The 576,716-nt window shown below is 37.4% G+C and overlaps 2 protein-coding genes across 2 annotated transcripts; one reads left to right on the forward strand and one right to left on the reverse strand.

Annotated features, from left to right (window-relative positions):
• The first annotated feature begins 104,186 nt into the window (after nt 1–104,186).
• On the forward strand, nt 104,187–456,877 carry KCNH5 (potassium voltage-gated channel subfamily H member 5). The gene is made up of 11 exons (XM_060098063.1): nt 104,187–104,259; nt 141,832–141,955; nt 152,846–152,952; nt 157,506–157,634; nt 175,217–175,332; nt 180,474–180,866; nt 202,036–202,462; nt 344,167–344,366; nt 379,443–379,695; nt 395,125–395,321; nt 455,930–456,877. The coding sequence occupies exons 1-11, from the start codon at nt 104,187–104,189 to the stop codon at nt 456,875–456,877; spliced, it is 2,967 nt and encodes a 988-aa protein (XP_059954046.1).
• On the reverse strand, nt 116,958–117,529 carry LOC132489114 (ferritin light chain-like). Its single transcript, XM_060098062.1, has one exon. The coding sequence runs from the start codon at nt 117,445–117,447 to the stop codon at nt 117,001–117,003; it is 447 nt and encodes a 148-aa protein (XP_059954045.1). The 5' UTR covers nt 117,448–117,529; the 3' UTR covers nt 116,958–117,000.
• Nucleotides 456,878–576,716: the final 119,839 nt, after the last annotated feature.

Consider the following 576,716-nt stretch of genomic DNA (forward strand, 5'->3'; position numbering starts at 1 on the left):
AGATTTTACAAGTAGTGATGCATGTGAGTATATACTAAAATTATTTTTACTTGTATGAGGAAATATGTTCATTTGATTATAGAAAAGTTTCCATTTTAGTATTTTTCTGAATGAAAACCAATATTTCAAATGAATAAAATATATTAAAAAGAAAAGAATCAATGTCCCAAGGCACATGAATGAATTAACATTGTCTTCACAAAGAGTTTATTTGGATGTGTAGTTTACTAAAGATATTACTGCAGAATATCAAGAATTATATGAGGTACTGGTGAAAGGGAAGAAGGCTTGTGCCTTTAATAAGTTCATGGTTTATGGAGAGATTAGCATGTGAAGCGATAATTACAATATATCTCAGGTTGATACACGTTATCATGAAAATCTGTGTAAAAGTGCTGTGGGTACTAATTAATTCTGACTGTAAATGGAGAATATTGTCAAAGGATGTGTTGAAGAATTGAGTGAATAGATGGTTTCACCTAAGCAGAAAATATAGAAGAAGGGAAGTTTGGGGGATGGAGAGTGAATGACTGGGTGAGTGGGGTGGGGGTGAGCAGAAGTTATTGAGTTTGGTTTGGACACGCTGAACCATGAACAGTTTAAGTAGGGGCTAGCACAGGAAAACAGATGGTTGCAATATTTTGTGAAAAGGGCTGTGATCAATAGCATGAGGTACCAAAGGAGGACAGAAGACAGGCACTGACTTTGACCAAGAGAGGAAGTCTAGAAGAGCTTCCTGAAGGAAGGAGCCTCTAAGCAGAGATTTAAGGAAAAAGCAAGAATTGTCTGGATAACATTGGTGGACCGGGGCTGTCATGTATGATTGTGTAGACACTGTAAAACTCCAGGGGATGGTGGTCACATAGACTCAGATGTGATTGGAGTTCTCCTGGAGTTCTTCAGTGCACAGCCTATACAACCATATATGCTGGACCTATATGGGAACTAGGTATTGTGGGTAGAAAGGAATGAAAGAGGGAGAAAGTTCCAGGCAGAGTAGGCCAGAAGAGAAGATAAGGGCTCTGAGGCAGGAGAAAGCATGACATGGTCAAGGAACCAGAAATGGATTTCAGTTTCTGTTGTGCAGTTCAAGAATGGGATAGGGATGTAGAGGAGAAATCGTTACTGACCCTTTCAAGTGGGTCCTAAGCAAGGATCCTCCTGCCAATAGAATGAGACCAAGTTCAGTAGATAAGCAAAGGAGAGCTTTAGTTTTTGATCAAAGAATGGAGAAACGTGAGCTCACGCTCTAGGGCACACACTCCCTGGCAGGCAGGCTGTAGGTGGGGCTGCCTTATAGGGGTCTTGTCGATGCGGAGGGGGTGGAGTTCTTGTAGGGCAGGCGCAGATGCGCTGTTCAGGATCCAGGTTGCAGTGCGGGCGCAGCGTCTCTCCACTCGGCCCACTACCATCTTGAATGGCCCTCCCAGCTGAGGTGTCGGTGCATATGTTTTACACCAGGAACTCTGGTCCGAAGGGCTAGGTGCCAGGCCTCTTCACGCAGGCTCTTATGAGCATGTGAAACTAGACAAGGCACCAAGGGAAAAAAATGGTTAGACTTTATTTTATTTCCCAGAGTCTATCTTTATTTCCTGGGAATTGTTAATGGGCTTTGTCAGTAACAAATCCCTCCTCTGCCTTTTGTCCTCCTAATTCTTGAGGGCACTGAGGGGCGCAGGTCTGTCTTCTGTAACTGCTTCCTGCTAAGTCTGGGCATCGTCATAACCCCTGGTGGAGGAGCAGAACTTCTCCCCAGCTGCCTTTAGATGTGTGTGATTTTCTCCTGGCCTTAGTCCAAACTGTTCTATCCTTGAGCGACCAGCATTTGTTAACCTTTTGGAGACAAAGGATACCAGACAATTTCAGGTGCTTGCCTCATATACTAGCAAGAGAATAATAGTCACATGTCAAATTTTTCCTAAAGACGAAGGCATCTAGATCTTTTGCCTGAAGACACAAGTGTGCCCTGCTGTCGAGGCTCACTGCCCTGGCCTGAGTATCCCTGGTCATACTTTTGTTGTTTTTCAGAAGAGAAGCTTCAGGTCAGACACTGGTTCACACCAGCAGTCGGGGGGTCCATTGCCCCAGGTTGTCTTTCTGGAGGCTGGGACTTGGGGTCCCCTCTTCACTCAAGTGTGATGTACCCCTGGAGTTACCCCTGCAACTTCAGGGCAGAATGGGTGGTTGGGATTACCAAGTGGGGTCCATTTGCTTAGGAGTGAGCTGATTTTGCCAGCTGCTGGTTTTCCAGGTTTTTAGGTTCACCCAGTCTCCTGGCCGGAACGGGTGCAGGGCCAGGTTGGTGGGTGCAGGCAGCACCTGGTTACCATATTCATGAGGGCTTTCGTGGTTGCTCCTATCTGGAGGGCATACTTGAGTTGTTCTATTTCAAGGGGGTTAAAGTGTCCCTTCTCTTGGGCTTGGGGAATGAGTCTACCATACATGAGTCAAATGCACTAAACTTATCCCTTGGGGCTAACTGCATGCAGAGCAGGACAATGGGAAGCAACTTAATCCAACTTTCTTGAGTCTCCTGACATTGCTTGGCTAAGGCCTGTTTCAAGGTCTGATTTGATCTCTCTACTTTCCCCCGATGACTGGGGGCCTCCAGGCTGAGTGCAAGGTCCGTTTTAGCCCAGGGCACTCATTATTCCCTTTTCACTAGAGACACAAATGCTGGACCATTACCACTTTGTAGGGATCCGGGGAGCCCCAAACTGGGGAGTATTTCCTTTTGTAATGCCTTAGCCACTTCAGCTGCCATTTCAGTTGTAGCAGGGAATGCTTCTATCCACTCAGAACATGTGTCTACCAGCACCGAGAGATAACTGAAGTTGCCCGTACTCTGGACATGTGAAATCAGTCTGCCAGTCTTCCCCGGGATATGTCCCTCTGGTCTGAATGGGCCTAATCTAGGGTCTCTGGGGGGGGGGGTCTGGTGCTGGGACTGTTCACTGTGCAGATGGCGCAGGTCTCAACTATCTGACTGATTATACTTTTCATGCCAGGAGTTACTATGACCTCAACTAACCGATTACATAGGTCTTCCCTTCTGCAGTGAGTTTCTTGATGAGCCTCCCTGATGGCTTGACAAGCTGCAGTTTGGGGAAAGAAGTATTGCCCATGTTCATTAACTAGCCACACATGGCCTCCTAGATCTCTGTGGAAGCCCCATTTTTGGGTTTTATCTAATTCTTCCTTGTGTGGATTGGGGAATAATTGGATGGATCTGGCCTTTGAGGTATGAGGGGGAGTGGCCAAGTTACTTTACTGGTTCTAGGGCCGTCCTTTTGGCAGTTGCATCCACCTTGTTTCCCTTTATTACCTCTGCACCCACCTTTTGGTGACTTCCCCAGTGAATCACTGCCACCTTTTCTGGAAGCTGTACTGCTTCTAAGAGCTTCAATATACTTAAGCCATGTTTCATTTGTTTATTCTCCACAGTAAGCATACCATACCTCTTTTCTTCCAAATGTGTTTGTTGGATGGCATATGCTTACTGGGAGTGTGTGTAAACATTTACCACCTTCCCTGTCCTGAGCATTAAGGCTCCTGTGAGGGCTACCAGCTTGGCCTTTTGAGCAGAAGTCCCTGGGGGTAGGCTTTTTATTTCTATGACTTGGGTCTATGAGGTTGAGACTCTTAGGACTGTGTATCCTTCCAGTCTTTTTCCCTCTCTGATAAAATCACGGCTGTTTGTGAACCATCCCTCTTTGGTGTTTGGGAGAAGTTCACTTTCCAGGTCAGGACGACTGGAATAAATCGTGTCTATGGTTTCTATACACTCACACACCAGGGTCACCATTTCTGTGGGTAGCAGGGTGGCAGGATTTAGTGTGTGACAGTTTTTTATGCTTGTCTAAAATCAGAGCCTGAACTTGAATCAACCTTTGGGGGATAGCCATTCTGTTCCCCTAGAAATTACTAAAGCCTAAACCATATAGTGACTGGCCGACCACACATTAACTTTTCAGCTTCCTTTAGGGTTGTAGTAGCTGCTACTTCCTGTGGGCAACGAGGCTATCCCTTAGTGGTTTGATCTAATTGTTTAGAGAAATAAGCAACCACCAGAGTAAGGGGTCCCAGTTTTTGAGCTAATACACCAGAGGTTATTCCCCTTCTCTCATGAATGTAAAAGTCAAAGGGTTTCGCAGAATCTGGGAGTGCCAGGGCAAGGGCCTGAAGTAATTGCTTTCTCAATTCTTGAGAGGCCCCTTCACATTCTGAATTCCAACCAAAAGGATCATCATCCTTTCCCTTCAGTTTTTCATATAGAGGCCTAGCTATTAGACTATAGTTAGGGATCAGATGCAGCAAAATCTGGCCATCCCCAGGAAACACCTAAGCTGTCTTCTAGTTTTAGGAGGGGTGAGGCTGCAAATGGCTTCTTTCCTTTACTGGGGTAGGTTTCTCTGACCTTCTGTGAGAAAGAAGCCTAAGTAGGTCACCCTAGTTTGTGATATTTGAGCCATTTTCTTGGACGTCTTATATCCTTTATCAGCTAAGAGGTTCAGAGTGGCTACAGTATTTTTGTCAGAGGGCTCCCTAGTAGGGCTGGTGATCAGAGTATCATCCACATACTGGAGGAGGGTTCTTTCCTCCAGATGTAGGTCTTTTAGGTCTTTAGCTAAAGTTTCCCCAAAGATGGTGGGGGAATTTTGAACCTTTTGGGCAGGACTTTGCAGCAGAATTGTTGTTTTTGTTGTGTGTTTGGGTCCTGCCACTCAGAAGCAAACATTTCTTGTGACTCTGGGGCTAATGGAATACAGAAGAAGGCATCTTTTAAATGCCTTAAATCTAATACAGAATACCAGGTCCTGGTGGTGGTACAGTGACCAGCAAGGTATAGGGATTAGGAACTACTGGATGTATATCCTCAGTGGCTTCATTGACTGCCCTGAGGTCCTGTACCATCCGGTATTCCCCATTGGATTTCTTTATGGGAAGAATGAGGGGTATCACAGGCTGATTGGCAAGGTCTAATAAGACTGTGGTCAGTTAGGCTCTGTGTAACAGGAGCAGTGCTCAGCAAGGTGTTCCAATGGAGAGGATACTGCTTTCTGTTGGGCCATGTATGTTGGGTTTTAGATGGACTATCAGGGAACTGGCTCCTACAGCTTGTCCTACCCATCCTTGGGCCCAGACCTTGGGATTCACTCCAGCAAGGTTGACTTGCTCTGTCTGCGGTCTGTCCTCAGTCATTAACATTATCGTCTTGTGCCCTTAGTCTGAGGGGACAGCAGTCTCCAGTTTGTCTCCCATCAGGTGGATAGTAGCCCCCAATTTATGTAAGATATCTCTTCCTATCAGGATATAGGGCATTTGGAAACATATAGGAAGGAATGGGTAAGCATGTGTTCATCCAATTTACATTCTAATGGCTCTATGCATGCCCGTTCTTGGGCCTTGCCTGATACCCCCATAATTTTACAACTCCTATGACTGAGTTTGCCTGATCTGGTGTTCAGAACCGAGTAAGTGACACTGATGTTGACTAAGAATTCAATAAGCTTTCCCCCTATGTCCAATGTCATTCAGGGCTCCTGAGGGTCAACTGGAGTGCCAGCTTAGGAGGCCCCGGGCCCATCATTCTTCATCTATTTGGACCATCTGCCTTTGAGGGTAGTTGCTGGGATCTGCCATTTCTGTCCCCTTTGGGAATGGTGAGGGCATTCCCTCTTCCAGCGTCCCTCTTGTTTACATATGGTACATTGATTGGGTCCTGGTTTCCTTGGCTTGCTATCCTTTGGTGGGGGCCAGGGCTCACTCAACAGAATTGAGAGTCTCTGTGGGCAGTTAGTCCAGATTCCCTGCACTGACCAGTTGACAGTGGAGGGCAACAGCCAGTAAGGTGGGTTTGCCTCTGGTCCTTTTTATCCTCTGACTTTTCCTCCTCTATGTCTCGGTTATTAAACACCTGGTAGCTAACCTCGACCAGGCAAGAGGTAGGGCTATCTGGTTCTATTTCTAGTTTCTGAAGTTTACACCTAATATTGGGGGCACTTTGGGAAACGAAATATGACCTCAGGATTGCATTCCCTTCCAATAACTCAGGGTCAGTGGTAGCACAGATTTGGAGGCAGTCCCTGAGGTGCTCTAGGAATGCTGAAGGCTTTCTGTTGATTCCTGATTGATTTCCTTTATGTTATTCCAATGGATAGATTTCTTTCCTGCTGCCTGGATTCCCTTTAGGATCATATTTTTATAATGGGTCAGCCTTTGTCTTCTACCCACTTTTCCATTGTCTTGGTGGGCCCAGTTGGGTTTGTTATCTGGGACCACTTGATTCCTTGGTCTGAAAATAGCATGACCTCCGTTGTTTCTGTTCTTTGTCTGCTTCCTCCAGGGCTTTTGAAAAGACTGTGGCTTTTTCTTCCCCTGTCAGGAGTACATTGAGGGGCCTCTGGGTGTCAGCCCAGGTGGGGTCATGGGTCTGAAAGATTCCCCTAATCAGATTCAGGAGCCCCTCTGGATTTTCCCTCAACCCCTTACTATGAGTTTTCTAGTTATATAGATCAGAAGTAGTAAATGGGGTGTGTACCTGGATAATCCTTCCTTCTCCATCAGGGACGTGTCTCAAAGGGAGTGCTTTTCCTGGTGGGATGTTGGACAATGGTTGATAATTAGTTCTGCTTTGTGTAGTTGCTGGACTGGGTTCTGGGAGTGGGGGCTGGTATTGAGGGGGCCTCTTGGGCCTATGGTCCAAATTGGGACATATGAAGGAACGGAGTAGGCAGGCAGGAAAGAGGGTTATGAGTGACTTTAGTGGAAGCAATGTTAGAAGAATGAAGGGGGTAGAGACTAGCACATCCTAGGTTGAAAAGTGAATGGGAACTAGACATAATGGAGAGAGCCAAGGTATATGTTGATCGAAGTGGAAAAGAGGTCGTTAACTAGAGAGGAAGAAGTTTAGTCAAGGGAGAAAAATATCAATCTGTCTGTCTATACATCTATCTATCTGTCTACCTAGTCTAGTCACCAAGGTGATATGGATCCACAGGCTCTGGATCAGCAGGTGGGTTACTTTTGATACCTGCTATATATTAGTTTCCAGAAGAATCAGAGTGCCATCTTCTGATGCATCAGACAGAAATGAGGAGTCCTGCTTTAACTGCTTTCAACCTGCCCACATAAAGCTGCCATGCTTGAGGGGGAGGGTAGTGCCTAGAAAGCTATGGGAAGCCCCAGAATTTGCTCAGAGAGTTATTCCTTCCTTTTATTACTGAAGATCCACCTCACTTCAGTTCCTGCCTTGGTTCCCTCTTCACTTGGTTCCACTTTCTCATTTTGCTCCATTCAGACAGTTTACTCTGGAAGCAACTTGGAAACTCTGTAGGATACACTATTTCTGTCTGTAGCCCCTTGGTACTACCTGCCTTGCAGAAGGTCCCCATGGTACTGCTGGTGATGTTCATGGCTCTTCTCACAAAGAAAGTGATGAGTCACTGAAGTCATTTCTAGGCATGGTTAGAGACTGATGAGAAAAACCCAGTGGGAGGGAGATGCTTTGTCTTCTTGATTATTGAATTCATTTCCAGGGCCTTCTCAAATCCTTATATTTTTCCTCTTACTTTAAAAAATTATATTGTTGACTCATATCAGTGGAAAAATAAAGCATACACAGAAAATTTATGCCTTTCCTCAAACTCTCTATTCAATCTGTCTTTCTCTCTCTCATTTATCTATCTTGTATAATGTTATTGAAAAATAGGAGCTTTTTTCCCCATAAGTAGTAGCTGATTTTTTATTCTTAGGAAAATGTTTTTTGTTCCACAAATTTTAACTGTTGATGACAGAAGAATAGAGATTTATAAAATTAGAGCCTGTGATTCTGTTAGTCTAGAAAGATCTGCGTTAAAGTTTTAAAAATTATCTCAGTAGTCTTTTACAGTGATGATCAAAAACAAAGAGGTTCCTATTGTGGCTATTAAAGTGTTCAATTATTAAGTATCAATATTAGATATTTGTAAAATGTGTCTTTGAAGAGGAATTAGCAAAACTCCCTGAAGTCAAGAGCTGTTTTTCTTCTCATCTATTTATTTATTCATTCTGTTTTGCACCATTCCCCCACCCACCCTCTATCCCCCCAAACCAAGGGCTTAGTATAAATGCTTGTATATATAGTGGTTCTCAATGAAAACTATTGTTGTTTCAGGTATTTGTTCTATTGATTTTCTGTTTTAACTCATTCATTTCTGCTTTCACCTTTGTTAATTCCTTCATACCACTTTCCTCTGGTTTATTTTCTTATTTACTTAAATTTTTTTGAGCTCCATGCTTTATTTATTTTCATGTTTTAATGATGTAAGTATTTTAAAGCTATGAATTTTCTACTGATCATTACTTTAGTTGTAGCCTATAGGTTCTGATATGTACTTTCTTCATTACTATTGTTCTCCAGAAATTCTATAATTTCTCTTTTCATTTCCCATTTGGCTTAAGAGATCAGGATTTTCTTTTTCTAGGTAGAAGAATCTTTATTTTCTGAATTTTTACTTAAATCCTACTTTTGTTTCATTATTATTAGTGAATATTTTCCATATTATTATTACTATTATTAATTTATTTTTTAAATTCCACTTCACTTTATTGTACTTTGCAGATATTATGTTTTTTTACAAAGAAAAGGTTTGTGGAAACCCAGTGTTTGGTGAGTCTTTCAGCGCCATTTTTCCAATAGCATTTTCTCAGGTCATGTCTCTGTGTCACTTTTTAATAATTCAATATTTCAAACCTTTTCATTATTATTATATTTGTTATGGTGATCTGTGATCAGTGATCTTTTTTTTTAAACATCTTTATTGGAGTATAATTGCTTTACAATGTTGTGTTAGTTTCCATTGTATAACAAAGTGAATCAGCTATATGTGTACATATATCCCCACATCCCCTCCCTCTTATGTCTCCCTCACTTGCTCCCTATCCCACCCCTCTAGGTGGTCTATATTATTTTAATCTTTGGAGACTTATTAATATTTTCCTTGTGGACCAATAAGTAATCAATTTTAAAGATAAGATGCATTTCTGTTTTAAAATATAAAATGAGGGGGGGCAGAGTCAAGATGGCATACTAGGAGGACGTGGAATTCACGTCTCCTTACAACTAGGGAACCTACCAGGTACTGTTGGGGGACCACAGATACCTAAGGGGATGGGAGGAACCCCCAGTGACCCGGTAGGACATGGGGCATGGGGGGAGTGAAGGGGGAGGAGAAATGGCGGCGCGACAGGACTAGTGCCCCTGAGGGGTGGCTGGGGGAGGGGAAGGGATCCCATACCTGAAGGGGGAGGTTGGGGGACCACTGGGAGGGCAGAGGATCAAAAAGGAGTATGGCTAGGTTTCCCCTGCCCACTTGGGTCCCCAGGAACCTGCTTAGATCCTGGGCCTGATTCTCTGCCCACCGAGGCCCCCTCCAGCCATGCGGGTCCTGATGGAGTGGGAGGGAGGGAAGGGGGAGCAAAAGTAAAGGCTGGACCTCCAGGACTGGCATCCCTGAGGGGTGGCTTGGGAAGGGGTGGAATTCCTACACCCAGCATGACCCACCCACATTTAGGGGTCCGACGGCGATGGGGTAGGCCCTGGGGGAGACAGTGGGGGAGGGCACAAAGGAACAGAAGGGAACGGGGCCAGCACTTTCCCTGTCCACTTAGGCACCAGGGAGCCTGTTGGGCTCCTGTGCCTAAACCTCTGCCCTCGGAGCCTCCCTCCTGCGGCGCAGAACCCAAGCCCTGTCCCTATACCCCTACCCAGGGCCCTGCTTCTACACTTGAAGACCCCCTCTGATACCCCTTCCAACACGCTGGGCCTAAATCCCACCCACACACCCTCACTCAGGGCCCTATTTCCAAACTCCGGAACTCCACATTCCAGATGCCCTCCTTTCGACGTGCTGCCTCTCCCCTTCTGTGCAGGTCCTAAGCAGAGGTGCCACCCTACACTTGAAAGTCACCCCGCCTAGGCCCCGCCCCCAGGGCCTTTTCCAGCTACGTGGGTCCTGAGCCTAGGACCCGTCTCACGCTCAAACATCACCCTCCCACCCGCCTAGGTCCTGCCCCACCCTAAAGTCCACCCTTGCCTAAGTTCCACCTCTGCCTAAACTCTGCCCCCATAGCCAAGGCTTTTTTTTTCTTTATCCCTCTTTTAGATTGGGGTTCTGTTTGACCTTGTTGATTCATTTTTGTTGATTCTTTTATATTTTTATTTTTCCTAAGAAATCTTTTATTTTTCTAATTTTATTTTATTCTTTATACTTTGTTATTGTTCTCTCCTTTTGGCTTGTTTCCCCCTACCCCCTTTTTTTTCTGTTGTGGTTTTATATTACCTTGTTGCAGTTGTTTCAATTATAGTTTTATTTTTCCTAATATATTTTTTATCTTTCTAATTTAATTTTGTTTTTTTATTCTTTGATATTGTACTGCTTCTTTCTTTCTTTCTTTCTTTTTCTTTTTCTTTTCTGTTTTTCTTTTTTACCCTGACATGAAAGTTGTGGGATCTTGGTTCCCAGGCAAGAGGTTGGGCCCGAGGTCCTGTGGTGGGAGTTCCAAGTACAAACCACTGGACTAACAGAGAACCTCAGACCCCAAGGAATATTAATTGGATTGAGGCCTCCTGGAGGTCCTCATCTCAGCACCAAAACCTGGCTCTATCCAACGGCCTGCAAACTTCAGTGCCGGATGTCTCAGACCAAACAACCAGTAAGACAGGAATAGAGCCCCACCCTTTAAAAAAAGAAAAAATAAAATGACAAAAAAAATGTTACAGACAAAGGAGCAAGGTGAAAACCTACAAGACCAAATAAATGAAGACAAAATAGGCAACCTACCTGAAAAAGAATTCAGAGTAATGATAGTAAAGATGATCCAAAATCTCAGAAACAGAATGGAGAAAATACAAGGAACACTAAACAATGATCTAGAAGAACTAAGCAGCAAACAAACAGTGATGAACAACACAATTACTGAAATTAAAAATACTCTAGAAGGAATCAATAGCAGAATAACTGAGGCAGAAGAATGGAAAAGTGAGCTGGAAGATAAAATGGTGGAAATAACTGTGAGGGAACAGAATAAAGAAAAAAGGATGAAAAGAATTGAGGACAGTCTCAGAGACCTCTGGGACAATATTAAATGCAAAAACATTCAAATTAGAGGGGCCCCAGAAGAAGAAGAGAAAAAGAAATGGTCTGAGAAGATATTTGAAGAGATTATAGTCGAAAATTTCTCTAACATGAGAAAGGAGCAAATGGTTAAGTCCAGGAAGCACAGACAGTACCATACAGGATAAACTCAAAGAGAAACATGCTGAGGCACATTAATCAAACTATCAAAAATTAAATACAAACAAAAAATATTAAAATCAGGGCTTCCCTGGTGGCGCAGTGGTTGAGAGTCTGCCTGCCAATGCAGGGGACACTGGTTTGTGCCCTGGTCCGGGAAGATCCCACATGCCGCGGAGTGGCTGGGCCCGTGAGCCATGGCCACTGAGCCTGCGCGTCTGGAGCCTGTGCTCTGCAACGGGCGAGGCCACAACAGTGAGAGGCCCGCGTACCACACACACACACACGCAAAAATCAGTCAGGGAAAAGCAACAAATAACATACAAGGGAATCCCCATAAGATTAAGAACTGATTTTTCAGCAGAAAACCTGCAAACTAGAAGGGAGTAGCAGGACATATTTAAAGTGATGAAAGGGAAAAACCTACAACCAAGATTACTCTACCCAGCAAGGATCTCATTCAGATTTGATGGAGAAATTAAAACCTTTACAGATAAGCAAAAGCTAAGAGAATTCGGCCCCACTGAACCAGCTTTACAACAAATGCTAAAGGAACTTCTCTAGGCAGGAAAGACAAGAGAAGGAGAAGACCTACAAAAACAAACAGAAGACAATTAAGAAAATGGTAATAGGAATATACATATTGATAATTACCTTAAATGTAAATGGATTAAGTGCTCTGACCAAAAGACATAGACTGGCTGAATGGATACAAAAACAAGACCCATACATATGTTGTCTACAAGAGACCCACTTCAGACCTAGGGACACATACAGACTGAAAGTGAGGGGATGGAAAAAGGTATTCCATGCAAATGGAAATCAAAAGAAACCTGGAGCAGCAATTCTCATATCAGGCAAAATAGACTTCAAAATAAAGACTATTACAAGATACAAAGAAGGACACTACATAATGATCAAGGGATCAATCCAAGAAGAAGATATAACAATAGTAAATATTTATGCACCCAACATAGGAGCACCTCAATACATAAGGTAAATGCTAATAGCCATAAAAGGGGAAATCAACAGTAACACAGTAATAGTAGGGGACGTTAACACCCCACTTTCACCAATGGACAGATCATCCAAAATGAAAATTAATAAGGAAACACAAGCTTTAAATGACACATTAAACAAGATGGACATAATTGATCTTTATAGGACATTCCATCCAAAACCAACAGAATACACTTTCTTCTCAAGTGCTCTTGGAACATTAGCATATCTTGCTAATTTGGGGTCACAAATCAAGCCTTGGTAAATTTAAGAAAATTGAAATTGTATCAAGTACCTTTTCTGACCACAACTCTATGAGACTAGATATCAATTACAGGAAAAAAAAACTGTAAAAAATACAAGCACATAGAGGCTAAACAATATGTTACTAAATAACCAAGAGATCACTAAAGAAATCAAAGAAGAAATCAAAAAATACTAGAAACAAATGACAATGAAAACACGATGACCTAAAACCTATGGGATGCAGGAAAGCAGTTCTAAGAGGGAAGTTTATTGCAACACAATCCTACCTCAAGAAACAAAAAACATCTCCAATAAACAACCTAACCTTACACCTAAAGCAATTAGAGAAAGAAGAACAAAAAACCCCCAGAGTTAGCAGAAGGAAATATATCATAAAGATCAGATCAGAAGTAAATGAAAAAGAAATGAAGGAAACAGTAGCAAAGATCAATAAAACTAAAAGCTGATTCTTTCAGAAGATAAACAAAATTGATAAACCATTAGCCACACTCACCAAGAAAACAACGGAGAAGACTCAAATCAATAGAATTAGAAATGAAAAAGGAGAAGTAACAACTGACACTGCAGAAATAAAAAGGAACATGAGAGAGTACTACAAGCAACTATACGCCAATAAAATGGACAACCTGGAAGAAATGGACACAGTCTTAGAAAAGCAGAACCTTCTGAGATTGAACCAGGAAGAAATAGAAAATATAAACAGACCAATCACAAGCACTGACATTGAGACTGTGATTAAAAATCTTCCAACAAACAAAAGCCCAGGACCAGATGGCTTCACAGGTGAATTCTATCAAACATTTAGAGAAGCGCTAACTCCTAACTTCCATTTATGATAAAAACCCTCCAGAAAGTAGGCATAGAGGGAACCTACCTCAACATAATAATGGCCACGTATGACAAACCCACAGCCAACATTGTTCTCAATGGTGAAAAACTGCAACCATTACCTCTAAGATCAGGAACAAGACAAGGTTGCCCACTCTCACCACTCTTATTCAACATAGTTTTGGAAGTTTTAGCCACAGCAATCAGAGAAGAAAAAGATATAAAAGGAATCCAAATTGGAAAAGAAGTAAAACTGTCACTGTTTGCCAATGACATGATACCATACATAGAAAATCCTAAAGATGATAACAGAAAACTCCTAGAGCTAATCAATGAATTTGGTAGAGTAGCAGAATACAAAATTAATGCACTGAAATCTTGCATTCCTATACACTAATGATGAAAAATCTGAAAGAGAAATTAAGGACACAGTCCCATTTACCATCACAACAAAAAGAATAATATACCTAGGAATAAACCTACCTAAGGAGACAAAAGACCTGTATGCAGAAAAGTGTAAGACACTGATGAAAAAAATTAAAGATGATACAAACAGATGGAGAGATATACCATGTACTTGAATTGGAAGAATCAACATTGTGAAAATGACTATACTACACAAAGCAATCTACAGATTCAGTGCAATCCCTATCAAACAACCACTGGCATTTTTCACAGAACTAGAACAAAAAATTGCACAATTTGTATGGAAACACAAAAGACCCCAAATAGCCAAAGCAATCTTGAGAAAGAAAAACAGAGCTGGAGGAATCAGGCTTCCAGACTTCAGACTATACTACAAGGTTATAGTAATCAATACAGTATGGTACTGGCACAAGAACAGAAATATAGGTCAATGGAACAGGATAGAAACCCCAGAGATAAACCTACGCACATATGGTCACCTTATTTTTGATAAAGGGGGCAAGAATATACAGTGGAGAAAAGATAGCCTCTTCAATAAGTGGTGCTGGAAAAACTAGCTAAATGTAAAAGAATGAAATTAGAACACTTCCTAACACCATACATAAAAATAAACTCAAATTGATTAAAGTCCTAAATGTAAGGCCAGACACTATAAAAGGTAGAACACTCTATGACATAAATCACAGCAAGATCCTTTTTGACCCACCTCCTAAAGAAATGGAAATAAAAACAAAAATAAACAAATGGGACCTAATGAAACTTAAAAGCTTTTGCACAGCAAAGGAAACCATAAACAAGATGAAAAGACAATCCTCAGAATGGGAGAAAATATTTGCAAGGAAATTGACAAGAATTAATCTCCAAAACATACAAGCAGCTCATGCAGCTCAATATCAAAAAAACAAACAACCCAATCCAAATATGGGCAGAAAATCTAAACAGACATTTCTCTATAGAAGATACACAGATTGCCAACAAACACATGAAAGAATGCTGAACATCACTAATCATTAGAGAAATACAAATCAAAACTACAATGAGGTGTCACCGCACACCGGTCAGAATGGCCATCATCAAAAAATCTACAAACAGTGAATGCTGGAGAGGGTGTGGAGAAAAGGGAACCTTGTTGCACTGTTGGTAGGAATGTAAATTGATACAGCCACTATGGAGAACAGTATGGAGGTTCTTTGAGAAACTAAAAATAGAACCACCATATGATCCAGCAATCCCAGTACTGGGCATATACCCTGATAAAACCATAATTCAAAAAGAGTCATGTGCCACAATGTTCATTGCAGCACTATCTACAACAGCCAGGACATGGAAGCAACCTTAGTGTCCATCAACAGATGAATGGTTAAAGAAGATGTGGCACATATATTACTTAGCCATAAAAAGAAATGAAATTGAGTTATTTGTCGTGAGGTGGATGGACTTAGAGTCTGTTGTACAGAGTGAGGTAAGTCAGAAAGAGAAAAAGAAATACTGTATGATAACACATATATATGGAATCTTAAACAATAAAAGGTTCTGATGAACCTAGGGGCAGGACAGGAATAAAGACACTGCTGTAAAGAATGGACTTGAGGACATGGGGAGGGGAAGGGTAAGCTGGGACAAAGTGGGAGAGTAACATTGATATATATACACTACCAAATGTTAAATAGATAGCTAGTGGGAAGCAGCTGCATAGCACAGGCAGACCAGCTCCGTGCTTTGTGACCACCTAGAGCGGTGGGATAAGGAGTGTGGAGGGTGTTGCAAGAGGGAGGGGATATGAGGGTATACATATGCTTATAGCTGATTCACTTTGTTATACAGCAGAAACTAACAGAACATTGTAAAGCAATTATACTCCAATAAAGGTGTTAAAAAATAAAAAAAATAAAGTATAGCAAAGAACCAAGGGAAAAAAATATAAAATGATATATATCAATCAGATCTATATTATAGATTATGTTGTGTCAGTATCTGTGTCCTAATTTTTGTTCAAATTGATCTTAGACAAAGAGAGGTAAGTTTAGGTCTCCTATTTTTAGTATTTCAATAGTTCCTACTGTAATTTCTGTTTTTAAAATATTTATTTATTTATTTGTTTGTTTGTTTGCACTGGGTCTTAGTTGTGGCAGGCAGGCTCCTTAGTTGTGGCTCGTGGGCTCCTTAGTTGTGACATGTGAACTCTCAGTTGTGAAATGCATGTGGGATCTAGTTCCCTGACCAGGGATTGAACCTGGGTCCCTTCATTGTGAGCATGGAGTCTTAACCACAGCGCCAGCAGGGAAATCTGTGTAATTTCTGTTTTATGAAAGTTGCTACTTGGATTTTTTTTGTGTTTAGACATTGAGGGAAAAAAACAAGCAGATATTAAGGAAAAAATAAAATCAGCCCCTGATAGCAGAGAATTGGTGCCTGGCCTGGCTCTTACAGGTAGGCCATGATATTCCACTGTTGAACTCGCACATCACAGAACACCAACATCAGACAAGGTCACAAGATAACGTGAGACAAAAAGACCACTCCATAATCATGTGTGAGCAAAGGTAAAATGAAGAGCACTGTGCAAGTCAGAAAAATGACCACACATCCCCCTCTCCCAGCTAACATGAGCGACTGCTCCTTCACTATATTAGTCAGGCTTCTCCAGAGAAACAATAGGATACATATGGACGTATAGAAAGAGATTTAGCATGAAGGGTTGGCTCACATGATTATGGAAGCTGAGAAGTCCCACAGTGAGCTGTTTGCAATTACCAATCACAACCTTAACCCTACAATGTTCTTTTTTTTTTTTTTTTCATTTTTTAATTTTTTTTATTTTACAAATTTAATCAGTTATACATATACATATGTTCCCATATCCCCTCCCTTTTGCGTCTCCCTCCCACCCTCCCTATCCCACCCCTCCAGGCGGTCACAAAGAACCGAGCTGATCTCCCTGTGCTATGCGGCTGCTTCCCACTAGCTATCTACCTTACGTTTGGTAGTGTATATATGTCCATGCCGCTCTTTCACTTTGTCACAGCTTACCCTTCACCCTCCCCATATCCTCAAGTCCATGCTCTAGTAGGTCTGTGTCTTTATTCCTGTCTTACCCCTATGTTCTTCATGACATTTTTTTCCTTAAATTCCATATATATGTGTCAGCATACAGTATTTGTCTTTCTCTTTCTGACTTACTTCACTCTGTATGACAGACTCTAGGTCCATCCACCTCATTACAAATAGCTCAATTTCATTTCTTTTTATGGCTGAGTAATATTCCATTGTATATATGTGCCACATCTTCTTTACCCATTCATCCGATGATGGACACTTAGGTTGTTTCCATCTCCGGGCTATTGTAAATAGGGCTGCTATGAACATTTTGGTACATGTCTCTCTTTTTTTTTTTTTTCTTTTTGCGGTATGCGGGCCTCTCACTGTTGTGGCCTCTCCCGTTGCGGAGCACAGGCTCCGGACGCGCAGGCCCAGCGGCCATGGCTCACGGGCCCAGCCGCTCCGCGGCATGTGGGATCCTCCCAGACCGGGGCACGAACCCGCATCCCCTGCATCGGCAGGCGGACTCTTAACCACTGCGCCACCAGGGAGGCCCCATGTCTCTTTTTGAATTATGGTTTTCTCAGGGTATATGCCCAGTAGTGGGATTGCTGGGTCATATGGTAGTTCTATTTGTAGTTTTTTAAGGAACCTCCATACCGTTCTCCATAGTGGCTGTACCAATTCACATTCCCACCAGCAGTGCAAGAGTGTTCCCTTTTTTCCACACCCTCTCCAGCATTTATTGTTTCTAAATTTTTTGATGATGGCCATTCTGACTGGTGTGAGATGATATCTCATTGTAGTTTTGATTTGCATTTCTCTAATGAGTAAAGATGTTGAGCATCCTTTCATGTGTTTGTTGGCAGTCTGTATATCTTCTGTGGAGAAATGTCTATTTAGGTCTTCTGCCCATTTTTGGATTGGGTTGTTTGTTTTTTTGCTATTGAGCTGCATGAGCTGCTTATAAATTTTGGAGATTAATCCTTTGTCAGTTGCTTCATTTGCAAATATTTTCTCCCATTTTGAGGGTTGTCTTTTGGTCTTGTTTATGGTTTCCTTTGCTGTGCAAAAGCTTTGAAGTTTCATTAGGTCCAATGTGTTTATTTTTGTCTTTATTTCCATTTCTCTAGGAGGTGGGTCAAAAAAGATCTTGCTGTGATTTATGTCATAGAGTGTTCTGCCTATGTTTTCCTCTAGGAGTTTGATAGTGTCTGGCCTTACATTTAGGTCTTTAATCCATTTTGAGCTTATTTTTGTGTATGGTGTTAGGGAGTGATCTAATCTCATACTTTTACATGTCCCTGTCCAGTTTTCCCAGCACCACTTATTGAAGAGACTGTCCTTTCTCCACTGTACATTCCTGCCTCCTTTATCAAAGATAAGGTGACCATATGTCCGTGGGTTTATCTCTGGGCTTTCTATCCTGTTCCATTGATCTATATTTCTGTTTTTGTGCCAGTACCATACTGTCTTGATTACTGTAGCTTTGTAGTATAGTCTGAAGTCAGGGAGCCTGATTCCTCCAGCTCCATTTTTCGTTCTCAAGATTGCTTTGGCTATTCGGGGTCTTTTGTGTTTCCATACAAATTGTGAAATTTTTTGTTCTAGTTCTGTGAAAAATGCCATTGGTTGTTTGATAGGGATTGCATTGAATCTGTAGATTGCTTTGGGTAGTAGAGTCATTTTCACAATGTTGATTCTTCCAATCCAAGAACATGGTACATCTCTCCATCTATTTGTATCATCTTTAATTTCTTTCATCAGTGTCTTATAATTTTCTGCATACAGGTCTTTTGTCTCCTTAGGTAGGTTTATTCCTAGATATTTTATTCTTTTTGTTGCAATGGTAAATGGGAGTGTTTCCTTGATTTCACTTTCAGATTTTTCATCATTAGTATATAGGAATGCCAGAGATTTCTGTGCATTAATTTTGTATCCTGCAACTTTACCAAATTCATTGATTAGCTCTAGTAGTTTTCTGGTAGCATCTTTAGGATTCTCTATGTATAGTATCATGTCATCTGCAAACAGTGACAGCTTTACTTCTTCTTTTCCTATTTGGATTCCTTTTATTTCCTTTTCTTCTCTGATTGCTGTGGCTAAAACTTCCAAAACTATGTTGAATAATAGTGGTGAGAGTGGGCAACCTTGTCTTGTTCCTGATCTTAGTGGAAATGGTTTCAGTTTTTCACCATTGAGGACGATGCTGGCTGTGGGTTTGTCATATATGGCCTTTATTATGTTGAGGAAAGTTCCCTCTATGCCTACTTTCTGCAGGGTTTTTATCATAAATGGGTGTTGAATTTTGTCAAAAGCTTTCTCTGCATCTATTGAGATGATCATATGGTTTTTCTCCTTCAGTTTGTTAATATGGTGTATCACATTGATTGATTTGCGTATATTGAAGAATCCTTGCATTCCTGGAATAAACCCCACTTGATCATATTGTATGATCCTTTTAATGTGCTGTTGGATTCTGTTTGCTAGTATTTTGTTGAGGATTTTTGCATCTATGTTCATCAGTGATATTGGCCTGTAGTTTTCTTTCTTTGTGACATCCTTGTCTGGTTTTGGTATCAAGGTGATGGTGGCCTCATAGAATGAGTTTGGGAGTTTTCCTCCCTCTGCTATATTTTGGAAGAGTTTCAGAAGGATAGGTGTTAGCTCTTCTCTAAATGCTTGATAGAATTCCCCTGTGAAGCCATCTGGTCCTGGGCTTTTGTTTGTTGGAAGATTTTTTATCACAGTTTCAATTTCAGTGCTTGTGATTGGTCTGTTCATATTTTCTATTTCTTCCTGATTCAGTCTTGGCAGGTTGTGCACTTCTAAGAATATGTCCATTTTTTCCAGGTTGTCCATTTTATTGGCATAGAGTTGCTTATAGTAATCTCTCATGATCTTTTGTATTTCTGCAGTGTCAGTTGTTACTTCTCCTTTTTCATTTCTAATTCTATTGATTTGAGTCTTCTACTTTTTTTTCTTGATGAGTCTGGCTAATGGTTTGTCAATTTTGTTTATCTTCTCAAAGAACCAGCTTTTAGTTTTATTGATCTTTGCTATCGTTTCCTTCATTTCTTTTTCATTTATTTCTGATCTGATTTTTATGATTTCTTTCCTTCTGCTAACTTTGGGATGTTTTTGTTCTTCTTTCTCTAATTGCTTTAGGTGCAAGGTTAGGTTGTTTATTCGAGATGTTTCCTGTTTCTTAAGGTGGGATTGTATTGCCATAAACTTCCCTCTTAGAACTGCTTTTGCTGCATCCCATAGGTTTTGGGTCGTCGTGTCTCCATTGTCAGTTGTTTCTAGGTATTTTTTAATTTCCACTTTGATTTCTTCAGTGATCACTTCGTTATTAAGTAGTGTATTGTTTAGCCTCCATGTGTTTGTATGTTTTACAGCTCTTTTCCTGTAATTGATATCTAGTCTCATAGCATTGTGGTCGGAAAAGATACTTGATACAATTTCAATTTTCTGAAATTTACCAAGGCTTGATTTGTGACCCAAGATATGATCTATCCTGGAGAATGTTCCATGAGCACTTGAGAAAAATGTGTATTCTGTTGTTTTTGGATGGAATGTCCTATAAATATCAATTAAGTCCATCTTCTTTAATGTATCATTTAAAGCTTGTGTTTCCTTATTTATTTTCATTTTGGATGACCTGTCCATTGGTGAAAGTGGGGTGTTGAAGTCCCCTACTATGATTGTGTTACTGTCGATTTCTCCTTTAATGGCTGTTAATATTTCCCTTATGTATTGGGGTGCTCCTATGTTTGGTGCATAAATATTTACAATTGTTGTATCTTCTTCTTGGATCAATCCCTTGATCATTATGTAGTGTCCTTCTTTGTCTCTTCTAGTAGTCGTTATTTTAAAGTCTATTTTGTCTGATATGAGAATTGCTACTCCAGCTTTCTTTTGGTTTCCATTTGCATGGAATATCTTTTTCCATCCCCTTACTTTCAGTCTGTATGTGTCTCTAGGTCTGAAGTGGGTCTCTTGTAGACAGCATATATATGGGTCTTGTTTTTGTATCCATTCAGCCAGTCTGTGTCTTTTGGTGGGAGCATTTAGTCCATTTACATTTAAGGTAATTATTGATATGTATGTTCCTATTCCCATTTTCTTAATTGTTTTGGGTTCGTTATTGTAGTTCTTTTCCTTCTGTTGTGTTTCTTGCCTAGAGAAGTTCCTTTAGCATTTGTTGTAAAGCTGGTTTGGTGGTGCTGAACTCTCTCAGCTTTTGCTTGTCTGTAAAGGTGTTAATTTCTCCATCAAATCTGAATGAGATCCTTGCTGGGTAGAGTAATCTTGGCTGTAGGTTTTTCTCCTTCATCACTTTAATTATGTCCTGCCACTCCCTTCTGGCTTGTAGAGTTTCTGCTGAGAGATCAGCTGTTATCCTGATGGGGATTCCCTTGTGTGTTATTTGTTGTTTTTGCCTTGCTGCTTTTAATATGATTTCTTTGTGTTTAATTTTTGACAGTTTGATTAATATGTGTCTTGGCGTATTTCTCCTTGGATTTATTCTGTATGGGACTCTCTGTGCCTCCTGGACTTGATTAACTATTTCCTTTCCCATGTTAGGGAAGTTTTCAACTATAATCTCTTCAAATATTTTCTCAGTCCCTTTCTTTTTCTCTTCTTCTTCTGGAACCCCTATAATTCGAATGTTGGTGCGTTTAATGTTGTCCCAGAGGTCTCTGAGACTGTCCTCTGTTCTTTTCATTCTTTTTTCTTTATTTTGCTCTGCAGCAGTTATTTCCACTATTTTATCTTCCACCTCACTTATCCGTTCTTCTGCCTCAGTTATTCTGCTATTGATCCCATCTAGAGTATTTTTTATTTCATTTATTGTGTTTTTAATCGATGCTTGATTCATCTTTAGTTCTTCTAGGTCCTTGTTAACTGTTTCTTGCATTTTGTCTATTCTATTTCCAAGATTTTGGATCATCTTTACCATCATTATTCTGAATTCTTTTTCAGGTAGACTACCTATTACCTCTTCATTTGTTAGGTCTGGTGGGCTTTTATCTTGCTCCTTCTCCTGCTGTGTGTTTTTCTGTCTTCTCATTTTGCTTATGTTACTGTGTTTGCAGTCTCCTTTTTGCAGGCTGCAGGTTCGTAGTTCCCGTTGTTTTTGGTGTCTGTCCCCAGTGGCTAAGGTTGGTTTAGTGGGTTGTGTAGGCTTCTTGGTGGAGGGGAGTACTGCCTGTGTTCTGGTGGATGAGGCTGGATCTTGTCTTTCTGGTGGGCAGGTCCACGTCTGGTGGTGTGTTTTGGGGTGTCTGCGGACTTTTTATGATTTTAGGCCACCTCTCTGCTAATGCGTGGCGTTGTGTTCCTGTCTTGCTAGTTGTTTGGCATAGGGTGTCCAGCACTGTAGCTTGCTGGTCGTTGAGTGAAGCTGGGTGCTGGTGTTGAGATGGAGATCTCTGGAAGATTTTCGCCGTTTGATATTATGTGGAGCTGGGAGGTCTCTTGTGGACCAGTGTCCTGAAGTTGGCTCTCCCACCTCAGAGGCACAGCACTGACTCCTGGCTCCTCAATTTGGGATGATGTGTTGTCTATTCATGTATTCCACAGATGCAGGGTACATCAAGTTGATTGTGGAGCTTTAATCCGCTGCTTCTGAGGCTGCTGGGAGAGGTTTCCCTTTCTCTTCTTTGTTCTCACAGCTCCTGGGTCTCAGCTTTGGATTTGGCCCCGCCTCTGCGTGTAGGTCGCCGGAGGGCGTCTGTTCTTCGCTCAGACAGGACAGGGTTAAAGGAGCAGCCTCTTCGGGGGCTCTGGCTCACTCAGGCCCGGCGGGAGGGAGGGGCACGGAGTGCGGGGCGAGTTTGCAGCGGCAGAGGTCGGCGTGACGTTGCACCAGCCCGAGGCGCGCCGTGCGTTCTCTCAGGGAAGCCGCCCCTGGATCCCGGGACCCTGACAGTGGCAGGCTGCACAGGCTCCCGGAAGGGCGGTGTGGACAGTGACCTGCGCTCGCACACAGGCTTCTTGGCGGCGGCAGCAGCAGCCCCAGCGTCCCACGCCCGTCTCTGGGCTCCGCGCTTTCAGCCGCGACTCGCGCCCGTCTCTGGAGCTCCTTTACGCGGCGCTCTTAATCCCCTCTCCTCGCGCACCAGGAAACCAAGAGGGAAGAAAAAGTCTCCTGCCTCTTCGGCAGCTCCAGAGTTTTCCCGGACTCCCTCCCGGCTAGCTGTGGCACATTAGCCCCCTTCAGGCTGAGTTCTCACCGCCAGCCCCAGTCCTCTCGCTGCGCTCTGACCGAAGCCCGAGCCTCAGCTCCAGCGCCACCCGCCCCGGCGGGGGAGCAGACAAGCCTCTCGGGCTGGTGAGTGCCGCTCGGCACCGCTCCTCTGTGCGGGAATCTCTCCGCTTTGCCCTACCCAGGTATGTGGGGAGTTTCTTGCCTTTTGGGAAGTCTGGGGTCTTCTGCCAGCATTCAGTAGGTGTTCTGTAGGAGTTGTTCCACGTGTAGCTGTATTTCTGGTGTATCTGTGGGGAGGAAGGTGATCTCCGTGTCTTACTCTTCCGCCATCTTACCCGGAAGTCTACTCTGTTCTTAATAAACATTATTATGATACCCAGTCATAGAATTAATCATTCCCACTTTCGGATACCACCTGATCCAGAGCTAAATCACATTTCCTTGAACCCTCCTCCCAATCACCTAACAGACCCAAATCTTTTAACAAGTCCTCCTTAGGTTACTGAGTCACCCCAAGTTTCCCCCTGAGCTGTGGTCTCCCTTCTTGCAGCAGTGTCAGTAAACCCAACTTGGTTGGTGAGCATAAAACATAACTGCAATGTCTTTATTGTGAACTGTGACCTTGAGCAATATAGTACCATTCTTTGTCTCTTTTGATGCTTTATCTGAATTCTACCTTGTATAATATTATAGTCACAACCTCTGCTTTTTTCTTTTTGTTTTTCCTTTATTTTATTTCTTGTGCTTAAAATTAGTTTTAGGCATGTCTTTTGTATAGAGTTCAGAGGTGGATTCTGTTTTGTGATCCTATCTGAAGATCTTTTCCTTTCAATAGATTACTTAAGCTTATGTACATGTATTGATAGAAAAATGTATATTTGGTCTTAGTTCTGTCATTTTTTGTTATGTTGTGACCAGAGACCCCCAGCAACCTAACTTTGTGTTTATCTTAGGAGCAATGGTTCAGGGTTTGCTAATTCAGTGTCTACAGTGACCTTATAGAACATAATTACCATGAACAATGAGAGTCATCTGTATTTGTCTGCAGACTTTATACTTTAGGAAGAGTTGAGCTGTGTAAAATCCTTGAGCTACATACATCTTCTTAGCATGAGTATCTTGTAGGTGCTGCTCTGCTGTCTTCTGTGGTCTTTATTGAATGTTGTTGTCAATAAATCTAATCAAGCTTGTTTTTTCTGCCCTATAAGTGACTTGTTCTTTTTACTGTTTACACAAAAGCTCCTTTTTTCTTATTTTAAAATTCAAATAATTTTCTAGAATATGCCTCAGTATTGACCATTCTGGGTCATCTTTCCCTGGTGCTCTGTGTGCCCTTTCTATATGTAAATTAAGCTCAGTCTGTTTTCCTTCCTCTCTACTCCCCACCTCTCCCCCTCCCTCCTTTCCTTTCTTTGTTTCATTTCAGGAAAGGTTTTTTCTGTTGTTTAAATAGTTTAAAATGTTTGTTCTGTTCCATCATTTTGGTTTTGTTTCTTCATTGACATCTATATCTATCTATATAATATATAGATCTATATAGATCTATCTATCTATAAATAATATTTTAGTCCTGACTTTTTTAATGTAGTCCTTTTTGCCTCTTTCTATTTTATTTTGCATTTTGTTCAATTTTCTTTTTCTATCCTCTGTATCCTTACTGTGCTTTTTATGGTATCTGCTCTTCCTTGTATTCCTTGTAGTTTAGTCTTCATTTCTGAAGTGACTTTGTCATTTTTTCTATTTCTTTTCTGAGTGCTGTCAGTTCCTCTTGCCTATCCTCCTGTTATTAACTGTCACTTCCTCTTGTCTGACATCTCTTCTCTGAGTTTTCGTATTTCTCCTTTATAGTTTCAGTTGCTGCATAAAGGTTTAAGATTCTCAGCTGGAATGTTAGGTTGCACTTTTTAACCTGTTTTGTATCAATATTTTCCTGGTGTTTTTACTGTCTCTAAGAAAGGTATCTTGCTCTTTTTCATCTTTTCATCAATGTATTTCCTTGTAGTATCTTTGTGTGAATATAGAGCATCTTTTTTGTTGTTACTCATATCTTAATGAGATAGATTTTTTGTGTGTGGTTAGCAGGAAGTTCCCTTGGAGGTATGAGGCCAGGGTAGATTTCTAGGCTTCACAGCTCTCAAGGGTGTCCTCTCCTGTTGCCCTAGCAAAAGACTTAACAGATGGCCTCTTGTGAAGTCCCATCTTTATTCATTTCACTCATCAGCCTTGGGCTCACCTAGACTGTTCAACAGGAGGTAGAGCCTTGCAGTCCAACTCACCCTTTTATAATTTTTGTATTTGCTGGTTCTTTCTGAGATCATTCTCCCTCAGGCCTCCTCTGCACATCTTTCCTTCCTTCTGGTTCTGCTCCATCTTTGGGCAGCAATTATTTGCAATTTGAAGTTTTCTGATTTTTGTTTTTCCTGGTTTCATTGAAAATACAACTGATAAGTTTATTTTTCATTTTCCTTGCTCTTCTTTGTGGTGAGAAAGTTTAGAACTAAGATGTTTCTGTGTTTCTACCAAAATCAGAACTCTTCTGGGTTGATGGTTCACCAGAGTCAGAATCAATATAATGTAGTGCTTGTTAGTCTTCAAGCTCATTTGGGCCCCAGCCTTGATTCCCCATTTCTCAGACCTGCAAGCTTATCCCCAAGCCACATTTGAGGTGATGGATAACAGTAATTTTGAAGAAAGATAGGGATAAAGACTCAGACTAAAGCAGATAATATTTTAAAATTAAAAATTTTTTTATTGAAGTATAGTTGATTTACAACATTGTGTTAGTTTTTGGTATACAGCAAAGTGATTCAGTTGTATATTTATATAATTATAATATAATTATATATATAATATATATGTTCTTTTTCATATTCTTTTCCATTATGGTTTATTACAGGATATTGAATATAGTTCCTTGTGCTATACAGTAGGACACTGTTATTGATTTGTTTTATATATAGTTGTTTCTATATGATAATCCCAAATTCTAATTTATCCCTCTCTCACCCCCTTTCCCCTTTGGTAACCATAAATTTGTTTTCTATTCTGTGAGTCTGTTTCTGTTTTGTAAATAAGTTCATTTGTGTCATATTTTAGACTCTAATTGTAAATGATATCATATGATATTTGTACTCTTTCTGACTTACTTCACTTAGTATGATAATCTCTAGGTCTTTCCATGTTGCTGCAAATGGCATTATTTCATTTTTTTAAATGGTTGAGTAGTATATCTATATATATATACTAAATCTTCTTTATCCAGTCATCTGTCATTGGACATTTAGGTTGCTTCCATGTCTTGACTATTATAAATAGTGCTGCTATGAACATTGGGGTGCATGTGTCTTTTTGAATTTGAATGTTCTCTAGATATATGCCCAGGAGTGGGATTGCTGGATCATACGGCAACTCTATTTTTTGTTTTTTAAGGAAACTCCATACTGTTTTCCATAGTGGCTGCACCAATTTACATTCCTACCAACAGTGTAGGAGAGTTCCCTTTTCTCTACACCCTCTCCAGCATTAAAAATTTTTTTTAAAATTTTATATTGGAACATAGTTGATTAACAATGTTGTTAGTTTCAGGTGTACAGTGAAGTGATTCGGTTATACATTTACATGTATCTTTTAGGTTATTTTTCCCATTTAGGTTATTACAGAATATTGAGCAGCATTCCCTGTGCTATACAGTAGGTCCTTGTTGGTTATCTATTTTGAATATAACAGAGTGTACATGTCAACCCCAAACTCTCAATCTATCCCTCTCCCCCACCCTTCCCCCATGGTAACCATAAGTTCATTCTCTAAGTCTCTGAGTCTGTTTCTGTTTTGTAAATAAGTTCATCTGTATCTTTTTGTTGTTGTTGTTTAGATTCTGTATATAAATGATATCATATGATATTTGTCTTTCTCTGTCTGACTTACTTCACTTAGTTTGATAATCTCTAGGTCCATCCATGTTGCTGCAAATGGCATTATTTCATTCTTTTTAACTGGCTGAGTAATATTCCATTGTATGTATGTACCACATCTTCTTTATCCATTCATCTGTTGTTGGACATTTAGGTTGCTTCTACATCTTGGCTGTTGTAAACAGTGCTGCAGTGAACAGTTGGGTACATGTATCCTTTCGAACCATGTTTTTCTCCAGATATATGCCTAGGAGTGGGCTTGCTCTCCAGCATTTATTATTTGCAGACTTTTATTGATGGTCATTTATGGACAGTGTGAGATGGTACCTCACTGTAGTTTTGATTTACATTTCTCTAATAATTAGCAATGTTGAGTATCTTTTCATGTGCCTGTTGGCTATCTGTATGTCTTCTTTGGAGAAATATCTATTTAGGTCTTCTTGGACTAAAACAGATAATTTTTGACTTATATTTGCATCTCTCTTCTTGGGTTCGTTATTGTAGGTCTTTTCCTTCTGTTGTGTTTCTTGCCTAGAGAAGTTCCTTTAGCATTTGTTGTAAAGCTGGTTTGGTGGTGCTGAACTCTCTCAGCTTTTGCTTGTCTGTAAACATTTTAATTTCTCCATCAAATCTGAATGAGATCCTTCCTGGGTAGAATAATCTTGGTTGCAGGTTTTTCTCCTTCATCACTTTAAGTATGTCCTGCCACTCCCTTCTGGCTTGTAGAGTTTCTGCTGAGAGATCAGCTGTTATCCTGATGGGGATTCCCTTGTGTGTTATTTGTTGTTTTTGCCTTGCTGCTTTTAATATGATTTCTTTGTGTTTAATTTTTGACAGTTTGATTAATATGTGTCTTGGCGTATTTCTCCTTGGATTTATTCTGTATGGGACTCTCTGTGCCTCCTGGACTTGATTAACTATTTCCTTTCCCATATTAGGGAAGTTTTCAACTATAATCTCTTCAAATATTTTCTCAGTCCCTTTCTTTTTCTCTTCTTCTTCTGGAACTCCTATAATTCGAATATTGGTGCGTTTAATGTTGTCCCAGAGGTCTCTGAGACTGTCCTCTGTTCTTTTCATTCTTTTTTCTTTATTTTGCTCTGCAGCAGTTATTTCCACTATTTTATCTTCCACCTCACTTATCCGTTCTTCTGCCTCAGTTATTCTGCTATTGATCCCATCTAGAGTATTTTTTATTTCATGTATTGTGTTTTTAATCGATGCTTGATTCATCTTTAGTTCTTCTAGGTCCTTGTTAACTGTTTCTTGCATTCATCTCTCTTCTTTTATGCTGAAAATATTTCCTGATGATATTTCTTATTTACTGTATTTAAAAAGTAATGGTGGCAACATTTCTACTAAAAAGAATACAGCTGAATACAGTTTGTGATTTCTTGACAGTTCCTTTCTTTTGTATATGTTCCCACAGGGAGATACACTCAAATATGTTTTAGAGTCACTTGAAATAGTTCTTCTGTATATATTCATACGATCAATTTGATATACTATAAGGTACATTTGTTTCAGTTATTTTTACAGAGCACTCTTTTTTTTATCTATTTTAAAAAATTATGTATGAGCATTTACATGGTTCTAAAATCAAAACAATAAAGTACATTCAAAGATACGCTTTCGGGCCTCCCTGGTGGCGCAGTGGTTGAGAGTCCGCCTGCCGATGCAGGGGACACGGGTTCGTGCCCCGATCCCGGAGGATCCCACATGCCGCGGAGCGGCTGGGCCCGCGAGCCATGGCCGCGGGGCCTGTGTGTCCGGAGCCTGTGCTCCGCAACGGGAGAGGCCACAGCAGTGAGAGGCCCGCGTACAGCAAAAAAAAAAAAAAAAAAAAAAAAAAAGATACGCTTTCATCCTTGTTGCCTGCACCCTATTCTCTTCCTCCCCTATATATAGCAGTTTATTCATTTTTGGTTTATTCATCAACTGTTACTTTTTCATAAATGCATATTGCTATCTCCCTGTCTCCATTCTTAGATAAAAAGTGTCATGTAATAAATATTGTTCTGAGTTTCAAGTTTTTACTCAACAGTATATCCTGGAGATCATATCATCACACAGTAGCAATATATAAAGTTCTCCTTCCTTCCTTCCCTCTCTCTCCTTCTCTTCCTTTCTCCCTCCCTCTACATTTTTCCTTTCTTCCTTACTTGTAAAAATGAGGTATAACAACATAAATACAGTAAAGTGCACAAATCCTAAGTGTTCATTTCATTGAATTTTTTCATATGTATGTGCCTGTGTAACTACTATCAGATCAAGATAAAGAAATTTATCACCACCCAAAAAGGCTCCCTTTTGTCTCTTCCCAGTCAGTATTCCAGAAATGAAATGATTATTTTGATGCCTGTTTTCATGGGATAGTTTTGCCTATTCTAGACATTCATATAAGTGGAATCACATGGATGTATAGTCTTTTACATGGATCACATGGATGTATAGTCTGGCTTCTGATATAATGTCTGTGAAATTTATCCATATTCTTGAGTATTTAGGAATTTGTTCTTTTCCAACACTGTGTAATATTCAGTTAAATGAATATACCACAATTTATTTATCCATTCCTCTGCTGATGGACATTTGGTTATTTCTAGTTTTAAAAAAAGTTTTTTAATTTAATTTAATTTATTTTTTTAGACAGCAGGTTCTTATTAGTCATCAATTTTATACACATCAGTGTATACATGTCAATCCCAACTGCCCAAGTTTATTTCTAGTTTTTGGAGAATATTTTATTTTCGTATACATATCCAATTGTTTAAATGACTATGTCTTCTCCACTGAATTCCCTTTGTCAAAAGTCTGTTGACTATGTCTGTGAGCCTATTTCTAGAACCTTTACTCTGCTTTGTTGGTCTGTATCTGTCCTTTCATTAGTACTTTACTGTCTTGGATACTACAGCTTCGTATTTTCTTGAAATCGGGTAACAGGAGTTCTCCAGCTTTGATATTCTTTAAAAGAATTGTTTCGACTGCTTTAGTTTCTTTGCCTTTGACATAAATGTTAGAAATAGCTTGTTGTTATCTACTAAAAATGCTAGGATTTTCACTGAGATTATGTGGAGTCTAAAGACCAATTTTGGGAAAATTCACAACAGTATTGAGTCTTCTGATCCATGAACAGTGTGTTTGTCTCCATTCATTTAGATGTTATTTATCCCAATTCTGATTTCTTTGATAAGTGTTGTATAATTTTCAATATAAAATACCTGCACATATTTTGTTAGATTTGTATCTGAGGTGCTATTATAAGTAGTGCTCTTTCTTTAATTCTAGTTTCTGATTGTTAATTGTGAGTATGTTCAAATACAATTGATTTTTGTATCTTGTGATTTTGCTAAACACACTTATTAGTTCTAGGGGCTTTTTTAATATTCAGTGGAATTTTCTAATAGATAATCATGTTGTCTGAGACTAGATGACAAACTCCATGGCTTTTATTTCTTTCTTGCCTTATCAAATTTGCTAGAAATTACCTCTTTTATGCTCAAACTCTTCATGTGTAAAGTTCAGGTGTTAGTCAATAACTTGAGGGGAATTTATATACAGCTCATGGGGCTTGCTTTCCTGAGGCTCCCTACCTTCTGTGATTTTAATTTTCAAGTTTTAGCTCCTTTGGCCACCTGAACTCCAAACTCTTTCTCCATAGCTCATTTAGACCACTGTATTTCTGCTAGGGGTCTATTCCTCTGTTTACAGGAAATGGGAAAGCAACCTCAGGGAAAGAGCCAGATGAATATGCTAAATCTCACCACCTGTTCCTTTCTTCCCGCATGTACCAAAGCTCCATTCCCTCCAATGCCTACAGTTATTTTAAAATATTGTAATTTTTCAGTGGAATGATTAGTTTGATACCGGCTATCCAATTATGGCTAACTTTTAAATGTACCTATTGGAAGCTTTTAAATGCACCTTTAAGTGAAAGAAACAAGAAAAATAAAAGAAGCTGATATCAAGGATTTGGTCGTACAAGTAATTTTTAGACTTTCCCTTTTCTATATGACTCAGGCTCATACATAAGTATTTAAAGGTGTTATGGAACACCAACCAGATTAAGGAGGAACTGCTTTGGGATTAATCACAGAAGATCTGCACATTGACATTGTTTGCTACCATTGTACAATGGTTAGAATTTCTAAAGTGGAATCCCAAAGTATGAATATGCACACATGATACTCCAAGAACCTTAGGTTTTTCTGGAATCTCTTGATAACACGAGTCCTTAATGTCACTACCCTTATCTTTACTCTTAGAGTCCAGTCTGGGTACTTTGAGTATCCCTACACTTTTCTTGCTCCAAGCAATGACTCAAGAAGTATTAATCAGAAAGATTCTACCAAAATGTTGCTGATTCCTATCTCCGTCTGAAATTTCTATTGCCCTTTTCAATTTTTATCTCCGAACTTGAGGCCATTTCTATTATGCCATAAAATGCTTCCATTTGTTACATCTTCCTTCTAAACAAGGTCTTCTGAGTATGTAGCTATACATATTTAATCCTTTCTGGTTTGTTTTACACCTTCCTTTCATAGACTCTTAGCATTTACATTCTCAATCTGATTTCAGATGCATTTATACCTTTCCTTACCAAAATACAGTGTTACCTCCCATACTCTGGACCCTATGTAGAGTGTACATTTTTTCAAGAAAAAGACTTTGTCATCTCTATATTTTGTGCCTACCTCAGATTGTAACAAAATCCTTTGGTTCACAGCTGTTCTGTAAATGTGCTTACCAGCTAAATTACAGCATCATATAACATTGCCTTTTAGTTGCTATTTGTATAGTTTTTCAAGGGTTTTTTTTCAGATGTTATTGGTTTCAACCTAAAATTAGCTCCTTCAGTAAACAATTTGAAGCACAAAAGCTGCTCCAAGACACCATAAATATTGTTGATATCAATTGCCTGTTTAGTGCTATAGGACAGATTTTATCAACATTTTTCCATAAACCTTAACTTCAGGGATTTATAATTGCAAAAGTGAAAAAGAATGTAAATTAAATTTCAGGAACTCATAATGCTAAGCTGTTTTGGAAATAGAGTTAGTTCCGCTGTATATGTGTTGTAATTTGTTGTAGAAGTATTGGACACTTGGGTCATGTGGTGTCATGTCTGAGGTGATGGTGGTGGTCATTCTGCCATGCACAGCAGCCCTCATTTGTGATCCATTAATCTTCTGCAGTTGGCCTTCTTGTGACCAGATTAATTGCAGTAGAAAAGTGTGGACATTTTATAATGAGGCTCAATTTATTCTGGAAATGAAGACCATAAATGAATGTTTTTCTTTTTGTATTTCCTGATAGGACTTCAAATTGAGAGACAAAAATAAATGTTCAGAATAGCTAGAAGTTGGTCCTAGAAATTGAAAATGATCATGAGTTCTTTGAATTACATTTCTGTTAACATGGTGGTCTATTCCTTATTCTCCCCACACTGAGCCTTCCTTTTTCTGTCAGATTAATGTTCCTTCCTTATTCACACAAAAGATTAAAGAGGACATATGAATATGAAACATATTCTTTTCATTAATCAAAGTTTTAATTAATTTTGATAGACATCAAAAGACATACATTTCTCTGTTAGAATTAGAATAATATAATACAACTAATATAAAGTGGGTAGCTTTATTTTAAACATGTAAAAGTATTTAATATATTTCTTTTTTTTTTTTTCCTGCGGTACGTGGGCCTCTCACTGTTGTGGCCTCTCCTGTTGCGGAACACAGGCTCTGGACGCGCAGGCTCAGCGGCCATAGCTCATGGGCCTAGCCGCTCTGTGGCATGTGAGATCTTCCTGGACCGAGGCACGAACCCGTGTCCCCTGCATTGGCAGGTGGACTCTCAACCACTGCGCCACCAGGGAAGCCCTAATATATTTCTTTATTCTCATTTTAGATGAGGAATTGTGTCATGGGTGATACTTTCCCAACAGGAATCACCCTGCTTTTTTTTTTTTCCTATAGCAGCCTAACCTTTCCTTCTCTTCGTGGGAATGACAAGGGTATTTGATTGGAAGCAGTAGCTCTGTAGAGGGGGAGAAACGGTATCCAGGTGAAGGAAAATGGAGCTAATTTATTGTGATAATACAGTTAGAATTGTAGTGCTGTAAAAGACATTAGAGATGATCTATTCATGATTCTTACAGATGATGAAAACTGATATTCAGAGTAGAAGTGGACTTGCATGAGATCACATCACCATTTGGATAAGCAGGAATATAGCCAGGAAGAATGCTCTTTACCACTCCATAATGGTCACAACCCACAGTCAGTACTCACACTACTCTTCAGTAGTCGGGAGCGCCCTCAACCCCACAGGGTATACAGCAAGGGTTCATGAGAGGAATTCCTGCTTAGGGAATTTCATGTCCCAGGGAAACTAGGGCATTCATGCTTCATTTTCAAAGATCTTTGTGACAAGGTACAGTAGGGTCAAATGAGCACCTATGAAGGAGCCTCATTCTCATGCAGGGTATCTGCCCGCTCCCCTCCAGCTACTTGTTCTCACACCTGGTGAGCCAGATCCCATCTGCTAAACCAGGAGCACAGCTCAGGTGAGATTTTCCCAGAGGGAGAGGTAGAGGTAAATGTTACACCAACTCTAACACTGTTGACTTTTCTGATTAGTGCCAGGTGGTTTTGGCATTGTAGATAAAGGCAAAGTGGTTAAATGTTGGAAAGTCTGGTATTTTAAAAATCTGAGAAAAATACAAAAATGATACCAAACCAAGCCAAAAATGATTGAAAAATACTTAAATAATGCCAGAGAAATTTTTTATTCCATCCTCCCTTCTTTGCTCCATGATACCCACTGGCATCAGATAAATGAGATTCCACCTCTTTTTCTATGGTTACACAAACAAAAAGAATTAGGATTTTATTTCATTTTTATAAAAATGAAGCTGTATTCTGCATACTTGATTTCTATCCCCAACAATCATTCTTGGATTGCATTCCATATCAGTGCCCAGCTACATAGTATTCCAAATTATGTATTATAACATCTCTGTGCTGAAGGATATATGTCACCTATGATTTTTTACTTAGAAGTAATACTGGAATGAATATCCTACACCTATCTATGTAATCATGTGTGAGCATTTCCTTTTGCTAAATCTATGGAGGTTGAATTTCTTGGTCAATGCATTTAGGCATTGAAAAATTTTCTAGATATAGACAATTCATCTTGAGGATTTGATATATAGGTGAAAACCAAGGAAAAGGGATAGATCTACATAAAAGTCCTAAATGTTCTCAGTACCAAAAATCTACAGGGATAAAGAAATTAAAATAATTGGCTTTTCTTACTCATTTTGGTATTCACTCAAAGTGGCTTTGAACCAGGGCTCCTCAAGATCATACTCAGACTTGATGATTTGCTAGAAGGACTTACAGGATTCAAAAAAGCTGTTATATTCACAGTTATAGTTTATTACAGTGAAAGGATACAGATTAAAATTAGCAAAGGTAAAAGGTGAATGGGTGATGTCCAGGGGAACCAGATGTAAGCTTACAGGTCTCTTCTCCCAGTGGAGTTACATGAACATGCTTGATTCTCCCAGCAATGATGTGTGACAACATGTACCAAGTGTTGCCAACAAGGGGAGCTTACCTGAGCCTTGGTATTCAGGGTTTGTAGCTTTAAAAGGTTTCAGGTTGGTCTTGTAAGCATGCAGCATCCACATGATTAACCTTAGCTACCCACTATTCAACCCCCCAGAGATCAACCTGGTAGAACATGGCCCAGGACCTCATGCATCCAAAAACAGGCATTCACCATGGGTTGCATTATTAACATAAATCATCTGGTCAAACTGATACAATCTGGCCCCAAAGCCTCAGGAATATAAAACCATTATCAAGCAGGACATTCCAAGGGCTCAGAAGTTGTCTCCTAGGAGTTGGCCAAGGGCCAGTTCTCTTGAGATCAGGCCTTTCTTTAGAATGTGCAGGGGTTTGAGCAACCAGGCCTGAGTTAACCCTTTTCTGTACAGGCTCCTTGAACTTTATTGGAGTGATTCTGTCATCATAGGTATAGATCTATTTGAAGAGAAGGAGATATTAGGGCTAACTGGAGGATGTTTGTTTATTTCTTTATTTTAGGACTGAGGAATTTCTACTTATAATGTGGAGCCATAATGCATGTGGTGGGGTCAGTGTCTGACCAGGGCTGACATAACTTGATTTGAATCCTAGTCTGAGCAAGTCCTGAATTTGAGTCTGTAGAGACTCATTTACTCCCATAAAGATCAGGGATTTGTACATGGGAGCAAAGCAAGACTTTTCAAGGATGGAAAGACAGTCGTGTGTTTGAAAGAAGATGTACTTTTGGGGTATTGGTCCTTGGTCTGGTAAGGAAGAAGTGACATTAACAAATGTTAAATATCCAACACCAATTAATATCTATTTAAAAAACACAAACATTTGCTGTATACTTACTGTATGCAGGTACCATGATATCCAGGTGGAGACAGGACCAACAATTTTTCAAGGTGATAGGTGTTAACATTATAAAACGTTGACAACCCAATCAGTGACCTGGCTCTAAAGAGAGTAAAATCCAGGACAAGAATACAATTTCTTGGTCATACTGAGATAGCAGGCAGAGAATTAAAAAATTGTAAATCCTACTCTTAAAGGGGAAAACAAGAATCTAGCCAGAGATGCTGGTCCAGAAATTAGGAACTTAGATAAGGAATAATAAGAAGAAAGGGTAAGGATTCAGTCACTGGGAGCCTGGGTCACAAGTCAGGAAATCAATTACTGATAAACTGAAGTTTTTTATTAGCATGGAACCAGAAGTATAGCTCAAAGCCAGACTCTTACATTCACTGCGTATTATCAAGATTGGGTTCAGAGCCTGAGAGGGACTCATTGGATCCATTTGTAGATTAGAGCTATTTGGGGACCAGGTGTGAAGGGCTTTATACCACTCTTGTGCCTGTGTATGGTAACTTTTGTTTTATTAAGAAGAAATGTGTTTTATTTATTAAGTGACAAAAAATTCAGTAGGAGATAGGAAAGTATAGATCCAGTTGACTTATGGGAAGAGGGGAGGTGGATGATATGAATTAAGGGGTGATAAGTCAAAAAACATGGAGGAAAGAGTTTCCTAAAGTGTGGTGATTTTAGGTAGCTTATTAAAGAGATATAAACTTCACTCACTGGACAGCAGGTGGTGCCAATTCTATTCTGGTCCATTCTCAGAAAGACTCATCCCTCCTGTTATGGGTTCAATTGTGTCTCTCCCCACGCTCCGAAAAATGAAAAAAGATATACTGGAATCCTAGTGTCACAGAATGTGAACTTTTTGGAAATACAGTCTTGAAAGAGGTAATCAAGTTAAAATGAGGTCATTTAGAGTGGGCCCTAATCCAATATGACTGGTATCCTTATAAAAAGGGGAAATTTGGACACAGAGACAGTAATGCACAGTAGGAAGATGATGTGAAAACACATGGGCAGAAGACAGCCATCTACAAGCCAAGGAGAGAAGCCTGTAACAGATCCTTCCCTCATGGTCCTCAGAAGGAACCAACCTTGCCGATGCCTTGATCTCAGATTTCTAGCTTCCACAACTGTGAGACAATACATTTCTGTTGTTTAAGCTACCCAGTCTGTGGTACTTCATTGCAGCAGCCATATCAAACTAGAGTACCTCCTATATCTGCCTCTTATGGCATTTCTCATCCTGTGCTCTAATTCCAAGGACATGGTCCTTTCTATCTTTGATCCTTATCTTATATTTTCATTTTTTAATAGATTTTTTTTGATGTGGACCATTTTTAAAGTCTTTATTGAATTTGTTACAATATTGCTTCTGTTTTATGTTTTGGTTTTATTGGCAGCGAGGCATGTGGGATCTTAGCTCCCCAACCAGGGATTGAACGTGCACCCCCTGCATTGGAAGGCGAAGTCTTAACCACTGGACCACCAGAGAAGTCCCTATATTTTCTTATCTATCAGTTCCCCTTAAAAAATATATTTGAGTAAACACAATAGGTCAATAAGATGTCATATTAAGTAAGTAATTGGATAGGTGGCAAGTAGAATATAGACTAGAGGGAAGTGGAGAAGGAAAATAAAGAATACAGTAAGTAGAACAAACACCCTTGTGAAAACACAGAACCATTCAAGGCTATTCAATTTCAACTAAGTTGCTGATTAGGATAATAAAAGGAAGGTCAGAGAGAACTAATTTTAAAATCTTTGTCCTGGGATAGTTTGTTCCTTCGCTGAATGAATAACTAAAACAATTCTCTAATATATTTACACTACATTACTGATAAATTTTGACATGTAGTGATTTTATTTTTGTTATTGTCAATCTGAAATTATATTTTGATCAATTTTTCTTTTTATTTGTAATAGTTTTTGCTTTACTTAGTTGATATAAAAATTTATGGTGGTTTGTTCCTTCTGTCAACGTAAATTTCTCTCTTTGCTACTTAAGTCTTTGTCTGTAGTTGGTATGTGTCCCTGGCTTACTTTTTTGTTCTTCACACTGGATAAATATATCTCCATCTTCTTGTTTTTGACCAAAGTGATCCCAATTCACTTCTTAAGTGTCTGGAAGGCGTTCATGTGGTGTGGCAACTGCCTGGTTGAGGTAGGATCTTATTGTATTTCCACTGCTTCTGATTCCATGAATCACGGTGGCACATGAAAAATCATAATCCCCAGCATCGACTTCATCCAGTGCTCTTCCATTCGCTTCCTTCCTCCAAGGTTCTACACCTAGGACTGTACCTCATGTTCCTTTCCGCCTTCCTAGTTAGTTGGTTCCTTGAAATTGCAGCCTCCTGGTGTGTGTAAAAACAGATGTTGTACTGTTTGAGCAATCTGGGGAGTGGTATTTCAGAATGAATTGCCATCACAGGAGAGGGACTTGCTCAGTTTTCCATTAGTGCAAACATGGAATTTCTAACCTGAGGGCAACAGTAAGTATAATAGGTATTGTTTTTGCCCTCTTTTATGCTTTCTCCCATCTTTTGGTATCAAATTCAATTTTTCTTTGAGAGAATACTCTTTCTCTCTTCCCCAGAGCTGATATGGGGTGGGAATAGGGAAGCAAGTGTTCCCCTAGAGCACATTTTCCCAAAGTGATGCTGTCTCAGATAATTAAATCCTTTCAGAAAGTGTGTAGCTTTGTGTGTCCTCACCCACCCTGCAGTTAGAGAGTGACAATAAGTGATGCGGTTCCACTCAGTCCCTGTGTTTTTAAAAGGTGTCCTTCTCTGCATCTAAGGAGGAGACAGGTGGCTCTGGCATGGCAAATCAGAGAGCGCTGCATATTTCCATAGCCACAGTGATTCATTCAAAGGTGGGGTGTGACCTGGGCAGAGCCAGTGAGACATAATTTTCCCAGGCTGAGAAAGAGATAGATGCTCTTTCTTTTTGCTTCTGAGCCCAGGAGAATATGATATTGGAGCTGGTAGGGCCACCACATGGAGCCTGAAATCCATTCAATTCAGCCTTTTTGAGAAAAGGCAGAGTCAAAACATGAAGAGGAGCTGAGTCTTATTAACTGCCTGAATTTTTATGCTAATCTGAGTTGAATTTCTGTCATTTGGAAACAAAGAAGCACTGGCTGATATAGTGGCAGAGGGATGGATTGTCTCTCTACTTTCTTTTTGGTCATCTTGTTACCTACGTTCTGGTAGCAAAGGATGACCCATAGGTCACCAATTATTTTTCATTCCTACTTTAATGGCCTCACAGTTAGTTGAAATTCCTTCCAAATTCTTAGGATACATTAACAGTCAGCCCTAGTTTTCTCTTTCTGGTCCTTGTACATGTCTAGTGGGGGAGGTTGAGTGAGAATTAATGAAGGGCTCTTTCAGATGCATTTTAAACTGGAATGGTGATGCTGATGACTGAGCTTTATCATGTTCTCATTTGACAATTTTTCCCAGTCCTCTCATGTTGATCCCTTATTAATTAGACTTTTTAAGTTTGGCTGCATGTAGCAGAAAAACCAAGTGAGAGTAGCTTAATCTAGTTATGTTTTCTGTTTTCCTTACATAAGGAAAAGTTGGAGGTAGGCAGGGTAGGGATGGCAGGGTGGTCTAGGTTGTCATCAGGGACCTGACTTCTATCTTCTGCCCAAATATCTCAAGCATGGTTCTCAGCCTTCGGGTCTCAGGGCCTTGATACAGAATTCCAGATGGAGAAGAAAAAGACTGAGGAACAAACACCATGTGCCAGCTGAGTGAATTGTTTAAGAAAGCCTTCTTGGGGCTTCCCTGGTGGCGCAGTGGTTGAAAGTCCGCCTGCCGATGCAGGGGACACGGGTTCGTGCCTCTGTCCGGGAAGATCCCACGTGCCGCGGAGCAGCTGGGCCCGTGAGCCATGGCCGCTGAGCGTGCGCATCCGGAGCCTGTGCTCCGCAATGGGAGAGGCCACAACAGTGAGAGGCCCGCATACTGCAAAAAAAAAAAAAAAAAAAGAAAGAAAAAAAGAAAGAAAGCCTTCTTGGAAGCCCAGCTGAGTGACTTCCACTTACTTCTCATTGGCTCAAACTGTCACATGGCCACTGCTAGCTTCAAAGGAGGCTGGATAATATAATTTCTTAATTGGGCACATGGGTGCTCCAAAGAATAACAGTGTTCTTTTAGTAAGAAGAGAGAGGCTAGGGCTTTCCTGGTGGCACAGTGATTAAGAATCCACCTGCCAATGCAGGGGACACAGGTTCAAGCCCTGGTCCGGGAAGATCCCACATACCGCGGAGCAACTAAGCCCGTGTGCCACAACTATTGAGCCTGTGCTCTAGAGCACGCAAGCCTCAACTACTGAAGCCTGCATGCCTAGAGCCCGTGCTCTGCAACAAAAGAAGCCCCCACAGTGAGAAGCTAACTCACAGCAACGATGAGCAACCCCTGCTCGCCGCAACTAGAGAAAGCCCGCACCCAGCAACGAAGACCAAATGCAGCCTAAAATAAATAAATAAATTAAAAAAAGAAGGGAGGGGAGAATGGGTAATTGATAGGTGGCTGGCAGGCTAATCTATAAGGAGAATAGGTACTGGATGGGTAACTAAAAGTCTTATCTGTGAAGTCCTTAATGCAACAACCCTTTCTAACGTACTCGGTGCTTTGTATCTATTCCTGTATTTTTTCGTTTTTATAAATATTCTCTGTATTTTTTTTTTTTTGGCCTTGTGTCTCTTTGCTACAGTGCTCTGTTTTCTGAAGTCTCTGAAGCTCACACATACTCACATATTGGAGGATACTAGTAGATTGTATGTTACTCGTGTTCAGAATTGTATTTTACGTATTTAGGCCATGGAAGGACCAGTGGTATGCTGGAGCCTGCTCTACTGTCTCCTGAGAGTTGGTTGTTAAATTTTCAGGAATTTTTCAAGATGGCTGTTAAGCACAGTCATCATTAAAAAGTAAATTATGTAAACTTACAATGAAATAGTTATATTAAAAACAAAGGAAGAAACTTACTTCCTAATTATTTTACTCTGTAATTATCCCTATGCTCTTGAGGTTACTTGTATTTATTTTATCTGTGTGATGAAAATTAGATAATAGCATGCTACTGTGTATCTCTTCCCAATTCTGAATTCAATGACATCATGTTGGTAGCTGGAAGGGGCCATGGTGGGAATATTTACACCATGGAAATCAGCAAACACCACATATTAAGGCTTGAATTATTATTTTGTTGATTGTCTATCTAGACCTAAGAAAGTGGTGGAGGAAAGGCTAATAATGCAGATTAAACTTAAGTTTGTGATGTTTTTAGCTGTTTCATTGTGAATAGCACAAAAGAAGAAAAAATATTCTTTCAGTATTAGGAAATTATTATCTGGTTCTGCAGAGTTTGTTCACGTAATTGGCGAACTGGTGAAGTTTCAACATACATCTTAATTGTTTCATATTCATCTTTCTCACTAACAGTAACGAAAACATCAACCAAAATTCAAGTGAGAATTACACATAGAGAGCCAGTTGTTAAGCAGTTACTAGTATGTTAGTTACCAACAGTTACCATGGCTGGAGCCTAAAGGGGAAGGAAGTTATATTCTTGACTTCTAGACTAGAGTTAGTTTATGTTGGAAAGAAACATTGAGAACTTGCTTTACTTGTAAGAGTCAACACAGCATCACTAGACCCCGATTCCAGCTTCTGTCTGCCTCTTATGCTCAAATGGAATCTGCCTTGTACCAGGTTCACTGACACACTTTGATAATATTCTTTACTTTGTCTGTGGTTTTCTTAAGTTATGCTTATTTGAACAAAGGGCTGGTTTGGAGTTTACCTACCTGTTTACCATTCATGAAGAACAGAGATTACTAAATGAATAGTCAAACAGGAAGGTGGAAGCAAGAATTTTGCAGTACTTTCTCTGAACATTTGTAAATGGTTTTGTTTGCTGATGTTGCTAATTAGCTAACCATTAATGCAGATCCTGTGGGCCTCCACTTGGCTGAGTTGTGTCAGTCACTAGGTGTGTTCAACTTACTAAAAAGTAATGTCATTGTATATCCTTACAAATCACCTATAATTAAGACTTTTCACTAATTCAGGTTTTTCTTCAAGTAGACTCAAACAAGTATTATGGTATAGAGTTAGGCATAGTTCTTAACTATTATACAGTAAGTTGCATATAAGCTCACTGGAATGCATTTCTCACTGTTGTCAAAATTTTCACATTTTTCATCCCTGAGAGTCATCAGCCTCTAGTATCTTTGTGTAGTTGTGTGTGCATGTGTGTGTGTGTGTGTGTGTGTGTGTGTTCAAGCTAGAGGAGGGAAGAGTCTTGGGTCTTCTCCTCCTTCATTCACTGGATCACTGCTCTTCTGAGTCTTGTCTTCCCACCCACCACTCTTCATTCTACTGCTAGACATGGCTGTCATTGCTAGAGTTAAATCCAGCAACAAAAAGTCCATAGTACCTTTAAGACAGTGTTGTTCCTGTCTCAAGGGCCACTGTGGAGAGGGTTGTGGAGAAGGTAGAGGTAGTAAACACTTGGCAGGGCTCACTTCTCTTCGTGTTCCTCCTCATTTTCTTTAAGGACTTCACTGTGCTAAGTTGTATGAACAACAAGGATTATATAAAAGGAAAACATTTAAAAGTTTATTCAAAGTGCTACCTTTCCCATGGTTCTATAGAAATGTATCCAAGAGCCTAAACCATTGTCAGCCACTTTGTGGGCCATTGTCACTCCCCTGTAACATTTCCTAACTTTATTTTTGTGTCCTCAGGTTTACCTTCTCTTCTAACTTCCTCAGGGTGAATCTCTGCTCATCTTTTGGAAACCTTTTCCACAGGGCCAAGTGTGGCTTCAGGATCTATCTCTTTTACCCAGTAGTACATTTCTCAAAGTTTGAGTAATGTAGTGTAGAGATATGCCTTAGGGGCTCTAGGGAGACAGTGTAGGATGGCTTTTGAAAGGACTTCAGTCTGGAGTCTAGTCCTTTCCCTTTCAAATCTCTCTATTAAGATGAGTGCAGATGTGCTCTTTATATTCCTTTTTGAGTAATATTGATAAAAGTTTCTCTCTCTCAAATACACACACAACACTAAAACACACATGTACCCTCTATAGACACATATAAATTCTCAGAAATTAGTTTAGTATGGTATAACTTCACAGATGGAAGAATATTCTCAACTACATTTTAATTTGTGAAGTCACTTATCTCAAAATATAAGATTTCACACTTTTATGCAGAGCATAATTCACTCATCTTCATTCATTCCTTTCCATTGCCTCTAAATTTTGCCCCTTCAGTCTCACTGAAGATTAAAAACCAACCAAATGGTATATACATCTTAAAGAAAGCATTTAATGAAAAAAAGCCCCAGCTTGTGAGGGCTTCATTAAGCCTTCAGATGACTTGTCAGCTATTTCTTTAGTTTCTATCTGGATTGGAGAAAGTTTGTTTTTCCATTCGCACAACTCTTCCCCATCAAGCAATCTTTTACTCATTCTTTGTGACCAAATATTGGGAGCTTTACTCAACTCCATAGACAATTGGTCACTCACTTCTCTTTGCTCCTATATTACTTTATATGTATCTCTTCAACAGTCTTGGTCACCTGGTAATTATTTTTTTATATAATGGTCTAGATTGTATCATCCAATATGGTAGTCAGTAGTCACATGTGGCTGTTTAAATTAATTAGAACTAAGTAAAATTAAATATTCATTTCATCAGTTGCATGAGTCATATTCCATGTGCTCCATAGTTGCATCTGGCTAATTGTTACCATATTGGTAAAAGAAATTATACAACATTTACATAATCACAGAAATTTCCATTGACCAAGCTGGTCTGTACTTCAGACTGTGAACTCTTGTATTACTAATAGTTGTGATCCTGGCCCTTAGTGTAGTGCCTGTAATAGATGCTCAGTAAATGCTTGTTAAATAAATGAATGATGACGAATTCCTTTATGTCACTTCTGAAGTCTAAGTTTTCTACAAATTTTCAATCTCTTTTTTATTGGAATGAAGAACCTAGAGTTTGTTTCTGAAGTTTTAAGAGTACACTAGACGTCACAAAGAATGAGTAGGAGATTGCTTGATGGGGAAGACAGGTACAAATAGAAAAACTAAACTTCCTCTAGCCCAGAGAAAATCTGAAGGAGTAGTTGATAACGAATCTGAAAGCTTAATGTAGTCCTCACAAGCTGGGGCTCTTGAGTGGCTTTTGAACAGTGAGGACTTTGCCTGGCAAATAAAATAAGAAAAGGGATTTGAGGAAGATGCACAGAGACAGGAACAAAAACATCAGGTTCAAAGAAATTTGGGGTGGCTTGTCCATGAGATGGTACCTAGTGTTGGGCCAGGTACTGTTCCATATACTTTACATATATTACCTCACTTAATTTTTAGGGAATAGTATTGTCTCCATTTTGCAGATGGGAAGACAGAGGCACACAGAAGTTAAATTCCTTGTTCAAATAACTCAGGAAGTGACAGAGCCAAGATTCAAACTCAGGCAGTCTGATTTCAAAGCCTGGACTCTACATCTATAAGTAAGACTACCTCTCCCCATGAGTGGGAAAGGCTTAGAAATTAGGCTAGAGAGGAAATGAGAGCCAAATCATGGTGGGGCTTTCAGGGCCCCCTGAGGTGTTGAGCTTTCCATAGCTGTGGGAAAAAACTGTTTGGAGCTTTGTTTTAGAAATATCATTGTGGCTGTAGGAGAGAGGATTGACTACTGGGGGGAGATGTACTACCATGGGATTTATTACAAAAAACCTGGCCAAGAAATGGTATGGGTAGGGTACAGGGGGTAAGGTGGAAAGGAGTTGGTTTGAGAGAGATTTAGGTGTTTTTCTCATTCATAAAAAGAGCTGAATGGAGGAAAACACTCCAATTGTTAGCTGGATGTTGTCATCTACCTGCGATATCCAAAATGCTCTAGCTATCTTGTGACCATCAGGGGATGGTCCTGCTCCTGCATGGTAAGTACGCAGAGCAGAGAGAAGAAAAGAACCCAGAGGCTTTAGGATGTATTCTGAAGCTGAAATAATTGGTCCAAAACTGACTCAAAGCTGCCTTTTACTTGGTTTTCTAGTTGTGTGACATAATAAATTTTTTAATATTTAGACCTCTGTTATTTGGATCCTCCATTACTTGTAGCTAAAAGGATCATAATAGGTTCAACCACTCTTCTGGCATAAAGGTGATGATCCTCAGAACCCATTCATTATTTTATTTTATTTTTTTAACATCTTTATTGAAATATAATTGCTTTACAATGGTGTGTTAGTTTCCACTTTATAACAAAGTGAATCAGTTATACATATACATATGTCCCCATATCTTCTCCCTCTTGCATCTCTCTCCCACCCTCCCTATCCCACCCCTCTAGGTGGTCACAAAGCACCGAGCTGATCTCCCTGTGCTATGCAGCTGCTTCTCACTAGCTATCTATTTTACATTCGGTAGTATATATAAGTCCATGCCATTCCCTCACTTCGTCCCAGCTTACCCTTCACCCTCCCCATGTCCTCAAGTCTGTTCTCTAGTAGGTCTGCATCTTTATTCCCATCCTGCCCCTAGGTTCTTCATAACCATTTTTTTTAAGATTCCATATATATGTGTTAGCATACGGTATTTGTTTTTCTCTTCATTCATTATTTTATACATTTAATAAATGTTAATTGAACATGTATGTGCCAAGCATGGCCAAGGTGCTTAGGCTACAGTGGAGAAGAGCACAGGTATGGAGCTGATGTCATGGAATGTTGTAAAAACAGAGAGAAACTTAGTGTGTCTGGAGCTGAGTGAGTAGGGGGCAAGAGTATTGTGGGACACAGAAAGATAGGCAGGAACCAAATTATGCAGGTAGAAAACATTGAAGAATATAAAATGAAGGAGACATGATCAGATTTGAAGTTTTAAAATGACATGCTACCTTCTGCAGAAGCACTGAAGAAAGTTTAGAATAGGGGCAGAAAGGGAAACTATTTACGCTAGTCCAGGTAGAGATGAAATTGGTTTGAACTAGGGTGGTCACCATAGAAATGGAGAAAAATATGTGACTTCAAGTTATAATTTAGTGGTAGAATCATTAGGACATGATGATCATTTGGATCTGGGCACTAAGGGAGAGATCATTGTCAAAGTTGACTCCAAAGTTTCTAGCACTAGGTGGAGAACAGTCCAGCTTTCTAGATAAGGAACACTAGAGAAAGAGCAGATTGAGGTATAAGATTGAGGCATAAGACACAAGAATTCATTTTTGGACATGTTAAATATGAGACAACTGTGAGACATTTAAGTGGAAATTTTAAGAAATAAGTTAGAGATGTAAGTCTGGATCTCCAAAAAGGAGTCTGACAACTAAACACATGGGATTGCAAGATGTCTGCTTATAGGTCTTTGGCCAGGAGATATTTAACAATAAATAGGAGCAAAGTTAACAGGAAAGTGAACCTATGCTCTCAGCCTTATCCTGGTAGACTTCCAACAATGCGAAGTAACCCGCATCTCTATGTCATAGACATTCCTATTGACACAACTCTTAGAATATATCTCAAACTATTTCTTTTGCCCATCTTCACTGCTACCAATATAGTATTTCAACTGGACCAATGCCATAGACTCCTCATATCTCTTGGTGGAGATGAACAAGGAAATTAGATGTGTGGTTTTGGGAGTCAGGAGAGAATCTGGAGTAGAGATGTAGATTTAGAGTCATTGGAATAGGTAGGAGTTGGTAGACAAGGGATCAGGGTAGGGAGTATTCTAAGAAGGAGGATAATGTATGAAAGCACAGAAATATAAGGTAGTATTGGTTTGGGGAACTAAAAATTAAAAGAAACTAACATTGAGTACAATTAGTTACTGGTGGGGAGGGGGAACCTGGGGCGAAGTGAGAGTAACATCGACATATATACACTACCGAATGTAAAATAGATAGCTAGTGAGAAGCAGATGCATAGCACAGGGAGATCAGCTCTGTGCTTTGTGACCACCTAGAGGGGTGGGGTAGGGAGGGTGGGAGGGAGGCTCAAGAGGGAGGGGATATGGGTATATGTGTACACATATGGCTGATTCACTTTGTTATACAACAGAAACTAACACAGCATTGTGAAGCAATTATACTCCAATAAAGATGTATTAAAAAATAATATGGTACATTGTTATTTAATCAATATAGCTTAAAATATATATGGGTTGGCACATAGTTCTGGGTGAATGGGAGAGATAAGGCTGATAAAGGGGCAAGTATACGGCCAGTCTTGCATGCTACACAAGGTATTTAGATTTTGTGCTATAACTCGATTTGCTTGGACGGTGTCAGAGGAGGCTTAGATGAAGAGGAAAGAAAAATGTTCGTTCAAATTCAACAAATAATTATTGAGAACCTATTATGTAAGCTCTGAGTGATAAAAAATGAGGCCAGACTTGGTTCTGACTTTTGAGATGATCATCTGGTCAGTCAATGAGACGTGCAAACTAATAACTACATAATGAGGTAGAATGTGAGGCCTGAGGGCTTTAAAGTCAGGAAATGTGGGAAATAAAGATGTTCCAGGGAAGGTAGGTGAAGAATGATGGGCATAGACAAAGCTTCTGTGCATATGCAAGTGCATTTGTTGTCTGTGCAGAAGAAGAAAGGACTGAGATTTTCATAGAGCATGTGGTGCAATCAGGAAGGGATGAAGACAGAATTTGTGAGTAAATGAAAGTCATTCCATGAAATCCAAACAATAAAGATCCAGATTTAAAACAGTAAACTATGTTACCAAGTGATATTTGGTTTTATGAAGGAAGTCACTGTAGAATAAAAGCAGTGCTCTCCCCAAAGATAAGAGAGAATTTTATTCAAAAATTTTTCTTTATATAACTTTCTAGCTCTAACTCAATGCAAGGTCTGTCTGTCAACCCCACACACATGCCTCTAGCACTTCTCTTTTGGGACACTTGACTATACTGCTACATCCCATTGCTTGAACCTGTAAACTGTATCAACCCCAAAACAACTAGGGGCACACACAAAGTAGAATTAAAATGTAAGTAATGAAAATAGATTAATAGCTTGAGCAGGTAGTTTGGGTGGCTGCTTTGGGGGAGGCTGATCACTTTGCTTTACAAGATAAGGTTATTGTGTAATGTTGGTCAAAATCTGCCCAGGGGAAGCAAACTGCTTTTATCTGTACTGCTGCTGGTTGGCAAACCATTAGATTGATTTTTGTGTTTGTTTGTTTATTAATTCTCCATTAAACCTGGATAATACTATAAGCATAAAGCAGCAAGCTTAAAATTAGAAAAAAATTTTAACTTACTCTGAAATCATGGTAATACTTTGTAAAGGAGAAGGAAAAGCAAAACTGTTTGTCAAAGCTAGTTATTTTGCTAGAAAAAATTGGAAGGTTCATAAGGTAAAACAAAAAAGTTTTATTTTCATAGCCTGGGATTCAGAGCAAACAGGAGGAAAAAAAGAAAGTCCAAAGATCTTACTACTCATTTAATAACTAGTCCAGTGTCTATTTTAAAAAATTGCAGAATTAAGACTTGCATTCTGAAGTGGTGTGTGTTTTCAGAATACAGGTCTATTGACGCCTGTATTTCAGAATACAGGTCTATTGACGCCTGTTAACTGTGAGCTTCCCAGATTGGAGGTACACTATATCTTGCAGTTGCACGTGTGTGCGTGTGTTTAAAGCTTTTGCTAAACTGGATTTTTTCGTACCAATCTTACAGGAGGATTTGTGGAATCCTTTCCAGATATAATATTGCATTATTGTAAAAGCTTTACTCCCCTTATCTTTGTGGGCAGAGCGTCAGAACGGACTGCATATGAGGATTAAAATCAGCCTGTCCTGGAGTCAAATAAACCGGGATGGATTACACAAAACATTTTTACAAATACTGGAGGTCCTGGCTTGCCTTTATCTTTTACCTCTGAGATTTCAGAAAGTGTTCCAAGAATATCAATTGGAGGAAAACGGAAATCAGATAAAAATTTCAGCAGCCATGAAGGCTGAACTTATGTAAAACATTGATCTTAGTTTCAGGCACCATGTAAATGCTTTAAAAAAATAGTAGAAATATTCTTAGGTCTTCCTGCATTGGTGAGATGGGGCAGCCCTAGGCCTTGCCCTATGCTCTGCTCTACCCAGTCTCTGTCAGAGGAGCTCATTGCCATTCCCTGGTTTCCTTTGTAACCTACCTACCCTACCCTAGTGTGGGTCTGGGCAGTTTTCAGCTGCACTTCTGAGCTCACCTCACATCCGGGGCCATCCCACTGCCTGCGATGCTCTAATTGGAAGTTCTGGAACGTCTCTCATTCCATGTGGCTAAAACATAGACCGGTCTCTTTGTTGCTTATTTGTTATGGCTAAAGATTTTGTGGGAAAATATTAATTTAAGAGTATATTAATAGTGTGGTCTAGTATTAATATAATACTTTTTCTCTAAAATGTTATAACCTAAGAACAGTTTTGGCCTGCCAGTACCCCTAGAGAATTAGTAACAATGCCTCTTGCTACCTCCATTTGAAGACAGGTGTTTTCTGTGTAATTAAATTATTAGTAGGTTATAAGTAATTCCTTAATTAATGTTAGTAAGAGTCAGTTAAAAAAAATCCTAACTACAATGAACAGCATCTGACTTTTGAAGTAGGTAGAATAATTTACACAGGTGAGAGAAATAAACCTCTATTTGGGAGCTGAGAGGGGAGAGGGAAAGAAAAGAGAGGAAAATGGGCTGTTGTCCTGTTCTTCTGGACACACAAATCAGGGAACTCAGAGAAGCTGGTCCATTATTGAGCACATGAATGAATCTTAGAAAAGCAGCAATGCCCAAGCCAAGCCACAGGGAGCAGAGAGCTGAAGTGCTCTGAAGATTAAAGACGGGAATTGAGTTTCAGAGGATTCCTGAGGGAGGAGAACTTGGGAAGCAGAGAAGCATCAAGTCTTTAGGGAATATCTGATGTTCAAATTTTGTTTGCCACGCAGTACATGGTACTCAAACTTCATGCCTTGCGTTTTGGGTAGAGATCAAAGAAAAGAGGTCATGTTCTTTCTCTGACACAGAACTTGGAGGACAGAGAAAGCATGTCTAGAAAAGACAAAAGCAACCTCTTTTACTTTCTCTCTTTCTACTCTGCCTCACTTAGGGAGAATCCCTGGTGAGGATGGGCAAGGTAGCCCGTTTCCACTGCCTGGGCATTGAGAAGTGCCTTCCTAATCTCTAAGGGCATATGAGTTACACCTGGCTGTAGATGCCAGCTTGTTTGGCATTTTCAAAGGGAATTTTAGAAATTAGAAAATTATCTTTGGAGGCATCCTGTCCTGGATTTGAATCTTGGACCTGAAAATATATAAAACCTATATGACTATGGATACATTTTAAGATGTAAAAAACGTTTGACTTCTCACCTATGAGTAAGGGGCAATGATCCTTGCCCCAATATGTTGTACTGAATTATATAATATTTGTCAAGCAAGTGGCACTGAGCCTGATATGTGATAGGTATGCAATACACAGTACCTTATATTAATGTCAGCAGATTGGGTTTTTATAATGAAACTTCAGGATGCACTAAAGCTGAGGCAGGAGGAAGCATGGAGGTGGCTCACCCATTTCTCTTCTTGCCTCTTTCCTCCTTTTTTTTTTTAAGGATCTAAATTTTTTATTTTTTGGGGGGTGCGTTGGGTCTTCGTTCCTGCACGCGGGCTTTCTCTAGTTGTGGTGAGTGGGGACTCCTCTTCATTGCGGGGCTCAGGCTTCTCATTGCGGTGGCTTCTCTTGTTGCAGAGTGCGGGCTCTAGGCATGCGGGCTTCAGTACTTGTGGCTCGCGGGCTCTAGAGCGTAGCCTCAGTAGTTGTGGCGTGCGGGCTTAGTTGCTCTGCGACATGGGAGATCTTTCCGGACCAGGGATCGAACCCGTGTCACCTGCATTGGCAGGCGGATTCTTTTTTTTTTTTTGCTGTATGTGGGCCTCTCACTGTCGTGGCCAATTCTGCTGTGGAGCACAGGCTCCGGCCGCACAGGCTCAGCGGCCATGGCTCACGGGTCCGGCCACTCCACGGCATGTGGGATCCTCCGGAACTGGGGCACGAACCCGTGTCCCCTGCATCGGCAGGCGGACTCTCAACCACTGCGCCACCAGGGAAGCCCGGCAGGCGGATTCTTAACCACTGAGCCACCAGGGAAGTCCCTCTTCCCTCCTTTTTAACCTTCATTATCATCTGTTCTTCTGTATCAACTGGCATTGGAATGATGTAAGAATCGAAGCCAGGTGGTAGTTCCAGGTGGGTAAGGATTGCTAGCAGAGAGCAAAGAGGAAAGGAAATGCAAAGATGGCCGCTTAGCAGCAAAGAGAAATTTCCTTGGTCTTCTTGGTCAAGGCAGCATTTCCTGTGCTCACTTGGCTGACAGAGGAGGGATGCTCCTCTCTACCTGATCCTATCTCAATCCATCCTGTCCCTCGGGGCAGCTCCTTGTAACTTTGTCTTGGGCACTTTTCTAACAGGCGCTTCCCACAGTTGTCACTACCACGCATTAGGGGTGGATGGAGGTGGGAGGAGGGACTGGACTGTCCTGTGGTTATTGGATCCCCACTGCAGCTGGCTAATTACAGGTTGGCCCTACTAATTTATCATACAGAGCATGTAAGGAGGTAAAACAGCTTCCCACAGCCTGTTTTCTGTCCGTGGTGCCTGGCCCTCTTCTGCTCTGGACAGCCAGTTCCTGCACCTCTGGGTCCTAAATTCTATCTTCACAGAGGTTTCTTATGATTTTTGGTCTTCTGAGTTCCATTGACTTCTTCTGGGCATTTCCAAGTCTCAGTTCAAGGATGAGAAGGCTCAGTTCTACATGTGTCATCTTTTCCCACAACTCCCTTTGGAAATGTTCTTTTTTGCATCTCTGATTCTGCTCTGATATACTCAGCCTATTAGAAAGTTTAATTTTTTAACAGGTCTTTTGAATCTGAATGAGTCTACTCAGTATTGTGGAACCTTGGTTACACAGATTAGGTAGGAAGGGAGGGTGACATTGATTTCAGATAAGGAGAAACTCCATTAGGTGCTCATTCTATGTATTGGAGAGGTATTTTATAAATTGTTAAATGCATATTTTAAAAAGTACTTGCAAATTGACCCAAAGTATAATTTGAGAAAATGGCAAAGTGTCAAGCTTATCACTACACTCTACAGGCTGGGCATCATCAGAATCATCAAGGTAGAGATGTCTTTTTATTTTAAGTTCACAGTTAAGTATTCTAGATACAAGATGGAATAACAGATATTAAGAGCCTTCATCACAACATGCAAATAAGCTGTCTCAAGAGGTGAAGAATGTTGGCAATTTAGCTGAATTTGTTTCCTTTCTTGAGGAGTATTTGATCATCTGAAGGCACTGTGTGAAGGAAAACATTATAACTGCAAATCATGCCTTTATGAGAAACAGTGAAAAACCTATTCAAATCGGCTTACTTGCTACATCAGCTTCCTTGTACTACGGAACTTCAAAATGTAAGTACTGGGCCAAACAAAGACAATGAATTAAAAAAAAAATGTCATACAACCAAGAAAAATCACACTCCCCAATGTTTCCTTGGTGGTGTGTAATCCACACTGCTTCCACCCAATAAACAATCCTTTGGGTTTTCTAAAGCTTTATTAATATTACAGTAAATTAAGTATCCTCAGAGAGTGATTATTTTCCCTTAATGAGTAATAATAATTGTTTTGTGCTGGCTTAACATGGCCGCTTTTCTCCAAAGAACTGATAATCTCTGTACTTTTGTTGCACTTTTGTGTTTATATTTGTGATTTTATTTTTATCCTAGGATATTTCAAAATGAGATTATTACATATGCTATATCTGTGTCATTCAAGTGAATTTGTGAGACTAGAGAAAACATTAAGTGTCAGCTGGGCCATTTACTCTCTGTGTTGTCTTGGTCAGGTTAATTAATATCTTGTACTTTCATTTCTTCATCTATATAATGTGACACAACACATGGCGCTTTTTGAAGACAAAAGAGACTATGAATGTGAAAGTTGTTAAAGCATGATACAAAATACAGTTATTAGTTGTTTCAATTATTTATAAGATAATAATTACCACCATGTGAGAAACAGGTTTATATCATTTACTCTCTCATATTCTGAGTTTTGGAGCATGTCTGCCTCAACTCAGAGGAATCTTTGAATCAAAATACACAGTGGTAAAAGTCCTTATTTCTAGTTTGAGCTTCTACAGTTACCTTCCTTTTTATTTCTCAGGAGTATATCCCACTAATGAATGATCTGAGGGAAGAGAAACTTCAGCACTACCCCACATACCCTACGACCTGTCTCTGGTGTATCCATCCTTTAGTGTGTACTTTACCTGTGAAAACATCTTTCTTCATAAGTGACCTTCATGCTAACAATCTGTTGCCTTTTAAGAAATTTATTCAGTTTATTTGACTTGATCTATCATCAAGACTCCTGCTTGGGCTTAAGCCATTATGTCCACTGATAGATTTGCAAACCGACATTTTACCATATCTTTGGGTTCTGCATTCATGGTTTGTGTGGTTCAAGTGGTTCCCCATGTAGCATATTTGCCCTTTTCTGTGATCATTGTATAAAGCAAGCACACCAAAGACTTAAGTCACTCATCTGCCCAGAAGGTTAAATTTGGTTCACTCCTTGAATTTGTTTGTAGGACAAAGGGCCTTTAAAAGATGTCTATATCAGTATTAGTTGCTTTGTTTTATTCAGTTGACCTCACCCATTTTAGATGGTTTTCAAAAACTTGTTCTATGAATTTTGTTGCTATGATTTAAGTTTGTGGACCTCTGGAACTTATAACAATGCTCTTTTGAAATGATGGAGGCCCATCTCTCTGACCAGGTTTAAGCACTCCAGGCCGGTGTGCAGCAAGATTCACAGTAGCCTGGAGATACTGCCTGGACTAATAGTTATATGATCCCCCAAAATGTCGTACTTAACTGGAAAATGAAACATGTCATACTTTTACATATTTGTCTTTTATCTTCAATATTGTGACTTTGTAGAACATCTTTATTTGATCTATCTGTAAAAAATTTTTTACAGAAATTTCCAAGTGTTCTCATTTGGATTTAAGAGGTCCTTATGCTACCACTTTCAAGTTGATGAAATATGAACTCCTTAAATCCATGCCTTAAATCGAAATGTCTCAAAGAGATAAATTCCTAAGAAAGATATGCTGCAAATTGAAAGTTATAATTCATTTTCATAGGAAGACAGCCAAGGGTTATTTTGATTTTAGATCATTTTATTCTGAATTTCTAAATATTCTATATCAATTTCCAGGCACTTGCTGTATGTTTTTGTCTGCATATAGTCATCAGTAATTTTTGAAATATGAGTTGTTGGACTACCTTTGTGACCTTAATGGTGCCTTCTGTTCTTCTTTGACGAAGGGGACTTACAGTCATTGAATACTAGGTCCTGGGTGCAGTGCTGGGTATATTACCTGCATTATCTTATTTAATCCATAGAGTATTATTATGAGGAAATATATTATTGTCCTTATACAAATGAAAAAAGTGAGGAAAAGAGAGCAACATATTCCGGCATAATAGTAAACAAACTAGTATATGACAGAACTTGGATTAGATGTCAGACTCTGAAGTTTATGATCTTTCTATTATACCAGGTGGAGGTAAGAATGTTTTAAAGAAATCATCCAATTATAGTGAATTATCACAGTGTGCATGAATTTAATGTGTAGGTGTGTGTATGTATTTAATGATAGTCTGCCAACTTGCAAGTAAAGATTTGAAGTATCTTGGAATCCCAGTGTATGTAGAGACCACAGTTACAGAACCTAAACATGGCATGGTCTAGCATTTGCCTGCACTGCTTAGTCAGCATGGATATGACCCCCTCACATAACTTTGGATGCAGTGATCTTGCCTTTGGGTGTTTCCCTCTGCTGACATCTAGTGCAGGGGTATCATTGCTAATAAATGCAAAGAATTTAGAAAACTGGAATTTAGAAAACTCTAAGTTACCATGAAATTCAGTGCCAGTGCTGTCCTGCTGGTGGGACTTTGAATCACTATGGGACCTAAAAGACGTAAAGTTAATTTAATCAGCCTGAGATGAAGCCAGTGGTCTGGTTACAGACAGTTTTAGAAATCATCACTCAGGACCCAGTACTGATAGTGATTCACACTTCCATCCCTCTTGGAAGGAATAGGAATCCTGAGTGCTGAACAATGGGAGGATTAGGCCTTTTCATGATGACTCATATTTCTAAAAAATAAATTTATTTATTTTTGGCTACATTGGGTCTTCATTGCTGCGTGCGGGCTTTCTCTAGTTGTGGCGAGAGGGGGTTAATCTTCATTGTGGTGCACTGGCTTCTCATTGCAGTGGCTTCTCTTGTTGTGGAGCATGGGCTCTAGGCACGCAGGCTTCAGTAGTTGTGGCACGCGGGCTCAGTAGTTGTAGCTCACGGGCTCTAGAGCACAGGCTTAGTAGTTGTGGTGCACGGGCTTTGTTGCTCCACGGCATGTAGGATCTTCCAGGATCAGGGCTCGAACCCATGCCCCCTGCATTGGCAGGCGGATTCCTAACAACTGCACCACCAGGGAAGTCCCGATGACTCAGATTTGATACAGAAGAAGATTTTAATTCCCCAATTGAATGGAGACTTGGAAAATGCAGGCTTTTCTTATGGCTCTAAATTAGTAATGTGACATATAGGTAAAATAACCTGGGCAATATGTGGCTTTAAAAATTATTAAAAATAGGGCTTCCCTGGTGGCGCAGTGGTTGAGAGTCAGCCTGCCGATTCAGGGGACATGGGTTTGTGCCCCGGTCCGGGAAGATCCCACATGCCGTGGAGCGGCTAGGCCCGTGAGCCATGGCTGCTGAGCCTGCGCGTCCGGAGCCTGTGCTCCGCAACGGGAGAGGCCACAACAGTGAGAGGCCCGTGTACCGCAAAAAAAAAAAAAAAAAAAAAAATCTACCTTTGCTTGAATGTGGAGAAACTGATCATGTAAAGTATAATAACTTCCTATGCAGGGGAAATTATATATGCATATATATAGACAGAGGGTTAGATCCATTGATCCATCGATCCATCCATTGATTTATCCATCCATTCATCCATCCATCCATCCATCCATACATGTGCAACATAAGAATTAACAGTAGATTATGAGATTTAAGTTGGTTTTCTTCTATGGTCAATGGAACAACTGCAGTAGTAAGATTGAATCAGCAGTACTAATATCTGGATAAAAAATTAAAAAACCCCTCAATACTTGCAGTGACTCCAATAAGGAATTATCCTGGCTCTGTGCTTGTATTTTTTCATTAGCAGAACAATGCTGTCCATGACTTCTCAACTGTCAGAGTCAGGAATCAGAAATTCTACTTTAACTCCTTTAAGTTTCCCCACATGTAAAACAAAAGGGTGAATTAAGTGATCTCTAAGATCCCCGTGAGCAGCTCAGTATATATGGAAATAGCTTTTTGTTTTTTTGAAGTGACCTTATTTATTTATTTATTTTTTTGTGCACTCTATACAAACATACATCTCACTGATATGAAATCAGGTTTCTATAACCTATACATTTTTTTCCTTTCATGTAATTTTTTTAACTTCTTTATTGGAGTGTAATTGCTTTACAATGGTGTGTTAGTTTCCGCTTTATAACCAAGTGAATGAGTTATACATATACATATGTCCCCATATCTCCTCCCTCTTGCATCTCCCTCCCACTCTCCCTATCCCACCCCTCTAGGTGGTCACAAAGTACTGAGCTGATCTCCCTGTGCTATGCGGCTGCTTCCCACGACCTATCTATTTTATGTTTGGTAGTGTATATATGTCCATGCCACTGTCTCACTTTGTCCCAGCTTACCCTTCCCCCTCCCCGTATCCTCAAGTACATTCTCTAGTAGGTCTACATCTTTATTCCCGTCTTGCCCAAGGTTCTTCTGACCATTTTTTTTCTTTTTTTTAGATTCCATATATATGTGTTAGCATACAGTATTTGTTTTTCTCTTTCTGACTTACTTCACTCTGTATGAGTGAAGTAGGTCAGAAAGAGACTTACTTACTTCACTCAGTCTCTAGGTCCATCCACCTCACTACAAATAACTCACTTTCATTTCTTTTTATGGCTGAGTAATATTCCACTGTATATATGTGCCACAACTTCTTTATCCATTCATCTTTTGATGGACACATAGGTTGCTTCCATGTCCCGGCTATTGTAAATAGAGCTGCAATGAACATTGTGGTACATGACTCTTTTTGAATTATGGTTTTCTCAGGGTATATGGCCAATAGTGGGATTGCTGGGTCATATGGTAGTTCTATTTTTAGTTTTTTAAGGAACCTCCATATTGTTCTCCATAGTGACTGTATCAATTTATATTCCCACCAAGAGAGCAAGATGGTTCCCTTTTCTCCACACTCTCTCCAGCATTTATTGTTTGTAGACTTTTAGATGATGGCCATTCTGACCGGTGTGAGATGATACCTCATTGTAGTTTTGATTTGCATTTCTCTAATGATTAATGATGTTGAACATTCTTTCATGTGTTTGTTGGCAATCTGTATATCTTCTTTGGAGAAATGTCTATTTAGGTCTTCTGCCCATTTTTGGATTGGGTTGTTTGTTTTTTTGATATTGAGCTGCATGAGTTGCTTGTATGTTTTGGAGATTAATCCTTTGTCAGTTGCTTCATTAGCAAATATTTTCTCCCATTCTGAGGGTTGTCTTTTCGTCTTGTGTATGGTTTCCTTTGCTGTGCAAAAGCTTTGAAGTTTCATTAGGTCCCATTTGTTTATTTTTGTTTTTATTTCCATTTTATAGGAGGGGGGTCAGAAAGGATCTTGCTGTGATTTATGTCATAGAGTGTTCTGCCTATGTTTTCCACTAAGAGTTTGATGGTGTCTGGCCTTAAATTTAGGTCTTTAATCCATTTTGAGTTTATTTTTGTGTACGCTGTTATGGAGTGTTCTAATTTCATTCTTCTACACGTAGCTGTCCAGTTTTCCCAGGAACACTTATTGAAGAGGCTGTCTTTTCTCCACTGTATATTCTTGCCTCCATTATCAAAGATAAGGTGACCGTATGTGCGTGGGTTTATCTCTGAGCTTTCTATCCTGTTCCATTGATCTATATTTCTGTTTTTGTGCTAGTACTATAGTGTCTTGATTACTGTAGCTTTGTAGTATAGTCTGAAGTCAGGGAGCCTGATTCCGCCAGCTCCATTTTTTGTTCTCAAGATTGCTTTGGCTATTCGGGGTCTTTTGTGTTTCCATACAAATTGTGAAAGTTTTTGTTCTAGTTCTGTGAAAAATGCCAGTGGTAGTTTGATAGGGATTGCATTGAATCTGTGGATTGCTTTGGGTAGTAAAGTCATTTTCACAATGTTGATTCTTCCAATCCAAGAACATGATATATCTCTTCATCTATTTGTATCATCTTTAATTTCTTTCATCAGTGTCTTATAGTTTTCTGCATACAGGTCTTTTGTCTCCTTAGGTAGGTTTATTCCTAGATATATTATTCTTTTTGTTGAAATGGTAATAGGAGTGTTTTCTTAATTTCACTTTCAGATTTTTCATCATTAGTGTAGAGGAATGCAAGAGATTTCTGTGCATTAATTTTGTATCCTGCTACTTTACCAAATTTATTGATTAGCTCTAGTAGTTTTCTGGTAGCATCATTAGGATTCTCTATGTATAGTATCATGTCATCTGCAAACAGTGACAGCTTTACTTCTTCTTTTCCAATTTGGATTCCTTTTATTTCTTTTTCTTCTCTAATTGCTGTGGCTAAAACTTCCAAAACTAGGTTGAATAATAGTGGTGAGAGTGGGCAACCTTGTCTTGTTCCTGATCTTAGAGGAAATGGTTTCAGTTTTTCACCATTGAGGATGATGTTGGCTGTGGGTTTGTCATATATGGACTTTATTATGTTGAGGAAAGTTCCCTCTATGCCTACTTTCTGCAGGGTTTTTATCATAAATGGGTGTTGAATTTTGTCATAAGCTTTCTCTGCCTCTATTGAGATTATCATATGGTTTTTCTCCTTCAATTTGTTAATATGGCATATCACGTTGATTGATTTGCATATATTGAAGAATCCTTGCATTCCTGGGATAAACCCCACTTGATCATGGTGTATGATCCTTTTAATGTGCTGTTGGATTCTGTTTGCTAGTATTTTGTTGAGGATTTTTGCATCTATGTCCATCAGTGATATTGGCCTGTAGTTTTCTTTCTTTGTGACATCTTGGTCTGGTCTTGGTATCAGAGTGATGGTGGCCTCATAGAATGAGTTTGGGAGTGTTCCTCCCTCTGCTATATTTTGGAAGAGTTTGAGAAGTATAGGTGTTAGCTCTTCTCTAAATGTTTGATAGAATTCGCCTGTGAAACCATCTAGTCCTTGTCTTTTGTTTGTTGGGAGATTTTTAATCAGTTTCAATTTCAGTGCTTGTGATTGGTCTGTTGGTCTGAGTGGTCTGATTGGTCTGAATGTTTTCTATTTCTTCCTGGTTCAGTCTCAGCAGGTTGTGCATTTCTAAGAATTTGTCCACTTCTTCCAGGTTGTCCATTTTATTGGCATCTAGTTTCTTGTAGTAATCTCTCATGATCCTTTGTATTTCTGCAGTGTCAGTTGTTACTTCTTTTTCATTTCTAATTCTATTGATTTGAGTCTTCTTCCTTTTTTTCTTGATAAGTCTGGCTAATGGTTTATCAATTTTGTTTATCTTCTCAAAGAACCAGCTTTTAGCTTTATTGACCTTTGCTATCGTTTCCTTCATTTCTTTTTCATTTATTTCTGATCTGATCTTTATGATTGCTTTCCTTCTACTAACTTTGGGGTTTTTTTGTTCTTCTTTCTCTAATCGCTTTAGGTGTAAGGTTAGGTTGTTTGAAATGTTTGTTTATTAAGGTAGGATTGTATTGCTATAAAATTCTCTCTTAGAACTGCTTTTGCTGCATCCCATAGGTTTTGGGTCGTTGTGTTTTCATTGTCATTTGTTTCTAGGTATTTTTTGAGTTCCTCTTTGATTTATCCAGTGATCTCTTGGTTATTAAGTAGTGTGTTTAGCCTCCATGTGTTTGTATTTCTTACAGATTTTTTCCTGTAATTGATATCTAGTCTCATAGCGTTGTGGTCAGAAAAGATATTTGGTATGATTTCAATTTTCTTAAATTTACCAAGGCTTGATTTGTGATCCAAGATATGATCTATCCTGGAGAATGTTCCATAAGCACATGAGAAGAATGTGTATTCTGTTGTTTTTGGATGGAATGTCCTGTAAATATCAATTAAGTCCATCTTGTTTAATGTATCATTTAAAGCTTGTGTTTCCTTATTTATTTTCATTTTGGATGATCTGTCCATTGGTGAACATGGGGTGTTAAAGTCCCCTACTATGATTGTGTTACTGTCGATTTCCCCTTTTATGGCTGTTAGTATTTTCCTTATGTATTGAGGTGCTCCTATGTTGGGTGCATACATATTTACAATTTTTATATCTTCTTCTTGGATTGATCCCTTGATCATTACATAGTGTCCTTCTTTGTCTCTTGTAATAGTCTTTGTTTTTAAGTCTATTTTGTCTGATATGAGTATTGCTACTCCAGCTTTCTTTTGATTTCCATCTGCATGGGATATGTTTTTTCATCCCCTCACTTTCAGTCTGTATGTGTCCCTAGGTCTGAAGTGGTTCTCTGGTAGACAGCATATATACGGGTCTTGTTTTTGTATCCATTCAGCCAATCTGTGTCTTTTGGTGGCACATTTAATCCATTTACATTTAAGGTAATTATTGATATGTATGTTCCTGTTACCAGTTTCTTAATTGTTTTGGTTTGTTATTGTAGGTCTTTTCCTTCTCTTGTGTTTCCTGCCTAGAGAAGTTCCTTTAGCATTTGTTGTAAAGCTGGATTGGTGGTGCTAAACTCTCTCAGCTTTTGCTTGTCTGTAAAGGTGTTAATTTCTCCATCAAATCTGAATGAGATCCTTGCTGGGTAGAGTAATCTTGGCTGTAGGTTTTTCTCCTTCATCACTTTATTTTTTATTTTTTATTTTTTTCCATTTTTTAAATTAGTTTCTGCTTTATAACAAAGTGAATCAGTCATACATATACATCTGTTCCCACATCCCCTCCCTCATGCATCTCCCTCCCTCCCACCCTCCCCATCCCTCCCCTCCAGGCAGTCACAAAGCACCGAGCTGATCTCCCTGTGCTCTGCGGCTGCTTCCCACTATCTATCTAGCCTACGTTTGGTAGTGTATATATGTCCATGCCTCTCTTTCGCTTTGTCACAGCTTACCCTTCCCCCTCCCCATATCCTCAAGTCCATTCTCAAGTAGGTCTGTGTCTTTATTCCCGTTTTACCCCTAGGTTCTTCATGACATTTTTTTTTCTTATATTCCATATATATGTGTTAGCATACGGTATTTGTCTTTCTCTTTCTGACTTACTTCACTCTGTATGACAGACTCTTCACTTTAAATATGTCCTGCCACTGCCTTCTGGCTTGCAGAGTTTCTGCTGAAAGATCAGTTGTTATAACCTCATGGGGATTCCTTTGTGTGTTATCTGTTGTTTTTCCCTTGCTGCTTTTAATATGTTTTCTTTGTATTTAATTTTTGATAGTTTGATTAATATGTGTCTTGGCATGTTTCTCCTTGGATTTATCCTGTATGGGACTCTCTGTGCTTCCTGGACTTGATTAACTATCTCCTTTCCCATATTAGGGAAGTTTTCAACTATAATCTTCAAATATTTTCTCAGTCCCTTTCTTTTTCTCTTCTTCTTCTGGGACCCCTATAATTCGAATGTTGGTGCATTTAATGTTGTCCCAGAGGTCTCCGAGACTGTCCTCAATTCTTTTCATTCTTTTTTCTTTATTCTGCTCTGCAGTATTTTTTCCCACTATTTTATCTTCCAGCTCACTTATTCGTTTTTCTGCCTCAGTTATTCTGCTATTGATCCCTTCTAGAGAATTTTTAATTTCATTTACTGTGTTGTTGATGTCTGCTTATTTGCTCTTTAGTTCTTCTAGATCGTTGTTAAACGTTTCTTGTATTTTCTCCATTTTATTGCCAAGAGTTTGGATCATGTTTACTGTCATTATTCTGAATTGTTTTTCAAGTAGACTGCCTATTTCCTCTTCATTTGTTAGGTCTCGTAGGTGTTTGCCTTGTTCCTTCATCTGCTGTGTGTTTCTCTGTCTTCTCATTTTGCTTAAGTTACTGTGTTTGGGGTCTCCTTTTCACAGTCTGCAGGTTCGTAGTTCCCATTGTTTTTGGTGTCTGTCCCCAGTGGCTAAGGATGGTTCAGTGGGTTGTGTAGGCTTCCTGGTGGACGGGACTAGTGCCTGTGTTCTGGTGGATGAAGGTGGGTCTTGTCTTTCTGGTGGCAGGTATGTCTGGTTGTGTGTTTTGGGGTGTCTGTGGCCTTATTATGATTTTAGGCAGCCTCTCTGCTAATGGATGGTGTTGTGTTCCTGTCTTGCTAGTTGTTTGGCATAGGGTGTCCAGCACTGTAGCTTGCTGTTCGTTGAGTGGAGCTGGGTCTTGACGTTGAGATGGAGATCTCTGGGAGGTTTTCACTGTCTGATATTATGTGGAGCTGGGAGGTCTCCTGTGGACCAGTGTCCTGAACTTGGCTCTCCCACCTCAGAGGCACAGCCCTGACGCCTGGCTGGAGCACCAAGAGCCTGTCATCCACACGGCTCAGAATAAAAGGGAGGATAAAAAATAAACAAATAAATAATAAAATAAAGTAAAATAAAATAAAGTTATGAAAATAAAAAATATTAGAAAAAAATTTTTTTATGTAATAAAAAACCCCCACAAAAACGGACAGACAGAACCCTAGGACAAACGGTAAAAGCAAAGCTATACAGACAAAATCTCACACAGAAGCATACACATACACATTCAGAAAAAGAGAAAAAGGGAAAAAAAAAATTATATCGTTGCTCCCAAAGTCCACCTCCTCAATTTGGGATGATTCGTTGTCTATTCAGGTATTCCACAGATGCAGGGTATATCAAGTTGATTGTGGAGATTTAATCCGCTGCTTCTGAGGCTGCTGGGAGAAACTTCCCTTTCTCTTCTTTGTTCGCACAGCTCCCGGGGTTCAGTTTTGGATTTGGCCCCGCCTCTCCGTGTAGGTCGCCCGAGGGTGTCTATTCTTCGCTCAGACAGCACGGGGTTAAAGGAGCCGCTGACTCGGGGGCTGTGGCTCACTCAGGCCGGGGGGAGGGAGGCGTACGGAGTGCGGGGCGAGCCTGCGGCGGCAGAGGCCGGCGTGACGTTGCAGCAGCCTGAGGCGTGCCGTGCGTTCTCGCGGGTAAGTTGTCCCTGGATCACGGCACCCTGGCAGTGGCGGGCTGCAGAAGCTCCCGGGAGGGGAGGTGTGGAGAGTGACCTGTGCTTGCACACAGGCTTCTTGGTGGCGGCAGCAGCAGCCTTAGCGTCTCATGCCCGTTTCTGGGGTCCTCGCTGATAGCCGTGTCTCGCGCCCGTCTCTGGAGCTCCTTTAAGCAGCGTTCTGAGTCCCCTCTCCTCACACACGCGGAAACAAACAGGCAAGAGAAAGTCTCTTGCCTCTTCGGCAGCTCCAGACCTTTCCCGGACTCCCTCCCAGCTAGGCGCGGCGCACTAGCCCCCTTCAGACTGTGTTCACGCCGCCAAACCCAGCCTTCTCCCTGCATCAGACCGAAGACCGAGCCTCAGCTTCCAGCCCCCGCCCGCCTGGGCGGGTGAACAGACAAGCCTCTCGGGCTGGTAAGTGCTGGTCGGCACCGATCCTCTGTGCGGGAATCTCTCTGCTTTGCCTTCCGCACCCGTGTTGCTGCGCTCTCCTCAGTGGCTCTGAAGCTTCCCCCCCTCCTCCACCCGCAGTCTCTGCCCGTGAAGGGGCTTCCTAGTGTGTGGAAACCTTTCCTCCTTCACGGCTCCCTCCCACTGGTGCAGGTCCCGTCCCTATTTTTTGTCTTTTTTTTTTTTTTTTCTTTTGCCCTACCCAGATACTTCCAAAAAGCAAGTTTCTTGCTTTTTGGGAGGTTTGAGGTCTTCTGCCAGCGTTCAGTAGGGTAGTGTTCTGTAGGAGTCGTTCCACATGTAGTTGTATTTCTGAGGTATTTGTGAGGAGGAAGGTGATCTCCGCGTCTTACTCTTCCGCCATCTTGAAACTCCCTCAAGAGCTGATTTTTAAGTCTGACCTATGTTTGAATCCTGGCTTCATTCCTTTCTAGTTATATAATTCCTCTGTGTCTTGAATTTTGTCTGTAAAATGAGAGTGTAATATTATTTCATATGGCTGATGGAAATATTAAATTAGAATAACAAAAATGGTTTAGTGCACTGTAGGTACGCAAGGGATCTTTTTGTTTCTGTAACTATAGGGACTAATTGAAATACTAAAAGTTAGCTATTATTGTGGCTCTTTATTTTAACGGTTCAGATGAAACTGGTAAAAAGTATAGTATTACATGGGCCAGTAGACAACAACTGCATTGAAATAAACTGTGGTTAGGAGAGAAATATCTCACAGGGCTGCTGTGGAAATTAAGCAAATAGAACATTTTTAAGTGGCTTGTGGTTTCCTCCATTCAAAATATATTTACTGAAAGGGTGTGTGTGCTGGCACCATGCTGGGTGTACATGGGTGTGTAAAATCAGACGAGGTTCCTGCTCTCAGGAAGCTTACAGTCTAGAGTGGGGAGACTCATTATTCAAAGAAGCACACTGAACAACCACTCTGTAGCCTCTTCCCTTGGGAGAATAAATCCACATTTGTTCCAAAGGGATACTGATTATGGTAGGCTTCTGGTTACTTGGTGGCGAGTCAGGAATAGTGCATGTGAAGTGATTTTGATAGAAGGAACTCAAGATCCTGTTCACCCCAGTTTATCATGAGGGCATCTGTGAGCTGACAAAGGAAAGTAGCCAAGAACTGGGACCATTTTAGAGACCTGGGGAGACTCTGCCTCCTCATGGTCTGCCATGGTCTCTGTGCTCATGGTGTCTTTTTCTCTCCGTGGTTTTTTTTGCCTCTTAACATTGGTTTTCCATGACCTACCATGGCCCTGACAAGATTTCATGGCTTTGTTCCAGCTTCTGCTCACTAGCAGCCTCATTATCTTAATAATGTCTACTTAAAATTTCCAAGAGAGACAACTTGGATCTCCTCACCTTTTTGCTCCAAGTCACACCAGAGTCCCTGACCAGCATGGAATGCTGCTCCTGATTCAGATCTACACTCCTTAGCCTATCAGTTGTGGCCAGGGCTGCTGGACTAACTCTCAGCAGGAGGGGTGAGTAGGGAGGCCCTGGGTTGTTTACTGTGGGTCATCAGACCTCTACATAAAACCTGGATGAAATATTTACTCAGGCCATTGGCTTCATATACTCACCAAAACACTTTTTGTTAACTCACATATCTTCTCACGTACGTGACCTTGGGAACATGGGGCTGAGAATAAGTTATGAATGCAGTGGTGGCTGGAATGTAATGCTCATGCCATTGAAAATTAGTACACGGATATTTGGTCTGTAGATTCATCTCTTTTTGGGCAGTGACCACCAATCTGACCAGCCTTAGGTGTAATGACAAAACTGAATGTGCAAAGTGGAGAAACACACACTAGAATGGTAACCTTTCCAAGAACCAGGTTTGGTTTTGGAGTCTTTAATCTCATAGCATTTGAACTTGACCACACTCTTTGAGTTCAAATTTGAGAATTAATTTGTTGGGGTACAATATTTGAAATTACTTTATCTACAAAAGTAATACAGAATAAACAGATAAATAAAATACAGATAATAAAAATAGCTTTAATCCTGCTACTGAGCAATAAGTGCTCATCAAATTTTTATGTAATCCTTCCCCAAAGGGTGAAAGAATGTGTACAAAATATACATACTGCTACACTTATAAAAATGGGATTATACTGTTTATACTTTTGTAGTCTGTTCGCCTCACAATATTTCTGGAATTTATTTCCATCTCTCTAAATGTTCTTTTAGTATATCTTTATTTATTTTAACATCTTTATTGGAGTATAATTTTTAGTATACCTTTAATGGCTAATGGCATCCTGTTGTATGAACAAAACATATACCTCCTAAATTGTTAGGAAATTAAATGTAGCTCTTGTTATTACAAACAATATTGGAATGAATTATTTTCCCTAAATATTTGCCAACCTCCATGAGGACTCCTTTGGGGTACCAGGTAGATTTGGTTGATGCTGTGCCCAGATACCCTTTACTAGACCAGTGCATCCATCCCCTAGCTGCAGTGTTTTGGTTGCTAATGACTCACAGCTACTCGCTTTCATCAGATAGATAACAGCTCTCAGCTAATGGAAACCTGCTTTCTAAAAGGTTACAACTTCAACTGTTGGTGGCAGCTGCAAGCCAAAGACTGACTAATACGAGGATATATAAGACCAATCCTCTTGATTCAAGGTGGGGCCACTCGGCAGGGGCAGTTTAGGCTCCAGAGCTAAACTTTATCCTTACTTGACTCTTTCCTCCCCCAGAACTGCAGTCCTCACTCTCTTAAAAATTTTCCCAAAGAGCAGTCCCTCAATACATTATATGCACTAGAATCCAAGACTCTGGCTTTGTTTCTTGGGAATATGACCTAAGATAATATGAATACCTAGATGATACATTAAGAAAGAGAGCATGCATAAAGGGCCATTGAATTTTTAAATTACATCTTTACTGAGAATAAAATTCATGTACTATACAATTAACCCTTTTAAAGAAATCAGATCAGGGGTTGTAGAATATTCACAGATATGTTTGATCATCACCACAATTTTAGAACATTTCATCACCTCAAAAAGAAATAGTTTAGCGCTCACCCCTTTACCCAACCATCCTTCCCAGCCCTAAGAAAGCAGTAATCTACTTTCAGTTTCTGCAGATTTGCCTAATTTGTATATATCATACAAATGGAATAATATGATTTGTGGCTTTTTGTGGCTGGTTTCTTTCACATAGCATAATGTTTTCAAGATTCATCTATGTTCATACTAAAATTTCATCAGTTGCCTTGTCTTGTTCTTGGAGAGAAAACATTCAATATTTCACAATTTTGTATGATGTTAGGGGTCTTAGATGCCCGTCCCTTATTAGGTAAAAAAAAGTTTCGTTTTGTTTCTTACTTGCTAAGATTTATTATAAACAACTGTTGAATTTTGTTAAATGCATTTTTTGCATTTATTTAAATGATCGTGTGGTTTTCCCCCTTTATTTTTTTAACACAATGAATTACACCAATTGGGTTTTATGTTAAACTAAACTTATATTTCTAGGGTAAACTCCACTTGGTCATGCAGTATTTTCCTTTTTATTTTGCTGGATTTCATTTCCTAGAATTTTCTTAAGGAGTTTTGTAACTATGTTCCTGAAGGATGTCAGTCTTGATAAAGCTAAAAGAGATGAATTTGAGGCCATAAGTTTATAATGCACACAACGACTGATTTGAAAAGCAGTGTTGAAAGTTTTGACAATTTGTATGAATTTATATATAAAAAAGACTTACAAATCCTCTATTGCAAGTTGTCACATAGATTAAATTCACAAAGAATAAAACTAGAATTTGAGGGCTTTTAGTTTTCTTTTATGTAGCAAAGGTATTCTGTGTTCAGATAACAGAGATTTCTTTTATTAATAAATTGTTCTAACTCTGTGTTTTTTGAATACTTTAAATAACTTTGCAAAGGTATTATTTATTTTCTTAAAGTTAAAAATATTAATAGTTATGGTTACATATTTTAAAATGTTGCATGTAACTATTTCTTATCTTTGGACATTTATGACTTATCTTCTGTATTTTTCTGACAAGTCATCTGGATTTTGCCTTTCCCAAACTCAAACCCCAAATTCATAATAATAAAATTATTAAGATGGCCTTTATGTCTAAAGTATGTTTGAATTTCCTGGAATGGCCATCAGGAAACTCAAAGATTTCCTTCTCCTTCATCATTATAAAAGAAAGTGTATAGGAATAATTATGCTTGCTGGGCATTCTCTACATTTTAATTAATTCACAACTATTATGAGAGCTCTTTTGTTTACCAAACACAGGATAAAGGAACAATATGTGAAATCAACAACTCAGAAGAGAATTTCAGCCTTCCTAGGGTATTTATGTATAAATAAAATATGTTAATATGAATAGATCTCAGTGATTATGTTTCTTTCATATTAAAATAAACATTATCATGTTCATGTACAAAGGCTGACAATTTCTCCAGAAAGGTTTTGTTTCTAGGTTTTAATACTCTTGTCAATCAGGGACAATTATAATACAGTCTATGGGATATATTAAAGGCCTAGAGGTATGTCAGGTTTCTCACTTTTCATAATATAATCTTTCTCCCAGCATAATCAGTGACTAAATTTTTATAAAATTGATTATGTGTTATAGCTCAGTAGAAGGTTCCATTCTCCTTCATTCTGATATTGTTAGCTGTTATAATAAATTAACCGGAGCATTTAGTTTTATTGTCCACAGGGGTTTTTGCTGCTTCTTTTCATTTCCCTAAGGGTCTCTGATTGTAAGATTAGTACCTGGAATGTGTCTTTTGAAAGGAACACCAAAAGAATCTGAGTAAGGGACTGTAACAGTTTCTTTCTCTCTCCCTCTCTCCCTCTCTCCCTCTCTCCCTCTCTCCCTCTCTCCCTCTCTCCCTCTCTCCCTCTCTGCCTCTCCCCCCCCCCCCCTCTCCCTCTCTCTCTCTCTCTCTCTTCCTTCCCTCCTCTTGGGATGCACTCTTGGAAAACTGTCACCATATTGTCAGGAAGGCAGGCCATATAAAAGTGTTCTGGCCAACATCTCCAGCTAAGGTCTCAATCCACGGCCAGCATTAACCATCAGTCAAGTGAATGAGCAAGCTTTCAGATGTTTCTAATCCCATCCTTCAAGTCATCCCAGCTGGTGCCCAGTAAATCAGGGATGAACTGTCTTTACCAAGCTCTGCTCAGATTACAGATCCATGAGCAAATTAAATGTTGTTTTGAGCCACTAAATTTTGTAATAATTTGTTATGCAGATACAGTAACTGGAACTGGTTTTTGGTCTGGAACGCAGTAACTGGAACTGATAGTATAGGAGATATATTTATAAGTATCACTGACCTCACCACCACCAACAGGTGACTGAGTCAGTGTTCCCACAATGATTTGGGTTCAGAAGCAGAAAACAACATAAAGCAGGTTGCTTCTTTCCCAGATCATTGGCACAAGACTCCCAGATTCCAAGAGCCACTGATTTCCATGAGCTTCTTGGCACTTTTTGTTTGTTTGTTTGCTTTTATCCTCTTTGTTATTGTTACACTTTTATTTAAAAAGTATTAGTAGGCAACCCTGTTCTTTCGTCACAGTAGTCCCAAATGTTTTATCCTTGACAATTATGAGATATGTGATTAATTCTTCAAATACTGCAAAGTTGAGTAACTCATACCCCAAGTAAAGGAAAGGCCAATTGGTTATCTAAGGAGGATCGAAATAGATTATGGGATATATAAGTATGCTTCAAACTTTAACGATAATCTTTGTCACTGGAAGTAGAAGTCTACAAAAATGTTTTTGATGTATTGGAAAATTATTACTCAGGGTAACCACCAACAGAAACAGGTGGAGGATGATTTCTGCATACCGGAATAAACACTTTTTTTTTAATAAGTTAGAAATGTCTTAGTCAATCTGCTAAATAAAAACAGGTATAAATACTTTAAAAATTAAGTATAGCCAACTTACAATATATTGGTTTCAGATGTACAACATAGTGATTCAATATTTTTATATAGATTATACACCATAAAAAATTATTATAGTATTATTGACTATATTTCTTGTGCTGTACATCCTTGTGAATTATGTATTTTGTAACTGTAGTTTGTACCTCTTAATCCCCTTCATCTATTTTGCCTATCCTCCCACCCTCCTCCCTTGTGGCAACCACTAGTTTGTTCTCTGTATCTGTGACTCTGTTTCTGTTTTGTTATATTTGCTCATTTGTTTTGTTTTTTAGATTCCACATGTAAGTGAAAACGTGTGGTATTTGTCTTTCTCTGTATGACATATTTCACTTAGCAAAATGTCCTGTAGTTTCATCTATGTTGTTGCAAATGGCAAGATTTCATTCTTTTTAATGGTTGTTTAATATTCCCTTGTATGTATGTATGTATATATATGTATACCACATCTTCTTTATCCATTTATCTGTTGATGAACACTTAGGTCGCTTCCATAACTTGACTATTGTAAATAGTGGTGCAATGAACATAGCTTAGGGGTCCACATATCTACTCTAATTAGTGTTTTCCTTTTTTTCGGCTAAATACCCAGAAGTGGAATTGCTGGATAATATGCTAGTTCTATTTTTAGTGTTTTGAGGAACCTACATACTGTTTTCCATAATGGCTGTATCAGTTTACATTCCCACCAACAGTCTACTAGGGTTCCCATTTCTCCATATCCTCATCAACACTTGTTATTTCTTATCTTTTTGATGGTAGCCATTCTGACAGGTGTGAGTTGATATCTTTTGTGGTTTTGATTTGCATTTCCCTGATGATTAGTAACGCTGAGCATCTTTCCATGTATCTGTTGGCCATCTGTATGTTTTTGGAAAAAAATGCCTGTTTGGGTACTCTGCCCATTTTTTTTTTTTTTTTTTTTTTGCTGTACGCGGGCCTCTCACTGCTGTGGCCTCTCCCGTTGCGGAGCACAGGCTCCGGACACACAGGCCCCGCGGCCATGGCTCGCGGGCCCAGCCGCTCCGCGGCATGTGGGATCCTCCGGGATCGGGGCACGAACCCGTGTCCCCTGCATCGGCAGGCGGACTCTCAACCACTGCGCCACCAGGGAGGCCCTATGCCCATTTTTTAATCAGATTTTTTTTTTGGATATTCGGTTGTATGAATTCTTTATATATTTTGGATATTAACCTTTTATCAGACATATCATTTGCAAATATCTTCTCCCATTTAGTAGGCTGCCTTTCTGTTTTGTTGGTGGTTTCCTTTACTGTGCAAAAGCTTTTTAGTTTAATGTAGTCCAATTTGTTTTTTTCTGCTTTTGTTGCTCTTGCATAAGGAGACAGATCCAAAAAAATATTGCTAAGATTGATTTCAAAGAGCATACTGGCTATGTTTTTTCTCTAGGAGTTTTATGGTTTCAGTTCTTAATTCATTTTGAGTTTATTTTTGTATATAGTTTGAGAAAATAGTTTAATTCTTCTACTCAATATTGTTTAATTAGAGTTTAGTTGTTACTAGTACAGTTAAACTTTCTTATGTTTATTAGATTGAAAAAATTTCTTCTGTTGTGAATTGAATGGTCACATTGAATATCTTTCTCATTAATGGGGTGTTCATACCTTTCTATTGATTTGTAAGAACACCTTATGTATATTAAGGATATTAATTGCTTATCTATCATATATTTTCACACAATATTTAACTTGTAAATTAAAAAAAATTTTATAGTGTTCCAACATACAGAAACTTGTAATTATTTTTTTTTTGTCACTCGATCTAATCTTTTCCTTTATGATCTGCCTTTGGTGTTAGACTCAGAAAATCTTTTTAAACTCAAGATTACAAATAACCACTTTCTTGTATACATTTGTTATTTCAATTTTTAAAATTAAATATGTATATCAGGTGTGACTTTTTTCTATGATTAGGATATAAACAGGTTATTTTTTATATTTATTATCATAAAGCACAGCAATTAAGATAATTTATCCTCCAATTATTTTATTTAGTTGTAATATAAACTTTATGATGACTATGAAAACACATTTTCCGTTATATATTTTAGTATTTTTAGAATCATCTTTTTGAATTCCTACAGTAATTTCACCATCTTTCCAAAGTGTGTTCTTAATTTTTCCCTTCTTTTCATTCATTGCATACTTATTTATTCACTCACCAAACAATTGTTGAGCCCACTAAATACAAAATGCTGTGCTAAACCTTTCTACAACATATTATCATGTTACTATTAGTAATGTACTAGTTACAACTAAAGCAAGAATCATACGTGTTATAGACAAGGCTGTAATTTAGTTACATATGGGAAATGTTGCCCAGCTTATTCTTATTGAGTTGCAATGTAGATGACCTAATTTGGGCAAAAAATATTTTAATACATATTATAAAAATATTTATTACATATCTATCTATTTTGAAATTACTGAATAAAATGTATCAAAGTTTGAAAAAAAACTATCCTGGTGATTTAAAATAAAGATCTAATCCTATACATAATGGAGAAAATTATAAGCTCTAAAATGAGAGTTGTAGAAGAATATGCTATCGTTTATATTTAATGGTAAAAAGAATTAATGTCTGAGGCCTATAAAGCACAAATAAAAATATCATAGGGAGAATCATAAATAATGACAAAATTATGAATTCCTCGTGTACACATTATGTATACAACTTATTTGTTCCTGCTAGAAATTGATTTGTTCTTTGGTAATAATGATACTTGTAGCTCTGTATGTCTCAGATGCTTAAAAATAATTTCCAATCTTGAGACTGTATTAACATGGAAATATTTACAGTTTCTTTCTGAGTGCATTCTCAAGTCTCCTAAATTGACTTTCGCCCTCTATTTGAAATGCTGAAATCCTGTCCATCCTTTAAGGTCCTGGTTATTTTGCACCCTGTGTCAGGGATCTCCAAGACCACACTACAGTTCCATGATTCACTAGAAGGACTCATAGAATTCAGAAAAGTTATTATATTCATGGTTGTAGTTTACTATAGTGAGAGGATACAGATTGAAATCCACAAGGTAACCAGGTGCATAGGGTAGAATACAAGAGAGACCAGGTACAAATGTCCAGTTGTCCTCTTCCAGTGGAGTTGTATGGACAGTGCTTATTTCTCCCAGCAATGATGTGTGACAGCATGTACAGAGTATTGTCAACCAGGAAAGCTCACTTGAGCCTAGACCTGCAGAGATCTAATTGTAGGTGAGCTAGATAGGTGTGGATCACACATGTGGCTACCTTAGTTACTCAGTCTCCAGCTCATCAGAGATTAAACTGATTCAGTATGGTCCAAGGCACCCCCCCCACCACTGCCAATAATGCACATTGTTGGCATAAACTATCTGGCATTGGCCCAAGGTCCAGGTATACAAAGACAATGTTATCAAGCAGGATATTCCAAGGGCTTAGAGGTTATCTCACAGGAGCTGGTCAAGGATCAGCCTTTTCTTTGTAATGTGCAGGGTTTGGACAACCCAGGCCTGCTGAGTTAACCCTTTACTGCATGTGTCCCATATTTGACATGCTGAAATCCTGCTCATTCTCTGAGGTCCAGATGATTTTGTACCTATCCATGAAGCTCTTCCTGATTCTGTCTCCTCCACTGACTGGCAACAACTTCTACCAGCATTATATGTTTCAAAAGCACTTTTTATTGAACTGGTCTTATTATAATACATAACAATGTGAAAGGGAGTTATAAATTAAGCTAGTGCACAGTGTTTCTTCCCAGCACCTGGGACAAAAGCTTTCATGTAATAGGTGTTAAACGTTTACTGAAAAGAATTACTGCTATCTCTGCTCATGTTTTTGTGCTCCTACTAACTGGTGAACTCATGATCAAGGACCATCTCGTGTTCATTTATTTGCTTTCCACAGAGTTTAAGGCCTTCTGTGGAATGTGATGGTTAATTTTACATGTCAACTTGACTAGCCTAAGGAATGCCCAGAAAACATTATTTCTGGATGTGTCTAAGAGTGTTTCCAGAAGAGATTAACATTTGATTCAGTAGACTGAGTGAAGAGTACCCCCTCACCAATGAGGGGTAGGCATCATCCAACCTGTGGAGGACATGCCTAGAACAGAAAAAAAAAAGGAAGGCCGAATTCTCTCTCTCTCTTCTTGAGCTGGGATATCCATCTTTTCTTGCCATTGGACATCAGAGGTCCTGATGTTCTCAGGCCTTTGGATTCCAAGACTTACATCAGTAGACCCTGGTTCTCAGGCCTCAGACTTGGACTGGATTATACTACCGGTTTCCTGGTTCTCCAGTTTGCAGATGGCAGACTGTGGGACTTTTTGCCATTCTGTAATCACATGAGCCAATTCCTACAATAAATCTCTTTACAGATATAGATATAGATGTAGATGTAGATATAGATAATCTCCTATCGGTTCTGGTTTCTTTACAGAACCCTGACTAATACATGGAGCTAGGGATCAATATATATGTTTTTAATGGTATATTCATGAAGCATTGGTTACATAGAAAATGTTATTTAATCCTCACAAAGCCCTATGTAGTAAGTACTATTATTATTTTCACTTTAGAGATAAAGGCTAAATCTATGGCCACTTAGCCAGCAAGCAAAAGAACTTGGACTCAGCTGCACAGTCTGACTTCAGGGCCCTCACTCTTAACTGCCTCAGAGCCTCCCTGTTCTGACCACAGTGCTACAGTACTGCTGGTGACTTCTATTTTATTTATTTTTTAACATCTTTATTGTAGTATAATTGCTTTACAATGGTGTGTTAGTTTCTGCTTTATAACAAAGTGAATCAGCTATACGTATACATATATCCCCATATCTCCTCCCTCTTGCGTCTCCCTCCTACCCTCCCTATCCCACCCCTCTAGGTGGTCACAAAGCACCGACCTGATCTCCCTGTGCTATGTGGCTGCTTGCCACTAGCTATCTATTTTACCTTTGGTAGTGTACATATGTCCATGCCACTCTCTCACTTCATCCCAGCTTACCCTTCCCCCTCCCCGTGTCCTCAAGTCCATTCTCTAGTAGGTCTGCGTCTTTATTGCTGTCTTGCCCCTAGGTTCTTCAGAACCTTATTTATTTATCTTTTTAGATTCCATATATATGTGTTAACATACATAGTATTTGTTTTTCTCTTTCTGGCTTACTTCACTCTCTATGACAGACTCTGGGTCCATCCACCTCACTACAAATAACTCAATTTCGTTTCTTTTTATGGCTGAGTAATATTCCATTGTGCCACATCTTCTTTATCGATTCATCTGTCGATGGACACTTAGGTTGCTTCCACGTCCTGGCTACTGTAAATAGAGCTGCAATGAACATTGTGGTACATGACTCTTTTTGAATTATGGATTTCTCAGGGTATATGCCCAGTAGTGGGGTTGCTGGGTCATATGGTAGTTCTATTTTTAGTTTTTTAAGGAACCTGCATACCGCTGGTGACTTTTAAAAGACTGCCTCACCTTCCAAAAATATTGAACATTAGTTTTGACTTATTTCTTAAGCTATGGTTTTCTTATATAACTACTGTTCAGGACTACATTGTCTTAGTTTAAAAATATGCATCAGTGACATTTATTAGTCAAGTAACTTAATTTCACTGTCTCTGAGATTTATCATCCCACTGAGGTATACACTGTTAAATGTTGATGACTGAAATTACCATGTTATCTTTCAACAGTGGAAGCAGCAGGCAGAGCAGAATAATAATTTTATTTTCTGTAAACCCAGCATTGTCACTATCTATATTAGGCATTCTAAAGAAAAGGGAATTTAATATATAAGACAGTGCAGAACACAAGAAACTTCTTTCTATTTGGCAACTGTTACACTGTTATAATTTTTTAAAGCTTTGCCTACATGGGTGGATTAACACTTGACTGTTTCTACTTCAATTCAGTTAAATTAATCATTATTTTTCTACCTCATGCATCAGAAGGTAGATACTTTTATGATTGACAGAAATCCTTGCATTTGAAAACTTCCAGTAATTGTTGAATACTCCTTGAAGCTTCCAAGTTCAACAGTGTTTCATAAAACTATGCAGTTGGCTTTCCAGGTTTTAAAGCAGATAACATACATAATTTGATTGTTTACCCTCTCTTCTGCTTTGCAAACAGAAGTACATTCTCTCCTCATTGGCAATATGCTACTCTAGCATAGACCCTAGGGCAGAGAGCCTAGTGTTTTCTGTTGCACCATGGTTTCTGTTTAAAACATGGTTTCTTGCTCCTATCTCACTGTCAGACTGATTCCTCTTGAACAACAGTAGCAAAAATGATAACACTGTTAAGTCTCTCAAGTTTAGGCCCCCCAGGCCACAGACCTATTTAAAAAGAGGGAAGATGTATATTAATATCAATAGTTTCCCCATTCCTCTCCATTATGTAGTGGGTCTCTCTGGTTTCATTTCTATTCCTCTGTCTCTCTGACCACACCCTGCCTCTGAGTCTTTTGCTGCCACAGCCAGTGTTTGGTGTCTGTAACACTCCAGGCTGTATTTTCTCCCTTCCCTTCCTCCCCTCCCCTCCCCTCCCTCCCTTCCTCCCTCCCTTTTTCCACCCTCTCCTTTCTTTCTTTTTTCTTTTTCTTTCTTTCTTTCTTTCTTTCTTTCTTTCTTTCTTTCTTTCCTCCTTCTTTCTTTCTTTCTTTCTCTTTCTTTCTTTCTTTCTTTCTTTCCTTTCTTCTCAACTCAGCACTACAGCTTTTGCTCTGATATTTCTTTTCTCTCTTCTTTGCTTATTCATCATTTGAGTCCCAGGATCAACCTACTTTATGAAAATTTTCTTTTACTCACAGACTCTGTCTCCTATGTTCCCATCCTACTTTGTCCATTGCTTTGTAAAAGCAATTTTTGTGTATTGAGGTAATTGAACTGCATACATGTATTTTTCCTTACTGAGACTGTAAATTTCTTGAAGGGAGAACCTTGTAATAGTTCTCTTTTGCATTCTCATTGCTTATCACAGTGACGTGCAGAAATTTTTTGTTGAATGACTTAATGTATAATTCAAAAGCACAGATTTAATAATTAGACCTGGGCTGGAATCTCAACTCTACAACTTCCTTGCTGTGTAAACTTAGGCGAGCTCCATATCCTCTCTGAACCTCCTTTTTATTAATTAAAATGAGGACATCATGATCTTCCCCACAGGGTGATTGTGCAGTTTAATGAGATTATGTATATAAAGTTCCTAACAGAGTTTAGCATGTATTTTTCTTCTAATAGATAGATAAAAGTAGTTTCATTCCCAACATTTGCAAAATATATGCTCAGTTATGTCAAAAGGATCAAATATAGCAACTGATGATTGAATGTGAGAAAAGAAAGTTATGTTAGAATTGGATATTTGTTACTGGGAATTTATAAAATGAATCATCTACATGTTGATTGAAAATTGACCATCCAAGGGTAGAGGTGGGAATTAGGACTATCGGGTAGATTTATCTTAATTTTATCTTGTAGAGGAAACTGGAAGCAATTTTTCCCTTTGTCTTTATGTGACAAATTACAGTGTTGTCCACAGTGTATGTATGTAGAGTGTACCTACGGCAATAGGTATATTTCCCTGTATACCTGCTGGGGTTGGATACCTGGTTTATCACTTCTTTCATTCATTCTTTTCCTATTTAAATTGGTTAGAAATCTTTTGGTTGCAAGTGACAGAAAACATAATTCAAACTAGCTTAATCAATCAAGGGAATGATATGTCACCCTGACATATCATTATATATGTCAGATTTAGATGCCAAGGATGTACGTGTGGGTATCAATTGGAAGCTACAATTGTTGACCCATTGTAGCTCTAAATTCCTCTTTTTAAGTACAAAAATCACTGCTTTAATTCTAGGCTTCATACTCCACTGACTAGGGGAAAGAGAGAAAGCTTCTTCTTCCCAGGAGTGTTTAGTAGTCTTTCCACATCTCTTTGGTTCTGACTAAGTAATGTGCTCATCTTTAAACCAATCATGGTAGACAAAGTAGATAGGAAATGCTGACAGACTTAAGCGAAATAGACTCCTTTCCCAGAGCTGGTCGTGTAGTGGGGTCAAGGCCATCTACACCATGTGACTGAGTTTGGGAGATGGATGCTACCAAAGGTGCTTTGGGTACAGTGGAGAAAGGAGAGGGGGTGACAGGGGAATACATTTCAGAGAAGGAGCAAATAAATACCCCCTCCACATCTACTCTATACCTGGCACTGTGGTGGTAAATGCTGCTATTTTTTTGGCAGCCCTGCTCTCTTCCTGTTTCACAGGTAGAATCTTGGACAAAAGAGAATGCAGAGGAGGTAGGAATGGAATATTCTTTTTTAAAGTGTGCTAAGTAGCACACGTTAATAGCATTATCCTGAATGTTGTTGAGAAGGTGTGAGCTTGCTTGTAATTTAGAATAGTCATTTTCTTTCATTTGATTTTTGTTACCATGGGCAGATATATTATGTTGGGTGTTTGCTCAGTTAAGTCCCTTGGGAAGCCTCCTTTTCTCCAACAAAGAGGTGCTTTCTGTTTCCTTTCATATGGACTATAGTTTAAAGCAGAATGGATTTTGAGCATTCCTGACAAAGTGAGTGGATTTTTTGAACATGACATATGGAAAAATATTTTTTAAATCTTAGAGATGGTTCTAGCTTTTTACTTCCTGATTTTATTTCAGCCTAATTCACCTTGTTGCACATAAGACAAAGTGAATTGAAGAGTTATTAACAAATTATAAAAATCTATTGTGTTAATAAACATAATCTCACTCGCTGGAAATTTTATTCCAAATACTCCTATTCTAGGTTTCATAGGTACCAGAATGAAAATTTCTTTCTTTCTTCACTACATTTTGGTCAATTTTTCTACATTTTAAATGTGAAACATAAAGATGAATGTGTCATATAGTATCTAATCATTTTACCAGAAGAGAATAATTTTCTTTATATGATTATTATTATTTTGTAAGATATTAATGAATATCTGGTTCAGATTTTACAAAGAAAATTTAAAAGACATCAGTAGTGAATCACAAAATAAATAGGAATCATACAAGTGAAGGTTTAATTTTGTGGATCTTTGTTATGGGCTGTATTGTGTCTCCCCAAACTCATATGTTGAAATCCTAACATCCAGTACCTCAGAATATGACTGTATTTAGAGATAAGGCCTTTAAAAAAAGGTGATAAAGTTAAAATGAGGTCATAAAGGCAGACCCTAATACAATCTGACTTATAAGGAGAGGAAATTTGGACATAGAGAGACACTAGGGATGCACCAGCACAGAGGAAAGATTATGTGAGGACACAAAGAGAAGGTGGCCATCTGCAAGCCAGGGAGAGAAGCCTCAGAAGAAACCAAACCTGCTGACTGACACCTTGATCTTGAACTCCCGGTTTCCAGAACTATGAGCAAATAAATTTCTGTTGTTTATGCCAGTCTGTCTGTGGTATTTTGTTACCCTAGCAAAATAATGTAATCATCTATAAATGTGTATCTAAAGCCAGGTTATTTCCTTGTGAGTTTATTGAGGTCAGGAAATATGGTGGATTTGTCTATGCTTCCTCAACATCTAACCAGAGTCTGGCCCAGAGTAGGTACATGGGAAGTGTTTGTTGAATTGAATTGAATAAATAGAAACCATGTTTTGATCACGGCAGTGGCAGAGCAGCTGACTGCCAGCCTGGCTCTTTCTGGTTTCCACCTGAAGTTTCCAGACTGTTGTCTGTTTGGTTTAACCTAAATAAAAATGGCTGTTTTTGTTCTTTCTGATTATAAAGATGTAAAAGCATACACATATAGAAATGTGTGTTCATTGTAAAAAATAACCTGGTAATGCATCAAAGTATGAAGAAGAAAGTAGAACTCATCCAGAATTTCACCACCCAAAGTAACTGCTAATCAAATTTCAGAACATATGTATTTCTCAAGGCTTTGAGGGGGTTTATATCAATATGGTTATTAATTTTTCTCTTACAAATACATGACATGACTTATATGCACTTGTTTTTGTAATATGCCTTTTCCATATAATATAATTTGTTTATCTTCCATACTAGAAAATAAACAAATATAAATTTATGGTAGCAATTTCAAGTGGCTGAATTATATTACATTTAAGGTATGTTCAATAACTTATTTAGCCTAGCCCCTACTGATAGTAATTGGGTTGTTTCTAGTATTTTCCTAATATGAATACTGCCGTGAGGATTTAGTCTTTTTGTTGTGGTTCTTATTATCCCTCTTTCTACTTCCAATCTCTTTATTTATGAAAGAAGAAATTTTAAAACAACACACTCTGTAACATGTGTGCAATTGTGGAACAGGTAATGTAGACACAGAGGTAATATATTGATAGATGCCTTAAGAGGAAATCCTTGCAGAATTCCCTTGGCCGGGATAGTTCCATCTGCTCCCAGGACCCAAAACCTTTCCTGGGAGCTCCACACTCAACTTTCAATTTCCTTCCTTGCTGTCTCCATTTTGGATATACCAAATTCAAAATGTCCAAACTGCATCTTCTGATTTTGCTTCTGAAACATGTCTTTGACTAATGGATCTTTCCCATCTCGGCCAGTAGTGCCATTGTTCACCCAGTTGCTGACGTCTGGAACAGAGAAGTTATCCCTGACTTTTCGCTTGTCCTTACTTCCCACACCCATTTCATCAATGAGTCCTTGTTGATTTTACCTCCAAAATTTATCTCCAACCTGCCCTCTTCTTCCTGTCTCCACTGTTCATTTTGTGGCAGGACACTTTTACCTCTTGCCCAGAGTATGGTAACAGCCTTCTCGTTGGTCCCTCTCGTTTGTCCCACACTCTCCTCTTCTGTTTCTTCCTGCTGCAAATTGATCATGATACACCCTACAAATAAAAGCCTCAATGGGTCCCCTTTGTACTCTGCAAGGAAAAGTTCTAACTCCTTACCTTGGTCTACACACTGAATGATATTGCATTTGTTTATGTCCAACATCACTTCGCATTGCTCTCCCCTGCATTACACCACTGCAGCCCCACTTTCTTACAGTTTCTTTAACATCCCAAACTTTTCTGCCCCTGCAGCTTATTACATGGGCTTTCCCCTCTGCCTGGTCTGCTCTTCCTTTTACTCCTTTTGGGCTTAGGTTCTTTCCTCCCTCTTAGTGTGCAGCTTAAATGTGACTTCCACAGAGAGACTTTCTATAAACTTTTAATCTAAAGTATGTCCCCTTTCCCTTTATTTTCTCTTTGATCTCCATCTTTTGTTTTTTCCTTTCTTATAACTTTTTTTGGTAATTGCAAATATTTCACATCTTTATTGGTTTTCTTACCCATTGTCTCTCTCCTCTACTAGGAGCCATGCTTGGATACCAGTGCCAAAGACCTTCAACCTGCAGGCTTAACTCCACTCAGAGGCTGAGGCAGTCTTAGGACTGAAGGAGGTATGTCCCCACCAGATGTGATTTTGCTGCCTAAGCCCGAGGTGTGGTGACTGGGGTGAGTGCTAGGGGCTTGCAGCATATTGAGCTGCAACTTTCGTCCCATCCCCTTCTCCTGAGAACCTATTCATATGATGGGGCTTCTGCCTCCAGTTTGGGTTTAAATTTCAGTTGCCAGCTAGGACTGATGGTTCCTTGACTACAAGCATACCTTGGAGATACTGCAGGTTCAGTTCCAGACCACTGCAATAAAGCGAATATCACAGTAGAGTGAGTGACAGGAATTTTAAAAATTTTCAGTGCATATAAAAGTTATGTTTACACTATACTGTACCCTATTAAGTGTGAAATAGAATTATGTCTAAAAAATTATATACCTTAAATAAAAAGTACTTTATTGCTAAAAATGCTAATCATCATCTGAGACTTCAGCAAGTTGTAATCTTTTTGCTGGTAGAGGATCTTGCCTCAGTGCTGATGGCTGCTGGCTGATCAGGGTGTTGGTTGCGGTGGCCATTTCTTGAAATATGACAACAGTAAAGGTTGCTGTGTTGATTGACTCCTCCTTTCACGATTTTTCTTGTAGCATGCAATACTGCTTGGTAGCATTTTATCCACAGTAGAACTTGTTTCAAAGTTGGAGTCAGTCCTCACAAACCCTGACAGTACTTTATTGACTGAGTTTATGTAATATTCTAAATCCTTTGTTGTCGTTTCAACAGTCTTCAAGGAATCTTCATGTGTTTGTTGGCAGTCTGTATATCTTCTTTGGAGAAATGTCTATTTAGGTCTTCTGCCCATTTTTGGATTGGGTTGTTTGTTTTTTTGCATGAAAGAATGCTCAACATCATTAATCATTAGAGAAATGCAAATCAAAACTACAATGAGATATCATCTCACACCAGTCAGAATGGCCATCATCAAAAAATCTAGAAACAATAAATGCTGGAGAGGGTGTGGAGAAAAGGGAACACTCTTGCACTGCTGGTGGGAATGTGAATTGGTACAGCCACTATGGAGAACAGTATGGAGGTTCCTTAAAAAACTACAAACAGAACTACCATATGACCCAGCAATCCCACTACTGGGCATATACCCTGAGAAAACCATAATGCAAAAAGAGACATGTACCAAAATGTTCATTGCAGTTCTATTTACAATAGCCAGGAGATGGAAATAACCTAAGTGTCCATCATCAGATGAATGGATAAAGAAGTTGTGGCACATATATACAATGGAATATTACTCAGCCATAAAAAGAAACGAAATTGAGCTATTTGTAATGAGGTGGATAGACCTAGAGTCTGTCATACAGAGTGAAGTAAGTCAGAAAGAGAAAGACAAATACCGTATGCTAACACATATATATGGAATTTTTTTAAAAAAATGTCATGAAGAACCTAAGGGTAAAACAGGAATAAAGACACAGACCTACTTGAGAATGGACTTGAGGATATGGGGAGGGGGAAGGGTAAGCTGTGACAAAGTGAGAGAGAGGCACGGACATATATACACTACCAAACGTAAAATAGATAGCTAGTGGGAAGCAGCCGCATAGCACAGGGATATCATCAGCTTGGTGCTTTGTGACCACCTGGAGGGGTGGGATAGGGAGGTTGGGAGGGAGGGAGACGCAAGAGGGAAGGGATATGGGAACAGATGTATATGTATAACTGATTCACTTTGTTATAAAGCAGAAACTAATAAAAAAAAAGAAAAAAAAAGCATCTTCACCAGGAGTAGACTCCATCTCTAGAAACCACTTTCTTTGATCACCCATAAGAAGTGACTCCTCATCTGTTAAAGTTTTATAATGAGATTGCAGCAATTCAGGCACATCTTTAGACTCCACTTTTAATTCTAGTTCTCTTGATATTTCCACCACATCTGCAGTTTTCTATTGAAGTCTTAACCCTTCAACGTCACACACGAGGGCTGGAGTCAACTTCTTCCAGACTCCTGTTAATGTTGATACTTTGACCTCTTCCCATGAATCACAAATTTTCTTGATTGCATCTAGAATGGAGAATTCTTTTCCAGAAGGTTTTCCATGTACTTTGCCCAGATCCATTAGAGAAATCACTATCTATGGCAACTATAGCCTTATGAAACGTATTTCTTAAATAATAAAACTTGAAAGTCAAAATTACTCCTTGATCCATGGGCTGCAGAATGGATTTGTGTTAGCAGGCATGAAAACAGCATTAGTCTTGTTTGTACATCTCCATCAGAGCTCTTGGGTGACCAGGTGTATTGTCAATATTTTGAAGGAATATATATTTTTTCTGAGCAGTAGGTCTCAACATTGGGCTTCATATATTCAGTAAACCATGTTGTAAACTGTTGATGTACCATTATCTATGCTTTGTTGTTCCATTTATAGAGTAAAAGCAAAGTTGATTTCACATAATTCTTAGGGGTTCTAGGATTTTCCGAATGACAAATGAGCATTGATTTCAACTTCAAGTCCCCAGCTGCATTAATCCCTAACAAGAGAGTCAGCCTGTCCTTTGACGCTTTGAAGCCAGGCATTGACTTCTTCTCTCTAGCTATGAAAGTCTTCTTCCAATAGAATGCTGTTTCATCTACACTGAAAATCTATTGTTTAGTGTAATGACCTTCATTAATTATCTTAGCAAGATCTTCTGGATAACTTGCAGCTTCTACATCAGCTGCTTCACCTTGTACTTTTATGTTATGGAAATGACTTCGTTCCTTAAACCTCATGAACCAACCTCTGCTAGCTTCAAACGTTTTTCTGCAGCTTCCTCACCTCTCTCCCTTCATAGAATTGAAGAGAGTTTGGGCCTTGTGCTGGATTAGGCTTTGGCTTAATGGAATGTTGTGGCTGGTTTGATCTTCTATCCAGATCATAAGAACTTTCTCCATATCAGCAGTAAGGCTGTTTCACTCTCTTACCATTCGTGTTCACTTGGAGTAGCACTTCTCCTTTCCTTCAAGAACTTTTCCTTTGTATTCACAATTTGGCTAACTGTTTGGTGCAAGAGGCCTAGTTTTTGGCCTATCTTAGCTTATGACAGGCCTTCCTCAGTAAACTGAATCATTTCTACCTTTTGATTTAAAGTGAGAGAAGTGTAACTCTTCCTTTTACTTGAACACTTAGAGGCCATTGTAGGGTTATTAATTGGTCTAATTTAAATATTGTTGTTTTAATAGGGGGGCTCAAGGAGAGGGAGAGAGATGGGGAATGGTCGGTCAGTGGAGCAATCAGAACACACAAAACATTTATCAGTTAAGTTCACTGTCTTCTGTGGACACAGTGCATGCCCACAAACAATTACAATAGTAACATCAAAGATCATTGATCACAGATAATCACAACAAATACAGTAATAATGAAAAAGTCTGAAATATTGCAAGAATCACCAAAATGTGACACACAGACATGAAATGAACAAATGCTGTTAGAAAAATCATGCTGATAGACTTGCTTGATGCAGGGTTGCCACAAACCTTCAATTTGTTAAAAAATGCAGTGTCAGCAAAGCACAATAAAGTAAGCCTGTATAACCATACCAGGCTCTCTCCCTGAAATTGGACTTGTTCCCAATTCCATACCTAGCCATTGGCTAAGATGCTGCCTCTAATCAGAGTATTCTCTTCTACTTGTCCTTCTACTCCTCCCTGCCTGTTTCACCACCTGACTGAAAATTCTGCTACTGTCTAGAGCTTCCTGTCATGCTTCACTCCCAGGTATAAATGATAACCTACACTGGAATCAAGCTCACCACTATCCCTTTGGCTATTAGGATTTGGATTGCTTGCTGTCCAGTTTCATTGGAGCCAAACTGTAGGAGGAGGGGTTTTTTTTTTTTTTTTTTTTTGTTTTTCTTTTTGCGGTATGCGGGCCTCTCACTGCTGTGGCCTCTCCCGCCGCGGAGCACAGGCTCCGGACGCGCAGGCCCAGCGGCCATGGCTCACGGGCCCAGCGGCTCCGCGGCATATGGGATCCTCCCAGACCGGGGCACGAACCCGTATCCCCTGCATCGGCAGGCGGACTCTCAACCACTGCGCCACCAGGGAGGCCCGGAGGAGGGGTTTTGAACCAAATAGTTCTGAATTTGAACTCTGGTTCTGACACTTATTAGCTGTGTGATCTTAGACAAGTTATTGATTTCTCTGAGTCTCAGTTTCACCATCTGTAATATGGGGGTAAATAATGTCTACCTTGAAAAGTTGTGAGGATTAGTGAACCTATGACAAGTAGCTAATGCAGAGCTTAGCATATAGCTGGCACTCAAGCCTCCCTACCCTGCCCACTCTATCCTCTGTCCCTAGCTTCCTTCTCCCATTCTACTAACCCATGGCACAGATTCCATCCTTTGACTACGGAGTTGCATGGGCTGTTTCAGACTGTTCTTTCTCTCTTGATTTGAGCTGAGCTGACTGCTCTAACTTCCTGAGTTTATGTTTTCTTTTTGGCCCATATCCTTTAAACAAAAACTCCTTTTTAACTGCCTCTAGTTTACACATCTCAGCCACTTTGATCTATTTCTTTCTAGCATAAGAGCCATTTGTTCTATTTGGAGGTAAGATGCATGCCATAGTTTTTTCAAAGAACCCTATAGTCATCTCCAGAGAAGATGTTGGCTTAGTCTCCCCAAAGATGATGTGTAGGGTGGATTCATTACATTCACATGCAAAAGATGTTCTTTTGAACAAGAGTATTTTTTGTGATGAATTTTTAAGTGCACTATTTATTTATTTATTTTTTTCGAGGTTACAATTAGCATTACATGACCATATGACTTTTCTGGAAGGCATAAAGCTGCTCTCTGGAGCCCAGCACCCTCAGACACCTTGGCAGGAATGGCAGGGATCCCATATGTTTCCTCATTCCTCCTAGACAGCGCTGACATTTGGGGATTTATTCTTAGAGTTTGCTTCTTTGAACATGTTTGGTTCAATTAGTCTACTGAAGCTGAGGTGGAATAAACTGTTTTTTAAAGAAGTGGTACCATATTCAGAACAGGATGTTTGAGACACAACAGATGGGCTTGTGATCAGGCTAAATTGCCATTTATCACATTTAGAGTAAACTTAAGTAGATCCACAGCACTTAACCCAGTTTCTTAAAAAGTAGAAGCTCAAGAAATGCTGCTTAGAAGAAAGAATGAATCATAAACAACTAATGGCTGGAAATCTATTGACACCTTAGGGAAAAGAGAATATTTAAATAAGTTGCAGATCATTTAATCTTAGAATGTCAGATGTACTACAGTGTGAATAAATTGTCACTAATTTTCTTTTCCGAGATTAAAAGGTCAGAGCTGCTTTACATGGTAGTGGGTTACCATTTGTTGAGGACCTACTGTAATGGACATCTACTCTTTTTGTTTACCCGGAATCTCTGTTCCTTTTGAGGAACTGTGCCTGTCGTCGTAGTCAGTGAGATGATCGAATATGGTATTGCCTAGCACATGTTCCACGCTGAGCCAGTTCCTGTACTGTGTACCCTACACAGCCATTCTTGGTGCAGGCATAGACATGCAGATGTGTGACCCAGGTAGTTCTCATCAGGGTCTTCCTCTGGACTGAAACATAGATATTGAAAAAAGAGGTTTCTATTTGAACTGGGATTACTATACTCAGAATTGGTGAGTCTGGGCATTAGATGCAGGTAAATGTTTAATGGCCATCTCTGGCTGACTTCCAAAAAATGCATGTAATATATATATATATATATTTATTATAAAGTCGACTGATATAAAAGGCATGTAGCACATAATTTTCAAGAAATATTAAGTTATTCAGTACTCTTTCTTATGAATTCCTTATAGCCCATTGATTCTCACAGGATACTTTCACTGATTTTTGCTTAACTCTTGAGTTTGTGGTCAACCTATGGTTGTCATTGAGGATCATGTAGGTCCAAAATAAACACTGGTTGATATTTTCATTTATCTTAATGATAGAAATCTAACAATGAAGCTATATGCTAGATTTTACAGTCATGCTAGTGATATGAGTGACTTCTTTGTTGAATTGTTTAACAGTTTTTGAATACTGGAAGAATATTTCCTTAAATGTTTTGTTGCTATTTACAGTGTGACAGCTATAGACATGAACACTTTAAAATTTAACCCCCATTATTTATAATCTGCATTTTCTCCGTCATTTAGATAATCAACAAAACAGTAAATCATTTAGATTATCATTTAGATAATCAACAAAACAGTAAATCAAACCCTGATTTGTAGCATTAGCCGATATCCATGTCTGACGTCAAGGTTCCAATGTGACATCACTGAACATGGGGTTGAAAATTGATGTGCAGTAGCACACCAGTATAGCGGATTTCCACTGTACAGATATAATAGGAATCAATAGCCTTAAGAACATGGATAATACTAAAATGTAGTAACATAATTAGGAAGTGAATTTTGAATATTGATTACCTTCATTTTAATATAATTCATTTAATTGCAAATTACTATAATTTTTATTAATGATTATTTTTAGCCACTCACTCACTAGATCCCTGAAAATTTAAAAGTTGGCTTTCACAAGCCAGTAGAAGCTAGTTCCAGCACATCACTGAACAAGGGCTGTTGTGTGGATAATTCCTTCACCTGATAGAGAGGATCTGTCTGCAGAAAACAGGTTCCTCCTCAAGGGAAGCACTGTGGAGAAAGGGACCAGCAGATGGGATTCTGCCCAGGGATTATCTCCATTTCTTTCTGTTTTCTATCTAGATGGACCCAGACTTTTGTTGCTACCAAAAAGTCCTGAAATGTGGAGAGTTCTGTACTTTACATTTATTACTTCCATTTAAAATGGCCCTCATTTTACAGGTGAAGTATTTTGGTTATTAAACACTGTCTCATTTAATCTTGAGAACAATCTATAAGATGTCTGAATGCATGTTTTCCTTTGTTCTCATTTTTCCGATAAGCCATGAGAAGTTAAGTGACTTGGGCTTGGGTGAATTCAAGCCCAGTTCTGTCTGACTGCAAAACAACTTCCTCAGCCTGCTTTCTCAGCAAATGTAGGTTTACTAAATAGCAAATATATCAGCATCTGTAAGATTACTAAGCTTCTGCCCTAAAGAAAAGAAAACATCTGTTCACTGGCTTCTTCCACCTCTTAGCTCCCTCCCCAGTCTGCCATGATTCCTTAAAGCTCCCTTTTTGGCATTTCTTAGATATTTCATCATTTAATCCTCTTGTTCTCTCAAACCTAGAGATGTTAACAACTTAGGGAAATAAGCTTAGGGAACTAATATTATCCTGAAAGAAGGCAGACAAAAAAAAGTACATATTGTATCATTTATATACTATTCTAGAAAATGCAAACTGTAGTGAAAGAAAGCAGATCAGTGGTTGCCTATGGACCAAGAAGGAGGGATGGATTGTAAAGGGGTAAAAGGAAACTTTTGGGGAGTGAAAGATATGTTCACTACTTGATTGCGGTGATGATTTTAACAGCATGTATGTCAAAAGTCAATAAATCCAACACTTTAAATATGTGTAGTTTATTGTATGTCAATTATACCTCAATATAGCTGTTTGTTTTTGAAAACAAGTTGCTTTATACTTATTCCCTAGACATTTTAAGTGTGTGTGTCTATCTTTCAGACAGACTTTTGCTTTGGTTTTTAATGATCTATTTAAACAACTGACAGTGAACATTAACTAGAAACATTAAAGTCAGTAGTAACATGAAATATTAATATATGCTGTGGTTTTTGTTTTTTGTTTTGTTTTTTCGGTACGCGGGCCTCTCACTGTTGTGGCCTCTCCCATTGCGGAGCCCAGGCTCCGGACGCGCAGGCTCAGCGGCCATGGCTCATGGGCTTAGCCGCTCCGTGGCATGTGGGATCTTCCCAGACCTGGGGCACGAACCCGTGTCCCCTGCATCGGCAGGCGGACTCTCAACCACTGTGCCACCAGGGAAGCCCTTGAAATACTAATATATGGAAAGGAAAAACAAAACCCCAATCTTATAAATCATGATGGAGTCATAAAATCTGTAGCCTTTTACCATGCTCCTGCTTACAAGTCAAAATGTATATTGTAGAAATCAATGAATACGTAATGTTTCACATTACATATGTTTTTTCCATTAGCCTGTATTTTTAAAGATCTTTTCCATATTTCTACATAGTCCGTGAATTTGTCAGTTCTAATGGAATTTTGCTTAAAATTAAATTAACATATCATGATTTGCTTGTTGATTTATTCATATCTAAAATTTGGGTCATTTACGTTTACTAGTAAGAATGCATAGTTTAGTTTTAGCAATTTTTATAAATTTATTTTTTCATTTGAATCATCCGCTTGCCATATATTATTGATATTCCAATGTGACATAGGGGAAAGGACATTGAACATGGTGTCTGAAGAACTGGGTTGAGCTTTGACCTGCCACATACTGGCTGAGGATCTTCTAAAAGTCACTTAATATATCTGGGATATTTAAAAAATATGAGCAATAAAAATAGTTATACTTGTTCTATTAATCTCACAAGGTGTGGTTGAGAATCATGGAAAAATTTACAATTATAATTATTATCCATTAATTCATTGGGCTATTTTTTCATTGGAACCTCTTCTGTATAGATTTGTATTCATTCCAAGCAGATTTTGAAGAAAAAAATGTTTCCCAATCATATTAATTATGAATAATTTTTCTCATTCCTTCAAATTCTTCTTCATCTCCATTATGCTTTCTGTGTGTGTGCAGGTGATATAGTTTGATGTAATCAAACCTGCTAACCTTGTTATTTATAATTTCCTATGCTTCAGAAATAATCTAGAAACCTATTTTAAGCAGTTTTAAAGTATTTAACTGAGTAGTATATTTGGAATTTATTGTGGTATATGATGTGAATTGTGGCTAGAAATTAAAATCTTTAATTCTACACTAAAATTTTCTCAACAGCATCGAATAATTAACAAATGAATTTACTTTGTGGCCTGCATGTTCTAGGTAGGCACTGAATAAGAGCTACAGAAACATATATATGGAAGACTTGATCTCTGACCTTAAAGAGTTCATAGTGTAGTGAGGGAGACAAGTAGGTAAAACCAATAACATATATGATATAATTTCTGTGGGTTTCACTTTCTCTCCTTCCTGGGTGACCTATAGAGCATGTGAGAATCATTCCATAACATGTCCATGTGCCCATCAAGGTGTGGGGAATTTCTCTGCTAATTAAGGTCCTATCTCTCCAACCATTTCTCCTCTATGGCCTTCTTGGCTTCCTAGAATTCTACCCAGGAGATGAGGCAGATCTTGTCTTGACTCCCATAAACCTATTGGAGCTTTTGTGATTTTCCTTGGAAATCTAGGGCTCTGCCCACTTTGCAGCAGAGATAGGATGTTCTTACTCTTTGCTTCCTCTCCTGCTTGTCTCCCTTCCCTGAACACAGGGAAATTTTTTCTCATCTAGGCTGGAAGTGAGAGCATTAGGGATAGCTGGTTCCTTTTTGTTATTTACCAAATGACAGTGGTTAACAGAATAGTTAAGCATTTGGACTCTGAAGACAGAATACCTGGGTACATAATCCTGGCTACATCGCATACCAGTTTTGTGACCTTGTGTAAGTTACTTAAATTCTCTGTGCCTCAGTTTCATTTTTTGGTTCAATGGGAATAATCTAAACACTTACTATAGTGCCTGACACATAAATGTTCAATAAATATTTGTTTAATTGAATGAAATTCAGTTTTCCTCTACTAAAATTAAATGATATTAAATGAGAAAATGCCTGATAAGTACTTAGAACAGTGTCTAGCGCCCAGTAAGAGTACACACAGCCTTTATTATAATACTTTTCTTGTTGCATTTCTGCTTTTCCAATGCCTAGGACTTTGAAATTAGAAAGTCAAGAAGGGGTGAGTTATGGTGAGGAGCAATGATGCAATGATAGCAAGAGAGTAACAGTAAATATAGGGGTTGAAGGGGAACATTTATTAATCTTTCAAAAATATAATCTCTTTATATGCAGGGATCTCTTATTTTGTTTCCCCAATCATGATCTTTTCTTTGGGAGTGGACACCCTTGTCTTATTCCTGATTTTAGAGGAAATGCTCTCAGTTTTTCACCATTGAGAATGATATTTGCTGTGGATTTGTCATATATGGCCTTTATTATGTTGAAGTAGGTTCCCTCTATGTCCATTTCTGGAGACTTTGCATCATAAATGGGTGTTGAATTTTGTCAAAACCTTTTTCTGCATCTATTAAGGTGACCATATGGTTTTTATTCTTCAATTTGTTAATATGGTGATTCACATTGATTGATTTGCATATATTGAAGAATCCTTGCATCCCTGGGATAAATCCCAGTTGATCATGGTGTATGATCCTTTAAATGTGTTGTTGGATTCGGTTTGCTCGTATTTTGTTGAGGATTTTTGCATTATGTTCATCAGTGATATTGGCCTGTAATTTTCTTTTTTTTGTGATATATTTATCTGGTTTTGGTGTCAGGGTGATGGTGGCCCCGTAGAATAAGCCTGGGTGTGTTCCTCCCTCTGCAATTTTTTTGGAAGAGTTGGAGAAGGATAGGTGTTAATTCTTCTCTAAATGTTTGATAGAATTTGCCTGTAAAACCATCTGGTCCTGGACTTTTTTTCGTTGGAAGATTTTTTAATCACAGTTTCAATTTCATTGAAATTGATTTGTTCACTGATTGATTTGATCAGTGTGTTCATATTTTTATTTCTTCCTGGTGCAGTCTAGGTAGGTTGTACTTATCTAAGAATTTGTCCATTTCTTCCAGGTTGTTCATTTTATTGACATAGTTGCTTGTAGTAATCTCTTATGGTTCTTTGTATTTCTGCAATGTTAGTTGTAACTTCTTTTTCATTTTCTAGTTTTATTGATTTGAGTCCTCTCCCTTTTTTTCTTGATGAGTCTGGCTAAAAATTTATCAGTTTTTTTTTTATCTTCTCAAAGAACCAGCTTTTAGTTTCATTGATCTCTGCTATTCTTTTCTTTGTTTCTATTTCACTTATTTCTGCTCTGATCCTTATGATTTCTTTCCTTCTACTAACTTTGGGGTGTTGTTTTGTTCTTTTTTCTCTAGTTGCTTTAGGTGTAAGTTTAGGTTGTTTATTTGAGATTTTTCTTTTTTCTTGAGGTAGGATTGTATTGCTATAAAAGTCCCTCTTAGAACTGCTTTTGCTGTATCCCATAGGTTTTGGGTTGTCATGTTTTCATTGTCATTTGTTTCTAGGTATTGTTTGATTTCCTCTGATTTCTTCAGTACTTTCTTGGTTATTTAGCAGCGTATTGTTTAGCCTCCGTGTGTTTGTGTTTTACAGTTTTTTTTTTCCTGTAATTGATTTCTAGTCTCATAACGTTGTGGTCGGAAATGATGCTTGATACGGTTTCAGTTTTCTTAAATTTACCGAGGCTTGATTTGTGAAGCAAGATGTGATCTATCCTGGAGAGTGTTCTGTGTGCACTTGAGAAGAACGTGTATTCTGCTGTTTTTGGATAGAATGTTCTATAAATATCAGTTAAGTGTATCTGTTCTAATGTGTCCTTTAAGGCTTGTGTTTCCTTATTAATTTTCTGTCTGGATGATCTATACATTGGTGTAAGTGGAGTGTTAAAATCCCCTACTATTATTGTATTACTGTCGATTTCCCCTTTTATGGTTGTTAGCGTTTGCCTTATGTATTGAGGTGCTTCTATGTTGGGTGCATAAATATTTACAATTGTTATATCTTCTTCTTGGATTAATCCCTTGATCATTATGTGTGTCTTTCCTTGTCTCTTGTAATAGTCTTTGTTTTAAAGTCTATTTTGTCTGATATGAGTATTGCTACTCCAGCTTTCTTTTTTTTTTTTTTTGTGGTACGCGGGCCTCTCACTGCTGTGGCCTCTCCCATTGTGGAGCACAGGCTCCGGACACGCAGGCTCAGCGGCCATGGCTCACGGGCCTAGCCGCTCTGCGGCATGTGGGATCCTCCTGGACGGGGGCACGAACCCGTATCCCCTGCATCGGCAGGCGGACTCTCAACCACTGCGCCACCAGGGAAGCCCTCCAGCTTTCTTTTGATTTCCATTTGCATGGAATATCTTTTTCCATCCCCTCACTTTCCATCTGTATGTGTCCCTAGGTCTGAAGTGCGTCAGCATATATATGGGTCTTGTTTTTGTATCCATTCAGCCAGTCTGTGTCTTTTGGTTGAAGCATTTAATCCATTTACATTTAAGGTAATTATCAATATGCATGTTCCTATTACCATTTTCTTTATTGTTTTCGATTGTTTTTGTAGGTCTTTTTCTTCTCTTGTGTTTCCCAGCTAGAGAAGTTCGTTAAGCATTTGTTGTAATGCTAGTTTGGTGGTGCTGAATTCTCTTAGCTTTTTCTTTCTGTAAAGCTTTTGACTTCTTTGTCGAATCTGAATGAGATCCCTTCTGGGTACGGTAATCTTGGTTGTAGGTTTTTCCCTTTCATCACTTTAAATATGTCCTGCTACTCCCTTCTGGCCTGCAATATTTCTGCTGAAAAATCTGCTGATAACCTTATGGGGATTCCCTTGTAGGTCATTTGTTGCTTTTAATATTTTTTCTTTGTATTTAATTTTTGTTAGTTTAGTTAATATGTGTCTCGGTGTGTTTCTCCTTGAGTTTATCCTGTATGGGACTCTTTGTACTTGCTGGACTTGATTGACTGTTTCCTTTCCCATGTCTGGGAAGTTTTCGACTATAATCTCTTCAAATATTTTCTCAGACTCTTTCTCTTTCTCTTCTTCTTCTGGGACCCCTATAGTTCAAATGTTGGTATGTTTAATATTATCCCAGAGGTCTCTGAGACTGTCCTCATTTCTTTTCATTCTTTTTTCTTTATTTTGCTCTTACAGCAGTTATTTCCAGCATTCTATCTTCCAGCTCACTTACCCATTCTTCTGCCTCAGTTATCCTGATATTGATTCCTTCTAGTGTATTTTGCATTTCAGTAATTGTGTTGTTCATTACTGTTTGTTTGTTCTTTAGTTCTTCTAGGTGCTTATTAACTATTTCTTGTATCTTAATTCGTGCCTCCATTCTATTTCTGAGATCTTGGATCATCTTTACTATCATTACTCTGAATTCTTTTTCAGGTAGATTGCCCATATCTTCCTCATTGATTTGGTCTTGTGGGTTTCTACCTTGCTACTTGGTCTGCAACATATTTCTCTGTCATCTCATTTTGTCTAACTTACTGTGTTTATGGTCTCCTTTCTGCAAGCTGCAGGGGTGTAGTACCTCTTGCTTCTGTTGTCGGCCCACTGGTGGGTGAGGTTGGTCCAGGGGCTTGTGTAGGCTTCTGAGTAGGAGGGACTAGTGCCTGTGCTCTGGTTAGTGGACCTGAGTCTTTTCCCTCTGATGGGCAGGGCCACATCAGGTGGTGTACTTTGGGGTGTCTGTGAGCTTAGTATGACTTTAGGCAGCCTATCTGCTGATGGGCGGGTCTGTGTTCCTGTCTTGCTGGTTGTTTGGCATGAGGTGTCCAGCACAGGAGCCTGCAGGCAGTTGGGTGGAGCTGGGACTTGGTGTTGCGATAGATACTCACTCAGGCCAGGGAGGGTATGGTGGCCACAACTGAGGTGTGAACTAATTGCCTGAGGCAGCATAGACCAGCAGGCAGTTGCAACAGACTGGGGCATGCTGGCTTTCACTCCAGGCTTATTTTGTACTAGTTCATAATCTCAGAAGAAAAAGTTTCTCTTTCCAATAGTTTCAATAAAAGTTCTGTGGTTGATGGTCATTGGAAAGTGCTGAGTTGCTTTCAGTCTTTGTGTTACAGCCTCCTTTGCTGCTGTGATGACCCTGGCCAGAGCCACCTCCTCAGCGTGTCTTGCTGCCTCCATGCCCCCAGCATGGGCAGCCAGAAACCCCATTTGTCTTTGTTAAGTCTGAATTATACATTTTTAGTCACATGTTATAAGTTTTCCTATTATTATGAATTTCCCTTTTTCTAGCTCTCTTACCTAGAAAGCTTTCCTCCTTCTTCTCACTGAGGGTACCCATCAAAGGGGACAAATAGAGGCTGATGTCCAGTTCACAATAATCTTACCAATTGATGTCCTTGCCTTAGACCTATGACTGTCCAAAGAAGACTTCTTTTCTTAATTCTCACAAAGATGCCAAAGTGGCTAGTGGCAGCTCTGATGAGAAGATAATTAGGATTTCAACTGTATTTGTGATCTTTTCTTTATAACAGTGAGGCAAATGCTACAATTGAAAAAGCATATGGTGGCACTAGAAGAAGACACAGGAAGGGCTCTTTACTAAGTCTTGGAGAATCAAAGAAGGCCTTTTGGAGGAAATGATATCTAATCTATGATCTGAAAGAATATGCCTGGTGATATAGGATGTGGGTAAAGGAAGAAAGAGAGAGCATGGTAAGCACAAGGAACAAAAAGGAGTGCAGGGTGCAAGGAAGTATGAGGATGTGGGGTTGCAGTGGGGGATGGTGAGTGTTGAGACTGGATAAGTAAGCAAGAGTCTGATAGGGAAGGCTAAAGAAAGCCTAGCTAAGGACTTTGGACTTTCACCTGAGGACAAAGAGGAACTTAGAAGGGTGACATAAATAGATTGATGCTTTAAGAGCTTTAGCTACAGTGCAGGGTGAAGAATGAATTGGGTGGAGCTTGGAGATGGAGATGGAGAGGAGTATGGCAGGAAAACAGTGTAAGCAGCAAGACAAGTTTAAATGACTGTTGCAGTAATTCAAGTGGAAGATGAGACCCTGCAGTGTTTATTACTGTACCATAACCTAGTCTATCCTGACTGATACAAATTACGAATATGCTTTAGGTACATGAAATTGGGGTAACAATAATTCTCAACCCTGATCTGACCTTGAGCAGTGCCAAGAGTGATAGTAAGAAGTGGGCTCTTTAAGAGATCTCTAGATGGTAGAATGAAGAGGATTACCTGCCAGGGGTAGGGATAAAGAAGCATTGAAGTTATTGACTTGACAACTAGGTGGTTGGAGGTGGTACACACTAGATGCAGAGAATGCTTGGGCAGGCTGCAAGATGATACACTTGTTTTGGATATGTTGAATTTGGGATCCCTGTGAAATTGCCACATAAAGAGAGTCAGTCAGCACATAGGTAGGCATGTCTAGAGTTACAGGAAAGACAGTTATATTTTGGAATTCAGAAATTTGTGGATTTCTATATATTCATATCTCTCCTATAAGGATTGGGGACAGCAATTCCTGTTATCAAACACATTAATGTCTATGCAGCAAAATATATCAATATTCACAGCAAGTGGGATAAAGAAAAAGTACAAATAGCTTCATGACAATTCAGGTCAGCCTTTTCTGACAAATGAGTTTGTGACAAATTTATAAAAAAAAAAGTTTAGGATTTCAGAGTTTTCAATTTTAGAAATGTTACAAGATACAAGACTGCCTACCACTACTATCTCATTTAATTCTTAAATCAACCATATGAGGTAGGGACTATTACTGTTCTCTTTTTACTAATAAAGGAACTCAGGCACACATGGGTTAACTAAAATGCTGAGGTCATGCAATCATTATTCAAAACCAGGCAGTCTAAGGCATGAGAATATTTCAAGTAGACGGGGGTTGGAACAGAGTCAACCATCATAGGCAGGTAAAGTGAAATTAAGAATGAAATTGCCTCACTTGATTTGGCAATTTAAAAAAGGTCTTTGGGAAGGCAGTTTAAGGGAAGTAGTGAGGTGGGGACCAATCCGTGGTGGGTTAAGGGGTAGATAGGAGACAAGGAAGTGGAGACACCTACTACAGACTACTCTTCTGAGAAATTGACATGAAGGGATGGGAGCGATGGAACAAATGCTGGACTAAAAGGTGAGTTAAGAAAGCATTCTTAAAGCTTATTAGATGTTGAAGAGAGAGGAATGAGGGGACAGTCAGTAAAGTGAAGTCCCTCCAGAGGCATGAGTTAATAGGATCCAGAGTGCTAGTGCAGGGATGGTGAGGGGAATTGCTTCCTATTCACCTAGAAGAAAGAAGAAAAGGAAGAGAGAGCCAAGGCAGGAAGTCTAAGAATTGACATCACCTATTCTCTGTAAGTCATCCTCTGAGACTGAGAGGTGAGAAAGTTACATCTGAGGCGTGAAAAGACAGAAAAAGCTTTGAGAAAGCTACTGTAGAGAATGGAATGGATAGTTGACTAGGGATGTGGATAAGGATTGGGCTGCATAGAGAGGCAACTTGATTATGGAGGCCTTGAGTTTATAGTGCATCAGGCTTGGAAGTTTTGTGATTCTCTCCTGAGAAGCTCAACAGCTACAAGTATGAAGAAACTCACAGTTGGATATATTAGGGTTGAGTCTTTGCTGGATGGGTGTAACCATAGGTCTGATCCTTGAGAGTTGGGGATCTTGGCACAGTATCTAAATCCCAGAGATTCTCATAAAGTGCAGCATTGCTCTAGGACAATGGTTCTTAAATTTAATGCACATTGAAATCACCTGGGGAACTTTAAAGACTACTGATGTCTGAGTCTCATGCTCAGAAATTCTGATGTACTTGGTCTGGGGGCTGTGGCCTGGACATTGAGATTTTTATAAGCTTCCAGGTGATTCTAGTATATAGTCAGGGAATTATTGTTCCCCTATATTCCTGTACCTAAAGTAAGTTCATAATCTGTACCAGTCAGGATAGATTAAGGTACAGTACAGTAAGAAACAGTGACAAAATCTCAGTGTCTTAACAACAGAAGTTTATTTCCTGCTTATATAATGTCTACCGCAGGTCTAGGTAACTCTTCCTGCAATTGTTATCCTTGTGTTGCTCGGCATTCCATAGTCACTGAGGTAGCAGAAGAGGAGCATCAAGAACTGAGTCCTGGCTCTTATCTGCTTTTACTAGGAAGTAATACACATCCCCTCCGTTCACATTTCATTGACCAGAATTAGTTTATGGCCATAACTAATTTCAAGGAAGTGGAGAAGGCACCTGGTTATTGGTGAGCTTTAGTAGTGACCACCACCTAGAGTTACTACTGTAAATGAAAGTAGAAGGGGGTGAAAAGGGTTATTTACTTAACAAACACTTACATGGTCCTTGTTCCATGCCAGATATTATTTAATAGCTATCGAATAGGATCTCATTTAGCCCTTGTAACAGCCCTACTAAATAGGTAATTTTTAATCCCCATTTTACAGCAAGGGAAATTAAGGCTAAATAACTTGCCCTAGGTTATATAAGTGGCAGGGGCAAGATTAAATTCCAGGCAGTCTGGGTCCAGAGTTGAAGCACTGAATCTCTATACAATACAACCTCTATTCTCCTTTCTCTCAACTTGGATTCTGGGGTGGGAAGGAGAAGGAGGAAGGTTATAAGTTTAAGTGTGGGACTGTGTAAGAAAAGGAATCAAACAATCATTTGGCTATTTCATTGCTAGAGCAGGGGTAGGGCTCTGGGGGAGGCAGAGAGTGAGATTCGGAAAATAGACTGGGAAGGAGGAAATGTTTGGACTGATACTGCTGCTGCTGACACCACCACTCCTGGCGGCCAGGATGGAGAGCAACTTCTGGCTTTCTGTTTTCTTCCTTCTGCCATTTCTCCTTCAGAGCCACCCATTTAGCGTCTGCAGATTGCACCTTAGACCTCTGCTGAGGTTAGCTCAGAAACAGAGAGCAGGGTTAGAGAGAAAAATCATCCCCCTAGAGAGCAGTGGGTGGGCCATTTTCACATAAGGGATCAAACATTGTCAGACTGGACCGATTTTTAATGCATTTTTGAGGGTTTACACATAATTACAGCTACTGTCAAATAAACTATATTTTAAATCCTCAAAGGAGGATTTGCTTGATAAAAGAAGCCTTCAGCAAACCTATAGTAATTACAAACCATCATTTCCTAATATATCAGTTTTCTAACTTCACTCTTGTCTTGGTTACTGTTAAACTGGAACACACATGCAGCTCAGCCAGCTTTCCTTCATTTCATAGCTGTGACTTAGGAGTTCGCGAACACCTCTGGGTACTGGAACTCTTCGTTCTCACAGACACCACCACTCTAATTACAATACCCGAAGACAAATGCTTCTGCTTTAAAATGGAATCTCTGCAAGGAAACAAACAAAAAGAAGCCCTTGGTGTGGCATTGAAGCTTTTTGATTCCTGTCTCTCTCACCTGTATATGCTGTGGCTTGGTTACAAAAACTCTGTCTGCAAAACACTTATAAAATGCTGTATTGGCACCTGCTGCAATCTGCCAGCATATTCCTTAGGGCCAGTCAGTCCATACGGTGCCAGTGCTGCTCTGTTTCCTTAACTCTATGTTGATTAGGAGCTATTGCAAATGATTACCAGCTGTTGCAAGTGATTCTCTCTAGTGCTGCAAAACCAGTGATGGCAGTAGAGATAATTGGATGTTGCTGGTTGTTACCACACTATGCCAACATCAGATTATTTTCTATTATTTACAAGGAGCTCTCACCACAGGATTAGAAGACCCAGTTCTAGCCATGATGTACCTCTAAAGCACAGTGTCATCTTGGATTAGGCACTTCATCTCTCTGGGTCTTATTTTTTTCTTCTGTAAAATGAAAATTTAAACTAGAGGATTAAGAAAAGTGTGTAAACCAAGGATTTGACACTTTATAATGACCATTTTTTACAATAATTAAAATAATTCCAAAGTTATAATGCTATGCAGTTATTAAGGACAAAGAAGAAAGGATAAATGTCATTTTAATTAAATCTGCAGATGGAAATAAATGGGGAAGTTCTACTAGTAATTGTGTAACTGTGTCTTAACAGAGTCCAAAAGAGTTCCCTCTTTGGGAAGCCTGAGCTAATACACCCAGAGAGGAGTGATTAGGAACAGGGATATTTATACTAGATGGGAAATGCTGGCAAGCTGAGATTTTATATCAATACCCAGAGGCGAGATGTGGGCAGCTGATGATGTGCAAAATAACATATAGATTTGAGATATCTCCTGTTAATGGTGATGATGGATTTATCATATGTTAGAATTCTAGGATAGCAGTCTATGAAATATATATATTTTTATACATATTTATATATATTTTATTTTAATTTTATATACATATAAAATCAGCTTGCTTGTTCACCACTTCAGTCTGGGAATGGCTGATTAGTCGTGGTCTGTGCAGTAGCTTAGTCAACATAAACACAGGTCACACAAGACCCACCAGAGGAGAGGCAAAATCCAATTGTGTGTCTAAGCTCAGGTTTCGAGTTCCCCTTCTGCTTGAGGCAGGAGCTAGGTGGACTCCAGGCTAGACATTTACAACTGGCCTCCTATTCACACTTCCTGGGGTGAGAAGAAAATGGGCTCCGGGCCGGATGTTCATTACCAGCCCCCTGTTTACGTTTCCTGAAGCAAGAGACAGATGAGCTCCAGGACTACGTATTTATGACTGGACTCCTGTCTATATTTTGAGATCTGCACCTCGATATAGAAACCAGCAACAGAAATAGGGTTAATAACCAGACATTGGACATTTTGATGGCAGGGACAGAGTGGGACTAAACCCTGTTAAAAGATCAAGAGGTCATACATTTCCCATCCTTGGGGCAAGGGAAACATTGCACATATGCAGAAAGGCTCCTTGGGGGTCAAAAAGGACCCATAATATGTGATGCTAAGGCCATCCCATAGGCCTCCGGGCTGTAATCCATCTTGGAAAAAAGTTGCTCACGCATGTTGGGGAGGGTCCTAGGGCAGGGCAAGTGTGGAAAAAGAAACCAGATAATTGGCCAAAGGTAAACAAAGACCTGGAAGAACTGCAGTATATAGATGACTTAACCACCTCTTTATTTCGCTCCTCCTCATTAGGGAGGACGCTCACCCCCTTTCTCTCCAGGTGTGCATCTCTGCCTTGCTTTTGTCTTAACTAAACAGTTTCTCTGTGTGCTCTCCCACTTGCTGTTGTGCTGTGTCTTTAATAATAAACTTTGTACCTGTTTTTTTTTAACATCTTTATTGGAGTATAATTGCTTTACAATGGTGTGTTAGTTTCTGCTTTATAACAAAGTGGTCAGTTATACATATACACATATCCCTATATCTCTTCCCTCTTGCGTCTCCCTCCCTCCCACCCTCCCTATCTCACCCCTCTAGGTGGTCACAAAGCACCGAGCTGATCTCCCTGTGCTATGCGGCTGCTTCCCACTAGCTATCTATTTTACGTTTGGTAGGGTATATATGTCCATGCCACTCTCTCACTTTATCACAGCTTACCCTTCCCCCTCCCTGTGTCCTCAAGTCCATTCTCCAGTAGGTCTGCGTCTTTATTCCCGTCTTGCCCCTGGGTTCTTCATGACCATTTTTTTTTTTTAGATTCCATATATATATGTTAGCATACAGTATTTTTTTCTCTTTCTGACTTACTTCACTCTGTATGACAGACTCTAGGTCCATCCACCTCACTACAAATGACTCAATTTCGTTTCTTTTTATGGCTGAGTAATATTCCATTGTATATTTGTGCCACATCTTCTTTATCCATTCATCTGTTGATGGACATTTAGGTTGCTTCCATGTCCTGGCTATTGTAAATAGAGCTGCAATGAACATTTTGGTACATGATTCTTCTTGAATTATGGTTTTCTCAGGACATATGCCCAATAGTGGGATTGCTGGGTCGTATGGTAGTTCTATTTGTAGTTTTTTAAGGAACCTCCATACTGTTCTCCATAGTGGCTGTATCAATTCACATTCCCACCAGCAGTGCAAGAGTGTTCCCTTTTTTCCACACCCTCTCCAGCATTTATTGTTTCTAGATTTTTTGATGATGGCCATTCTGACTGGTGTGAGATGATATCTCATTGTAGTTTTGATTTGCATTTCTCTAATGATTAATGATGTTGAGCATTCTTTCACGTGTCTGTTGGCAATCTGTATATCTTCTTTGGAGAAATGTCTATTTAGGTCTTCTGCCCATTTTTGGATTGGGTTGTTTGTTTTTTTGATATTGAGCTGTATGTACCTGTTTTTTTACAGTTCTTGCCTCTGTGAGAAATGCATTTTTCACTGGGGGCAAGAGCCAGGGGGTATGGTGGCTAGGATTCCTGGTTTTCATCCAGGCTACACAGGTTCAGTTCCTGGGCAGGGAATTAAGATCTCGCTTCACACCACCACTCACCGCTGCCTGTCCGAGATCACCCTTGTACACACCCGGTCAACTGCAGGAAGGGAACTGTAACCTCAGCCACATCTCTGACTCCTGTCATGGCAGGCCAACCACAAGGATCCAGTCTGTGCCTGAGTCCCTTGTTATTTAACTAAAGACACCCCAACACAGTTAGAAGGTAGTCTGTCTGTAGGGAAATAAACTTGCACCACAGCCGTGCTTGGGGTAGAAAGCAAGGCTAGACTAGTGTTATTGTACCGAGTCTCTTGATTTTGTGTGGAAAGAATCCTAGCAGAGCAAACTGCTCTTTACCTTGCATCAACCTTCTGGGTTTGCTCAGCCGCCCAAGCACTGCAGGAACGGGTGGAAATTGCAGAGGAGAGGGAGAAAAGGATCCCAAGATGAAGCCTGGATTCTGGCTGTGTATTTATGTGTCTCTCAGCTACAGGCAACGGCCCTTACACCGACTGCTCTGGAGAGGCACTGATGGTAACCTGAGGCCAGTGATTGGTAATCTAGGGGTTTAGGAGAGACATCGCCCCCACTCCCCCATCCGCCTTCCTCCTCGGGTAGGAGCCGAGCAGGAGTTGTTTCCTCTGACCCCTGTCGGGGAGATTCCCAGATTCCCGCTGTCTCCGGGTAACCTAACCTTGACCGTTCCTAACAGGGGTTATCTAGCATATTCTTATCTAGCAAAAGGGGACGCCCCCATCCAACTCTCCTTTCGCCTTCCTACTTAACACTTTGCCTCGCCACCAACCTCTGACCTGGCCGCAGCGCACTTTCTGTCCTCACTCCTTGACCCCGTTTATGCAGTCGTCCTTGCTAGACAGGCCCGGGCGAAGCCTCTGGAGGAGAAGCCGTAGATCAGTTCCTCTCAAACTTGAGCGGGCATATTTATCCGGAGGGCTTGTTAAAACATTGTTGGCCCTCGCTCCCAGAGTTCCCGGTTTCCTAGCTCTTGGATAGAGCCTGATAATTTGCATTTTTAACAAGTTCTTAGGAGATGCCGCCAGTCCGGGACCACTTTGAGAACCAACGCCTTAGATAAAAGAAGGTGTCGGTGCCGCGGCGTGAGCTCCTCCATTTCTTTCCATCTCTTTCCCCGGTCCCTTCGCACTTACGCTATTTTCCCTTCTCCGTCATAGACTCTGGCTTTTGGACTCTGTTTCTAGCGGTTCCCCTCCTGTCGCCGGTTCCGAGCGTTGGTAGAGAAATTTCCTGCCCACACTCCCCAGTCCTGTGCAGCGTCCCCCCCACCCCCGCCCCGCCTTTACTGTTTTTCCACAGCAAACGCTGCCCGCTGCACTCTCCCTCTCTTAGGTGTGAATTATTCACTCTCTTCCCTTACTCCTTGCATTAAGTGCAACCTTTTCCGCAACTTAGCAGTGGCTGGGCTCGCTGCTCGCCTGTGCGCTCCGCAGCCCTGGGAAGCATCCCTGTACTGCCGCCACGCTCCTCCGCGCGCCAGACCCAGCCTGGGGCGCCGGGGCCATTCCCGCTCCTGCTCTGCGCTCCGACCCTATCTGGCTCGGGCTCCAAGGTGTGGGCCAGGGCGGGTGCTGAAATCTCCTCTGTTGAGCTTCGGGCGCCGAAGCCCAGAGGGGGGCGGTAGCAGCGTCAGGTGGCTGCTCTGCGTCCCCGCGCGCCGCTCAGTCAGTCCCTGCTGCGCGCTCAGCCCGGACTGGAGCGGGAGATGATCAACACCTCCGCCCCGGCAGCTGCGTCCCCGGGAGCAGCCGGGACTCGGGACCTTGGCAGGAGAAACTGAGATGTGAACCCTCCGACTGCCCATTGCCCTCTTTGGCATCCTGCCTGCTTCTCCCACTTCCTCTCCCACTCCACGGCCCCACTGGACAGCGAGCGTTTGCCTCGATCTCCGGAGAGAAAGGAGCGGCCACCAGGCGCACAGCCGGGCAGAAGTTGGGCTCAGCTGGGCAGCGCTGATCCAGCTGCGCCGGAGGGGTAGGCTAGGAAGTGGGAGAGGAAGGCGCAGTAGAGGGTCTGGGAGATAGGGCTTTGAGTGGGCTTTTCCTGCTCCCCCGGCCCCGGGGTCGGGGCAGGGGGAGAAATGCTGAGCCCGCGCCTAGGTGATCGCCACCGCGACAGCAGCCTCAGCAACAGCTTCAGCATCAGCACCGGCGGGACAGCGACAGCGGGGGCGGCGCAGGCGCACTGTGCCCCGCGGAGCCTGCAGTTCCCGAGCCCCGTGTGCGGCACCGCCACAGTCTGGGCAGCGGCGGCCGGGGGAGCGCTACTACCATGAACTGCCTGGTCCTCCTCCCCAGAGCTGCTCATCCGGGTCGGGCTGGAGACACAGTCAGGGGACCCCGTCGCCGCCGCCGCGCCCCCTCTTCTTTGGGCTCGATCTTCTCTTCCACCTTTTCCTCTTCTTCCTCCACCTTCTCTTCCTGCATTCCCCCCTCCCCCGCCGCGGATCCTGGCCGCTGCTCTCCAGACCCAGGATGCCGGGGGGCAAGAGAGGGCTGGTGGCACCGCAGAACACATTTTTGGAGAACATCGTCAGGCGCTCCAGCGGTAAGAAGAGTTGCAGTCAGAACACCCCTCCACCTCCATCCTGCCAACCCACGTCCCCCATCCTCCCCGTCCCATCCCTCTCCCAGGGCGGGAGGGGAACGCAGACCGCCCTACCTGGCGGCTGCAGTTAAAAGATGAACCTGATCTTAGGTGGGAGTGGGAATGAGGTGGCAGAGGAAAGTTAGTTACATCCCCTCCCCAAGACGTACTCTCCCCCCTCCCACCTGTCCAGAGCCCAGAACTGCAGGAAGCCCAGGGGGAGCAGCGGCTAGGGTGTAGGTACATCTGGAGAACAGACTTGAGTTTCGCTTTGTTGAGGGATATCTTTTTTGTTCATCGTTTCCCCACATTTTTAAACAAGTAGGCTGAAGAGACTGATCAAATTCTTAGAGTTAATCTCAGTGGAAGGGTTCCCTCAAGTTGGGAATGGCTGTGAAAGTGGCTAATTAAGATTTAGTCTCTGGAATGGCTTTCAGGCCCAATGGGCACCGTTGAAAGGAGCCTTGTGTATGAGAGGGTAGCTGGAGTTGAACCTAAGAAAGAGAGTCAGTTCTGGAAAAATGGGAAGGCAATTATTATGGTCAAATTTGTGTTTAAAGTTTCTTTTTTTTTTTCTATTTTGCATTGGTCTATATTGATCTATATGGTATATTTGATTTGACTTAAACAGGAGAAATGTAGAGGAGAAGCAATAGCTACTGTGCTTTTAAAGTAACTGGAGAAAGAATTTTAAAAATGCCATTCTACCTTGCTACTGATGTTAGGGTTTTCTTGCCTTAAAGTGTCTTTGAATTGCCATCCATTTATGCATTCATTTCCTCTAAGATATCGGAATGGGGATGGTTATATATTTCACATTTTAGGACCTTATAAACTTTGCATTTTACTGAAATCTACATTTTCTACTTGCTTTCAAATCTTTTATATAATTTTCAATTTTAGAAGCAAGATATGTAAAATATCCATTAAAGTGTTTTGTTTTTTCCTTCAGAGACCTGTTATTATATTTTGAGATCCTTTGCTTGGAGAATTATGAGAAGGACATTTCTGCATGTTGATTACAGTAGATTTTGGACCAAAGCAGTGGAAATACTCTATGCAATTCCATAATTGTTTATTCATTCATTCATTCATTCATTCAATGAAACAATATTTATTTGGGTGCCTTATACAAGAGACACTCTGTGGGGTCCTTTGGATAAAAAAATGATTAAGACACTTCTGCTCTCAAAAAGCTCCCTCCTTAGTGGCAAGACAGAGGCACACTCAAATGATAATAAATAATTAAATACAATTATGCTCTTCCTGAATTGGTAGATTAGGTTATATTAATTCCTAGGATATGATCTCTTGTAAAACTAGGCTTGCAAATATTTCCTCTGATTTGGGGACTATATGTAAGTGTCCCAAGGTATTTTTCATCAACCTCTGATATGGTATTTGGTTTTCATTTGAGGCTTTTGACTTTATTTCTTCGCCTTTGGTCAGTGCCTGATACTATACAAGTAGTCTTGAACAGACTTTTTTGGGTTCAAAAAAAATAGCTAATAGGCCTGGTTTAGTGTAAAAAAAAACCTATAATACTTTTAGCCATTCCAGTGTGATTTCAAATGTGTGTTTGATTTTTTATGATAATATAAAATATAAATTCCTCATGGTAGCCAATTTCTATGTTTATACATTACTTTCTTATATTAATATTGTACAGAAACCTAGAGTACAAGGAGATATTACTGTTGAAACAACCAGTTTGGGAAATTTAAAGGTTATTGGAATTAGCTATTTAAGGTATATCAGTCTGTTTTTCAGCTTTCTCATCCTCTTGGGTTATTTCAACTCCATGCAATTTGGTCTGTGAGAGGACAACTCTTAAAGAATAAAATCTGGAGGCTCTCTATTGCTCTGCGTGGTAACCAGAAAGTAGATGAGAATTCCTTGGCTGAAGTTTACTCATATAGCATCTTTGGTTGAAACTTCTCATACAGACTGAAACTATGAGCCAGTTTGTAGAATATCTTTTATTTCTGATATACCATGAAATTAAGACTTACGTTATGTGGCTTAGAAAGAGCTGCTTCTGTTGCCTCCATTTTAAATCTACCATCCAAGTCAATGAATGTTTTATCTTTTTTACACTTCATGTTATAATTGCTTCACTGGTTCAATGTTTCTTTCCATGGATAGCACCAAGTACAAATGAAAATTTATCTGTTTTTGCATTTTAAGTATCACCTCTAATTGCTTATGGCTAACTTTTAATACCACTACTCAAAACCTCTGAGCTTTGTTTGAAATGTGTTAGATATTTGAGGAAAGTATATGAGCATGTGTATGTAATCAATAACGGAAAGTCTCAGTGCCACTTGTACAGGAAGAACCTCAGAAATTGAGAATTACAGTATTAAATTTTTCTACACATTTATGTGCGAGTATCCCACACTTGTTGCCATTTCTATATGATTTGGCAGAGAAATAGAAAAATTCATTCTGAGAAATTGTTTGAGATTAACAGAAAATTCCCTTCAGGGTTCCCACAGATGGATTGAGTTTGTCACCGTGAAGATTTCATTATTCACTAACTTAACAACATTGAAAGAGAAGTATTGGCAGAGCTTTAGTGGAAAAGAAAAGAGGCAGCACTCCTAATATAGCTAAGACTTGAAGAAAGATGGGTTACTTTTACCCCATGAAGTGCTTCTCTTTCTGATACAACATCATTTTCTTCTTATGAAAATATCAGATCTTTTAGTGAGAGTCTGAGTAGAAGCATATCTAGAGATACACACAGATAAACATACAGACAGGTATCTACCCAGACACAAAGGTAGATGCAGAGGAAGTAAACTCTCTCTCTGTCTCACACATAGAAAGAGCAAAAGAGAGAGATGTAAAAAGTAGCAGAAATACAGGGAGAGAGGGAAGGAGAGAGAGGGAGGGAAGGAGTGTGGGAGGGAGAGGGAGGGGGGAGAGAGAGAGAGAGAGGGAGAAAAGGAGGGATACTAGATATGAAAGGGCAATGGACACCAAGAGAAAATGTCAAGCTTTTATTTGTCCATGGTGATCACTAATGAGCTGAAATCTCAGCCAATTAGAAATCTATCAGAAAACTTCTTGATGCAGAAAAAAAAGAGCAAGAAGTGTGGTATATTTGGGTATAGCTTTTAAACATGAGGATATCCTAATAAAGTTCCAAACTCCTCAGTTGCAATTTCCCAGAATAACAGTGCTGTATTCTTTGCCTTAGAGTAGCACTGTAGCCTATTTGCTGTTATTTTACACCTCTTGAGATTGGCTTTTTATTTTTCTTGTTTAGTTGACACAGTCTGTTATGGGAAAGCATTTCAAATTGTCATTGGTGATTCAAAGTCTATAAAATAAAATAATGAGGGCCATTGAGTAGGATGGATACAAACATACTTTATAGCCAAATTCCAAAATAGTAGAAGTAGGGAATTCCTCTCTTTAGTTTTAAGATAAAAGATAAGATCATTTTTAGACAAATAAAAGGAATTACAGTCATTCTTAACATGTGATTCTAGTAGGTATGGAGTACACATTATTACTCTAAGAAATTGTAAAGGTCAAAAGCATAAATGCAATAGCAAGGTTTAGATACATTTTTGGCTAGTAGAATCAAAATATGTTGCTAGGAAGGGAAAGTTTGGGAACCATGTGGTAAGTTCATTACCTGCGTGCAGTGTCTCATAGTAGGCCCCTGTCCAAAATGCCTACTGACCGAATCTGTGTCTGGAACATTATCAGGCCATCTTCCCTTATTTAAACCTTGCATAGTATTTATGCAAGCTATTCACCAATATATTTTGGGCCATAGGGAGCAGTACACTTATGGGTAGAGGGTAGGTACCTGAAAGAAAGCAACAGTTTTTTAAGACTTTTAGGTGGAATTTTGGATTAAAACAAAACAAAACAAAACATTTCCAAGGCCTTCAATCTGATTATTGCTTTGGGCAGTACATTTTATATATATGTTGTCTTTGATTCCTTAACAAATAGGCAGAAATGATTAGTTTGGGTGACAGTAAACCTGGTTGCCATCTCGAAAATTTTTAACTATAAAAATAATGTCTTTTAAATTAGAATTTACTGTTCTTTAATATTTTAAACATTATGAAAAAGTAGAAATGTTTTTCTCTTTAGAGAAAAAAGGGGCCCAGGAAAGAAGAAAACAGAAAAGGCAGTATTTTATGAACCACTTAACCTTCAAGAGAAGAAGTTGAATATACTCAATTTTCCATTTTACCTGAAATACCTGGTTGCACAAGCACTTTCTTTACTCAGTGCTCTTACCTATAGGAAAATCCAAAATCATTTTTGTGCTATAATTAATATTTGTAAAAACTAAGATCTTAAATGAGAACCTATAGGAGGGGAAATAAGGGAGCTAGTGATTTAAAAACAAAACAAAAAAGAAATACTAACTCATAATTCTCATCCAATTAAAAAAATTGTGGAAAACAAATGGATCATTGTGGGGTTTTTTTGGTATAGAGTACTTGATATTTTTTCTTGAAAGATCTAAAATACTGTTCAGGAAATGTTGATAAAACCACTTAGAGTTTTTGAAGCTTTGGTTTACCCAGTCTTATAATGTATCACTTTTACCTTTAAAATATCATAGAGATTGAAATTATATTGACAACTTCCTAAATTATATTTATAAGTAAGCCAGAGGATTGTCCCTTGCTTTAGAGTCCACGCTGCCTTGTATAACAAATGCAGTACTTTGTTGACTAGAGAGTTGCTTGTCCCAGGACATTCTTGTGTTCACTAGAAATTGCTCTGTTTGTTTATCTTTTGCTTGATACCAGAAGTAGAGTATATAAGATATCCACGTGCCTGGCCATCTGTCAACTGCCCTACTAAAAGAAACATAAAACAGTATTTTTGTTAATAGAAGGGAGTGGCTATGATTGTTTTAACTGATGGTGACTGAGTACATTTCTATAAAGGAGTCTTTTAGTTTAGTCAATATTTATCTTTTACTTTCATTGTTAATAACAGCTGCTTGGTAGCATAGAGGAACAACGCTTCCACCTTCTCTCCAGTGTCTGGTCTAGGAAAAGTTGTACTGCTCTCCAGAGCGCTGTAGTTACGATTCACCACAAGAGGGCACTATAGGTTCTGCCACAGGTGAACTAAGTAGTTAATATCTTTCTGTTTCTCTTTTCCGTCCTTTTCCTCAAGTTTGATTGGGGGTTAAAATCAACTCAGTTAGTTCTTACTCTTGGCAGAAAATATCTAAAACACAAGACATATGGGAAAGTGAAATGAAGAAAGGAATTGCAATCTTATATTAGTTGATGGTGACCTATGTTTTGTGACTGAATGTGTTATTAGTAGAAACAGTTTATGGAAACAAATTCAAATAAATTTTAGACTAGTAGAGTATTTACTTTAGCAGATGAACAAAATTTTATTCTAATAAATCATCTCAGTGTGGTGATAATATGTATGAAATATAAAGTTTTGTAGAATAATAATGTATAAATAATGTTCATACCAGAAGGATGAATATATATTTTCTATTTCAACAAAATTTTCCTCATCAGATGTCTTGATATAATTTTGATTAAGTTGGTGAAGTAGAATCAGTTCATGACAGAGCTTTGATGTTATTAAAAGATAGTTTACAGATTTACAGCTACTTACCTAGGGTATTATATGATTCTAGTATTTTGATGTTATCCAAACTTTAAAAATAAAATACAGACCTAAAGTAAATATTCTTCAAAGTTCTTCAAATTTACTAAACTCTCAAAAAAATATGATTGGAGACATACTACTTTAGGAGGTTCTATTTCCTGTCAGTCATCAAGTCTGAATCTTGGTTTTAGGGATTTTTTTCTTTTTGGTAGGGTTAGAAACAATATTTTGAGAGATGTTCTGAAATGTCCCAAACAAAATCATTTTTAATGGGAAAAATTAAAGTATGCCATACAGCACTTTTATGAAGAACAGAGATACATAGTGAAATCAAATGAACATGAATAACAAGTCACAAAACCAGTGGTAATTATTGTTGTGGAAATTGAGGTCAAAGAAAGTAGTCTTGATGTGCTGTAAGAAATGGACATTTGTCAAACATTTTTCTTTACTCATAGAATTTTTAAAACTCCAGTCATATGTTCTCACCACACACACAATAAAAGAAAACACTAGCTATGTGAGATGATGGACATGTTAATTATAGCTTGATTGTATACTTATATCAAACCATCAAGTTGTACACTTTATATACTTTTTTTTTTGTTTTTTTTTTGCGGTACGTGGGCCTTTCATTGCTGTGGCCTCTCCCGCTGCGGAGCACAGGCTCCGGATGCACAGGCTCAGTGGCCATGGCTCATGGGCCCAGCCGCTCTGCGGCATGCGGAATCCTCCCAGACCAGGGCACGAACCTGCGTCCCCTGCATCGGCAGGCGGACTCCCAACCACTGCGCCACCAGGGAAGCCCTAAATATATACAATTTTTATTTGTCAGTTATACCTCAACAAGGCTGAAAAAAAAAATCCTTAGTGTGTTCCACTAAATACCCTAGCTTAATAATGTATGATATAACTCCTTTTCATTATTGAAGAATGACTAAAAAGAGTAATTTAAATAGTCTCATTTTATATAATACAGAAGTTTTAATATTGTAAAGGCTTGGTCTTGAAAGATACTTGATCAAATGAAAGCTGTGACAATACTGTCACATATATCAGTGTGTTAGACATTACTTTAGTATTTGGTTGTTTATGGATACTGTTACTAATACAGAGAAATATTTGTGTACATTCTAGATAGTAGTTTTGTGATATGTTAAGTTTTCACATGGGAAAAGATAGGAAAAGTAAATAAAAAGTGAAATAGTTTATAAAGGAAGAGTGGTTGAAAAGCTGCTTGAAATTTTATTGAAATGGATTTCTCTCTTTCTTGGGTATGGTCCCATTAGAGAAACATAAGTACAAAGTCCTATTGATTTCACAAGTTATATGATTTGAGATCTGAGCTTAGGTGCACAATCAGCAGTTTCTAGAGGTAATGACATGTAACTGGGAAGTTGTGGAAGTGTTGGTATATGGACTAATCTTGAGGATATGGGTTATACCTTACACATGCACATAGCACTAAGTACTAGTTGAATAAATGTTTTTTTGCTATTGCCTCCTAAACTAACCAAGTCTAGAATTGATATTTTTTCTAAAACACTACTGATTAAATCTATTAAGTAAGCTTGTGTCAGTAATTGTATAGTTTAAAATATTTAGGTAACTAATGTGTATATCTGAAAATGGAAATCACATTGTACAGGGAAAATCAGATGGGACTTATGAGAGCATCAGAGGTGAATGTGTATGTGATCTCACACTCATCTCTTATTCCAACTTGATGTACAGCTGAAATATTTCCTATCATTTTTGTTGTAATCTCCAAGGGCTTAAAAGATAAATTTTTATACAGGAAATAACTGTTTATAAATTTGTTGATCCTAATTATTGTTTCAAAGATGATTTTGCAGTTAGGAGTTATTGATGGTACGTTTTATCCTTGGGAATTGATCCGTACCAGTTTATGTATCTTCTGAGTGAGTTCTGCCTTGAGAAGCAGCTTGCAGTCCTGTGCACTATCCAGAGGAAGAGGCAGAATAGATTTTGGCTTTTTAGAGACTGCATGGCCAGCCTCAGATCACCAAGTTTAACTGAAAATCAAGCAACTCACTTAGATTGAGGGCAAATTTCATCTTTATCCTGATCTTTTCTGTAAGCCTTGTCTGTCTGCTGGCATACTTTTGATTTGGGACAAATTATAGCACAGTGAGTTTATTTTCACATATTTATGGCATTGAGAGGATAGAGGAAGTTTTCAATGAAGGCTAAATAATCCCAGAATAAACTCCCCTAAAAATAACTCCCATCCTTTTGCTTGATGTTCATACTCTTTCTAGTTAATCATTCACTAATTCAACGTATATTGTTGAGTGCCCACTATGTGCTAGGCTCTGATCTAAGCACTGGGGATGCACATTGAGCACAACGATAAAAATAACATTTCTCTCTCTTTTTTTTTTTTTCTTTCTGTGAGGGGCAGTGTGCACACTGGTAGGCACCATAGGTTCTGGAGGCTTGCATTAAAGTCCTGGCTCTGATGCTTACTAGCTCTGTGACTTACTTATCTATACCCAGTTTTCTCCTTTGCAAAATGCAAGTAATAAAAGTGCCTAGCTTATGGTGTTGGAGTGAGGATTAAATGAGGAAATACATGCAAAGTGCTGAGAACAGTGTCTGGCACATAACAAGCACCATATCAGTTATCAGTGTGGTTAGTTATTGTTATTAGTTAGACGTTTAAAACTTTGAATGCACCATCTGTAGCTGATGCCTTTAATTCTTGGTCACCATTTCCTTTTGCACCTCTTTTCAATGGATTTCTATCTAAACCGTAATGTTGAAACTTCTAGAAGTTGACAGGTGAGCATTCTTCTTGTGAATCCAAAAACCTTTTATTTGTCCATATTTTTCTGGCTCTGTAGGATTTAAGACTCTGCTCCCCTACCCTCTCCACACTAGTTCATCTTTTGGCTTTCGTGACTTTTCACTTTCTCCTGCCCTTTTCCCTTCCTTTTTCTATACCCTTTCTATTCCTTTTCTATCCCCTTTCCCCTCCCCTCTCCTCCTCTTTCCTCTCCTGAAGGATGGTTGTCATTCAGGTTTAACCTTCAGCTGTCTTTCTTCCATCTTTACCCTCCTTTTCAGAGCAAGTTTGTCCTCAGTCATAATTTATAAATGTATCCTATCTGTTCTCCAGTCCTGTATTTCCAGTGGCCTATAGAATTTCTCTTGTACACCTCACAAGTTATCTAAAACTCGGTGTGCCCAGAGAATTGAATTTATCATTGGTTTTGGCTTCAAATAGACTTACTTTTTTGGTATTTCCCCATTTCTGTCAAAGGTGTCTTTAATATTTTAATCTTTTAGTCTAGAAATATTAGGGTCATTTTTGGCTTCCCACTCAGTGTAATATTAGTCTTACTTGCTAATCAGATTACTGATCCCTAGGGGTAAGAATTTTGCCAAGTAGTTTTTTCTTACCCTTTATAAGCGCTGTGTGCCGAGTGAGTGAATTCCTGCCCGTTCACTCTACTGACTCAGGGCATGAAACATGTCCATTACCGATATCATATACAGCCAATGTGTATAAGTATGATGGACCAAAGGAGGAGTAACAGGTTGAAAGAAGAGTTGCCTCACTCCTGGGCCCAGAAACAAAAGATCTCCTCTGAGAGTGAGGAATGAAAAGTGTGATATATTCTCCTTGTTCATTCCCAAGCAGCCTCTTTTTCTACTAGAGCAACCATCGTCAAGGTAACTGGTCATCTTTCTGGAACTCTGTGGGGCAGAGAACAGTGCTCTCAACAGAGCAAAGGCATTTCCATCTTGTCTTGACACAGACTTCTGTCCTGACTCTAGCCATTACTCTTGGTGACATCCTAGGGCTCTACAGGATTATAGTAACTACCTTGTGGGTTTGCTGGGAAGATTCAGCAAACCCACAAATGTAGCGGATCTTGCACTGTGCCTCATTATAACAAAGGCTTAATAAATATTCACCTGTTCCTATTTTCTCTGAGGTAGGGGAGATTTACTTTTCTTTTTTTTTTTAACCTGAAGAAAGCAAAGTATTAAATAGTTAAGGCTTTCCTAAGTCTTAAACTGGTGGATCTGAGATTAAAGGCATTTGGATTCACTTTACCAAGGGCTTACTTATTTGGAGAAAAAAACCAAAACCAAAACAAACAAATAAACACCACTCTTTCCCCCAACAAAAAAAACTACTACTTACAGTCAAAGAAACATCAGTTCTTTTTACCTCAGTAATTGGCAGTGCTTGGAGAAGCTGAAGAAGAAGGCAGAAATTCAGCCTCTTTTTGTAACTGGCTCAGTGAAATCTGGCCAAAGGAGAGAAATGAATTGAATTTGTGGTCTGTATCTTTCCCTTGAACAATTAGCTCCTAATTCATAGATAGTAGAAATTAAAAAAAAATAGGACAACGCTTTAGAAAATTAATCAGATTGTAAATGCATTCAGAAAAGCCTCACTTCTATTTTTTCTACCAGGTGTGGAGCTTAGACTAGTCTTTAATTGAAATTCTCCATTAGTTATCTTGCTATTAGTATTTGATTGCCTTAAAAAGTTAACTTCAAAGAAAATAGAATCCCTTTAAAACAGCTGCAGTTCATTTGCCAAAACAATGTTTGCTTATTTGCAAGATTGAAAAATGATGCTTAAACATTACAAATGTAATACTTTATTCCCCCTGACAAACATAGCTTGACTGATTTAGCTTTTATCCAAGATTATATAACTAGTGAATGTTTTAAGTCCTTAGGTATTTTAAGAAATATCATTGTAATGAAATTAAGTAAAAATTTGTTCTTATCTACAGCAGGGTAAAGGTTTTCTGTTGTACTATGAGACTATGAATCTCATAGGCCATTATTGCAGTTATCTTTTACTTTTAATGATTCTGACAAGTATACTTTTTAGAAACACATCTTTCATGAACAAAACACCAGTGATTAAAAGTAGAAACTTTGAACTGTTGTACATTTGTGTGTGTGTGTGTAGAAATATTTTCTATAACAAAATTGCTATTATTCCTACCATTAGAATTTCAGGAATTTAAGTTAAAGTATCTCATGAATTCTGAACCACTTTGGCTAGATGGAAAAATGATGAATTTAATGCCATCAAAGAAACACAGAAACTTAAAAATGTACCTTTGATCTTGAGGGAGATGAAAAGTGAAGGCATATTTTTATCTTTGATGACAGCTGAAAAAGTTTGAATAAATTAACAGATATTTTTTGCATATTTCCAACTTCCACAGTGATGGTCTCCTTAATGTCGCCAATTATCATTATATAATAATTAGTCTCATTGTGGAATGAGACAGGTACAAAGTGTATGTGTCTACACACACACACACACACACAGGCACACACACACATTTCCTTGATATAGAGCTGTAGGATAAAAGTGTATTTGTAAGGACATGAAACATACCAGTTTTATATTCTGTTATTGACATAGTAGAAGTGGGTAATGAACCTACCAGAAATCAACATTGTGGATGTGGGCATGACATATACATTATTTATGCTTTTGTTTAGCCATCTATGCCAGGATTTTATTTAACCCAAATAAAATGTGCTATATGTGCTTCAAGGATAGTTCTGCTGTTACTGTTCTCTGAAACTTAAATATATCTATAGATATCACTCACCCACTTAAGACAAGTTTAAAAAGTAATATATGCTCCATGACTTAAATTCAGAAGTTTCCAGAGTTCAGGAAAATCTGTGTCAGAACACCTAATTTTAATTTTTTTTTACAGAATTGTCAGTTCTTTGAAGAAAAATACCTAGCACAATTCATATCTATATTCTTGACAATGTCTAGCATTGCTCTAGTAATTATTTATTGGCCGTATGACTTTAAATAGGAATAAGAATTTTTATATTTGATCATTCAACAAACTTTTGTGGATATACAGTGATGAACCAACAGACATCGTCCCTGCCCTCATGGAACTTGGAGCCTGGTGGGGAGATAGGCATTCAACAAGCCCAGACAAAATATAAATTACAGACTGTGGTAAGCACTTTGAAGGAAAAAGGGAGGGTGCTGTGATCAAGTGTAACAGAAACTAATTTTGATTGGGAGATGGTGTCAGGGAAGACATTTCTAAGGACGTAGTTTTGCATTGAGGCCTAAAGTAAGAGGTAACTAGATGATGAGTGGGCAGAAGAATATTTCAGGCAGAGAGAAAACATGTGAACCATCCTAAGGAGGAAAGAGAAAATGAGTGGCTAAGTTTGTGAAGCTTAAAAGCCAGCGTAGTTGGATTGCAGTGGGCAAAAAAAAGAGGAAGGTGGGAAACAAGGGTGGAGAGACAGAGGCTTGACTATTCCGGGTAAGGCTTCTGCATTGTATTCCAAGTGCAGTGGACAGATCTCCTGGCCACAGGGGTCACTTGCTGTATAACAGCAAGTTGGGTTGGAGGGAGGAACGGTGACAGTAGGGGACCAGCCAGGAGACTGTTGCAATTGTCCAGGCAAGAGATGATGGTGGGTTGGCCTGGGAAGTAGCAGTAGAGAAGGAGAGAAGTGGATGCCTCTGCTGGTAGAATTATTAGGGTTTAGTGTTGAGTTGGATGGCATGAATGAAGAGGTGTGAAGGATGACTTTCAGGGTTTTGGCTCAAGCATCGGGCATAGAGAGAGGTAAGGATGGAGATGAAGAAAACTGAGATGGAGAAAACTGGGAGATTGCCAGGTTTGTAGTGAAGCTCTAGAGATCACCTGCATTATCACTTTGTTATCTAGCTCCCTTTTCATTCCCTTGAAGTAAATAAGAATGCAGCCAAAGAGAGCTTCTTAGTTCAGTGAGACTGTGTACAGAGGTGATTTCTTTTCTTTTCTTTTCTTTTCTTTTTTTTTTTTTTTTTTGCTGCAAAAAGCTTTACTGTTTCCATTTGGTCCAAGGCTTGGGAGAGGGCTCCAGTGTGGTTAACAAGCTGCCTACTGGCTGCAGAGAGGGGCTTCAGGCAGAAGCCCGGACACCAGAGGGGCTCCTCAAAGCCCACTGGGCTCTGGAGGCTCCTAGTTGTGCTTGAGGGTGAGCCTTTCGAAGAGATACTCGCCAGCCCAGCCTGGGGACCAGCCAGCCTGCGGAGGTTGGTCAGGTGGTCACCATCTTCTTGATGAGTTTCACCTCCTCATCTAGGAAGTGGCTCTCCAGGAAGTTGCAGAGGTGGGGGTCTGCGCGGGCACAAGCCAGGGCATGCAGATCCAGAAGGGCCTGGTTCAGGTTCTTCTCCATGTTAATGGCGGCTTCCATAGCGTCCTGAGTTTTACCCCACTCATCTTGAGATGGCTTCTGCACGTCCTGGAAGAGGGCGCGGCCGCCGCGTTGGTTTTGCATTTTCAAGAGACGCTCGGCGCTCTCTTGCTTCTCTTCGGCCAATTCGCGGAAAAAGTGGCCCACGCCCTCCAGAACCACATTGTCGCGGTGGAAATAGAAGCCCAGAGAGAGGTAGGTGTAGGAGGCCCGCAGATGCATGTTGACCAGGCGGTTGATGGCGGCCTCCACCTCGGTGGAATAATTCTGACGAATCTGGGAGCTCATGGTTGGTCGGTAATAAGGAGTTCGGCTCAAAAAATGGTGTTGGCTGGTCCCGGTGACCGAGGACAGCTGAGTGGCTGACTCCGAAGGTTGGAGGGGGGATAGATGAGTGGCTGACTCCGAAGGTTGGAGGGTGGTTGGAGGCTGGAAGAAAGGGCGACCCTGGGTCTGTTCCGTCCAAACACTGTTGAAGCAAGAGACAGACCTGGGGAACCGCCGAGCGCAATCTACAGAGGTGATTTCTGTATTCTCCTGACAGAGGTTCAGAAGAGTATCACAGGCCAGATAATTAGCTTGGTTGGTCTGGTTGTTCTTGTGGGTTAGAAGTATGTAACTTCAGATTTTAACAGGAGGCTAGTTCAGATGAGAAACAAAGTAAATTTTTTTTTGTATGTATGTATATATGTTTCCGAAGTAGGTTTTTTAAATTGAGGTATAGTCGATTAACAACATTATATCAGTTTTAGGTGTACAACATAGTGATTCCAAATTTTTATAGATTATACTCCACTTACAGTTATTATAAAATATTGGCAATATTCCCTGTGCTATACAATATATCCTTGTAGCTTATTTATTGTATACACAGTAGTTTGTAGCTCTTAATCTCCTACCCCTCTCCCCACTGGTAACCACTTAGTTTGTTCTCCCTATCCAAAATAAAATTTTGAATAAAACCAAGATTCCCAAACCAAATCTAACTTTATAATGAATATTTGACAATCAGCATTGTTGAAATACCCTCTTCAGTACTTTTTACAAAACATTAGTGATTGTTGCATGAGCTTCATTGTGTTGCTTTTAAGCTCCAAATTTCCATCCTTGGCCACTGATTTTTGGAATGTGAATTCTTTAGCTCTTTGAATCAGAGAATTGCGGAGGGTGGGGTAATACCTGGAACTGTGAGCACCTGCACTCAAGTCCTTCCCTCATGGAGGCCCTGGGGTTCTGCGAGAGTGGCTGGAAATAGCCCTTAGCTCAATTTACCGGTTTCTGCCTATACTTCACCTCTGCTGCAGGAGGTCTATGCCAGGGTTTTAGGGCTTTCAGAATAAGGGTGATGATTTCTGGGTGGTGTGCTTCTCCAAGGTTAGGACTAAATGAATATAATGTGAGGGGAAATCTGGTTGACTTTTCTCAGAATCAGCACTAGACCTTGGAAAAAGAATAAATTAGTGAATGTGTTTTATTCAGTGTGTTTGGTTTCTTTTTGTGAAGTCCTTTCCTTTCTCACCTCCATGTCTTGGTTCTTCCTCAGTACTCTAGAATTTTTTTGTGCCTTAGCACTTCTTAAAAAATCTGAAAACTTCTCTGTGCTTGTGCTTTGAAACTTCTCTCTAGGGTAATTTGCATAAAAAAGATGAGAGGAAGAGAGAGGTTTAACTCCCCCAAAAGGTGTTCCACACTTGTTAATGTCCATGGAATTTCTGGATCAGAGAATGGGGTAGTTTTCATAAAAACAAATGAAACGAAAACCTAAATAACCATCTAGTCATGCCAGATACAGGTAGTGTTGGAGCAGCTCAGAGGAAAAGATGCTTTTCCTGGAATTGCTATAGAAAGGAAGAATACATGCTTTTATATTGTTTTCATTGACTGAATATAGCCTTTCTTCTTCCAGAAACTTCTGCCAGCAGAATTATTGACCTCATGGTTTATATGTGATCTCCTTTAGGAATGGAATTAATATGTAGTGGTATTAAATTTTAGTTACTTTCCTTGGTGTCTGAAGAAATAGCACTGTAAAGAGGAAGTGCTTCCTTTATATTAAATGAAAACAAAAGTTTAAACAGCAGTTCAGAAATACAGTGATGAAATAGAAGGTCTTAGACGGCGAGACCTAATTCTGTCTTTCCCCCCCACTAGATGCCCTTTTCCTATGTTTGCTGAGTCCTCTAACTTCCCTGGCCTGCTTTCCCATCCTTAAAAGGAAGAAAAGGATGCACAAGATGAGTGTAGTCATGAGCTTGGGGAATCACCTGATGATCTCGCTAAAATGCAGATTCTGATTCATCAGGTCTGGAGTGGGTCCCAGCTTCTGCATTGTTAATAAATTCCCAGGTGATACTGGTCTACACTTTGAGAGGCAAGGTATGAGAGCAAAATTTCCCAAACCTGGTTGAGAATGAGACTGACCTCTGAGGCTGTATTTTTGTGTTTCAATCCTAGGGAGTCAATTCAGTGTGTCTGCATTAGAATTTAGCAATCTGTAGATTCTATTGCAGCTGCCAGGATTTAGGCGTTATTGCAGTAGATCAGGGCTTCTCCACCCTGGCTGCATATTAGACCACATGAGAAGATTTAAATAACTTATGCCTGGCTCTCACTCCAGACCAATTAAAACCAACTCTTTGGGGCCTAGAATGAGTAACTCCTGTGGCCCCCTCCAATTCTCCTCAACCTCCATCCCAATCGAATGAATAGTCAAAATTGAGAAACACTCATAAGGATCCTAGTGGGCATTTTGAATTAGGGGCTTGTGATTTAGTTTTTGACCTTCTAACACTTGAGGAAAAAGTGCTTGTTTTATTTCATGTCCATCTCTGAGAGGATACTCGATGGTCTTGAAAGAATATAATAAGATGTTTTAAAGCCTCAAGCTCTTGCACAGATCCGATTGAGAATTTGTCCATTTGTAGGATTATTGCTTCTGAAATGTTTTACTGGACTATTACCACTTGGTAGGGATAATTACCCAATTCTTAGAGCACTCATACAGGAACATCTGTGTATTTAAAACATTTGGACATGATTGTTTAGAAACATCATCAAGGACTGAAACAGTCTGAATCCCAAGGAAGGTTTAATTTTTCAGAATTCATGGCTGTTGCTGTGCTAAGAGCTGTGAGGACAAATCAGAACTGGTTTCTCTAAACTTGGTTGATGAATGTCAGTGTATTTGTGCTGCTATTACAAAATACCATAAATTGGGTGGCTTATAACCAACAGAAATTTATTTCTTACAGTTCTGGAGCCTGCAAGTTCAAGATCAGGGTGCCAGCATGGTCAGGTTCTTTTGAGAGCCCTCTTCCTGATTGCAGACTGCTGGCTTCTCAATGTGCTCTCATCATTATTATAAGGGCCCTAATCCCAATCATGAGGGTCTCCATCCACATGATCTCATTGAATCCTAATCAGATCTCAAAGGTCCTACCTCCTAATACCATCACATGAGGGGTAGAGTTTCAACATATCAATTTTGGGAGGACACAGGCATTCAGTTCATAACAATGAGGATGATGATGGTTACTAAGAATTTTGGGCAATTTCTTTAATGACTTTATGTGTCCAAAACCTCTGAGCTGGTCTTGCTTTCTAGATTTGCAACTAGTTCCTTTGTAAAGAAGTTATCCTTCAGTAAGCGTATTGCTTTTCCCTGCCATGTTTTAAAGCCAAAGGGAATTAAAATTTTCTGGGAAGCAATTTTAATTACTCCGCTATCTTGTTCTTAATATTTGTTAATAATACCAGATTTCACATTCACCAAAACAATAATTTTCGTGACTATAGGGAAATGGAACAGTTGTGTGAATATTTCATATACACATATTGCATTTCAACTAACAGACAAGTTTCTGAAAGAAGCTCCTGGACAATTTAATACTGAGCAACTTCCCTTGAATTTAGCTTTTAACATTAAAAAAATCTGTTTCCACTTCTTCTTTCTCTCCCCCTTCCTCCTAATATTTTATTTTGTAGTTTAGCACTCAGTATAATTTTATACATTTTGGTTTGCAGGGTCAACATTTAAAAATTTATTTTTTCTAGGTTCCTTGTTTATACACACACACAGCTCACACACAGAAAGCTCTCTCTGAGTATATAATACAGTTGTAAAATAATCTTATATATATAATAAACAATAACAGTTTATAGTTTATAAAGAATTTTTACTCCAATGGGTAGTTTATAAAGATTTTGCCTAATCCCTATCAAACTACCACTGGCATTTTTCACAGAACTAGAACAAAAAATTTCAAAATTTGTATGGAAACACAAAAGACCCCGAATAACCAAAGCAATCTTGAGAATGAAAAATGGAGCTGGAGGAATCAGGCTCCCTGACTTCAGACTACACTACAAAGCTACAGTAATCAAGACAGTATGGTACTGGCACAAAAACAGAAATAGAGATCAATGGAACAGGATAGAAAGCCCAGAGATAAACCCACGCACATATGGTCAACTTATCTTTGATAAAGGAGGCAGGAATGTACAGTGGAGAAAGGACAGTCTCTTCAATAAGTGGTGCTGGGAAAACTGGACAGGTACATGGAAAAGTATGAGATTAGATCACTCCCTAACACCATACACAAAAATAAGCTCAAAATGGATTAAAGACCTAAATGTAAGGCCAGAAACTATCAAACTCTTAGAGGAAAACATAGGCAGAACACTCTATGGCATAAATCACAGCAAGATCCTTTTTGACCCACCTCCTAGAGAAATGGAAATAAAGACAAAAATAAACACATGGGACCTAATGAAACTTAAAAGCTTTTGCACAGCAAAGGAAACCATAAACAAGACCAAAAGACAACCCTCAGAATGGGAGAAAATATTTGCAAATGAAGCAACTGACAAAGGGTTAATCTCCAAAATTTATAAGCAGCTCATGCAGCTCAATAACAAAAAAACAAACAACCCAATCCAAAAATGGGCAGAAGACCTAAATAGACATTTCTCCACAGAAGATATACAGACTGCCAACAAACACATGAAAGGATGCTCAACATCTTTACTCATTAGAGAAATGCAAATCAAAACTACAATGAGATATCATCTCACACCAATCAGAATGGCCATCATCAAAAAATCTAGAAACAATAAATGCTGGAGAGGGTGTGGAGAAAAGGGAACACTCTTGCACTGCTGGTGGGAATGTGAATTGGTACAGCTGCTATGGAGAACGGTATGGAGGTTCCTTAAAAAACTACAAATAGAACTACCATATGACCCAGCAATCCCACTACTGGGCATATACCCTGAGAAAACCATAATTCAAAAAGAGACATGTACCAAAATGTTCATAGCAGCCCTATTTACAATAGCCCGGAGATGGAAACAACCTAAGTGTCCATCATCGGATGAATGGATAAAGAAGATGTGGCACATATATACAATGGAATATTACTCCGCCATAAAAAGAAATGAAATTGAGCTATTTGTAATGAGGTGGATAGACCTAGAGTCTGTCATACAGAGTGAAGTAAGTCAGAAAGAGAAAGACAAATACTGTATGCTAACACATATATATGGAATTTAAGAAAAAAAATGTCATGAAGAACATAGGGGTAAGACAGGAATAAAGACACAGACCTACTAGAGAATGGACTTGAGGATATGGGGAGGGGGAAGGGTAAGCTGTGACAAAGTGAAAGAGCGGCATGGACATATATACACTACCAAACGTAAGGTAGATAGCTAGTGGGAAGCAGCCGCAGAGCACAGGGAGTTCAGCTCGGTTCTTTGTGACTGCCTGGAGGGGTGGGATAGGGAGGGTGGGAGGGAGACACAAAAGGGAGGGGATATGGGAACATATGTATATGTATAACTGATTAAATTTGTTATAAAGCAAAAAAAATAAAATAAGATTTTGCCTACATTACTCCAATCTCCATAAACTACCCTGAGTGGTAGGTATTGTTATGAGGAAACCAATAACCTAATTAAAACTCCCCAGGTTTTTCACAGCAGCTCCCTTGGTAGTATTGAGACAGGATCCAAATGCTGGCAGAAAATTTGGGGAAAGGATTTTAATGATAATTTGATTGTTATGACTATTTACCAGTTGATGACTAGTTATGTGAAGGACCTAGCACTCTAGTTGATTTTCTCAATTATGGTTTTATAAAACATTCAGAAATTATAGGAGCAGTTCTTATGCTTGTCTTCATAAACCCAGAGCACATATTGCTAATGCATAATTACTAAGACCTTGAGGTAAGGGCTAGTATGCACAGGGTCCAGTTACTTTACTCTCTGTTGGTCTAAATTAATGGAATCAAACTTGAAGCATAAAGATAAATGGAGAGCATATTTCCTTGACTATTTTTTAAAACTTAAAAAAAACTTTGAGTTGGTAGGTTTGATTGAATATGCAAGCAAATACTCTAGAGCTTACTTAGCAATTATCTGAATTGTCCATATTCTATGTTATTGGTTAAAATCAAGTATATATTTAAAAAAATAAGATTGAAGATAGGCAATATCTTAACAACTCACTTTTTTAAATTTAATTTTTATTTTATACAGCAGGTTCTTATTAGTTATCTATTTTATACAAATTAGTGTATATATGTCCATCCCAATCTCCCAATTCATTCCACCCCCCACCCCTACTTTCCCTCCTTGGTGTCCATATGTTTCAACAACTCACTTTTGATTCCAACTTCTAAGTTCTTTTTCCTAAACCACTCTGCCTTCATGCTAATATGAATTAAACTCCCCCTGCCGTGAATTGTTTTAGGACTTACTTTTCATTCCTAGTCTTCTACTTTTCTGTCTAAAGCAAAAAATGAGGCACAGTTTCCCCTAGAAGAGGTTTGAAGTTGCAAATGTCTCAGTCAAGAATTAGAATTTAAGGAACCTGGGTGCTAGTTCCTGCTTCTGACCTCCTGGGGCACTTGGTGCTTGGTGAGTCTCCAACTCACTGTGGGATGGAGTTGCATGTAAACATCTGGCCCAACACCTGGCAGAGAGTAAGGGCTCTGCTCCCGGTTGCTTTTGTTATTAATTTTGTTATTACACAGAATTACTAGGATGTAAGTGAAATAATATATCAACAGCAAATGGATAGTGAGAGCAGGGCCCTGCTGAGCTGGAGTCTTAATTTTCCCATTGTAGAGCTATTGAAAATGGTATGTTGGGGTGGGGTTACATTTTTGATAGCAGAGTTAACTAGGAACAGTTAGAACTTCTGATCTAAATCCTAAAAAATGTCTAGAAAACAAGTCTGTTTATGAGAGAGGGAGGTCTGCAAGGCCTTTGGGGATAGTTTGAAGCAAGTTTTTAAAACCATGAGATACAACCCTCCATAGGGTGTAGATCCATTTAATGGGTCTTGACTGGCGCACTAAAAAATTGAAATAGAACAGAAATAGAGTACATCTCATGTAGTAAGAGCGTTGTCTGAGAAATTTTTTCAGTTGTGTGTACATGTGTGCATGTGTGTAAACACACATTGAGTCACTATGTAAAATTTGTTTCTTACTATGAGCTTCAATTAAAGAAAGTTTGAAAAACACTGATTTGGATAGTTTCTGGGGAAAGAAGGCCTCCTGCAGTAGACCCTTTAATGTTTATGGTCCTTCTGTTTTAGAACTGTGGGATTCTCTTTCCTGGGATACTGACAGTTCCTTTAATCAATAAGTAATTACTGTATTGTGACTATTGTATGCATAGTAGGCATAAACTTTATAGTTCTGAGGACTGTATCATCTATTTGAGAAGACAAAAAATAGCATATATGAAAGCATATATGAAGTATTTAGAGAGGCACTTCATACTAAATTTCATGATATCAATTATATAAAGAGAGATCCCTGCAAGAATCTATGAATGCATTTGTTTATTGATATAGTCAGACAATTAGCAAGCATATATTAGATGCCAGGCACTGTGTTAGGTATTGGAGGATCAAATAGAACTTACAGCTCAACAGGCAGATATGCATTAATCATTTCATGACACAAATAGGTGTCATGAGGCTGTCATAAAATTGCAACTTTGATAAGGACTTTGAGTGAGAGGTACATCATGTCTAAAATTATTAGGCATGACCTGGTCAGAAGGTCAGGGAAAGATTCACTAGAGTCGTGACGATTGAGTTAAGATCTAAATAAATGTAGGTGTCAACCAAATGCGGAGGGAAAGCAGTGATGTTCAGGCAGAGAGAATGTCAAGTTAAAAGGTCCTCCTATGGTGGGAGAGGACTTGAAACTTACAAGAAAAAAGAAAACATCAGTGTGGCTGTCATACTCAGGGCAAGGTGCAGAATGGTGAGAGTTGAGGTTTGACAGACTCTGAGGTCATTATAGGCCATGCAAAGTTGGGAGAGTTCTGAGAGCCCTGACAAGCTATTGACAGATGTTAAAGCAGGGAGGGGATATGACCCAGATCGAATTTTGAAAAGACCTACCTGGCTTCAGTGTGGATAATCTATTGAAGGAGTCACTCAATGATTCCTTCATTGAGAGGGCCTGAGTAAACTGATTAGGTAGCTCTTGGCATGGTCTAGGGGAGAGATGATGGAAGCTTGGAGTTGGGAGATGATGATGAGGATCTAGAGAAATGGAGAGATTTGAAAGGGTTCTAGGAGATAAAATTAATAAGATTTGGTAATAAATTAGCTATAGGGGTAATCAGAAGGATGTTGAAAGATGGCTTCCAGATTTCTGCATGGATGGTGATCTCATTTTCTAAGATAGGAAACACTGGGAAAGCATCTGATTTGGGGAAATGACAGGTCATGGACATGTTCTACTGAGGTAAATTTAAGCTATCTATGAGGAGAGGTGAACCTGGATATAAAGATCTAGAGTTTATAGAAGAGGTCTTGTTTGGAGATAGAGTTACTGAATCTATGGAGATAGGTGAAAGCAGAAGAGGAATGGACATAGAGGAGCTTTAATATACTCACTGGATAAAGAGTATTGAGTCTGCCAAGGAAATAGAAGAGTGTCCAGAGAACCAGGGAAATGTTCTATGTAAGCTAAGGACTGAGACATTTTTAAGGAGGGAGTGGTTACCAATGCTTCTGAATTATTAAGTAGAAAGGGGTAAAAAGTGTCCTTTGGATTTGTTGACATGGAGAGATTATTGGTTACCTAGGTTGTCTTGGAGCAGTGAGGACGTAAGCCAGATAGGAGTGAGTTGAGTGAATAGGGGCTGAGAAGATAGAGCCAATGAGAATAGACAACTTTTATGGAAAGTTTGTCCTGTGAAGGGTTGGACACAGACAGATATTATGGTAGCCAGAGGATGTGGATTCAGTGGTAACCACTGAATGTGTCATAGAGAAGGGAGAGTTGAACTGGTTCTTAAAAGTTTTGATAGGCAAAGGGATGAAGAAAAAGTATTTCAAATGGTTAGTAGGCATCATGAGTGAGCATCTTTTGGGGATATAATGAGAAAACTGACCTAACTGCGATAGTATGGACTTGAGGAGTAATGAGAAATATGTTTGCACAGGCAGAGAGGATGAGGCTGGATTTCAGAGGACTTTGTGAGTCTGGGAGAGGATTCAGTGATGTAAACAGTTGGGAGACTTGTTCTGGATGAAGAGTGGTAGGATGGAGGCAGGGCTTGAGGGGGACAAATGAATGTTAGTCTGAAAATCAGGGAGACCATGTAGCAAGCTATATGTGCTGCCACAGCTACATAGTCATGAAGTGAAGAACACATGGATTAGAGAGGTTAAACTGACTAGGACCTGGCCTGGGCTAAGAAGGGAAAGAAGTTAATTTTTGATGATCATATTACAAATATTTATAATTGATGCTATATATAAATGAAAATATATATTTATAGAAGAATTTATATCTTATGAAGCATTTTTGCAGGAATAAGCTCATTTTAATCTCTACTCTAACCACTGTATGTACCAAGGAAACGTAGTATTACCATTCTTATAGCTAGGGTTCAGCTCAAATGCCACTGGTTTCCTGAAACTTGTGGTTCTCTAGCCCTTTGTCCTTCTTGTATTTTCTTTTAAGTTTGAGGTATACCTTATATGAAGTAAAACATACAGATCTTGTATACAGTTCAATTAGTTTTGGCAAATGTATATACCTCTGTAGTTTATATCTCAATAAAGATAGAAAACAATGACCTTCTCCAGAAAGTTCATCAGTCCCTCTACCATCAGTCCCTCTACCATCCCGTCCCCATCAGAAATCATTGTTCTGATCTCTATCACCATAGATTGACCTTGCCTGTATTTAAACTTCATATGAATGAAATTATAGTTTCTGACTTCTTTAAATCATCAATATTTTTCAGATTAATTTGTGTTGCTGCAATCTGTCAGTAGTTTGTTCCATTTTAGAGCTGAGTAGTATTATGTCTTGTATGAATATGCCACAACTTTTAATCCATTCTCTTGTTGATGGACATTTGCATTGTTTTCAGTTTTTGGCTACTGTGAATAAATCTGATGTGAACATTTTTCTACAAGTTTTTTTGTTAACATATCTTTTCATTTCACTTGAGTAAATGCCTAGAAGGGAAATTTCTGGGTCATAGTTGAATATTTAACTTTTCATGAAACTGTTTTCCAAAGTGATCATACCATTTTATATTCTCATTAGCATTTTATAAAGAATTTCAGTTGTTCCATATTTTCATCAACATTTTTGTATTATTAGCCTTTATAATCACTCTAGTGGTTAAGCAGTGATAGATCATTGTGCTTTTAGTTTGTATTTCCCTAATGCATGATGATGGTGAGTGTCTTATTCTTGTGCTTATTGGCTATTGTACATCTTCTTTTGTGAAATGTCTGTTCAAGTCATTTGCCCATTTTGTTAATTGGGTCATTTGCCCTTTGGTAGGATTTTTCGGGCCTAATTTGGATAGGAGTTCTTTCTCAGGTATCTGCATTGTGAATATTTTCTCTCAGTCTGTGGATTCCCTTTTCATTTTCTTGACAGTGTCCTTGAATGAGCAGTTGATATTAATTTTGATAATGTCTAATTTATTTATCAATACTTTCTTTTATGGTGATTACTGTATGAGTCTTAGAAATTTTTGTCTTCCTCAAAGTTGCAAAGATTTCCTTCTATGTTTTCTTTTTGGTTTTCACTTTTGTGTTTAAGTCTATGACCTGTTTTAAATTATTTTCGTGTGTGTGGTGTGAAGTAAGGGTCATGGTTCAATTTTCGCTTGTATGGATAGCCAGTTGTTTTAGCACAGTTCATTGAAGTTGTCTTTATTAATGAAACTGCCTTGGCATCTTTGCAAAAAATCAGTTGACATTTATGTAAGGGTCTATTTCTGAAGTCTTTAAACTGTTTCATTGATCTATTTGTCCTCACTCCAATTTCATACTATATTCATTACTATAGTTGTATGTTTCTCCAACTTGGTTCTTCTTTTTCAGGTTTTATTTTGGGTTATTTTAGGTAATTTGTATTTTCACAAACATTTTATAATTATTTTGTCAATTACTTCAAAAAAGCCTGTTGGATAAATTTGTAAAATAAAAAAAAAAAGCCTGTTGGTATTTTCATTGGGATTGTATTAAATCTATAGCCTGATTTGTAGAGAATTGAAGTCTTAAAATATCCAGTCTTTCAATTCGTTCACATGGCATAGCTCTCCATTTGTTTAGAAGCCATTTGTAAGCAGCTTTTTTTAGTTTTCACTCTAGAGGTCCAACATGTATTTTGCTAAATTTATTTCTAAGTATTTTATACTTTTTGATATCATTCTAAGTGAAATTGCTTTTCATTTTCCAATTGTTTAATGCTAGTTAATAGAAACAAAATAGATTTTATATTGACTTTGTCTTGTAACCTTGCTTAATTCACTCAATAATTTTAGATATCCTTTTGAATATTCCTTAGGATTTTCTACATAAACAATCATGTCATCTGCAAATAGAAAAAAAATTACATTTACCTTTTAAACATTTATATTTTCTGTAGTTTTTTGGTTTGTTTCTCTCTTTTTCTTTTTTTTCCTTTATTTTCTCAGATGGACCTCTGATGAAATGTTGAATGTAAGGGTTGAGAGTATATATCATTGACTTTTTCCTAATCTTAGGGGGAAAATATTTAGTATTCTAGCTTTAAAAATGATGTTAGCTATGGATTTTTTAGGAGGAATCCTCTATCAGTTTGAGGAAGTTTTCTTTTTTTCTTAGTTTGCTCAGATATTTTAACCATGAATGAGTATGAATTTTGTCAAATGCTTTTTTCTACATCTATTGAGATATAATCATATGGCTTTTCTTTTATTCTGTTGATGGATTGCATTGATTGATTTCATAATGATAAGTCAACCTTATGTTCATGAGATAAACCCTACTTGGTTATGATCTATTTTCTTTTTAATATATTGCCGGATTCTATTTGCCAATATTTTCTTCTGTATTTTTGCAACTACATTCATAAGATCTATTGGTCAGTAATTCTTTCTTTAACAGCCCTTGTCATATTTTGGTATCATAATAATGCTAACCTCATAAAACAAGTTAAGAAATGTTTCCTCACCTATTTTCCGAGAGTTTGTGTAATATTTGTACTATGTCTTATTTAAATATTTGAAAGAATTCCCTGAGCCCATAGCCATCTGGGCCTTTAGTTTTCATTAAAAGATACTAAGCTATTCAAATTTTCCATTTCTTTTTGTGCCTGTTTTTATAAGTTTTTTTTCAGAAATTTAATTCATTTCATCACAGTTTTATAATTCATTGGCAAAATATTGTTTGCACTGTACCTTTATTACCATTTGCTATGTGTACTATATCCAGTGATGTCTCCTTTCATTCTTGATGATGGTAACTTGTGTTTTTTTGAAGTTCACTCTTCTTTGAATGTTTTCTATTTCACTGATCTACATTCTGACCTTTATTTACGTCCTTCTATTTAGTTTGGATTTAATAGCTATTATTTTTCTAGTTTCTTCATAAAAGAGTTTAGATTATTGATTTTAAACTTTTCATTAAAAAATAAACCTTTAAAATGAGAAATTTCTCTCTAAGCACTGCTTTAAATGTATACAACAAACTTATTATCATCCAGTTTAAAATATCTTCTATATTTCTGTTGATTTCTTCTTTGACCCAGTGGTTTAGAAACGAATTAGGTAACATCCAAATACTGTAGATTTTACTAGATAATTAAAAAAAAGATTTCTGATTTCATTACTTTTTTTTATTAGTTTCTGCTTTATAACAACGTGAATCAGTCATACATATACATCTGTTCCCACATCCCTTCCTTCATGCATCTCCCTCCCTCCCACCCTCCCCATCCCACCCCTCCAGGCGGTCACAAAGCACCGAGCTGATCTCCCTGTGCTCTGTGGCTGCTTCCCACTATCTATCTACCTTACATTTGGTAGTGTATATATGTCCATGCCTCTCTTTCGCTTTGTCACAGCTTACCTTTCCCCTCCCCATATCCTCAAGTCCATTCTCAAGTAGGTCTGTGTCTTTATTCCTGTTTTACCCCTAGGTTCTTCATGACATTTTAAAAAAAAATTCCATATATATGTGTTAGCATACGGTATTTGTCTTTCTCTTTCTGACTTACTTCACTCTGTATGACAGACTCTAGGTCTATCCACCTCATTACAAATAGCTCAGTTTCGTTTCTTTTTATGGCTGAGTAATATTCCATTGTATATATGTGCCACATCTTCTTTATCCATTCATCCGATGATGGACACTTAGGTTGTTTCCATCTCCGGGCTATTGTGAATAGAGCTGCAATGAACATTTTGGTACATGTCTCTTTTTGAATTATGGTTTTCTCAGGGTATATGCCTAGTAGTGGGATTGCTGGGTCATATGTTAGTTCTATTTTTAGTTTTTTAAGGAACCTCCATACTGTTCTCCATAGTGGCTGTACCAATTCACATTCCCACCAGCAGTGCAAGAGTGTTCCCTTTTCTCCACACCCTCTCCAGCATTTATTGTTTCTAGATTTCTTGATGATGGCCATTCTGACTGGTGTGAGATGATATCTCATTGTAGTTTTGATTTGCATTTCTCTAATGATTAATGATGTTGAGCATTCTTTCATGTGTTTGTTGGCAGTCTGTATATCTTCTGTGGAGAAATGCTTATTTAAATCTTCTGCCCATTTTTGGATTGGGTTGTTTGTTTTTTTGCTATTGAGCTGCATGAGCTGTTTATAAATTTTGGAGATTAATCCTTTGTCAGTTGCTTCATTTGCAAATATTTTCTCCCATTCTGAGGGTTGTCTTTTGGTCTTGTTTATGGTTTCCTTTGCTGTGCAAAAGCTTTGAAGTTTCATTAGGTCCCATTTGTTTATCTTTGTTTTTATTTCCATTTCTCTAGGAGGTGGGTTCAAAAGGATCTTGCTGTGATTTATGTCATAGAGTGTTCTGCCTATGTTTTCCTCTAAGAGTTTGATAGCTTCTGGCCTTACATTTAGGTCTTTAATCCATTTTGAGCTTATTTTTGTGTATGGTGTTAGGGAATGATCTAATCTCATACTTTTACATGTCCCTGTCCAGTTTTCCCAGCACCACTTATTGAAGAGGCTGTCCTTTCTCCACTGTACATTCCTGCCTCCTTTATCAAAGATAAGTTGACCATATGTGCGTGGGTTTATCTCTGGGCTTTCTATCCTGTTCCATTGATCTATCTTTCTGTTTTTGTGCCAGTACCACACTGTCTTGATTACTGTAGCTTTGTAGTATAGTCTGAAGTCAGGGAGCTTGATCCCTCCAGCTCCATTTTTCGTTCTCAAGATTGCTTTGGCTATTCGGGGTCTTTTGTTTTTCCAAACAAATTTTGAAATTTTTTGTTCTAGTTCTGTGAAAAATGCCAGTGGTAGTTTGATAGGGATTGCACTGAATCTGTAGATTGCTTTGGGTAGTAGAGTCATTTTCACAATATTGATTCTTCCAATCCAGGAGCATGGTATATCTCTCCATCTATTTGTATCCTCTTTAATTTCTTTCATCAGTGTCTTATAATTTTCTACATACAGGTCTTTTGTCTCCTTAGGTAGGTTTATTCCTAGATATTTTATTCTTTTTGTTGCAATGGTAAATGGGAGTGTTTTCTTGATTTCATTTTCAGATTTTTCATCATTAGTGTACAGGAATGCCAGAGATTTCTGTGCATTAATTTTGTATCCTGCTACTTTACCAAATTCATTGATTAGCTCTAGTAGTTTTCTGGTAGCATCTTTAGGATTCTCTATGTATAGTATCATGTCATCTGCAAACAGTGACAGCTTTACTTCTTCTTTTCCAATTTGGATTCCTTTTATTTCCTTTTCTTCTCTGATTGCTGTGGCTAAAACTTCCAAAACTAAGTTGAATAAGAGTGGTGAGAGTGGGCAGCCTTGTCTTGTTCCTGATCTTAGAGGAAATGGTTTCAGTTTTTTACCATTGAGGACAATGTTGGCTGTGGTTTTGTCATATATGGCCTTTATTATGTTGAGGAAAGTTCCCTCTATGCCTACTTTCTGCAGGGTTTTTATCATAAATGGGTGTTGAATTTTGTCGAAAGCTTTCTCTGCCTCTATTGAATTGATCATATGGTTTTTCTCTTTCAGTTTGTTAATATGGTGTATCACATTTGTTGATTTGCATATATTGAAGAATCCTTGCATTCCTGGAATAAACCCCACTTGATCATCGTGTATGATATTTTTAATATGCTGTTGGATTCTGTTTGCTAGTATTTTGTTGAGGATTTTTGCATCTATGTTCATCAGTGATATTGGCCTGTAGTTTTCTTTCTTTGTGACATCCTTGCCTGGTTTTGGTATCAAGGTGATGGTGGCCTCGTAGAATGAGTTTGGGAGTGCTCCTCCCTCTGCTATATGTATATATATATTTTTTCCTTTTTTTTTTGTGGTATGCGGGCCTCTCCCGTTGCGGAGCACAGGCTCCGGATGCGCAGGCCCAGCGGCCATGGCTCACGGGCCCAGCCGCTCCGCGGCATATGGGATCCTCCCAGATCGGGGCACGAACCCGTATCCCCTGCATCGGCAGGCGGACTCTCAACCACTGCGCCACCAGGGAGGCCCCCTCTGCTATATTTTGGAAGAGTTTGCGAAGGATAGGTGTTAGCTCTTCTCTAAATGCTTGATAGAATTCGCCTGTGAAGCCATCTGGTCCTGGGCTTTTGTTTGTTGGAAGATTTTTAATCACAGCTTCAATTTCAGTGCTTGTGATTGGTCTATTCATATTTTCTATTTTTTCCTGATTCAGTCTTGGCAGGTTGTGCATTTCTAAGAATTTGTCCATTTCTTCCAGGTTGTCCATTTTATTGGCATAGAGTTTCTTGTAGTAATCTCTCATGATCTTTTTTATTTCTGCATTGTCAGTTGTTACTTCTCCTTTTTCATTTCTAATTCTATTGATTTGAGTCTTCTCCCTTTTTTTTTCTTGATGAGTCTGGCTAATGGTTTGTCAATTTTGTTTATCTTTTCAAAGAACCAGCTTTTAGTTTTATTGATCTTTGCTATCGTTTCCTTCATTTCTTTTTCATTTATTTCTGTTTTGATCTTTATGATTTCTTTCCTTCTGCTAACTTTGGGGTTTTTTTGTTCTTCTTTCTCTAATTGCTTTAGGTGCAGGGTCAGGTTGTTTACTCGAGATGTTTCCTGTTTCTTAAGGTGGGATTGTATTGCTATAAACTTCCCCCTTAGAACTGCTTTTGCTTCGTCCCATAGGTTTTGGGTCGTTGTGGCTCCATTGTCATTTTTTTCTAGGTATTTTTTTATTTCCTCTTTGATTTCTTCAGTGAATACTTCATTATTGAGTAGTGTATTGTTTAGCCTCCATGTGTTTGTATTTTTTACAGATCTTTTCCTGTAATTGATGTCTAGTCTCGTAGCATTGTGGTCCGAAAAGATACTTGATACAATTTCAATTTTCTTAAATTTACCAAGGCTTGATTTGTGACCCAAGATATGATCTATCCTGGAGAATGTTCCATGAGCACTTGAGAAATATGTGTATTCTATTGTTTTGGGATGGAAAGACCTATAAATATCAATTAAGTCCATCTTGTTTAATGTATCACTTAAAGCTTGTGTTTCCTTATTTATTTTCATTTTGGATGATCTGTCCATTGGTGAAAGTAGGGTGTTAAAGTCCCCTACTATGAGTGTGTTACTGTCGGTTTCCCTTTTTATGGCTGTTAGTATTTGCCTTATGTACTGAGGTGCTCCTATGTTGGGTGCATAAATATTTACAATTGTTATATCTTCTTCTTGGATTGATCCCTTTATCATTATGTAGTGTCCTTCTTTGTCTCTTCTAATAGTCTTTATTTTAAAGTCTATTTTGTCTGATATAAGAATTGCTACTCCAGCTTTCTTTTGATTTCCATTTGCATGGAATATCTTCTTCCATCCCCTTACTTTCTATCTGTATGTGTCTCTAGGTCTGAAGTGGGTCTCTTTTAGACAGCATATATATGGGTCTTGTTTTTGTATCCATTCAGCCAATCTGTGTCTTTTGGTGGGAGCATTTAGTCCATTTACATTTAAGGTAATTATTGATATGTATGTTCCTATTCCCATGACCTTAATTGCTTTGGGTTCGTTATTGTAGGTATATTCCTTCTGTTGTGTTTCTTGCCTAGAGAAGTTCCTTTAGCATTTGTTGTAAAGCTGGTTTGGTGGTGCTGAACTCTCTCAGCTTTTGCTTGTCTGTAAAGGTTTTAATTTCTCCATCAAATCTGAATGAGATCCTTGCTGGGTAGAGTAATCTTGGCTGTAGGTTTTTCTCCTTCATCACTTTAATTATGTCCTGCCACTCCCTTCTGGCTTGTAGAGTTTCTGCTGAGAGATCAGCTGTTCACCTGATGGGGATTCCCTTGTGTGTTATTTGTTTTTTTTTCCCCTTGCTGCTTTTAATATGATTTCTTTGTGTTTAATTTTTGACAGTTTGATTAATATGTGTCTTGGTGTATTTCTCCTTGGATTTATTCTGTATGGGACTATCTGTGCCTCCTGGACTTGATTAACTATTTCCTTTCCCATATTAGGGAAGTTTTCAACTATAATCTCTTCAAATATTTTCTCAGTCCCTTTCTTTTTCTCTTCTTCTTCTGGAACCCCTATAATTCAAATGTTGGTGCGTTTAATGTTGTCCCAGAGGTCTCTGAGACCGTCCTCTGTTCTTTTCATTCTTTTTTCTTTATTTTTCTCTGCATCAGTTATTTCCACTATTTTATCTTCCACCTCACTTATCCGTTCTTCTGCCTCAGTTATTCTGCTATTGATCCCATCTAGAGTATTTTTCATTTCATTTATTGTGTTTTTAATCGATGCTTGATTCATCTTTAGTTCTTCTAGGTCCTTGTTAACTGTTTCTTGCATTTTGTCTATTCTATTTCCAAGATTTTGGATCTTGGAAATAGAATCTTGGATCATCTTTACTATCATTATTCTGAATTCTTTCTCAGGTAGACTGCCTATTACCTCTTCATTTGTTAGGTCTGGTAGGTTTTTATCTTGCTCCTTCACCTCCTGTGTGTTTTTCTGTCTTCTCATTTTGCTTATGTTACTGTGTTTGGGGTCTCCTTTTTGCAGGCTTCAGATTCGTAGTTCCCGTTGTTTTTGGTGTCTGTCCCCAGTGGCTAAGTTTGTTTCAGTAGGTTGTGTAGGCTTCCTGGTGGGGGGGACTAGTGCCTGTGTTCTGGTGGTTGAGGCTCGATCTTGTCTTTCTGGTGGGCAGGTCCATGTCTGGTGGTGTGTTTTGGGGTGCCTGTTGCCTTATTATGTTTTTAGGCAGCCTCTCTGCTAATGGGTGGGGTTGTGTTCCTGTCTTGCTAGTTGCTTGGCATAGGGTGACCAGCACTGTAGCTTGCTGGTCGTTGACTGAAGCTGGGTGCTGGTGTTGAGATGGAGATCTCTGGGCGATTTTTGCCGCTTGATATTATGTGGAGCTGGGAGTTCTCTTGTGGACCCGTGTCCTGAAGTTGGCTCTCCCACTTCAGAGGCACAGCACTGACTCCTGGCTGCAGCACCAAGAGTCTTTCATCTACCCGGCTCAGAATAAAAGGGAGAAAAAGTAGAAAGAAAGAATTAGTAGAAGAAAGAAAGAGAGAGAGAAAGAAAGGAAGAAGGAACGAAAGGAAGGAAGGAAGAAAGAAAGGGATTGAGGAAGGACGGAAAGAAAGAAAGAAAGGAGGGAGGGAGGAAGGAAAGAAAAAGAAAGAGTGAATGGAAGAAGGGGGGAGGGAGGAAGGAAAGAAAGACAGGAGGGAGTGAGGAAGGAAAGAAAAAGAAAGAGTGAAAGGAAGAAGTGTGGGAGGGAAGGAGGAAGGAAAGAAAGAGAGAAAGAAAGAAAGGAGGGGCGGAGGGAGGGAGGAAGGGAAGTTAGGAAAAAAAGAAAGAGCAGGTAAAGTAAAATAGAATTATGTATAATATATAGTAGCATTATTAAAATTAAAAAGTAATTATTGAAAAAAAAAACGGACAGATAGAACCCTGGGACATATGGTGGAAGCAAAGCTATACAGAGAAAATCTCACACAGAAGCATACACATACACCTTCACAAAAAGAGAGCAGGGGGAAAAATCGAAAATCTTGCTCTCAAAGTCCACCTCCTCAATTTGGGATAATTTGTTGTAAAAAGAGGAAAAGGGGGAAAAGTCTTAAATCTTGTCCTCAAAGTCCACCTCCTCAATTTGTGATGATTCGCTGTCCATTCATGCACTCCACAGACGCAGAGCACATCAAGTGGACCGTGGAGCTTTAATCCGCTGCCTCCAAGGCTGCACAGAGAGATTTCCCTGTCTCTTCTCTGCTCTCACAGCTCCCGGGTCTCAGCCTTGGACCTGGCCCCACCTCTACGCGTAGGTCGCCGGAGGGCGTCCGTTCTTCGCTCAGACAGGACGAGTTTAAAGGAGCCGCTGATTCAGGGGCTCTGGCTCACTCAGGCAGAGTGGAGGGAGGGGCCGCAGTGCGGGGCAGGCCTGCGGCGGCAGAGGCCGGCGTGACGTTGCACCAGCCCGAGGCGCTCCGTGCGCTTTCCCGGGGAAGCCGTCCCTGGTTCCCGGGACCCCGGCAGTGGCGGGGTGCACAGGCTCCCCGGAAGGCGGGGTGGACAGTGACCTGCGCTCGCACACAGGCCTTGTGGCGGCGGCAGCAGCAGCGTCCCACGCCCGTCTCCGGGGTCCGCGCCTGTCTCTGGAGCTTCTTTAAGCAGCGCTCTTAATGTCTTCTCCTCGCGCACCAGGAAACAAAAGGGAAGAAAAAGTCTCTTGCCTCTTTGGCAGCTCTAGAATTTTTCCCCGGACTCCCTCCGGGCTAGCTGTGGTGCACTAACCCCTTCTTGCTCTCTTCCTGCCGCCAGCCCCAGTCCTCTCCCTGCGCTCCGACTGAAAGCCGATACCCGAGCCTCAGCTCCCAGCCCCGCCCGCCCCGGCGGCCGAGCAGAGAAGCCTCTCTGGCTGGTGTGTGCCTGAGGGCACCGATATTCTGTGCCGGAATCTCTCCGCTTTGCCCTCCACACCCCTGTTGCTGTGCTCTCCTCCGCTACTCCGAAGCTTTCCCCCTCCGCCACCTGCAGTCTCCGCCCGCGAAGGGGCTTGTAGTGTGTGGAAACCTTTCCTCCTTCACGGCTCCCTCCCACTGGAGGTGGGTCCCGTCCCTATCCTTTTGTCTCTGTTTATTCTTTTTTCTTTTGTCCTACCTTGGTATGTGGGGAGTTTCTTGCCTTTTGGGGGGTCTGAGGTCTTCTGTCAGCGTTCAGTAGGTGTTCTGTAGGAGTTGTTCCACGTGTAGATGAATTTCTGATGTATCTGTGGGGAGGAAGGTGATCTCCGCGTCTTACTCTTCCACCATCTTCCTCCGCTCTCACTTGATTTAATTAATTTGAAGTCAGAAAATATACTTTAGTAATTTCAATACTTTGGAATTTATTGACAATTTTTGTGGCTCAAAGTCAGTTACATCTTGGTGGAATTTCCACACGCACTGGAAAAGAATGTGTATTCTGTAGTGTAGTGTGGGGTGTCCTATAAATGTCAGTTAGTTTGAGTTAGTTGATAGTGTTGGTGTTGGTCAAATATTCTATACTCTAAATCAGTTCTTCATCTGGTTGTTCTGCTAGTTAAGGCAGAAGGTTAATATCTTCCTTTATTATTGTGAAATTGTCTATCCTAGTTATGTCATTTTTTTTCTTCATGCATTTGGAAGCACTTTCATTACTTTCATATGCATTTGGGAGTGCTGTATCTTCTTAATGAATTGACTCCTTTATTATTATTAAATGCCCCTCTTTATTTCTATTACCCCTTGTCTTCAGCTACTTTATTTTGTATTATCATGGGCAGACTTACCTTCTTATGCTTAGTATTTGAGTAGTGTATTTCCCCCCACACTTTCACTTTCAATTTTCATATTAAAAATTTTTTAAAGTCTTTACTGAACTTGTTACATTATTGCTTCTGTTTTATGTTTTGTTTTTTTTTGTCCCTGAGGCATGTGGGATTTTAGCTCACTGACCAGGGATTGAACCCACACCCCCTGTATTGGAAGGTGAAGTCTTATCCACTGGACCACCAGGGAAGTCCCTATCTATCTCTTTATACTTTAAATGGCTCTCTTAAAATACTAGACTATCAGTTTCTATTCTTTTTTAAAAATCCAGTCTGAAAATTTCTGTCTTATAATTAGTGTGTTTATTCCATTTACATTTAATGTAATACTTGATATAGTTGGATTTAGGGCTACCATCCTGTGGTTTATTTTCTATTTGTCCTATCTGTTGTTTGTTTTTCCCTTCTTGACTTTTTTTATGGAGGTTATCGTTATTATTATTGTTACTATTATTATTTTTTCACCTAAAATACCTATTACATTTGTTTTATTGTGATTCTGCTGGCAATGGTTTCTCCCAGCTTTTGTTTCTGAGCATGTCTTTATTTGACCTTCAATTTTGAAGGATATCTTTGCTCTCTAAAAATCTAGGTTGATAAACATTTTTCTCTCAGTATTTTAAAGATGTCATTCCATTGATTTCTGGCTTCCTTTGTTTTTCATGCTTTGTATGCTGTAGTTATTACACCTACCCAAAATATAACACATATAAATAATGTATCTTTGTTTTTGATGTTTAAAAACTTTTTCCCTTATTTTTCATTAGCAATTTTACTGTCATCTTCCTACTGTTGCTTCCTTTGGTTTATCTTGCTTGAGGTTTACTGAGCTAAGATCTCTGTGTTGCTATTTTCCATGCTATTTGAAAAATTTTAGTCATTCTTTATCTAAGTAACATTTGTGTCCTATTCTGTTTTTTTTCCCCAGACTCAGCTACATATATTTTAGATTGCTTGATACTGTCTCAGGACATCTTTTCAGTTATTTTCTCTTTTTGCTTCAGTTTGCAATAATTTGCATTGATATGTTTTTAAACTGTCCTTTCTTTTTTAGTGTCCAATATATTGTTAAATCTATTACAGTTTTTTATTTCAGAGATTGTATTGTTTATTTCTATGTTCCCATCTCAACCTCTCTATTGCCTATTTTTTCTCTTGATTATTGTTACAGTTTCCTGTTTCTTTGCATGCCTAATAATTTTTAATTGTATACGGACATTGTATTGATACAATGTAGAGATTTTGGACTTCATTATTTTCCTCTGAAGAGGATTTCATTTTATTTTAGCAGGTGGTTAAATTACTGGTGTGTCACCTTAAGTATGACTTTAATTTTTTTTTTTTTTTTAGTATGAGTCTATTTTCTACATTTTTGATCTTAGTCTCAGGTCATAACCCTTTATCCTGAGACTTGATTTTTATTCCTGAAGTAAGGCCTTCTGTGGAATTAATGGAAAGCTTAAGGTATTTGCCAAACTTCTCTAACTTGATAGGACTCGAACTCCAAAATTTCTCCTATAGCTTTGGGAAGCTGATGAAGTTTCTGCCTACCTCTTTAGCCTTCTAGTCATTGCAAGACAAGATGGGTTCCTTGTAGTCTCATCCTATGCATGCAGTTTAGGTCACAGAGGAGGATTTGAGGTAGATTTATATACAGGTTTATGGCTCCATATGTTAAAGGAATTCCACCTTAACTTCAAGCTGCTTTGGCAGTCCCAAATTATGACCTTTGACTTTTTAGCCCCATAAGACTTTTCTGTTTGAGCTCTATCACCCATGAACTATACAAACTGAGACGTGCTCTCAGGGGAATGGACAGTTAAATGAATATCTCACCTAATGTGTCTTCCTTTTTTCAAGGGTTTGTCTTTTCCAGTTTCTATCCACTTTTGATTGTCTTTTAGTGCCTTGAAACAGATTTTTTTTCCCATATGTTGGCCCATGCTTCTTGATTTGGCATCTGTTCTCGTAAATTGTACTTGGTTACATATTTGTTTTTCTTAATATGTAAGTTGTTTGAGAGTAAAAAGCATGGTTTATTGATCTTTATTTTATCCCATTGTCTGATCCAGAGTAGTACCTTTTACTAAGCAGCTACTTAGTCAGTGAATTGCATTGTTATTTATAAGAAGAACAACTGTGAGTCAGAATTTAAACTTCAAGTCATCTACTCATAAGTTAATTTCTCTTCAGTACACCACTCAATATGAGTTCAAAGAAGATTTTTTAGGTAGATTTTTTTTTTTTTTTTTTTTTTTTTTTGCGGTACGCGGGCCTCTCACTGTTGTGGCCTCTCCCATTGCAGAGCACAGGCTCTGGACGCGCAGGCTCAGTGGCCATGGCTCACAGGCCTAGCCGCTCCACGGCATGTGGGATCTTCCCAGACTGGGGCACGAAACCGTGTCCCCTGCATCGGCAGGCGGACTCTCAACCACTGCGCCACCAGGGAAGCCCTAGGTAGATATTTTGAAGTATAGTATTCCCTTAAAAATCTACTTGTAAAATATTGACATTTATTTTTAAAATAATTTTGTTTTATATTTTAATATTGTTTTAATTTTGATGTTAACATATATATCATTTGACCTACAAAACTGCTAAAGTTACTGCCTAAAACTGTTGGATTTTCAATCAAGGTATATGCCAAAAGATATTGTTTTTTGTATTAATTTTTATACCTAACGCAAAACCACTTTTCCATGCAAAACAGACCAGAGATGTTTCTTTTATTCAGAATAATGGTAGTTTCCAAATTCTGTGTAGCATGTGGTTGAAAATAATGTCTTTGAATCATTTTATTTTAAAAAGGGACTTTATTTAAAAATTTGATTTTAAATTAGACTTCTCTAGATCAAACTGATGGACAAAGAATTTGTCCCATCATGTCAAAATTACATTAATACAATTTTTGGATGAGTCATCCAAATTTGTCTGTGTTATTAAGTTTATTATTCTCAGTTTGTAGAGAAGTGACTATAGCCCTTAGTCTTAATAAATTGAACTGTTTTTAGCTGTGATTATTATAGTCATTAACATTTATTTAATATTAACCATGCTTTGTTTTCATAGTGTAGTGTTTACTTGAATGCAAAGAGTATTGTAAACTGGCTTCTTTTCAATGGAGTTTTTAGTTTATATGCAAATCTTGTACTCATTGCAGGTCTCACTTGCTGATCATGCTAACCTTGCCAGTTTCAAGGATACGTTTTATTATTTGTACCATAACAAACCATAGTTATATTTGTTTATTTTTATGAATTTGTCATTTTAATTACTTGAAAGAAGTAGATTGTTTAATGAAGCTAAAAAACTTCCCTTTTCTTCTTTCTCCTTTAGAATCGAGTTTCCTACTGGGAAATGCCCAGATTGTGGATTGGCCTGTAGTTTATAGTAATGACGGTTTTTGCAAACTCTCTGGGTATCATCGAGCTGATGTCATGCAGAAAAGTAGCACTTGCAGGTAGGTAAGAGAACAGCTCAGGAATGTTTTCTAAAGTTTAACTAAATGTTGAATGTGGTTAAAAGGCTTAAATTTACTTAGACTCACTGTGATTTGGTCTTGCACCCAGTTCTTGGTACAGAGCTCCCAAAACTCTTGGAATTTCTTGTTATATGTTAATGAGGTGACTTTTGGAAAGCCCTTAGGTAACCTAAAGACGAGGTTGGCTGCCAGAGGAACCAACCATGTGATTAGTACCATGCCCTCTCCCCAGTCTCCTGGAGAGGGGCTGGAGGTTGAATCAATACCAGTGGCAATGAGTTAATCAATTATGACTGTGTAATGAAGCCTCCATAAAAACTCAGAGGACAGGTTCTGAGGCCTTCCAGTTTGGGCAACATGTGGAAGTGCCGAGAGTGGCATGTCTGGTGAGGTCATGGAAGCCCCATACCTTGTCCTGTGCATCTCTTCCATCTGCCTGTTTCTGAGTTATATCCTTTTATAATAAACCAGTAGTCTGGTAAGCAACATGTTTCTCTGAGCTCTGTGAGTCTCTCTAGCAAATTATTCAAACCAAAGGAAGAGGTCATGGGAACCTCTGATATATAGCTGTTTGTCAAAAGTACACATAACAACCTCTGCTTGTAACTGGTGCTGAAGTTTAAGGAGGGTGTCATGGGAACCTCCAATCTGTATTAGGTGGGTCAGAAGCACAGGCAACGACCTAGGCTTGTGACTGATTCCTGAAGTCTGGTGGAGGGTAGTCTTGTAGGACTGAACCCTCAATGTTTAACCAGTGGAATGTGATGCTATCTGCAGGTAGGTAGTGTCAGAATTGAGTTGAGTCATAGGACACCCAGCTGGTGTCCCTAGAATTGCTTGTTGTTGGTATAGGGAAACTCTCCACCACCCCCTACACACCCAGATTGGAATTGGTAACAGAACCTATGAAAACTATAGGGTAAAAATTATATTAGAATGTTAAGGAGGCTAAACTGTCAATAGAAATACATAGTTTAAGAGCCACTGGTGAGAACTTTTGCAAAGAGCAATATTTTTGCATAACTGTGAATTTATTAATTCATTCAATAAATATTTTTTGATCACCCTCTATGGGCCACAAACTATTCTAGGTGCCAAGTGATCAAAGGGACATCCTATATCAGAGGAACATTAATGTCATCAGCACTTCTTGAGTTGCTAAAACTGTATTGAACAAAGTAGAGGCAACAACCCCCAACCAAGTAGGACATGGTTTTTGAACATTTAAAAAAATGAAAATAAAGTTCTTTCATACTGTGTAAATCACACATACTTTGTTATGTTGGTACATTGTACCACTGCTATTTTGTTTGACTTATGTAAAATAGAATCTGGCATTTATATTATTTATAACAATTCTTTTAAAATATTCCATATCTGTGAGCTTAAAGAGACTATTACCAAAAAAGATCATAAAAAAGAAAAGGAAATTCTATATAAGGAACCAATTTAGAACCGAAAACTTTTCACAATATTTCAGTAAGGCCAGATGGGATGTTTTTTCCTTGAGTTAATTTTTCTTTAAAGCTCACACTTAACTAAGTACCAAAATCATGTTATTTTAGAACTGCAAGGGGTCTGAATTATTTTTTACTCCATATTCGTTATTTTTCCGAGGAAAAACTGAGTTAGAGTTAGGTTAAGGGATTTGCCCAGGGAAACAGTGATTTATTTATCTTTTTTCCTACCCATTTGTGCTGCGAAACATTATATGCATACACAAATATATATATTCTACATCTTCATGGAGGGTAGGGATTTCATATGGGGTCTAAACCTGACTATACATGGGAATCACTTAGAGAGGTTTTGCAAAACACAGATTCTCAGACCTCATCTTAAACCTATTGAATCAGAATCACCCCAGGTGGGTAGGTGGGGGCAGAAATCAGTACTTTTAACCAGCAGCTCTGATGATCCTGATGCTTAGCCAGCACTGAGAAATTATCTGTTCAAACATCCTCTTTCTTCACTTATCCTCTCCCAGCAATCCTCATTTTCTCTCTACTAAAGTCGTTCTCATATTCAGCCTTCACTTCCAGGCCTGAAATTGGTAGGTGGGAATGATGAAAAACTGTGGCCCCTCGTTGAGAAACTCTCTTTGGTAGCACGGATGTCTCTTGTGCCTTTTTATCTGCTGGGTGGATATTAGCTCTTGGCCTAGCACTGTCACTGAGGTGTGTGTTCTAAATTCTGGGAGGCCAAGGTTTGTATTGAGCATTTCTGCTCCCTTATGTCTGGGCAGGGTTTAGGTTAGGAAAAGGTTAATTTTATGGTAGACCTAACCTGTGGAACAGGTTCTATAGAGAATTCCAGGAAATGTAGGTGCTCCCATACCTATTTCCTGACCTCCCACCATCATCATGCCGGGCTTGTTTCAAGTTGCCATCTTCTACCTGAAGGTGCTCATGACTTTTCCTCCTTCGATTCCCTATAGTTCATCATTTGGCACCATCATATGGCCTTAAACTAGTTTTTCTTATCCCTGGGGTTTTCATCGCTATTGCTTTTGTTGTCATTTTGAGATGTATTGCTCTTCATATCTGGATATATTGTAAAGTCATGCTCACATCTCTTCTTGCTTCCCATGTATCTGCCCCTATACCCCAGCCTGTTTTCTTTGGCATGTGCAGTTTTTCCTATAAAAAGTTCATTAAAAAATGCTGGCATGTTGTAACTGTATATTCTCTCCCCTTAAAGCATTGCTTTCCCTCCTACCACCAGTGCCAGATTATACATGCCTTGAAGGTAAGGATTCCATCTTGTTCACTTTTGTATGCACTACAGGACACAGCTCAGTGTTTTGTGTCAGTATTGTTGAATTGGTTGGTTTGTTTTGCAATAAACCCTAACCTAGGTCTCACAGACGTCTGTATAACATGTTTTTTTTTTTTTTTTTTCTTTTCTTTTTTTGCGGTATGCGGGCCTCTCACTGTTGTGGCCTCCCCCGTTGCGGAGCACAGGCTCCGGATGCGCAGGCCCAGCGGCCATGGCTCACGGGCCCAGCCGCTCCGCGGCATATGGGATCCTCCCAGACCGGGGCACGAACCCGTATCCCCTGCATCGGCAGGCGGACTCTCAACCACTGCGCCACCAGGGAGGCCCAACATGTTTTTATTTATTGTATTTTATCCCAAGTGTTATGGTATTTGAGGTGGGTAAGAAAGCGGAGAGATTTGGATTATGTTACACTTTTTCACTGTGGGAAGATGTATGCAAATCTCCCCCCAGTTCTTCTTCACTTTTGTTAGATAGTATTTTCAAAATACCAGTATTCTTTTATTTTTTTAACATCTTTAGTGGAGTATAATTGCTTTACAATGTTGTGTTAGTTTCTGCTTTATAACAAAATAAATCAGCTATATGTATACATATATCCCCATATCCCCTCCCTCTTGAGTCTTCCTCCCACCCTCCCTATCCCACCCCTCTAGATGGTCACAAAGCACCGAGCTGATCTCCCTGTGATATGCGGCTGCTTCCCACTAGCTACCTGTTTTACATTTGGTAGTGTATATATGTCAATGCTACTCTCTCACTTCGTCGCAGCTTACCCTTCCCCCTCCCTGTGTCAAGTCCATTCTCTACGAATACCAATATTCTTTAAAAATTTTTTTCTTGAGGCATAGTTAATTTACAAGATTATATTAATTTCAGGTGTATAACAGTGATTCAAAATTTTTATAAATTATACTCCATTTAAAGTTATTGTAAAATATTGGCTATATTTCTTGTACTGTACAGTATATCCTTGTAGCTTATTTATAAATCGTAGTTTGTACCTCTTAATCCCCTACCCTTATCTTACCCCTCCCCTCTTCCCTCTCCCCACTGGTAATCACTAGTTAAACATAACAGTATTCTTAACACAATTATTACTTGATTGCACCAAATGCCCATTGTGTTCTGCTAATCTAAAACTTGCAAGCAATTGAATGCTCTCACAGAGCAATGAAGACTAGCATCTGATATATGAGCAAGTGTTTGAATCCTATCAGGTTTTCTTAAGGCATAGTTTATTTTAGTGCACGCCCCTTTCAAACTTCTACATTCTGTTTAAAAATTAAACTACACCCATTTTACTTTCATTGAAGCACTTTTTAGAAGAATGAAGACCTGGAAATAATAAAAACATCTGGTAGTATATTTATTAAAAAATATTATGGCAAAGCCCTAACTTCCTACATCATATGTTGGAAGAATAATGACACTGAAAGAAGCTAACAACGTATTACTAAGTAAAAAAATCAACCAACCAGCCAAATAAACAAAAAAGATTTCAAAACAATATCTGCATCATGATTCCAATTTTTTTTTACATATAGTTGTTTTCCATTTCCTGTATAAATCTATAAAAACCTTTGAATATGATACACAAGGAAACAGGGAGGAAAGAAACTTTTATACACATTTAGAAATACAGTGTTAAAGCTAATGTTATACAGTTTTGGAATCACTGAATTCCAGTTGAATATGGAGATAAATAATTTGATACTGAGGGTAGCCTTATAAACAAATCAAAGAATTTTACTGATTTTAATAATGACAAGTTTTAGACAAACATAACAGAATAAGAAACTACAAATCAGTGAGTATCACTTTGTGAGGAAAAAATATGAATACTTTATGTGCTGAAAAAGAGTCATCTTTGTATACAACTTGCACTAGATGGATTAACATTGATAGGATTAAAGTGGTAACTGCATAAAGATTACATGTCCTATTTTTAAAATATTCAAATGTGAGTTTTATGGAAAATGACAAATATTAATTTGTAATTTTACAATATCAAGAGGCTAAGATTATTTATACATTATATATTATTATACATTATTTATACATTTGTATATTTATTCTGTTTTCTTATCTTTTTCCTTCTTTGTCTTTCCCAGTCCTTCTCCCATTAGACCAGGTGCATAGAATCAAATTAAACATACTCCTCAGTTTGTCCCATTATTATCATTTGGATCTCTCTGGGCACAGTCTATTTATTTTAATTTCCTTTTATTTGTTTTATTTTGTTTTATCTTCTTTTCTTTTATTTATTTTCCCCTTCATTCCATTCCCCTTCATCTTCCATAGTTATTCATTTTAGTGTGTTCATTGTATGTCTTTCTAATCCATCTTCCATGTGTTTAATAAATACGTGTATTCTTGAAATGATGTTGCTTTGTGTGTGTTTGTTTTTAAGGCCTACATAATTCATACCGTGCAGTAAGATATACAGTTTCTTACTCTCTTCACTCACCTTTATGTTTTTGATATTTTTTAATGTTGCTATGTCATAATCTATTTCATCATGTCTGACTGTTTTATAGTGTTCCAGTGTCCTCACAGCCTTCATTTTCTTTATCCACTTTACTAGTCTTGAACTCCAACTTTTGACACTTTGTTACTCCAACAAGTTGGAGGTAAACATCCTCATACACAACTTCTTGTGTTCCCATGGGAGAAGTTGTCTGTCTCTATGCCCAGAAATAGGATTGCTGGATAGTAGAATATATGCAGAAATTGTAGATTAACTGCTGTCAGATTGCTGTCCAGAATGGCCCTCTGTTTGTACTCTCAGCAGCCATGAGCGAGGGTTTTCCTATATCCTTGCACTTTATAATAGTAGCTAAATTTCTATTTAAAAAAATCCGATGTGTGCCATGTACTGTCTCATTTTTATTTTAGCTAAAATTTCAAAAAATATTTTAATGAAATTTCTGGATTCCTAGGAAGTTCAAATATTCATTTTACTCTTCAATAATTTCATTTCCAAGCTTTTGGACTGTTGCTCTTTATTGAAGAACACAAAATGTATTGCGTGTTTGAAGGAAATTGTATGTAGATATTGGGGGAATGGCATTTAAAAACATCTGATCTTATCTCAGGACCCTTAGAAAGCCCTGACATTCGAGACATACTGTCATAGGTCAGGTAGAAACCACTTTAGCATTTTACCCTTGACTAACCTGAACCTTTTAAAAACCTGTTCTACTTCTTTTTAAATTTATTTTTCATTTATTTATTTTTGTTTTTTAAGATAAAGGGGTGAGAAGAGCAGTCAGATAGGTAGGGAAGATTGGAGTAGATAGATGCTTTCAAATACAGTTTTTTTTCTTTTTTGGAAGGCCCGTTAATAATTCTTAACCAAACTATCAAATTAGACGATGAAGCAGAGATGTTAAGAGCCACTTTATTGGATGTATTTTCACAGGTAGTTTTATTAACGCAGGGTTACCTCAGTCAACAAGAGAACATTACACATGATGGATGTCAGTCAGTCTGGTTCCATTTGGCTGAGGGCTCTGCTTCACAATGAGTGAAAGTGTTGAAACATTCAGTGTTGACTGAATGTTTGTGTGCTTATTAGTCCAGGAACATTGTTGACCATTAGCAGATTAAGATAGATTGGCAGCACTCATGATTAGATTATATATTTTTTCAGTTTGTGAGATTCCTTTCTCCTTTGGAAGTCTGTCAACATTATAGCCATACTTACTGTCAGGTGTTATAATGAGGCTGGTTTGTGAGATTTTGATGGCAAAACAAGGGATCCAAAAATAAGTAAATCTTGCTATAAACCAAACCACCTAGTCCTAGAAGTTTCCTAGGGTAGGATATACTGCCAAATGCTCAGGCAAGCTGGATATGGCCCAAGCCAGGCCTCAGGAAATCTACCTTACTCCCAAGATCAAGTCTTCCCACAAGTTAGTTGTGTGGCAAGGTAAGTGGCCAGATTATCCAGCAGCAGGCCCTGGGTGAATTTATGCCTCAATGTCATGGGCTCACGAAGAAAGAAGACACACAAAATGATGTGTGTATCCCTTTAAGACACAGGGACCCTGCCCATTAGCAGCCATGGCCCAACCCTTGCCCTAGAATTGTAGAGGAACAAAGGAGTAGGGTTGGGCTGGAGGGGCTTCTAACCCCACCCATAAGAAGCATTCCAGTAATAAGTCATTGTACAGTACATTATAATTTGCAACTTCATGTGCATTATCCTTTTAATCCTCACCCTCTGAGTTATATTAACATTACCATCATTTTACTGATGAGGGAACTAAGAAGTTATACGACTTGGCCATGAGCCTTACAGATTGTAAGTGGTCCTCTAAGTGCAGTGGTCCTCTGTTATATTGTGGCTGCTCCATATTATAGCAGGGATAGATTGCTTCTGTGCATCTAATTTTATTTTCCTTCCAATAAGAACAGTGCAGTTGTAGAAGTCATTTATTATTACTGAAGGGGAGCTTGGCTATCTAAGAGAGTAATTGGAAGTTCTGTAATTTTTTAGTATTCCCATTATATATTCCTGGAGGATATTCAATAAGAGACATAAAAAGTATTTAAGATTATTATATAGATATATAGTTTCTAAAGTCTGATGATTATCATTTCTAAATCTTGGTTTCCTTCAAATTCCATTAACCATTCAAAGACTGCATTGAGCTTCAGCCATCTGCCATCAGGCTGCAGGAAACCTCGGTAAAGAAATTCAACATTTACACATAAAAAATGCCGAGCAAGTAAGCAAATGTGCCATACACATAAAATATGCAGAAGCATTGATTTAGTCGTTTTGGTTTGGACACCTTTGGGTGGAAACACTTTCAAAGTTTGAATTAATCTCCAGAACACTTGCTTTGGAAGGTTGGATAATACATTTCAGACATTCTTTCAGGTCATTTTGAAATATCTTTTGTTATGTAACTGCTGCATTTTACCACTTCAAATATGTGTTCTGTCTCTGGAAATACGTAGTTTTAAAACTTAAAATAAAAATATGAGTGAAACTGCGTAAGAAATAAAACCTATTTTTGAAAAATTATTCAGAGTATAATAAGCTGGGATTTTTTTCTTAAAATGATCCTATTTTCTTAGGACAGTCTATTTTAGCATTGGGAGGGCTAAAGAATGGGTTATAGAATTTTCAGAGTTTATTTGAGAAATTGCTTGTTTTCACCTTCTCTTCAGCATTTTAGCTGAGTCAGACTTGTGTTGTATTTCTTCTTAAGTGTTATTATTACATCAATTTCTAAGACAGTTTCTTCTTTTTTAATTTGAGTTGTAACATTTTTAATCCTATTCGAGTTAATTTTTTTACCATTTTTATCCTAGTTGCTTGTTATATTATAGATGATTTCTTTTTTATATTTTTCTGTTGGCCAATTATGAATATTGTGTTTTGGTTTACTGAACTATTGACTCTGACATTTAGTAATAGGAGTAAATACTTTCTCTTTTCTTTAAGACCACAAACATTTATTTAGTTTAATTACCCTTATTATTATTATTTTTTGTATTTTTAATGTTTTCTCTTTATTAGTGTCTTTAGGTTAAAAATAACAGTCAATAAAAAAGTTTACTTGTCTGTAAAAAATATTAACAGTATTAAATAGTGTTTTATTTGTGGGGAGGAAAAGAGGGTGACTTTGTGCACTTAAACTGAGGAATTCTAATTTAATTATAATGCCCTCAGGAGATTTTCATAAAACTCGCATGAGCTGAAACTCAGGCTTTGACAGGAACAGTGGCTTTTCAATGCCCTCTGAAGCTTCATGTGTTAGTCTGGCTATAGGATTATGGAGTTAGAGTCTGTCATCCTATTCTGATATTCTCTTGTTTATTTTACTATTATAATGACAATTAAAAATTCCTTTTTTATAAAAGAGAAAAGTATTGTATTGAAAATGCAGATTGGACAACCTTTGGTTTGCCTCATCTACTTTCTTAGTTTTTAGAATTCTAGTTGCTTAGGTTAGTGTTACAATAAGATGGGTCATTACTCTGTAATTTTTTGGAATTTTTGAATTTTTATTTACTTATTTTTTAATACCGCAGGATACTCTGTAATTTTTAGTTGTGATATAGTTTCATGGTTGAATGCTGCTAGTTTTGCTGGCTCTTGCTAACAAACTATGCTTTTCATGTTGTAAACTTTCTAGATTGAGACATTCAGGAACAGATTTCCCATGAGGATAAAGAATCTTAACCTTCAGGGGCCTTTACTTGAGTGCATATCTTTCAAGCCTCTGTACCTAATTTTGTTTTATAATTTTGCATTCCTTTCCTTAAAGACGGCCCCTAAAATTGTATAAGCTTCAGGCCCCACCACACTTGGATTTACCTCTGGCTGATAAGCTAATTTATTGAAAACTCGAAGAAAAGCAATAACAAAGATATACTTGAGCCTTCAAAAACTTAGTCAAGTGCCACACATTTTTTCCTGGTGGAAGAAATGGTCTGGACAATTATAACAACTAGTAGAACTAGGTATCTGAAACCAGATGCACAACTGATGATTGGGAAAGCATCAGGAATAGGGTTTTATAAGCTTGTAGTGCTTGACTGAGTTCTGTTTTGTAAATTCTCAGACTATTGGTGAGTTTCTCTTAGAAAAAATAGATAATTTAAAATGTTAGGAAATGTTTGTGGTATGTGGACATTCACTCTTTAATCTATGTTTTGTATGTGCTGTAGTAATAGCATATGTCTCCTTCAGTTTCTCTTCTTTATTTTCCCTCCATTGGCTCTACTTGTACATATTTCAGAAAAATCCTCATAAATAGTGAGAATGCCAATGCAGTATATGTGTAATACAGAGTCTTCACATTTCATTGTAGTATGGGAGTGTAAAAAAGACCATGCAAGCTGAAACCATGTAATAGGATATTAATACTCAATTGAAAAATTATGATTGTTCTGTGACCGTTAACAGTGTTAAAGCATTAAAAAATCTCTTACTGTTGGTTATAAGTGCAGGGAAATGAAAATAATAGTCAAACTAATATTTATTTTGTACATTAGAGTATTTAGTGATCTATAACATTAGAAACATTGAAAGTGTTTCATTTCTTTGTAAAAAGCTATCACAAGTCATTTGAACAATTCTTACATTCTCGTAATATTAAATATGATATGAAGAGAGCATTTTTTTTTAAATCTCTTAGCAAACAGTCATACTCGTTTTAAGTTTGAATTCCACTTTCAGTATCGTGAATCACCTCCAAGGGCTCCTTTAATACGAAGATTTTTTTACTGGTATGACTTCCTCTGGAAAACCTTGGTCTTTCTTGTAACAGGCCCTTTCCTGATTTATGTTGATAAGTTTGTCCTCATTAGGTTCCTCTGCCTGCATATATAGAGCCTCTCAAATGACAGCAGTGTCAACATTCCTACTATTCTTATAGAAGAAATAACTTCATTTATGCTTAATCTGAATTTCACTTCCAGCATTATCACTTTACATGTCTTTGGTAGCCTTTAATCTTTGATGGTGAATTCCTGCTTTTGTTTATCCATTTTTGTAAAATGTCATATTAGTTTACCACTGAGAGACAAGGAGACAACACAACTACACACTTCTTTCTGTGCATGAACTGAGTAGTAGTAGATGCACAGTAATACTGACAGGCTTTAAAAGAAGTGGTGTGATTTGTCACTGATTGTAACGTGTACTTGCTATTTACTAGTGACTTGTAGACTGATGAGCTAGCAACAAAGTTTATACTTTATGCTATCATTCAGTTAGTATACTATGAAAACCAAAATTTGAACTGTGTTATTGGGAAACTGGTATTATTTAACTAAAGCATAGTAACTAAAATTGCTGCATATTGGACTTGTGTAAAGTGAAGACTGCTTCTCTCTCTCTTTCTCTCTCTCTGTATGTTCAAAATAACTTCTAAAGCTAGATTTTAGCAGGAAGTTTAGCAGTCATGGTTAAAACATGGTTTAAATATTTCAGTTCATTTTGTGGGAGCAACATTATATTTTGTAACTAAATCTGAATACGTAATTAAAAAAAGACAAATATATGATTTTATGTAGCATTTGAAAAGGAACACAAAACTGAAATGGATTGTTTGGTGTTTTTTCCAGTTTTATGTATGGAGAATTGACTGACAAGAAAACCATTGAGAAAGTCAGGCAGACTTTTGACAACTACGAGTCAAACTGCTTTGAAGTTCTTTTGTACAAGAAAAACAGTAGGTATCTATATTACCAATAAGGTGTGTCAACTCTTTATTAATATTACGTCTTGGTAAGTGGTAGTTAAGCTATAGTGTAGAGAGAATATAAAACTTTTATTGCTTTTCTTGGCAAGAGGTACTTGTAAAAATTAGATAGCAAAATTAATAAATAATACTTACAAAAAGCAACCTTTTGAGGACTGAAAGAAAAATATAATGCATTTTGAATGTGATTTTTTTTTTTTTTTTTTTTTTGCGGTATGCGGGCCTCTCACTGTTGTGGCCTCCCCCGTTGCAGAGCACAGGCTCCGGACGCGCAGGCTCAGCGGCCATGGCTCACGGGCCCAGCCGCTCCGCGGCATATGGGATCCTCCCAGACCGGGGCACGAACCCGTATCCCCTGCATCGGCAGGCGGACTCTCAACCACTTGCGCCACCAGGGAGGCCCTTGAATGTGATTTTTTTGTGTCAGGTGGCGAAATGTTCTGTGATTAATACTCATGGTAAAGATCCTATAATTGTGACAGCAACTAAAAATGACAGAGAAATTCATTCATTTCTTCTTACAGTTAAAGGGAAAGTTGATTGGTGTCAATGGGTATGTTTGATTACCTTTCTACACATATGTAGATGACGTGAGTATATGGTATCTACCTGAGGTGAATCTTTACCAGTATGGCTGTTTGCTAGACTCAGACTGTTTTTGTGCTAGACTTTTGAGTGGAAGTAGTCATTACTTTCAGGATGGGCCACTCACATCTGGTAACTTTGTATTGATTGTTGTTTGCTGTTCTCCATGATGGGATTTGTGGGTGGTCAATTGTCTGTTATATAATCACATAAGACCTCATGATATGGGTCTTAGGCAATTATGGGAGAGTCTGATGAGACTCTCCATTGGAGTTTGGAGGAAAAAACCAACCAAACAAAAAACCAACTAGTACACTCATCAACCAAGTCTCCTTTCTAATTTGTTTTCTTTGAATTGTCACTTACTTTGTTTCTTTTTTTGCTGCATTTCCAAACAGTTATTTTTTTAAAAAGAACAGTCACTGCATAAGATGAGTCAACTTATTTAGTGTTAATGTTAAATGATAGCAAAGCCAATTATTATCTTTAGTGGAAATTGATGGTTACTAAATTCTTCCCCAGTTCAGGAAGCATTCTAGCTTGAACAGGAAGCGCTTGTACTGTGTTTAGTGCTGGTTGGGTTTTGTGGAGCATAATTTATCCTCTCCATTGTACCTTAAACATTTGTTCTCTATGGAATATTTAGAATTACATTTAGGTTTCTCTTTTTATTAATAGACCATCATAGGGATAATAACAACCATAGACATTGCTTCACAGTGGTAGTGAAGTTCCATTACCAGTATCACCTGGTTATGGGAGCACCGGTCTTTCAGTGGTTTTATTTAAGGAACGTCCTATCATCTTATCTTTCATTTTAGAATCAAGGCTGAAAATGTATTTCTCTTTGACATCATAGCCAAATGTCCATTGGCTTACCAACTAGAAAACAATCCATTCTGAATGATCAGCCCTGTCTTCTACAAGAGAAAAGCCAGTCTCTAGGTGCTTTCTGGTTTTTTTTTTTCACTAGGTCCAAATACATACTGATAAGCTGTAGTAGACCCATATGCCAAAACACCCTTTAATTTTTTTTTTTTTTTTTTTTTTTTTTTGCTGTACCATGAGTCTTGTGGGATCTTAGTTCCCCAACCAGGGATCAATCCTGTGCCCCCTGCCTTGGAAGTGCAGAGTCCTAACCACTTGTCCACCAGGGAATGCCCCCTGTCATTTTCATATAGGGTTGTTATCCCTCGAATGACTTCAGTATGTACCTTGAGTTTAGCAAGTAATTTAAGAATATTCCGTATTACTAGGGTCATTTAACCCTGGGATTTAAACAGAATAAATGAATCTTCTTCTGATTTTAAAGCTTCAAAGCCAAGTCCATAGTTTCTGATTTTCTCAAAAATACCTTTGTGGAAATTTTGTTTTGTTTAGATCCTTTAAATCATGTTAACAATAGCTTTAATATTACATTTCCAAAAGTTTCCTTCCAAGGTGGTTTGGATAGTTTGATTTATTTTAATAGCTTGTAATAATTGTCTGACCTTTGTTCAGGCCTGTCTGGTTCTTTTCAGATCTATACAGTATCTATAAACATGTAGCTGTCTGCTTAGAGCCAGTAGGAGTTATGGCCCATAGCACTATAGATTAAAACTCCTGTCCCTTCTGGAAAGTATCTGCATTGAGTTTTTTTTCTTTAATATGAAGAATAGATATTATCCATGCATTATAAGGCAGTTCTACTATACTTAAAAGCAGCTTTAAAAAATCTTGTAAATAGCTAAAGACTTTTGAACAACAACTGAAAAAAGTGTGTTCTTATGACGTTTTTTAATGTTAGAAAAATTCACATGCCTGTAGAGAACTGTTTTGGGAATGCCTGAATGCCAAGTCCTCCCAACACTTCCATTAAATAATTAGCTAAACACCATTTGCAGACAGGGAGATTGAGGTATCTGATTTAATATGTGTCACGATCGACATTTCAGTTTGCAGCCTCTATTCTTTAGGTCCATTGCTCTGATTAACAGTGGGCTGCTTCTACTGTTGAGAAAGAAGCAGTGGCTCTGGGATGATGACTGAAAATGGATCTTTCTGTTTACACAAAGGCAGAACTGTGATATCTAGGGCAACTCCAAATAATCAATGCCAGGGCACTGCCTCGAGTTTCCAGCAGCTACAGGCCTCTCTACCTAACTCTCCCAGACTTCCCGTCTCCTTGAACCCCAAATCCAGAATATGGATATTTCACCAACCACTCAGCAAAAACTCAGCCTACTTGGAGAAGTCGGAGCCTGTGACTAAACCTGAAAATAGTATACCGTGATATCTGAAAACAATTTTAAAAACAGCTCTGACTAAATCCCAAAATTTGAAAAGTTGCTGTTTTCATAGGAAGGTATGAACTGTAACATCATCTCTTTCTGTTCAGATTTCTAGCAGACCTTGGAAAACGACTTGTTTTTAATACCCCTTTCTCTCTGTTTATAACCTTGCTGCCTCAAGCTCACTGTGTTGGAACAGCCATAGGCCATGTATCTGCTAGCGTCTGGGCCTGGTGATTTGTCAAACTCTGTACATCACTCACAGTTCCTGGACACACTATAAAATAAGAAGCAGAAAACAAAGAACAAGCCTTTCTGGGAGATGGTGTGATTGTTTTTGAGGTCCCTGTCTCATCCTGTAATCATTTTGGAAAAGGCCCTGTCCTCTGTAGGCCCCCTGGGGTTGCAAAGGACCTGGTTGTCAGAACTGAATATTTATAGAAATCTCCTCTCTCGAATTCCCTGACTTCTAGCACCCAGTAGTTAAGTCACCCATTCTTGGGTAAATGGCAAATTCCCCTTTGTGGTGATATCGTTACCTGACAATTTTTGGCCACAGGTGTGGAGGTGCTTCTTATTGGTTTTCATTGGAAGTCACTAACAGGCTATCAACTCTCACCTAGAGATTATTAACAGCTGCACATTTCACTCCCCAAATCCCAAACTGACAGAAGACTTTATGTCTTTAAGAATGAATATTTGGAGAGGCTTTACTGCCTGTGGCTTGGAAAGACTATCATGGAAAATGTGTCTTTTTGATTCTGATGGAACATTCCCTCAGTGTTTTATCATTTAATGGGTAATTACTCCTTTGAAGGCATTTCTTGTGTCTTCAGATATTTATTATTTGACCCATTGCCAGTTTCTAATTTGTTCAAATCCTAAGCCTTGAATGCTTTGAAACTCTGTGTCCTCTGGAGTCTGTAGGAGCCACTGTTTGAAGAACATGGTGACAGAGACCAGCCTCATACTTGGAGCGAGGGAGGTTGGAAGCAGTGTCTCATGAAGATGCCTGAGACTTTCAAGGCCTGGGGACATTTTTTTTTTTTTCTTTAACACTGCCTTAAACGCTTCAGGTATAGCTCTGTGTACATCAGGCTTCTACTGTTGCTGACATCATATCTCTATGATGTGGGGATGTGGTCAGAGCCACAGAGTTATAAGTCTGTCTGACTGATGAGAGAGTCTTGAGATAGAAGCAACATTCCAAAAGTTTCTCAAAGAGGAATACTTATCAGAGCATCAGGTATTGATGTTGAAGTCGACTGGAAAAACTTCTCAAAGTGACAAGGAGGAATGCTCACACTTGGTGAGACTATGGAAAGGAGGTGGTGAGAGCAGCAGTGGTGTAGGGACCCAGATCTAAAGGTGATGCTGGCATTGCTTAAATAGCAAGACTGCCTTTATTCCACTGCATTGTGAAATGACACCCCATGCTTTACTTTCAAATTTTGATCTTTTGGGTTGAAAAATATGTTCATTAATTTTTGAGCAACTGGTAGTTGATATAAAATGAAAGGTGTTTTGATTCTTTTCAGCAATTAAAATACTATTGTTTTGGTGCTGATTCCTGGCATAGAAGTTGGCAGCTGAAGGAGGAAGGAAAGCAGGAGATGATATCATCGTGGTGGTTATGTCACGCTCTGTTGTCCTTTCTCTCTTTTACAGGAACCCCTGTTTGGTTTTATATGCAAATTGCACCAATAAGAAATGAACATGAAAAGGTGGTTTTGTTCCTATGCACTTTCAAGGACATTACATTGTTCAAACAGCCAATAGAGGATGATTCAACAAAAGGTAATTTTCAAAAGAATCACCATACTTAAGGATTAGCCTGTCATTTAAATATATTATTATTATTATTTTAACAGCATCCATTGGTTGAACTTGAAAACAAAATTTTACTGTGTGGCCGTTCTTTTGCTTTATTCATTCTAGTAATTGTCCAGAATCATTTTATTCAATCATATTGTTTGAATGGAAGTAGAACATTGAAATATTCATCGGTTAACTTAAATTATAAGTTAAATTATAAGAGGAATTGAGATGAGATATAAGGAAGAGATTTCATAGAGCATTATTAATTTTGAATCAATATAATGGGAGTTTCAACACCTTCTATCATACTTAGCTTTAGAAGCAAAGCTTGTGGGATTGTTTGGGTGATGTCCTATTAGAACACAGTTGATTAGTTGATTGAATTTTGTTACATTGATTAGAGCTTGATTAGTTGACTTTTCCAGGTTACTTTTCTCCCTTTATTTATTTGGTTTCTGTAGATTCTCTTGGGTAGATGTTGTTTAATTATGTAAAGAACAATTTTGTCATTCAGAAAGCGGCTGGCAAAATGCAAACATTCTGATTGGAGTCTTATTGACTATAATATTCAGAGAGACTGCTATAGAAAACATTAGTCAGTGGCATGTGCTTTTACCCCCTTTTATATGTAATTTACTCTCATTTTGTTCTCTCCAATTATGTTTAAATTAGAAACTGGTGTCATATAAATGCAGAATTTCAAATACCCTCAGAAGATTTTATGAAATGTTATTTTTAATAATATCTTAGGAGATTGAAAATGAATGTTTTCTTTATATTTAGCAAACATTGCCTTTTCTTACCTCTTTAAAAAAACTGGCACAGAAGTTTTAATCTTTTCAACTGTAATCATAGTCATAGAAAAATTGCATTAGGTTTATTCCCTGCATATGAATTCATATGTATATTATATAAGTGTGTGTGTGTATATACATATGCTTAGTTTCTGGTTAGCAACAAATTGCAAGAGGAAAATTTTATGATGTGCAGAGCATTTAAAGTATGAGAGAAATTCATTTGTGACTATTTCTGAAAATGTGTGTGTTAAATAATCTCCTGGAAGATAGAATATTCACTTTTCGACATGTACTACCTGTTTCTCTGCCTTTACTCTTAGAGCCAGTGTCTAGGAAGTTTAGGATAAATTTAAATACTATTTTTAAATAGAATAGTCTTTTAATCGTGTTTAGGTTTAATGCTCCTTCATTTTAAAATTCAAGGTGCTCCATCCAATAGCAGTAGAATACATATTCTTCTCAAACTTACATGGAACATTCACTAGATAGATCATATTCCGGCCATAAAACATACTTTGACAAATTTAAAAGGATAGAAATCTTGCAAGGTATGTTCTTAGATCACAATGGAGTTAAACTAGAAATCAATGAGAGAAAGCAACTAGAAACCCCCCAAATATTTGGAAATTAACACATTTCTAAATAGCCCATGGGTTAAAGAAGAAGCCTTAAGATAAATTAGAAAAGTATCTTGAACTAAATGAAAATTAAAATATAACATATCAAATTTCTGAGATGCAGCAAAAGCAGTGCTTAGAGGAAAATGTATGTCATTAAATGCATATATTTGAATGAAGAAAGTTATAAAATTAATAACCTAAGCTTCCACCTTAGAAAACTAGACAAAGAAGAGCAATTTAAGCCAAAGCAAGCTGAAGACAAGAAGTAATAAACTTTAGAGTAGAAATCAATGAAATAGAAAACAGAAAAAACATTCAAGAGAATCACTGTAACTCAAAGCTGACTCTTAGAAAAGAATATTAAAGTTAACAAACCTCTAGCCAGGCTAACCAAGAAAAATGGAGAAGACACGAATTACCAATACAAAGAATTAAAGAAGGGCCATTACAACATATTTCGTGGGCATAAAAGCATGTAAAGAAATACTTTGAACTACTTGATAGCCACTGAATTGATAACTTAGTTAAAGTGGGCCAATTCCTTGAAAGACACAAACTACCAGAACACACACTAGGAGAAACAGGTAACCTGAATTGTCCTATATCTATTAAATAAGTTAATAATTAATAAACTTTCCAAATAAGAAGTGCAGATGGTTTCATTGGTGAATTCACAGTCTCTTCCAGAAAATAGTAGTACAGAGAACTCTCCTAACTCATTTTATGAGGCAGCTGTACCATCATACCAAAACCAGAAGACATTACAAACCAACATTTCTCATGAATGTAGATGTAAAAATCCTCAACAAGAGTAGATTGCAATGACATATTAAAAGAATTACACATAATGACCAACTGGGATTTCTTCCACATATGCAAAGCTGGTTCAAAATTCAAAAAACAATCACTCTAATTCATTGTACCAACAGCAGGTTAAAGAAGAAAATTCATTTGATCATATCAGTTGGCATAGAAAAAGCATTTCACAATACCCAACACCTGTTCATGATAAAACTCTCAGCAAAGTAGGAATAGAGGGGAACTTCCTCAACTTGATGAGACACATCTATGGAAAACCTGCAGCTAATAGCTGACTGTATCTTTTTTTTTTTTTTCTTTTTGCGGTATGCGGGCCTCTCACTGTTGTGGCCTCTCCCATTGCGGAGCACAGGCTCTGGATGCGCAGGCCCAGCGGCCATGGCTCACGGGCCCAGCCGCTCCGCGGCATATGGGATCCTCCCAGACCGGGGCACGAACCCGTATCCCCTGCATCGGCAGGCGGACTCTCAACCACTGTGCCACCAGGGAGGCCCTAGCTGACTGTATCTTAAAGTGCTATATATATTTTTAAAAATTTTTATTTCTTATTGGAGTAGAGTTGATTAACAATGTTGTGTTAGTTTCAGGTGTACAGCAAAGTGACTCAGTTATACATATATACATGTATCTATTCTTTTTAAAATTATTTTCCTATTTAGGTTATTACAGAGTATTGAGCAGAGTTTCCTGTGCTATACAGTAGGTCCTTGCCTGTTATCTATTTTAAATATAGCAGTGTGTACATATCAATCCCAAATTCCCAATCTGTCCCTCCTCCCCACCCTTCCCCCCTGGTAACCATAAGTTCGTTCTCTAAGTCTGTGAGTCTGTTTCTGTTTTGTAAATAAGTTCATTTGTATCATTTTTTTTAGATTCTGCATATAAGCAATATCATATAATATTTGTCTTTCTCTGTTTGACTTACTTCACTTAGTATGATAATCTCCAGGTCCATCCATGTTGCTGCAAATGGCATTATTTCAATATTTTTAATGGCTGAGTAATATTCCATTGTATATATATATATCACATCTTCTTTTTTTTTTTTTTTTTCTTTCTTTTTGCGGTATGTGGGCCTCTCACTGTTGTGGCCTCTCCCGTTGCGGAGCACAGGCTCCGGACGCGCAGGCCCAGCGGCCATGGCTCACGGGCCCAGTCGCTCCGCGGCATATGGGATCCTCCCAGACCGGGGCACGAACCCGTATCCCCTGCATCGGCAGGCGGACTCTCAACCACTTGCGCCACCAGGGAGGCCCTATCACATCTTCTATATCCATTCATCTGTCGATGGACATTTAGGTTGCTTCCATGTCTTGGCTATTGTAAACAGTACTGCAATGAACATTGAGGTGCATGTAACCTTTCAAATCACGTTTTTCTCTGGATATATGCCCAGGAGTGGGATTGCTCTCTAGCATTTATTATTTGTAGTTTATATATATGTCAATCCCAATCTCCCAGTTCGTCCCACCCCTCTTCCCCCCTTGGTAACCATAAGTTTGTTCTTTACATCTGTGACTGTATTTCTGCTTTGCTGATAAGTTCATCTGTACCATTTTTCTAGAATCCACATATAAGTGATATTATTCGATATTTGTTTTTCTTTCTGACTTACTTCACTCTGTATGACAATCTCTAGGTCCATCCACCTCTCTGCAAATGGCACTGTTTCATTCTTTTTTATGGCTGAGTAATATTCTATTGTATATATGTACCAGATCTTCTTTATCCATTCCTCTGTCTGTGGACATTTACATTGTTTCCATGTCCTGGCTATTGTAAACAGTGTTGTAATGAACATCGGGATGCATGCATCTTTTTTGAATTATGGTTTTCTCTGGATATATGCCTAGGAGTGGGATTGCTGGGTCATAGGGTAGCTCTATTTTTAGTTTTTAAGGAACTTCCATACTGTTCTCCACAGTGGCTGTACCAATTTACATTCCCACCAACAGTGTAGGAGGGTTCCCTTGTAGACTTTTTGATGATGACCATTCTGACTGGTGTGAGGTGATATCTCATTGTGGTTTTGATTTGCATTTCTTTAATAATTAACGATGTTGAGCATCTTTCCATGTGCCTCTTGGCCATCTGTGTGTCTTTGGAGAAATGTTTATGTAGGTCTTCTGCATATTTTTTGATCGGATTGTTTGGTTTTTTGATATTGAGCTACATGAGTTGTTTGTAAATTTTGCTAAAGAGCTATATTTTAAAATAAAATATAAATGATTGGCATATGACTTGTGACCTAACATATTCTTCAAATGAATTTCTCCTGCCATCACACGTGAATGATAGTCAGACTGAGTAAAAAACTTTTATGTCATAGACTTTTCCCTCAAAAATATTTACACTTTTATTTACATTTATATTTGATGATTATTGTTTTTTCTCATTTACTTTAAGTGATTTTATGGCACAGCTAAAATTGGCCAAGAAAAGTATAGTACTTTCTCACAGTTCTGACCTGCTGAACGTTAATGATGGTGTCTATTTATGGAAACTGAAAGTTGGCAGCATTTTACAATGAGGCTGGGGAAAGGGTGCTAATACTGAAGGGCTGACCTTTATTTCTCAAGTTAGTACCACTCCATTTATCTGCCTCTACCTCCATCTCTCTGCCTCCTCACGTCCACTCATTGAGCTCCTTTTCTTTTAAATGCATAATTTTATTCTTACAAAAATGAACTCCATTCAAATAAACTCCAGACAACTCAGACCACTTGATTTTTGAGCTATGTGTTCAATAGAGATGTAAATTAGAATTTTTAGGGAAAATCAAACCCCATTGTGAAAAGCATTAGAGTAAAATATCTCTTTGCACTGCCAGAATTTGTAGTGGAAGGGCTTATTTTAAATAGACTATTATTTTGAGACTCCTCCACACCTTTCAAATACATAACAGATTTCTGAAAAAGTATTGCAGAATGTAACTATGAATGGTGTATATGAGCTACTTTCTATTATTCATGCTAGTTGTAAATATATGCAAAATTCAAGAGAAATAAAATATTTATGACCTTAAGCAATCGTCCTACTATCCTTGTGAAGTAGCAGTAACAGAAGGTATGTTTTGAAAACTTGGCACAAAAATGTGTCTTTCAACTTTTTAAATTGAGCCAAGGGGACCATGGAACTTTTGGGAAAGAGCAGATGAGATTTCATGATAATACCATAATATCAAAATGATTTGAGTCTAGAGCATTGAACTTGGACACAGTTATCTTACTTTTGATTCAGCCTTGGGCAACAGAGTTACTTAACATGAGCCTTCTCATGACTCTTCTAGGAGTATTTATTCTTTTCGTTTATGTTATCTATTTTTTTTTCCCAAGCAACAATGCTGATTGAGCAAACATTATGGTGCAGAGACTGTTCTAGGTCCTGGAGATACAAAGTTCCTTCTGTCACATACTAATAGGGGGAGGGGGAGGCACGACAAATAAGTAAATATACAGTGGAAGCTTTGTTCTGATTGCTCTTATTTTCTCAGTAAAAGAGGAAACACAGTTATCAACTGAGAGTAAGGATGGTGCGGAGGTGAGGAGGAGGCATGAAACAGCTGTGTAGAGAGTGGAGCAGTGAGTGGCCAAGGTTAAATTCAGCAGGTTTGCTGTGCAGCACTAAGGTCCATGTGAGGCTAGTGGTCATACATTTCATTAGTATCTATGAGCATGATTATGTGTTTACTCCACCCGTGTTTAGTCACAGGTATATAGATGCTGAAGTAGGTGAGCTGGATTTAACCAGAGTGGGGGTTTAGTCAGGTGAGCAAGATGAAAAGAATCAGGGAGCTCAGGGATCAAGGATAAGGGATCAGGGGGCCAAGGATGCTTGCAAGGGAGTAGGTTGAGGGTGTTTGCAAAATGTTGAAGCAATACTTAGGTAATAAAGCCTTGGCCTAGGACATAGGAAATAGTGTTTTAGGATGCAGAACAAACAAGGAAATTCACGCATTGGAAAGCCAGGATATAATATTTTTCATCCCAGAACAAGGGCATTTTACCTTCTTAATGTGAAAAGGGGCCAGTGATTGGAGCAAAGGCCCACATCCTTTGAAGATTCGACAAAATCTCCTTCTACTTATATTGGTATTTTTACCAAGAAACTCAGACATATGGGTGAAAGACTTGACTAAACTGGCTAACTGTGAATTTTATTTCTAAATTGTATCTCGGATGGTAACTATAGCATGATGGCAGACAACTAGTTTGAGCGCAGCTCTTATAATGAATCCTATGATCACCAAAACTTCATTCTAGATTAATATTTCCCTTTGAAGTGAATGGCGCTGAGTGATGCCAACAATATCTTTGACTTATACCATGCTGGTTGGTAGCAGAAACTATTGAAGGGAAAGAAAACCAGCTTTGATGGAGTAGTTAATATGTGTCAGGAGCTTTGTATTCTTTTTTGCTCATTCCTATAATTCTGAAAATTAGTATTATTATCTCCATTTTACTGTTGAAGATCCTGACGCCCACAGTCTGACTGATTTCCAATCTGATGTTCTCTCTATTACACGATGCTGCCTCGTCCTTTCCAGCGGAAACATATTGCTGGGGATTGGCCACCCTAATCCCCTGCTCTTCTTTTTCCCTACAAAGATGAAGCACAAGTTGAGAACACTCTCAACTTGTGCTTTTGTACTGTTTTGAATCAACGGAATTTACTGATAATAATTCAAAGAGGCAAAAGTGTTTTTGTTATCTTTTGTTTCTGGTATTGAGGTCTTACAACTGTTGTTCAGATTATCAGTCAGTGGTACCTGATACATCATTTATAATAATACAAAGGGGAAAAATTACAGCCAAGAAATCCATTCTGTTGATTATCCCTATGTGTTCTAAAAGAGATGGTCTTAATCTCTGCCCATTTATACTGTACAGTATTTTCAAAGAGATTCCAAAACTGCCAAGACACTTACAGTGTGAAATATCCTGTGCCAAATAGTTAGGGCATCTTTGTGCCAATAATTGAGGAAAAAAAACTTCCTGTAGAATGAAAATAACAGCAAAAATAGCAACCTTCCCCTTGTAGGAAGCCAATGGTTTTCTTTAGAGAGTAAACAACAGATGACATATGAGTAATTATACCATGTGGTCTCTATGGCCAAGAGTATAATTGTTTACCTAAGCTTTTTTCTTATAGATTAGAGTCTTGTGTTGCAGTCTGGTAGATTGATTGAACTGCATCTGTAACTTCCTTTTATTTTTAAGATTAGGCAGTCCATGACAAAGAGGTTGATTGCAACCCAATAAAGCTAAACTAATGTTTTATTAAGAAGGAGTTGGCATCCTGAGCTTTTAGGAGAACAAATGTTCTCATAATGCCATGAACAACTTATAGAGCAACTATTAGGCTCTTCATATTCAGCAGTCTGTTCACATTGCCCTGTATTGACCACATCTAAGTAACATCAGTGAACTGTGCTGAATAATCATTCACACCAGTTAGATCTCAGTAAAGGCGAGATCAGTAAATGTACTGTTGGGAAAAGTTAGAATTGCTGATGTGTCTTTTTTTCCTGACCTAGACAGTGTGGCTGCTCAACTTTTTCAAAGTTTGACTGTACAGAGGGGGTTGCTGACAGATCAGATGAACTAATCTATCTAATAACATGGGCAATTCCAGATGTGCCCAAGAGCACAAAGGGATTAGCATAAGGAAATTCACTGGGGCATTGTTAGTGATAGTGAAAAATCTAGAAACCACTGAAATGTTCATGAATAGAATATATACATGATCAGGAAAGAGCAAATGCCTAATTCTCTGAGATAATAAAGGTACAGGCAAGAATCAGGTGCCATTGTGGGTGGGTCTTGAGGTGGAGGTGACAGAAGGGAGGTTGAAGGCTGTTGTGTTTCTTGTGTCTTCAGTTCTTTGATTTTTCTTAACTTTTTTAAAATTGGGATATAGTTGCTTTACAATGTTGTGTTAGTTTCTGCTGTAGAACAGAATGAATCAGCTATATGTATACATATGTCCTCTCCCTCTGGGGCCTCCCTTCCACCTCCCTCCCTCCCTCCGATCCCACCCATGTAGGTCACCACAGAGCACCGAGCTGCGTTCCCTGCACTATACAGCAGGTTCCAACTAGCTATCTGTTTTACATATGGTAGTGTATATTTGTCAATCCCAGTCTCACAATTCATCCCACCCCCACCCCGTGTTCACACATCTGTTCTCTACATCTGCGTCTCTATTCCTGCCCTACAAATAGGTTCATCTGTACCATTTTTCTAGATTCCACGTATCGGCATTAATATACAATATTTGTTTTTCTCTTTCTGACTTACTTAACTCTGTATGACAGACTCTAGGTACATCCATGTCTCTACAAGTGACCCAATTTTTTCCTTTTTTATGGCTGAGTAATATTCTATTCTGTACATGTACCACATCTTCTTTATCCATTCATCTGTCGATGGACATTTAGATTCCTTCCATGTCCTGGTTATTATAAATAGTGTTGCAGTGAACATTGGGGTGCATGTGTCTTTTTGAATTATGTTTTTCTCTGAGTATATGACCAGTAGTGGGATTGCTGGGTCATATGGTAGTTCTATTTTTAATTTTTTAAGGAACCTCCATACTGCTTCCCATAGTGACTGTACCAATTTACATTCCCACCAACAGTGCAAGAGGGTTCTCTTTTCTCCACACGCTCTCCAGCATTTATTGTTTATAGATTTTTTGATGATGGCCATTCTGACTGGTGTGAGGTGATACCTCATTGTAGTTTTGATCTGCATTTCTCTAATAATTAGTGATGTTGAGCATCTTTTCATGTGCCTCTTGACCATCTGTATGTCTTCTTCAAGAAATGTCTATTTAGGTCTCCAGCCCATTTTTTTATTGGGTTGTTTGTTTTCTTGATATTGAGTTGCATGAGCTGCTCGTATATTTTGGAGATTAATCCCTTGTCAGTTGCTTCATTTGCAAATATTTTCTCCCATTCTGAGGGTTGTCTTTTCATCATGTTTATGATTTTCTCTGCTGTGCAAAAGCTTTAAAGTTTCATTAGGTCCCATTTGTTTTTTTTTTTTTTTTTTTTTGCTTTCATTTTCATTACTCTAGGAGGTGGGTCAAAAAGGATCTTGCTGTGATTTATGTCAAAGAGTTTTCTTCCTATGTTTTCCTCCAAGAATTTTATAGTGTCTTATCTTACATTTAGGTCTTTAATCCACTTTGAGTTTATTTTTGTGTATGGTGTTAGGGAGTGTTCTAATTTCATTCTTTTACATGTAGCTGTCCAGTTTTCCCAGCACCACTTATTGAAGAAACTGTCTTTTCTCCAGTCTCCTGTATATTGTATATCCTTGCCTCCTTTGTTATATATTAGGTGACCATAGGTGTGTGGGTTTATCTCTGGGCTTTCTATCCTGTTGCATTGATCTATATTTCTGTTTTTGTGTCAGGATAATACTATCTTGATTACTGTAGCTTTGTAGTATAGTCTGAAGTCAGGGAGCCTGATTCCTCCAGCTCCGTTTTTCTTTCTCAAGATTGTTTTGGCTATTCAGGGTCTTTTGTGTTTCCATACAAATGGTAAAGTTTTTTGTTCTAATTCTGTGAAAAATGCCATTGGTAATTTGGTAGGGATTGCATTGAATCTGTAGATTGCTTTGGGTTGTATAGTCGTTTTCACAATATTGATTCTTCCAGTTGAAGAACATGGTATATCTCTGTCTGTTGTGTCCTCTTTGATTTCTTTTATCAGTGTCTTATGGTTTTATGAGTACAGGTCCTTTACCTCCTTAGATGTGTTTATTCCTGGGTATTTTATTCTTTTTGTTGCAATGGTAAATGGGATTGTTTCCATAATTTCTCTTTTTGATCTTTTGTTGTTACTGTATAGGAATGCAAGAGATTTCTGTGCATTAATTTTGTATCCTGCAACTTTACCAAATTCATTAATTAACTCTAGTATTTTTCTGGTGGCATCTTTAGGATTTTCTATGTATAGTGTCATGTCATCTGCAAACAGTGACAATTTAACTTCTTCTTGTCCAATTTGGATTCCTTTTATTTCTTTTTCTTCTCTGCTGTAGCTAGGACTTCCAAAACTATGTTGAATAATAGTGGTGAGAGTGGACATTCTTGTCTTGTTCCTGATCTTAGAGGAAATACTTTCAGTTTTTCACCTTTGAGAGTGATGTTTGCTGTGGAATATCTTTTTCCATCCCCTCACTTTCAGTCTGTTTGTGTCTAGGTCTGAAGTGGGTCTCTTGTAGACAGCATATATATGGGTCTTGTTTTTGTATCCATTCAGCCAGTCTGTGTCTTTTGGTTGAAGCATTTAATCCATTTACATTTAAGGTAATTATCAATATGTATGTTCCTACTACCATTTTCTTTATTGTTTTGGGTTTGTTTTTGTAGGTTTTTTTCTTCTCTTGTGTTTCCCACCTAGAGAAGTTCCTTCAGCATTTGTTGTAAAGCTGGTTTGGTGGTGCTGAATTCTCTTAGCTTTTGCTTGTCAGTAAAGCTTCGATTTCTCTACCAAATCTGAATGAGATCCTTGCTGGGTAGAGTAATCTTGGGTGTAGGTTTTTCCCTTTCATCACTTTAAATATGTCCTACCTCCACTCCCTTCTGGCCTGCAGAGTTTCTGCTGAAAAATCAGCTGATAACCTTATGGAGATTCCTTGTATGTTATTTTTTTGCTTTTCCCTTGTTGCTTTTAATATTTTTTCTTTGAATTTAATTTTTGTTAGTTTGATTAATATGTGTCTTGGTGTGTTTCTCCTTGGGTTTCTCCTGTATGGGACTCCCTGTGCTTCCTGGACTTGGGTGGCTATTTCCTTTCCTGTGTTAGGGAAGTTTTTGACTATAATCTCTTCAAACATTTCCTTAGACCCTTTCTCTTTCTCTTCTTCTTCTGGGACCCCTATAATTTGAATGTTGTTGCATTTAGTGTTGTCCCAGAGGTCTCTGAGACTGTCCTCATTTCTTTTCAATTCTTTTTTCTTTAATCTGCTCTGCAGTGGCTATTTCCACCATTCTGTCTTTCAGCTCACTTATTCATTCTTCTGTCTCAGTTATTCTACTATTGATTCCTTCTAGTGTATTTTTCATTTTATTTATTGTGTTGTTCATCACTGCTTGTTTGCTCTTTAGTTCTTCTAGGTCCTTGTTAAACATTTCTTATATTTTCTCAATCCATGCTTCCAATTCTCTTCCTGAGGTTCTGGATCATCTTTACTATCATTACTCTGAATTCTTTTTCAGGTAGGTTCTCCATTTCCTCTTCATTTATTGGGTCTTGTAGGTTTTTACCTTGCTCCTTCATCTGTAGCATATTTTTTGTCATCTCATTTTTTTGGATGGGTGGGGCTGTGTCCCTGTCTTGCTCGTTGTTTGGCCCTAAGCATTCAGCACTGGAGTTTGCAGGCAGCTGGGTGGAGCTGGGCCTTTGTCCTGAGATGAGGACCTCCGGGAGACCTCACACTGATTAATATTCCCTGGGACCTGAAGCTCTCTGTTAGTCCAGCAGTTTGGACTTCGTGCTCTCACCACAGGAGCTCAGGTCCTACCTCTGGCCTGGGAATCAAGACTCTGTAAGCCATGCAGTGTGGCAGGAAAAAAAAAGCAACAACAGAAAAGAGCAGAACAATAACAAAGAATAAAAAATAAAATGAAGTTAGAAAAATAAAAAATATATTAGAAAAAATAACAATAAAAACGAAACAACAAAACAAAACAGAACCACAATAGCAAAAATAAAATAAAAGAAAATAAAAAAGAAAATTAAAAAATTAAAAATTAATAAAAATTAAATATTCCCTGGTACCTCCTTTATCAGTGTCCTTGCCCCCATGGTGAGCTACAGCCTACCCTTGCCTCTCTTGTAGGCCTCCAAGACCTCTAGGTAGGTCTCTGGACCCATTTTTTCAGCCCCACCTCTGCATGTGTTCTTCTCATCAGTGTTTCTTCCTGGAGCTGGCCTGGAGCACATGTGCCCATGCAGGCCAGCTGGGACACAGGCCTCCACAGGCACACCCACAGGGGCCAGTGCAGCTAGAGGAAGCCTTGGAGAGGGGTGGCATTTGGCCCACCTGGACCCATGTTGCCAGAGGAGGCCCTGTCAGGGGCGGCACTTAGGCTGTCAGGACCCGCATGGCCCTTGGAAGCTTTGGCGAGGGTGGGGCTCAGGCCCAGGACCCACTCGGCCGGAAGAGGCTTTGTTGGGGCGGTGCATGGGCTGTCGGGACCTGTGTGGCCCATGGTGGCTTTCAGGGAGGCCAGTGCTTGGGCCTGCTGGGAACTGCGCAGCCCGTGGAGGCTTTGTGGGGGGGTCAGTACTCAGGTCCACTGGGACCCATGCGGCTGGAGGAGGCCCCAGCTGGAGGAGGCCTCAGCTGAGGCAGGGCTCAGGTCTGGGACCCACATGGGCAGAGGGAGCCCTGTGGGGGACAGGGCTCAGGCGTGGGACCCACGCAGCTGGAAGAGGCCTTGGCAGGGCAGAGGGGGGTGTGCAGCTCAGGCCTGGGACTCCAGCAGTCTTGCCAGTGCCCAAGCAGGCTGTGTTCCCTTCTGATTCCCTGATCCCCCGAAGGTCCCTCTTCTTCCCTGCTGATCCCCTTGCTGTTAGTGGGCCCCTCCAAGTGTGGGAACCTCTCCCCTCCCCCAGCCCCCCCTTAGGTGTGCTGGTCCCATCCTGCCTCCACTTTTCCTCCCCCTGCTCCTTACCACGTCTTACCTCATCATGTGGGGATTCTTCACATCCCCTTAGGTGTCCGAGGTCCCCCACCAGTGCCTAGTAGGTGCCCTAGTTATGAGGAGATGCTAACTTTATGTCCTCCTACTCCGCCATCTTGACTCTGCCCCGTCTTATGGTTTTTCAATAATATATTTGATAAGCTAATCTGCTGAGAGTGAGGACAGAGGGTTCTTGAGAAAAATGCTAACTGTTTAGACCTGAGGACTGCAAGAAAGCCCTAACCAGAGACAAAAAGATCACTGAGCAGTTCAGGGAGTGCATCTTTTTGTGCTCCCTTTGATTTAAACATGAAACAAAACACTCCTCGGCTTTGCATTTGTTTTCCAGCTCCAAGGGCATTTTGATATCAAAGCTCATAAATGGTTACTTTATTAGACCACTGCCTTTGCTTTCTCTAGGAAAAATCCTTCCCAAGTATTTCCTCCTAAACTTCTCTCTTTGAGTAAGTCTGAGTCAGTTTGACAACTGTCACCACCTTTTTTTTTTTTTTTTTCTGTTAGCAGCTCCCCACTCCTCTTTTTGAGGGAAAAATTATAATCCTCCACACACTTCCTCCTCAACCACACCATTTCTACCTTCTCCAACCCAAAGCCCTTCTTTCACAATACCAATGAGTTATATTAGTATCTGCTAAGAGCTGAACATATTTCCTTCTTTATATTCTAATTTTAACTACATATAATGTGGCATGCTGTGTTAATTTCTATTTAACTTTTCTACTAATGTTCTCATTCATTCATTCAAAAATTTTTCTAGTGCCCAGTATGTGCCAGTCATGGAACTAGACAACCAGGGATAGAAAGAATAAGATCTGGCACCTAAAAGTCATATCATGCTGTAAACTCTCTTTTCATCTATGTTTAAGGGTGGTCTCACTCAGAATACACTGTGTGAAAATTTTTAGAATGAATAATTAACATTTTTCTTTCAGTTTCTTTCTGCTGTTTAATCAATGATAGTCCTATTTTTACCATGGAGAAAAATGTTGGTGTTTTATTTTCACAGTTTTAAAATTTTTTCTTCCTTTAGGAAATTGAAATAAGGTAAAGGGATGAAGTATTTCTTGATTTTATTGACTTCATGTGTAAAATAAGATATGCCTACACAGGCACATTTCATATTTAAATGAGGAACTGCTGCTTCCTCATTAAGAAACAGTAGTGTGTGCTCATGATGCTTGAAATAGAAAACCAGAGGATGACAATAAGCATTCATCATCGTGTTTCTCCTTCCTCACAAGTTTACTTCTTTTTATGATCCTAGAAAAGGAGAGAACACATAGCATTTGATGATTTGTGTTCTTTCATATGTTATTGAATTCATTTCTTCAATATCTCCTTTTATTTTTTGAAAATATTTTCTGAATAAACCTTATCACACACAGGGATTGGATATGTGTGTGGGGGGTGGAGGTAATAGTGAAGGAGGATGGTGAATCTCAAGTGTCTGATTCGGACAGCTGGAAATATCATGGGGCCATTCACTAAGACCAAGAATACATTAAATATGCAGAGTTGGAGATGGGGGGAGAAGGTGATGATAAGATTGATTTTGAACATGTTAAGAGTAAGATGCCTGTAGAACATCTGAGTAAGAGGTGGCCAATGGCCAGTTAGATACATAGGTCTAGTGCTTAGAAGAAAGGTCTAAGTTGGTGATATAGATTGCATGATGGTCTTTTGCTTTGATGTTGAATTCTTAGAGAGTTGGTGGCATATCTGGTACTTCTTTGTTTCTCTAGCACATTGCACAGGGCAAGCCTTAGGGTTGCATACAATTCCCAAAGCCTAACATTTTCTGTTCTAGTCACTAGGATGAGGCCCATTAATGAAAAAGAATAAAAGATCTTCTATTAACTAATGCCAGTTTACTTTTTTTCCCAATCCAATTGTTGATACCATAGAAAGAGCTAAATTGGTGGAGCAGTACAAAGCCTAATTGAAGTCAAAGTTAGATTGAAGAATAGCAGTAAAGTATGATGTCACCTACCTGGTATGGTTTGAAAGACATTTGGTTGGTGCCTGCCCAGGATTTCTTCTTTCATTTTCTGTCACATTGTCTGAAAGTTCATCATTACCATTAGAGTCATTGCTTTGGACCATCAGGGGTTTTCATTTTTAAGGAGTTGTTTAGTAAATACCCTAGTTAAAGGTAATACCATGGATAGAGTGTTCTGCCTATGTTTTCCTCTAAGAGTTTGATAGTTTCTGGCCTTACATTTAGGTCTTTAATCCATTTTGAGCTTATTTTTGTGTATGGTGTTAGGGAATGATCTAATCTCATACTTTTACATCACAGCAAGGTCCTTTTGGACCCACCTCCTAGAGAAATGGAAATAAAAACAAAGATAAACAAATGGGACCTAATGAAACTTCAAAGCTTTTGCACAGCAAAGGAAACCATAAACAAGACCAAAAGACAACCCTCAGAATGGGAGAAAATATTTGCAAATGAAGCAACTGACAAAGGATTAATCTCCAAAATTTATAAACAGCTCATGCAGCTCAATAGCAAAAAAACAAACAACCCAATCCAAAAATGGGCAGAAGACTTAAATAGGCATTTCTCCACAGAAGATATACAGACTGCCAACAAACACATGAAAGAATGCTCAACATCATTAATCATTAGAGACATGCAAATCAAAACTACAATGAGATATCATCTCACACCAGTCAGAATGGCCATCATCAAGAAATCTAGAAACAATAAATGCTGGAGAGGGTGTGGAGAAAAGGGAACACTCTTGCACTGCTGGTGGGAATGTGAATTGGTACAGCCACTATGGAGAACAGTATGGAGGTTCCTTAAAAAACTAAAAATAGAACTAACATATGACCCAGCAATCCCACTACTAGGCATATACCCTGAGAAAACCATAATTCAAAAAGAGACATGTACCAAAATGTTCATTGCAGCTCTATTCACAATAGCCCAGAGCTGGAAACAACCTAAGTGTCCATCATCGGATGAATGGATAAAGAAGATGTGGCACATATATACAATGGAATATTACTCAGCCATAAAAAGAAATGAAACTGAGCTATTTGTAATGAGGTGGATAGACCTAGAGTCTGTCATACAGAGTGAAGTAAGTCAGAAAGAGAAAGACAAATACCGTATGCTAACACATATATATGGAATTAAAAAAAATGTCATGAAGAACCTAGGGGTCAAACGGGAATAAAGACACAGACCTACTTGAGAATGGACTTGAGGATATGGGGAGGGTGAAGGGTAAGCTGTGACAAAGCGATAGAGAGGCATGGACGTATATACACTACCAAACGTAAGGTAGATAGATAGTGGGAAGCAGCCGCATAGCACAGGGAGATCAGCTCGGTGCTTTGTGACTGCCTGGAGGGGTGGGATGGGGAGGGTAGGAGGGAGGGAGATGCATGAGGGAAGGGATGTGGGAACAGATGTATATGTATGACTGATTCACTTTGTTATAAAGCAGAAACTAATAAAAAAAAGGTAATACCATGGAAATTATCAAATGGTCTTAATGGAGTCCATAATAGAGCTTTTTGGGATACCTAGAGAAAGGATAATTGAGATAGGAGCAGAGTACGGCTCATTTTGTTCTACTTGTTCACGTCTCATTGACATTTCCTTGAAGTTAATTAGCTTAATAATGAAAAATTAATGATTTTAATATTTGAATTAATGGAAGAAATTTCTTTCCCATTAAATTCACCTTCCTTCCCCTCAGAAGTTAAGGTTATTCCTCTTTTGGAAAATATTATTAAGGATTCTAGATATTCCAAAAATAATCTTTAAATATCAATGAAATTGTTAATAAGAGAGAACCTTTGCTACGTTACAAAGAAGATGGAGGTGTGTGATAAGAACCATAGTATGTGAGATTTGTTGAAATTGGGCTTTATTCTCTTATGTGTATATATCTTCACATAAGTATACGATAGGACTGTTTTTATTAGGGTAATACTACCTGCTATAGTAAATAACCCCCCAACTTTAAGTGGTTTAACACAATAGAAGCATATTTCTTGCTCATATAACAATCCAAGGAAGTTGATCTTTGACATATGGCATTCTTCTATGCACTGATTCAGTGACTTTGCCATCCCCTGGGATCTTGTCACTTGCATCCAACTGGTAGAAGGATGGAGAAAATATGGAGAAGTTTCACTTGCTTCTTAAGTTGTTGCATGCATGGAAGTGACACACATCAGTTCTGTCTCAATCTATTGGTGAGGACTAGGGACAGGCCCTCACCTAGATGCAGCAAATGCTGGGAAATGTATTCCTGGCTGGACAGCTGTCTCCCAGTAACAAACCTATACAATGCAAGGGGGAGGACAGAATTTTGTGGACAACTAGCTACCTGGCTATAGGGACTATTTGATAGATATGAGCAAAACACAAAGATCACACATGAAGATTACTTACTATTTTATAACTGCACTTGAAATATATGATGATGTCTGTGTAGAAATTAAATGCTTTAGATTGATACTTTTCATTAGTTCCGTATGTTACGTTATTTCTGAGATCCCTTGAATATTAGCAAGAATGTAGGCTTCCATATTCATTACGTGTGAAAAACTGAGACTTTCTTTCCTTATTTTTAAGGTTGGACAAAATTTGCCCGATTGACACGGGCTTTGACAAATAGCCGAAATGTTTTGCAACAGCTCACGCCAATGAATAAAACAGAGGTGGTCCACAAACATTCAAGACTAGCTGAAGTAAGTACGAGATTAACTTTACTTCCCAACATGGTGGTGGTCATACATTTTTTCCCCCACAAATGTTTCAATTATTTGAAACATTTATTATTATAAATGGCTATTATTTTACAAACACTTATATGCTAATTGATTTTTCTTTGTAGAATTATAGAAATTTCCTATATTTCTTTTTATGCTCTCCTACTTTGGAAATGGGAAGGTAATTTATGACATCCCAGGTGATGTCTGTACAGAATGAAGTTTTCTTTGAGCAAATGAGATAGGGAGTTCACTCATTCGTTAATTTATGTGTGCAGCACACACTTATTGAGGGTTTGCTCCATGCTTGGTACTCTGCAAAGGATGTAAAGATGAATAGGCCATTGGCCCGATCATCAAGGAGTTAAAGATCCAGCAGAGGAGGGAGGGGTTACCTGAATAAGATGATACCTGGGCTGAGTGAATCTTTTTTTTTTTAATTGAAGTATAGTTGATTTACAATGTTGTGTTAGTTTCCGGTGTACAGTGAAGTGATTTTTATATATATATATATATATATATATATATATATATATATATATATATATATATATATATATATATATATATATTATAGATAATATATATATTGTATGTACTCTTTTTCTTATTCTTTCAATTATAGGTTATTATAAGATATTGAATATACAGTAGGACTTGTTGTTTATCTATTTCATATATAGTGGTGTCTGCTAATCCCAAATTCCTAATTTATCACTTCCCCACCTTTCCCCTTTGGTAACCATAAGTTTGTTTTCTATGTCTGTGAGTCTGTTTCTGTTTTGTAAATAAGTTCATTTGTATCATATTTTAGATTCTACATATAAGTGATATCATATGATATTTGTCTTTGACTGACTTGCTTCGCTTAATATGACAATCTCTAGGTCCATTCATGTCACTGCAAATGACATTATTTCATTCTTTTTTATGGCTAATATTCCACTGTATATATATACCACATCTTCTTTATCCATTCATCTGTCAATGGACATTTAGATTGTTTCCATGTCTTGGCTATTGTAAATAGTGCTGTTATGAACATTGGGGTGCATGTATCTTTTTTAAAAAATAAGTTTATTTTATTTATTTTTGGCTGTGTTGGGTCTTCATTGCTGCGTGTGGGCTTTCTCTAGTTGCAGCGAGCTGGGGCTTCTCTTCGTTGCGGTGTGCGGGCTTCTCATTGCGGTGGCTACTCTTGTTGCAGAGCACGGACTCCAGGTGCGCAGGCTTCAGTAGTTGTGGCTCATGGGCTTAGTTGCTCCACAGGCATGTGACATCTTCCTGGACCAGGGCTTGAACCCGTGTCCCCTGCATTGGCAGGCGGATTCTTAACCACTGCGCCACCAGGGAAGCCCTGTACTACTTGATTTTGAAGCTACTTTCTTTTCTGCCTTTGGTTGTCCGTTTCTTTCTACAAATCAAGCTAAAGAGTAGGAGCTTGTTTCTGTGACTGCTGACTTTTGCAGTTATGATTCTTACTGGGTCTTAACTTATTTAGTTTTTCTTTCTTTGTTAACACAGTTGGGCAAGAACAAGAGGAAAGAGACCATAGAGAGGAAATTTTTCTACCTTAGCACCCTGAATCACTCAGGATATTTTTTTCTTCTATATCAAATGGAAAGTTCCTTTCCGCTTGACAGCTCATCATTTTTACTTTTACTTTTGAGGAACTTTCATTCCTGTTTCTTCCCATCTGATTTTTTTTCCTTTTTTTTTTTTGCTTTGCCTTTTGATTTTTATAGTTTCTTTATCAGTCATCCCTAATTCACAAACCTGATTCAAATACAAAACTGCTTTCTGTCAGGTCTTAGGCTTGATTTCAGAGAACATGTGGAAATAAGAAGGTTTTCAACAGAGATTTAGTCTGTATGTGCTCTTAGATCTTCAAAGACTGACCTAGAAAAAGCACCAAGTTAGCAGAAAGATATAGTTTTTCCAGTTGTACTCAAAGTCATATAATTTGCTCAGCTTGAGTATTTGGATTTGCTGTTAAATTTCAGGCTCTTTCACTTTTTCCAACACATAAATTTTATCTTAATTCCACAAGGCCCCCTAAATTTGGAGCTGATCCCCACTTTCAAAGATCCTGGTCTCCATGTAGGCAGTTCATCTGTTTTCCACAGGTTCTGACATCGTGCTGATTGGCTTCAGCTTCTCACTTGTATCTGTGGTACTGAGTCCTTTAGAGTCAGTGTGCTCAGATATTCAGAGAGAAAGAATATGTCTGTTTCAGTACAAAAATACATCAGTAAATGTGATTTCATCCCCCCTCTACCTAAGGCTTATTGCTTCTGAAAGTACAAATGAAATAACAAAGCGAAGAGTTGTTACTCACTGCCTTATAAAGGAGTCCTAGAGATGGGGCTGAGATTAAAGTAGTGCTTTGCATATGAGAAAGCTCAAAGCTGCAGCACATAGTGAATCCCTTTCTTTGTTGTTGTTGCCATTCTTCTCCTCTCCCTGCTCATCCTCCTTCTTCTCTTTTAGCAGTTTTGGATTGCTTTACGAATGCAAGTCACCTTCTGAAGAACTGAGTTATGAATGTCTAAAGAAATATAAGACAAGGGTTTTTATTTTGAACTGTACATTATAATCACCTGGAAAGATTTTGAAAATATAGATTCTCTGGGAACCCACACAAGATGAATTTAATTATTTTCTGGCATGGGGTCTGAGTATGAGTATACTTTATTTTTTAAAACTTCTCCAGAAGATTCTAGTTTGTAGCCAGATTTAAGAAATACTGAACTCAAGAGTGATTTCATTCCATCTCTAGAGGAGACATCTTACATTTTTCCAGGGTGTTGAGCAGGGCCGACATGTCTATTAACACAGTGTGTAGGGCCCACATGATGTTTGAATTTCTACTAATAGTAGGAGGAAAAAATGAACTTTTAGGTAAAAGAATTTTGAATATATAATATTAATTTATTCATCTTTGTAAAAATACAGTTGTAAAATATAATTTTTATTTTATTATTTTTAAGGAGGAAGGGGTCTAAGAAGGCAAAAATACCCAGGACCCATGAAGGTCCTAAGGTACCCTGGCACTGAGTTTATTTTCTAAGTACAATTTCCTTGTGCTCAAACTATAGACTGTAGTAAAATATTAGCATTGAATATGAAGGAAACTTTCATGTTTAACACAGTGAAATTAGAATGAATAGATCAGTGGTTGAAAAGTGAAAGAGAGGCCATAGTTCTGTATGATTCTGTGTATGTAATGCTTTGTCTCAACATGAAGCTTACCTGCCTGTAGGATAATTTGTTGCTAAGTAATTTAAGACCTTATGGCAAAAGTATGACTGGGGCACTGATAATGAGGATAAATATGTAAAAATCTTTATAAATAGTTCTTATAACTCCCAAACTTAAAGCAATAATTATAATATACACCTAAAGAGAATATCAGTGATGTTTTTCACACTTCAAAACAGCAATGATTATATTATATTATATGCTTAGTTTTCAGTTATGTAAGTTCTATTTATGAGAGACTTTTCAGGATAAATCTCAAGTTTCAAAAAATGCTAGTATACTTATTTTGCTTTGTAGCATAAGAATTACATGCTAACAGGTATTTTTGTTTACATCTATTTGCACATTCACAAATTTAGTGCATTTATGATTTTATAATTTGAACTTGTTGACTCCTACTTTCTGGGTCCCATTAGTCCTAGGGACACTAAATACTTGGATGCATAAGATGGTAAAGCTGCTGAAGACATTGTTTATCAAAGTCCCACTTACAAACTCCTTAATACATAGGTTTACTCAGCTTTAGCTTCATTGATGGCATGGAGCAGAGGTCTCTGACCTGCTGCTTCAACTCCTTTTCACAATTTCCAGGTTCCAGGTTCTGGAAGGAAGTGCTAAGTCCTGTGTTTGTTACCTTTGCCCAGGGTTGCCCAGACCTCTGCTCTTGCTCTGTCATCTGTTTTTTCTCATTGTCTCTTTAATGAGACCTAATCAGAGTAAGTCAAGGTTCATATAACATTACATTGAAATTTTTCCATTTGTCGAAAAGGTATGGAGAAGCAAACCTGAATATTTAGTTTTTTTTTTTTTTTTTTTTTTTCCTAAAGGGAATTTGCCTCTGGGCAGGAAATCCAGTATTCTTTAAGTCCTGATTGAAAGGAAAAAAGGGAAAAGCAGGTTATAACATTCACACCCCTGATATTGCTGTGCCAGTCATTAGGGCCCTGGCTGAGTCCCACACAACAGCAAGATCACCAACAGTGGGGCCCTGGGGTTCAGCAAGGCTGTCAGAATCAAAGTTATGCTCCTTGAGGTGCCAAATACGTGAAGAATGGATAGCGGTGAGTCATACAAATAACAGTTGGGCAGTCAGTGAGAGATGTGTGATTCTAGGCAAACCTGCAAAGTGAGCATGCAGAACTTGCAGAAGTGGGTGACCAGCAGTGCTGTGGATCAGTGCTGGTGCTGGAGGAGGTCATCGAGAGCATGGGACTGAGAGTTGACCCTTCAGCTGGACCCAGGCAGTTGGAGGCTCCTTAGCCCCACCCTTGTCCTTGTAATGTATACCCTGCTCACCATTCCCACAATGGGGGCCATTTTCAAGAATGCAGGCTTGAGAGAGTACGGTGTTGTTGAGACCTTCAGGTGTTGTTGTGACCTTCAGTCACACCTGTATATGTGACTGAACCCAGTTAAGACTTCTGTATAAACTTTTAATATTTGGTGGGTGAGTTCAGAGATCTACTGGTCTTGTGGCTGCCCAATAAAAGCCTTGTAAGTAAGTTCCCTTGCATATTAAAACTGCCACCTAGCAATCTGGAGTGGTCTGCCTCTTTCTTTGGTCTCTCCCTGCCCTCCATTTATGGGGGCCAGTTTTTGAACCAACAGTTGGCCACTGGAGAGAAAGCCAAAGGGAATGGCAGACAGATCAACTTTGGTAGAGAGATTGGACATGGAATGACTTTGAACAAACCTTGATACAACTTAGGAGAAGAGGGAGATGAAACTACAGAGCCTGACTGGCCTTGAAACCAGGAGTCATGATTAATAGGCTGTGGTTTGGCTGTCAGTAAATTTGAATTCATTACTAACTGTGCAGAGATGTCTGGGTCATTGTATATACATTTTCTCTCTTTTAGGTTCTTCAGCTGGGATCAGATATCCTTCCTCAGTACAAGCAAGAAGCGCCAAAGACGCCACCACACATTATTTTACACTATTGTGCTTTTAAAACAACTTGGGATTGGGTGATTTTAATTCTTACCTTCTACACCGCCATTATGGTTCCTTATAACGTTTCCTTCAAAACGAAACAGAACAACATAGCCTGGCTGGTGCTGGACAGTGTGGTGGATGTTATTTTTCTGGTTGACATTGTTTTAAATTTTCACACGACCTTTGTGGGACCTGGTGGAGAGGTCATTTCTGACCCCAAGTTGATCAGGATGAACTATCTGAAAACTTGGTTTGTGATAGATCTATTGTCTTGTTTACCTTATGACATCATCAATGCCTTTGAAAATGTTGATGAGGTAAGTTTCTTTTTCTTTTTAGTACTTGAATCACATGTTTTGAGAAAATTAGGATAAAAGGAGTTTACAGATAATCCAAACTTCTTTTTAGCCACCACTTTCAATCTTCATCCTACTAAACACTTGCCGTAAATTATCATATTTGATTACCTTATAATTTTCATTTGCTTTTTTTTCTTGATTTCTGGTTGAAAATACTGATTACTAGAAAAATGGCCATGGTTGGAGGTTGTGGTTGAAAGAGGTGGAGCAGAAGAAAAGCCACAGCATTTGGAGTCAAATGTGGTTTATGAACTAGATAATTGATTGAAAGATGATGAAATAGATGTGTGTTTTGGTTTTTTTTTTTTTTGGGAAAACTGTGGCATTTTAAAACTCTGTGCACCCATAGGTCTTTTGACTCCTTTTCCTCCAGATAGCAGTGCTTGAGTTAACAAAAAGATACAGAAAATTTTATGGAAGAGAAATTCTTGAATTTTTGCCTTTTTGGTTTCTTTTTTATAGTTTTTGCTTTAAATTTTGTCTAAGTACATTTGTGGTTAGAGACTATATTGGATGACTTCTGATGTCTGGTCACATTCAAGATTCTGCTTATTCAATGTTATCTGCACAATGAGAAATACTTAAAACGTGTAATATCTTGGAAGACCATTTTATTCAGAGCTTCTTAGCTTCTAACCTCGTAGTGGATGATTTTCAACTTGCTACACGAAGGATGTATATAAATGAGTCAATATAGAATGTATCTATTATTAAAATATGTTCATAATAATAATTACAAACTTAATTTCCCTGAAGATTTTACTCTGTCCTCATAGACTGTTCAGATGGAAAATTCTGCACTACATTGTCATTGTGTGTGTATTTGGGAGATAGTTTGCAACTTTTCTTCAGTAACTTTTTCCATAAAATTTCTGCATTCAATCAACTTTAATGATACTAAAAATATTTCCCCCTGGGGCTTCCCTGGTGGCGCAGTGGTTGAGAGTCCGCCTGCCGATACAGGGGACACGGGTTCATGACCCGGTCCAGGAAGATCCCACATGCCGCGGAGCGGCTGGGCCCGTGAGCCATGGCTGCTGGGCTTGCACGTCCAGAGCCTCTGCTCTGCAGCGGGAGAGGCCACAACAGTGAGAGGCCCGCATACCGCAAAAAAAAAAAAAAAAAAAAAAAAAAAATTTCCTGAAAGTTAAGTATAGACATTGTATTTTGATGCTGTACATGTAATTGTTACTTTAAAAATTGGGGGGGGAGGGCTTCCGTGGTGGCGCAGTGGTTGAGAGCCCGCCTGCTGATGCAGGGGACACGGGTTCGTGTCCCGGTCCGGGAAGATCCCACACGCCGCGGAACGGCTGGGCCCGTAAGCCATGGCCGCTGAGCCTGCGCGTCCGGAGCCTATGCTCCGCAACGGGAGAGGCCACAACAGTGAGAGGCCCACGTACCGCAAAAAAAAAAAAAAAAAAAAAAAAAAAAAAAAAAAAAAATTGGGGGGGGAAAAGGAATCGTAGTAATTTGTTTTCTAATTTTAGATTTTACCTACATCAAGCTTTTTAAGGTATATTTATTTCTTCCCTATTTACCTTCTGGAAGGGTTGAGAGGGGTTAATTTTGAAAATGGTAATCATATGATAAGAAGATAATAAGTAGTATTTATATGTTCACTTACTAAATGGATTAATATATTAAGATCAATGCATTAAGATTTCCATTATTTAGAACATAGGCATAAAGATTTTAATAAAAATAATTAAAAGATTGGTTTAATTCATAGAAAAGTAAATACATTAATCAGATTACATAATAATAAATGCATTTAATATACCATACAAATACATGAAGAGATCCTCAGACTTACTAATATTAAGGAAAGTGCAAAGTAAACCTACAAACTACACTGACATACCATCATTTACCACACACACTAGATTGGTGAGAAGGTGGCTAAGGATGTGCACTGCTCAGATCTCCTTTCATGAAAACCTGCTGCATGGAGCACAGTTAGGGGATTCCTGGGTGTGACTCCTGGTTTGGGAAAGCCAATCATTAGCATCTCTTTCAAACTCAGCATTCAGTGCTATCACACTATCACACTCGTAGCTTGAAACTGGCCACAGTGGGAGTATTTACACCCAGAAAGTCACAAATGCTATGAATAAAAACTTTTCTTTAACTTTTTGTAGAATTAGTTGTTAATCATTTACCAACACACCACTGAACACAGTTGACTGACACCTGCTATGGTTTTCTGATCTGCTGCAGGTCACACATCGAAGCCATATTTCCCCAACATTGTGCCCAGCCAGTGACTAAGAATGGTGGTAACATTATGATTAGTTTACTCCTGCTCAATAAAGAGCTCCTCTATTGAGCAACTTTTGCTCTGGGACTCCCCATTTACCTGTGCTGTGGTTGAGGCTCTTTCTACACAACTCTTCCTCCCCTCTTTACAGGTTTCAGACCTGCATTGTGGTCTGAAGGCTCCTCCCTCCTCCGTTTCTCCTTCATAGGCATTTATCTCAGTAAAAGTCTTGCATATCTAACCCTGACTTGGCATTACTCTGTCAGGGACCTGAACTGATGAAGCAATGGGGTGAGGCCTCTCATACATTGCTCCAGGGAATGTTGGTAAAACTTCCATGAAGAATAATTGGCAATATCTCACTTTTAAAAAGAAAAGACGCTAGGGGCAACCACCAGGGGCAATCCCCTTCTTTAAGGGATTCTTTGTTATTTGCTTCCATCACCAAACAGCAAGATTATGTACCTACCTCTTGGTTTTTCAGTTTTAGGACTTGTCTTTGACTTCTCACTATAGAATTTGAAGTTTTAGCCTCTTTCTCCCTGCCCTAACTGTATATATGCACTATTTCTATCACCTCAGTCTCACAATATAGGTATACCATCCTTTTGGTTCCATAAATAATAGGTATTTATATCATTACTACTACAAATATGCTATTTATAGCTGAACCTTCAACATGCTGTGATTACTTTTCCTTTTCTGCACTTTCCATTTTCCTGAGAGTTGGTTTTATGTACTAATCACTAACTCAGTCGCTAAGCTCTATGCCAGTTGTCTAAATCTCCCTCCAGTACATTGATAGAAGTAATATTCTATCAACATCATTTTCTTAAACAGATCTCTCTACACTCTACCCTCCCACCTGATGGACAGTTTGGCTGTAATATCCTAGGCCAGAGATAATTTCTCCTCAGATTTTGAAAGACACAGTGCCATTACAGTCGACCCTCTAATAATTCTCTTAAGAAACTTTAAACCGTTGTGACCTGTGTTCTCTTTCTGGAAATTTGATGTATCTTCTCTGTCCAGGGTTCTGAATCTTTCCAGTAATATGCTTTAGTGTAAGTCCCATTTTCATCAGTTTTGCTGGGCACTGACTGGGTAGCCTTTTTCAATCTAGAAAAGCATGTCTTCTGTTTTGATTTTTTTCTTATGATGATTTTCTCCATCCCTTTCCCCCCTCTTTTCCATTCTCTCTCTTGCTGGAATTCCTTTTGTTCTTATACCTACTAGACTTCTCCTCTGATTCCTTTTTTTTTCTTCCCTTATTTTCCAATCCTTTATATTTTTGCTGTACTTTCTGGAAGATTTTCTCAACATTATTTTCCAACTTTTCTCGTAACTAATAATGCTTTTTTTTTTTTTGCTTAAAGTCTTTTTGGCTTAATACTAATAGACCTAAACTAGCATTTGTATAGTATTTGATATATGTATTTCTATTATTTAACTTTTTATCATTCTAGATTATTATACTCTAGTTGTGTCTTTTATAAATAGTCTATACATTCTAAGAGTCTTTCTAACTGGGAAGTTTAGTCTATTTACACTTATTGTGATTAATTACCTTTTGATTTTCTTAGAGCATCTTATTTTCCATTGTAAAACGCTTTTTCTTCACTTTTCTCTGTTTTTATTTTTGCTTCTTTTCTGCCGTCTTTTGGATTGATTTAATTTTTTAAATTTCCTGGATTTCCTCTACAGGATTAGAAGTTTTTCTGTTAATTGATTACTCTTAATATTTTTAGCATCCGTATTTTACTTATGAGTATCTTTGCTCTTCTAAATAAATCAAGGGCTTCTGTTTACCTTCTCATCTTTCAAACTAGTATTGTCTTATATTTTGGTTCCACATTATTTTTAACTTTCTCTTTCAATTATTGGAGGCCTTCTTTAGGACATATTTGTTGCGAGTCTTTGGGATGGTGACTCTGGGTCTCAGTTTCCATATCTGTAAAAAAAGGGAAGGAATGCTTGACTTTTTTACTTCACACCACGGTTTTAAGGAATAGATGGGAAAACAGATATGAATGATTTTTGTTTGTAGAATTGTGCATGTCTGAGGGGATATTATTATTTCATTTGTGTATGTCTGTTTCCTCCTCTTGGTGATAAGCCCTGTGATATTGAGGGATGTGTTCCATCTCCTTGGTAGTCCTTCGTTGCTCTTAGTACATATTGGTGACTCACCGACCTGAAGCAATAAAGTGTTAGCAAGGTTTTCGTAGATTGTACAATGACATAAAACAAAATAGAACTTAAAAATGAGAAATTGAGCTAGTGGTGGCTTGGGAATAGGAGAGTATGAGTCTGAAGATCACAATTTAATCCTTTGACATGCTACGAGTGCAGAATGACTTAGAGGACTTAATAACACTTTTTGTATTCAAGATTGTCTCAGTCAACATGCTCTCTTAAGGCAACTTGATTTACTAGGAATTCATGAACTGGGTATGACATTCTTTAAGAGAACTGTGAGGATGGGAAGACAGAATCCATTAAGGAAATAATTCTGTTTGAAAAGAAGTACGTAATGTAAATTTCCTAGAAACCATAACAGGGGGTAAAAGATGTTATCACCAGGAATCCAAGGAATAGAAACAAGCTCTTTTGTAGCATGCATTTGAATACAGCTTTGGGAGGTTAGGGGGAACTGAATTATAAGACATCAGAGAAAAATGGGGCAGCTTCATGTAACACATAGTTTGGTAGCCTGAGTGGACTTAGGAAATGTGATACATGGGGAAATCAGGGGACAATGAGTGGTATTAGTAAGTGGTAAACATGATAAACTAGGTTAGAACAAATTGAAATTGGAAAAATGTTCACTTACATATTGTTTCAGGAGACAAAATGATTGGGACAGTGAATGCTAAGTGGAAGTATTATAAATATTTTTAATTTCCAGGGAAGTTTATGGAAAATAATTTTCTAAATTATTATTTCCTTGAATTATGCTTGTCAAGTGGCCACATGCGTTGCTTCATTTTAGCATATCTGTTTACATAGCAAATTTTTATCTCTTGTCTAGTCATCAAAACAAGAATTGGAAATCAAAGAAGCTAATTATACTCATAGATTTTAGAGGCTTTTTGTCCCCTTTTGTGGAATTTCAGATGCTCTACCAAGAATAACATTTTAGAAATTGCTATTTAATACAATTTTATCACCATTACTTTTTTATTAAAGCCTGTAGGTAATTGAAATAATGTTTGAGTGGTAAAGGTAAGGATTACATAGTATTTTTTTTTAGTTTTACTAGTTTTAATCTTATTAAACCCATAGAAACATTGCCAAGTCTACCTTAGAACTGATTGATTTTTCTTATCAATGTGTTTGCTCAGCTGATAATAGACTTTTTTAAAAGAGCCGTTTTAGGTTCATGGCAAAATTGAGAGGAAGGTACAGAGACTCCCCATACAGAGATTGCCCCCACACATGCATAACCTCCCCCATTATCAACACCCCCACCAGAGTGAAACTATATTGACATATCATATTGCTAAAAGTCCATAGTTAACAGTTGGCTCACTCTTGGTATTGTACATTTTATGGGTTTTGACAAATGCATAATGGCATGTTGTAGTATCATACAGAGTAGTTTCACTGTCCTGAAACTCTGTGCTCTGCCTATTCATCCTTTCTTCCCTCCTAACCCCTAGCAACCACTAATCCTTTTATTATCTCCACAGTTTTGCCTTTTCCAGAAAGTCATATAGTCGGAATCATACAGCAGGTAGCTTTTTCAGATTGACTTCTTTCACTTAGTAATATGCATTTAAGGTTCTTCCATGTCTTTTCATGGCTGATAGCTCATTTCTTTTTAGTACTGAATAATATTCCACTGTCTGGATGTATCACAGCTTGTTTATCCATTCACCTACTGAAGACTATCTTGATTGCTCCTAAGTTTTGGCAATTATGAGTAAAGCTGCTATAAACTTTTTTATGCAGGTTTTTGTGTAGGCATAAGTTATCAGCTCATTTGGGTAAATATTAAGAAGCATGGTTCCTGGATCATATGGTAAGAATATGTCAGTTTTGTAAGAAACTACCAAACTATCTTTCAAAATGGTTTTACCATTTTATGTTTCCACCAGCAATGAATGAGAGTTCTGGTTGGCACACATTCTCACTAGCATCAGTGTTTTGGATTTTAGCCATTATAGTAGATGTGTAGTGGTATCTTGTTGCTGTAATATGCAATTTTGTAATGATATATGAACATCTTTTCATATGCTTATTTGCCATCTGAATATCTACTTTTGTCAGGTGTCTGTTCAGATCTTTTGCTCATTTTTAATTGGGTTCTTAATTTTCTTATTGTTGAGTTTTAAGAGTTTTTTAAAATATATTTTAGATAATAGTCCTTTATTATTTGCAGATGTCTTTTGCAAATATTTTCTCCCAGTCTGTAGATTGTCTTCTCATTCTTTTGACAGTATCTTTCACAGAGCAGTTTTTAATTTTAATGAATTCCAGTTTATTAATTATTTGTTTCATGAATTATGCCTTTGGTGTTATATCTGAAAAATTATCACCATGCCCAAAGTACCTAGATTTTCTCCCACATTATCTTCTCAAAATTTTATAGTTTATGTTTTACGTTTAGGTCAATGATCCATTTTGAGTCAATTTTTGTGAAGGGTATAAGGTCTGTGACTAGATTCATATTTTTTTGCATTGGATGTCCATGTGTTCTATCACCATTTGTTGAAAAAAACTATCTTTTCTTTATTGTATTGCCCTTGCTCCTTTGTCAAAGATAAGATGACTATATTTATGGGGGTCTATCTGGGCTCTCTATTCTGTTCCATTGATCTATTTGTTTATTTTTTTCCACCAATACCACAGTCTTGATTACTATCGCCTTACTATAGTTGAGTGTCTGTCCTCTGATTTTGGTCTTCTCCTTCAATATTGTGTTGGCTATTTTGCACAGTTTTTATCCCTCCACATAATCTTTACAGTCAGTTTATTTATATACACAAAATAACTTAATGGGATTTTGACTGAGATTACATTGGTAGCTTTAGATCAAGTAGAGAAAAATTGACATCTTGACAATATTGAGTATTTCTGTCCATAAACATGGAATATTGCTCCATTTATTTAGTTCTTTTTTGATTTCTTTCATCAGAGTTTCATTGTTTTCCTTATATACATCTTGTACATTTTTTATTAGATTTATATCTAAGTTTTCATTTTTGTTGTGCTAATGTAAATGGTATTGTGTTTTTAAATTCCACTTGTTCATTGTTGGTATATAGGAAAGTGATTGGCTTTTGTATGTTGACCATATATCCTGCAAATTTGCTTTAATTGCTAATTAGTTCCAGGATTTTTTTTTTTTCTGGGTCAAGTTGTTTGGATTTTCTGCATAGATAATTATGTCATCTGCAAACAAAGACAGTTTTCTATTTCCCCTTCCCAGTCTGTATACAGTTTGTTTCCTTTTCTTTTCTTGTTGCATTTGCTAGGACTTCCAGTATGAAGTTGAATAGGAGTGGTGAGAATAGACATTCTCTACTTGTTCCTGATCTTAGTGGGAAAGCTTCTAGTTTCTCACCATTAAATATGATGTAATATGATATAAGCTGTAGGGTTTTTATAGATGTTCTTTTTCAAGATGAGGAAGTTCCTCTCTTTTCCTAGTTTTCTGAGAGTTTTTATCATGAATAGATTTTGCATTTTGTCAAATGCCTTTTTTTGCATCTATTGATATGAATATATGATTTTTCTTCTTTAGTCTGTGATGTTATGGATTCTATTAATTGATTTTTGAGTGTCGAACCAACCATGCATACCTAGGATAAATCTTACTTGGCCATACTATATAATTATTTTTATATATTGTTGGATTTGATTTGCTAATATCTTGTTGAGGATTTTTGCATCTATGTACATGAGAGATATTCTTTTGTAGTTTTCTTTTCTCATATTGTCTTTGCTTTTGGTATTAGGGTAATGCTAGCCTCATAAATCTGGGTTAGTTAGTATTGTTTCTGCTTCTACCTTTTGGAGGAGATTGTAGGCAATTGGTATAATTTCTTCCTTAAATATCTGGTAGAATTCACTCATGAGCCCATCTGGGCCTGGTGCTGTTTTGGAAGGTTATTAATTTATTGAATCAATTTGTTTAATAGATGTAGTTCTCTTCAAATAATCTATTTTTGTATGTGTTTGAGTTTTGGCAGATTGTGTCTTTCATGGAGTTAGTCCATATCATCTAGGTTCTCAAATTTATGGGCATAGAGTTGTTCATATGATTCCACTTTGTTGTTGTTATTATTATTATCCTTTTAATGTCTGTGACATCTGTAGTGACATCCTCTCTTTGATTTGTCATGTTAGTAATTGTGTCCTCTCTTTTTAATTTTTCTTAGTGTGGCTAGAGGTGTATCAATTTTATTGATATTATCAAAGAAAAGGCTTTTAAGATTTTGTTGATTTTCTCTACCAATTTCCTGTTTTCAATTTCATTGGTTTTTGCTATATTTTAATATGTCTTTTCTTCTTGTTACTTTGGATTTAATTTGCTTTTCTTTTTCTAGTTTGCTAAAGTGGAAATTTAGGTTATTGATTATAGTTTTTATTGCTTTCTAATATATGCATTCTAAGTTATATATTTTCCTCTAAGTACTGCTTTGCTGCATCCCATGAACTTTGTTAAGTTGTATTTTCAGTTTCAGTTAATTAAAAAAGCATTAAATTTTACTTGAAATTTTCTCTTTAATCCATGTCTTACTTATAAGTGTGTTGTTTAATTTCCACATATTTTTGGATTTTCCAGATATATTTCAGTTATTGATTTCTAGTTTAATTTCATTGTGGTCCAAAATCAGGTATTATATGATTTCTATTGTTTTAAATTTGTTAAGGTGTGTTTTATAGCACAGGATGTGGTCTATCTTGGTGAATATTTTACATGACCTTGACAAAGATGTGGGTTTTTGTTGTTGTTGTTTTGCTGCTGTTGTATAAAGTAGTCAAAGATGTCAATAATAACCAGCTAATTGATGGTGCTGTTGAGTTCTGCTCTGTCCTTACTGATTTCTGCCTGCTAGACCTGACCATCTCTGACAGAGGGATATTGAAGTATATGATAGTGGATTCATTTTATTTCTCCTTGCATTTCTATTAGTTTTTGCTTCACATATTTTGATGGTCTTGTTAGGTGCATACAATATAAGGATTGTTATGTCTTCTTGGAGAATTTACCCCTTTATCATTATGTAATGCTCCTGTTCATCCCTGATAAACTTAGTTAGTCTGAAGAGTATGAGACTTTTAATGCAATGAAATGTATTATCTCTGGGATGATTTTACCTTCTATATGGGACTTTCTTAGTTTCTTATTAGCCTGCTTTAAAAACTTTTGCTGCAATTTTAAGTCCTCCCAGTTCTTCTCTGCTTAAGAAAGCACATTAATAACACTAGTGCTTCTAATAATAATAAAAAACCATTTATATTTTTATCGATGATTGGATTAGTGGTTTATCAACACTTGTCTTTCATCTGTGTGCTCAGGGGAAGGTTTATGAGCGACCCTATTTTGCAACCTTCAATTCTACTTCAAGTTAAGAAGTCAAATCTAACAAAGATCTTTAGAAAACTAAGGGTTAGACCCTGTGCTCATTTCCGGAGGAATCAAAATTAGACCTTATGCTTCCTCAATGCAAAGACTCTGTCTTTCTAATAGCCTGGATTTGCAGTGCCTGACACATAATTGCCATACTGTATATATTTCTGGAGGAATCAAAATTAGACCTTATGCTTCCTCAATGCAAAGACTCTGTCTTTCTAATAACCTGGATTTGCAGTACCTGACACATAATTGCCATACTATATATATTTCTATTAAAGTGAATGAGGGATTGAAGCTTACAATGTTTCCTAAATATACCTGTTTCTTGTTAGTAATGGAAAAGTTAGGGCCAAAGGGCAGTCTTTGTGGCATAACCTATCTGTGCCCCAAACTTCTTCATTCAGACAGTAGGACGTTATCCTTTGGCCGCTATGCTCACCTCTCTGTTCATAAGTTCCTTTCCATGAATATTCTCACTTAAATAATCTTCCAGTCATATGACCTACACTGCTAGCTTTCCATACATGTTTAGAGGTTACCTTAGGGTTTAGGTTCCTAAGCTGGGATCTCCCACTAGGAGTGCAAAACATTGTAGACTAATGAATACAAAGGGGTACAAGGCAAAGTCACTGAACTCAAATGTACCTACCTTCTAGCTTGAGAGAAAAACTTTCTCAAAAATTATTCAAGAGTGTGAATAAAGGAGGAGTCAGTGTGAAGGAGGAGATGAGGTAAGGATTTGGAGAATGGGTAAGAGTCAGCCACAGGTTCCAAATTGGAGGATAGTGGCAGTAGGCTGAACTTTAAAATTCTATTCCAAGTGGAGATTGGCAGTACAGAATGGTAATAAACAGATTTAAAGATCGATATCTTTTTTATATTTGAAAAATTTGGTGATGCTCCATGATATATTCTTTGCATTAATTTTCTACAGAGACAAAGCAGTCTGCCTAACTGAGGGAATTAGTTTTGGGAGGACAGGAAGTTGCAAACAATCAGGATAGCAATAGGATTCCTTTATTTGATTTTGTTGCTTACAGGAATAGAAATTTTTATCCAAACTGATCTTCATTCATGATGAAGCCTTCCTATTGTTAAACATTAGGGAATAATTCTGACATGGAGGCAAAGAAGGTTGAAATATATTGCAATATGTATACTATAATCCTTAAAATTTTTTGCCTTAACTATCTATGGTTACTTGCATAGAAATTGCTCTTTATCTTTCTGCATAGTAATTATCACTATGCTTGAGAATACATCATTTCCTCGCTCTTCTTTGAAGGAAGTACTAAACCTCCATCCCTACTCCCTTTGGTCTTTCTATTACTTCATTTTATTCCATGATTTTATCTCTGCTTTCACATAACACATGCTAACTCACAAGGAACATGTTTATATTAGAAATTTTCATCTTTAGGAAGTTTGTTTAGTATACATTGTGGATAAAGGGTTAACAAAACTATTTCTCCTTCTGCATTGACAAATTTTACCTTTAATCAACTGTCTTCCTTTGTTCTCCCAGGGACTGATGAAGGAAATACGCTATCTGTGTTTCTAGGCTGTATTACTTATATTTAAAAAAGATCTCTGATTTGTAAATTACATCTGGACTGTGAAGAACTTTTAATGAGCTGTAAATAACCTGATGAGGATACCACAGCTTAAGGATTCCCTGATTGATACAACTCCAAGCATATCCCTTGTGGAATTCTGAAAGCTATACCTGTGTTGTTATTATAGGTGCTGGGTTAGGTGACATTTAAGCCTAGACCTGAAAGATGAGTAGGATTAACTAGGCAAAAGGAGTAGTTAGCGGGTTAGGGAGAGTGTTTTTAAAATTCACTTTTGGAGACCCCACCAGGTGAGAGAGAACATAAATTTTTTAATTCTGTAAGGCTTTTTTTTTTTTTTTTTAACCCCACATTTGTTTATTTATTTATTTTTGGCTGTGTTGGGTCTTCGTTTCTGTGCGAGGGCTTTCTCTAGTTGTGGCAAGCGGGGGCCACTCTTCATCGCGGTGCGCGGGCCTCTCACTGTCGCGGCCTCTCTCGTTGCGGAGCACAGGCTCCAGACGCGCAGGCTCAGTAGTTGTGGCTCACGGGCCTAGTTGCTCTGCGGCATGTGGGATCTTCCCAGACCAGGGCTCGAACCCATGTCCCCTGCATTAGCAGGCAGATTCTCAACCACTGCGCCACCAGGGAAGCCCGAACATAAAATTTTTGAAGAAAGGAAATACATTTTCTATAACTGGAGTACAGAGAGCAGAAGACAGAGATGCACAAAGGAGACTGGAAAAGTAGGCAGGGGCAGGTTGTATTAAGGAGTTTGGATTATTGTAAAGGTGGCAACAAGTTACTGAAGGTTTTAAAGCCTCTCCCAACCTGGTTTGCTTGTGCATATATCATGATATTTGAAAAAAAAATCGAGACTTAGGCAATATACCTCTTTTTTGGTGTATATTTTGATCATGCCTTATATTCACTCTGCACCAATGGATATTAATGAGAACATTTTTTTCCATAATAAGAAACATTTAAAATTAGTATATCATGGATATTGCTTAAAACAGATGTCTGTCTATCTATCTATCTATCTATCTACTATCTATCTACTATCTATCTACTTATGCCACTGTGTATTGATAAGAATATAAATAGACTAAAACACGTGGTATGTACAAGTTATTTAAATTGAGTTTCTCTACTGAAGCATATTAACTAATGCAGGGAGTAATTAGTATTATTTCTCCATGGATCTCTTGGTAACATTAGTTGGAGAAGTGAGTTCTGAATAGGAAGGAGGCAATAGAACTTGTTATATGGGTTAAAGATGCAGATAACAATTGTAATTTGCTACATTTTCTATTTTACTTAGTTTTCTTTCAGTCTTTAAATTGTACTCTACAAAAGGAAATGGAAATGGACTATTTAGTCATTCATATACAAAATCTACTTAGAATAAGACCCCAATGCTTATAAAACAGAGTGGTTTCTATATAATTGCCTGATATTGTGCTACCCATGAAGATTAAATAACTATTAATTATTAATTACAATATCAGTGCTAGAGGAGTCAGAAATTATTATGAGAGATTTCTGTTTTGGTTAGTTTATTTTTTAATTAGTGTATTCATTTTCTTAATAAATATTTGGTGCTTACACTGTGGCAGGGAGTTCTAGAGTGTGTGCTGGGGATAAAAGAATGAACAAAACATGATATGAATACACAATCAGAAAGAGACAAATGGCACAAAGGGAACATACCTGATCCTTTGAGATTATATAATGAAATGACCTGCTCTAGACTAAACCAAAACAGATTTTAGAACAATGGAAGCTATTGTATGATTTTAAACTATGAGTGACTTCAAAAGATAACTCTTATATAGTGTTCAGAATAGAGTGGACGGAGTCAAATGAACGCCTTAAGATTTATTAGAACACTTCCTTAGGTCTAGGAGAGAGATGCTAGTAGCATGGTTTAAGATGGTGTCAGTGGCGATGAAGAAAAGTGAATAAATTGGAAAGATATTTAGGAGTTAAAGTTAATAGGGTTTTAAGATAAATTGGGTATGGGAGATATCAAAGAAAGGGGCAACATGAATACTTCTTGGTTTCTGGTTTGTGTAATCAAATGGCTAGTGCTTATATTTGCTTATATATTAGAAAAGAACCAGGGGCAATGTCTGGAATGGGAAGGTGGAGGGGAGAGTAGTAACATTTTTTTTTTTAATGGGAGAGACATGAGATATTTAAATGTCTATGGGAAAGATGTAGTTGAAGGGGGAGTGGCTGGATTTTTGAGCAGAGGAGAGAAAGTTTAAAATATAGTGGATAGATGAATTCATAAGAAAAGTAGTAAAATTGCTAGGTAGTTAGGAGATGTTTTGAGATTGATGATAATGAATATCTAGTGGAATCAATCTGCCCTATTGTATTACTTTCTTAAGCAGTTCTTAAACACAGCCCTGAAGAAAGCTGATAATTGAGTTAGAATTTGGGTTTTGATACAGGTTATAATGAAGAGACAGACATGCTAAGGAATTCAGGATGTATGGTGTTGTTGAAATTATAGGGCCACATAAAGAAGAAAATGGAGAATGGAGGGGTTAATAGATTGGGAAAAAGCAGATCTGTCAGTAGACTGGAGATTCAATAAAGTTGAATGTTGATGTAATTGGATGGTTTAGCTCAACATAGAAGAAGATATGGTCAGAATACAAGATGGTTCAATTCAAGATTTTAGAGCTGGAAAATGTTTTAGATATGAGAAATTTCAGATTATGACCGCGGGAGTGGGCATCTAAGGAAAAGTGAAAAGATTGTTAGAGATGAATTGGTGGAGAAATGCGAGGCCAGGTTTTCAGCGGGGTCATCCACATGGAAACTGAAGTTACTCAGGGTGAGGGCAAGCTTTAGGTGGGGTTGGATTTAAGAACTATTTAGGAGGTATATGAAGTAATAACTTGGAGTTCTTTGTTCTCATGGAATATTTACTGGCATAAATTCTTGTTAAGCAAAATAGTGACACGTTTCCCAATACAAAAGGTAAATAATATCTAACAATTGCATATTAAAATTTATTTTATATGTTCATATCTTACCTATTTGGAAGAATGTCTTGTTAAAATGAGACTTCTATATCACATACATATCTATGTTGCCCCCATTTTAAGTCAAACAAGTATGAAATACTGTGCACATAAATACATGTGCTTTCCTCACATTTGTATCAGTTAGCTTTTTTTCCCCACATAACAAACTACTCCAAAACTTTATGGATAATAACAATCACCATTTATTAAACTAATTTTCCTGTGACCTAACTGAGTGATTCTGCTGACTTTGGCTAGATTTGGCTTATCTCAACTAAGTTCACCCATACATCTGTGGTAGGCTGCTGAGATGGCTGGTGACTAACTGATCCGGGACGGCTCAGATGGATGTCATAGGGCTGCTCCTATGGTCTCTCATCCTCCAAAAGCCTAGTTGCCATTCTTCATATGACAACTTAGAATGGCCATGGGTTCTAAGACCATGACTGGAGGCTATGCTTCTTGAGGTCTAGGCTTGGAACTGGCACAGTGTCACTTATACCACATTCTGCTGGCCAAAGTAAGTCATAAGGCCAGTCTAGACTCAAGCCAAGATGGGGAAATAGACCCTATCTTTTGATGGGAGAGGTTGCAAAGTCACATTGCCAAAGGGTATGGATGCAGGGAAGGAAGTGACCCGAGCTATTTTTTCCAAACAATCTACTACACATCCTGTGTGCGAGAATGCTAGATGTAGGTGAAAAACCAAGCAACTCGATGTTATAAGTCCGTACTCCTGCTCTCTCACCCCCACTTAATTGTCATGTGTCCTTGGACAAGAAAGTTCTTTGATCATTCCTCTTTTGTTTATAAAGCAAGGGGGGAAGAAGGTAGGAAAGAATACTAGCTGAGTTATCTGCCTACTATCCTTAGTGATAATCAAATGAGAGAATTGATTTGTATTTTAAATGGCTTTATCATTGTAAGCCATTATTTTTATACTGATTACATCCCACATCTCTTTAATGTGGCAATCCACAAACATATCCTGAAGAGTTAATAACACTGAGATATCTCCTGGATATTTTTCTTTATGCTCCTATGGCCTGAGGGGCTTTTCAAGTAAGGAAACTGGCTAGAAAGGAAGGCTGATGACTGAAAGTTCTCCATTAACCCTGCTGTGTTCTATTATGCATTTGATGTGTTTGATATTCTCTTCCACCAGTGGAACCCCAGGGATTTGTGAGCTAAGAGCTCAGAGGTTGGGAGAGAGGCAGAATGCCACTGGAGTGCAGAGGAAGGCACAGGAAGATTGGCAAGCATGGAGTGAAATTAAGCAGAAAATGAATGAGCAGCCAAAACTGGTAGAGAGCACAGAATCAAGAGGTTGTTGTAAAAAGGTGTTAGTACAGAAGCGAGTCATTTTATTTGGGCCTGTCAAAGTATCCAGTATTACCATATGGGTTAAATTAAAATTCCCAACAGGGGATTAAAAATAATTTGAGGGGACTTCCCTGGCAGCCCAGTGGTTAAGACTTCACCTTCCAATGCAGGGGGTGTGGGTTCAACCCCTGGTTGGGGAGCTAAGATCCCACATGTCTCGTGGCCAAAAAACCAAAACATAAAACAGAAGCAATATTGTAACAAGTTCAATAAAGACTTTAAAAATGGTCCACATCAAAAAAAAATCTTAAAAAAAATTATGTATATAAAAAAGTATAATTTGAGGACCAAGCTAAAGATTATGAGGGTGAGTTATAAAATAAGTAGAATCTCTTATTTTAGATAGAGTTGAATATGACACCTCTTCCCCCCTCCCCAAATCACATGATGCAGAAGAAATCATTAATCTGAATTATGTACCGTGGTGAAATGTTAACCTCAGCAACACAACAGTGACTAATGGATTTTCCGTAACATTGTTTTGATATTTAAATAAGACGTTCTTTAAAAATTACATCAATATTACATGTAGAGCTCAAGGAATTTCACAAAGCAAACACACCTAGTAATTCCTAGTAATGCTGCTGTATTAGGAAACAGAATATTACCAGAGCCCTCTCATGTCTTGCATAGTCACTACCCCTCCCCAAACAAAGGAAGCCACTTTGACTTCTAATAATATCTTATCCCTAAGAATAGTTCCATTTGTATTTAAACTTTTATAAATGGAATCATGCAATATATACTCTTTTGTGTCTAGTCTCTTTTGCTCAGTATGATACTTTTTAAATTCATTCTTGTTATTTCATATAGTTCTAGTCTGTTCATGTTTATTTCTAGATAGTATTGCATTGAGTGAAGGTGCAATAATTTATTTATCCATTCTACTGGAGATGGACATTTGGATTGTTTCAAGTTTTAAGTATTTCATCAAATTTTAGAACAAAGTCATTAACTTTGAGTTTTGATTATAGTAATTGCATTAAATTCTTTTGGATACAAAACAGTGGAGAATGAGATAGCTAAAAAAAAACTTTCCAAATAAAGCAAACACTTCTGTATTACTTATTTTGAATAACAGTTTCTGGTTTGATAAGTAGATGAAAGGGACACTGTGGACAAATTAAAAGGTGAAACTTTGGGGTTATGTTTGAGAGCAAAAAGGAGTTTGGTTTGACTGGAGCACTATTGCTTGGCAAAGGCATGGTTGGAAATGACCTGGCAGTGTGGACAAAAATGGGTTTGTGGACCTTGAAGGCATGTAGAAATTGTGTTTAATGTCTATAATGAGCCCGTGGAGGATATGCTCGATACTATCTTTTAAGAAGATTAATATTGCAGTGATAATTGGGATAAGGACAGGAAGACTGCACAGCCGTTGGCTATTATGGGAAATGCACGAAGAATCTGAAGGACTAGGTCCATTCCTTGCTAGCTGTGTGACTACACAAGTCGTGTAACCTGTCTGAGCTTCAGTGTCTGCCTATGAACAGTGGAGCTAGGAGTCCTGGTACTGTGAGAATGAAATGAGTTGGTCCATGTTAGAGAATTGCAGACTCTCTAGGGTTCTGGGGCCTCCACAGACCCCTAAGTGGGCCACTGCTGGGCCTGGGTGGGAATAAATGGGAGGCAAGGTATTTAATCTCCTTTGTTCAGTCTTATAGAGACTGCCTGTATTTAAGCCAATACTGCTGGTACAAATGTGATTTGTTAAATTGCACATTATGCTCTAGATATAGTGAGGTTCAGAATGAGGTCAGACAGTGAAGTGCAAGGAGTGTGGACAAGACTGCCTATATTTGATTCTTGGCCCCTCCTCTTACCAGCTGCAGGAACTTAGTCAAATTATTTAATGTTTCTAGGCTATGTTTTAGTAATGATACCTATCGCATAAGATTATTAACTATGCCCCCTCCCTGCCCCACCACACACTCAACTCACCCCACCCACATTTTCTTGTGTCATAAAAAGTTTTTCATACATTTATTGAACGTATTGACTGCTTAACCTATTACCATATGCCATACTTTGTAATTGACACTAGGTATATTCTTCAAGGGGTTTAGAGTTTCCTGGGATACCATACATGCAAACAGAGACTTGTAATAAAGTGCTATTATGATAATTGTTGTAATAGAGATGGGCAAAGGGTACATGATAACACAAAATAAGGACACCTAACTCTCACAGTGGGTGTAACAATGAAGATGGTGGAGGAGGAAAGAAGATGTCAGGGAAATGGACATGGAGGAGAGAGTCTCTGCCATAAACTATAAGTAAGACCCCAACCACCAAGATAGTGGGAGGGAAGAGTGCTTTAAGTACAGGGGACAAATTGTTAATGTGGCATGAAACAGCATGGGCACTTGGGGAACTACACATAGTTGAGCATGGCAGGAGTGTAGACAGCAGAAGGAGGACTTGCTGGGAGAGATGCTGACCAGACAGGCAGATGCTAGGTCCTGAAGGGCTTTGCATGTCATAGTAGGGAGTGAATATTAGATTCTATAGGTAATGAGCTAATACTAAAGATTTTAGACCAGAGAGGGATATGATTATATATATATGATGTAAAACGATAGCAGGCTGGTAGCCTTTACAGTGTGATCACATAATTAAAGGGAGTGAGAACAGAGGTAGTATGGCTGATGGAGAGGCTATTCCTGTCACACAGTGAGAAAAAACATGAAGCCATGACCAAGGCATGGCCTTGAGATTAAGAAAGAAGAGATATTTTTGAGAGATTTATTCAGGTATATTTTGAGCACTTTGAATGCTGAGATCCTCAAGACTTGATAACCGGTTGGATGTGACAGGAAAGTGGGTGTTCAGCCCAGGTCTGAGAGACTGGCTTCATAATGATGTTGCTCCCAAGAGTAGGGACATATTACCTTTTGAACGCCTATGGAATATCTAAATGGAAATGTACAGCAGGTATTTGGCTTCTGTATCAGGAACTCATAGAAGTCAGTTGAAAAATGGGCATGCAGTAAATCAACCAGGAGAGGCTGAGGGTAATCGTAATGAGAATCCTAACACATAAAAGAAGCATGGATAAGGTTAGCTCCAGAAAATGATTTTGAAAGAGATGTCAGCTGGGGAGTTGGCTAAGATCTAGGAGAAAGTGGTGACATAGAACCCATGACAGAGAGAGTTTACAATACTTACCAAACATTTTGTAACATTTGAATAATATTGGACATGGCTGTAGAAAATGGTGCTTTTTGATTAAGTGGAGTCCAGAGTAGGTACCCCTCAGGGTGGATCACCTCCTCTTGGAGAGATCTGCCTACATCAGAGGTCAGGAGAGTGTGTCCTCCTGTTATCTGGGCCTAATTCGAGTGGGTCCTGATTCTTTACATTCTACTTGAGGGTTGTGACTAGTTTTTAGTTTAAATGGGGTTAAAGGTTTCCTCTCTGTTTTTTCTTCTTTTGTTTTTAGCTGTGTTTAGAAAAAAGAATTCCAGTAGAAATAATTTTCTCTGTAGTATTGTATTGGCCAAAAAGTTCGTTCGGGTTTTTGTAAGATCTTATAGAAAATCCCGAATGAACTTTTTGGCCAACCCAGTATTTAAATAGAACTAGCACAGTTCCTTTAAAAATTGGAGCTAAGTGGAGGACAACATCTACAGTAACACTATTTTTATTTTTTAATTTAACCCTGAGTTTTTCATGCATTTTGACTATGGGTTTCTTTAGAGCAGAAGCAAGCATATTTGTCTTAATGTCCCCAGGACACAACTCAGAGCCTGCCATATAGAAATCCTCAACAAAAACGTATTTTTGTCTTTCTTGTTCATGATTATGTAGTTCCTTTTTTAAGAGCTTCCAAGCTCTCTTGAATCTTCTTACCTTTCAACATCTCATTTCATTGAATTATGCCAATTCATCTTCTGAATTTTATTAATGCTACTCTTACTGTCTAAAGTTCAATATCCCTGCCTTGCCCAAGTGTTCAAGTGAAATAAGAATTGATTTAAGGCTGCGTATATGCTGCAGCATTTGAGAGTAGGAATAGAAATAGAGCCAGGCCTAAGGTTATTGAGGTTGAGACAGAAAACTGTCCGGATGCTCCTGTTCCTTTTTTGCTTCCATAAGGTCCCCTGTTTTTACTTCTCTTTGTTTTCTCTCTCTCTATTTCAAATTTTTATTTTGCAAAATTTCAAATATATACTATCATATAGAGTATAACCAAATGCACTCCCAGCCTTTTTTCACTGTAACTTTATGATGCCATAATTAGAGTCTCATTAATGTTACATCTGTTCTACTATACCAACCAGTTCCTCCCTGTTGATCAGACTTAAGTTCAGAGTAGGTTATGTCAGATGCCTTGTCTCCTCCCTGGGATATAGAATTAGAAGTAAGGAAGTCATGGATTCTGTGAGACTTGGAGGTGATGATCAGATGAGAGGGTCCTGGGTCACTGCTTTATCTTTCCCTCATGCACCAGGAATGGCTTTACCCTCTCTACCTGGGTGGCTTATCACATGCTTCCTCAAAAAGTAACTTTGAGAACTTCACTGATTGAATAAAGTCTATGCTATGTTTCCATTTGGATAATGCTATATTTGATGTTTTAAGCTCTTAACAAAATATGAATTTTCTTGCTGCCATTCCCTTATAGTATTCTTTTCACTGACTCTTGCCAGAAGATGATAGAGTTTTGTAGGTATGTTCCCATTCTAGGTTCAACTCTTCACTTTTTCACAGCTCTACAAATTTAGTGCTTATCATAACTGTGGCAGGAGGTGGTGGAAATAATGGCATTTGCTCATTTTAATATACACAGAAGTATTTCCTGTTTGCTTGACAGTAAAACTAGGATTCTTTTTTCAGAAGTTTTGCTGTTCATAACATTTATAAAGTAAGAAATAAAATTAAATCTTTTAGAGTACAGGAAAAGTTTTGTAGGAAGAAGAAATAAAAGGTCTAAATTCATCACCCTATTTCTATACTCTTGAGTATATTGCCTTTGAGCTATTTTCTCCTTTGGTTTTTCTCTGTGCTATTTATACTCCAGTTATGAAAATAAACTCCGTCTTCCTTACCTAATGAAAAGTTTTTTTATCTAATAATCTACAAATATCTTATTTCCAGGTGGGAAGGAATCTGCATTTAAAACGTTTCTTTATCACTTCAGCTTTTTGTTGTTGTTGTTGACTTAAAGTCAGAGCTGTAGTATGTGTGTGTTCTTAGTATATAAATGGTGATTGAGTTCATTAAGATGAACCACTGTATTGTTTTCCTTAGCCTTTTCTTTTCTGAAAGTGTTGTGTCATTTCTTTTTTTTTTAATTCAGGGAATCAGCAGTCTCTTCAGTTCTTTAAAAGTGGTGCGTCTCTTGCGACTGGGCCGTGTTGCCAGGAAATTGGACCATTACCTAGAGTATGGAGCAGCGGTCCTTGTGCTGCTGGTGTGTGTGTTTGGACTAGTTGCTCACTGGCTGGCCTGCATATGGTACAGCATTGGGGACTATGAGGTCATCGATGAAGTTACAAACACCATCCAAATAGACAGTTGGCTCTACCAGCTGGCCTTGAGCATTGGGACTCCGTATCGATACAATACCAGTGCAGGGATATGGGAAGGAGGACCCAGCAAGGATTCACTGTATGTGTCCTCTCTCTACTTTACCATGACAAGCCTTACAACCATAGGATTTGGAAACATAGCTCCTACCACAGATGTGGAAAAGATGTTTTCCGTGGCCATGATGATGGTTGGCTGTAAGTATCTTTTATTTTCTTTTTTTAAAAAAAAATTATTGTTGTTGATAGTTCTCCAGGCTCCAGTCTCTGACAGGAGTAAATGAAACTACTTTGTCTTCAGAAAAATGTTTAATTTATATAATTTACATTGGTTTAATTTTTATTCAGCCTTAGAAAATAAAAAGGCAAAATAGTATATTTTATTTTTTAGAATGTTTTAGCACATGCAAAGTAGTATGAATGGACTGATACAAAAATTAGAATGGGAACTCTTTGATTTAATTCTGGTCATAGCATTGTACCTGGCAGAGCTATTTCCAAAAGGAGACCAATATCTAGAAAGGCAGCATCTGGCATATTCCATAGGTTTTGTGGGCAATGCATAAAATTCTGAAAAAGTAGACAGGATCTGATGTGAGATACCCTGTTTAGAAAATGTTTTATTTAATAATCAGTTTTTTTTTTTTTTTTTTTTTTTTGCCGTACGCGGGCCTCTCACCGCTGCGGCCTCTCCCGCTGCGGAGCACAGGCTCCGGATGTGCAGGCTCAGCGGCCATGGCTCACGGGCCCAGCCGCTCCGCGGCATATGGGATCCTCCCAGACCGGGGCACGAACCCGTATCCCCTGCATCGGCAGGCGGACGCTCAACCACTGCGCCACCAGGGAGGCCCTAATAATCAGTTTTATGTAGGCTTTTACAATTAAGACTAGGCAAAGAGTTTATAAATCTAGTCTCCATTACAAAATTCTAGCTGGAATATATTCCGGTCTGAGAGAATGAAAGTATTAGTAAATGTAAGCTTATTCAGCAATGACAAAAGTGTCTAGGATGTAGCATACAGATCTGAGTACTAAATGTCTTGATGACGTTCTTGGGGGTAGAATTCTCTCTACAGGAGTGAAGGACCAAGTATTCTATCCTCAGACTGAGACTGGATGATACAGAAGATCAGAATTAAGGAAATACATACAAAAGAAAATGTTGAAAAAGGAGATTTTTGAGGGAGACTTCATCACCATACACACCCTCATGTTGACTTTGTTGATTTATCCAGACCTAGTTCTGAGACCTAGAGTAACCTTAGGACTGGAGGTTTTGTTTTGTTTTGTTTTGTTTTTTTGCGGTACACGGGCCTCTCACTGTTGTGGCCTCTCCCGTTGCGGAGCACAGGCTCTGGACGCGCAGGCCCAGTGGCCATGGCTCATGGGGCTAGCTGCTCCATGGCACGTGGGATCCTCCTGGACCGGGGCATGAACTCGTGTCCCCCGCATCCTCAGGCGGACTCCCAACCACTGCGCCACCAGGGAAGCCACACACGGGATCTTTTGTTGCGGCACGCGGGCTTTTCTAGTTATGGTGTGCAGGCTTCTCTCTAGTTGTGGCACATGGGCTCCAGAGCGTGTGGGCTCAGTAGTTGCAGTGCGCGGGCTTAGTTGCCCCGTGGCATGTGGGATCTTAGTTGTCCAGCGGCATGTGGGGTCTTAGTTTCCCAACCAGGGATCAAACCTGTGTCCCCTGCATTGGAGGCGGATTCTTAACCACTGGATCACCAGGGAAGTCCCAGGACTGGAGTTATGATTAGTGTTATTAGCACCTTTTAAGCCTCTGGGTCATGGTAATTGGTTTTCGGTCTAAGCCATCCTGTTTGAGATACCACATTATAGAATTTTATATTATGACACTAATGGTAAAAATGTTAGAGTCCAGGAATGTCGGCTGACTTGTTAAAGGTCAATATCTTGGGTCTAAACAAGGTACTTTTCAGAGTTCATAATGTCTGCAAGCTATTGGTCACCAATGTTAACAGTTGTTTAGCCTTCTGTACTCCTTTGTACAGGTACAGAAACAAGAACACACAGGTTCTCTTCGCTGCTTAAAAGTAACAGAGGGAGAGTGAGAATTCCAAGTGCTGTTTCCTCCAGAGGCTTTTAGGAGGAAAATGTTCTTACAAAGAGATCTTGATGATCTCTTAATTAAACTACTGCCTACACACTGAAAGTGGTAAGATGTACTGGCAAAAATGGTGCTTTATAAATTCAGAAGACAACATTTTGTCAGATATAGTATTTATTACTGTACTACTTTTAATATTTATATAATGCATTTTGCCTTATACTTGAGCATAGTTAGATTAAAAAATTTATTTTGAATTATAGATTCACTGGAAGTTGCAAAGACAGTATAGAGAGGGCCTTTGTGCCCTTCCCTTAGTTTCCTCCAATAGTTATATCTTATATGACTCTAGTACAAGATCAACATTGGCATTAGTACCATGTGTGTATATAGTTCTGTGTTGTTTTGTCACATGTGTAGATTCTGTAACCACCTCTGAAATCAAGACACAGAATTGATCCATTACCACAGAGATCTCCCTCATGTCACACTCATGGGCTTCCCCCAAGCCTCCCTAACCCTGGCAACTACTGATCTGTTCTTTATCTATATAATTTTGTAATTTTGAAAATGCTATATAAATAGAATCATGCAAAGTGTGATTTTTTGAAATTGGCCTTTTCCACTCAGCATAAGTCCCTTGAGATCCATCTGAGTTGTTGAGTGTATTAATAGTTTGTTCCTTCTTATTCCTGAGTAGTATTCCATGGTTTGGATATACTGCTGTTTAATCATTCATCTATTGAAGGACATTTTGATTATTTCTAGTTTTTGGCTATTACTATAAAACTTCATGCACATTTGTGTAGTTTTTTGTTTGGACATAAGTTTTTAGTTCTCTGGTATAAATACCCAGAAAAGAGATTTCTGGGACATATAGTGTCTATTTATTTTTTTAAAGAAATTGTCAAACTATTTTGCAGAGTAGACATACTAGTGTAGTTTGATTTTTCAACAAGAGAACAACAGAAAAATAAAACCTATGTAGAGTTGAAGGACACCATTATTTACTTTGTTTCTCAGGCCCCAAAACTTGGGAATCATCCTAGTTTCCTTTTTCTCATGTATTACATCTATTCATAACAAGTTTATTGGCTTTACCTTCAAAATACTCCATTCAAACCACTTCTTCAGAAATTCTTCTCAATGCTACCCTCCTATAAAAAACCACCACAATGCCAATCACTCTTATTCTCTTCCCTTTAATCTTTTCCTTCATTGTATCTACCAAGACCTGAAACCATGTTTACTCTGTTTTTCTTTTCTTCAGAATGTAAGCTCCATGACACTAGGGGCTTTGTCTACCTTTTTTGCCTCTATATACTCAACTTCTAAATAATAAAGATGGCAGACCGAGAAGATAGCGGACTAGTGTACCCAAAAAACCATCTTATCGGGGTCTGGATGCCAGTTTCTTTTATAGAACAGAGAGGTGAAGAGTTGAGGAAGAAAAGTAAAAAGGCCATTTTTCTTGCAAAATCTTCTTGCTTGGCCTGCATGCTCAATCTAAATTTGTTGTATGAATGAATGAAGTTGAAGGTGTCCCTGATGATTATAATAAGAATCTCCTGTCATTGAATCCACCCCAGTTAGGTCTCTGATGAATATACATACAGAAAAATGCACACTCTTTGAATTTTAGCCATGATTCCTTTGTGAAAGCCCTGGTGAGCTCACCTGTATTGTCTGCCTGTGGTAGTGTAGCAGCTCCGTCAGCTGGATTGCCCCAATCTTAAGTCTCTCATGAGGCCTGATAATAAGTTCTGAGAGGCTAGTCCTTAGAAGCACCAACAACCCTTTCTCCCACCATTTTTTTTTTTTACCATTTACGTTCTGAATTTACCTACATTGGAAATTTTCACATAGATTCAGTTGAGTTTTCATTACTTCGTTTAGTTCAGAGTTGGTCCCATTCTTCTCTTCTTCATGTATGGCTAATTATACTGCTATATCAAAATGTCTTTCTCCTCTCTTCGTCAGTTCTTGTCTTAATTTCAAGATGAAGTTCTGGTCATAAAGTGAATCCTTTTCTTCCTGAATTTCTGCTATCTCCTTTCAACACCTGAATAAACCAATATCTGACATCTTTTACCTCTCGAATTTGGTTTTCTTTTTATGCCTCTGAACAAATCCAGCTTCTATAGCCAGAGTGTTCCAAGGAGATGCCTTTTAATTTCCTTCTTAGTTCTTGGGTCCTTAGTAATTTCATGGAATATTTCCTTTGCAACAACCCAAGAAGCTGATAGAAAACTGTTAAAACCCATGAAGTGTTACAGTAACTTCCCACAATTCCAAAACTTATTAGACACACATGCACAAAATATCAACCAAATGTGGCTATTTCAGCTGTTTGTGATCTTAGTATAATTTTTTTCCTGAGATAGTGTTGCCAAAATCTTGGCTCCCTGTACACCGATGCCAAAGTGAGATGCAGAGACAGAGTTTTGGAGGAGAAAGAAAGGGTGGCTTTATTCTTTGCCAGGCAAAGAGGGGAACACAGCAGGGTAGCACCTCAAGAACTATGCCCCACTCCCTGGGGAATAGGGAGGGGTCTTATAGTCAGGGCTCATGATCAGGGGTATATGATAAGGATCAAGGTGGTAGCAGTCCTGCATTCTTCTTTCTTCTGCAGTTTCAAAAGGGTGGGGTTGCTGACAAGATTAGGGTGTGTGCAGGGTCTCAGGTGGTCACTCTCCTAATCTTGATGAGTTTCTCTGGTCCCTTTAATCTTGCCTCAGGTGGTTTCCTGGCTGCTCCTCCCTTGATTTGCAACTGTTCAAATCTGCCCTTTGGAACTCAGGGAAGGTCATGGAGGCTGGAGTCTTGCCTATAAGAAATGGGGGACAAAAATGCCTCTGTGCCTGGGAGCCCCATAGGGTCCTGCTCAGTTTCAATAGCACCAGGGAAAACAAAGGAAAAAAAACCATCAGTGTTCTCAAAACCTAATATGTGTTACCAGCCACAGACCTAGCCAGGGATTTAGCGTGCGCGCACGTGTGTGTGTGTGTGTGTGTGTGTGTGTGTGTGTGTGTGTGTGTGATGGAGAAGGGGAGTAAGGGAAGAGGGAGATAGAAAACCCGTTTATGCTTTCAGCTGTGCTAGGATCTAGTCAATCTGTGCCGGCTATTTGAGAAGCACCACTCGTAACCTTATAACTCAATAACTGAGAAGGATGTTTTGTCAAAAGTTGTTGGAGATACCAAGTGCCTATTTTCTGTTGAGAAAGTAATCACTGCTTGTAAATGATAGCTTCATTTTTCTGGAGAAAGTCATCTGAAATTTTTGTGCCTTCCAGCAAAATTTAAAAATTTCAGTGGCAGCAATTCCAGTTCCTAGAGATTTTCTGAGCCCTCTTCTTTCTTTAATGGCCTTTCCTCTGAGACTCCTCAGTTCTTTCTGTTACTGAGTCCAAGCTCACTCTGTTCACCACGAGACAGGCCAATAAATTGGTAAACGAGGTGTTGAGGCAAGGAAAGACAGCAGACCGAGAAGATGGCGGACTAGTGTACCCAAAAAACCATCTTATCGGGGTCTGGATGCCAGTTTCTTTTATAGAACAGAGAGGCTGCGATGAGTTGAGGAAGAAAAGTAAAAAGGCCATTTGTCTTGCAAAATCTTCTTGCTTGGCCTGCATCAGGGAGGGGATGTGTTAATTTCTTCTTTTCTGCAGCCATTCACAGGTGGGCAGGGTCAGAATATCTCTCTGTGAGCTGAACAAAGGCCTTTTAGTTTGTCAGGCAGAGGGTCAGGGTTCCCTGTGGCAGGCCATTATGTATACTTACAGCTGTAGATAGTGATTATGATAAGAAAAGCAATGAAAAGCAAAGGTAAAAGTTAAAGAAACAGAACCAACATGGAGTCAGAATTTGCTCTTCCCTGTTAGATTTCCCCCTGATGCTAAATTGCATGTAGACTCTGTCCTGGACCACAGTCTCAAAGGTCTCCTTGTTGATATCAGACAAATCTTCAAACAAAGTTTATGACCATGGCCTCCCTTCAATCCCAGTCACCTTATGTTTCCCCTTGATCCCTTCTATGTCAGCAGGATCCCAGAGTATTTCTCTTACCTGCTATCTAGGGATTTCTTAGGCTTTTATCCTTTGTTCCTACATTCCCTCAAGGTAGAGAACCCTCCTGCTCAGATTCCAGATCTGGAAGTGTTGTGTCTTACATAGGCCTACCACCATGTGTTTTTTACTTCAAATTTGTCTTCTCTTAGTTTTGGCATGCTGTATGCCTTGAGTGCACTCCCTGGTTCTGGTAGCAGCCATTACTACCCCAGGACAGTCAGTTCTGAGTGAACCTGACTACTCTGCTGATATTCATGATATTCACTACTAAAGGGCTTTTGTGAAAAAGAGCATTTTCAAAGTTTAGTTCTACAGCAGTTGTGGAGAATAGCATACCTTATTTTTTAGATCAAGATGTGGGTAATCTCTGCTAATTTGCTCAGTAAATACTTAGTGGTGCCTTCCTGAAATATTTTCAAATCCATTTCATTTGTATAATCTTATTATTGAGCCCCTAGTAACTTTCTTTTTTTTCCCAAAGATTAGCAGACTGACTGATTTTGCTTCTATTTAGAAAGCACCTTCATACACTGATGATTTGTTTTGATGGCTATAAAACAAAGGAATATGAATTGGAATATTCTGATATGATTATCCTTTTTGTCTTAATGTATTTTTATGAATCCTCTTTTAAAGATTTATCAAGAAAGCAATTGCTTAGCTCCTTCTTCATTACTAAGTAATCACATAAAATATTTTAGTTTAATCCAACAATTATAAAAAACTTTACATTTGCATCTTTCACTACAATTTTATAAAAAAAGAAACAAAATAAAAATATGAATAACTTTTTGCCATAAATCATGTCCAACCATAAATTAGTTTGCTTTTGTTTGCTTTGTTTTGTTTTAATATACTATAAAATATTAAATACATTAGTAAACATGTAGACAGTATATTTCAAAGGACTATAAGTATTTGGGTATTTATTTTATTTAAAAACATTTTTCACTCTTTCCATTGTTGTCTGCTTAGTTGCTAAATTGAGGCAGCCTACCTCACATGGTATATGACACTCAGAATCTGTCCTGGTAGGATGCCATGCAAACTAAGTCCTTAAAAGTAAAGCAAAGCAAAATGAAAAACTACAAATATGAAAATATGAAATATGGAAATTGCCGAGGTTTAATTGGTAGAGAGGAAACCCAGTTATAATAATGCTAATCTTCAATTTTTTTTTTTTTTTGCGGTACGCGGGCCTCTCACTGTTGCGGCCTCTCCCATTGTGGAGCACAGGCTCCGGATGCGCAGGCTCAGCGGCCATGGCTCACTGGCCCAGCCGCTCCGCGGCATGTGGAATCTTCCCGGACCGGGTCACGCACCTGTGTCCCCAGCATCGGCAGGCGGACTCTCAACCACTGCGCCACCAGGGAAGCCCTGCAATTTTTAAATAGGATGTAATCCATGATAGCTCAAACAGTCTAAGGACTTTCTGTAATTCACTGGCAAATGGTTTAGCACATTTAGAAGAATAGCATGGGAGTGGGATGTGTATGACAGGAAATTTGAATCTCCATGTGGGTGGTTAAGAGCCACCAGGGAGCACTTACTTACACACTCGTCACTCAGCATTACGCAGTGGAGACTGATGCCACACATCATATTCTCCAGTTCATGGGCTCAGTTAGCACTCTCTGTGGGGTTCAGATAAAAGCCAAGCTGAGATTATGGGCATTGCCCTCAAACCTTCCATAGGAAATGGAAATAAATACAAGATGGTGAGACTCAGAGATTGGGAGAATACAGAATAAGGTGGAGCAAAGGCCTGTGTGACCTTGGATGGTTTTTGGATCTCTTTGGGTTTTAATTTTTTCAAGTGTGAAATGAAGATTTGAGAAAAATGACTTTTAAGGTTCCTTTCAGTACTAACATTCTGTATATCTAAGATTTGGTTAGTGCAGTTGTGCCACTGTCCTTAGAATTGGACTGGTTATTGGAGATGAGGTTAATATGGAAAAGGAAGGGGTGTCACTTAAAAGTTTTAGGGCTTTTCATATACAGTGCATATTTTGTTTTATGGAGAATAAGGTGTGTCTTATATGGAATATATTTAATAAAGAGTTTAGAGGGAAGAACTTCAGGGAATATTATGGAGAAAAAAAGTATACTTTTGGAAAGAAAAGTGTTTTTCCATATAGAAGTTATGAAGCTAGGAAGACTGGAAGGCATTTGCCTCAGGGCATAGGAATAGACCCCAGGGAGAGTGCCCAGTGGGGACTCTGAAGGATATTTGGCCTGGATGGATATCTAGGCAGGTTAAAAGTGAGTTGTTACACTTTTCCAAAATTAAAAAAAGTTTCTTTACAAATCTTAACATGAAACTTTAGGTGACACAGATACAATATTAAGTTATATGTTAAATTTTTTCTTGCCCTCACTATTGTGGTGTAGGTAGGAAATGGAGAGTGAACATCCTGATTTTTAATTCTGGTTTTAGTTTTAACCAGATGGAGAGAGCTTTAAGCTTAATGTTTATTTTAGAAACTGGGTCAATTCTTTGTATCTGCTTTACCCCTGCTTGTAAAAAAGACTTTTTCTTTTTCTCTTCTCTTTTCTTTAATGAGCTGAGTATCCCATGAAGAAAAATATTTCGTGGACCCCAAAGTTCAGGGTTATAGGCACCTTTTTTTATGGTTTAGTAGTTTCAGATGTACAGTCCAGTAGTTTGAAAAAGACTGTGAAGTGGACTTTACTCCCTGTTTCTTATTCAAAATAGAACTTGTATCTTTTGCAGGAATGTTCTCTTATACTCATGTTTCTTTTTATGCCTAGTCACATTTTCACAAAACCTCTCAGATTCTACAAAGTTTGAGTTTTCCCAGAAAACAACAGGAAATTTTCTCATTCGCCTATTAAGTAGCCCACCTCTGTGCAAGGATTTGGTCTCTGGAACTACCTTGTTCTCAAAATTATTGGATTCATTCAGCATTATGCCAGGTGTTCTGGTAGTTATTGGTATTAGGGAGACAGCCTGGATACTTCCTAGCCCTCAATAAGTTAGCGGTATGGTGAGTGTCAGACAAAAAAATATCACTGAATCCTCTCTCTCTTTCCCTCTCTCATTCTTTTCAACCCCATCTCCATTCCCATCTCAGTCCCCATCCCCATCGTCTTCCCCATCCCTATCTCTCCATCTCCATCTCCATCTCCATCTCTATCTTCATCTCATCTCTTTTTGTACTGTGAACTAAGAGCTAAGACTTTGAACAGGTGGATAAGGAACTTGGGATGAAGAGTAAGGCTGGTAAGAACAGAGTCTCTGCTTGTCCTGTTTATTGTATTTTTAGCACAAAGTATTGTGCCTAGTTGGTAGCTGTGCTAAGTAAACATATGTTGAATAAACAAATGAATAAACAAGTTCACCTGCCTCAGCCTGAGTAATCCAGGAAGGTTTCTAGGAGAAAGTGACTCTTGAGCTCAGAATACAAAAACAAGTCGGTGAATGAGGCAGGATTTAGGTACTTTTCAGGTAAAGAGAACCCATGTGAAAAAACATAGGAATGAACTGGGTTGGCCTTTTTTGCTGCACTCCGTGTATTTCACTTTGGCTTGAAGAGAAAGTAGATGTGGATGGGGAGGAAGAAAGGAACCAAGGTGCCAAAAGGCTTTGTATAGCTTGAGAAGGAGTTTGTCTTTTATCCTAAAGGTTATGAGCTAAAGAAGAAGGATTTTATTCTTCAGTGCAGAAGATAGATTGGAGGAGATACAGACTGTGGGCAGAGAAGCAAGTTGGGGGCTGTGGCAGTAATCTAGGAAGACATAAATGAGGTGGCAGGGATAGGGAGGATGACGGTATGGCTTAGAATTGGTAAAATCTTTTTTTTTTTTTTCTGTAAAGGGCCAGATTGTAACTGTCTTAGGTTTCAAGGGCCATAATGTCTCTGCTGCAACTACTCATTGTGCTGCTGTGGTGCTAAAGCAGCCATAGACAGTACACAAACCAATGAGCAGAGCTGTGTTCCAGTAAAGCTTTAAGCAGGTGGCATTTGGCACATGACCCATCGTTTCCCATGGTCTAGCACAGACTGTATCGGCTGTAAAAAGACCATGGACTTTGGAGTCAGACAAATCTAGGTTCAATCTTTTTTTTTTTTTATCACTTATTAAGAATTTACATCAATTATCTAAACCATCATCTGTAAAAGAGAGATAATAGTCCCTACATTACAGAGTTATTTGAAATACTCAGTGAGAGATTATATGTAAAGTTGCTGAAACATTGTTTTAAGTTGTTATGGTGATCAAACGAATGAGTGAGATACGGTAAAAGGAAGAGTTCAAAAGGGCTTGTAGATTTCTGGGGAATTCAGCTGAGTGAAAGACAAAGCTCTTTTCTGGGGAATTCAGCTGAGTGAAAGACAAAGCTCTTTTCTGGGGAATTCAGCTGAGTGAAAGACAAAGCTCTTTTCTAAGATGAGAAAGAAGGGGCAGGTATTACTGGGACAAGAGTGCAGTTCTTTTTTGGACATGTTGAGTGTCATGTTCAGGTCATTTGTTAGAGAAGTCCATGGGGTTAGAAGTGATAGAAGTAAGAAGTGTGGCTTTTGGGTTCCAGAGACATGAGGCACTGAGAAATCTCTTTAGGAATCACAGTGTAGAAAAAGGAATTGATGTCAAGAGCATGCAAGATAGAGTCAGAATGAAACTGGTCAAGAGTGGACCCTGGAGGAAGGAGAGCCAGAGAGGCTAGGAAGAGAACCCAGAGGGGTAAAAAGGAAGCATGGATCCAGAAGAAGGGTTTGTTGCTAACAAAGAGTGAGAGAGAACTTGAAGAAGTAAGGGGGAACAGCAAGACAATGGATATTGAATCAGGGGCGATCTGGCTGGAATTAGGAGGCCATGTGACCTTCCATGAGTAGTTTCATTGGATAGTTGAAGAGAGAGAGCCACAGGGGCATTTGTCTTTATGAGCTCTAAGTCTTTTTTTTTTTTTATATGTGAAGGAAAATAATTTTAATCAGTAGCCATTAACCTAGTGCAGGTAGACTATGCTTGTACAGTATTTTTCACTACCAGTGTTGCTTTTATCTGAATCAACTTCCAAGTTCAATAAAATATATTTAAATTAGATTATTAGGTGTGTTACGTATGCATGGAGTTTCCTTTCATGTTACAAAATAGAAAACAAAAAACTGGCTTTGAGAGAAGTTTTTATGAAATCCCACTTTCTAAGAACAGGCATTTTAGTCAGGGGAGAATTTTATCTACTGATGACTACAAGATGATTTGGGACCTTAGAATAAATTTAGTTTTGATTTCTGTGAATGTATATTGCCTGGGACAGGTTGGTACCTTGTAGGAGAAGTAGTGCTCTGCTGTAGAGAGCACTGGGGACTTGCATGATCCTTACATAGGTAGTATCAAGGATCAGTGGACGTATGATTTAAATTTTGCTGGAGATAAAATAGTTAGATTTTTTCCCACAGGTTGAAGGACTAACAAGTCCATAGGTGAATATATTTTAGAACATGTTAAGATAAATATCATCCCCAAAGACCTTTATGCATGGATTTAAGAACTGCTTTGGAATGCTCCAAGAGGGGATTTTCTTTGGGGCAATTTCTAAGCCAACTAGTTCCCAAGTGACTGCTTCTTACCTACTTATTTAATTTTTACAAAAATTGTGGTGACTGAGGTAGGCCTCCCTTAGAGTTCAGGTGCCAGGCACACGGTCTTGGGTTTGGGCTGTGTGTGTAGGAAAGAAGATTTCTATGGGATGAGAACTATATCCAGGTTGACTCTGGAAATATTGGAGGCTTTTAAAAATTCTCTCTGAAGATAGTTCTGGAACTACCCTTTTAGATCCTATCTTCTTTAAAGTCAAATTTATATTTAACAACCCCCAAATGGCTTAATATGTGAAAGTCTAATTAGGGAGACGTACAGATTTAAAATGAATCTGTAAGGGAAGGAAACTTAAATTCATGCCTCTGGTTAGACTTTAGCAAAGCAGACAGGTCTAGTGTTGACTCTTTTAATGAGCCTTTGGGGTGGAAGCCAAGACATTGGGAACTTTTCTTATACTGAGCTGCGTATGTGTTTGCCTGTCAGATTCCTTAGAAAAGGCCTCAAAGGACCTTCATAGTAGGTGTGTTCCCCCAACTCCTTCCCTTAGGAGGGCCAGTCTTGAGAATAACATCACTTCCCTTCACCTCTCCCCACCATTACTTACACTGACTCTCTAGGTTCCATCATCCGTAAGCAATTCACAATCTGGATCTACCTGCCTCTTTTGCTCCTGTTCCAGGATTGCTGAGCACTAGCTGGAATAAACCACACAGCCCTGTGTATACGTGCCACTAAAATGCGTGGTTCACAACCTTAGGGATCTTTACTTATTTTAGGTCATCTCCTGCTCCTGTTTGCTGAGCAGCTATTCTTATGCAGCTCGCAATGTTTTCTTTCCACTTCTCTAAACCTATGACGACCCTTCTCCATCTCAGTAGATGGCCCTCCTTTTATTTCTCTGAAAAAGAAAGGACAACTGTAGCAAACACGCACTCCTTTCGTTCCTGACCCCCTTCTGACAAAGGCAGGGTAGAGGAGGGGTGGGGGTGAGAGGGAGGGGGTGGGCAACACACACCAAACCTTGTAGGCCAAGGTAGTGGCTTTTCTTCTGACTCAGATGGGGGGACTTTTGAAGGTTTGGGGCCAAAGAGTGGTATGATTTGTCTTATGTTTTATAAAGATCAATCTGGCTGCTACATGGGAAATGAGCTATCAGGGGACAAGGATGCAAGAGGGCAGACAGGTTAATAATAGTCAAAATGAGAGATGATGGTGGTAGTAGTTAGAATTGATTAGATTCTGGACAAATGGTTAGGACCAATAAAATGTGAGGGTATGAGAGAAAGTGAAGGTCAGCATTTACTTTTAGGCTTTTGGTACAAACAACTGTGAAGCTAAGTTGTGCATGGTCATTTGTCATGTCTAATGGGCAGTTACATGTATGAACCCAGAGTTCTGTGAAGTGGCCTTGGGTGTGGACATAGATATGCTTTGTCTCTTGATATTTTATTTCCTCCAATTTTTTGCCTTTCTTTTTTCTGTGTTGTCCATCTCTCTATCATTCTACTGGCTCTTTCTCATCAGCCCATAAACATGGTCATGTCTCTCAATCCTAAAAATACACGTATGTGAATAAAACACTTGACTTTGCACTCTCTTTAACTATTGACTATCTACCAATTCTTCCCATTTTAAGTAGGCTTCCTAAAGCATGTGTCTTTACTTTCTTATCTCCATTTTCTACCTATTGAAAGTGGACTTCTTCTTCTGTACCACCTCTCAAAGTACATTTGCCAAATTTCACAAACAACTTTACGTGCATATAGAGACATCTCCCTTGGCTTTTTTGACCTAAAAAACAAGAATCCAGTTCAAGAGACAAAGTGTTTATTTGGGATAAAAGAATTACAATTGAGGGTATACAGATATAGGTAGAAACCTAGATAGTGTTCTGATTATATGAGAGGGGCTCAGGGTTTTCTCTCATGAGAAAGAAAGGAAGATGAGGTAAGTTGTAGTTTTTTAGAAGTGTTCATTGGTACAAGATGATGTAAAGCTAGATTTGTACTTCACTGATTGGTCAGGTGATGTAGTCACTAGGTAAATGTTCATTTATCAGTCCTTTCAATAGACAGGATATTCTGGTTTCTTTTGCTTACTTCTTGGAATGGTGGCAGATTGGTCCAGTTCAGAGGTACACAAAATGGGACGTACAAGGTTATTCCTCTGGAATGGTTGTTCTGGCTCTATTTTAAATGGCTCTACTAATGTCATCTTTCACAGCTTCTTTGATGTTTATCTCTCTCTGGTTCCCCTCCCACTGCTCTGGCTAATTTCTTCTCTGTTGCTTTGTTGGATCATTATATTCTGTCTGTCTCTTAAATATTGAACTCTGTGATACTGGCAACAAATTATTGAAAGATCAAGGGCAGCTCTCCTGATAGGCTGAGCAGTGTCTCCCTACCAGGAGTGATTTAAGGGAGCCAGCCATCTTTCAGATATATCCCTGATCACTTCACCTGATGCTCCCTGCTTTGCACGTCCTTCCCTCCAGAAGGCCCCTGTAAAACTGTCATTTTGTTCTCTGAAAGGTGGAAGTCTCTAGCCCCCATCAGCATGTCAGCACAGACATGTGCTGTGCTGACAAACTAGCTCACTGTCACAATGAAGAGAAAAGAGATGCTGAGATTTCAAAGGAGGGTGGAGAAAGCATTTGGAGCATGGGGTGCTGCTTGGCAGGCAGGGGTGGAAAGGAGCTAAGGTGATGATGCCAAGAGGGAAGAGACTCTTCCAGAAGGATATTTTTTTCTTCCTACCTCTATGGTGGGAGAATAATCAGGGATTGATGATTCATGCCCCCTTTCTCTGGTTTCCTGCCATGAGAACCTTCTTCCAAAGCCTGTCTAAAGTATCCCTGCCCTTTATTTATATCCCATTATCCCTTTATTATGGTCTGTAATTATATTTTTTTATTCTTTATATATTTACTGCTTGTCTCTCCAGCTAGAATGGGAGCCAGGAAGACAGGGAGCTTGTCTGTTTGATTCAACTCTGTATCCCTGTTGTAACAGGAACATAGTAGGTGCTCAGCAAATTCTTTAGAAATGAATGAATGGATTTTGGTACTCCATATGTGAAAAGTTGTAAATTAAGAGCAAAGCAAAACCATACTGGTTCTCCAGAACTGAGATTTTAGTGGTGGGTTTAAATAGATATACAATAAAACTTAGATATATGAATATGTGATTGACTTCAGTTTTCTGTAACAGAGCTCACTTAGTTTGTGACCCACACCCCCTTACTCTTTTCTACCTTTTTTTTTTTTTTTTTTTTTCTTTTTTTTTTTTGCGGTATGCGGGCCTCTCACTGTTGTGGCCTCTCCCGTTGCGGAGCACAGGCTCCGGATGCGCAGGCCCAGCGGCCATGGCTCACGGGCCCAGCCGCTCCGCGGCATGTGGGATCCTCCCAGACCGGGGCACGAACCCGTATCCCCTGCATCGGCAGGCGGACCCCCAACCACTGCGCCACCAGGGAGGCCCTTTTCTACCTTTTAAAGTGCCCTTTGATGCTGCACCTGTCCTGTGGTTGTACCTGTCACTCTGTGTCTGTCATGTCCCAGAATTCTGGATGGGAAGTAAGATACACTTCTCTACTGTTTTCAGATTTTCCCTCAACCTATTTTAGGTTTCTTTTTTTCACCTATATTTCTTTCCATTCTGCCCACCTAGGTTTCACTGCCCCTTCCTCTGACCCCATGTTTTCTGGGAAAACTAAGATTTAACAGTAAAAACAAAGCACAATAAGAATAACAACAAAAAAACCATTTGCTATCTCAGGGGCCTGGCACTTGCAAAGGAAATCTATGCTTTCAAGATTATTGTTTTGGCTATAGGATTGAAAAATGTCTAATTTGAAATTCAAAGCTATGCTGCTTTCTTTGTTCTCAGCTGTATTTACACTTCCCTTGAAAAGTGACTGCCACTGTTTCAGTGGGAGGATGGCAGAGGGGCCATTAGGAAGAGCAAGGGATTAGAGGGACGAAAATACTGTGTGCATGTATGTATGTGTGTGCGCGCACACACATACACACACAATCTCACGTGTTCCTCATCCTCAATCATAAGTGAGTTTCTGGCATAAGTGAATGAATTTGCCACACTCCCAATCTCTTTCTTTTCATTGCTTATAGAAGGGAACCACCTGGGAATTTAAGTGGTTTGGAAACAACCATATGTACCATAGACAGAATTTGATGATAAAGTTTGAATATTCTGTTCTATAGAGGCAACATAAGGTTAGGACTCTTTCAACTTAGGTCAGAAGCAGAGATAATCATTTTTTGGTTTTTGTTTGCTAAAGAAAGAAAATCATATAAGTGTATTTTAGAGAAATATGCATCTTAAAACAAGTTAAGATAATGGAAAGTGTTTCCATTCACCCAAAGAGAGATTTTACTGGATTTTGACGTTTCGTGAGAGGCTTCCTATAGCTGTGTGACTCTAACGGTTAGTTTAGTCATTAGAGAGAAATTCCCAGAGGAAAAAAAAGTGATTGTAATGGAAGTTGGTTAATATGACAGCACCAGACAAGACAGCTGAGATAAACAAGAAAGAACCCAAGTCACACAGAGGAAGGGACGGAAATCCCAAATATTTTCTGAACCTCTGGTGTTCCTGGCTTCTTTTTAATTTAATTTGCAAGGTAATTCAGATTATCTGCCTGTATTATTTTTTTCTTAATTTAATTTTTACATCAAAGTAGTACATACACATAAAGAGTCAAATAGTACTTTAAGGTTTATTTTGAAAAATAGAGGTTTACTTTTCTCCAAGCCTTTTCCCACTTCCCAGAGACTACTTTAAAATATTTTTACTTTTGGGGTAATATTTATCTTTTTTTCCTCTAAATACCATGATTATTGGAGAGGATTTTCAGTTTCAGTCATTAGCTATTGACTTACATCTTTGGAAAATGCCCCCTGTCCCTTAACCACCACTTCATACACATATATACATTTCCAATTTTCTATCTTCTCAGTATATTTAGATCATGCTTTTGATTGAATCAATAGTCTGTGTTCATTTTTATGACTTGCAAACACTATTTCTATCTGAGTTGTGTGGTATTCTATCATTATTTTCCCATGCCACATTTGGTTTTCCCCAGGGTAATTATGGTCATCAAATTTTTTTCTTAGTTTTCCATGTGCTTCTCTTTATTTCATTTCCAAAGTCTCCTGTATTGTGTAGCTCTTTCTCAGTATGCTCATATTAGGTAGGGATCAACATCTTGTCTTTGGAGGCACCTTTCTTGGAGCCTTCTGACTATTCTGACCTAATCTCTGGAGCCTGATCCACAGCTCTCAGCCTGATACCTGCCTTCATCCATGATCTTCAGGATTCCCTTCGCCTTTCTCTTTTATGGACTCCTTGTTTTCTATGTCTGTTTTCAAGAAACAACTCTTACAATATTAGCCTTCAGAGAAAGGATAGATAAAAGACATTTGGTGGGGGGGAGGATTATACATGTTTTAAAATGGCTTTCATTTATCCTTACACTTAATTGAGAGTTCATCTAGGTAGAGATTTAAAGGTTAGCAATGATTTTATGTCATAATTTTGGGTCATTCCTCCTTTGAATTTTGAATGGAACTATTCAGAAGACTGATTCCAGTTAAGAGTTTTTATTTTTTAAATTGAGGTATAATGGCCTATAACATTTTTATTAGTTTCAGGTATATAGCATAATAATTTGGTATTTGTATACATTGTGAAATGATCATCACAATTAGTCTGGTTAACATCCATTACCTTACATAGTTACAAAAAATTTATTTCTTGTGATGAGAACTTTTAACATCTCTGTTAGCAACTTTCAGATATGCAATATGATATTATAGTCACCATGCTGTACATTACATCACCATGACTTATTTTATAACTAGAAGTTTGTACCTTTTGACTCCCTTCACCCAGTTCTCCCACCCTCTACCCTCTGTCTCTGACAACTGCCACCAACCAATCTATTATCTGTATCTGTTAGCTTGGTTTTTTCATTTTTTGTTTCTGTTTTTTTTTTTTTTGGCAGGATTTCATTTTTTCATGGTTGAATAATATTCTATTACATATATCTATATACCACATTTTCTTTCTCCATTTGTCCATTGATGGGCACTAAGGTTTGTTTCTATATCTTGGCTATTGTAAGTAATGCTACAATGAACATGGGGATGCATATATCTTTTCCAGTTAGTGTTTTTATTTTCTTCAGATAAACACCCAGAAGTGGAATGGCTAGATCATCTGGTATTTCTATTTTTAAGTTTTTGAGCAATATTTGTACTGTTTTCCATAGTGGCTGCACCAATTTCATTCCCACCAACAGTGCACAATGATTCTCTTTTCTCCACATCCTCACCAACACTTGTTATTTCTTGACTTCTTCGTAATTGCCATTCTAACTGGTGTGAGATGATATCTCATTGTGTTTTTAATTTGCATTTTCCTGATGATTAGTGACGCTGAGCATCTTTTCATGTACCTGTTGGCCATTTGTATGTCTTCTTTGGAAAAATGTCTATTCAGATCTTCTGCCCCATATTTAAATTGAATTTTTTTTTTTGCAGTTGAGTTGTATGAGTTGTTTATACATTTTGAATATTAACCCCTTAAAAGATACCTGAGTTGCAAATATTTTCTCCCATTCAATAGGTTACATTTTCATTTTGTTGATGGCTTCCTTTGCTGATCAGAAGATTTTTATTTTGTTGTAGTCCCACTTGCTTATTTTTGCTTTTATTGCTTTTGCTTTTGGTGTCAGATCGATTCAAATCTTGATGCTTGTAAATAATATATTTTTCTCTCTTCTTACTTTCTGGAAACCTTTAAAATCTTTTGGTACCCAGTATTAGGAAATACTATGGTGATGTCTTTTTCTTTGGTTCTGTTTTCATCCATTTTTCTAGATTCTCAATGGGCATGTTTCATCATTTGGATATACCTATTTTTCACTCCTGGGAAATTTTCTTGAGTTATTTTCTTGACAGTTCCTCCTTTTTCTTATCTTTATTGAAACTCCTACTGTTTGGAAGTCGAGTCTTCTGGATTGATTTTAAAATTTTCTTATCCTCTTTCTATGATTTTCTGTAATTTTATCTTTTTTTTTTCACTCTATGGTCTAGAAGTTTTCCTCAAGCTCATTTTCTAATCCTTCTACTGAATTTTTTTTTCTCCTAGCCTATGTTAATTTACAAGAGCTCTCTAGCTTTATCTTTGTTCCTTCTTATAACATGCTGTTTTTGTTTCATAACTTCAAAATCTCCTCTTTTCTCTCTGAGGATGTAAGAGAGTTTATATACAGTTTTCATATCCTCACATAGTCTCTGTTTCCTTTAAGTTGATTTTTGGTTTGTTGGTTTTGGTCTCTGTTTCTCATGTTGGAGGCTTTATGCAGATGTCTAGGAAGCCTGGCTTTCTTTTTATGGCTAAATTTGTGACTGTGGCCTTAATGTAGGGAGATCTGATTGGGTCATTTTGTGGGGAATACTCAACATCACTATTTTTTACTTCATTTCTGTTGGGCTGCCCATTTTCCCAGAGAGGAATTTTTCCAATTTCTAGTCTGGATATTCCTTGTTTCTAGTTTTCTGGGAGCTGAATGTGGAAATAGAGCTAGGGGTTTGACATTCAGTTTGTACACTTTCAAATAATCCCCCTGATTTCAGTATGCTACCCCTACTTGAGACTCTCCCTAGTCTTCAGCTGAGGTGTGAAATGGACAGTTGCCCAGCTCTGTGGAATTAAGAAGGCATCTGGGAGATGGATATCCATCTACTTTTTGAACAGACTTTCAACAAATCCTCCATTTTCAGCTCCCTTTTGCCCCCTCAGTTCCAGAAGTATCTGGGGGTAGCAATTCCTGGGATATTTGGAGGTTCTGTACTGCAGATCAGTTTGGTTCTTGGCTTTCCCTCTGCTGGTTTAAGATTCAGCTTTCTTGGATCTGCTAAGTCAGTTACTACTTGTCCTATGCTTTCCAGGTTTCAGAAGTTTTTCTTGTTGTGTGTTCTCCTATTTTCTTTGTCCTTGAGGCATCATAGTTTAAAAAATCCATTTACTGTTTTTTTTGTGGAGTTTTGAGAAGAAGCAGAGGCACATACATGTGGACAATCCTCCATATTGACCATATTGGCTGAGCCTTTCTGTCTTTTTGCATGGTTCTCTCAGTTATGCTGGTTCTTACTTCTCTTTCCTTTGTTTATTATCCAGATTGATACAGCTCTTGATCTAAAAATTTTCACTGCTATTTACCATTTGTCTCAAGCTACTTGGTTAGTAGGGAATAAATATCCCATCCTTACTAAACCCATCAGAAGTCCACTGCTATAATATCTATCTACTTAACCTGTAAGTCTGCTCCACTGTCTGCTTGGCCTCTCAGCTATGCTCTATGGTCCCTGATCTTTGGAAGTCCTGTGCTGTTGTGACAATCTCTGCTCAGTCATTCTCTCTGGCATTCTTTCCCCTTGTATTCATTAGAGCCAAACTTTCTCTTATACTACATTAGTCCTCAAGCTCATCTCCAGCAGAGCATCTTTTTCCAATCCCTTAAATATATAGAATGACACTGTAAAAATGATCAAATACTCTGTCATTAGCTAGATTGAATTGGGTGGGGGTGGGGTCTAACCTTTTCATGTAGGTTTATACTTTAGAATTAAAGGGAGACACAAAATTTATCAGTATCATGGATGAAGCCAGACCAAAATATATTCACTTTCTTAAAGTCAGGATTCTGTTATACTCTTAGGACTAGAAGTGGTTGGCAATAAAGGAGTGAAAGGAAAAACCACTCTCAGTACTGTGGCCTAAATTTAAGTCAATCAGTGCTAAATTCCTCTTCTATCAGCCTTTAATAAACAGCATTCTATAGTCCACAGTGAATTCAGCACAGTGATGTTTGGATTTTGTTGATAAACCTGTTATTGGTGTTTCTCAGTTTGTATTTGCTCTGAAATACTGTCAGCTGGAATACTTCACTGAGGCAGTCAGTGTGGGATGGGAACATATGTGCCTTTGATGAAAGCTACTTTGCAGTGAAAATCACTGGGATTTCTGTGAAGCTCTATCTTGTGAACATTGTTATATGAACACTACCTTTAAAATATTTGGCTTGAGTCTGAAATCCTAAATAGGTTTATAGAGTACAGGCCTACCAGCTGAGCAGGAGTAAAAATGAAATGTTCCACTATTGTGTTATGTGGAGCTTTTCTGTTGTCAGATAGAACTTTGAATACATAAATTTTAATCAAGAGAAGCCTGACTAATAAAAATCATCATGGTTAGTGGTAAAAAGTAAGCTTTAAAGGCATTATGATTAAAGACTGTGTCCTCATTATAAATCAAGTAGCCAGAATTTCTGGAATGAAGAAGGGAGAAAGTGGTGTGGGATGAGGTCAGAAAGGTAATGGGACCTGATCATTCAGAGCCCTGGAGACTATGTTATTTTGTGGACGGGAACCTCAAGAGTGTTCTGAGCAGAGAATGACATGAATTTGCATTTTAACAGGATCACTCTGGCCACTGTGTTGAAAGTTAACTCTAGGTGACAAGGGATGGAAGAGACAACTCAGGGAAATTCTTGCAGTAATTTTAGTGAGAGGTGATTGTGGCTTGGATAAAGATAGTAGCAGTGGAGATAGAGGGCAGTGGGTAGGTCCTAGTTATATTTGGAAAATCACACATGGTGCATTTTTAAATTAAAGTACAGTTGATTTACAATATTACATTAACTTTAGGTGTGCCAGCATAGTGATTCAGTATTTTTGCAGATTATACTCCATCAAAAGTTATTACAAGATGATGGCTAGAATCCCCTGTGCTATACAGTATATCCTTATTGCTTATCTATTTTATACATAGTAGTTTGTATAAACTACTCTTAATTCCAAACTCCTGATTTGTTTCTCCCACCTTCCCTCTCCCCTTTGGTAACCACTAGTTTGTTTTCTATATCTGTGAGTCTGTTTATGTTTTGCATATATATTCATTTGTTTTTCTTTTTTTTAGATTCCACATGTAAGTGATATCATACAGTATTTGTCTTTCTCTGTCTGACTTATTTCACTAAGCATACTATTCTCTAGTTCCACCCATGTTGCTGCAAATAGCAGGATTTCATTCTTCTTTGTGGTGAATATTCCATTGTATGTATATGTATATATGTGTGTGTATGTGTCTATATATATATATATATATATATATATATATCTCCACATCTTCTTTATCCACTCATCTGTTGATGTGGGCTGTAAAAGGAAGAGAGAAATTAAGGAGGATGCCAAGTTATTTATTTTTGTTTTTGGTTCTCTGCACAGGTAGGGATGGAGATGATTATGGGGAAACAGAAAGGTGTTTTTTTTTTTGAGCGAGATGTAGAATTAGGAGTTAAATTTTGACAAGATATAAGTTTGGGATGTTTGTTAGACATATAAGATGTCTAATAGGCAGTTGGGTGAGAAGTCTGGATTTCAGGGGAGAGATTCTGGCTGGAAACATATACATTTGAGAATTGTTGGTATCGAGCTGATATTTAAAGTCTGGGTGAGACTGGTTGAACTCCACAGGATTGAATGTAGATAGAGAAGTGGTCTAAGAAATAAGCCCTGGGGCATTCAGATATTTAGTGGTCAGTAAGACAAGGTGAAACCAGCAAAGAGATGGGAAAAGGTGCTTTGGAGGTAGGAAGAAATCTAGAAGTAAAGTGTCCTGAGGGCAAGGAAAGGTGAGTGAGCATCCGTGGCAAGTGCCACTTACAAGTCAAACAGGATGACACCTGGGAATTGATCATTGAATTTTTCAGTCTGGAGGCCACTGGTGATCTTGATGGAATCTCTCTCTTCCTCAAACATCTGTGACAAGAGCACTGTTTTCTCTTTGGCAAGTTCTCCACAGTGTCTTGGGATGAAATCTGATGGGGCCAGAACACATCAACTCTTTTAGAGCTATTGATGTTTTGCTTTCTTTTTTAGTCAGTTTGTCTCCTGTTGGGTTTATGTCTTCTCTTAGCTGTGCTCTTTATAATCTATACCCTAGTCTGTATATCATTCTGCCTGAAGTAGAGGACAGGCCAAGCAGGGGTCAAGGACTTGTGTATCCTTTGTGTCATCCATCATCATTTATCTCCAACCCAAGAAGCAGGTACTATGGACTGAACTGTTTCTCCCCAAAACACATATGTTGATGCCCTAACCCCCATGTGACTGTGTTGGCATTAAGGCCTTTAAGGAGATGATTAAGGTTAATTGAAGTTAAATGAAGTCATAGCATGAAGCCCTGATCTGATAGAACTTGTGCCCTTATAAGAAGAGGAAGAGGCCACAGAGCTCTTTCTCCACCATGTGAGGACACAGCAAAAGGCGGACTGCTGGAAGCCAGGAAGAAAGCTCTTACCAGAACCCTATGCTGGAGCCTTAACTACCAGCCTCCAGAACTAAGAGAAGATAAATTTTTGTTGCTTAAGCCACCCAGTCTATGGTATATTGTTATGGCAACCCAGACAGACTAAGATAGTGGAGCTCTGCTTTCTTTCTACTATTGATTCTCAGCATTTTTTCAAACATTAGTTCTCTGGGGACTTTATATCTCTTAACAATCTAGTTAACAATCTAGTTTACTGTCTGCATAGCAATAACTCTCCATTTAGGCTTTGAAATATTGGCAGCTTCTTTAACTGAATCCAACATAGTACTTTGTGCTGAAGAACATCTAAAAGTTTCATAAATCAGAACAGCTATGAAGATGTACTCCTAGCTTATCAGGCTCTTTTGCATTGAATTACTTTAACTTCCTAGAATTAAAGGTTGGGTTGCTGAGGCAAGCCTATCTTTCTTGCCTTCCTTGCATCCTTTTCTCTCCTCTCACCCCCTTATTTTCTTTCTGTACTAATCACTTGCAATATTTCCTGCCTGAAACATTTTGAAATGTTTACTCTATGGTATTCCAGGATTTATGAAACATTCATCCGGTATTGATCAATATGTAGCATTTGTAATTTTTAAAGCCTTTGTAAGCCTGTAGTGGCGAGAAGAGCTTATCTATTTCTCTGGTTTATGCATTAACAACAACAAAAAAGTCAGTACCTGTGAGGTCTTTTCTCTGATTCTTCCAGATTTTATTTTTCTTAATATGGGCATTTCTTTCGTTAATATTTTGTCAGAAAGCACTAAAACATTAAACAATTATTCGTAGTCTCTGGAAATCCATAATTGGAAATCTAACTTCAGATTCCAGAATTATGTCTACAAGGGTTGATTATAGGCTGCACTGTGGCTATGTGGTCCAGACTATGGACCATCCCTATAACATAGGGACAAAAGAGAATGGCTACTCACTGGGAATTTAATGGTTTAAAGACACCAGGTGTATGTGCCAGGGGCAATGGAGGGGTTGGTTAATACTTTAATTTCTCTATCTTCTACCTGTGAGATGTAGAATGAATATGTAATATCTGTATTATCTATATGTATATCCTATGTAACATGTATCTTATTATATATAAATATATATTTTAGGCTGACACTAATGTTGAAGGATATTTATTATGGTACTCAGGGGAAAAAATAAAACAGTGTACTTGTGGAGAATTTTCAAAAAGGAAGAAGAAACGTTTAGATGAACAGTTTAATATGCAAGCTATGGTTACACAAAAGAAAGCCCATATGGTTTAATGTCATACATTAGTTTGTTTTAAACCTTTTGCAGTTTATTTTTGATTTAAAATGAATATGTGCCTTAATTAGTTTTGAAGTGGGATATGGAAGCATATGTTTTTTAGTTAAACACAGAGTAATTTATGTGGTATTCTCTCTCTTATTCTTGGTGCTAGGTCTTCAAGTTAACCAAAAAAATGTCGTCCAGAGACCCAGGTCAGCCCATCCTTATTGTGTTGAGAATGTGGTGTTTTTTTCTTCTCATTACACTTTAACTGAAAAGAAAGAATTTCTAGGTCTTCATTCATCTATTAATCAAACACTTATTTGACAAATTTCGTATTTATGTATATCTACTATGTAATACAAATTTATGTGTGTCCACAGTGCCTTAATGCCTTAATACCAGAGATATATTTATCTTTGTCTGGCTATCTTTTTAATCTATCTGCCTATCTATCTATCTATCTAATAGAGATAGGTGTAGATATAAATATAGATATCTGGGCCTAAGGATACAAAATGAAATAGAATCCTTTTCCTGCTCTCCAAACCTCAGGGATATCAAAGAAAAACTGCCTTATGAAGTTGAATATGGAAGAAGTAAAATTTAGATACCTGAATGCACTCATGTAAGGTGGAACTCAGAATGTATGTCCTCTTCATCATTGTCTCTTGGAATAAACCAGAAAAAGAGCCTTGGTTATATAGATATAATCATACAGTCCTATGTGTGTTATAGTGTTGTTATGAGGTCAGATGAAAGAACACATAATGAACATGTTTTGACAAAAAATTATTGTTGATAGTCTCATAATTCTCAAAATCCAGCCCCTGTGTGTCTGTCTCTGTCAAAAGGAGGCAAGTTAAGATGTATTTTATTCATCATATCTGGGCCCAGAAGGCTGACAGGTGAAAGAATCTGTTCTTGCGCATCCTGAAATCAGGTCATAACCAGCCTGGTGGACACTGAGGGACAGGTCGGTCCTGATTCACTGAAGGCCTTGAGAACAGCCAGTGAGACAGTGCAGAGCTGTTTCTGTGTGGTTCTCTGGTGTGATGCTTTCCCCAGGTTGGTTGTCTGCTCTTCCTGTGTCCAGAGCTGTGTGGCTCTAGAGAGTCATTTTGTGGTCATGAAAAATGATGTGGCTTTTTGGAGATTTCCCAGGATGTTGATGATGCAAAACTTAGTCAGATTTCCCAGGATGCTGATGACACAAAACTTGGTCAGACCAGGCTGGAATTGTCTCTAAACTTTTCTCGACCGCTTTCAATTTCTAGGTATGAGCCAAAGCCTTTTCTTCTCCTTACTAATAGTCTATCAGACACTACATATCAGTTAGGGTTTTGAAATTCTATCCACAAAGTCATGAAAACACAAATCATACTTTCCTGTGTTTTAAAGAACAAGCTTAATTTATCTTCCATTTATTCATAGGAATGATAGGTTTTTAAGATCCTATTTTTGATTTGCTTTGGATTAATGAGCAGATTTTTGGTAGCAAGAGAGTGAAAATGGAGCCCTACGTCCTTGCAAATGTGTTTAACTACAAACCACGCTGAGCCACATTTGACCATTTTTTGTTTCTGAACTAATGTCAGCCTCTCTAGTTTGCTACAGAACGTGTTTTGCAGCTCCACAACAAAGGATAAAAATAAAATAAATGTTTGGGAAAGCGCTTTGAGATAGCTAAAGATAGAGAGCCACACAAAAGCATACAGGCATTGGTAGAATCACAAATTAATTGTGCTGCCTTTAAGTGGTAACACCGAACAATTAATGCACTTAATTGCTTTATTGAAACAAAAAGCTCTTTCATAGTTTGCATGATTTCTTTTGTGTAATGAGAATGTTCATAAATTTATAAGTGAGTGCATAACATCTGATTTAGGGAGTTTTGGTAATGCATCTCTGTTTTTTAAATTTTCAGACAGCATTTTTCTTTCTTATTTTATACATTCAGAACTGAGTTCCTAATGAGATAAATTATTATAAATTGTTGGGAGGGGGAAGGAAGTGAAATTATTTTTAAGAAACTAACAGCTTTGAATAATTTATTGGTGTTTCAGATTTCATGTTTACTGAATCTTATTTTCGAGACAAATTTTAATTTCTTGGGAACATAACCTAAATAAGTTTATTGTGAGGAATTTTTTCAAAACACAAAACAACACTGAGTCCAGTGGTTTTTGAGTTGCATTGGAGAGTTGAAGATTTCTGAGGGGTCAGCCTGGAACTGGAAGAGGGGTGGGGGAGGTGAGCAGGCAGGCACCACCCTGGATGATCCATGAGGATTTTGCACCTCACTGTAATCTGGCACTTAAAGTGCTCTGTACGTTGGAATAAATGAATGAACAAATTGACCCCCACCCCTCCATCCCTGCTTTAACTTGAGAGACTCAGTTCTTCCCGTTTTCTTTACTGCACTCAGAGTAAGTTTTCCAAAGTTCACTAGAGCAGTTCCAGAGATGATGTAAAATATTCTCTGGGGGGTCCTGCCCTGTTGCTGCTACGCACACACACTGTGTCCTGGCTACTCTTGCTGTCATCTGCCTTCTCTTCCACATTTCTCTCCACCATTCTTCCTAGACCTCTAGCTCCCCTGTACCACTAGCCCCAGTGGGAGTCGGTGTCCTAAAGTGCTGGTCAAGCATCAGTCTCTATTTCCCCATTGCACTGGCACAGTGATCAGAAACACTGCCAGCCAATTATGGAGATGGGCAAACTCCCTGAAAACTGTCATGCACTGTGTAAATGCAAGGTATTAGTAATAGTTTTATATAGGAGTTTATTGATTTGTTAAAGTAACTGATATCATCTTGCCAAAATTGGACACCCTTAGATACCCTGGGATCTTGGCTGTCTGGTCTACCTTCCTAAGCCTTCACTGACCTCTCTACTTTTGGTTTGGAGATATTATATTTAAATTTAATCACATTCAATAGACTGTTTGACCCTTGGTATTCTGAGACAGAGAGAATTATTCATCCTCTCACAGTGTCCTTAGGTGATACATGATGAGCAGGTAGATGATAACAGTAGTAAATATTTAATGTACTTCCATGACAGGGAAGGATGATTCTTTACAGTATCTCATTTTACAGTGAACAGCTGACTTTTTTTAGGGTGTCAGGTATGAATCTAAGTGCTTTACATAATTTGACTCATTTCATTCCCATAATAAGTTTCTCGGTTAAGTGATATTATTGCCCATATTTTACAGGGGAGAGAAACTGAGCAAAGATAGATTGAGTAACTTGTTGAAAGCCACCCAGCTTGTAAGTCATGGGACTTGGTTAGGCAGTTTTCCTCTAGCCTAAGGTGTGAGATGCTCTCAGTTTAATCATCTCAGCAATACTGTAATTTCTTTTTATATTTTCCTTTTCATCCCTGTGAATCCCAGAATGATTTTCTAACCTTATAAAGCATACAGAAAAAAAAAATCCTAGAGCAGTTACATTGTTATTAAAATATCATCTCTAGGGAAGGAGCTATAATATTTGTTTGCTAATAAGATGAAAATAGCTTCATTTTTTCTGGTTATAAAAATAATACATACTATTGAAGACAATTGAAATAATACAGAAAATACAAATGAGAGATCATATCACCTGAAGTCCTACTACCTAGAGGTATTTGGGTGAATACATTTTCTGAAATTTCTCCATGTACATATACCTATAGCTTTTTTGTAAGTTAGACAATACTATACATATTGTTTTGTAACCTATTCATATGCTCTCAATGTTTTAGGAATGTCTTTTCTGGGGCAGTGACTATAAGTATATACCATGTTTTTTTTTTTTTTTTTCGTATACCATGTTTTAGAATGGTTATGTCATACTGCTTTGTTTGGCTGTAACATAATGTATTTAAGCAGTCCCATATTGATGAACATTTAAATTACTTCCAACATATACATTATAAACAATATTATAAAGATGATTTCCACAAATCTTCTGGTATGTCGACAGTTGCCTTTTGGGGAGTGGAAGTGGGATTGTTGGCACAAAGGACATTCATATTTTTTTGGGGGGGTTTATAGTGCCAAACCTGAAAGGTTGTAACAACTTAACACTCTAGCAATATATATTTTAGTGTGCCCGTTTCTTTTGTTTCTTTCTATTGTTGATTTTGTCTATTTTAAAATATCTTTGCCTGTTTGATAGTTGAAAAAAATTTTGTTTTTATTTCTGATACTTCAGTGATTAGTGGGGTTGAATTATTTATTATGCTTATTCACCATTTATATATATGTATTGCAAATTATGTAACTATTAATGTCATCTATCCATTGTTTTTGCTAGTTTGTGGTTTCCTTTTTATTGATTTTTGTTATCTTTTTTTTTTTTTTTTTTTTTACATATTAAGGATATTAGTCTTTCGTTTATCCTATGTGTTGCAAATATTTTTTTTCCAGTCAGGGGTTACTTCTTCCACCTTGTTTAGTAGTATACTTATGATTTGTCTATTTATTTATTTATTTTATTTTATTTATTTTTTTTTTGCGGTATGCGGGCCTCTCACTGTTGTGGCCTCTCCCATTGTGGAGCACAGGCTCCGGATGCGCAGGCTCAGCGGCCATGGCCCATGGGCCCAGCTGCTCTGCGGCATGTGAGATCCTCCCAGACCGGGGCACGAACCCGTGTCCCCTGCATCGGCAGGCGGACTCTCAACCACTGCGCCACCAGGGAAGCCCTGATTTGTCTATTTATTATTTGCCATAAACATTTAAAAATTTTTATGTGATCAAACAAATTTTTTAATGGATTCTTCTGGATTTTGAGGCATTCTTTTTTTTTTTTTTTTTTTTTTCGGTACGCGGGCCTCTCACTGTTGTGGCCTCCCCCGTTGCGGAGCACAGGCTCCGGACGCGCAGGCCCAGCGGCCATGGCTCACGGGCCCAGCCGCTCCGCGGCATATGGGATCCTCCCAGACCGGGGCACGAACCCGTATCCCCTGCATCGGCAGGCGGACTCTCAACCACTGCGCCACCAGGGAGGCCCGAGGCATTCTTAATAAAACCTCCTTTACCCCAACATTGTAGAAATAGCTTCCTCTTAATAGGACACAGACCCAGGCAATGTAACTGTCATTTATTTGTCAATCACTTTTAAGTTTACTAAGCTTTCACAAACACTTTCTCATTTAAATTAGTTTATAATTTAATATTACTTTTAACATTTTTCAGATGAGGGAAATCAGATGAAGAGGATAAATAATGTACCTCAAATCACACATCTAGTAAGGATTAGAATGTAGGTTAGTCTGATGCCAAAGCCATACTCTCAGCCATGGCACTTCACTATGCTCTCTTACATAGATGGGAAAACAGAGGAAAAGAAAGGTTAAATGGCCTGCCTCATGCTGAAAAGTATTCCCCCTTTATGATAGAAAGATTAGGAACTGAATCCTTTACTGTTAATATGATGCTTCTTGTAGTAATTGGATTCCAGTTGAGTCTTTTGAAAGGAATTTCAGTGGAAAAGCAATTAGGCATTAAAAGAAAAGAGCTATAGAATATAGCTGTATATATAGAATGTTAAGATTAAGAATAATGTGGGGAATGCTTTGGATTTTAAGAATTAAGAGGAAGAAGTCCAAGTAGTTAAATGAATTTGTGAAAATGGGTCAATGAGAGAGCACATCAGAGAGCTTGGTCCATTTTCAAGCAGGCGTACTGAACAAATTCTTCCCTCCTCTCATTTCCAGTAAATAGTCAGAGCAAGTATTAAGCAGGATTTTACATGTACAATTAGGAAGGACTTTATCCCTGGTATTATACTGGATTTTGATGCAGATAAATTTCTCATTCACAGAACATTTTCAGTCTTCAGGTCAGAATTTACTGTTAGAGTAAAGAGGTATATGGATTTCAGTTGATATCACATCATTAACTATCAGCACTTGTATGAATGCACTGATATTTTCAGCAAGCACTGTATTTAAGACAATACAAAAAGTAAATATTTCTTTTTGCCCCCTTGTCCCTCTCTAAGGATAAGTTTGAATAGGCAGTAGTAAGTGGATAATTTCTGGTCTTGCAATGAGATGAACAGAGCTCAATCTCATCAAAAATATTAGCACATTCAGTGTGGAACAAAAGAAGCTATGTGACAATGTAAAGCTCGGTAACAGGAGTAAAGCAGATCTTAGGCTGACTATGGCAAAACAAAGTGTAACCTCTTTCGTGGCAGTTAAACATATTTTAAGCTGTAGGGTAGGCTCCAGTTTTTATGCTAGTCTGTATTCCCATTTTTTTTGGTGTTAATCCTCAAATCCTAATTTCTCAGATTTCTAGAAAATGTGCCACATTACCTCCCATATGAATTGCTTCTAGATCTTTCAGGATTCTTCTCAGTGATTAAGTGGATAGAAGATTTCCTCACTGTACAATGTGGGCTCTGTTATTTTTACCTTCGTGTGGATCTCTTCCCTTACAGTTGAATTGTCAGTCGTTTGTTGGGATCGAGAGCCCTAAAGGATAAGAAGACTGTTTTCTGAGGCTCAGCATTTACTTGCCACACTGAAAGAATAGTGGTATGACCCTCTGTCGAGTTGTGCTTCTCTCCTTTCTAATCAAACCTTTCAGTTTCAGAGCTTCTTTCTCTGTGTTCTCAAATCCCATTAGTTGTGTTTTCTGGCCCAGAGGTTTTCAGAACAGAATCCAGAGTTTATATGGTAGTGGGGAAAGATTTTTTCTCTTCAGAAAATAGAAGAGGCACCTTGGTGGTACAATAAACTTAATTGTTTTAGTGTTCTAAAAAGGCTTCATTGAACCAGGGCTTTCCCCTGAAGTTAATTACTTCTCACATCAGGATTGTTTTTCTAATAAAATAAAGCAGTGGCCTTAGGAAGAAGCCAAATTTTTGACATGTTATAAAAAACAACATTAAGGAATTTGGAGGCTCGAGAAATGTACTGACCTTTTTAGCTGTGTCTTCCTTTCAGTAGTGTCCCCCCATCAATCAATTATGCCAGGTGTTGCTGTGTTAAAGAACATGACTGAACATCAGCCACACTTGGATTCAAAGCCTGGCTTTGCCAGTTACTGGGTGAGTGACTTTGGGCAAGTTGCTTATTTCTAAGGCATAGTGCCCTCATTTGTCAAGTGGGCCTTATAATGCCTTTCTCTCATTGAAGTTGCAACTTAAGATTAAATGAGATAGTGTACACAAAATGCTTTCATAGAACCTCACATCAAATAACTGCTCAATAAAAAAGGATTTAGTACTACTATTATGTACTGATTGTTACCAAACTGTTGGTACTTCCATAAACAGCTAACCTTTCTAAATAACTTTTAGAATAACATTTTACCCCATTTGTATATACTTTTGCTTCAACACCATTTGAGGACCTGCCATGTGTCCAACATTGGGATACAGACAGAATAGTATATGGCTCTTGGGAGCTTAGGAGCTCAGGAGATAATGCTGCCTTTACTTTTACTGCCTTCACTAGTTTCAATATCATGTGTAAATTTTCATGGGATTTGTAACCCCTAAAATGTCTACTGGGAAGGAGTAAAAGCCTACACCCCCTAAGAATTCCATTTCTTGCTTTGGTGTTTCTTCATTAGATTTCTTCTACAAATGACAATAGTTCTGGAACTTTACAAGCCTTAAATATTCTATTCAGTGTGGTGCACACCAGAACATATAGTCCCCATTTTCAAGAAATAGGGAGAGAAAGAGTTAGAAGAATATGCAAATTTACATAGTGAGTTGATGGTATTAATTCAATGCAGAAAAAAATACAAAAGCTTAATTAGTTCTACCCAAATAATTGGTGGGAACCTCACAAGAGTTTTGGCCAGTTAAAAATCACAGAGCCAATTAGATAAAAAGATTGTTATTCTTCATATACTGCTTAATTGGAGCAGGGAGATTTCTGGTTGAGACCAGTGGTATATTGATTTGATTCCATAAACATTTATTGAAGGTTTGTTCTGTGCCATGCACTGGCTCAGCTCTAAAAATACAAAGGTGAATAGACAAAGTACCTGTTCTCAAGGAATATAAAATCCAAAATCTAGTGGGAGTTTTCCTGATAATTTATGCTTGAGAATTCACTTTCTGTCTTTCTCACTGCTCAAATGGCAAGATATGCACATTTGAAATGTGAATATTCTCATGAGTATTTTATCAAAGTGTTCACTCTTTGTCACCTCTCATATGACAATATTGCATATAATTGCCGGATTATGAGGGGCATGTGTGTATTTCTACAAATAAACACTACTATGTTTAGAAGTAGTGTATTAATATAGTGACTGAGTATTCTTTAAAAAGTAAGAGGAGGGAACATAAAGAAAATATCAAAGAAACTCGCTTCATGATAATTTCTAATAAATACTTTTTTCAGTGGAATCATACTTCATACTCAAGCTGAAAAATGACATAAATAAAGAAAGATTAGGTAAAAGCATGTCATTGATTTCTAGACTGTCAAACTTTAAAACTTATATTATTAATTTCAGGTCATTTTCTAGACTAGTACCCACAGACTGGAATAAGAATATATCATTCTTCTAAAGAAGAATTAAGGTAACTGGGAATGTGTAGGCTGCTCTTATTATGACAGATGGGTTCTTCTTCTACTTTACTTTCTTAAGGATGGTGGTGCTGGAAAATGGACTGTTAGTTTCCTCTACTGTTGTTACCATTCATAGCTTACTTTCTGAAAATCAGAACTGCTGATGATGGATAACGGTTTTGACCTGTTCTTTCTCCTTCCTTTCTCTCCTATGTTTACTGAGCACTTAATGAACATCAGACACTGTACTCCTGGGGAGAATGATGAGGCATGCATAGAACTGAGGTTACATTTGAGGTCAAAGTAGTAGGTGTAATAATGTAGGTGCCCTAAGACCATGCAGTAGTAATTCTGCACTTCCTAGTTGTGTCACCTTGGATCACTTATTGATCTTTATAAGGTTTGTTTCTTATCTTTAATGAAAGGTAACACCTATCTTATGGGTCGTTGTGAGGGTCAAAGATATATGTTAATTTGTTCAGTCACCAAATATTTATTGCGCACCTACTCTGTGTCAGATACTGTTGTGGGCTCTTGGAATACAAGAGTGAGCTAAGCAAAGATTCCTGCTCTCATGGAGCCTACATTCTAAAGGGAAGAGACAGGTGATAAATAATAGACATAGTAAATAAGGGAATTGATAGCATATTAGCAGATAATTATTAGCAGATAGAAAAAGGATAAGTAGAGCAGGACCTGGGTATTCGGGAAGGTTGGGGGCAGGGAGGGAGTCAGGTATGTTCACTGAGAAGGTGAAGTTCGAAGAAAGACTTGAAGGTGGTGAGAGTTACCCTGTTCATATCTTGTGAAAGCACTTTACAAACAGAAGCAACAGCTGATGGAAAGCGCTTTGGTGGGATTGTGGCTGCCATGTTAATATCTGAGGAATAATGAGGAGCAAGCCAATGTGACTACAGCATTGTAAGGGGGATGAAGGGAAACTACACACATGTAATGTGCCCCACACGGTGTTTGACAAATAATAGGCACTATTCAGTTATATTACTACAGCAGGAGGCCAAATGGTCTGAGGTAGGCATCCAACTGTTTTTGTGGAATCAGTGGTATTTAAGATGTAACTTAAAGCATAGATAGGACATAGACAATACGTGCAAATTAGCCTGAATTTTGTTATTTAGTCCTTGAACCAAAAAGGCGCTAGGACTTTACCCCGAGCTGTTTTGTCATCCTAGCAACATGATCTAACCAACTCTCTGCTTTTCATTGCCTAAGGTTGGGTACTGTAAGATTTCTTTCCCACTGATATTCTGCATGTTCCTTACGTATCTTCAAAGAGACATGTACACGTAATAAGTGTAAATGTACATGTAACATGTTTTATGTACATGTAGAGTACATGTAAATGTGAGAAGAGGGAAAGGAGATGGTTTCCTTTTCTTGCAATAGAAAGTTCCCAGGAAAAGAACAGTTCTGGTCACTTATATTATAAAGCTGCATTGTAACCATACTTTTTAAATGAAGTTTTATATAAAATCATGATTTTAATGAGCTGTTTTCAGCTGTTTCTCTGTTAGAGGCCAGTTTTACTTAATTTATTCAGTAAGTCCTAGATAACTCATAGACTGGAGTTCTATGGTGGTACAGATCCCTATCACATTCTTTACCTCTATCCCCTCATTGTATCTCTTGAAATTTAAAAATGTGGTTTGGGGGCCTCTAGAAAATAAAATCATGAGTGAGACTATCCCAGACCACATTAGGCCAACATAAATGGTGACTCACCGTGAGTAACTCAATTGAGATTGTGATTAATGATTTCTATTTTTGTAGAAGGAATATGGTTCACATCTAAGAGCTCTTTATACATCATTAGCAAATTTAATTTTTTATAATAATTCCTGATATATTTTCCTATTTTAAGAAAACAAATTAGTGTTCATCTACTCCTAAAAATTCATCCATTTTCACTCTGTGTATATCCATTACCAGAATTTCTGTGACTGTGTTTTTTTGTTGATACTCTCTCAGACTTGAGGATGAAGTAAGAATTAATTCTTGATTTTTATACACAGGGTGAGGGATTTTAGTTGGGGAGGTTTGAGGCTAAAGTTGTTTCTTCTCTCTCCAAGACTCCATGAACCTATTATAGGAAGAAATCCAAGAGCAATTTTTTTTTTGAACCTCAGGGATGTATTACTGCCCTACAGTTACTTGAAAGATGAATAAAATTCTGTGACAAACTATGTTATTTTAGGTGATAGTTATGAATCATTAAGAAACCACAGCTTTTTCCAGTATGCATTAAAAGCCATTTTGGCTTGGATTTTGTAGTGTTCATGCTCTAACTTCTGCAGAGTACTGTAATTTTCTAGGGGATTATATAAATTGAATTTTGAGAGTCTCTATAAATTAGACAAACCATTGCTATATTACCTACAATTCTGAGTCAGTTGCCCACCACTACTTGCCAAATACAGAAGTTTCAAATTTATTTTAACATGTGGTCTATTCTTGATTTATGTCACTATTGATTTTTCATGGCTTATTTTATATCCTACACCATGAAGATGCATTCGATTTATCCTGTGGCTTCATTTATCTTGACAAATCACTGCTCTAATCCCTCCCCACTTACATTTTTACTCCTTGGGAAGAAATTTTTAACTAAGTACTGATTTAGAAGTCATTTTCAAATAGATGTTATTAGAAAATATAAATATATTTGTTAGGTAAATCTACACAGTTTAAGGGAAGAAAAACTTACCACTTTTTGCTCTCTGTAGTGATTAACAATCCCAGTAGGGGTTTAGATTTAGCAGATAAATGTACCAATCCCTGAAACATGAAGGGAAACATACCTTGCTATGTGTAAATTACTTCAATGTTTAAAAAAACCCAAAAAGTTGAAGCATTCCATTCTCTCTTATTTTCACACTCAAAATGGCTTATAAGAGTGGTTAATCTTATATTTAACTGGGTTGCATTTGTGAATGGAAGATTGCTTTTTTTAAGCTAATTATTAAAATAAATCAAGACATAAGAGAAATTAAAAGATAATAGAGCAAGGTAAGAGAATGGAAGATTGATTCTAATGTAATTCAGCAAACATTCTCAGGACTAAAAGACAAGAATAAGATTTGAGCACTCACTCTGCCAAAAGGCAAGGGAAAGAGCTCTGTGGCTGGCTCACAAGTAAGAAAGAAAACAAAAAAAAGTTCCGTAAAGTGTTCAGCAGCTCTTTGCATGAAGAAACCATGAGAGACTGGAAGCTCATAATTTGAGTTCATTGGTGCAAAACTGCAGAAACACAGCTAATCATTTATTAAGACCACCTTGATGTTTCCCTTAGCTCAGTGAAAACAACTGGTTACTCAAAGTCCCCCCTGATGCCCTTGAAACACATCTCATTGGAGAGAGCTGAGTGGCTGACAGGGTCTTGGAGCTCCAGCCGGGTGTCAGGCCTGTGCCTCTGAGGTGGGAGAGCCAAGTTCAGGACATTGGTCCACCAGAGACGTCCTGGCTCCACGTAATATCAAACAGCTAAAGCTCTCCCAGAGATCTCCATCTCAACGCCAAGACACAGCTCCACTCAACAACCAGCAAGCTGCAGTGCTGAACACCCTATGCCAAAAAACTAGCAAGACAGGAACACAACCCCACACATTAGCAGAGAGGCTGCCTAAAATCATAATAAGGCCACAGACACCCCAAAACACACCACTGGATGTGGTGCTGCCCACCAGAAAGACAAAATCCAGCCTCATCCACCAGAACACAGTACCAGCCCCCTCCACCAGGAAGCCTACACAACCCACTGAACCAATCTTACACACTGGAGGCAAACACCATAAACAATGGGAACTACGAACCTGCAGCCTGTGAACAGGAGACCCCAAACACAGTAAGTTAAGCAAAATGAGAAGACAGAGAGACACACAGCAGATGAAGGAGCAAGGTAAACACCCAACAGACCAAACAAATGAAAAGGAATTAGGCAGTCTACCTGAAAAATAATTCAGAGTAATGATAGTAAAGATGATCCAAAATCTTGGAAACAGAATGGAGAAAATACAAGAAACATTTAACAAGGGCCTAGAAGAACTAAAGAGCAAACAAACAATGATGAACAACAACAAAAAAATGAAATTAAAAATTCTCTAGAAGGAATCAATAGCAGAATAACTGAGACAGAAGAATGGATAAGTGACCTGGGAGATAAAATAGTGGAAATAACTACAACAGAGAAGAATAAAGAAAAAGAATGAAGAGAATAAAGGACAGTCTCAGAGACATCTGGGACAACATTAAACACACCAACATTCGAATTATAGGGCTCCAGAAGAAGAAGTGAAAGGAAGGGACTGAGAAAATATTTGAAGAAATTATAGTTGAAAACTTCCCTAATATGAGAAAGGAAATAAGTCCAGGAATAACAGAGAGTCCCATACAGGATAAATCCAAGGAGAAACATGCAAAAAAACATATTAATCAAACTATCAAAAAATAATACAAAGAGAAAATATTAAAAGCAGCAAGGGAAAAAAATAACATAAAAGGGAATCCCCATAAGGTTAACAGCTGGTCTTTCAGCAGAAAGTCTGCAAGCCAAAAGGGAGTTGCAGGACATATTTAAAGTGATGAAAGAGAAAAACCTACATCCAAGTTTACCCATCAAGGATCTCATTCAGATTCGATGGAGAAATTAAAACCTTTACAGACAAGCAAAAGGTAAGAGAATTCAACACCACCAAACAAGCTTTACAACAAATGCTAAAGGAACTTCTCTAGGCAGGAAACACAAGAGAAAGAAAAGACCTACAAAAACAAACTCAAAACAAGAAAATGGGAATAGGAACATACATATTGATAACTACTTTAAATATAAATGGATTAAGTGCTCTGACCAGAAGACATAAACTGGCTGAATGGATACAACAACAAGACCCATATATATGCTGTCTACAAGAGACCCACTTCAGACCTAGGGACACATACAGACTGAAAGTGAAGGGATGGAAAAAGATATTCCATGCAAATGGAAATCAAAAGAAAGCTGGAGTAGCAATTCTCATATCAGACAAAATAGACTTTAAAATAAAGGCTATCAGAAGAGACAAAGAAGGACACTACATAATGATCAAGGGATCGATCCAAGAAGAAGACATAACAATTGTAAATATTTATGCACCCGTAGGAACACCTCCATACATAAGGGAAATACCAACAGCCATAAAAGGGGAGATCAACAGTAACACAATCATAGTAGGGGAATTTAACACTCCACTTTCACCAATGGACAGATCACTCAAAATGAAAATAAATAAGGAAACACAAGCTTTAAATGATACATTAAACAAGGTGGACTTAATTGATATGTATAGGACATTCCATCCAAAAACAACAGAATACACTTTCTTCTCAAGTGCTCATGGAACATTCTCTAGGATAGATTATATCTTGGGTCACAAATCAAGCCTTGGTAAATTTAAGAAAATTGAAATCATATCAAGTATCTTTTCCAACCAAAATGCTATGAGACTAGATATCCATTACAGGGAAAAATCTGTAAAGAATACAAACACATGGAGTTTAAACAATACACTACTAAATAACCAAGAGATCACTGAAGAAATCAAAGAGGAAATAAAAAAATACCTAGAAACAAATGACAATGAAGACACGACCCAAAACCTATGGGATGCAAAAAAAGCAGTTCTAGGAGGGAACTTTATAGCAATACAATCCTACCTCAAGAAACAAGAAACATCTGAAATAACCTAACCTTACATCTAAAGCAATTAGAGAAAGACGAACAAAAATCCCCCAAAATTAACAGAGGGAAAGAAATCATAAAGATCAGATCAGAAATAAATGAAAAAGAAATGAAGGAAACAATAGCAAAGATCAATAAAACTTAAAGCTGGTTCTTTGAGAAGATAAAGAAAATTGATAAACCATTAGCCAGATTCATCAAGAAGAAAATGGAGAAGACTCAAATCAACATAATTAGGAATGAAAAAGGAGAAGTAACAACTAACACTGCAGAAATACAAAGGATCATGAGAGATTACTACAAGCAACTATATGCCAATAAAATGGACAACCTGGAAGGAATGGACAAATTCTAAGAAAAGCACAACCTTCCAAGACTGGACCAGGAAGAAATAGAAAATATAAAGAGACCAATCACAAGCACTGAAATTGAGACTGTGATTAAAAATCTTCCAACAAACAAAAGCTCAGGACAGATGGCTTCATAGGCGAATTTTATCAAACATTTAGAGAAGAGCTAACACGTATTATTCTCAAACTCTTCCAAAATATAGCAGAGGGAGGAACATTCCCAAACTCATTCTACGAGGCCACCATCACCCTGATACCGAAACCAGACAAAGGTGTCATAAAAAAAGAAAACTACAGGCCAATGTCACTGATGAACATAGATGCAAAAATCCTCAACAAAATACTAGCAAACAGAATCCAACAGCACATTAAAAGGATCATACACCATGATCAAGTGGGGTTTATCCCAGGAATGCAACGATTCTTCAATATACAGAAATCAATCAATGTTATAAAACATATTATTAAATTGAATGAGAAAAACAATATGATCGTCTCAGTAGATGCAGAAAAAGCTTTTGACAATATTCAACACACATTTATGATAAAAACACTTCAGAAAGTAGGCATAGAGGGAACTTACCTCAACATAATAAAGGCCATACATGACAAACTCACAGCCAACATCATTCTCAATGGTGAAAAACTGAAACCATTTCCACTAAGATCAGGAACAAGACAAGGTTGCCCACTCTGACCACTATTCTTCAGCATAGTTTTGGAAGTTTTAGCAACAGCATCAGAGAAGAAAAAAATAAAAGGAATCAAAATCAGAAAAGAAGAAGTAAAGCTGTCACTATTTGCAGATGACATGATACTATACATAGAGAATCCTATAGCTCCTCCCAGAAAACTACTAGAGCTAGTCAATGAATTTGGTAAAGTAGCAGGATACAAAATTAATGCACAGAAATCTCTTGCATTCCTATACACTAATGATGAAAAATCTGAAAGAGAAATTAAGGAAACACTCACATTTACCACTGCAACAAAAAGAATAAAATACCTAGGAATAAACCTACCTAAGGAGACAAAAGACCTATATGCAGAAAACTATAAGACACTGATGAAAGAAATTAAAGATGATACAACTAGATGTAGAGATATACCATGTTCTTGGATTAGAAGAATCAACATTGTGAAAATGACTATACTACGCAAAGCAATCTGCAGATTCAATGCAGTCCCTATCAAACTACCACTGGCATTTTTCACAGAACTAGAACAAAAAATTTCACAATTTGTATGGAAACACAAAAGATCCCTAACAGCCAAAGCAGTCTTGAGAGAGAGAAATGGAGTTGGTGGAACCAGTCTCCCAGACTTCAGACTATACTACAAAGCTACAGTAATCAAGACAGTTTGCTACCAGCACAGAAACAGAAATATAGATCAATGGAACAGGATAGAAAGCTCAGAGATAAACCCACAGACCTGTGGTCACCTTATTTTTGATGAACGAGGCAAGAATATACAGTGGAGAAAGACAGCCTCTTCATAAGTGGTGCTGGGAAAACTGGACAGCTATAAGCAAAAGAATGAAATTAGAACACTTCCTAACACCATACACAAAAATAAACTCAAAATGGATTAGAGACCTAAATGTAAGACCAGACACTATCAAACTCACTAGAGGAAAACAGGCAGAACACTCTATGAGATAAATCACAGCAAGATCCTTTTTGACCCACCTCCTAGAGAAATGGAAATAAAAGCAAAAATAAACAAATGGGACCTAATGAAACTTCAAAGCTTTTGCACAGCAAAGGAAACCATAAACAAGACCAAAAGACAACCCTCAGAATGGGAGAAAACATTTCCAAATGAAGCAACTGACAAAGGATTAATCTCCAAAATTTACAAGCAGCTCATGCAGCTCAATATCAGAAAAACAAACAACCCAATCCCAAAATGGTCAGATGAACTGAATAGACATTTCTCCAAAGAAGAGATACAGATTGCCAACAAACACATGAAAGGATGCTCAACATAGCTAATCATTAGAGAAATTCAAATCAAAATTGCAATGAGGTATCACCTCACACCAGTCAGAATGGCCATCATCAAAAAATCTAGAAACAATAAATGCTGGAGATGGTGTGGAGTAAAGGGAACCCTCTTTCACTGTTAGTGGGAATATAAATTGACACAGCCATTATGGATAACAGTATGGATGTTCCTTAAAAAACTAAAAATAGAACTACCATACGGCCCAGCAATCCCACTACTGGGCATATACCCTGAGAAAACCATAATTCAAAAGGAGTCATGTACCAAAATATTCATTGCAGCTCTATTTACGATAACCAGGACATGGAAGCAGCCTAATTGTCCATCAAGAGATGAGTGGATAAAGATGTGGCACATATATACAATGGAATATTACTCAGCCATAAAAAGAAATGAAATTGTGTTATTTGTAGTGAGGTGAACGGACCTAGAGTCTGTCATACAGCGTGAAGTAAGTCAGAAAGAGAAAAACAAATACTGTATGCTAATACATATATATGGAATCTAAAAAAAAAAAAAGTTTCTGAAGAACCTACGGACAGGACAGGAATAAAGATGCCAACGTAGAGAATGGACTTGAGGACATGGGGAAGGGAAAGGGTAAGGTGTGACGAAGTGAGAGAGTGGCATGGACATATATACACTACCAAATGTAAAATAGATAGCTAGTGGGAACCAGGTGCATAGCTCAGGGAGATCAGGTTGGTGCTTTGTGAACACCTAGATGCGTAGGAAAGGGAGCCTGGGAGGGAGACGTAAGGGGGAAGAGATATGGGGATATATGTATATGTATAGCTGATTCACTTTGTTATACATCAGAAAGTAACACAACATTGTAAAGCAATTATACTCCAATAAAGATGTTAAATCACAAAAACAAAGATACAAAAAAAAACAAAAAAAAAAAACTTGAGGAGAATGAGAAGAAGAGAATAAGATTTGATTGTTGCCATCACTCAGTTTTCAATTTATTATTATAAATTGTAAAATAATTATTAATACTTAATTTACTGTGTTTATTATATGTTAGGGGTATTTTAATACATTCTATTGTTCTTTTACATGTAGCATTTCATTTAATTCTCACAACACTAAAGGTAGTCAGGCTTATGTATAAATAATCTTTAGTCATATATATATATATTTTTTCAGTATATTTTTCTCATTAGCTTCATTGAGATATACTTTACCTATAATATTGGGCAAGTTTAAGGTGTACAGTGTGATTAAGTGTAACATGTATATATTGTGAAATAAACAGTGGAGTATGTAAAGCACTTTATATTTCTTGAATTTTTAAACAGTAGCTAGTTAAAATCCTTTATCCACTAACCTGAAATGCTGCTTTTTCACACACACAAATTTTTCACACTGTGCCCACTTATCTTTCTTCTGTTTTATTGATCAAGATGTCAATTTCTGAACCAATGTTATGTTTTGTTTATTTATATATCTTTGTAATATATTCTGATAACTAGTATGGTACAATTCCAAGGTTTGGCTATTCCTAAGCATTAACTCTTTTATACGAATTTCAGAATTATCTTATCAAGTTACATAAAAACATTCTATTGAAGTCAATATTATATTAAATTTGTGGGTTAAATTGGGATCATTAATATATTTATAGCATCAACACTTTCCTTCCATGCACATGGTACATCTCAATTTATTCAAGTATTGTTACATGTCCTTTGCTTAATATTTTTTGAGCACATACTATTTTTAGGACACTGTTATAGGTGTTGGGGATACAACATTGATTAAAATGCCCCTACTCTTAAGTAGCTTATATTGTAGTGGAAGAAGAGAGAAGATAAACAAATAAGATTCAAATATATGGTATGTTTCATTGGATAAGCACCCAGAAGAAAAATAAAGTAGGGTGTAAGGAGAGAGAACAATAGAAGTGTGTGTGTGTGTGTGTGTGTGTGTGTGTGTGTGTGTGTACGTGTACATGCATGCACCCTTTTTGGTTAGGGAAATTTTCACTGATAAAGCAACAGAGTTGAATCAGGAGTGTAAGTGAGCATGTGTATATCTTGAGAGAGAGCTGTTTCCCAGAGGGAACAAAAGATGCAAATCTGTGAGGTAAGAGGCCTGATACGTTGAAAACATAGTACAGAGCCCAGCATGGTTAGACTAGAGAGAGAGGGAAACATTTTGTAGTTGTCACCATAAAGATCTTGAATACTTTTCAGTCTTGCTCTGAATATCTTTTTTACGTTCTTTCTAAAATTACCTTTCTAACTGGTTATTGCGGGTGTATCAGAGAATTTCTGATTCTTGTGTGTTGATTTTATAGCCTGTCACATTACTGAAGTTAGTACTTTAACAGTTGATATCATTTGATTTTCTATTAAGTGACAATCCTGCCTAATGACTATCTCTTCCCTCCTAACTATATGTTTTATTTATTTTTTCCTTGTCTCACTACATTTCTATGATGCTCAGTAAAATATGTAGCAGTAGCTATGAAAGTGAGCATTTTTTTCCTTTCTCTAATTTTAATGAAATGCTTCCAATCTCTCAATAAAACATGATGTTTACTATGTCTTTCTTTAATGAAGCAGGGGAATTTTCCCCATATTTATAATTTGGTAAGCCAATTTTTTTAAAGTAAAAACTTTTCAACATCTCTTACAAAGCTTGTATGAGTGTGTGTGTGTGTGTAACATGTTAATGTTGTAAATTGCACCTTTATATAGAACTATTTTTCAATTTTCAGACATACATTGATGAAAAAAATATTGTGTCTCCAGGTGCAGACAATGTTCTAGGCACTTGAGTTGCATCATTGAACAAAAAACCCCAAATTCCTGACTTCATGGCGCCTACATTCTAATGATGGAAGGTAGCAAATATAAACGATAAATATAATAAATGCAAAAATTATATTTTTAGTAGGAAGAGATAAGTGCAATGTAAAACAGAGACAGCAGAGCAGACAAGGGGAATCAGATGTGGGGTGTGGGTTTGTACTCTAATTTAAATGGGCTGACATCACAGGTTCTGAGCACAGTGGCATGACCTGTCTTTTGGCTCTGCTCTGGACTATTAGACTCTATGGAGAACATGAGCAGGGCAAGAAGAAGGAGACATGTTAAGAGCTCATTATATTAATAAAAAAGAGATGGTAGAGACAGATCTGGTAAATAACAGTGGAAGTGATGAAGACCTACTTCTGTTTTGAAGTAGAGCTAACTGGGTTTTCTGGATTTTCAGTTGTATATGGGGTATGAGAAGAAGAGAGAGGTTAAGGTTTTTGGCCTGAGTAACCTGATCACAACCTTTCTTTTAGTAAATGGCTAGGTTTGGTTTGCTAATAATTTATTTAAGACTTTGATGATAGTCAAATTAAAATTATGCTGGGATTGTCTGTTCTTCCATAAGCTTTGCCTGGTTATATTAGCCTTTTAAAATACATAGGGCAGCTTTCTGCATGTTTAGGAGAGGTGTGTATGAATTGAGCTTTCTTTTACCTAAAATCTTGGTGAAGCATGCTCAGAAACTCATTTAGACCTTTGCCTTTTTTTGGGTAGTGGAGGGATGTGTCAGGGGTCTCTGAGACCAACCCCAAGTTTGGTGATTTGCTAGAAGGACTCACAGGATTCAGTATTTAGTTGTACTCGGGGCTAAGATTTATTCCAGCAAAAGGGTGCAAAGCACAGTCAACAAAGAGCAAAGGCATATACTAGTGTGTATATGTCAATCCCAATCTTCCGGTGTACCACTCCTCCCCTCCCTGCTGGTAACCAAAAGTTTGTTTTCTACATCTGTGACTCTATTTCTGTTTTGTAGATAAGTTCATTTGTACCCTTTTTTTAAGATTCCACATATAAGCGATATCATATGATATTTGTCTTTGTCTGACTTACTTCACTCAGTATGATAATAAGGACCTACTGTATAGCACATGGTACTCTACTCAATACTCTGTAATGGCCTGTATGGGAAAAGAATCTAAAAAAGAGTGGGTATATGTATATGTATAATAGATTCACTATGCTGTATAGCAGAAACTAATGCAACATTGTAAATCAACTGTACTCCAATAAAAATTAAAAATAAAAAAGGAACAAAGGCACAGGGCATGGGGCAATTTGGAGGAACCCAGGTACAAGCTTCCAAGAGTCCTCTATCAGTGGAGTCACACAGGCTACACTTATTCCACCAGCAACAAGATGAATATATGTGAAGTGTGGTCTACAGGGAAGCTCATTAGAGAATCAGTGCCCAGGGATTTTCTTGGTGGCTGGTTACATAAGCCCCTGTGTATAGCATACATTCAAATTCCAGACAGCCAGAAAGAAAGCAGATGTTTAGCATAAACCATACTATTTACACAAACAGTGTAGGCACAGTGAACCACTCATATAAAGTTTTATGTCAGTGTAGGGAGCTGTTCACCAATCAAGTTCCCAGATGGAAGCCAAGGGCCAACCTTGCAAACTGAACTTTCTAAGGATTGCAGTCACAGACTTGTTACAGTAACTCTTTTCTGTCCAGAAGAATTGGGTGTTACAGAGATAGGAGGTAGATCATATTGATTACTGTTTCAATTTCTTCTGTATTTATTGATCGATTTAGATTTTTAATTTCTTCATGAGAAAATAGGGGTAATTTTTCCTCAGAAAACTTGTCATTTTAATTTAATTTCAAGTTATTGACAAGTTTATAATACTGTCATATAACTTTGATGTTATTTTCCAGGCTTTGTTCCCTTTTTTATTTCTAAAATTTATTTGTAACTAATCTCACTTTTCTATATTATACTTTTTTTTTAACATCTTTATTGGAGTAAAATTGCTTTACAATGGTATGTTAGTTTCTGCTTTATAGCAAAGTGAATCAGTTATACATATACATATGTTCCCATATCTCTTCCATCTCCCTCCCTCCCTCCCACGCTCCCTATCCCACCCCTCTAGGTGGTCACAAAGCACCAAACTGATCTCCCTGTGCTATGCGGCTGCTTCGCACTAGCTATGTATTTTACCTTTGGTAGTGTATATATGTCCGTGCCACTCTCTCACTTTGTCACAGCTTACAGTTCCACCTCCCCATATGCTCAAGTCCATTCTCTAGTAGGTCTGTGTCTTTATTCCTGTCTTACCCCTAGGTTCTTCATGACATTTTTTTTCCCCTTAGATTCCATATATATGTGTGAGCATACGATATTTGTCTTTCTCTTTCTGACTTATTTCACTCTGTATGACAGACTCTAGGTCCATCCACCTCACTACAAATAACTCAATTTCATTTCTTTTTATGGCTGAGTAATATTCCATTGTATATATGTGCCACATCTTCTTTATCCATTCATCCGATGATGGACACTTAGGTTGTTTCCATCTCCGGGCTATTGTGAATAGAGCTGCAATGAACATTTTGGTACATGTCTCTTTTTGAATTATGGTTTTCTCAGGGTATATGCCTAGTAGTGGGATTGCTGGGTCATATGGTAGTTCTATTTTTAGTTTTTTAAGGAACCTCCATACTGTTCTCCATAGTGGCTGTACCAATTCACATTCCCACCAGCCGTGCAAGAGTGTTCCCTTTTCTCCACACCCTCTCCAGCATTTATTGTTTCTAGATTTCTTGATGATGGCCATTCTGACTGGTGTGAGATGATATCTCATTGTAGTTTTGATTTGCATGTCTCTAATGATTAATGATGTTGAGCATTCTTTCATGTGTTTGTTGGCAGTCTGTATATCTTCTGTGGAGAAATGCTTATTTAAATCTTCTGCCCATTTTTGGATTGGGTTGTTTGTTTTTTTGCTATTGAGCTGCATGAGCTGTTTATAAATTTTGGAGATTAATCCTTTGTCAGTTGCTTCATTTGCAAATATTTTCTCCCATTCTGAGGGTTGTCTTTTGGTCTTGTTTATGGTTTCCTTTGCTGTGCAAAAGCTTTGAAGTTTCATTAGGTCCCATTTGTTTATCTTTGCTTTTATTTCCATTTCTCTAGGAGGTGGGTTCAAAAGGATCTTGCTGTGATTTATGTCATAGAGTGTTCTGCCTATGTTTTCCTCTAAGAGTTTGATAGCTTCTGGCCTTACATTTAGGTCTTTAATCCATTTTGAGCTTATTTTTGTGTATGGTGTTAGGGAGTGTTCTAATCATACTTTTAAATGTAGCTGTCCAGTTTTCCCAGCACTACTTATTGAAAAGGCTGTCCTTTCTCCACTGTTCATTCCTGCCTCCTTTATCAAAGATAAGTTGACCATATGTGCGTGGGTTTATCTCTGGGCTTTCTATCCTGTTCCATTGATCTATATTTCTGTTTTTGTGCCAGTACCATACTGTCTTGATTACTGTAGCTTTGTAGTATAGTCTGAAGTCAGGGAGCCTGATTCCTCCAGCTCTGTTTTTCGTTCTCAAGATTGCTTTGGCTATTTGGGGTCTTTTGTGTTTCCATATAAATTGTGAAATTTTTTGTTCTAGTTCTGTGAAAAATGCCAGTGGTAGTTTGATAGGGATTGCATTGAATCTGTAGATTGTTTTGCATAGTAGAATCATTTTCACAATTTTGATTCCTCCAGTCCAAGAACATGGTATATCTCTCCATCTATTTGTACCATCGTTAATTTCTTTCATCAGTGTCTAATAATTTTCTGCATACAGGTCTTTTGTCTCCTTAGGTAGGTTTATTCCTAGATATTTTATTCTTTTTGTTGCAATGGTAAGTGGGAGTGTTTTCTTAATTTCACTTTCAGATTTTTCATCATTAGTGTATAGGAATGACAGAGATTTCTGTGCATTGATTTTGTATCCTGCTACTTTACCACATTCATTGATTAGCTCTAGTAGTTTTCTGGTAGCATCTTTATGATTCTCTATGTATAGTATCATGTTATCTGCAAACAGTGACAGCTTTACTTGTTCTTTTCTGATTTGGATTCCTTTTATTTCCCTTTCTTCCCTGATTGCTGTGGCTAAAACTTCCAAAACTATGTTGAATAAGAGTGGTGAGAGTGGGCAACCTTGTCTTGTTCCTGATTTTAGTTGAGGTGGGTTCAGTTTTTCACCATTGAGGATGATGTTGGCTGTGGGTTTGTCATATATGGCCTTTATTATGTTGAGGAAAGTTCCCTCTACGCCTAGTTTCTCCTGGGTTTTTATCATAAATTGGTGTTGAATTTTGTTGAAAGCTTTCTCTGCATCTATTGAGATGATCATATGGTTTTTCGCCTTCAGTTTGTTAATATGGTGTATCACGTTGATTGATTTGCATATATTGAAGAATCCTTGCATTCGTGGAATAAACCCCACTTAATCATGGTCTATGATCCTTTTAATGTGCTGTTGGATTCTGTTTGCTAGTATTTTGTTGAAGATTTTTGCATCTATGTCCATCAGTGATATTGGCCTGTAGATTTCTTTCTTTGTGACATCTTTGTCTGGTTTTGGTATCAAGGTGATGGTGGCCTCGTAGAATGAGTTTGGGAGTGTTCCTCCCTCTGCTATATTTTGGAAGAGTTTGAGAAGGATAGGTGTTAACTCTTCTCTAAATGTTTGATAGAATTCGCCTGTGGAGCTATCTGGTCCTGGGCTTTTGTTTGTTGGAAGATTTTTTATCACCGTTTCAATTTCAGTGCTTGTGATTGGTCTGTTCATATTTTCTATTTCTTCCTGATTCCATCTTGGCATGTTGTGGATTTTTAAGGACTTGTCTGTGTCTTCCAGGTTGTCCATTTTATTGGCATAGAGTTGCTTGTAGTAACCTTTCATGATCTTTTGTATTTCTGCAGTGTCAGGTGTTACTTCTCCTTTTTCATTTCTAATTCTACTGATTTGAGTCTTCTCCCTTTTTTTCTTGATGAGTCTGGCTAATGGTTTATCAATTTTGTTTATCTTCTCTAAGAACCAGCATTTAGTTTTATTGATCTTTGCTATCGTTTCCTTCATTTCTTTTTCATTTATTTCTGATCTGATTTTTATGATTTCTTTCCTTCTGCTAACATTGGGGTTTTTTTGTGCTTCTTTCTCTAATGGCTTTAGGTGCAAGGTTAGATTCTTTATTCGAGTTGTTTCCTGTTTCTTAAGGTAGGATTGTATCGTGATAAACTTCTCTCTTAGAATGGCTTTTGCTGCATCCCATATGTTTTGGGTCATTGTGTCTCCATTGTCATTTGTATCTAGGTATTTTTTGATTTCCTGTTTGATTTCTTCAGTGATCACTTCATTATTAAGTAATGTATTGTTTAACCTCCATGTGTTTGTATTTTTTACATATCTTTTCCTGTAATTGATATCTAGTTTCATAGCATTGTGGTTGGAAAAGATACTTGATACTATTTCAATTTTCTTAAATTTACCAAGTCTTGATTTGTGACCCAAGATATGATGTATCCTGGAGAATGTTCCATGCGCACTTGAGAAAAATGTGTATTCTGTTGTTTTTGGATGGAATGTCCTATACATATCAATTAAGTCCATCTTGTTTAATGTATCATTTAAAGCTTGTGTTTCCTTATTTATTTTCATTTTGTATTATCTGTCCATTGGTGAAAGTGGGGTGTTTAAATCCCCTACTTTGATTGTGTTACTGTTGATTTCCCCTTTTATGGCTGTTAGCATTTGCCTTATGTATGGAGGTGCTCCTATGTTGGGTGCATAAATATTTACAATTGTTATATGTTCTTCTTGGATCAATCCTTTGATCAGTATGTAGGGTCCTTCTTTGTCTCTTATAATAGTCTTTATTTTAAAGTCTATTTTGTCTGATATGAGAATTGCTACTCCAACTTTCTTTTGATTTCCATTTGCATGGGATATCTTTTTTCATCCCCTCACTTTCTGTCTGTTTGTGTCCCTAGGTCTGAAGTGGGTCTCTTGTTTGTAGACAGCATATATATGGGCCTTGTTTTTGTATCCATTCAGGCAGTCTGTGTTTTTTGGTGGGAGCAATTAATCCATTTACATTTAGGGTAATTATCGATATGTATGTTCCTATTCCCATTTTCTTAATTGTTTTGTGTTTGTTATTGTATGTCTTTTCCTCCTCTTGTGTTTCTTGACTAAAGAAGTTCATTTAGCATTTGTTGTAAAGCTGGTTTGGTGGTGATGAACTCTCTCAGCTTGTGCTTGTCTGTAAAGGTTTTAATTTCTCCATCAAATCTGAATGAGATCCTTACTGGTTAGAGTAATCCTTTTTTTTTTTTTTTTTTTTTTTCTTGCCATATGCAGGCTTCTCACTGTTGTGGTGTCTTCCGTTGTGGAGCACAGGCTCTGGACACGCAGGCTCAGCGGCCATGGGTTACGGGCCCAGCTGCTCCGTGGCATGTGGGATATTCCCGGACCGGGGCACGAACCCATGTCCCCTGCTTCAGCAGGTGGACTCTTAACCACTGCGCTACCAGAGGAGCCCTAGAGTAATCTTGGTTGTAGGTTTTTCTCCTTCATCACTTTAAATATGTCCTGCCACTCCCTTCTGGCTTGCAGAGTTTCTGCTTAAAGATCAGCTGTTAACCTTATGGGGATTCCCTTGTGTGTTATTTGTTGTTTTTCCTTGCTGCTTTTAATATGTTTTCTTTGTATTTTATTTTTGGTAGTTTGATTTATATGTGTCTTGGCGTGTTTCTCCTTGGTTTCAGCCTGTATGGGACTCTCTGTGCTTCCTGGACTTGATTAACTATTTCCTTTGCCATATTATGGAAGTTTCAACTATAATCTCTTCAAATATTTTCTCAGTCCCTTTCTTTTTCTCTTCTTCTTCTGGCACCCCTATAATTCGAATGTTGCTGCATTTAATGTTGTCCCACAGGTCTCTGAGAGTGTCCTCAATTCTTTTCATTCTTTTTCCTTTATTCTGCTCTTCAGTAGTTATTTCCACTATTTTATCTTGCAGGTCACCTATCTGTTCTTCTGCCTCAGTTATTCTGCTATTGATCCCATCTAGAGTATTTTTAATTTCATTTATTGTGTTGTTCATTGTTGCTTATTTCATCTTTAGTTCTTCTAGTTACTTGTTAAATGTTTCTTGCATTTTGTCTATTCTGTTTCCAAGATTTTGGATCATCTTTACTATCATTATTCTGAATTCTTTTTCTGGTAGACTGCCTATTTCCTCTTCATTTGTTAGGTCTGGTGGGTTTTTATCTTGCTTCTTCATCTGCTGTGTGTTCTTCTGTCTTCTCATTTTGCTTATCTTACTGTTTGGGATCTACTTTTTGCAGGCTGCAGGTTCGTAGTTCCCATTGTTTTTGGTGTCTGCCTCCAGTGGCTAAGGTTGGTTCAGTGGGTTGTGTAGGCTTACTGGTGGAGGGGCCTAGTGCCTGTGTTGTGGTGGATGAGGCTGGATTTTGTCTTTCTGGTGGGCAGGTCCACGTGTGGTGGTGTGTTTTGGGGTGTCTGTGGCCTGAATTATGATTTCTGGCTGATAGCTAATTGGTGGTGTTGTGTTCCTGTCTTGCTAGTTGTTTGGCATAGGGTGTCCAGCACTGTAGCTTGCTGGTCGTTGAATGAAGCTGGGTGTTGGTGTTGAGATGGAGATCTCTGGGAGATTTTCGCCATTTGATATTATGTGGAGCTGGGAGGTCTCTTGTGGACCAGTGTCCTGAAGTTGGCTCTCCCACCTCAGAGGCACAGCACTGACTCCTGGCTGCAGCACTAAGAGCCTTTCATCCACACGGCTCAGAATAAAAGGGAGAAAATGTAGAAAGAATGAAAGAGGATAAAATAAAATAAAGTAAATAAGATATAATAAAGTTATTAAAATAAAAAATAATTATTAAGAAAAAGAATTTTTAAAATAATAACAAAAACAAAAACAAAACGGACGGACAGAACCCTAGGACAAATGATGACAACAAAGCTATACAGACAAAATCTCACATAGAAGCATACACATACACACTCACAAAAAGTGGAAAAGGGGGAAAAATCATATATCTTGCTCTCAAAGTCCACCTCCTCAATTTGGCATGATTCATTGTCTATCCAGGTATTCCACAGATGCAGGGTACATCAAGTTGATTGTGGAGATTTAATCTGCTGCTCCTGAGGCTGCTGGGAGAAATTTCCCTTTCCCTTCTTTGTTCGCACAGCTTCCGGGGTTCAGCTTTGGATTTGGCCCCGCCTCTGCGTGTAGGTCGCCGGAGTGCGTCTGTTCTTCGTTCAGACAGGACGGGTTAAAGGAGCAGCTGATTCGGGGGCTTTGGCTCACTCAAGCTGGGGGGAGGGAAGGGCTCGGAGTGCGGGGTGAGCCTGCAGCGGCAGAGCTCAGCGGGATGTTGAACCAGCCTTAGTCAAGCTGTGCGTTCTCCCGGGGAAGTTGTCCCTGGATCACGGGACCCTGGCAGTGGCGGGCTGCACAGGCTCTCTGGAGGTGAGGCGTGGACAGTGACCTGGGCTCGCACACAGGCTTCTTGGTGGTGGCAGCATCAGCCTTAGCGTCTCATGCACGTCTCTGGGGTCCGCGCTGATAGCCGTGTCTCGCGCCCGTCTCTGGAGCTCCTTTAAGCAGTGCTCTTAATTCCCTCTCCTCACGCACCAGGAAACAAAGAGGGAAGAAAAAGTCTCTTGCCTCTTTGGCAGCTCCAGACCTTTTCCCGGACTCCCTCCTGACTAGCCGTGGTGCACTAACCCCTTCAGACTGTGTTCACGCCGCCAAACCCAGCCCTCTCCCTGCATCAGACCGAAGACCGAGCCTCAGCTTCCAGCCCCCGCCCGCCCGGGCGGGTGAACAGACAAGCCTCTCGGGCTGGTAAGTGCTGGTCGGCACCGATCCTCTGTGCGGGAATCTCTCCGCTTTGCCCTGCGCACCCCTGTGGCTGCACTCTCCTCCGCGGCTCCAAAGCTTCCCCACTCCGCCACTCACAGTCTCCGCCCACGAAGGGGCTTCCTAGTGTGTGGAAACCTTTCCTCCTTCACAGCTCCCTCCCACTGGTGCAGGTCCCGTCCCTATTCTTTTGTCTCTGTTTATTCTTTTTTCTTTTCCCCTACCCAGGTACCTGGGGAGTTTCTTGCCTTTTGGGAGGTCTGAGGTCTTGTGCCAGCATTCACTGGGTGTTCTGTAGGAGTTGTTCCACATGTATTTCTGATGTATTTGTGGGGAGGAAGGTCATCTCCTCGTCTTACTCTTCTGCCATCTTCCTCCAAAGCCCCTCTAGATTATACTTGCCAAAAGTTTGCCTCTAATTGTAGATTAACATGAAGTTGTAAGCAGTCATACAGAGACATCCTATAGGCCCTTTACCCAGTTTCCCCAACGGTAACAGTTTGCAAATCTATAGTATAATACCACCGCCAGTATACTGACATTGATGCAATATGTTAATCTTACTGAAGTTTCTCTAGTTTTACTTCAACTCATTTGTTCTATACAATTTATTTTATTGAACAAGGTGTAAAGATACCAAACTTCCACCACCTTTCGTAAGCACGCCAACCTGCCTCGTACATAGACACCCTCCCCCATCCTTAACCCCTGGCAGTCACTAATCTGGTGATCTGTTTTCCATTCCTAAGAATTTTTCTTTCGAAATGTTATGTTTCTCACTCAGCATAATTCCCTGAATATTCATCCAAATTGTTGTCTGTATCAATAATTCGTTCCTTTGTATTGCTGAATGGTATTCCATGGTATATATAAATAGACATCTGGCTATTATGAATAAAACTGCTATGAGCCTGTGTTGACAGGTTTTTGTGTGAATATACATTTTCATTTCTCTGGGATAAATGCTCAAGAGTGCCATTGCTGGGTCTTATGGTAATTGTGTGTTGTGTTTGATAAGAAACTGCCAAAATGTTTTCTGGACAGGTTGTACCATTTTAAATTTCCACCAGCAATGCCTGAATGATGCAGTTTCTCCTTACCAGCACTTGGTGCTTTCACTGTTTCTTATTTTATGCATTCTGATAGCTGTGTAGTGATACCATGGTTTTAATTTTTGTTTTTCTGGTGGCTGATGACAGTGCACATCTTTTTTTTTTTTTTTTTTTTGCGGTACGCGGGCCTCTCACTGTGGTGGCCTCTCCCGTTGTGGAGCACAGGCTCCGGACGCGCAGGCTCAGCGGCCATGGCTCACGGGCCCAGCCGCTCCGCGGCACGTGGGATCTTCCCGGACCGGGGCACGAACCCGCGTCCCCTGCATCGGCAGGCGGACTCTCAACCACGGCGCCACCAGGGAAGCCCCATTGTGCACATCTTTTTATTTGCTTATTTGCCATCTCTCTTATTTTATTTATTTATTTATTTATTTATTTATAAATTTTATTTTATTTACTTTTTTTATACAGTACGTTCTTATTATTCATCAATTTTATACACATTGGTGTATACATGTCAATCCAAATCACCCAATTCATCACACCCCCATCCCTATCCCTCCGTGGCTTTCCCCCCTTGGTGTCCATATGTTTGTTCTCTACATCTGTGTCTCAACTTCTGCCCTGCATACCGGTTCATCTGTACCATTTTTCTAGGTTCCACATACATGCGTTAATATACGATATTTGTTTCTCTCTTTCTGACTTACTTTACTATGTATGACAGTCTCTAGATCTATCCATGTCTCAACAAATGACCCAATTTTGTTCCTTTTTATGGCTGAGTACTTTTCCATTGTACATATGTAGGACATATTCTTTATCCATTCCTCTGTTGATGGGCATTTAGGTTGCTTCCATGACCTGGCTATTGTAAATAGTGCTGCAGTGAACATTGGGGTGCATGTGTCTTTTTGAATTATGGCTTTCTTTGGGTATATGCCCAGTAGTGGGGTTGCTGGATCATATGGTAATTCTATTTTTAGTTTTTTAAGGAACCTCCATACTGTTCTCCATAGATGCTGTATCAATTTACATTCCCACCAACAGTGCAAGAGGGTTCCCTTTTCTCCACACCCTCTCCAGCATTTGTTGTTTGTAGATTTTTCTAATGATGCCCATTCTAACTGGTGTGAGGTGATACCTCATTGTGATTTTGATTTGCATTTCTCTAATAAGTAGTGATGTTGAGCAGCTTTTCATGTGCTTCTTGGCCATCTGTATGTCTTCTTTGGAGAAATGTCTATTTAGGTCTTCTGCCTATTTTTGGATTGGGTTGTTTGTTTTTCTGATATTGAGCTGCATGAGCTGTTTATATATTTTGGAGATTAATCCTTTGTCCATTGATTTGTTTGCAAATATTTTCTCCCATTCTGAGGGTTGTCTTTTCATCTTGTTTATGGTTTCCTTTGCTCTGCAAAAGCTTTTAAGTTTCATGGGGTCCCATTTGTTTATTTTTCTTTTTATTTCCATTACTCTAGGAGGTGGATTAAAAAAGATCTTGCTGTGATTTATGTCAAAGGGTGTTCTTCCTATGTTTTCCTCTAAGAGTTTTATAGTGTTTGGTCTTTCATTTAGGTCTCTAATCCATTTTGAGTTTATTTTTGTGTATGGTGTTAGGGAGTGTTCTAATTTCCTTCTTTTACATGTAGCTGTCCAGTTTTCCCAGCACCACTTATTGACGAGACTGTCTTTTCTCCATTGTATATCCTTGCCTCCTTTGTCATAGATTAGTTGACCATAGGTGCGTGGGTTTATCTCTGGGCTTTCTAACTTGTTCCATTGATCTATGTTTCTGTTTTTGTGCCACTAACACATTGTCTTGATTACTGTAGCTTTGTAGTGTAGACTGAAGTCAGGGAGTCTGATTCCTCCGGCTCCGTTTTTTTCCCTCAAGAGTGCTTTGGCTATTTGGGATCTTTGTTTCTCCATACAAATTTTGTTTTTCTTATTTTTTTTGCGGTACGTGGGCCTCTCACTGTTGTGGCCTCTCCAGTTGCGGAGAACAGGCTCTGAATGCGCAGGCTCAGTGGCTGTGGCTCACGGTGCCAGCCGCTCTGCTGCATGTGGGGTCTTCCCGGACCAGGGCACAAACCCATATCCCCTTTATCAGCACGCAGACTCTCAACCACTGCGCCACCAGGGAAGCCCTCCATAAAAATTTTTAAATGATCTGTTATAGTTTTGTAAAAAATGCCATTGGTAATTTGATAGGGATTGCATTGAATCTGTAGATTGCTTTGGGTAGTAGAGTCATTTTCACAATATTGATTCTTCCAATCCAAGAACATGGTATATCTCTCCATCTGTTGGTATCATCTTTAATTTCTTTCTTCAGTGTCTTATAGTTTTCTGCATACAGGTCTCTTGTCTCCCTAGGTAGGTTTATTCCTAGGTATTTTATTCTTTTTGTTGCAGTGGTAAATGGGAGTGTTTCCTTAATTTCTCTTTCAGATTTTTCATCATTAGTGTATAGGAATGCAAGAGATTTCTGTGCATTCATTTTATATCCTGCAACTTTACCAAAATCATTGATTAGCTCTAGTAGTTTTCTGGTTGCATTTTTAGGATTCTCTATGTATAGTATCATGTTATCTGCAAACAGTGACATTTTTACTTCTTCTTTTCCAATTTGTATTCCTTTAATTTCTTATTCTTCTCTGATTGCCATGGATAGGACTTGCAAAACTATGTTGAATAATAGTGCTGAGGGTGGACATCCTTGTCTTCTTCCTGATCTTAGAGGAAATGCTTTTAGTTTTTCACCATTGCGAATGATATTTGCTGTGGGTTTGTCGTATATGGCCTTTATTATGCTGGGGTAGTTTCCCTCTATGCCCACTTTCTGGAGAGTTTTTATCATAAATGGTGTTGAATTCTGTCAAAAGCTTTTTCTGCATCTATTGAGATGATCATATGGTTTTTATTCCTCAGTTTGTTAATATGATGTGTCACATTGATTGATTTGTGTATATTGAAGAATCCTTGCATCTCTGAGATAAATCCCACTTCATAATTGTGTATGTTCCTTTTAATGTGTTGTTGGATTCTGTTTGCTAGTATTTTGTTCAGGATTTTTGCATCTATATTCATCAGTGATATTGGTCTGTAATTTTTTTTGTTTGTAGTGTCTTTGGTTTTGGTATCAGGGTGATTGATGGTGGCCTCATAGAATGAGTTTGGGAGTGTTCCTTCCTGTGCAATTTTTTGGAAGAGTTTGAGAAGGATAGGTGTTGGCTCTTCTCTAAATGTTTGATAGAATTCACCTGTGAAGCCATCTGGTCCTGGACTTCTGTTTGTTGGAAGATTTTTAATCACAGTTTGAATTTCATTACTTGTGATCGGTTTGTTCATATTTTCTATTTCTTCCTGGTTCAGTCTTGGAAGGCTATACCTTTCTAAGAATTTGTCCATTTCTTCCAGGTTGTCCATTTTATTGGCATAGAGTTGCTTGTAGAAGTCTCTTAGGATGCTTTGTATTTCTGCAGTGTCTGTTGAAACTTCTCCTTTTTCTTTTCTAATTTTATTTATTAGAGTCCTCTCCCTCTTTTTCTTGATGAGTCTGGCTAATGGTTTATCAATTTTGTTTATCTTCTCAGAGATCCAGCTTTTAGTTTTATTGATCTTTGCTATTGTTTTCTTTGTTTCTATTTCACTTATTTCTGCTCTGATGTTTATGATTTCTTTCCTTCTGCTAACTTTATGTTTTGTTTGTTCTTCTTTCTCTAGTTCCTTTAGGTGTAAGTTTAGATTGTTTATTTGAAATTTTTCTTGTTTCTTGAGGTAGGCTTGTATAGCTATGAACTTCCCTCTTCGAACTGCTTTTGCCGCATCCCATAGGTTTTGGATCGTCATGTTTTCATTGTCATTTGTCTCCAGCTATTTTCTGATTTCCTCTTTGATTTCTTCAGTGATCTCTTGGTTATTTAGTAATGTATTGTTTAGCCTCCATGTGTTTCTGTTTTTTACATTTTTTCCCCTCTAATTCATTTCTAATCTCATAATGTTGTGGTAAGAAAAGATTCTTGATATGATTTCAATTTTCTTAAATTTACTGAAGCTTGATTTGTGACCCAAGATGTGATCTATCCTGGAGAATGTTCCATGAGCACTTGAGAAGAAAGTGTAATCTGCTGTTTTTGGAAGGAATATCCTATAAATATCAATTAAGTCTTTGTGATGTATTGTGTCATTTAAAGCTTCTGTTTCCCTTATTTTCATTTTAAGGGAAACAGAAGCTTTAAATGACACAATACATCACAAAGACTTAATTGATATTTATAGGATATTCCTTCCAAAAACAGCAGATTACAAATTTTCATTTTAGATCATTTGGCCATTGGTTCAAGTGAGGTGTTAAAGTCCCCCAGTATTACTGTCGATTTCCTCTTTTAGAGCTGTTAGTAGTTGCCTTATGTATTGAGGTGCTCCTATGTTGGGTGCATATATATTTATAATTGTTATATCTTCTTCTTGGATTGATCCCTTGATCATTATGTAGTGTCCTTCCTTGTGTCTTGTAACATTCTTTATTTTAAACTGTATTTTATCTGATATGAGTATTGCTACTCCAGCTTTCTTTTGATTTCCATTTGTATGGAATATCTTTTTCCATCCCCTCACTTTCAGTCTGTATGTGTCCCTAGGTCTGAAGTGGGTCTCTTGTAGACAGCATATGTATGGGTCTTGTTTTTGTATCTATTCAGCAAGCCTGTGTCTTTTGGTTGGAGCATTTAATCAATTTACATTTAAGATAATTATTGATATGTATGTTTGTATGACCATTTTCTTAATTTATTTGGCTTTGTTTTTGTAGGTCCTTTTCTTCTCTTGTGTTTCCCACTTAGAGAAGTTCCTTTAGCATTTGTTGCAGAGCTGGTTTGGTGGTGCTGAATTCTCTTAGCTTTTGTTTGTCTCTAAAGCTTTTGATTTCTCCATTGAATCTGAATGAGATCCTTGCGGGGTAGAGTAATCTGGGTTGTAGATTCTTCCCTTTTATCACTTTAAGTATACCATGGCACTGCCTTCGGGCTTGTACTATTTCTGCTGAGAAATCAGCTGTTAACCTAATGGGAGTTCCCTTGTATGTTATTTTTCGTTTTTCTCTTGCTGCTTTCATAATTTTTCTTTGTCTTTAATTTTTGACAGTTTGATTACTATGTGTCTCGGCATGTTTCTCCTTGGGTTTATCCTGTATGGGACTCGCTGTGCTTCCTGGAGTTGGGTGGCTATTTCCTTTCTCATGTTAGGGAAGTTTTTGACTATAATCTCTTCAAATATTTTCTCGGGTCCTTTTTCTCTCTCTTCTCCTTCTGGGACCCCTATAATATGAATGTTGTTGCGTTTAATGTTGTCCTAGGGGTCTCTTAGTCTGTCTTCATTTCTTTTCATTCTTTTTTCTTTATTCTGTTCTGCAGCAGTGAATTCCCCCATTCTGTCTTCCAGGTCACTTATCTGTTCTTCTGCCTCAGTTATTCTGCTATTGATTCCTTCTAGTGTAGTTTTCATTTCAGTTATTATATTGTTCATCTCTGTTTGTTTGTTCTTTACTTCTAGTTCTTTGTTAAACGTTTCTTGCATCTTCTTGATCTTTGCCTCCATTCTTTTTCCGAGGTCCTGTATCATCTTCACTATCATTATTCTGAAATGTTTTTCTGGATGGTTGCCTGTCTCCCCTTCATTTATTTGTTTATCTGGGATTTTATCTTGGTCCTTCATCTGGTACATAGCCCTCTGCCTTTTCATCTTGTCTATCTTTCTGTGAATGTGGTTTTTGTTCCACAGGCTGCAGGATTGTAGTTCTTCTTGCTTCTGCTTTCTGCCCTCCTCTCTCTGATTATTTTAAAAAACTTACTTCATTTAGTTTATAATTTTATTCTTGATTTAATTAATTTAAACTTTTACCTTTGTATTTTCTTTGAGTTTGTTTTGTTTTTATCTTTAATTTGCAACTTACATCTTTTTGTTTGTATTTTTATTTTCTCTTAAGCATATCTAATTCTAAAATCTTCCTTGGAGAATTTCTTTGGATATAAACCACAGGTTTTGATATATAATGCTCTCATGATCGTTAAATTTTCTATTTCCAATTTATCTTTAAATTTATTTCGTATTACATGAATTATTTTAAATTACTTTATCTCCACATTTAAGTTTTTGCTTTGCTTTTTGATGTCTTTTAATTGCAATTTTATTTCATCCTGCCTAGTGATTGTGACTATCATGAAATAAGTTCTTTTGGAATATGATGTATTCCAAAAGTTTTTCAGGCTGTGTCCTGCATGTTTGAAAACAATGTGCATCCTCTGTTGTGTTAAATATATGTAAAACTCTTGGATTAATTATATATATATCTATTAATTAACTTTTAATCAAATCTTCTATGTCCTGTTTAAATATTTTGATTTTTTTAGCTAGGGAGGTGTATTGAAATCCCAATATGTTTGTGGATTTCTCAATTTCTCCTTGCATTTTTTTTTACATTTTTCTTAAAAATTATGTTGCTTGCTTCATCAATGTTTTTTTTGTTGATTGTTGCTTTTATCAATATTAAATATTCCTTTTGGTTCTTGTTCTTCTTGCTTTTCATATTGCTTCTTCCCCTCCCCCTCCCCTTTTCCTCCCCCTGTTCTTCTTTTTCTCCATTGCAAAACTTCTTATTTTAATTAACTTTTTCTGGGTGTATCTTTTTCCCCCTCTAATTTCTACATTTGTTTGAAATTTTGCTGTAGATATATTTCTTTTTAACAGTACTGATGAAAACTTGTGATTTAAAAATTATGTTTAACATAGTTATGTTTAATTTGAATTTTGCCAAATTGGAATTATTTTATGTTTCTCATGTTTTTCTCTCTTTCCCCACATTCTTTCCAGACTTTTGCTGAATTGACTATCTTGTTGTGTTTGTTGTTGTAGTTGTTTTTAAAATTCATATTCCTTTTAGTTATTTGAAAGTTTCTCTGGTTGGCATTCTAAATTTTTAATGTACATAGTTAGCCTCTTTTTAAAGTAAATTTATTGAAGTACATTGACATGTAACAATATATAATATAAAAACAATAAACTACATGTATTTAAAATGTAAAATTTTATATTTTGACATATTTCAAATATATCTGTTTGATTTACATATAATTATATATTTCAAACATGCATATTTGATTTATATAAAAATATGTATGTTGATATATAACATATAATCAATTCAAAGCCCTGCTAAATATATATTTATTTTTAACATATAGTAAAACATGTTTTATGTATATATGTTTATATATATATATATATATATATATATATTTAACAGGGCTCAGAATTAATTATACACTACTCCACCTTGTCCAAAAAAAGACCTGTAGCATTCTTTTAATTTTCTCCTCTCCTTCCCTATCTCCTGTCAACTAATATGTTGACATTATCTAGAATTTTTTTCATGCTTTTGTAGTTTTGTTGTTAGTATTAACATTCCCTCCTTATTTACAGCTGTTAAGTTTCAGTCCCTTCCTCTGGATGTTGCATTTTTTTTTCCTTTCTTTGTTTAGATGCTGTTTCTCATCTTGCAGGGATTCTCTATAGTTTTCCTGAATGTGAGGTTTGCTGAACATTCCTCATCTAAGTTTCAAAAGCTATTTTGTAATAGAAATTTGGAATAGGAAGGTGGGACCATGGCATATTCTAAGACTGCCATCTTGACCAACAACTCAGGGGGCACTTTTTGTGTGAACAGGAGGCAGGCAGGTATTTGGAAGTCAGACTTGTCTGTCACACATCTGCTCATCTCTGCTCCCCTGACTGCTAACAAAGTAGTTGCCCTCATTGAGCTTCCCTTTCCTAACCTGTAAAATGGACATCATAGCAGTCTTGTAAAGATGAAATGAGTTGAAGAATGACAAATAGTCTTGTATTACTACACGTTTGTTGCTTAATAAATATTGATTTCTTTTCTTTTCTGGTCAAATAAAATGAAATATTATACTTTTAATCAAACTAAGTTGTAGACATGTAGACTATATTAATCCCAATAGTTTGTTTAGTTTGTATACATAATTATGCTTGAAAATCATTTAAATAAGGTCTTTGGGGGACTTCCCTGGTGGTCCACTGGTTAAGACTCTGTGCTTCTACTGCAGGGGGCACAGGTTTGATCCCTGGTCGGGGAACTGAGATCCCACGTGCCATGCGGTGTGGCCCCCAAAAAACCCCAAATAAAATTGGTGGAAAAAATATGCTAGTGAAATTTATTTTAAAAATAACTAAAATAAATAAGGTCTTTGGTGACATATTAATCGAGGATACCCTTGGGATGTCTAGGAATGTACCCCCAATATTTTGAAGACAGTGTTGTGGTAGCTGACCCTGTCTTGCATAATGCCATCATGTGGATCCAGCAGTAGGAGGGTATTGACTATCAGTTGATCGCTGAGTTATTTATGATGCTGTTACATAGGGCAGGTGTCCAGAGTAAGGTTCAGGTGCTGCTCTGTTTTGGGCCTGTCACTTGCCACTGTAGCTGGCAACTCAAGTTTGAGAACTTCTTCCTGCTTTACAGAAAACATGAATAAACAGAGAATGACAAAAAGATGTGACTTAGTATTGAGATCCTACTTTCTTTTAATTTCTAATACTTGTTACTCAAACTCCTTGTCTAGGTATCAACTTTCAGTTTCCTGATTCTGCAGGCATTCCTGGATTGCAGCTACTTTGTTTCTTGTTCTAGATACTGATCTCCTTGGATTGTAGGCCCCTTGTTATGTATTAACCTTGGCACTTGCCCTTTACTTCAAGACTTGCATGAAACTGTCAATGAGACCATCATGTAGGAGAGAATACAAATGCATGATAAACTATGAAACTGTCAGTGTGGCACTGCAAAGACAAATCATGGCAGACTTATTTCATTTTCGTCTCTGATAGAGTGACGGGCCTCATAAACAAGGGGGAGTAATGTACAAGATCTATGTTGCTTCCCTGTAATTACTCCTGAAACACTCCAGGTATGATGGGCCATATTTTATGTTTCCATACAGTTAAGAAACAGGATCTTTCTCACTGGACCTGATTAATCTGTCCAGTTTTTCTGAGAGTCTGCATCCAAACTGATATGCTGAATAAGTTGTGCTAACAAAAACCAGGGCAACAGAGCTAAATAAAGAATTAAAATAACTGTCCATTTAAAAAAGACCACGAGAGGCTTCCTACATGTGTAAAATTATAGTCAAAATAGCAGGAAGGGGTTCAGATTGTAAGGTTAAGAAAACACATTGGGGCTTGAAGATGCAAGCTATATCTTAACAAAAAATCCAGGAAGAATTGAGAGGGTGTTGTAAATTTTTCAGTGAAGGATACAACTTTTGTTTTTGAGACACTTTAGGCAAGGTGTTTGAGAATGCTTTGAAGTGGGTTGGATTTGGATCCCCTCCTTCAATCCAGTAAAGTATTTTTATGCATGTGTAATTTCATGGGGAAAGTGGAATGAGAAAGAATATGGATGTCACCAGCAGATGAGACAAGAAAAAAAAGTTTTGTTATTAAATGAAAAAGAAAACAAACTCTCTAATTTGTATCCTACTTGTGGTGGGTGAGCAACATGACTTCTACATGTGAAAAGTGGTCTATTCATTTTTTCTTTATGAATTTAACAATTTCAATTGCAAAGCAAAGGATAAAAGCGCAGCTGAATTCTGTTTGTTGTTTAACAGAGAGATGAATGGGTTTTATATTTTCAGTATCCAATCTTCTTTTTTTTAAAGGGAAGATGGATTATTCTCATTCTTAATGGAAACTGTGAACAGTGTTGACCCAACTGAAATACAGATTTGTGTAAAAGAGGGAAAGTGGTTTTGTTACAGAATGAGCTTCTGTGTTTCCTCTACCCCTCAGCTCAATCACTTTCATTAGAGAAGTCTTCTCTGACCTCCAGACTAGGTCAGCTCAGCCTTTGATAAATTCACAGCACCAAGTATGTGTAGCTGTCTGTGTGTGACACACATCCGCATACAAAGTCATATTTGTGATTTTTAATTTAATCTTCCTCAGTAGACAGACTGTAAGTGCCTCTGAACATAGGCACTCACAAGTTCTGGCTCACTATTTTCTAACCGAAGCCTAGTGTCTGACACCTATTAGACTCTCAATAAATGAATGCGACAATGAATGAGTGAATGTAGTCTAGATACTAAAATACTTCAAAAAAAACCTTAGACTATGAGGATGAATAAAAATGTGGTCATTGCCCATGAAAGGAGTTTTCACTTAAAAAGTTTTATAGTATGTGTATTACCTTTTGAGCAAGGAAGGCAACTTCCCAAATATGTGGAAGAGTCAGAGTGGTGGGTAGGAGGCAATACTGTCACGTTCTGGGTGGGTGGCAGATGGATATGAAGTGGGCCTTGTTCCAGGCTCCGCTCGACCCAGTTTCAGCAACTGTAGCTGAACATGTTTCTCTTTCATCGTGCAATTGAAAGCCTCTTTAAAAGCACTCAGTGGGTCCTTTTTTTTCTTTTTTCTTTTTTTGCAGTACGCGGGCCTCTCACTGTTGTGGCCTCTCCTGTTGCGGAGCACAGGCTCCGGATGCGCAGGCTCAGTGGCCATGGCTCACGGGCCCAGCTGCTCCGCGGCATGTGGGATCTTCCCAGACCAGGGCATGAACCCGTGTCCCCTGCATCGGCAGGCAGACTCTCAACCACTGCGCCACCAGGGAAGCCCACTGTGGGTCCTTTTGATATAGCAAGTAAGAATGATCAAAGCCATGAGAGAACTAGACGTTGTTGGCTCACCCTGGAAGCCTGGCTTTTTCACTCCCCTCCACTAACAATTGTTTCATGGAACCAAAAGTTGGTTCATTTACTGGAGAGCAGGAAAGGTAGTAGTGATTTTCACAGCAATTGAACACATTTAGATTAATTTTCTAACTTTTGGCGACTTCATGATTTCATGGCTACCTCTTTGTTGGGAAAGTCCAGGACTTGTATCTTACATCTGTCATTTTGTTTTCTCCTAAAGTGAAGGAGAACAGAGGGAAAGAGATCTTGGCAAGGAAGAGAAAAATGAGATGGAAAGAATACAAACTTTCATCTTGTAGTCACTATGAAATCAAGTCCAGAATGATGGTGGCTTTCAGGGCAGACATGCATGATTCTCACCTCCTACAGCCTTTTCTCTGTGACTCATTATTTTCCATATTCATTAATAATTTTTGTATTAGGGTTATAATGCAAAGGTTAACAAGTGTTTTCCCTTTCATTTGAAGCTAAAACAAAACAAAAGAGGCTTAATCCAAAGGATCTGATGAACTGGTGAGGTTTTGAGATTTGGAAATAAAAAGGGAAGTTGTGGTTACTTATTTGGACTTCATTAGAAGGAGATATTTTCTTTTCTTAGTCTAGTATGGATTCGATCCCATCTGAACCCAGATGATTGGCTTGGTGACTTTTGAAAGACTCCTTAAGCTCTTTGATTTGTGAACAATGCTAAAGAAATAAACTTATACTCAGAAGTGCATCTAGGTCAGTGATGGGTAAATTTTGAATTTGATCAATGAATGTCCTTTATATTATAATCTAAGTTACTTCCATTTCCTTTTAAACTGCCTTCTATCTGAAAAGCAAAACTTGAACACATGAACTAATAATTATTACCGGTGGAAGGATTTGTGGAAGTCAGACATAATCAAATTTCAGATGTAAGACCTCAATTTGGCTTGTGGTGAGGGGAAGTGAATTGAGAAGTACATCCCGAGTTGGAATTTAGTGCTTTTGTCAAAGTCTGGGCTAGAGATTATCACTAGCAGCCACTTAAGCCTCAACTTAAGAAGATTATTATGATTATAATGATTAAGATGATATATCTGTGAGAAATGATAAACACATCTAAAAGAAAACTGTTTTTCTACCTTTGATGAGGGTTTAATTTCTATAGAGTGTGTATGTGTGTTTATATGCCTGTATGTGAGGTGACCCAAGGCAGCTTCTCCAGATCAGAGAAGGTATTGTTTATGAGGAAACCATTGAGGACCATGGGGGACCTGGGTGGGTTAGTGTGTGGGTGGGATTTTGCTGAAAATGAGAGGATCTCTGTGGTTGGAATGGAGAAATCAAACATAACACACTCTCCAATTTAATGAACTAGGAGGCTGCTAACTAGGTTTCCTCTGCTTTTACTTCTGTAATAATAACATAAAAGTGAGATAGTGTGACTGAAATCAGTGTGGTGGAGACCCTTCACTTGTGTGAAATAACAGATTCATGCCAATGAAGGAAAAACGTGTAGTGATTGAGAGAAAATATTCTGGTAATCTCATTCTTGATGTGTAGAAAGATTGCTTAGACTAAAATTATTTATATACCAAAGTGGAAACAATTACTTTTCAACTTACTTGCATTATTAATGAAGGTGATGTGTATTTCTGAGGAGGTTGCATTTATAACAAATTCAGCAGGGTATTCTTAGAGTATTTTTATAGGAATGCCACTATTTTTGGCATATTGGAAAACCATACTCTCTTAATTGCACATAAATGTTACAATTCCTTAAGAAACTGATGTAAGAATATTTTTCATTCAAGAAAAAAGACTATGGTTGCCTCACAATATTTTCTGAAAAGTAAACAAATATGATTTACAATATGATAAACTTTTTTTTTTTTTTTTTTTTGACGGTACGCGGGCCTCTCACTGTTGTGGTCTCTCCTGTTGCGGAGCACAGGCTCCGGACGTGCAGGCTCAGCGGCCATGACTCATGGGCCTAGCCGCTGTGCGGCATGTGGGATCTTCCTGGACTGGGGCACAAACCTGTGTCCCGTGCATCGGCAGGCGGACTCTCAACCACTGCACCACCAGGGAAGCCCATGATAAACTTTTTGATGTATGGTGTCCAATCAACTTTTTAGTATTAAACTATTATAATAACGTTAGTAATCATACATTTTATATAACTTGATAGCCTTAGGAATGGGCCAAACATCCATCCATCCATCCATTCATTACTTTTCTAGTTACTTCCTTGGGCCATATGAATGATGCAGTCTAGTTTCATATTTGTCGTTGTGAAACAATCTTTTTATTTATTTATCACTGAAACCCTGGCACATTTCCTGTCACTTCTAGATGACTTTTTCTGAGCTCACAGTGACTCAGTGTTCTTCATGGGCTAGTAGAGAGAACTGAAGAGGACCATACATGTTGTCTGACCAAACTTTTCAATGAAATTGAGGTCCAGAGATACAAAGTAATAAGATTGATGATACCAAGACTATTGTTATATTCATTTTAACTGTCTGCATTTCTAGCCCATCTTTCCCTTTAATCTCAGAAGAGAGGTCGCTCCTCATTTATAAAGGGAGAGACTCCGAGTTGGGTCCCATTCCTTCCCTGTCTGGGAGGAACCTAATTTCCATAATAAACACTTGACATATTCTCATCCTGAGATTTTTAGCCAAATGGAAACCAGGAATGGATTGAAATTTGGTAGAATAGGGGTATGTGTGTGTGCTTGTGTGTGTGCATGGATGCATGTGTGCATGTGTGTGTGGTGGTGGTGGTGGCGGTGGTTTGAGGACTCCATCTTTTGACAGGAACACAGAGTAGAGGGAAGAGGAAGAAGGGAGGTCTACTGTTTCATTTGGAAAACATTAATTGGAGGACTACAGTATTCTCTTATCCACAACTATTTATTATGCCCTAATGATGGGCCTGACATTTTTTAATTTTGATAAGTTATGAAAAGTCACATAATTTTCATCAATGTATTTATAACAGTCTTATGAAATAAATATTATTACCCACATTTTTTCAGATGAGAAATTTATAGCAAAGAAAAATTAAGTGATTTGTCTAAAGTCTTACCACTAACTGGTGGCAGAGCTAAGATTTAAGCCATATTTCTCCAACTCTTAAGAAATAAACCTTATTGCTTCTATCAGACCCAACCTATGCTGGTCTTAGAGAGGGAATTATGTCATAGTTTCCAAGAGTGGTGAGATAAATATGCAAGTAAAAAATGGGTATGAAACCTTATACCCATTGGTTAGCAAGATTCATTTATGCAAAATGAGTAATTTCTATAGATTTGCTGTACAACATTGTGCCTACAGATGACAATAATGTGTTGTACACTTAAAAATCTGTTGAGGGTAGAGCTCATGTTAAATGTTCTTACCACAATAAAGTTAAAAAATTGTATATAGATTATAAAATAAACATCTGTTTGCATATATTTTAAAAAGTATTATGCAGTTGGATGAGGGCAGGAATTATAAGTACTTTTTATTTGTTTGTTAAAATAATTTTTGCTGTGTGATATAACATATATCTAAAGAGTGCTTATCAAATATATATACAGTATCAAAGCAGTAAAATGTACTTACCATGCAGCTTAAAGGCAAAAAAGAAAAACTCTACCAGTGGTTTAGGTGTCATCATGGCCCTTTATAATGCAACACCCTTCCCTCTGCCTTAGAGACCACTATCCTGGTTTTGTTTCCATAGCAAGGAATGTGTCCACACACAATATATTGTTTAGTTTTGCCTGTTTTTGCATTTAGTATAAATGGATTCCTATACTATACGTGACTTGCTTATTTGCCTCAACATTATGTGTTTTAGATTCATTCATCATGATATGTGAGACTGTAGTTCCTTTTTCTCCCACGGCTGAAGTGTTCCATTGTATGACTGCTGCAATTCTTTAACGAGTCCAGTGTGAGGTAGATATCATGATTATCTCTAGTTCTATGTTTTGTACAAACAGTGCTTCTATAAACATTTTTGTACACATCTCTCAGTGCACATGCGCACTAAGTATATATATACCTGGGAGTGGAATTGCCGTGCACTTGGTCAGTTTTACAAGATGATGTGAAATTTTATTCCATTACCATCAGATCACTGGGAATGTGATAACTGCATTTTCAGGTTACATTTCTCTGATTATTAATAAGAATTTTTTAAAAGATGAAAATCATTTCATATGTCTCCTACTATAATGGACCTTTTCAAGTCTTCTGTTCATTTTCATTGAACTGTCTTTTTAATTAATTCATTAGATTTCTTTTCATATTCTGAATATATCCTTTATTGGTTACCTCTATATGTGTTGCAGGTATCTTCTCACAGTATGTCACATATATTTTCATTTTCATTCTGGTACCTTCTTATGAATAGATCTTCATTTACTGTGGTCAAGGCAATCTTTCATGGTTTGTGCTTTTGTCATCTTGTTTGAGGTCATAGAAATATTCTCCTATGTTTCCTTCTGCATATTTAAATTTTTTCCACTTTTGCTTAAATTCTAGACAGATCTAGAATTTATTTTTATTAGGAAATGAGGTAGGGATTTCTTTTTACTTTCCTACATGTGGATAGTCAGTGATTCTAGCACCATTATTGAATTGTTCATTCGCCCCGCCCACATCTATAGTGTTACCTTTTTCATATATCAGGCTTTCATAGATATATGGCATTTTGGGGAGTTATCTGCCTTTCCATATAATTTAGTGTGATAAGCCACATTATCAAATTTGTATATGTGTTTACCACATGCCAAACACTGTTCTAAGATAACATGTAATCTTTATAAGGAAAGTACTCTTATTATCCTCAATTTATAGATGTAGCAACTGAAGTGCAAAGACTTAACTCATCCAAGGTCACACTATCCAGAAAGTGGCAGACCCACCATTCCAGCACAAGCAGTATAGCTCTGTATACTGTGCTGCCTCTCCAGTACTTACTTGTTGCCTCATAGTACTAGAGGTTTATGATTAATGTTAGTATAACGTACAGCAAATCTTCCAATCTGATGCTGCTCATCTCAGAGTGCTGTGACCTTTCTTGGTACTTTTGTCTTCCATATAAGTTTTAGAATCACCAAGTAAATTTATACACACACACACACACAAACAGAGGAATACCTACGAACTGTTGATATAAATTTGATCTTACATTGAAACTATAGATCAATTGGTAGACAACTGGCATCTCATGATACTAAGCATGGTCTATCTTTCCATGTGTTTATAATTTTCTCCATAAAAGTTTTACATGTCTTGTTAAGTTTATTTCTAAAAACATATGTATAAAATATATTATGTATTATATGTTAACTCATTTACTTCATTTGTGAGCTTCACAAGGACAGAAATTTTTGTCTTTTATTTACCTATTTTTAACTTATGAAGTCCCAGTACATAATCTAGTACATGACACATAATGGCCACTTAATGAATATTTCTTGAACTAATAAATTATAATAACATACTTAAAAACTGTGTTTTCTAACCATTTATAGATATTGAATAGGAAAGCCCTTAATGTTTCTTTATTAAACTTATAGCCAAGTATAATGACAAACTTTGATCATTTCTAAAAATTTGTTGAACATTCTTTTGTGATTTGTATATTATGAAGTACAACATGATTTTTCTTTCAATCCAAACACTTTAATTCATTTTCTCATCTTATTGGAACTAGCTAGAATTTCTAGTTCAGTGATAAAAGCGAATATTCTTACCTTGTTCTAGATTTCAGAAAAATACTTTTCTGTTTTACCATCAATTATGATGTTTGCTGTAGGGTTTTTTAAAAAAATACCCTTTGTCATGTTACAGAAGGGTCCGTTTAGTCTGCTGATAATTTTGTAACAAATAGTCAAATATTGTCAAATCCTTTTCTATATTTATTGAGATCATTTTTTTCCCTCTTTTAATCTGTTAACATAGTGAATTCGAGCAGTACAGTTTATAATGATGACTCAATCTTGCATTTTTGGAGTGGACTTATTTGGTCATTATGCATAATTATATGTGGATGTGTAGATTTTTATAGATTGTTGAGGTTTTTTTGCTGATATTTTTTGAGAATTTTGCATCTGTATACATAAGTGAGAGTGGCAGTAATATTTTTTTACATACTGCTTGTCTAATTTGGTATCAAGATAAACTAGCCTCAGAAAAAAATAAGACTTTTCCTAACTTTTCCAGATTCTGAAGGAGTTAATGTTAGACTGAATTAATCTGTTTCTTGAATGTTTTATAGAACATTCCTGAAAAACCATCCACACCTGGTGATACCTTTTGTGATAACATTTTAATCCTGATTAATTTTTTTCAATACTTACAGTACCATTTATAATATTTGTAGTATCAAGAAAAGGTTTTCTCTTTTTTTGAGCCATTTTGCTCTGTTAAGTTTTGCTAAATTACATTTTGTGAAAATTTGTTTATTCCACATACATTTTCACATTTATTAGCATACAGTTTTCATCTCTGACACAAAGTTGTTTTAAGTCTGCTGCACCATCATTTATATTTATTTTTAATTATATTTTTATTTATTTATTTTTTTTCCTTGACCAATGATTTTAGGCACTTTTATTCTTTTTTTCAAAGAACCAACTTTTGGTTTGTTTACTGTCTTCATCAGATTTTTTGTTTTCATCTTCATTAGTTTTTACACTTAGCTATTTCATTCATTAAATTTCTTTTTGTTTTTTAAAAAAATTTCTTCATTTGGTTGCTGAGCTCATTTATTTTCAGCTTTTCATCTCTGTATGGTAAGTATTCAGTACTTACTTTCTCTTAGGTTTATCATACAATTTTCATATGTAGTACCATAATTCATCACCTATTATAACCATTATTTTATATAACACTTAGAAAAAATATGATAACTCCTCATCATTTCTAATTTTTATTTTATACTTGTTTAAAGATTCTTTAAATGTTTTTCTTTAAATGTTTTAAATGTTTCTTTAACTGTTTTAAAACATATAATTGTGCCATACATTGCTCTTGTGCATACATGTGAAAAAATATATAAAACTAAATTGGTTAAGATATATATATATATATTTTTTGCGGTGCGCGGCCCTCTCACTGTTGTGGCCTCTCCCATTGCGGAGCACAGGCTCCGGATGCACAGGCTCAGCGGCCATGGCTCATGGGCCCAGCCGCTCCGTGGCATGTGGGATCCTCCCGGACTGGGGCACAAACCCGTGTCTCCTGCATCAGCAGGCGGACTCTCAACCACTGCGCCACCAGGGAAGCCCTTGGTTAAGATATTTAATAAACTTCTTCATGTCCAGAATTCAACTCTTCTGAATCACTTATTGATTCAGTCATGGACTCTTATTTTGTCCACATTATGTCATCCTCTGTGCTATCAAGAACTTTTATTAAAGAGTGCTTTACTATTTTTCCTTGGATTTTCTTCCAAAATGCTATTCTGTGAGTTTTTTTTTTTTTTTTTTTTTTTTTTTTTTTTTTTTTGCGGTATGCGGGCCTCTCACTGTTGTGGCCTCCCCCATTGCGGAGCACAGGCTCCGGACGCGCAGGCTCAGCGGCCATGGCTCACGGGCCCAGCCGCTCTGCGGCATATGGGATCCTCCCAGACCAGGGCACGAACCCGTATCCCCTGCATCGGCAGGCGGACTCTCAACCACTTGCGCCACCAGGGAGGCCCTATTCTGTGAGTTTTGATGCTGGTGCTTTTTTGATCTTACCAGAAGTATGTCACTGGATCATATTTGGTCAACAAACAAGATTTGTATTTCTTCCTCAAATGGTTCTAAATATGAAATATGAAATATGGAGGGTGCAATTTTCTTAAGTCACCAGGAATAACAATTATGTGCAGTTAATGCAATTACATCTGGTCAACTAAAATTGAAAGTCATCATTGATTATAAGATACATAATGATTTCAGAAATATTAAAATGTAAAAAACTGCATGCCTTAGATTAGAAGATAGTGCTCAGCTCTAAGTATTTTCTAATTTCTATTTTGATATCTTCTTTCTTCTTTGACCAATAGGTTATATAAAAGCCTATTTTAACATTTCTAAATGCATGAGTGTTTTATTTTATTTTTGCTATTGACTGCTTACTTAATTGTGTTTTTAGTCAGAAAATATATTATGCATTGTACTAGTGTTTTTAAAATTCGTCAAGACTTGTTTTATGGCTTGATGTAGTCAACTTTTGTCAACATTCCTTGTATGTTTGAGAAGAATTAAATTCTCCAGTTTTTGTGGCTTATGAATTGTGTTATTCAGTATCTTTAATGATTTTTTTATCTGCTCAATAAGTCAGTTAAGAGAGATGTATAAATAGCTCCAATTATCTTTATAAATTTTTCAAAATCTCCTTGTACATTGGCAATTTCTGCTTTATATATTTTAGACCTATATTACAAGGTGCATACTAATTTAAAATTATGTCTTTCTAGGGGATTGAAATTTTGATCAATATGTAGTTACTCTACATATCACTATTATGCATCTAATGTCTATTATGCATTCATTATATCTCTAGCAATAATTTATAATATCTCTAGCAATAATTGTTAAAGTATTAGATCTCTAGCAGTATTTGCATTTATCTCTAACAATAATATTTAGGTGGAGGTCTATTTTATCTGTTATTAATACCATAATTATTTTGATTATAATTTATCTGTTATATAAATTTTAGCCTTTAATGTTCAACCTTTCAGTGTTCTTGCACTCTTTTGAATCTCTTGTGAACAGTTCATAGTTGTATTTTTAAAAAATTCACTTTACCAATCTGGTTTTTAACCAAAGATTTTAGTTTATTTACATTAGTTTTAATTACCAGTACTTCAAAATTCATATCTATAATCTTACTTTGGGTTTTCAATTTTTAATTTTTCTGTTTCTTTTCCTTCTTTTCTGTTTTCTTTTGAAATGAGTTATAACTCTCCTATTTTGGGAGTTATAATTTCCATGTCTATCCTTTTAGTGATTTCTCTAGATATCTTAATCTGTATGTTTAACAAAGTCTACGAGTATCTTTACCTTCTTTCAGTGAAATATAAGGGATTTAAAATCAGCTTCACTCATTCCCTTCTGAGCTTTTTACCATTGTTCTAATCTTTCATTTCTATTTAGTTTTTAATGCAAGAAATTAGGTATCAGAGTTACTAAAATGTACATAATAGTGAATATTTTTTTCTCTTACTTTCTAAAGTGCAATCTTAGAATTTAATCCTTTATTATATTATATATTACATTATATTCTCCAGTCTGTCCCTAACAGATTCTATGCTCCTTAAGACCAAGTATCTGATTTTATTTATTTTTTAAATTAATCCACAGTGCTTGAGAAAATGCCATGTACTTATCAGGTACTTAATAACTCACTGGCTCACTGCCTCATCTTGCAATTATACTTGTGAGTTTTCATTAACTGAGAAAACTTAACATCCAAGTTAAAATATTTACAGATATTTTTTTCCTTCTAACGTTAGTATTGGTTTTTTATGTTCCATTTCGATGGGACTGATTCAACTGGAAGTTCCAATTAGCAGGCCAAGCTTGTGTGGGAAGTAGTGGGTGGAAAGAGAGGTAAAGAGAAAAAATGAGGAATGCAAAAAATATTGTTGCATTTTGTGACTATGTGAAACCAGTAAAACTAATATGGTTCCATTTTTTTTTCATTTGCTGCTCTTCTACCTAACTGTATTCTTTCCCTTTCAAATTATTGACCTGTATGAGTTCTCATGATGTTCCCATTGCTATAGATAAGGTAATGATACATTTTATTCCTTGGCCTTGTTCTGCATCAAACCAGGCCATAGTAGATCCAAGACAAAGTTCACATCTCTTTTCTTCTTATCCATGATGTTCTTTTTCAGTATTCCAGCATCTTTCAGTTAAAAACCCTCTTTCTTCAGTATGTGGTAAATACCCTTGTTAATTTTTCAGCCTTATCTTTTCTAATTGGTTCATCTAGAAAAACATTTCTTTCCCACTAATAAAAACATTTTTTGCCTTACAATATCTGATCCAAGAATAGCTTAAAAATAAACCTGAATTTCACTTAATATAATAAAGGACTCCAGATCAGACATCTGTTACTCATTATTTATAACCTCTGGCTAAAAGTCATGATAATCAGGAGTTATTGCTATTTACTTCTCAGACTGCTTGCTGAGAAGACTCATGCATTGTCTTTAGTCATTTTCAATTTGCTTGTGATGTCAGTAAAGCATAAATAGAATTTAAAACACCAGTTGTTAGTGGGGGACAGGGGACCGTCACCATAAAGCAAGTTAATGATCAAGATTTGTTCTAACCACTGCCTTGAAGTGACCTTTTGTCACCTTACTCAGTTGTTGAAGAGTAATTTGGAACTAGTAGCTTTCAGTAATTGTTTTCTTCTAAAGAGAGGCAGGGTGCTTTTTACGTATATTCCTCACATGTGGTCGTGTGATATTATTTGTACGATCTTCAACAAGTGTCAAATCTTTCATTGAGATTATTTGCTTTGCTGTTACATATAGTTACTGGAACCCAAAAGGGTCAAACAAGGGCCTCCTGTGGCCTCATGAAGATCTTTGTTTCAGAAAATCTTTGAATTCTGATCAGAATGCCTGTAAAAGAAACAGGAATTCATTTCATAGTCTGTAAGTCAAGTAGCAGTTTCATGTGTAAATTCTGTTGATGGTTGGGCAACATATACTATATTGTTCATAAAATTGAACTCTGAATATACCTCAGAAAGACTTTTGAAAACATATGGATCAATCAGCTTTTTATTTTTCCTTTAAGGATACGCCCCATGGTAAGAGGAAGGTAGAAGGGAGATTCCCTCACAATTCCCAATATTCACTGGCAATGCAAACTGAAGAATTGAAGCAGCTATACCACTAGTAGACCTCCATCTTGAGCTCTCCCCACCCCGAAACATTTTTATGTCAGTTATCTACTATTTGCTGACAAAAGTAAATTGAACTGTCTCACTGTATTGCTATAGAGGTCCTTACGCAGTCAAAACAGAATGTAATTCTGGTTGATTCACAGCTTATAGCTGCAGTGACCTATTGACATTTCAAGTGAAAAGAATGATTTGCTTGGTGCCACTAACGACTATGACTTCTGCCCTTCCCCTCCTAGTCTCAGAGTACTGCCAGTAAGGAGAGCAACATTGTTGAGATTGTTCTGTAGATTCCCTGTTTCTGGATATACCTATTGGATTGAATACACAGCAGAGATTTCCATCATTTCTTCCCACTGGCAAAGCTTATGGTGTTAAAGCAATTTCTTCTTTCTATGCCTCTGCCCTTGGTCATCATTTTCCTTACTATGAGAGTGAATTATAAGTCTTTATGCAAGTGGAGTTAGGATTATAACTGCTACAGGAATTCATAGAAAGGAGGGTTCAGTGTAGGCTATCCATGCATGCTAAAAAGAGGTGTTCCTCCTCAGCAATGCTGATGGACCTTCACAAGGTATCTCTTTGGAGTATAAGTCCTATCAGTAGATTTTTGTGAGAAAAAGACATGAATCTTCTGGTTGTCTTAAATTTCAATGTATTCTTATCATATCTCTGAAATAAGAAGACTGTGATCATAAATGTTGCTGCACATGGTGCATTTCGATTTGTTCTTTGCTCCCATCCTGACTCAGAAAATGACTTGCTTTCTTCAAATCATTATGTTGAATGAGTTAGTGTTGACTAATGAGTTCTTTAATCTGCATTGATAGCACAAGGGTTAAATTTGTGTGGCACTAGGTTATCAGAATTTTTCTATAATTTCCTAGGAGCCTGAAGTAAATAAAACAGATGACATTTATAATTAATATTAATGCTCTAAAATATCTCAAAATAGAAAGTAGGAAAGAGCCTTCTCATCTCACATTTCCAAAGATTAAAAGGCTTATTTAAAAGTTAATTGTGCACGTGGGAATTACATATTATTTGTCATATTATTAGCTGAGTCTAAAACTACAGAAAGGCCGAATGTCAAGTTTCCTTCCATTATTAAGTTCAGTGTTATGAATTTAACGTCTTTCTCTCTGTTTCTGAATTATCATTAGAGTAGATTATAGGCTTGGTTATCTATAGATTCCCAGCTGTAGAAGATGAGGGGAATGTATTCACTCAGTATTTTAGAAATTAAATTAAGAGGAGTTATGTTTTGAAATATCTGAAAAGTTTATTGAGCCTTGGTGAGTTTAATTTCAGTGCATTTAATGAAAATCAAAGGTGGATTCATTTAGTTAAGGCCATCAGATGGAGGATACTGTTCCGTACAGGGACTTAAGGTAAGAGTAGAGAATGACTTACAATTAACTTTTGGCTTCTAATTTAGCAAATGGTCAGACAAAAGTTATCTAGAATGGGCTGGGCTGGATGTTAACCAATGTTAGGTAGCTTTTGTTATGATACAGTGGAAATCATTAGTAACCTTGACTTTTAGGTATTCTGAGGGGTGCTGTTTGAACATTCAGTTTAAATATACTGATAAAAGTAAAGATAGAATAATTTGCTGGAATAAGAAACTGGGATTGAGTCAGTGTTGTTGCTACTTGAGATGGAGGAAATTTATGAGGTGGTGAACATAAATGCAATTACAAATACACAAGAGGACAATAAAGTACTTATATCCCCTAGTTATTATAGCTTTTATTACTTACCAGTCTGAGCTCTTCCCTTCCCACTTCCACACCTCCTAGGATATAGATCCCTTCTCTTTGATACTTAGATTCTGTATGCATGCATGTTTTGTGGTGTTTGTGTGTGTGTGTGTGTGTGTGTGTGTGTGTGTGTTCTAAGTATAGCCTCAGGGGCATAATGTTTAGTTTTAGGTCTTGGTGACTCATATTGATTTGATGTCTGGTTGATCCATGACATTTTTATGACCTTCAGCTTCTAATTTTCTACTTAACCTTCTAATGCCTCTTTGAGTAACTGTCTTCAATACTTGTCAGTAACTAGCTTATCTCCTATGTAGTTATATACTCAATTGAAATACACAGGCACTATGCAGGATAATTTATTGCTGCACAGGATTGTTATTGTGCAGAATTTGGTACTTAATGAGCCAATTTTGTCTCTTATCCAAAACGCTGTAGGTATTAAAATAGTCTAAATGTCAGAATCTGCCCTGGCCTCTCACCTTGTGAAGATTTGATTCTCAAGAATCAGAGAGACAGAGCAGTGGGAACTGGGCCAGCATTAAAAACCCAGCCCTCCCCTGTCAGTTAATGTGATCATTGACTGCTCTCTAGACTACTGCATCATCTTTCCCCCTGATTCTGGGTATCTGGCTCTTGGTTCTTGCCTCTCTTTGCTTCCTGTCCCTTGGCTGTGCTATTCCTGATATTCTGTTCCCCTACAATTGAGCTTCCTTTGGTGCAATCTCTGTCTTCCCAGGCTGGGTCCCCATGTGATGTTCTGCTAGAATTTTGTCCAATGCTCTGTCTTCAGTGTCTAGAACAGTGCTTGGCAGGTGACAGGCTTTCAGTTAATAAATCATGTTGAATGAAATTTACTTACTTTTGTCTCTATCATTTTGTTTTCCTTTTAACTGTCTCACCTTTGCATTTCCATGAGTAGTCTTTGTCATCAGGTATCGAACTTGTTACCTAAGGGGTGATACAGGAACTCCAGACAAAACCCCCTCTTTCTTGAAGCTCATGCACATCTAGCTACTTCTAGCCCATGGCAGTCCACTGCATGTTATAACCAAAGATGTTAATGTTACAAGGTGTTATCACCCATTAGAGTGTATTGCAGCTGGCACCTAAGGATAAATTAGAGTCTCCAAGTGACTTTGGCCTCTCCCAAGTTAGATATTTTTATGACTAAGAAGTTCTTAGGTTTTATCAAAGAGCAATTTCAGGAAATTCTTAGATAAGTGGACTTTTTTTTGTATAATGTCTACTTGGATTGGGGTCAGTGATCTTTTCGGTGGCAAGAAAAATAAACTTTGGGAAGAGAGACACAGATCCAAATGGATTATATGGATAGATGATAGGAATTCTGCAATCTTAGGAAGTCTACAAGTAATAATATTGTGTAAGTCAAGATGTACACAGACACTTGCTTCTAATATCTAGTGGCTCTATTTCTGCCACTGAGAATTTATCTAATATAGTTCACTGAGGAGAACCTTAAAATTCTATAAGACTGAGTCTTATAGGAATGTATATCAAATTATTTCCCAACTTCAAACCACAGAAATATAGATCTTAGAGCTGAAATCCACCTTAAGAGATCACATATTTTAGATGCTTGCCTACAGGCAGGTTAGGTGTAATTCGAATTTCACACAAAGCATCCATCTGAGACCCAAAGAGGTTGGATGACTTTCCTGCCAAGGGTGACATAGCAATGCCTTGAAAGAAAATAAATTTCATCTATTGAGTTATAGTCCAAGAGGGAATATATGTTCTCATAATTTTTGTTTAAATTTCCTTTTCATATAAAGCTTTTGAAACAATCTGCAATGTCATAAGAGCATCTTCTTATAACACATGCAGGGCTTTTCAGTCTTTGTAGTTTCAGCTGAATGGGATTAGAGGATAACATCAAAGATTTTCCCTTCTTTTTTTCGAGGCAGAGGGTTTATGCTCTTGGTATGACAAAGCACAATAAATCCAATAAAATATAGCAGACCTCCAAAGTTATCTGTAGAGACTCAAACTCTTGCTTGAGAATCTTCATGCCAACATTTTTTTAATAATTCTTAGGTAAAGGAAATGTAAAATGCTCTTAGAAGCACATGCATTAGAATTAGTAGAAAGGTTTTGTAAAATTTCAGAGATAACTGAGACTAAACGTCTCACTCGCAACTTCCTATTTTAAGGAGGAAGAATTGGGTCCTAAAAATTGATGAGGCTATGTATTTGACCACAATTCAGGAAAAAGCATTGGGGCTCCAAAAGTTTCATGCTGAACTACCTAAAGGCAAAGCTCACAGTAGAACACACTTGTTCTGACCCCAGGGCCAAGGCTTTTTCCATTTTAATGAAGTGAGTCCCCTTCTAGGAACCTCAAACCTTATATCATGCTCAGCATTATTTTATCTGATGTTTTCAGCACTGTGGTTTAAGTTGAAAGTTTATCTCACAGTTCTTTTTTTTTGAATATACCCAAATGATTTTTGAAGCATTAATAACAGGCAATTTTATCTTGCTTTTTTCTTATACTCTGTGTTCTGTCTTCCTACTTTTGGAAATATTCACCATAGAGTTTCAAAATACTAACATTGATTTGCATGGGCCACACAACTTCTGACCTGAAGTCTTGGGCAGTCCTTATTTGTAATTATAATCTGTAGTAGCACCAGAATATCTAAACAGTGTTATTTTCCTCTTGCCTCAATCAAGAACTGATTTGGCTTGTATTGCTTTCCTGCTGTTGCCAAAAAGACAACACAAACTAAGTGGTATAGTTCTGAAGTCTACCTGAAATCCAGGTTAGTATGTGGAAGTGACTAGGCCCATATTTTGTCAAATTTATACAGTGATAATAGTAAAATAATCATCTCATTTAAATAAGATAGCATAATAACAATTTATATCAGTAAAATTAGGAGCAAAGGGGCTAATTATGTATTCTCCCTTAAAATGCCCTTTCTGTTATTGTCAGAGGACTAGGTAAGCCAAATGTGGCATTTTGCTTGGCAGTTTCTTATGTCTAGAAGTATTAGTTTAGATTCTTGAAAAGAACAACTCCCCATATCATCACACTACCAGTTCTACTCATATCTAAATGTTCTGTTATTCAACTATGTCATCTAACAGTCTTATATGTTCTGGCATTAGCCCCTCACATGTTTTTTGTTTTTTGTTTTTTTTTTAATACAAAGATGTAGTAATTTACCCATTTTTATGCTTCTTTCAAAATGCTCCATAATCTCCATAAACCTATTCCAATAGCTGAGTCTTTGGAAGGAAATACACATCCAACCAGGTGTGTATATTAGCATAAAGCTCAGGTTGACAGGAACCATATTTTTCCTGAAAACCATGATTGAAGAAACCAGTTTTACAGACGAAGAGCTCATGACCAATTTATTTCAAGGTTCAACTCAAGTTTGACAGCTTGAAGAATTTCATGTAGCAAATGGCAAAATATTCTTTTAAAATTTTCAACTGGTATCACAGTCATTGTGGGTTTCCAAACACACCCACAACCCAGTACCAGTTAAAGCCATGGGAAGCATTGCTGCCATAGCTTTGGTGCCACACAGCCTTTAAGGAGAGCATGTGACTGATTGTGTTCTTGAAAACTTCTACCCAGCAGGATTCTGTTTTTTGTTAGTTTTAAGTGCAGACCACATGGCATAATACAAAAATCAAAGCACAAATTTTTACATGCTACAAGTATTACAGTTTTTGACCAAACTGCTTCATGCTTGGATGTTATCTTTTGGGTTGATGGGTTCCACAGGAAACCAGCTGTGTAGTTAGAGATGTTTTTGCATGTCTGTACCAAAGTTGCAGCCTGAGGATGCCCAGAAGAGAGATATTCTTGTGTATGTGTGTTTGTGTGTGTTTTCTCTGCAGGTGCTGAATTTTTAAGGAGAGAAGTGTTCAGCTTGAGCAAACATGATTAATAATTGTGAGATGTTTATTTGCAAACAGACAAGTGTTGGCAACACAGACTCCAAAGCAGAAATTATTACATTAGAGAAGTGCTATGGGATTCAGGGCTTCATTTTTTTCCTTACAGGCCTAGCCCTTTCTTCTAACATTTTTTCTTTGGAATTTCAACATTTTATTTATTTGTATAAAGCACTATATAATATACTTTCTCCATCTAACTTCATATTTCACTGTGTTTCTCCCTTCTACTATGTGATGATAAATAACAACTCTGAAAAACAAAAGGGTACTTTGGTAATGATCTTCACCATCCTCTCAACAAACTTCTGTCCTTATACCCATAATATTTTAAAGTACTTACTTTTTAACTATCTGCTATTTCTACTGTAATCTAACACTCCCAAGGGCACAGGACATGTCATTTTGTCATTGTCTCCTGACTGTCTGACACAGTTTTAGCTATGATTTTTTATATTATTTGTGAGTTTGGTCAATGACAGAAACTGATAATTTTAGTTATAAACCTTTATCTTTTCATCACAGTTCTGGAAAATACTTTTCCCTTTTATATTTTCCTATAACATTATATACTCACTATATTCTTAGAATATGGGATATGATAATAATTAACATAATTGTCTTAGAGCTTACAAGAGGTTTAGAAATCATATTATCCAAAGGAAAGATAATCAATCAAGTTAAGGTCCAGAGAGATGACCTGACTTGTCTAGTGCCATATTGGTAGGTTTTAGTTTCAGTTGTGGGTTGTTTGATTATGTATATGTTGAATTTGGTGGTATTTCAAGAATCTTTTCCTGAACACTAAGATCAAACGTGGAAATATAATTACTATCATTATCCAATTCATTCTTCAAGAACTGGTCTTTACTTTTTTATTCATTAAAGTAGAATACTTGTTTTTTAAGGATTTGAGATCATCTTTGTTTTTTGTATACTGGCATCCTATAAAGTTATACAAATAATTCATAAATTGATTATGTGCTTTTTAAAATGTCTTTTAAGAAAACATCTAGTTTGTGTCTGAATTTATTTACTTCCTTCTGGAATTGATATAATTTTGTGTTATAGAATTCAGATGAAAATTTTCTGGACTTTGAACTTACACTAATTCAAGCTTAGATTTTTAATGTTTATATCATCAATATTTTCCACTTACTAGCTTATTATCTAGCTTTCTATTCCTTTGTGTTTGTCATTTGGGTTTTTAAAAACAGCTGGCGTATCCATGGCATATTTGTATCCTCTACATATACATACCTCAAAGCTGTGTAAATGGCAAGCCTAGAATAATAATTTTCATTTCTGAGTCAGTTGTTTGGAATGCAAATCACAGACCCAAGGAAGTCAGATTTTTAAGTGTGGGTGATATACATACTGAATGCTACTAGTATCATATTATAGGTACATTACAGGTTAAATGGGGTTTTGTGAGTTATTGTCCAGTTTTATTATAATTTCAATTAGAAAAAAATATTTTTAATGCTAACAGAGAACTTAAAAACATGCCCTTTCTTCAGTACTGGTGATTCTCTAAGTGGCAAAAAGGACTGTGGCTATGAGGTAGATACTTCTGGGATTTAAAACTTGTTAAATTCCTGTGTCTGAATAAGATAAATCAGATGGCTATGTATATATCCAGATAGTCTAACTTGGGAGCAAAGCACATTTGCCTCCATGGCTTAAAGATCCTTAATGTTCACTCTTCCAGATTTACTCTTTCCACCCATTTTTGTATTATTATTATTATTATTATTGCTGTAATACATATCTGTGGTGGAAAAAGGAACAGCAAGGTGTAAAGTGAAATGTTAAAGTTTCCCTCTATTATTCCAGTCTACAGACGTAATTAGTGTGATTAATAGCTTCTTGTGTATTTTAACAGAACTTTTATGTACCTACAAGTATACTTCATTAGTTTATCTCAATCTCAGTTTTTCTCTCTGAATACACCATTTACAAGTCTGGTCTTAATGAATACTGGATTGCCGGCATCTCAGTTTCAAAGTGTCCTAGAATTTTGGTATTCTTAATTTACATTCCATGAGTATTTCAAAAGCCCAGAAATAGCAGAAGCAAAGTCAGGGAATCACTGGAGTAGTAATTAGTAAAATTTTATTTTGCTCTATTATTTTATTTATAATATTGTACACACACTAAAGAGACAGTTTGCAAACTGGGAGCACTCAAACCAAAACATGGAAGGAGGCTCAGGGGTATGTGGTTATAAAGCAGCTTATATAGTGAGAAACCAGTCACTGTTTATTCTTCACAATGATTGGTTATAATATTAGAATTTTCGTAAATGGTAGGGAATTGGTTAGTAGTCACCTCATATCAACCTTGGGAAACAGTTTAAGTTTGCTTATGATTTCCAGAGGCATAAGCAAGAAACGACCCAGTGATTCTGATAGATGTCATTTGGCATATGAGTGGCTGCTGATAGGCATTTAAAACCTTTGAGCATATACAACACACTAGAGAGGTTAATATGGTGACTAAAGGGGAACAATAGCCAAGAATCAAAAAATTTCCTGGAGCAGAGATTCCCAGGATCCAATATTTAACCAATTAAATAACTTAAATGGGTTATATATTTTTTTAAGTTATTTACATGGGCACACCCTGATGTATTAGCAATCACACATACTCATGATTACTTAGGACAGGATGGATATGAAGATATTTTATTTCAGGAGATGGTGATGCAGATGAGCTTCCACCTAAATTAAACCTCAGTATGATGTGAGCAATCAGGTATGAGAGGTGTTTCTGTGGTAACAAAAGAAAAACAAAACTTAATAGTTTGAACAAATTGTAAATTCAGCTTCTGAGTTTGGAGAGCAGTCAGCTGAAAAAATTTCTAGATTTTGAGTTTGAAGCCTCTCTAGATGGTGGAATGAGAATGGCATTTTCTGTCTAATGGGTTTTTCTGGTTTGCAGTTTGAATGCCTTGATGATGTCATCAGGGGTTCTGCTGAGCTTTCTTGAGTGGCCCATACAGCAACAGGCATAAAGGTTGTCCATATGCAACCTGTTGTGTTTTTCTTGAAGTTTACAGGTAAATAAAACCTCAAAGACACTTAACAGGATTAGAATCTGATAATGGATACACTACAGTTTTCTATTAAAACATAATTTTTGATAGTAATTCCATTTTTATCAAATAATACTTATAATGAAACTGATTTGTTTGTGAAATAAGCCTAACCTTATTGAACTGGCTTGATTAGATAGATAAGTGGAGTCAGAATAGTAATTCTAGGCATATTCTCAAATATGACATTTCAGTCAAAGTTTTTGGTAATATACAAGGGGCTTTACTGGCTCCATAAAGTCAACCTTGGCTCTTTAAAATTGTCTGGAAATAAAGAAACTCAGATTAGACCTTTAGAGTCTCTTTACGCTAAGAAACTAGGTAAGGACTTGTCCAATTTTGCTCTGTTACAAGGAGAATATATTCTTATTGAATTTATGTAAATGTCTATATTGTCATGAACAATAATAATATTTAATAAGAGTTTCAGAATTCTAGAAGTATCAGGTAGGGAGAAAAAGATAAATGTTTCAACCTTTGTTGCAAAGATATACTTTACCAAATTGTTGTAAGCTATAGAAAGCTTGAAAGAACAGAGAAAAAGGGGTTGTTTAAATCTGGAAAACAAAACATTAAATAATTAGCGATGTTTTAAATGAAGTCATAATTATAATCATTATCAGTTCATTCAGGCTTGTGTAATTAATTCTTGTTTTGCTTGATCTTGGGTTAACAGCTTTACGAATCAGTTTTCCATTAAAGTTTTTAGAAATTCTTTCCCAGTTTGATGTTATAATCTTAAAGTTATTAGAAACTTGCATTCTAGAGTGTTTGTCAGACTCTTTCCTATGGATCTCTTTGAAGATGAAGCATTTTTGTAGGAACACTTTTGCAAAAGCATCAAAGTAAAGCAATAACTGTGAGTGACAACAGGCCTAAGAACAGCCATGGTTAAAGATCTAGTGAGGGGCTTCCCTGGTGGCGCAGTGGTTGAGAGTCCGCCTGCCGATGCAGGGGATACGGGTTCGTGCCCCGGTCTGGGAAGATCCCACATGCCGCGGAGAGGCTGGGCCCGTGAGCTATGGCCGCTGGGCCTGTGCGTCCGGAGCCTGTGCTCCACAATGGGGGAGGCCACAACAGTGAGAGGCCCGCGTACAGCAAAAAAAAAAAAAAAAAAAAAAAAAGATCTAGTGAGAGTTCATAATAATACAATTGTCAAGGAAATTTAGTTATTTTTGTGATATACAATATTTTAAGATAAAATTTAAGATGGAATTATGATACAACATTATATTAGAACATAAAATTTCTAAGAATTTCATGTAATTTCTAATTTATTTTAGTAATATCTATCCTATATAAATATGATCTAAGAAGACTAAACATTACTTTTTGCTTGACAATGTTTCCCATGAAATTTAATACATCAAATAAGCCTAAATTAAATAACAGTTTTTTATTTTTTTATTTTTTATTTTTTAATTTTTTTTTTGCGGTACACAGGCCTCTCACCACTGAGGCCTCTCCCGCTAAGGAGCACAGGCTCGGGACACGCAGGCCCAGTGGCCATGGCCCATGGGCCCAGCCGCTCCGCGGCACGTGGGATCCTCCCGGACCGGTGCACGAACCGGCGTCCACCGCACCGGCAGGCGGACCCCCAACCACTGCGCCACCAGGGAAGCCCTAAATAACAGTTCTTTTTTTTTTTTTTTTTTACTTCATTCAGAATTTGATTTGGGGAAGTTTGTTAAAAATACCAAAAGATTTAAAACACTTGATCAAATAGATCATAGATCACTGTGAAACAATACTTAGTTATCCATTTAATTAAAGTTACAATTAAAAGATTTCAAAGGCAAATACAGAAAGTTACATAGTGTAAAAAACAGAAAAAACTTCGTTCTTTTAATATTGAAAAAAATGTTTTGTTTTTTTCCTAAGTAATCAAAGACCTGATAAAGACAAGGTGAAGCACAGGAAATTACTTTCACAAGACATAGAATTTTTGTTTCCTAGGCAGATTACATTAAAGGTAAAGAAAAACCTTTGTTTACAATTTCTTATTAAGAGCAGATCAAGAATTAAAAATTTTTTGTGATTTAACAGAGAGAAAATCAAATTCTAATTTTGCACCAGTATACTTTTAGTATTAAAACTTTTTAAATTGAAGTATAATTGATTTACAATATTATATTAGTTTCAGGTGTACAACATAGTTGTAACTGAGTAGGACCCTATGGGGCCTTCCCCGGACAGGCTTTTCCCCCATATTCTCTGCTTTAGCTCCTCTCCGAAGTACCTAGATAACAGTATTTGATGCACATTTCCTGAGTTGTTTTACAGATGTGAAAACCCCCCACCAAATGCAAGATGTTAACTATCAATACTTGATGACCATGAGCACATAGGCCCAGGCCTCTGGGAGCCTAAGGACTGATAATGTTAACCCCCGTGACCACCCTGTTACCTCACCATCAGCCAATCAGAGAATTGTGCATGAGCTGATCACTTACCCTGCAATCCCCCTCCCTCACCTGGCCTTTAAAAACGCTTTGCCGAAACCCTTCAGGGAGCTTAGGGCTTTCTAGGGCATGAGCCACCCATCTCCTTGCAAGGCCTTGCAATAAACCTTTCTCTGCTCCAGACTCCGACATTTCTGCTTGTTTGGCGTCGCTGTGAATTGGGCACAAGAACGTTAACACAGTGATTCAGTATTTGTACACATTATAGTTCATTCAAAGTTATTACAAAATAATGGCTGTATTGCCTTGCTGTACAGTATATCTTTGTTGCTTATTTATTTTATACATAGTAGTTTGTGTCTCTTGCTCCCATAGTGTATCTCACCCCTTACTCTATCTCTTTTTTAACTTAAGTAAATTCCTTTCACTCTTAGTCAGCTTGACCACATATAAGATTTCTTTTCTCAAGATCCCTTTTCCACAAACCTTCTGCAACTTTCTATATTCATTTAGCTTTTGTTCTATCTTTTTTCCTTTCTTAGTCTAGAATAATCATTTTAATTTAGGACAAAATTTCTTTCTTTTTTTTGCCTTACCAAAAACAAACAAACCCCAAATACTTGTCCTTTATACATTTTCTTTAAAAAAAAAACACATTCTATTTTTCTTATCTACTTATTTTATACTGTCATTTTCTTTTACCCTTATTGTTTCTACTACTTTTATTTTTACATATTGATTATAAATTTTAACATTTGTAATCCTTGCTTTCCAGTGAAAACTAGGAAGCAGGCAATTTTGAACGGTCTATCATTTATTACCATCCTATAGTAGATTAGCAAATTCATAAATATGTAATCATAAAAACATTTTTGAAGACATATTTTTTATAGTATAATTTTTTAATGTGACAAGAGACATGTTTATTAATAGCCTCAAATATCTTTCATTTCTCTATAAAAATTAAGAAGCCAAAGGTAGATAAACCTTAATTAGTGTTTCAGTATTTTATCTTATTTGGAAATGATTTAGATATTGAATGAGTAAACATTATCTAGTTTAACTTACTATAAACTTTTATCTTATTTACACTTATTTAAATTACTTGTTTTTAACAATTAGGCTTAGATTACACATTAAACAGCTATCATTCTTCTTGTAGACAAATTTTGAAGATATGCCTGCTTTCATTAAAACAACAAACTTAAAGTAGTTTTTATTTATAAAAGATTACCCCAGATCTTGTGAACTTAAAAAACATTTGTGGGGCCTCCCTGGTGGCGCAGTGGTTGAGAGTCCGCCTGCCGATGCAGGGGATGCGGGTTCGTGCCCCGGTCTGGGAGGATCCCATGTGCCGTGGAGCGGCTGGGCCCGTGAGCCATGGCCGCTGGGCCTGCGCGTCCGGAGCCTGTGCTCCGCAACGGGGGAGGCCACAACAGTGAGAGGCCCGCATACCGCAAAAAAAAAAAAAAAACATTTGTGTTATTTTCTAGGGATACTGAATTTTTATAAAAATTTCTCTTTAAGCCAATTAAATACAGCTCTTTAGAAATGGATTATGCAATATCATCTGAAGGTAGAAAAATATCACTTATCTAAAACATATGAACATAGACATAAATATACAGACAGATGCAAGCAGAGATCATATAGCTTTTGTTTTAAAAATTCTAGCCATGTCTCGTAAAACTCAAAAGAATAGTTGGATCGAATTTGTATTTCTGGTGGACAAAGTTAACTTTTCCTGCTCAGACAGCCAAAGTTTTTCACTAAAGATTTTTTATTGGCATGCGGAGCTGTTTTTGTTTTGCTTTTGTTTTGTAACATCTTTATTGAAGTATAATTGCCTTACAATGTGTTAATTTCTGCTGTATAACAGAGTGAATTAGCCATACATATCCCCATATCCCCTCCCTCTTGCGTCTCCCTCCCACCCTCCCTATCCTACCCCTGTAGGTGGTAACTAAGCACTGAGCTGATCTCCTGTGCTATGCGACTGCTTCCCACTAGCTATCCATTTTACATTTGGTAGTGTATATATGTCAATGCTACTCTCTCACTTTGTCCCAGCTTACCCTTCCCCCTCCCCGTGTCCTCAAGTCCATTCTCTATGTCTGCATCTTCATTCTGTCCAGCTCCTAGGTTCTTCAGAAACATTTTACTTTTTTTTTAAGATTCCATATCTATGTGATAGCATAAGGTACTTATTTTTCTCTTTCTGACTTCACTCTGTATGACAGACTCTAGATCCATCCACCTCACCACAAATGACTCAATTTCATTTCTTTAATGGCTGAGTAATATTCCATTGTATATATGTGCCACATCTTCTTTATCCATTCATCTGTCAGTGGACACTTAGGCTGCTTCCATGTCCTGTCTATTCTAAATAGTGCTGAAATGAACATTGTGGTACATGACTTTTTGAATTATGGTTTTCTCAGGATATATGCCCAGTAGTGGAATTGCTGGGTCATATGGCAAGTTCTATTTTAGTTTATTAAGGAACCTCCATACTGTTCTCCATAGTGGCTGTTTCAATTTACATTCCCACCAACAGGGCAAGAGGGTTCCCTTTTCTCCACACTCTCTTCAGCATTTATTGTTTGTAGATTTTTTGATGATGGCCATTTTGACCAGTGTGAGGTGATACCTCATTGTAGTTTTGATTTGCATTTCTCTAATGATTAGTGATGTTGAGCAGCTTTTCATGTGTTTGTTGGCAATCTGTATATCTTCTATAGAGAAATGTCTATTTAGGTCTTCTGCCCATTTTTGGATTGGGTTGTTGGTTTTTCTGATATTGAGCTGCATGAGCTGCTTATATATTTTGGAGACTAATCCTTTGTCAGTTGCTTTGTTTGCAAGTATTTTCTCCCATTCTGAGGGTTGTCTTTTTCATCTTGTTAATAGTTTCCTTTGCTGTGCAACAGCTTGTAAGTTTCATTAAGTCCATTTGTTTATTTTTGTTTTTATTTCCATTTCTCTAGGTGGTGGGTCAAAAGGATCTTGCTATGATTTATGTCACAGAGTGTTCTTCTTATGTTTTCCTCTAAGAATTTGATAGTTTCTGGCCTTACATTTAGGTCTTTAATCCATTTTGAACTTATTTTTGTGTATAGTGTTAAGGAGTATTCTAATTTCATTCTTTTGCATGTAGCTGTCCTGCTTTCCCAGCACCACTTATTGAAGAGGCTGTCTTTTCCCCATTGTATATTCTTGTCTCCTTTATCAAAAATACGCTGACCATAGGTGCGTGGGTTTAGCTCTGGGCTTCCTATCCTGTTCCACTGATCTATATTTCTGTTTTTGTGCCAGTACTACACTGTCTTGATTACTGTACTTTTATAGTATAGTCTGAACTCAGGGAGCCTGATGCCTCAAGCTCCGTTTTTCTTTCTCAAGATAGCTTTGGCTATTTGGGGTCTTTTGTGTTTCCATACAAATTGTGAAATTTTTTGTTCTAGTTCTGTGAAAAATGCCATTGGTAGTTTTATAGGGATTGCATTGAGTCTGTAGATTGCTTAGGGTAGTAGTCATTTTCACAATGTTGATTCTTCCAATCTAAGAACATGGTATATCTCTCCATCTGTTTGTATCATATTTAATTTACTTTTTCAGTGTCTTACAGTTTTCTGCATACAGGTCTTTTGTCTTCTTAGGTAGATTTATTCCTAGGTATTTTATTCCTTTTGTTGGAATGGTAAATGGGAGTGCTTCCTTAATTTCTCGTTCAGATTTTTCATCATCATTGTATAGGAATGCAAGAGATTTCTGTGCATTATTTTTGTATCCTTCTACTTACCAAATTCATTGTTTAGATCTAGTAGTTTTCTGGTAGTATCTTTAGGATTCTCTATGTATAGTATCGTGTCATCTGCAAATAGTGACAATTTTACTTCTTCTTTCCCGATTTCGATCCCTTTTATTTCTTTTTCTTCTCTGATTGCTGTGGCTAAAACTTCCAAAATTATGTTGAATAATAGCGGTGAGAGTGGGCAACCTTGTCTTGTACCTGACCTTAGAGGAAATGGTTTCAGTTTCTCACCATTGAGAACAATGTTGGCTGTGGGTTTGTCATATATGGCCTTTATTATGTTGAGGTAAGTTCCCTCTATACCACCTTTCTGGTGGGTTTTTATCATAAATCGGTGTTGAATTTTGTCAAAAGCTTTTTCTGCATCTATTGAGGTGATCATGTTGTTTTTCTCCTTCAATTTGTTAATGTGGTTTATCACATTGATTAATTTGCATATACTGAAGAATCCTTGCATTCCTGGGATAAACCCCATTTGATCTTGGTGTATGATCCTTTTAATGTGCTGTTGGATTCTGTTTGCTAGTATTTTGTGGAGGATTTTTGTATCTATGTTCATCAGGGATATTGGCCTGTAGTTTTCTTTCTTTGTGACATCTTTGTCTGGTTTTGGTATCAGGGTGATGGTGGCCTCGTAGAATGAGTTTGGGAGTGTTCCTCCCTCTGCTATATTTTGGAAGAGTTTGAGAAGGATAGGTGTTAGTTCTTCTCTAAATGTTTGAAGAATTTGACTGTGAAGCCATCTGGTCCTGGGCTTCTGTTTGTTGGAAGATTTTTAATCACAGTCTCAATTTCAGTGCTTGTGATTGGTCTGTTTATATCTTCTCTTCCTTCCTGGTTTAGTCTCAGCAGGTTGTGCTTTTCTAAGACTGTGTCCATTTCTTCCAGGTTGTCCATTTTATTGGCATATAGTTGCTTTTCATAATATCTCATGATCCTTTGTATTTCTGTAGTGTCAGTTTTTACTTCTCCTTTTTCATTTCTACTTCTATTGATTTGAGTCTTCTCCATTTTTTTCTTGATGAGTCTGGCTAATGGTTTATCAATTTTGTTTATCTTTTCAAAGAACCAACTTTTAGTTTTATTGAACCTTGCTATCGTTTTCTTCATTTCTTTTTCATTTATTTCTGATCTGATCTTTAAGATTTCTTTCCTTCTGCTAATTTTGAAGTGTTTCTGTTCTTTCTCTGATTGCTTTAGGTGTAAGGTTAGGTTGTTTATTTAAGCTTTTTCTTGTTTCTTGAGGTAGGATTGTATTGCTATCAACTTCTCTCTTAGAACTGCTTTTCCTGCATCCCATAGGTTTTGGGTTGTCATGTTTCCATTGTCATTTGTTTCTAGGTATTTTTTTTATTTCCTCTTTGATTTCTTCAGCGATCTCTTGGTTATTTAGTAGTGTATTGTTTAGCCTCCATGTGTTTGTATTTTTACAGATTTTTCCCTGTAATTGACATCTAGTCTCACAGCGTTGTGGTCAGAAAAGATACTTGATATGATTTCAGTTTTCTTAAATTTACCAAGGCTTGATTTGTGACCCAAGATATAATCTATCCTGGGGAATGTTCCATGAGGACTAGTGAAGAAAGTGTAACCTGCTGTTTTTGGATGGAATGTCCTATAAATATCTATTAAGTCCATCTTGTTTAATGTATCATTTAAAGCTTGTGTTTCCTTATTTACTTTCATTTTGGATGATCTGTCCATTGGTGAAAGTGGGGTGTTAAAGTCCCCTACTGTTATTGTGTTACTGTCATTTTCCCCTTATATGGCTGTTAGCATTTGCCTTATGTATTGAGGTACTCCTATGTTGGGTGCATAAATGTTTACAATTGTTATATCTTCTTCTTGGATCGATCGCTTGATCATTATGTAGTGTCCTTCTTTGTCTCTTGTAATAGTCTTTATTTTAAAGTCTATTTTGTCTGATATGAGAATTGCTACTCCAGCTTTCTTTTGATTTCCATTTGCATAGAATATATGTTTCCATCCCCTCACTTTCAGACTGTATGTGCCCCTAGGTCTGAAGTGGGTCTCTTGTAGATAGCATATTTATGGGTCTTGTTTTTGTATCCATTCAGCCAGTGTTTGTCTTTTGGTTGGAGCATTTAATGTAAGGTAATTATCGATATGTATGTTTATATTACCATTGTCTTTTTTTTTAGCGGTGTAGTTTTTTAAATTTTATTTTATTTCTTTATTTTTGCCTGTGTTGAGTCATCATTGCTGGTAGAAGGCTTTCTCTACTTGCAGCGAGTGGGGGCTACTCTTTGTTGTGGTGCACGGGCTTCTCATTGCAGTGGCTTCTCTTGTTTGGAGCACGGGCCCTAGGCATATGGGCTTCAGCAGTTGTGGCTCTCAGGCTCAGTAGTTGTGGCACACAGGCTCAGTTGCTTCATGGCATGTGGAACCTTCCTGGACCAGGAATCAAACCCCTGTCCCCTGCATTGGCAGACGGATTCTCAAACACTGTGTCACCAGGGAAGTCCGTATTACTGTTTTCTTAATTGTTTTGTGTTTGTTTTTGTAGGTCTTTTCCTTCTCTTGTGTTTCCTGCCTAGAGAAGTTCCTTTAGCATTTGTTGTCAAGCTGGTTTGGTGGTCCTGAATTCTCGTAGCTTTTGTTTGTCTGCAAAGTTTTTAGTTTCTCCATCAAATCTAAATGAGATCCTTGCTGGGTGAGTAATCTTGGATATAGGTTGTCCCTTTCATCACTTTCAATATGTCCTGCAGCTCCCTTCTGGCTTGCAGTTTCTGCTGAAGGATCAGCTGTTAACCTTATGGGGATTCCCTTGTATGTTATTTGTTGCTTTTCCCCTGCTGCTTTTAATATTTTTTCTTTGTGTTTAATTTTTGATGGTTTGATTAATATGTGTCTTGAAGTGTTTCTCCTTGGATTTGTCCTGTATGGGACTCTCTGAGCTTCCTCTATTTGACTGAGTATTTCCTTTCCCATGTTAGGGAAGTTTTCAACTATAATCTCTTCAAATATTTTCTCCGACCCTTTCTTTTCCTCTTCTTCTTCTGGGACCCCTAGAATTTGAATGTTGGTACCTTTAATGTTATCTCAGAGGTCTCTGAGACTGTCCTCAATTCTTTTCATTCTTTTTCTTTGTTCTGCTCTGCAGTAGTTATTTCCAGTATTTTATCTTCCAAGTCACTTATCTGTTCATCTGCCTCAGTTATTCTGCTATTAATTTCTTCCAGAAAATTTTTTATTTCATTTATTGTGTTGTTCATCACTTTGTTTGCTCTTTAGTTCTTCTAGGTTCTTGTTAAACATTTCTTGTATTTTCTCCATTGTATTTCCCAGATTTTGTATCATCTTGACTATCATTACTCTGAATTCTTTTTCAGTTAGACAGCCTAATTCCTCTTCATTTATTTGGTCTGTTGGGCGTTTACCTTGCTCCTTCATCTGCTGTATATTTCTCTGTCTTCTTATTTTGCTTAACTTACAGTGTTTGTTGCCTCCTTTTCACAGGCTGCAGGTTCATAGTTCCTCTTGTTTTTGGTGTCTGCCCCCAGTGGGTAAGGTTAGTTCAGTGGGTTGTGTAGGCTTCCTGGTGGTGGGGACTGGTGCCTGTGTTTTGGTGGGTGGGGCTGGATCTTGTCTTTCTGGTGGGCAGGGCTGCCTCCGGTGGTTTGTTTTGGGTTGTCTGTGAACTTAGTATGATTTTAGGCAGCCTCTCTGTTAATGAGTGGGGTTGTGTTCCTTTCTTGCTAGTAGTTTGGCATGGGGCATCCAGCACTGGAGCTAGCTGGCCATGGGGTGGAGCTGGGACTTATCGTAGAGATCTAGATCTCTTTGAGAGCTCTTGCTGATTGATATTACATGGGGCCGGGGGGTCTCTGGTGGTCCAGTGTCCTCACCTTGGCTCTCTTAACTCAGAGGCTCAGGCCTGACACCGGGCCGGAGCACAAAGACCCTGTGAACCACACGGCTCAGAAGAAACGGGGGAAAAATTTTTTTTTAAAAGAAAAGAAAAATATAATTAAAATAAAAAAATTATTAAAATGAAAAAGTAATAAAAAAAGAACAACCAAACTAATAAAGAAATCCACCAATCATAACAAGCACTAAAAAGTATACTAATATATACATAAAAATCAGAAACAAGTCAGTTGCAGACAGCAAACCCCATGTTTACAATTGCTCCCAAAGTCCACCGCCTCAATTTTTGGTTGATTCATTGTCTATTTAGGTATTCCACAGATGCAGGGTACCTCACATTGATTGTGGGGATTTAATCCGCTGCTCCTGAGGCTTCATGGAGAAATTTCCCTTTCTCTTCTTTGTTCGCACAGCTCCTGGGGTTCAGCTTTCGTTTTGGCCCCACCTCTGAGTGTAGGTCGCCGTCAGGCTTCTGTTCCTGCCCAGACAGGACAGGGTTAAAGTAGCAGCTGATTAGGGGGCTCTGGCTCACTCATGCTGGGGCTTAGGGAGGGTATGGTAGTTATAATTGGAATGCAGGGTGAGCCTATGGTGACAGAGTCCTACGTGACTTTGCAACTGCCTGAGGCTCACCCTGTGTTCTCCTGGGGAAGTTGTCCCTGTATCACAGGACCCTGGCAGTGGCAGGCTGCAGAGTCTCCTGGGGGTGGGGGGGGCGTGTGGATAGTGACCTGTGCTTGCACACAGGATTCTTGTTGGCAACAGCGTTAGCATTTCATGCCCGTCTATGGTGTCTAGCTGATAGCCACTGCTCGTGCCTGTCTCTGGAGCTCGTTTAGGTGGTGCTCTGCCTTCTGTGGGCAGACAGGGAAGGAATCCCCTCTCCTCATGCACCCCGAAACAATGGTCTCTTGCCTCTTAGGCAGGTCCAGAGTTTTCCTGGACTCCCTCCCAGCTAACTGTGGCACACTAGCCCCCTTCAGGCTGTGTTCACGCAGCCAACCCCAGTCCTCTCCCTGGGGTCTGACCTCTGAAGCCCGAGCCTCACCTCCCAGCCCCCACCTGCCCCGGTGGGTGAGCAGACCTCTCAGGCTGGTGAGTGCTGGTCGGCACCAGTCGTCTGTGGGGGAATCTCTCCGCTTTGCTCTCTGCACTCCTATTGCTGTGCTCTCCTCCGTGGCTCTGAAATTTCCCCTCTGCCCACCCCCTGACTCCACCAGTGAAGGGCCTTCCTAGTGTGTGGAAACTTTTCCTCCTTCACAGGTCCCTCTCAGAAATGCAGGTCCCGTCCTTATTCTTTTGTCTGTGTTTTTTTCTTTTTTCCTTGCCCTACCCAGGTACCTGAGGATTTTCTTGCCTTTTGGGAGGTCTGAGGTCTTCTGCCAGAGTTCAGTGGGTGTTCTGTAGGAGTTGTTCCACATATCTACGTATTTTTGATGTATTTGTGGGGAGGAAGGTGATCTCCATGGCTTATTCCTCTGCCGTCTTGAAGGCCACCTCTCTGAGCTGTTTTTGGAGTCATTTTGTCTTCTAGAAGCTTCTGTGTACCAGTCAAAGAATGCATTCCATTGTCTCTGAGAGGTTTGGAATCCTCTCTTTTAAGGGTTCTCTTTAAGATGGACTTACCTAAAATAAAGTTCCCCAAAGTGGCTACTACAGTTCCAAAATTTCACTTGTTTCTCCAAAAGACACAAGAGCTTGGCTCATAGACCAGGTGGAACCCATCTTTGTCTCTAGATTTTCTAAGACATCTTAACTGTGAGGAGCTCTGTTTTCCAACAGCAGTTCTAAAACACAGGGAATCACATGTTTTTTCCCTTTTTGAGCAGATTAGGATGACTTATCAAGAACCATTGATAAATAAAATACAGGTGTGCACAATAAAATCTAAGTGCTCAAAACAAAAAGAGAGCAGAGAGCTGGAATCCAAGAGAGACTTACCTTCAAATTCCGGGTCAGTGAGAAATCAGTGAACTCAATGAGCTCTGTGGGTATCAGTACCTGTTAGCTTACTGGCCTTGGAGTCATTGGGGATCTTCTATGGATCCCACTTCTGATGCCATGAAATGTCAAAAGTTTAGGAATAACAGAAGTAAAACCAGTGAATCTCTGAGGCAGTAATCAGTAAAAATTTTTTGTGCACACACCAAAAGGACAGTTTGCAAATCAGGAGGACTCAAACTAAAACATGGAAGGAGGCTCAGGGGTATATCATTATAAAATAGTTTATATAGTGAGAAAGCAGTCACTGTTTAATTCTTCACAGTGATTGGTTATAATATTAGAGTTTTCTTAAATGATGGGGAACTTTTTAGTGGTTACCTCATATCAACTTTGGGAAGCAGTTTAAGTTTGCTTATGATTTCCAGAGGCATAAGCATGAAATGACCCAGGCTAAGTTTGTCTTGCAAAATAAGCTAAATTAAGCTTTGCTTGTTTGACTAAACTGGTTTTGCCTGCTCAGGGAATTTTTCAAGGCTGTCTCTGTTTGTTTTTGATTTTAACAAGTAGCAGCAGAGTTATCACTGTCCTGAACTTAGAAGCAGCCCCTAGTTAATCATAATATTCCATACTGAGAAAAACCTATTTTTTTCAGGTGAAATCATTGCATTTCCTGGGTACCTAAGGGACTAACTAATTTACTAGCTTTCTAAACAGAGCAGCTAAATTTTCCTAGACATATTGTAGGTAATTGAATTCTACTGAACTTGGAAATACATCCAATTCTTACTCAAAAAGCTGTCCTGATTGGATCAAACAGTTAAATGGACAAATGGAGGTGAGAGAAGAACCAAACTTCAGAGAGCAGAAAGAAAGTATCTGCTGTTTATCTTCCAGATTAATGAGTGCAGTCTATTGGAAGAGTGAGTGTTACTTAACTCATTAAACAGTTCCCACTGTGATTCCTCAGTGTAATTTCAGGCTAATCTGATGTTCAGAGACTTAAAACTTAACTGCAGAAGCTTATCATTTTAACCTATTGATAAAACTTTCAGGGACATTAGAAAATTTCTCAGGCCATATAGGAGCAAGGAAGTAATACAAAACTAAAGGCTCTTGTTGTGCAGAAGGTACTTAAAATTTTTTTTTAGCTTATTTTACTGAATGCTAATTAAGTTGACCAATATGAGGCTAAAGTTTCATGTTTTATTAATAAAAGCCTTGATTGGTGGTGAATTTGCCTCTGTGTCTAATTCTGAAGAGTTATGCTGTTGAATTAAAATACACCCAGGAAGCATGTTCAGTGTGTATAATGGGAAAACAAATTTAGTAAACTGCATGAAGAAAGAAAAGGCAAGAAAATGAACATTCCAAACTCAGTTTTGAAGGGACTGTTCTGTGAGTGAGTGTAGTGGCACTATTACTCCAGGGCACATATTACATTATAGGTTAGAACCACAAAAGCATGTGGCCCTGCTCTATAGTCTATGGCTGTATTGTGACTCTGTTATTAGTGTCACACATGAAGCATGAGTCTGATTATTGAGTGTGTAGCGCATTGCTTGTGAGACTTGGCTAAAGTCCCATGGCTGTTCATAGTTGAGCATAGAAATTACAGCATCGGCTCAATACTGATTCTGTAATTCACATTCACTCTTCTTAGCAGGAATTATTATTTTCCTGAAAAGGACTTTTAACCTCTTGTCCTCCCCAGCTGACCAGGAGGAGAATGAGGTTGAAGAGTGTTCAGTGGACTCCAGAAAGTCCCTAAAAGATTATTAAATGTTTAAAATAAAAGCTTTCCAAGGGTGGTAGAAATATAGGGACCATCAGAGTTATTTTAGGAGACTATATATAAATCTGAGCAGGAGGTAGGGCTTTGAAAGTAGCCTGAAATTTGAACCTAGGCTTCACTGCTCACTAGCAATGTAACTTTGGGAAATTATTTAATCTATTGAATATTTTTCTTCTTCATCTGGATCTGTAAAATATGGATATTTATATCAACTTCACAGAGTATTGTGATAAAAAGTGCTCCTTTTTTTTTTTTTTTCGGTATGCAGGCCTCTCACTGTTGTGGCCTCTCCCGTTGCGGAGCACAGGCTCCGTCCGGATGCGCAGGCTCAGCGGCCATGGCTCACGGGCCCAGCTGCTCCGTGGCATGTGGGATCTTCCCGGACCGGGGCACAAACCCGTGTCCCCTGCATCGGCAGGCAGACTCTCAACCACTGAGCCACCAGGGAAGCCCAAAAGTGCTTCTTAAATGGCATTATTACTAGCAATATACACAGTGATAATGAACTGTTTTCCATTTATTACAGCATGAGAGATTTCAGGGATTTCAGAAGTGAGACATGCTTGTCATGAGGATTTATAAATGGTGGAACTAATGCAATCTTCCATGGAAATCTTTAGATAAGTGATGTGTATTTAGTCTCTTTTTGTTCTTCTGTAACTCACTATTGTTTATTTTAGAATCTAAGCTCTTGGAAGCTAAGCACCGTGTCAGCATACCATTGACTACCTCTACTGCCAAATATGGGTAGAAAAATATGATCTATTAGGTGGCCTTAAATGTCCCCTAATGCATATGCATTTTATTGAAACCTTAACGGTGTTTCTATGCAATGTCAATTCAACTGTTGAAAAGTGACAAATTCAGATACATTCAGCTCCTACAAAATGGCTGCAGTTTTGCAGCATTTTTTCCCTTTCTGTGTCAATGAAAGGAAGGACTAAGCCATATATCAGTGACTGGCTGGCACTAGCACTCTATGTGGAACCTTTGTTAGTTCCAATCAGCTTGGCAACAAACACATCCAGGACTTATTTTTCATCTTCTAAAAATAGGTTCATGTTTCTCAGATGTTTTCAAATGGACAAATACTACACTAAATTTATAATGGCTGTTTCTTATTTTAAAAAAAGAGGAAACAAGTGAATGTTGGGCACAGTGATAAAGTTGCCACTAACGTTAACGAAAGTCTCAACAATCCTCTCTTTTCTGCTTGCCTACAACCCACTTTATCTCTTCCTCTTGTCCCCTAGAACATCTACACATCATCATTTTAATATTGTTCTAAAAACCTATGGTTGCATGTAGTTTCTGGACCGCAGGTGACACTAAATAATTTTTTTTTTTGAGTGAGGGTCTCCTTTTGGCTGTAGAATGCCACAGTATCCTAACTGGTGTGCCCAATGAGATCAAACAGTTTCTCATTGCACCAGCATTGAAAATCAGATCCTCCTTTCTACTTTTTTACATTGTGAAAGGATTTTTAAAACTCAGTGTTGGATTTTCTTTCTTGAAAATTTTTCTTTTGATATTTTCCCCTATAGTTTGGGGAATTTGGAGTGGTGTGTAAAAGTGCATGTATGTGCATTTTAAAAAAACATGGAATTTGTAGTTCTAATATATAATTGCACTACTAATGAGCTATTTTTCGAGTGCCACAGTCTATTCCACAGAAAATATAATTGCATGTAGATTGATCTCCTAATAAAGAAATGGTTGCAATACCCTTGATTGTGAAACATAAGGAGGAATTGAGATAAAACGTTTAGTTCGGTGCCTCTCACAAAATATCACAACCAAAAACTTCACTGAACATAAACCTAGATCAATACATTTCTGGTAGAAAAAAATTTAAACCCAGCTTGTGAAGCAGCTATGTAATAAACACATAGCTTAGTATGCTTAATGAAATATTCTTTAATAAAAATGTTCTTATGTGGCAGAAAGTGGACACAAAGCCCTGCCCTGGCTCTGTGAATTTAAAACTTATTATATGGACTATATTATGATTAGAAGACATGACTGACACTTGCTTTTGAATATCACTAAAAGCAGAACTATAAAAACAGTCTTTTAAAAATGCACAAAGAAGAAACACAGATAACTTATATGGAAAGAGATAAACACCTCTGATAATTAACAAAATGCAGACTAAAAAATAAATTCCCAATCAAATTGGCAAAGGTGCAATAAATTTTAATGCCTGATACTGGGAGAGAGCAGAATGAGATAACTGTATCACATTACAGATAGGAATATAAATTGCTACAAGTTCTCTGGAGAGTATTAGGGAATATGCTTCAGGGAGCTTAGAATGTGCCTAAATTACCAAAGATGTGGTTAAAGGTAAAGGTTCACCTTTACATTGGAAATAAACTAAATGTTCCATGATAATGGACTGGTTAAATAAATGCCTTTATTCATTTAATAAGTATTTTGTCTATACTCATTATGTGCCACACACTCTTCTAGTCTCTGGGGATATTGCTGGGGACAGATGACATGCACATGGTTTGGTACTAACTATAGATTATTAGAGTATAATCATGTAGATTACATGGGGTTGTTGGTCATATGGTAAATATTGTAATTTCATAAGAGACTGCCAAACTGTTTTTCAAAGTGGTTGTACCTCTTTGCATTCCCATTGGCTATATATGAGAGTTTTGGTTATTCTATATCCTTTCCAACATATTCTATAATTAGTCTTTATAATTTAACCCACTCTGGTGGGTGTGCAGGAATATCTCATTATGAATTTTTATTTGTATTAGCCTGATTATTAATGGTTTTGAGAATTGGTTTTGTTCTTATTAATCATTCTTTTAATTTCAATTCACCCATTTCTCTTACCACCCACCACCCACATCTATCAACTACCAATCTGTTCTCTATATCTATGAGCTTGTTTTTTTTCTTTTGTTTGTTTTCTTAGGTTCCACATATAAGAGAGATCCTATGGTATTTGTCTTTCCCTGTGTGACTTATTTTACTTAGCAAAATGCTCTCCAAGCCCATCAATGTTTCACAAATGACAAGATTTCATTCTTTCTTATGACTGAATAATATTCCATTATATATATATATTTATATATATGTGTGTGTATATATATATAAATACATATACATACCACATTTTCTATATCCATTCATCCATTGATGGACACTTAGGTTTTTTCCATATTTCCATATCTTGGCTGTTGTAAACAATGCTGCAGTGAACATGGGGGTGCATATGTCTTTTCAAGTTAGTGTTTTCATTTTCTTTGGATAAATACTCAGAAATGGATTTGCTGATCATATGATAGTTCTATTTTTAATATTTTGTGGAAGCTCCATACTGTTTTCCACAGTGGCTGTGCCATTTTACATTCTCACTAATAGTGCACAGGGTTCTCTCTTCACCATGTCCTCACCAACACTTGTTATTTCTTGTCCTTTTGATAATAGCCATTCTATCAGGTGTGAGGTGGTATCTCATTGTGGTTTAATTTGTATTTCCCTGGTGGTTACTGATGTTGAGCATTTTTTCGTGTACCTGTTGGCCATCTATATGTCTTCTTTGGAAAAATGTCTATTCAGATCTTCTGCCCATTTAAAAAATTGTATTGTTTGTTTTTTTGCTATTGAGTTGTATGAGGTCTTTATATATTTTGAGTATTAGCCTCTTGTCAGATATATGATGTACAAATATTTTCTCCCATTCAGTATGTTGCCTTTTCATTTTGTTGATGGTTTCCTTTGATACGCAGAAGCTTTTGATGTCCCACTTGTTTATTCTTGCTTTTGGTGTCAGATTAAAAAAATCATCACCAAGACCTATGTCACGGAGCTTACTGCCCATGTTTTTTTCTAGGAGTTTTATGGTTTCAGGTCTTACAGTCAAGCCTTTAATCCATTTTGAGTTCATTTATATGTATGGTCTAAAATAGTGTTGACATTTCATTCTTTTGCATGTGACTGTCTAGTTTTCCCAGCACAATTAATTGAAAGGACTGTCCTTTCCTCATTTTATAATCTTCTATCCTTTGTTTTAAATTAATTGACCATATATGCATGGGTTCATTTCTGGGGTCTCTGTTCTGTTTTTAATGCCAATACCATTCTGTTTTAATTATTGTAGCTTTGTAATATAGTTTGAAATCAGGGCTTATGATTATTATTCATTACTATATCTTTTTTTAAATGAAGGGGTTATGGACTGAATTGTGTAACCAAAATTCATAAGTTGAACTGCTTAGTACCTCAGAATGTGACCTTATTTGAAGATAGGGTCTTTAAAGGGGTAATTAAGTTAAAATAAGGTCATTATGGTAGGCTCTAATTCATTATGACTGCTGTTCTTATAAGAATAGGAAATTTAGACAGAGACATGCACAGAAGGAAGATCATGTGAAGACATAGGGATAACATGACCATTTATAGGCCAAGGAGAGAGGCCTGCCAGCACCTTGATCTCAGACTTCTAGCTTCCAGACTTGTGAGAAAATAAATTTCTGTTTTTTAAGCCACGCAGTCTGTGGTACTTTGTTATGGGAACCATCACAAACTAGTGCAAAGGGTCTTTGAACTTTTTGACCATTTTAAGTTAAGATACTGGTTTAAAACATATTCTTTATACATTTTTGATATTTTTTGTGTATATATATATATTGTGAACACTTTCTCCCAGTCCGTGGTGTGAATTTTTATTTTCTAATGATGACACTTTGAAGTGCAGAAGATTTTAATTTGTAAGAAGTCCAGTTTATCAATTTTAAAAATATTTAGTGCTTTTGGTGTTCTGTAGAAATATTTTCTTTTACCTTAAGGTCAATAAGATATTGTTCCATGTTTTCTTTTAGTGATTGTCTAGCTCTAGTTTTACCTTTAAGTCTATGATTGTACTTTGAATTTTTAAAAAATGTATGATGTATGGTAACCATCAAGATTTATTTTCTTTCATGTGAAGATACTGTTTTTCCACCTCCATTTACTGTGGACTACTGTCTTCTCTATTCAATTACCTGGCAAACATCAATTAACCCAACACATGAGGTTCTATTTCTGGACTCTCTATTCTGTTCCATTGATCTATATATCTTACCCATATGGCAATACCATATTATCTTGATAAAGGTCACTATATAGTATGTAATATATAGTATGTTTGTGGAATTTTATCATTCAGGGTTTAAACATATTTAGTCAAACTTGTCTTTAAATATTTCATGCTATTTGATTTTTGAAGTGTTATTTTTTTCAAATTTAATTTTTCTGTTATTTGTTGGTAGTATTTAGAAATAAAAGTAGATTTTTGTTTATTCTCTTTGTGTCTTGCACATGACTATATTCACTTTTTTTTTGTTCTAATAGCTTTTGGTAGATTTCTTAGGATTTTCTATTTGTACAAGCATGTTATTTGTAAATCAGCTATCCTTCACCTTTCCAACTAGTATGTCTTTTCTTTTCCTTGCATTATTCCACTGGTTAAGATTTCAACATAATATAAAATACAAGTGTTGAGAGTGAGTATGCTTTACTTCCCATCTTAGGTGAAGGTCTTAAATCTTTCACTATTAAATGTGATATCACCTTTTTATGTAGATTACTTTTATCACTTTGAAGATATTTCCATCTACTTTTCTGAGAATTTTTATCATTAATGGTTATTAAATTTTATAAAGTGCTTTCTTGGACTCTATTACAATGATTATATGATTTTTCTGCTTTAGTCTGTTATGGTGAATTACATTAATTGGTTTTCCAAATGTTACACCAATCTTATATTCCTAGGATAAATCACACTTGGTTATGATATTTATCTTCTCTAAATGTTGCTGAATTTGGTTTGAAAATATTTTATTGACTAGTTTTAGTATCAAGGTAATGCTACCTTCATCAAATAAGTTGGGAATTATTTTTTAAAAATCTATTTTCTGAAAAAAACTTGCTTAAGATTCCAAACATTTTTTCCTTAAATGTTTGAAAAATTCCCCAGTAAAACCAGCTGGATAGAGTTTTATTTGTGGGAAGGCTTTTAATTTCAAATGTCATATCTTTAATAGAAATTGTGCTGTTCAAATTTTCTGTCTATTTTTGTGGCAGTGTGGTAAATTGTGTCATCCATGAATTTAACCATTTCACCTAAGTCATCTAAATCAATGACATATTATTTACAGTGTTTATTATTAATGAAAGTCTCCACTTTCATTCCTGATATTGATAATTTTTGTTATTCTTAATCAATCTAGTTAGAGATTTATCAGTTTTATTGCTTCTATAAAAATAACCATCTTTAGGTTTCACTGTTTTTTCTCTCTCTTTTTTTTTATTTAAAATTTTATTGACTTCTGCTTTTACCTCTTTATTTCCTTCCTTCTACTTACTTGGGGTTTAATTTAGACTTATTTTTCTAGATTCTTAAGGTTGATCCTTCAATGATCATTCTTGTCTTTCTCTTTTAATATACATATTTAAATTTACAGATTCCCAATTAAACCCTGCTTTCATTTCCCATACATTTTTTTGATATTTTACATTCTCAAAATATTTTCTAGCTTTCTTTTTGATTTCCCCTTTAATCAATAACAATTTTAAAAGTATGTCATTCAATTTCCAAATATTTGATAATTTTTTCCAGATATTAATTTGTTATTGATCCTTGTTGATCCTTGGTTTAAACTTTCTTTCTTCCTTCTTTCTTTCTTCCTTCTTTTCTTACTTCCTTTCTTCCTTCCTTCTTTTCTTTCTTTCTTTCTTTCTTCCTTCCCTCCTTCCTTCCTTCCTTCCTTCTCTCTTTCTTTCTGTAGAACTTTAATCTTTTAAAAAATTCATTAATATTTGTTTCATTGTATGGCATATGGTCTATTCAGGTGAATGTTACATATTCACCCGAAAATTAAGTATATTATACCATTGTTAGGAATAATGTTCTATAGTCAGTTAGGTCAAGTTTCTTGATAGTAGTGTTCAGGTTTTAAGTTTTCTTATTGATTTTCTGGTACTTGTTCAATGAATTCCTGAGAGAGGAGAATTAAAGTCTCCAACTCTATTTGTGGGGCTATTTCCACTTTTAGTTCTTGTAGGTTTTGCTTTATTTATTTTGAGACTCTTTTTTAGGTGCATACACATTTAAGATTTTTCTGTATTCTTAATGAATTAACTAACTTACTATCATAAAGTATTCCTCTTTATCTCTGTTAGTATTTCTTGTACTGAAGCCTCCTTTGATAAATTTATCCCATCCAGCTTTCTTATGTTTACTGTATCTATGGCCATTTTAAAATTTCAAACTATCTGTGTCTTTATATTAAAAGTACACTTCTTATAGTTGGGTCTTTTGTATTTATCTAATCTGACTTTCTCTGCTTTTTAAATTGGAATGTTTAGACTTTTTTTTTTTTTTTTTTTTTGTGGTACACTGGCCTCTCACTGTTGTGGCCTCTCCCGTTGCAGAGCACAGGCTCCGGATGTGCAGGCTCAGCGGCCATGGCTCATGGGCCCAGCTGCTCTGCGGCATGTAGGATCTTCCCGGACTGGGGCATGGACCCGTGTCCCCTGCCTTGGCAGGCGGACTCTCAACCACTGAGCCACCAGGGAAGCCCTAGACTATTTACTTTTAATGTATTGTCACTATGGTTGGGTTTATGTCTACTATTTTGATATTTGTTTTTATTGTTTTTCTTTTTTCCCCTCTTTTCTGCCTTGATATTTAGTGAATATTTTTAAACATTCAATTTTATTGCCTCTGTTGGTTTATTACCTAAACCTCTTTGTTCTAATTTTTAATGATTATTCTATGGTTTATAATATGTAACTTTAATTTATCACCATATTTTACCTTCACACAATGTTTTAACACTTCATATATAATGTAAGAACTTTAAAGCAGGGTCTATTTATATCCTACCACTTTTCTTGTGCTATAGGCATAATATACTTTACTTTTAAATATGTTGTAAACTCTACGAATATTATTTTAAATAGTCATTTTCCTTTTAAATAAGTTTAAAAATGGTAAAATGTCGTTTATATTTACCCATATATTTATTCTTTCCAGTGTTCTTTATTCTTTTATGTAGGTCTTAATTTTCATCTGGAGTTATTTTCCTTCGGCCTAGAGAACTTTCTTTAATATTTCTTATAGTGCAAGTTTTCAAGTGATGAGTTCCCCAGTTTTTATTTTCGTGAAGATCTTTTTTGTCTTTATTTTTCAAGTATATTTTCATGGGATATCAAATTATAGGTTGACAGATTTTTTTTTTCACCAATGGTTTTGCAGTTTGATTATGATGTACTTTTGTTTTCTTTTCTTCTGTATTTTATCCTGCTTGGTGCTTATTGAGCCTTTTCAATCTATGGCTTTTGAATTTTCATGAAATTTGGGAACATTTCATCCCTCTTCCCTTAAATATATTTCTCCATCTTCACTGTCTTTCTAGGACTCTAATTACATGTATGTTAAAGTATTTGGCATTGTCTCACAGGTTACTAATATTCTGTTGATAGTTTTAGGTCTTTTCTCTTTCTTTGGTTTGGATAGTTTCTATCGCTATGTCTTCAAGCTTACTGTTCCTTTCTTGTGAAAGAGTCTAATCAGCTATAAATCTTATCCAGTGCATTTTTCATTCTATATTTTGTATCTGGTTGTTTTTATACCTTCCCTTTCTTTCCACTTTATGCTTGTATTTTTATTTAAATCCTTAAGCACATTTATAAAAGCCATTTTAAAGTTATTGTGTGCTAATTATATCTTTTAATTCTTAATCTATTTATAGACTGATTTTTTTCCTGTTTATGGGTCACGTTTTCTTCTTCACATATCTAGTAATTTTTTTTTTTTTCGGTACACGGGCCTCTCACTGCTGTGGCCTCTCCCATTGAAGAGCACAGGCTCCGGACGCACAGGCTTAGCAGTCATGGCTCACGGGCCCAGCCGCTCCATGGCATGTGGGATCTTCCTGGACCGGGGCACGAACCCGTGTCCCCTGCATCGGAAGGTGGACTCAACCACTGAGCCACCAGGGAAGCCCAACACATATCTAGTAATTTTTGAACAGATGTTGGACATTGTCAGTGTTATATTATTGATTGGATTTTATTGCCTTCCCTTAAAGTGTTTTGAATATTATTTTTATACATGTTTTTATACACTAACTTGCAGATAAATTTGATCCTTTTAAGGCTTGATTTAAAGCTTTGTTAGATGAGTATAAAATAAACTTTACTCTTTTACTAGTTTAGCCCTACTCCTAGGACATGACTCTTCTGGGTTTTGTAGTGAAAACCTGTCTATTCAGTGAGGTCTCTTCACTCTGGCTGGTTGGAAGGCAAGTCAGTAAAAGCTTTTTATGATATCTGGATTCAGCTTACAGATCCACTAGCTATTTTTGTTTGGTCTCTAGGAGTTTCTCACTATTCATACACAGTATAATATTCAGACAAAGACTTAAGTGGGGACATATGTATATTTCTGCAGCTTTTTCCTTTGCTTAGCATATTCATTTCTGATCCTTGGTCATGAAAATTTTAGTTTGCTTAGCCTTTCCCAGGTTCTGATCTCAGTCTGGTCAACTCACCTGATTGCTCTCATCAACTTAATTCCCTTTCCTCTTCATTCCCCTCCACCCCATTTTGTGGTCTCCAAAAAGATATCCAAGGAAATTGTTGGGTTCATCTTGTTTATTTTCTGTCCCTCAGGGTAATAGTTATGTCCTGTTTGCTGTCCAACTTCTAAAATCAGTTGTTTCATGTATTTTGTTAACTTTTGTTTTCTCGTTATTTATGATGGGAGGATACGTCTGTTATCAATTACTACATCATGGTTGGAAGAGGGCTTAATGTTCCCTAAAACATATCTACCTTAGTCTTAACTTGTTCAGAGGTGAACTTAATGAGAAACAGGAAGAATCACAAAAAACGAACCTTTCAAGTCTAAATTAGCCTTCTTAGCTTTCCATCTAGTGATACTTTTAAAAGCAGATTTACTACTTTATCATCTTATGGTTATTTGCTTTATGAAGTTTTTAAAACAATAGGTTACTATTTAAGAATAGTACATAAGAAATCTGAAATGAATTTAAGATAGCAAGCAAATCTTGTTGAAGTTTTGGAATTTGGGATTTTGCTGATCATCTGCAGTCATGTTCTTGTCATGAAAATGCTTAGGAAGTATTTTTCTGGCTTCCAAAATCTTTATATATGCCAATATGATATTGAAGTCAGATTTAAATTTCTCATATAACAACATACAAAGCTGACGAAATTTTACTATTTCTTATTTTAGAAATATAGCTCACTTTTCTTGAGTATTTGTATGTGTCAACCTCTGTGCAGACCATTTTATATGCATTATGTCATTTAATTCCTTCCTATAACCATTTAGGCAAGGCATCTTATTTTCATTATTGTTGTTATTAATTTTTTATCTGAGGAAACATAAACTCAGAAAATTAAATAAATTTTACAAGGTTACAAACTAGTCTGTGGTACTTTTGGAACTTGAATCCAGATTCATCTGATTCAGATATCCCATGCTCTTAATCTCACGAGCAATTTAAAAGAAAAGAAGCATATTTATACACAAGAGGCTCAGTTGCTTTCATTATGAACTTCTCTGTGAAGTTCAAATCTTCTGTGGTAACAAACACACAAACAGAGTCTCCAGAAAAAACCTCATGTCTTCAGAAATGAAGTTCTAGGAGCTAAACTTTAGTCTGAACTCTGTTCCTTCCTCTATGGAAGGATTTTTTTAGTTTTAAATACAAATTATTTTCACTGTTAGCCTCAAGAGTTTCAGGCCTCCTGTTTGTTTAAGAGTTAGTGGGTATTGAACTCCCGAAAATACCCTGTCATGTTAGAAGCCTAGGTTTAAAATTAAAAATAAAAAGCTAGAGCTAAATCAACCCTTGGAGCTGAGCCATCAGTTGACCTACGCATATACAGAAATCACTTTGTGTCTGTCAGGAGCAGACTGGCGACAGTCACATGGTTTGCAGTCTAAGGGCTGCTCTCATTTCCAGCTACTTCTATACCCTGCCACCTGATCCTTTCAACTGGGGAAAAATACTGAGAAGGATTTTTGACATTTGTGATAAATGGGTATAAATTTTTATTATTCTACTCCATAGCTCAGAAAAGCAAATATTAGTGTTTGACTTTTTAAGTACCTCCAAACAATAGTTAATGAGATTCAAAGTACTGGGACATTAGACAGTCATCCTTCCCAGATGTAAAGTCTATGATTTAACCAGTTGGACCACTCATTTTTATCAAGTGCCCAAGGATGTATAACATATTGATATGTGCTTGAATCTCTGATTTATGTATAGTTCTTATTATGAGATAAATTATACAAATATTCATAATGACTGAAAGAATTACAAAAGGCATTCATTTCACTCAGAAACAGCCACGTTATAGGCTTATATATTGGTAACAATATAGAGAACTCTGTGATCCACATCCACCCTGTAGTTGTGAGCTGCAAGTAAAAATTGGTTGTTAAGCAACTGAGCTTTCAGCTTCTTTTCTCCCCTAGAAAAGCCTACTATTACCCAGTTCTTACAATTGGAACGTGATCTTTGGCAAGGATGTCAATCAGGAGGCTGAGGTGTGATACGTGCTTAACCAGGACAGTGGTAATATGGGTAGGGAGGGGAGGCAGATTTTCCACCTGTAAATGGAGAGTAGTGCCCAATCCCATGTTTGTTAGGATTAAATGGGACTGTGAAAGCACATGTAAACTGTGAAAGCCAGGAAATCTTAGGTGGCACATTTCTTCTTCATAGCGTTAATGACAGCTGTCAGCCTCAGTCACCCAAACTTTTCATGTAAATGTTCAGTTTTAACCTACTGTCAGGTTATGCACTACCTGACAGGAGCCCTGAAGATCTTTTTCATCACATGCTTATTATAGTTGACATTTCTGCCACAATGATGTGCTCAGTAAAATGAACTTAGTATGGCTTTATTCCATACATGTCAGACTTTGGCAGTGATGATTTATTGAAAAGATGAACATTTGGTACCTAGTGTTATTAGAAAAGAATGAAACTTAGTCATTTGGGAGATAGAGAAGAAGTTTAGTAATATATCATGCACTGTTTTATGGGATACACGGTGTTTCATGGGATACACCATCTTGAAAATTAGAAAAATGAGGATAATTTTATAGAATCAAAAATTAAAACTTTTGAAACCTATTAAATCAATGACATTTCTGTTGACCTAACAGGTTTATGTTGGCTCCATTCATTATAAGCACTTACCTAGGTTTTACTTTCTAGCCAGCTCCTAATGAATAGACTGAGGATAGAAAGTTTCTATAGACAGAATGCCCAAAGTTTCTACGAAACATAATTCCCAGGAATCATAAGTGAAGTAATATGTTCTGCTTTTTAAGTTTCCAGATGATGGATTTTTTTCCTTTCTTCATATATCATTACATGGATTTGTTCCTTTAATTTGATAATGATGTCTTACACATTATAATCTCTTGGTGATTACTCATTGAAAGATCCAATCCTGTTTAAACACAGGATGGAATATTATCTTTAAAAGAAGTCAGAGAAGTACCCTGTCATATAAAAAATAAATGCTTACAATTCATGTTTAACATCAGTTAATTTATTGCTGCAAGCAGTGTACAAGATTCTCCTGGGAAATGCACAATTCATGGAAAATATGTTCTTCTGCAGAATAAATTTACACTTTATGTAGAGATGATAAAAGTATACAACTGAAGTGATTTACAAAAAAGAATTGGGAAGGTACAGATCAACAAAAAGGAAAAAAATACAGACTGATTAGGCAATGTGCCAAGTTATAGCCAGCCCTTCCCAGGCTCTCTAATACTGCAAGAATATAACTATATGAAAGTCTACTGACCTAAGTTCAGTTTCTCTGTCTTGCTGATTCTTCCTCATGTCTTTTGGTTTATATTCTAGATCCTCATTATTTCCCTCTTCATAGAGATGGTGTCCAACCTGGTAGCTTGTTTATCTGTCTTTAGTCTCTTTCTCATTCCAGTACAGCTTCTCTAAAAGGATAAAAGTATGCTTTTTCGAGTAGCCTTTTATCCCTGATTCATCAAACACTGACTCGAGTCAATTAGGGAATGCCACTTTAACACCCACAAAGCATAGTGGCAGGGGACTGCAGACAGTCTATGCCTAAAAACCCAATAAGCCTTGGCTAGAGGAAGCAAGGAGACCTGCCAACTCACATATACTATTCTTCACCTTGCTCTCTGCCACTGCCTAGATCTTTAAAAAAATTTTTTTTCTGTTTTTAACTGCATCTTTTTTTTCACATCTTTATTGGAGTATAAATGCTTTACAATGTTGTGTTAGTTTCTGCTGTACAACAAAGTGAATCAGCTATATGTATACATATATCCCCATATCCTCTCCCTCTTGAGCCTCCCTCCACCCTCCCTATCCCATCCCTCTAGGTCGTCACAAAGCACAAATTGATTTCCTTGTGCTATGCAGCAGCTTTCCACTAGCCATCCCTTTTACATTTGGTAGTGTATATATGTCAATGCTACGCTCTCATTTCATCCCAGCTTCTGCTTCCCCCACTATGCCCTCAAGTCCATTCTCTATGTCAGTGTCTTTATTCCTGCCCTGCCCCTAGGTTCATCAGTACCATTTTTTTAAATTCCATATATATGTGTTATCATACATTATTTGTTTTTCTCTTTCTGACTTACTTCACTCTGTATGACAGATTCTAGGTCCACCCACCTCACTACAAATAACTTAATTTTGTTCCTTTTCATGGCTAATATTCCATTGTATATATATATATATGCCACATCTTCTTTATCCATTCATCTGTTGATGGACATTTAGGTTACTTCCATGTCCTGGCTATTGTAAATAGTGCTGCAGTGAACATTGTTGTACATGTATCATTTTGAATTATGGTTTTCTCAGTGTATATGCCCAGTAGTGGGATTGCTGGGTCATATGGTAATTCTATTTTTAGTTTTTTAAAGAACCTCCATACTGTTCTCCATAGTATCAATTTACATTCCCACCAACAGGGCAAGAGGGTTCCTTTTTCTCCACACCCTCTCCAGTATTTATTGTTTGTAGATTTTTTGATGATGGCCATTCTGACCAGTGTGAGGTGATACCTCATTGTGGTTTTGATTTGCATTTCTCTAATGATTAGTGATGTTGAGCATCTTTTCATGTATTTGTTGGCCATTTGTATGTTTTCTTTGGAGAAATGTCTATTTAGGTCTTCTGCCCATTTTGGGGATTGGGTTTGTTTTTTTTGATATTCAGCTGCATGAGCTGCTTGTATATTTTGGAGATTAATCCTTTGTCAGTTGCTTCGTTTGCAAATCTGCATTCGAGGTTGTCTGAGTGTTGTCTTATCGTCTTGTTTATGGTTTTCTGTGCTCTGCAAAAGCTTTATGTTTCATTAGGTCCCATTTTTTTATTTTTGTTTTTATTTCCCTTTACTCAAGAGGTGGGTCAAAAATGATCTTGCTGGGGTCTTCCCTGGTGGTGCAGTGGTTGAGAGTCCGTCTGCCGATGCAGGGGACACAGGTTCGTGCCCCGGTCCGGGAAGATCCCACATGCTGTGGAGCAGCTGGGCCCGTAAGCCATGGCCGCTGAACCTGCGCGTCCGGAGCCTATGCTCTGCAACGGGCAAGGCAACAACAGCGAGAAGCCCGCATACCGCAAAAAAAAAAAAAAAAAAAAAAATGATCTTGCTGTGATTTATGTTATAGAGTGTTCTGCCTATGTTTTCCTCTAAGAGTTTTATAGTGTCTGGCCTTACATTTAGTTCTTTAATCCATTTTGAGTTTAGTTTTGTGTACAGTGTTAGGAAGTGTTCTAATTTCATTCTTCTACATGTAGCTTTCCATTTTTACCAGTACCGCTTACTGAAGAGGCTGTCTTTTCTCCATTGTATAGTCTTGCTTCCTCTGTCAAAGATAAGGTGACCATATGTGCGTGGCTTTATCTCTGGGCTTTCTTTCCTGTTGCATTGATCTATATCTCTGTTTTTGTGCCAGTACAATAATGTTTTGATTACTGTAGATTTGTAGTATAGTCTGAAGTCAGGGAACCTGATTCCTCCAGCTCCGTTTTTCTTTTTAAGATTACTTTTGCTATTCAGGGTCTTTTGTGATTCCATACAAATTGTAAATTTTTTTTGTTCTAGTTCTGTGAAAAATGCCATTGGTAATTTGATAAGGATTGCATTGAACCTGTAGATTGCTTTTTCTAATATAGTTATCTTCACAGTATTGATTCTTCCAATCCAGGAGCATGGTATATCTCTACATCTGTTTATGTTATCTTTGATTTCTTTCATCAGAGTTTTATAGTTTTCTGAGTACAGGTCTTTTGCTTCCTTAGGTAGGTTTATTCCTAGGTATTTTATTCTTTTTGTTGCAATGGTAAATGGGATTTTTTGCTTAATTTCCCTTTCTGATCTTTCGTTGTTAGTGTATAGGAATGCAAGAGATTTCTGTTCATTAATTTTGTATCCTGCAACCTTACCAAATTCATTGATTAGTTCTAGTAGTTTTCTGTTGGCATCTTTAGGATTTTCTATGTATAGTATCATGTCATTGGCAAACAGTGACAGTTTTATTTCTGCTTTTCCAATTAGTATTCCTTTGATTTCTTTTTCTTCTCTGATTGCTGTGGCTAGGACTTCCAATACTATGTTGAATAATCGTGGCAAGACTGGTCATCCTTGTCTTGTTCCTGATCTTACAGGAAATGCTTTCAGTTTTTCACCATTGAGGATGATGTTTGCTGTGGATTTGTTGTATATGACTTTTATTATGTGGAATAGGTTCCCTCTGTGCCCACTTTCTGGAGAGTTTTTATCATAAATGGGTGTTGAATTTTATCGAAAGCTTTTATTGCATCTATTGAGATGATCATATAGTTTTTATTCTTCAATTTGTTAATGTGGTATATCACATTGATTGATTTGTGTATATTGAAGAATCCTTGCATCCCTGGGTTAAATCCCACTTGATCATGGTGTATGATCCTTTTAATGTGTTGTTGGATTCTGTTTGCTAGTATTTTGTTGAGGATTTTTGTGTCTATGTACATAAGTGATATTGGTGTATAATTTTCTTTTTTTGTGATATCTTTGTCTGGTTTTTGTATCAGAGTGATGGTGGCCTTGTAGAACGAGTTTGGGAATGTTCCTCCCTTTGCAGTTTTTTGGAAGAGTTTGATAAGGATAGATGTTAACTCTTCTCTAAATGTTTGATAGAATTTGCCTGTGAAGCCATCAGTTCCTAGACTCTTGTTTGTTGGAAGATTTTTAATTATAGTTTCAACTTCATCATCTGTGATTGGTCTGTTTGTATTTTCTAATTCTTCCTGGTTCAATCTTGGAAAGTTGTATTTTTTCAAGAATTTGTCCATTTCTTCCAGGTTGTCCATTTTATTGGCATATAGTTGCTTGTAGTAGTCTCTTATGATCTTTTGTGTTTCTGTGGTGTCAGTTGTAATCTCTCCATTTTCAGTTCTCGTTTTATTGCTTTGAGTCCTCTCCCTTTTTTTCTTGGTGAGTCTGGCTAAAGGTTTATCAATTTTGTTTATCTTCTCAAACAACCAACTTTTAGTTTTATTGATATTTGCTATTGTTTCCTTCATTTCCTTTTCATTTATTTCTGATCTGATCTTTATGATTTCTTTCCTTCTACTAACAGGGTTTTCTTTGTTCTTCTTTTTCTAGTTGCTTTAGGTGTAAGGTAAGATTTTTTATTTGAGATTTTTCTTATTTCTTGAGGTGAGCTTGAATTGCTGTGAACTTCCTTTTAGAACTGCTTTTGCTGTGTCATATAGGTTTGGATTGTCATGTTTTCATTGTCATTTGGTTTTAGGTATTTTTTAATTTCTTCTTTGATTTCTTCAGTGATCTCTTCATTATTTAGCAGCACACTGTTTAGCCCCCATGTATCTGTGTCTTTTACTGTTTTTTTTCCTGTAATTGATTTCTCATCTCATAATGTTGTGGTTGGAAAAGATGCTTGATACAATTTCAGTTTTCTTAAATTTTCCAAGGCTTAATTTGTGACCCAAGATGTAATCTATTCTGGATAACATTCCGTGTGCACTTGAGAAGAAAGTGTATTCTTCCACTTTTGAGTGGAATGTCCTAAAGCTATCAATTAAGTCTATCTTGTCTTTTGTGTCATTTAAAGCTTGTGTTTACTTATTTATTTTCTGTCTGGATGATCTATTGGTGTAAGTGGGGTGTTAAAGTCCCCCACTATTATTGTGTTACTGTAGAGTTCTCCTTTTATGGTTGCTAGCATTTGCCTCATGTATTGAGGTGCTCCTTTGCTGGGTGCATAAATATTTATAATTGTTATATTTTCCTCTTGAATTGATCCCTTGATCATTATATAGTGTCCTTCCTTAGCTCTTGTAATAGTCTTCATTTTAAAGTCTATTTTGTCTGATATGAGTATTGCTACTCCAGCTTTCTGTTCATTTCCATTTGCATGGAATATCTTTTTCCATCCCCTTGCTTTCAGTCTGTATGTGTCCCTAGGTCTGAAGTGGGTTTCTTTTAGACAACATATATAAGAGTTTTGTTTTTGTATCCATTCAGCCAGTTCATGTCTTTTGTTTGGAGCATTTAATCCATTTACGTTCAAGGTAATTCTCCATATGTATGTTCCTATTACCATTTTCTTAATTGATTTGGGTTTGTTTCTGTGGGTCTTTTTCTTCTCTTGTGTTTCCCACTTAGAGAAGTTCCTTTAGCATTTGTTGTAAAGCTGGTTTGGTGGTGCTGAATTCTCCTAGCTTTTGCTTGTCTGTAATCCTTTTGATTTCTCTGTTGAATCTGATTCACATCCATGCTGGGTAGAGTAATCTTGGTTGTAGACTTTTTCCCTTTCATCACTTTAAATATATCATGCCACTCCCTTCTGGCTTGTGGAGTTTATGCTGAGAGGTGAGCTGTTAACCTTATGGGGATTCCCTTCTATGTTATTTGTTGCTTTTCCTTTGTTGCTTTTAATATTTTTTCCTTGTTTTTAATTTTTTTTTTTTCTTTTTCTTTTTTTGCAGTATGCGGGCCTCTCACTGTTGTGGCCTCCCCCGCTGCGGAGCACAGGCTCCGGACGCGCAGGCTCCGGACGCGCAGGCTCAGCGGCCATGGCTCACGGGCCCAGCCGCTCCGCGGCATATGGGATCCTCCCAGACCGGGGCACGAACCCGTATCCCCTGCATCGGCAGGCGGACTCCCAACCACTTGCGCCACCAGGGAGGCCCTGTTTTTAATTTTTGATAGTTTTATTAATATGTGTCTTGGTGTGTTTCTCCTTGGATTTACCTTGTATGGGACTTTCTGTGTTTCCTGGACTTGATTGACTATTTCCTTTCCCTTGTTAGGAAAGTTTTTGACTATAATCTCTTCAAATAATTTCACAGACCCTTTCTTTTTCTCTTCTTCTTCTGGGACCTCTATAATTTGAATGTTGGTGCGTTTAATATTGTCCCTGAGGACTCTGAGACTGTCCTTAATTCTTTTTTTTTTTTTTTTTTTGCTGTACGCGGGCCTCTCACTGCTGTGGCCTCTCCCGTTGCGGAGCACAGGCTCCGGACACACAGGCTCCGCAGCCATGGCTCGCGGGCCCAGCCGCTCCGCGGCATGTGGGATCTTCCGGGATCGGGGCACGAACCCGTGTCCCCTGCATCGGCAGGCGGACTCTCAACCACTGCGCCACCAGGGAAGCCCCTGTCCTTAATTCTTTTCATTCTTTTTTCTTTATTCTGCTCCCTGGCAGTTATTTCCACCATTTTATCTTCCAGCTCACTTTTCCGTTCTTCTGCCTGAGTTATTCTGCTATTGATTCCTTCCAGAGAATTTTCAATTTCAGTTATTGTGTTATTCATCACTGTTTGTTTTCTCTTTAGTTCTTCTATATCCTTGTTAAATGTTTCTTTTCTCCATTCTGTTTCTGAGATTTTGAATCATCTTTACTATCATTACTCTGAATTCTTTTTCACTTTTTCTTTTTCACTTAGGTTCACGATTTCATCTTCATTTATTTGGTCTTGTAGGTTTTTACCTTGTTCCTTCGTCTGTAACATATTTTTTGTTGTTTCATTTTTTTTTTTAAATGGGTGGGTCTGTATTCCTGTCTTACTGGTTGTTTGGCCTGAGGCATTCAGCAGTGGAGTTTGAAGGCAGTTGGTTAGAGCTAGGTCTTTGTGTCGAGATGAGGACCTCCGGAAGGCTTCATTCTGATTAATACTCCCTGGGGCCTGAAGTTCTCTGTTAGTCCAGTAGTTTGGACTTGGCACTCCTACCACAGGAGCTTGGGCCTGACCTCCAGCCTGGGAACCAAAATCCCACATGCCATGTTGTACGGTTAAAAGAAGAAAAAAAAAAGGAAAAAAGGAGCAGTACAATAACAAAGAATAAAGAATAAAATAAAATTAGAAAGATAAAAATATATATTAGGAAAAATAAAAATAGAATTGAAACAACTGCAAGAAGTTGTTGCAGCAAGACAAAACCACAACAGAAAAAAAAAGAAATCAGAACAATAACAACTTATAAAGAATAAAATAAAATTAGAAAAATAGAAGATGTATTTAGAAAAAAAATATAAATGAATCAACAATAAGGTAAAACAGAACTCCAACCTAAAAAAAGAAGAAAAATAAAAGGCCTTGGCTATGGAAGGCCGAGTTTAGATGAATGGTGGACGTTATCCAGGGGTGGGGTTTAGGGTGGCATGGGGCCTAGGCAGGGTGACATTCAAGCATGGGGCGAGGCCTCTGCTGAGGACCTGCATGGAAGGGGAGAGGCAGCACATCCAAAGGGGGGCCTCTGGAGTATGGAGTTCTGGAGTTTGGAGGTAAGGCCCTGGATGAGGGTGTGTGGGTGGGGTTTAGGCCCAGCAAGGCTGGAGGGGATCTCAGAGGGGTGTCTCTGAGTATAGGTGTAGGGCCCTGGGTGGGGGTGTAGGGACAGTGCTTGAGCTCTGCACAGTAGGAGGGATGGTCCGAGGGCAGAGGATTAGGCCTGGGAGGCCAACAGGCTCCCAGATGCCTAAGTGGACAGGGGAAGTGCTGGCTGCCTTCCCTTCCATTCTTCTATATGGCCCGCAGTGTCTCCACCAGGATCTTTCCCCATTGCTGCTGAACCCCTAAACATGGGTGGGCTCTGCTGAGTAGTAGGAACTCCTCCCCTCCCCCAGCTGCCCCTCTGGGGTGCTGGTCCCATTGGTACAGCCTTTACTTTTGCTCCCCCTTCCCTCCCTCCCACTCCCTCAGGACCCACGCAGCTGGAGTGTGCCTTGGTGGGCAGAGGATCAGGCCCAGGACGTCAGCAGGCTCCCGGGAGCCCAAGTGGGCAGGGGAAACATAGCCACACTCCCTTTTGATCCTCTGCCCTTCCAATGGTCCCTGAATTTCCCACTTCGGCAAGGGATCCCTTCCCCTCCCCCAGCCGCCCCTCAGGGGCACCGGTCCTGTCCTGCCTCCACTTCTCCTCCCCCCACTCCCCCTCCACATCCCACATCCTACCCAGTTGATGGGGGTTCCACACATCCCCTTAGGTGTCCGTGGTCCCCCACCAGTGCCTGGTAGGTGCCCTAGTTGTGGAGATGTGAATACCATGTCCTCCTAGTATGCCATTTTGACTCCGCCCCCTAGATAATTTTCTGATCAAATTCAAGTTTGACTTCACCACCTGGAACTCCTACTCTTGCTTTAGTTACAGGTAGGCATTATCTTTCTTTAATAGTTCCTTCTCTACATCAATCTGTGATACTGGTTGATGTAGCACTACCAGTTTTCAGATTTCATAAAATGGGTTCCTCAGTTGCTGGCCAGCGTTAGCATCCTGTGATTGTGGCAACAGTTTCTCATATGCTCCAATGTCTAACCCTGCTTCTTCTTTCTACTGCCATGATTGTAAAATGGTTTTGCATAGAGATCTGCAAAGTGTTTGTACATTTTTTTTTCTTTTTTCAGTTATATATTCACCTTTAATTTTTTTAACAACTTTATTGGAGTATAATTTCTTTACAATGGTGTGTTAGTTTCTGCTTTATAACAAAGTGAAGCAGCTATACATATACATATATCCCCATATCTCCTCCCTCTTGCATCACCCTCCCACCTTCCCTATCCCAACCCTCTAGGTGGTCATAGAGCACCAAACTGATCTCCCTGTGCTGTGTACCTGCTTCCCACTAGCTATCTATTTTACATTTGGTAGTGTATATATGTCAATGCTACTCTCTCACTTCATTTTAATGGGTGGGTCTGTATCCCCACCCATTAATTTTCTTCCCCCTCCCTGAATCCTCAAGTCCATTCTCTACATCTGTGTTTTTATTCCTGTCCCACCCCTAGGTTCTTCAGAACCATTTCTTTATTTTAGATTCCATATATATGTGTTAGCATACAGTATTTGTTTTTCTCTTTCTGACTTACTTCACTCTGTATGACAGACTCTAGGTCCATCCACCTCACTACAAATAACTCAATTTCGTTTCTTTTTATGGATGAGTAATATTCCATTGTATATATGTGCCACATCTTCTTTATCCATTCATCTGTCAATGGACACTTAGGTTGCTTCCATCTCCTGACTATTGTAAATAGAGCTGCAATGTACATTGTGGTACATGACTCATTTTGAGTTATGGTTTTCTCAGGGTATATGCCCAGTAGTGGGATTGCTAGGTCGTATGGTAGTTCTATTTTTAGTTCTTTAAGGAACCTCCATACTGTTCTCCATAGTGGCTGTATCAATTTACATTCCCACCAACAGTTCAAGAGTGTTCCCTTTTCTCCACACCCTCTCCAGCATTTATTGTTTGTAGATTTTTTGATAATGGCGATTCTGCCTGGTGTGAGATGATACCTCATTGCAATATTGATTTGAATTTCTCTAATTAGTTATGTTGAGCATTCTTTCATGTGTTTGTTGGCAATCTGTATATCTTCTTTGGAGAAATGTCTATTTAGGTCTTCTGCCCATTTTTGGATTAACTTGTTTTTTTTTTTTTTGATATTGAGCTGCATGAGCTGCTTTTAAATTTTGGAGATTAATCCTTTGTCAGTTGCTTCAGTTGCAAATATTTTCTCCCATTATGGGGGTTGTCTTTCCATCTTGTTTATAGTTTCCTTTGCTGTGAAAAAGCTTTTAAGTTTCATTAGGTCCTATTTGTATATTTTTGCTTTTATTTCCATTTCTCTAGGAGGTGTGTCAAAAAGTATCATGCTGTGATTTATGTCATAGAGTGTTCTGCCTCTGTATTCCTCTAAGATTTTATAATGTCTGGGCTTACATTTAGGTCTTTAATCCATTTTGAGTTTACTTTTGTGTATGGTGTTAGTGAGTGTTTTAATTTCATACTTTTACATATAGTTGTCCACTTTTCCAAGCACCACTTATTGAAGATGCAGTCTTTTCTCCATTGTATATTCTTGTCTCCTCTATCAAAAATCAGTTGACCATAGATGTGTGGGTTTATCTCTGGGCTTTCTATCCTGTTCCATTGATCTATATTACTGTTTTTGAGCAGGACCATACTGTTTTGATTACTGTAGCTTTGTAGAATAGTCTGAAGTCAGGGAGCCTGATTCATCCAACTACATTTTTCTTTCTCAAGATTGCTTTGGCTATTCGGGGTCTTTTGTGTTTCCATATAAATTGTGAAATTTTTTATTCTAGTTCTGTGAAAAATGCCAGTGGTAGTTTGATAGGGATTGCATTGAATCTGTAGATTGCTTTGGGTAGTATAGTCATTTTCACAATGTTGACTCTTCCAATCCAAGAACATGGTATATCTCTCCATCTATTTGTATCATCTTTAATTTCTTTTATCAGTGTCTTATAGTTTTCTGAGTACAGGTCTTTTGCTTCCTTAGGTAGGTTTATTCCTAGGTATTTTATGCTTTTGGTTTTAATGGTAAATGGCAGTGTTTCCTTAATTTCTCTTTCAGGTTTTTCATCATTAGTGTATAGGAATGCAAGAGATTTTTGTGCATTAATTTTGTATCCTGCTACTTTACCAAATTCATTGATTAACTCTAGTAGTGTTCTGGTAGCATCTTTAGGATTCTCTCTGTATAGTATCATGTCATCTGCAAACAGCTTTACTTCCTCTTTTCTGACTTGGATTCCTTTGATTTCTTTTTCTTCTCTGATTGCTGTGGCTAAAACTTCCAAAACTATGTTGAATAATAGTGGTGAGAGTGGGCAACCTTGTCTTCTGCCTGACCTTAGTGGAAATGGTTTCAGTTTTTCAACATTGAGAATGATGTTGGCTGTGGGTTTGTCATATATGGCCCTTAATATGTAGACGTAAGTTCCCCCTATGCCTACTTTCTGGAGGGTTTTTATCATAAATTGGTGTTGAATTTTGTCCAAAGCTTTTTCTGCATCTACTGAGGATTTTTACATCTATGTTCATTAATGATATTGCCTGTAGCTTTCTTTCTTTATGACATCTTTGTCTGGTTTTGTATCAGGATAATGGTGGCCTTGTAGAATGAGTTTGAGAGTGTTCCTGCCTCTGCTATATTTTGGAAGAGTTCTAGAAAGATAGGTGTTAGCTCTTCTCTAAATGTTTGATAGAAATCGCCTGTGAAGCCCTCTGGTCCTGGGCTTTTGTTTGTTGGAAGATTTTTAATCACAGTCTCAATGTCAGTGCTTGTGATTGGTCTGTTTATATTTTCTTTTTCTTCCTGGTTCAGTCTTGGAAGGTTGTGCTTTTCTAAGAATGTGTCCATTTCTTCCAGGTTGTTCATTTTATTGGCATATAGTTGCTTGTTGTAATCTCTCATGATTCTTTGAATTTCTGCAGTATCAGTTGTTACTTCTCCTTTTTCATTCCTAATTCTGTTGATTTGAGTCCTCTCCCTTTTTTTCTTGATGCGTCTGGCTAATGGTTTATCATTTTGTTTATCATCTCAAAGAACCAGCTTTTAGTTTTATTGATCTTTGCTATCATTTTCTTCATTTCTTTTTCATTTGTTTCTGATCTGATCTTTATGATTTCTTTCCTTCTGCTAACTTTGGGGTTTTTTTTTTGGTTGTTCTTCTTCTTCTTTCTGTAATTGCTTTACGTGCAAGGTTAGGTTGTTTATTTGAGATGTTTCTTGTTTCTTAGGTAGGATTGTGTTGCTATGAACTTCCCTCTTATAACTGCTGTTATTGCATCCCATATGTTTTGGGTTATTGTGTTTTCATTCTCATTTGTTTCTAGGTATTTTTTGATTTCTTCAGTCATCTCTTGGTTATTTAGTAATGTATTGTTTAGCCTCCATGTTTTTGTATTTTTTACAGATTTTTTTCTGTAATTAACATCTAATCTCACAGCGTTGTGGCCAGAAAAGCTACTTGATGTGATTTCAGTTTTCTTAAATTTACCACTGCTAGATTTGTGACTCAAGATATGATCTCCTGGAGCATGTTCTATGAGCACTTGAGAAGAAAGTGTAATCTGCTGTTTCTGTATGGAGTGTCCTATAAATATCAATTAAGTCCATCTTGTTTAGTGTATCATTTAAAGCTTGTGTTTCCTTATTTATTTTCATTTTGGATGATCTGTCCATTGGTGAAAGTGGGGTGTTAAAGTCCTCTGCTATGATTGTGTTACTGTCAATTTCTCCTTATATGGGTATTAGTATTTACCTTATGTATTGAGGTGCTCCTATGTTGGGTGCATAAATATTTACAATTGTTATATCTTCTTCTTAGATTGATCCCTTGACCATCATGTAGTGTCCTTTTTTGTCTGTTGTAATAGTCTTTATTTTAAAGTTTATTTTGTCTGATATGAGAATTGCTACTCCAGCTTTCTTTTGATTTCCATTTTCATGGAGTATCTTTTTCCATCCCCTCACTTTCAGTCTGTATGTTTCCCTATGTTTGAAGTGGGTCTCTTGTAGACAGCATATATGCGGGTATTGTTTTTTTTATCCATTCAGCCATTCTGTGTCTTTTGTTTGGGGCATTTAATCCATTTACATGTAAGGTAGTTATCAGTATGTATGTTCCCATTACCTTTTTTTAATTGTGTTGGGTTTGTTATTGTAGTTCTTTTCCATCTCTTGTATTTCCTTCCTAGAGAAGTTCTTTTAGCCTTTGTTGCAAAGCTGGTTTGGTGGTGCTGAATTCTCTTAGCTTTTGCTAGTCTGTAAAGGTTTTAATTTCTCGATCAAGTCTGAATGAGTGCTTCCCTGGTGGCACAGTGGTTGAGAATCTGCCTGCTAATGCAGGGGACACAGGTTCGAGCCCTGGTCTGGGAGGATCCCACATGCTGCAGAGCAACTAAGCCCGTGAGCCACAACTACTGAGCCTACGCTTCTGGAACCTGTGCTCCACAACAAGAGAGGCTGCGATAGTGAGAGTCCCCCACACCGCGATGAAGAGGGGCCCCCGCTTGCCACAACTAGAGAAAGCCCTCACACAGAAACAAGGACCCAACACAGCAAAAATAAATTAATGAATTAATAAAAAACCTCCTACCCCCAACATCTTCTTTAAAAAAAAAAAATGCTGAATGAGATCCTTGATGGGTAGAGTAAACTTGGATGTAGGTTTTTCCCTTTCATCACTTTAAATATGTGCTGCAACTCCCTTCTGGCTTGCAGTTTCTGCTTAAAGATCAGCTGTTAACCTTATGGGGATTCCCTTGTATGTTATTTGTTGTTTTTCCCTTGCTGCTTTTAATATTTTTTCTTTGTGTTTAATATTTGATAGTTTGATTAATATGTGTCTTGGCATGTTTTTCCATGGATTTATTCTGTATGGGACTCTCTGCTCTTTTTGGACTTGATTGACCATTTCCTTTCCCATATTAGGGAAGTTTCAACTATAATCTCTTCAAATATTTTCTCAGTCTCTTTCTTTTTCTGCGATCCCTATAATTTGAATGTCGGTGTGTTTAATATCGTCCCAGAGGTCTCTGAGACTGTCCTCAGTTCTTTTCATTCTTTTTTCTTTATTCTGCTCTGCAGTAGCTATTTCCACTATTTTATCTTCCAGGTCACTTATTTGTTCTTCTTCCTCAGTTATTCTGCTATTCATTCCTGCTAGAGAATTTTTAATTTCATTTATTGTGTTCTTCATCATTGTTTGTTTGCTCTTTAGTTCTTCTATGTCCTTGTTAAACGTTTCTTGTATTTTCTCCATTCTATTTCTAAGATTTTGTATCATCTTTACTATCATTATTCCGAATTCTTTTTTCAGGTAGACTGCCTCTTTCCTCTCCATTTGTTTGGTCTGGTGCGTTTTTACCTTTCTCCTTCATCTGCTGTGTGTTTCTGTGTCTTTTAATTTTGCTTAACTTACTGTATTTGGGGTTCTCCTTTTCACAGGCTGCAGGTTCATAGTTCCTGTTGTTTTTGCTGTCTTCCCCCAGTAGCTTCCTGGTGGAGAGGACTGGTGCCTGTATTCTGTTGAATGAGCCTGGATCTTGTCTTTCTGTTGGGGTGGACCACGTCTGGTGGTGTCTTTTGGGGTGCTGTGACCTTATTTTGATTTTAGATAGCTTCTGTGATAATGGGTGGGGTTGTGTTCCTGCCTTGCTAGTTCTTTGGCATAGGGTGTCCAGCACTGTAGCTTGCTGGTCATTGAGTGGAGCTGGGTCTTATCGTTGAGATGGAAATCTCTGGGCGAGGTTTCGCTGTTTGTTATTATTTGGAGCCGGCGGGTCTCTGGTGGACCGATATTCTGAACTCAGCTCTCCCACCTCAGATGCACAGGCCTGATACCTGGCCAGAGCACCAAGACCCTGTCTGCCTCATGGCTCAGAAGAAAAGGGAGAAAGAAAGAAAGAAAAAATGATATAAAATAAAGTTATTAAAATAAGGAAAATTTAAAAGTTATTAAAAATAAAAAGTCAAAAAAAAGAAAGAAGAGAGCAACAAAACTAAAAAACAATTCCACCAATGATAACAAGCACTAAAAACTTTACTAAAAAGAAATTAATAAATAAATAAACCTACAGACACACACTAGGACAACTGGTAAAAGCAAAGCTATACAGACAAAATCAGACAAAGAAGCATACAGATACACTCACAACAAGAGTAAAAGGAAAAAAAAATGTATATATATGTATATATATATATATATATATATATATATATATATATATATATATAAAAGCAAAAGAAAGAGGTCAACCAAATCAATAAACAAATCTACCAATGATAATAAACTCTAAATACTAAACTAAGATAATCTTAAAACCAGAAACAAATTAGATGCAGAAAGGAAACCCCAAATCTCCAGTTGCTCCAAAAGTCCACCACCTCTATTTTGGGATGATTTGTTGTCTCTTCAGGTATTCCAGAGATGCAGGCTACCTCAAGTTGATTGTGGAGATATAATCTGCTGCTCCTGAGGCTGCTGGGAGAAATTTACCTTTCTCTTCTTTGTTCCCACAGCTCCTGGGGTTCAGCTTTTGATTTGGCTCCGCCTCTGTGTTTAGGTCACCTGAGGGCGTCTGTTCTTCGCTTAGAGAGGACGGGGTTAAAAGAGCAGCTGATGCGGGGGCTCTGGTTCACTCAGGCTGCGGGGAGGAAGGGGTACAGAGTGTGGGGCGATCCTGCGGCAGCAGAGGCCAACATGACATTGCACCAGGCTGAGGCACGCCGTGTGTTCTCCCAGGGAAGTTGTCCCTGGATCACGGGACCCTGGCAGTGGTGGGCTGCATGGGCCCTCGGGAGGGGAGGTGTGGATAGTGACCTGTGCTTGCACACAGGCTTCTTGGTGGCTGCAGTAGCAGCCTTATCATTTCATGCCTGTCTCTGGTGTCTTCACTGATAGCCGCGGCTCGTGCCTGTCTCTGGAGCTCATTTAGGCTGTGCTGTGAATCCCCTCTCCTCGCGCACCCCGAAACAATGGTCTCTTGCCTCTTAGGCAGGTCCAGACTTTTTCCTGGACTCCCTGTGGCACACTAGCCCCCTTCAGGCTGTGTTCACGCAGCCACCCCCAGTCCTCTCCCTGGGACCTGACCTTCGAAGCCTAAGCCTCAGCTCCCAGCCCTCACCCAGCCTGGTGGGTGAGCAGACAGGCCTCTTGGGCTGGTGAGTGCTGGTCGGCACCGATTCTCTGTGCGGAATCTCTCCACTTTTCCCTCTGCACCCCTCTTGCTGCGCTCTCCTCCGTGTCTCCGAAGCTTCCCCCCAGCACCCCCGTCTCTGTCAGTGAAGGATCTTCCTAGTGTGTGGAAACTTTTCCTCCTTCACAGCTCCCTCCCCGAGGTGCAGGTCCCATCTCTATTCTTTTGTCTCTGTTTTTTCTTTTGCCCTACCCAGGGACGTGGGGAATTTCTTACCTTTTGGGAAGTTTGAGGTTTTCTGCCAGCATTCAGTAGGTGTTCGTAGGAGTTGTTCCACATGTAGATGTATTTCTGATGTATATGTGGGGAGGAAGGTGATCTCCACGTCTTATTCCTCTGCCGTCTTGAAGGTCTCTGTTCGTAGGTTTTTAATGAACAAAAAGCGTTCCAAGAACAAACAAGTATGAAAAATGCTGTCTTTACTGCAAGGTTTCTCAGAGCTTTTGATGTGGTAATATGCATTGTGATATGCTAATGTGAATTGGGACTCTCCCAAAGGGAGAACTAATGTTAAACTTATTTGATCCAGAAAATTTTTTTAAGACAAAACATCTGTTATCATTACAGGGAATTACAGTGTTCCAAAAGAATACAGTTTGCAAATTTTGGACTGCACTGTCAAATCAAATTCCTTACACCTTGACCAACTCATTTTGCCTTCTCTAGAAAATACTTTTCTCATCTCACTCATATATTTTTTTAAAAATTCTCTGTTCATTTTAAACCCTCAGGGTCAGCAAAAAAAACCCAAAGTGGTTTCAGCTTCTAGAGCCTTGGTTTTATAGTTTATGCCTACTCAGATGAATGTAAAAAGGAATTTTGGGAAGAGTAATACTCTAGGCCAGGAAGAAATGACATGATTCCTTTTAAGCATCACATCAGGCAGTTTGAGAGCTACAGTCATCCAGTAAAGTGATTGTGTAAGCCCTTGCAACACGAGATGGTAGGGCACGTAAACAGGGAAAACATATGAGTTCAGATGTTAGTTGAGATCCCATGAATGGACAGAATTCCTCACAGAGTGAGCTCTGATGCAAATGATCATCAGTTGCCCACAGACCTTGTCTCTTATAATGAGGGAAGGGGCCACAGAAAGAGGAATTGGAATAAAGGTGGAGTCACCCATGGTGTGTCTTGTTTACCTGGGACAGCCCTCCTTAGCCCTGCTGTCCCAGCATAACTAATAAGATTGCTCTCTTTCACTCTCAGAAAGGTCTTGGTTTGACTGATCAATTGTACAGACACTTCAGATGAGGGAGAAGACAAGAGCCAGTAGAGGAGCTGTGTGTCTTAAATGTGAAGGAGATAAGCATTACTTAAAGGGAAAAGAGTAATGAAAGTTGTTAAGGGCAATGTTAAGTCGCTGATGATGAGACTGACCCAAGATTTGAATGTAGAACAGTTTCAGTAAGAAAGTAAGGTCAACCTGTTTAGTTTTGATCTTATTGACTCTAGGGCATTTTGCCAAATGTATTGTTATTTAATGATCGGGCTTCTTACAGCGTTAATATCAGATTTCTGATGCATTGTTTAGAAGATTTTTAAGAAACATGAAAAAATTCATAATCATTATTGAGCATAGATTTTTACAATCAAATTGCTTCAAGTATTAGTTAAAAAATAAAAATATGTGTATAGAATTGTATATCCCTATATCTCCCATAATGCTTTGCATTGTTTACATGCAGTAAGCACTTAATAAATGTATGCTTGATATGTTGATGCATACTCTGATTATTGGCCAGTTCAAAAAAGGCCTAAATATAATTATAAAATAGCTAAAACACCTTCTTAGAAGTTTTGATCATGTGTATACAATTTGATGTCTTCTATACAGACACAAATTAATTATGCCATTTCACCATAAGGGACAGAGCTAGTTTAGCTGCTGTAATTTTTTCATGTTAGTTCGCCACTTTTGTCAGTAACCCACTTTGTTGAAGAACATTCTAATTATTCTTAGGGATTATGAAGGAAGTAGATGATACTGGCTCTGCATTAAAGAGCTTAAAGAATAAATTTATTTAAGGATATATTGCCTATCCTTTGATGAATTGTTTGCTATGCATTACATGAAATTTTAATAGGTAGTAAGATCATTCAGGTACCATACAGGCAGCTAGAGAGATACATAGTCAGAAAAATCCAGCCTCCCATCCCTTTATTTATAGCCAAGTGAAATTAACTTTTGAAAATTGATTCACTGGGCAAAACTCTGACTTGGTTGGAAAAGAAGTTAAGGATGTGGTTTCTTCTTTCATAGCTCAGTGTAGGTAGGGATGTGATAAATTAGCTTATGGAAGAAATACAAAGTACTGAGTCTGGCAGATAGAAACTTTTCCCCATTGTATAGATCCCATAGGTTCTCTCAGAGTGCCTTTACCTTAAAGGCTATGTGTATACATTAAACTTTTTTTTTTTTTGCGGTACATGGGCCTCTCACTGTTGTGGCCTCTCCCATTGCAGAGCACAGGTTCTGGACGCACAGGCTCAGTGGCCATGGCTCACGGGTCCAGCCACTCCGCGGCATGTGGGATCTTCCCGGACCGGGGCACGAACCCGTGTCCCCCGCATCGGCAGGCGGACTCTCAACCACTGCACCACCAGGGAAGCCCTACATTAAACATTTTTAAGGAGAAAAATAAAATCTCAGCATTTTAGTATTTTAGGAAATTTTTCCAGGTGGCCATGTGCCGACTGTATTGTTACAGAGACTGGAGATAGAACAGTTAGGAAGCTTTTGTGGTAACCTATCCATAGGATGAAAAGACCAGATTCTGGGACCTTAATAGGAAGGAGACTGTGAGTTTGAGCTATTCTGAAGGCAGAATGAAAAACTCTTTGGTAAGTGATTTTATAAATGGGTCATGTAGAGATTGGAGCCAACAATGGAGCTGAGAAGATCAGTGGTGCTCTTGACCAAAATGTCTGCCAGACAAAACTGTTCAGAGTTTCACCTTTGAAAAGATGTAACTTTGTTTTCATTTCCACTATGTAAAGGGTTTATAGGTTATATGCATTGAGGAGATGCTCACAGAATGAAATTTACCATATCTCATCTCCTTTTCCAGCTCCAAAATGAAACCTGTATTCCACAACCCAAAAATCCGCTTTATCTGGTTTGGAAACTTGATGTTTAGTGTGGTTTCCAAATTAGAAGGAAGCAGGAGAATAGCAACAAGCACACAGACCCCTGGACCTGGACAATTTACTCTGCCCAGTGCTTTAAAGAAGGTGTTCAAAGACTGATGATAAAAGACATTTATTTGTTCCTGAGTTCAGTGGGCTGACCATAATATTTGAGAAAATGGAAGGAGGGGCCTTATGAAGGTTGTTACGTCATTAAAAATTGATGACAGAGCACCTAAACTAGATTGTGATGGAGTGCCAATGGATGCAGCACTGACTTAAGAATATACAATTTGATACAACTGAATATACAATTTAATCTCCCCATCATCATCATCAGGATGATGGGGAGCTTATAGATGTAAGAATATATGTAATTTGAGGATGATTATGAGCAGATTATAAATGTTAGATTTGTATTACTCATGTTCCCTGGGTATTTTGCCTTCTAAGATTCACAAATTAGAAATTCCATTACTAAGTATGTATCCAATTTTCTTGAATTTTTAATTCTCTCAAAATAAACATTAATTCCTGAGTAATGTTGATGTGTATCATAATGTTTAATAGTGTATCACAGTGAATAAGCATAAGCAGAGTAAACTAAAAATTTCCTTTTATGTTACAGAGATATTACTCAGTAAATTTTCTTTTCTACTGCATTAAATGCTATTTGAGTAATGTTGCAACCATAGCAGATTTAAGGGCTTTTGCCTGTATTCAACCATATCCTAGTTTAGTGATGGGCCCAGAATATCTCTTGGTACTTATCATTTAAGGGGTGCATGCTGTTTCTACTTGGTCTATATTCTAGCCCTTGTGGGTTCTTAGTTATTTGAGATCTGATGTTTACACTTAAGAACTTTTGGTCAGATCTATGATTAGTAAGCAATTAATATTGGCTACAGAAGTCTGCTGTGGGGTAGAATAATTATTATTTGCAACATTAATCTTAAAGCTGATAAGGGTGTTAGGTTGTGTAGTTGTTGAGACCGAAGCTCTGATCTGATTCTGGGCAGATTAATTTCCTGAATGTGTTCCTTATATTTTACAATGAGGATAAAATAGTAACTTAGGGTGATTGTATGAATTTCGTGAGATAATGTACATAAAGCTCATAACAAGTACTAAGTAAAGGTTTGCTATCACCATTAGCATCTCAGGTTTCTTGATCTTTTATGTATATGTCACCTGGGAATTAATCTAATTGCTCTCTAAAAAGATTTATGGCTTCTACCATTTTAAGAAATACAAGTAACTTACTCTTTTTGCAAATTTTGATACTTCTTTATGCTTATTACAAATATTAAGTAATGCCGAAGTTTAAAGAACATCAAAATCACCGCAAATCCTATTGCCTAAATCTAAGAACTGTTAACATTTTATAAACATCTTTCTAGTCACTTTCCTATGTATACCCATAAATCAACCCTCCACACACATATTCACAGATATAATATTACAAAGAATGAAGTTAAGAAAACTTTTTATAATAAAATATGCTTTTAATTTTTTTCAGATATATCCCCAGAAATCCCCATCATAATCTTAATGGCTTCCTAATTTTCAGTTTTATTGTTGTGCCATCATTTGTATCACCTAATACATATTTTTGAACATTTTACATTTTTAACATATTATAAACAACACTTCAGTGATCATTTTTGTGTGCTCATTTTATAATGTCATAGTATAACTTCCAAGAAATGGAATAATTTGTCTAAACTATATCCATTGAAACTTCTAACCCATACTTAGTATAGGGATATTTTCTTGATTAATTTCTGATGATATCTTTATCTACAGTATTATACTATGACTTAAAATGTATTTATTTTTCATAAACTACTAAGTTCCAGTAACTTATGTCCCCAGGTTCTAATATTCTTGGTATTAGAATATTGGCAAATAATTTTCACTGTAGCAGTAACTTTTGTGATTTATACCTCTTAACAGCTGTTTTGTTTTTTGCCTTCCATCTCTTCAGACTGGCAAATCAGAATACTTTAATGATATTCTCAGTCAGATTTGACCTGGGATGGTTCTTATGTACTTGCTGTTTGCTTTGCTTTAAAGTTAATTCAAATTCTATTTTTCATTTGTTCAAAAGTTAGGTGTTTGGAACTATGTTGTCAATAGACAGATACAAAGGAGTTTAAAAGGTAATTGCTTTCAAGAACTTCATTATGTTTATAGCATGATATGTTAACACATATAGCGGAATATAAAAATATAAACCAAGGCATATAATTACTCTTTTAAGGAATGAGGTATTGATAGGTTCTGTAGAAGAATAGGAGAAATTCCTTTACCTAGGATAATCAGAGAAGGTTTTATAAAGGAAATAATAAGCCCAAAGAGTACCTGGGATTTAGGAAGGATGAAGGAAAAGGGAGAAGGCTTTGTATCAGTTATCTATTGCTGTGTAAGAAATGACTCCAAGACGGAGTGACTTCAAACCACAGTGATTCATTATTTTTCATGACTCTATTGGTTGACTGGATAATTAGTTCTTCAGTTCATTTCCCTCAGGTAGCTACATATAGTTGGCACCTTGGCTAGGGACAAGGTTCAGCTGGGACCACTGGATAACTGTACCTCTCCATCCTTGCTATCTTGCTGTCAGTACATTCCAGGCTTCCTCATGAATGATGGTCTCAAGACAGCATTCCAAGAAAGCAAAAGCAAAACAATTAAGTCCCTTAATGTCTCTGGAAATTGCATAATATCATCTCTGCCTTATTCTACTGGAAGTCATAAAGCCAGCGCAGATTAAAGGAAGTAGATTCCACCTTTTGGTGGGAGGAGCAATAAAGTTTCATGGCAAAGAGATGTGCATACCAAGATAGGAAAAATATATTGTCATATTTTGAGATCTGTCACAAAGGAACTGAATGAACAAAGATTTGGAAGCAAGAATAAATTATTTGGAGGTTCAGCAAGAAGACAGGTTATGACACTATTTTTCAGAATACACGAGAAGCTCTTGGCTATTCCACAGATACTGTTCTTAGGGACCTCAACAGTTTATTTAGGTTGTTGGCAGTGCCACTTTACTCTTTGGGTCTTGGATCAATAATACTTGTGATTTGGTAAAGAGATATTTCAATTTTGTATTTAATACTATTTCAATTTTGTATTTAGTGTTCCCATATTAATATAAGTATAATAGTAATAACGCCTTTATAGATATATAGAAAGAGTAAGTGATCTAATGTTATCCTCTGTTTATTGCTTCTTTTCATATTCTGGTGCTAAAGATTAGAGAAGTGGCTTGCAGGTATCATTAATGAGAAGCATTAATGAAAATTACTGGAAAACATTGAAAATGTCTCTCTAGTACAAAATAAACAGAGAACAGCTGTAAGTAAAAGAAATTCCATTTTTCAACATAGTGAATCCATTCTGTACTTACTATATTTTCTCTTTTTTTTCCCTTTTTTCTTTTCTGTAACTGATAAAAGTAGACTTACAGCTAGGTAGAGTGATCTGTTATTTGCATTTTATAATTTGAAGGGCAAAATAAAATCTCTGAATCAAATCATTGAACCACTGCAGTATCTGAATCTCACCATTGTTGTTTCCTTGTGTTTTAAAGGTTTTTTTAAATAAAAAAGATATAATATAAGAATATATATAAATACCCTGAAAAATACAACTAATAAATGAATTCAGTAAAGTTGCAAGATACAGGAGTAATATGCAGAAATCTGTTGCTTTTCTATACACCAATAAAGAACTCTCAGAAAGAGAAAGTTATCCTATTTAAGATCATATCAAAAAGAATAAAATACCTAGGAATAAACTTAACCAAGATGGTGAAAGACCTATACTCTGAAAACAATAAAACATTGATGAAGGAAACTGAAGATGATCAAATAAATGGAAAGATATCCCATGCTCTTGGATTCAAAGAATTAATACTGTTAAAATGGCCATACTACTCAAAGCAATCTATGGATTTAATGTAATCCATATTAAAATACCCATGATATTTTTCAGAGAACTAGAACAAATAATCCTAAAATTAATATGGAGCCACAAAAGATCCTGAATTGCCAAAGCAATATTGAGAAACAAGAACAAAGCTATAAGTATCACCCTCCCTGACTTCAGACTCTATTACAAAACTACAGTAATCAAAACAGTATGGTTCTGCCACAAAAACTGACACATAGTTCAATGGAATGGAAATTAACCCATACACCTATTGTAAATTAATCTTTGACAAAGGAGGCAAGAATATACAATGGAGAAAAGACAGTCTCTTCAGCAAGTGGTGCTAGGAAAACTGGACAGCTACATGTAAAAGAATGAGATTAGAACATTTCCTCATGCTGTATACAAAAATAAACTAAAAAATGGACTAAAGACCTAAATGTAGGACTCAAAACCATAAAACTCCTAGAAAAAAATAGGCAGAACACTCTTGGACATAATATTTTTTTGGATCTGTCTCCTAAGGCAAAGGAAACAGAAGCAAAAATAAATGAGACCTAATTAAAGTTAAAAGCTTTTACACAGCAAAAGAAACCATTGACAAAATGAAAAGATAACCCACTTAATGGGAGAAAATATTTGCAAATGATATGACTGGCAAGGGGTTAATATCAAAAATATATAAACAGCTCATACAGCTCAATATCAAAAAAAAAAGCAAGTCAATCAAAAATTGGTAAAAGACCTGAACAGAAATTTTTCCAAAGAAAACATACAGATGGCTAACAGGCACATGGAAATATGTGCATCACTAATTATTAGAGAAATGCAAATCAAAACCAAAGTGAGATATCACTTTCCATCAGTCAGAATGGCCATCATAAGAAAGTCTACAAATAACAGATGTTGGTGAGGTTGTAGAGAAAAGGGAACCCTTGTACACTTGTAGGAAAGTAAATTGGTATACCCACTCTCAAAAACAGTGTGGAGGTTCCCCAAAAAACTAAAAATAAAACTACCACATGATCCAACAATCCCACTCCTGAGTACCTGGAAAAAAACAAAAATGCTAATTTGAAAAGATACATGCACCCCAATGTTCATAGCAGCATTATTTTACAATTGCCATGGTATGGAAGCAACCCAAGTGTCCATCAACAGATGAATGGATAAAAAATACATGGTGTATATATACAATGGAATATTGTTCAGCCATAAAAAAGAATGAAATTCTGCCAATTTAAGCAACATTGATGGACCTAGAGAATATTATGCTTCGTAAAATATGTCAGACAGAAAAAGACAAGTACTATTTGGTATCACTTGTATGTAGAATCTAAAAAATAAAAGGAATGTATAGAGCAAAATAGAAACAGACTTACAGATATACAAACCAAACCAGTGGTTACCACTGGGGAGTGGGTAGGGGAGAGGGACATGTTAGGGTTACAGGATTATGAGATACAAACTACTATGTATAAAATAGGAAAGTATTATACAGCACAGGGAATTATAGCCATTATTTTGTAATAACTTTTAATGGAGTATAATCTATAAAAATACTAAATCACTATGCTGTACACCTGAAACAAATATAGTATTGTAAATAAACTACACTTAAATAAAAAATAATAGTCATTGCCATATAATTATTGAAACTATTTTGATGTAGTCAGTTTTTATGATAATCATGGGATTAGCTGTAAACTGTTGAAATGTGTCCAATACTATGCTATAATTTTGATAAATTTAAAAAATGGTCCCTTCTGTATATCAACTTATCTTACTAGTTGAGGGTTAATTCAAGTAATGATTCAGTCAACTCATTGTATTATGTGGAATTCCTCCTTCAAAATTCTAACGTCCCTAAGAGGGATATTGTATTAAATAGTTTTCAGTATTTAACACTTAATATAAAGTAATTAATGAGATTAATTTCTAACAAAATAGTTGGCATGGTTCAGGTACTAGATGAAATGGGGCATGGATTAAGTGAAGACTGGGAAAGAGAAGATATCTGTTTCATAAGTGGATGCCTAGAGGCAGCTTACATATATGGGTAATTGCAAAAGAGCATCCAGGGAAACCAGGAGCCATTATGAGACAGCTGGAAGGAGAATAAAACTTCGAAATTGGATATCTGATGATCAGTTTCTTCACTTTGTTCTAAGGCCAACTGGAGTGATTTCAAGTATTTTAGCAGGCTGTGTGATACATATAAAATCATACATTGGTGGAATATTCTCCTTCCATGTCTTAAGTATCATTATTAAAGGTGGACTTTATTGAATAGCAATAGAAATGGAAATGATGGATGAACCACCTATGTGGCTTTAATGGTTACCAGAAATGCATTCTCATATCAATATTTTAAATTGCTTAGTCTAAGGCCAATTATTACTTGCCAAGATTTATAAAAGAAAGATAATTAGGAAAAGTAAATGTTGGATGTCAACTTGAACAGGCACAAAAAGTCTAAAAAATATAAATCATTAATAAGAAGATGAATGGCTGCAGCTTGACCTAAGGAGCAAACAAAATGAAGTGACTGGAGAACACAGTTTATTCAGAGAACTGGATATCATCATCTGATCTGTTATCCTGAGCAACTCATAAGATTGGAGGCAGAGTTACAATTAATTAGCTAAACATAGATTTTGTTTGACTCTGCAAATTGTTTAACCCTGAGAAATAAACTATATTTAGTTTATATACTTGGAATGGCTATAAGTTTATTTGTGAATTTTTGTAAACTATGGAAAGGAAATGATCATTAGCCTCCTTCCAAAGCATGTGAGTTGGGAGAATTAAAGAATAATGCCATTTGCAGCAACATGGATGGACCTAGAGGTTTTCATACTGAGTGAAATAAGTCAGACAGAGAAAGATAAATATCATATGATATTGCTTATATGTGGAATCAAAAAAAGTGTACAAATTATCTACAAAACAGAAATAGAGTTACAGATGTAGAAAACAAATTTATGGTTACTGGGGGTAATGGGAAGGAGGGATAAATTGGGAGATTGGGATTGACATATACACACTACTATATATTAAATAGATTACAAATAAGGACCTACTGTATAGCACAGGGAACTCTACTCAATACTCTATAATGGCTTATATGGGAAAAGAATCTAAAAAAGAGTGGATATAATTATATGTATAACTGATTCACTTTGCTGTACACTTGAAACTAACACAACATTGTAAATCAACTATACTCCAATAAAAATTTTTTAAATTAATAAATAAATAAAATTAAGGGCCCTGATAAAAAATAAAGATTAATACCTTTCTATAGGAAGTAGTGAATACTATTTGAGAGCAGGGATCATGTTGAATCCTTAGTGACTATTGTAGTGGCTGCATGTAATAAGTGTTCAATAAATATCTACTGAATTAAATGATACATGAATGAATAGTGAAATCTGTGATTGGCTATATGGCATTATTCAGTCTTTTAACCTTTGTCTCTTTTTGAGAACATTAAACATTCATTCATGACTTTAATATATACATTATGAAAATAATAGGTGTTTTTAAGTACTAAAATGTATTAAATGTTAAAAAAACATTCTAAAATATGCTGTTAGGCTCTGATGTGCATCGTAAGGAGCTCGCTACCCTCCTTTCCCAGGTTTTCTAATCAGTTGAGAATCAGTCTGTTTTATTAGGCTATTAATAAAACTACTTATTAGAATATTAAAGTTGCATAACTAGTCAAAATTAATGGCTTAAAACAAGAACAGCCATTTATTTCACTCATGAATCTGTAACTTATGCAGGTCCAGGAAGGCATGACTTTCTGGTCCACGTGTTATCAGCTGGGATGGCTTGAATGGGTCTGAAAAATTCACTTCTTAGTTGGCTCAGCCACATACATGGCTGATAAGCTGATGTTGTCAAGCTGTGTGCTGCACATACAATCATAGATTGATAGGACATTTCCCTTCCTATCTTAACTATCCTTATTAAATATGAATATCAATAGAAAGGAAAGTGATGGTTGAACCACCTGCACAGCCTTAAGTGTTACCAGAAATGTCTTCTTATATCAATATTTTAAATTGTTCAGCCTAAGGCCAGTGCTTAGCTGGGAGCTCAGCCAAGGCTATTGACCAGAGGCCTTAATTCTTCTCCATGTGGAACTTTCTAGAAGAATGGACTTCCTCACAACACAGAAGATAGATTCTAAGAGCAGGTTTTCTAACAGTGAGGAATTGGAAGTTGCTAGTTTCTTAAGGCTTGGACCCAGATATTGGCATATGATTATAGTTACTGTAGTCTATTAGTAAAATAGTTATAGAGTATGCCTAGATTCAAGGGAAAGGAATATAGACCCTGCCTGTCAATGGAAGGGGTGTCAGAGAACTTGTAGCCATCTTTAATCTAACATAATTATCTTTAAAATAATCCCCTTGTGGTGAGTAAGAAAAATATAAGACTTTTTAGATAAGACATTTACTAGTGTATATGCCAGAATTACCAATTCATTAAATGTGATAAGCTTATAAAATTAGCTTGTCTTAAGTTGTCTTAAGCTTAAAAGGCTACAGGAGAGCATATAAAAGGCTTATCAAATTTTAACAGATTATTCTAATTATTCCTAGTAAAGTAGGCAAATTACATCTATGGCATCCCATTTAAAGGGTAAAATTCTATAATAGTACTCTGTAAAACTTGCCAGGCCAAGCATGAGCATTCATGTTTGATGAATGACAATAGGCCTTCTTAATTTATTTATTATCTTAACATGGCCAAGGTATGTGTCACCTTAGCTTCTAAATATTTTATTCTCTCACGTGCATTAATAGTATGTATTCCTTCTATGTTTTTGTATTGCCAGTAGTGAAGTTTGACTTGAACAAAAGGATGTTTCTGAAAAAATGTTTCCTAGGTTTTTAGTGTGTGAACTTACAGGAAAAAATATCTGAATACTTATTATGTTCCAGGAACTGGTCTGTATTCTGGAAATACAGCAGTGAGCAAAATGGACAAGGCCCAGGCCTGTACTTACAGATTTTGCATTTCTAATAGGGAAGGTAGATATCAACAAGCAAATAAATAAATGTGTAATGTAAATTAAAGTAGTGATAAATAAGATTAAGAACACAGGTATAGTAAGGTGGTAGAGAGTTGTATTGAAGGAAGGGAATATTCTTTCTGCTGAGTGAAAAATTAATTGTTTGGGAGCTATTTCCATGATGATGATGATGATGTTGACAACAACGATGATACATACATAATATTTCATTGATACTACCTACTGGACTTCTAAAAAACTGATTTATATGTTATATCATTTAGCACAACTCCTTTGTAAAGATTCTAAAGTAACTGTAAAGTTGTAAGAGAGGAAATAATAGAATCCTAGAGAGATTTAGTAACTGGCCCAAAGACAGATAGCTAGTAAGTGGAAAAACATATACTCTTAAAGGATGCAAGAATGCTGGTAGAGGTAGTGGGAAGGGATTGTACTGAGGCTCTATTTTGAAGGGAGAGCCAATAGGAATTGTTGATAGAGTAGATGTAGGAGATGAATCAAAGAATGAATTGAAGAATGATGCTTTAGTTTTGGTCTGAACAACTAGGTGTGGCTTTACAATTTAATGAGATGAAAAGTGCATTTGGTTGTTGAAGAGAAGGTGGTGTAAAATAAGAGTTCTCTTTTGGACTTGTTAGATTTGAATGGCAGTGAGACATTCAAGAAGGTTTGTGTCTCTGTACTTCAGGGGATAGGTTTTACTTTGGGAGTTAGCAGCATAGAGCTAGTTTCTACTAAGATCAATTTCTTTCATTATCGTGTGTCATGTCCCAGGGTCACTCTCACTAAAGATGTACCCATTTATCCTGGGAACACAGACTGTGGTGGGAAGCAGTATTTTTGCTTACTATGGAATATCATACTTGCTGTCACTATATTTTATGAAATGTGTACTAGTCCTAAATATGGGAAATATTTTTAAGGAAGAAGTGGTTTCTCTTCTTTAAAATATACATATATTACATGGATCTGTACATGTGATAAAATTTTATAAAGCTGTACACCAAAAAAATGACTGCATGTAAAAAAATGCTGAAATATAATGTCTATAGTCTGGTTAATTGTATTGTGCCATTGTCAATTGCCTGGTTTTTATAAATTACTATAGTTCTGTAAGATGTCATAATTGAGAGAGCTACATGTGGGTACATGTGGGTATATGAACTTTCTACATAATTTTTTTAACATTTCAAGGTAAAAAATTATATATATAATTATGTATATGCTATATATGTATATATAATTATGTGTATGTTACATATATGTATATATACTTATATACATATAATTATATATATAATTGAATGTCTTACCTTAAATTGTGACCTTGATTAGTCCTACCCAGTGCAGGACGCCACATTCACATGAAAGTTGGAGGCAGAAAATATCCTTGTAATATACCAAACTTAATGGGATGTTGATTGTATTCTTCATTTATTAATGCTGAAAACGTTAAATACATTGGCGGGTTTTTTTTTTTTTTTTTTTTTTGTGGTACGCGGGCCTCTCACTGTTGTGGCCTCTCCCGTTGCAGAGCACAGGCTCCGGATGCGCAGGCTCAGCGGCCATGGCCCACAGGCCCAGCCGCTCCATGGCATGTGGGATCCTCCCGGACCGAGGCACGAACCCATGTCCCCTGCATTGGCAGGCGGACTCTCAACCACTGTGACACCAGGGAAGCCCACATTGGCAGTTTTATTCATATTTTAGTACTTAAGCTTTTCATATGACTAGAATGTGTGCATATTTAATGTACCCCCAAAGATGAAATGTGTGGTAATTTGTTAAGCTAAAAGGCAGTAGTAAGACACTTTGGCAAATATAGCATATTACAGGCATCTTAGGGAGCCAAATGAGTTGAACATGTCAAAATAATAGTTCTGTGATATTTACTGACAACTTAAAATAGCTGGAGACTATTCAAAAACATGATTGTAGCGTTATTTCATTAACCTCTAAAAAGCTCATTATTTTAAAAACATAAATCCTCTTTATGTCTCTTTTCAGGAAATGCAAAATTCTATTTGTTGCATGATTCTTCTACCATTAATTTGTTCACATTATTTCTGTGTTCGTCTTTCTTAATGCCAACAATGATGGAATAGAATGTTAAGTCTGTGATTACCTCTACTTTTTTGTTGTTTTTAAATATAAACAAAGATTTAAAGACCCAGATGGGAAATGTCAGCAGTATATTCTTCCTACTCAGTTCTATCTAACAAAATATCATCTATCTTAAAAATTGTTCTTCACAGGCATCAAAATCCCCAAATAATAGCCAAAAAACCTCAAAACAAAACAAAACAGGCAAAAAAAACTGAGTAAATGCTTGTAAAATCATAGCTTCCTATTGTGAATTTATAATTTGTTGTACTCAAAGAGCAACTGTTACCTAAAAAACAAATGATTTTCTGAAAATAGATTGAAGATCTTAAGTTCCTTCACTGGCTTGTTGTTATACTAATTCCATCAAGTGGGATTTGGTTGATGAAACTGTGAAATAAAAATCCATACTTTTGTTTAGACGAGTAATTTTTCAAATGCTTAGAGGAACAAGAATGGAAGTGATCACTGTCTGATATTCCATTTATTTGTGAAATGCTTATGGAATGAATGGGGTTACTAAACATTGTGTTTACTGAATTTTAAGGGGAATAAAATATTGCCCTCTTTTCAGAAGAGCTTACTGTTAAACAAAGGAGTAAAATCAAAGGGACAAGATAGGCTGGGAGTGGTGTGTGATTGAAGGTGTGTTGATCTGGGGCTGAACTCAATTGCTTTTAAAAGCGTTTTCAAGATCAGGTCAACATTAGTAACCTGACCAGATCTGGAGAGAGAAGAGTTGGTAAATTATGGGTTGAGGGAGGGAGTAGCAGTCAGGGGCATTAAAAACCCCTATTCCTTTCCTAGCCACTGTAGATGAATAACAATGGTTTGCAAATTGACTTTATTCTTAATTAAAATAATGAAATTAAAAAGCCTTATGATACTGGGTTACTGACATAAATTTAATAACTAGAATTTTCAGGCACTCCCAAAGTTTCATTTTAACTGTTAATTCCAACCCTATTTCTCTCTAGAATCTTCTAGAAATAGAACACTTTGATTTGTCTTCCCTCCCTATATTTCTGATGTTCTGTCAAAAATATTGATAAGCAGGGAAGTAATCCAAAATCTGGACGAAGCAAGCAGTGAGAAAGAGCATACATTTCTAAACTGGATCATCAACCTCTCGAAAATTTAAATTGATTGGGCTTCATTCAGGAGGACAGGGTTGGAGGATAACTTTAGTCATAAGGCTAAGAATGTCTTAGGCAAATCATAACCTTGGATCATCTAATTCTTCATGAAATCTATCAACCACTTTCATGTTTTACCACAATGACTAGAGTAGTGCTCACTCATAAAATCATGCTTATCATACTAAAGATAACACTTATTGAGTGAACACCAAATTCTGGGCACTGTGCTCAGGGGTTACCATGCATATGCCGAAAAGTTTATAAAGGCATCTCTGTCAAGTGATTCATTAATTTCACCAATATTCACATCATTTTTTTTCACTTGGGATAGTTGATTTATTTTCATCATTTCTTCTCTTTCAGCTCTTCTTTATGCAACTATTTTTGGAAATGTTACCACAATTTTCCAGCAAATGTATGCCAACACCAACCGGTACCATGAGATGCTGAATAATGTACGGGACTTTCTGAAACTCTATCAGGTCCCCAAAGGCCTTAGTGAACGAGTCATGGATTATATTGTCTCAACATGGTCTATGTCAAAAGGCATTGACACAGAAAAGGTATGGGTTATTATTATTGTTCTTGTTATTAATTTTCTATTTCAATAGGATCTTCAGATGCCCATAGCTTTCCCACTCACATATTACTTGTATAATTGCTTTATAAATGTTACTCTGTGTTTCATAAGTGACATATCAGTCAATCATATTATTTAGTGCTTGGAAGGTGGAAAATGTTCAACCATTAATCATCAATTAGTATTAGTCATCAAACTCAATTTAGGAATTGTGGTTCCTGAAAACAGCTAATTATTTCATTTCCTCAAAACATTCTCATTACCACTCAGGGTAATTTGTCACATTCCTCTAAAATGCTAACTGTGCTGCCATTTCTTTTGCTAGATTTTATTCTTGATTTCTCTTTTGACATTTTGCTCATTTAAAATTCAGAAAGAAACTTCCTTGCTTATAACTAAAAGATTATATGTCTTCTATTCTACCCTCTACTTAAATTTCTCTTCTCTCTATCACATGTTCTATAATGGAACTTATAGTTCTTTGTTTTCCCTTTTTCCCTATGCAAATCTATGAAACGGATATGACCCTTGCAATCCACCTGTCATATCTAATTTCTTGCTTGTCTTTTCATGGAACCTCTTTAAATTGTTCCCATCTAACTCATATTAGGGGCAAAGAAGAAACCAAAGTCCTCCTCATGATAAACAAAATCAAATAAATTCTCACTTCCTACACCCAGCTGATTCACATCCAATATAGGGAATGACAAGTAGGGCTTGCACATAAGACTTCTAGAGAAAACTGATTTTAAGATATTTCACTTTATAAGTATCAGTGAAGGCTTTATTTTTAGGTACTGATTTTTGACATATGATAATCAGATAGCACATAACCTTCCTTGCCATTTCCCACAAATTTTGTTTTTTTTTAATCATATGAGGTTGACTTGTAGTTTTTCTTTCAGACCTGCTCAACAAGCACTTTTCAATGTCAAAGTGAAAGAGCCAATGAACAAAGTAGATGTTTAGTTAGGGGAATTTCATGAAACAAGTAGGAAGTTGTAAGCCGGAGCAGGTGTTAGGAGCAGAGGATTGAGGGGAGATGAAAGGAACAGACTAAAGGGTAAGAGCTGAGGGAGGGAAGCCTTCAGAGAGAGTGCAAGTGAGATACTGGAGGCTAGCTATGTGGAAGAGTTATGAAAGAGGGTGAGATTTGCTCTTCTTTTGACATTTTACAAGATGCAGTTAAATGGCCCCTTAAAGTGGAATGTGTGGCCACAGAGGGGGAAAAGGACAAACTGCATACCTGTGGAATTTGATTAATGTGTACCTGAACTGATATAAGGTTAGTAGGGAGGGAATCCAAAGAAGGAACAGGATCTTCCTCAGGGGTGCACGTGAGTCAGTGTTTAAATCGCTAGAAGCAGGATGTTCTCTGAGGTCCACATTCAATGAAACTGAGCTCAAGATGCAACCATTTACCTTGTCAATCACTATCTCAGTCAGAAGATTTTCTTTCCAGAAAATTCAGTGGGGTCTCATGATAGTTGACAGATAACATCAGTAAACGGATGGAATAATAGCTCTTTACATTAGAAAAGTACCTGACCCAGAGCCTATGCCACAGATCTGGTACATGGCAGATTTTTTAGTTCCCTTCTCTAAGTTCCCAGATTCTAAGTTAGTTCGGGAATGGAGCCAATAGATTCTCACAACCTTCCCCTCTAGTACCTGCTCAACATGATGCAGTTACGGTGTAATATACTGGCATTGGGTGTTTACGGAAGTGCACCCACCATGTAGTTCTTATTAGTGACATTTTTTTTGGGTTGTTTGTTGTTCATCATTTGTTGTCACAGATATGTACTTCTGATTGGTAGAATACCCATGGACAAGGGAATAATAGGAAAAAAATGAAGAGGTTAATATTAAAGGTGAAATAAAATTTTAATTCACATAAAAAGATTTTTAAAGAAATAAGTAAAAATATTAAAATGGGGCTTCCCTGGTGGCGCAGTGGTCGAGAGTCCGCCTGCCAATGCAGGGGACGCGGGTTCGTGCCCCGGTCTGGGAGGATCCCACATGCCACGGAGCTGCTAGGCCCGTGAGCCATGGCCACTGAGCCTGTGCGTCCGGAGCCTGCACTCCGCAAGGGGAGAGGCCACAACAGTGAGAGGCCTGCGTAACGCAAAAAAAAAAAAAAAAAAAAATATTAAAATGAATTAACTTTTGGATAAGACAAAATCATGGATGTGCCTCCTAACTAATGGGAAATCTTTAGAGTAGTGTTTGACCAGTAGGAAGAGCAGATTTAAAGAACCGTGGCACATATGAAAGTCTTTGTATGTATTAATGCAATGGAGTACATAAAAAATTAAGTGATGAATAAATTTGGCTAGAATATGTAAAACCTCTCACACCAAAAGCTATGGAAACAAAAATGAGATAAAGCAACTGCAACAAATATCACAGGTGAAAGGTTAATTACCTTAATATGTAAAGTGATTTTACAGATCAATAAGATGAATTAGAATACATAGGGAAAAGGAGCTGAACGCATAGATAATTTATAGAAGACAAAAGTACAAATTACTAATAAACATACAAAAAGTCTTATTTTTACTTGTAATGAATAAATATTGAAAGAACAAGAGACTGTCAAATATAATGCCTAATCTTAGCAAAGGCTGTAGTGACTGACACTATCATATTATTCTGCTCTGTGTGTAACTTGGTAGAGTGCTGCTTGAAAACAGTTTTACCAAGATAATATCCTAAATTTAGGGATATCTAGACTTCAGTCCTTATGCCTCTTCCCTTTTCTGTCTAGAATCTCTCCTTCAGTGATATCATACAATCTCATGACTGTAATAATATATGCTAACACCACCCTAGTATACATACTCATCCTGGACCTACTCCCTGAACCACAGATTCTCCTATTCAACTGCCTACTCATATCCAATGAAGTTGTCCAGAACTGAACTCCTAATCATCTCCCATAAACCTGCTCTACTTACATTCTTCCTCAATGCAGTTAATGGAAACTCCACACATCAGTTGCTTAGAACAAAGCTTCCACATTGATACTTCCCCCAAATTCTATTGGCTCCACCTCCATTTCTCACCCCCTCCATTGTAATCAGCTGGTTCAATTCACCATCATGTCCTACCTGGGTTATTCTGTAGCCAAGTGATTGGTCTGTGCATCCACCCCATCCCTGTGTAGGTTATTCTCAGCACAGCAGCCAATGAGCTTATATGGCTTTCATAATAAAGCTTTCTATCTTCTGTCTCTCTCTTATCTCTCATCTCTATCTCTTTTTTATCTTATTTATCTCATCCATCCATCCATCTGTGTATCTAACTATTTTATATTCATCTTTACTTTTGATAATAAGAATGACATTGGGGGCTTCCCTGGTGGCGCAGTGGTTGAGAGTCCGCCTGCCGATGCAGGGGACACGGGTTCGTGCCCCGATCCCGGAAGATCCCACATGCCGCGGAGCGGCTGGGCCCGCGAGCCATGGCCGCGGAGCCTGTGTGTCCGGAGCCTGTGCTCCGCAACGGGAGAGGCCACAGCAGTGAGAGGCCCGCGTACAGCAAAAAAAAAAAAAAAAAAAAAAAAAAAAAAAAAAAAAAAAAAAGAATGACATTGGTTGAGCCTGTTAAAATACAAGGGTAGAAAAAAGAAAATGAAAGTTCGATGACAGTAATCACATAAATCCTGTAATTGTAGTCATAATCTTAGAAGTGTGGATTTACTTGAGGATAGCTTCAGTAAACAGCATCTGATTTTTAACAGTTATACCATATTTGATATTAGAGATCTCTATTAGACTTGCTGTTCTTCAATAAGTGAAATATTTGTCTTCCTATATGTTTCTTATCTTACATTTTGTTGATTGTTTCTTTCGAATATTTTATCAATGGTGGTTGTTATCAAATTTAACTTTGAGTATGTACTGAAAAAGATCGAAACATAATGTGTGAAATGAAATGTCTTTGTTCTAACGCTTCTCTTGTTAGTTCTGAAACAGCCATTTTTTTTCAGCTGCTGGTACAATAGAATTTAATGATGCATTTCAGCTAATTAGAGAAAACGTTCACCCCAATTACTGAGATTTCATTCTGTCGCCTCCACATACTTAGTTTTATAGATATTTTGAATTCAGCTTTAACCCACAAGCAAATTAATCACTGTGATTTAATTCAGTCTTAACTTGTCTTTTGTGAATAATGCTTTCTCTAATACAAATTGTGGCATTAAAATCACTACTGATGTGGAGATTGTAGCATTTTTATCATGAAAGTTTGCCTTAGGCAATTAAAAAATATAAAACAGTACCTAGATTAATTTGATTTGGTTGAAAGTATTTTATTGACTACTAATTACTATAGTTGCTTTAGATTCTTTTCAAATTTAATAACCAAAATCCATCCTCTGGGCTTTGCTACTTGCTAACATTCTGTGCAGTTAAAAGACAAGAGAAATGGGTGGAATGAGTGAGGATTTAAAAGGGAAAGAGCAGATTATGGGAAAAAAATAGAAAGGATGATAGTTAAAGCTCAAAAAATCTATCCTACAGTTTGAAATGATTTTACTGAGAAATAATTCAAATAAAGTAAATGGCTGGGGACTTTATTTTCAGCTTTAGGACTGTATGAAGAAATATATAACTTGTAGCATGTTGTGTAGGCCACGTATTTCTCATAATACTGGAATCATTTTCAGCTTGTTTTGTAGAATGAAGTTTAAAACCTTAATGTTTTTTATTTTCCACTGTCTAATATTGTTTTTTCTAGCATGTTCTTTGAAGAAACTCAGTAGAAAAAGCTCTTTGGTCTTCATTTCTTATTTCATGGGTTTTGTAATAACCATAAAGTTATCAGTAGGCAGATCCCATTATATGAAAAGTTCTGGCAGAATTATGCAAAACATTCAGGCAGAATTATGCCTTTAGAATGTAAAGAAATTGATTTTGAATATTTTAAAATCTTGGATTATTTTTAAACAAGATCTATAACAGAAGCACTTTACTTCTTCCAAATATAGTAGACAATATATATTTTTTTCTATGAATTAAAGTAACTTTCTTTTAATCAGTTTACTTTTATACAAACATATTTTTTAATTTAAGAAAGCCTGTCTAAATATTTCTTTGTATTCCTAAATGTGAAAAATGGGGATACATTCTTATATATTCATGGTCTCATTATCTTGGTTCAATATTTAAATTATTTAAATGCTTCAAGAAGTTTTTATAGCAATGTACAGCTGAACCCAAGAGTGAAAGCACTAGCCTTCCAAGAAGTGCTCCCCCCAGTTAAATATGCCATGTAAGTATACACATGTGAAGATAGTAAAACAAAACTGAATTGGTCTTAAGATGCATTAATAGGACTTTTGTCTCTGGATCAAGAGAGGTACCAAGCATCCCAATACAGTCCATGTTATTCAGATCATAGACAAAATATTATGTTCAGCTATCAGCTGGATATTTTAAAAGAAATATTATCAAATGGCAGCACAATTACTAGAAGATAATCATGATGACATAAAGTTCTGGGAATCTTGTTATAAGATGAATAGTTAAAGGAAATATGAAGATTTTGTTTGGCTAATTGAAAACTTTGGGGAGAGGTATGACAGGTGACCTGAACTATTTGAAGTATTTAAAGATGCAGTGATCTATCTGCTTCAGGAGGAAATTAAGTCCCTGCGGGTAAAGGATACAGACAGAACATCGTCCAAAATGAACTTGCAGGTCCTGACACTGAAATTACATGACAGCTGTATCTGAATGATTTAGAGTACTATTACATATCATAACCTTTTTACAATAAGAAACATATTCAAGAGATCCTGTATTAAAAATTATAGAATAAAATTCAGTAATGGTTCAATAATTATTTCCCAACAATTTTTTATTAGTACATCTAAGTACTGTAGTTTTACACATGAAACTAATTGGTTTTTCCAAGGTAGCAGAACAAATACCATCTTAAAAAAATTATGAGGACTCAGTATCCCGTTGGGGCTAAGCCAGCCCAGGCCCATTGGACAATTGGCATGTTTTTCCTGTGGTCTTTAAATAAACTGCTTGTTGGGCAAGAGAGACTATGGCTAGTTTATTATTATAGGAAACTATATTTTAGCCTGTTTTGTGAACGCACTATGACCCAAATATCTGAAAACTGTGACTTTTATATCTATACCTATACATGGCAAGGGAATTTAACTATTGTCATGTCCACATGTGCTTCTCAGTTGTTACCTAGTGAAAAATTACAGGGTAAGCATTCAGACTTATTATTGACATTTCTCTTTTCTAGCTGACCTGCAGGCATTACCTGAAAAGGTAGACTTTATCTGAAACCTCAATTATATTTTTCCTTTCATGGATCAGAAGTTAAATAAAATAACACTCAAGGGTTTGTTAGAAACATTATAAGTAGATAGGAACTTTAATATTTTCTGTGATAGAAATTTGAAACATCAAATTATATTTGGTGTGTCATGGCTTTTGGCATGGTTTAAGAGTACTCCAATGCCAGCTTTATATTATTGTTAGCTAATAAAATTACTAGTAAACTTTTTGTGTGTCGGGTAGTAGGCAGTATTATTTTTCTCTAGTAAGGATAGGGAGACACTGTATAACTTAGGTTAAAACCTGAGTGGCTCAAACCTTTCTCTAGGAACAGTATTAAGTGCATTATTTTTATGTACCATGTTGAAATTACTTTAGTGCATTAGAATGGACTAGTTTGTATTTCATTTTCTCACCACTCTGTCACTAGCCTCTGAGGAAGGGACTACAGAGTCATTTGATAGCTATAGTCCAGGAATGAGAAAGAGTTGTCCATGTAGGGCCATGGATGACTTGCTCAATAGCCCAGCTTTATCTTGACCATGAGGATTAGTTTCCATGCTCTGTGTTCACATCTACAATGGAGATACCACAACCCACCTTACTTAGTTGTCTAGAGGATGAAAAGTGCCCACATAGTGCCTGCATAAGATAAGCAATAATAAGTGTAATCAAATAATTTAGTTTATTGAGGTTACAATCGATTTCCTCCTTTACTAATCATAAATTATAAAAAGTAGGTCATGCCTGGTGTCATTTTCACCTTAGTCTTTGCTTGGTGTTCAGTGCATACTGTTGTCTTTATTTTTTTTATTTAAAAAATTTTTTTAATTAAAAAAAATTTTTAATTAAAAAGTTTTTAACTTTTGTCTTTAAATATAGATGAAAATAGAACCTCAGTTGGGGGGTAGTTTGGATGAATAAAATATTTCTATATATATACATATACACTGAACACAAATAAAGAAATATATTTTGGGTTTTGGTGAAAAAATTAAATCATGAATGAATCTACATGTTGCAGATGGTGTTATAGTATGAGTAGGTGTTTGTGACCAACCTATTATTTTGTACTAAGCTGCCTTGATTGATCCATTTTTAAACTCTAACTTTACTACAGTAAATCTATAGAAATGGCTATTGAAATAACTATTTTTGAATGAGATCATAATGCTTCCTTCAAATTTTGCAGTTTGCTAGATAAAGGTAGGATTATACAGGTGGTTGGATTTCATAAAATAAACTTAAAAAAAAGATGTTTCCACTACTGTGATTTCTGTTGTTGTTGATATTATTTGACTGTATTTGTTATTTTTAATTTTTATTCTAGAGCCTTATGGCTTTCTACTCTCCATCCACTTTCCCATCTCTTTCCTAGTGTTTATGGTAATGACTAAAAGATGCCAATTTTTGGCTCAGGCTGATTGTTTTTTATTTTATCGTCATTTATATTCTATGAAGTACTAAAAGCTACTTTTAGCTCCTTTACTAGTAGTGCTAAATAACCAATGGTCATCCCTGTCTGGCATAGCAGAAGACAATGAGAAGGTGGAGCAAATAGAGTAAATACATTAAAAGAAACTAAATAATTTTTATGTAAGAAAGAAATTCCTCTAGTTGTTCATTGCCAATTGCCTGAGTTGCTGCTTCAAGCCCTCCGACTGGGCACGGTCCTGGAGTCAAAGAGAGAGATACATTGCTATGCAATCTAGCAACTTTCTCTAAAGTTTGCTTCTTATGAGTCTTGATCTGTCTTGAGACCTTTAGACATTCTCTTCTTTTCTTATATTAACATTCTTCCTCATTTCTTTATATCTCAAACTTTCTTGTGGAAGTCTTCATTTCCCTAATTTCTGCTGCAGTATCTCTAAGACATAGAAGATGTCAATTAAGGAAGGCTCTATACTATGGTAGAATTTATAAAAAGGAAAGTAGCCATCTTTTAAAATTTACATCCAAATCAAAGGGAAACATGGTTTTACATTTCAAGATAGATCACATGACAGGCTACAAAACAAGTCTCAGTAAATTTAAGAAAATTGAAATCATATCAAGCATTTTTTCTGACCATGATTCTATAAGACTAGAAATCAGCTACAAGAAAAAAATTGCAAAAAACCCACAAACACTTGTAGGCTGAACAGTATGCTACTAAGCAACCAGTGGATCATTGTAGAGTTCAAAGAACAAACAAAAAAATACCTGGAGTCAAATTAAAATGGAAACACAGCAATCTAAAATATATGGGATGCAGCAAAAGCTGTTCTAAAAGGGAAGTTTATACAAGCCTATCTCAGGAGACAAGAAAACTCTCGAATAAACAACCTAAACTTATATCTCAAAGGACAAGAAAAAGAAGAACAAACAAAACCCAAAGTTACTAGAAGGAAAGAAGTCATAAAGATGAGAGAAGAAGTAAATGAATAGAGCCTGAAAAAATATAGAAAGATAAATGAAAGTAAGAGCTGGTTCTTTGAAAAGATAAACAAAATTGATAAACCTTTAGCCAGACACATCAAGAAAAAAAAGCAAGAGAGCCTGAATCAATAAAATCAGAAATAAAAAGTAGTTACAATCAACAACACGGAAATACAAAGGATCATAAGAGATTACTATAAACAGTTATATGCCAATAAAATGGACAACTTAGAGGAAATGGATAATATCCTAGAAATATAAATCTCCCAAGACTGAACAAGGAAGAAATAGCAAATATGAACAAATTACCAGTAATGAAATTGTGTCAGGAATAAAAATAAAAACTTCCCAACAAATGAAAGTCAAATCAAAACAACAATGAGATATCACCTCACACCCATCAGAATGACTATCATCAAAAAGACCAGAAATAACAAATGTTAGTGAGGCTGTAGAGAAAAGGGAACCCTTGGACACTGTTGGTGGGAATGTAAATTGGTACAGACACTATGGAAAATAGTTTGGAGGTTCCTCAATAACCAAAACATAGAACTACCATATGATCTAGCAATTCCACTCTTGGGTACATATCCAAAGAAAACAAAAAGCATTAATTTGTAAAGATACATGCACCCCAGTGTTTATAGCAGCATTACTTAAAATAGCCAAGATATGGAAGTAATCTAAGTGTCCATCAACAGGTGAATGGATAAAGATGATATGCCACACACACACACACACACACACACACACACAGGAATACTACTCAGCCATTAAAAAGAATGAAACTTTGCCTTTTGAAACAATGGAGGACCTGGAGGATATAACACTTAGTGAAATAAGTCAGAGAGACAAGTACTGTATGTTATCACTTTATATGTGTAATCTAAAAAATGAATGAATATAACAAAAAAGAAACAGACTCAGATATAGAGAGGAAACTAGTTGTTACCAGTGGGAAGAGGGAAGGTGGAGGGGGAAGATAGGGGTAGGGGATTAAGAGGTACAAACTACTATGTATAATAACTTTAAATAGAGTATAATCTATAAAAATTTTGAATCACTATGTTGTACACTTGAAACTAATATAATGTTGTAAATCAATTATACTTTGAAACCGTGGTTTCACAAGGGGAAAAAAAAGGGAAACATGGTTTTATAGGATATTGTAGTAATTGCTATGGAGTGGTAAATAAAAGTATACATAGTCCCTGCTCTTGTGTTGCTCTGAGTTTAATGTAAGAGGAAAGACTTAAACAACCAGAGTTAAATGTATGATTCCAAATGGTGATGATGCTTGAAATATAATACAGGCAGCTATGGAAGATTTAAAAATAATAGAAGAGGTAGTGGATCTAGTTAAGGTTGGAGGATGTAGGTTTAAGACGGCAATGGAGAAAGCAAAAAATTTGAACAGAAAAGCTTGTTAGAAAATGAAACTTCACATATTTTATAACAGAACTCAAATTACCTATATGCTAATCCTCAAGTAACTGGTCTGAAGATGGAAAACAAAAGGAAGGAGAAAAAGCAAAGGTCTAGTTAGTTCATTAGCTACTTAAATCATTAATTAACTATACATAGACTCTACATTCTATGTGCTATGGAATAATTTGAGCTGAGTATTCATATTGGCTGAAAATCTTACTCTAAAACCAATAACAACACATACGGGGGCATATGGACGCCACTGGTTCCCCAATCCTGATTAAGCTAATCAGCACATATTTGTTTAGAAATGGGTCTGCTGCCTTTGTGGACAAGTATCAGAGAATACATTCATGACAAGAGCATACTTTACACATTCTGTTTTCATCGTTTCTACCAAGGGTGAATAAAATGTTAGAAAAAAATATTTTTCTAACGATTTTCCCCCTAAAATGTTTTTTTTAATAGAGATACATGACTTATATAAAATAAGAAGTTAGAGCTAGGCAAAGAAGAAACTATGATACATCACCCATAATCCCACCACTCACAGGAATGTAGCTTGCCACAAACATACAGTACCACTATAAGAAATTACAGAATGAATATATCAATAGTGGTCCTACCATCAAACTTATTACTTATATAGGACACCTTTTACAAGAAAAAGGCCTGATTCTGTAATCAAAATTTGGTGGAGTACTAGAGTTAATATTCTTGATAATAAATTTATCTTTAATTGGTTTTAAGAAAGTTCTTGTAATAAATCTCCCTACAAACTTACAGAGGAAGAGTTTCATTTCTGTGGCTTTTTGAGAGCTATTGTAAAATGTTCAAAGGTAAGAAAAACCAAAATATTCAAAAACAAAACAAAACAAACAAGCAAACAAAAAACCCTAAACAGTCTAATTTTTCCTTTTTGATCCTTAGTTTTAAAGTACATTATAGAAGACTCAGAAGAACTGAGAGAAAACCTCAAATCTTAATTCCGTGAACTTTACTTTCTCACTAATAAAACGTGAGACCTGATATCACTTAATCTTAATATACCTCTGTTCTCTATTGGCAATGATGCATAAGAATGTTAGTGTCAAAGCATGAGCTATTTCACAGAGGTAAATTTTCCAGTTGACTGAAACTTGTACTTTCCTGCACAATTATTTAAGAATCTTGAGAAAAGCCTTTCAAATGATATTACATGTTTTCCTTAAAGAAAATATTATATATTACATAAATTAGGAAAATATTTTCTTCACAAGGAGCGCTACACCTCCTCATGAATTTAGACATGTACTTGTTTAATACTTTAACTCCAAATCCGTAATAGAGAAAGGCAGTTTGGTTAATATAATTTTAAGGATAACCTCTTAAAATAGTATATCAAATATTTATTCTTATGTTTGTTCATATTTGTATTGACTTTCACACACAATTATGGACTTCTCATAAATTGAAAATCAATATAAAACAAGACAGTACAACAGACACGCCTAAACACTTCCACATATATATACAAGAAAGAATTAAATACAATAGAGGTGTCTAGCCACCTGGAGCGTCATTTTTACTGAATTTGGTCATATTGAGCTTTTGATTTTCTTGGCAGCTAAATTAAAAAGAGAAATGTTGTCTATTAAAGGAGGCAAACACATTTGCCTAAAGACTAATATATTTTCTTCTGGCATTGAATCCAAATAGGACTTTGTCATGCAAATCTTTTGTTTGCAAGCAATAGAGTATATTGATTAAGATCAGGGATCAGCAAACTTTTTGTGTAAAGGACCAGAAACTACATAGTCTAGACTTTGTGGGCCATGTGGTCTTTGTTTCAACTGCTTAACTTTGTCATTGTAGCATGAAAAGAGCCATAGATAACATGTAAATAATGAACACTGCTTGGTCCCAATGAAAGCTTATTTATAGTTGCATTAATTTGAATTGCATATACTTTTACATGTCATAAAATATTATTTTCCTTTTTTCCCACAATCATTTAAAAATGTAAAAAACATTCTTATCTTACTGGCCATACAAACACAAGTGGAAGTCCAGATTTGCCCCTCAGGTCCTAGTTTGCTGACCTCTGCTTAAGATTACTACATTTCTAGTCAGACTGTCAGATTTCTATCCTATTTAAAATTGCAGCATCTCTACCCTTAAAGTCCTTAGGTAACTTCCACAGTTTAATTTTCTTCACAGAACTTATCACCACTTGAAGTATTTTATATATATAGTTCATTTCTTTATTTGTTAAATGTGCCACTATTAGAATAAACATTTCATGCAGGCAAGGAGTTTTGCCTCTTTTGTTCATTGCTGAGTAATTTGCACTTAGAATAGTGATTGGTACATGTTAGATGATCAATAAATTTTTATTTTATCAATGGATATAATTCTGGGGTTCATAAGGACATATACATTTGGAAGCCATTAATATATAAAAGGCCTTGAAGACTTAGCTGTGATCACTCAAAATGACATTATAGCTAGGAAAGAGAAAAGAGTTTTGAGAAACTCCTACATTTACATGAAGTATATGAGAAAGGGCCTGAAAGGACATTGATCAGTGGTTGATGATATCAGATCAAAAGCAGAAATATTTTATTTTATGGAAGTCAAGAGAGAAAATGAACAACTATCTTGAAATCTTCTAAAATCTAAATAAAATGTGAAAAATTCTGCTTAGATTTTTCAACATAGAGCATATCTGTGGACTTGATAAAAGCAGATTTATTAGAGTAGTGGAGGCAGATGAAACATTGGAGTGAGGAGGAGTAATGTGTAGTAATTAAGAGCGTGATTTTGGCATAGGGATAATCAAATTGACATATGGTGATGGTGCAAGTTAACGAATCTAAAAATAGCCCCAAACATATGGAGAGACATTATATATGACAGAGATAGGCAAATATACATGAGTGGGAAAGGCAAGACCATTCAACAGACGTTATTGGGCTTAGGAAAAAAGTTCAATCTGACTTCTCCTTCCCACCATATCAATCAATTCTGGGCTTTAAGACAAATATGAAAAACCTGTGTCAATTTCATATGGAACCACAAAGGACCTCAAACAGCCAAAATAATCTTGAGAAAGAACAAAACTGGATACATAACACTTCCTGATTACAAAATACTTTACAAGTCTGCAGTAATTAAAATAGTATGGTGCAGACCTAGAGACAGACATATAGACCATGGAACAGAATAGAGAGTTCAGAATTAAATTTGCAAATAAATAGTCAACTGATCTTTGACAAGAGTGCCAATTCCTTTTATTTCTTCTTCTTCTCTGATTGCTGTGGCTAAAACTTCCAAAACTATGTTGAATAAGAGTGGTGAGAGTGGTCAACCTTGTCTTATTCCTGATCTTAGTGGAAAAGGTTTCAGTTTTTCACCATTGAGGATGATGTTGGCTGTGAGTTTGTCATATATGGCCTTTATTATGTTGAGGAAAGTTTCTTCTATGCGTACCTTCTGCAGGGCTTTTATCATAAATGTGTGTTGAATTTTGTCGAAAGCTTTCTCTGCATCTATTGAGATGATCATATTGTTTTTCTCCTTCAATTTGTTAATATGGTGTATCACCTTGATTGATTTGTGTATATTAAAGAAACCTTGCATTCCTGGAATAAACCCCACTTGATCATGGTGTGTGATCCTTTTAATGTGCTGTTGGATTCTCTGTTTGCTAGTATTTTTTTGAGGATGTTTGCATCTATGTTCATCAGTGATATTGACCTGTAGTTTTCTTTCTTTGTGACATCTTTATCTGGTTTTGGTATCAGGTTGATGGTGGCTTCATAGAATGACTTTGTGAGTGTTCCTACCTCTGCTATATTTTGGAAGAATTTGAGAAAGATAGGTGTTAGCTCTTCTCTAAATGTTTGATAGAATTCACCTTTGAAGCCATCTGGTCCTGGACTTTTGTTTGTTGGAAGATTTTCAATCTCAGTTTCAATTTCAGTGCTTGTGATTGGTCTGTTCATATTTTCTATTTCTTCCTGGTTCATTCTCAGCAGGTTGTGCATTTCTAAGAATTTGTCCATTCCTTTTAGGTTGTCCATTTTATTGGCATAGAGTAGTAATCTCTCATGATCCTTTGTATTTCTGCAGTGTCAGTTGTTACTTCTCCTTTTTCATTTCTAATTCTATTGATTTGAGTCTTCTCCCTTTTTTTCTTGATGAGTCTGGCTAATGGTTTATCAATTTTGTTTATCTTCTCAAAGAACCAGCTTTTAGTTTTATTGATCTTTGCTATCATTTCCTTCATTTCTTTTTCATTTATTTCTGATCTGATCTTTGAGATTTCTTTCCTTCTGCTAACTTTGGGGTTTTTTTGTTCTTCTGTCTCTAATTGCTTTGGGTACAAGGCTAGGTTGTTTATTTGAGATGTTTCCTGTTTCTAAATGTAGGATTTTATTGCTATAAACTTCCCTCTTAGAACTGCTTTTCTGCATCCCATACGTTTTGGGTCATCGCGTCCCATTGTCATTTGTTTCTAGGTATTTTTTGATTTCCTCTTTGATTTGTTCAGTGATCACTTCATTATTAAGTAGTGTACTGTTTAGCCTCCATGTGTTTGTATTTATTACATATCTTTTCCTGTAATTGATATCTAGTCTCATAGTGTGTGGTCAGAAAAGGTACTTGATACGATTTCAATTTTCTTAAATTTACCAAGGCTTGATTTGTGACCCAAGATATGATCTATCCTAGAGAATGTTCCATGAGCACTTGAGAAAAATGTGTATTCTGTTGTTTTTGGATGGAATGTCCTATAAATATCAATTAAGTCCATCTTGTTTAATGTATCATTTAAAGCTTGTGTTTCCTTATTTGTTTTCATTTAGGATGATCTGTCCATTGGTGAACATGGGATGTTAAAGTCCCCTACTATGATTGTGTTACTGTCGATTTCCCCTTTTATAGCTGTTGGTATTTGCCTTATGTATTGAGGTGCACCTACGTTGGGTGCATAAATATTTACAATTGTTATATCTTCTTCTTGCATCGATCCCTTGATCATTATGTAGTGTCCTTCTTTGTCTTTTGTAATAGTCTTTATTTTAAAGTCTATTTTGTCTGATATGAGAATTGCTACTCCAACTTTCTTTTGATTTCCATTTGCATGGCATATCTTTTTCCATCCCCTCACTTTCAGTCTGTATGTGTCCCTAGGTCTGAAGTGGGTCTGTTGTAGACAGCATATATATGGGTCTTGCTTTTGTATCCATTCAGCCAGTCTGTGTCTTTTGGTGGGAGCATTTAGTCCATTTACATTTAAGGTAATTATCGATATGTATTTTCCTATTTGCATTTTCTCAATTGTTTTGGATTTGTTATTGTAGGTCTTTTCCTTCTCTTATGTTTCTTGCCTAGAGAAGTTCCTTTAGCATTTGTTGTAAAGCTGGTTTGGTGGTCCTGAACTCTCTCAGCTTTTGCTTGTCTGTGAAGTTTTTAATTTCTCCATCAAATCTGAATGAGGTCCTTGCTGGGTAGAGTAATCTTGTTTGTAGGTTTTTCTCCTTCATCACTTTAAATATGTCCTGTCACTCCCTTCTGGCTTGCAAACTTTCTGCTAAAAGATCAGCTGTTAACCTTATGGGGATTCCCTTGTGTGTTATCTGTTGTTTCTCCCTTGCTGCTTTTAATATGTTTTCTTTGTGTTTAATTTTTGTTAGTTCGATTAATATGTGTCTTGGCGAGTTTCTCCTTAGATTTATCCTGTATGGGACTCTGTGCTTCCTGGACTTGATTAACTATTTCCTTTCCCATATTAGGGAAGCTTTCAAGTATAATCTCTTCAAGTATTTTCTCAGTCCCTTTCTTTTTCTCGTCTTCTTCTGGGACCCCTATAATTCGAATGTTGGTGCATTTAATGTTGTCCCAGAGGTCTCTGAGACTGTCCTCAGTTCTTTTCATTCTTTTTAATTTATTCTGCTCCCTGGCAGTTATTTCCACTATTTTATCTTCCAGGTCACTTATCCGTTCTTCTGCCTCAGTTATTCTGCTATTGATCCCTTCTAGAGTATTTTTAATTTCATTTATTGTGTTGTTCCTCATTGCTTGTTTCCTTTTTAGTTCTTCTAGGTCCTTGTTAAATGCTTCTTGCATTTTCTCTATTCTATTTCCAAGATTTTGGATCATCTTTACTATCATTATTCTGAATTCTTTTTCAGGTAGACTGCCTATTTCCTCTTCATTTGTTAGGTCTGGTGGGTTTTTGTCTTGCTCCTTCATCTGCTCTGTGTTTTTCTGTCTTCTCATTTTTCTTATCTTACTGTGTTTGGGGTCTCCTTTTTGCAGGCTGCATGTTCATAGTTCCCCTTGTTTTTGGTGTCTGTCCCCAGTGGCTAAGGTTGGTTCAGTGGGTTGTGTAGGCTTCCTGGTAGAGGGGACTAGTGCCTGTGTTCTGGTGGATGAGGCTGGATCCTGTCTTTCTGGTGGGCAGGTCCACATCTGGTGGTGTGTTTTGGGGTATCTGTGGCCTTATTATGATTTTAGGCAGGCTCTCTGCTAATGGGTGGGGTTGTTTTCCTCTCTTGCTAGTTGTTTGGCATAGGGTGTCCAGTACTGTAGCTTGCTGGTCGTTGAGTGGAGCTGGGTCTTGGTGTTGAGATGGAGATCTCTGGGAGAATTTCGCCATTTGATATTACATGGAGCTTGGAGGTCTCTCGTGGACCAGTTTCCTGCATTTGGCTCTCCCACCTCAGAGGCAGAGCACTGACTCCTGGCTGGAGTACCAAGAGCCTTTCACTTTTTACTTTTGAGTCACTCAGGTCTTTGGGCTTTCCCAGAATGTTACTCATATTTTGTTGATAAAATAGTGCAGTAGTAGTTGTTGTTGTTATTAAGCTATCTTAACCAGTAGACTAGAAACTTCTGAAGGCAGTGGCTGTATATATATTTTTGTCTATATCTGAAAGACAAAACCTGTTTCTGGCATTCATAGGTGACCATCAGTCCATGAGCAAACGAAATAAGAAACAATGATAGAACTGTTTTAGAGTGCTTTTGAAACTGGTGTAACTCTGTTTGGGACTTGAACCCACAAGCTGGGACAATGTGATAGATAAGAAGTGGATTTATTTAGAGGGAACCACACTCCACTGACAGAGTGTGGGCCATCTCAGAAGGCCAGAGTGGCACCAGGGTAAGGGGTTGTCAGTTTTTATAGGGGTGGGTAATTTCATAGGCTGATGAGTGGGAGGAGTAGTCCAGCTATTTGGGGAAGGGGCGGGGGTTTCCAGGAATTGGGCCACCGCCCACTCTCTGACCTTTATGGTTGGCTTTGGAACTGTCTGGCCCATGTGGGTGTGTCATTTAACTTGCTGATGTGTTACAGTGAGCATATACTGAGGCTCAAGGTCTAGTCCATCTTGGACCTATTTGGTTTTAATCAGTTTATGTCATTGGGCTATGTCATTATTTTAAAGGTTGTTCCCTGCCCCTTCACTCCTGTTTTGCTTTGAAAACCTCTGTGGATGTAGTCAGGAAAGCAGTTATACTGCTTTCTTCGTGTATTAGATTAGTTAACACAATTTGCAAAGCTAATATCATTAAAGGATTCATTAACTGGAAAAAAAATAATTGCATAAAGATTGTGTTCAGGTATAAAGCATCACCAAGGACCAAACAAACTCTTTGTCTAAATGAGATTTTCAGTACAGTTTTGAAATATCTGGGCATTTAAGAAGATGAAACTGGAATATTTTATAGAGAGCTGTGTTATAAATTGCAAAATTACAGCTTGGTTTCCCAAAGCAAAGGATTTTTTTGCTAAAGCCTTTGGCTTTGTGTTAGAGGCTAATGCCTCAGGTCAGAGGTTTGGCATTTGGTGTACCCTGGGGCAGAAGAACAAACTGTAGTTGTCTCTGATGAGATTAAACTAATCTTCCAGCCAAGGTGGCACATGTAAATCCAGAGCATACAGACAGTTCTCCTACTGAGGGGCATTCTCAAGTATTTTTAGCTTTATGAAAAGTAACACAATAAAAGTGTATTAATGGCACCGAATGCAATGCTCTGTTATTAGTTGATGTTCTAGTAGCTCTGGTTGTTTGAAGGAATATTTGCCCTTCCAGAAAAGGGAGGGAGAACCTTTTAGTTTTTGTCAATACAAAACTCTTAGCTTTATTTAAAAAAAAACTTTTTATTTTGAGATAATTGTAAATCACATGCAGTTGTTAGAAACAACATAGAGAGATTCTACCTTTCACTCAGTTTCCCTCATAACCAGGAAGATGACATTGATATGAATCATCAACCTTATTCAAATTTCGCCAGTTTATACACACTAATTTCTGTGTGTGTGTGTGTGGTTCTACAACCAGCAATTTTATCACAAGCGTAGGTTCATGCAACCACCACCACTGTCAAGGTACAGGGCAGTTCTATCACAGGGTCCCTCGTGCTGTCCTTTCACTGCCACAGCCTCCTCCGTCACCCACACCTTCCTAAATCCTGGCAACTGCTAATCTATTCTCCAGCTCTTTAACATTGTCATTTCAAGAATGCTGTATAAATAGAATCATGTAAACTTGTGACATTAGCTTTTTTCGTTGTGTGTGTAACTCCCTTGAGATACATCCAAATTATTGTGTGTATCACTAGTTTGTTCCTTTTCATTACTAAATGGTATGCCATGACATAGATGTACCACAGTTTGTTCAACTATTCACCCACTGAAGAAAATGTGTGTTGTTTCCATTTGGGGCTGTTACAAATAGAACTACTATAAACGTTCGTGGACAAGTTTTTGTGTGGATATTAATTTTCCTTTCTTTGGGATAAATGCCCAAGAGTGTAATTGCTGGGTCATATGTTAAGCACATGTTAGTTTTGTATGAAACTACCAGAGTAGATATACAATTCTGTATACCCACCAGCAATATATGAACAATCTATTTTCTCTGCATCCTCGCATCATTTGAGGTTATCACTATTTTTTATTTTAGGTGGGCAGTAATATCACATTGTAGGTTTAATTTGTATTTCCCTAATGGCTAATAATGGTGAACATATTTTCATGTGCTTATTTTTCATCTGTATGTTCTCTTCAGTAAAACATCCTTTCATGTCTTTTGCCTGTTTACTAAGTGGATGTTTTTTTAAAATGTTGAGTTTTGGTACTTCTAATATATTTTAGATATTTGTCCCTTGTTGGATATATGATTTGCAAGTATTTTTTTTCCAGTTTGTTGTTTGTCTTTTCATTCTTTTCACGTTTTATAGTCTTACATTTTATATTTAAGTCCATGATGCATTTTGAGTTAATTTTTGTGTAAGATGTAAGATTTAGGTTGAAGTTTGGCCTTTTTTTGCCACTGTATGTCCAATTTTTCCAGCACCATTTGTTGAAAAGAGTGTCTTTGCCAATATCATTCTGTTTTCATTGCTACAGCTATATAATATACCATAACATTGGATAGAGTGATTCCTACTACCTTGTTCCTTTTTCAATGCTCTGAGCTATTCTAGATCTTACACCTTTCCATTTACATTTCAGAATAAGCTTGTCTATGTCTACCAAAAAACCTTGCTGGAATTTTTTTTTTTTTTTTTTTTTTTGCCGTACGCGGGCCTCTCACTGTTGTGGCCTCTCCCGTTGCGGAGCACAGGCTCCGGATGCGCAGGCTCAGCGGCCATGGCTTACGGGCCCAGCCGCTCCGCGGCATATGGGATCCTCCCAGACCGGGGCACGAACCCGTATCCCCTGCATCAGCAGGCGGACTCTCAACCACTGCACCACCAGGGAGGCCCCTTGCTGGAATTTTGATAGGAATTGCATTAAACTTATAGACAAATCTGGGGAGAATTGAACTATTTACTATGTTGGGTCTTCCAATTCATTAATTTGGTATATCTCTCCATTAATTTAGGTGTTCTTTGATTTCCTTCATCAGCATCTTGTAATTTTCAGAAAACAGATCCTGTCCCTGTTTTGTTAGATTTACTATTTTATTTTATAAATTATAAATGATATTATGTTTTAAGTTTTCATTTCCATATGTTCATCATTACATTTTAGTTTTTTGAATATTTCTTTAGCCTCTCATCTATTGCTTTTCCTCACAGTCAGCACATACCTCCAGCAAAATTTCTAACAATTTGTTGTCTTTGACCTGCCACGTGCAGAAACTAGGTCATGTTTGCAGGATGTGGGGCTCTGGTAGAGTTCCTTGAAGAATCAAGTGATGTCTGAGGGCATCTGTTACATGCAGATCTCACATGCGTGTGACGGTCTTTTCTCCTATTCATGGCCAGTTTTACTTCTCTTGTATTCATGGATATTTTCTGGATGATGAAAATTGCAACAAGTTTGATTACTGTCATGTCTGGTTTCTCAGCAATGAAGACATTGGTAGCAAATATCAATGTAAGTAATACATAAAACAAAATTCATTTAGATTTAATTTCCCCAAAGTCCCTTTAATAATGTCAACATAACATGCTATATCAAAAAGATGGTCATTTGGTTTCTAGTATATTGCAGAATATTAACGAGTTTTGAAGGAATTTCTTAAACTTAAAAAAACATATGGGGCTTCCCTGGTGGTGCAGTGGTTGAGAGTCCGCCTGCTGATGCAGGGGACATGGGTTCGTGCCCCGGTCCGGGAAGATCCCACATGCCGCGGAACGGCTAGGCCCATGAGCCATGGCTGCTGAGCCTGCGCGTCCGGAGCCTGTGCTCCGCAACGGGAGAGGCCACAACAGTGAGAGGCCCGCGTACCGCAAAAACAAACAAACAAACAAACAAAAACATATGTATGTCTCCTGTGCTATTAAATGGGCTCATGTAAATAGGGAAAGTTTGTTTATTTTTGGTCCTTAAAATATTGAAACAGTTTAGTCACCATGACAACATATATACTATTAAGTAAACAGTGAAAAAACTGGCAGTATTTACTGTTCTGTTTTCAGGTCTTATTAACAGTATTGATACAAACTTAAGATAGTAGACACTACATTTAGTGATAGAAATTTGTTATGATGTACCAATCATTTAAAAAAAGCTGTTTCAACTACATGAAGTGAAAAAACATAAACATTGATTAATTATAAATGACCAAGATCTCACTTTGGTTTGGCCTGTGTAGATCAGCTCTCCTTTTCCCAAACATTCCTTAATTATACACTCCTCTGAGCTGCTGCCAATAATGTATTTTCCCTAAAGCTGGCTTCCTTTTTGCAACCTGTTCACCTTTCCTTTTAACTTTGACTGACTAGTGAGTTTGTCTTATTTTCCTGGTGAGATAGGCAAGCAACTTGCATGCAAAATCTGTAACTATTCATTAATGCCACTTCCTATGTATGTTTTACATAAAAATACACTCTCTGCCAGTACTATGTAATTATTGAACGAAATTAGGTAGTTGTGTCTCCTGCAGTGTTCTATTCCATGCATGGTACAACTTAATTCTATCCAAATTTGCCTAATGCTAATATTTTTAGTGGTTGGAAAGTGGTGATAGTAATGATTTTCCATATAGTGTTTTATCAGAGAAAGGTACTCACCCACACTACATACACAAAAATAACCTATACAAATCATAGACATAAAGATCAATAAATTTTTATGTATGTATGTACCATGTAACTGCTACCTAGATCAAGATAAAAGCATTTTTATCACCCCAGAAGGCTCATCCCATGCCATATCCAGGCAATTACTGTCCCCTCCTTACTCCAAATAAACCACTATTTAAAAAATTGAGATATAATTCACATATCATAAAATTCACCATTTTAAAATGTACAATTCAGTAGTTTTTATTCATTTATTTATTTTATTTATTTTTAAAAAATATTTATTTATTTATTTGGTTGCACTGGGTGTTAGTTGCGTTATGCAAACTCTTAGTTACAGCATACATGTGGGATCGAACCAGGGATCAAACCCGGGCCCCTTGCATTGGGAGCGTGGAGTCTTATCCACTGTGCCACCAGGGAAGTCCCAGACAATTCAGTAGTTTTTAGTAGATTCACATGGTTGTGTAACCGTCACCACTCTCCAGAACATTTTCATCACCCCGAAAAGAAACTTCATCCCCATTAGCAGTAACTTATTCTATTATCCCCTCTCCCAAGCCCTTGGAAAGGACTAATCTACTCTGTGTCTCTATAGATTTGCTAATTCTGGACATTTTGTATAAGTGGAATCATATGATATGTGGCCTTTTGTGACTGGTTTATTTCACTTAGCATGTTTTCAAGATTCATCCATGTTATAGCATGTATCACTACTTCACTTCTTTTTAATGACTGAATAATATTCTCTTGTATGAATTTACCACATTTTGATTATCCATTCATCAGTTGATGGGCATTTGAGTTGTTTCCTGTCACCACTATTTCGATGCTAAACTTCACATAAGTGGAATTATACAGTATATATGCAGTATTCACTTTATGGATATATCAGAATTTCTCTGCTCATTCTATGGCTGATGGACACGAGGGTTTCTTCTAAATTTGGGCTGTTATGAATAAAGATGTTATGAAATTTTTGTACCTGTCTTTTTTTTTTTTTTTTTTTTTTTTGCTATATGCGGGCCTCTCACTGTTGTGGCCTCTCCTGTTGCGGAGCATAGGCTCCGGACGCACAGGCTCAGCGGCCATGGCTCACGGGCCCAGCCACTCCGCGGCATGTGGGATCTTCCCGGACCGGAGCAGGAACCCACGTCCCCTGCATCAGCAGGCGGACTCTCAACCACTGCGCCACCAGGGAAGCCCTGTACCTGTCTTTTAATGAACATATTTACAGACTTCTGTAGTATATATACATAGGAATGAAATTGATGGGTTGTAGTATTGGTAGAAGTTTGGTTTTATTAGAAATTGTCAGAGTCTTGGAAGTGGTTGTACTATTTGACATTCCCACTAGAATGGGATAGTCCATTTAACTATCTGATAACTGATAGTCCAGTTGCTCCACATGTTCTCCAGGACTTAGTATATTGTCAGCCTTTTACATTTAGCCATTGCGGCGTGTGTGTGTTGGTATCTAATTGTGGTTTTAATTTGCATTTCCCCATACTTAATGGTTTTGAACACCTTTAAAAGTCATATTATCTGTATAGATAATCTCTTTTGTAAATTGCCCAACTCTTTTTAAATTTTTTAAAATTAGGTTTTCTGCCTATATCCTATTGATTTGTAGAAGTTTTTCATGTTATCTGAGATATGACTCCTTTGTAAGATACATGTATTACAAATATATTCTTTCAATCTAAGGCTTATATTTCATTTTCTTAACTTTGAAAATTATATTTGTTGTACATGCTTTTAAAAATTAGTTTTAATATAGTCTGTATGTTGTTTCTTATAATTTACTTATGCATGAAATACTGCCATAGAAAATCTAGGGGGAATATTTGAGTATGTAAATATTCAAGTAACTATACTCTTTTGTCTATTCCAGTTGTCCCAGAGAGCTAAATTCCTGAGACACGTTACTAATAGTGAAGGTTATAATTTACAAGGAAGCTTTGTCTGATATTGCTATCCCATTTCAATTATACAAAATAACAGGCTTTATTCAATAAGAACATATTGATCAGGGTCTAATCTATAAATGTCGACATATTGGGAGAGTGAGTGGAAGAGCTTGATGTTCTTTGAAAGATTTCTGGTTTTATAGTACATAGACATCTTACACATAAACACTGTTATATATACTCTATCTATCATCTATATATGACAGAATTGTGAAAAAATGTTTCAATGTGATCTCAATTGTTCAAACATTGTTATTTTGGTTTATTTTATTAGTTACTCTTCTGCTTAATAATTTCCTAATCTTTTCAAGACAACTTAACTTTCTAGCTGTTATTTTCTGTATGCTTGATTTTATCCATCTGGATACACACATGCACACATATATGGAATTATTTGGAATTAGAAGCAATATAAATAATCAACCCACATATCTTTTGCTTCATTTACTACTCATGACTTCTTTTGACTACCTTTACTTTCTACAGTTTATATTAAACTACATAACTATATTAAATTACATTAAGTAATTTGGAAGAGACCTGATGCATATCTTTAGGAACTGAATGGTAGGTTGAGACATGAGCATTCATAGTTACAATCATTCTGGAAATAATTGTCACTACTGATTTAGTGGTTCCAATTTCTGTTTCATTCATTTTCTTTGGATAATACCTGTCTGTTTGAAAGTAACTTTTTTAAAAAATAAAAGTTATATATATTTAAGGTGCATAACATGATGATTTGATTACATATACATAGTGAAATGATTACTGCAGTCAAGCTGATTAACATATCCATTGTCTCACATAATTACTATTTATGTTTGTGTGTGGTTTTAAAAGTAAACTTTAAAAGCTAGAAAGTGTCATAGTGAGTGAAGTAAGTCAGACAGAGAAAGACAAATATGTGATATCGCTCATATGTGGAATCTAAAATAAGGGTACAAATTAACTTATCTACAAAGCAGATAGTTACAAATGTAGAAAACAAACTTATGGTTACCAGGGGGAAAGGGGGCGTGAGGGATAAATTGGGAGGTTGAGATTGACATACACACACTACTATATATAAAATAGATAACTAATAAGGACCTACTGTATGGCACAGGGAACTCCACTCAATGCTCTGTAATGACCTATATGGGAATAGAATCTAAAGAAGAGTGTATATATGTATATGTATAATTGATTCACTTTGCTGTACAGCAGAAACTAATATAGCATTGTAAATCAACTATACTCTAATAAATCTTAATTTAAATAAATAAATAAATAAAGGGATCAATTGCAAATACCCACTCTTTTTTAGATTCTTTTCCCATATAGGTCATATCCATGTGGAAAGAACATATAGAACATATTCATGTTTTTTCCAGGCATTAATCAACTTTGCCCTTCCAAAGTAACTCATATGTTGGCTTCAAGAACCGTATATTGATTTTGCCAGTTGCTGAGCTTTATATAAATGGACTTATGTACAGAATACTATTTCATGTCAGGCTCTTTTTTATCCAACATTATGTTGTTGAGATTCAGGTATGTTATGTGTAGTTGTTACTTCTTTCATTCTTGTTGGTGAGTAGTAGTCCATTGTGTGAATATGCCACAATGTATTTATCTATTCTAATGTTTATGGATCTTTGGGTAATTTTCAGTTTGGAGCTATTATGAATAGTGCTGCTACACTTGTTCATATGGTTTTGTCCATATATATAGACATTTCTGTTGAGTGTATACCTACAAGTTAAATTGTTGGATGTTAAGGTATCATATATATATATATACAGCTTCTGTCACCAGGTAATAGAAGTACTAATTCACTTCCACCCACAATATAAGAGAGGAACTCATTCTTTTAGAGATGCTGGGAGCATCATTTGTCATAGATGACTTTTAAAAAGATCATGTCCAGATTGTTTCTAGGATGGTTTCCAATCTTCTGCATAATTAATCAAATTACTTTTAAAGTATAATTTTAGAAAATATTTTCACATGTGTAAAAGTGTTCTTATTTAGTCAAATATATGCACATATAAAAATACAGACATGAGATAGAGAATAGAGAACAATAGAAACTCTAAATTTCATCAGAGCCCTACGCTTTGGAAAGTTAGTAGCCCCAAACAGCAGCTTTAACAAGTTAAAAAATTGGTAACAACTGCTATTTGTTTCTTTTCATTGCTCACTTTACTAGAAAACTAAGATCATGAAAAACTTGGTAGAATTGGTTTTCTGTGTTTTTTAAACAAAAACCTTAGGTCTCAATTTTGTATATGAAATCTAATCACAGGAAATTTATCTGTAAAGTGAAACCTATGGATTTTAATCTATAATCTCTCACTGGTTAGAGCAGTCTTCTGTCGCTAAATATGACCTTTTACTTTTAAAAAATGGAAGTTAATTTACTTTGGTTTTATTTCATTACATGGTTCTGAGTTAATTCTCTAGAGGTTTTGATACCCCCAGAAATTCACAGACTAACATCCAGACAGCTGCTCTCTCTTGGTCCGCATGGCTGCCAGGCTATAGTTAAAAATAATAATAATAAGGTGAGCTTTCTTTTCTTCCTATAAAATGAATGAGAATTTAATTCCTGTAGAGAACACTACTCCACTTGTTGGCAGTCTTGAACTCCTCATTCCCAGGAAGGATTGTAAAAATGTTTTATGTGCAAATGTCACTTGCCTGACATTTTCCACTAATTTTCACTAACTTAATACCCACTCAGTTGGATTGGTGAGCAGTGATTAATTAACAATGCATAACAATTGCATGAAAGGGAACAGGAATTCTGAAGAATGTCAACGATGACTTCAATGCCTATCAATTGTCATCAATGTATTTATTCCATTGCCCTAAGAAAACTGGATCATCTTCACTAATCAATTATTACTAAAGATAGCTGATACTATATTATTCCTGATACAGGATTTCATAGATAAACAGTAAAATATTTTAGAGTAGTAAGAGACCTCCAGAGAGAGCCTTGTTTAGTTCACTACCTTTAGGCACTTAAAATACAATTATTCCCATTTTCACACTAGAAATTTGTTGTAGATTGATTAGAAGTGGTCCATCTGTGGTCACTGAACTAGGGAGTAGTGGTAGGAAACCATCTCCACTAAGACTAAAGTGTTCCAGCCTCTGTCTCATGTCACTATACAGTTCTTTTGTTTCAGGTGAAATTTCCATTTGTTTCTCTTTCAAATGAAAATGGGAGATTTCAGAGAGAGATTATTAAAATCATGTAAGATACTCTCATATACTGCCAGTCAAAGTGTAATTTGGTTCAACTTGTTTGGGAAGCAATTTGGCAAGAGCCTTAAAAATGTTTTTATCCATTACTCACTAATTTTACTTCTAAAAACACTGTCCTTAGACAACAAGATATAGGTACAGGGTATTTGTTATGACTTGATTTACGAAAGGGAAAACTGAAAATCTCAATATCCAGTTATAATGCAATGCTTAAGTGAATTGTGTTATAATGATATTAGGGATTATTATACAGTGACTCAAATTTTGTTTTTAAATCAATATTTCATGGCATGGGAAATGATTATAATATGACATTGAGTGATTATAGCATGAAATAAAACTTTAGAGACTCAAGTTTTATGAAAATGCTATATACATATATAAATATGTATAAATAATGAAGAAATTTTATTTTCTTCTTTATAGTTTTTTGATTTCCCATGTTTTGTATAATGAGTATTAAAATACATTTTAAAGTATGTTCAAAGAATGAATAAAAGAGGATAACCCTTCTTCCTTTGACTCTAGTCAACCATTTCCTTAGAGAATCTTGATTTAACTTCTTGGTTTCTAATTAAAGTATGTAGGCTCACTCTTCTTCTAAGCTTCCTCTAAACACTAATACCATAATGGATGAAAGTGATGGGGGAAGGAATCTACCTGAGTGACATTTATCAAATGTTCTCTCTATGCTAATATCTAGTTCAGATCCTTTCAAGATATACACTACAACTTATATATAAAATAAGATGACTTCCCTTTGGCAAATAGTAATGGATAAATAAATAATTTGTCAGTGAATCCTCATGTCTTTACTGACACATTCTATATGCATTATATTTACTGGAGCTAAAATGAAAGGGTTTAGTTATAAATGGAAACAAATTTGCAAAGAATTTTGTAGTACACTAAGAACAAGAAAACATCAGAAAGTGACAGATGTTATATTTTGTTGCTGGTTGAGCTTCACCCAGGAGCATGGCTTAAGAGCTGGAACTCAACAGTTTTGGATTTTGCTAGTAATTTATTGAGAGGCCTTGAGCAAATCACATAACCTTTATGTTATATACATTTGCATTTTCTGTAAAATGGGTCATTGGACTAGGAACAGTGATTTTTCAAGCTTTTCCTGTCTGGAAGCTCCAGGGAATCAGGCACCATGAGAATTTTAGCTCATGGATCTAGAGGACCTGCATAGTAGCCAGCATGTAACTAGCATATAACCAGAGCTCAGTAGCTATGAGTTAAATGAATGAATGTGACCTCTGAAGCCCTGCCTAGGAGTCTGCTTTTCCATCAGAGTTTCATCCAGCATAATTCTGCTTGTATCTGCTTTACATATTGGGCATAATATAAGATTTCATTTAAAAAGTAAAGGATAATTTTATTGCTGTAAGTAAAATTTTGAAATCTCTAGGACAAAGTCCTTTCAACTCTGTGATAATTTAATGTTACTACAGTGTGCTATTATTTAAAAATACAGATCATAACACCTTTATTCTCATTTTCCACTTCTATACAATACCAAATTCTATGATAGAGTTGTATATAAATTGTATTTATGACACAGTGAGAGATGGTCTGTTTTTTTTGATGGATGAATCAGAGGTGACTAGACAGAGAAGGAGATGATGGGGTATGCCAGTCAAAAGGAACAGCATGTGTAAAGGCAAACAGCTATGAGCAAGCATGGCAACTTTAGAGAGGTGACAAATATCATGTGACTGGGATGCAGGGTTGAAGGAAGGTAGTAAGGGTTGTGGCTGGAGGAGGCTCCCACCATAAAGAGCCTTGTATGCTTGCTTAGGACTTGAGCTTTATCTGGTGGGGAAGCAAGCTTTTATATTTTTAAGAAAGTGAGATAACATGATTATATTTATGTTTTATTAAGAGTTCTCTATAAGGACTTACCATATAACACAAGAAACTCTACTGAATACTCTGTAATGGCCTATATGGGAAAAGAATCTAAAAAAACAAAAGAGTTGTATGTATATGTATAACTGATTCACTTTGTTATATACCTGAAATTAACACAACATTGTAAGTCAACTATACTCCAATAAAATTTTTTTAGAAAAAGGGGTTCTCTAGTCTCAGTGGTTTTTTGGGGTGTTTTTTTTAATAATTAATTTTTATTGGAATATAGTTTGCTTTACAGTGTTTTGTTAGTTTTTGCTGTATAGCAAAGTGAATCAGTTATACATATACATATATCTACTCTTTTTAGATTAGTTTCCCATATAGGTCATTACAGAGTATTGAGTAGAGTTCCCTGTGCTATACAGTAGGTTCTTATTAGTTACCTATTTTATATATAGTAGAGTATATATGTCAATCCTAATATCCCAATTTATCCCTCCTTCCCCCCACCTTCTCCCCTTGGTACCATAAGTTTTTTTTCTACATCTGTGACTTGATTTCTGTTTTGTAAATAGGTTCATTTGTACCATTTTTTTAGATTCCACATATAAGCAATATCATATGATGCTTGTCTTTCTCTGTCTGACTTACTTCACTCAGTATGACAATCTCTAGGTCCATCCATGTTGCTGCAAATGGCATTTTGTTCTTTTTTATGGCTGAGTAATATTCCATCATGGTGTGTGTGTTGTGTGTGTGTGTGTATACACACACACACACAACACACACATCTTCTTTATCCCTTCCTCTGTCAATGGAAGGGAAGAAAAAAGACCTACAAAAACAAACCTAAACAATTAAGAAAATGGCAATAGGAACACTTATATCAATAATTACCTTAAATGTAAATGGATTAAACGCTCCAGCCAAAAGACACAGACTGGCTGAGTTGATACAAAAACAAGACCTGTATATATGCTGTCTACAAGAGACCCAATTCAGACCTAGGGACACATACAGACTGAAAGTGAGGGGATGGAAAAAGCTATTCCATGCAAATGGAAATCAAAAGAAAGCTGGAGTAGCAATTCTCATATCAGACAAAATAGACTTTAAAATAAAGACTATTACAAGAGACAAAGAAGGACACTACATGATGATCAAGGGATCAATCCAAGAAGAAGATATAACAATTGTAAATAGTTATGCACCCAACATAGGAGCACCTCAATATATAAGGCAAATGCTAACAGCCATAAAAGGGGAAATTGACAGTAGCACAGTAAAGAGTGTGGGACTTTAAAACCCACTTAGACCAATGGGAAGATCATCCAGACAGAAAATTAATAGGGAAGCACAAGCCTTAAATGACACATTAGACCAGATAGACTTAATTGATATCTATAGGACATTCCATCTAAAAGCAGTAGAATACATTTTCTTCTCAAGTGCACAGGGAGCATTCTCCAGGATAGATCACATCTTGGGCCACAAATCAAGCCTCGGTAAATTTAAGAAAATTGAAATCATATCAAGCATCTTTTCTGACCACAAAACTATGAGATTAGAAATCAATTACGGGAAGAAAAAAACTGTGAAAAACACACACATGGAGGCTAAACAGTATGTTACTAAACAACCAATGGATCACTGAAGAAATCAAAAACGAAATCAAAAAATACCTAGAGACAAACGACAATGAGAACATGATAATCCAAAACCTGTGGGACGCAGCAAAAACAGCTCTAAGAGGGAAGTTTATAGCAATACAATCCTACCTCAGGAAACAAGAAAAATCTCAAATAAACAACTTAACCTTACACCTAAAGCAACTAGAAAAAGAAGAACAAACAAAACCACATTTAGTAGATGGAAAGAAATAATAAAGATTAGAGCAGAAATAAATGAAATAGAGACAAAGAAAACAGTAGCAAAGATCAATGAAACTAAAGCTGGTTCTTTGAGAAAATAAGCAAAATTGATAAACCTTTAGCCAGATGCATCAAGAAAAAAAGGGAGAGGACTCAAATCAGTAAAATCAGAAATGAAAGGGAGAAGTTACAACTGACACCACAGAAATACAAATGATCCGAAGAGACTACTACAAACAACTATATTCCATTAAAATGGACAACCTAGAGTAAATGCACAAATTCTTAGAAAGGTACAACCTTCCAAGACTGAACCAGGAAGAAAAAGAAAATATGAACAGACCAATCACAAGTACTGAAATTGAAACTGTGATTAAAAAATTCCAACAAACAAAAGTCCAGGACTACATGGCTTCACAGCTAATTCTATCAGACATTTAGAGAAGAGTTAACACCTATCCTTCTGAAACTCTTCCAAAAAATTTCAGAGGAAGGAACACTCCCAAACTCATTCTATGAAACCAGACAAAGATCTCACAAAAAAAGAAAATTATAGGACAATATCATTGATGAACATAGACACAAAAATTCTCAACAAAATATTAGCAAACTGAATCCAGCAACACATTAAAAGGATCATACACCATGATCAAGTGGGATTCATCCCAGGGATGCAGTGATTCTTCAATATATGTAAATCAATCAGTGTGATACACTACATTAACAAACTGAAAAATAAAAACCATATGATCATCTCAGTAGATGCAGAAAAAGCTTTTGACAAAATTCAACACCCATTTATGATAAAAACACTCCAAAAAGTGGGCATAGAGGGACCCTACCTCAACATAATAAAGGTCATATACAACAACCCACAGCAAACATCATTATCAATTGTGAAAAACTGAAAGCATTTCCTCTAAGATCAGGATCTAGTCTCAGTGTTGAGGTTAGATCTTTGGAGCTTAAGGGGTATCTGTTATGATGCCTCTTGATCTTGGGTTTAATGAAACTGGCATCATAAATACTCAAAAATTTTTCTTTTTCAGACCATGGCATTGTTCCTTTTTTTCACACTTGGTTTTCAGAATTCTAAAAACAACCCCTTATATTACAGCCATAGCTCTTCCAAAAAGAAAACTTATTGTCTTAATTAAGAGTCTACTTTGATTTATTTCTATCCTGACATGAAGAGGGGGTAAATAATCAACTTGGGAGTCAAATAAAAGAGGTCACTTTTAACTGAATATGTTCTACTGAAATTCAATTTCATTTGTTTATAACTATGAGATATCCAATGGGGAATATACCAGCGAGAGGTTGGATATGACATTCAAGGCAGAGTACATTGAAACTGGGACCAGTGGACCAGGTGTGAGAGTCATCTTGCATGATAACTTTATTTTATCACTTAAAACTAAATTTTGCCTTGCTTAAGACACTTATTAGGGCTTTCATTTACAGAAAAACAATAACACTATACTCATATTTTGATGACAGACACATCGTGATAGAGCACATTCTCTATATACGGATTGGGAAGGAGCTTGCCACTAGGGGTGACTTTGGTCTATTTAACGCTTAGTTTTAATTTGTCACTTTATGATGTCTGGAGTTTAGTATATACCTTGAGTCAAAATAATGAGGCAATGTCTTAAGGAAAGTGAAAAAAATGGAAAGATGCACTTAAAATACAATAAAAATCCTCTTTTGATATGCCACTGAACAGGGAATATTGCTAACATTGGAAGATTTCATTTGCAGCATGAATCTTGAAAGAAATAATTAAAAGGGCATAAAATGACTATTACCAAAATGAATCTAAAACAATGAAAGGTAAATGGGATAGAAATAGATTGATCCGTTTTCCCATTAAGCTATTCAGTGCAATGTTTATGCATGTCTGTATGTATTTTAAAATTGCTTTTATGTTTTTTGCTTTCTAGCACCAGTTTCATTTTCAACTTGAGGAAAATATAATATTAACATTAGTTAAAGTTTAAAATGTATTCAGGCTCATGCTGAAATACTTTCTTAATTCTGCTTGGAACCTCATCAAACAGCCAAGAAACAGAATTCAGGCAGGAGTGGAAAATGAAATTAAAAAAGCAAACTGCTTTTTTAGGGAACTAAAAAAAAAGCAGTAAAATTTGTAGGAATACTCATGTTCAGTAGGGAAAATAAAAACTAGCCTTTCTTTAACTTTTGCCATGTGCAAGACTAAATTGGGCTAACTCAAGTTCTTTCATTTAATTTCTTCAATGAACCTATGAAATAAACACTATCATCCCATTTCGTAGATGGGGTTTAGAGTCGTTAAATAACTTGCCTTAGGTTACAGAGGCAATAAGTGGTAGGTTTGCACCCAGACCCATGTCCTCTTGAGGTTGATCTTTTAGGGTACCTCTAAGTCATAAGTAATGACTTCTAGGCAGCATATGCTTCCATGTCACCTTGGCCATGCCCCTATCATAGCACTTTTCTCAGTGCATTATAAATGTCTCTTTACACGCCTACCTCCCCCTACTTCATGGTTACCTCCCCCAAAGCAAAGAGCATCTTATTTATCCTTCTAGTTCCAGGAATTTAATGCAGTGGCATGCCCCATAGTAGAAGCCCAATAAGTGCTTATTGAATGACTAATATTGTCAGAAGTCACTAAAAGTTAATATAGTAAAAAATAATTTATATTATTATGGAAAATAACTGATGTGGAAAGTGCCAATTGCTTCTATATCCCTGTTAGGTGTTCCTTTCCTTAAAGATGAACTCTTTCAGAAAGATAGGTGAGCTGATTGTACTGCATATAGGAATTCAAAGGAGTAAAAAAAAATCCACAAAGATGCTTAAGTGATGTGAGATAGTATCACAGTACTAGGAGAGGTTAAGAGGAGGGATACTGAAATCATCATTTAATGAACGGTCTTTACATTTATCATGGGCTCGTCTTCTACACATGGAAGCAACCAGCTTTTCATTTCAAACAGAAATTTCCTTTTCATTGATAGTGAACCCCTAATAAAAGGAAAGTCAGGGGATATTCCAAGCCTTAGGTAATTTTTTAAAGGTTAAAATGCAATTAGTGGGCTTCCCTGGTGGTGCAGTGGTTGAGAGTCCGCCTGCCGATGCAGGGGACACGGGTTCGTGCCCCGGTCCGGGAGGATCCCACATGCTGTGGAGCGGCTGGGCCCGTGAGCCATGGCCGCTGAGCCTGCGCGTCCAGAGCCTGTGCTCCGCAACGGGAGAGGCCACAACAGTGAGAGGCCTGCATACCGCAAAAAAAAAAAAAAAAAAAAATGCAATTAGTACAGGAAAGAAAACCATTTTATATGAAAACATTATTCAGTATAACTTAATGAGGAAAAATCAACTTAGACTTCAGCTTGAGGGATTCAAATTCTATCAAAGAAAAACATTTCTGATTATAAGGAATAGTTTACCAAGGGAGTTGGGAGAGGATTCTAAGTGAATTTGCACATGCATCTTTAAATTGGGCAGTCCTGACTTCTATAATCATATCTTGCTTGATGATGCTCTGATGATAATGTGAGGGTAATGTCCATTTTAATCTGGGTCTTTAATTGCCCTGTCTGAAAGCTACAGGGAATAAAAGCTCTGTACCCCTATCTCTCTAAGCATGTTTCTGCCATTTGTTCCCTCTTCTAAAGGATACATAGAGCTTATTCTTCTGTTGCTTTCAGCAGTCTTTAGGAGTCAGAGACCCGAATGAATAAGGGCTGCCATGCAACATGATGTGCCCACCTTGCCAGCATTGACGTTGCCAGTTGCCTAAGCCCTACAGAAGGCTGGTGAATATTCTTTTCACTCCCTGAGCATGAATTCACTAGTAAACTGAAAATACATATTTCAGAGTGAAGAAAACACATTGAGAGTGGAGTTATATCAGCCATGTCAAATTGCATGTCATGTTGCAAGGGTGCTTTTGTGGATTTTGTTGTCTTATAACTGGTTAATACGAATCCATCTCCAATGTGTAGTAAAAGTCCATTATCCTGAATTTTGATTTAGTTTTGAAAAAATTCTAAAACAGCAACTAGACTAAAATGAATGTTAATGACCTATCTTAGTTTGCTTTTTGATGACATTATATTAAATACTTCTCTGAGACACTTCCTGGCCATTTTAAGACTCTGTTGTCTCTGTGGTGAGATCCATACCCCCTCAGAGCTTTAGTATATGGTGCTGTATTGTAATAGCCCCTATTCTCATCAGCCCATCCCACTGGATTTTTATTATCTTTCAGAGCAGAGCTGTGTCTTGTTACCTTTTTTCCTCAATACATTGTTTTGCAGACTGTGTCATAGTCAATAAGTATGTTAGATTACATTTTTTTTTCTGAAATAGTCCCTCTCTATTTTCTTCTCACTTATGCATCTCTCACTTTCTTCAGGTCCTTTCCATCTGTCCCAAGGACATGAGAGCTGATATCTGTGTTCATCTAAACCGGAAGGTTTTTAATGAGCATCCTGCTTTTCGATTGGCCAGCGACGGGTGTCTGCGCGCCTTGGCGGTAGAGTTTCAAACTATTCACTGTGCTCCTGGGGACCTCATTTACCATGCTGGAGAAAGTGTGGATGCCCTCTGCTTTGTGGTATCAGGATCCTTGGAAGTCATCCAGGATGATGAGGTGGTGGCTATTTTAGGTAATGTGAACTTTCCTAACGTAGTAGCAAACGTGTAACTGTTTTAGAGATTTTACTTCTCAGGTTTCTTACGAGAAATTTCCTTTGCTTGGTGACTTTGGAAATTGGGTCACTAATGAGATGATGAATCTCAGTGAAAACTAGTAGTTCTGTTTCAGCAGAGAACATTAGTATTGGTCATAGCTTAATGGGCTGCATGAGGGTTTGGTTAAACTTTCTTTGGCAACATAGGACAGTGCCTTTTAGACTGGAGGTGATCACAGCCTAAGGTGGCTGTACCTCCATGTTGGTAAGTGTGAAAATGGCTTGTGAAATGATTGTCAGTTTAGTAACCTGAGTGTTAGTCTCAGAGGGACAGTAGAACCCATGTAGTTCGACATTTCCTTTTAGAGATGTATAAATTGAGGCCCAGAAAACTTTAGTGACTGGCCCAGCTAGTTAGTAAATGAATTAGGACTTGCATGCAGATCATCTTACTCTAAACCTCTCCGCTTCCTCACAGTGGACCTAAGTAGTGAGCTGAAAGTGATGAGGGGGTAAATGAATTTGACCCATTATATTGGAATAATCATAATGCAAGTAAACTTAGGTTTTTAAAGCTGGTTTTGTCCATCTACATTTATGAATCAGGAAAGTTATTCAGCTAATAATAAATTTGTTCTAAAATTCAGAGACCTGGTAGATAGTTGCACTGATGAAAGAAGGCAGTGACATAACATGTGAGTGACAAAATTTTTAAAAATTACATGTTTGGGGACAGTGTAATGCATTTTATGTTTTGTCTTGGTAAAAAAAATTGCTAAATGATATTTTAGATCATTTTCTGCTCAAATATCTGCAGCATGAAGTCCACATAGATTAAAAAAGGAAGCAATAATGAGGTCAGAGGAGAATCATTTCTTGTGTTTTTTCAAGTAAAATAAGTTAGAATTGCAGGATGTCAACTCCCTTTTGATCACATTTTTCATGGCTTGTATCTCATGAAAAATGAGCTCAACTTTTAAACTATTGGATTTTTTAGCTACTGAGGTCAACCTACCATAGCTTGAATGCCACTTATTCTCATAAGTAAAGACTGACTGATATATTTTAGAAACTGCAAAAGCAAAATCCAGCCCCAAAATAAAAGACTGATTTCAAAAAACACAATTACTTGAAAAAGACAGAACTGAGAATTGAGAAACAATGACTCTTCATAGGAAAATACAGTAAAATTTTTATTGCTCAGTAAAATTTGTAAGGATTACAGAAAATGATTCAGTGTTGCAAATGACTGAACACTATTGTTTGTAACCCTTTCCTTAACTGTTGAGAAATAATATTATATTTATGCATAAATTTCTTTTAGAAACTTTTTATTTTTAATATTTTTTTGCAAGAAAAATGCATACAGTACTTAGAGTCAGCACTCTGGGTGTGTTTAATGCTGCTTAGTGCTTGTTCTGCTTTGTTTCTTGGAGTATAAAGGAGTTATATAATCCTTCATTAAAAACTGTACATTTTGCCAGAACAATCCTTTGTGGTAAAATGGAGTATATACACACTACAACCGTTCTTGTTTGCTTAAAGAAGAGGATAAAACACAAGCCCAAAACAGGTGTATTTTTTCCTGCATGTTCATGTCAATGGTGGGTGGGAGAACAGACATAAAATATATTACACTAAAGTGAGTACTGTCATGATAAATTACCTTGGCTGTGCACTCATTGTCATTTGCTTTGCCCCATTTTCTTCATTATAGCTTTACCTTGGTAGATTCTTTTCTAAAAAGATGGATAGAGAAAGCCCTGAGTGTAGTACCTCTGGGCTGGATCTGCTAAGCTGGAATCATTTGTTCAGTGAGACAGACAAAATGCATTTTCTTTTCATTTTAAAATAAAATGGTAGTTGGTTTTGCCCAGTGACACAGTAAAAATGAACACAGGGCCCCTGGGTATTGGCCCAGTCTCATCATATATCTGTCATATTTTATTTCTTTGAATGCATGCTTTTTGTTTATCCTCTTTAAAAATCTTGAGATTTCAGAGACTTTTCATCTCTTGGTTTAATGAATCAAATTATATATACACGTCTCTGGCAATCTTTCTTTATCGTGTGGGCCTCTAACAAAGATTAGTTCAGCCAAAAGGCAGTCAGAAGGTTTTTGTTTAAAAAAAAAAAGTTTTGATCTATAAGTGATCTCCCAAAGAGGAGGTAAGTGAGTGGTGGGGAGGCATGGGCTCAAAGGGTCACCTAGGTGCCATGGTGCTGGGCAAAGACACTGTCCTCATGGAGTCTGTGATTTGGGTCACTGGTGATGAGATAGTCATGGAGACAAGCTTTGGGAACTCTGCCTTGGTGTTGCACCTTCTGCTAATCTGGCTTTATAGGAAGGCAATCTGAGGAGACTGTGGACTAGGAGTATGGACTCATGGTGACTTTCTGCAGGAGATGGAGTATGATGTCATACACGAGAGACGACTGCACCACATGCAGTGGTGTGTCTGCCATGGTCTAGATACACCCTTGTGCTCATATGGTTTACAGGTTCCACCCATGAGGCAGCTGAAGTCCGGTGCCTGCTGCCATCTGTGCTTCACCTGAGGGGCATGGAACCTGCCAGAAGGGCCTTCCTTAACGAACCAGCTTCTTGACTTGTAGATCAGTTGTCACACCAGCTCTGTTGTGTGACTTCTCAGTGTGGTTCCCATTGGGGACACATGTTTTCAGATTTTTCTAAACCAAAAATACTTTCTTTTACAATTAAAAAGATTTTTTTGTTTGTTTGTTTAACACTTAAGATGCTTTAACAATGCTTTAGGAAAGGGAGAGGGGAAAACAGTAACTCATCAGTATCACTTCTGACACTTTGTGACTGTTCATTCCTTTTCTACTGTTTTTTCTTCTTACCTTCTCATTTTTTGCTAGCCTAATTACAAACTTCATGAAAAGTTGCAAAAATTATCAGCATGTGAAGTTTGACATATAGCCTTAGGTTTTCTACCTTACTGAGTAAGTTGATTAGGTCTTCAATATCTTTACTTATTTTTTTTTCCTCTTGATCTATTTTTGAACTGAGAATGGCATAGTAAAGTATTTTATTATTAAGGTGTATTGTCGATGTCTCTTTGTATCTCCTGTAGTTTGTGCCGGTTGTTGCTGTGTTATTTGGTGTACAAATATTCATAACTATTATATCTTCATTTTGAATTGTGTCTTTTAGCATTGAAATGTGTCCTTTTTCATCATGACCCTTATAAGGGTCAGACAGAAACAGCATCCTCTCCCCCATCTCAGTATACCTCAAAAAAATGAGAATTTGTTTTAAATTGGTCTGATAAATAGTCCTTGCTCTCTCTTACACTGATTTACTTGCCAGTTGAAAGGTAGAAAACTGAAGTCCTTTTAAAATTAATTAAAAATCTCTGAATCCAAAAACCAGGTACAGTGCATTCTTTTGGATCCTTGCCTCTGAACGGTCTCTTGGTAGGTACCTAATTCTTTAGTGTGTCAAAAGTGTTAAGGTGTTTAATGAATAAGTTCTGAAGCAGAACTAATTAATGGAAAGATAAAAAATGTAGTCAATAAATACCTTCTTTTTTAACACTGAGAGGTGGCTTCAAGTTGTTTTCTAAATAGGGCATAGGAAGATAATTGCAGTTCATGTCTTTTTCTAATGTGAAGTTCTTTCAGTTCTTACACCTCCACCTTTTTTTTCTTTTGACCTTCCCACTTTTTATGAAACACAAAGAATTCCAAACTAAGTTCATGATGCATACATAATATTTTATATGCTTTAATATCATCTTGCTTTTTAGTTTTTACCCTATAATTACTTAATGTGAACAGAGTTATTGGTATGCCTAAAATAGCCAGGTTACTTTTAAGTCTTGACAAAGTATATTGTACCGTATAGAGACTATAAAAATGGCATTTCCCCACTAACTTTAGACCCAACTCCTAAGATATTTGTTTTGCTGCATTCACATTTTGTCTTTTCTCTTCTGTGTTCAGAATAAACACTTTACTTGAGAGAATAAAATATAAACAGAATAAAATACTTTCTCTTCTGTGATTATTAGAGTCATATAGTTGGAATTATTAATATAACACAATCTGTATCTAAGTCTTTTAATTGTAACTTTAAATTCCCAAGAGAACTATGATTGTTTATGTAGGGTTTGGATGGAAGGGTTAGATGGCCCTATCAAGTTGGGGGAAGAGGGCATAAGCGAGGAAGGGAAAGACAGAATTAAATGAACTTAATAATATAAAAAGGGTAATTTCTAGAACCTGGGTTAAGATTCCATTTTAATTAGGATCAGTTATTTAGAATCAGTTCATCTCTTATAAACATTTGTGCATTATCAAAGAAAACATAAGTTATAGTTATCAAAATTCAAAATTTTCTTCTTATTTTTATTCCAAAAAGAAAAAATCTGAGATGTGAAAGAATAATATTATGCTGTTTTGAGAATTTGTGAAAATGTGACTTTTGTGTTGTGGTTAAGATTTCTTCCCATATACTTGTTATTAACAGTCAAGTGCTTCACACTTTAAAATCTTAAAAGGGCTATCCCCAAGCCCCAGAAAATTATTTTCTTTTGCATCCACATTTCTGTGTTTTGAGATGCTGTACTATGAACCAGGTAGGTTCGCTTTACATATTATGATGATGATGAACTTAGTTAATTTAGACATTTTTATAATAGGCAAACCAGTTATTTGCTTTAAAAAATTGCATGCTTATCTTGTTTTAAACTTTCTAAGTAGTGATTAAAACATTTATCTATGGTTTAAATTATATACTTTAGAATTCCTCAGCATGTAGATTTTTGGATAAAATATAGTCTTTACAATCTGGTAGTTTAGACTTAACTTCAAACCCTCTCTCTACTATCCATCAAAACCAAGTCTTGTTCATTCTATCTCCTTGGTGTCTCTTTAACCTATCCTTAATGTTCCTTCCCATGACCACTGCTCTTAAAATTTTGTTTCTGGGTTGTGGCTGCCATCTGAAAAGTCTATCTACTCTCAATCTGTTATTAACTTCAACCTCCAAATCTATGTTATGCTACCACCACAATAATTTTTCTAAAATATAAAATATCTTGTTAGACTCCTTGTTAGGATTGTCATTTTAGCATTTTGGGGATAAAATGTTAGCTCTTAGCATGGCCTATGAAGCCATTTAGGTCTTGGTCTTTGCCCTCCTTTCCAGCCTGATTTGTGCCATTCCCTATTCCTACTCTATTTTCACTATATTGAATTGCAGGAAGTTTCCTAAGCACCAAGTTCTCTCACTGGCAAGCTATTGCATTTACTACTTCCTTTGTTTAGAACATTTTTTCTCCTCTTTTTAATTGTCTGTCTCTTGCTTCTTCATCTTCTTTTACTCTTTCCTTTCTTGCCCTAGTCTGGATCAGACGCCTCTGTTCTGGGCTTCTACTTCATGCCTAGACAGGGTTCTTAGTCTATCTTTTACTTGTTTATACTCCTACTGCATTGTGAGTACTTGAAATGTCTCTCTTATTTTTGTCTCTCTGTCATCTGTGATAGGACCTCTTAAATAGGTTCTCAGTAAAGGTTCAGTGAGCCAAATTAGCCAGCACTTTGTTTTGCCATTAAGCAGTTTTTATAATTGTTTTAGTTCTGGGTACCTACAAAAAATTGCTGTATTCTGTTGCCATTTTCTTTATGTTTTATCTTGAGATACTGACTACCCTCTGTTTCTCTTTCATCTCTATGATTTTAGTAAAATGCATTTCCCTAAGACTCTTGCTTTAGCATAGATCTAGTATGGACTGAGAAAATATTTTCCTACTGTTAGCCAGGAAGTTTGAACAAGGAGAATAAGAAAAGATAAATATTAAATATCTGAGGTCACTAACAACTCTTTAACAAAACACTCCTTCCTTGTTCTCCATCAGGAACTCCCAGTAACAAGAAAGAATCTAACTTGTACCCTGGTCATTGACCATGGTAGAAAAACTTTATATCTGTGGAAGGGGATTTGGCTTTAATTCCTAAAAGTGACATTACTTTTGACATCAACTGGAAGGAATAGGTCTACAAATTAGAATTAATTTTACTAGAAAATTAACATTTAAGAGTTAAAAGCGGCTTATGGAAAGAAAAAATCTTATGTGTAGTTAGTAACTGAGCTTGCCTATACTTAAGTAAAATTTAAACTCTATAGTAATGTTTTGATTTTAAGATTTCCTATCAAAATATTTAAAGTATATTTTTGAGAAATGAAATCCAGACCCCTTTGAAAGTCTGATTTAAATACCAATAGTTGTTAAATACTCATTATCTTATAAGCATTATTACATCAAATTCTCTAATTTACTCTGTGAAAAAAGTATTTGCTGTAGTCATCTTATAGATGAAAAAACCAAGGCTCTGCAGTATCAGGTGATTTGCCCTAGGTCACAGCTAGAAAATAAGTGGTGGGTATAGGATTTGAACCCAGATTTATCTGACTCAATGTCCATTCTCTTAACCATCACATTACAAATGTGATGCTTTCTTTAACAGGAATTTTAAAATGGAATTTTGAAATTATGCAACTAGTTGGTTTAATCTTGACAGAAAATGGAGGGCCTATGTTAACTTTACCAATTTGTTTCCTTTTATTAAAAACAATTTTCTTCTAACAACACTAAGTACCACACCAGTGTATGTTACAAAAAACCAAACATGACCCAAGTATAAGATGGTTAATCAGCTACTAAATATCCACAAATATGGTCCTCCTCCCAGTGACTAGTTTACGCCAGGCAGGTGTTTAGGACTGGGGAGAGCTGGCTCAGAGTGTGAATCTCATGAGCCCTCAGAACACAAGATGAGGATCTTAAGTTCTGCTTATGGGTCTTTCATCTGGGTATTGGAAGAGTTCAGGGTCCATCTAGTTGGTAGGTATTAAAGTGGAAATGAAGCTTTTAAGAATGCTCCAGGATTGCAAGAATGGCCACAAATCTTTGCAGTTTCTTCCATGCAGAGGTGGAGTCTATTTCTCCACTCATTGAGTTTGTACTGGCCTTGTGACTTGTCTCAGTTCTTAGGCTGAATCCTCTGCTCTTCCCTTAAATGCTCACAGTCTCTGGACAGAGTAGGGATGCTTGGCCTGCTTTTCTCATTGCTCTTTTTTTTTTTTTTCCTGAGGTCATGGCATCCACGTACAGAAAGCTTCATCTTCATTTTTCCAGATTTCTTATATCTACCTACATATCAGTGTCTTGCTCCCACTCTCCTCCTCTACCCTGCCTTCCCCTAATTAAGCCCATTATTTCATATTTTCTCAAAAAGTATCAAGGATTCTTTTGTCTTTAAGGAATTGAAAACTTAACTAATTACAGGTTTAATAAGTTGGTTTCGTTTTGTCACTAAGAAGATCAAAGCTAGTCAGTTGTAGGTGTTGGTTTACTTACTTGGTGAATGCCATTGAGAATTCAGTCTTCCTTTTGGTATGCAGAGGGGGAGGTGTTATTGATGAGTACATGCACATCAAAATTACTTGAATTTTTAAGTTTGCAAACTAAAAAACAGATTCAGAAATCTCACAATATAAACATATAACCTAATGAAACTTTATAATCAAAGATCCTGTAACCATTTCACAAGTTAAGAAACAGAACTTTTACAACCCCTGCCCCCCTGGAGAAGTCCCACTGTGTGACCCATCCTAAACACCAAATTTGATTTGCTTATTTCTAAATTTGATGATTAGACTCAGGTTCAATCCCTTTGCAAGACTCTAGGTGGGTGTGTTCTTTCATCAGATGACGTGATTATCTAGTTGCATTTTTTGATGGTGTTAACAACTGTTGATACTCAATGCCTAGATCCATTAATTCACTGGGAGTTGCAAAATGAACATGTTCTAATTTTATATTTTTGTTTGTTAGTTGGAATGCTTTTATAGAGAGATACTTCCTCTCAACTACTATTTGTTTATTCAGTGTGAAGTTCACATAGGAATGGCCACATATATGCTTGATACTTCTCCATTATATACCAACTTTTAAGATAACTAATTGGTTTCTTATCCTCTGAGGGTACCTAGATAGTTTCTTAAAAATATCCTTATGTACTAATGAATTTAAACAAATGATGAATTTCAGTGCTTTGCAGTTTTGACCATTATTGAAGTGCAAACTGTCCTATCTTTGGCAAGTAAGAGCCTCTTCAAGTTGGCTCCTGTGCCTTTTTGATACAGCAGTCTTTCTTTGCTATGTAATATGACCAGATCCTCATCTTGTATAATTCTGCCCCACACCTGGAATCAGCCATTAGTCATTTCTCCAAGAAGCTTGAATTTGTTTTTGTGAAAAATATTTCACAATCTTTGTCCTACAGATATTCACTGCTACTGAGTTGGTCATTGTCTCTTGGTCCATTTAATAAATAAAATGAAGAGAAAAATATTTGTATGTGTGTCTGTGTATGTGTGTGTAGTATGTATATATATATGTATATATGAACACATATATAAATAAAATTTCTCATGAGTTCATACAATATATTTAACTAAAACTGAATACAATAGGGCTTTATCTATCCTTGTCTATATTGCATCTTCAACTACTTCCTTCCATATTGAGAATGCTGTGGATGATATAATTAAAATATTGCATAATTGCTCAATTGCTTTATGCCACATTACAAATATAACAACCTTAGAATAACAGTACTAATGCCATCACCACCAATATGATTACTGAAAATACATAAAAAGATTTTTGCATATGCTTGTCCCGTTCTCCCCCATCCATCATTATTTTTAGTAGTTGTACTATATATTGTTAAAGCATATAACCATTGCATGCTGTACCCTCTCCCTTTTAACCTTCATTTAGTCTTAATTCTACAAGTAACTGTATAGTTAGTGCTACCACTAGTCTTTATGTCAGTGTCACTCTAACTATTTTGGTTGTATGAAGATTATTCACTAATAGTAGGAAAAATCCATGGGAGCAAAATTCCCTGAGTTCTTTTATATTGTTGGTATAGTTTGTGTCCTTTATTCTTGAAAATCCATTTTGCTGGATATGAAATTCTTGGTTCACATTTCTTCCTAGAGTATTTTAAATGTTACTCCTTCCACCTCACTCAGATCAATAGGCAAATCATGGAGCTTTTGTTTTCTGCCACCATATCTTTTGTGTCTTTCTGTCCTCTTTAATCTTGTTGTCACTGCCTTAACTCATGATGTGGTAATTATGAGGTGAGGTGAAATCATGTATTTGTAATCTGTGAAATATTATATGGTTGTCTCACAGTGATGTAACAGTACTTCCTTTGCCACTCTTCACACTGTCATTAGTTCTGCTATTAAAGCATTGGATAGGCCATGACTCTCTTTACTTGAAACACTTTTAGTCGTTCATCTTTTTTTTTTTTGCGGTATGCGGACCTCTCACTGCCATGGCCTCTCCCGTTGCGGAGCACAGGCTCCAGACGCGCAGGCTCAGCGGCCATGGCTCACGGGCCTAGCCGCTCCGCGGCATGTGGAATCTTCCCGGACCGGGGCACGAACCCGTGTCCCCTGCATCAGCAGGTGGACTCTCAACCACTGCGCCACCAGGGAAGCCTAGTCGTTCGTCTTTGAAATAGGATGAAGCAGACTGTTGCATTGCATTAAATGTTCTCCCTCTTGGGTGCTGTGTTTTCCCTCTAGACTTGGCCTTCTCTCTATGTCCCATAGGTTTCCAGTATTGGGCTAATACTGCTCATCATCCCCTGGGCAGATCATGCTCATGCTGCTGTTTCACAAAAAGTACTGCTCTTCTCTTGAAGGCTCCACTGTGATTAAACCCAAACACTACTTTACTTGTGAGGTCTTAACTAAATACCCTCAAATTCAAAACAAATGTTTTTTCTTGTGTGCATTCCCTATCCTGATCCTATAGTACTTATTTTATTTTTTCCTATTTTATCATTTTTTTGGACATATAATAAGAGTCTTTCTTATTATACATTAAAAATTCTTGAGAACAGCATTTCTATTTCCTGCATGTCTCTATCCCTCCACAGCATAAAGCACATGTTCTAGCTGAAGGGTAGTATTAGAGCTAGGGTTAGGATGCTAGATGTATTCATTGAATGGGATGAAGAGGACAGCCATCATTTCTACCATTTGATAGGTGTGAAGTGTGCAAGACTTAGTTATAATATGAACATTATAATAGGCTTCAACTCTAAATGCTTTCTTAGAAAAAGAAAACAGAAGAATTTCAAGATATAACTGCTTTTTAGTTTAGTCTTTTTCTTGGACGTGTTTTTTATAATATGCTACTAACTTTCTTGATTTGGACACATGTTTGGGTTTCTGTATGTAACCAATTTGTTCTTAACACTAATAGTGCCAAATTCAGGATTACCAGCTTGCTACTTACCATATCTTCTACCTCCTCAGAGGCAGCTACCATCATCCCTTACTTATCTATCAGGATACTCTCTATTTTTTTACGTCTCCTTTATTTTTTTATAGATCTTTATTGGAGTGTAATTGCTTCACAATACTGTGTTAGTTTCTGTTGTATAACAAAATGAATCAGCCATACATATATCCCTATATCCCCTCCCTCTTGAGCCTCCCTTCCACCCTCCCTATCCCACTTAGTAACAGCTATTTGGCTCATTCTTTGTGTGTGTAAATAAAAATTCATAAGCTAAATCAGTGATTTTTTTGTAGATAAGAATTATTGGCTTCTCTAAAAGTGTCAAGATGTATCCATTATAATTTTTCAACAGAATGACTTTGGACATCAATCACTGAAGATTGGCAGGCACCAATTCTAAATATTTTAAAGATTCTATTCTTACACACCAATATAATTTCTAAAGTTTAATGCTCATCATCTTCTTTCTGTTCTTGTCCTTCAAAATATTACTTTATGGCATCTGCTGTCCGCAAATAGTCCAACTCAATTTAAAATCACATAATTTAAAAACTCTTAGTGTTGTTCATTTGTAAATGAATATTTTTGTTCATATGTATTCATAATAAAGTTTATGAGCTGACTACAACAATCAGTTATAGTGAAGGGCTGACTGATAAAAGTAAAAATGTGAATTAAGTCATTCTGTAGAAGAATCGTTAAATAGAGCTACAGTACAACCTCACATACACTCACAGGAAACTACCTAAGTAAACTTCAAATGCTATATTTTTAGGGATTCGTTGGCTATGATAGATAGCTGTACTCACTCATGAATAACTGAGATAATTTTTATAAATTCATTTTATCTATGTCATTAACTCACCAAACGATGTGTTTCACATTAAAATAAAAACACTGTCTGTAAAACCAGCATGTCAGGGTACCGGCATACCATGATCTGTATTACTTCTTTAATTATGTTGTAACTTTTTGTCTCTGTTTTGTCTTTAAATTTTCCAGTTTTTTTGCTCTATGAATCTTTAACATTTACTTCTGTTTTACAATCCTGTTTCCTGTGGTTTGAAAGTAAAATACTTCATAAGACGATGCAAAGAACTGAGAAAATATAAATAGACCAAACAGCAACTTTCATATTGAGTGTGAGCTTTTCTAGTAATTTTAGGGCTTTGGGGGAAGGTTACTTTTCTCAAACTCTAAAATGTTTCTAGCTGAGACTACTTGCACCCAGTGGGAACTGACCTAAAAACTAGCATCAAATATTCTATAGTTATGAGGATGAACAGGATTTCCCAGTCCTGAAAGTGTGCAAAATCTTTGTGATGAAAAAAAAAGGCCGCTTCTCTATTAGATAGTCCATGCATAACCACATGTCTTCACAGCTGTGACTCCTGCACATTACTCAGTGTAAATGTGCATAATATTTCCTGAAGAACATTAGTCAGCTCATAAATTAACTGATTTACAAGACAACTATCTTTCTACAAGTTCCTTAAATGTTTGTTGTGAATTGAGTGACTATTAGGTGATATAGAAAACTGGATAAAGCAAAATAGTTTGAAATGGTTGATTAGATTAATGTCTAATTGATATATTGTGTATCCTAATGGAAATTCTATGTTATAAAACAATTAGTATTGTTTATATGTAATGTGAGTTCTGATGTTTGGAGCAGAATAATTCACATTGATTAATTTCACTATGTTTCTCCAAACATTTTTAGGGAGAGGAGCAGAGGATAAGTTTTACTTTGGTTGAGTCAGTTAAATTTTTGTGTTACTTTTCAGCCTCATAGACTTTTTATTTCCCCATGATAGTAAAAAAGATAAATAACTTAAATTTAAAATTTTTGATAGAAATATGGTGAGAATTTTAATTTCATCAGTTAGGTAAAATAAAACATATAACAGATATTTGAAGACCTCCACAATTTAAAATGGTCTATGTATGGCAAGGGGAAATTTATATATATATTGAGTATTTTTTGCCTATTGATGATACACTTATCAATCAATGAATATTTACTGTTCTGCAGATCTGTGTACCTGTTATATTTAAAAGTATAAGGAAAAACATCTGTGAAAATAATTGCTATTTTAAAATAAAAGATTCATTACAGAAAAATTTAGAAAACAAAAAGTAGAAAGAAGGAAAACAATAAGCACATCACTTGAAGCCAATTGCTGTAATAGCTATGTGCATTTTCTTTTAGTCTTATATCCTTTTTGATTTTTAACACAATTTATTATCAATCAACAAATTAATAATAACATAGAATATACTATATAGAATAATAAAACAATATATTTTGGCCCTATCAAGATTATTTTTCTTTAAGAAATTAAGAAATAGTAGACTTTTAATTGAAAATTCTTTTAGTCTTAGAGTTTCAGTTTCATTTTTATGTACTTTATGTACTTTTTAATGTACTTTATTATAGCTATAACCATAATCATTGTTTGTATCTTTTTTTTTATTTAACATTATAAGATTTGTATTTCTGCATGTTAGTTCTGAAACTAGTTTTAATTCTATATGAATTTATATATAGATATAGATTTCTGTTTTCGTTGGATATTTTATTTATTTATTTTTGCCAGTCTGAAGTTATGATTAATAGCACTCCAGTGAATATTACATGTGTTTGTTCTAAATCTTTTGATTGATTTCCAGAAGTGAAATTACTGAGTCAAAGGCACTAGTAATTATTATTGTGTTTACTATACATGAAAATCAATTAGTTGAAAAGTGATGAGTACTTATAAATGGGTCAGAGCTTGTATTATAAATGATAACTTGAGAAAGTGTTTCAGAAATGTATCAGAGAGAAATGTAATCATTTTTCTCTCTTCAAGATAAAAGCCAGTATAGAAAGAGTAATAATGACAATAGAGGAAAAGGAACAGGAAGTGGATCAATGCCCTGTTATTTCCATAGCACGGGGGACTAAGAAAATATAATAGCTGTTGATGTCTTCTGTTTAAAAAATAATGCAAGTAAATTATAAGACATAATAAAACTCATCCATTAGCCTGTAATGAGAGAAAACCTACTATTTGATGCATTCGCTTTGTGTATACATGTGTGTGTTTCTGGGGAGAAGAGGGTGTATAAAATGAGATAATACTATATGTATGATTTGATATCCTGCTTTTGTTATTTTACATAATGTGAACATTTCTCTGTTACTTTAAAAAATTTATGATATTTAGTGGCTGCATAATATTCCATAATTTATTTATGTTTTCATTCACATTTATCTTGTTTCTACCTTTTATGGCTATTATAAATATCACTTCAGTGAACATTCTTATAAGCAGTTTTGGTACTTCTGAGAATGCAATTAGAGTAAATACCTATAATTGGAATTACTAGTTTAAAAGTAATGCCGTTTATGGATTTCTGAAATTCATCTAAGTGGAGGTAAGGTTTATCTTTTAAATTTCTGTAGTTAAAGTCTCCCTTACGTTACTTTAATGCTGTATAACCTCAGACACCTTATTTGACTCTCAGGTCTCTAGTTATCCTTCCTTGAACAAATATATGACTGTGAGACATTTAAGTCATTCATCAGTGTCATGAACTAAAGGAATTTGGGGAGGGTCAGGTAACAAATGATACTGCTCAAGATGTATTAAATATCTATTATGGTTATTTTATGCTGATCATTTGATCACATGGTGGTTTTAACCACCTCCTCAATAATATATATGTTTTCTCTCTCCATACCAGAGTGCCTCGTGGTTCTCTAAGGATTTCCAAACTGCCTGTGTGGGGTGGGCAAAGAATCTGTAATCTCAGTCAGCCTCAGCCTCTCTCTCTCTGTCTCTCTCTGTGTCTCTGTCTTGTTCTCTCTCCCTTCCCCTCTCTCTTATTTCTCTGGTTACACACTATCTTTTCTTTCCAGTGGTCTGACTGGCCTGAGGTGTTACAAGTAGTCTTTCTTCTTCTTTTTTCCTGTCAGTTCTGACTTTAATCTTAATAATGAGAGCAGATATTCACTCATCTCTGTGGTTAGAGTGCAGAAAGAATAAATCTTTGGTAGCGTGGCTCTAGGAAGAGTTTTTTTTTACACCTAGAAATATTCCCTGTCTTTTTTCTCTTTAAAACTTTCCCTTTCCTACAGAAGAACAGAGAACACAGTTGACAGCCCTTCAGAAGCCAGGGACACTTATGGAATTGCCTCAGCAGAAAAGCCTTTCAGAACTTAAGCTCTGAAGCTTCTTCATTTCCCTTTGTTTGGGCAACTAAGTACTCTTGACTCAGGATGGTGAACTATTGATTTCAGGTCACCAGTGGGCGTTGCTCTGAAGTGAATAGTTGATTCCTGTGTTCTAGAATTCTAGAATTTTAAAAAGACATCCACATTTGACTACAGTACAGCGCCCTTTATGGAACTGTTTATGGCATAGCAAATCTGGGCCTCCATGTTTTACCCAATTTAACCTCTTTGGCTCTATTATTATGGACTAGAGCTCTCTCGCTGGCCCTGAGGCCTTGAATAGAGTTTGGCTTGGTGAAAAGAGAAGGATATCCTTTAGGAATCAGTGATGGTGAGGTTTTGTTTGCCTGGAGCACAAGACTTAGTTGCTGAATAATGTATGTTTAACATATGTCGAGTCAGTTCCAGATTTATAAAGGCTGTAATATCCTTGTATATTGCCTCTTACTGTCACTTCTAGCAGAAGGAGCAGAAGAAAGGATGAGCCTAAGACGTCACCTTTGCTCCTTCTGGTCAGAATGCAAAAAGTTAAGGTGGCAGAAGATAATGAAACTATTTGTTAAAATGAGGTTCTTGGCTTCTCTGTTGGATTTCATTTATTCAGGCCACTCCGGATTTCCTTCAAGAACTGAATTTAAGATGATGTTACTTTACATATTATATGAAAATGTTGTACATTGTTACATGTATATAGATGGTGTTATATACTTAGACTCCATTATGCTAGACGATCAATACCATATATGAAACTGAATAAAATATCATGACTAGGATAAAAACAAGTGTAGATACTTGAATACCTATATCTTAATTGTTTTCCAGGGAAAGGGGATGTATTTGGAGACATCTTCTGGAAGGAAACCACCCTTGCTCATGCCTGTGCCAATGTCCGAGCACTGACATACTGTGACCTCCACATCATCAAGCGAGAAGCCTTGCTTAAAGTCCTGGACTTTTATACAGCTTTTGCAAACTCATTCTCAAGGAATCTCACTCTTACTTGCAATCTAAGGAAACGGGTATGTTGTCTGGACCCACTTCCACTTATTAGTATCTAGAGGGTTAATACCTTATATGCTGTTAGTTGAAGAGTGGTAAAGTGATTTTATTTCGTAGTAGCACATTCCCATCAATGTAAAGTGACCTGATTTTTCCCCCTTTCTTTATATTTTGTTTACTTTTTAAAGAGGGGATAAAAACCCTGAGTACATGGGTAAAGATTTGAATCTTTATCATTTAAGTGCAAAATGAAAAATAGACTTGAGGAGAAATAAACTGTACTATAATATAATTAGTTAATTCTTGGGGTTTATAATACTACCATAAAATTAATATCAGTGTCTCTTACTTTATTATGTGGATATTTTAAAGCTAGTAAGGTTAATCAAACTGGTTGCCTACTTTATATTCCTGATTCTCTTTACACCCTCCCTCTCATTTAATAGTCAATTCATAAAGCTCATTCCCCATTAATTCTTTCAAACACACTATCTCAAAAAATAATTAGCCACACTGACATATCCTATAAATAGATTTAGGAATCCTTTACTTCGCATGGCTGCTGCAATTTTAATCTTCTTGCTGTTTTCTTTTTTATTGATGAGTGTGGCACAAATTTAATTTGCATAAAGAAATTTCCTATCTATGACTTATAGGTCATTGGACATTGGCGAGGGCTCTTTTATTGCCAACAGTGAAATAGATGTTTGGATAATAGCACTTAAGGAATTTCATCTAAGATGATTACCTGTCTATGATGAAGTATTTTGAAATAACAAGGCTTCCCTTCCACTAATCCCTTAAATAGAACCTTCCTGCTAGTTAACATGGAGAAAAAAAATCAATCCAAGAGACAATTTAACATCTTTACTGCAGCAACAAAGAAATGTGCATAAGTAAGCAAATCAACGTAATTCTCTACTCAGGGCTCTAAGAGAGGATAAGACTTCAGGAGTCATATTCATACTAGTGTCACAACACTTGATTTATATATGAATAGCAGTTTCAGTTTATATTTTGTTAGCAAATAGTTATTGAGCATCCACAACCTGCAAGACAAAATGTAAAGAGCTGTAGAGAGCATGAGGACTAAATACACAGTCCCCACGCTCAAGGAGATGACAGCCAAGTGTGAATATTATGTGAAATGCAAATATGTGAAACATCTATTTGTGCAAGTAATTGAGAGTTAAGGTAATGATAAACCTGGAAGAGGGGTACCAAACAGGACACCTGCTCATTCATTAGGGAAATTGGAGTCCTGTCTAGTATTACACAGAAATATGTCTCCTTAGGTCTGTGTTCTACCTTCTCTTCTACAAGGCTACCTGATGGGTATTTGAAACTCTTATGTCTTATTAAATCTTCCCAATATACATTTTGCCAGTTTTAGAATCTTCCCACATACTACAAGTTTACCAAAACTCAGATCTGTCCTTACAGTCCTCAGGACAGATGTTATTTGTCACTGTCCTCCTCAAAGCACTGTTCTCTACACATCATCTCATCTGATGTTTATAATATTCTTGTGGGGAAAAAAGGGCAGTTATTTTCCCTTCAAACACATGAGGGAACTCAGACCTAAAGAAATTAATATTAAGTAACTGACTGATATATTTGCAATGAAAGGTGTCAAAGAGGAATAATTAAGACAACTCAGCAGTGGCAAATAAATTTTGGTTCTTCAAGATGAGTTAATCACAAAGCTCTATCATCTCTTTTTCTCTTTCACACATCTGAGCATGTGCACATTACACATGTGCACACACACACACGTTGGTTATAAGAGCTGAGCATACATACCAGCGTGCCTATCTCTGATGGTGTTAGAGACAGAAAACTCATGCTGTTTTTTTTTTAATGGGACCCAGGAAAGGAGCTCCTGCCTCTGTAGGTGCCGGTGTGCTAGTTATATCACATGGCTTCTTCCCTTGTTCCTTGTTATAACATGTGTCAGGTTTTTCGTTTGTTTACTTTTAAAAAATATTTCTTGCCCTTTTGCAATTGATAGATGGTTTCAATAACTTGAATGTGGGTGTATTGCTAATCAGTGTCACTTTATTCTCAGAAAAAAGTATTTTCATGAAGAAGAGAAACTGTAAAAAAATGATTCATGAGAATAGCTACAATTTTGAGAGCCTATTTTATAGCCATGCACTTCAACATATTTTGTATATAATAATTAATCTTATTAAATATCAACAACCCACAGATGAGGCAGTATAATCTCCATTTCATTGATGAGAGGTTGAGGTTCTGAGAGTGAGACAGCAAGTTGCCAAATAAATTACGGGTCAGAGTCCATCTCTATCTGATTCTAAAACCCATATTCTTTAGATTATACCATGTTGCTTTTGTTTGTCAAAATAGCTGATTTTTTTCCCCTACAACAATACCCTACAGGCACACTGTCAACAATGTACAGAGTTTCTCATTCACTCAATTACTTTAACTTCATTCCCCCATTGAGCTATTAACAAAAGTATTTTGTTCTTATTGCTACTATTTTCAGTGAACATTGGTTGTGAATTGTAGAATCAAGACTATGTCTTTAGCATGCTATTGATATCTCCTAGCTATCATAACCATTAATTAACGGCTAACTCCAAGTTGGGGGAGCAGATTTGGGACTCAGGTTTTCAGGCTTCATAGATTACAGCTCCAGCCACATAAGCACATACAGTGGCTCTGTAGTGTTTAGTTCTTGGTGGCTGTAGTAGGGAGGAATTTGGTAATGCTTTAGCTGCTTGCCTCCATCTCTATTCAGGAGAAATAAGACGTTCGTTATGCAGATATATCTCCCACTAACCATCCTTAGGTCCCTCTATATAAAATTTCTAGAACTATAACTGGTAATTTCATCCAAAAATTAGAGCAGGGGTTGGCAAAATTTTTCTGGCAAGGACCAGAAAAAAGTAGATATTTTAGAATTTGAGGGCCATATAGTTTCTGTCTCAACTACTCAACCCCAAAATTGCAGCGTGATATTAGCTGTCTTAACTTGGGCTGCTATTACAAAACACCATAGATTGAGTGGCTTCACCAACATGAATTTATTTCTCACAGTTCTGGAGGTTGCGAAGTCCAGGATCAAGGCACTGGTCAATTCGGTTCCCTGATAAGTGTTCTTTTATTTCTGGTTTGGCAATGTCTGCCTTCTTGTTGTGCCCTCATATGGTGGAGAGAGATAGAGAGAGGAAGCAATTTCTCCCGGGTCTCTTCTTACAGAGACACTAATTTTATCATGAGGACCCTCATGGCCTCATCTAAACCCAATTATCTCCCCAAGACTCTTTCTTCAAATATCATCCTACTGGGGGATTAGGGCTTCAACATATTGATTTTAGGGGAACACAGTTCAGTCCATAGCAGCAGCCAAAGATAGTATATAAATAAAAGAGGATAGTTGTGCTTCAGTGAAGCTTTACTAACACAGGTGGCTTCTTATGGTCCTTAGTGTGTCAGTAGCTGAGAGTAGAGGACTGGAAGTTAGATGGGGATGACAGTAGGTATGCAAATAGAATTCTTCCCCTTTGTTAGAAAGCAAATGTCTACTGATTGCCACCCAGCAAAGAGGGTCATAATGAAATGGAAAATGCCATATATAAGAGGTGGCTGCACACAAAAACAAAATCCAAACAAACAAAACAAAAAAGAGGTGGCTACAGGAGCCAGGTAGATAACACACGTGAGTAAGGCAAGGCTCTGTGGCTATGAAGACTGGAAAGTTCACACCATATGTAGAAGGGCTGCTGCTACTTAGTCTACTTGTACATTGCCTTGGAATACCAGCCCACTGTTGCTTGGTCTGCATATTTTTTTTCAGAGAAGCCAGAAGTATGAATTTTTATGTGAAATCACATGAGTTTGGTAACTAATTTACTTTGTCTTTGAAATAGTCAAACAAAACAGATCTGCTTGCCCTTGGTCAACTGTTTGTGAACTGAATGGAATGATTTAAAGAACCCCTGATCTTATCATACTAGGAGCCTGAAATTTTTCCCTGCATCCTGTAAATTTGGATGAGAAAAATTATTATATCGTGATTTTCTTTAATTTCTAAGTGAAATTTAGCCTTTTTTTCAATTATGAAAGTTGATAACAAACTACAGTGTTATTAGAAGTACCAAAAGACATTACAGATATTTTCATAGCATAATGTTTTTGTTGAAGACATCCTAAAATGTTGTTTGCACTCATCAGTACTTAATAATTATGATAGTTATTAGACCTGCTGTGATAATAATGTTATTATGTTAATAGAAAAGCACATAGATTACTATCTTGCAAATTAGTTTTAAAATTTGATAACCGAATTTCAATACAATATGTTTCCTTTGCAACACTATGTATTTTATATTGTGCATTTAAAGCAGCTCTTCTGGAATGAGGCCTATTCCACAGGCTTTACCAGACTGCTGGAGATTAAGATCCCCCATATGAGAGTCAGAAACTGGACTAAGTTGAGCAAAAGGACTGGTTGGTATATGTTTTTCAATAATAAGAAGACAGTTCTATAGTTTCCAATATGTTTAAACATATTCAGAAAAGGCATAAGAGAGCAACAGAGGAAGGTTGACTCACTTGCTGATTTTATTTATGATTTATTTATTTTACCTATTCAAGATACCATTTCCTGGAATGACTAAATGGTATTTATTAACTTGAGGACCAGCCCTCAGGGACGGGTCTGAGAAGGCACACAGCACAACCAGCACAGGTGATATGTAAATCTTAAAGAATTCTAATCAGACGTTAAACGTAATCGCTGCACTTCTGCTCATTCTGCCTCCTGTTACACAGTGATCTTTACCATTGTGTAAAAAGAGTAAATGTAGCAAGCCTGACTGCTGGGCTTTGAAAGAACTGCTTACAAAGTGGGCCCTTGGCTGGCATCTGAGAACTTGAACTTCAAGAGAGTTCCCACCACTCTAATAAGAGTGGCTCACGGTACCTGCTACTTACCCAAACAGTGTGGCTTATGCTAAACGTTTACTTTCCTTCAAGGAGTGTGGCATTTTAGTATGTGCCAGACAGGATACCTGTGTGGCTAAACTCCAATAAAACCACTGGACACTGAGTCCATAATGAGCATCCTTCGTGGCAACATCTCACGAGTGTTGTCACAACTCATTGCTGAAGGAATTAGGGAGAGGACACTTGGAGGCATGTTTATGGAGTGGAGCCCATTGGACATTGATCCAAAATGATGCCAATCTGATGCTTACCCTTTAGTTGTAGTCTCATAGAAATGCCTCCACTGTTGCTTCAGAGACTTATCTTGCTCCTGGTTGATACTCCTTTTTACCATACATTTCTGAATCCCTTAGGTCAAGACACAGGATAATCTGAAACACCTCAACAGTATTCATTTAACCCTTGTATTAGTCTGCTCAGACAGCCATAACAAACTAACACAGTCTGGGTGGTTAAACAGAAATTTATTTTCTCACAGTCTGGAGGCTATAAGTCCAAGATCAAGGTGCTGGCAGGGTTGGCGTCTGGTGAGAACTCTCCCCTTGGGTTGCAGACGGCTGTCTTCTTGTGTTCTCACATGGCCTTTTCTCCGGGCGTGTGTGTGGGGAAGAGAGCGTGAACTCTCTTGTGTCTCTTTTTACTGTATAAGGATTCCACTGGATCAGGGGCCTACTCTTATGACTTCATTTAACCTTGATTGCTTCCTTAGGAGCCGCACCTTTAAGTACAGCCACACTAGGGGTTAGGGTTTCAATATATGAATTGGGAGGGCAGGTAGGAAACAAAAATTCAGTCCATAACGACCCTGGTTTTTTTTAAATTAAATGTGAAGGAGTAATTTTTAGAAATACTCTAAAATCAACAGTTGTGGCTGATATAGGTCTGTATTACTGGGGAAGTGCTGCAGTATCAGTATTCAGCATTGATTTTTATAACTTCTAGGCAATGCATAATTATCAATACTTGCAAAATATTCTTGCACTCCTACAGTGATTTAAGATTCCCATTTAAACTTAGAAAAATTTCCAAGAATGACCAATACCAATTCTAAATTGGAAAATCAGAAATAGAGGTACCTGTAGCATTCTTTTCACCCAGTAAAGCCAGAGTCCTTTTCCACAGGTGGCACTGTTTTTAAGTAGAGGGCAACTGAAGCCAGCTGGCAATTTTATGGATGAGTGTAGTACCAGTCCTATATTTTAATGTTCCAGTGGTAAGAAATAGCGGTTTAGACTCACTCTTGAATTAGCACAGGCTCAGAACTAAGCAATGTTTTTTCTTTCCCAAAAGCATTCTTATCATGGGAAATCCAGTGGCACAGAATGTCTTTTTTTCTGTGAGCAATGAAGCATCTCTACAGCAATTACCTTTTGTGGATGGAAAACATACTGAAATTGGATATCAAACAGGCCTAAAGTATTTGCTTTGTGTACATGTGGTGCAAACTACATGTATTTCAATAGTCATTACTGGCATCTTTGAAGAAATAGTCTAGGAATGTGATAATGGAAGTTCCAACTTCACTACCTTCTTCCCCCCACCCCCCCCATATAAACTAAACAAAATATGGGAGCACATTCATTCCACAAATCCATGGTTTTTATCCCATGAAAAAGACACTAGTAAAAGCATTGTCCACAGTTGGAACAAAAGATATATGGTCTCCATAAAACTCAAGTATTCTATAGTATCTACGCTTACTTCTCTCACAGCATTGATTGCCGTACTTTGGTTTCCTATTTACGTTTTTGTTTTTTCAACAGAACAATGAGCTTCATAAAGTAGGTATTTTCTATAATCTCTTTATTGCCAATGACCAGAAGAGTGCCTGTAGTGCCTGCTAATTGAAGGAATGAAACGTGAATCAGACACGTTGCCCAGCACAGAATAATCGCGGTCATTCAGAGAAGCAAATGGTACCCTTGACAACTTTGGCAAAGAGCCTTATGAAAATAGGATTATGAAAATGACCGTTACTAACTAGTGTTAAATCACAATTAGAGTTAACTTCCAGCTGCAGTTTCTAGCCATTTATGCCTGCAGATTCTGCACAATGATAGTGCTTTCAGAATAGTACAACAATTTTATCACTGTTGAGTGAATTAAGATCGCCTGATGCCAGGGGCTAGGTTTACCAGGATACTGCCTTAATCTTATTCTAAATAACTTTGAAGAGCAAACTTTTTTCTCGCAGTTTCCTTTGAAGAATCTGTATACCACACTTGAATCTGAGCAGAGTGTTGTTATAACTCTCATGACCTCAATTGAGCATCAGGATTGCAGATTCACTGTGGCCCTGCTGGCAGTAGCTCTGCTTATACATTATGGTTTGTAGAACTTTCACCTCTAAACTGATGTAGTTTGCACACCACAGGCATTCTCTCATTTGAGCTTCAAATCAACACTGTAGGGAAGTGAACAAAGAGAGATAAGGTGACTTGCTCATGGCCACAGAGCTGATAACTGCTCTGAGCCTCCAGCCTCAGTTTCCCAACTCCGAGTGGCTCTCATTTCACTGATGGTGGTAAAAAGGAGCAGATTTTCAGCAATTCCAGAAGTTTGTCATGTGCATTTAGGTAAAGCAGAGACCTAATTATGCAGTCTTTTGAGCCCTTAAGCTGCTTCTATTTAGAGCTCTCTGTTGGTCTGCTTCCAGATAGAAAAGAAACTTTTCCACATTTAGTTACCAGGACATAGGTTCACAGATCTCTCACTCTTCAATAATGCCTACAAAGCAGTTAGTTAAGGACAGAGTTTCCTGTTTTAGAGCGGGGGCTAGATTCAATAATTTACCAGCATAACTTGACAGTAGATGATACTGTCTGTTGACTTTTTCCAACACTGGAGTTTATTCTGATTGCAAGAAAGTATGTATATTAGTAGTAAACAAGAAGGAAATGAATAAGCCTGAAGTAGACCGAAGAATAGTCAACTAACATAAGAAGGTAGACATTTTATAAATTATTTTTCTTGGGAATTCTCAAAGTAGCCAACAATCATTTGAAACAATCCTTTGTTTTATTTTAGAGCTGAATTCTGCCTGACGGTAGTGCCTTTCTAGGAGTATCATAACTGGATGCCAGACTGTTTATTTCCAATATGTCTACCACTTCTGAATTCTCAACAATTAATATTTGATGAGGGACCACTGAAAGCCCGGTGCTATATCACACCATCTTCATTTAAAGGAAAATATTCCTTTTGAATCAAGAAGCAAGGATTTCTATTAATATTAAGGCTGAAATGTACATATTTTCTTCCCTAATGCCTTTTGGTATTGATTTAAATTTGGAATGCATGCAATTTTTCCCATCCTAACTTGTTATTTTCTTTTGTCTCTTTTTCCTTCTCTCTTCTGGAAAAAGAAGTCAATGGATGTGGTCGTATGTAAAATATCAAATTTGGATCTGTTTATGGATCTGTATTTTAATGAATTTTTAGGCAGAGTTCTTTTGGGAGAGTTCCTTCCTCGTCAGTCCCCAAGACAACACCTAAATTTGATCATATAGTTTGTTATTATTGGGATTTCTTCCCTTCACTTTTTAAGTGGGATCCACTGACTCAGGCTTTTCTGTCCTCTGAGGTACCTGAGAAAATATAGAGCTCAAAAGACATGTGTTCAAAAGCCTTCCACACTGATTTTGAGAAGTAGCTTTGTAACACTTTATAACAGGACATATTTTGAGAAGAATTTGGTTATTCAGAAGAGGGGTTTCAAGATGCTTATTGTGAATTCAGAGAATTCAGATTATTGCCAATAAAGTAAAATAAATATTGTAATAAAACATATCAGTTTATATAAAATAAAAAGCCTTTTAAAGCATTATATACATTTTACAGATGCGAAAATGGAGAACTGCTCTGTGGTTAGATTTAATTTGTAATAGTTGACTATTATGACCCAAATAGAATCTGCCTTCCTGGAATGTTCATTTTCTTTCCCAGCTGGGAGGTACATTTCACAGATTTTGACATTCTGATCAAGTAATCTTTTCCCAAAGGAATCAAATCAAGTTGTTCTACTAAATAAACAGAGACACTCAGATGACCCAGAGAAGCTGCAGTATTTTCTTCCAGAGAAAGGCCTTCATTTTCTGCCTCTTCTTTCTGAATCAGGTTATACTTGATTCACCCAACACTTTTAGGAGTTGGCACTGATTTTACTGGGGTTTGTTCTGTGTCCGCAGTTTTATCCTCTAGAGAGTGATGTCATCAGTAGAAGTTCAGCAGAGGCACTTTCCCTTAGGAAGCTCACACTCTGGAATGGAAACTGCAGGGTAAAAACTGTAACTGCTAATTCTGCATGTAAAAAGTAGCCAGTTTTCCCTGAAGGCAGCACAGAGAGGTAATGCGGGGCATTGAACCCTGTCCAGGAATTTGCTTCCCTCTTTTAACAGCTGCCTTAGCAACTAGTTGAGATATGGTTGTGGATGGCATCATAATTCTAGCATGTTAAATGGGTGACATGTAACACAGGTCCTTTGAAAGTGAGTTTACCGTGACAAGAAGATGTGTGCCCCGTCCTGAGTGAGAAAATAGTGTTTCCTAATGCTTGGAAATTCAGAAACCAGGATGTAGGATGACCTACTTAGCCACTGTAGAGTGTGCTGTCACATGGGGAAGGGTCTGTTATGCCAGAAAAAACCAAGCATGGAAGATCAGGTCCAGCCTGCTGGATTTATGACTCCATAAAAGGAGGCTGACTGCTGGCTTGTTAATGGCAATGTTCCACACCTGGCAGTCACAAAGTGGCTTGTTACTGAAATAACACACTAGGAGGACTTTTTCTGAGGGCTGTTGGGAGGGAGTATGTGGTGGGGAGCAAAGAAAGCTGCCTGACAGGGCCTCATCCCCTGCATTCTAATGTAGCTGACTTCTCCAAAGTGTTTGCAAAAAAGGGCTTAATGTGGACATTTGCTCTGGTGAGAAAACAATGAAAGTAGATTTGTTTTGTTTTGTTTTTAACATCTTTATTGGAGTATAATTGCTTTACAATGGTGTGTTAGTTTCTGCTGTATAACAAAATGAATCAGCTATAAATATACATATATCCCTATATCCCCTCCCTCTTGCGTCTCCCTCCCACCCTCCTTATCCCACCCCTCTAGGTGGTCACAAAGCATGGAGCTGATCTCCCTGTGCTATGTGGCTGCTTCCCACTAGCTATCTACCTTACGTTTGGTAGTGTATATATGTCAATGCTACTCTCTCACTTCATCCCAGCTTACCCTTCCCCCTCCCCGTGTCCTCAAGTCCATTCTCTAGTAGGTCTGCGTCTTTGGATTTGGTAGTTTTGCCAAGCTGAAAAATCTCTGTTGTTGCATTCCTAGGTCATTCTACTTGGCACACTCCTTTTAGAGGGGTATTTTAATTATGAACCAGAAATTCTGTGGAGGTTGACAACAGTAATGAAGCTCAAACAATGCAGAAAGAGAGAGAGAGAGAGGGAGAGAGATGACTTTAAAAATTCAAAAAATCAATCAGGGCAAGTCTGTCAGCAGAAAAGACTTGCAACAAATGCAATTATATGAAAGTGTATCTGATGCTTGGAGGGTAAGCTGGCTTTACTATACCAAACAGGATACAAGAGATTTGTATTTCCAGCTTTTGAACAAACTTTATAAAACAAACACATCAATCTCTGGAAGCACAGGCACTGCTGTATATTCCAGGGTCAAATATCCATATCCCAGAAATAAATTCATAATTGATGCCATAGAACTTTAAATTATTCAGGCATTTTCTCATTTTGTCCAAATCCTCTTTGAAAAAATATGCCCAATTTAAATATGCTATTCTAGTCTAGATTTCAGACAGTGTTCAACACTCAGATGTGTTCCAGTTTGTCAAAGATGCAGTTGATTTATTTTGATTAAAGAATATCAGAAATGCAGTTAATACCTCACCAAAATAAAGTCAAGCTAAAATAAATGACCAGGGTGGACTTCCATGGTGGTCCAGTGGTTAAGACTCTGTGCTTCCACTGAAGCGGGGACAGGTTTGATCCCTGGTCAGGGAAGTTCCGCATGTGGTGTGGCCAAAAAGAGAAAAAAAAGGGAATGACCAGCCTTATAATAAAGACAAAGTATAGCAATTCATACAGCAAAAAAGTTATTTTAAATGCAAGACAAGGGCAAAGGTATTCCTTTATTGAATTATGAAAAGACTTTTGTTCTCAAAACTTAAAATTTGAGATCACATCTTTAAAATATGGAACAGTGAAATCATCGAGATTTAGACAAATGGAGGAGAGCTTGGGAAAAGAATATATTACAAGGAAAAAGATATGTGGCACTTGAATTGCTATTTTATTAAATCAACTAGTCACCTATCCTATGACTTCAGCTCCCTCCTCAAGGATCAGCTTTGCCCCTTCCCCATTCGCCTCCCCCTTGCTCCAGCTGCACGTGATCTCTCCCTTCTCTGTACTCCTGTACCACCCACCACTGTGTCATTTATTCAGTATTTACTGCATGTTGCTTTGTAGGGTTATACGTATTGAACAGATGCCCTGTCCCCATACATTGACTGTTAAGCTCTTAAAGACAGATAAATGTTTATTATCCCATACATCCAACTGTTCTTTGTGCTCCAGCACTTCAGAGATGTTTGTTGATTGAATGACTGAGTACTGATACTGCAGAGTTCATTACTTTAAAGCAATGTGTGCTGCTTCCCTTTCTGGCAGCAGAACCCGATACCCATGGGGGAATAAGTACTGAGAGTAAAGTAGCAGGAAAAGAGGTATCCAATTTATTATTTTTTAAAATTCTGATAACTACTGGGATCATTTTGAATGTATCTTTAAGAAGAATTTGCAAAGATTACATTTTTGAGGAATTAAAAACATTCCTTGGGGGCTTCCCTGGTGGTGCAGTGGTTGGGAGTCCGCCTGCCGATGCAGAGGACGCGGGTTCATGCCCTGGTCCGGGAAGATCCCACATGCCGCCGAGCGGCTGGGCCCGTGAGCCATGGCCGCTGAGCCTACGCGTCCAGAGCCTGTGCTCCGCAACGGGAGGGGCCCGCATACCACACACACACAAAAAAAAACATTACTTGGGAAATTAAAGATAAAAAATGTGGACTTGCCATTGGATTACTATGAGCAGATACATTTTAACTAGTAAAACCTGTCCAAAAATAGTAAGGGGAAACGGTAACATTTGGGACTCTCGAAGGGGTACCTGAATTCTCTCTTTGCCAGCAGTAGGTATTGAATTTAGAATGAATCTTTAGTTGTTGTTTTGGTGAAAGGAGAAAAGGGAAAACATGTCCCAGACACATGGCTCCTCTCTTAAACAACTACAGGCAGGAAAAGTGGACCACAGCTTCCACCCAATTCAGAAATAAAAGCAATTTTGTTTACACCCATAGTGAAAGAGCATCTATACTCTTTCCTAGGGAATGTTCCAACATCTGTCTTTGTAAGAACTAGAGAGCCAGCTTCTGGTTCAAGAGTATGATCTTGGGCACATGAGTTTACTTACTATGTCTCAGTTTATACATTTGTATATATACAAATGATATAATAGTCAGTAAATATGCATGGAGTACCTCTTAAGTGCCAGGTACTTGTCTAAATTCACACTATTTGGAGTGAATTAAACAGATGGGTTCATGTCCTCATGGGGCTTAGGGTCTAGTACCCTCCTCATAGAGTTGTTGTGAGTGTTAAATGCATAGAGACCATCCCACATGAGGCCTTAGTGAAGATTAGTGTTGCTGATGGGGATAATGGTGGTGATGGAGATGTTGACAAGGATGCGTTTCATAAGTGGCAGTGCCAGACTGGTGCCCAAGACCCTCTCAAAATTCTAATGGGAAGAGAAGGTCAACCTTTAGTCTCAGTATTACTGGAGTCTGTCAGTCACTGGTGATATGAAATTAAGAGCAGTGTTAGCAAGGCACCCAGGTCTGATCTCTTTAGAAAGCAGAAGCCCCCTCTTAAAAGCCAAATATAATATGTACTAGTGAGGAATTCCATAAGCACCAATGGAATATGCTGAGAATTGTGGAAATAAATGCTTTTATGCTTGCCCAGAATAATGTTGACTTTTCCCAAAAGAAATGCCTACTTTCTTCTGTTAACACTAAACAATATTTACCTCTGCCTTTTTCTAAACTTCACAGATTCAACATATATAACTTCTATTAGGGGTAAAATCTCAGTTGTGGTCCCTAACATTTGATGAAATGATTTGGCTAATGATACATATTAAGAGAACAGGCAGGGGTTGGGATGTCAAGTCCAGTTCTTGGCCCTTTTAACCCATGGATTGCATTTCTCTACTGTAAAGTTAATGAACACACTTCCATGCTGTTTTGCTGTGTGTGTGAAGATGAGCATTAGCAAAGTTTTTTTGAATTTTATTTTATTTATTTTTTATACAGCAGGTTCTTATTAGTTATCTATTTTATACATATTAGTGTACATATGTCAATCAATATCTCCCGATTCATCCCCCCACCCCCACCACTTTCCCCCCTTGTTGTCCATACGTTTGTTCTCTACATCTGTGTCTCTGTTTCTGCCCTGCAAACCGGTTCATCTGTATGATTTTTCTAGGTTCCACATATATGCGTTAATATATAATATTTGTTTTTCACTCTGACTACTTCACTCTGTATGACAGTCTCTAGATCCATCCACGTCTCTACAAATGACCCACTTTTGTTCCTTTTTATGGCTGAGTAATATTCCATTGTATATAGGTAACACATCTTCTTTATCCATTCGTCTGTTGTTGGGCATTTAGGTTGCTTCCATGACCTGGCTATTGTAAATAGTGCTGCAATGAACATTGGAGTGCATGTGTCTTTTTGGATTATGGTTTTCTCTGGGTATATGCCCAGTAGTGGGATTGCTGGGTCATATGGTAATTCTATTTTTCATTTTTTAAGGAACCTCCATATTGTTCTCCATAGGGGCTGTATCAATTTACATTCCCACCAACAGTACAAGAGGGTTCACTTTTCTCCAGCATTTGTTGTTTGTAGATTTTCTGATGATGCCCATTTTAACTGGTGTGATGTGATACCTCATTGTGATTTTGATTTGCACTTCTCTAATAATTAGTGATGCTGAGCAGCTTTTCATGTGCTTCTTGGCCATCTGTATGTCTTCTTTGGAGAAATGTCTATTTAAGTCTTCTGCCCATTTTTGGATTGGGTTGTTTGTTTTTTTAATATTGAGCTGCATGAGCTGTTTATGTATTTTGGAGATTAATCCTTTGTCCGTTAATTCATTTGCAAATATTTTCTCCCATTGTGAGGGTTGTCTTTTCATCTTGTTTGTAGTTTCCTTTGCTTTGCAAAAGCTTTTAAGTTTCATTAGGTCCCAGAGCATTAGCAAATTTAACTTGACCTAAAATGTGTACTTTAACTAAATGTTCTAAACTCATCCTGAATTTTTTCTATCAAGTTTGACTGTCTGAGCACTCTTCTATCTATTGAAATACTGTCCTATTAACTATGCCTCTGTGGTTATAGAAACAGTTATTACATAAATGAGTTTATCTTAACGGGAGACACTCAGGGGAAGCATTGGGAAACATGGAAAAGAGCTTTTCCAATCTGTGCTTAGTATTAACCTGGTAGTTTTATAAGCCAAGAGTTAAGTTTACTCTTTTTATTTTTGAATTTTATTTTATTTATTTTTTATATAGCAGGTTTCCTCTTATTTAGAACCTCGAGCAAAATTTGAATTGCACTTTTAGAAGTAAAAGGCAACTACATTTTGCTTTCATAAAAATTTTAACTTCACCTTCCCTTAACATTCTGGCATCTTTGAAGACTTAATTAAAAAAAATATATTTGTATCCATTCATCTGCTTGTGAGAAAACATAATAGAGAGGCAACTGGTATGGGAAGAGATCTATTACTTCAATAAGCTCATTCCATTAGTCAAATTTGTCAAAGAAAAGGTGAACTAATAGCTTTCTTTTTTATAATATTCCCTGTAAGAAAAAGTTGCTCATTTTATTCATGTTTGATATTTCATAGTAAAGGTAAAATTCATTTTTAATGAAAAATATTCCACAGGGTTATTAATTTAAAGAAATGCAGAAAGGGAGAACTGTCATTTAAAAAGAGCAACTCCTGAATTAGAGAATTAGAGAAAGTACCCAGTCAAAATACAGCTCAGTGAAGTTCTTTCTCCAGGATCCAGGCCAGGCAGTGGAAGTGACCCTTACCTGCACCCTGGATGGCATCTGTGTCGTCTGTGCATGAGCTGCTTTTGCATCAAAGCTTTGGTAACTTAAAGAAGTAACTCTTTGAGCTTATTACTTGTACCTTTTATTATACTTCTTATATTTAGTCCATTTTTCTCACAAAATTGTAAACTACTTGAGGTCAAAGATTGTGAATAGGGTAATCATAGCATCTACAGCAGCATTTTATACTGTGATGTTCAAATAATGTTTGGCAAGTGAGTGAATCAATATTGGAGCTCCTCCTATTTGCAAGAGGATTGAATATAGTTATCATTACATGCATTTACATTCCCCTAACATAAACAACTTCTCTAAGGTTAAAGAGGTTATATATATATATATATTTTTTTTTTGCGGTACGCAGGCCTCTCACTGTTGTGGCCTCTCCCATTGCGGAGCACAGGCTCCGGACGCGCAGGCTCAGCGGCCATGGCTCACAGGCCCAGCTGCTCCGCGGCATGTGGGATCTTCCCGGACCGGGGCACGAACCCGTGTCCCCTGCATCGGCAAGTGGACTCTCAACCACTGTGCCACCAGGGAAGCCCAAGAGGTTAGATTTTTAAAAATCTGTTGAAGAGAAGCTACTGCTATAAAAATCTGCAGCAGAGCCAGACTGTGAAGAAAATTGTAATGTAAATTTTCCCATTGATGGATCCATACCTCCCTCCCACCTTCTAGAACTTCAGGTTTTGTCTCTACCCCCACTCCCCAAGCTTTATTCTCCATGTAGATTTTTGGAGCTTAGAAATACCCACTCTTCTGTTGACCATGACATCTATCTTTTGGGGTGTTGTAGAGGTTTGAGGGGTCTAAGATATAAAACCCCTATGTCTATCTCATATTTGCAACCAATTGAGAGATTAAAATATCACTATTATTACTGATAAAGCTGATTGGAGGATATAGCTTTAGAGCTTTATCAAGTGGGCTTTCTAGTACTTTAGCCCTTGAAACAGAAAGATTTACCATCCAGGCACTGATCTGGCTGGGTAACCACAGCTCTCCCCTATGAGGGAAGAACCTGCCCTGATAAACTCATTCTGCAGTAAATAAGCCTAAATGCTTCATCTCTGCAGGAAGGACAGTTTCTAAAGGGGAGAGGAAATGGCTACACTTCTTCTGACCTCACCAACCAGAAAGGTCATTCCTTTTCTGGGGAGAAGGAAGTGAAAGAGAGGAAAGTATTAGGACTATTAGGCTTCTAGAAGTCCTTCCATTTGGATACCTAATGAGGGGAGAGTAACTATTCTCCCTAATGAGTACAAATAGAGTCACAGTACTTAATGATTTATAACATATGAGTATAACATAAATGCACAAACTATATAACATGTACAACATTTATATGCATTTATAATAAATACTTTTATATATACATAAATATAACATACTATATATGTATATAACACACATTTCTTTTAAAGTATCATACATATGTAACATATCACTTATGTATATTTACACTTTAAATGATTACCCCGATCTCTAACATAAATAGGAATTCCAGGAGAAGTGACTATGACCTGAAGGATTGCAGGCAACCTGAAGGAGATGCCATGGGACCATGAACATTTTTAGGGGTGACTTAGATCAGAACATAGGGAAAAGTGAGGATCATGGATTACCTGCATGAAATCCATTGGGGTACATATTCAGGTTGCAGATTTCTGAGCCCCACTTTAGATACTGAGCCATACTTTACCAGGTACGGGGGTGGAGTGTAAGGATTCACTCCAGGTGATTCACATGAACAGCATGGTTGGAAAGCCATTGTTAAAGTGGCAGCTGCCTAACCTTAAGGTATGCAGAGGGTTGTGACCAGCTTTTGTGATCCCTTGGTCTCCACTGAAAAGAGACATGGAAGGTGAAGTTCTTTAGATTGAGTGAAGACTCTTCTGACAATAAGGGTAACCAGGGAAATGGCTGCTCTGTAAGGGAGGTATTGACAGTTCCAAGTGTGCAGCATTTCCTACCCAGAGATTTCTGGCACTTACACCCATACTACGACACATGCTCCATGTGGGAAGCAGGGCACCAACTAATATGCAGTCTGTCTGTATTGTTATGGGCCTCTGTGATGAATACCTACCCCCTCACCAATCCTCAGCCCCCTGCAGCCCTTATCTTGAAAGTCTCTCTGGCCCCTGGCCTCTAACCAAAGTCCCTCTTCCAGTGATTATTTAAATAAAAATGGATAAAATATATGTGACTGGTTCTGTGAAAGTTTTAAACCATATATCATATAGATATTTAAAATTATACTTGTTTAGAGAGTTGATCAACTTGGTGCTTTTGAACATGCCATACACTGTTAGGTATTCTGAGGAAATATTGCTTTTGATGGAAAGTCAGACTCATCATTGATTTTAGGTTAAAGTTGCCTTTTCTGACAACCACTTGTAGTGTGAGGACAGCGTGTTATTTTTTTTTTTTTACAAGTGGCATGACTGCTGCTCTGTCTGGGACAACACAGACCTTAAGATGGGGGGGATGAGTGACTCTTTGAGACTTTCCACCTTTTGAGCTTGTGATCTACATAGACAAACTTGAGTAACCAGCTACTGAATTGATTTGCCATACAAGATAACTTTTGTGCATTAAAAATCTGGAGATTTGACCTTCACTCTTGTTGTCAACTTGTGTAATATCAGTGTCTTACAGGGAAGCAAGTGTTAAAGAACTCCCTCTGCTAAACTCCAGGTCAAAACAAAAGGTAGAGGTGAAGACTAATTTGTGTAAGTCTGTTGATATGTCCTTGGAGGGACATGTACTTTACACTCTCCCTAGTTACTTATCCCAATTTCCTTACTTCTCCATTCATTACACCTAAGAGTCTTTCAGATTCCAAAACAGATTTTGGATTGGGCATTCTGAAAGCTATGATATTTTACTGGATTTTTTTTTCAAAGTTTCTGATTCTCTCTCTCTTCCTTTATATCTATATAGAGATTTAGATAGATAGATATAAATATATAGATATAGATCTATCTATATATTTTTTTACTTGATCTGATGTCAAAAAGTCCATCTGGCCATATTCCGAGACTATTTGTGGTGATATGGAAAAAATTCATAGGCTAAGAATGAGAGAATCTATATTTAAACCATGGTAACATTTCTTACTTCCTATCTTAGGTGACCACCTTAACCTCGTGTGCCTCAATTTGATCATCTTTAAAATTGGAATAGTTATAATATCTGACACTTCTGTAGCTCTTACAGTTTAGAAATCTATTTAAAATGCAATATCTTATGTATCCTTCAGGGATCATATGTCCATTTAATAAATGAGAAAACCAGGACCTACAAAAGCAACGTAACTTGTCAAGATCTCTCAATATTAAATCGTAAAGTAACAGTCCTTGAACCAAAACCCATCTTCAGAAAGTTTACTAATTTTTCCCTTATTTGAATATGTTCTACAGAGCCCAAGGAAGTATTGGAAGAAGTTGTGAGGTATAGCAAAAAGGTTTTTAAAAAAATCAATAGTTATACAAATGTTAAGTTAATATTTAATGAAGCAGGATTGTTTTTTACTAATGAAACCCTTTATTTTTACTTTTCTCTTTAGTTCCCTGAGATTAGAAGAATTCAAAGCTGATATGGGATAAATAAATTAATATAGAGGCAAAGCTTTGGATAGCAGTTTAAAGACTTGATTTTTTTTATTTCTTGTGTTATCTAGCCATTCCAAACCAGGCTGAGGCTGTTCTTGGCTCTCGTATTGGATAAAGACTGCATTGACAGCTCCTAACTAAGCATGGGCACTCTGCCATCAGCTTTCTCTTCCCTGATAAGAGAGCTTTCTTTTTAAAAACCATTGTCATGCAGCAAATTTCTAGTGACTTTTACACCTGTGCTGAGGAGAAACATTAGCCATTGTTAAAATGAATAAATGCCCATTATTGCTCACCCTGAATCCATGTTTCATACATGTGAGGAAGAAATTTCCTTGCAAATTGAACCCTACCATTCAAAGCTTCTGCCCTTTTGACTTCTGATTTTGACCTCACATTTGAACCACTCTGTTTTTGTTGACTACAGGATCCTAATACAGATATCCTATATATATCCTACTCTTCCTGGGTAGCAATCACAAGGGCTTTGCATTGCATCTTAGCTACTCCAGAGGATGACTGCTTAGCTCCTCATCATGCTCCCCAGCATGTGAAGTGCAGGTATACTACATAGTGTGTATACATCCTAAATATGCCCTACAAATTTGGTGCAAATTAGTCTATTTTTGCATGATGTGGTAAACAAACAGATTATTTTACTTATGTAGATTTAGAAACATTAAAACGCTCAGCAAGTTTGTAAGTTCACCTTAGGTTGTATGGTGCTTCAGCTGCCACTGTGGCTTTACCTTGGAATATAGAGCTTTCTTCCTTTACTCTTTTAAAGAATAGAGACTGTTATAGATTGAATGTTTGTGTCCCCCCAACCCCAGACCCATACGTTGAAATCCTAATCCCCAAGGTGGGACCTTTGGGACATAATTAGGTCATAAGGGGAAAGCCCTCATGAATGTGATTAGTCCACTTATAAAAGAGGCCTGAGAAACTCCCTCACCCTATTCCACCAGGGAAAGGGCAGAGAGAAGGCACTGTCTATGAAACAGAAAACAGATCCTTACTAGACACAGAATCTACCAGCACCTCAATCTTGGACTCCTCAGCCCCCAGAACTGTGATAATTACATGAGCCATTCGGTTTATGGTATTTTTATTACAACAGCCCAAACAGACTAAAACAGAGATCCACATCCAATCAACAAATATGTGTTGAATGACTACCATGTGACAAATGTTGCAAGGGAATGAAAAAAAATAATGATGTAAAAAACCTCTTTTGAGGATCAGTTTTATTCTGGGAATTGAACTGGTTACTTTAATTAACCAGGTTGGGGGTGGAGTCCAGTGGAAAAAATCCAAAAATTTACTTCTCTGTAAATATAGGCAAGATAGTGAATTTGAGTGGTAAAGGACCATCCTAGCCTCAGCAGTGAGGCCCAGCTGGAGGTTTGCTTATAAAGGAAAGTTTATGTTTTCATACAGATTTCTGACCATTGCTTTGACAGAGGAAGCAGGGTATTTGGAATGTTTTAATGCAGTGGTTTTCCACCCAGGCTGCAGTCTAGAATCACTATCATTCTGGGAGCTTTGAAAAAAAAGTATGATGCTGGGCCTCACCCTTAGAGATTCCAATTTAAATTGGTTTGGAACAAGGCATAGATATATTTTTCTTTTTTTTTTTTTTTTTTTGCTGTACGCGGGCCTCTCACTGCTGTGGCCTCTCCCGTTGCGGAGCACAGGCTCCGGACACACAGGCTCCGCGGCCATGGCTCGCGGGCCCAGCCGCTCCACGGCATGTGGGATCTTCCGGGATCGGGGCACGAACCCTAGTCCCCTGCATCGGCAGGCGGACTCTCAACCACTGCGCCACCAGGGAAGCCCTATTTTTCTTTTAATTTTATTTTGTATGTTCCCTGAGTGATTATAATGTGCAGCCAGACTTGAAAACCACTCTTTTAGGTCAGTGATTTTAAAACCATGCACAAGAATCACTTGGGAGATATTGGTTAAAATTTAGATTCCTGGGGGCTTCCCTGGTGGCGCAGTGGTTGAGAGTCCGCCTGCTGATGCAGGGGACACGGGTTCGTGCCCCGGTCCGGGAAGATCCCACATGGCGTGGAGCAGCAAGCCCGTGAGCCATGGCCTCTGATGCTTACCCCTCCCCCCAAAAAAAATTTAGGGGTCTGCCCTCAAAGATTTTGATTTGGCTGGTCTGAAGTAGGACCCAAGAATCTATCCTAAATTATTATAATTTGGATGCTTCTTGGAAAACACTTTGAGAAACACCACTTTTGAGCTTCAGTTGTTTGTAATCTGATTGGTTGTCTTGTGGAAACCAGAGTAGATCTTCTAATTCACTAAAATGAGAATCTAAAGTCAACTTTCTTGGATAGCTAAGGGAGAAGAATGTAGATATTTTTTTCTTAATCTTTTAAAAATTTCTTGCCCTTTAGACTCATCTATAAAATTAGGTGTTTGCTGTGCAAGAGTGTCTCCCCTCTTGGACATAGACTCAGTCTATAAAATCTTTAAGAGTTTCTGCTTTTGGAATTTATGAAAATTTAATTGAATTATTTTATTCACTTTATTAAAGATTTTTACTTATTAAAATATAATTATGTTAACTTACTTTAATTAAAATCTGATAATAAAACCTCCAAGAAATGAAGATCTTTCAAGAACCTAAATAAGTTGAACCATGTATTATAGGGTACCTTGTACTCTTTTGCTACTTATGACATTAGCTAAACTAAAGTTTCTAAATATATTGTATGCTCTTCGTGCCACTGGTTTCCAGATGTTATTTCATTTAATCCTACCAGGCCTTTGAGGAAGATATTACCGTTCCATTGTATAATCCAGAAAACTGAGATCCACAGAGGTTAAGACTAAGTGGATCCCAAAGGCTGTAACACTGATAAGCAGCAGAGATGGAATTTAAGGCCCTGGATCTCACTTGTAGGTCTTTTCTTATACTAAACTATCTTTAGCTACAGAAAAATCACAGACAATTTCTGTAGAACTAACAATTTACAGAGATTTTCATTTAAACCACTAATTCTGTCTTTTTTTTTTGCATAGATATGTATTAGAACAGAAATGTAGAGGCTATTTTAAAATGAAAGCAAAAAACAAAACTACATTACTGTGTATCACCAGGGAAGAAGGATTCGATAGATAATTAAATTTTTAGAAAATATCAGCTTCTATTAGCCAAAAGTTTCTTTCTCGTATTCTCTTCTTCTCTCTCTAGCAATACATTTTTAAAAAGTCATTCAAAGTAAGCTGCAAATATCACTTACGTGGATGGATCCTTCTCTCCATGCCTTATATTATCATTGGGTGGGGAGAGGGGACTCCGAGGTCCTACAAGATATCAGAAGAGATACAAAAGCTTTTGCAATCTAAAATCTGGATGACTCAATCAATTTTAACTGAAAGTTGGTTTGGCATGTTCAGTTTATTAAAAGAATGAGCCATGGTATGCTAGTAGCTCACTATCTACAGGCAGCCTGTAGTACAGAGTTAGAAGGTCACTCTATCTGCAGTATCATGAGTTTTCCTCTGAATGCTTTTCTCCTATCCTGATCTAGCCTATGGACAGGGCAGGTCCTCGCATTGTCAATCATCCTCTCATCTGAAAATATAGTCTTATTTTTCCCCTATATCTGAAGCATTAAGTACCTCAGAAAAGTTCTTAAAGAATAGGTACAAGCCACTTCGTCTGTAAATACCCTTATTTTGCTGGGAAAATTCCATTATGAGCCTTCTTCACATAGTGATCTATAGAGTTTAAGATTATAATGCTTGCCCTTAAAAATGTGAGAAGGATGTCTTTTACATTTATAAGCATTTTTCCTTTTTTTCATACTCACTGAAATCAAGGCATATGTTTAAGTAACTTCTACTTAAAAATAAGATAGGTCTGGAAATTACCAGATTAAGTTTAGTTAAATAAGTAATGGAAGCCAGAAATGAAACTATTAAAGGTTTCCCATGAGTTCTTTGTTTTAAATTGCTGCATAGAGTTTATCAGTCTGTATTGCTCTAAAGAGACAGGGGAAGGCTTTGTATGTTAGTGGATATTAATTTCATTCTTACTAAGGATTATCCCAAAGTGATTTCTTGACACTAAACAATCAGCTGTGTAACGTAGAGTTGACTAAACTTAATTTCTACCACCATATTAAATATCTTTTATTTTATGCGTAGCTTGTCAAAATATATGAATAGCAAGATGAGCTTAACAAAAATAAAGGAAGGAAATCAGAATGAGATTAAAGCATAGGGATGTTTTCCTTTGAGAGTTACATCTCTTAAATGTCACATTCTTTGAACTAGCTTCACAGAATAGGAAGGCTTTTTCAGAATGGGATGAATGCAAGGGGCAAGTTTAAGTGTAATGTTAGAAAATCACCAGGGGAACAAAATGGGGTAGGGGGCTGGTGAGCAAGAGGAGAGCAATAGATTAAAAAGTAGCTGGAACATGGCCACCTCTGTCTGACCACCTAGGCAAGAGATAAGATGGTCATCATTATAATTGAGTTTATAAGATCAGATAAGACAAATACACACACACACACACACACACACACACACACACCCCCAAGGTTGAACAATGGATGGATGGGAGTAATAACAAAAGGTGTGTCCTTCTATAGTCAAATGTATCCTCACAAATGCCTATATACATACCTTCTGTATATTGTGGCCACATTGTTGTTTGAAAGACATACATTGATATCTTAATCCATGTAATGATTCTATTACAGACTCCTACTTGACTTTTTTTCTTCTCCTATCAGTTTAACCAGACCTGACTTGTTTAAATGTGTAATTTCTAGGAAGGAAAAGCAGCTTAGCTATTTATATGGCCTGTTTGTCAAGAGGAAAGATTCTTAGCAGTGCTGATTCAGATGTTTAAACATTCCCATCCCACCCCACCAAAAACACTACCTTACTTTGCTGAAAGGTTTACATTTGATTATGTTTTATGTTTATGGCCTATCAATAAAATGCCATTAAAATACTGTTGTAAATCAAACACAGTGTTCTACTGGCAATCCTTGAGCTACACAGCAAACTTTCCCTTCAATTCTTCAAACTCCCTGCAGGTTTATATCACAAAGAGTAACACTTAAATCCCATGCCCTGGGTCTATAGGAACATAAATCTTTGTCTACTTATAATGTTTGTGCAGAACTTTCTCATAGAAGTATTTCAATCTGCATGATGGTGCCATGATTGAAGCTGGCAGTCCTTTGTGATTTATAGTTTCAATGGATCACAGAACTGCCTATCAGAAGTTTTCTCTGTTAAGATGGTAAATGTTGATATTTAGTAGACAACATCTTAGACATACTCCAACACACTGACATATAATTTCTTGTTTTTCAAATGATGTAAATATTACTTTAGCACTGCCCTCAAAACTTCCCCTCTAAGAACTCTTAAATACCCTGACACAAACCTCACACAAAGAGCCTTTGTCATTTGAACTAGAGTTTCTAAATCTTTGGTCCAAATCAAGCCTCAAAGAAATCTATTAAATTTCTGAAATAGGATTTTAAATGTTTCTTGTCTCGGGCAATGTGTATTCTTTTTAAAAAATATTTATTTATTTATTTTTGGTTGCGTTGGGTCTTAGTTGCGGCACATGGGATCTCTTTGTTGAGGTATGCGGGATCTTTCATTGTGGCTTGCGGGCTTCTCTCTAGTTGTGGCATGTGGGTTTTCTTTCTCTAATTGTGGCTTATGGGCCCCAGGGCGCATGGGGTCTGTAGTTTGCATCATGCTGGCTCTCTCAGTTGTGGCATGTGGGCTTAGTTGCCCTGCAGCATGTGGGATCTTAGTTCGCCGACCATGGGTTGAACCCGTGTCCCCTTCATTGGAAGGCAGATTCTTTACCACTGGACCACCAGGGAAGTCCCGCAATGTGTATTCTTGAGGGAGGTTTTATGTTTTATTAGCTTCCAAAAAAAGCATGTGCCCTCACAAGAGATTGAACACTTCTTACAATTTAGTTAACAAGACATGCCATACACCACTGTCTTTGACTCTGTCACCATACTATAATTTGTACTGGAGAGAAAGTTTACCATTGACATTATTAATTTCCACAGATTAAGGATGATCCCTAGGGCTTCCCTGGTGGCGCAGTGGTTGAGAGTCCGCCTGCTGATGCAGGGGACATGGGTTCGTGCCCCGGTCCGGGAGGGTCCCACGTGCCACGGAGCAGCTGGGCCCGTGAGCCATGGCCACTGGGCCTGTGAGTCCGGAGCCTGTGCTCTGCAACGGGAGAGGCCACAATGGTGAGAGGCCTGCATATCGCAAAAAAAAAAAAAAAAAAAAAGGATGACCCCTAAATATCTATGTTGCCCTTAAAACCTACTTACAGATAAAGTTATCACAAGTCTGTCTAAATTCTTCTTGAAGTTTGTACTGCTCCCGGTCAAGTTACTCCCACTGCCTGGCATGTCCTACAGCCTCCCTACTTCTCTTCCTTTCAAGTACTTTAAGACCCACCTAAAATTTTGCCATCTCTAAAAACTCTTCTAGAATCCCTCAGTCAGTTTCCCTCTTTCATAATGCACTTTGTGTGTGTGTGTGTGAATTCTTTCTATTAACTGCCTTTTATAGTTTGACTTGTATTGATGGCTGTATAGTCCTAAGTAGATTGCAAACTCCTGTAAGGGGGAGACCATGTTTTATTCATCATTGTTCCCTCTATCAGGCACAGTGCCTGGCCCTCAACAGATACTTAGGAAATGCTTTCTGTTTAACTGTAGGATGAATTTTAAATTGATACCAGATGTCCTAAGTATGATTGTAGAATTTGATAGGGAGATGAACGCAAACTATACGTTATCCATGGAATACTTACTTGGCAGGAGTATGTTAACATATGTAGTGGACAAGGTAAATTGAAGACACCACAGTATGATATTTTAAAATATTTTCTCTTTCCTTTTTTATGAAGTGATACACTTTCAGGCAATAATTCTGAGTCTCATTCACTCACAATGAGTTTTTTGTGGCCTCAAGAAAGCATAAATGCCCTGGGTTCTTAAGTATTTTGCTATATACCCAAGTATGTTCAGTAACTCTTAGCAAGTAATAGCTGTTAATAATGAATATTGCATTTCCCAGCTCCCACTTAAAAAAATTTTTAAGTCATGCTTGGCGGGGATTTCTTTTACTTTTTCTTTTTTAGAACATATTTTCAGGAAGCCTGACTTCTCAACAATTAAGAATGCCATCTCTTATTACTTGCCTCTTAACATAGAGCATCACTTTCATTCTATAACACTGAGTATTTTAATAATAGCTCATATTTATATAACACTGTATGGATTACATATTTACTTTTATATGTATCATCTAAGTTGATCCTCAGAACAACACAGTGAAGTAGATAGAGTGGATTTTATTCTCATTTTCACAAATGAATAAACAGACTCAGACACTACTTAAACTTATCCTCGGTAAGTGATTCCATGGGGTATAGAACCCAGGAATTCTAACTCCAGTGGCAGTCAGTATTCATTCTACTTTGTGCTACTTCTAAGGACCTAGAGATAATCTATTTATTCACTCAATAGATACATATACATTGTGCCAGATTCTGCATGTTCTAGGCACTCAGTGTACATCATTGAACAAAATAAACAAACATCAAATCTTTGTTGAGATTAAATTCATGTTGGAAAAACAACAAATACAATAAATGAAATGTATAGTGTATTAGATGGTGATGATTAATGTGGAGGAAAATGAAGCAGGGAAAGGGATTAGTGCATTTTCAGAGGGTTGCAATTGTACAGGGTAATTAAGCCTCATGAAAAATTACTCTTGAGGCAAGATGGAGAGAGGCTTATGGATATCCAGGGGGTATAAGCAGAGGAAACAGCAAGTGCAAAAGCCTGAAACAGGAGTTTTCTTAGGATGTCTGAGGGACAGAAAGCAGGCCAGTGAGGCTGGACTGTGGTGAACAAAAGAGAGGATAATGGGAGATAAGATCAAAAGGTACAGAGTCTTGGAGTCCACTGTAAGAACTTCGGTTTCTACTCTGAATAAGATGGGAAGCCATGGGAGAATTTTGAGTAGAAGACTAGTATGACATGCTGTATGTTTTAAAAGATTTGCTCTTGCTTCCATCTTATACACTGAGTATAGATTATGGGTTGGGGGAGGGGAAGCTGTAAAAATGCAGAATGAGAGACCAGTGAGGAGGCTATTGCACCAACCCAAGCATTGGGGGCTGCATTAGTTTGTTAGGGCTGCTTTAACAAAGCACCAAAAACTGGGTGGCTTATAACAGAAATTTATTGTCTCACGGTTCTGGAGGCCCAAAGTCTGAAATCAAGGTGAAGGCAGGGCCATACTCTCTCTGATGGCTCTAGGGGAGAATCCTTCCTTGCCTTTTCTACCTTCTGTTGAATCCTTGGCATTCCTTGGCTTGTAGATATATCACTTCAGTCACATGGCTCTCTTCTCCCTGTGAGTCTTCACATCTTTCCACTGTGCATATCTGTCTCTGAATTTCCCCTTTTTATAAGAACACCAGTCGTATTGGTTTATGGTTCATCCTAATGACCTCATTTTAACTTGATTACCTCAAGTAAAGGTAATATAAATAGTAAAGACTATTTCCAAATGAAGTCACGTTCTGACTTACTAGAGGTTAAAACTTATATATGTGCATATATGTATTCAATTACTATATACATATATTTCAAAAGTATATACAGATATATATTTCAATTACTGGATAATTTAAATATATGTATATATATACTTATACACATATGCATATATACATTACATATATAATACCATAGTGACTATTATAATTGCTAATTAGTAGCTATGATTATTTTTGTTCTTAAAATTATTATTATGATCAGATGATCACACTGTTTGTAAGAAAACAAGCCTATGTTTTCTTGGGTGATGCAAGAGGAAAACAGTATCCGTGCAGTTGAGAAACATCAGACATCAAATCCCTCTCTTCAGTTCAAGGGGTCCCTAGGGTAGCTCACATGGTGCTAAGTAGTCTTGCCTCACTGTTCTCCACTGCTTTCTCTGCCCTGTAACTGGGATCACTGTCATTCCTGAGCCTATCCAAGTCACTTCCTAACTGCAGATGCAGCTCCATCATTCTTGTCACCTCTTTATGTCACCAAAATTGATTCCATCAATTCTCCCTGTTGACCCTACAAGTCTTTGTGCTACAAAATCCTTCTCCCACTTTCCAAACTGAATATCATTAAGCTATGTTTCCAGCAAGATCTCTAATAGGGTCACAGGTATAGTGATTGGCTATCAACTCTCACACATGTTGACATGATATCTTCCTCGGTCTTGAGCCATATAAATCCAGCCTGGTGTGATCCAAGGATTTGTCTGCACTTGCCTTAATTTTGAGTGAATACATAGTGTAGGACCTTACACTGGTATATGGCTGCTGCATACAATATGTCAATTCATGGCTTAGAAAAACTTTCCTATAATATATCAGAATACTAGGTTTTTCATGGATATCCAAAATGTTTCAGTATTCATTTTCTAAGTAGTGACATTGATGTTAAGTTAAGGAGTAGCAAGAAGCTTGCTATTACTAATAATTACTCTTAGTTTACAAAAATTTATGTTAAATATTTGCTTTAATTTGGGTAACTGTGCTATTCAGTGTTAAAAGACGACCAAGTCATGTTCCCTGCCTTAGAGCATTTCAGGTTTAATGAGGTAGAGAGAGATGCTAACAGATAATTTCAGTATACTATTTTAAATTCTCTGAGAGATTTTATGGTGTTCTGGGAGCCCAACTATAGACACTTAGCAGCAGGAGGACAGTGGGAAGGGCATAATGCCAGCAGATGAGGGGTTTCCTGGAAAATAACTGTGCTTAGGCTAAAACACTAAGGACACAATTGAACAACACGGTCAAGAGCAGTTTGGTAAGAGTGACAGATTTCAAAAGGCATGGAGGCATAAAATGTTATGACTTGAACTAGAAATGATAAGCAGCTTGGTATTAATATCACATAAAGCAGAAGGCATGATAATTCTAGCTACCGAGACTGAGGGTATACGTAAGGGTCAGGACGGGAAGAAAGCACTTGTTTGATTTGAAAGAGCTCAAATTACAGCCATTCAAGGGTCCTAAACAGCGGAGTGGCATGGTCAGATTTTTCACTTCAGAATTTCTCTCTGGTGGAAGCATGAACAGTAATTTTCAATGAATTGTGACTGGAAGATGTTATGGTGGGGAGTGGGGAAGAGAGAGGAGTCTAGGATGAGTCAGACTTCTGACTGAATAAATGGAGCCATCAGACTAGAGGAAAATAGAAGGAGCAGTTCTGAGGCATTTAGTGTAAGGACAATGATTATAGTATTGGCCATGCTGCACTTGAAGTGTCATAGGAATGTATAGATATTTGTGTCTGACATGTGAATAGCTGGATTTGGACCATGTTGGATATGCTTGATGTCTTGAGAGTGGAGGGATTAACATAAGAAAAGCATATAATGTTAGAAGGACATTGGGCCGGGCTTCCCTGGTGGCACAGTGGTTGAGAGTCCACCTGCCGATGCGGGGGACACGGGTTCGTTCCCCGGTCCGGGAAGATCCCACATGCCGCGGAGCGGCTAGGCCCGTGAGCCATGGCCGCTGAGCCTGCACGTCCGGAGCCTGTGCTCTGCAACGGGAGAGGCCACAACAGTGAGAGGCCCACATACCACAAAAAAAAAAAAGAAAAAAAAGGGCATTGGGCCAAGAACTGAACACCAGTGTTTGAAGGGATAATAGTAAGAGGAACCCATGAATGAGCCATAAAAGGAGAGCAAAGAGAGTATCATGGGTCTAAATCTAAGGAAGTTAATTTACTAAAAGAATGGAGTGGTAAGCAGTATAAAGTGAAGAAAAAATGTCCAGTAAGATATGGACCAAAGAATGATCACTGGTTTTGTCTATGTAGAAACCAGTAATAGTTGACCAGACAGAAACAAAATAGGTTTAGTGTAGGGATGGTGGGACAAAAGCTAAGTTGTGTGGGTTGATGACTGAATAGGAAGCGTGTAAGTAGTATCTATATAAACTATTATTTCAAGGAAATTATATCCAACTGGGCCCTAGCAGCAGATGAATGAAGACTCTTATTGGATAATTTGAGGAGGGCTAATAAAAGGCTTATATACGAAGTGTGGGCAGCCCTCATGGTTTCTCCACATAAGGGATAGTGCTACCCATGGGCTACTTACAGCACACCATTATCATCTATTGACCTAACTGAGATAGGAGAAAGGAGGGGGGGGGAGAAGGGCAGAGAGAGAGAGAGAGAGAGAGAGAGAACCTGTATCAAAAAATTTGCCTGTTAGGAGCCATGACCTTTAACCAAGGAATTAAACCAGACCATGGAGACATCCCAAGGAGGAGCTGGGATGATAAAATCCTCACTCTCCTTCCTTCCTTAACTCTCCTTCTAGTACTTCCCATTGACCAAACCCAATTGAAAGCAAGGCAGAAAGTAGGTCCATTGATGTAATCATACAGGCCAGCATCCAGTGGCCTGGAGGTCGAGAAGGGTGGGGAGTGAATCTGGAACGGTAAATGGAATATAGTCAGTACAAAATTAGTTTGAGTAGAGCAATAAGAAGATAGAGTATTAGCTAAAGTGGCTGCAAAGTCAAATGAAGAGGTTGAGTTTTATGAAATTTTTTTCCCACTATAACAGCATGGGAGAGAACTAAAAGCTGAGGTAAAAAGTCATGGACATGTATACACTACCAAACTTGAGGTAGATAGATAGTGGGAAGCAGCCGCAGAGCACGGGGAGATCAGCTCGGTGCTTTGTGACCGCCTGGAGGGGTGGGATGGGGAAGGTGGGAGGGAGGGAGATGCATGAGGGAAGGGATGTGGGAACGGATGTATATGTATGACTGATTCACTTTGTTATAAAGCAGAAACTAATAAAAAAAAATTCAAAAAAAAAGTCAATAGAAAAGAAGTTCACACTATTGGAGAATTTAAGGATAATTGATAGAGAAAAGTCCTGGAGGATTCAGGTGACAGATAAAGAGTCAAAGTGAAGGGGTAACATTAAACAGAAGGAAGAAAATCTCGTTTTCTCAGATTGGCAAGAAGGAGAGGTAGAAGCCTGGTTGTATTGAATCTTTAGTAAGGGGGAGAGGTAAGAAATTGAGAGAACTGTTGATAGAGAAGATATGATCATCTGCTGGGCATGAGAGGGTGGAATATCTGCATGGATTTGGGGAGAGTTAAGTATCTTTTATTTTTTTTAACTTTTAAAATATTTATGTTTGTTTATTTATTTATTTTAGTTTTGACTGCTTCGTGTCTTAGTTGCGGCAATCAGGATCTTTAGTTGTGGCATGGGCTTCTCTCTAGTTGTGATTTGTGTGCTCACTAGTTGTGGAGTGCAGGCTTCGTTGCCCCATGTCAGATGGGATCTTAGTTCCCTGACCAGGGATCAAACCCGAGTCCCCAGCGTTGGAAGGCAGATTCACTGGACCACCAGGGAAGTCCCAAGAGTTATATATCTTTTAAATAGACACTGTGGGGAGCAGAAGGAATTGACCAAGAAAGGACATGCCCACTGAAAGCCTGGTTAATGTTGGAGATCCTGAGCTATAACATGTGCCCTATATGTATGACTGAGGGATTTTTCTTATCAGTGGTATATGCACAGCAGCCTGACTGTGTAATGTAAGGCCAGTTAAAGGGATGATTCAGGATACTGGTTTTATCAGATTAGTTTGGTAGTAGGGCAGGACCAAAGGAAATGAGGCCATTGGTGATATTCCCTCAAAACCCATCTTATAGAATTGAGATCATTTTATTTTCTCCGTCTTCTTTTGGGTGCTATTTTTAAAGTATATGTGCAACATATATACTTAAACCCATGATAATCGTGGTGTTCTTGGAAATATTTCACAAAATTTAGATGAAATTCCTACAAGTATCATAATCAGCGTTTTCATGCTCAGCACAACACGTTTTTTTCTGAAGGTTAAAGCAAGTGTCACATAGAGCAGATAAATATAGTCTAGGTTCAAATTTTAGTAAACACTTGTGCTATATTTATGTATCTACAATGCATGTGGAAGCCATCAATGGTATTTGCTAAATCCATGCAGCTTGTAGCTAACAAATTAATATCGTATCTCAAAAAAGAGAACTATATTGAATTATTGCAATATTTGCTCTTCATTTCTTTTGTTTTTTTAAATCAATTTGATTAGTATTTAAAAATGATCAGTTATTATATTTTCAAAATTCTAAAAATGTTAGTTTTTACCAATAAAGTCAATGGAAAAATGATATTGTTAGAAAAGAGTGTCACATGCTATGGCTACCCCCACCCAAATATATACTTATTGTTTGGAATATAATTAAATATCACCCAGTTGGGTATTGACCTCTGTAGTTTTACTCTACCAGTTTTTAATATGTGTGCCCTTTTGTCAGGGATGAAATCTGCCTATCAGTAAAAACAGATTTTACTTGTATATAATGTACATAATATCAGCAGAAATAAAGATTTCTGTGAGTCTATTATGTTCTCAGATTCATTTAACTAATAAACATTTCCATGTGGTTGTTCTTGATTAGATGTGGAAAGAGGTTTCTTCATTCTGTTAATATTAAACAAGATGAAATAACTTGGAGAGATTTCTTTCCATATAGTGAAGAGTAACAAAGGGAAAATAAAGAGGAGGGGTGTGTCATGTAAATTGATTACTATGCCACTGATTGTATACTTGATCCATGGTAGACATTACTACTGTAAAGTTATGGATTTTGCTCTCTTGCAACCATTTCCCCCATAACTATCAAAGGATGTAAGATAATCTTATCTATAGGAATCACTAATTCTAAGGCAATGCTGGAAATTAAATAACTGTACTCTAATAGCTATTTTATTTTGGCTTTTTAAAAATAAGGATCAGAATATAATACTTATCCATATATTTCTTGTCCTTGCATGCAGTCTATTAAGTCCAAAAACTATATTTTTATTTAAAAGTATAAAAAGTAATTCCTAGAATAAGTTTGTATTCTTGCAAAGTCTGAAAAGAAAAAAATAAAGAGCTGGTTTGCATGCAAAATGTAGATTATTTTAACTTACTCTTTGACTTCAACAAAATAGTATTTATATGACAATATTTAAATCAAACAAAATTCACAGAAAATCTGATAGTTTCTTTGTGAAGGAAATGCCAGCTACTAAAATTAATAGCCTCCCAAATTTCAGTATCATAATAAAATTTTAATTGTCATTTATGTAAAAAATCCAAAGGAAGTGATTGGTGGGTAGTCTTCCACTGCGTGATTCAGGGACCCAGAATTTTTCCATCTTTTGACTCCATCATTCCTTAGGTGCACTGGCCTTTCACTTCTAGCTGACAACAAGAGTGGATCCTGCATGGAAATTATACTAGACTAGGCCTGGACATGATGCACATCATTTCTGTACACGTTCCCTTAGCTAGAGCTGTCATGTGGTAACTTCTGAGTGAGGCAAGAAAATGTCAGCTAGCCTTGTGCAAGGGAAAAAGAGGAAACAGTTTGGTGATAAATTAGTAATCTACCGTGGAGATTGCCTATGCCTTATCCTTCTTCCTGCACCTAGAACACAGAGTTGACAATAGCAAGTCTCATCTAGCTCAAAGTCTGGCATATCCAGACAATGTGCAGTCCTCTTTCTCAGGTTTGAATGTCAAGAGATTGTTTTGAGCCATGTTGAGGCTGAGGTGCCTATTGGCTATCTAAGTGGAGAGGTTGAGCGAGTAGCTGGGTATATGTGGTGTCCATATGTTCCGCTTTGCCCAGGGCAGTCCTGATTTATGCCTGTTATCTTGGAATAATTACTAATAGGACCTACTCTCTCTAAAATGTATTCAGTTTAGATGATATGTTATATGGGTATAAAAGCTTGAAGTTTAGACTATGACTACATAAAATTTTTGGTTATTCTTTGAGGTATAGCTGTCATTTAAAATTGTGGACCCTCAGGTACTCTGACATTTAGAAATCAGGAAGAAGAGGAGGATTCAGATAAGGTGACTAAGGCTAGTCACTGGCCAGTGACTAGGAAGTGAACCAGGAGAGTGTGGATGTCACATGACGTGCAGAAAAAGTAGAAATAATGACTGCTCTCATGGATCTCACAGTCTTCTGAAAAGAATGAAACTTTTAAAAAGTAAATTAAATTACATTTCTAGATTAATCTTCCATCTCTTAGTCCCAGGAAACTTTAACTCCAAAAATAGAGAATAAATCAAGGTTCTTTTAATGCACCATGGTTTTAGTTTTCTGCGTGTTCTACCAGCTGTGTCCTCTGCCTACACTTCCTTTCATCCTTTATCCCTTTGGTGAATTCCTACTCATAATTCAAGGTCCTTCTCAAAAGTTTAGGAAGCTTCCCCCAAATCCCCACACCAGGCAACATTAGTGACTTCACACAATTGACTATCATTAGTTACTCCTTCCTCCCAAGATCTATCCCAAACAAGCTTATTTTATTCATCATTATATCCTCAGCTCCTACAAGCCTATCATGCACACAATAAGGGCTCCTATAAATCTTTGATGAATTATAATACACTGAGTTATCTCATTGCATTGTAGTAACATGCTAATGAGAGGATCTACTCCTACTACACTGAGAATCCTTGGGAATGGAACAAGCTCTTATTTATTATTTAAGTAAACTTTTAACTGATAAATAACTCATATATAGCAATGTGTATAAACCATAAGTGTACTGCTTAATAGATTTTTACAAACTGGACACACCCATGTAACCAAAATCTAGCTTGAGAAACAGAAGAGGAAGCATGTCAGAACATTTCCTGCTTCATTACATTCACGAAGACCCACAACCAAGATTTAACTACTGTGCTGACTTTTAACACTTATTTATTTATTTAATTGAATGTTATGTTCTTTAAATTCTATAGTGCTTTACAATTTTCAAAAGTTGCACAAACATGATTTCATATAATCCCATAGTAACCCATTTTTTCCCTCTACCCCTATATTGCTCCTCCTCCTTCCCTCCCCCCACTGGTAACCACTAGTTTGTTCTCTGTGTGTAAGTCAGCTTCTTTTTTGTTTTATTCACTGATTTGTTGTATTTTCTAGATTCCACATATAAGTGATATCATACAGTATTTGTCTTTCTCTGTCTGACTTGTTTCACTTATCATAATGCCCTCCAAGTCCATCCATGTTACTGCAAATGGCAAAATTTCATTCTTTTTTTATGACTGAGTGGTATTCCATTGTATATATACACCACATCTTCTTTATCCATTCATCTGTTGATGGACACTTAGATTGTTTTCATGTCTTGGCAATTGTAAATAATGCTGCTGTGAACATTGGGGTGCATGTATCTTTTCAAATTAGTGTTTTTATTTTTTCTGGGTATATACCCAGGAGTAGAACTGCTGGGTCATATGGTAGTTCTGTTTAGGTTTTTGAGAAACCTCCATACTGTTTTCCACAGTGCCTGCACCCATTTACATTCCCACCAATAGTGTACAAAGGGTTCCTTTTCTCCACATCCTCATCAACACTTGTATTTGTGGTCTTTTTGATGATAGCCATTCTGACAGGTGTGAGGTGCTATCTCATTGTGGTTTTGATTTGTATTTCTCTGATGATTAGTGATATTAGTGATTTTCATGTGCCTGTTGCCACCTGTATACCTTATTTGGAAAAATGTCTATTTAGGTTTTCTGCCCATTTTTAATTGTGTTTTTCTTTGATATTGAGTTGTATGAGCTGTTTATATATGTTGGATACTAACCCCTTATTGGTCATATTATTTGCAAATATCTTCTCCCATCCAGTAGGTTGTCTTTTTGTTTTGTTGATGGTTTCCTTTGCTGTGCAAAAACTTTTAAGTTTAATTAGGTTCCATTTGTTTATTTTTGCCTCTGTTTCCTTTGCTTTCAGAGATGGAGCCAAAAAGCACTGCTGCAATTTATGTCAAGGAGTGTTCCACCTATGTTTTCCTCTAGGAATTTTATAGTATCTGGTCTTAATCCATTTAGGTCTTTAATCCATTTTGAGTTTATTTTTGTGTGTGGTGTTAGAGAATGTTCTAATTTTATTCTTTTACATGTATCTGTCCAGTTTCCCCAGCACCATTTATTAGACTGTCTCTTCTCCATTATTTATTCTTGCCTCTTTTGTCATATATTAATTAAATGTAAGTGTGTCAGTTTATTTCTGGCCTCTCTATTCTGTTCCACTGATCTATGTGTCTGTTTTTGTGCCAGTGCCATACTTTTTTGATGACTGTAGCTTTATAGTATAGTCTGAAGTCAGGGAGCATGATTCCTTCAGCTCTGTTCTTTCTCAAGATTGTTTTAGCTATTAAGGGTCTTTTGTGTTTCTATACAATTTTTAAAATTATTTGTTCTAGTTCTGTGAAAAATTCCATTGGTATTTTGATAGGAATTGCATTGAATCTGTAGATTGCCTTTGGTACTATTGTCATTTTAACATTATTAAGTCTTCCAGTCCAAGAACATTGTGTATCTTTCCATCTGTTTGTGTCATCTTCAATTTCTTTCACCAGTGTCTTATAGTTTTCTGAGTACAGGTCTTTTACCTCCTTAAGTAGGTTTATTCCTAGGTATTTTATTCTTTTTGATGCAATGGTAAATGGGATTGTTTTCTTATTTTCTCTTTCTGATAGTTTGTTGTTAGTGTATATAAATGCATCAGATTTCTGTATATTATTTATTTATTTATTTATTTTTGCAGTACGCGGGCCTCTCACTGCCGTGGCCTCTCCCATTGCGGAGCACAGGCTCCAGACACGCAGGCTCAGTGGCCATGGCTCACGGGCCCAGCCGCTCTAGCGGCATGTGGGATCTTGCTGGACCAGGGCATGAACCCATGTCCCCTGCATTGGCAGGCGAACTCTCAGCCACTGCACCACCAGGGAAGCCCTGTATATTAATTTTTATCCTGCAAATTTACCAAATTCATTAATGAGCTCTAATAGTTTTCTGGTATCATCTTTAAGATTTTCTATGTATAACATCATGTCATCTGCAAACAGTGACAGTTTTACTTCTTCCTGTCCAGTTTGGATCCCTTTTATTTCTTTTTCTTACTTGACTGCTGTGGCTAGGACTTCCAAACCTTGAATAAAAGTGGCAAGAGTGGGGCTTCCCTGGTGGTGCAGTGGTTGGGAGTCTGCCTGCTGATGCAGGACATGGGTTTGTGCCCTGGTCCGGGAGGATCCCACATGCCGTGGAGCGGCTGGGCCCGTGAAACATGGCTGCTGAGCATGCGCGTCCAGAGCCTGTGCTCTGCAATGGGAGAGGCCACAGCAGTGAGAGGCCCGCGTACCGCAAAAAAAAAAAAAAAAAGAATGGCAAGAGTGGACATCCTCGTCTTGTTCCTGATCTTAGAGAAAATGCTTTCAGCTTTTCACCATTGAGTAAGCTGTGGGTTTGTCATATATGGCCTTTATTATGTTGAGGTAGATTTCCTCTATGTCCACTTCCTGGATAGTTTTTATCATAAATGTATGTTGAACTTTATCAAAAGCTTTATTGCTTTATTTGCATCTATTGTTATGATCATATGGTTTTTATGCTTTGTTTGTTAATGCGGTGTATCACACTGACTGATTTGTAGGTATTGAAAAATCCTTGCATCCCTGGGATAAATCCCACTTGATCATGGTGTATGATCCTTTTAATGTATTGTTGGATTTGGTTTCCTAATATTTTGTTGAGGATTTTTACATCTATGTTCATCAGTGGTATTGGTCTGTAATTTTCTTTCTTTTTCTTGTGATATCTTTTTCTGGTTTTGGTATCAGGGTGATGCTTGCCTCATAGAATGAGTTTAGAAGTGTTCCTTCCTCTGCGGGTTTTTGGAATAGTTTCAGAAGGATAGGTGTTAACTCTTCTCTAAATATTTAGTAGAATTCATCTATGAAGTCATCTGGTTTGGACTTTTGTTTGTTGGAAGTTTTAAAATTACTGATTCAATTTCATTACTGGTAGTTGGTCTGTTCCTATTTTCTATTTCTTCCTAGTTCAGTCTTGGGAGATTGTACCTTTCTAAGAATTTGTCCATTTCTTTTAGGTTGTCCATTTTATTGGCATGTAATTGTTCATAGCAGTCTCTTATGATTCTTTGTATTTGCGTGGTGTCAGTGGTTGTAACTTCTCAGGTTAAATCTCAAGAGTTAGCTATTGTTCTGACTTTTAACACTTTAGATTAGTTTCGTATCTTTTTGATTTTTAGAGTTATATAAATGGAATTACACATTACATACTCATTTATATCTGGCTTCTTTCACTCAATATTATTTTATAGGAGTCATTCATGTTGCCTATAGTTGTGGTTCATTGATATTCATGTAGAGTTTTCTATTAAATAAATATACTTCAACTTATCTGTTCTAGTCTTGATGGACATTTGGGTTTCCAGTTAGGGTAATTTACTATGAACTATATTGCTACAGACATCCTTGTGCATGCCTTTTTATTTACATTTGTACAAATTTTTTTTGGAGGGGGTATATACCTAGGAGTGAAATTTCTAAGTATAGAGTATACTTATCTTTAGCTCTAGTAGATACTCATCAAACAATTTTTACAAATGGTTGTATGAATCTGTACACTCACCAGCAGTTTATGAGAATTCAGTTTTTCTACATCCTCACCAATACTTGTTGTTTTCTTTATCATTTTAGCCATTCTGGTAAGTGTGTAAGGGAAATACATTGTGGTTTTAAATTGTACTGCCTTGATGCCTATTTAAGATGAGCACTATTCCATATAATTAATAACCATTTATATAACTTTGTCTTGGTAATATGCTCATTTTTCTGTTGGAGTCGTCTGTCTTTATTCTTAATGATTTGTAACAATTCTTCATATATTTTTGTGTATGAGTCCTCTATTGGATATAGCTATTGAATTTATCTCCTTTCACTCTGATTATCTTTTGATTCTCTTCATGGTATTTCTCAAAGAACAAAAAGCCTTAATTTTAATGTAGTTAATTTCATTTATTCTTTTTACCCTTTTATGATTCCCACTTTTTGTTTGCTGTTTAAGAAATCTTTTCTTATCCCAAGGTATTGAGATTTTCTCCTATTTTTTCTTTTAAGAGCTTTATGCATTTTGCTCTCCTCATTTGGATCTGTAATCTATCTCAAGTTGATTTTTGTGTGTAGTGTGAAATAAATGGTAAGATATATATTTTTCAGATAGTCCATTTATCATATACCTATATTGAAAACATCACTTTCCCCAGTTTACTGCACCATTACCTTCATCATAATTTAGTGTCCAAATATGTATGGGTCTATTTCTGGACAGTCTATTCTGTTCATTTGCATGTTTGTCTATTCATGTGCTCCTATAGAGTGAATAATTGTGTTCCCTCAAAATTCATATGTTAAAACTTAATCCCCAATGTGATGGTATTTGAAAGAGAGGCCTTTGGAAAGTGATTAAGTCATGTGAGTAGAGCCCTCATGAATGGGACTAGAACTGTTATAAAAGAGGCCCCAGAGAGCTTCCTTCCCCCTTCAGTGAAAAGAGAGCCCTATATGAAACAGGAAGTGGGAATTCACCAGATACCAAATCTGCCAGTGTCTTGATCTTGGACTTCCCAGCCTCTGGAACTGCAAGAAGTAAATTTCTGATGTTTATAAGCTACCCAGTCTTTAGTATTCTGTTGTGGCAGCCTGATAGGACTAAGACATGTGCTATACCACACTATCTTAATTACTATAGTTTTTAATAGGAAAATATGGGCAGAATAAGTCTTCTAGTATTTTTCCTATCAATTAGTTTTGCTTTGGCTATCCTGTGCATTTTACATTTATATATAAATTGTAAAATTAGCTTGTTGATTTCTTCAAAAGATCCTGCTAGGATTTTGATTTGGATTATAACAAATCTGTGAATCAATTAAGGGAGAATTTCTTCCATCTTAGCAATAGTCATTGTTCCAAACCATACACATGGTATGTCCCTGCATTTATTTAAGTCACTTATTTTTGCATTCCATATGCATAATATGTGCCTGGAACTCAGCTGACCCTCAAAAACATAAACTCTCATACGCCCTCTCCTTCCACTCTTATGTCCTCAATCAACTATGATCTCCCATATTTCCCCCTTTTATACCATGTGATTCTCAACTAAAAATACTTAGTTTACTCCTCAGAGATTATCTTTCATTCAGATCCAAAATTCTCTGAAGTATCAACTGGGCTATGTAATCTGTGCTCTCTAAGAAAACAAGGCAAAGATTCTTCTCAAGTTAGTACCTTTATTATTTTACCTATGTTAGTAGGAGACAGTACCTCCTATCACAGTAATATATATGGAATATGAGGCCCTTCCACACAAGGATGACACAACTAGCTAATAATAAATAGAAAATGATAGTGGCAGATCTATCTTGGCTGTATAAACATACTTCCAAATAGAATGACTCACAGATACATGTTTTACTTAACAAATATTAGACTTGGTATCAATATATGAATTTATTTATATAGGAAGCTTCAAGTGAAGTTATCATATATTCTAATGCCATCTAATACTCACATATAATTTTTCAAAATTTGTGCCCCAGTAATGTGCAGAGCCTAGATCTCTTTAACCAGACCTTCCAATGATGACAGCTCAAACTTTACTTCCATGGGCCTCTGCTGGCTTTGCAGTGTGTGTATATGCATGCATGTTGGTGGGCAAGTGTACTGGCACATCTCAATCACTTAATCAATAAACAGCTCTATTCTTTTTAAAACTGTAGTTTCCAACTCCTGACAATTGCAGCACTAAAGAAATGGCCACGTAACTTCTCATACTCTGCTTTGACTAGAATAACTAATTACAGTTTAGTACTGTAGGGACAAAGTTATTAGCTAATACTCAGCTCTAGACACTGCAATTCAATTACTGGCCTACAGTCTTTAGAAGCACAAACCTTGGTAATTAGCAGCAAACTTTCATCTTATCTCAGCACAGCATGTAAGCAGTTGCCTCCGGAAGAAGCAGAATCAAAACATAACTAAGAGCAGCACATGTATGTATTCTAGATCTATAATTGTTACTGAGGGTCACAGAAGCCTCAGCAGGGCAGGGTTCAATGCAGAGAACTTTGACACTTTGAAAATGAGTCAAGTGTGCTATTTTCTAGCAAGAAGTTGTGTTAGGAATAATTTAAAGAGTGTAAAGTAGATTGTCTTATTTCATAAATTTGAGGATAGAGCTGAAAAGGACTAAGCCTATCACTCTAATAACTATTTAAATAAAGAAACTAAAGTCCAAAAAGATTATGGGACTTGCATACAAAGTCACATAGCTAATTAGATCCCTGGCTAGGACTAGAACTCCAATCTCCAAATGACCCATCATTGCTGTTTCCATTGCACCCTCTAAGCATCAGGTCTCCTGCAAAGGACATTTTCAAGTTGGAAAGAAGCACTTATCACCAATTCTGTTCCTAGTAGCCTTTTACTAAGTTAAACATAAAATTGTGTATAATATGGTACACTACTTTTCAGTCTGCGAAAGGCAGGGATAGATGGTCTCCTTTGCATTATCTAAATGTATTGAACAAATTATTCAAATGGAATAGTGTAGAGATGTTCCAAAGAGGCAGGGTGAAATCACTTTCATATCTAATTTAGCTTTTATGGAAAGTTCAAAAATCCAAGTGGTGAATGAAAGAGGAGAGATTTCTACACAAGAACTTGGTTATTTTGCAATCAACAAATACTTACAGACCCATTCTCAATTCAGCTGGGTGAATACATGCTATATTTATGCCACTCATTAGATTCAACATAAGCAGTTGATGTCTGTTTGACATGGAATAGCTAAATCATCCTAATAAAATAGAGAATTGTTTACTTTAAATAGATATTTAAGTACACCTGATGTTTAGAAGGGCTGAGTGGCTTGGTCAAGTTTATAAAGGTAGTCATTGTCAGAGAGAGTATCCAAACCCTTGCCTCCTGACTCTCAGAGCCATTTTTTTTTTAATTTTGCCACAGAATTTTAGTCTAGAAATAAGAGATACCCATGGGGGAAATGGAGAGTGGACTAGAAACCAGAAAATGAGCATACTGAATCCCGTTGTGAATGACTGGCTGTCCATCCAAATGCCTGTTCACTTGACTCCTCTGAGTTTCAGCTATCAAATTCCACAAAATAAAGAAATACCGAAGGGCTTCCCTGGTGGTGCAGTGGTTGGGAGTCCGCCTGCCGATGCAGGGGACACGGGTTCGTGCCCCGGTCTGGGAGGATCCCACATGCCGTGGAGCGGCTGGGCCCGTGAACCATGGCCGCTGAGCTTGCGCGTCCGGAGCCTGTGCTCCGCAACGGGAGAGGCCACAACAGTGAGAGGCCCACATACCGCAAAAAAAAAAAAGAAATACCCAAGAATTATTTTATTTTATGTAAATTTGATTCCAAGTGTAAAAGATTGAAACAGTATTATATTATCTAGACTAGATATACATTTCTAAATCTTTCTAGAGGTTAATACTCCAATAGAGATAATTATTTACCTACTCAATCTGTATTTCCCAACAGCGAAGAATTTGTGTGTGTGATATTAACTAAAAGCTGCATCATTCTTTTAGCATCAAATGCAAAAATTAACACATATTTAAATGTACTATAGTTGGTTTTCCAGACAAAAGCTGTGGAAATTTTCTTTCATTAAGAAAATATTTCTTAAGGTATTGTAACTGCCTTACCTCAGTAATTGTTCTCCCTGAGGCACAGCAATTATCTTACACAGCAAAAGCTAAAGCCACATATTAGGCGTGTTCCTGGGGACAAAGGAATAGTATCAAATGAGATCCAGTAGGGTAATAATATAGCTGAAAGTGCATTGTAAACTACAAAACAAAATTATACATAGCATTAGGAACGTCAGCATGGAATAGTGGAAGGAGCACTGGAGTTGACATCAGGAAATAGATTTCAGTCCCAGCTTGGCCACTTACTAGCTAAATGAGTTTAAGCAAGTCACACAACTTCTCTGACCTTCATCTGTTAAATAGGGATAATAATAATTGCCCTTCCTGATTTGTAGAGTTGCAGTGGGAGAGGGGATGAGGTAACATATGCTAAAGTGTGTTATAAAATGTATCATATTTGACAAATGTTAAATAAACAATGTTATTTTCTACTTGCATACTGAAGAGTTCCATTACATATTCACATGTCAACATCTCCTGTGTATTAAACTTTTACCCTAGAGTCATGACTTTGGTGTATGCCATTATTAAAGTAATTTAACCTCCTTTATCATTTAATTTCCTTCTCCCCAGTCCTTTGAGCCTTTAAATCCTTTGCATCTCTCTTAAATTTAGATCAGGCATTCCTAAATCAGACTAGTCTAGTTGAGTCCAATAGAACTGGTTGGAAACCACACTTTGTCTCTCATTAGCTGTGTAGACTTGGGGAAGATCTTTAAATCTCTCTAAGCCTCAGTTTTTTAATCTATAAAATGGATTATTGTGAAATTTAAATGAGCAAATAATCCATGGGAAATTCTTAGTAAAATTCCCTTAATCCAATATTTTTATTGCAGTAATTCCAGGATGAAAATATGTGGAAGCAATAGCTACTATGAATAGAATAATTATGTTCTCAAAAGCAGTGTAGTCTAGTCATTCATGTATGGGTCTCAGGCAATACTAGGGGCTTTATTCTTACATCCATAGCAAAACATAATAGACATGGTTTTTCTTCATCAGTTTTGTTCCTTTGAACTTGAGTGTGCTAAAAAATCTATACTAGGGCTTTATTCTTACATCCATAGCAAAACATAATAGACATGGTTTTTCTTCATCAGTTTTGTTCCTTTGAACTTGAGTGTGCTAAAAAATCTATACTAAGAATTTTGAAATAAAATAACTTTATTCTTCTGAATCTTCTCCTGAATTTTTAAATGCTAACAAATAGTCACAGTTGAAAATTATAGTTATTTAGAAGGATTCTTTTTTTTTTCTTAATAGTACATACTATGTTGTGTTCGGATTCTGGGGCAATAAATTTTCTTTTATTCTTGTTTAGCAATGCCTTTACAATTATTTCCTTTTTTAATGACAGGTTCCCCCAAATTAGTTAGTTTTGTTTTTGTTTTTACCAATATATCAAGTATGTAAATGACAATTTTCAACTCAGTATACTTAAGACAATGTGGTGTTGAATTCAAATTTGAATCTCCAGTATGTCTGTCTCCAGTAAAACTATGTGAATGTTTGTTTAATTATTACCCCTGCATTGTTCATGACTTATGTAATTATTTTTCTTCTGGGTTAATGATCAATATTTTCATTTGTCTTGGTGAATAGTTATGGAAATAGTCTTAATTTCATGTCTATTTATTGATAAATTTATATTTTTTTCTGTGAGAGGAAGTTTGTGAGTTGAAAGGAATTTTTGGAAAGTTTATGGTTCTATTTTTAGATATTATTTGAATTTTTAATTGTTGGAAAAAACGTAACATAAAACTTACCAACTTAAACTGTACAGTACAGTGTGTTAAATATATTCTCATGTTTGTACCACTGGGGAAAAATGCAATGCTCCTGGGCATGAGCATAAATTGATATCAATAGTGAGACTTTGCCGCCATTAATTCTAAAATATGTGTCATTAACTTAGCAGGAGTAGAAATAAGTAAGGATATTGATATTTGTGACTTGAAAAGATGTAGACAGATATTTTCCAGTGACAAAACATTTGGTAAAGTGGCTATCTCTAATTGCCTTCCAATGCTGTATTTCTTTTGGAACAGTTTGGAAAGCAGAATATTAGTAGTGAGTTGGGGTTGTGACTGGTTACATTTAGCAAGGCATGAGAAGAAAGAGGTGATCACTGGCAAGAATTGGCTGGCTTGTAAGCAGGTATGGAAAGGAATTTAGAACAGGGAAAACCAGAAATAAGATTGAAAAGTCATTGTACAAAATAGTCTATTAAGACAGTTTTGTGGCAAAGATCAGATAATAGATATGACTTCCCATCAAGTCCGATGCCTTCAAAGTAGTTTCCATCATGGAGAAAGAGACAGAGGCAGAGAGCAACAGAGAGACATGGTGCCAACAAAGAAGAGGATTAAACCAGGCTTGAGAATTATATCTAGGAAAGAACTTTTTGTGAGGTTGCAGGAGCATGGAATTGACTATAAACAGATCAAAAACTCACTAAATTTTTTAGATAATTGTATTGCCAAAGAAACCATAAGCTTGGTCTTAAAAAGTCATTTTGCTATGTGAGCTCAAAACCAAACCTTAGGCCCCAAAATTTGCACAGGCAGGAAGAAGCTGAGGAGGACAAATTCTCCAATCCCCAAATTAGGTTTGAACTATAGAGGGAAAAGGACAAAAAAGAACATCCAAAGAGATAGAATCAGGAGCCACAGAGAACAATGGATGAGAGAGCTTATCCCAGATAGCACACTGAGAGACCAACAAAGGAATTTACCCTACTGCCAGGGCAGGGGGGCCTCACAATGCCTGCCTGGCAGATTTCATCATTGCTGTGGACCAGCAACTGCTGAGCCTCTCAGCCATTATTCCCTACCCCTTTTTATGGGAGTGTTTAGTCAGTTATCCTGTTCCTGCTCCACTTTTATACATTGTGCACATGTTTGTATATGCATGTGTGTATATATGCATGCATATTTGTGTGTGTGTGTGTGTGTGTCTAGGGGGGCAGATAACTTGTCTTTATAGTTTATAGGGCACCATATCAGGTTTCACCATCTCAGAAAATGGTACTGCTATTTATACTTTTGCTGAGCCTAAAGAGAGACTTTAAAAAAAATTCTCTTCTCTCAGATTGTTTATCCAGCTCATTAGTCTTACTGGCAAAATAAATCCAGAATTTGACCACTTGTCACTACCTCCATTTCTGCCTCTCTGGTCTAAGTCACCATGATGTCCCTCCAGAATTACTCAAAAAGCCTCCTGATTGGTACCCTCCTCCTATCATTCCGACCGTACAATTTATTTTCCCCACAGCAGCCTGAGCTATCTTTTTAGAGTGGAAGTGAGACAGTGTGAATGCTCTGCTCCGAAGTCTCCATGGCTTCTCCTCACATTTAAAAACCAAAGTCCCTGGCCTCCTCACCAGTCATTCTCCCCAGGTACGAAGTGCCACCCACTCTGCCCTCCTTACCGTTCCTCAAACATGCAGAGCATCCTCTCAGCTCGGGTTCCCCCTCTCCCCATGGCCATCTGCATGGCCCACTTCTTCATTCCATGACTATCTTTGCTCCAGTAACACTTCCTCATAAAGACCCAACCACTTTGCCACTCTTTATTTTTCTTTGTACCCCACATCATCACCTGACGTTTTATGGAATATTTAAGGGGCTTTGTTTTGTTTACTGATGTATACCTTACCCCAAAACAGGGCCTGAAACATGGTAGGTGTTTAACAAATACTCACAATGTGAATGAGTATCTTGTTTGCTGCTATATCTCACCATTAATGTGTCACAAAATAAATGCCATTAGAGTGTAGAATAGGATGGACCCAATGCTATCTGGGGTGGTAAGTGAAAACCTCCCATCAGGGCTAGCTCCATGGATGCCCAACCCGTGCAGTCGTGCAGGCCTTGCATTTAGAAGAGCCCTGCTCTTGGTTGAACGCTCTGCTGCTGCTCTCTTGAAATTCTTAATAATTTTGAACAAAGAGACCTGCTTTTTTTGTAGTGATATAATTCACACACCATACAATTCACCATCTTAAAGTGTACAATTCAGTGTTTTTTAGTATATTCACAAAGTTGTGCAACCATCATCACTATCTAATTCCAGAACATTTTCATTACCCCAAAAAGAAACCCCACACCTGCTGGTAGTCATTCCCCATTTCCCATATCCCCATGCCCCTGGAAAACATTAATATACTTTCTGACTAAATTTGCCTCTTCTGTACACTTCATATAAGTGAAATCATACAATATATAACGTTCTGTGTTAGGCTTCTTTTGCTTAGCGTCAAGGTGTAGCATGTATCAGTCCTTCATTTCCTTTTATGGCTGGGTAATATTCCATTGTAAAGTTATACCACATTTTGTTTGCTGATTCATCCATTAATAGATATTTGGGTTGTTTCTACTTTTGGTCTATCATGAATAATACTACTATGAACATTCATGTATAAGTTTTTGCATGACTGTATGTTTTTAATTTTCTTGGATATATACCTAGGAGTGGAATTGCTGGGTCGTATGACTACTCTATGTTTAACTTTTTGGGAAACTGCCAAGCTGTTTTCCACAGAGACTGTAGTATTTAATATTCCCACCAGCAGTGAATGAGGGTTCCAATTTCTCTGCATCCTCCCAACACTTGGTATTTTCTGTTATTAATAATACTTGTTATCTTTTATTTATAGCCATCCTAGAGGATGTGAAATGTATATCATTGTGGTTTTGGCTTGCATTTCCCTAATGACTATGCTGAACATCTTTTCATGTGCCTATTGGTCATTTGTACACCATCTTTGGGGAAATGTCTATTCAAATTCTTTGACCATTTTTATATATTTATTTTTATAGAAGTATAGTGGACTCACGATGTGTTAATTTCTGGTGTATAGCAAAGTGATTCAGTTATACATACATATATATATATATATTTACACATATATATATATTCTTTTTCAGATTGTTTTCCCTTATAGGTTATTACAAAATATTGAGTATAGTTCCCTGTGCTATACAGTAGGTCCTTGTTGGTTATCTATTTTATATATAGTAGTGTGTATGTGTTAATCTCCCACCTAATTTATCCCTCCCCCTCTACAGTTTCCCCTTTGGTAACCATAAGTTTGTTTTCTATATCTATGAGTCTATTTCTGTTTTGTATATAAGTTTATTTGTATCATTTTCTTTTTTAGATTCCACATATAAGCAATATCATATGATATTTGTCTTTGTCTGTCTGACTTACTTCACTTAGTATGATAATCTCTAGGTCTATTTGTGTTGCTGTAAATGGTATTATTTCATTTGTTTTATGACTAATTCTTTTTTATAACTAGCATTGTATATATTTTCCACATCTTCTTTATCCATTCATCTGTCGATGGACAGGACATTAGGGTTGCTTCCATGTTCTGGCTATTGTAACTATTTTTAAACTTAAATGTTTTTGTTTTTTAATTGTTGAATCATAATATGTCTTTATATATTCTGTATGCTAGATCAGGTATATGATTTGCAAATATTTTCTCCCATTTTGTGAGTTTTTTTACTTTTGTGATAGTGTCCTTTCAAGCAAAAAAGTTTTGAATTTTTGTGAAGCCCAATTTATTTATTTAATATATTTGGTAGCTTGAGATTTAGGTGTCTAAGAAAGCTTTGCCTAATTCAGGGTCACTAAAATTTGTGCCTTGGATTTCTTCTAGGAATTTTATAGTTTTAGCTCTTACATTTAGGTCTTTGATACATTTGGAGTTAAATTTTGTATATGGTATGAGGCTGTCATCCATATTCATATTTTATTTGTAAATATGCAGTTGCCCCAGCACCATTTGTTGAAAAGATTGATCTTTCTTCACTGAATCCCCTTGGCATCCTTGTCAAAAAGCAATTTACCATAAATGCATAGGTATATTTATTTATTTATGTGTTTATTTATTTATTTATTTTAGTTCTATTCCATTGATGTATATGCTAGCACCACACTGCCTTGATTACTATAGCTTTGTAACAAGGTTTTTTTCCTCATGTTTTTGATTTTTTTTTTAAGATTCTTTTCCCATGTAGGCCATTACAGAGTATTGAGTAGAGTTCCCTGTGCTATACAGCAGGTTCTTATTAGTTATCTATTTTATATATAGTAAATGGTATGTATATGTCTGTCCCAATCTCCCAGTTTATCCCTGCCCCCTTATCCCCTGGTAACCATAAGCTTGTTTTCTACATTCGCGACTCTACTTCTATTTTATAAATAAGTTCATTTGTACCCTTGTTTTTAGATAATACATATAAGCAATATCATATGATATTTTTCTTTCTGTGTCTGGCTTACTTCACTCACTATGACAATCTCTAGGTCCATCCATGTTGCTGCAAATGGTATTATTTTGTTCTTTTTTATGGCTGAGTACTATTCCATTGTATATATGTGCCATATCTTCTTTATCCGTTCTTCTGTTGATGGACATTTAGGATGCTTCCATGTCCTGGCTATTATAAATAGTGCTGCAATGAACATTAGGGTGCATGTATCTTTTTGAATTATGGTTTCCTCCAGGTATATGCCTAGGAGTTGGATTGCTGGGTCACATGGTAATTCTATTTTTAGTTTTTTAAGGAACCTCCATACTGTTCTCCATAGTGGCTGTATCAATTTACATTCCCACCAACAGTGTAGGAGGGTTCACTTTTCTCCACACCCTCTTCAGCATTTATAGTTTGTAGATTTTTTGATGATGGCCATTCTGACTGGTGTGAGGTGATACCTCATTAAAGTTTTGATTTGCATTTCTCTAATTAGTTGTAATAAGTTTTTAAGCTGTGAAGTATGAATCCTCCAATTACATTTGTATATTTTGATTTTTTTAAGCTATTATGAGTCCCTTGCATTTGCACCTGAATTTTAGGATCAGCTTGTCCATTTCTGAAAAATAAGCAGTAATAATTTTGATAGGAATTGAATTAAATCTACAGATCAATTTGGGGAATACTGTCATGTTAACAATATTAAGTCTTTCAACCCATAAACATGAGATGTCTTTCTATTTATTTAGGTCTTCTTTAATTTATTTCAACAATGTTTTATAGTTTTTGTGTATAAGTCCTGCACTTATTTTGTTAAAATTTTTCCTAAGTATTCTATTCTCTTTGATGCTATTTTCAATGATGTTATTTTATGAGCTTTATTTTCAGATGGTTCATTACTAGTGTATAGAAATACAATTAACTTTTATGTTGATTTTGTATCCTGTATTCTTTTTTTTTTTTTTAATTTTACAAATTTAATCAGTTATACATATACATATGTTCCCATATCCCCTCCCTTTTGCGTCTCCCTCCCACCCTCCCTATCCCACCCCTCCAGGCGGTCACAAAGAACCGAGCTGATCTCCCTGTGCTATGCGGCTGCTTCCCACTAGCTATCTACCTTACGTTTGGTAGTGTATATATGTCCATGCCGCTCTTTCACTTTGTCACAGCTTACCCTTCCCCCTCCCCATATCCTCAAGTCCATGCTCTAGTAGGTCTGTCTCTTTATTCCTGTCTTACCCCTATGTTCTTCATGACATTTTTTTCCTTAAATTCCATATATATGTGTCAGCATACAGTATTTGTCTTTCTCTTTCTGACTTACTTCACTCTGTATGACAGACTCTAGGTCCATCCACCTCATTACAAATAGCTCAATTTCATTTCTTTTTATGGCTGAGTAATATTCCATTGTATATATGTGCCACATATTCTTTACCCATTCATCCGATGATGGACACTTAGGTTGTTTCCATCTCCGGGCTATTGTAAATAGGGCTGCTATGAACATTTTGGTACATGTCTCTTTTTGAATTATGGTTTTCTCAGGGTATATGCCCAGTAGTGGGATTGCTGGGTCATATGGTAGTTCTATTTGTAGTTTTTTAAGGAACCTCCATACCGTTCTCCATAGTGGCTGTACCAATTCACATTCCCACCAGCAGTGCAAGAGTGTTCCCTTTTTTCCACACCCTCTCCAGCATTTATTGTTTCTAGATTTTTTGATGATGTCCATTCTGACTGGTGTGAGATGATATCTCATTGTAGTTTTGATTTGCATTTCTCTAATGAGTAAAGATGTTGAGCATCCTTTCATGTGTTTGTTGGCAGTCTGTATATCTTCTGTGGAGAAATGTCTATTTAGGTCTTCTGCCCATTTTTGGATTGGGTTGTTTGTTTTTTTGTTATTGAGCTGCTTGTAAATTTTGGAGATTAATCCTTTGTCAGTTGCTTCATTTGCAAATATTTTCTCCCATTCTGAGGGTTGTCTTTTGGTCTTGTTTATGGTTTCCTTTGCTGTGCAAAAGCTTTGAAGTTTCATTAGGTCCCATGTGTTTATTTTTGTCTTTATTTCCATTTCTCTAGGAGGTGGGTCAAAAAAGATCTTGCTGTGATTTATGTCATAGAGTGTTCTGCCTATGTTTTCCTCTAGGAGTTTGATAGTGTCTGGCCTTACATTTAGGTCTTTAATCCATTTTGAGCTTATTTTTGTGTATGGTGTTAGGGAGTGATCTAATCTCATACTTTTACATGTCCCTGTCCAGTTTTCCCAGCACCACTTATTGAAGAGACTGTCCTTTCTCCACTGTACATTCCTGCCTCCTTTATCAAAGATAAGGTGACCATATGTCCATGGGTTTATCTCTGGGCTTTCTATCCTGTTCCATTGATCTATATTTCTGTTTTTGTGCCAGTACCGTACTGTCTTGATTACTGTAGCTTTGTAGTATAGTCTGAAGTCAGGGAGCCTGATTCCTCCAGATCCATTTTTCGTTCTCAAGATTGCTTTGGCTATTCGGGGTCTTTTGTGTTTCCATACAAATTGTGAAATTTTTTGTTCTAGTTCTGTGAAAAATGCCATTGGTAGTTTGATAGGGATTGCATTGAATCTGTAGATTGCTTTGGGTAGTAGAGTCATTTTCACAATGTTGATTCTTCCAATCCAAGAACATGGTACATCTCTCCATCTATTTGTATCATCTTTAATTTCTTTCATCAGTGTCTTATAATTTTCTGCATACAGGTCTTTTGTCTCCTTAGGTAGGTTTATTCCTAGATATTTTATTCTTTTTGTTGCAATGGTAAATGGGAGTGTTTCCTTGATTTCACTTTCAGATTTTTCATCATTAGTATATAGGAATGCCAGAGATTTCTGTGCATTAATTTTGTATCCTGCAACTTTACCAAATTCATTGATTAGCTCTAGTAGTTTTCTGGTAGCATCTTTAGGATTCTCTATGTATAGTATCATGTCATCTGCAAACAGTGACAGCTTTACTTCTTCTTTTCCGATTTGGATTCCTTTTATTTCCTTTTCTTCTCTGATTGCTGTGGCTAAAACTTCCAAAACTATGTTGAATAAGAGTGGTGAGAGTGGGCAACCTTGTCTTGTTCCTGATCTTAGTGGAAATGGTTTCAGTTTTTCACCATTGAGGACGATGCTGGCTGTGGGTTTGTCATATATGGCCTTTATTATGTTGAGGAAAGTTCCCTCTATGCCTACTTTCTGCAGGGTTTTTATCATAAATGGGTGTTGAATTTTGTCAAAAGCTTTCTCTGCATCTATTTGTATCCTGTATTCTTGTTGAACTCCTTTATTAGCTCTAATAGTTTTGTGTGTATGTGTGTGTGCGCGCGCGTGGATTTTCTGTGTACCTGATTATGTCATCTCCAAATCAAGATAGTTTTAATTCTTTTTCATTCTGGATGTCTTTTGTTTCATTTTCTTGACAATTTCCCTGGCTAGAACCTTTAGCACAATGTTGAATAGGGGTGGCAAGATGGTACATGCTTTTCTCTTTCCTGAACTCAGGGGAGAGATTTCAGTATTTTACCATTAAGCATGATGTTAGAGGGCCTGAATTTTTATGTTGTATTTGGTCCTACATATTATGTAGCTGGTCCTGCCTCATAAAGAAGAGCACAGTTGGGCTGAGGATTAAAAGAGAAGTAGGAGCTCCCCAGCAGGTTAGGAGGAGGAGAGAGAACAATATGTGCAATATTAGATTCTGGATCTCAGAGTGATTCAGTGGCTGGTGTGTTAAGGTCAAGTGAGACTGAAGAAAATAGAGATTGGAGGGGCAGGTAGACTGAACCACTGTAGGCTTGCTGACTTTATTAAAGAGCTTTAGTTTTACTTTGTGACTTTTTGCGTGGGACACTATCATATCTGATACACAATAGCAAAGAATGGAATAAAGGGAAATGAAGCTAGAAATTGAGGCAAGGAGGACAAATCATGGATTACTGCAATATTTGAGACAGTGAATCTAAGCCTTGCCAGCTTTACCTTGGAACAGCTATATTCTTGGTTTTGAAGACTTTAGCTTCCTTCTTTTATTATTTTTTTAATGAAAAAACTTTAGTTATAAAAAAATGTAATTGTATCAGTAATTCTAGAATGTCCTGCATTTGCATCTTACTCACCACCCTTATTCACATTAGGCATTTCCCAACACATTAGCAGAATCAAAACATATTCTTTTTCTCACTTCCTTTTTCCTTTCTACTCACCTCCCTTCCTTCCTTTTTCTTTACATTAATCAGTTAATTAATTCCTCAAAGTTTATTTAGGACCTAAGAGGCTAAACTAGATCTGTAACACATTCCTTGTCCCTGAAGAGCCTATAGATCTATGAGTGGCTGAAATGAAGGAAGGCAGCCATATTTCAAACAGAGTGTGATGCATCATTGTTATCCTTCAGTCACACATGGTCACCTACCACAGCTCTGTCACTGTGGCCTTTGTTAAGAAAAGTTTATAGCCTCTGATATATACATGATAGTGTTTAATAAGTACCACTTTGTTGTATTAGTTCAGGTTGGAATGATTGAAAGGACTAGAGTTAGAATTAGTGACTAAGTTTAGAGAAGCAGTAAAAAGAACGAAAGAACCAAACCAACTAGATCCTTAAATGTCAGATGAACTGGAGCTGCTGCTTGATTGCATATAGCTATAGATTCCTAGTCAATTCACAGATCTGGAAAGTGATGGGTCATTTCGGAGAGCGCACCTCTATCCTCCAAATTACATAACACTAAATCCATGTCATTAAATAAATGATTCTAACCCCTTTTTTTCCCTTGCCTTTATTGGATTTCAAAGTTCAGTACACATTCAAATTATTTAATTTTGATATCCCTTTTATGATCAAATGTCCTACTTTTGAAATGGAAAGCTCAGTTGGCCATGTTCCCTGTTAAGTTTAAGAAGATTTTATCATTTAAATAAATTAAACCTTCTAGCATGGGCTCCACAGAACCTAATGAAGCAAGGAGAAGACAAGCTTAAATGAAATAAACCTCTTTGCTGATAGAAAGAGTACAGACTAGTGTGCATTCTACCAATAAATGTGTGGCTAGAATCACAGCCTGGTTCGTGATTTTTCTTTTTTAATTTTGTCCTTAATTTTTTGGTGTTCATTAGCAATTTGATTTGCCATTGAGCAAAAGACACAGAATACATGAAGTGCAGAAGGTTCTAGGTTAATAACACTGAGGAAAAAAAACAAATGTTGCATTTTTTAAAAGCTAATTTGATTATCAAGCACCATGTTGATAATCATCGATATATATATTTTTTACATGGTTTAATTCATGTAAGTTGATCTCCTATGAACTTCACTCAGATCCTTTATCATTTCCTAAAATAATGTTTTGGGGGATTTTGTTTTTTAATCTTTGCCTTCTAGGGAAAAATCATCATCATTTCCATGTTATCATTAAGCAGAATTCATCTATATAGCTTATGTATTGAATTATTGAATTAACAGGAATATTTTTGCTTTCTGTATGACACATTACCAATGTAAGAATCAACTGGATTATGAAAACTCTTATTGTTTGAAGATTCTTTCAATTACCAAAAAGTAGCATGCAGATTTTTAAACTAAACTATACACTGTTTTGGAAGGTTTAACTAAATAAAATTTATCAATCTTTCTATTCCTTATTAATTTGAACCATTTTATTTTACATGATTAAAAAGTTAAAGGTAAAAAGCACTTCTTTAAAAGGAAAGATTCAGCATGAGCTCAGATAATTTGAGAGTGTTCATACTTGTAATAGTAATGTAGAATAATTTCCATCATATTTTTTATGATGAGATGTAGTCTCCTTAGTAATAAAAATAGATTGTTATTCAAACTGGGAGTTTAGGGTCATAAAGTGATCCTCAAAACTATAAGGACTTATAAGGATGGCTTATTACATTTAAAGGTTTTGAAATACAGTAAGTTTTGTTTTATTTGTTATATAATGAATTTTTTATATTAAGACACAACAAAAAGCTATCATGCTTTACATGTAAGACATAGATCAACTGGTTGTGACACCTCAGTAGATTATTATTCTTTAAACCCTGTAAATATAATAAAATCAACTCTTTTTTTGTTTCTTTGTTTTTAATTTCAGGGCCTATATTCTCTTACCTTGCATTAGGAAAGTTTTGCTTTGTCATCAACTAGAAAATAAGTTCTTAATGGATGTCATTCTATTCTTACAATTGAAGGATTCTGATTCAAGTTCTTTAAAGATTGATTTGTGGGTCAAAGATCTGAACCTGATTCTACTCAGCAAGAATTTGTCAACTCTACTTGTTTAACAAGCACAGAGCTTCAATTGTTTGTTCAATTCACCACTTTGAGGAATGGTTCATCATGGCAAATGCTCTATGAAGGGTTACCTGTTGGATGTTAAACTACTGTATCACTCCCTACTTCACCCACTCACCTATCCAGGTTTTCACAGGGTCCAGAAGGTGGTGTCAGAGTTATTTTGAGGAGCTGCAGTAGAGTATAATTGTTAAGACTATTTGTAATCTGACTCCTTGGATTTGTATCCTGACCACTTACTAGCTGTGTGACCTAATGCAAACCATTTAAACTCTTTGTGCCTCAGTTTGCTCTTCCATAACATGAGAATAATAGGACCTGCCTCATAGAGTAGTTATGACAGTTAAATGAGATAATATGTTTGTGACCTCTTTGTTATATGCAAATTTTTATGTGTTTTTCAATAAGCCATAATTTCTGTTCTGCAGTCAAAAGAAATAAAATAAATTTAGTCTCATTCAGTAAACTCCATTCAAACCAATAGTTTTTTTAGAGTGACCTCAGGCTTAAAAGCTTGGTTATTGTAAATAGTTTATCAAATCCAGGTGTGAACTCTTAGGATTCTGTCTTCCATATACAAAACCTCATTCTTTCTCATTTCATTTTACATCTTCTTGGTGGCAAAATATGCCAACCCATTTCTATCTCATTTGTCCCTCGATGCAGACTGGCAGCCTGGCCCTGTGACAGAATTTTTTTTTTCTTTGTTCTCAGTAGTTTGGCATTAGGAGTCTTTGTTCTCCACTTAATAGTAGCAGTGCAAATGCCTTTGTTGGTTCTTGGTGGGGTGGGGCCGGCTGGTGATAAGGGAAACTGGAGAAAGAAGCCTTTTTCTACTGATATTTTACATGGGTACATCATACCCTTAAATCACAAAGCATCCCAAACTTGGTAAGCACACAATAATTTTAAGCAATTATTAGCCATTGTATTGAAAATTTAAAACATAAAGCTGTGGCCTAAGATGTCCACAGATTCTCAGTCTCCAGGAACCCCAAATCTTTCATAAACTGTGAACTTCACATGGCAGTATCAGTATGTCCCATTCAGGTAAATAATGCATGATTTCTTAGTGTGTGTCCTAAATATTGCATGGATGTCCTACATTTTATCTGACACCCCTATGTGCCCTCCTCCACTGTTCATTTGAAATAGATGCTTTTTTCCCCAAACACGAAGGGTAATCTCAGTTACCACACTGCACTAAGGCTATGTCTTTCCAAGGTTAAGTAACTACCTTTAAAAAGGCAAACAAGGTCAGAGCGGAGTGGGAAGGAGGATGTCATGTCAGTTGATAGAATTAAAGTAAATGCCTTTTCAATGAACGGGGATGATATAGGAATAGAGTATCTGTGTTTCCATGTTTTGATTTGTCCAGTACCAAAGAGTGTTAATATCTTGAAGGTTTAGCACAAGCCCTGTTTACTCAGGAAGCATAAGAAACATGTCAACCCTTTGAAAGACTTCTAATTAAACTCCTAGAACTTTGATGTCAGACTTAAGAGATTAGTATTACATTTTAAAAAAATACCCAATTTCATGTGCCAGTAGAGAAGGAAAAATATGCTGGTATTAATAGACAGTTATTGAATTTAGAGAATATTTATTTTAAAATACAAATTATTGCCACTTGATAAGCTATATTTAGTGTATCAATCTTAATTTAGAAAATGTGCTTTTAGATGGAGGATTGCTTCTCCTTGACTTTTGTGTTTACAGTGATCATCACTAGTATTGGTTTCTAGTATAAGGTCAATGACTATATGTTATTCCTGGAAGCTGCTGAATCTCTAAGAGGTGATGAAAATGTTTTCAAACAGGAAGTATTTTACAAGAGTTCAAGGGAGACAACCAGCATATTTTGAGTGTCTATTATGTGCTGGAGACTATGTGCTTCACATGTATTTCTAATCTAACCAACAGCTTAATGAGAGAGGGTGATGGAGGTAAGTAATTTTGCTAGCGTCATAAAATTGTCTGATTCTGAAAGCACATTAATATAACTCCCTTGTGAATATTCCTTATAACCCTCATCTGCAGTTATTTTGTTCTTTAGATGACTGATCAAAAATCTCACGCTTACCAAATTCACGTCTAACTCTGATAATATAAGTGGTAATAATTTCTTACATAGTCAGCCTTTTAAATTTCTCTTGATGGAGTTCTAACTTCTTCCCAGTATTATTTTCAAAATGTATTTTTAATAAAATTTATGCTTACTTATTTGTGAATACTCATCTAACACTACATGTACTATGCATTTAATTTGATATTTGAATTTTAAAGAATATTGGAATTTGAAGAGTCCAACCTCCTCCTCAGTGAAAGTATTACACAGACAACATTCGTATTTCTGTTTGGCTATTTCAGTGGTGTGAGTTTCATGAGTTTTCAAGGCAGTTTATTCAATTAATAGGTAATAGTTTGAAATGAAATTTGTACACTGACTTGGTATTTACCTTCCAGAAACTTCTAAGTATAAATCCTTGTTCTGCCCTCTGGAGCCACATAAATAAATTTAATCCCTCCTCCCACCCAACCCAGGTGCTATGTTGGTAAACTGTTTAACTTTTCAGTAGTTTTATAGCCTAGAAGTCTTACTATTTGGCCCCTAAACAGAGGATGGCATTAAAAATGGCTTTGGATCATATCTATATGATTCAAAAGAAAACCTTACAAAAAATAGTGATGTATTGCAAGGAAAATTAAGAGATAAATGTTTTATTACATGTAAAAGTATACACACATGTATATATAAACTAACAAATATTTACATTTATATATTTTCTATGAAATGGGAACATGAACATGAAAGCAAATAGCTCTGTTCAGTTGTCTCTTTACTATACTCCCTCTCTGATATGCAAGGAAGTGGAACTAAGTAAGCTAAGCAAGCTTCGTCAGTGTTTCTATGTTGAATTTTAAGTGTATTGCATCTGTTAACTGGCATTGGAATATTTTTCCCTTTAGAAATGATCTTACCCTATCTGTAAGGGTTTCCTTTATAAAACAAAGTACAACTGGTATCTTGTCACACAAGTATAAAGTCATGTTTTTATTTATTTTCAATGAGATAATTTTATTATTTTTTTAACATCTTTATTGGAGTATAATTGCTTTACAATGGTGTGTTACTTTCTGCTGTATAACATAGTGAATCAGCTATACATATACATATATCCGCATATACCCTCCCTCTTGCGTCTCCCTCCCTCCCTCCCTATCCCAGCCCTCTAGGTGGTCACAAAGCACCGAGCTGATCTCCCTGTGCTACGCGGCTGCTTCCCACTAGCTATCTGTTTTACATTTGGTAGTGTACATGTGTCCATGCCACTCTCTCACGTCATCCCAGCTTACCCTTCCCCCTCCCCGTGTCCTCAAGTTGATTCTCTACATCAGCATCTTTATTCCTGTCCTGCTCCGAGGTTCTTCAGAACCTTTTTTTTTTTTTTTTTAGATTCCATATATATGTGTTAACATACGGTATTTGTTTTTCTCTTTCTGACTTACTTCACTCTGTATGACAGACTCTAGGTCCATCCACCTCATTACAAATAACTAAGTTTTGTTTCTTTTTATGGCTGAGTAATATTCCATTGTATATATGTACCAGATCTTCTTTATCCATTCATCTTTCAATGGACACTTAGGTAGCTTCCATGTCCTGGCTATTCTAAATAGTGCTGCAATGAACACTATGGTACATGACTCTTTTTGAATTATGGTTTTCTCAGGGTATATGCCCAGTAGTGACATTGCTGGGTCGTATGGTAGTTCTACTGTTAGTTTTTTAAGGAACCTCCATACTGTTCTCCATAGTGGCTGTATCAATTTATATTCCACCAACAGTGCAAGAGGGTTTCCTTTACTCCACACCCTCTCCAGCATTTATTGTTTGTAGATTTTTTGATGATGGCCATTCTGACTGGTGTGAGGTGATACCTCATTGTAGTTTTGATTTGCATTTCTCCAATGATTAGTGATGTTGAGCATTCTTTCATATGTTTGTTGGCAATCTGTATATCTTCTTTGGAGAAACGTCTATTTAGGTCTTCTGCCCATTTTTGGATTGGGTTGTTTGGTTTTTTGATATTGAGCTGCATGAGCTGCTTGTATATCGTGGAGATGAATCCTTTGTCAGTAGCTTCATTTGCAAATATTTCCTCCGATTCTGAGGGTTCTCTTTTCATCTTGTTGATGCTTTCCTTTGCTGTGCAAAAGCTTTTAAGTTTCATTACGTCCCATTTGTTTATTTTTGTTTTTATTTCCATTTCTCTAGGAGGGGGATCAAAAAGGATCTTGCTGTGATTTATGTCATAGAGTGTTCTTCCTGTTTTCCTCTGCGAGTTTTATAGTGTCTGGCCTTACATTTAGATCTTTAGTCCATTTTGAGTTTATTTTTGTGTATGGTATTAAGGAGTGTTCTAATTTCATTCTTTTACATGTAGCTGTCCAGTCTTCCCAGCACCACTTACTGAAGAGACTGTCTTTTCTCCACTGTATATTCTTGCCTCTTTTATTAAAGATAAGGTGACCATATGTGTGTGGATTTATCTCTGGGCTTTCTATCCTGTTCCATTGATCTATATTTCTGTTTTTGTGCCAGTACCATACTGTCTTGATTACTGTAACTTTGTAGTATAGTATGAAGTCCAGGAGCCTGATTCCTCCAGCTCCATTTTTCTTTCTCAAGACTGCTTTGGCTATTTGGGGTCTTTTGTGTTTCCATACAAATTGTGAAAAATTTTTTCTAGTTCTGTGAAAAATGCCATTGGTAGTTTGATAGGGATTGCATTGAATCTGTTGATTGCTTTGGGTAGTAGAGTCATTTTCACAATGTTGATTCTTCCAATCCAGGAACATGGTATATCTCTCCATCTGTTTGTATCATCTTTGATTATTTTCATCAGTGTCTTATAGTTTTCTGCATACAGGTCTTTTGTCTCCTTGGGTAGGTTTATTCCTAGGTACTTTATTCTTTTTGTTGCAATGGTAAATGAGAGTCTTTCCTTAATTTCTCTTTCAGATTTCTCATCATTAGTGTATAGGAATGCAACAGATTTCTGTACATTAATTTTGTATCCTGCTACTTTACCAAATTCATTGATTAGCTCTAGGAGTTTTCTGGTAGCATCTTTAGGATTCTCTATGTATAGTATCATGTCATCTGCAAACAGTGACCTCTTTACTTCTTCTTTTCCCATTTTGATTCCTTTTATTTCTTTTTCTTCTGTGATTGCTGTGGCTAAAACTTCCAAAACTATGTTGAATAAGAGTGGTGAGAGTGGGCAACCTTGTCTTGTTCCTAATCTTATTGGAAGTGGTTTCAGTTTTTCACCATTGAGAATGCTGTTGACTGTGGGTTTGTTATATATGGCCTTTATTATGTAGAGGTAGGTTCCCTCTGTGCCTACTGTTTTTATAATCATGCTTTTTATCTCTCTCCCCCTCCACAGATCATTTTCCGCAAAATCAGTGATGTGAAGAAAGAAGAGGAGGAGCGCCTCAGGCAAAAGAATGAGGTCACCCTCAGCATCCCCGTGGACCACCCGGTAAGAAAGCTCTTCCAGAAGTTCAAGCAGCAGAAGGAGCTGCGGAATCAGGGGTCAACGCAGAGTGACCCTGAGCGGAACCATCTGCAGGTAGAAAGCTGCTCCTTACAGAACGGAGCCTCCATCACTGGCACCAGTGTGGTCACCGTGTCACAGATTACGCCCATTCAGACATCTCTGGCCTATGTGAAAGCCAGCGAGTCCCTCAAACAAAACAACCGTGATGCTATGGAACTCAAGCCCAGTGGCGGTGCTGACCCCAAATGTCTCAAAGTCAACAGCCCCATAAGAATGAAGAATGGAAATGGGAAAGGGTGGCTGCGGCTCAAGAATAATATGGGAGCCCATGAGGAGAAGAAGGAAGACTGGAATAATGTCACTAAAGCTGAGTCGATGGGGCTACTCTCTGAGGACCCTAAGGGCAGTGATTCAGAGAACAGCATCACCAAAAATCCACTAAGAAAAACAGATTCTTGTGACAGTGGGATTACAAAAAGTGACCTTCTTTTGGATAAGGCTGGGGAGGCGCGAAGTCCGCTAGAGCATAGCCCCATCCAGGCTGATGCCAAGCACCCCTTTTATCCCATCCCTGAGCAGGCCTTACAGACCACACTGCAGGAAGTCAAACACGAACTCAAAGAGGACATTCAGCTGCTAAGCTGCAGAATGACTGCCCTGGAGAAGCAGGTGGCAGAAATTTTAAAAATACTTTCAGAAAAAAGTGTGCCCCCGACCTCTTCTCCCAAATCCCAAATGCCACTCCAAGTACCTCCCCAAATACCATGTCAGGATATTTTTAGTGTTTCAAGGCCTGAGTCACCTGAACCTGACAAAGATGAAATCCACTTTTAATATATATATACACATATATATTTGTTAATATATTAAAAACAGTATATACATCTATATACATATGTGTGTATATACAGTATATACATATATATATATATATTTTCACTTGCTTTCAATATGATGAACACAATATGGATTTTGATATGTAAATATTGCATGTCCAGCTGGATTCTGGCCTGCCAAAGAAGATAATTATTAAAAACAGATATCGCTTGTATATTATGCAGTTGACTGCATGTACACTTTACATTTATTTATAATCTCTATAATTTTAAAAGGTATGATTTTTGTTAACCAGGCAATGTAATAGTTAAAGAATCAGGGTCCAACCTGCCAATGTTGCCATGACAAATTTGATCTCAGGCCGACTATATTGAGCTGTCATTTCCTCACTCTTCTGTTAAGTTAAAATTATAAATTAATGCCAAGGAAGCATTCAGCATTTTAAAATGTTAGTGCCATTTTGTGAACCCTTTCCATAGGATATTTTTCTGTAACTTAGTGTTAGGTTATTTTCCCCAATAGGCAGTGTTTGCTCCATTTAAATGACTGTTTTGTTGCCTCAGTCAGATAGCAGTGTGGGATGCTGAGAACCTATTGCTATGAGGTTTGTGCATGAATTGCATTTTTGCTCAACTATACCTCTCCTTTTTTAACATTATACTTAGATAGTAATCATAAACTCTTATGTAAGGTATCCCTACTCCCTCTGTCTTAAATAACAGTCACCATCTTATAAGCTGATTTTATCAACCCCATAAATATGAAACTTAATATAGTGTATATTATAGAAATACTGCATCACAGGGTAAAAGGGCCTTTTAACAACTCATGTTAGAGATGGTGATTTTCCAAAGGTGAAGAATGTTCTAAATTTTTTTTAAAGCTTGTTCAAGGGTGAAGTTAAAAGGCTCTTAGCAAAGAAACAAGCAAACAAAATACATTTATCATATCAAAAATTAAACTAGAATGATATAAAATAAAAAAGAATATAAAGACAAGTTTTTGTAGCTTATTTGTGACTTAGAAAGAATGAAACACGGGTACAGAATTGTTCATACCTGATTCTTAACTGCTTATAGAGGTAATACATGAAATGTGGTTAGAAAAAAAAGAAAACTAAATAGTAGACGTTAAGTTGCTCAACTCAGACAACTGCTCTTCTATAATTTTATTGTGGTTACAGTTTTCTAAAGCTTTTTTTGCACACAGTTCTACTGCTGGATTTCTGCTGAGTTGATACAATAGACTACCACAGCTCGGACAGATCCGCTCATGAAAGGGGGGTACTGAAGACTGAATTTCAGAGTCTTTTGGGCCACACATTCTCTTCTTAGAAAGTGCCTATTATCAACCAAAAAAAAAGTAACAAAAGGCTGTGTATAGTTAGACTCTTAAATGCTGTGTATTGAGAATAAAATGCACACTCATTTGTGAGAACCTAGAAAACTTTATTTCTTTTTACTAAAGTTTACTTTATAAAGTTGATCAGAGAGGCATACTTTTAAATTGGTGCATGCATGACATTTAACAGCAGGAGCAGGGCAGTTAATGTTTGCATCAAGTTGAAAATATATAGCAGTAATTTGTATATTATTACATATATGAACATCTGTGCATATATGTTAACATACACAAGATGATAGCAGAATCAAAGGAGATATTTTGATGTATTGTACCCATTTTTATGAGCTTTTTAAACTATCTCTGAGAATCCCCAAACAAGAGCAACAGAACTGAAAAACAAGTTACGACCATCAGACTGGAGAAGTGAAAAACAAAGTGATTTATAAAAACAGTTGATATTTTAGAACTTCTATTAGAGGTTCTTCACATGCCCACAAGATGTGCCTCTTTAATCCAGGAGTCTCAGAACAGATGTTATGTGCCATGGGTTCCATTTTCCTTTCTTTGTGCCCATAACTTCCATTTCTCAAAGTGGAAGTTTTCAGGGGAACACATCTCCATGCTATGCTACAATATCTACCTACCATAGGCACAAGACAGTGGGGTAACCATGGTGTAAGAAATCAACATTGAAATTGAGACTCTGTTGCTTTTATGATGAGGATGGTACCTTTTTCTTGACCTCAGATATTTATTGAATTTCAGGGTATTTTCTATTTAACCATGTATGAGACAAGCTTGGCTAAGCATTCAAAGTGTGTGGTAAAAATAATCTGAGTACAGAAATGGTTAGTTTAACTTTAGCCATGTGCTTCAGAAATAACAGTTGGTGTAAAGGTATGAGTGTCTGTGAAACAGCAGGGTGGTTTGTAGTTGTGATCCATGCCTTTGCTTATTAGTGTTGCTAATATCTGCTGTGTTCTGACATTGATTCAGAGTTTCATCTAATTGACCTACAATATTGATGTTCATATATAGAGGAAAGAACCATATACTTTAGAACTACTTCATGTTGTCACAAAAAAGGAAAGAGTATCGGTTGCTTATTTATGGTGTAGTTATCACAGTATTCTTTTCCAGCCACCTCTATTCCTGTGTGCATGATATGATAAAATGCTGAATGCACTCTGCTGTTTTCAGCAGGAATGCATGTGTTCAGCAAACATTGTATATAGAGTAGTCTTTTAGGTTTCCAGATTCCACAACTCTTTCCAGTCAGACTTACTCAGATTTGAATGAGGGGTGAGCACTTGCTTTAATACGTGCAGTAATGATACAATCATGTTCTGTGTTGCCTCAACCAGCACATAGACAGTAGATTCCATTTTGGGGGACCAGATGACTGCATGTTTTATTCTTGTACTGTATAGATGTTCTCAGTGCAACCAGAGTAAAATTTTGTATTATTATCTTTCTGAACAATGGAATAATAGGAGTAAATAGATATGTATTTAAAATTTGAACATTTTCCAAAGCAACTTATACACCTTCAATATTTTTCTATGATAATGTATAAGATCAGATGCTGTACCCTGGACAGGTGGTTGTAATGTACTGTGATAACAGAAGTCAAACAAAAACGGAAATGTGAGCTGCATATCATAATGACAAGTTTTATCAGTCTGTATTAGGATATTATTGTACTAAATGTGATCTAGTAAATAGAGGAGCTTATGATAAAAGGCAAATAGGAACATGAAAGGCAGATGACAGTGCCAAAGCTGCTCGTGTCCCACATTGACATAAATAGTCCTTAGAATGGTCCAGGCATAGACGTTGAATAGAGACACATACTTCATTGTTAAAATGGAACATTTTTATTATGATACTGGTTTCATCTTACATTAAGTATAGAAGTACGAGTGTCCTAAGTATTCAGTTAAAAAAATTATGTAGATCAGAACAAGAGAATTAGAATATTTGGGGTTTTAAATTGCTCCTAAGAACAAATGTATACTCTGGAAGTACCCAGCACTTTAAGAATATTAATTATGACCACTAATTAAACTGCATTTTGAAAGTTAATCTTATTGGAGCCCAAATGAAAACCGGAGCTTCCATCCTTAAATTTAAGATTTGGTTCACCTGTGAGATCTGACCCATTTGCTGTTCTATTTTAAATAACTAAATTCTTTAGAAACCTTTTTTTTTTAAAAAATTAGTCTTCAAAACAGTGACTGTTTTTGAAGTGTGCAGTGGCTGATACTAGTGAAATTATTTGTCATATCCCTAATAAATTCCACTATCTTTTAAGATATCTTATCTATCTCTTCCAAAATTTTATGTAGGTAATAAGAAAATTTGTCTAGAATATACATATCATACATGGATAACTTTAAAATAAGAATATTTTGTAATCACATGAATGTTGTGTTTCATACTTTCTTATGATAAGTGTATTTCTCTTGTGGTCTAGACGGAAAGGGAGAGAAGAAAGAACAACTTTTTGGAAAACTAGAATTCAAGCCTAGGATGAATATCTGAGCTCTGTCTTGGATTCTGCATCTAGCTTTGCCACAATCGCACTGTAACTTTGGGCAAGTTAACTGTTTTTTGGTGTATCTGGGGCTTCAGTTTCCCTACTGATAAATAATACAATGAAGGTAAGAACTGCTCCCTTCTTTCACCAAGATGATATTAGGTCAATGGAAAATCATCTTCCTCTCAGATGAAAATAACATTAAGACAAGTTATTTTTTTTTCATTCATAGCAGACTAGCCAAGATGCACTTTCTAAATATTCTTCTAGTTTTTAGAGAAGACTCCTCTGGTCAGGGGTTGGTGGGGAAAGGCATAAGTAGCTAAATAACTATTGGTCAATGGCATGTGAGTATAAGACTTGAAAATTATCTGGGAATATAGAGCTACTAATCAAATAAACATGGGAAGAATGAAGAACTTTTAGGAAGGAAGAGAGAAATAAGAGAAAAAGGCATATGTAAATATTATGATTTTTCTTATTCTACCTAATCATACTGCTCAACAGAAATTCTCAATTTTGTGAGAAAAAGTAAACAACTTGGTGAATATTCAAGGTATAGTTCATCTTCAACTTTTTGTATGAAAATAATCATGACTTTCTCAAGATAATGGCTCCACATAGGTAGATGTTCTCATAACAAAATTTTAACTATGAAAGAATCCTTTCCAATGACTAATCAGTTTTTCAATGTGTATCTTGAACTGGAAAAAAAAAACAGTTTTAAAAAAGGGAAATCATTTGAATTACATTAGAAAACCACTCATGTTGTATCCTAATGAGAGTGTTTTAATTTTAAAAAGTTATAATTTGTAATTAGTAATATTGGTGACTCAAGGAAGCCACTTATAGCATGTAAAAATTTATTTTCGAAAATGAGATTCATTTTGTTAACAATTGTTCGTTCTGCAAAGACAGTCTTGTAAACTAAGAGATGCAGTCAAACCTGCAGTCACTACATTTGCCATGACCCTTTGAGTAAAGAAAATAGCAAGAGCATGTAGAAACAAAGGGGAAATTTTAATGTACTACAAGAGATATTTAGATCTCTTACTGGGTTTTCTAATCTTTCCATCAAATCAGAATTTTTTAATTGTTATTACAAATTAGGAATTAGGCATTATTTTGAAAACAGACACAATTTCTCAAGTTAAAGGAAGACTAGTTATAAATGCCTGAGACTTTCAAGAAGTATTAGAGGAGGTTTAAGGGGATTGGTCATCATTGACCATGACTTTTTACTATGTGTTGTAATCCTTATGAGTTATTTGCTAAGTGGTCAATAACGTTTATATTTTTATACGCTGTGATGGACCCTTGGCATTCCAACTCACAGTCATATTACATATGTATTTGCATATGTAAATAAATATTTTCAGTCAACTTGCTCTCAGTGTAAACTTTGTACTTAACAGCCTAAATGTTGTTAGCATCTTAGATAATAAAAACTCATACAGGCGTGGCATGACATTTATTATTATTTAGAGGGTTGATATAGATTAATTTGACATTATAGGAAATATTCTTCTTATCTTGGTCTAGGAAAACATATCAAGAGGTGATACATGTGGGACTACACTATCAGAACAAAAACAGAGTCAGGTTTTAAGTAGGACAGTGGTACCAGACTGCATGAGTTCACAGGAGTCCAAATCAGGATTTGCATTTTCACTTTTGGAACAGATATACAAAGAAGAGCATAATGGAGGTTGCAGTTTAGTGCATGGAGAGCTAAGCATGGTCACTGGCAATGCTTATGGGTGCAATCAGATCAACTTTGGTGAGTTTATATAGAATTTTTTTTTGTCTTCCCTTAGCTTTACTGGTGTACATTGCTTTACATTACTTTTATTGACTGCTCTGTGTAAGTATGTGCAGTCTTCTTAATGAGAAGGATTGGCTAAGTCTGGATCTTCCATTAGTCATCAAAAAGAAAATATATATATATATATATATATGGCTGAGGAATAGATGAGGGAACTTGTCAGGATAGCATAGCTATTGAGATTCTAACACAGGCAGGCAGACCCTGGAGAGAAAACTTCACTTTATAAAATACTGACATTGCAAGGGCTATCTAGTCCAAACACAAATTTCAGATATTTCAAGACATGTACTTTTAAAGTTTCCTGAATTTAAAATGATTTTTAAAAATTTCACTCTTATGTAAGTATAAATTTTTATTTTTCATAATAGGTTAGAATAAATGACAGAGGTTGAAATCATAACTGTTGCAAGCACAAGGTGCCCTATCCCAGTAATGGAATCTTCCTTTATTTCTCCCAACAACTTACCAGTAGAGGTAAGTCACCAAATGTGGTTATAAGTAAGAGGCAAGTTGTGGTCACTGGTATTAGCATTTCCTTTTCCAACTGAATTTTAACCCAAAGAGGTAATGCATGATAGTCAAGAAAAGCAAGAAACATTCAGGTTTTTTTCTATAATCTCTCTTAATTTTTAATATTGGGGTTTGGGTGAGACTATAAAAATATTTTATTTCTAAAATTTATTTTTGACCCACTTAATTTTAAGTAGATTATCCAGATCTTTTAATTTTTTTTTAAATTGTACCACTGTTGGCTTCTTGGCCAAACTACTATTAAATGCATTATCCAAATGAACTGTTTCAGCGTAGAATAGCAATTTGTATTATTTCCAAATTTAATGAGCCCCTTGTATGTATATTTACTTCAGAGAGTTTAAATAATTTACTCTAATGAAAAAAATGTTAATATTCTTAATGTGATTTATTCTATCCTTTGAGATTTTTTTTAAGATAATGTTTTGAGATAAGGAGAAAAAACAAGGTATTACATTATACTCTAGGATCCTCAGCCCAAACCATCTTGTTTTCACTTTGATGATAATACAGCAAGAGGTAACCATGGAAAAGACCATTCTACCTTTTTCAGAACAACTGGGGAGGACCCCAGTGACACTGTATAAATCTTTTATAGTTAGCTCACTTTCATCCCTGGCTTTTACATTATCACTGTGTTACTATTTAAATATGGTCATGACTTGTGCTACATCTAAATACATTTGTTCAAAGAACAATTGACCTAAAATTACAGTTGAGCCAGAATTATAACTGAGGAAAATAAAAAAGAGGGTTAGGTATAGCTGTTACTTTCTCTTAATGTGTTTTCTCTGTGTGATGCTCTTAACTATTTATTTATTTATTTAGAGATAACACATTGTCAAAACCATAGTTAAGACTTTAATGAAACATTAGGAAGCATTGTGAAAGTTTGTCAAATACGGGGGCTTTAATACATATATAAATGAGTGCTCCCCCATCAACTGAGTTTAGAACTTCTAGTTCTTACCTAGAAGCCCAGGCCCATAAACTTTTGGCTGGTTGGGCTCTATCTTCATGGAGTAAAGCCAAGAGGATCTGACCACTCCCTCCTTCATGCATATTTACTAACTTTTGAATGACCAGACCAGTCAAGGCCAAAATATCTAAATTGATGCCTGAATAAACCAGGTTGGGTATTCATAGCAACCAAATTAAGTATTTCACTGCCAAATATTTTATCCTCCTTCTCTGCTAAATCGTCTTTGATGACATGAATTTAACCTCTTCCTTCCATGGTCAGACTCTCTATTGGGATGTTGGACTTTGTGATTAAAACAACATAAAGGTTATTGTAAGTCACAGAGGTGTTGGTGTCATGGATCCCTCATTTGCTCTTCAATTTTTTCCAACCAAAGTATGATGGGAAAGATTCCTGATGAGGCCATGATTGAGCAAACAGGAAGAATAGCTAGCAAACTATGCAAAATCACAATAATGATTCATTTTGAATTTCATGTCAAAGACATTTTGATAGACCTGGGTCTTTAATAATGGTATATTATGTCACAGCCATGCATTGTCAGTTTATACAAAAGCCAAATGTACTTTTATTTAAAATCAAGATTATTTAAAATATTTCAGATTTAGAAAAATAGTGGCAAGGATAGGTTTTTTATCTGTGCAGCAATGTTTTCATGTTATGATTCTCAGTGTTCTTTTTCAAAGATGGTATAAATGTCTTGTTCACTTCCATCTTATTGGCAGCACTGGTGTCTTCCATTGAGCAGTTATCTTCCTCCTTAGATCCCATTCACAGTTAAAGAGAGATAAAACATGCATTTTATATTAGGAACAATATGATTGTTACCACATTGAAATTGGAAACCAATTTAGACCCATTTCTACCCTACACATCCACTGTAGTTTATGGGAAAAGCAATGATTCCTAGAAGTGCTTGGTACTCAGACAACACAAAGTAAAATATGCATATTTATGATATATTAAAAACTATAGATTTCTTTTTATTCTATGCTCTAGTGACATTGTTTACATTAGTTGCAGCATTTTGTATACTATACTGCAAATTCCTGACTATAACACTAATATTACTATGGGAATTTATTTTTGCAAGTTTGTAAATGTTTTTGCCACTGCAACCATATTGGTGGGAATTTGTATTAAAAATGCCTCTATCTGTAAGGATTAATTCACTGGAAACGATTTATGTATTGACCAAGGAAATAATGCAAAAACTTCATGTGATGTTTTTAATACCTTATGCTAAGCAGTACTGGTTTGCTCTTTTCAAAATTTAATTCATGTTAAGCAAATCATTTTTTCTACTTAAACAAAGGTATTGCAGTGTGTAATATAGAAATTTTGTATGTACTGTTGACATCACCTGATTGCTGAGAGAATGTGTGAACATGTTTTTAACTTTGTGACTTTAGGGTCAATTCTTGAATACTTGTGATCAAAATTTGATTGTTTCTGGGAAGTTTGTGGTGATTATCACTTTACTTAAGGTTTGTTCTCAAGACACAATCATTTTTAAAAAAGTGAATTGGCAGGTGGAAGTTTCTAACCCAAAAGAATTCTGGGTTTCAGCACAATAAACTGTATTTCATCAGGGAGGATTAACTTTGGTTTTTTTTCCACAATTTATTTAAATGTGAATATTTTTTCATGATACAGAATAAAATGTGCATTTTATGGAACTTGTTTGAATTGAGTCTTTGTTGAAAATTATTGTTTTGAATTTAGTTTAGTAAATGAAAAACTCCCCATTACAAACACATGAAGTGCAGTGGGTTCAGAGAAAACAGTCTTTGATATATTAGTTTAAAATGTTATTTTAAACTTCTATAATACTTTTCCTCTGATAAATTGTACTGACAGTATAAGTAATAAAATTAGAGTCATGTATATGAAGTTGAAATTTTAAACCCTAGCAGTAAGTTTGTTTGAGTTAGAAGATATCTCTGTTTCATGAAAGATGGAAAATAAAATCCGGATGGAATTTTGGAGAAAATTTTATTTTTAAATGTGATTTCTTTAATATTTCTTCATTCTATCAGTCTATCAAAAATGTTATTATTTTCCTAACATTATAGGTTTATCCCAGTCTGTGAAATTTAGAAACATGGAGGAAGAATGTACATGGAACAGTAAAGTACTTTCATTTTTTTGAAACATTCATAAATGGTTCTGCCACTAGCCCTTGAGGCATTAAAAGGTAAGGGTTGAATATATAATAAAGACTGTTATAGGAGAATACAATTTTTTTTTCTAGTTGAAGAAATACAGTTTAAGAGGTGCATTTTTGGACACCACTGAAGAGTTACTGGTATCTATTGTTTTTCTGTGCAATGTAACATTTTTGATTGAGAGACAACTAAAGCTTTGTCTTTGCTATGGTTTCATTCGGGTATATTTATAGAGTGTAGAGGTTCTAGAGTCTGCTCTCATTTATACAGGAGCCAAGGATATATGATGATCACACACAACTAAATGAATATCAAAGTAGTGGCATACTTTCTATGCAAAATGTCAGTAATTAACGCTTCCTCCACTCTTTCCCTCTTTTTTCCTTCTTTCCTTACACACACGCACACTCAGAAATATATTACAATCTCTCCATGTAAGTTTGATGGTAATAACTTAATTGAGAAAGATACTTATTTTCAAAATGTGATAAAACATATTATGGATTTATACGAGATTAAGAGGAGGATGAGATAGAAATTTTTGTCCTATGGGATATTTTCTCCTGAGGGTGTGGTGAAGAACAGAGCATGTATGAACCTTCCAATTCTCAATCTTCTTATGTTAGTATGCTTCTACTCCCAACCAGCAAGGAGGGTTTTGCTTTCTATAAGATTGTTGAAAACAAGTCAGATCCATTTTGCTTAATCTAGGTAAATAAGCATAATGTGCTTTAATTGGATTAAATAAAGATGTGCCCAATGTGAGAAAACCAGAACTGACATTTTACAGCTGGAAGGGACGTTGGAAATGAATCGGCACCACACCTACTTTAAGAAATTAAGAAACCAAGGATTGGAGAGGGTAAGCGATTCTCCAAAATTATATGTATCGTTATTGCGATTAAATAGGAGCTAGGATTAAAATTCAGTTGTCTTGATTCCAAGTCCAGTGTCTGTTCCACTATATCACATTGCTGTGTGGGTTTTCCACAATGAGCACAAGCACACATACACACACACACACACACACACACACACACATTTCATCTAATGCTACTAAAATGTTGCTAGTCTCATCTCTGAGTGTTGCTGAAATGACAGTTGTCCAACTGTGCTATTGACTTAAAGCTGTGTGTTCTTAATTTCGATTTTCTTAAATTAAAAAAGGTGTCTCAGAAAAGGTGTACTCTCCCTTTGATATTGATTGTTATTTAGTATCCTACAATCATGATACTCTCTGTATACCTAAGAGTTTTAGAATCAGAACTTAATAGATCAAGTTTGTTGTATCTGGCTAAGGCTGCAAGTTGGGAAAGAGTTCAAGAAGATACAGAAAGATCGGCTAGTTGCTGACCACCCCAGATTACTGTGTGAGGAGCAGAAACTGGAACTTCTGGACCTCTAGTCTCCTGTGAGTCCATGGGGGTGCAATAAACACTACTTTCCATCTCGCCTGATTCTACTGTCTTCTGGTACTTAAAATTAAGTCTTTAAATGTGTGTGTATGTATATATGTGTGTGTGTTTGGGGAGGATACTTTCCTTAGTTCTTAAAATTCACTGTGACTATTACAATAAAAGGGGAAATGTATGTCTGTCATGGTTTATAAATAACAGTGTTCAATATGGTCAGTTGCTGGTGGAGTAGTGCTAGCATCTTGTCACCTGGAATCATTCAACCCATCAACAAACATTGCTTCTGTGTATGATATGATGACCAAACCGACCAAATACAGCTACACCCAAAGTATGGATCTTAGGGTTGGCTGTCTTCCACATCTGTGAATGTCCTATTCTAACAACAACAGCAAGATTCTGTTGAAATGCTTATGCTAATGACCTTGAGCTATTTATATTTAATTTACTGATTGGCAAGAGTGCCAAGAACAATTCCTGGGCTTAGGGAAATGGAAGAATTTCAGCTTTTTCATACCTTCTTTAAATTTCCACTCTCTTCACTCTTAACACCGTTCCCCAAATCTTAACAACTCGGGCAAAGAGAGAAGAGAGAAGATTTTCAGAATCCTGATTCTTTCACTGCTGCCCATGCACATTATCTGCTGTTCCCTGTAGTTTTCCACTGGGCTCTAAGCAGGGGGAGGAGAAGAAACACTCTGCAGGTGACCTTGAGCTGCAGGCTTTGTGACTCCCTGCCTGCCTAAGGAAAAAAAGGAGGACTAAAGCAAGACATCCAACAATCACCATTAAACTCTCTAAACGACAGGATCTGAGAGGACAGAGGGCAGGGAGGAGAGCTGCCTTTCAGCACATCAGTAGCACACTTCTGTGCTGGTGGGGTTGCCAGGAGCCTTGCTCCTCTTCCTTTCTTTTGCTAGTGGGTACTTTATTCTTTGTTCAGCCTGGAGTAGGTTGGGGCAATGATCAAATGAGATAATAGTGACAGTGCTTTGAAAAGTATAATGGGTTATACAAAACTTGAGATTCTTTCTATTTATTATAAATTAATTACTATTAATTTTCCCAGTAGTCAATTGTAGATCCTAGAACTTATTGAGGAGCCATAAATATTAGTAATGCACATTGACACCAAGTTTCTAGTGAAGTTCCAGGTTTTTTAACCTTCTTTATAGAGAAAATCAGAAAAGATAAAAATTTGTTCAGGCATGGCTTGCAGCTAGAGTGATTTCACTTCCCTGTCAACCATAAAGGCAAACACATACCACACACACCCTTTCCTGCCCTACCTCCCAATTCAGGAAATAAAATATATTTTTTAAAAACCTCAACTTATGAGCTATGTAATAGCCCTAATTTAATTAATCTGAAATTCTCAAGAAAGCAGTACCATTTGACATTTCTACTTTCAGTGAAAATATGAGATCTCTGTTACACCAACTGGAAGTTTAATACTGTTTCAGCATTCTTTCTGATTTATGATTCAGAGCTATAAGATAAATTCCCAAAGTTAATGTTAAAGCAGTAGAGAGGCTCCTAGATGTTGAGTTAGTTTAGGACTTTCACCCAACTTTATTTATTTATTTAAACTTCTTATTTTATATGGGAGTAGAGTTGATTAACAGTGTTGTGATAGTTTCAGGTGTACAGCAAAGTGATTCAGTTATACATTTTCCCATTTAGGTTGTTACATTCACCCAACTTATTTAGATACAAGTGCGGTTGGCAATTTAGAGAGGTTATACTGAACATGACACAGGGACAAAAGTTCAATACCAGCAACTACATCCTCCTCACTAAGCCTCCTTTCTGTGCTCTGACAGGATATCTGTGGCTTATACAGAATTACATCTATTGTGCTTTTGCACCTGTTTTTACTGTTTCACTCAAATTGACTTTGATATAGAACCAAGATTCTCACTATTTCATGTGTTGTATATGGATGGATAGATAGATAAGTAGAATTATCTACCATTTGTCAGATAGAGTCCTAGTTACTTTCATGTATAATGCCCCCAATGACCCCATTAGAAAGTCAAGGCCACAGGCTCTAGGTGACTAAAAGCCTTTTCTAAGCTAACATAACTAGAAAGTATCAGAGAAAGTTATCAAAGCCAGAGTTCTGACTCCACATCAAGTTTTTATTTGCCTCAAAATGTCTCTCAGACATGTACTAGATACCTGGTTTACATATAAGCACTTGTAGAAATAAAAGAAATGTTACTATTATTTGTTGAGGGGGGGGGCTCTTTCATGGTCCATGGTCTTCACAGAAAATTATCACTGCTCTCAGAACTTCAGAGTTTGACCTTGTGCTGTTCCTAAGGCAGGACACAATGTACAGTCTCACCATTGCGTGTGGTCTGCCTCTTAGTTTCTCCTTTGCACAGTGATCCGTGTGGAAAAGCCCCACAGGAATACTGAGATCAGTACAGAATTCTCCAAGGATGTAGACATGAGACTTTTTAAAGAAAAAAAAATCTTCCTTTATAGCTTCCCTCAATTCTTAGAGGTGTGCCCTGTGCCCAATGCAGTTACTACAATTAAAAGTCTTGAAAGGGAGGTGTCTGCTGCTCTGGTGAGATGGGGTTTGGAGATGCTCTCCTCAGCTCCTTGCCTGGGTGGGCAAGTCAGGCTCTAGGGCTGGCAGAAATCCTTGTTTGAGGGTCCCACCAAGGTCCCTGGTCAGAGTGCTGCCCCTGAGGGAGCAGCTGCTTGGGACTACTGCTCGGGAGCTGCAGAAAGCCTCTGGAATCTGACATGTTATCACTTTGGGACCGTTGGCCAGCTGCTCCTGACTTGGTCACATGAAGGCTTTCACTGTCCCAGTCTCTGAACTGAAGAGAACCAACACTATTAGCATATCTCTCACCACAATGAAGGCAAGGTATTTCAGTGAAGAGTATCAGGAGGACATATACAAATCCCAGACTGGCATGTGCAAGTTCTGAGGAATGGGGGAATAACGAAATGTAACTGGCTGACCTTTGGAGACAGCTAAGACAGAGCTACAACTGGGCAGTGGCTGACACCCAACTCATAGCCCATCTTCTCCAGCCGTGTGGCTGACAGGGTCTTGGTGCTCCGGCCAGCTGTCAGGCCTGAGCCTCTGAGGTGGGAGAGCCGAATTCAGGACATTGGGCCACCAGAGACCTCCTGGGCCCATGAAATACCAGTTGGCGAGAGCTCTCCCAGGTAACTGCATCTCAACGATAAGACCCAGCTCCACTCAACAACCAGCAAGCTTTAGCGCTGGACACCCCATGCTAAACAACTAGCAAGACAGGAACACAACGGCACCCATTAGCAGAGAGGCTGCCTAAAATCATACTAAGTTCACAGACACCTCGAAACACACCACCAGGTGCGGTCCTGCCCACCAGAAAGACAAGACCCAGCCTCATTCACCAGAACACAGGCACCAGTCCCCTCCAACAGGAAACCTACACAACCCACTGAATTAACCTTACCCACTGAGGGAAAACACCAAAAACAATGGGAGCTACGAACCTGCAGCCTGTGAACAGGAGACCCCAAACATAGTAAGTTAAGCAAAATGAGAAGACAGAGAAATACACAGACAATGAAGGAGCAAGGTAAAAACTCACCAAACCAAAGAAATGAAGAGGAAATAGGTGGCCTACCTGAAAAAGAATTCAGAGTAATGATAGTAAAGCTGATCCAAACTCTTGGAAATAGAATGGAGAAAATACAAGAAACGTTTACCAAGGAACTAGAAGAAGTAAACAGCAAACAATGATGAACAACACAATAAATGAAATTAAAAATTCTCTAGAAGGAATCAATAGCAGGATAACTGAGGCAGAAGAATGAATAAGTGACCAGGTAGATAAAATACTGGAAATAACTACCACAGAGCAGAACAAACAAAAAAGAATGAAAAGAATTGAGGACAGTCACAGAGACCTCTGGGACAATATTAAACACACTAAAATTTGAATTATAGTGGTACCAGAAGAAGAAGAGAAATAAAAGGGCCTGAGAAAATATTTGAAGAGAATATAGTTGAAAACTTCCCTAATATGGGAAAGGAAATAATGAATCAAGTCCAGGAAGTACAGAGAGTCCCATACAGGATAAATCCAAGGAGAAACATACTGAGACAAATAGTACTCAAACAATCAAAAATTACATACAAAGACAAAATATTAAAAGCAAGCTAGGGAATATCAACAAATAACATACAAGGGAATCCCCATAAGATTAACAGCTGAACTTTCAGCAGAAAGTCTGCAAGCCACAGGGGTGTGGCAGGACATATTTAAAGTGATGAAAGGGAAAAACCTACAGCCAAGACTACTCTACCCAGCAAGTATCTCATTCAGATTCAATGGAAAATTAATACATTTACAGACAAGCAAAAGCTAACAGAATTCATCATGACCAACCAGCTTTACAACAAATGCTAAAGGAACTTCTCTAGGCAGGAAACACAACAGAAGAAAAAGACCTACAATAAGAAACCCAAAACAATTAAGAAAAGGGTAATACAAACATACATATTGATAACTGCCTTAAATGTAAATGGATGAATTGCTCCAACCAAAAGACAAAGACTGGTTGAATGAATACAAAACCAAGTCCCATATATATGCTGTCTACAAAAGACCCACTTCAGACCTAGGGATACATACAGACTGAAAGTGAGTGGATGGAAAAGGAGATTCCATGCAAATGGAAATCAAAAGAAACATGGAGTAGCAATTCTCATATCAGACAAAATGGACCTTAAAATAAAGACTATTACAAGAGACAAAGAAGGACACTGCATAATGGTCAAGGGATCAATCCAAGAAGAAGATATAAAATTGTAAATATTTATTTACCCAACATAGGGTCACCTCAATACATAAGGGAAATGCTAAAAGCCATAATAGGGGAAATCAAGAGTAACACAATCAGAGTAGGGGACTTTAACACCTCACTTTCACCAATGGACAGATCATCCAAAATGAAAATAAATAAGGAAACACAAGCTGTAAATGAAACATTAAACATGATGGACTTAACTGATATTTATAGGACATTCCATCCAAAAACAACATCAAGTTCTCATGGAACATTCTCCAGGAAAGATCAAATCTTGGGGCACAAATAAAGCCTTGGTAAATTTAAGAAAATTGAAATCTTATCAAGTATCTTTTCTGACCACAACATATGAGACTAGATATCAAATACAGAAAAAAACCTGTAAAAAATACAAACACATGGAGGCTAAACAATACAAAAATACCTAGAAACAAATGACAATGAAAACATGATGACCCAAATCCTATGGGATGCAGCAAAAAAAGTTCTAAGAGGGAATTTTATAGCAATAAAATCCTACCTCAAGAAACAAGAAAAATCTCCGATAAACAAGCTAACCTTACACCTAAAGCAATTAGAGAAATAAGAACAAAAAAACCCCAAAGTTAACAGAAGGAAAGAAATCATAAAGATCAGATCAGTAATAAATGAAAAAGAAAATGAAGGAAATGATAGCAAAAATCAATAAAACTGAAAGCTGGTTCTTAGAGAAGATAAAAAATATTGATAAACCATTAGCCAGAAAAAAAGGGAGAAGACTCAAATCAGTAAGTAACAACTGACATTGCAGAAATACAAAGAATCCTGAGATATTACTACAAGCAACTCTATGCCAATAAAATGGACAACCTGGAAGAAACGGAAAAATTCTTAGAAAAGCACAACCTTCCGAGAATGAACCAGGAAGAACTAGAAAATATAAACAGACCAATCACAAGCACTGAAATTGAAACAGTGATTAAAAAGCTTCTAAATAACAAAAGCCCATAACCAGATGGTTTCACAGGCGAATTCTATCAAATATTTAGAGAAGAGCTAACACCTATCCTTCTCAAACTCTTCCAAAATACAGCAGAGGGAGGAGCACTCCCAAACTCATTCTATGAGGCCACTATCACCCTGATACCAAAACCAGACAAAGATGTCACAAAAAAAGAAAACTACAGGCCAATATCACTGATGAACATAGATGCAAAAAATCTCAACAAAATACTAGCAAACAGAATCCAACAGCACATTAAAAGGATCATACACCATGATCAAGGAGTGTTTATCACAGGAATGCAAGGATTCTTCAATATATGCAAATCAATCAATGTGATAAACCATATTAACAAACTGAAGAAGAAAAACCCTATGATCATCTCAATAGAGGCAGAAAAAGAATTCAACAAAATTCAACACCCATTTATGATAAAAACTCTCCAGAAAGTGGGCAGAGAGGGAACTTACCTCAACATAATAAAGGCCATATATGACAAACCTACAGCCAACATCATTCTCCATGGTGAGAAACTGAAACCATTTCCACTAAGATCAGGAACAAGACAAGGTTGCCCACTCTCACACTGTTATTCAACATAGTTTTGGAAGTTTTAGCCACAGCAATCACAGAAGAAAAAGAAATAAAAGGAATCAAAGTGGGAAAAGAAGAAGTAAAGATGTCACTGTTTGCAGATGACATGATACTGTACATTGGGAATCCTGAAGGTGCTACCAGAAAACTACTAGAGGTAATCAATGAATTTGGTAAAGTAGCAGGATACAAATTAATGCATAGAAATCTCTTACATTCCTATACACTAATGATGAAAAGTCTGAAAGAAAATTAAGGAAACGCTCCCATTTACCACTGCAACAGAAAGAATAAAATACTTAGGAATAAACTTACCTAAGGGGAGAAAATACCTGTATGCTGAAATCTATAAGACACTGATGAAAGAAATTAAAGGTGGTATAAACAGATGGAGAGATACATCATGTTATTGGATTGGAAGAATTAACATTGTGAAAATGACTTTACTACCCAAAACAATCTACAGATTCAGTACAATCCCTATCAAACTGCAATGTCATTTTTCACAGAACTAGAAAAAATTTTTATAATTTGTATGGAAACGCAAAAGACCCTGAAAAGCCAAAGCAATGTTGAGAAAGAAAAATGGAGCTGGAGGAATCAGACTCCTGGACTTCAGACTATACTACAAAGCTACAGTAATCAAGAGAGTATGGTACTGGCACAAAAACAGAAAGATAGATCAATGGAACAGGATAGAAAGCCCAGAGATATACCCACACACATATGGTCATCTTATCTTTGATAAAGGAGGCAAGAATATACAATGGAGGAAGAACAGCGTATTCAATAAGTGGTGCTGGGAAAACTGGACAGCTACAGGTAAAATAATAAAATTAGAACACTTCCTAACACCATACACACAAAAAAAGCTCAGAATGGTTTAAAGACCTAAATGTAAGGCCAGAAACTATCAAACTCTTAGAGGAAAACATAGGCAGAACACTCTATGACATAAATCACAGCAAGATCCTTTTTGACCCACCTCCTAGGGAAAGGGAAATATAAACAAAAATAAATAAATGATACCTAATGAAACTTTAAAGCTTTTGAACAGTGAAGGAAACCATAAACAAGATGAAAACACACCCCTCAGAATGGGAGAAAATATTTGCAAATGAAGCAACTGACAAAGGATTAATCTCCACAATACACAAGCAGCTCAATATCAAAAAAACAACCCAATCCAAAAATGGGCAGAAGACCTAAATAGATATTTCTCCAAAGAAGATATACAGATTGCCAACAAACACATGAAAGAATGCTCAACATCACTAATCATTGGAGAAATGCAAATCAAAACTATAATGAGGTATCACCTCACACCAGTCAGAATGGCTATCATCAAAAAATCTACAAACAATAAATGCTGGAGAGGGTGTGGAGTAAAGGAAACCCTCTTGCACTGTAGGTGGGAATGTAAATTGATATAGCCACTATGGAGAACAGTATGGCAGTTCCTTAAGAAACTAAAAATAGAACTACCATCTGACCCAGCAATCCCAGTGCTGGGTATATACCCTGAGAAAACCATAATTCAAGAAGAGTCATGTACCACAATATTCAATGCAGCACTATTTACAATAGTCAGGACATGGAAGCAACCTAAGTGTCCATTGACTGATGAATGGATAAAGAAGATATGGCACATATCTAAAATGGAATATTACTCAGCCATATAAAGAAATGAAATTGAGTTATTTGTAATGAGGTGGATGGACCTAGAGTCTGTCATACAGAGTGAAGTAATTCAGAAAGAGAAAATCAAATACCATATGCTAACACATATATATGGAATCTAAAAAAAAGGTTCTAAAGAACTTCGGGACAGGACAGGAATAAAGATGCAGATGTAGGGCATGAACTTGAGGACACGGGGAGGGCGAAGGGTAAGCTGGGATGAAGTGAGAGAGCGGCATGGACATATATACACTACCAAATGTAAAATAGATAGCTAGTCGGAAGCAGCAGCATAGCACAGGGAGATCAGCTCAGTGCTTTGTGACCACCTAGAGGGGTGGGATGGGGGGTGGGAGGGAAACGCAAGAGGGAGGGGATATCGCAATATGTGTATACATATGGCTGATTATTCACTTTGTTTTACAGCAGAAGCTAATACACCATTTTAGAGCAATTATACTCCAATAAAAATGTTGAAAAAGAAATAAGTCTTGAAAACATGCTGGAATTTTTCAGGTCTATTCTTTTTAGACCCACTTCTGTTTTGAAAAGCTTTAACACAGCTAACTCATGCTGGAAAGCTATTCCTATCACTTGGTTTTCTGTTTGCCTTTAAGTTGAGGAGGCATCACACATCACTTTCACCTGTCTGATGTTACCAAGAGTTCCCGTTCTTGCCACAGGTGCAACCCTCCCAGCCCCACTTAGCATGAAGAGCTCCCCACCTGGCTGGTTCTCTGTCCACCAGAACAGTGCCCTCCTCTCAGCCCTCAACTAAACAGATTCACTTCCCTGCCAACCCATGAGTTTTTTCAAACAAGCCGGTCACATCCTCATATGGGAACCAAAGATCACTCCCACCCTCTTGTTACTACAAAGCCTTCCTTCCAGCGCCCCTGCTTGTTCTGTTCCTGATTGCAACCCCATTGTGGCTGTACATGGTATGCAGTGTCATTCTCCCCTAGAATGTGAGTATATGTGACTATAACTGCTAGTTTGTCTTTCCAATGTTTTGTGTTGTGCATTTGACCATCTTCTACCATTTGGAATGGTGGATTCTTCCCTCACCAACAAGGTGAATAGGATGCAGTTAGTACAGAGTGTTAATTCAGTTTACTGAAGAGAATTTTAATGTCTATCAACTAACATTACTCATCAAAAGTGAGCACATTGTGTCTCTTTTCACTTTGATGGTTTAAATTAGTGACAGTCTCTGTATCCTGTGGGGCTTTGCAGTCAAATGTGGTGATAAAATTTGATTGGGTATAAATTTTGGATTTTGCCTTTTGACATGTCACTAATATTTCATAATAAAGCCAATTTATTTAGCATAGATGGGGGTCGGCCATGCAGTAAAAATCAGTCTCTTTTTATGCAGTTTGAATGTATAGAACAACTCATTTTCCTCATTCACTGTTCTTGATATTGGAGTTTGCTGATGGAATAAAACAGAAGTAATGATACTTCCCTTCTTGCAAATGTCTTTACTTTCCAAAACACCCACTCTGCATTTTCTAGGTATCAACAGATTTATAGTTTATGTGGACAATTTGATAGTGAGAGACATTATACTTTTTCAAAGTTCTTATGCAATCTTTTGACTACTCTAACGAATTTGGATTGATTATTTAGACCATTGGTTCTCAGCTGTGGGCAATTTTGCTCTCAGGGGAAATTTGTCCATTTCTGGGGGCATTTTTGGTTGCCTAACTGGGGCAGAAGTGCTATGGGTGTTTACTGGGTAGAGACCAGGGATGCTGCAATGCATCCTTCCTTGCATAGAATAGCCCCCCATAATAATGAATTATCCAGCCAAATATATCTGTAATACAGAGCTTGAATGTGATATTGTGATTTATAATAAATACATATTTGGTCTTTGTCCCTGTTTCTGGCACAGATGTCCTAAAACTCTTAGAATTTCCTAAGTGATGAGAGTGATGGAGGGGTCTTCTGTTTTGTTAAAGAGGTGACTTTTGGATAGCATCTAAGAAGGGGTCTGGGGACTTCCCTGGTGGTCCAGTGGTTAAGGCTGTGTGTTTCCAATACAGGGCGCACGGGTTCAATCCCTGGTCGGAGAACTAAGATCTTACATGCTGCCGCAGCGTGGCCAAAAAAAGGATGGGTCTGTTTGCCAGTAGAAGCAACGATGTGATTAGAAGGTTGGAACCTTCAGTTCCACCCCAGCGACTTCTGGGGAGGGGGGAGGGGCTGGAGATTGAATTCAATCACCAATGGCCAAAGATTTAATCAATTCTGCCTAGGTAGTGAAGCCAGCATTAAAACCCCAAAAGGACTAGGTTCAGAGAGCTTCTGGCTTGGTGACCATGTAGAGAATTGAGGACAGTGGCAAGCCTGGAAAGAGTATGAAAGGTGCATGATCTTTCCACATACCTTGCCTTATGCTTTCCATCTGGCTGATCCAGAATTATAGCTTTTTATAATAAGCCAATAAGTAAAGTGTTTCTCTGAGTTCTGTGAGCCTCTCTAACAAATTAATCAAACTCAGGGAGATCATGGGAATTTTGCTTTATAGCTGCAGTCAGAAGTACAAGTTACAACCTGGACTTGTAATTGGCATCTGAAGTGGAGGGCAGCCTTGTGAGACTGAGCCCTTAACCTGTGGAATCTGATGCTGTCTCTGGGTGGACAATGCTGAAATTGAGTTGAATTGTAGGACACCCAGCTGGTGTCGGAGAATTGTTGAATGTGTGGAGAAACTACCCTCCCTCCAAAGACACATACATACACACACACACACACACACACACACACACACTCACATAGTAATTGATGATCTTATTGAGAAGCACAGATATAGACTATATGCTGTGTTGCTTGCTCTTGTCAAATTACAAAAACCATAATGTGAATAATTTGACCCACGATGGGTCGGAAGTTAGCTTATTCAGAAGCAGCCACTGAGAACATTTCAAAAAATAGTCTCAAACACTAAAATAAAGGCTGAGGGCTAGAGCATAGCCCATCCAAAATTTTCAACCCTTTTGGTGTATATATAGTCTGTACATCCAACAACCCCTTCCTACCTGTCTGAACAATGCAAAATCCATTCCGTATTCTGCCATGATAGAATGGTAATTCTCAGTCAAATGCTACAACTTTCAGCTCGGTATATCCTTTACAGAATATTTGTATCTTTTACATTTAATATTCAAGTTTTCACATAGTTATATTGGCTTCTTTCATTTGAAATTTATAGATTGAAAAAAATTTGAATCCCTAACTTTTATTTTAGAATTCACGCAACAGTTACACAACTTTTTAAAAAACATTTTATTGGAGTATAATTGCTTTACAATGGTGTGTTAGTTTCTGCTTCATAACAAAGTGAATCACTTATACATATACATATGTTCCTATATATCTTGCCTCTTGCATCTCCCTCCCTCCCACTCTCCTTATCCCACACGTCTAGGTGGTCACAAAACACCGAGCTGATCTCCCTGTGCTATGTGGCTGCTTCCCACTAGCTATCTATTTTACGTTAAGTAGTGTATATGTGTCCATGCCACTCTCTCACTTTGTCACAGCTTACTCTTGCCCCTCCCCATATCCTCAAGGTCATTCCCTAGTAGGTCTGTGTCTTTATTCCCGTCTTACCCCTAGGTTCTTCATGACATTTTTTTCCTTAGATTCCATATATATGTGTTAGCATACAGTATTTGTTTTTCTCTTTCTGACTTACTTCACTCTGTATGACAGACTCTAGGTCCATCCACCTCACTACAAATAACTCAGTTTCATTTTTTTATGGCTGAGTAATATTCCATTGTATATATGTGCCACATCTTCTTTATCCGTTCATCTGTTGATGGACACTTAGGTTGCTTTCATCTCCTGGCTATTGTAAATAGAGCTGAAATGAACATTTCGGTACATGACCCTTTTTGAATTCTGGTTTTCTCAGGGTATATGCCCAGAAGTGGGATTGCTGGGTCATATGGTAGTTCTATTTGTAGTTTTTTAAGGCACCTCCATACTCTTCTCCATAGTGGCTGTATCAATTTACATCCCACCAGCAGTGCAAAAGTGTTCCCTTTTCTCCAAACCCTCTCCAGCATTTATTGTTTCCAGTTTTTTGATGATGGCCATTCTGACTGGTGTGTGATGATATCTCATCGTAGTTTTGATTTGCATTTCTCTAATGATTAATGATGTTGAGCATTCTTTCATGTGTTTGTTGGCAATAAGTATATCTTCTTTGGAGAAATGTCTATTTAGGTCTTCTGCCCATTTTTGGATTGGGTTGTTTGTTTTTTTGTTATTGAGCTGCTTGTAAATTTTGGAGATTAATCCTTTGTCAGTTGCTTCATTTGCAAATATTTTCACCCATTCTGAGGGTTGTCTTTTGGTCTTGTTTATGGTTTCGTTTGCTGTGCAAAAGCTTTTAAGTTTCCTTAGGTCCCACTTGTTTATTTTTACTTTTATTTCCATTTCTCTAGGAGGTGGATCAAAATGGATCTTGCTGTGATTTATGTCATAGAGTGTTCTGCCTATGTTTTCCTCTGCGAGTTTTATAGTGTCTGGCCTTACATTTAGGTCTTTAATCCATTTTGAGTTTATTTTTGTGTATGGTGTTAGGGAGTGTTCTAATCTCATACTTTTACATGTAACTGTCCAGTTTTCCCAGCACCACTTATTGAAGAGGCTGTCCTTTCTCCACTGTATATTCTTGCCTCCTTTAGCAAAGATAAGGTGACCATATGTGTGGGGGTTTATCTCTAGGCTTTCTATCCTGTTCCATTGATTTATATTTCTGTTTTTGTGCCAGTACTATACTGTCTTGATTACTGTAGCTTTGTAGTATAGTCTGAAGTCAGGGAGCCTGATTCCTCCAGCTCCATTTTTTGTTCTCAAGATTGCTTTGGCTATTCGGGGTCTTTTGTGTTTCCATACAAATTGTGAAATTTTTTGTCCTACTTCTGTGAAAAATGTCAGTGGTAGTTTGATAGGGATTGCATTGAATCTGTAGATTGCTTTGGGTAGTAGAGTCATTTTCACAATGTTGATTCTTCCAATCCAAGAACATGGTATATCTCTCCATCTATTTGTATCATCTTTAATTTCTTTCATCAGTGTCTTATAATTTTCTGCATACAGGTATTTTGTCTCCTTAGGTAGCTTTATTCCTAGATATTTTATACTTTTTGTTGCAATGGTAAATGGGAGTGTTTTCTTAATTTCACTTTCAGATTTTTCATCATTAGTGTATAGGAATGCAAGAGATTTCTGTGCATTAACTTTGTATCCTGCTACTTTACCAAGTTCATTGATTAGCTCTAGTAGTTTTCTGGTAGCATCTTTAGGATTCTCTATGTATAGTATCATGTCATCTGCAAACACTGACAGCTTTACTTCTTTTCCTATTTGGATTCCTTTTATTTCTTTTTCTTCTGTGATTGCTGTGGCTAAAACTTCCCAATCTATGTTGAATAATAGTGGTGAGAGTTGGCAACCTTGTCTTGTTACTGATCTTAGTGGAAATGGTTTCAGTTTTTCACCATTGAGGATGATGTTGGCTGTGGGTTTGTGATATATGGCCTTTATTAAGTTCAGGAAAGTTCCCTCTATGCCTACTTTTGCAGGGTTTTTATCATAAATGGGTGTTGAATTTTGCTGAAAGCTTTCTCTGCATCTATTGAGATGATCATAGGGTTTTTCTCCTTCTATTTGTTAATATGGTGTATCACGTTGATTGATTTGCATATATTTAAGAATCCTTGCACTCCTGGAATAAACCCCACTTGATCATGGTGTATGATCCTTTTAATGTGCTGTTGGATTCTGTTTGCTAGTATTTTGTTGAGGATTTTTGCATCTATGTTCATCAGTGATATTGGCCTGTAGTTTACTTTTTTTGTGACATCTTTGTCTGGTTTTGGTATGAGGGTAATGGTGGCCTTGTAGAATGAGTTTTGGAGTCTTCCTCCCTCTGCTATATTTTGGAAGAGTTCGAGAAAGATAGGTGTTAGCTCTTCACTAAATGTTTGATAGAATTCACCTGTGAAGCCATCTGGTCCTGGGCTTTTGTTTGTTGGAAGATTTTTAATCACAGTCTCAGTTTCAGTGCTTGTGATTGGTCTGTTCATATCTTCTGTTTCTTCCTGGTTCAGTCTTGGCAGGTTGTGCATTTTTAAGAATTTGTTCATTTCTTCCAGGCTGTCCATTTTATTGGCATAGAGTTGCTTGTAGTAATCTCTCATGATCTTTTGTATTTCTGCAGTGTCAGTTTTTACTTCTCCTTTTTCAATTATAATTATATTGATTTGAGCCTTCTCCCTTTTTTTCTTGATGAGTCTGGCTAATGGTTTGTCAAGTTTGTGTATCTTCCCTAAGAAACAGCTTTTAGTTTTATTGATCTTTGTTATCGTTTCCTTCATTTCTTTTTCATTTATTTCTGATCTGATCTTTATGATTTCTTTCCTTCTGCTAACTTCGGGGGTTTTTTTTTGTTTGTTTGTTCTTCTTTCTCTAATTGCTTTAGGTGCAAGGTTAGGTTGTTTATTCAGGATGTTTCCTGTTTCTTAAGGTAGGAATGTATTGCTATAAACTTCCCTGTTAGAACTGCTTTTGCTGCATTCCATAGGTTTTGGGTCGTCGTGTCTCCATTGTCATTTGTTTCTAGGTATTTTTTAATTTCCTCTTTGATTTCTTCAGTGATCACTTCGTTATTATGTAGTGTATTGTTTAGCCTCCATGTGTTTGTATTTTTTACAGATCTTTTCCTGTAATTGATATCTAGTCTCATAGCATTGTGGTTGGAAAAGATACTTGATACAATTCCAATTTTCTTAAATTTACCAAGGCTTGATTTGTGACCCAAGATATGATCTATCCTGGAGAATGTTCCATGAGCACTTGAGAAAAATGTGTATTCTGGTTTTTTTGGATGCAATGTCCTATCAATGTCAATTAAGTCCATCTTGCTTAATGTATCATTTAAAGCTTGTGTTTCCTTATTTATTTTCATTTTGGATGATCTGTCCCTTTGTGAAAGTGGGGTGTTGAAGTCCCCTACTATGAGTGTGTTACTGTCGATTTCCCCTTTTATGGTTGTTAGTATTTGCCTTATGAATTGAGGTGCTCCTATGTTGAGTACATAAATATTTACAATTGTTATATCTTCTTCTTGGATTGATTCCTTGCTCATTATGTAGTGTCCTTCTTTGTCTCTTCTAATAGTCTTTATTTTAAAGTCTATTTTGTCTGATATGAGAATTGCTACTCCAGCTTTCTTTTGATTTCCATTTGCATGGAACATCTTTTCCATCCCCTTACTTTCAGTCTGTATGTGTCCCTAGGTCTGAAGTGGGTCTCTTGTAGACAGCATATATACGGGTCTTATTTTTGTGTCCATTCAGCCAGTCTGTGTCTTTTGGTGGGAGCATTTAATCCATTTACATTTAAGGTAATTATCGATATGTATGTTCCTATTCCCATTTTCTTAATTGTTTTGGGTTTGTTATTGTAGGTCTTTTCCTTCTCTTGTGTTTCTTGCCTAGAGAAGCATTTGTTGTAAAGGTGGTTTGGTGGTGCTGAACTCTCTCAGCTTTTGCTTTTCTGTAAAGTTTTTAATTTCTCCATCAAATCTGAATGAGATCCTTGCTGGGTAGTGTAGTCTTGGTTGTAGGTTTTTCTCCTTCATCACTTTAAATATGTCCTGCTCTCCCTTCTGGCTTGCAGAGTTTCTGCTGAAAGATCACCTGTTAACTTTATGGTGATTCCTTTGTGTGTTATTTGTTGTTTTTCCTTGCTGCTTTTAATATGCTTTCTTTGTATTTAATTTTTGACAGTTTGATTAATATGTGTCTTGGCATGTTTCTCCTTGGATTTATCCTGTATGGGACTCTCTGTGCTTCCTGGACTTGATTAACTATTTCCTTTCCTATATTAGGGAAATTTTCAACTATAATCTCTTCAAATGTTTTCTCAGTCCCTTTCTTTTTCTCTTCTGCTTCTAGGACCCCTATAATTTGAATGTTAGTGCATTTAATGTTGTCCCAGAGGTCTCTGAAACTGTCCTCATTTCTTTTCATTCTTTTTCCTTTATTCTGCTCTGCAGTAGTTATTTCCACTCATTTATATTCCAGGTCACTTATCCATTTTTCTGCCTCAGTTATTTTGCTATTGATCCCTTCTAGAGTATTTTTAATTTCATTTATTGTGTTGTTCATCGTTGCTTGTTTCCTCTTTAGTTCTTCTAGGTCCTTGTTAGATGTTTCTTGCATTTTCTCTATTCTATTTCCAAGATTTTGTATCATCTTTACTATGATTATTCTGAATTCTTTTTCAGGTAGACTACCTATTTCCTCTTCATTTGTTAGGTGTGGTGTGTTTTTACCTTGCTCCTGCATCTGCTGTGTGTTTTTCTGTCTTCTCATTTTGCTTATCTTACTGTGTTTGGGTCTCCTTTTTTCAGGCTGCAGGTTCGTAGTTCCCGTTGTTTTTGGTGTCTGTCCCCAGTGGCTAAAGTTGGTTCAGTGGGTTGTGTAGGCTTCCTGGTGGAGGGGACTAGTGCCTGTGTTCTGGTGGATGAGGCTGGATCTTTTCTTTCTGGTGGGCAGGTCCAAGTCTTGTGGTGTGGTTTGGAGTGTCTGTGGCCTGAATTATGATTTTAGGCAGCCTCTCCGCTAATTGGTGGTGTTGTGTTCCTGTCTTGCTAGTTGTTTGGCATAGGGTGTCCAGCACTGTAGCTTGCTGGTCGTTGAGTGAAGCTGGGTCTTGGTGTTGAGATGGAGATATCTGGGAGATTTTCGCAGTTTGATATTACATGGAGCTGGGAGGTCTCTTGTGGACCAGTGTCCTGAAGTTGGCTCTCCCACCTCAGAGGCACAGCACTGACACCTGGTTGGAGCACCAAGAGCCTTTCATCCACATGGCTCAGAATAAAAGGGAGAAAAAGTAGAAAGAAAGAGGTTAAAATAAAATGAAATAAAGTAAGTTAAAATAAAATAAAGTTATTAAAATAAAAATAATTATTAAGAAAAAAAATTTTAAGTAAAAAAAAAAAACAAAAAACGGATGGACAGAACCCTAGGACAAATGGTGAAAGCAAAGCTATACAGACAAAATCTCACACAGAAGCATACACATACACATTCACAAAAAGAGGAAAAGGGGAAAAAATAATATATCTTGCTCTCAAAGTCCACCTCCTTAATTTGGGATGATTCGTTGTCTATTCAGGTATTCCACAGGTGCAGAGTATATCAAGTTGATTGTGGAGCTTTAATCCGCTGCTCCTGAGGCTGCTGGGAGAAATTTCCCTTTCTCTTTGTTCACACAGCTCCTGGTTTTCAGCTTTGGATTTGGCCCCACCTCTGCGTGTAGGTCGCCTAAGGGCATCTGTACTTTGCTCAGCCAGGACAGGGTTAAAGGAGCAGCTGCTTCGGGGGCTCTGGCTCACTCAGGCCGGGGAGAGGGAGGGGCATGGATACGGGGTGAGCCTGCGGCGGCAGAGACCAGTGTGACATTGCAGCAGCCTGAGGCGCGCCATGCGCTCTCCTCGGTATGTTGTCCCTGGATCCCGGGACCCTGGCAGTGGTGGGATGCACAGGTTCCTGGGAGGGGAGGTGTGGAGAGTGACCTGTGCTTGCACACAGGCTTCTTGGTGGCGGCAGCAGCAGCCTTAGCGTCTCATGCCCGTCTCTGTGGTCCGCGCTGATAGCCGTGTCTCGCGCCCGTTTCTGGAGCTCCTTTAAGCGGCGCTCTTAATCCCCTCTCCTCGCGCACCAGGAAACAAAGAGGGAAGAAAAATTCTCTTGCCTCTTTGGCAGGTCCAGACATTTTTCCGGACTCCCTCCCGGCTAGCCGTGGCACACTAGCCCCCTGCAGGCTGTGTTCACGCCGCCAACCCCAGCCCTCTCCCTGCGATCCAACCGAAGCCCGAGACTCAGCTCCCAGCTCCCCCCCCCCGCCCCGGAGGGTGAGCAGACAAACCTCTCGGGCTGGTGAGTGCTGGTCTGCACTGGTCCTCTGTGCGGAAATCTCTCCGCTTTGCCCTCCGCACCCCTGTTGCTGTGCTCTCCTCCGTGGCTCTGAAGCTTCCCGCCGTCCGCCACCCACAGTCTCCGCCCGCGAAGGGGCTTCCTAGTATGTGGAAACCTTTCCTCTTTCACAGCTCCGTCCCACTGGTGCAGGTCCAGTCCCTATTATTTTTTCTGTGCATTTTCTTTTGCCCTACCCAGGTACGTGGGGAGTTTCTTGCCTTTTGGGAGGTCTGAGGTCTTCTGCCAGCGTTCAGTAGGTGTTCTGTAGGAGTTGTTCCACATGTAGATGTATTGCTGATGTATCTGTGGGGAGGAAGGTGATCTTCGCGTCCTACTCTTCCTAAGCAACTCTTAAGTATCTCTCAAATTACAAATTAAATTAGCCTTTTCTTTTCTTTCTTTCTTTCTTTTTTTTTTTTTTTTTTTGATAGAACCCACTACATTAAGGCTTAAATTGTAGGAGGTGGAATAAATGTTGGCAAAAAATATCTTTTCTGGGCTCATTATTAACAATTTTAAAGGAATGCACCCTGTTTTAATTATGTTGGGATTCCTGCCCTTCATCCCCCTCCTCTTTCCCTTCTAAGTTGTACAGAGATCTGACTGACTCATTAAACAATCTTCGGAAGTAGAGTCTGGGCTTAGAGGCAGAGATATGAGCTTGCCTGTGCACGTTAGTGAAAAAACACATTGAGAGCTCTGCCCACATTCATGTTTCCATTACTGTTATTATTACAAATTCAGACTAAATGTGATGGCTCCTGCATGACCACATGTATACATCATATTCATGTGAGCGGAAGAAGCTTAGGAGACAAATTATATTAACTAAATAGCTATCATTCTCATTTATTTGTTAATAACGTGATTCCTAGAAATATTTCTTGACTCTAGCAGCTTTGCCTCCCTTACCCCTGCTAGTGATTCACACTTTGTATACAAGTGAATTTTGTCTGCTATTAGAATTTTGTTGCCCAATGAAGATCTATTGGAGAAGCTTTATTGCCCCTTTACAAATAACTTTTTTGAAGTGTAATTTAAACAGCATAAAATTCACTTATTATAAGTGTACAAGTCAGTGATTTTTAGTAAATTTATATAGTTGTACAGTCATCACCATAATCCAGATCTGAAACATTCCCATCATCTTAAAAATATTTTCTGGGCCCATTTATAGTCAGTCCTCACTATAACCCCAAGCCCTGGGGAATCACTGATGTGTTGTTTATATAGATTTGCTTCAACTAGAAATTTTATATAAATAGAATTATACAATATGTATGCTTTTGTGTCTAACTTCTTTCATTGACAATTTTTGGGGGGGTTACTTCATGCTGTTGTACGTGTCATGAGTTCATTTTTATTGCTGAGTACAGTTATATCCCACTTTGTTTATCCATTCACCAATTTAATAGACATTTGGATTGTTTCCATTTTTTAATTTTTATGAATAATGCTCCTCTAAACATTTGCATGCAAGTCTTTGTGTGGACGTACATTTTCATTTGTTGTGGGTAGATGCCCAGGAGTGGAATTACTGGGTCATATGGTAGGTGTTCATTTAACTTTTAAAGGAAATACCAAAATGTTTTCCAAAGTTACTATACCATTTTACGTTCCCACCAGCAATGTATATGATAGTTCCAGCTTCACCACATCCTTTCCAATGCCTAGTATTATCAATTTTTCGGATTATAGCCTTTCTGATGTGTCTGTAGTGTTATCTCTTTGTGATTTAAATGTGTATTTCTCTAATGACTGGTGATGTTAAGCATCTTTAATTCGCCCTTCCTATATCTCTTTTGGTGAAATGTCTGTGCAAATAGATTGCATTAAGAAAAACTTCAGATTTCTTACCTTTTCCTTTGTCTCTTAATGTCACTATTGTTCATCTTCATAGGATGCCAATTAAATGATTTATGAGCTATAAGAGTATACCCTTTTGAGGTATTTTAGTGAATTGAGGGGAGGTAAGAGAGACTAGCACTTTGCGAAAGTACTAAATTTACAAAGCTATTTTAGTGCTTAATGTTTGACTATTTCAAGGAACCCACTTAGCTGATTTCCTAAATACAACTAATAGATGCTGGAAAACAATTATGGTGCCAATGATTTAAATCTCGAAAGAGTTTGTTTAACAAAGAGCTTGTTTCAAAAGCTGATTTTGAAAAAAATTCAGAAGGAATTTATCTGAATGAAGTCTGATTAAAATATAAGGACTCTCAAAGGTAAAATAGGGCCTCCCTGGTGGCGCAGTGGTTAAGAGTCCGCCTGCCGATGCAGGGGATACGGGTTCGTGCCCCGGTCTGGGAGGATCCCATATGCCGCGGAGCGGCTGGGCCCGTGAGCCATGGCCGCTGGGCCTGCGCATCCGGAGCCTGTGCTCCGCAACGGGAGAGGCCACAACAGTGAGAGGCCCGCATACCGCAAAAAGAAAAAAACAAAAACAAAAACAAAAACAAAAACAAAACAAAAAAAAGGTAAAATAATGAACTATCAAGCCATAAAAAGATATGGAGGAAACTTAAATGTGTATTACTAGCTGAAAGAAGTCAGTCTCAAAGGGCTACCTATTATATGATCTAACTATATGACATTCTGAAAAAGGCAAAATTATGGAAAAAGTAAAAAATATCAGTGGTTATCAGGGACTAGGGGCCAGGGAGGGATGAATAGGTGGAGCACAGAGGAATTTTAGGGCAATGAAACTATTCTGTATCATTCTATAATGGTGGATGCATGTCATTATACGTTTGACCAAACCCACAGGATATACAACACCAAGCATGAACCCTAATGTAGACTATGGACTTTGAGTGATAATGATGTGTCAATGTAGATTCATCAGTTGAAACCAATGTACCACTCTGGTGGGGATATTGGTAATGTGGAAGCTACACATGTGAGGGGGCAGGGGGTAATGGGAAACCTCAGTATCTTCTGCTCACTTTTGCTGTGAACCTAAAACTGCTCTAAAAATAAAGTCTATTAAAAAATTAAAGCTGCATATCTAGGTAAGATATATTCTTTCCAATCCAAGCAACTTATTATCTGGACCAACTCCTGTTTACTTTTCAAACTTACTTTGTCAAATTCTTTATTTTGTGGATAAGTCACTTAGTTGGTTCTATCCACTAGATTCTTCAGCAGCCTGTAGTTTTTATTGGTGTGTTTATTTGTTTGTTTTTTAGGTAAACTAAAATAAAAAGATTGTTCTTGCTCTGTAATCAAGGAGACATGGCTATATAACAATACTATCAATATATACCAATATTCTCTTTAGAAAAGTCTTAGTTTGGTTCACAAGCTTAGGAAATGCAGCAATACAGAATTTACTGGTCCACCATTGTTGGTTTGTTTTGCAAACTCATTCTTGGAAATTTATAAAGAAAATATTTTTTTCTTTTGACTTGTTAGCTAGGGTTTGTTTTTCTTTGGACTTGTTAGATAGCGTTTGTTCCCAGAATAACCTAATGAGAAACAACTTGGACTATTCTGAGCAGAACAGACGTGCTTGCAGTTAGAGGGATTTAGTATTGCTCCAAACTAAGTGTTTTGGCTCACTTTTCTCTGCCACATCTCAAGCCACAGTGAAGTTTTGAAAGAAGATACCTATTGAAAACTGCCACACAATCCTGGGACCCCAGACTGTGATGCTTCTAAATATACTTGTTCTGTGCTTATAAAGCACAGACTGGCTCTGACTAATTTACAAAAATAAATCCCATTTCCATTGGACTGATTCTGTGACCTAATTCTGTGAGGACTAAGACCATATCTCCTGGACACCCTTGTTTCCTCAGAACTTGGCAAACAGCCATGCTTATAGAATATATTCAGTAATCATTTGCTGACTAAACAAATGTTGATTGTTACCATAACATTGTTAAATGTTAACACTGAGAAATGTTGAAGGAATATCTGAATACCTCACTGGCTCCCTACTAGAGAGACTATCTTCTGGCTCAGTGTTTTCAGGTTTCTTTAAATTTATTCCTTTTGGCGCAATACAATTAAAATGAAGAAACCAAGATTGTATGTTCTGGTATGGTGATAACAACATTATAGACCATGTGGAATTACCAGTACATAACTGTGCCATTTTAATTCTCCTGTAATTGTGCAAAAGTAGTTTATTCTACAGACATGCATTAGCTTCATAATGTATAAAACTACTATGCCTAGAAAAGGAGAGTACACAGAGGTAAACAACTAATACAAGGGACTTAGTACAAGTGGAAGGAGTGAGGAAGGAAACGGATAAAACGCTGACTGTGGAAAGAATCACCCTGAAACTTCCAAATGGGAAGATCAGTGATAAGGTCTACCTCAGTTTATACTCACAGAGGTGTAGAGCTGTGAGCAAAAAAGCAGATGGGGGCTTCCCTGGTGGCGCAGTGGTTAAGAATCTGCCTGCCAATGCAGGGGACAAGGGTTCGAGTCCTGGTCTGGGAAGATCCCACATGCCGCAGAGCAACTAAGCCCTTGCGCCACAACTACGAGCCTGCGCTCTAGAGCCCACAAGCCACAACTACTGAGCCCACGCGCCTAGATCCCATGCTCTGCAACAAGAGGAGCCAGTGCAATGAGAAGCCCATGCACTGCAACAAAGAGTAGCCCCCTCTCGCTGCACTAGAGGAAGCGCCTGCGCAGCAAAGAAGAGGCAACACAGCCAGTAAATAAACAAATGTATTAAAAAAAAAAAAGCAGATGGACAGAAGGAAGTGCTCCTGAGTGGTGTACCTAATGCTCAAAGAGTGAGCCCTGCCCCAGCTCAAGAGAGCTGAAGTTGTTAGAATAACCTATACAGAGTTACAGACCTGTCACATGAAGTTTTCTGAGAATAGATATGTTAGTTTACCATATCACCTAAGTTTTTTCCAGAGTCTATTATGGGTTAAGATTTGACGTTTATGGAAACCATGTTATTTTATTGGATAGAAATTAGATTGAAAATGTGTGGCTTGTATAAATAAAGATGTACCATTTTATTTTCTAATTTAGAAGAGTGTTATGCTATTCCAGAGGTTCACAAGTATTGCAGAAGACACCTCCCCATCTTTATTGTCTGTTAATGAATGAAATTCATCATCATTTAGTACTACCCTTTGGGAATAGGGCTACAAAGGCTGTTGACATTTTTTCAATTCAAACTGCACGTTAAATTGTTAACAATATATTCCAGCACTGATATTTTTAATTAAACTTTTATTTTGAAATAATTATAGATTCATAGGCAGTTGTAAGATAGTACGGAGAGGTCCTGTGTACCCACTTTCCTGCAATTGTTACATCTTACCTGGTTATAGTATAATATCAAAACTAGGAATTCAGCATTGGCACAATATGTGTTTATAGGTCTGTCTTTTTCTCTCATGGGTAGTTTGGTGTAACCACCACTGCAGTCAAAACGCAGAACTGTTCTACCACCACAAAGTTCTCCCTTGTGCTACTGCCTGTTCATCACAACCTCCCCCCTGCCATCTCATACCATCCCGCACCCAAGTAGCTACTAATTTGTTCTCTGTATTTATAATTTTGTTATTTCCAAATGTTTCATGAATAAAATCACATATTAGGAGATCTCAGAGATTGACATTTTTCATTCAGCATAATACCCTAGAGATTCACCCAATTCATTGTGTGTATTAATAATAGCTTATTCCCTTTAATTTTTGCAGAGTGTTCCATAATATGAGTGCATTGAAGTTTGTTTCACCATCAAAGGTCATTTTCATTGTTTCCATTTTTAGCCTATTACAAACAAAGCTGCTATGATCAATTGTGTATAGGCTTCCTTGAGAACATTAGTTTCATTTGTCCGAGATAAATGTCCAGGAGTGCAAATTGCTGTGTTGTGTGGTAAGTGTATGTGTAGTATTTTAAGAAACTGACAGAATGTTTTTGGAGCGACTGTACCATTTTACATTCCTACCAGCAATGTGTGAGAGATCCAGTGTCTCCACATCCTAGCCAGCTTTCAGTACCATTGCTGTTTTTCACTTGAGTTGTCCTAATAGGTGTATAATGATGGTGGTTTTACATTTCCCTAACGGCTAGTGATGTTCAACATCTTTTCATGTGCTTATTTGCCATCAGTATGTCCTTTTCAGGAAAGTGTCTCTTCATGTATCTGTCATTTTTTAAATTGAATTTTTTTTATGTTGAGTTCTGTGAATTAGTTATGCATTCTAAATGTGAGTCTTTTTTTGGATGTGTGGTTTGCAAATATTTTCTCCCAATCTATAGCATGTCTTTTCATCCTTTTAACGGGGTTTCTTGGTAAAGCCAAGGTATTTAATTGTGATTAAGTTCAATTTGGAGATTGTTTTTAATAACTAATGCTTTTTGAATTATGTCTAAGAACTCTTCACAAATTCCTGGGTCCTGAAGTTTTTCTTCTATGCTATCTTTTGAAAGTTTTAGATTTTCGTGTTTTACACTGAAATCTATGGTTCATTTTAGAGTTAGTTTTTGTAAAAGGTGTGAGATTCACACCTTTTTTGCATATAGATGTTCAGTTATTTTAGAACTATTTGTGGAAAAGTTTATTATTCTTCTGTTGAATTTTATTTGCACCTTTGTAAAAAATCAGCTGGCCTAACTAATGTGTTCCACTTATTTATGTGTCTACTGCTCTGCCAATATTGCATGATCTTGCTTACTGGAGCTATAGAATAAATCTTAAAATAGGATAGAGTAATTCCTCCCATTTTATTCTCATTTTTCAACTTTATTGAAAATAAATAAGTTCAAAATTATTTTCAACTATTCTAGTTCCTTTTCATTCCATATAAATTATAGAATAATCCTCTCTATGTCTTTAGAAAATTTCATTGAGGTTTTAGAAATTGCATTAAACCTGTATGTAAATTTAGGGAGAATTAACGTCTTCACTATCTTGAGTCTCCCAATCCGTGACTATAGTATATCTATCCATTTATTTAGAGATTTTTTGAATATCTTTAATTATCATTTCAGGATACAAGTCCTGTACAAGTCTTATTGGATTTACATATAAGTATTTGTGTGTGTGTGATTGTAAGTGATATTGTATTCTTAATTTGGTTTCCACAAACTTACTGCCATTGTATAGAAATATAATTTATTTTTATGTTTATCTTGTATTCTATGACCTTGCTGAACTTACTCATTAGTTATAGGAGTGTTTTTTATAGTGTCCTTGGGATTTTCTATGTAGACTATTACAGCATCTACAAATAAGGACAGTTTTACTTCTTCCTTTTTGATCAACCTTTATTCATTTTCTTGCTTTACTGCACTGGCTAAAACAGTTGATGAGAGATGAAAGAACACATTGGGTGGTTAAGATCTTTTTCAGGGAGCAATGAGAAGTTTAACTTGGCAAGAACAAAGGGTACATCTATGTTATCAAACTCTTGTATACTCTTGATACAAGTGGAGGAAGGGACTGGAGAGGTGCTTTAGAGTTAGTTACAATGAGAAAGACCCCAAATGCCAGCACAAATGGTAGAAAGTAACACTACATATAGTATATGATGGCTACAAACCAAAGCTTTTCATAGATTATTTTTCTTACTTTTTCCCTCAGATTGGAAGATATCACCCATATTTTACATTTTGAAACTTATTAGAAATTTATTCCCAACTAACAGTCTAGATTCTAAGGTTTTTAAAAAGTAAAATAGCAGAAAGTTTTCTTTTTGGCAGTGGTTTTGAAGTTTTTGTGTTTTTTTAAAGCAAAAACAAAGTATGCTTTTCTTCTTAGATTTATTGTTTTTTTATTTTTCATTTTTTATATTCTCACCTTTGTTAAACAATAATTCATACCTCCTTATAAATTCTCCTTGTCCAGAGTTATCAAATGTTTCTGTTATAGAGAAATCTATTAGAAGATGTTTGAAGGAGCTTCTTCAAACCAAATCAAGGATAAGTTACCAAGGAAAATATTTCTGAATAACATATAAAGATTGACAAATTTTAGTACCCCATTTTCTTACTCACTATAAATAATAGTTGGTAAAAGAAAGTTGGAAATAACTGCTACTTTTAGCATATTTATTAAAGAGCTATGTAGGTGGAAATTTTGTCAAATGCTAAAAAATACAAACAAACAATAGACAAGCTGAAAAATGGGATTGTAGTGGGTGGTTGAAGCATCTTTCTGCTAAATCATGCCATGAATGCTTCCTTCACATGCAGACTTGCATCATTTCTTGCGGGATTTTGTTGTCATGACAACAAGTTTTACAAGAGCATTTTCAGCTTCCATAGTTAGAAGTGCACAAAAAAGAGTGCACTGATACAATGCAATGATAAAATACAATACAATGATACAGTGAACACAGGTGAGCCTTAGTTATTACATCTGAATAAAAGCCCCCTGCTTTATCACAGTCATATCCTTGAAAAAATTTTAAATGTGATATTTCTTCCCTTTTCAAAGAAAGGTCATTTTACTATAAAGTTTATTTCCTGAGAAAATGAGTTTAAAAGGCTCCAAATTTTTCTCAGTTTAAATGCTATTAGATTGAAAGGTAATTTATGAGTAAGACATGATGACACCTAATACATGAGAGGACTTTGAAGTTATATTCTATTTCTTGTAGAGATGAATTTTGATGATTACTAGTAAGTCTAATATAGTTGAAAATATAGGTTGAACATGAAAATACTGTTAAGAATGTGATGGTAATCTGCACTGGGCAAATTATATTATCTTACTTGAAAATCTCATTAATATAAAAAATAAACCCTCTCAGGTTGTCTTGTTTCTCTTTTGCAAATAACTCCAAGAAAAATGGAAAGTCTTTCTTTGTGTTAATTTTAAATGTGTACACCAATAGAGTGTTTTGTAGTTATGCATTAACAGATAATCATCCTCAAATAATCAACACATGAAGTTTTATCTTGGAATGTTCATTATCATCTTATTTCTAAATAGAGGTAAGAGGTGAAAACTCAATATTTTGTGCTCTTTAAAAGCATTTCTTTAATATTCAAATTTCTTGAAGAATTACAAATCATTATTTGAACCAGGAGTATGACTGTATTATAGCAGCTTAACTGGACCCAAATTTTAGTGCCTTTTTCTTCTTCTTCATATTACTTTAAGAATGCTTTTTCTGACTCCAGCTATGTCTCCAATCTATCTTAATAAAAATACTAATATTCTGAAAGGAGTCATTTTTATGATCATTCTAGCTTATCAATTAGAATATTATATACAGTGTATAATAAATTGCAGCTAGAACTTGAGGAAACTCAGTGGCTAAGAATGTTCACTCTGGGGTAAGTCTCACTGGGTTCTAACCATAGCTCTATCATTTAGTAGGATGTAATCTTAGGCAAGTCTTTTCACCTGTAGGTATTTTGTTTCCTCTTATCCAAAGTAGGGCTAGCATGGTTATTCTAGAGCCTTCATGAGTTCCTTTTAGTTTTCAGATTCATCTTCCCAAGGTGGGATTTTAATTCTCATTATCAAAGATGGCTACTAGAGCCCATTTCATCTACATTCCAAACAGTGGATGTAGGGGAAAGAAGGGAGAAGAAGACATGGGCCCCAAACTTTTAAGGATACTTCATAGAAATACTATACAACACTTCTGATTACATCTCATTGGCCAAGACTGACTTACAGACCCTATTTAGGTGTAAGACTGACTGGGATATGTTGAATTTTAGCAGGGTGGCAATATGGTTGGCCAAATATACTGGGTTACTTTTGCTAAATAGAAATAGAATGGATTTCGGGAGATAATTTCCAACACAAATTCCTAGTAAAATGTTTATAATGCTGCTTTACACTTAATATTCCAAAGTAGTATGTGAAATGACTGAATGCTTCAATTAGGAAAGTACTTGGTAAAACCATCTTTTTCCTTGGTGTATGAAGGCACAGAGCTGATTCCTTTAATGGGTTTGTACAAAGATATTTCTTCAAAATCTGTTATTTGTGAAATATTAAGTTTGATGCTGCTAGGGCTGTAATAGTAAGATACACTCCCCACTTTTATTGGGGTGGTGCGTAAAATAACTAACCATTGTTTAAGGAATGATATGGTAAGTGCTATAAAGGATCTATAAAGGTTTGGATCTCAAGGGAAAGTAAGTGAAACCTGGTATTGGATGGATGGATTAGAAAAGAATAGAATTCCAATGGCTATTGCATTGAAGGGTGGCATTGGGGGGAAGGTAAAGATAAAATATATAACATAAACACAGTTATGGATGTGGGAAATAATGGCATTAATTTGGGGGAATGGCTTGACTACACCATGAATGTGTTGGAGAGGAAGACATCAAGCTTAGAGAGGCTAGAATAAAGAGGGCCTTACATGCTTTACTAAATGGAAAATGTGTTCTAAATTCATTTAAAAATGGTGAGCCATTGAAGGTGAAAGCAAGAGAGTGACATGATTAAAATTATGTCATAGGATAATGAATTTCACTATAGTGTATAAAGCAAATTAGAGACGATGAGAAATGGAGGCAAATAAATAAGTATACACTTACCCGAATAGAAACATACAGATGATAAGTGAACAGGACTTGGATGAGAGAGTCAGGAAAGGTGCTGGAAATGATAGTCCAGACCAGGTTTACAGATGTTTATGGGGTCAAACTCTGTGGGTTCAAATCCTCCTTAGCTAATTACTAATGGAGTCAACATGGACAGGTGAATTAACCTCATTGCATCAGGTTCATCACGCACATGATAGCACCTGCCTCATTGGGTTGTTATGATGATAACATGATTGAATACCAGTCCCTGCCTTGTGGTCAGTAATTTGTGTTAGTCATCACGATTGATATAATAATAAGCATTATTATTTGTTAATTATTAAGTGATTGTAGGGGTCGAGAAGATAGAGGCTGGCAAAGAGTATGGAGGAAGAAGAGCAACAGAGAAGGAGTAATGGCTTAGAGTCCACAAGCAGAGGGAAACTTTGTTTCTAGAGTTATAACCTTCCTATGAAGAAGACAATAAAATGCCAATAGTTTTGGAAAGTAGAACTGCTGAGGTAGCAGATTCAGTAGAGAAGTTAATGGCAGAACCCAGACTGCGAGGGCTTAAGAGGTAAGAAGGTAGTGAAAAAGCACAGGCGAATAAATTTATCCTATTTGTTTAAAAACAATTAGTACTTAAGGAAAGGAAAGGAATAAGGTTAAGTAGCTAAAGCTGATAACAGAAGAGAGAGAAACTTTTTTAAGATGGGTTTATTTGTTTCTGTATGTCGGGAAAAGGTGAACATGTTGAGAGGTTGTATTATTCTGACAGCTTTTTTCAAGACTTTCCAGGAAAGCATTTTACAAGAGAACCTGGATGTACCCACGGAGGTTTTGCTTTTGTTTCTCGTTTTTTTTTTTTTTTTTTCTGTTTTTTGGGTTTTTTTTTTTTTTATGATTCATAGCCTTATTACCATTTAGAGGAAAGGCAAGAATATTGTTTACAAATGGAGGCTTGTGATAATCTTGTGAAGTTTTTTGTATGCTTGACGGTTGTTAAATCCTTATTTTCAATAACATATGGATGATAATTTAACAGTGTTCTGTTTCCACAGTTATTTTTCATTCATCAACCAATAAATGTTCGTTGGTCCTTTACTCTGTGTAGGCAATGTTGGTGCAGTGGGAAACAAAGAAATAAAGGATCTCTGTTTCATTGTGTGCAGGAGACAGTTGGAATGTGGATAAACACACTTTCTAAAACATTAGAGAAATATACTCTATAGAGTTTTTTCTAAAAAAGCACAGTTTGTGTTCTTATTTATTTTGGTAGGAAGTTCATGTAGTTTGCTTAAAGGCTTTAACTTGTTTCAGCTATGTTTTGTATGTGATTAATTTATTCCAAAAATTTTAAGACTGTTACAAACAGACACACATATACACACTTCAGTAATGAGACTCATTTGAGAAAATTTCTGTTAGAATTACAGAATATTTTAAAAATGATATTCTTTTATTTTCAAATAACTATTATGATTGCAATTCACTGCTAAAAGCATTGATAAGTAGAAAACACACCAGACCCTATTTTAAAATGTGACTTTACCATTATTATCAGTTACCTACAAGTAGTTTAAGGCTAAATTAGAGATACAAATATGGAATTATCCTAAGTGACAATGTCTTGCTGCATGTTGACATGCACAAGAGAAGTGTTGTGGTCCTATCTTTGCAGGTATGACTGGTGGTAATTATCATCTGTGTGTGAGGCTGTGGCTCAGATGATCAATACCAAGTGGTGGGCCTCACCACACTGTACCCATCCTACATTGATCTTTGATTTGTGGTTGAAACCATTGTCCACTATAATTTTGCATCAGGTAAGTTGCATACGTACTTTTGTGGTTTAGGGTTACTGATATGTCTTATTTAGAATCTGTATTCTCAATATTTACTCTGTGGAAGCCAGGGTGTAACCAAAACACTCTGTTGCTAAATATTCCTTACACCTTAGTGAGCAACAGGGCCATTAGGAAACCTGGAGATGCAGTCTTATAGACCACACAATTTGCTTACCATCACAATTCCTACAGGCTTACTTGAGGCCAAAAAGTAAGGTCATACCTTACATTCTGTCTGCTCAGTTGACTACTTCTACAGTCTCATGTCTAGACCTGAGCCTAGAAACGACTCTTAATTAAGTAAAGTATGTCTTTGGTTCTCCCAGGAGCTCTTTCTCCTCTTCATATCCTCTCTTTCTTATAATTTCCTATAATTAGCCAAAGGCTTAATTTCTACATATAAATTCTTGACACTACACAGAGGTATATGCCTTCTTAACAGAGAACATCTTTCATATATCTTGTGAAAACTAAATCAAACCAAACAAAGCAAAAACTATGGTTATTTTGAGTAGGCTGTAGTTTTACACAGCTATATGTTTGTTGCTATGTCTTGATGATATATACATACATTACTATATTTCTTCTTAACCTGAAAGACCTAAATTCAACTTACTAAATCTCTGTACATCAGTATAGAGACATCTGAATATCTTCTGACCACTTTCTTATACTTTCTTCATTGATAACCTTTACATACTTCAAAGTAGTTGTTTTAAAAGATGCGATTGGTAATTTTGTTTCTTGGTCTCCATTTTTACTTGGAACCCCTATATTTTGGATCATCAAAATATGTAGAAATTCCTCTCCAGAATTTTAGGGAGGCAAACTTCTCCTATTTTCTGGACTCTTCTTTCTTCTTTCTTCCTTAGTTGAACTCCTACAGCATGATAATGACTCCCTGGTATCTAGGATAAATCATGGCATTTGGCAAGAGAGATTTGGGAAACTCTGATCTAATACCCTGGGAGACAGATGGAGGTCACCTCAGAGTCTTCTCTGACCTTGTGTCCTGGTTCATGCTCACAAACTAGGTCACTCCCTGTTTCAATTTTCTCATTCCTTAAACCTGATTCCTGGACTTGGTGTCCTGCCTTCATCCCTGACTTGATCTCGGCACTTTCCCATCAATCATGTATTCTTGCCCTCAAACTCCAGGCTACTGCAATGGTCCTGCTATCTGTTCACAGATTCCACAGTGTTCCATTACCCTGTCCAAAACATCATAGTGCTCTGTGTCTGTGTGCTTTTAAGAGATACTCTTTCTACTAGAGGCTGAGGCCAATATCTTGCTACCTTTAGTTCTCCTTGTTCCCTCTCTTCACCTATTTAGTCAGTTGCCACATTGTGTAGAATTTTTGTTCACCATCTCAAAGGTGTCCCTAACTTATCCCATGGCTGTTGCTCTGATTCAGGCTCCCATTATCTCTTATATGAATATTATAATACAAGTGATCTTATTAGCACTGATGGTCTCTCATTTCAACTGGTGTAAGTCCATTCTTCTGTGAAAACATCCATGATCTTCACTGAAAGAAGTAGTCCCTTCTCCTTTGCTATCTATCTACATAGTGTCTCTATGAGAGTAATAATTACACTGTATCAAAGCAGTATTTGTATATATGTATATTTGTATGTATGTATGTCTAGTGTTATTCTAAGAGCTTTACAAGTATTAACTCATTTAATACTTATGAGAACCTTATTCTACTTTTACATGTGAGAAAACTGAGGCATAGAGATGATGTCATGTGTCCATGGTACCTAGCTAATACCATGACAGAGTCACAATTTGACCTGGAAGTCTAACTTTAGAGCCTTTCACAACCTCTCTAATTAAGATTAATTATTATATACTTTTCAAGGATATTTGTAAATATTCAACAAATTGTACATAAGCTGGCAAGCTTATGTACAGCTGGCAAGAAGCTGGGCTTCTTACTTTAAAGAAACTTTCTATTTTGAGTACTAGATGCTGTTTTAACAGGTTTGTTTTCTCTGCTTCAGTAGAGATGAAGTATCTTTGGATATTAGTTATATTAGTGATTTTTTCACCTAATCTAGGCAAGTTATTAATAGTTCAGGATATACTACCTTGAAATAACTAGTCTTCAAGAAGGAGAAAATAGAGTTAAGAATGGTGGAGGTGGCTATGAAGTACCAGAAGGCCTTGAAAGTAAGCACCATATTTTATGTGTATATAAGAAGAAGTAGGCAGAAGGTATCTGAGGTCAAAGACAAGGAGAGGCAGTAAGAATAGAGAGAAAATGAGAAGGAAAGAGAAGGATCATTTCAGCTTGTTCAGAGGAAAGCAATGGATTGTAAACTGTGAACTCTGCATTTGTCCTTTTGGACTGGAAATGCCACTACTATTAATTGGACACTAGCATTTTATAAAGAATTATAGTAATTTAGTAGGATGTATCTTCTATTGAGTTGGTGTAATGTCAAGAGATGGGAAGAAATGCATTTCTAAGGGAAAAAATTGTTAAGTAACCTCAAAATTTCTCCCATAATATTCACTCATGTGATGATTAACTATGACAAGTTTGAAACCTGAACAAAGTTTCAGTTGAATTATTTATCTAAATTTGGTCCAAAGGCAGATTAATATGTGAAACTCTTTCCATTGTCACCAAGAGAGAAATGTTACTCTAAAAATAGAGACTATTAAAACATGTGCTATACTGTGGATAGAAAGTGTCATTCTCCTTGCTGTGCTTTTAATATCTGTAAATATGATCCCTATGGCATATTATCCACCAGGACTATGTTATTTCACCATTGGTGACGTACTTCTTTACCTCCCATTGATTTATTTGATTAGTAAAAAAAATGAGGGTTAAGGATGGCAATTACTATAAACATTGTCAATAACCAAGACTTGAGACCCTTTGTACATGAGGAAAGATCTTTCTAAAGAAGACTTTTAATCATCTCTCTACTTCCTCTATTCATGTGTAAAAGCATGGATTTTAAAGGCATAGAAGATGAAAGAAGGGGCAAATAAATAGAAGTTTTGCTCTATTAAACTATGTTCATGACTTTCTTTTTAACCTTGTTTTTCCATAGGGTATTGCACACTCCTGTAAAATATAAAATGAAATGCTTTGGATTATCCTAGTAGCCATGCTTGTCTATGTGGCAACCAAAAATGGCTCTATTTGCTGATTCCCTATCATTAAAAAAAAAAAAACAACAAAAACAAACAAAAAAACTCCTGAATCCTGCATCTGCTCTATTTATATATCCTTTGTGTAGCAGGCATGCCCAACACGATTATTTCCTTATTCAAGGCTGATAATTCATTTTTCGCAAAAGAAAATAGCTGTTTTTCAAAGATTAGTTCTTAGTATTTATTAAGTACATATTCTGATGCCAGAAAAAAAGGGAAATACATCAAGCTGAACTGATGGTGAAAAGGATGGAGGTGAAAATCACAGATGGCATGAATCATTTGGATCCCTTGGTACCCCACAATCAGCATTCAAACAAGGGTTTGGGCAAACAGGCACCTCTCCACCTCTTCCTCCTGGATTCAGAATATCTTTGAATCACACTGGATGGTCTTCACAAAGCAGCTGGGCAAACTGCCTTCAATCAAGAAAGCTAGCCAGGGCTGCTAGGGGTGGTATAGTTCTGGTTTGTTCCCTATGCTGAAATATAATGAATGAAGATTATCATTTTAAGAAATCTTGGATCGTCCCTAAACAAAACTCAAATTATTGATCATTTGGAACAGGCTAACTACTAAAAGTGATAAATTACTCATGGCATATGCAGAACTGATCACATCTATGCCTCTGAGGGCCCTTTCCAAGCTGGTTCAGTTTTATTTCTCTGGTGTGAGTGCCTGACATACTGTACAAACAGTAGTCTCAGAACTTGGTTTATTTTAGACAGTGGTGTGCTTAGAGTATTTGATCTCTGGAGCAGATCATTTTTTTAAAATACCTTATTCCTCTGTAGAACAAAAAATGTATGGTAATAATATAATAATCAAAAATAATTATTTTAAGATTCTTTAGTTTTATAACAAAAATTAACAATGAAAAGTGAAAGATAATAACTGATTTAAGTAAATTATTCAAATTCAGTAAAACGTTTTACCTATGAACTAAAACTTGCTCTTAACAACAAAAAAATTATATCTCACATGTCACACTTTGTTTCACTGTTTTAAACTGTAAGTGCAAATAAAAACAAATTACAAATATATTCTATGCATATAGAATATATGTGTAAAACTCAATAGTAACTGTAGGATTTGTTTAGAACTTAGGTAAACAAAATAGTTTGTGAGAGATATATTTATCACTGATGTTAAGAATTGCCAACGAATGGTGCTAATGAAATATAGACCCTATTTTAGTTGGTTTTATTATTATTTTTCAATTCTGTAGAGTCAAAGCATCCTCTTATCCTCTTATTGCTGCACCAGGACAAACCTCTCGAACACTGGCCTTGGTACCACTCGGCATGAGAAGATTCCCAGTATCTCAAATTAGCCTCCCCTATGCTCTTCCACATAATTGAAAGTACTTAAGGTCAAGTGAGTACTTTTTGGTGTGCAGCAGCCTGTCATTCTTCCTCCTTGCCCACACACATCTCTTTCAAATGGCAATATAAATGATCTTCATGGGATCAGAACTTTTACTATAAACAATTCTTTCTGAAACACCCTGTGAGAACTGCAGTTCTCTTTGATCTAACAGCCAGCCTGAGGGTAATAGATAATACTGGCCATGATGTGATTTATCCCCACGTTTCTTTTAGAATTCAGTTCAGCCCAATTCTCTGCTGCACACCAAGCTTCAGGCCTAAGAAACCTAGAGATTTCTCTTTGCTCATAGCAGGACTAGAAGACAGGTTTTCCTGGTCCAGATTAAATACATTAAAATTAGGCATAGATGAAAGTATAATGATCTAACATTCATTTTAAAGCTGTTACCTCCACTGAAGGGGAACAGAAAATAGAATATCTAAAGAAAGGAACATGCATAAATATCATATTAATAGCTTTCTTGCTGGTTAGGACACAGTGAGCAAATAAAAGTAAGTATAATAATTCACTGTAAGACAGAGGATATTAAAATGAATCATTACCAAAATGGGGCCAAAGCCAGTACTGCTGAAGTAGATTCCTCTTGCAAACTTTATCGTGTCTTGACAGCGAGAGTTTTTATTTGCTGAGTATTGAATATCTATATTTACAGAAATTGTTATTGTTAAGCATGGGATCTAATAATCCAAAAGGCCAGAAAGCTGCATGATTTTCAAAAATCTCCATTCTGGCTATAAATAGCAGGTAATTGTGTGAGAGTCCTCTTGTACTTCTTTCAAACGTGTGTATGTTGGTGGGGGTGCAATGGGTAGAGAGTTGCAGCAGGATACACATCTGTGACCTCATTAACTTGGTTTTTTTTAATTTAATTTAATTTTTTTAAAGAACAGGTTCTTATTAATTATCATTTTATACACATCAGTGTTTACATGTCAATCCCAATCTCCCAATTCATCACACCACCAACCCCCACTGCTGCCACTTTCCCCCCTTGGTGTCCAAACGTTTGTTTGCTGCATCTGTGTCTCAATTTCTGCCCTGCAAACCAGTTCATCTGTACCATTTTTCTAGGTTCCACAGATATGCATTAATATACGATATTTGTTTTCTCTTTCTGACTTACATCACTCTGTATGACAGTCTCTAGATCCATCCACATCTCTACAAATGACCCAATTTCATTCCTTTTTATGGTTGAGTAATACTCCATTGTATATATATGTACCACATCTTCTTTATACATTCATCTGTTGATGGGCATTTAGGTTGCTTCCATGTCTTGGCTATTATAAATAGTGCTGCAATGAACATTGAGGTGCATGTGTCTTTTTGAATTATGGTTTACTCTGGGTATATACCCAGTAGTGAGATTGCTGGGTCATATGGTAATTCTATTTTAAGTTTTTTTTTTTTTTTTTTTTTTTTTTGCAGTATGCGGGCCTCTCACTGTTGTGGCCTCTCCCATTGTGGAGAACAGGCTCCGGGCGTGCAGGCTCAGCGGCCATGGCTCACGGGCCCAGCCGCTCTGCGGCATGTGGGAACTTCCCGGACCAGGGCACAAACCCGTGTCCCCTTCATCAGCAGGCAGACTCTGAACCACTGTGCCACCAGGGAAGCCCTATTTTTAGTCTTTTTATGGAACCTCCATACTGTTCTCTGTAGTGGTTGTATCAATTTACATTCCCACCAACAGTGCAAGAGGGTTCCCTTTTCTCCAGCATTAGTTGTTTGTAGATTTTCTGATGATGCCCATTCTAACTGGTGTGAGGTGATACCTCATTGTAGTTTTGATTTGCATTTCTCTAATAATCAGTGATGTTGAGCAGCTTTTTATGTGCTTCGTGGCCATCTGTATGTCTTCTTTGGAGAAATGTCTATTTAGGTCTTCTGCCCATTTTTGGATTGGGTTGTTTGTTTTTTTAATACTGAGCTGCATGAGCAATTTATATATTTTGGAGACTAATCCTTTGTCTGTTGATTTGTTTGCAAATATTTTCTCCCATTCTGAAGGTTGGCTTCTTATCCTGTTTGCAGTTTCCTTTGCTGTGCAAAAACTTTTAAGTTTCATTAGGTCACATTTGTTTATTTTTGTTTTTATTTCCATTACTCTAGGAGGTGGATCAAAAAAGATCTTGCTGTGATTTATGTCAAAGAGTGTCGTTTTAGGTTTTCCTCTAAGAGTTTTATAGTGTCTCGTCTTACATTTAGGTCTGTAATCCATTTAAAGTTTATTTTTGTTTATGGTGTGAGGGAGTGTTCTAATTTCATTCTTTTACATGTAGCTGTCCAGTTTTCCCAGCACCACTTATTGAAGAGACTATCTCTTCTCCATTGTATACCCTTGCCTCCTTTGTCATAGATTAGTTGACCATATGTGTGTGGGTTTACCTCTGGGCTTTCTATCCTTTTCCATTTATCTATATTTCTGTTTTTGTGCCAGTAGCATATTGTCTTGATTACTGTAGCTTTGTAGTAGAGTCTGAAGTCTGGAAGCCTGATTCCTCCAGCTCCGTTTTTTTCCCTCAAGACTGCTTTGGCTATTCAGGGTCTTTTTTGCCTCCATAAAAAATTTAAGATTTTTTGTTCTAGTTCCGTAAAAAATGCCATTGGTAATTTGATAGGGATTGCATTGAATCTGTAGATTGCTTTAGGTAGTATAGTCATTTTCACAATATTGATTCTTCCTATCCAAGAACATGGTATATCTCTCCATCTGTTTGTTTCATCTTTAATTTCTTTCATCAGTGTTTTATAGTTTTCTGCATACAGGTCTTTTGTCTGCCTAGGTAATTTTATCCCTAGGTATTTTATTCTTTTTGTTGTAACGGTAAATGGGAGTGTTTCCTTACTTTCTCTTTCAGATTTTTTCATCACTAGTGTATAGGAATGCAAGAGATTTCTGTGCATTAATTTTGTATCCTGCAACTTTACCAAATTCATTGATTAGCTCTAGTAGTTTTCTGGTGGCATCTTTAGGATTATATATAGTATCATGTCATCGGCAAACAGTGACAGTTTTACTTCTTCTTTTCAAATGTGTATTCATTTTATTTCTTTTTCTTCTCTGATTGCTGCTGCTAGGACTTCCCAAACTATGTTGAATAATAGTGGTGAGAGTGGACATCCTTGTCTTGTTCCTGATCTTACAGGAAATGCTTTCAGTGTTTCACAATTGAGAATGATATTTGCTGTGGGTTTGTTGTATATGGCCTTTATTATGTTGAGGTAGGTTCCCTCTATGCACACTTTCTGGAGAGTTTGTATCATAAATGGGTGTTGACTTTTGTCAAAAGCTTTTTCTGCATCTATTGTGATGATTATATAGTTTTTCTTCTTCAATTGGTTAATATGGTGTATCACATTGATTGATTTGCATATATTGAAGAATCCATGCATCACTGGGCTAAATCCCACTTGATCGTGGTATATGATCCTTTTAATGTGTTGTTGGGTTCTGTTTGCTAGTATTTTGTTGAGGATTTTTGCATCTATATTCATCAGTGATATTGGTCTGTAATTTTCTTTTTTTTGTAGTATCTTTGTCTGGTTTTGGTATCAGGGTGATGATGGCCTCATAGAATGAGATTAGCGGTGTTTCTTTCTCTGCAATTTTTTGGAAGAGTTTGAGAAGAATAGGTGTTAGCTCTTCTCTAAATATTTGATAGAATTCACCTGTGAATCCATCTGGCCCTGGACTTTTGTTTGTTGGAAGATTTTTAATCACAGTTTCAATTTTGTTACTTGTGATTGGTCTGTTCATATTTTCTATTTCTTCCTGGTTCAGTCTTGGAAGGTTATACCTTTCTAAGAATTTGTCCATTTCTTCCAGGTTGTCCGTTTTATTGGCATAGAGTTGCTTGTAGTAGTCTTTTAGGATGCTTTGTATTTCTGTGGTGTTTGTTTTAACTTCTTTTTCATTTCTAATTTTATTGATTTGAGTCCTCTCCCTCTTTTTCTTGATGAGTCTGGCTAATGGTTTATCCATTTTGTTGATCTTCTCAAAGAACCAGCTTTTAGTTTTATTGATCTTTGCTATTGTTTTCTTTGTTTCTATTTTATTTATTTCTGCTCTGATCATTATGATTTCCTTCCTTCTGCTATCTTTGGGTTTTGTTTTCTCTTCTTTCTCTGGTTCTTTTAGGTGTAAGGTTAGATTGTTTATTTGAGATGTTTGTTGTTTCTTGAGGTAGGATTGTATTGCTATAAACTTCCCTCTTAGAACTGCTTTTGCCACATCCCATAGATTTTGGATCATCATGTTTTCATTGTCATGTGTCTCAAGGTAATTTTTTTATTTCCTCTTTTATTTCCTCATTGATCTCTTGGTTATTTAGTAACATATTGGTTAGCCTCCATGTGTTTGTGCTTTTTACATTTTTTCCTGTAATTGATTTGTAATCTCATAGTGTTGTGGTCAGGAAAGATGCTTGATATGATTTCAGTTGTCTGAAATTTACTGAGGCTTGATTTGTGACCCAAGTTGTGATCTCTCCTGGAGAATGTTCTGTGCACTCTTGAGAAGAAAGTATAATCTTCTGTTTTTGGATGGAATGTCCTATAAATATCAATTAAGTCTATCTGGTCTATTGTGTCATTTAAAGCTTCATTTTGAATGATCTGTCCATTGGTGTAAGTGAGGTGTTAAAGTCCCCCACTATTATTGTGTTACTGTCGATTTTCTCTTTTATAGCTGTTAACAGTTGCCTTATGTATTGAGGTGCTCCTATGTTGGGTGCATATATATTTATAATTGTTATATCTTCTTCTTGGATTTATCCCTTGATCATTATGTAGTGTCCTTCCTTGTCTCTTGTAACATTCTTTATTTTAAAGTCTATTTTATGTGATATGAGTATTGCTACTCCAGCTTTCTTTTGATTTCCATTTGCATGGAGTATCTTTTTCCATCCTCTCATTTTCAGTCTGTATGTGTCCCTAGGTCTGAAGTAGGTCTCTTGTAGACAACATATATATGGGTCTTGTTTTTGTATCCATTCAGTGAGCCTATGTCTTTTGGTTGGAGCATTTAATCCATTCACGTCTAAGGTAATTATCGATATGTATGTTCCTATTACTCTTTTCTTAATTATTTTGGGTTTGTTGTTTTCTTCTCTTGTATTTCCTGCTTAGAGAAGTTCCTTTAGCATTTGTTGTGGAGCTGGTTTGGTGGTGATGAATTCTCTTAGCCTTTGCTTGTTTGTAAAGCTTTTGATTTCTCCTTTGAATCTGAATGAGATCCTTGCCTGATAGAGTAATCTTGGTTGTAGGTTCTTCCTTTTCATCACTTTAAATATATCATGCCACTCTCTTCTGGCTTGTAGAGTTTCTGCTGAGAAATCAGCTGTTAACCTTATGGGAGTTCCCTTGTATGTTATTTGTCGTTTTTCCCTTTCTGCTTACAATAATTTTTCTGTCTTTAATTTTTGCCAGTTTGATTCCTATGTGTCTTGGCTTGTTTCTCCTTGGGTTTATCCTGTATGGGACTCTCTGTGCTTCCTGGTACTTAGGTGGCTATTTCCTTTTCCATGTTAGGGAAGTTTTTGACTATAATCTGTTCAAATATTTCCTCGGGTTCTTTTCTCTCTCTTCTCCTTCTGGGACCCCTATAATGCAAATATTGTTGCATTTAATGTTGTCCCAGCAGTCTCTTAGGCTGTCTTCATTTCTTTTCATTCTTTTTTCTTTGTTCTGTTCCACAGCAGTGAATTCCACCATTCTGTCTCCCAGGTTACTTATCTGTCCTTCTGCCTCAGTTATTCTGCTATTGATTCCTTCTAGTGTAGTTTTCATTTCACTTATTGTATTGTTCATCTCTGTTTGTTCTTTAATCTTCTAGGTCTTTGTTAATCATTTATTGCATCTTCTCAATCTTTGCCTCCATTCTTTTTCCGAGGTTCTGGATCATCTTCACTATCATTATTCTAAATTCTTTTTCTGGAAGGTTGTCTATCTCCACTTCATTTAGTTGTTTTTCTGTGGTTTTATCTTGTTCCTTCATCTAGTATGTAGCCCTCTGCCTTTTCGTCTTGTCTATCTTTCTGTGAATGTGGTTTTTGTTCCACAGGCTGCAGGATTGTAGTTCTTCTTGCTTCTGCTGTCTGCCTCTAGTCCAACTCATTAATTTTTAAAACCTATTTTGTGAATTCCGAAGTGTTAGGACCCCAAAGTTAAATTTAATCAATAAAATTGTTTATCTACATGTTTGTGGCAAAAGAAAGAAGATTTAAGAAACTGGAAAAACACAAGTTAATATGGGATAATGGATTTCTATAACTACAGATGAGAAAAATAATACTTGGGTAAATAATATCTGTAAAATTATTTTACCCCAGTGTAAGTAGTGTAGGAAAAACTGATGGCTCTTTGAATTCAGGAACTTCAGTTAATTATTTAACAGGGTCATAGATGTATATATCACTCAACTCTGCTAAATATAATGGTCATGAAAATGGGATACCTTATTTACATATATAGAGTATGTAAGATGTCACTTTATTAAGTACCTCATATATCATATATACAAATATTTCATATATGGAATTATATATATATATATATATATATATATATATATACATACATATATATATATATATATATATATGTAATCACAGGTAGGTCACTTAATAATTACCCATTTTTGAGTTTTAGTATTTATGTATATTTTATACACCTATTCACATACAGTTTGTTTTTCAAGCCTCACATCTTGTCACCCCTCCTGGTTCTCCAGATCTTTCTAGCTGCAAGAGTCACTTGACCTCAGTGTATAGCACTGATGAGACCAGTCCTGAATTCTGGCTAGAGTGAGAGAATATCAAGAAAATTCTTTGTGGTTCAACATCGAGCCATTTTGATTTGCCTCTAATCTGGGTGTAAGTTTGAGTCCTAATGACTAACTGGATCTTCATCTTGCTCCTTGTATCTAAATTTTGAGATCAGACATAGACTTAGATCAAACTTCACTAAGAAGTCTTCTTTGACTCAAGCAAAAAGCCCAGACCCCCAGGCAGAAAAGGTCATTCCTGAATTTGTCTTCCTGAATGTTCTTCTTGCTCCTTCAATCCCTGAGATCTAGTTAACTATGGGTTTGCTTTTTCACTTTGTTCTGTTCTTTGAATTACATGGCATCCAAATTTACTTTACATAAAATAGGTGTTCAGAAAATGTTTGATCACCTGGTTTCCAAAATTCTAAACCTTCTACATTTGATTTGCCCTCTGAACTTGGCACCTTCTGGTTCTTTTCTGGCTTATTACTTGTACCAGTCTTAACTCTTCCCCTATGTTGTGAGGGTTTGTCTCCCTGGAAAATCTTACTGAGAATCTTTGGTACCCAACTATTGGGAGCTTATTTCCTGACCGTAAATTTTACCCTGACCACCTGCTTCTCAGCTCGACCTTATTCTAATCAATCTGTTTCCTTCTGGTCCTATCATTTTAATCTATCTCTTTGCTCTGAATTCTTTACCCTGTCCCCAACAGTCCTCTAAAGTTGATGTTTAATGTGCATTAGTTGGGGAGAAGGAGGCTTTATCAAGTTATGCTACACAGAGAAAATAGTACAAAGCTTGAATTTGGTGCCACAGAAACTTGTGTGGCTTTAGTAATTTTATCTTTTTTTTCCAATTTAATGAACAATGAAGCTTTGTGAGGTTTTAATTGGGCAATGTATAGCAATGCACCTATATACAGGGCCTGGCATACCTTCTCTGTCATTCAGGATTTGGTCAGAGCAGCAAAACCATCAGAAATGAGATAGAATAAGGGATTAATTAGAGGGGCTTGACATTGTGCAAGTTTGGGAGTTGGTTAAACAATTTATGTATGGCTGTTGGTTTTGAATCTGGTGCTGGACCTGAAGTGAGCAGGGAGTTGGAAAGGAGAGATGAGTGTGAAATGAACAAGAGCAAGGACAAGTTGTAATACAGGAGGATAAGCGGGAACCAAATAATAAGCTGAAAATTGAGTTAATCTGTCACCACAGCTAATCCTATAATTTAGATGAGGCAGGTGACTTGTAGGAGAGGCTGACAGTCTCTTTCAGAATCCTAAAAATGCACCTGGCTCAGGTGTTAGAGGAACCCAAGGAGGAGATAAGACAGAAGCCAACATGGCGGACCCCTTATCCACAACAACATAGTGAGCTGAACTAGCATCTGACCTGCCAAGCAAAACAAAACTCCTGATTCACTTCTAGAGTCCACTCCTTCCACGAATTTCCCTTGCCATTAGCCCTCACCCAGAATCGTAAAGAGAATTCTAGGAAACACATTTCAAGCTTAGCTAAGCTGGCATAGTACAGAGACTCCAAATCCCTTTCTTTCTTCCCATTTGTGCTTCAAGTCTATATCTCAAAAGGTGTGGTAAAAAATTATATGTAAACTATTTAGGTCTTGTTTAAATGACCTAATTGAATTGGCAATCTCTGTTTCAATCAGCAAGGTGAATTTATTCCATTTGTCAGGAAATTTGACATCTGCCCAACCCTATTTTTGTCTTTGTTCTTTAAGCTGGATCAACTTATTTCACTTCTCTTTGCCACAGTTATTTTGTGTCTAAGCTTTAACACTACTTTTGAGGCTATGACTATAGCAATTTTGTGCTTCTTTCAAGCATGATGGGAGGATAATTGGTTTATTACATATGAAGCCCTTTTAAGCTTCTTCAGTGAACAGGGCGGTGGGGGCATCACAGTACCAAACTTCATAAAACTGTTCATTTGATTGTTTTTAATCATCCAGACCCACTGCCGATAATCCTGATATGAACACCATGCATTGTTCTTTCAAGGGCAGGGTTAATTTAGATTTAGAAAGGTCTCCAAAGCTTTTTAAACCTGTTTGAGCTCTGAAGGTCTGCAAGAGCAATGCATTTTCCACCACATTAAATAATACATTCAAGTGTAAGTGGTTTCAAAGAAAAGGGCACCAGATGAAGCTGCTCTTGCTGTGTCTCCAAGGTGACTGTTTGTCACGTAGCAATGGGCCTGGCCCCCTGACAAGGCTGGTAACAGTGGCCTTGGTGGAGAGTGACAGTGTAATCACTATAGCCCCCTTCAGAGCTGTCGCTCATAGACTAGATCTGAATAAATTCCTCAAAACATTGAGTTCAGTGGTAGAAAAGGAAATAGCCCTATGCCTGTATCAACCTTGAAATTTAAAATTAAATATAATATATTAATTTTCAAAAGAAAGAATCTCTTAAGAACTCAGATTTACAACATATGCAGGTGCTTGCAGGGAGGAGAATCTGGGAAACACATTCTTGACCAACCTCTAAACAACAGGAGGATAGGATTTTTAAATCCTACTTTAGCTATTAATATTTAAGGATCTCAGTATCCTTTTTCCTGAAAACAATGTAGCATTTCTTAGAATATTTGCAACGTCTAAGTGAAGAATTTATCTGTCATCCCTTTGAATATTGAATGTGTGTTTAAGCACCACATGGAAATGATTGGTAATTTTATTTCTAGTTTCTAAATTAATAGTTTCTAGATCTTCTGGCAACAGGTCTCTAATGTGTCATCTTATCATTTATCAAAGATAGACTACTATATTAGCAATTAATTATGGCCAAACACAAACCCAGTCAAGACCTCTAGTAATAGTCCAGAGGGAAATAAAAGGACCTGAAGTGTGGCAGTGGGGCCAGGAAGGAGGAGGTGGAATTGAGATTTCTTGACTTTGGTGGTCGGGGAATGTACAAAAAAGCCAATTTGGAGGTTTCTAGCTTGGGTCATTAGGTAAATGATAATTCAGTGATCTGAGAAATAAAATGGAGGAAGAGAAGCAGGCAGGAGATGAAAAGATCAGTTTGTAGCCAATATCTGGAACTAACTGCTGCATCACTGGGTTCATCTGTGGAAGTTCTGAGTGGCTTTCCCATCAGTATCCATTCTCCTGAGCACCAACAAAAACAGTCTAACCTCTCACCATCTGCATTTGGTGAGGGGAATCGCAGCTGCTTTCCACGTCCCCACAGTTGGAAAGCCCCACGATGCTGTCAGCATTTCAGAGTGGTTGGTTGGCACTGGTTCAGTTTGTGGGTGGATTTTATTGTTGTTAATGATAGTGCTGTTGGCTGTTTTCAGGGCTAGTGATTTGTCCGCTACTTGGCATAGGATGCAAAATTGCTGAAATCAGGGCACCTGGGGGAGAATCTTAAAATCGTGCCCTTTTAAAATGTTATCTAATGAACTTCAGTTTGATATTTTACCAGAGCCCATGGGATTATGGGTGATAAAAACTAAAAACATAAGGTTGATGTGCTGGAAGCAATGATAAAATTTGCTTTTTATGCACTTTTAGAAAATGCATAAATGTTCCAGGTCAGGTGGCACAGTAGCTGTCATAATGTGTTGTCATCTTGTCACTCTTACACTTTATCCTCTGCATAGGATTGTGTTTGTTCAGATTCTCAGTTGCATTAAGCTGCTCCTTATTAGAATAAAATATACTCAGTTCCATAAATACTGAACTAAATTCACTTGGGTATTTTAATACTGGTTTTTATGCCCAATCTTAATAAGCTCAGATGCACAGCTGCATTAAGTGACAATTGAGATGTTCTTTACCTTCTTATATAATGAGTAGAGGATGGAGTTTCATGAATACTGACTTTCATGAATTTTGTGTGGGTGTGTTATACATTTAAATTTTTTTTCCTGTCTACACAGGAAAAGTATAACTTTTAATAGAGTGGCCCTGTCCTTGCATTCTTAGTTCTGTATTATTCAGAATACCGGCCTATGTATAGAATGCATTCAGAATATTGGTTATAGTTGTTACTCTCTATTTAGAGGAAAATGGAGCAAGAAGGAAAATCAGGCTTTCTAAAACATGTTTGGGAAAATTAAATGGATGTATATCTTTTAAGATATCTAAACATGTCATCTTTTAAAACCTTAAACCAACTCCCAGTTCTTGCCAAGATTATCTTACTATAAATAAAAATTTGATTTACATATCTTTAAAGTTCTTTAGGGCTTCCCTGGTGGCGCAGTGGTTGAGAGTCCGCCTGCCGATGCAGGGGACACGGGTTCGTGCCCCGGTCTGGGAAGATCCCACATGCCACAGAGCAGCTGGGCCCGTGAGCCATGGCCGCTGAGCCTGCGCATCCAGAGCCTGTGCTCCGCAACGGGAGAGGCCACAACAGTGAGAGGCCCGCGTACCACCAAAAAAAAAAAAAAAAAGTTCTTTAAAGTTTGGTACTATGAGCATCCCTTTGCCTCACCCCTGGACTGTCTGCATCATTTAATTCTTCCTTCAAGTGCTCTCTCTTATCCATCCGTTCCTTTCACGTAGGTCTTCATCACATCACCTCTGAAATTACTGAAAAGCTTTTTAGCAGGACTTCCTGCTACAAGTCTAGTCACTTTTCATTGTCGTATACCAGTTTAATCTTCTTTAAAATAAGTTTCTTCATATTATTCCTCTTTCAAAAACTGTCTGTGAGTTCCTTTTTCTTACTATGCAGATATGAAATTGAATATTTTAGCACTCAAGGATTTTTCACAATCAGAATTATCTCCCTAATTCAATATTTGTATCATTCATCCATTACTCATAAACTGGCATTTTTATTGTTCAATGGCATATCCCTCTTTCCTTTCCCCATGATTTTCCCCTGTTGGAAGTGCCTCCCAACTCCTCTGCCTTTCTGAACTGTACCCACCCTTCCACATTCTGCCTCTAGTCCCACTCCCCTTTGACACTCCCCTGGAACCTTCTCTGACTTAATAATCTCTACCATGCAGTTTAGTATTTAATTAAATGCTATTTTAACATATAGAACTCTGAGGTATGAACTTTCACTGTTTAAAAACTTTAAATTGTGGAAAAATATTTCAACATGTGTAAAAGTAGACAATTTAGTAAAATAAGCATTTAAATATCCAGTTGCCTGGCTCCGAAAAGGACCAACTCCTAGCTAGTCTTGTTTGACTTATGCACCACCTCTTTCCCCTGCCTTAATATTTCAAAGTAAACCTCAGAAATCATTGCATTTTAATTTTAAATATTAATAATGTGAAACAAACTTTTTGGCAGCACTGTTTACCTGTTTTTAATTGCCCTGGGCACCTGAATCTATCCTGCAATAATCAGAAGGTACCTACCCAATCCAAATAGCTATCTCTATCTTCATATTCATAACCATATCTATAACCTATCTATATCTGTATCTATATTCACATGCATATGAATATATTTATATTCATATCTATATATCTATATCTATATATATAAATAGGTATATCTGAATCTGTAACTCTATTTCTATCTCTATATCATGTCTGTCTGTCTATATCAATCTATATACCAGAAGGGATTCACAACCAAAAGATTTGAACAAGCTGAAGCTGGGTTATGGAATGAAGAGACTTCACATTCTGCTATTCATTTAGCACAAGCATAAATAGCTATTATAAATGATATCTTTTCCACAATAAGTTTCTCATACTTGTTTACTTCCTTATTAAAGAAGCATCTTCTCTTCTTATATAATTATACAGATGCTCTCTGAGCATGCCATTTGACCCACATTAATCTATCCTGAGTTGCTCAGTAATTTTTTCAGGGCCCTTGCCAGGTATTCTTAACTGATACATGAACAAATATTCCCAGTTCACTTTTACACCTTCATCAACCACAATACTAAGGAAGCTTCAGGTCCGTGTAAGATGCTCTGCAAATGCCTGCCGCTGATTATTATTGCTCTGGGAAGGAGTGCTCTCCTTATATTTCCCTGGAACCAAGGTTGATCTGAATTCTTTGAAGTCTTTGACCAGTTTCTTCTTTGTTCCACCTTTCTGTTTTTTGTAACTGTATTTTCTTTTCTAGTTGATAGGTAAGAGATACTCCTCTAGGCCAGATGAATAACTTCCCAATTACACTCAGCTGACAGTAGTTCTCCCATTTATTGGAAGGTAGAAATACAGATGTCAGGACATCACCATGACTGTTTCAGTGCAGGGTATTCCTGTTAACTCACTCATGTGTAGACTTCCCTTAGGGGAAAATTCTGAATGGGATCCCCAACCCCTTCTCTGGCAGCAACCATGTTTTATACTTCAATCCAAAGAACACTTCTGAGTACTTACCATGTGCCAGATATTTTATTAGATGTTGGGTCTTTTGGGGTTAAAAAAAATCACTGTCCCTTCTACTGAGGGCCTTACAGACAAAGAAAATAATTTGTTTAATAGGGTATTGATCATGCCATTTTTTTCCAATATCTCTCAATCCAACCATTCTGTGTTACAACTGTCCCCAGTTTCCTCTAACTTCTCTGATCATTCATAGTTTGTTCCCACTGCAGGCTCCTTTTTTTCCCATCAATTCCTCAAATGTTGCTGTGCTCCCATACTCTGTATTTTGTCTTCCTCTCTCTCTGTGGTCCATATTCTCCCAGCGTGATCTCATATGCTCTATCCTGGTGATTAATAGTGGTACTCCTAACTAAAATATCTCCTTTGCATTTCAAACCCATATATTTCCAATTTGCTGGACATCTTTTCTTTTTCCACCAAATCTTTTACTCTTCTGCCACTGGCACTCCATACTTCCACCAAAGTCTGGCTGTTAGCCCAGCATGCTCCTCCATTCACTCCCTATGTGCAGCCCTGACAATTCTTTTTTCTCTTTCATTTCTCAAGTTCATTTCTTCTCCCATTTTCCATTAACACTTCAATTTTACTAGTTGCAGCTCTCTTTTCTATTCCCTGGGATATTACCAAAACTATCAGATATTCCTGTCTCCTCTTTTCTTCTCTAATTCATTCTTCACACCACAACAGCCTTCATAAACTATTCCATAAAACATAAAGCACAAAAGTAAAGTATAATATTTCCCTGATTAAAAACTTTTAATGATTCTCAGTTGCCTATGTGATAAACTCATATTCCCTATTTAGGACAGGCTCTCCAAATTCTGACTCTGTCTACTTCTCCAGTCTTATTTCATGATTCCACCTCTCCCTACTTTCACATCCCATCTCCACCAACATACAAACATTCACCCAAATCACATGCACGACTTCCCTATCTTTTCTCACTCCTGGGAATCCATTCTGGTACTTTCCCAAGAGAACACATCTTCATTTTCTAAGACTTTATTCATTTATTTATTTTTTAACCTGAAGTGTTTCCTTCTGCTTATGTAGATTTGATTTCTCACATATTGTACCTCCACTATGCTGTATACATAATTTCATAAAGCACCAAAGCTGCACTATTGCATTGTCTGTTTGCACATATGTCTTCTACTATAATAGGTTAATCGAAGACAAGAACAAGGTTAAATTCACCTCTGAACTCCTGATACCTAACGGAGCACCTAGTTTATAGAAAACACTAAATGAATGTTTATTGACAGATGGGATGGAAGAATGATGCAAAACTTCCTATTTATTTAATGTTATTGAATTCCATACTTGTATGTTTATAAACTTCATTTTTCGAGGCCTTGATATTCGATCCCCTGAAGAATCTCTACCAGTCTACTCTCCTTGAAGTGACAAATATTGTGATATGATAGTTAACTTTGCTCCTTCAGATGTTAAAAGGAGCATGTTAAAAGTTAGCCATTTTGAGTCTAAAGGTTTTGAAGGAAACATAATTCAAACTTCATGCTGGGTCTTACCACTGAGTGTAATGGACACGTGGATTTTTTTTTTTTTTTTTTTTTTTGCCGTACGCGGGCCTCTCACTGTTGTGGCCTCTCCCATTGCAGAGCACAGGCTCCGGACGCGCAGGCTCAGCAGCCACGACTCACGGGCCCAGCCGCTCTGCGGCATGTGGGATCTTCCCAGACCGGGGCACGAACCCGTGTCCCCTGCATCGGCAGGCGGACTCTCAACCACTGCGCCACCAGGGAAGCCCCAACACGTGGATTTTTTGAGTGCCCGGCATCTGCCTTCCCTTCCTATGTTTCCACTATATGTCTTGGTAGGAGGCAGCGCCTGAATCCTACCACAATTCCAGAAAGCCCAGTTAATTCAGATTCAAGCTTCTCTCATGAATGAGATCTAGGCTTGGCTAACGAGATCAAGATCCTCCCATTTTAAATTTGAGGGAGTCACACAAAATTCAGAGACAGTGGGACGCATTCATTTGTGCGGAAGCCACACCCATTTTCCAGGTTGGGTAGCGGCAGCCATGTCCGTTTTATCTCCAGTGGCAGAGGAAGAAATATCTTCACATAACATTTCCGGTGGTCCTGGCACCTGCCTGATATTTCCTTGCTCCTGCTTGATTTCATTTGCTAGACTTCTGAGGAGTTTCCCAAATTAATCCAATCTTTTTGATAAAATCCTTCAGCTTCAATTGACCAGAGTTAATTTTTGTTTCTGCTAACAAAATTTACTAATAACTATTGGTGAATTTTATTTATGTAAAACTGTTTAAGTGGAAGGCTATGTGCTAGTATGCCTCTAACTTAAAATGGATGTATTTAATTCACTAAATACACTGAGCACAGTTATTCCAAGTAATGAATACAGAAGCAAACTATTCTAACACAACGCCAGAGAGCAGACTCTGGGTAAATGACATAAGTAATTTACGGACAATAACCTTTGCCTTCAGATATTTATCTTTTTTGTATGCCTTTCCCTAGGTGCCATCTGAAAGGGGAATAGTAGGCAGCTAATGAAGGTGTTCTCTGTGGTATTATAAGCAGTCTCAAGAATAAGGAATAGAGCAATTGTCTGCAATCATAAGCAGATGTTGCAAAGCTCTATAAGCCTTAATGGCTGTTGTTCAATAAAGCTTTTTAGGAGGAAAAAAATCAATAACACTGAAATAAATTATCTATGGGAAACATTTACTCGCCATTTTTCATGAGAAAATTACTGTATGGAGACAAAATTGTGCTCTACGGATACAGTTTGAAAGTTGAAAAGCTAAAAGGATTGTGCTTATACTTGCATGTTTGGCTTTTGTGAGTTTTATGAATTATCATTGGGACATCTATAGAGCCTTTATGAGTGAAAACTATGCATGATGTTAGACTTTAAGTAACCTAAACAATGTGAAAGGAAAACTACAACCTGTTCAGCTGAAATCATGTAGTACTAAATGGAGATGTGGGCCTCAAGATTTGAATATATCAAAACTATAGATTCTTTCCTGTCTCTTAAATTGGACCTCTGGTGGCTACAAGAAAAGCGAGCAATCTGTGCGTGAAGCCATCTAGATATTTTCCTCCTATTCATACAACAGATTCATGAACAGGCCAGGCTGTAAGTTAACTAGGAGATGCTGGCATCTTAGCCATATTTTGAAAGTGAAACCTTATAGTCTCTACCAGTGTTTCCCAAAGGATGGCCCTGTGACCACATACAACAAAGTCACTTGGGATGCTTATTAAAAGTGTAGATTCAGGGCTTCCCTGGTGGTGCAGTGGTTGAGAGTCCGCCTACCGATGCAGGGGACGCGGGTTCGTGCCCCGGTCCGGGAGGATCCCACATGCTGCGGAGCGGCTGGGCCCGTGAGCCACGGCCACTGGGCCTGCGCGTCTGAAGCCTGTGCTCCGCAACGGGAGAGGCCACAACAGTGGGAGGCCTACGTACCACAAAAACAAAAGCAAACAAACAAAAAAAACCACATCTTAAAGGAACTTAGGTAAGATTTCACTTGATATACTGAAAGGGATGCAAGATGGAGGAAACAGCACTGAACTTGGACATGTAGAGGTCTAAACTGGAGGTGAGAAGGAGTGAGTTGGCACTGGAATCATTGAGGAAGAGGAATCTAAAGTGAATCGACTACAGTTGAACACGGGTGTGTGGGAGGGGAAACTGGCTCTGCTTTCAAGTTCAGCTGACAATAAATACATTGGTAGTTTGAGTGTGATAATAAGCCTGTTATTTTCTCTGAAAGTCCTGCCCAGGTAGAGTTTTGTCCTCTTACACCTCCCGTGCATTAGTGAAAACACAACTCCTGTTATCCATTATTTGCTGAAAGTACCCATGTGGTGAATGTCTTAATACTGGAATTGCCCAAGTAAGATTTTCGGGAAATGGAGAAAGGATGTTTGAAAAATGCAGTCTGCTATTCCTTTGAAATGGGAAACCTAACATTCTTAGTGATACTAGAAACCAGAGATCCTTAATTTGATTTCTTTCCACCACAGATAAAAACATCATGATTGTTTTGCTGCTTTAGTGAGGAGAAAGAGTTACCCATAGGCAAAAAACTGTAGGGGGAAAAGGCAGGAGAAACATTAGAGTTATTTTTCAAATAAAGAAACGAAGAATCAAACCACATTTGGCAGGACCAGTCATTATCCAGGAGGTATTTACTGTTAAAGTGGAAGAGTCTGTTAATCCGATAATAATATTTAGGAAGAAAGTGTAATATCTTTTTAACATAAATAGATCTTCCTATCAGTGTAATTTTTTTGAATTTCTGAATTTTATTTTATTTTATTTATTTTTTTATACAGCAGGTTCTTATTAGTCATCCATTTTATACACATCAGTGTATACATGTCAAACCTAATCTCCCAATTCATCACATCACCCACACCCCACCCCAGCCACTTCACCCCTTGGTGTCCATACATTTGTTCTCTACCTCTTTGTCTCAATTTCTGCCCTGCAAACTAGTCCATCTGTACCATTTTTTTTTTTTTTTCCTTTTGCGGTATGCGGGCCTCTCACTGTTGTGGCCTCCCCCATCGCGGAGCACAGGCTCCGGACGCGCAGGCTCCGGACGCGCAGGCTCAGCGGCCATGGCTCACGGGCCCAGCCGCTCCGCGGCACATGGGATCCTCCCAGACCGGGGCACGAACCCGTATCCCCTGCATCGGCAGGCGGACTCTCAACCACTTGCGCCACCAGGGAGGCCCCTGTACCATTTTTCTATGTTCCACTTATATGCATTAAAATACGATATTTGTTTTTCTCTTTCTGACTCACTTCACTCTGTGTGACAGTCTCTAGATCCATCTACGTCTCAACAAATGACCCAATTTCGTTCCTTTTTATGGCTGAGTAATGTTCCATTGTATATATGTACCACATCTTCTTTATCCATTCGTCTGTTGTTGGGCATTTAGGTTGCTTCCATGACCTGGCTATTGTAAATAGTGCTTTAATGAACATTGGGGTGCGTGTGTCTTTATGAATTATGGAATTCTCTGGGTATATGCCCAGTAGTGAGATTGCTGGGTCATATGGTAATTCTATTTTCAGGTTTTTGTTTTGTTTTGTTTTGTTTTTTGCATTACACATCCTCTCACTGTTGTGGCCTATCCCGTTGTGGAGCACAGGCTCCGGACACGCAGGCTCAGCGGCCATGGCTCATAGGCCCAGCCGCTCCGCGGCATGTGGGATCCTCCTGGACCGGGGTACGAATCCGTGTCCCCTGCATCGGCAGGCAGACTCTCAACCACTGCACCACCAGGGAAGCCCTATTTTCAGTTTTTTAAGGAACCTCCATACTGTTCTCCATGGTGACTATATCAATTTACATTCCCACCAACAGTGCAAGAGGGTTCCCTTTTCTCCACACCATCTCCAGCATTTGTTGTTTGTAGATTTTCTGATGATGCCCATTCTAACTGGTGTGAGGTGATACCTCATTGTAGTTTTGATTTGCATTTCTCTAATAATCAGTGATGTTGAGCAGCTTTTCATGTGCTTCGTGGCCATCTGTATGTCTTCTTTGGAGAAATGTCTATTTAGGTCTTCTGCCCATTTTTGGGTTGGGCTGTTTGTTTTTTTAATATTGAGCTGAATGAGCTGTTTATATATTTTGGAGATTAATCCTTTGTCCGTTGATTCATTTGTAAATATTTTCTCCCACTGTGAGGGTTGTCTTTACGTCTTGTTTATGGTTTCCTTTGCTGCAAAAAGTTTTTAAGTTTCATTAGGTCCCATTTGTTTATTTTTGTTTTTATTTCCATTACTCCAAGAGGTGGAACAAAAATGATCTTGCTGTGATTTATGTCAAAGATTGTTCTGCCTATGTTTTCCTCTAAGAGTTTTATAGTGTAAGGTCTTACATTTAGTTCTCTAATCCATTTTGAGTTTATTTTTGTGTATGGTGTTAGGGAGTGTTCTAATTTCATTCTTTTACATGTAGCTGTCCAGTTTTCCCAGCACCACTTATTGAAGAGACTGTCTTTTCTCCACTGGATATCCTTGCCTCCTTTGTCATAGATTAGTTGACCATAGGTGTGTGGGTTTACCTCTGGGTTTTCTACCTTGTTCCATTGATCTATATTTCTGTTTTTGTGGCAGTAGCATATTGTCTTGATTACTGTAGCTTTGTAGTATAGTCTGAAGTCTGGAAGCCTGAATCATCCAGCTCCATTTTTTTCCCTCAAGACCACTTTGGCTGTTCAGGGTCTCTTGTGTCTCCATACAAGTTTTAAGATTTTTTGTTCTAGTTCTGTAAAAAATGCCATTGGTAATTTGATAGGGATTGCATTGAGTCTTTAGATTGCTTTGGGTAGTATAGTCATTCCAACAATATTGATTCTTCCAATCCAAGAACTTGGTATATCTCTCCATCTGTTTGTTTCATCTTTAATTTCTTTCATCAGTGTCCTATAGTTTTCTGCATACAGGTCTTTTGTAGCCCTAGGTAGGTTTATCCCTAGGTATTTTATACGTTTTGTTGCAATGGTAAATGAGAGTGTTTCCAGATTTTTCATCATTAGTGTATTGGAATGCAAGAGATTTCTGTGCATTAATTTTGTATCCTGCAACTTTACCAAATTCATTGATTAGCTCTAGTAGTTTTCTGGTGGCATCTTTAGGATTCTCTCTATATAGTATCATGTCATCTGCAAACAGTGACAGTTTTACTTCTTCTTTTCCAATTTGTATTCCTTTTGTTTCTTTTTCTTCTCTGATTGCCATGGCTAGGACTTCCAAAACTACGTTAAATAATGGTGGTGAGAGTGGACATCCTTGTCTTGTTCCTGATCTTACAGGAAATGCTTTCAGTTTTTCACCATTGAGAATGATGTTTGCTGTGGGTTTGTCATACATGGCCTTTATTATGTTGAGGTAGTTTCCCTCTATGCCCACTTTCTGGAGAGTTTTTATCATAAATGGGTGTTGACTTTTGTCAAATGCTTTTTCTGCATCTATTGAGATGATCATATGGTTTTTCTTTTTCAGTTTGTTAATATGGTGTATCACATTGATTGAGTTGAGTATATCAAAGAATCCTTGCATCCTGGGGATAAATCCCATTGATCATGGTTTATGATCCTTTTAATGTGTTGTTGGATTCTCTTTGCTGGTATTTTCCTGAGGATTTTTGCATCTATATTCATCAGTGATATTGGTCTGTAATTTTCTTTTTTTGTAGTATCTTTGTCTGGTTTTGGTATCAGGGTGATGGTAGCCTCATAGAATGAGTTTGGGAGTGTTCCTTCCTCTGCAATTTTTTGGAGGAGTTTGAGAAGGATAGGTGTTAGCTCTTCTCTAAATATTTGATAGAATTCACCTGTGAAGCCATCAGGTCCTGGACTTTTGTTTGTTGGAAGGTTTTCAATCACAGTTTCAATTTCATTACTTTGATTGGTCTGTTCACATTTTCTATTTCTTCCTCTTTCAGTCTTGGAAGGTTATACCTTTCTAAGAATTTGTCCATTTCTTCCAAGTTGTACATTTTATTGGCATAGAGTTGCTTGTACTAGTCTCTTAGGCTGCTTTGTATTTCTGCAGTGTCTGTTGTAACTTCTCCTTTTTCATTTCTAATTTTATTGATTTGAGTCTTTTCCCTCTTTTTCTTGATGAGTCTGGCTAATGGTTTATCCATTTTTTTGATCTTCTCAAAGAACCAGCTTTTAGTTTTATTGATCTTTGCTGTTGTTTCCTTTGTTTCTGTTTCATTTATTTCTGCTGTGATCTTTGTGATTTCTTTCCATCTGCTAACTTTGGGTTTTCTTTTTTCTTCTTTCTGTAGTTCCTTTAGTTGTAAGGTTAGATTTTTTTTTTTTTTTGAGATTTTTTTTGTTTCTTGAGTTAGGCTTGTATAGCTATAAACTTCCCTCTTAGAATTGCTTTTGCTGCATCCCGTAGGTTTTGGATATTCGTGTTTTCATTGTCATTTGTCTCTCTATATTTTTTGATTTCCTCTTTGATTTCTTCAGTGATCTCTTGGTTATTTAGTAACGTATTGTTTAGCCTCCATGTTTTTGTGTTTTTTACATTTTTTCCTGTAATTGATTTGTAATCTCATAGTGTTGTGGTCAGAAAAGATGCTTGATATGATTTCAGTTGTCTTAAATTTACTGAGGCTTGATTTTTGACCCAAGGTGTGATCCCTCCTGGAGAATATTCTATGAGCACTTGAGAAGAAAATGTAATCTTCTGTTTTTGGATGGAATGTCCTATAAATATCAATTAAATCTATCTGGTCTATTGTGTCATTTAAAGCCTTTTTTCCCTTATTTATTTTCTGTTTGAATGATCTGTCCATTGGTGTAAGTGAGGTGTTAAAGTCCCTCACCATTTTTGTGTTACTGTCGATTTTCTCTTTTATAGCTGTTAGCAGTTGCCTTATGTATTGAGGTGCTCCTATGTTTGGTACATGTATATTTACAATTGTTATATCTTCTTTTTGGATTGATCCCTTGATCATTATGTAGTGCCCTTCCTTGTCTCTTGTAACATTCCCTATTTTAAAGTCTATTTTATTTGATATGAGTATTGCTACTCCAGCTTTCCTTTGATTTCCATTTGCATGGAATATCTTTTTCCATCCCCTCCCTTTCAGTCTGTATGTGTCCCTGGGTCTGAAGTGGGTCTCTTGTAGACAGTATATATATGGGTCTTATTTTTGTATCCATTCAGTGAGCCTGTGTCTTTTGGTTGGAGCATTTAGTCCATTCACGTCTAAGGTAATTATCGATATGTATGTACCTATTACCATTTTCCTAATTGTTTGGGGTTTGTTTTTGTAGTCATTTTCTTCTCTTGCGTTTCCCACTTAGAGAAGTTCCTTTAGCATCTGTTGTAGAGCTGGTTTGGTGGTGCTGAATTCTCTTAGCTTTTGCTTGTCTGTAAAGCTTTTGATTTCTCCATTGAATCTGAATGAGATACTTGCTGGGTAGAGTAATTTTGGCTGTAGGTTCTTCCCTTTCCTCACTTTAAGTGTATCATGCCACTCCCTTCTGGCTTGTAAAGTTTCTGCTGAGAAATCAGCTGTTAACCTTATGGACCTTCCCTTGTATATTATTTGTTGTTTTTCCCTGGCTGCTTTCAATAATTTTTCTTTATCTTTAATTTTTGCCAATTCGATTACTATGTGTCTCAGTGTGTTCCTCCTTGTGTTTATCCTGTATGGGACTCTCCGTGCTTCCTGGACTTGGGTGGCTCTTTCCTTTCCTGTGTTAGGGAAGTTTTTGGCTATAATCTCTTCAAATATCTTCTTCGGTCCTATCTCTCTCTCTTCTCCTTCTGGGACCCCTATAACATGAATGTTTTTGCATTTAATGTTGTCCCAGAGGTCTCTTAGGCCGTCTTCATTTCTTTTCTTTTCTTTTTTTTTTTTTGCAGTACACGGGCCTCTCTCTGTTGTGGCCTGTCCCGTTGCGGAGCACATACTCTGGACATGCAGGCTCAGCGGCCATGGCTCACAGGCCCAGCCACTCCACGGCATGTGGGATCTTCCAGGACCGGGGCATGAACCCGTGTCCCCTGCATCGGCAGGTGGACTCTCAACCACTGCGCCACCAGGGAAGCCCATTCTTTTTTCTTTATTCTGTTCTGTGGCAGTGAATTCCACCATTCTGTCTTCCAGGTCACTTATCCGTTCTTCTGCCTCAGTTATTCTGCTGTTGATTCCTTCTAGTGTAGTTTTCATTTCCGTTATTGTATTGTTCATCTCTGTTTGTTTGTTCTTTAATTCTTCTCAATCTTTGTTAATCATTTCTTGCATCTTCTCGATCTTCACTTTTTCCAAGGTCCTGGATCATCTTCACTGTCATTTTTCTGAATTATTTTCCTGGAAGGTTTCCTATCTCCACTTCATTTAGTTATTTTTCTGGGGTTTTATGTTTTTCCTTCATCTGGTACATAACCGTCTGCCTTTTCATCTTGTCTATCTTTCTGTGAATGTGGTTTTTGTTCCACAGGCTGCAGGATTGTAGTTCTTCTTGCTTCTGCTGTCTGCCCTCTGGTGGATGAGGCTATCTAAGAGGCTTGTGCCAGTTTCCTGATGGGAGGGACTGGTAGTGGGTAGAGCTGGCTGTTGCTCTGGTGGGCAGAGCTCAGTAAAAGTTTAATCTTCTTGTCTGCTGATGGGTGAGGCTGCTTCCCCTCCCTGGTGTTTGTTTGGCCTGAGGTGCCCCAACACTGGAGCTTACCCGAGCTCTTTGGTAGGGCTAATGGCAGACTCTGGGAGGGCTCACACTAAGGAGTACTTCCCAGAACTTCTGCTGCCAGTGTCCTTGTCCTCACGGTGAGACATAGCCACCCCCTGCCTCTGCAGGAGACTCTATGACACTAGCAGGTAGGTCTGGTTCAGTGTCTATGGGGTCACTGCTCCTTCCCCTGGGTCCTGATGTGCACACTACTTTGTGTATGCCCTATTAGAGGAGAGTCTCTGTTTTCCCAGTCCTGTCGAAGTCCTGCAATCAAAACTCACTAGCGTTCAAAGTCTGATTCTCTAGGACTTCCTCCTCCCATTGTGAGACCCCCAGGTTCGGAAGCCTAACATGTGGCTCACAACCTTCACTCCAGTGGGTGGACTTCTGTGGTATAAGTGTTCTCTAGGTTGTGAGTCACCCACCCAGAAGTTATGGGATTTGATTTTATTGTGGTTGTGCCCCTCTAATCATCTCGTTGTGGCTTCTCATTTGTCTTTTGATGTGGGGTATCTTTTTTGGTGAGTTCCAGTGTGTTCCTGTTTATGATTTTTCAGCAGTTAGTTGTGATTCCAGTGTTCTCGCAAGAGGGAGTAAGAGTATGTCCTTCTACTCTGCCATCTTGAACCAATCTCCCTCCCTATCAGTTTATTTAGCACTTCACATATTTCTGAGATTTGGATTTTTAAAATTCTATCTGCAAACAAATTCTGTCCTTATATTAAACTTGCCTTTTTGATCTCTGAGAAATTTTCTCATATGTATTTTGATTCAGTTACATTTCTTCCTGGATTAGATTCTTGGAATGAACCAATCATACCTAAGTATCTTGGAGAAGAGTGATATGAATCCACCATATCAGTCACCTGGCCTCCCTCATTTCAATTTAAACATATCATCTTTATCCTGTTTGCCAGTTCATCTCACTATTTCTTTAGCTCTGCATAAAGAAATCAATTTTACTCCAGGATTGAGAAGAGATTGTTATCAAAGTATGCATATTTTTAGGTCCTAAATTGTATATGAAACAAGAAGTTTGATTTTGTTTCCCTTAGCACAGTTAATCATGTCTTATAAACTCAGTAAGAACACATAATATAAACAAGATAGCAAATAATCTACACATGACAGCATGTTGTCATTTAAAATCTTTAAGGCTTTCAACTGCCACAAAAATAAACTAAATCTTTTAGTAATATTTCTAATTCTCATTTTAATTAAAGTTAATTCTTTACACCAAAGGGTAGGGAAACATATATAATAATTCAACAGTGATATTAATTATTTAAGCTTCTATAACCCTTTAGAATTGTCAACGTATTTTTCATGATTTTAAACATTTAATTTTTACAACACAAAAACTAGGAAAGCAGGACAGATATTATTTCCTTTTGATGCATGTCATAGCTGAGCTGCTAAATGGCTAGGCTTAGGTCTGAAAGCCAGTAAGAGGCAAAGCCAGAACTGAAATCCTGGTGGGCTTCTGACTTCAGTGAGCAGTGTGCCAAAAGAGTGCATGAAGTAGTGTCTCCTGATTTTTATATAGGAATTCAGAATAAGGCTGCCACTAATGTAAAAAGGTACAAATATATTTCAGCAGTGGATCTTTTTAGTATATTCTAATTTTTATAAAGTAGCTTGTAATATAGTAAATATTTTTTAAATTTTTATACAATTTTTTTTAAACAGATTTTTCTCAGCTCTCAAACAATTTATTTATTTATTTTTGGGTGTGTTGGGTCTTCGTTTCTGTGAGAGGGCTTTCTCTAGTTGTGGAGAGCGGGGGCCACTCTTCATCATGGTGCGCGGGCCTCTTACTGTCGTGGCCTCTCTTGTTGTGGAGCACAAGCTCCAGACATGCAGGCTCAGTAGTTGTGGCTCATGGGCCTAGTTGCTGCGCGGCATGTGGGATCTTCCCAGACCAGGGCTCAAACCCGTGTCCCCTGCATTGGCAGGCAGACTCTCAACCACTGCACCACCAGGGAAGCCCCCTATACAATTTTTAAAGGTTACTTTGCATTTATACTTATTACAAAATATTGGCTATATTCCCTGTGTTGTATAATACATCTTTGTAAATAATAAATAGTTTTTTTATAATAAAAATACAGCATAAATAGTTAAACAATAAAGTTAGGCAATTTCTTTTCAAACTTTATTACAAAATGCTTTGCAAATTTAGAAACTGGAAATCAGGATAAAAGCTTAATGACTAAAAGGTGTATACTGAATTGATAGTAAGGAACTGAATAGTAAATTTTAATAAGATAGATCAATTTAAGTACTTATTCTTAAATGGGAAAAAGTAAGATAAAAAAGGAAGAAAACACTCATTTTATTATCATGTATTTTAGAAGCAAACACTGCAATTAGTATTAAAAAATCATTATAACTTTTTAATTTGTTTCCAACAATTTAAAATTTCAATCATTTGGAATACCCTGAATATAAAAATCAGCCTGAAGCCACCAATTCATGAAAAACTAGAGCAAAATCCTTCATATTTTAAAATTATGATATATTTTAGTACTTCTTAGTTTAAGCAAGGAAAATTATCACCATAATATATGACTTGCCTAAAGCCATTTGTATCTTTCCGTTGGAGCTTTTGAGCAAAAAGAATGAATGAAGTTATGGATTGAAAATATGCTAATGTTTTATGAGAACACTAGATGAAAAAAAAATCAGAAGTTGATATGAGACTTCATGAAGGCTTCAAAAAAGTTTCATGATCAAGAGCACCAAAGCACCTTGTTAACATAAGAAAGCACATACATATGTCAAGCAAATAATATGCAGAATGATTTTGGTGTCACCTTCCATTTCTTTCTGTCTAAGGCTACTTCAGTGTATTTAGGAGAAATGTGTCCCCAAATCTCATCAGATGTCTCTTCTTCCATGGTTCTGATTCTGAATTTTGGTGTTCCAAATTGACCTTCACTGGGATGGTCAATTACCTGGATAGTGCTAGGACAGCAATTTCAAGGAAATTCTCAGTCTCTCTTTGTATTTTCATAAAGTTCACAGTTTAAATACATCATCTGTTTAATTCTTATTTTGCCTTTAATTTGCTCTTTACAGTTCTGAGAATTACAACTTCAGGAGACATGTAACTTAACTCCTTCACTGTGTATTATCTGTAAAAATGTCTACAGAGGTCCTATCCCAGGAAATATATATAGTCTGTCATTCCTTTCAATAAAAAGAGCCTTTTAACCCCTATCCTCCACACCCCACCATACTGCAAGAGTCATAGAGACCTCATTACCTACCATGCTGCACTCAAGAAACCCTGTCCATCTTGAAGGCCATTCTCCCATCGGCTTTTGATAACTGGAACACCAATAGGTTAGGAAAGGTATTGGCCTTTTAAGCAAGGCATTGCTTAGCCTAAAGAAGTGACGAATGAAATTTTAGGTATTGTGGCATGGTGAGTGGAAGATATTTATGAACAAAAAGGAAAAGCATTGCCACATGTGGGTCACTTTCCATTCTTTTGCTAGATACCGTCTTTAGAAATATCTTCCTGGTTTCCATGGCTTTGCCTTACTGGTTATATTTCCTCATAGAGATGTAAAGATGAATTTGATAGTCACTGATCTCATCTAAACATTCAAGTTCTTTTCTTTCTAGAGACAGAGCAAGATTAAACTTTCTTTTTTTCTTTTTCTTTCTTTTTTTTTTTTTTTGCGGTACACGGGCCTCTCACTGCTGTGGCCTCTCCCATTGCGGAGCACAGGCTCTGGACGCGCAGGCTCAGCAGCCATGGCACACAGGCCTAGCCACTCCACAGCATGTGAGATCTTCCTGAACCGGGGCACGAACCCATGTCCCCTGCATCAGCAGGTGGGCTCTCAACCACTGTGCCACCAGGGAATCCCAAACTTTCTTCTTTTGAAGTTAGGAGGGATTGTGTGACTTGCTTTGACCCATAAACTATGATCAGAAGTGGCATGAGTCACTTTCAAGCAGGTACCTTAAGAGTAAGCACACCAGTCACCATACTCCCTTTTCCCACCTTTGTAATCTTGGAAACACAGAGATAGAGCACCTTAGCCTGAGTCCCTGAGTGTGGATGATATAGGGCAAAACTCCCTCCCCAGATGACTCAATGATAAACAAGTAGCAAGAATATGTGTTTATTGTTTTAAGCCAGTGATATGTTGGTGTGGTTTGTCCTTACAACAAAAGCTATCCTATCCTGACAGGTATAAGAATCAAGTTAAGGGCTTCTCTGGTGGCACAGTGGTTGAGAGTCTGCCTGCCGATGCAGGGGACACGGGTCCATGCCTCGGTCCGGGAAGATCCCACATGCCGCGGAGCGGCTGGGCCCGTGAGCCATGGCCGCTGGGCCTGTGCATCCGGAGCCTGTGCTCCGCAACGGGAGAGACCACAACAGTGAGAGGCCCGCGTACCTCAAAAAAAAAAAAAAAAAAGATTCAAGCTGAATACAGTGTAGAACTACTTCAAAAATGTTAAAGCTCACATAAACATAAGCTACCATTTCCATGGGAGATGCCTTTTGTTATTCATAAAACAGGCTCTAAGTTTCATCAGTTCATTGTAAGCAATTTGAGTTTTAAGTTCAGTCTTGATTTTTGTGCTTGATCAATCAATAAGGGTTTTGCTAGTAAATATATTGATGAACAGAGAATTCTGGAAGCTGTCTAAGTAACTTCTTTTGTTTCATCTTACTTTTTATTGTGGTAACTGTTTTATAACATTATGTAAGTTTCATGTGTACAATATTTTTCTACTTCTGTATACATTATAGCATGTGCACCACCAAAAAGTAGTTTCCATTTATCATCTTACTCTGGATCCCCTTTACCCATTTCAACCTCCCCTCCACCCATTCCCCTTTGGTAACCACTACTCTGAACTCTATCCAAGTGTTTGTTTTGTTTGGGTTGCTTTGTTCATTTATTTTGTTTGTTTTTTTACATTCTGTATATGAGTGAAATCATATGGTGTTTGTCTTTCTCTGTCTGACTTACTTCATTTAGCATAATACCTTCAAGATCCATCCATGTTCTCCCAAATGGCAAGATTTCATTCTTTTTTATGGCTATGTAATATTCCATTGCATATATATACCATTACTTCTTTATCCATTCATCTATCAATGGACACTTAGGTTGTTTCCATGTCTCGGTTATTGTGTATAATAATGTATAATAATGTGATGAATATAGGGATACATATATTTTTTTTCAAAGCAATGTTTTTGTATTCTTTGGATAAATACCCAGAAGTGGAATAGCTGGATCATATGGTAGTTTTATTATTATTATTATTATTATTATTATTATTATTATTATTATTATTAACTTTTTTAAAAGTTTAAAGTGGGACATTTTATCACTTTAAAGAGAAGCTATTTGGTGGACAATAGATAGTTGTAGGAGAGGGATTGTCCTGATTTTCCACCCCAGGGATACATCAAGATTCATTAACAGAGCAAGAAGCTGTGGACAGCTTTGCAGGCCATCCTGAGGACCCAAGGCAATTTGGCCCTCATGTGTCTTTTCGTCCCATCTCATTGTCTTCAAGTTTTTTGCTTGGTTATACAATATAGGTCCTGATTAGGTTGGAACAGAGTTTAGGGTAAAAAGCAGTTTCCGTGGATTTCAGGACTGCAGTTCTAAGCTATATTTAAAGTCACAGGTAAAGTCACAGGTATATTTAAAGTCACTATTAATAGTCCAGGCTATTTGGAAGCCTGGAATAAGTAAGAGTTGTGTAACAATATAATGACTGAGAATCTAATGATTTAAAAAAAATAAAAAATAAAATGCATGTCAAAACGAGAAAAGGCCATAAGATGTTTTTCCAGTATGTGCTTCTGAAAGGCTAGTATTTTCTCCTTTCTTTTCTTTTTGTTATATTTCTCTCCATGTAATTGCATTCCATCCTTCTGCTCCATTAACTTTCAAAAGAAGCTATATAACAGGTGCTAGACTCAGGCAATGTCAGAGCCCTACAAAGATCCATTAAGTAATTAACAAACACTTAAAATATATTAACAATGCATCAGTGCATTAAACATATTGAAAAAATGACTGTTAGTAATTAGTCATGTTAAATGTTCAGTATATAAGGAAAATGACAGTTGTAACTCTTCCTGCCACCTTGAAAATAATCAATATATTTATTGATCTGACCTTACAAAGTGAACTTCTAACCTAGAGTAACTGTTTTGACTCTATGACGTTTTCCTATCATTATTTGATGTGTCTAATGGAACTTCTTATATCCTAATGTTAAGTGGTTGCTAAACGGTAAGTAGGCTTTTTTTCCCTAAAAATGATCCCTAATTATGGATATTTTAATTTCTACAATAGCTCCTATGTGTAGAATAAGGTAGTCAATAAAAGCTTTCAAGGTCTCATCAGAAGAGCAGTCGCTATTTTTCCTTAACCATACTGCTTGATTTACAAGAAAAAAGCTATTCCTTTTGATTAGTTTCCTCCAAGGGTTATTTGCAGAGCACATGTGATGTAGGGCGCCCTATTTTGGGGTGTTTTAAGGACAGTATTCTGATCTCTTAGGCTTAACGAGCAGCGTTTTTTAAATGTGGTCAAGCAATGAAAGCATTCCTTCACTAGGGCAACCTGGGAGTCCAGGGAGATCAGCTGCTTTCCCCTCAGAGGCATTCTGCCCAACCTGAAGTAAAATGCAGAATTAAGAGAATAAAACTGGGCTAAAGCAGGAGCAATCTACAAATGAGACACTCAGCTAACAAACTCAGTAGGAGAAAATATTTACACATTTTAATATGCTTAGTGTTTTTATTTTTGTTTCTCACAGTACAACTGTGGGTGTGGAAGGTATCTGCTCAAACATGACCATCTGCTTGGAAGGTCTATTTAAAATAAAGGTAAAATGCACAAATGTAACTATATCAACACACACACGAAGATTGGTGTAGTTTTATTTTCTCTTGTAAAGTTTAAATCCCTAAACCTTTCTAATCCAACAAGCTGATAGTTTTTGACTCCAAACTTCCAGTTCACTGCCCTTCCTGAAAGAGCCTTTGTGCTTCTGTAGTCTTTAAGCAGCTTGTGTTTTGCTTAGCTAGTCATCCCAGTTTTTTCCTTTTCTCCATTTCTGCTGAAAGAAAAATTGAGATGCGGCCAAACTCAATGATTTAGGGGACTCAGGGAGAAATGTTCTCACAAAATAGTCATTCTACTTCTTCAGGCAAACCACTGGTGGTTCATTTCAGTGGGTGTCCAAGTTGCTATTGTCTTGCTTGGCAAAATCATCTGAGTTTTGAGATGGAAAAGCATCTAAGTTGGGAACACAGTAAACTAGCCTAGCTAAGAAAAGAAAGTGAAACTGATCATGACAGTAAAAGCAGAAGAACATCACGAGAAAGGATTACAATTACTGAAAGGTTAATTTATCAAGCTAAAGAGATTGAAGATATTGACCAGCCTCATCACAACTCATTGGAAGGATTTGACTTGCTGATTCACTGATTTTTTTCCTCCAAATGCTATTTCCCTACTCCAATAATGAGAATATTGTAAGCTTTAAACAGTGAAGTATCAATGTGAATAATAAGATTTTTAATAGATTCACTAAATTGAAAATAAAAGGACCAGGTCATTATTATAGTCATTATATTGCAAATGCAACCTAAAAGCTATCACAAACATGAGACATATTGTATTTTTATTGGCTGTTGATATAGTAGGTAGGTCTGAGAAACATATCAGTTTAAGTGTATTATGTAATTATGGCAATTAAATATCTTCTGTGTTTAAGACAAAATGCAAGCTACTGTATGCTCCATTATATGCACAAATAAAACCCCATAGAAACAATGTAGAAGCTGGATAAATTTACAGAGTCCTCACAGCCAGCATTGACTCGTTACTGGTATTAACTCAAACTCACAATCAAAATTTACTTTTCAAATAATTCTTGAAAGCAGAGCCAGAAAATAATCTGAAAAGAGAGGATAAGAAACTCTGTAAAGTAAATCTACAAAACTTAATTCAGTGTAATGGTTCAGAAAAGTACTGTTGATTATGATTGAGCTTATTCACAGCTTAATCACAATCATTGTACGAACAATTGACAATAGAAATACTTGTTATTTACATCGAAGAATAGCAATCATTACCTTGTAGATATTAATTGTGCACTTACCCTCTGAGCCTCATTTTCCTCATCTGTGAGGTGGGTAAAGTAATAATCCCTATTCCATAGAATTAACATGAGGACCGACTGAAGTAATGCTCATAAAGTGGTAAGTCAAGTGTCTTGGTCATAGAAAGTTATTTAAAAATAGAATCCAAATCATTTCTATGTCTTTCTAATTGCACTGAGAATAAAAATCAAACATACTATCAAGGCTTTTTATATCCTAAACATCTGACACTTGCCTACATATCTCTATCTCATACTCTATTCCTTTTGCTCAGTATGTGCCAACCACACATGCTGGCCTTCTTCTGGAAGCTTGAACACACCAAAGAAATTCTCAGTCCAGGACCATTGCCCCTCTTGCTGCCTTTTCCTGGAATGATCATTCTCCAGGCCTTTGAGAGGTGATCCTTTCATCAGTCAGCTCTCAGCTCATTGGCTCCATCCTCTAAGAGGTCTTTCCTGACCAGAGGTCTAAAGCTATCCAACCCCTCCTCCAGCCTCATCCCTCTATGTCTCACTAACCTGGCTTATTTCCTTCATAGACTTTAACCATTGTTAAAAGGTGACTTTCAGAAAAAGGTAAAATTATAACCCTTAGGAAGACATAAAAATAAACACTTAAAGATTCTATTCTATTCCATATAGTATTATAACCAGTTCAAAAGACAACCTGTAATAGGGAGGGTGGGAGGAAATGCAAGAGGGAGGGGATATGGGAATATATATATACTTATAGCTGATTCACTTTGTTATACAGCAGAAACTAACACAACATTGTAAAGCAATTATACTCCAATAAAGATGCTAAAAAAAAAAAGACAACCTGTAAATCAGACAAATTTGTAGATCAGGCATATTGAAATGAATTTGCAAATGGAGATGAAACTGACTTTTTTGGCAGGGGGAGTGGAAGGAAATGGGAAAGAGAAGTCAATTGTACTTCTACTAGATGGGACAGAATTTGCAAGTGTACAAAAATAATTTTGCATTGCTATCAGTTGTCTACAATTTATAGAACTACAGTTACTGAAAGATGATGAATGATTAAAAACGGATAAACTGGAGGGATATCCTTTTGACAGTGCATCATTTTCCACTGAAGCACAAGTATTTTCCATACTATATATTAATTCATTTATTTATTTACTTGTTTATTTTCTATTTAACCCACTTACTCATTTATTGAAGACTGTCCTCATTGCAAGCTTCCTCAGGGCAGGGATTTGATTTGTATACTGATGAATCCTAAATGCCTGGAACCATGCCTGACATATATATTCTATAAATACAGTTTTAAAAAAAGGAAATACTTGATATATGCTTGTTTTCACTGCTTTATAGGTACCATTTTCACCTTTCTTGAAATTTGTACAATCTTGTTCACATTTTTATTGTCTTCCTCTTCCCCTGCTAACTTCAATAGCCTTAGAAACATGGACGTTTAGAGCTGAGGGGGAAACTCAGAAATCAATAAACTTCAAAAGCCTTGTTTTATGGGTAACATAATTGATGTCTTGAGTGATTTGACAAATGTTGTTAGCAGAGCCAGGGCTAGACCCTGCTGTCCTGGTATTCAGCCCAGGGTTCTTCCCCAAACAAGATTTTCTTAAATTTGAATAATAGAGTAATTTCTTTTAATATGAATTAAAAGTCTAACTCAGAGAAGCACTGACTTATGAGCTCAAAGTATCAAAAATATCTTTCAATTGTGCATTATCACCTCAAAAAACAAGTTTATTTTTATAATTGATAAAATATTACTTTAGACTATCATCAAAATAAAAACTACAGATTAAAAAAAATCCTCATCTCAAAAATCCTCAAGAATGTATGTATGAATTCAGGGTGAAGAAACACTGAACCCAATTATGACCCTCCAGCCAATCTGATATCACAGATTTGCAACTTTTTATTCACTATCATTGCCTTCAAATTGATTTTAATTTTAATTGAATTTAATTTTAATTTATAAATGTCTATAGTACTTGGATATTGAAAATAAGGTACAATGAGACAGCAAATATAAAAATTAAGAAGTTACAGTCATCTTGAAGAAATTTTGGTCTAATGAAAGAACTAAGACAAATATACAGTAATTATAACACTAGGAAAAATATGTGTATTAGTCACAGTTCTCCAGAGATACAGAACCTACAGGATACACACATGGGAGAGATTTATTATAAGGGATTGCTCATGGAGATCTGCATCTAGGAAGCTGGAGACCTGAGAGAGTCACTGTGTTGCTGACCAGGGTTCTTGGCCTTCCCTAATCAATAGAAATTGATAAGAGGCCAGACAAGAAATTCCGGCAAGGCTTTTCTGGGGCTCCTGCTGCATCAGGGAGGAGCAAAAACAAGAAACAGGTTTCCTTGGTCACTCGATCGCTGGGGGAAGTGGTGAGTTGGTTCCTTATATGGGGTGAGGGTAGGGGTGGGTCCAGGGGTGGGGCCAGAGGCGTGGCTTAGGTGGTTTGCCCACCCCTTTAGTGGTGTTGTGTGAAGGGGGCATGTGCAGTACCCTGCTTTTGCTCCTGGTACCATGTTTTTGCTCCCGACTCTTCAGAAGTGGCAGTTGGGTTTTTGGTCTTTTTTGTAACTTTTTGTCCATGATTTTCCCCAATGGTACATGCATGCAGCTATTTTTAGTCCCTTAGAGTGTCTTTGTATTTTGTTGCTCGAGGAGACGTTTGTCCAGGTGCAAACACTGCAGCAAAGGGTCCCAGGTCCCAGATTCCAGCCTGTCTGAAGTGATATAGTTCCAGTTGGAATACATAGACCTGAGAACCAGGAGAGCTGATGATGGTGTAAGTTCCTGTCCAGAATGGTAGGCTTGAGACCCAACAAGAACTGATTTTTCAGTTCAAGTCCAAAGGTGGGAAAAGACCGATATCCCAGCTCAATCAGTCAGGCAGGAAGAGTTCTCTCTCTCATGGGAGGGTCGGCCTTTTTGTTTATTCAGGCCTTCAACTGATTGGGTGTGGGTCTCCCACATTAAAGAGGACAGTCTACTTTACTCAGTCTGCTGATCCAAATGATAATCTAATCTAAAAACATCTGCACAGGCACCAGAATAATGTTTGATGAAATATCTGCATACTCCAAGTCCCAGTCAAGTTGATACATAAAATTTCCCAATACAATTTGTAACTCGTTGTTAAAAATAAAATTTAATTGCCTCAAAGGTTTAAAAGGTTTGAAACAAGAGTTCACTTCAGAAAAGAAGCTACTGATTTCCTTCATTTATTCTTCAATCCTATTGTTCACTCATCTGGTATTTATTGAGCAGTTACATGGGAGAGATTCTATTTAAAGGCTGGGATTTCAACACAACGCCCCACCCTTATAGAGAATGTATGCTCTGGCAATATGGACAGCACCTAGACCACAGAATCATGTATCATTCCTCCTTGCTCTCCTGCTAAGATCTTGGCCTGGGTGTCTCCATTCCTGCACTTTTCACAGCTTTCTACCTGTCCTTTCTCTTGCTTGCCAATGTTCCTGGCAGATTAGCCATTGAATTCCTCCTCTGTTCACCCATTTCAGATATTCGTTAAGAAAGTTGGTGATTATTGGCTCAACCTGGGTCTGTGGTCCTGCTAACCCTTTTAATCTTCCTCCTCCTTTATATTGTGCCCGCTGGGTCATGTCCATATCTTGCCGTTGACCTTCACTGCACCTGGACCTCAAAAGACCCTCACAGTCACTGTGGAAGCCACACACATAGAGTCTGTGTGGTCCTCCGTGCCCCATAATACCCTCAGTACTGTTCTACAGATTTTCTCTTTAGGGCAGGCCCTGTGTCACATGCCTTACAGACATTATCCCATTTTCACATCCTCAGAACCTTCAAGCTTGGGAGTTATGATCTCCATTTTGCATATGAGAAAATGGAAACTTTAAGAGGCTAAAAAAATCTTCAGGGTCACACATCTCAAAAATGATGCACCAAGAATTAAAAGTCCCACAGTCTAGTTCTGGATTCCAAATTCTTCCAGCCATGTAATTCTGTCTCCTCTGTCATTATCCTCCTTCTGGGACACCCTCCAGCTCCCATTACTCCCCCTGGGCTCTTGCTTCTACCTGTGTTTCCTTTTTCTATGTCTGCCTTAATTCTTTCTCTATTCTATTGACTCTTTCCTGACTCCAAACCTTCTCAGCTGTCCCTATCCTGGAGGGGGAAAAAAAAGTCCGAAGTTAAACAAAAAAACATATATCTATTTGTTCAGTTCACCTTTCAATGAGGCACTGAGGCCTGCCAACTATCAGCCTACTTCTTTCCCTTCATGCCAACTTGCAGAAAAAGCAGCCAATTTCTGCTTTTTAAAAAATCACATGTCTCTCTTTCTCTCAGACCTTGAGTGTAGTCTACATTACTCTCACTCTGCCAGAATCGTATCTTTCCATCCCCTATGATGTTCACACTGTCAAACAGAATGGCTTTTTCTGAACCCTTATTCTATATGCCCCCCATGTTCTCTTGGTATTGTGGACCACAGAGTCATTTGCAATATTTCAGCATAGGTTGAATCTCTAAATAGAGCAGTGGTTCTCAACTGGGCAGAGGTCAGAGGAGGGAAATTTTGTCCTCAGGGGACATTTGGAAGTGTCTACAGATGTTTTTTTGATGGACATGACTGGGGAGGAAGTCTACTGGATTCTAGTGGGTAGAGGCCAGGGATGCTGCTAAATGTCTTATAATGCACAGACAGCCCCTCATAACAAAGAATTATCCAGCTCAAAAGTTAATAGTGCTGAGGTTGAGAAATCTTTAGAGTGAAAGGGAAAGAGAATTTTTGAAATTTTCTGTGTTTCAAACTCGAAGTAGATCCACCTGGTTTAAACTGCCATAATTGGCTATAGAAATGTTTATTCTACTTTTATTTTCCACTTTGGCATCTGGCACAGACAAAATGGTAAATGCAGCAGAGAGCACATCATGACCAGGCTCTGAGTGTGTGTCAGACTATAACACCGGGTGCTAACCACCAGCTACAAATTCCTAAGAGGTTTTCAGTCTGGATGCCTTTCAAAATCTACCCATGTGCCATGATATTCAGCTCGGCAGTGGTGTTCCTATTAGTAGTGCTCAAAATCCAGCTTCATGAAACTAATGACAGGGAATTTTCCACAAAAAGCCTTGTTCTCCATATTTCTCCTCATTTCTGTCTTGATTGGAAGAACTTCCATTTACTGGTCATCACTGCTCAGGCATAGAGGGATTGTAGAAGGAGTTGGTTGCAAACTTATTAAAAACAAGATTTTATTACATTGTGGAATATCTGAAAAATACTCAGTAAAGTATAGGAAACGTAAGCTTAATTCCTGGTACAAAAATTGCAAATGTCTTATACAGTTGTAGATTTTCAACAAGTATTTGTTGAATAAGCTACCATCTTTCCATTCTGATTCCATAGATTGAAACCATCAAATCCCCACCCTGTCCTCCATGGTCCTCTTCAATTCCAGGACCTATTCAATTAGATTACAGCCTGGCTCCAACTGACCTTCAAGTTTAATTTCTCAGTAATTTTGCCTATGAACCCTGCTGTATTCAAGCCAGTATAATTAAAGTTTCAAAAATAGTCTGTTGCCACAAGTCTCTCTGAAGTACAAGCCTTGTTCAATAGAAAAAAAAAAAAAACGCTTCTGAAAATGTAAATTCTATGCAATGAAGCCCAAAAGTTTTAATTATTTTTATAGGCAATATTGTAGTGCTAAATTTTTACAATATGGAAATTGTATAAACTGGAAAAAGTTGAGAACAAACTTGAGCTTCAATAAAAAACATAATATATAAAATAGGCTCCTATCCAGGGATCTGATGCTAGAACATGTGGAAATCTTGCCTCTTAAACAAGTAGAAAAATCTTGCCAAAATGTCAAAATATGTTAACCACCCTTTTCTTTACCTACTCCATGGACTTCAAAAAATCCCACAGTACAAAAAGCATTTAAAAATCTCCATTTTTATTACAATATCACCAGCAATTAGAATCTAATGCTACAAAGTTGATTTATATGTGTTATATTTAATACTAAATATACTTCATCACAATACCCTACCTCCACAAATGTCTGGAGGACATGAGTTCCTTTTTTGCCTTGTGTTGTGGAAACTCCTTATTCTCCTAAAATCTTATTGTCCTACCCAGTTTATCATTCTTAACTGCTCATTGCTATTGTTTTTCTTCTTTTCTCTGAAATCCTCTCCCTCCCTGGAAGCTCATTTCATTCCAGCTATGGTGAGGTGGTGTACCAAAGTGATTAAGAGCATTTTGGTTTTGGAATCAGATGTTTCTGGATCATAGTCCACATGTTGACACTTACTAGTTGGTACTTGAGGTCTCTCACCCTCAGGGAAGATGGTTGCTGCTTCTTAGAGCATGACATCCACATTCCTAGTTTAAAGGAAAGGAAAGACCAAGAATGAAATCCTTCTAACAAGGTGTTATCTTGGAAGAGATACTCTCTCCAGGTTTGGTTATATCTAATTGGCTAGAACAGTGTCACATGGCCACTTCTAGATAAAGAAAGAACTGGAAATTGGTTTTTTGTTCCTCTTGTCTATATTAGAGGAAACTGAGAGATTGAGAAAGAAAGAGGTTATAATAATGCTCACCCTTTACTCTTTGCCACGTGCAGTTCCACCAATACAGAAGGCTTGATATGGCATCTTTATTCATTTGTTCAATTTCAGTGTATTGTCATGTATTTAAACTTACATGCTCTTGGTGAGGTGGATTTATGGGTTACATTATCTAATTATAACTGAATGAAATCTCACATAAAAGATAAGTATCTTAAAAATGATTTGTCCAAGGAAACTATGATATGAAGATAATACTACTAATAAACACAAACTACAATACAACGTCATTATCACACACATTCTGTGACTAAAATGATCACAATCCAAACAGATCAGACTAGAAATCAGGCAAAAATGTTGAAATTGTCTGAAAGACTTAAGGATAAACTTCACCTAAAGTGTATATGGGATGTTGAGATGCCATATACATGAAACCATTGTGATTTGTCTGAAAAACACTCAGAATTTAAAACATACAAGCACCAAGCATGCAGAATATGAAAATAAACTCTACAACTTTTTAAAGTAATGTTTAAATTTATGTGAATCTCAGTCCATTACTTTAAATTTTTCAGTGAATTTGATAAATATTTAGAGTCTTCTGTTGAAATTTTCTTACCTAATAGGAAAAAACAAAGAGACATCAATAGGGAAATACTTATTTCTTTGCCACAGCAAAGTTGGCTGAAACGATATACAAAAAATTATGTGGACAGTGATAAACTGAAATGCATTTCTCTGTCAGCAAGTTCTATTGGAAGACTTGTGGAGAGGGAGGGGAAACATTGCTCCTGCGGATTTGGAGAACATAGTACTATATTTGAATAAATTATCCAGGGTGGGTGAATGACTATAGAGTTGGATAAAAGTAAAAGTATTTTTAGCATCTCTCAGCTCTTAAGCTGAGAAATTTTTTTAAAGATTCTTTTTTCAATCATGACTGTACAAATAACTGCATCTTTGTGTACCATTGAAAGAAAATGTACCAGAGATTATATAGTCTCACCATAAAATGAATTATCTAACGTATTCACCAGGAGAGGCTGTGCTATAATTTAGTAACAAATTAAATCAAAATTACAAGGGCTTAACAAATTAAAAGTTTATTTCTTGCTTTTACCAGGTCTTCTATGTGTATAATAGCTTCTTCCCAAAGGGGCTTTCAAGCAATGACCTAGAGATCCAGTGTGCTTCCACTTTTGTGTTCCATCATCTCAGCACAAGGCTGCCAGGTCACTGTAGCAGGAAAAGAAATGGCTGGACCTTCATGCGGGGGCTTTTTACTGCCTTAGTCAGTAAAAAAAAAGGAAAAAGTCACTTCCACTTACATTCCACTGGTCAGAAGTGGTTGATGGCTCCATTAATGGTAAAATAGTGGGAAGTATCATTTCCTGTGTGCACAGGAAATAGAGATGAACTGAATAATGATGACCATTAGTACAGTTTTCCACATTTAATGCACATAATTTTTAAAATTAGAAGTGTGTAAAAGTAAACATTATGGAGCAGTTTCTTTGATGGAATGAGAAAAGGATTCCAGAACAAGATTACAAAGGTAGCACTATATATGAAACTCATTTACTGCATATCTCACAGACAATGTATTTTAGCAGTAAGATTGAAGCCAGAGTATTATGGATGAGGTTAATTTGAAAATTAGAATTTCCCATTATATTCTCACTAGTATGAAATATTAAATTTATCATCTACCAGGTTCTTCTGTTTGCAGTGATCAGTGCTGTTTAATTGCTTTCTCTTAACTGTTGCAGCAGACCTGCATTACTTTTAGTTATTGTAAATTTCACATTTTAGCAACTGTAGGGCAACCTGATATCAAAACCATACAAAAATATCACACACAATAAAATTACAGATCTATATCACTGATGAACATACATGCAAAAATCTTTAACAAAATATTAGCAATCCAAATGCAATGATACATTACAGGGATCATACACCATGATCAAGTGTGATTTACCCAGGGATTCAAGGATGGTTCACTATCTACAAATCAATCAAATATGATACATGACATTAACAAATTGAAGAAAAGATCATTTGATTGTCTCAATAGATACAGAAAGCTTTAGGCAAAATTTAACATCCACTTGTGATAAAAATTCTCAATGAAGTGGGTATAGAGGGAAAATGTCTCAACATAATAAAGGCCATATATGATAAGCCCACAGCTAACATCATACTCAATGGTGAAAAGCTGAAAGCATTTTCTCTAAGATCAGGAACAAAACAAGGATGCCCACTCTTGCCACTTTTTTAAACGTAGTATTGGAAGTCCTAGCCACAGCAGACAGACAAGAAAAATAATAAAAGAAATCCAAATTGGAAAGGAAGAAGTAAAACTGTCACTGTGTGCTGATGACATGGTATCTACTTTAGTACAAATCCTAAAGATGCACCAAGAAACTACTAAAACTCATCAGTGAATTCGGTAAAGTTGCAGGGTAGAAAATTAATATACAGAAATCCGTTGCATTTATGTACACTAACAATGAACTATCAGAAGGGAAATTAAGGAAACAATCCCATTTACAATCACATCAAGGAGGATAAAATACCTAGGAATAAATCTAACTAAGGAAGTGAAAACTTGGAAAACTATAAGACATGGATAAAAGAAATTGAAGACAACACAAACAGATGGAAAGATATACCATATTAATTTGTTGAATGAATTAATCTTGTTAAAAAGACCATACTAACTAAGGCAAACAACCAATGGCATTTTTCACAGAACTAGAAAAAATAATTTTAAAATTTGTATGGAAATACAAAAGACCCTAAATAGCTGAAATGATCTTGAGAAAGAACAAAGCTCAAGGTATCATACTCCCTGATTCTAAAACTACAGTCATCAAAACAGTATTGTAGTGGCACAAAAACAGACCCATAAATCAATGAAAAAGAATAGAGAGCCCAGAAATGAATCCACACCTATATGGGCAATTAACCTACCACAAAGCAGGCAGGAATATACAATAGGGAAAAGATAGCCTTTTAAATAAATGGTGTTGGGAAAACTGGACAGCTACATGCGAAAGAATCAAACTGGACTACTCTCTCACACCATGCACAAAAATAAATTCGAAATGGCTTAAAGACTTAAATGTAAAACCAGAAAACATAAAACTTCAGGAAGTAAATATAGGTAGTATGTTTTTTGACATAGGTCTTAGAAATATTTTGGGGTATGTGCCTCCTCAAGCAAGGAAAACAAAAGCAAAAATAAACACATGGGACTACATCAAACTCAAAAGCTTTTGCACAGTGAAGGAAACTATCAACAAAATGAAAAGGCCACCCACTGAATAGGGGAAGACATTTGCAAATGATATATCCGATATCTGATCTTACCGGACCGGGGCACAAACCCATGTCCCCTGCATCAGTAGGTGGACTCTCAACCACTGTGCCACCAGGGAAGCTTTAGTGTATGATACTTTTAAGGTGCTGTTGGACTCTCTTTGCTAGTATGTTGTTGAGGATTTTTAAATCTATGTTCATTAGTGATATTGGCCTGTAGTTTTCTTTCTTTGTGACATCTTTGTCTGGTTTTGGTATCAGGGTGATGGTGGCCTCGTAGAATAAGTTTGGGAGTGTTCCTCCCTCTGCTATATTTTGGAAGAGTTTGAGAAGGATAGGTGTTAGCTCTTCTCTAAATGTTTGATAGAATTCGCCTGTGAAGCCATCTGGTCCTGGGCTTTTGTTTGTTGGAAGTTTTTTTTGTGTGTGTGTGGTACGGGGGCCTCTCACTGCTGTGGCCTCTCCCGCTGCGGAGCACAGGCTCCAGACGCGCAGGCTTAGCGACCATGGCTCACGGGCCCAGCTACTGTGCGGCACGCGGGATCCTCCCGGACCAGGGCACGAACCCGTGTCCCCTGCATCAGCAGGCGGACTCCCAACCACTGCGCCACCAGGGAAGCCCTGTTGGAAGATTTTTAATCACAGTTTCAAGTTTGTTGCTTATGATTGGTGTGTTTATATATTCTATTTCTTCCTGGTTCAGTCTAGGAATGTTGTGAATTTCTAAGAATTTGTCCATTTCTTCCAGGTTGTCCATTTTATTGGCCTATATTTGCTTGTAGTAATCTCTCATGATCCCTTGTATTTCTGCAGTGTCAGTTGTTACTTCCCCTTTTATCATTTCTAATTCTATTGATTTGGGTCTTCTCCCTATTTTTTCTTCATAAGTCTGGCTAAAGGTTTATCAATTTTGTTTATCTTCTCAAAGAACCAGCTTTTAGTTTTATTGATCTTTGCTATCATTTCCTTCATTTCTTTTTCATTTATTTCTGATCTGATATTTATGATTTCTTTCCTTCTGCTAACTTTGGGGTTTTTTGTTCTTCTTTCTCTAATTGCTTTAGGTGTAAGATTAGGTTGTTTGTTTGAGATGTTTCTTGTTTCTTACGGTAGGATTGTATTGCTATAAACTTCCCTCTTAGAACTGTTTTGCTGAATCCCACAGGTTTTGGGTCGTCATGTTTTCATTGTCATTTGTTTCTAGGTATTTTTTTATTTCCTCTTTGATTTCTTCAGTGATCTCTTGGTTATTAAGCAGTGTGTTGCTTAGCCACCATGTGTTTGTATTTCTTAGAAATATTTCCTGTAATTGATATCTAGTCTCATAGCGTTGTGGTCGGAAAAGATACTTGATACGATTTCACTTTTCTTAAATTTACCAAGGCTTGATTTGTCACCCAAGATATGATCTCTCCTGGAGAATGTTCCATGAGCCCTTAAGAAGGATGTGTATTCTGTTGTTTTTGGGTGGAATGTCCTATAAATATCAATTAAGTCCCTCTTGTTTAATGTAACATTTAAAGCTTGTGTTTCCTTATTTATTTTCATTTTGGATGATCTGGCCATTGTTGAAAGTGGGGTGTTAAAGTCCCCTACTATGATTGTGTTACTGTCGATTTCCCCTTTTATGGTTGTTAGCATTTGCCTTATGTATGGAGGTGCTCCTATGTTCTGTGCATAAATATTTACAATTGTTATATCTTCTTCTTGGATCGATCCCTTGATCATTATGTAGTGTCCTTCTTTGTCTCTTGTAATAGTCTTTGTTTTAAAATCTATTTTGTCTGATATGATAAGTACTACTCTAGCTTTCTTTTGATTTCCATTTGCATGGAATATCTTTTTCCATCCCCTTACTTTCAGTCTGTATGTGTCCCTAGGTATGAAGTGGGTCTTTTGTAGACAGCATATATACGGGTCTTCTTTTGTATACATTTAGCCAATCTATGTCTTCTGGTTGGAGCATTTAATCCATTTACATTTAAGGTAATTATCAATATGTATGTGCCTATTACAATTTTCTTAATTATTTTGGGTTTATTATTGTAGGTCTTTTCCTTCTCTTGTGTTTCCTGACTAGAGAATTTCCTTTAGCATTTGTTGTAAAGCTGGTTTGGTGGTGCTGAATTCTCTTAGCTTTGCTTGTCTGTAAAGGTTTTAATTTCTCTGTCAAATCTGAATGACATCCTTGCTGGGTAGAGTAATCTTGATTGTAGGTTTTACTCCTTCATCACTTTAAATATGTCCTGCCACTCCCTTCTGGCTTGCAGAGTTTCTGCTGAAAGATCAGCTGTTAACCTTATGGAGATTCCCTTGTGTGTTATTTGTTGTTTTTCCCTTGCTGCTCATAATATTTGTTCTTTGTATTTAATTTTTGATGGTTTGATTAATATGTGTCTTGGTGTGTTTCTCCTTGTATTTATCCTGTATGGGACTCTCTGTGCTTCCTAAACTTGATTAACTATTTCCTTTCCCATATTAGGGAAGTTTTCATCTATAAACTCTTCAAATATTTTCTCAATCCCTTTATTTTTCTCTTCTTCTTCGACCCCTATAATTGGAATGTTGGTGCATTTAACGTTGTCCCAGAGGTCTCTGAGACTGTCCTTAATTCTTTTCATTCTTTTTTCTTTATTCTGCTCTGCAGTAGTTATGTCCACTATTTTATCTTCCAGGTTGCTTATTCATTCTTCTGCCTCAGTTATTCTGCTATTGATCCCTTCTAGTGAATTTTTAATTTCATTTATTGTGTTGCTCATCACTGTTGGTTTGCTCTTTAGTTCTTCTAGGTCCTTGTTAAATGTTTCTTGCATTTTCTCTATTCTATTTCCAAGATTTTGGATCATCTTTACTATCATTATTCTAAAGTTTTTTTCAGGGAGACTACCTATTTCCTCTTCATTTGTTAGGACTGGTGGGTTTTTCCCTTGCTCCTTCATCTGCTGTGTGTTTCTCTGTCTTCTCATTTTGCTTAACTTACTGTGTTTGGGGTCTCCTTTTCGCAGGTGCATGTTTGTAGTTTCTGTTGTTTTTGATGTCTCTCCCCAGTGGCTAAGGTTGGTTCACTGGGTTGTGTAGGTTTCCTGGTGTGTGGGACTAGTGCCTGTGTTCTGTTGGATGAGGCTGGATATTGTCTTTCTGGAGGGTAGATCCATGTCTGGTGGTGTGTTTTGGGGTGTCTTTGGCGTTATTATGATTTTAGGCAGCCTCTGTGCTAATGGATGGGGTTGTGTTCCTGTCTTGCTAGTTGTTTGGCATAGGGTGTCCAGCACTGTAGCTTTCTGGTCGTTGAGTGAAGCTGTGTGTTGGTGTTGAGATGGAGATCTCTAGGATATTTTTGCCATTTGATATAATGTGGAGCTAGGAGGTCTCTTGCAGACCAGTGTCCTGAACTTGACTCTCCCACCTCAGAGGCACAGCCCTGACACCTGGCTGGGGTAGCAAGAGCCTGTCCTCCACATGGCTCAGAATAAAAGGGGAAAGAAAGAAAGAAAGAGAGAAAGAGAGAAAGAGGGAAAGAAAGAAAGAGAGAAAGAGAGAGAGAGAGAAAGAAAAGAAAGAACGAAAGAAGATAAAGTAAAATAAAATATAGTTATTAAAATGAAAAATAGTTCTTAAGAAAAAATACTTTTAAGTAATAAAAAATAAAATGGACCAACAGAATCCTAGGACAAATGGTAAAAGCAAAGCTGTATTGATAAAATCACACACAGAAGCATACACATACACACTCATAAAAAGAGAAAAAGGGATAAAAAATATATATATATCGTCACTCCCAAAGTCTGCCTCTTCAATTTGGGATGACTTGTTGTCTATTCAGGTATTCCACAGATGCAGGGTATATCAAGTTGATTGTGGAGCTTTAATCCGCTGCTCCTGAGGCTGCTGGGAGAAATTTCCCTTTCTCTTCTTTGTTCGCACAGCTCCTGGGTTTCAGCTTTGGATTTGGCCCCTCCTCTGCGTGTAGGTCGACTGAGGGCATCTGTTCTTCGCTCAGACAGGACAGGGTTAAAGGAGCAGCTGCTTCGGGGTCTCTGGCTCACTCAGGCTGGGGGCAGGGAGGGGTACGGATGCAGCACAAGCCTCCGGCAGCAGAGGCCGGCGTGACGTTGCACCAGCCTGAGGCGTGCCGTGCGTTCTTCTGGGTAAGTTGTCCCTGGATCACGGGACCCTGGCAGTGGCGGGCTGCACAGGCTCCCGGGAGGGGAGGGTGGGATAGTGACCTGTGCTCGCACACAGGCTTCTTGGTGGCGGCAGCAGCAGCCTTAGCGTCTCATGCCCGTCTCTGGTGTCTGTGCTGATACCTGCGGCTCGCGCCCGTCTCTGGAGCTCCTTTAAGCGGCGCTCTTAATCCCCTCTCCTCGCGCACCAGGAAACAAAGAGGGAAGAAAAAGTCTCTTGCCTCTTCGGCAAGTCCAGACCTTTTCCCGGACTCCCTCCCGGCTAGCCGTGGTGCACTAACCCCTTCAGGCTGTGTTCACGCTGCCAACCCCAGTCCTTTCCCTGCGCTCTGACCGAAGCCCGAGCCTCAGCTCCCTGCCCCCGCCCGCCCCGGCGGGTGAGCAGACAAGCCTCTCGGGCTGGTGAGTGCCGGTCGGCACCGGTCCTCTGTGCGGGAATCTCTCCGCTTTGCCCTCCGCACCCCTGTTGCTGTGCTCTCCTCCATGGCTCTGAAGCTTCCCCCCTCCGCCACCTGCAGTCTCCACCTGTGAAGGGGCTTCCTAGTGTGTGGAAACCTTTCCTCCTTCACAGCTCCCTCCCACTGGTGCAGGTCCCATCCCTATTCTTTTGTCTCTGTTTATTCTTTTTTCTTTTGCCCTACCCAGGTACGTGGGGAGTTTCTTGCCTTTTGGGGGGTCTGAGGTCTTCTGCCAGCGTTCAGTAGGTGTTCTGTAGGAGTTGTTCCACGTGTAGATGTATTTCTGATGTATTTGTGGGGAGGAAGGTGATCTCCGCATCTTACTCTTAACGCCATCTTGAAGCTCCTCCTGATGGTGTCTTAAAACATTTGGTCACAGAAGAATTAAAAATAATTAAACAGATTATGGAAATATTTAGAAAAAAAGAGCAGATATGATTTACTGAAAGGTGTAATAAACAGTGTGAGTGAATGTGAGTGTAAAATACAAAGTCAAGGACTTGGGCCTGTATGACTAGAAAAAAGCTGTTTCCATTTCTGAGAATGGAGACACTAGGAGAGAGGCAGGTTTGAGATGAGTAAAGAGTTCATTTGAGGAAATATTAAGTTTGAGAGGCTTGATAGAATGGAGTGAAGTGGAGATGTCAAGTGACCAGTTTTATATATTTGAGAGTGAAGCTCAGGGTAGAAATTGGTGCTCAAGATGTACATTTGAGAATCATTACCAAAGTGATACTATCAAAATTCATGGGACTGAATGAAATAATCAAAAATATTTATTAAAAAAAGAGATGTGTAAAGCTAAGACCTAAGGCAAACGAATGTTTAGAGGGCTGAGAGATGGGTAAGTATTTGGAAATGTGACTAACAAAACATAGGATGTGATATGAAAGGGCAAAGAAAATGGTATTCTGGAGGCCAGGTGAAAAAAATCAGCCACTGTGTCTATGAATGGTTGGCTGATAGACTGAGGAAGATGAGACCTGAGAAGTCATATTGAAACTGACATAGAATTTTTGTGGAGAGGTGGTGGTGATGATGAAAGCCTGCTTGTGGTTGATTTAAGAAATATTGGGAGGAGATGAAGTGGCGATGGTAGCTAGGGTTTTGCTGTAATAGGAATCACAGAAATGTGTAGTAGCTTTGGTAGAATATGGGGTCAAGGCAGTTTTCTGTTAAGGTGGGATATATTAGAGAATATTTTTATAACTTTGGAAATGATGCAGCAGAGAGGTACAAATTGAGATGCAGGTAAAAAGTGACAACTGCTGGGGGATATGAAGTTGAGTGCTTGGGTAGAGGTGTTTGATATTATGATTTATGAAAAAAGGAATGGCATAGTGCATGCATGCATGATTTGAGAGTGGAAGCCTCTTGACATTCTCTTTTTGTTCCTTTTATTTTATCAGTGAAATAACAAGGAATTTATACCGACTGAGCTTGAAATAGAAAGCAATATGTCCAGAAAAGGGGAGAAAACATGAAATAACCTATTAGGAGAGTGGGGGAGTGAATAGACAAAGGAATTTAGGAAGATATCTAGGTAGCACTAAGAGCTTTGTCTTTAGACCCTTTAGCTTGGTTGTGTGATTCCACCTGTCACATTCCTCTACTCAAGTGCAGGTGTGGGGTAAGTAAAGAGTTGGATTTAACTAATGATGACAACTATTATGGTAAGAAGGAGAAGTAACAGAGTGAAGAGGGTGCAAGAGAATGATTAGAAAGATAGACCGCATAATATAAACTGGACAAAGAGAGAAGTGAAGAAGAGAAATGGGGTTCATGAATGAAAATGTAATAGTATTTGTGAAGATTTAGTAGTTTGAAAAATGTTTTAAAACTGCATTATGAAGGCTGTTTTCTGGGTCATAGTCAGCATTGTTGAGAATAAACACAAGGGAAGGGGATGGAACTGAATACAAAATAACAGATAGCATCACAGGTAATAAGTGTAAATATTATTTCATAAAATATTTGTTTTAATTATATACATGTGTATATGTATATATGTTTATGTATGCTAGGCTACAATGTAAAAATTATTTTTTTAATCTGGGTCCTGGTCAAAGCTCTTTGTAACCTTATTTAAGAGATGTGCTGGGACTTCCCTCGTGGCTCAGTGGTTAAGAATCCACCTGCTAATGCAGGGGACACTGGTTTGATCCCTGGTCCAGGAAGACCCCACATGCCATGGAGCAACTAAGCCCGCGTGCCACAACTACTTTTGTTTTGGAAACAAAAGCAGTCAACATTTTCAACTTTAATAGGCTGTGAATTATGGGATTCTTATTCAGTTTAGATTGCAGGCTGGGGCAGAGAACAGCTCTTAGCAGTGCCCTATTTCTTTCCATCTTAGCTTTTTGACTGGTGAGGTCTAGTTTATGTTCATATTTCTCTATCAAGACATTTTTGCTGAAAATGACAAGATATAATCAGCATACACCAAAGAAATCTGGATTTCCTGCCATTTCCCCTAACACTGCAGACTTAATAGGAACAAGGCTTGTGTTTCAAGTTACAGCAGGTGAAAAAGTGGCCAAATATTTCCCCACCACATAACGAAGGTCACCAATTCTCCATGACAATATGTGTGTCATCCCTCTCAAGGTCCTTATAAGTCAATTCTATATTCTAGCATCTTACTTCCCCTTACCAAATTCTATTTAAGGCAAGGATGGCAATTAGCCAAATGCAGCAGAGAATACAAATAATAGCTATTTAAACAAATGAGAATTTACCTTATTTTTCATGTAACAGAATAGCCCAGGGCTGCTGAAGCAACTCGTCCTTGACACCAACATCCCAAAATGTATCTTTCCATCTAGTCATCTTTGGTTATTTATTTGTTTTCTACCAGCTTTATGCCTATTCTTCTCTACTCTGCTCTGAACTACTGGCAATGGGACTCTGCAAGCTATGTTTCCCAGATTCTTTTGGCAGCTGGCTTCTTGTTAAATTTTGCCAAAAAGAAGTCACTGATGGGAGATTTTAAAGTAGGAGAAAGGAAGAACAATTCTGATTCTGGCTCTGAAAGCACAGGCAGTTGCTCTAGTAGCTGGTGGTTGTACAAGTAGTGGAGACCAGATGACCGTGCATTTACTGTAGCAGGTCAGCTTTTCCTGGATTCCAGCTCTGGCAGGCGTAGCTCCATTTGGAAGTTCGAGCCCCTGTGTGCTAGAAAGTGCAGGTAAATGGGCTCCACTGCAGAGATGGTAGTGGTTTTCTGATTTCAGGGTGACATCTTTTCTTCCTTCTGCTCCTCTAGTCCTTTTCATACATTTTAACTGTTTTCCTGTATTCAATTCTCCATGCTTGAAGTATCTAATTTTTTGTCTTGTTTTGTTTTCTTGAGAAGATCACAACTACTTGATCTCAGGGAAAAGATTATCAAACATAAGAATCTGAATGGTCTTGAACAAAATGATGAGTGCATTGCCAGTGAAAAGTGTAATACTGATAACAGTCCATGGCATGGTTAATGTTTACAGTTACTTTAAGTATAATCTGTTTGAGCCAGAGAAAGAATGTATATAGAAGACAGAGCATGGGAAACCAATTGAACACTTGAAGATCCTCTGAAGCAGGTGTCTTGCAGGAAGATGCTCATTCTCCCCTAGTATCACCCCACTACTCCTAATTACTTCTAGACCCATAACTTAGAGCCATAGTACAGGAAGTTCTAGAAGGAAACTTAAAACCTCTAACCAGGATAGAGTTGAGTTTGAACTAAACAATAGAAAGTGTTAATGTATAACAGTAGAAACCTGGAAACTATGTGTCGAAATGGATTCTAAGATCTTAGTGAGGGTTTATGGAGATCAGCTTTTAAATGGAGTTTGTTTAGAGTCTCTCTCACAGTGGGCACAACAGATCTAACCATCATGTGGTTATTTCCTCAGTTCCTAAATACAGAATTAGAATAAACACACACAGCAAATGACAAAATCATCATATTAGTTCAGGAACTCCCCTTCCTTTTTGGTGTGTAAACCAGAGCCAAGGCTTCGTATGTGGGAGTACTGCAGAGATTAGTGCTCTCATTAACGACTTGAAAGTTGCAGGGGTGATGATTCCTGGCATATTCTCATTTAACTGCCCTGTTTGACAAGTCGATTCTAGAGAATGACTATGGAGTATCATACATCCAATTAGGTGTTACTTCATTTAGAGCTCAAGATGTGGTATGTTTATTGAAGCAAATTAAACAGCCCTTGACAGCTGATATACATATTGATCATATTGCTTTTTTTCCTCCATATAAACAACAAGGACAACCAGAGGTAATTTTTTTCACCTGGTGGGGAGAGGGTCCTATCAACCCTTCTCCTTTTAGTTGTAGTAGACTGTGGAAAACCTTGACCCTCCTGACATCACATAGATCACTCATATTGACTGGACCTGAGGAGCAGTGCAAGACAGAAATCCTAGAAGCCTAAGTAAGAAAAATATGTCCCGAGTGTGGGAAATGAACACCATGAAAATTCAGGGGTCTGTTTCTTTAGAAAAGTTTCTAAGAGTTCAGATGTGTGGGGCTTGTTGGGATATTCCTTCCAAAGTAAAGGATAATTTTCCTACCATTAAGAAAGAGGCACAGTCATCTCTTTGAATTTTAAAAGCAGGATATACCATTATGAGTGTGTTCTTTTCACTCATTAACTTAGTAACTGACATTTGGGTGAGTCCTGAAGCAAAGCAAGGTCTGAATCAGGCCAAGCTGCAGTGCAAGCTACTCTATCACTTAGGCCTTTTGACCCAGCTGGTGTAATGGTGCTGAAGTCTGTGGCCATCAAGGATGTTGTGTAGACCTCTGGTTCCTGCTTGCTACTTGCCCAGATAAATACTTAATGACTGAATACGGGGTACCAGATGGTCACACAACCTGAGTTACCCATCATGAACTGAATGATATATAATCCACAAACCATAATGAAATCTATGGACATCAACACTGTTATTAAGTGAAAGTGGTATATATGTAATGGACCAATGACTAGAGTATGGTACTTTTTAATTCCATAGCCAAAACATGACAAATTCAGGATTCAAAGGGTGGAAGTGGAAGAGATTCCTTCTTTTACTACTTTTAATAACCCACTCCTCAAAGTGTTGCTTCCTGTCCCCAAAAATTTGAACTCTACTTGTTCAGAGATCTTAGTTCCTAAGAGAGTGTATGATAGTTTGTATTAAGTTCTTTAAATTCTCTCAGTCCCACAACAGCTTAGTGAGGTAAGTAAAGAAGTTCCCTTCTTAAGATGAGCTTCAGTAATCAGCCAGAGGTCACCCAGCTGTTAGTAGGGGGCAGTGCTGGAATCTGAACTTAGATTCTTCTGCTTCCAAAGCCTGTGCTCTTTCCCACTACATAATTTTAGCCTCAAAGATAACTGCAAAACGCTACCCCTCATCCCTAGCACAATGGAAACCATGTCTTGTTGGCACTAAGGAGCCATTTGTCTGCTTACCATTGCTGTGGAATAACCACCCTAAAACAATCACAGCTTTTAGTTTGTTCATGGATCTGAAGTTTTGGCAAGGCACAGTGGAAATAGCTCCACTCCACTAATGGCAGCTTGAAGCTTGAGGGCTAGGATCATCTGAAGGCTTGTTTACTCACATATCTACCAGGTGATGCTGGCTATCACCTTGGACCTTACTGGGGCCAAAGGCTGAAACACATATGCATGGCCTCACCACGGGGCCTGGGCTACCTTACAACATGATGACTTGTTCCCGCGGGTGAGCATAGTAAAGTAGAGAGAAGCAGGTGGAAGTTGTATGGCCTTTGATGACTCAATCTCAGAAGTCACACAGAGTTATAGTCACCCCTCTGTATCTTTGAGTTGCACATGTATGGATTCAACCCACTACAGATCAAAAATATTTGGGAAAAAAATTCTGGAAAATTATAAAAAGGAAAACTTGAATTTGCCTCATGCTGGCAACTATTTACATATCATTTACATTGTATTAAGTATTATAAGTAGTCTAGAGGTGATTTAAAGTATACAGGAGGATGTGTGTAAGTTATATGTAAATACTATGCCATTTTATATTAAGGGACTTGATCATCCACAGATTTTGGTATCCCAGGGGTCCTGGAACCAATCCCCTGAAGATACAAAAGGATGACGGTACTGCTGCATTCTATTTATCCCACAAAGTCTGGCCCAGGTTCAAGAGGAAAGCTGAGAAGATGAGTCAATTGCTTATAACTTGGAGAGAAGATTAGGCCTTTATATTTTTAGCTGTAAGAAATTCCTTAGCAACTCACCACCCACTCTCCCCACCACCATAAAAAAAAGAGCCCACTCTACTCAATGTATCATGTCTGTTGAGTAGTCTGCCAAAGTGTCTCTGAGTACAACAATGAATCTTTACTGCCTTCTTTGAGTGGGTTAATACCAAATGTCATGAAGATTTTTTTTTTTTTTTTTTTTTTTTGCGGTACGCGGGCCTTTCACTGTTGTGGCCTCTCCCATTGTGGAGCACAGGCTCCGGGCACGCAGGCTCAGCAGCCATGGCTCACAGGCCTAGCCGCTCCGCGGCATGTGGGATCTTCCTGGACCAGGGCACGAACCCGTGTCCCCTGCCTCGGCAGGCAGACTCTCAACCACTGTGCCACCAGGGAAGCCCTGAAGATATTTTTTATGAGGAAATAGCAGCACCTTGTTCCCACTCTGTCATAATTTTATAAATAAAGTGATTATTAATTACCAAACCACTTTGTACAGGCAGAAAAGTTGAGAAGAAAATATATGAGGAAATCATGTTATAGAGAGAGGGTAAAAGCCAGTCTTACTTTGTGTCCTTATTTTCTCCCAGAAGTTGGAGGAGAGATGTAATAGTTTGATATATGATATGCTACATGAGCACTGACACACTAAACAAAGAACAGGGATAGGACAGCAGTACAAACTAGTGAATGACACTCAATATTTACCTGAGTAATTCCTTGACTTGGTGATGCCAAGTTTCTCAGAGCCTCACTAGCTCATTGACCTTTGGCAAACTGCCCCATACAACTAGTTAACCCCTGTTCCATCATGAGTGTCAAGAGTGAGCCCAGGAGTGAGGGTGGGAGGAGAGGATGCTTGGTGTCTTTACAGACTGTTTTCTCATGGTCTACCTCCTTCCTGCGAAAACTCTCATTTCCACACCAACATTGTTATCTCCCCATGCTCCCCAAAGAGTAAGACCCCTTCCTCACAAGGCCTGTGCTGGGTGATATGTGAAGCACAGGAGGAGATCTCTGCTAACCACCCCATCACATGCAGCCACTTGACCTTTCACCAGAACCCCAGGAAACCAATTTCTTCAGTTTCCCCCTCCATTAACCTAGCACACATTCAATAGGTTGGACTAGAAATTGATGGCAGAGATAAGCGCTTCCAGACTATTTGTCCCCTGGACACCTCACAGGCAACACCCATGTTTTCAGCTATGCCCAGATGAGTAGGAATCTCAGTATAGGCTTAGTATTGGGCCTCTATTATAAATACTACATTTTGCAACCCTTTTAAGTCTTTGCAATATCCCCTAAATGTCATGTTGTGTCATGGGTAGTGATGAGATTTGGTGAGTCAGGCAGGACTCATGACCTGGAAGAAGAGTCTGAACTGTGGACTCAGGGATTATTCTAGGGGGAAAAAAAGCTGGAAATAAGGACAAGGCAGAGGTGGGATTGTTGAAAATGTAGCCTGAAGCCTGATCAGATATGTAAGAACCAGTCACTGAATAATTACTTCCATTTCCCCTCAGACCCATTTACTTTCATCATGGAAGAGCTAGATAGGGACAGAAGTGGATTTATTGATTACATAGATTAAACATTTCTAAAGCCTGAATTTTATTACCTCTCTTCTTTTTTTATTATAAATAACAATGGAATTTAGTATGCTATTATACCCTCAGACCTACTGTAGGACATGCTGTTCTTTCCTGTCCACTTATGGCAGGATTCATAGTTTTTCTAACAGGTACAGATCCCTATGCCTGATACTGTGAGGAAATGTTATACTTGAGCTCCACTCTTACCTCTCTTAGGCATTTTTTGGAATTGTCTAAAATATAAATACATACTGTCAACCTCCAGCATGATACCAGGCACATAATAGAAACCCAATAAATGTTTCACTGTGAGTGGAGTATAAGTTGATAGAATATATTTGAAGGTTGATTAGGCAGATTAGATTGAAAATCTTTCAATATTTTAAGTTTGTATCTCTTTCATTCCAGAAATTCTATGTCTAGAAATTTATATATAGCTATGTACATGTGTAAAGAGGTTCACATTGCAGCCTATCTGTAACAGAGGACAAAAACAAAAAACAAACAAAAAACTCCCAAACTGAAAACAACTAAAGTCCATCAATATTGGAGTGGTCATGTAAATTATGTAACTATTACCTCTCTTCTTGATTTAAATCTTTTGGTAGCTCCCCATTATTTTCTGAATTAAATCATAAACTCCTAAATGTGGCATATAAGGACCTCACTAATCAATTCCTTGCCTTTTTAGCCTCATCTCCTGTATTAGTTTGCAAGGGTTAACAAGGTACCACAGGTTGGGTTGTTTAAATAAAAGAAACTAATTTTCTCATGATTCTGGAGGGCAGAAATCCAAGATCAAAGTGTGGTCATGATTGGTTCTTCTTGAGACCTTGCTTCTTGGCCTGTAGATGGTCTTTTTCTCCCTGTGCTTTCACATGGTCTTTCCTCTCTGTGTATCTGTACTAATTTCCTTTTATGATAGGGACACCAGTCACGTTGATTTAGGGCCCACCATAATGAGCTCATTTAAACCTAATTACCTTTTTAAAGATTCTACCTCCAAATGCAGGCATACCTCATTTTATTTTACTTTTCTTCATCACACTTCACATGTACTGCATTTTTTACAACTTGAGGGTTTGTGGCAACCCTGAAGCATTGGGCAAGACTATTGGCACCACTTTTACAACAGCATTTGCTTACTTTGCAACTCTGTTTCACAGTTTGGTAATTCTCACATTATTTCAAGCTCTTCCATTATTATTATATTTGTTATGGTGATCTGTGATTAGTGATCTTTGATGGTACGGTTGCCACTGTTTTGGGATACCACGAACCCCAACCATATAAGATGGGAAACTTAATCGATAAATGTTTTGTGTCTTCTGACTGCTCCATCAACCAGCTTTTCCTCCATCTCACTCCCTCCCCTCAGTCCTCCCTATATTCTGAGACACAACAATATCGCAATTAGGACAATTAATAACCCTAACCATTTAAGTGAACAGAAGACTTACATGTTTCTCAGTTTAAATCAAAAGCTAGAAATTATTAAATTCAGTGAGGAAAGCATGTCAAAAGCCAGGATAGGCTGAAAGGTAGCCCTCTTGTGCCAAGTAGTTAGACCAGTTGTTAATGCAAAGGAAAAGTTTTTGAAAGAAGTTAAAATTGCTACTCCAGTGAATATGCAAATGATAAGAAAGTAAAACAGCCCTATTTTTGAAATGGTGGAAATTTTAGTGATCTTGATAGAAGATCAAACCAGCCACAACATTCCCCTAAGCTAAGCCTAATCCAGAGCAAGGCCCTAACTCTCTTCAATTCCTTGAAAGTTAAGAGAGGGGAGAAAACTGCAGAAGAAAAGTGTGAAGGTAGCAGAGATTGGATCATTAGGTTTAAGGAAAGAAGCATCTCCATAACATGAAAGTGCAAGGTGAAGCAGCAAGTGCTGATGCAGAAGCTGCAGCAAGTTATTCAGATGATCTAGCTGAGATAATTAATGAAGATGGTGACACTAGATAATAGATATTCAAAGTAGACAAAACAGCCTTCTGTTGGAAGAGGATGTCACCTAGGTTTATCATAGCTGGAGAGGAGAAGTCAATGCCTGGCTTCAAATCTTCAAAAAACAGGCTGCCTCTCTTGTTAGAGGCAAATGTGGCTGGTGACTTGAAGTTGAAGCCAATGCTTATCTACCATTCAGAAAATCCTAGGGCCCCTAAGAATCATACTAAATCTACTCTGCCTGTGCTCTATAAATGTAACAATAAAGCCTGGATGATAATGTATCTGTTTACAACATGGTTTACTGAATATTTTAAGCCACCATGAAGACCTACTGCTCAGGAAAAAAAAAAGATTTCTTTCAAAATATTACTGCTCACTGATGGTGTGCCTGGTCACCCAAGAGCTTTGATGGAGATGTACAAAGAGATTAATGCTGTTTTCATGCCTACTAACACAATCCATTCTGCAGCCCTTGGGTTAAGGAGTAATTTTGACTTTCAAGTCTTATTATTTAAGAAATACATTTCATAAGTCTATAGCTGACATAGATAGTGGTTTTTCTGATGGACCTGGGCAATGTATATTGAAAAACTTCTGAAAAGATTCAGTATTCTAGATGCCACCAAGAACATTCATGGTTCATGGGAAGAGGTCAAAATATCAACATTAACAAGAGTTTTGAAGAAGTTGATTCCAACCCTCATGGATGACTTTGAGGGGTTCAAGACTTTAATGGAGGAAGTCCCTGCAGATGTGATATAAATAGCCAGAGAACTAGAAGTGGAGCCTGAAGATGTGACTGAATTGCTGCAATCTCATGATAAAACTTGAACTAATGAGAAGTTGTTTCCTATGGATGAGCAGAGAAAGTGGTTTATTGAAATGGAAGCTACTTCTGGTGAAGATGCTGTGAAGATGGTTGAAATGACAACAAAGGGTTTAGAATATTACATAAACTTGGTTGATAAAGCAGTGGCAGAGTCTGAGAGGATTGACTCTAATTTTGCAAGAAATTCTACTGTGGGTAAAATTCTAGCAAACAGCATTGCATGCTACAGAGGAATCATTCCTTTATGGAAGAGTCAATTGATGTGGCAAACTTCATTGTTGTCTTATTTTAGGAGATTGCCAAAGCCACCCCTACTTTCAGCAACCAACACTCTGATTTGTCAGCAGCCATCAACATTGAGGCAAGATCCTCCACCAGCAAAAATATTAAAACTACCTGCAGGTTCAGATGATGATTAGCATTTTTAGCAATAAATTATTATTTTTTAATTAAGGTATACACTTTTTTAGATATAATTCTATTTCACACTTAATAGACTACAGTATATTATAAACATAACTTTTATATGAACTGAGAAACCAAAAAATTCCTCTTACTTGCTTTATTTTAATATTTTGCTTTATTGCAGTGGTCTGGAACCAAACTGGCAGTATCTCTGGGGTATGCCTGTATAGTCACATTCTGAGATACTAGTTGTTAGGACTTCAACATAAGTTTTGGGAATACACAATCAGTCCAAATCTCTATTAACCCTTTTTCTCCTCTTCCCTCAAAACACACACACACACACAATCATTTAGTTATGCCTAAAATTACTGTGGATTCTTTTTGCAAATATTGTAACTGTGTTGGAATGCTCAATAAGTCCACTAAACTCAGCTTCCTTAAAAGGCTTCACTGCAACTCTGTTCCTCAGATTATGTTTGCATAGAACCTTCTTTAAAGTTCTATTGTGTTGACTATCACATGGAATGGTACTAATCTATTATCTTTCCCCTACAGCCCATAGAGGTAACAAAGGTGTGTTTGAAGTTTTCCTGCATATAGTAGATGTCCCACAACTTTTTAGTGACTGAATGAGTCTATTACTACTTTCTGTACAATAACTAGAAGACAGAATGATTAAGTTAAGGAGAGGGGCCATGAGCAGTACGCTGACCCCCAATTTTTTCTTTGTCCAGGGCTAGGATAAGTGCTGCAAGGAATAGAGGTAAAAGGTTGTCATTAAATGCAGATTCTGGTGTGTAAGAGTATGGTAGGGGCCAAGGCAGCATGGAGGTTGGAGCAGCATGGGCTCAGAGTAGGCAAGTCTGGGTTCTAATGGTGGCTCTACTCCCCAGCTCTGCTTACTTTGTGCCTGCAGGTAAGTTTCTTGACTTCTCTGAACTTAGTTTCCTCACAATAAAAGTGGTGTTAATAATGACTGTTTTGAGTTGGTGTTGTGAGAATTCAATGAGATAATGTATACAAGTATGTAAAATAATCATTATTTAACCTTTAAAAAGATATTGATATGTAAGTACATATTTAAGTGCATTATTAAACATAAAATTCACATATCGTTGTATGGAATTTGCAGGAAGAACTCCTGACTGCAAGGAACCTCATTTTGACATCAAAAATCAAGGTCAAGTCTAAGCTGAAAATATAGGTTCTATGAGTGAGTTTCTATGAGTAAGGAAAAAATGGAGTTGCAGTACTTTTGAGTCTTATTACACTGTGATTGATGAAGGTCTTAAGCATTGGGATGTTCCTCTTCACATCCAAATCTTTGTGTTATATCATCACAAATAGAAAGTGGAATACTTAAACTTGAGGAATTAAGCCAGAGAAAAGTTGTCTCTTTTATGTGTTTCAAATACCAGGCAAATTGTGCTCTGTGTCAATGGTGACACATTTAAATATAGTTAACTCTCTGCCCCAAGTACATACACTCTTAAGTAGAAAATGTTCATTTTGGTCCAATCTGGTTACAGCTTAAGAAAATGGGGTGGCTTTGATGTTTCCTATGTCTCCAATAATGTAAATGTCATAGCATAGAAGGTTGGGGCCTGATCTCACTTTTTAGTCTTCTAGTTTCAACTTATAAATAAATAATTAAGGTGATAGGATTTAGCAGAAGCTTCATAAATTAAAAATATAAAAAAGATATTGATGAAAAAAGCCTTAATGACATGGAAACATTTTAATAATTAATGGAAAGACAATAAAACTTTTAAAATTAAATATACAATATGAACTCAATGATGTAACAAAAATTAGACACATACACACACACAAACACAGACATTTAGAAAAAAAAAGACTGAAAGCAAATATTCCCTTATGTTAGTTGGTTCATACAGGAAGCACACATCATGATGGAATTAGGAGTGTAAGTGCTCTGTTTGTCAGGGGAGTGAAAGATAAAAGAAGGAGGAAGCAGGATTGGGTAGAAGTAGCCATTAGACCACTATACAGATCTGATACCTGTGACATGGGAGAGTAGAGAAAGCCCTCTTCACAAAGCAGATCTGACCATCTTTGCCAACCCAAAAGAGAGCTCCAGAGCAAAGGTGGACCATTAGAGAAGTTTCATGTTAGGCAGAATTAGCTAGGGTCTGGTACCTCCACCATGCTCAGTTATTGGCTGGGAAGAGCATGGCCTCAGCTGCAAAGCTGAGGAGGATCTCCAAGGCGTTAGGGGCTGAAGGCTGGCAGCTAACTACATTCCTTGCAGCTGCACTGAGAGTTCTTTCTTGAAGGGAGATCCAAGTGACTTATCTTCATAGCTGCCACACCAATTACTCTTTTTTGTTTTCCAAGTATATAATACAGTTTTATTACTATAATCATTATGTTGTACATTAGATCCCCAGTGGTTCTTCATTTATAACTGGAAGCTTGTAGTCTTTGACCAACATCTCTCCTTTTCCCTCGACCCCCAGCCCCTGATAAGCACCATTCTAGTCTCTATTTCTATGAGTTGGGCTATTTTAGTTTCCACATATAAGTGATAATATATAGTATTTGTCTTTCTCTGTCTGACTTATTTGACTTAGCCTAATGCCCTCAAGATCTATCCATGTTGTTGCAAGTGGCAGTATGTCCTTCTTCTTCATGGCTAAATTATATCCCATTGTTATAATACAGTCATTCCCAGGTATCTATGGGGGATTGTTCCAGGACCCGCTGCGAATACCAAAATCTGCAGATGCTCAAGTCCTGTAGTTAGCCCTCCATATCCCCAGTTCTGCCTCCATGGGTTCAACCAACCATGGATCGTATTTATTGAAAAAAATCGCATATAAGTGGATCCACACAGTTCAAACCCATGTTGTTCAAGGATCAACTGTATATACCACATATAACACATCAACTGTATTATACAACAGATGAATCTTTATCCATTCACGTGTATTGATTTTTAAGAAGAGAAAGAACTATTTCCATTTCCTTCCTCATAATCGTCTCTATTTTTAAAATTTCTTATACTTTATCATTCATTCTCTTTTAGTCAGAAACATATTTTAAATTATGCCCAGAAAAAAACCTTTCAACTTCTTTTATAAATAATAAGACAACCTGTAATGCTAGAACAGTAGTAGTTTTAATAATGATATGTGTAATAACTAATGTTTTATTAATTGTATATTATAGGCCAGTCAGTGTATTAAGTGCCCAATCTGTGTTTTCCTATTTAGTCCTTGTGATTGTGTTTTTCACATTTCATCTGTCAGCATTCTTAGAGGAAAACAATAGAACCTGACTTGGGTTAGCTTAGAGAAGAACTGTGTTGGATGGACATGGGGAAGCTAACAGAGTCTTCAGGAAGGCTGGAGGATGGGGTGGGGAGCCGATACACCAGGGGTGGGAGGAGGCAGCCAGCTCAGATATTGCTTAAGGCTTCTGCTCCTGGATGGCCCAGGCTGCCTCGGCTGTGCTTTTAGTATCATCCAATTCTCATCTCTCCTTATATGCGTGCACTCCTCCTTCCAGAGGCAAAGCCTCAGCAAGAAGAATTGTTGGCCACATGCTGGAGTCTTAACCAATAGGATGGGGGTGGGGTCGGCTTGAGAGGATGTCTGGCCTCTTTGACCTCCATGGTGCGAAGACATACAAGTAGTAGATTCCTCAGAAGGAAGCAAAGGAAGGTTGTGTGGTGCCAGCTAAAAAGAAGGAAGGGAAGGAGAGAGAGAGAAAAGAAAGAACACAAGAGAGAAAAAAGAAGTGGAGAAAAAAAATAGGAGAAAAATTCCTTCCATTCCTATTTTATAGATGAGGTAACAGAAGTTAAATAACTTCTTCTCAGACTTACAGAGGCTAAGTAATAGAGCCAAGATTCAACACCAGGCAGCCTGATTTCAAATTTTGTGCTTTTAATCATGCTGCTGTTCTTGCACCCCAGACTCTGACAAGCCAGAAACATAGAAGAGAATGTACTAAATACAAATTTCTGCTTTCCCAAGGTCACCTTACCTCCTAGACTCTGGAGCATTCCAGACTGAGTGCATAACTGCATACTAGTTGGATGTGAGCACTACCTCTGCTCCTTAAAGAAACCTTGTACTAATTGAGAAAACAAAGACCCCTGTACACTTGAAGCAAGCCAGAAAGAAAAAAAAAGGCTGATCCCAACTGCAGAATGGGATGTCTTAAGGTAAAGCACATGTGCTGATATGGAGCTTTTCTTAGGTCTAGCTCACAGCCCTTATTTCTGTCCCCCGTTAGGCAGGAGCAAAACTGACTGGGACTGTTGCTTTAATACCTCAACTCTGTCCTTGTGTGATCTACAAAAAAAAAAAAAAAACTTTTTATCCTTCAAAGAGTAAGACTTACTCTGGGGTTTTATTTTTCACATCGATACAATAATCTAACTTCCTGAAGTATTTAAACTAAATGCGCAATTTTCTAAAATGAGATCTTCCACTTGGACTGTGACTTGCATGCTTAACAAAAATACTCCTCATCTCTTTCACTAAATGTATTGCTTCCTATAGATTTTTCATTCAGGATCCTATCTGTCACTTTGTATTTCTCAGTTGCCTGGACACTCATTTCATAAAGAGACTGACACTGACCATTTGAATTTCTCTCTCCTTCTAAAAGACACTTTTACAATATCTGTTCCATGTGGCTCACGTTTTGCTCACCACGAGGTTCCAGAAAGAAGAGAATTGTTCCTGAAGTGCTCAAAGATCAGATGGCAACTAAAATGAGGATCTTAACAATCATCCAGGAACTGGGGTGATGAATGCCTCCAAGGGGTGAACACTATGACATGGTAGAAAGAGCTCCTGCTTTGGGTTGAGGAGAGCTGGGTCTCAACCCCAGGACCATAATGTATAAACTGTGTGACCTCGGGCAAGTCATGTATCCTTTCTGAGCCTTGATTTCCTCAGAAATGAGAATACTAAATTGTGCATCTCTGGGTGGATATAAAGTTCAAGCTGGATAATGTGCGTGGATGAGCTCGGAACTGGCCAGTGATATAAAAATGATGTTATTTTTTTGCTGTGGACAGTGTGGAAAGGGTCTTGGAAGCTAGAAAAGTAAGTTTCAACTCTTCTTGTCTTTCAAGAAATATCAAGTTTTCTTTTGACAGACCTGAAACAGACCTTCCCAGGCAGTGGCCTATCACAGATAGTTCCAGGCCAGGGCAGGGGGCATGCCTGGCTGTCAGACAGCAGGGTGCTCCCCAGCTGGTTCCTGGCCAACACACCAATGCACCTTGACTCAAGCAAAACAGTAGGCTGCTCTGCTCACACTGGGGCTGACGAATTGTTAGCTCACACCATTTCTGGGAGCACTGCTATGCCAGGTGAAAGACAGGGAGGAGATGGCTGCTTAACAATTTATGTCCTTACATTCTGCTCTTTACTTCATATCCCTTAGCATAAATTATAATCAGGCTTATTTTTGTGAAAAAATGTTTAATGCTGATCTCTATTTCTATAAGTTCATTAAAACATGGAAGTGGTCTATTTTTAGCACTTTTGAGTTCTCAGCACCACACCAAGTGTCTGTCATAAAGTAGTCACTTGAGAAGAATTTAGTGAATAAATTTATGAATAATAAAGTATTCTTGGGAAATTTAGCAATCAAATGTGGTACCACAGTGACTATCATCTTGTGTAGGAATATTTCCTTCCCTTTTAGCATCCTGTAAAAGTGGAATCATAGGAGAGGGAGTTAAGAATTGATATGTATACAAGGTTCTATGGAAGCATTGTATTTTCTCCATTTCAAATTTAGTCAATTATTTGAGTAGCTAATATTGACTGAGATAATGTATTTTGTTTTTCCTTTTTTAATCTCCTTTTTGATTTCTAAAGAATAATACATAAATGAAGTGTTCAAGCTTTGCTTCGTTCTTCAGAGATCCTTTGGGAACACTGTACTTTTAGATGAGACCCCAGAATCTCGGGGACACCACTGTATAAGTACGTGAATGACATTCATCTCCTTAGTAAAGAAAGAGACCAGCCTAGAAACAGTTGGGGGCCATTTTTGAGATGTGCATAAACATTTCCCAACTCACTTTCCTTTTTCTGTGTGCAGACAATTCATGCAGCTAATGACAAATGTAAATTTTGGAGAGCTGTTTTCTGCAAGACATTTCTGGAGACTATCTACAATTTACCTCATCAGGCAAGAAGTATGAATTTTCTTTTCTTTTTGGTTGTTAAGAACAAAAAAAAAATGCTTTCTCAAATTCACTCTGGCATTGATTGGGAGGAAAAATGAATTTTAGTAGCTCTGAGATACATTCTCCCCCAACCATCCCTATTAAAAACCCATCAGAAATTCAGAATTATGGTTGTTGCATGAATTGGATCAATCATGCAATCATGGCACAGTGCTTTGCAGGCAAGCCCAATAACTAATGGTTTACAGCTGTCATGGCACTCCAGTGAGGGTTAATAGGAAACACTCTAGGATGTCTATTAAAGCAACTGGAATGCAAAATAAGAAAAGCAAGCTGAGTATTCTGTCAGAGAGAGGGACCTAATTTAATAGAAAAGTTGGGGTTTTCATGCTACTAACCAAGGCCTGTACTGAAAGGAAGTATTAGATAAATAATGCCCGAGCACAGCTTGAGCTTCTGCCAAAGTGCAAATGGATATGAGGAGAAGGGAGACAGGGCAGCATGTCAGGAAGGACTTTTGCCACAGGTATACAGATAATACCTCTGCCCGTTTGGAGATAAGCATGCTTATTCTTTAAATACTACAAGGATTTTTAAGGCCCTTGAAATCATCTTCCATATATGGATAAAGCTGAAGCTATTCGTTCACATGTTTATCGAGCACAGGGAGTATGCCAGATACTGTGCTGGACATTGAAGACCAAAATTTCCTGGCCTTAGAAGCTCAGAGGATAATGAAAGAGAATGTAAGCAAACACTACAGCATGTGAAAGGGGAGCTAGACTAGACCAAGTGCTTCATAGAGGGAAGCGGTGTGTCTTCATCTTTGTATATCTTTAGCTCTTAGCCCACTGCCTGGCACATGTATTCAGTTCTTCATAAATACTGAAATTAGTGAGAACAGAGATGCGATTATAGACCTTTATAATATAGGAGTTCAACTTTCCAGGAAGTGACCATTGAACAGAATTGTTGATGACAGAGACTAAACAAGCAAAGAAAGAGACCAAGAATATTCTAGGCAGTGAGAAAAGTATGTCCAAAAGAGGGGAGTGACTGAGAGTGGGGCAATTTCCTAGAACTGCAAAACAGTATTTGTTACACCTGCAGGACAAGATGAATGGTAGGGAATAGTCAGACGTGGGGCTGGACAGGCTACAGGGACCGGATCTTAGAGAATGTCATGCTGATGAGCTTGCATTTTAACCCTGAGGTGATTGAAAAACCACTGAAGCATTTTAAGCAGGGAACTGACATGACTGGATTTACAGTAGTAAAAGGCCACTATGATAGCTTTATGGAGGATCACTTAGAGGGGCGATAAAATTGTAGGCAGAGTGTGATGGAGAGGTTTTGAAATGATCTAGACAAGAATTGATGGGGGCTTGATGAATAACAGTGGCTGTGAGGATGGAGACAGGTGGACTGATTTGAGAGATATATAGGAGGTAGAACTGGCAAGCCTGGTGATCATACGCAGAGGTGAGAAAGGAAAAGGTGTCAGGAAAAATGCTGAGGGTTCTGACTTGGGCACTGAGGAGAAGGATAACACCATTCATTGATTGAGGTGGTGAACATTGAAGGGGAGAGATTTGGCTGAGGTAGATAATAGTGGTTCTCTTATTTATGTGATGAGCTTGAGGGTCTGGGGAGATTCAAATGGAGATACCCAATAGGTTGTTGAATATTTAGGTACATAGATCAAAAGAGAGCTCTGGACTAATGATATAACTTTGAGAGTCGTTGACTTGTACGACTTGTAATTTTAGCATAGAGACTAGATGAGATCCTGCAGAAGAGAAGGTAGAATGAGAGGAGAGTCTGCAGAGGAAGAAGAAAAGTTCCTCTGAGTAACTTGTTTAAAATAAGAAGCTGAATAAATAGGAAAAGAAATAAGAAAAAAGGTGAGCATCTAGAGTACATGCATATCCACTAAAGGAGCAGCACTCCAAAAAAAAAAAAAAAGTAAATAAAGGATGGGTCAACATGTTGTCTCTAAGAATATTGCTTAATTTTACATTTATTATCTCCAACATTTAGCATTCCCAAATAAATCAAACATACCATTCTTTTTTTTTTTCCTGTGCAAGATGAAAATGTACCTGTTTGATGATAATATCATGACAGGAGAGCCCCAAAGAAAAATAGCTCCCATTTGGGAATCAGGGTATAATAGCAGCTCACTCCCATCTCCCCTGATAAAGCTCCTGCTGCTTATTTTGGGATACATGTTGTGATGGTGATGGAGGTGGAGTGAGTGGAGTCTAAGAGGAGGAAACCCTGAAAGATGACATAAAGTGTAAAAGGATTTAAGCTTTATATAACTTTGAAAAAGTGTACTCCCTGCAAAGGATGTACTGATTTGTTTCAACTATGCCTGAGGTGGTGATGGGCACCACACTAACAATACGATTTCCGTCATCACCTCCGACACTGGGGGTTTTATGGCTTTCCTTTAAATCTGTTTTTTGAGGCTCTGTTTTTATAATGCTCTTCCTCTAATTAACTTGGTTATTTTGAGGATGTAAAAGTCTGCTTTACTTGTCAGCTTCGGTGCTTAATTTGGTGCCTAATTCTCACTTTCAGTGGCATCGACAATCATCTTTAAAGTGGCAATCACCAAAATGGATTTAGAGTGTCCACCTATTTCCTGTGTGCAGCTGAGGGGCCTAAAATGGTCTAGCTCAGGTCAGATCCAGTGTTAATTAAAACGTAAGTTATTCCTGCCTCATTCTATTAAGAAGTAAAATGCTTATTTATACTTGTTTCTGGATATAAACATTTTAATGTACACTTCACCTACCACAAAAAGCAGCATAGTCTAGATATGCATTAAAATGGAATAGTGAGGCCTTGAAAACAAGAAGGAAAGAAACCTACAAATCTTCCTTCAAGGAATAAACTTAAATGAAAGCACTTTGATATAAAGCAGAAACTAACACACCATTGTAAAGCAATTATACTCCAATAAAGATGTTAAAAACAAAACAAAACAAAAAAAAACAATAGCTTTATTTTCAAACAAAACCACTTTTAAAAGTCCTTTCACACTCATTACATTGTTAACTCACTACCAATCCTTTCAATGCACGGATTATCATCCCCACTTTACAGATGAAGAACCTGAAGTAGGTGGAGTAAGTGACTTAACCAAGGTCAGAGCTAGAGAAGAGATCAGAAATAAAACCCAGGTCATCCATAGTCACCTGCCAGAAATCATGCTTTATTCCATGGAAATGGAGAACTGGTGATCTGCACTTCTGTTATGTAAGAAATGATTGGGAAATCATACACTTCCAAAGTGCATTGAAAGCCTCTGGATTATCATCCTTAGGAAACAATCTTGTCCAAATAAAGACACATTTAGTGTTTGTGTTTTTGCATTTGGTGTTCATTAATTAAAAAGTTCTTAACAATTAGTATATTTCACAGGTGAAATTGAACTGTTCTACTGACAAGAATATTGATTAAATAGTGTAATAAGAGTCCTAGTTTAATTTTTTTCCTTTTCAAACAATGCAGTAAGCCAAACTTACTGCTTCTTTTCTGGTTTGTATTGGTTTTATGAACTTATCTGATGTGAATATTCCAGGGTAGGCAATTTATCGAGTTCACAGTGAGCTCATTAACTGCCAGTATGATCAGGCCATCAAGATGGCTGTTCTCCTGCTCTCTGTACATCCCCCTGCCTGACTAGTCCATGCTTCACCTACACCCTACTCACATAACTAGCCAATCCTCTTAATTATCGGGCTTAATCAGTAACTGCCTACATGCTTGCCCCTGCCCCAGCTGCTGGTTTCTCTGGTAACTGATGAGCCAACCTGACGTCAATTCCCCATCTAACTAGTAGCCTCCTTCTTCTCCCTCGGTAGTGGAGGTGCTGTAATGTCCTGTCTGCCGTCCGCTGTCCGTGGCAGTGTCAGTCCAGGACTTTTGCTTCAAATGTGTAAGATTCCCTATCCAATACATTGTGGGTGTTTCCAGGCTCTTTCTTCACTCTCGCAGCTGGGAAATTACAAGGTTTGCAGGCCTGCAGGGTGCAGGCAAACACTTTCACTGGAGCACATTTTAATGAACATCTTTTGGTAAGTGACAAACATTTTTGTAGCTAGATGTGAAGGTTTTCTTTACACATATATGTAAGTCACATGTAATATATATGCATATTCTTTACTTATATATAAATGTACATGTATTGGCAAATAAATTGATAAACAAGTGAATATATATATATATATATATATATATATATATAGAGAGAGAGAGAGAGAGAGAGAGAGAGAGAGAGAGTGAGAAAACAGAAACTCAAAAGATAGAAGATCCTGAAGCATTCTTCTTTTATTCTAAAAAGTTTCTAATTCTTCTAACGGGTCAGTCAGAGCTATTCTGGACCAAAACTGAATTGAAGAAAGTCTAATTGGATTCTACACTGAGATTGAGATATTTATTCATTTCCATGTGAAATAAGGTGTATGATATATTTTAGAGCAGGCTTTGCAACAAGCCTGAGTAAGAGTTTTAATGCTTAATTCAAAATAAATAGTTTAATAACTGAACTGCACTAAAGAGCAGTCTAAATTTCTGCTCATTTAAAAATCAATCCAAATTTATGCTCATTTGACTCATGGCTGACCAGGAATTTTTACATTAACTTGTCTCCCAAGCCTTCTATAATCCAGGAAAATGTTTCAAATTTAACTTAAGTTAAACACATTTGTGTAATTGTGTTATTGCAATGTTTTATCAAGTCAAGCATAAGGTATATACTGCTAATAGTTAATGGCAGGAATATTCATACATTAAATATCTCATTTAACATATTTTATATTGAAGTTTATCAATCCTGTTTCCTCAGAAATATAATTTAATCTTGGTTTAAGATGACATAATATTCCTAGGTATTTTATTCTTTTTGATGTGATGGTAAATGGGATTGTTTCCTTATATTCTCTTTCTCATCTTTCATTGTTAATGTATAGAAATGAAAGAGATTTCTACATATTGATTTTGTATCCTGCAAATTTACCAAATTCATTGATGAGTTCTAGCAGTTTTCTGGTAACATCTTTAGGATTTTCTATGTATAATATCATGTCATCTGCGAACTGTGATAGTTTTACTTCTTTTCCAATCTGGGTACATTTATTTATTTTTCTTCTCTGATTGACTTCCAAAACTATGTTGAATAAAAGTGGCAAGGGTGGACATCCTTGTCTTGCTCCTGATCTTAGAGGAAATGTTTTCAGCTCTTAACCATTGAGAAGGATGTTTAGCTGTGGGTTTGTCATATACGGCCTTTATTATGTTGAGGTAGTTTCCCTTTATGCCCACTTTCTGGAGAGTTTTTAATCATAAATCGGTGTTGAATTTTGTCTAAAGCATTTTCTGCATCTATTGAGATGACAATATGGTTTTTATTCTTCAGTTTGTTGATGTGGTGTATCACACTGATTGATGTGTGGATACTGAAGAATCCTTGCATCCCTGGGATAAATCCACTTGATCCTGGTGTATGATCCTTTTAATCTATTGTTGGATGTGGTTTGCTAGTATTTTGTTCAGGATTTTTATGTGTATGTTCATCAGTGATATTGACCTGTAATTTTCTTTTTTTGTGGTATTTTTGTCTGGTTTTGTTATCAGGGTGATGGTAGCCTCATAGAATGAGTTTAGGAGCATTCCTTCCTCTCCAACTTTTTGGAAGAATTTCAGAAGGGCAGGTGTTAACTCTTCTCTAAATGTTTGATAGAATTTGCCTGTGAAGTCGTCTGGTCCTGGGCTTTTGTTTGTTGGGAATTTTTAAATCACAGTTTAAATTTCAGTACTTGTGATTCTGCAATCCCACTCCCAGGCATATATTTGGAGAAAATCATAATTTGAAAAGATACATGCGCCCCAATGTTCATTGCAGCACTATTTACAATAGCCAAGACATGAAAGCAACCTAAATACCCATTGACAGAGGAATGGATAAAGAAGATGTGGTACCGTGGAATATTAGCTATAAAAAAGAATGAAATAATGGTGCAAAATGGTGCCTTTTGCACCAACATGGACGGACCTAGAGATTAGCATACTAAGTGAAGTAAGTCAGGCAGAGAAAGACAAATATCATATTATATCACTTATATGTGGAATCTAAAAAACAAAATGATACAAATGAACTTACATACAAAACAGAGTCACAGACTTCAAAAACACTTATGGTTACCAAAGGGGAAACATGGTTGGGAGGGATAAATTAGGAGTTTGGGATTAACATATACACACTACTATATATAAAATAGATAAATACACACTACTATATATAAAATAGATAATCAACAAGGACCTACTGTATAGCACAGGGAAATCTACTCAATAATCTGTAATAACCTAGATGGGAAAAGAATCTGAAAAAGAATGGATATATGTATATGTATAACCAAATCACTTAGCTGTACACCTGAAAGTAACACAACACTGTAAACCAGCTATACTCCAAAAAAAAAATTTTAAACATGTACATTAAAAAAAGATGATATAATAAATGTTATTTTAATACATGGACTTCTTTATTTCAATTTGGAGACTGCTTTGCCAGGTTATTGTTATCCTTATATTTCAGAATTTTTCTGGATATTCTTGTTATTTTTTCCATGTGAATTATAGAATACCTTGTCAATCTTCTCACCCCAAAAATTTATACTAGTGTTTTTTAGAGTCAATTTTATTGAAGGATAATTTACATAAATTGTACTCATTTAAATGAACAGTTGAGTAAGTTTTGGTAAATATGTGTAACTGTATATTTCCTTTACCCCACAAAGTTCCCTAGTGCTTCTTAACGGCAATTCTCCTAACCTGGCCCCAAGCAACCACTGATCTGCTTCCTATCACTATAGATTAGAATTTCATGTAAATGGAATTCTACTATATGGACTCTTGTGTCTAGCTTATTTTATTCAGCATATTGGTTTTCGTAGCCATTCATGTTCTTGGTATAGAGTAGTTTGTTTCTTTTTATTGCTGAATATCATTCCATTATATAGGAGTACCACTTCTTTTTTTAATCCATTCTGGAAGCACAAGGACATTTTTTTCTGATTTTTCACAGTGAGAACTCAATGGGGTTCCTGGAGGTAAATCACATGAAAGTGTGGGGATCCCTTAAGAATGGGCCCCCTTGGAAATATCAAGACTCAGACTACTCTATACTGAGCCTCCAGTAGTTCATCAGTTACAGTTTGAAGTGTTCCCACTGATAGGGGCTTCTGCTCTCTACACGTTGTGATTCTCTGTATCTGCATGTCCGTCTCTCCGAATTTCAGAGCAGTAGTTTGTCTTGTGACCTCAGTTCTCTGATGGATCTAAGAAGAGTTGTTGATATTCCGTTTGCTCAGTTTTTTTTTTCTTGTTGTGATGATAGGAATGACAACTTCTAAGGTCAGCTTGGAAGCTGGAAGTGCTCTTGCTATACATTTTTTTTTTTAGTAATTCACCTCCTTATTGAGTAAAAGAGTTCTTTATATTTTGTGGATAAAAGTGCTTTGTCAGATACATGGATTTAGACTATTTTCTCTTTTAGTTTTATTTTTTAATTGTTCATTGTTAGTATAGACCTCCCCCCAAAAAAACAAAAGAAAAATTAAAAACCTCATCCATATGGAAAACTAATTTACAACAAAGGAACAAAGAGCATACAATGGAGAAAGGGCAGTCTTTTCAATAAATGCTGCTGGGAAAACTGGACAGTCACATGAAAAAGAGTAAAACTAGACCATTATCTTTTACAGCATACACAAAATTAATTCAAAATGGATTAAAGGTCTTGAATATAAGACCTGAAACCATAAAATTCCTAGAAAAAAAAGTAGGGCAACCTTATTGACATTGGTCTTAGTGATGCTTTTGTGGCTCTAACTTCAAAGGCAAGGGAAAAATAAACAAATGGGACTACATCAAACTCAAAAGCTTTGGTACATCAGAGGAAACCATTATCAAAATGAAAAGGCAACCTACCGAATTAGAGAAACTGCTTGCAAATCATATATCCAATAAGGGGTTAATATCAAAATATATAAATAACTCCTAAAACTCAACAACAAAAACCAAAACAACCCAATTAAAAAGTGGGCAGGGCATCTGAATAGACAGTTTTTCAAAGAAGATATACAGATGGCCAATAAACACATGAAAATATCTTCAACATCACTAATTATTAAATCAGAAACACCTCACACCTGTTAGAATGACTGTTATCAAAAGCACAAGAAATAACAAATGTTGGAAAGGATGTGGAGAAAAGGGAACCCTCATACACTGTTGATAGGACTATAAATTGGTGCAGGCACTGTGGAAAGAAGTATGGAGCTTCCTCAAAAAATTAAGAATAGAAATACCATATGACCCAGACATTCCACTTCAGGGCATTTATCCAAAGAACACAAAACATTAATTTGAAAAGATATATACAACATTATTTGCAATACCTAAGATAAGGAAACAACCTAAGTGTCTATGGATAGATAAGTGAATAAGAGGATATGGTATATATACAGTGGAATACTACCCAGCCCTGAAAAAGAATAAAATCCTTCCACTTGGGACAACATGGATGTAACTTGCAGGTATTATGCTAAGTGAAATAAGTCAGAGAGAGAAAGACAAATACTGTATTATTTCACTCATAGGTGGAATCTATAAAAACAAACCAAAAAAATAAGCTATAGATACAGAACAGATTGCTGGTTATCAGAGGGCAAGTGGGTTAGAAGCTAGGGGAATTGGTAAAAAATTGGTGAAGGAGGTCAACTGTATTGTAATGGATGGTAACTAGACTTACAGTGATCATTTTGTAGTGTATACAGATGTCCAATTACAATGCTGTACACCTGAAACTTAAATAATAAAAAAACCCTGATTTTTGTATGTTGACCTAGTATCCTGAAAACTTGCTAAATTATTAATTCTAATAGCATTTTTGTAGAACTTTTAGAATTGTTTATATACACAATCATGTTGTCTGCGAATATTGTTTTACTTATTTTTTGCTATCTGTAGGTATTTCTTTTTCTTGACTTATTGCACTGTCTAGAATTTAGCCTACAGTGTTGACAGGGTGAGAGCATACATGTTTACCCCATTCCCAGTCTTAAGAAGGAGAGTTTCTCTTTCACTATTAACTACCAAGTTTACATGGATGTCCTTTATCAGGCTGAGCATTCCCTTTTATTTCTAGTTTTATGAAAGTATGTGTTTCAATTTTGACTAATACTATTTTTGCAATAATTTTGTTTCCTTGATGAATTAACACTTTATAATTATGAAATGTCATTTTATTTTGTGTTTTAGTATTCTTTGTTCTATAGTCCTCTTTGGTATTGATATAATGACTCCAATTTTCTTATGTGTTTTTATGATCTATCTTTTTTTATCTTTTACTCTTAAGCTCTATATTTATTTATATTTAAAATATGTTTCATGTAGACAGCATATTTGAGTCTTTTTATATCCTGTATGACAATCTCTATCTTTTAATTTGAGTGTTCAGAATATTTATATTTAATGTAATTACTTACATGGCTAGGTTTTAAGTTTATTATCTTGATTTTTTTTCTATTTGCCTCATATCCTTCATTTTATTTTTCCTCTTTTCCTATGTTCTTTTGGATTAAATTAGTATCTTTTAGTATTTCACTTTCTCTCATTTTGGTTTATTAGCTATACCTATTTCCATTAAATTAGTGGTTGCTCTAGTGTTTAAAATATGCATATTCAGCTTATCATGTTGTATTTTCAAAAAATAATATACCATTTCCCAAATAATACATGGAATTTAGAGCACTATGTTACACTTTACCCCTCTTATTCTTTGCAGTTTGTTTTCATACCTTTTACTTCTACGTATGGTTATATAGCCAAAATACAGTGATAATATTTTTTTGCTTTCACAGTTATCTTTTAAAGAAACTTAGAAAGGAGAAAAATTGGGTTTTTTAAAATCTTTTTTTTTTGAATTTTTTAAAAAAATTTATTTTACTTTTGGCTGCGTTGGGTCTTCATTGCTGTGCACGTGGGCTTTCTCTAGTTGCGGCAAGTGGAGGCTACTCTTCGTTGCCATGCGTGGGCTTCTCATTGTAGTGGCTTCTCTTGTTGCGGAGCATGGTCTCTATGCGTGCGGGCTTCAGTAGTTGTGGCATGCAGGCTCTAGAGCGCAGGCTCAGTAGTTGTGGTGCACGGGCTTAGTTGCTCCGTGGCATGTGGGATCTTCCTGGACCAGGGCTCGAACCCATGTGCCTGCATTGACAGGTGGATTCTTAACCACTGCACCACCAGGGAAGCCCCACTGTACTAAGTATCCTATACCAACTATTCCAAAATGTCTAGAAGCACAAGTCCCCCTGTTATTCTTTTATTTCTATATATTTAAATTGAAAAAAAAATTTCCCAAAATATGTTTAATTTTTAATTCATATTAAGAGGTATAAATATGAAAGAAAAACACACTGTGCAGCTGGAAACAATTTGTATGTCTATTCATAAATATACCTTTATGTATTAAAAATATTTTGTATTATGTATACATGCCAGTTACCTTTCATTAACAAATACAAAACCAAAGACGACCAAATATTTGAGGAAAATAAACAAAATGAAAGATATATAACATGAAGTAACAAAAAAAAATGCCCCTGAAAAAATTAGAGATTACTATAAGAAAGAAAAATAATTATAATTGGTATCCTCACAGTGATTTGAAATGATACTGCATTCGTAAAGTAAGAACTGACTGATCTGAAAAAGAAGT

This window comes from Mesoplodon densirostris, chromosome 4 (genome assembly GCF_025265405.1).
Source record: "Mesoplodon densirostris isolate mMesDen1 chromosome 4, mMesDen1 primary haplotype, whole genome shotgun sequence".
NCBI lineage: Eukaryota > Metazoa > Chordata > Mammalia > Artiodactyla > Ziphiidae > Mesoplodon > Mesoplodon densirostris.

Coding starts and splice junctions, on each gene's coding strand:
- LOC132489114 (XM_060098062.1), bottom strand. CDS start 117,447: ATGAGCTCCCAGATTCGTCAGAATTATTCCACCGAGGTGGAGGCCGCC.
- KCNH5 (XM_060098063.1), top strand. CDS start 104,187: ATGCCGGGGGGCAAGAGAGGGCTGGTGGCACCGCAGAACACATTTTTG. Junction 180,867..202,035: donor CCTTTGAAAATGTTGATGAG/GTAAGTTTCTTT, acceptor TTTTTAATTCAG/GGAATCAGCAGTCTCTTCAG. Junction 379,696..395,124: donor TGAGGTGGTGGCTATTTTAG/GTAATGTGAACT, acceptor ATTGTTTTCCAG/GGAAAGGGGATGTATTTGGA.